The sequence below is a fragment of the Hippichthys cyanospilos genome, chromosome 3 (assembly GCF_059441005.1).
Source record: "Hippichthys cyanospilos isolate Australia breed blue-spotted pipefish chromosome 3, RoL_Hcya_1.0, whole genome shotgun sequence".
Classification (NCBI taxonomy): Eukaryota; Metazoa; Chordata; class Actinopteri; order Syngnathiformes; family Syngnathidae; genus Hippichthys; species Hippichthys cyanospilos.
The window spans coordinates 4,892,489-5,348,570 of record NC_142371.1 but is presented as its reverse complement, the minus strand read 5'-3'; the positions used below and the strand labels follow the sequence as shown (position 1 = coordinate 5,348,570).

At 38.3% G+C, this 456,082-nt stretch overlaps 22 protein-coding genes and 2 long non-coding RNA genes across 58 annotated transcripts in view; 12 read left to right on the top strand and 12 right to left on the bottom strand.

The window, feature by feature from the left end:
* Positions 1–5,813: 5,813 nt before the first annotated feature.
* LOC148425587 (mdm2-binding protein-like) lies at positions 5,814–33,658 on the bottom strand. 2 transcript variants are annotated; one of them, XM_088410734.1, is made up of 23 exons: positions 33,516–33,658; positions 33,068–33,151; positions 32,789–32,862; positions 32,370–32,518; positions 31,400–31,458; positions 30,483–30,627; positions 30,178–30,292; positions 27,078–27,185; positions 23,930–24,024; positions 23,357–23,423; positions 23,121–23,238; positions 22,586–22,765; positions 18,430–18,540; positions 15,703–15,840; positions 14,506–14,599; positions 14,267–14,425; positions 13,853–13,948; positions 13,486–13,743; positions 13,254–13,402; positions 12,660–12,772; positions 8,364–8,477; positions 6,950–7,015; positions 5,814–6,865 (listed from the first exon to the last, which is right to left on the bottom strand). In XM_088410734.1, the coding sequence occupies exons 1-23, from the start codon at positions 33,574–33,576 to the stop codon at positions 6,827–6,829; spliced, it is 2,592 nt and encodes an 863-aa protein (XP_088266860.1). In that variant the 5' UTR covers positions 33,577–33,658; the 3' UTR covers positions 5,814–6,826. The 2 variants fall into 2 exon arrangements, with proteins under 2 accessions (XP_088266860.1, XP_088266861.1); XM_088410735.1 differs by having other exon boundaries at positions 33,068–33,097; positions 33,516–33,555.
* An 887-nt stretch (positions 33,659–34,545) lies between these two features.
* Positions 34,546–47,828, bottom strand: LOC148425586 (zinc finger protein ZFAT-like). 5 transcript variants are annotated; one of them, XM_088410045.1, is made up of 24 exons: positions 47,685–47,828; positions 45,909–46,067; positions 44,303–44,467; positions 44,100–44,231; positions 43,823–43,939; positions 43,600–43,740; positions 43,440–43,513; positions 42,919–43,016; positions 42,716–42,784; positions 42,176–42,324; positions 41,887–41,978; positions 40,317–40,465; positions 39,422–40,241; positions 39,193–39,310; positions 38,265–38,497; positions 37,945–38,026; positions 37,552–37,665; positions 36,467–36,640; positions 36,187–36,275; positions 35,711–35,849; positions 35,377–35,480; positions 35,174–35,261; positions 34,987–35,093; positions 34,546–34,916 (listed from the first exon to the last, which is right to left on the bottom strand). In XM_088410045.1, exons 1-24 carry the CDS (start codon positions 47,701–47,703, stop codon positions 34,731–34,733), a joined length of 3,618 nt encoding a protein of 1,205 aa, XP_088266171.1. In that variant the 5' UTR covers positions 47,704–47,828; the 3' UTR covers positions 34,546–34,730. The 5 variants fall into 5 exon arrangements, with proteins under 5 accessions (XP_088266171.1, XP_088266173.1, XP_088266169.1 ...); XM_088410047.1 differs by having other exon boundaries at positions 44,318–44,467; XM_088410043.1 differs by lacking the exon at positions 47,685–47,828 and adding an exon at positions 47,569–47,631.
* Positions 47,829–48,746: 918 nt separating this feature from the next.
* On the bottom strand, positions 48,747–60,051 carry LOC148425585 (protein tyrosine phosphatase type IVA 3-like). Of its 5 annotated transcripts, XM_088410049.1 has the most exons (9): positions 59,742–60,051; positions 57,798–57,895; positions 57,529–57,602; positions 53,840–54,259; positions 53,563–53,707; positions 53,388–53,480; positions 52,970–53,100; positions 52,646–52,720; positions 48,747–52,545 (listed from the first exon to the last, which is right to left on the bottom strand). In XM_088410049.1, the coding sequence occupies exons 5-9, from the start codon at positions 53,656–53,658 to the stop codon at positions 52,425–52,427; spliced, it is 516 nt and encodes a 171-aa protein (XP_088266175.1). In that variant the 5' UTR covers positions 53,659–53,707; positions 53,840–54,259; positions 57,529–57,602; positions 57,798–57,895; positions 59,742–60,051; the 3' UTR covers positions 48,747–52,424. The 5 variants fall into 5 exon arrangements, with proteins under 5 accessions (XP_088266175.1, XP_088266176.1, XP_088266178.1 ...); XM_088410050.1 differs by lacking the exon at positions 57,529–57,602; XM_088410052.1 differs by lacking the exons at positions 57,529–57,602; positions 57,798–57,895 and having other exon boundaries at positions 53,840–53,881; positions 53,958–54,259.
* Positions 60,052–74,185: 14,134 nt separating this feature from the next.
* LOC148425584 (protein NDRG1-like) lies at positions 74,186–77,931 on the top strand. The gene is made up of 12 exons (XM_088410170.1): positions 74,186–74,362; positions 74,554–74,659; positions 74,941–75,061; positions 75,155–75,217; positions 75,307–75,367; positions 75,683–75,769; positions 75,870–75,926; positions 76,021–76,187; positions 76,699–76,798; positions 76,912–76,947; positions 77,039–77,090; positions 77,220–77,931. The coding sequence occupies exons 1-12, from the start codon at positions 74,312–74,314 to the stop codon at positions 77,408–77,410; spliced, it is 1,092 nt and encodes a 363-aa protein (XP_088266296.1). The 5' UTR covers positions 74,186–74,311; the 3' UTR covers positions 77,411–77,931.
* A 2,573-nt stretch (positions 77,932–80,504) lies between these two features.
* LOC148425583 (focal adhesion kinase 1-like) lies at positions 80,505–127,543 on the top strand. Of its 13 annotated transcripts, XM_088411368.1 has the most exons (35): positions 80,505–80,770; positions 83,993–84,019; positions 94,721–94,998; positions 95,069–95,235; positions 97,118–97,205; positions 97,321–97,400; positions 97,494–97,556; positions 97,650–97,704; positions 98,383–98,523; positions 99,233–99,310; positions 100,622–100,729; positions 101,480–101,597; positions 101,845–101,893; positions 102,144–102,214; positions 102,602–102,619; positions 103,074–103,130; positions 104,072–104,092; positions 104,787–104,884; positions 105,815–105,899; positions 105,996–106,096; positions 106,174–106,289; positions 106,914–107,014; positions 107,106–107,195; positions 107,310–107,514; positions 112,642–112,753; positions 116,561–116,638; positions 116,760–116,948; positions 118,121–118,294; positions 120,148–120,207; positions 122,877–122,916; positions 123,273–123,376; positions 125,021–125,176; positions 125,699–125,779; positions 125,867–125,952; positions 126,164–127,543. In XM_088411368.1, the coding sequence occupies exons 3-35, from the start codon at positions 94,765–94,767 to the stop codon at positions 126,288–126,290; spliced, it is 3,351 nt and encodes a 1,116-aa protein (XP_088267494.1). In that variant the 5' UTR covers positions 80,505–80,770; positions 83,993–84,019; positions 94,721–94,764; the 3' UTR covers positions 126,291–127,543. The 13 variants fall into 13 exon arrangements, with proteins under 13 accessions (XP_088267494.1, XP_088267496.1, XP_088267497.1 ...); XM_088411371.1 differs by lacking the exons at positions 80,505–80,770; positions 83,993–84,019 and adding an exon at positions 88,276–88,363 and having other exon boundaries at positions 101,863–101,893; positions 118,121–118,246; XM_088411361.1 differs by lacking the exons at positions 80,505–80,770; positions 83,993–84,019 and adding an exon at positions 88,276–88,363 and having other exon boundaries at positions 101,863–101,893.
* LOC148425582 (uncharacterized) lies at positions 117,838–130,300 on the bottom strand. The gene is made up of 4 exons (XM_088411380.1): positions 130,088–130,300; positions 128,478–128,594; positions 128,181–128,399; positions 117,838–118,240 (listed from the first exon to the last, which is right to left on the bottom strand). Exons 1-3 carry the CDS (start codon positions 130,128–130,130, stop codon positions 128,182–128,184), a joined length of 378 nt encoding a protein of 125 aa, XP_088267506.1. The 5' UTR covers positions 130,131–130,300; the 3' UTR covers positions 117,838–118,240; position 128,181.
* A 321-nt stretch (positions 130,301–130,621) lies between these two features.
* On the bottom strand, positions 130,622–137,123 carry LOC148425581 (lipid scramblase CLPTM1L-like). 4 transcript variants are annotated; one of them, XM_088411375.1, is made up of 18 exons: positions 136,903–137,099; positions 136,259–136,435; positions 136,080–136,171; positions 135,573–135,750; positions 134,469–134,590; positions 134,318–134,396; positions 134,112–134,229; positions 133,884–133,978; positions 133,654–133,738; positions 133,465–133,565; positions 133,330–133,383; positions 133,203–133,253; positions 133,042–133,124; positions 132,715–132,749; positions 131,583–131,638; positions 131,455–131,499; positions 131,218–131,351; positions 130,622–131,091 (listed from the first exon to the last, which is right to left on the bottom strand). In XM_088411375.1, exons 2-18 carry the CDS (start codon positions 136,376–136,378, stop codon positions 131,025–131,027), a joined length of 1,515 nt encoding a protein of 504 aa, XP_088267501.1. In that variant the 5' UTR covers positions 136,379–136,435; positions 136,903–137,099; the 3' UTR covers positions 130,622–131,024. The 4 variants fall into 4 exon arrangements, 3 of the variants coding, with proteins under 3 accessions (XP_088267501.1, XP_088267500.1, XP_088267502.1); XR_015865177.1 differs by having other exon boundaries at positions 131,218–131,373; positions 136,259–137,118; XM_088411374.1 differs by having other exon boundaries at positions 136,259–137,101.
* On the top strand, positions 136,781–146,652 carry LOC148425579 (magnesium transporter MRS2 homolog, mitochondrial-like). Its single transcript, XM_088411379.1, has 12 exons — positions 136,781–137,581; positions 137,782–137,846; positions 138,070–138,106; positions 138,417–138,529; positions 143,735–143,896; positions 143,959–144,089; positions 144,206–144,322; positions 145,229–145,298; positions 145,429–145,511; positions 145,601–145,718; positions 145,972–146,085; positions 146,185–146,652. Exons 1-12 carry the CDS (start codon positions 137,266–137,268, stop codon positions 146,242–146,244), a joined length of 1,386 nt encoding a protein of 461 aa, XP_088267505.1. The 5' UTR covers positions 136,781–137,265; the 3' UTR covers positions 146,245–146,652.
* On the bottom strand, positions 138,587–143,807 carry LOC148425580 (integrin beta-1-like). Of its 2 annotated transcripts, none has more exons than XM_088411377.1 (7): positions 143,396–143,807; positions 142,899–143,159; positions 141,158–141,371; positions 139,744–139,876; positions 139,363–139,669; positions 138,993–139,271; positions 138,587–138,905 (listed from the first exon to the last, which is right to left on the bottom strand). In XM_088411377.1, the coding sequence occupies exons 1-7, from the start codon at positions 143,524–143,526 to the stop codon at positions 138,725–138,727; spliced, it is 1,506 nt and encodes a 501-aa protein (XP_088267503.1). In that variant the 5' UTR covers positions 143,527–143,807; the 3' UTR covers positions 138,587–138,724. The 2 variants fall into 2 exon arrangements, with proteins under 2 accessions (XP_088267503.1, XP_088267504.1); XM_088411378.1 differs by having other exon boundaries at positions 141,164–141,371.
* A 278-nt stretch (positions 146,653–146,930) lies between the features above and the next one.
* On the top strand, positions 146,931–156,794 carry LOC148425578 (fasciculation and elongation protein zeta-2-like). Of its 2 annotated transcripts, XM_088411765.1 has the most exons (10): positions 146,931–147,468; positions 148,480–148,588; positions 148,730–148,849; positions 148,967–149,090; positions 150,746–151,011; positions 151,142–151,222; positions 153,121–153,196; positions 153,271–153,336; positions 154,905–154,930; positions 156,553–156,794. In XM_088411765.1, the coding sequence occupies exons 1-9, from the start codon at positions 147,194–147,196 to the stop codon at positions 154,913–154,915; spliced, it is 1,128 nt and encodes a 375-aa protein (XP_088267891.1). In that variant the 5' UTR covers positions 146,931–147,193; the 3' UTR covers positions 154,916–154,930; positions 156,553–156,794. The 2 variants fall into 2 exon arrangements, with proteins under 2 accessions (XP_088267891.1, XP_088267890.1); XM_088411764.1 differs by lacking the exon at positions 154,905–154,930.
* A 1,631-nt stretch (positions 156,795–158,425) lies between these two features.
* On the top strand, positions 158,426–159,658 carry LOC148425577 (tetranectin-like). Its single transcript, XM_088411032.1, has 3 exons — positions 158,426–158,640; positions 158,707–158,802; positions 158,993–159,658. The coding sequence occupies exons 1-3, from the start codon at positions 158,538–158,540 to the stop codon at positions 159,391–159,393; spliced, it is 600 nt and encodes a 199-aa protein (XP_088267158.1). The 5' UTR covers positions 158,426–158,537; the 3' UTR covers positions 159,394–159,658.
* A 1,129-nt stretch (positions 159,659–160,787) lies between these two features.
* Positions 160,788–169,893, bottom strand: LOC148425576 (CUB domain-containing protein 1-like). Its single transcript, XM_088410732.1, has 9 exons — positions 169,694–169,893; positions 168,470–168,676; positions 167,291–167,653; positions 166,850–167,218; positions 165,710–165,907; positions 165,071–165,439; positions 163,468–163,815; positions 163,290–163,377; positions 160,788–161,618 (listed from the first exon to the last, which is right to left on the bottom strand). Exons 1-9 carry the CDS (start codon positions 169,746–169,748, stop codon positions 161,165–161,167), a joined length of 2,451 nt encoding a protein of 816 aa, XP_088266858.1. The 5' UTR covers positions 169,749–169,893; the 3' UTR covers positions 160,788–161,164.
* A 1,784-nt stretch (positions 169,894–171,677) lies between these two features.
* Positions 171,678–173,078, bottom strand: LOC148425575 (transmembrane protein 158-like). The gene has a single exon (XM_088409430.1). It carries the CDS (start codon positions 172,890–172,892, stop codon positions 172,185–172,187), a length of 708 nt encoding a protein of 235 aa, XP_088265556.1. The 5' UTR covers positions 172,893–173,078; the 3' UTR covers positions 171,678–172,184.
* Positions 173,079–180,459: 7,381 nt separating this feature from the next.
* LOC148425574 (leucine--tRNA ligase, mitochondrial-like) lies at positions 180,460–213,667 on the top strand. Its single transcript, XM_088411642.1, is given in 21 exon segments — positions 180,460–180,578; positions 183,611–183,848; positions 184,554–184,685; positions 188,943–189,034; positions 189,097–189,157; positions 189,249–189,338; positions 189,647–189,790; positions 195,877–195,984; positions 196,346–196,505; positions 197,386–197,490; positions 197,864–197,979; positions 198,087–198,370; positions 202,690–202,788; positions 207,289–207,426; positions 207,507–207,610; positions 208,224–208,403; positions 208,487–208,656; positions 209,445–209,536; positions 209,538–209,710; positions 211,440–211,567; positions 212,922–213,667. Coding segments are annotated over 20 exon segments (2,790 nt in total). The 5' UTR covers positions 180,460–180,578; positions 183,611–183,614; the 3' UTR covers positions 213,102–213,667.
* A 4,908-nt stretch (positions 213,668–218,575) lies between these two features.
* On the top strand, positions 218,576–239,409 carry LOC148425573 (LIM domain-containing protein 1-like). Its single transcript, XM_088409281.1, has 8 exons — positions 218,576–219,955; positions 227,091–227,192; positions 233,383–233,450; positions 234,315–234,377; positions 234,499–234,629; positions 235,986–236,037; positions 236,733–236,801; positions 237,119–239,409. The coding sequence occupies exons 1-8, from the start codon at positions 218,842–218,844 to the stop codon at positions 237,254–237,256; spliced, it is 1,737 nt and encodes a 578-aa protein (XP_088265407.1). The 5' UTR covers positions 218,576–218,841; the 3' UTR covers positions 237,257–239,409.
* Positions 239,410–240,111: 702 nt separating this feature from the next.
* LOC148425572 (DEP domain-containing mTOR-interacting protein-like) lies at positions 240,112–264,464 on the top strand. Its single transcript, XM_088411574.1, has 10 exons — positions 240,112–240,495; positions 240,637–240,726; positions 247,342–247,520; positions 248,541–248,664; positions 252,074–252,252; positions 254,246–254,428; positions 255,161–255,298; positions 256,762–256,832; positions 257,072–257,176; positions 261,593–264,464. The coding sequence occupies exons 1-10, from the start codon at positions 240,482–240,484 to the stop codon at positions 261,713–261,715; spliced, it is 1,206 nt and encodes a 401-aa protein (XP_088267700.1). The 5' UTR covers positions 240,112–240,481; the 3' UTR covers positions 261,716–264,464.
* A 290-nt stretch (positions 264,465–264,754) lies between these two features.
* Positions 264,755–273,228, top strand: LOC148425571 (uncharacterized). Of its 2 annotated transcripts, none has more exons than XR_015865148.1 (4): positions 264,755–265,247; positions 270,307–270,393; positions 270,681–270,815; positions 271,336–273,228. It is a non-coding gene; the product is annotated as an uncharacterized LOC148425571 (long non-coding RNA). The 2 variants fall into 2 exon arrangements; XR_015865147.1 differs by having other exon boundaries at positions 270,307–270,479.
* A 6,043-nt stretch (positions 273,229–279,271) lies between these two features.
* LOC148425570 (collagen alpha-1(XIV) chain-like) lies at positions 279,272–385,741 on the top strand. Its single transcript, XM_088409601.1, has 47 exons — positions 279,272–279,371; positions 289,363–289,479; positions 293,731–293,874; positions 295,562–295,660; positions 311,831–311,986; positions 312,112–312,231; positions 312,422–312,586; positions 312,706–312,870; positions 314,357–314,508; positions 315,175–315,304; positions 315,808–315,953; positions 317,026–317,155; positions 317,305–317,444; positions 319,396–319,522; positions 320,991–321,130; positions 322,801–322,933; positions 323,283–323,318; positions 324,370–324,512; positions 327,619–327,751; positions 329,791–329,913; positions 330,045–330,194; positions 334,559–334,675; positions 335,352–335,498; positions 337,928–338,002; positions 340,798–340,937; positions 343,368–343,491; positions 354,655–354,798; positions 354,978–355,142; positions 355,223–355,261; positions 355,348–355,486; positions 356,704–356,846; positions 358,332–358,441; positions 360,509–360,667; positions 362,470–362,547; positions 363,072–363,158; positions 365,770–365,823; positions 368,682–368,777; positions 369,182–369,235; positions 372,345–372,398; positions 374,634–374,687; positions 374,774–374,845; positions 377,480–377,515; positions 378,759–378,825; positions 379,644–379,835; positions 380,439–380,516; positions 381,900–382,055; positions 385,598–385,741. Exons 1-47 carry the CDS (start codon positions 279,290–279,292, stop codon positions 385,624–385,626), a joined length of 5,340 nt encoding a protein of 1,779 aa, XP_088265727.1. The 5' UTR covers positions 279,272–279,289; the 3' UTR covers positions 385,627–385,741.
* A 4,349-nt stretch (positions 385,742–390,090) lies between these two features.
* LOC148425569 (large ribosomal subunit protein uL13m-like) lies at positions 390,091–401,865 on the bottom strand. Its single transcript, XM_088409600.1, has 7 exons — positions 401,704–401,865; positions 400,470–400,593; positions 399,901–399,994; positions 399,109–399,169; positions 398,438–398,524; positions 394,978–395,099; positions 390,091–390,498 (listed from the first exon to the last, which is right to left on the bottom strand). The coding sequence occupies exons 1-7, from the start codon at positions 401,728–401,730 to the stop codon at positions 390,474–390,476; spliced, it is 540 nt and encodes a 179-aa protein (XP_088265726.1). The 5' UTR covers positions 401,731–401,865; the 3' UTR covers positions 390,091–390,473.
* A 151-nt stretch (positions 401,866–402,016) lies between these two features.
* On the top strand, positions 402,017–405,340 carry LOC148425568 (sister chromatid cohesion protein DCC1-like). 3 transcript variants are annotated; one of them, XM_088409599.1, is made up of 10 exons: positions 402,017–402,298; positions 402,387–402,555; positions 402,912–403,046; positions 403,230–403,320; positions 403,420–403,558; positions 403,698–403,750; positions 403,817–403,974; positions 404,058–404,206; positions 404,431–404,475; positions 405,272–405,340. In XM_088409599.1, the coding sequence occupies exons 1-10, from the start codon at positions 402,129–402,131 to the stop codon at positions 405,318–405,320; spliced, it is 1,158 nt and encodes a 385-aa protein (XP_088265725.1). In that variant the 5' UTR covers positions 402,017–402,128; the 3' UTR covers positions 405,321–405,340. The 3 variants fall into 3 exon arrangements, with proteins under 3 accessions (XP_088265725.1, XP_088265724.1, XP_088265723.1); XM_088409598.1 differs by lacking the exon at positions 405,272–405,340 and having other exon boundaries at positions 402,018–402,298; positions 403,820–403,974; positions 404,431–404,765; XM_088409597.1 differs by lacking the exon at positions 405,272–405,340 and having other exon boundaries at positions 402,018–402,298; positions 404,431–404,765.
* Positions 405,341–405,720: 380 nt separating this feature from the next.
* Positions 405,721–419,621, bottom strand: LOC148425567 (carboxypeptidase Q-like). 5 transcript variants are annotated; one of them, XM_088409596.1, is made up of 11 exons: positions 419,487–419,579; positions 418,939–419,065; positions 417,723–417,932; positions 417,381–417,497; positions 416,323–416,530; positions 416,019–416,226; positions 412,215–412,326; positions 411,216–411,307; positions 410,431–410,526; positions 410,085–410,239; positions 405,721–406,186 (listed from the first exon to the last, which is right to left on the bottom strand). In XM_088409596.1, exons 1-11 carry the CDS (start codon positions 419,487–419,489, stop codon positions 406,129–406,131), a joined length of 1,386 nt encoding a protein of 461 aa, XP_088265722.1. In that variant the 5' UTR covers positions 419,490–419,579; the 3' UTR covers positions 405,721–406,128. The 5 variants fall into 5 exon arrangements, with proteins under 5 accessions (XP_088265722.1, XP_088265718.1, XP_088265719.1 ...); XM_088409592.1 differs by having other exon boundaries at positions 405,729–406,186; positions 410,134–410,239; XM_088409593.1 differs by lacking the exon at positions 419,487–419,579 and adding an exon at positions 419,165–419,435 and having other exon boundaries at positions 405,729–406,186; positions 410,134–410,239.
* A 796-nt stretch (positions 419,622–420,417) lies between these two features.
* Positions 420,418–433,591, bottom strand: LOC148425566 (uncharacterized). The gene is made up of 5 exons (XM_088411615.1): positions 433,321–433,591; positions 426,698–426,830; positions 424,509–424,684; positions 422,558–422,816; positions 420,418–422,451 (listed from the first exon to the last, which is right to left on the bottom strand). Exons 1-5 carry the CDS (start codon positions 433,378–433,380, stop codon positions 422,288–422,290), a joined length of 792 nt encoding a protein of 263 aa, XP_088267741.1. The 5' UTR covers positions 433,381–433,591; the 3' UTR covers positions 420,418–422,287.
* Positions 433,592–434,470: 879 nt separating this feature from the next.
* Positions 434,471–454,072, bottom strand: LOC148425565 (serine/threonine-protein phosphatase 6 regulatory ankyrin repeat subunit A-like). Its single transcript, XM_088409694.1, has 28 exons — positions 453,829–454,072; positions 450,942–451,025; positions 450,690–450,768; positions 447,472–447,542; positions 447,153–447,353; positions 445,257–445,344; positions 444,684–444,826; positions 444,375–444,587; positions 444,115–444,193; positions 443,874–443,988; positions 442,966–443,048; positions 442,840–442,903; positions 442,702–442,770; positions 442,468–442,608; positions 440,867–440,978; positions 440,747–440,773; positions 440,394–440,468; positions 440,090–440,291; positions 439,912–439,999; positions 439,701–439,818; positions 439,360–439,579; positions 437,924–438,011; positions 437,743–437,826; positions 437,443–437,588; positions 437,046–437,128; positions 436,794–436,876; positions 435,527–435,618; positions 434,471–435,444 (listed from the first exon to the last, which is right to left on the bottom strand). Exons 1-28 carry the CDS (start codon positions 453,853–453,855, stop codon positions 435,161–435,163), a joined length of 3,159 nt encoding a protein of 1,052 aa, XP_088265820.1. The 5' UTR covers positions 453,856–454,072; the 3' UTR covers positions 434,471–435,160.
* LOC148425564 (uncharacterized) overlaps positions 453,926–456,082 on the top strand; it is a 7,558-nt gene continuing 5,401 nt past the window's right edge. Inside the window, exons 1-3 of one of the 2 annotated variants that reach the window (XR_015865005.1) lie at positions 453,926–454,258; positions 455,692–455,837; positions 455,989–456,080. This is a non-coding gene — a long non-coding RNA (uncharacterized LOC148425564). The remainder of the gene's footprint in view (positions 454,259–455,691; positions 455,838–455,988; positions 456,081–456,082) is intronic. The other variant, XR_015865004.1, reaches the window with a different exon arrangement.

The following is a 456,082-nucleotide window of genomic DNA, read 5'->3' as shown; positions in this document are numbered from 1 at the left end:
TCAGCCAAATACCCCTTTATCAGCGCAAAGAATGTTTGGTTTTTAAAAAAGACTTAAAACCTGCTATCACTGTCTGATTTATTAAACTTTAGAACCTCTCAACATTCATTTGTATTAGTCCACAAAATATAATTAACTTACTACGTCCTCTTTTTTGGATCATAGAAGAAATCTTTTAAAAAAGAAATAACTTAGTTCGCAATAAATATTTGTCCACGGAAAAACTTGAAGTAAAAAACGTCCTCTTTTGGGGTTACAGTAGAAATCTGTTCACAAAAAATACATCAACTTCATTATTAGTAAATATTTGTCCACAAAAAATAACCAAATGTCAGACCTGTTCTTAAAAACAAATAGTTATAAATAAATATTTGTCCACAAAAAATAATTAACAAAGTGTCAGACCTATTCTCAAAAATAATTATTAATAAGTATTTGTCCTGTTTTGGGTGGCGCATGACAAGTTGAATCGAACCTTGTATGGGGGAGAATGTGGCTTTTTAAAATAATGAAATTGAATAGCCTACTGAAAATAACATTTGGTTTATGAAGCTATATTTAATTCAATAATTACTTTGAAGGGATTGTTGCTTACCACAGAAGCAGCTCAAGGTTAGGCTACCACGTAAATGCAAAGCTGCCAGGTGTGGTTGCAACCAGAGCTAACACTAACACAAATGCTACTGTAGTGAGCGTAACGAAGCTCTTTGTCACATTACTTAAAAACACGATGTTTTGATTCTATGTTATTTGTAATTATTTGGCGACGGCCAAAAGGAAATGGCACCGTTCCTCCTGATGCTTGAGCATGATTCAAAACATTAAAATATATTTGTTTTGCGTTGTGAAAATATGCATATGCTCTTAGGTTTTTTTATTATGGTTGCACAAGTTTTCCTTTTCATGTTATACTTGGAGTAAACAAAAAGAAGTCATTGTTTTAAATTTAGGCCTTTCAAACTTTCGAATCTAGATGTTTATGTCTTGCTGGTGCTCAAAACAAAGCGGCGGCAATGTGTGTCACTGAGGTCTTTCTTTCAGTCAATGAGAAAGCTCAGCGACCATGCATTGGCCATTCAACAATTTATATGTGTATTCAACCTTGCACAACACGGCCCTGAAAACAATTGAAAGTGTCAAGGTTTGTAACCACACAAAATGTGTTCATCAATGTGTGGGTGTGAGGATGCTAGCTCATTAACCAGAACTAAATAATGTCAGCGTCTGAATAGAACTCAGGACAATACTTACCCTTAGTTCTCTTCTTTCAAGGTAAATTCATCTTTTCTGCTAAGGAGGCAGAAATAAACACTCCAAATCACTCTGAAGGGCATCCATTCCACAATATACTATAGTCAGACACCTGAATCATCTGTTGTGTTTAGGAAATACTGTATGTCAGGAGCAAGAAACCTATACATTTGAGAAAAAAGAACATTTTTACTTTTTTTCTTATATTGTGTTATTGTGGCAGATCAAAAGGTGGCTTCATTCTGGTATTTTCTTTAACCCTTTCCCTCCCGTTGGGACAATGCGTCCCACAGCTTTTCAACAATCGCAGTGGGTATCGGAATTGTAGCAATAACGAGAAATGGCATTCCAGCGGTTCATTACACACTTACCTACGGATTCTAGTGGCATTGAGCAAGGTAGGTTGCGTTGTACAATTTCTTGTGAATTAACGATCTAGTTATGCGCAAATATATTGATAATATGTGCTATATATGTGTGTTACTATAGATTACACCAATTACTATGTATTGCAGGAGTTTGGTGATAATTTTCACTTTTCTTGCATGTTTTTATTATTATCATTATAAAATGGGACAACAAATCTCAGGGCTGGTAACCTAATCTTGGAAAGAGGGATTTTTTTTTCTTAACTAATTTTACAAGTATCATAGCCTTATAAACAAGTAATATATGCCATACTTTTTAGATGCCGTTGTAACCCTTTATCTTCTGCTGTATTTGAGACAAGTCTCAAGTGCTATCTAACCCTAACCCTAACCCTTGTCCATCTCTGACTTGATCAAACATAGGATGTTCTTGAGTTTAGTTTGGCAAAGAGCTTTGCTACGGTTTGCTACATTGGCATCTTTGTTGCTATTGTTAGCTGTGTGCTTTGCATTTATGTGGTGGGCTAAACTTGAGTTGCTTCTGTTCGCCATGCAGGGAGTGTAAATGACCTCACATTGATCAAAGGTGCGTGCATCAGGGGATTTTTAAGTGAAATTTTCCTTTCATCAGACCGTAAAGTCTCACATGCGCCTCCATTTTCAAGTCTGACTTCTGCTCCTGAATTTGCCCTTCCACAAACCCAACCTATCATGTTAAGCCAACCGCAATGACAGTCAGTGTCTACCCTCAAAGCTTCAAGCACAAGAAGCTGGATGCATAAAACTGACTAACTAGCACACGAAACAGAAAGTTAGAGATTAAAAAAGAGATTAATGCAATTTAAAAATAAAACGCTTTACCTATTACTGTAATTAATTGATTCCCGTTACTTTAATAATCTGACATGCTTAGTATTGTATTGGTGCTAGATAAATGCATAAATAAGGGTTGTTTCAGACCTGCTGAAGTCTTGCGTCACATCACTGGTCGTGGCACTGTAAAAACCGGCATGCTAAAATTTGAGTAACATTTTTGGGTGATGACTTTAACGTCAAGTAGTTTGAACCTCAGTAGGTGTTATTTCAGAGTTGATCACCTAATGTTTTTCTATGGCTTTTGACTGTGTTTTATGTTGTCTCCTCTATTTCTGTCATTAATGTATTGTTTTAATTGGCTTTGTTATTGTATTTCGGACTTTACTCCATTTACAGAACTTTGTATGCAGCCACAGTTGTTTTAAAATTCGAATTAAATAAGGTTTACGAGGTTATTTCCTGAGACTCAAATTTGCAGTGACAAGTCGGCTGACTATCAGCTGATAAATTTGCACTTACCTCATGTAGCTGCAGCCAAATTATCTTCAATGTCTGTAGGCACCAATGAATTGTGGTGATTTTGTTAAAACAATGAAGATGTTAGGCGACATCATAATGAGAAGTTTTCGATCAAATGCACGTGGGGTTCAAAAGGACAAAAATTAGATCACAAGTTGGTGAATGCAAATCGGGAATCATGTGCATCAGTTTCATCTGTGTCTACATTTGTAGTCAGACAAACCTTGTCTGATAATGGCTCGCACCTGGTCTTGTAAGTGAATGAGCTGCAAGGTTGCCATTGTGTCTTGTCTGCGTGATTTTTTTTTCAGTCAACTTCACTGCAGTTTCTTGTTGAGGCTTTCATTGTTGTGACTTTGTGTCCATGTCGTTCCATCAGTCATAGATAATACATGCAGTTGTTTGTGCTTTCACATATGCATGAGGGGCTTCTTTTCTGGTTGCGCGCTCAATCTGCATTCTTTGCCCGCCTTTGGAAGGTCCTCAAAGGTTAAAGGTTGTTTGCGTGCATGGGAGTCAAGGTTTATAGTCTTACGATAGCAGGAGGGAGAAAGGGACCTAATAGACAGCGTTGGAAAATGGAAAGTTCAGAAAGGTAGTTAGCAAGATGAGACGCTAATTTAGGAAGCTGAACATACACATTTAGAAGAGTTGTGTTGATTAGCCAATGAAGATGCAAGCAGGTGATTGTCCACTGGGTTCCCTTTTTAAGTCTTCCATATTGCTCAAGGTATTCTCCCATCTACCTTTGTGCATACTGACGGACACAGACAGCAAAACAGGTTCATGTAAACATACTCCAACATTGCTTCTATTTCATATTGTTTACTGAAAATAGATTTTGTTTCCTACATGCAGACTAGTATAAACATGTCTTATATAGGGACAAAAACAATAAATCCAAACATTCAAAGTCACAATCATACCTAAGGACAATTCAGTGTCCAATATGCATAACTTCCATTCATGTTTTGGAAGATCGGAGGAATGTTTGTCGAGTAATTTCCTTTTAAATCGATTATTTTGTTTGAAATTCAAAAGCCAACACTAGTGGCTAGATGTCTAACCCTACAGCACATAAGGCAAGCTCTGGTCGTCGAGGGCCGGAGATCTTTGTGATTTCCAGGTTCCTCTCTCCAGACCACCTGATTCAAACGATTAGCTCATCAGCAAACTGCAGGAACTTGAAAATTATCCTGGTCATTTGAACCAGGTCTGTTTGGGAGGAAAGCATCAAAAACGTGGAAGATACCGGCCCTCGAGGACTAGAATTTCACACCTATGCCCTCCAGAAACATGCTCAGCCAGTGCAAAGATGGTGGAGGACCATTTAAGGAAAACATGATAAAGTTGACACAAAGACGATAAAAAAAAGGTCATGAAAAGTCATCGCTTCAGTATCTGTAACCGACACTCAAAGATGTTGGCCATGTTCCTGTAGGGTCTGATGTCCAGACATTTTTGTATGCCTTCAAATTGGAAACAAAATACCAATCTAGGGGGCGGGGGGTACATTTATATAGTAACAAATGTATTAAAATAGGGAGTTTAATAGTAAAGCGTAGAATAGAAGAGTTTGTCTTCAAATGGGACAAATGCCATTATTAGAGATTTTGTGGTCAGACCTGGACAAAACGGGAATATAAGGTGTATCCATGTGGCTCTCTGTGTGCGGAGGCACTGTGACAGCTCTTGTTTTTATACTTCCACTCTCTGGAACGTCATGATAAAAGAGATGTAAATTGTGTGTGTGTTTTTGTACGGCTATACTTGTGTGGACTCCTGTGAGATTTTTACCAACATAGTGAGGACGTGTTGAGAAGTATGGACAGTTAGGCTGGTCCTCACAAGTTCAGACCTCTTTTGGAGGATCAAGACTTATAGGTTTGAATTGGATTTTGGTTGAGGTTAGGTAATCTGTTGTGATGGTTACCATCACAATCGTACAATTGTGCCTGTGTGTGTGGAATGTAGGGGAGGTTACTTCCAAGTTTCTGCAGCACCCCATCACACTTTTGCAGAGAGCGTCTACATGCTCGTTACTGTTTCATGATCCATGATGAATAAGTAATAACGCAAGTGCATGCAATGCATTGTGGACATGAATGCACAGGCAAGACAAGCTGTCGTACATCAGACAGTACCCATGGCAAATTTTGTTCAAAAACCGAGATCGTGCAGCTCCTTCACACAATCCTTGCACAGACAAAAATCAAAGCAATAAGCTTGAAGTGAAAAGCGTGAAAAACTCAGTGGCCAAATGTGACAATTGTGGATCACAGTTACACCTTGAGAGAAACAGCTGCAGGATGCACTGAGACACATTGTCAGTGATATATCATGGGGTCATCGAGTGTTTCAGGTCTTGCAACATCAGACACTCTCTCCCAGGTGACCCAGCCAGGGTTGATCATGCACCACTTGTGTCCCAGGAGCAATCCACGGATCTGCCCTTTTGAGCCAAAGGCACCTTGTGGCTTTCTTTGCGGCTTCACCGACAGATTTGATGGCCTTCATATCCAAGTTGCCTAATGCAAAGAGAACATCCAGCAAAGCCTCTACACCAAACTTCTATGGGCTTGTAGAATGTTTTCCAGCCCATGCACTCTTGCGCCAGCTCTTGGTGCTTGGCGCGTTTAGGGTTTCATTGTTGTTGTTGTTTTTGTTTCTTACGAGGCCATCACAATGTTGACTGGAATTGTTAACCTTGAATCCATTGAATGCGTACGAGGGACCTCAGTAATTTGGAGTAAGGATTTTTTTTCCCTAAGAAAAAATACTCACACGATCCAACGACCATGTCAATGAAGGATCTTTATTGCTGATTTCCCCTGAGTACATTTAAATCTATGTTTGGATAACTTGGGTGTAAAATATTGTTTGTTTTTCAAAATGTATCTTTCTGAAAGGTAAAAAAAAACAAAACAAGAGAAAATTAGGCTAATACAACCAATGTTGAAAGTTCAACTTCGGAGGTGTGGAATTTCAAAGCATTAGCTATCGGAAATAAACGACAGTTTATTTGAACATTCGTAACAAATATAGAGTTAAGAAATGGCCCTCACTGTAAAAGCATGACAGACATGTAATGGCGTGAAACAGGAGGCCACTGGCAGAGTAACACCGATCGTCTTATCATGAAAACCGCAATGAACATAGAATAAATGTATGCGTGTCGAATCTGGCAACCTGTCTGGATCCGCCTCTCTCAACAGCGAGGATGGGCTCCAGCTCAAGACAAAAACTACAGGATGGCTGAATGGCATTTTCTTGATGAAAATGTGCTTGTTGGCGAGCTTGGTCTGATAATTTACAGGCAAGTCATAAATGAGTATGTTTTCATGCTGTTAACACTGACATCTGCAAGGTAAAACTAATGTTTCGACATAATTGCTCGTACTATACCGAGAATGCAGACACATTTCTGTTGCAAAGTTCCATTTTGGTCATATGGTTTTCATAACACTTTTCATATTTGCCATCACTGTTATATTAGTGTTTCTACTTTATAGTCAATATTGGTATAACGATAACAATGGAAGAGCAGCAAACTACAAGGTTTTATCAAGGGGGCAGTTGTTGTCAATACTTTTGATAAATTCTTTTGCTAAGTGATTATGTAGCAGAAAACAGGAAAAACATTTGCTAAAAACTATTTATTGTCCTGCAAATGGTCAAAATGAGAACATAAAATATCAACATTTGCAGTTTAAAAAAAAAATGATTGTCATTAAAACAAAAGGGGGACTTTTAAAAAGCAAATCAAAACTGAATAAACTCAATAAAACATTTTCAAAAAAGCTAGAAAACCTATCAAAGTAAAACATGGACATTTTAAAGTAGAACTCAATGTGTTTCTGTCAAAATTATCTTCATTTCTTCAAGGTTTTCTCCTGGACCCACTCAATGACCTATAACAACACAGCATATGAGATGAAGAGAGGAATTTAATGAATTAAGGTGTGGAAGGGAACATTGATGCGTGTTGGTGTTACCTGTTTAGCATTACTGCCAGCTGCTTTCTTCATCTCATCATGCAGACCACGCGATGTCTTCAGATCCTGAGAACAAACATTTCCACGTTTTTCATTTCATTGAGCTAAGTGAGATTTGAGGTCAAAGCTCTAAAGTTTAAAGAGCTTTGTCGAAAATGTAAGAAGGTTTTCCTCTAATAGGTACAAATATAGATTTCCGCGTCATTATTTTTAAATCAGTGTTCTGAAAACTTAAAAATGCACGTGCCACTTACAAACAATACCGCCGGTATCTACTCTACTCTACTCTGATGAACATTGCATCTCCACCGCCACTGCCCCGGACTCCCTCCCACCCTCGCCAGTGACGTCATGGTAACGGCGACCGTACATAAGAAAAACAATGGAGAGTACGAGAAGATTATTGAAGCCGGTGCTTGGTTTGTGGCTATTTCAGAATATTGCGTCAACCAGAAGACGATACTGACTTCAAGTCCATCGAAGGAAGGTTGTGGAAGCGAAAACTTTTTCATTCTTTTTCCACCATTCATGGTGACTGTTTTCCCTGGTTTATTTACCCTGCCTTATATTCAAATCTGTCTCGGAAATTCAGTCAATGGCCTCCAAAGTATTTATTGTCATGTTTTCAAACTGGGCTACTTTTTTTGGAACCATAAAGCAATAGGTTGAAAAAGTGGGTAGAGTAGAGTGTATTTCTCAGTGGAAACTGCACTTTTTTGTGGAGAAGGGTAGATAACATCAGTAAAACCGGGGCTTAAACAGATTAGAAAACATTATATTTTGATCAATTTTTCAAATCAATTTTAGTTTCATTAATATAAACTAATGACGGTAGCACTGTTAGCTAATGCTAATTTTGTGCTAACAATGTAGCTCAGCTTGCCAATGTTGCTGACATGATACCACTTCTGCAACCTTGCGAATACGGGTTCTCTGCTCTGAATTTTTGGCCAGCCTTGCTGCCAAGTCCCTAGCTGAAAAACCTGGTGTGGAATGATTATTGTATGACAGTAATTAGCCTGTTACTATATTGCAATAGTGGAAGCGAAGGTGCACAGTGAAACCCTTTCAAAATTAATCATATAACCAATAATTTTCTTGGTTGTTTAATTTCACACTTGACGGGTGTGCAGGAGACCTAGCTATAGTATATCAATATTAAAAAGCCCCTTTTCCAATATGTGTTCCCTTAAAATAAAAGCACAAACTAAACAAAGAATACATACTGGAAAGAAAAGAAAGAGAGGATTAATCATTCTGTTTTGTATTGTTTGCAAATTTGTAACAAGGAAAAAAAAACACCCCAAAAACAACAACATATGGTGGACATTGCAATCCGGGCGGGAGGGAGCCAAATCACTAAGAGAGATCAGAGCAAATGAGTGGACAGCGCTGAGTGTGTGTGGGCACCAACCTTGAGAAAGAATTTGGAGATATCAAACAGTCTTTTGCTGCAAGCCTCAAAGCATTTATGCTCGGCACTGATCCCATGCTGTTTGAGTGTTTTAACGACTACTTCCCGCAGCATCTGAGGGCAACAGAGGACACACACATTCTCATGGACACAATACTAAAACCCTAAATCTACTTGTGTTAATTCCCTTATCGCCAAATGTCGACTCAGTTCACAGAAACTAATTTTAGCAAGACTTCCTCCTTAAAGCACGGATATCAAAACGTCATGACTCAGGAGAGGGATGGCCTTCCACAAAACTCTCTGTCAAACAACTCTTTCGTGTGGGGACTCTGGTAAAAGATGCGCCGTTTTACTGAAAGCGTTGACAGCACGCTTGGAAATAAATGCAGCCACCTTCACTCTTTCGACAGCAGCTGATTTGAAAAAACGTAATAAATTAAACTTAGGGATCATCGGAGCCTTTCAGTTGTACAAAAGAGACTGTTTTTAATCTCTGTCCTGAATTAACTGCTGTCAGTGTTCCTGAAGTGCGCCAACTGTTTTGGTGCACGTGTGGATGCCAGCACATTAGTATTGCTGACTGCACACATCTCCTTTTAGCATAATGTTCACAGATCAGAACACATCAAGGCCGAGAGTCAGCCCGCAACGTGTGCGCAGGTAATAGAGTGAGTGTTTAGTCATGCATCAGTTCCATGTGTAATGTGTGTATGTAGCGCTGCTCAATTATCGAATTTTATTCATGATCACGATATTGGCTGCCACGATTAATTAAGCTGATCCTCAGTGATATTAACTTTTAAAAAGACGGTTTTATATATATATATATATATATATATATATATATATATATATATATATATATATATATATATATATATATATATATATATATATATATATATATATATATATGTCAAATAAAGCACTTTGTCATTCCACCACCAGGGGGCAAATTTTCCCACATGTTTGCATGACAAAAGCCTCTGCTTTTATGCCGTAATACAGTGGGACCCCGTGTTACGAGATTAATCCGTTCCGCGGTTGGGCTCGTAAGACGAATTCACCGTGTGCCGGGCGATCCAAACCTATGCTAAATAGCTAATGCATTTTGAATCCCAGGTAAAAACATCAAAATTATATATATAATATATATATATATATATATATATATATATATATATATATATATATATATATATATATATATATATATATATATATATACATATATATATACATATATACATATATATATATATATATACATATATTATATATATATATATATATATATATATATATATATATATATATATATATATATATATATATATATACATATATATATATATATATATATATATATATATATATATATATATACATATACATATATATATATATATATATATATATATACATATATATATATATATATATATATATACATATATATATATATATACATACATATATATACATACATATATATACATACATATATATACATACATATATATACATACATATATATATATATATATATATATATATATATATATATATATATATATATATACATACATACAGTGGTACCTCGGTCCTCGAACGCCTCTATACTCGACCAAATCGGTGCTCGACCAAAAAAATCAAGTAGGTAATGCATCGGACCTCGATCAGATTTTCGGTTCTCGACTAGCCGAGCCTAGCCGAGCCGACCCGAACGCGCTCCTCGGCTCTTTTCGGCCAGTTCAAGCGCCAGTTCAACTCAGACCGCCAACGGAGTAAGACTTACGCAGTTTGTTTGAGTACGTATTTCTTCCCAATTTTCAACTTTTTTGTGTTGCGCTAGCCCTTAATGATGGGTCCTAAGAGAGATAGTGATAAGGGGAAGGCAAAGAGAAAAACAGTGAGGACCACTATCGAACGGAAGAGACAAACAAAAAAGGCAGAAGCAACTTACAATGGACAGGTTCCTTCTTAAAGAAAAGAGGAAGGCTACTGCCCAGCCAGATTTACCTCCACAGAAGAGAGAGAGAAGGGAGAAAACCCCTGAAGGCGCGTTACCTAGCGTCATCATGAAAGGGGATTCCCCTTCCAAGGATTAACCCTCCCTCCCGTCCTCGCCGCATCCATTCCCGTATGCCATCAGCCACTCTCCAAAACGTAAGTAAATTATACAAAATGCTTAATAATGCTTTATATATCTTTATCATGTACCGCTTGTGCACATTTACGTCCTCATTGTTGTTTAGATACATGTTCTTATAATATTTTAGGTATTTTTCTTAATGGTAAAAACGGATTAAAATAGTTTCTATATAAATAGACGGGAGGGAGTTACTCCTTCCATGATGACGCTAGCGAACTGCGACGCGAGGTCGGACACTCGTACACCACGTTCATATTTTGCTATAATTTCCTTCTTTGGTTCAATAGTGGTCCTCATTGTTTTCCTCTTTGCCTTCCCCTTATCACTGTCTTTCTTTGGACCCATTATTAAGGGCTAGAGCAACACGAAAAAGTTTAAATCCGGGAAGAAATACTCGAACAAACGTCTTACTCCGCTGGCGGTCTGAGTTGAACTGGCGCTTACCCGCTGGCCGAGAAGGGCCGAGGAGCGCGTTCGGCTCGGCTCGGCTCGGCTAGTCGAGAACCGAAAATCTGTTCGAGGTCCGATGCATTATCTACTTGAATTTTTTGGTCGAGCACCGATTTGGTCGAGTATAGAGGCGGTCGAGTACCGAGGTACCACTGTATATATATATATATATATATATATATATATATATATATATATATATATATATATATATATATATATATATATATAATATACAATGTATACAATAAGAAAACACCATAAATAAAAAATATAGAAAGGATTTATTTACCTTTGAGTGTCGCTTGTTATGCCCATATGCCTAAGTAAGGGTAGCCTAGGCTAGGCTAGCTTTGTATTTCTTGATTATCTCCAGCTTCATTCCATATGAATCATCTTCTTATTTCTCTCTTTAACATCACTAGCAAACTTGGGACCCATGGCTAACCCTTTCAAGTTTGAATTAAGCAGTAAAATGCACTATAAATACGCGATAGAACAAAGCTTTACCATTACGCTTTTCTGAAACGAGTGAGGCCGACATATAGCAGACCATCATCTCCGTGAGGAGACGCTGACCAATAGCAGACCAGCATTGTAGTCACGTGTTGCATGGAGGCAGTTAGGCAACAGAAGAGAAAATAAGAGCAATTACCTGAAAACACTTGCAGATGGAGAAAAAAAATAAAAATACAGCCAACCCCCTGGGGTCATGACAGTTGTTGTTGTCGCAAAGCCGGAAAAATACCATAAAGAGAGGATGAAAAAACTCAGTATTCCACGTCGCAACATAAAAAAAACGTAAGCCGGGGACGCTGAAACACGGGGGTCCACTATATATTATTTACCGGTGTGAAATGACGTCGAGTTTCTCACCTGATTCCTAAAATTTACAGTGCTAGCTATCAATTGAGACCCATTTAGAAAAATCCGATTGGCAAAAAATTAGAATAAATTCAGTTTGAAATGACTGAAAATGACATTTTGACTGCTAATGGATTAAAATTTACTTAAAAGTAAATAATGTGCTTGGTTTTAACTAGGCTTCATTTTTTTTCATTGCTTTGCACTCAGCAATTAAGTTAGCCTTGTTACCCTGTGTGCCATTTGTTTGAATAATTTATAGTATTTATTTATTTTAGTTTATTATTATTATTTGTAAGTATCAAGCCTTGAAGCCTTGTTTATGTATGTTTAAAAAAAGGGCAATAAATAGACGTGTTTGACCAAACATGATGAATAATCGTGATTTCAATACTGACCAAAATTATTGTGATTATTATTTTGGTCATAATTGTGCAGCCCTATCTGTATGTGAAGGCTGTAAAAAAGCTGTAAGCATTGTAAGTGACAACATGAAAAACATACATAATTTGTTAGGTGAGCCTTCAGTGTATGAAATGGTGTGTGTGTGTGCACGTGATTTAAGGCTTTGATTCATGAAAATTTTCATCGGGTCTGCATAATGTTATCATTTTTTCTTAGAATGTATTTCCTCGATACAAAGTGTGAAAGCATTTATAAATTTGTAATCCTTTGTTACTATTTCTCTTTTTTCCCTGCAGATTTTGAAAGCAACATTCAAAAGGAGTCACAACGTGCTAGGTAACAATAATACTGTAGCATACTGTGAGTAATGGAACTATGTGAATTCTATTCATTTTATTAAGCAACACGCACAAACTCACCCTGTTGTGTTTCTGGGAACGCGATTCCTTGACATTTTTATCGTTTGTCAGCCTGTGATCATACTTCGGCTCAGGTGCTTTATGCTTGTCGGCTGAAGACTGATTTGGTAAACCTGAGAAAAAACCAAAGCAAACCATAAAGCGATGGAACTGTGTCTATAGGGAGATACCATAAATGTTGTGTAAAAAAACTACCTTGATTTAAGTGTTTGAAGTTACAAGTTTTGCGAGTTACGAGCCGTGGTTTGGCCATTTTTTTTTAACAAACTACGAGCTACAATTGAAAAAAGAATTATGTTTTTCTTTAACATATGTTCTATGCAGCCACTAGTCTAAACACTACCATAAACATATCAGATTGCACTGGTGTAATATGAAATAAGCTGCAAAATCCACCCGTTTTCAGTCATGTCATTTGGCAACCTTTATGCCACTTGCTGTTGACTGAAACTGACATCCCAGTTGCTCAGGCCAATTACAGTATTGCTCAGCTTGTCAAAGTCACCTGACCAAACTCAGACTATAACTTCAATTGAGCTAGCTATACTCTGATTGTTGGATGGTTCGGTGAAGGTTGTGAGGATTTGTCTTTACCAGATGATGTTCTTCGAGTAGAATAGGAAGAATTGAAAGAGGACAATGACTGGGATCTGCTGGGCTGCTTTGACTTGACGGTAAGGTGTGTCGCATTACTGCCTCTGCTCTGAGAACAGACGGAGTCACTGCCCTCTGACTTGGCCTGCCTGTATGATTCATTTAAAGGGATTCAGTCAAACACTAAAAATGATTCCATCATTTTGTGCATTAATCCTTGCCTCCAATCTACCTCTTGCGAGGATAACCTCCCACAACATCTGTGTCCCAGGACCTGCGTTTGAGCCAGGCTACATCAGCATTCTGCAGAGTCTCTCCATCGGGTACACTTCCTGGTTCTGACATCACCGCGGGAGAGGGGGCGGGGCTGGTCGCAAACGGTAATGGTTCCCTTGAGCAGGTGGTTTGTGTCTCGTAGCGAATGAGACGGGACTGGAGTCGTACAAAAGCCTGGTCTCGGTCCAAAGAGTGCTGGTTATCCAGGCAGAAGCTATATAAAACCAAAGATAGGAAGCCAACAGACTGTTAAATAACAAAAAGTGCAATGAAAAGAATCCAATCACCACCTCACAAAGGAATTTGAGGGGGTAGATACTTACTCTATGCCGTGGTAATGAGAGGTTGTGGCCTTTTTGAAGGACATCTCACTGATACTCCTGGGACACAAGTCTGGTGACAACTGGAACACATTATGACTGAGGAAAAACAGCACAAAGTAGAATGAGATGGTCGGTCAGACACAATGAATCAAGTTTCCCACCGGCTGGTATTCCACTAAAGGTCACATGAGTTTTACTGAGGCAGCTTAATGATCAAAATAAAATTCTCACCTTGAGAGCGTAGTCTTAACAATGAACTACAGTAACACGGTATTCGTGTGTGTTTTTTTTTTTTTTTCTGTCCGCCAACAACAATTGGGTCATCTTTAATTTATTTATTTTTAAGTCATGTTTTCCCTTTGTCTCTGACTCAAATGACATTTTATATTGTGAGGAGCAGCGCTGTTGTCTCACTTTCTAATAAGGGGCAGAGGTTGCAGCTCATTAGTTGGCTTGCCATCGCGTGTGAAGTGCTTTAAAAGTTCCTTGGCATCCAGTGAGGTAGTGGAACCCTTTGGACCATCTTTAGGGCCCAGCAGGCTGTCACTGGAGCCGGGACCTAACAAGCCGAGTCTAAGACACAATACAGAGCCACATGAGTCACAATGGTTTGAACAGATCATTTACTGTATATGCCACGAGGTATGCTTTACCTTCTCCTCTGTCGTCTTTTCTGTAGATTCTCAATGTTGAGGAGGACACACCTCTCGGGCCAAAAAGATTGATCCAGGGACATTGTGTCTAATGCTATTAAAAAATATATTTGAACCTGGGTTAGCAAGTTCACAACTCAAATCACTGTTTTTTAGCTTTGAAATGATTTAAGTAGTTATTTTGGTGTTGAGATACATCTTAACCTTCTGATTCACGAGGTAAGAACAAAATGATTTGAAAAGAAATATAGAATAAGCAGCACATCTCTGTTCATTCACTATCCAAGGAAAGCATTTTAAAGGAACAACAAAAGACAGCTGGTGCAATCATAAACAGCAAAGCACCAAGGCACCTCCTTAAGAATACATTATCTACCGGCTATCCAAAATCTTAGCTCGAGCCAGGTCAAGATGCTTAACCCACAGAATATTGAATTGAAATCTTAAGGCCCAAAATGTGAGCACTGCACTGATGTATGACAACTAAATGTTTGTGTGTGTTTGGGAAATCAGACTACAGTATGTGGAATACCCAGAGTGCAGAAAATGTAAAAAAATATATATATCTAGCGGATTCAAATTAGGGGATGATTCATGTACAAAGATTACCCAAGGTTGTGAGTCATTTTGACAGTTCCTACAAAGCTAATTAAAGCATTCAGAGGTGCACATTAACTAGTGTAAAAATGTCCATCATGCTTTGCATCGGCTATTTATGCTGAAATTGGGGACCTATCCATTTTCTATAGCCACTCATCTTCACTAGGGTCACCAGCGTGTAACCACTCCTCCACTGTGCTGCGTGACACTAACTTGATCAAATGCAAAATGCAATGGCTCCCGCTTTGCCAATGCCCCACCTCTGCATAATTTTCTATGAATGAGAGCTGAGTAATTTTGATATAATCTTGCTAACTAGCAAAATGTGATAATGGCATAGCCTCCTTGGCAGCTGAAATAAAGTACAGTACTCATTACAAGGTCAGTAGTTTTCTAATTGTATGGTTGTTAATATTTAGGATATGTGAAGCGCTTGAGTTGTAAGTATAAATGCATTTTTAAAAGTTGTATTGACCTTCTTATTCTTACTTTCAGTTTGAAGTACAGAGAGGTAGAGCTAATAAATGCATCGCTGAAGTGAGCACACAGAAAGAGAATGCAAAAGCAAGTCTGAATATGTGTTTTGGGTAATTGTACCTGGGTGATTAGTGGCCATACTGTCAGTAGGGGAAAAGGTCCGGGGAAGCATGGAGTCAGTCATCCTCAAGTGTTGCTCTCTAGCCATGCTCAGAATGGCCTTCAAGTCATTAGGTGGTATTGATTTCTTTTTCTGTCCTGGACACACAAACAGACTGGCCTTTTGACTCTTTTGTGGACACTTTACATTTGCAATCATGTAACAACGACATTATCATGGGCATTAGATTAAATGTGCTAGCAAAATAATTTGTTTCTAGCAACACCTCAGTGTGATACAATGCAGTTTTGTCGAAGTTTTTGTGGAACTTTTTACTAAAATAACCTTTTTTTTCAGTAAAGCCTCTGACAGTAACAAAAATTGACAATTCATAACTAGTTTTTACAACTTTTGCGACTAGACACGCGGCCCCTTCTCTTTCATGTGAAATCTTTGTATATATTGCAATTTTCAATTAGCCCTGTGGTACGTCAGCTCTCCACGCAGTCGTGTCAAAGCGGAGCCCGAGTTTATTTCCTCAAGGTTGAAGAACTTCATTTTCTTTTATCTTACAATACTCCACTGTAGCTTCACTATCTTTGTCTGCTCTGTGTCTGTAAATTAATGATATTGCGAGTCATTCTATGCACCAGCAAGTGCCTAAAGCAATAACAAGGAAGCTGAGCGAGGCCACTGAAAGGATGGTATTAGACCCATTTCACTCTAGCCGCTAACAAGCAAACAAAAAGCAAAGTCTTTTATCGAGTGTGAACCTCAATCAGCATAATTTATAACGACATTACTGTATTCTATCATTTTAGTCATCTCTTGTGGGGCAAACTAGTAGATAATCATCTAAGCATGACAACATTCTACTCCAGTTTGCAACCTCCATAATAAGCAAATTAAACAATACAGAAAATACATGAAGAGACAAGAGTTTGGACATATCTCAGAAATCACATACGTCCTCATTAGACAATGAATATATATTGTCCAATGAATTCCAGGACTTGTTTTCACCTGCATCTATTAGTTTGTTTCACTGGGATTAAACACACACATACATACACACACACACGAGACAAACAGGGTGAGGTATCAGCAAAGAAAAAAAAAAAAAAATTCAAGTTTGGAATAAATTATATATTTTTCTTGTGCTCCTTGTTTGATTTCAAAGAAAGAAATATACCTTTTCTTCCTTGAAAATAATTTCCAAATTGGCTGCGACAGCAATAGGCGTGACTCACAGGTTTTTAGGTTTTAAATTAACATCAAATGGACACATGTCGATCGTCCAAGCGAGGATGAAACAATTTACAGAAAAGGTTTGCAGATTAACTGAAATAATAGTCAATACATTTTTATGTAATGCAGTTGTAATTCATTTTTAAGTACAGTACAGCACAATAAAGCATACTTTTTAAGTACAGCTTAATACATTGGATTTTAATGTTTAAGAACTGCGTGAAACATTTGTGCATTTGAAAATTATCTTACTTATACAATATAAGGAAAACAGAAAAATTTTATTGAATGATTTATTTATATTCATCTAATTTACTAATTTGTAACATAAAAGGAAAAACATCAATAATCTAGATTGAATTAAGTCAAGTCTTATTTTATCACCCTATTTTCTTTCTAGAGTTCAGTTACAAAAAACATAATAAAAAAGCTACAACATAAACCAAAACCACCCACAAAAAAAAAATCAAATACAGTACAAGTGGTCAGTGAAGAAAATTTGTAGTTTTCAAATTACAATTCAATTCATGCTTTTTACGACAAAAATGACATTGCGAAAACCATCAAACATGATTAGTATTTTTTCAGCAATCTTTTTTATTACTTCTTTAAATGTGATATGTGACTTGGATTATTTTAATTCTGTTATGTTTTGGTGGTGTGTTTGTTATGGTTTTGTGTACTTCTTAGATCTTGTTGTCTTGTTCCTTTCATGTTCTGTTTGTGTTGTTTTTTTTTTCCTTGTTGTTGATGTTTGTCAACTTTGATTGTGTCCACCAACACTTGTCAACCCGCTCCCTTGTGTTTGCCAATCACCTGCCAGCAAAACTAGTGTCTTGTCCAGGTGTTCATCTTTGTCTAATCAAGTAGGAATGTATTTAGTTTCCTGTTTCTTTTCATTTCTTCTCAGGTCATTGTTTTTTTTTTCAGTATGGAGTTAATCCTTGTGAGTTGTATTCCTGCCTTCACGGGTCTGTGTCTGGTTTCTTTTGGTAGGGAGTTATTCTGGGTTTTTGTTTGTTCATTTTTTATATCTAAAACATGCAGTAATTCTATTTAGCATTCTGTTTAGCATTTATTTATTTAGCATTCTGTTTAGCATTTATTTCTATTAACTGTGAAAATACTGATAATTGTAATGATTAGTCATGCTTATTGTGATATGACATTTTCACACCGTTCATGCTATCCTTCCTGGTTAAAAAGCAATTAAGACGGACACAAAAACATAAATGCTTGATCAAGAAATTCAGTCTTGGCACTAATTTCTTTAATATGCTATATCAGAAAACAAGGGTATAAAATAATATGGAATATGATGTGAATATTACTGTTAAAAAACTCCAAAGGTTCTCATCTTTGAGCACTACATTGTACTGTTGGGGTTTTGGGTTTCACCAACGTAATATGCTCAAGGTGTAAATCACCCACTTTCCATCCTTTCTGAATCTATTGACATTCTCTCAGTATGTCACCAGCTTTTTAGAACAAGTACTTACTGAAGTATTCTTTAATCACCAGTGCCTGGACCTTGGCCACCTTCCGCTCTCTCCTCAGCAGACCGTCTCCTTGGAGACAAGGCAGAGAGAGGATGTCGCTTCTGGTGCCTCCTGGATGGAGAAAAAGTGGTGAATGAAAAAGGCCGGATAAATGCACATTACTAGCCCAGCTGGGAATGATTTGCGCAGTATCATTTTCAATTGGGGCAAGGGCTCATGGGATATGTGACACTTCCTTAGGCGATGTCTCAAAGCAATATACAGTACAGTAAAAGACAAAAATATAGACAAACAAAAATAAACACAAATGTGAGAAAAGGAACCTCCAAAAAGTGCAAGACATGGGTTTTCCACACTACAGTGATGGTAAAAACAACGACCCCTCTGGGATTAAAGTGAAAAGTTTGCTGAGTCATGGCAGCACAGGTCATATTTTATAAGTACTTTACAAATGTCTTCTGAAGGTTGCATTAAATGTTAACAGTCGTAGAAACTCCAGAACATCATGTGCAGCTTCGGAGCAGAAAAACACATCCATTAAAACAATAAATGATGCTTGTGGAAAAAAGAACCAAACGCACACATTAGTGATTGCTGGGGCCCAAATTTTTTTTTGATAAAAATCTGATTGTGATTTTTTTTCTTTCCTTTGCGATTTAATATACAATTATTTTCCAAGGACCTCTTCCCGTTATTTTTTTTAAACAAAAATAGGTCATTCATAAAATTGTCTTACATTAAAAACAATATAGATTTGCATCATTTTACACGTTTTTTTTTTTTTACAACACACTAGACTCGACTTAAACTAGAATGAACTTACAAAACACTAACTATCTTTTAAGCTTTACTATACGAAGACGTTCTCATTGCAGATCGATTACAGGACCACAAATATAGTACTAGCGCCCATCACTCATATCCAAACTATATGTCATCAGACGTCCAATGTGCACACAGCGGGGGTAGAAGAAAGTGCTTGGGAGTGAGGCGACTACCGTAATTCCCCAAATACCAGACGCTCCTATGTATAAGACGCACCCATAATTTTGGGATAAAACTATGCTATTTTCTATGTTACTGTGTATAACATGCACCAACACTTTGGCAACAATGTAAAAAGTACAGCAAAACAGATTAAATCTCATATTTTGTAAAGTATTCATATTTTCTTGTGTTCATATCCGTATGTTATTTATTTGTTGCGAGTTAAGTGTGTTTCAGATGAGCGGTCAGTGAACATCACCAGTGTAACTTTGAATGCGCTCGATACAGTTGTTTTCCTTTTCCTCGCGACACAGGTTGAGTTTATTTTACCATAAACACCTAAAGTGGCACAGCCTCTGTGTTTCACCAAGTTTATGATTGTGTTTATATGCCAAAAGCCCGCAATTAATAAAAAAGTCAAATGGAATATCTTTCTGTGTTCTCTAACCGGTGCACTCATCAGGTGGAGACATCATACCTTATACATGATCCTTTCAGAATTTAGTACAATTCCTGTGTGTGAACAATAATGGAATTGGACGCTGGTTTAGCCTGCTCACTTCTTTTCTTGAAAATAATGCCAATAACACGCACTGCAGTTAGCTGCAACGGGCACTTGCTGTTAACAGCCAACTAACATCCACCCTTGGCCTCGTTCCATTACGGTAATTATTGTAAGTAAGAACACGGCCGAAATAAAAATGCACATCTGTGTGTCAAAACTCAGTTTATGTGACTGACATATTAATCTTCATCGAATGGTGTCAATTTTTTTTCTTTTTTAAATCTAATTTTTAAGTTAACTTTTATAAGACGCACCAATACACTGGGCCTTAATTTTTTGGGGAAAAGGGTGCGTCTTATACAGTCGGCCCCCGGTTTACGAACACCCTCTTTTACGAACATTTCAACTTACGAGCATGGACCGCGGAGATTTTTGTCCCCCACTTACGCACAAACCTTCTGTCTTACGAACAATACGACATGGCGGTCATTGTGTTGGCACATCTATTTTCGCTATGCTACGTCATCTAATTTAGAAGTTGACGCTCATCACGGCAACCTCGAACACTATTGCTCTTACAATGTCACAGTCACTGTCTCAGTCACGGTGTCAGTCACAGAGTCAGTCACGGAGATGCTATTGGCCGGCGTCACGTCAATCACAGAAATGCCGAAATGCTATTGGCCGAACGCCTTTATCTAGCTTGATGGCACAGCTGGTCGGGACGGAAGGAAGGAGAGAAAATGAGTGAAAAACGGAAGGAAGGAATGTTGTGAAGACTTTGCAAACTTTATCTGTTAGACATGGCTTCTAAAATTGCAAGTGGCGGTAAAGGAAGAAGTAAGAGGATGATGACAATAGAAACCAAGCAGGAGATAATAAAAAATGCGAAGGAGGCGCACGCATGGTTAACCTTGCTCGTGAGTATGGCCGTAACCGCTCGGCAATCTTCTAAGGGCAAGACTTTCCTTGCCGGGGGGCGGACCTCGATCGACAACAAAGAGGCTTCTTCTATTATGGATTAAAGAGAAGGAAATCGCCGGTGATATGTTCTAGTTTGAGAAAAGTTCCCGTTTAAGAAAATAAATAAATAAATTCTGCGGGTTGGTCTCTGCTCCCCTCCGCCTCCACCCAGCTCAAGTCACGTCGCCCCAAAGGTAAATGTCATTTTTCCTTTGTATATGTTATTTATTTTAACTGTACAGTAGATTATGTTACTCATTTTTAATATGTGTTTAAAGTCGTGATGTTTTTACCTAAGGTTTTTGTGCGCGTTGCACACATTCACTAATTAACATAGGTTTGGATTGCCCGTCATACGAGCAGTTCAAGTTACGAGCGTAGCCGCTGAACGGATTAAGTTCGTAACACGGGGGCCCACTGTATTTGGGGAATTATGATACTTCGTCTGTGATTCTGCATAGCGTAACAGTGTTGACTTCATTTTTTAAATTGATTTTAATTTAATTTGATATATATTTTAATTTGATTTTAATTTGATTTTAACTTGAAAAGTGAAGCATAAAATTGACATTTGTGGTGATAGCAGTATTTTATACAAGCAGAAGGTTCACTTATTAGGCGCGGCAATAACATGGTGTCATCTTTGCAGGGATTGCCATGAAATGAGGATCAGCGCTTCATATCCCACAAAATATTTCTTCCTTCTCCAGCATCACCACTCTGGCGATATGAAATGATAATCAGGGCCCCTATATGAACTATATATTTAAACACCGTGTGGCTTGAGGGTTTTGTGCACGTCACTCAACATTGTCCTTTTCGCACAAACGAATGTGAACAAGCACATAAAAAGTTGGATTTTGACCAAAACCCCAAATTACCCTGACCCTAACCCTCATGCATTGCAGTGTAAACGTAGACTATGGAAACTTTAAACATTTCTACTAAACGGATGTTGCATCAACATAACAATACATTAAATGATAAAGCAGATTAATACAATAATTTCAACAAATTTGTCACTTGAACTTTACAAAAACAAAAATGCTTTACAATATGTAAACGTGGACTGCACTTTTGAGCACTTTAATAAATTTAAAACTATGAATAAATTATTTGTATATGAAAAATGAAGTCTGCTGTTAGACCAAAATAAAAAAAGTCAAATGCAGGATTTGTGATTTTCATTCTATTACATAGCTATACTAATTTTAATTCAATTAACTGTTGACTCCTAACCCCAAAACAACTAATCAATATAGCTTTTATATTTTTAAATGAAATGAAACATCTTCCTCTGACATCTTAAAGTGGGATTTCATTCAGTGCAGCATTATATGCACTGTAACTGTAAATACAGTTGAAACCATCACTTCCCGTGGCAATAACTCCTTTTTTCCCCATTTACTTATTTATTGATTCATATGTTTATTTTGTGCTTTGAGTCGGATGCTCTATTTGATTTTATTTCCAATTGATGTTTTAGTTAATCTCGCTCAACTGAATTATTTCTGCACACATTGCTGCCATTTTGTCTTTTCCTGGGTAGAAGGTGAAAATAACAGACAATCATACTATTGTGAGTCACAAGCATTACTGTGAAAAAAAGTGGTTTCCTCAATGATAAATCAAAGTACAAACATATTGAGGCCATAATGAGGTCTCACAAAATACACCGACAATACATACAGTACACTGTACCTGTTGATGACAGCAGCTTCTGCCCATACAGGCCTGAGAATGTTGCCATGGCGGGTGCGCCATTAATTTGAGTGTCAGAGTGCAACATCCTGACTTTGCAAACTCCATCTTCAATATTGTCTGATCCCTGGACCAATAGGCAGTAGTGAGCCCTCTCTCCTTTGACCTCAACATCAGGTACTACAAGATGAAATATTGGGGTCAGCCAAAAACAGAGATACTATTCTGGTTGAAGCTATCATGACAGGACTTTGCATCTGCACTACAGCACGAAACTTACCATATTTAGATCATATTTCAATCACATTTTTTTTCCATAACTTTTTCTTGCAGTCCAATTTCCACAAGAAAACAATCAAGTTATATCTTTTATATCTTTAATATAGCTTTAGGTTTCTCTCAAAAGTATTTTCGAGTTTTGTCTGCCTCATCCACAGATGGCTTTATCATCTTTAAAAAAGTAGCTATAGATACCAATTTATTTCTCACACGCAAGATATAACTCGTCATTTAATGAGGTAATGAAAGGACTGACTGAGTAAAGACTTGGGTCTCCTGGCTAAAGATTCCCTCCAGTGCTGGGAGCTCATTTGACTTGCGGACGGCTGTGCGATGGATGTGACAACGCAGGAAAGGCTGAACAAAGCTCCTACCTGAGCACATCAATGTATATATTTGATTCACTTACAATGCTCATTGAACAAAATGAATTGGCACATGGTAAGGTAAAAGTTGTCATCGGGAAGAAAATTAAAGTGTTCAGACCAATACCTTTCCACGAAGTGACTTGAGCTGGTCCAAAAGAAGTTTAGATTTCACTGACTTCCCACACAGCACACTTAGGTTTTTTTCTTGTTAAGGTGTACAAAATCTAGACAGACAAGTAAAGTGCTGGAGAGAAAGTTGAAATGACTTAAAAACAGGCTTCAAAGTAAGTGAAGCTATATTGTATGCCTCATGCCAAAAATGTCCTACTGTATTACTGATTTTCATTTAGCCAAATGGGATTTTAATTAGTCAATTACAAGGCAAAATCTCTTATTGTATTTTGGCATGATGTTGAGGAAGTGATGGCAACATGGCAGTAATTTGTTAAATTCAGTTATTGCTGCTAGGTTGGGGTAAAAGCTATTTTCTTAGCCTGGAGGTACGGGTTTGCAGGCTCTTTAATGCTTTCCTACTTTTAAAGGCTTCCTCAATTTAAATATACATGCTCGCGTTGCATCTAAAATGGAGTGTAACTTATTCCAAGTCCTTGAAATTACAATTGGTACAAGACATTTATAAACACTTGTGGTGATCTCACAGTCTGCATGGACGAACAGACTTCAGAAATGAGGATACAGTTCCAAGTGTGTGCTAGACATCAGGAGGCTTGGCAGGTCTGACAGAGTAACCAGATGAAGCAGGTCTAAAACCGGTGCGTAGTATTGGAAGACCTGCAAATATGAAGAGCAGGAATGACAACATGTCTCAAACACACAAGTTAGGAATGTTGAATTATTGTTTGTCCCGGTCCAGACAGCATATGAAAATGTGTTAGTCATTAATACAGTACATGTAGTTCTACTACTATAGGTGATCAAGCCAACTACCATCTCTTATAAAGACTTGAAGGTTAAAGTAAAAGGTGCTTCGTTTCACTTGTTAGAGATGAACTGCAAACAATTAAAATCCTTGTGTCCATTTTCGTAATAAAAACCCTATATCCTGATTTGGGTTATAGAGGATAATTGCAAAGAAATCATTATATTCAGTAAATTTAATTCTTAGGAGCTTAGAGTGAGTGCATTAAGCTAATCACAGTTACATTTTTTTGTGAGACAATTGTCTTTATTTAAATCATATAAAACTGATAAACACAACTGAGTACTAAACAACGCCATTGCAACCAACAATCAAAAAGGATCAAAACCCACATGGCCAAGCCATGTTTATTTTCAGAAATGTAATATAGTGAGTGTACTTTCTAAGGAGTCACTCAGATGGCTGCCAAAGGTTAAGTCTGCAATCTGGCTTCACACTGATTTGCCAAAGCAATTACTGAAATGTTCAACTGGAAATCTTAGGTGCAAAATATATTTGTGAAGACAGCCTTATCGTTTAACAAAGGTGTTTAATTCATTTATATTTCCCTACTAAGCTGTAGCAAACAAAGATGTTCTCATGTTTCCACATTTGTTTTCTGTTTACAATAAAGTTCATGTGGGATGAATGAAAAGTTTTAAGCATAATGAATAAGAAGTGTTGATGCATGTTCCAAACAAAATGTGTTCTACACTGGGATAAAAGCGCTTCAGCGCTGTAGGAGCAACAAGTGTTCAGTCCTTGAATACTATGATGGGTAAGGATGATACTATGACGGCTATGGACTATGTTGAAAAATAAATGTTCAAAAATCTTTTATCCCTTTTAGATTTTCTGATGCTTAAAACCTTTACACCACTTACACATACATTATCGTACCCTTTGAATGGTTGTTGTGGAGAGGTATAGAAAACAGCTTCATAACAATAATTTATTGGTTGATGATATGTGTACCTACATGCAACCCCTCATTATGCCCAAACTGATCCAATAAAATTCTTCTCGTGTGGACAGAAAGTGTTATAGACAATATTTGTATGTTCTAAATGTCTCTGGATCACTTTGTCTGGTTTTTCCATAGCTCATCAGTGTGTCACCATGTCTACTGTGGTCAAGCACATTGTTGAGAGAAGAGTCATGATTACTTAAGGAATCCAGGCAAGCATTTAGATTGTACAACAGTGCTGGGACAGTTTTGCTATCCTTCAGTATATTTGTTTTTAATTGAGTGCCAAGCCGATCCCCACCATCTGCCTCACTGAGCTATCATCTGATCTCTCTTGCTAATGCATGCACACCCATACTCATTTGTGTGTGTTACAGACCCCATACTAACCATATCTTTGCGTGCACAGTACACACCCCTTGATTTTTATTGTTATGGCTATTAATCTACATCAAAAAGCTCATTATAATGCAGCACTCTACCAACTGTTATTAAAGACCTTGTCTCACACAGTGTTCGCTCTAAACAAATGCACAGCTTTCAGATTGTGCACTATATACACCTTTTAAACAAACACCAGGGGTCTGCACCACAAAAATCACACACAGCTATCATTACTTGCTTGAACAGTGGGTCGTGGGCTTATTACCCGCGTTCTTATAGGGCAAAGCGTGGCAGTGATGTCATCAATCTTAACAATGTTGGAGGTTTTAACACTTGCAATTCCTGAAATAAAGGAATGGGATTATTGTAACCAAACCTTTGAGTATCATAGTGCTTTGTTAAAACAAACAAAATAAACTTGCATTGGAAATAATGGTTTACTACTTTGTAGTCACACTTTGAAGATGTCTGACAGACATCTTTGCGAAAAGAAGCAAGGTTGTTGTTATTCTCGCTCATGACTTTTTGCATTCCGCAGTATGCTATTTACATTACATTAGCATTTTCTTGTGCATGGAATTGGTATTTAAATACTTAACATTAAGTTAAATTTCAGAATCTATGGCTAATAAATGTATTACAAATTTACAATAAGTCGCCTTCAAAATAGGTCACCTAAAAATATGTACCATGAAGCTTCTCCAGAACCATGTTTGCATCCACAAAGACATCTCTTTCAGGTGGATGTAGTGTTGCACTGTTGGCAAGGGAGAATTACTAATTATCGAAAGACAATATTAGCACAAGGAGCTTCTCAATACAAAGGAAAGAACTTCCCAAAAAGCACTAGGGCTGTATTATCCAAGAATATAACCTGTCAGCACAAACATGTCACCACAAACAAACTGTAGTGACTTTATTTTTAAGTATTCAAATTTCAACTAGTAGGGCCAGTCTGCTCATCAAGAGGAAGAACTACAATAAAGACTACAATAAAGGAATATCTTTGAAGCATCGTTTGCAAGTGACTTTAGGGACATGATTTCATGTGTAATGTACGTACTGTATAAGATTTTTTATGTGTGAACTCAATGGTTGTTAGTGTTTGTTCACCTTAAATGGTAATCACTAACACTTTAATGGTAATGACAATTGCTAACCAGTTATCAGGAAATGTTATTGTGTAAAAAGTCATATGTATAGACAATAATAAATAATGGCCACTTATACCAACTCACTTCAACTCACTTTCAAACTTAGTAGATAAAAAAAGAGGGGGCAGGGGGGTGATTACTCGCAGGAATAATCACTAAGAATGATCAATTTTCTATCAAGCTTTTAGATGCTCACTGTGTCTAGCCTTGAAAACTTTACATTACATCTCACACAATGAGGACAAGAACTCAGTTCCAGACTAAGTTACTCCAAACCCTGTTTTTTTCAGCATGTTTTCAAATTTTTGAATTTTTAGTTTACAACCTTATGGTGGGCTTTTGACTTTAAAGGTTCTTCTGCACCCGAGTTGCATAACAAGAGTGAATGAAGCTTGAAAAGGCAGTTGTGTTGTGAAATCACCTCAGCGTGTAGTTTGTGGTTTGCAGTAAAGTGGGGCTCTTCCACGAGACTGGATTTATATACTGGGGCCCGTAGAGAAAAGCCAGTGAAATGAAGCTCTGACACATGCTGAAACAAACAATAAAAAGAGAAAAAAAAATTAGATGTAGTAGAAGTGGCAGCAGGTGATCAACTCACACAGTCTCTCAAGCTGAACTAGGGATAGATCCGATAAAAGTCAAAAGTGTCTTGGTGTAAGAAAGGCAATACTGCATTGTACTTCTTGGAAGCAACCAGTCGTGTCAGATACAGGCCTAACAAATACATCAACAAATACAAGAGATGTCAGAGACACAGAAAAAATGAAACACGCACACAAACTTTGATACTAAACAATTGTAAACCAAAATATATGCTGTATAAGCCTGAATATGATTATCATATAAACAGGCGAAAAGTCAATGACTGTATGTGAAGTAGATCGGAGGATAATAAAGGACATAATCAAGCAATATTAGATGATTTTTAGAGCTTCCATATGTTCCTCACAAAAAACAGTAAGTCAGTTACTTTAGTTTCAGAGGGACGTAAATTGTGTGATATCCTACGAATGATAAGAAATGTTAAATTCTACTTGTAAGTGAATGTACATTGTCTATAATGGGGGCGCAAAGTAAAATCTTGCCTAGGGTACCAGATCGGCAGCCCAACAAGTCTGTGGACAAAACAGGCCAGGGTCCTATTTTTGTGATATTAATATTCTGCTACAATTTTTTGGTGACTGTTGATCTCTTTAAAGAATTGAAAATAAAACAAAATCATTTCTTCTTGAAGCAATTGTGTTAAAGTGTGTTAAAGTATGCTTCCTGTATACACCAACAAAAAAAAATCTCTCTACATTACTGGTGAGGGAAAAAATCTTTGAATGCACATCTATAAACTGGCTGAAGTATTAAATTATGCAAGTTTCAGAATGAAATCCCAAACAATATGCTCTGATGCTGGAAAACACGCACAGATGTACAGCCCCTCACACACACACCTATCGTATATAAACACACATAGTGCAGTACAAGGCTGTTAGCAGGTTTTCACTCCTCCGGGAGTTCCTTCATCCTGTGCTCTCCTGCTGAGCAGCTTTCACCAACTGCCAACCTAAGCTTGCTCACATCTCCTAGCAGCAGCTTATTGGAAAAGGTCATCAAGAAGCTTTGTGCTTGCTACATTCACATATGATTAAGGATGTAATATTAAAAATGTTTTGAGCGTGGAATACACCGGAGCCAATAATAATTAGACTTTCTCAAACTATACAGTAGATGAACTCAGAATTTTATTAATATATTTGTTTAATGTCTGAGGTGATGTACTGTACAGCACATATTAAAGAAAGAATGTATACTAGTACTTTTCCAACTATTTCATTTTTAACCAGCTCTCCCTTTAAGTGTGGCGCATAGTTATAGCATGACTTACTGAAGGGTGGAACTGCCTACAGTATATGGAGTAAAACGTTTTGACTGGCAAATGTGTATATTTGCAAATATGTACGAACGTATTTGCAAGTACTCGAATATATTTGCCAGTCAAAAATGTTTACTCCAAATTGTCAGTTCCCTGCTTCCATAATCATCATATTTTTGAGACTATAAAGTGAATTATATGGAGCAGTCTCAATGGATTGATCTATTTTTGGAATGTTCCATATTTAGGATATTTAGCATTGGGTTGTAGGGCGTTTTATTATACATGATGGGAAACAAGCCAGTAAAACAAATTAGTCAAACTTTATTCAACTTCAATTTGACATCCAGATATAAGGCGCACCTAATTACAAAGAAATTTTAAGTGTGCCTTAAGAGTGTGAAAAACATGGTACTTGATTAAACGCTACATTAATTTTCTTTCAGTGTTGCAATCAAGCTGAATATAAGGACAATGGAAGTCAATATTCTATTTTTTAAGTTCATTTTTCTTCCCATGAAGCCAAAAACTGTGTAGAAAAATGGGAATATGAAAAATTTGTGGTGCATCACTAAATGATACATTATTTTCAAGGTCTGTTATATAGTTTGTTTTGTTTTTTTCAAAGTTTTGTGAGCTTTCCACTTGACCAAATCACCCAAGATGCCATTAAACTCAACACGGTTCAGTGAGCTGTGCTGTCCAGTCTGCATATCAGTCAGACAACAAAGTACTTACTAGACGGGCCAGTGAGTTTAAAGAGGATACAATTCTCTCCTGCCTTCCTCAGTGATTAGGCCAGGGAAAAAAAAAAAAAAAAAACTTGCATGCTACATATTGCCTGCAAAAACATCTGAGTAATAGAGCATAGCGATAAATCAAAAACAATATGTATCGCGACAGGGCAGGCCCGTGTTCAATATCAGTACAAAATGGCTTTGATAAAATGATTTATAAAAAAAATAACTTGAAAATAGTTCAAAAAGCAAACCCTGGCATTGTGCGTATCGTTGGCAGAGGCCTTGATGCAATCTCTCCAAAAGAGTGTATGTTTGTGAGTTTTTGTTTTTTATTTCTTTTTAAATGCAACATGTACGATACATGATACAGTTACTATAATGCAACTGTATCAAGAATTCTTCTTTGGGGTAGTGTTTTTGCACGAATAAGCGTTTGCAGTGCACTACTGGATGAGCATGGATGTAAACAACATTGTACGGTACACTACGTTGTAACGTGCACAAAAACATTGTACTTGTTCGAAGTGTTCTACTGACAGATATTTTGAACATAATCTACTGCACAGTTAAATTAAATAACATAAATATACGACGTGACTTGAGCTGGTGGTGGGTGGAGGCGGAGGGGAGCAGATATGAACCCGCAGAATTTATTGATTTATTTTCTTAAAAAGAACTTTATATATATATATATATATATATATATATACACACACACACACACACACATGCACACACACACACACACACACACACACACACACACACACACAAAACAAGTTCCTGTGTGGTAAACATATTTTCCATCCATGAATACATAATACGTCACATAACGGTAAGGGCAGGAAAAATACATACTGTATGTGCCAAAAGAACTTCAAACTGCATGTAGTCTACAAAAATAGAACCAACATTACCTTTTTCTCTCTGAGTACCAAACCCCCTCTCCAAAGTTCACTTGCATTGATACAGCTGGTTAACGCAGAGGATTCCAATAGGCCAGCACTCAGGTACGATGCAGTTTTTTGCCACCTGAGACAAAGATCACGTGTGCAACATTTACTTCATGCTATAAGATAAACAATATTATTTCAGATAATAATAAATATGACAAAATAAATACATCCAATTGAGTACTTCTCCAAAATCCTGCTTCACACCTGCTCGTGTTTACAACTCTAATGCTCCCTAGCTGTTTAAAGACAGCAACACAACACCTCACCCCGTCATATGCTGAGTGATGACAGTGATCTTGGCACAGTGCCAGCAGCTCATGTGTCGAAGGGCTCCAAGCAGTGGTAGCAGGACTTTTAATTCTGGACACTCCTCACTACAGCCAACCACCAGTACATCTAACAATGCTTTACCTGAGAGAAGGGGTCAAGCAGAAAAAATAGGAGTACAGGACATATTTCACAGTTTAAAGGGACCTATAAAAATATGGAGTTATATTTGTGCCACAATTGCGAGTGAGCAAAAATAGATTTTGAGCACAGAAAGAAAATTTTGAGCGAGCAAAAATAGATTTTGAGCACATAAAAAGTATTGAGCGTGCAATGATAAGCGTTTGAGTGCGCAACGAGGGATTTTGAGCACAGAAAATAAAGTTCCTTGCTCAAAATCTAATTGCTCACACGCAATAGCCCTCCCTCCCTCGCTCAACATCTAGCTTTTAGTTGCTCAACATCTAACTCTCACTCGCGCTGTGTCCTCTCTGGGCGCTCAGTTTGGCACACTCTTTATGAATGTGCCATAAAACTAGCCAATCAGAGCCAGTAAAAGCACAGTGATTGACAGCTTGGTCTCCAATTAGATTGCTTGTTGTGTTCACCCAGAAAGAGTGAATGAGATTGCGTCACATCGACTTGTTGATGTCCGTGTTGATGAGATCTTGTTTGCTCTTTCCGAGTGAACACAACAAGAAATCGAATTGGAGACCAAGGAATTTTGAAAGAGCAACTTCTTTTTCTGTGCTCAAAATCCATAGTTGCTAGCTGAAACTCTTATCATTGCAAACTCAATACTTTTTTCTGTGCTCAAAATCTATTTTTGATTGCTCGCATTTGTGGCACAAATATAACCCCATATAAAAAGGCATACTTTTTACAGTACCAAATAAGCAAATGGAATAAATTGTACCTGGAGGTGGAAGTTTGTCTGACAATGCATGCACTCCTTCTGCAGCATCCTCGAGCAACCTATTAAATAAAGAATCAACAGGACATGATTTTATGTGATGATTTTCGTCCTAATTCTGCCACACGGGTAATTTTACTTTTCCTTGCCCGAAAGGAGAAGGGATGAGTGCTAAGTGCTGAGCGAGTAGACTCTGTCTGTCACTGCAGTTGGATAAATCTACTAAACAAGTGAGTGACATGACTAAGATGTGTATTTTCATTCATGGTGTTTCCAAAACTATGTCTACTAAATTGTAATATCACTAAAACATTGTTTGGTCATATAACTGCTAAACAGGAGAAAATGATTTAATATATTTTAATGCATTTCCATCACTGGTTATTGGGACGTTACATCAAGAAAAAAGGCAACAACAAAAAAAATGTTTTGACACCCCAGATGTATAGCATGATAATGCCTCCCAGTGGACATGATTGCCAATTGCAGTCTAGTTCCAACTGCATACCATTACATGCAACTTAACAGTCTTGATAGCATGTTAAAATTGAATGTCAAATGCATTAGTTAGATTTTTCTTGTTGTTTCTCTTTTATTACTGCTACTTACATTAAGTGCAGTGCAACAAAATCATTAAGTAATTTGAGTGTATGAAGAAAAACAGTAATTTTGGGTAGGTGCTTACAATAGTTTTTTGGGGCTTGCATATTGTATTTTCTTGCTCACTGCGCTTGGCATATGCTTCCAAAGTATGGTCTCTCTGTGACACAGTAGTGCTGCTTTCAAGAGCAACACCATCAAATGGCTACTCTAAATGAGTCTTTAAAATCTGAGGACTTGCTCTTTCAAAAAGTATATATAAAAAAAAAAAACAATAACTATATTTTTTTTTGGTTTACAACATAGACAACAACTTAACCCTTGACACAAATAATCAAAATGGGAAATAACCGTAGAGAAAATAAAATCTCACTCTGTCAATGTTGCATCATCACATTTTTGATCCGATCCCTCCTGAAGACTCAGGGAACCAGCGCACAACTCCAAAGCAGTTTGCTTGTCTTCTTCACTGTTTGCTCTCTGATGGACTGCCCCCACCTCTTCCCAGTCAGAGCTGCAAAACTGCAACACATACAGTAAAAGCACTCATTTATTTTCATCTCTCATTCAATAAAAAGGTGCATCAATTTTGTTTAAGTTCTTCAAATTCTTCATTTCATAGGTGTGGTTTTGGTACTGTGCAATGTTGCAAGTATCTCATGGTTTAGTTATGCTATAGCAAGCATTTAGATGATTTTTTTTTCTATCTGTGCATAGTACAGCATTTCTTGCATCAAAAACTAAAGCAAGCACAGACAGTAACTCAGTGTTTCGTCAACTGCCAAATTTTACCTGCATTTCTCCATGGCAAGCCTGAACAGCAAAGTACCACGTCTGAACAGAAGGGCTTCCGCTGAGTGAACACGCTATACAAAGAGTGAAAAACATTTTATGGTTTTAAGTGTGACAACTCAAACAAAAACATGATAGATAGATAGATAGATAGATAGATAGATAGATAGATAGATAGATAGATAGATAGATAGATAGATTGATAGATAGATAGATAGATAGATAGATAGATAGATTGATAGATAGATAGATAGATAGATAGATAATGTAATAACACACCTGGTAGCACAGAGATTCCTCTGTCTGCTTCTTGAGAGGAAAAAAACGCGATTTGCTCATAAATCTGCTTCAACTGATCAAGACCTGTGCAAGACAACATTAGGCTTAACTTTATTTTACTGCTAAGTCTGCTTCTGTAACGATAAAATAAGATAACCAACCACACAACATTAAGTACACTCACACAACCCCATACAGCCTAAGGGTTTGAAAAGCCACTTTACAATTTGAGTATGCAGGAAAAATTAGCTAACCTAACTTGAAAAGTAAGCGACGACCAACAACGCGCAATTGTCGTTTGTGCCGCATTAAAGAAGTAAATATGAAATGTATAACGATTAGAAAATGTAAATCTCCCATTCGTCCTAATGCGTCCACCACCGCGGCCATGGTCGAAAAGTTTAAGTTAGAATTTGAGGCCGATAGCTCGGTAATTCACATAACTTACATTTGCACTCTTCTGTTTCCGCTGTTTGGCAGAAAGATACAACCAACACATATCTATCCATTTTGCATTATCTTGCGAATAATAACGTAAAACCGTGGCTTGTTTTCAACTGTTAACCATTTTCGCTTGCTGTCAAATTTCCCTCTACTGGTTCTTCTTCTGCTGAGTATGTTTGCATGTAGGGCACGACCGCCACCCACTGGAAACAAATAAATCTAGTTACTCCTTACTGTAGTACCTTTTTATTTACTTTTTACAGATTATGTTTTATGCTACGCCTTTCTATTTTTCCCTCGTGTAGTCATGTAGATTTCAATCGTACCTATTGCAAATGCACAACTGCGGGATGTTTGCCCGCCTTCAACTGAACTATTTTTTTGTGTGAGACGGCAAAAAAAAAAAAAAAAAAGTTTGTGTTAAATTTATCTATGAACTAGATCATGGGTCCTCGGGTGACATTTATCTATTCTCTTGATTCTAGTGAGAACACGACCAGTGCATTGTTATAAATTAACATCATTATTGAACAGCATTACTAAGTAAAAGTGTTAATTACTTGTAGCCCCTCACATCAATCAGTATCCTTAAAATAGCTCCGGGGCTTGTGGCCCCTGATGTGCCTGATGTACAGGTGGATTAATTCAAAAAGTGGAATACTCCAAGGTTTATTAATTTATAAAATTGTCTTATTTGTCTTACACTTTCAAGAAATTTAAGTCCTAAACATAAAAAACTGTGATTTTCATTACAATCACATAGTGAACCTAATGAAATGTGTTTTCCTGTGTGTTTAATTAATTCACATGACACTCCCTCTTCAAATTTGTTCTGGTGCACTTGTAACTGCTGAACACTAAAGTTCCCCCTTTTTTAAAACCTGGCCGCTATGAAATATTCAGGTGGATGGAAAAGTGATACTGTGACGTGCTGCATAAATTGATTTTTTTTTTTTTTTGCCTTTTACAGCTAAAAATTATTTTACAACCAGACTAGCATCTATCTGTAAATGAAGCCACTTGAGACACAAAAGGGCAAAGGATAGGGTTTAATTAATGTGCAGTGTAGATAATTGATGTGGCATTAACGTATTGCACATTGAATGAAACATATTAACATGTGGAACAACTCCTACTGCACTGCTTATTGGTATTGCATGTACACAGATTTGGACTCCAAGATATTGACAATCTATGATGAAATGCAAGCATTAGTGCTTTAGATTTCCACAGTCTGTTCCTCTACATAGACAATATAGTGGTGAGTGTTGTCATCTTGATTGAGGACCGTCAGGGCCTCCAGTTCGTGCCCCTCCTCCACCACCATCAACTGCTCGCCAGAAAGATCCCCATCTGCTTCCACAACCATCAGCTGGTGCTCGCCGACATCCTCCTCGTCTGCCACCTGCCAATGCCACCACGAATCGGAATCAATATGATATCTTTCAGCCTGAGTCACACAGATTGGTATTTACCTGTTCAACCACAGCAACAGTGCCGGGAGCCATGGCAACCACAGATGTGATGGCATCGTGAGTCTCTGAGCTTAACTCAACAATCTGCTGGAGAATATTATCAGTCCCTGTACATACACAATCATAATCAACAACTGTTAAAAAGACAATGAACTGTTATTTGCCTGCAGATTCATTCTACCATTACCATTATTTTGTAAGGCAGCTACATGTTCTTCTGTCAACTCCACTTCTTGCGCCAAAGGGATGTATTGGCTCTCTATCGTCTCTTCCACCTGGATTCAGATATAGCGTGAATTGAAAATATGAACCCTGGTTGACGCAATTGATTAGAAATGTGTAAAAAATGACAATTTATGTCAAATCTGTATTAAAATAATGTTTGTGTACCTCCCAGGTGCATTCCACCTCTTTTATGTCATGCTTTTTCTTCATGTGTCGATTCAGCTCCCATTGGGTGCCATAGACAAATCTACATTTAGGGCACTTGATACCTAAACAAGGGCACAGGCAAAAATCGATAAACATAAATAAATGATAAATAAATAAATAAATATATCACGCAGATGCAATTTGTGAATGACAGTAAAAGCACACACACTTTAAAGCAAAGCAATCTGCAACTATAAGAATGTCAAGAGTTTACTTGAGGCATTTCTGCTCAAAGTTTCTGCTTATGAAAATGCCTAAAACTCAACTAAAAGTCACAAGCGTGAATTCAAACCTTGTTGTGAGAAATACTCCACATCTGAGAGACCTTGTCCAACATTTTGATAGTCCTGATCTGGGTGTTTTATCTTGTAGTGCCGCTTCAGGGGACCGGATGTGTTGCAGGAGTAGAGGCAGTGAGCACACTGGTATGGCTATAAACACGAAAAAGAAGTTATATGTATGGTACACAAAATCTCATGTCGGGCAGGAATTGATAAATAACAAGCAAGCAGGTTTTATGTCGGTGGTGCAACACTAAAGTGTTTTCATTATTTGCTCATTAATTAAAGTGATAACTAAAATTAGCCATCCCAGGTGTAATATAGTTGGACTTTTTCTTAAATGCTTTTTTTTCTTTTGCGCCAAGGATTTTAGTTCTCTTTGTTTACCTATTTATGGGAAGACTGTTAATGACCCATGCATGTTGTGCTTTTAAAAGCGGGAGAGCCTAGGTAATCCTTGAAAATCGGAGAGAAAAACGATTCTGACCTTAAATACAGAATGCTGCTCCATGTGTCTGATCAAAGGAGCCTTAAAAACTGAACTGAAGTCACACTCAGGACACTTGTACTGCTTCCCTTGATGTAAAACGAGGAGAAAGAAGAAATTAAAGAAAAACAATAATGCGGTGCCTCGTTCATCAAACGTTCTTGAGCAAAGAAAGCCATACATATTTTCAATGGGTGTTGACCATTGTTACACAAAGTACAAGGTACTGTAAATAGATTTTTTTTTTTTAACCTGCAGCGCTCAAAGGGAATATATGTACCTTTGTTGGTGTGACTCAGTCTGTGGCTCTTCAGTGACACTTTGGATTTCAACATTTTACCGCACAGGTCACAGATGTGACATCTTTCGTTGTTATGTCTGTTCATGTGATTTTTCAAATTATTCCTGCTGCGGCTTGCATAGTCACAAATATTGCAGACAAATGGTTTCACACCTGGAAATGAAATGAATAAAGTTGCAATTGTGTAAAAAAACAAAGTCAGAATGCAGACCACAATAGTAAAATTTATATATACACTGTAAGTTATTGAATTAACGGCTCCCTTGAAAAATTCTTGATTGATCTGATTTGTCCTTGATTTAAAATTTTACCATTTGCTTACATTAGAATAACATTTTTGCATATTTTTTCATAAGGTCCTAATGCATATGCCAAAGTAGTCAATGCAACTCATTGCCAGTGACTAATTTAAGGAAAAAAAAAAAAACTTTTAGATGAGCTATGAAAATACTGAATGTTAAAAAACATGTTAAAAGACAAGAAAAATACCGCTTCATCTATGAATATAATCACATTATTATTCTATGCAGCACTTATGTATGCTGTGATGGGTGTTGTAAAGTGAATTTGTGGTTAACGGATCTAAACTTAACTCGATGGCCAATTAATATTATTAATTAATATAATTAATATTAATATTATTAATATTAATACGAAAAACCCACTTCTCTGGTTGACTGGTATACAGCAAACTCACAGTGGAGCGAGGGGCAAATTTATTCATGTGACCCCAGAGAACTGTGTGAACATGTCAAAATGACCAAAGCAGAAAACAAGAAGAAAAATGGGAGCAAGGAGGTCAAGATGTTGCTTCCTCTTTTTCTGGGCAATTTGATGTTGCAACAGCAACTCACATGAATTGTTTGACAGCAATAAAACAGTTATGAAATTAAAATAAAGTTCAATTTTGTATTTTCAACTGAGTGACATTATCTTTTGATTTAAGGCAATATTAAAATGAAATTTCTATGGTAAGCATATATGTAAGTTGCAAAGAAAATCTTGCAGTGGATGCCACATTGGCTCAGGCCAGCATTGATGTCAAGCGGAGAGAGACATCTCACCTTGGTGGACCCAGATGTGCTGCTGGAATTCACTGCTGTTCTTGAGGTAGTAAGAGTCACAATATGGGCACTTTTCGGCTCGCCTCACCATCTGCCCTTTGACTGGTATGGTTTCTGTTCGACACACAACCAAACAATCCATGTAATGTCCAATATTTAGAAAGCATCACTGAAAAATAAATGTTGTAGTGTGACAAATTATCTTGTGATAATGTAGACATACTGAGTACAAAATATAATTAGAAGATCTTTGGGAAGTCTACAGATTTTATAGCATAGAGTGAAATAGAGTGAAATAGAGTGAAAGCCTAAGTTAATTCAAATGACATTTTATTTTACTTTAACCTGTACATGGATTCTGCCTGTTTGTTTATATTTTTGCATGTCTTTTACCAGGGTGGGATATTCGGATGTGTCGTTTAAGCCTGTGCTCTGGATAGCTTTGCTGGCAGACGGGACAAGGTGTGCTCTTCTCCTGCAATCAAAAAAACAAAAAAAACAAAAAAAAAAACCAACAGGAAAATAAATACCAATTAAAACTGTGTCCCTATTTACACACACGCTAATGTCTCATATTCACAAATGATAATTTAACAGTAGGGAGAAATAAAAACAAAGCAAATACTAGAAGTCTTTCATGTGAATGTGTCCCGTAATAACTGGCAGTAATGGGATCTGACTTCTTGGCAGTATGAAGGTGGATGGTGCGATACCTCTTGTTGATGAGTCTTCTGATGGGCTTGTAGTTTGTATTTATCAGGCGTGGTGTATTTACATTCCGGAGTGGAACATGACAGCAGCAAGCCGCTGTGCTTCTGAATTAAGTGCCTCTTTAAAGAGCTTTTGGTGATGGACGAGTAGTTACACTTTGAGCAGTAGTGCAGGTGCTCCTTGGTGTGTATGCGTACATGGGCATTATAGTGGACTTTGTACCAGAACAATTTTCCTACAGGAGCACAAAAGCAATGTCAGCCATTAGAACAATTTACTGAGATGGATTACCAAAACCGTCCCATAATTTCTACTCTCACAGAGAATTACAAATAAGGGAGCATTAATAGGATTCTTTCCATATTTCACAATATGCATGTAGTGAATCAACCTTTCAGTCTTCCAATCCGGAATAAATGTCCCAGATTGGACAAATGTAATCTTCACATTCCATAAGGAAGATAGTCCTCTTATATGCTCATGACTCAATAAAATATCGGTTCCCTTTTCTCACCTCTATGGTTCTTTTTTAGGCTTTTGCTTTGCCTTTTAATCAACATTTCAGTCCTCTAATCTGGAATAAATGTCCTATACTGTAAAAATGTAATCTTCACATTCCATAAGGAAGATGGTCCTCTTATTGATAACTCAATAAAATATTGTTCCCTTTTGTCGCTTCTGTGGCTCTTTTTCAGGCTTTTGCAATGCACAATGCCATTATGAAAGACAATCATATGGGTGTTTATTTCGCAAGTTCGTTTAATTTGTTTTTGTGGTCTGCAGTGGTGTAGAATTGCACTCTGACAGTTTTCAATCTGAATGGAAGTATCGTGGTAAATTGTTTCAAGTAGAATTTCTGCTATTTTCTCATGTAATGAGCTATTACTAGCAGTGTGCAGGTCAACGAAGGAGATTCCCCTCCCATCTCACCACAGTATTGACACTCCAGACGTCCATACATTTTCCTAAGCCTCTGGAAAGTCTCCATATCAAGGAGAGTCTTTGGAAGCGACGACAACACCTGCTGGAATGCACTCTGTTGGATGTCCTGTAAAATGCGAGTGATATAATGAGTGGACTAAATGTATGAGGAAGTTTAATTAATGTAAAAAAAAAAAAAATCACATAATACAAGTCGTTGAGACTTAAACCAATTTACCTTCTCTGATTGTGTCGTTCGGGTGGTTTCCTCTGTAGGTGCTGAAGGCAAATGAGTATGTGAGCTAAGACTAGTCACTTGAGTGTTTACAGCACTGGCTTTATCATCCGCCAAATTGATGTTTTGATTCATGGACGTGTCTTCCGAGTAAGGAGTGTGTCCTTTCTTACTGGTATCTGTAGAGTTGCATGTGTGTGGCGTTTTAGCGGACTCGACACACATATCATTTGGTGTCTCCGGGACAATTTTGGTTTTCAGGTTTTCTGTACATCCTGCATTTTTACACCCCGCTTTCTCATTTTCACCTTGAGAGTCATTGTCATCCTTTTCTAGTTTTGCATTTTCTGCAGCATTTGCTTTCTGTGACTCAACTTCTCCAGCTCCTAACACCTCTTCTTTGCTTTCATCTCCCAGCTTTGTACTTTCCAACATTTTTATACTTCCCTCTTTGCACTCTCTTTCTTCATCTGCTGACAAGACTTTGCCCCCATTCATCAGGTAGAAGCTGTTATTAATACACTCTGTGAACGCCTGCTCTTGCTCTAGCTCAGGGTGATACTCTGTGAGGTGACTCTTGAGTCTCTGACAGCTGACAAACTTCTTCTCACATGCATAGCACACGTATACAAAGGGATGCTTCCTAACATGAGCAGCGAGGGTGGCCAAGCTGGTTCTGGCGTGATCACAGAGCAAGCAGGTGAAAGGCCGCTGAGGCCCGTGGACTAGTAAGTGGCGCTCGCGCTCCATCTGGTTCTTGAAGCAGCGGTTGCAGGTGGGACAGTGATAGAGGAGTTGTCTGAGACCCTGGCGAGTCTTCAGCCTGGAAAAACAGATTAAGCAGGTTAGCTGTGTTTTTCATAAATAAAATATTTACATGGTGTATCTACTGTAAAACCTCAGTTGTTGGCAGCTCTTGTAGATGAGCGGATCGTTCAGATTATGACTTTTTTCTATATGTTTGATCAAGTTCTTCACATCAGAGTACTTCTTCTCACAGAAGCTGCAATGCTGCTTCACCTTCAAGTGGACCCGTTCAATATGGACCTGAAGAACAAACATAAAGCAGTCGTGCTTTTACGTAAATATAGTAATAGAGTGCTGAGAAAACTCCATAAACAAAAATGTTTAGATCTGCTGCCACTAATGTGTAAAAATCTGAATACAGCACTCCAAATCTCCCCCCTTAAATTTTGGTCTAAGAGATGAAGCATCAAAGTGTGAAGTCATTTATGTCTAAACACCAGTCTATAAGGAGCACTTGAGCATTTCTCGGAAACGAAATTTATGCTAGACACACCTATAACACAGTACACTAGCAACATGTGCCTTTTGTCAATGGCAATATCAGCATAATTAAGTCAGTTTAGTGCTCTGAATTAGCGATTGAACGTGATTTCGGAACAATGTTGTGTTGTTGTTCTCGGGAGTCAGGAGTCAGTTGCAGTAGACTTGTCAAGACTTGTCAAGCTGTTATGCCGAGACGCAACATGCTGCTGAGAGCAACTTGAAAATAAAAGCCTAACGAGGCACTCACGTCCATATAATTTTTGGTAGATTGAGGTTAGTTTGAAGATCGCCTTACTAATGCAATTCTGACATGTTCTACTGTCATGCAAAGCCATAATTAGCTGTTTCTGTGAGGACTATTTTCACCCCTAGTTCAGAACATTAAAGGTTCTTCAGAACTCGAACAAGATTGATGCCCCAGTTATGTCTCTTATCTTTGTGCTACTTTGCAGATGCCTCAACATATCTAGTCAAACAATGCAATTTGATTTCCTGAGCATTGTGCCTTTTTCTGTGCATTCAAGAAATGTTGGGACGCTCCTCTACTTGAAAAAATGCATCTGCTGTTTTTCTTGAAATTGCCTGTTCTTGGCATAAACGTTTCTCTTCAAGGCAGGCTTTGGAAAAAATAATAAATAAATAAATAAATAAATAAAACATGACTGGGACTGGGTGCCAGGATATCTTTTCCTCACACTTGGTGTTACGTCAGAATTACATTTTGCCTAAAGTTATCAGTCTAAATTATGGCTGCCCAAAAATAAAATAAATAAATAAATAAATAAATAAATAAGCTAAGAGCAATGGCACAGCAAAAAACCTAGGGGTGGCACTAACATTAAATTTTGATGTCTGGTAAGGGGCCGCCTAGAGGAGGCAAATGTCCAATTTCAGACCTTGGAGTCTTCAATTAATCCAACATGTTTTGGCTTATAGGGATGTGGTAGCAAGCCACAGTACAAAGATAAAACGTACTGAAGCATGGCACGAATAGGTAAATTCCACACAAAAGGATTTGAGCCAAGATTTGAACCAGGGAACTCTAGCCTGTGAGGCCAATATGCAAACCAAACCCTATTTCCGTTTCTTTTATAAAATAAAAAATAAAAACGAAAGACAATGGGGAAAAAGAACTGAAACAAGACCTCAGTCAAACCTGTAAAAATATTCAAACAGACCTTGAGGTGCCCTGGGTTAAGGCATTTGAAAGAACACTGTTGACAATTGAAGTTCTCTCCAGTGTGCTTCCTTAGGTGAACATTCAGGTTGGCTTAAGACACCAAAAAAGGAATAAAAACAAATTACTAAATAAATATTAGTAAAAATGAATAGCAGTACATGGTTTTAATGTTTTTTTTTTCAAGTTGAAATGATGTATGCACCACATTTAAAACATTTGTTGTAGGTAGCCTGTGTGTGTAAGGTAATGGGAAGAAACATTTGTCTATTGGAAAAGGTTTCGTTTACCCTTGATAGCAGATGCATAGTCACAATGTGGACAGTTGAACGGTTTCTCTTGGGTATGTGTCCTGAGGTGGGACATCAGTGAGTGTCGAAACTTAAAGATTTTATTACACACCTCACAGCCAAAGACTTTCAGTTGGCTTGGAAGTACACTGAGGAGAGAGAAATTTAAATGATCATGTTGACCAAGTGCCACTGCTGTATTGTCGGAAATGTATTTTTTTATGCAAATATTTCTCTTATGTTAATCCACTGCAATGCTATGTACCATAACAAATCGTGCAACGTTTACATGGTAGGAAATAGGTTTTGGGTGACCTATGCACCAAACTTGGGTTGTGCATTAAGGCTCTGTCAATTAACAAATAAATTCATAATTAGGTGGAATTAAAACTATGACTAATTTGCTGAAAACATTCATCTAAGACTTGTTAAGCATTGTGTCTCAACACATGTCCATGAGCAGTATGAGCAGTAAAAAACTCAGAATTAAGTAATGGATGTTGAAATACAATAATACATGAAAATACAGATTCAAAGTACTTGGGAGCATCTTGCTTGAGAGAATATTCCTGGAAGCCTTTCCCAGGTGCCGTTTCTGTGTTGTCAGAACTACAGTTGGAGTACAGCAGAAAATGTCAAATGCTGCATGTTACTTTTTCATGCATTCAATAAAAAAAAACAACAACATCTGAATATAAATACTTTTCATTGCCATTTCCCTCATATATGGTGTGATTCAGTACCTTGCATCCTGGTGTGCTTTGGGGTCTTCAACACTGGCTGAAGACTGACTTGCAATGTCTGCTGGCTCAGTCTGAGTGACTGCTGTGTCCTGAATGCCCTAAAACAAATAAGAAATGAACACAGACATCTATATGAAGAAACACCACAAAATGAGATATATAGCTAAACATTTTTAAAGCTTTACAAATAAAGGTTTTCCATCATGAAGCATTGCAGGTTTACCTGTAGGTTTTTCTTATTTGGGATTTTAATGAACAGTGATTAGTTTAGTTTAGTTTAGTTTAGTTTAGTTTAGTTTAGTTTAGTTTAGTTTAGTTTAGTTTAGTTTAGTTTAGTTTAGTTTAGGTTAGGTTAGGTTAGGTTAGGTTAGGAGCACAGCGCAAAACAAATGATATTAAAGAGAGAGTCAAGTCAAACAATTTCTTGACAATAATGTTTTATGCATCCCAACTATAATAACCACTTTTTTGTGTATTGGTGGGAGGTTCATAATTTACATATTGTACGTAAAGAGACTCACCTTAGACTTATCCAGGTGCTTTACTTGCTCCGAATCTGAAAAAATGTTCTCTACTGGAACCATTTTAATGACACCTGTGATAATAAGGGTTTGCAATATTAAAAGTGTACGCTCACGTTTTTTTCTAGAAATAAAACAGAAATTACCAGCACAAACTGACCTGGCAATGACTCGTCTTCAGCGAGAAAAACATTAATGACACTTTTTTTGTTTTCCGTTGTAAGCCCATCTTCTTTGGCAGTGAGACTTTCCCCATCAGAAACTATTTGCGTTTTCTTGTTGCGCTGAAAATGACTAATTCCTGCACACGGAACAAAACGAGGCTATGAATAACATACCGGTAACCACAGTTTTGAAAATAAAATATTTGAAGGAGTGTTCACCCTTTCTTCTCTTCGTCACAAACTTTTTGGCGGTTTGTTGCTTTAGTTTTCTTTCTGGTTCGAGAGGGTCCATATTTTCTGAATCCTCAGTCCCTCTGCAAATGCTGTCTGAAAGGCCTGCAAATTATAAGTGCACTTTCTGTAAGTTGACACATTTTCTTTTCATTGGTGAGAAATAGCTCTGCAAGATTGCCTTGGCCACCCATCACCGAATGCCACTTTGACATGTGACAAGTAAAATCTTTACATTGCGCTCTTTTATATTTTTCCTTCTTACCTGTGTCATCATCCTCATCTTCCTCTTCATCATACTGTGCTTTCAGGCAGATGTGTTTGATAATTTGCCTTCGGTTGCTGAACAAGCGATGGCAGTCATTGCATTTCAGTGCGGATACGCTGTTGTCATCACCTAGCAAAGAGATGAAAAGTGGCATACGTTTTGGAAAGCAGATGACTTTCTATCTATAGTATCTATCTTACCATTGGCTGTTTCACCTTGTTGATTTGCTTCTTCTTTCTGCCCGTCTTGTTTTCGGACTTTGTCTTCAGGAGACTGCAAGGAGTCTTCCCTGCCACCACTCGGATCTGCGAATGTTTTGTTGGTGGAGCCTTTCGGTCGTCCTCGTTTTCGCTTTACTGAGGTCTCTGTGCAAAACATATAAAACTAAATCTAACTTACCATTCATTATACATGATCAATTTGAAGATAACTAGATTTATTTATCTGGTATCTTGGTATCTTTTAGTTGGAAATAACACAAAAACATAGCAAAAGATTTCGCGATAGACATTTTTCCCGTGTTCATGTACTATAACGCAGGCATAATGTTCTGAATTATTGACTTGAATTCAGGAATTCGCTGAGGTCGTTGTAAGGGGATTACAAAAGATGCATTTTACTTCTTAAAGCCTTTTGCAACCCTTTTTTTTTAGATTGAATTAAAATCTAAATAAGTGTTCTTGCCTAGAATGCGTAAAACAAGGAATTTACCTCGGTGCCTTAAAATGGCAGAACATTTAATGGGTTCAGCCAGGATATGAATAACTTTAATTTAATACCAAAAACTGTTTTGATCATTGGATCATGATTTAATAAAAAAAAAAAAGACATTCTATAGACAAGTAACTAAAAGACAACAAAACATACGTATGAATACCTATAAACATTTTGTGATGACTTTTCGCTTTTTTAAAGGGGCCCTATCATGAAAGGCCAACTTTTTGGAGCTTTTAACCATGTTACACTGTTGATTTCTCCCCCTAAACACTCCCAGAGCGTTATTTTTCCACACTGATGCATTTCTAAGCTTTCCTTGCTTATTCTGCGCTCACACCGGCCCCACTCGGGCAGGTAAACATGCCTTGAGAAAAACTCATGACAGAAGAAATTCCTGCCTGAGGGCAAGATATTTTGCACGAGTCGGCCCAGTAAACAGCAAAGTTTCAATTATTCATTACAACTTTTTACTGAAGAAAATGTTAAAGCGGCAAAAGAGTGTGTTCTGGAGCGCAAAGCTAGAAATTCAATGTCAGTCACCAGCGGGCGGAATCTTTGATATTAATACTGGGTTGGTTTCACCGAGGACCAATTTGAAAGGAGGAACAGTGTGTGTGTCAGTGAGTGCCATCCATAGACACTGTTTTGCATTTTGGTGTCAGTAAAACGTTCACTGTTGGCTTCTTCATTCACTCCGCGACCCTTGTGAGGATAAGTGGTCAAGATGATGAATGGATGTTTCGTGCCTGGCGGCATTGAACAGCAACATAAAGGTGTGCAGCATCCACACAGTGAGAAGCCCAGCCCGCCAATGAGACATTTTATCTTATATTAATTTATCGTATATAATATCATATATAATTTCATATTTAATATGAAATTACATTTTCAATGTGCCAAATGTCATTTAAATGCATTTATTTAACTGTGGAAAGTGTAATATCACAACCTAGGTCATTTTAAGCATTTCATAATAAAACCAAAAAGATGTTTAGTTTGGATAATGTTTACATATTTCTTAAGGAGACTATCACTGCTTAATGATTGTGAATAAGGAAGTCCAGATAACATCAGAGTGACAGATCTAACCTGCTAAGGTGCCCATTGGCAGTCCTGTGAGGGGCTTCAGTGCAACAATGATGTCTTCATAAGGTTTGTGAAGTGGGTGCAGCTGGGAGCAATGGTCCAGTAGCAGTGAGTGACTAGGAGAAAACTGGTTGCAGAGCCGACACATGAACACAGAACCAGCTGGAGAGAGAGAAAGATTGGGTTTTTAGAAGGAGTAAATGTAGACTTGACTTTACATCCGATGTTTGGACTTTATACCACTGTCCCCTATTAGGTTGCAGCTAAGTTGGTGTTTACCCCAGCCAACTTTGAGCAAGAGTCAGAGTAAACTCAGGATAGGTCGCCAGCCAATTACAAGGCAGAAAAATAATTCAGTCACCTTCACACTTGTGGAAAGTTAGAATTTTCAGTGAACCAAACATGCACGTTTTTGTATGCGGGGGAAACAGAAGACCCGAAACCCCACAAAAGCCCTGTGCAAACTCTGGACAGTAAAGCCAGAACAGATGTTCAAACCCTAAACCATGCAAATGACTGATTTTGAATAGCAGCGGTAATTTGTTGAACAGTCCAGACCATACAGCTTATGACATACAGCCCTATAATCAAATTTAAAATAAATAAAAATCAATTTTATAAATCTATTAAGTCTTTCACAAACACCCAACAATAAAAGGATGAGCAGGGAAAACTTACCAATTAAAACTGAAACTATTTTACAATAAGTTCATCGTGCCTAAATGGACAAAATTGGTTTCTTGTGAACTTATGTCTTAATCATCCTGTAAAGTTGGTGCATTGGGAGTTGTTTCATGTGCATGAGTTTCTTATTTCATTTTTTGTCAAGACTTTCAGCTCACCAGCTAATACCACTGAAGCTGCCTTGAAATTACCCCAATGTTTGTGTTGACATTGTATGTCGTACAATTTTTATATTAAAGACCAGCGGCTTGGTGGCAGTGGTTAGCAGGAAATTTTCATGTTGTCCCCAAGCCCGCGTGGGTTCTCCCTGGGCACTCCTGCTTCTCCCACTCTCCCAAAACATATACATGGCAGGTCTATTGGACACTAAATTGTCCTTAGGTGTCATTGGGTGGGTGAATGATTGTTCGTCCCTCTGTGCCCTGCGATTGGCTGGCAACCAGTTTAGGGTGTCTCCTCCCCACTGCCCATAGACAGCCGGGATAGGCACCAGCAAGCCTGTAATCATACTGAGGATATGTGGCTCTAGAAAATGGATGGATCTTAAAGGCCTATTCCCCTCAAACCTCTCTCTGCGTAAATTTTGTGGGCATCATTTAACTGTTTGAGTGACGCCTTTCGTGCTTTAGAAAGCCAATCGATGAGTTGTGCTCCTCCATCGTAAACATATCAGCTGTTTTAATATAGGCCTACAGTTGTATCTTCAACCAATCAATCAAAATAAACCGTGAGAATTAATGAGAAATTCTTAAACCTTTGCTTTTACAAAATCCGTTTGCCATTGAACCAGCGGAAAAATGGATGGACTCATTTGTACTGAAAAGGCATCCTCTCTGCTACCAAGTAATAATGACTATCACGCGGCGCCGCAAGACGGTGGTCACGGTGTTTTGACACATAAGAACTTTATGACATATAATTAAACGTATATGAAGTAAGAAGGAAAAACGGGCAAGTCGTTTTAAATATCATTGTATACCAGATAAGCATTCTGTAAGCCGGGATGCCATTAACTATACACATTTGTTTATGTCGACTCGGCGTAACATTGAGCACCGACTAACATATTCGACGTAAAGCTAACGTAAATCATACCTGTTAGTTGACCGTCCATTGTCTTTCGCGTCTTCGAAGAAAATATGTAGCAATTAATTAAACCGCACAAAGCACAAAGCACATTGTATCATTCAAAAAATATATAAAATAGTTCCAGATTTCTACTAGGAATATAATACATTTCTGACGAATGTGTGAAACATGTCCTCCTGATCAGCGGAAGTGGATTGTGGTTGTTGCAGCTAAAACCTATAGCGCCTCTATGTTAGAGGAGGACTACCTTGCAGTGGTAGTCAAAATATTTGTCATGTCAATGCAACGCACACACGAACAACCTTTTCATAAGAAATCCCAATATTTAAAAAGCGTAACGATAAGTAATGCGATTGTAAAATGTAGTAATAGAACAATATTTTAATCCTGTATTTTAATTATGTTTTAATACGCAATGTGATGTCCATCCATCATTTCTATACCTTACAACCTCACTACGGTCGTGGATGTAAAAAATAGGTACAATTTAAAACATGAACAAATTAAGGGCATGATATTGGTAGCTGTTTGTGTATTTTACTCGCGATGCATAACAATTCCAATGCCTTCATTGTGTCATTTGATCATTTCTGAAGAGTAATCAATTTGGATATCAGGCTTATACTTAAAATGGCCCTTCAGCTGCAAACACCCCCCCCCCCCCCCCCACACACACACACACACACACACACCCTAAAGGGCAAACTTTAACCACCTCAATCGTATGTCGGAGGATCTACCTTAATGTTAGCTACATTCTCTCATCCCATGCCCCTACATGCCATAAAACAAGGTGTACAATACCTTTAGGTTGGTGTGCAATTATGACACATTGCAATTAACAGTGAACTTACTTTACTCAAAATGAAAATGTTAATTTAACACGGAGTTCTAACTATAAATCACCTCCACAATTATAAAGAGATGATCTGCTTTTCTTTGTAGAGAAGTTCCAATTTGTGTGTTTTTAATGCACTTCAATTGAGTATAGTATTCAGTTCTTGGAATCTTGTCCACAAGGAGCAGCTAAAATTCAAACATTGCAGAAGACAAAAAATGACACGAGACGCTGACTGAACATGTTTTATATTTACATTTAGTTCACACCTTTCAGGCATTTTTATCACATACAGTACATGTCTAGTCCTTGTTACCATTTGATTTTCTTTTTATTCCAAAACCTTCTTTAAATCACCAATGAGTTGTTGATGGATAACAAAATGCACACTCTGAAATGTAAACACGCAAACATTGGTTGTGAAAACCAAAAAAGAAGGCTTTGTGTAATAACATGCTTAGAGCATTAAGATTTTCATGCAAGATGCATCTCTGGAAAGATGAACTCTTAGCTTCTTTTATTCGTTTAATTATTCGACAACTTTGGGATCTCCAAAAAGAAAAAAAGACAGATTATGTCAATAAATTATATGAAATATCGGTACAAAATAGCAACAACCTAAATGTCCCAAAAATATATGTCATCACATGCAGCAAGATTCATGTGCCTTTCTGCAATGAACTGTCCTATCTGTTACTAAGCAGCTTCACCAAACCCCAACAAATAGACTTGCCAACTTTTTCCATTTCCTCATCACTGGTCTACCTATTGAAGCAAGCGTCCAAAATGGAAGACAGTGTTCCCTCTCATTTCGTGGGTGATTCGTTCCATGATCCTCAGCAAACGGTGAATTCTCGCAAAGTAAAAGGTCAATCGGAGCCGTTTTGATATAATAAGGAAACATTTTAATGTAGTTATTAAGCTATGGTGAGAAGACATCTCAGTTTAACTTTGACAGTCTCGGTTTTAGCCTTGTGTGTCAAGTCCAAACAGATTTCACCAGCCCCACTGTATTGTCCCGATTTTGCGCAGCTCTCGTCCTGATGTCCTGTTTTTGTTGTTGCTTTTTTAGTCCACTAAGCAAGCCAAATGTTTGGGCTATGTGTATGTCAATTACACAGTTGTCATAGTATTTCATATGATAAACCAATTAAGATGGAACATAAACTTCAATTTCATATTCCTGTTCGCCTGGTATACCAGAACGAGAAATAGTTTCCTTTTCTAAGAATCATGAGAACTACCATTAAACTGTGGGACCACAAGGTATGTTGTGCCAGTGGATTTTCAGTTTTATGAACACATTTAAAAAAAACAAAAACAAAAAAAAAACCAGGGGTTTGCATTCAACAACAGATAGCTGCATGGAGATGCAAAACTTGTGCAGCTGACTGGAGGTTCATTCAATGACTACTCGCATAGTAGGACATCTCTAACATCTACAGGAATATTCATTCAATTTACCAAACGGGAATGACAAGTCTGATAGCACATTGCAGGGTATGTGTGAGAAAGTTTAAAATGTATATTTATACCCAAAATCAAAACAGCCGCATGTCAACTCAAGTTGACTTGCAATTAAATTTGTTCGAAATGGTTCCTAAAAAAAATAATAATAATAAAAATGTCTTATTCAGTAAAACTGTAGTGTACCAGTTTTTAATTTTGAAAATCTAGTCACCTTATGATACATGTCGTCCTCATGTGCTGTAGAAGACAAGAATGCGCCCCCCTCCAATTTCTGAACATACTTGTACCGCCGCATTGGGCTCCAATTTTTGGGGCCCTGTCAATAACGCACTGGCACATTTGAACAACACTTTTGAGTTTCCCCAATGGTCTGAGTGAACCGGCGCACTTTCCGACTTTAGTTTGGGGGTGACAAGCTCTAACTTTCATGGTCTGTAATTTTGTAAAACAGCCTCCCCCCCCAAAAAAAAAAAAAATCTTAGAAATGTCAGCAAAATTTCAAATGTTGGGAGACCCCACGCAAAAAAAATACATATATACCGTAACATAGTGTGCTGTGTACAGCCAGACAGCAAAAATGAACAAATTACACACAAACCGTTTTCATTCATGAATAATTCTATCACAGATGTAAAACCAGCAAAAAGTGAAACCTCTCAAGAATAAACATAACTTCAAAGTAAACAAACAAAAAGGAGAATGTGACAAAAATTGTTTGGCTGTGTTTTAAGCAGGAGAAAAAAAAGCAAAAAGTAAAGGCCTTGGTCAAATGAGTGGAGAGAGCATGAGCACAGACTTCCTGTTGGCCCATGACTTTTGAATTTGGATTCCTTGTCTCCTTGTCCCTCTCCTCTCTGCATCATCACCTCGCAATCTGTATGGCTGCATGTTCATTTGTCCTCTGGGAACACTGCACATGATAAGAAGTCGAGCCAAATCAATCTGACTTGAATATCTCTGATTTGAGGTCGAGTTGGCACATTCTTACAGTATGAGTGGTGAAGAGGGACAACATAGGCTGGGATACTGTACACCTGTACAGTATCTGTTAAGATTATCTTCGGGGCCATCACGAGAATTGCCGCATTGTTCAGATTGTCGGGAGGGCAGAATTGGAGCTAAAATCAGGCTAATCATACTGCCTTGTGTATCTGGCCAGCTATAAAACTTGCAAAATAGAAAGGTAAAAATGCAACAAAAGAAGTCATGGTCAGAAATGAAAACCTGCGATAGAGTGAAGCCGCAATAATCAAGCCCAGAAATAGAGGGAACACTGCATGTTTTGCTATAATGAAAGTAGGGTAAGTAAAAGCATTATTTCCTTGGAAAAAGGCTCCATTAGTCCGTGGGCGATTATCGTTTTGTTTGGTGACCCAGTAAAGGGTTGGGAGTCAAACCTTTAGAAAAAATATAACTTTACTCCTATGGCTTTTCACACACTGGAAATATGCACATTATTGTACATTATCATATTTTGTTTCATGTTCGGCTGAGCCAACTCCCTTACAAGCATCACATTTTGTGGGTACAAATATGGATAGCTGTCAGCAGAGAAGTACAGGTACATTTAGTTTTTTCAGGTTTTTCTAATTAATTTCCCCCTTCATCAAAAGCATTTAAATAATTTTAAAAATATAGATGGACGCTTTAGACATTAACTGTGAGAGAATTCCACCCCACGATGGGCATATTCATGTGTAGTCAAAGTGCTAATTATGTCAATATTTAACAGAAGCTAGTTTTCATAATACCTTACATGTTGATTTTTCTTTTTTTGAATAATGAAATAAAAATGACGTGTGTTCAGTGTTGAGAGGATCATTACATTTGGAACCAAATTAATCTACAAGAGAGAATATTAAGTAAGTATGAGTAAATAGTTAAATTAGTAAATATGCTAAAAAAATAGGTGGTCGTGTGCATCTTTTTCAACTTTGTTACAATGCATGGTCTCTAATGGTCCTTCTTTATAAACATTCCCTTTGTATCAAATTGTATTTTCACTTTGATTTGCTTCAGCGGATACTTTGGCAGAGTGGTGGCCTTTCAGTGGCCCTTTGAGTAATCCTCCCTGAAAATTTCTTTAAAAAAATAAAAAATCCAATGTACATTGATGAAGAGTGATTCATCATATATTCCCCACAGAAAACGGGGGATATATTGAAGAACGTTCTAGGAAAAATCCGAAAATGATCAAAAATTTGTTTACGCTGCAAAGTTATGAGGAACGGTACATGTAACTGTGCAACAATTGCATGTGTGAAAAAACACTTCTTTAAAGAAGGTTGTGGGGCATTTAGCAAATTTGCACTTGTACCACCAATGGTAGTCGTGGAACTGAAAAATGCAAGCTATTTTTGCGCCACGACCTATACACCTTTAGGGTATAGCAATCTTCATTTGTCTGAATGTGTGACTGACTTTGTGTTTGTGTCTGTTCACATAATGCAACACTTCTTGTTCTTGTGTGTGTGGGAGTCTTTAAAGCGGAGCCGTTGCTTGGAACGATACTTCTCCAGGTAAGTTAGTTGTTTGCTGTTGATGGCCCCTCGACGCTTCCTTTGACATAGAAATAAATTAGATGGGGATTTAGCGATTTCTAAAAATTACATTTATTTCAATGAGAATGCATTTAAGAAAGAGGTTGATGTCTACTAACTGTCGGATCAGTTGAATAGCATCTTCATACTTCATTCCACTCTCTATCAACGCCAGAGCGACCAGCACAGGAGCCCTGTGTGGGCATATATAAACACAAACACAGTTATGTCGTCACAGCGATGTGACGAATAATCACTCCCCGTTAACATCTAAAAAAAAAAAGGTGGCTTTAAGGTACAGCCCACTTTTTCTGGCCATTATTTACAATAGTTTAAGTAAATCAGAAACAAACCCAGGATAACATCTAGTAATAAAATTGACAACTCTGCAATTATGTGTGTATTATGCATGAATTGTGAGCATCGTTAAAGGTGGAGCTAACCTTCCCAGGCCGGCTACGCAGTGAACGGCCACACAGCACCCAGGTTCCTCCTGAAACTTCTTCTTCAGTAAACTCAACCAATCATCAACGAGTATACTTGGGGGCGGGGCACCATCGTCAAATGGCCAGTCCTACATGACAAGCAGTGAGAAACCGGCATGTACTCTATGGTATTGTCAATTGTCTTTAATGCCTATTGAGGAGCATTCCTACATTTAAAACTGTTGGGATGTCTTTTATTCTCTTGGGGAAATTTGGGATAGAGCACATTTTATGACACAAGTGTGGCACAGACTGTGTGTGTGAAATTGACTGTTTGTAATCTACCCACATAAAGTGTGAGATAATTGGCTTACATTAGCAATTTTAGGATTAAACTAAAATGTTGTGACTAGTGTTTGTGCGTATATGTCCTCACCACTACAGTAATGCCATCTTTCTCCAGCGGGGTTTTGTCATATGTGATGTCGCAGACTCGAACCACTGTTGTGACCCCGAATCTCTTCAGGTCCTGGAACACAAAAGTAGATCAACTTAGTTGTGTTGTTTTAGTTACTCAAAAACAGGCAATATTTGACGCATTCAAATCTTACCTCTTTGAAAGAGCCAAGTGTGCTGTCTGTTGGATTATGTGTAATAAGAAATCTCATGTGGTTGTGGCACAGTTCCACAGGAGCTGGACGATTCATTATGTCTGTTTAATTGTCCGCCCACAAGTGTCCAGGAAAGAATTCTAACCTGTAGAATAGAAATTGTCAGTGTCAGAAATGAATGTCACTTGATTTTCAACTCCTAAGTTCAAGAAAAAAAGTGCATAGTGATGTTCTGTTTATTTCAAGATCGGCTCACCAAATTGAAGAAATCGCTTACCTTTAGTTTCAGTGGTATTGTTGCTGAATCTTCAAAGGCTGGCTGAATGGGTGGGTGGAGGTAAATATTAAATGTTGAAATTCAACAAAAGACTTCCCAATGCAGGAAAATATTTTACCCCATCCGTTTTACGTAGCCCAGGAGTCAACAATATCTCAGCTCTGTGAATAAATATCACAGAACTGATATCAGTTCTTCTCTTCAATCCTTTACGCTCTGCAACTGCAGGTCTTCCAGTTCTTTTCCACTTCAATTTTGAGACGCCACTTATTACCCCATCAGAGGGCTTATTTGGCCAGGCACAATTAGACTTCAGGGTCCCACAACTGCATGGTACACATACATCATTGGTTGGCTCTAGATGTGCTGGGCGTGGCAGTAATCACCACTTTGTCGCACAAACGCCATCAACCAGTGCTTCTGTGAAAACATAATTTCATTTAAAGTAATCTTCCAAATTAGGAAATTTGACAGACACAATACGCATACACACATTATATAACCATCATCCAACGTTCAGTCACATGCGCAAAACATTGATTTCACAATTTGTATTTTGACGTCCAAATACAGATAGATAGATAGATAGATAGATAGATAGATAGATAGATAGATAGATAGATAGATAGATAGATAGATAGATAGATAGATAGATAGATAGATAGATAGATAGATAGATAGATAGATAGATAGATAGATAGATAGATAGATAGATAGATAGATAGATAGATAGATAGATAGATAGATAGATAGATAGATAGATAGATAGATAGATAGATAGATAGATTTTTTTTCAACTTTAACTAAATGATAATCCAGTATACAAATTAATTTAGGATGCCTTTTACATTGCATTATGGGATAAAAGCGAGGGAATGTGATTGAATCCCTTCTCTGTTCTACATGTGCAATGACTCAGACAGAAAAGACGAAAGGGTAATCTGTGATCACCTCTTCACCTTTGGCAACACACAAACACACACACAAGTACGCACAAGCCTCCTGTCACATGGCAAACTACTCACTCACTGACTGTTCCACAACAGCGATGTCTATTCTAGGTTGTTGACGGTCTAAATTTAGTTATTATCCTGTGACAGGTTGCAGATTATTTTGTATCATAGTATTTTACATTCACAGAACATGAGGTCCTGATCTTGTGAAGCCCTGAATTTGATAGTAGCTAATCAAAATGGAAGATCAAAAAGACTAACAAATAATTCTCAGTTTTGACTGCCAATTGCAGAGAATGATTAATTGAAGATGTGACTATCAAACTTATTCCTGAATATCCATCTCTCATGAGGAAACAAAGTGTGGGACTTCAATTTTTTCAACTTCGGGTTGTCAATTTGAGTTGGTTATAAGTGGTTTCCTTTCATGGAACTGGTTGTTACCAAAGAGGAGACTGTGTGGCCAACAATCGTGGGAGTTTATAGCAACAAACACGGCAAGATGGGATGAATACAATGGCATTAGTATGAGTATCTTAAAAAAAAAGACTTGCCAAGACTTGTATTTTGCCAAGCACCCCTAGAAACAGAAAACTTTTCGCCCCCTCTCCCACTTGGCACACTGACTATAAGATTATTATCTTTAAAAATTGTATGTATAAGTATACCTAAGCCTGTATCCTTTTAAACACGAACAAAAGAAAAAAGCAAATACAAATCAACTTTGAACAACTGTTAATTATATTTTGCAGCATTTATACAGGTTACAGCTTAGTCTAAAACTGAAAAAAAAAATAGTGCATTTAAAAAAAAGCTGATAATTCTCATTTCATTGCAATTACATGTCACATGACACGTCACATGACAAAAACAAATCCTTTTCCCTGGGGTCATCCACACCCCATTAAGGGTCCTGCCCCTCTATTTGAGAAGCAATGGTCTAAAGTTAATCTCTGAGAATGATCACCACGTTTTGTATTTTAAGAAAGACTTCTTTTTTTTTTGTCACTAACCTGTTGTGAGAGAACGAGGAAGACGATATGCTCAGAAAACTCTAAATATACAGTATAGATGCCAATGGTTCTAACAAATGCAATAGTTGAAGCTGGCATTAGAAGAAATAAGATGTTTACGAACTTTGCAAACGTTTGATCTCAGTTGTTTGACATCGAGTGACATGAATCTTGTTCGCATGAAGTGTATGGCATGTAGGTAGGAGAAGTAGTGGCTATGTCCGCTTTAAGCTAAACAAAACTGTATCCAAGCTCTTTGAATAAAATGCGACCAACTGTAATACTGTGGAAGTACGGAGTACTTTAGAGGTTGCTATTTGCCTCACGTTTGAATTGAGAGGTCAGAAAGTTTTAGGGTCTCTGGTCTTCCTTTTTTTGTCATTCTCTTATACCGCGCATAAGAGTAGGCTACAGAATTGTAATGTTTTCTCTCTAAGCAGCAACAACTGTTCTCACTTTTCAGTCTGTAATGGTGACAGAAATGTTACCATGTTAAGAAAACACTAGTTACGTCATACCGGAAGCCACGTCCGTAATTCACGAAAAAGGACTCATGAGGTGTAAGAATAAGATGGATAAAATGTGCCTCATCATAAAGAATTCTGATGATTGCTTGCAGTATACAAGAATTCAGAGGTTTTAATGTTTTGTTTATAAAAGGGGGAGCCAGCTTTAAGTTTGAAACATACAATCACAATAATCAACATACATTATATTCATCTGGACTCCTCCAAGTGTCAAAACATAACATTTTTTATAATTACATAAACACAAAAAAAAATCATATTTCAATCTAGCAAGTTTCCATAATTTTGTGAAAGCCTAAAAGTCTCTTATGTAACAATTGTTGAACGGTGGAGCAAATAGACTGTTGAGAGCCTGCCTAACTAAGTAATTACCTACTGCAGATACCTTGTTTTTTTTTTAACTTGATAAAATACCTGCACTCCTGGTGCTTTATTCTGTTACACAATGATCGAGAGAAAAAATAAATCAAGTATGAACAGAGACATTACCTTGGTGGAGCTCTAACTCTAATTACACTTTAGATGAGCTGGTGAAAGTAAAACAAACAAATGTGTGCCCACAGTTTCTCTGCTTCTTTTTCCTTCCATAAGGTGGGTCAAGACCCATACAAATAAAAAAGAATAATCAGTCATCAATAATCAATCATAATGAAAAATGGTCTCAATCTTACACAGAGTCCCTTTAAGTACAATAAGTAAAGGTCTCGTGTCATTAGACAAAACATTAAAATATATATATATATTTTTAAGAGAACCCCAACAATCAAGATTTTGACAGAGATTTACTTGATCGCAACATTCAAGGCCTTCACAAATAAAATCAAAATGTGGTTCATGAAAACATAAAGTTTCCAACATTGAAATATACTGTAAACCTGTTGTTTCATTACAATCAATGACATGCTATCTTGGAGTTATTTTACCTTTATTTTTTTTGTTTCAATCAAAGATGTATTTTATTGCCCTTTTATGTCATGGCCTGGGGCCTATAGAGGAAAAATAGCTTTTTGGATCATTCTGGCCTTTTTTTTCCATTTTAACCATGTATAATTATGTGTCTTATGAAATTACACTGTCCCATTTTAGATAAACAAATTACAAAAGTTTTCTCTATTTACAGCCATGTCATTATGTGCAGTTGAAAACAGTAACAAATGTATTTTGGCAAGATAGGACTAGAAAGACGGGCATCTTACATTTGTTTTGCTGGTCCGACAGTCATCAGTGCACCGCCCCACTTCTGTCATCGCCGGTCCGCCGTTTTTTCAAGCTAGTCCAAATTGTAATCGTCGGTCCGTCAGTAACCCAGAAACACATTTATTTAAACCGCGAATAGTTGTGGAGGAGCTCAGTAGACATGTTGTGACGTACTGGTCACTGGTTACACCAAAAAGGTGTCAAATAATGGTGGGAAAGAGTCAATTGTTGCATTATGATTACGATTATCCAAGAAGATTATTCTTACCTTTCGCAGTTACTGAGGTAACCCTTAAGAATGCTGATGCGGCTGGCCTCTAGAATACTTTCAACTCCTGTCTCCTCCTGTGGATTCTCCAGTGAATCCTGTACAAATTTCCACAGGAGTTTCCTCTTCCTGGTGGAACCTCTCAGCATTCTCTTTTCCAGTATTTACACAATTATTTACAAAAAATCCAGTTAATGGCAAAAAAAGCCAAATGATGGAAGAAAAAGATGAACAATAGACGATTCAACTACACAAAAAGACGGCAAAAACACGGTAAAAAAAAAAACATAAAAAATTGTACTTAAATTATTATTTTCAATGCCAAAATGTTATTTACACTGACATTGCTTACACGCCCTTAGAACCCACAAATAATCCACTGATTCTCCTCCAAAGTCCAAAGTGTATGGTATCAATGGAAATCATAGATTCTCTGCTTTCAGAATCTCTAATGCGACTGGATTATGAGTTATGGACATTGAAAAACATGAGAAGTTTCGGTCAGCGACGACAGGTCAATAATTTTCTGTCAGCGACGACAGGTCAATGATATCAGTTTCTAAACTCTACAAGTCGGCTACAATCGGAAATGTGAGAAAAAAACACTTTTTTGTCATCATCTTCTCTTCCTTCTTCATCTTCTGCATCCTTAAACAGCGAATGCTTACTATAGGATACATGTCAGCTAATGCTTGCACAAGCTACAACCAAAAACATGTGGATGAATCTGATGGAATCATCTGATGGAATTTTTATGGATGTAAGGCTTGGTGTGGACTAAGTGTTTTACTGGAATACTTTTAATGGACATTTTTCGATGTAAATGGACTAAGTTTGATGGTTACTCATATTTTGGAAACATAGGAGGATGGAAAGGTGTGTTGCATTAAAATGCTTGACATTATTCAAATATGCAAAATTTTGTTTTTCTAATGGTGGACATTGCATCATGTATGGGCATTTAATTGGACAGGTAGGTGACATAAAACCCCGGCTTGTTCTAATTAACAACTGTACCGCTTTCGGTTGTGTTACTGTATTGATTGAAGTTCACGCCACAGGAGACTGTCATGCTTCTTAAAGTGAAAGTACTTAACAATATGAGTATTTCACGTTTAAATTGCAGTCTGGCACTTAGCAATTTCATATTAAAGTCAACGGAAGCAGGCAACACTATGAATAGGCAAAATAGTGGCTGGTATTTGTACCGGCAAAAGGAGGCCTCTATCTTGATGATAACGACAAAGTTTCTTTTTTTGTGTGTGTGTTCCTTATTGTTTGTGCACTTATTGGTCAATCGGCAAAAGAGCTGTCCGTTAGTGACGGACCGGCAGTAGGTGCTGACGGAATGTCCACCTCTGCTAGAAAGTCCATGGTAAAATTATTGGTGTGAGAATTTAAGGAGTGAAAGTAGAATCATATTCCAAATATTTAAGTGCGGAATCATACCAAATATATTTTGGCACATAAATGAAGTCCCACGTTAAAAAAAAGAAAGAAAAAAAAACACATTCTTTTGTTAAATTCTTTTTAAGTAGACCTCAACTGCAGTCGTTTTTTTACTAGCGTCTGTGAGTTGAATCAGTACTTCAGTGAGTAATTTTTGGTATCGTCTGCCTACACTTCTACTAGTTCGTCGTGATTATTTTCGCCACGTCCGTATTTATTTACTTGCCTTCTCATAAGAAATCTTAGCTTAACGGGAAGCTTAAAAATCTGACAAGCTTTACGCCACTATGTTGCACAGGCTGCAGCTCGTCTGCAAGTAACCCCCTTTTGACACCGAATACACACAGCTGGACAGTATTTATATCCACCCGTATTCTAGCAGCCAGGGTGCGTCTGACGCACTAGCTTCTAGGTGGCAACAACCCGCAAAGTTAGCGCGCATCTCGGGAGTTGACCGACAACAACAAAGAGAATCTCGTGAGAGTTTGCCCTTACCGCTTTAGATGGTTCGCGTCATCTCTCTCGAGAGAGACGCAACACGCGTGGTTTTTCTCCTTACGACGTGCACGTGAAGCTAGTCTTGACGGTCTTGTGCAACCACCTGTAGCCCCTGACGCCGAGCAGCCACTGCCTCACCGGAAAAAAAGAAGCGAAATGCCCCGCACAGCACGAACGTGCTAGCCTGACAGTATGTAGTAGTGTAGCCGAGGATCTACGGTGAGCCGGTGTAATCAGGCTGAGCAGCCATCTGACCCTGACAGCCCTGTCACCGCCAGAACACTCGGCAGTTAATGCTCTTAGAGGGAGAAGAGCCTCACTCCTCCCCCCTCGCCGCCTCCTCTCCATCCACTTCACCCCCTTTCTTCCCTCCCTTTCACCATGCAGGTACTTGGTGGTGAGCACTTGTGACAATTATAGCGTGGTTCCCTCCTCCAAACAACACTTATTAGCAGCTGACTACTAAGTCTTGATACATTTAGAAAAAAGAAAAAAAAATGTTGGTCTCCCCCGACTTGGGCCGTCCAGGGTTTTATTCTTCTTAGTTCTCCTAAAAATAGACAGCCTTCAAGCTGCCAGACAGGTTAGACAAGTCAAACCTTTGAGAGCACTCAATGGAAGTAACCATCCCCTATCATTAGAAAAGACTTGTTTGTTGTTGTTTGGCACTGCCGCGTGCGCTATTGCTTAAAGGGATAGCCCATTTATTTAGCCATTTTCAGCAGGAAAAACCACAGTATTCTTTTGTCAACAAATAAAAAATAAATTAAGGAGACTTATTTTTATGTACGGCTAATCATTTTAAAAACACATTTTGTTACTTTTTGTTGACTAAAAATCACATGTGCCGAACGCTTAAATAACCACAGCACAACTGTAGATGTCACGTGACTATCACGTGAGCCACGATTGGTTGTTACACCATTGTTAAACTCAGGTGATGTGTTTTGAAGGTATTCATCCATCTATTTTCATATATCCGCTTTCCAACTTGTCCTGTTACGGTGATTATTTTAAGTAGGAATGCGGCCGATATAAAAATGCACACCTCTGCATCAAAGCTCAGCTTATGTGGCTGACAGATCAATCTACCACGAATGCTGTCGAGAAAAAAAATCTAATATTTGAGTTACCGTTTACAGGAAACACCCATATTTTGGACTTCATTTTTGAGGAAAAAATGAAGTCCCAGTGTGCCCTGCAGTTGGCTGGCAACCAGTTCAGGGTGTCCCCCGCCTACTACCCAAAGTCAGCTGGGATAGGCACCAGTAAGCCTGCAGCCCTAATGAGGATAAGCACCTACAGAAAACGAATGGATTGATATTCACTTTTATATTTGAAAATGGCTCGATAAGAGGACTTTTCCTAAAGGAGTTTACTTATTTAGCCATTTTTGGTAATAAAAAAAGTAGATAAGTACATATATTAACATAATATTGGACTATTCCTTTAAAGGGATAGTTTACTTACTGAGCCATTTCTGGTAATATCACATGAATATATTTCTGTAATTTATTTGATAACTTCAAGATTCAGCTTAAAATGGCAAAGTAAGTGGACTATCCTGTTAAAACTATCTGAAATAAGAATGACTATCCATTCAAAAGGACACTTAATTAGATAACATTATTGCTCATGTATTGTTCATTTACATATTCATTGTTGCTCATGTTGTGTTTAATACGTTTTAAAAAGCCATTTTACTACACGTTGTTGAGTTGACTAAATATGATGTCACATGTGCTCAGAGCTCAGGTAACGCTCCAATCACGACTTGGCTGTTTTCTGCGGTTTTCTTTGGTCATGTGATATTCGCAAGCTGAGACATGATGAGACAAGATATGTATTACCGGTAAGTGCACCGGAAAAATACTGGTTATCAAAATAATATTTTGCTGCTGAAAATGGTTATTGCAGACCCAAGAAAGTAGCTCAGAATGACTTCTTATGTAGATATACAGCTTTCTGTCATTTGTTTGGACAGGCATTTTAGTAAGACTTGACTGTTTGTTTGTTTTTTGTTGCCCCCCCAATATATGGGATTTTTGTAGCTCCAGCTGTGTGTGCAGTTAATACATGTGCTTCAGCGGGGACTTAATCTTTTTGTTTTCATTAAACACAAAAGATAGTCTGCTTACAGTACTGTACAGAAATCAAAGAATAATTATTCCTGTGACAAAATCAGAAACATTTGAAAAAATTCAAGTGAGACAAAAGTCCTAAACAATCCTTATTTATTACAATAGTCGTTGATTAAATTATAAATGATTACTTTTTAACTGATTAAAATACCTAACAGTCTTAAATCTTTCAATTAATCTTATGAAAAATGGGAACAGAGTGTTGTATTTATATTTTTGATTTGTTTATATCAGTGGTCACCAACGCAGTGCTTATCTTGGTGAAACCTGGTGTATATCCTTATTGTAAATTGTTGTGTTGACAAATGAAGTCTTTGAAGAAGGCAAGAAATCAAATACCACTTGTATACTTACAGTATATATGGACTGGGTCTTCTTTTTTGTTTACATGGTAAGGGTATGTACAGTATGTGAGGCCAGGGAGTCACAAGACTGTCACAAGCACAGCCTTTTAAAAGCAGACCAGGCAGGGGCCTCTTCACTATCAATCACTTTGAGTGGAGGTTAAAGTGACTGATCTAGCACATGAACATCTTAAAAAAATGACCTCTTCTAGATAAAAATAACTGTGTTGCTTGGATGGGTGGCAATTTGTTACATTTTAATGTCGACAAGTACAGCTCAGAACAAAAAAAAATCGATAAAGGAGATAGCAGGTAGCATTCAGATACAGTGGGCCCCCCGTGTTACGAACTTAATCTGTTCAGCGGCTACGCTCGTAACTTGAACTGCTCGTATGACGGGCAATCCAAACCTATGTTAATTAGTGAATGCGTGCAACGCGTGCAAAAACCTTAGGTAAAAACATCACGACTTTATACACATATTAAAAATGAGTAACATAATCTACTGTACTGTTAAATTAAATAACATATACAAAGGAAAAATGACATTTACCTTTGGGGCGACGTGACTTGAGCTGGGTGGAGGCGGAGGGGAGAGGAGACCAACCCGCAGAATTTATTTATTTATTTTCTTAAACGGGAACTTTTCTCAAACTAGAACATATCACCGGCGATTTCCTTCTCTTTAATCCATAATAGAAGAAGCCTCTCCATTTTGTTGTCGATCGAGGTCCGTCCCCCGGCAAGGAAAGTCTTGCCCTTAGAAGATTGCCGTGCGGTTACGGCCATACTCACGAGCAAGGTTAACCATGCGTGCGCCTCCTTCGTATTTTTTTTTTTTTATTATCTCCTGCTTCGTTTCTATTGTCATCATCCTCTTACTTCTTCCTTTACCGCCACTAGCAATTTTAGAAGCCATGTCTAACAGATAAAGTTTGCAAAGTCTTAACAACATTCCTTCCTTCCGTTTTTCACTCATTTTCTCTCCTTCCTTCCGTCCCGACCAGCTGTGCCATCAAGCTAGATGAAGGTGTTCGACCAATAGCATATCAGCATCTCCGTGACTAACACCGTTACTGAAACAGTGACTGTGACATTGTAAGAGCAATAGCATATCAGCGTTTCCGTGTCATGCGTGAGCAGAGGATTTCGTTGAAGAAGTAAAACGATGTCAATTGTACGTACACATTGATTGGCAACGCGTGGTTAAATCAGAGATTTAACCACGCGTTGCCAATCAATTTAAAATTAGTACCATAACCTACTGTGTAGTTAATTTAATTAACATGGATACACAAAGGATAAATGACATTTTCCAATGGGGCGACGTGATTTGAGCTGAGTGGAGACGGAGGTGAGCAGAGACCAACCCGCAGAATTTATTGATTTATTTTCTTAAGCAAGAACTTTTCTCAAACTAAAACATATCACCGGTGATTGCCTTCTCTTTAATCCATAATAGAAGAAGCCTCTCCATTTTGTTGTCGAGCAAGGTCCGTCCCCCGGCAAGGAAAGTCTTGCCCTTAGAAGATTGCCGAGCGGTTCCGTCCATACTCACGAGCAAGGTTAACTATGCTTGCACCTCCTTCATATTTTTTTTTATTATCTCCTGCTTGGTTTCTATTGTCATCATCCTCTTACTTCTTCCTTTACCGCCAATTGCAATTTTAGAAGCCATGTCTAACAGATAAAGTTTGCAAAGTCTTCACAACATTCCTTCCTTCCGTTTTTCACTCATTTTCTCTCCTTCCTTCCATCCCGACCAGCTGTGCCATCAAGCTAGATAAAAGCGTTCAGCCAATAGCATATCGGCATTTCTGTGATTGACGTGACACCGGCCAATAGCATCTCAGTGAGTGAGACCGACCGTGACCTTAATCGACCAATAGCATATCGGCATCTCCGCGACTGACTCCGTGACTGACACCGTGACTGAGACAGTGACTGTGACATTGTAAGAGCAATAGCGTTCAACGTTGCTGTGACCAGCGTCGTCTATTAATTTTGTTTACGCAGCAGAGCGAAAATATCTGAACTAATACAATGGCCGCCATGTCAGATTGTTCGTAAGACGAAAGGTTTGCACGTAAGTGGGGAACAAAAAACTTCACGTAAGTGGGGACAAAAAACTCTGTGGTCCACGCTCGTAAGTTGAAATGTTCGTAAAAGAGGGTGTTCGTAAACCGGGGGCCGACTGTATTTGTTTCTGGTTCTTCAGCTTTGTCCCACATTTCTAAACAGTGTGTTTGAAGTTAATTAATAACATTATTTTTGTCTTGTGTTTCATTCCAAGTTCATGTATCGAATGTGGGCTTTTTTAAGCCCGCAATAATAGTATCAGAACCCAACGCCAAAAAATCTGACTCCTTATTTTCATGCTCTAATGTATTATGTGAGGTTCAGTGAATTTTAAAATTTCCAAAGGTGTGATTGTTAGAGTGAACGGTTACTTGTTTGCACAATATGTGCCCTGTTTTTCTAATGACAACTCCTCGTTCAGGCTTTATCCACCCTCAAACTCAAAAGGAATTGGCTTCAGCTTACTCACAACTGTGAAAAGGTAGAAAATGGGTGGATGTCTGTTTACATAGAAAATGTAACACAAAGACATACTCAAAGGTTGATATAGTTTAGGCCCACTTGAATTGTAATAAAATCAGTCAATATTGACTGCAGCATCAAAGACACAAGTATGGATAAAACAAGTCCTCCACTAATTCTAGTACTTCAGTTAAAAAAAAAATACATGAGGCATTTTTTTTTCTTGCCCCGGATAGCTTTTTATTAGTGTCAGAAAAAACGTCAAGCCAATCAAATGAACCAATGTTAATGCTCTGCATGACAGTAAAACAAACGGCCAACGTCAAAAGAACTCTAAGTTTGCCGAATAATACATGGAAACAAATGCCTTAGTACGCTTTCATTTTGAAGTCGATTCCAGCAGCATTTTGCTTCCAGCTTATAGCTTGTCTAGTCTTCTTGAAAATTTATAGGGAGAGATTTGTAGAATGAAAACACTGTGCTGCTGAGCACAGTTTTAATTTAGGAATAAAAAAATGTTGATTATCAAATATGTCTTATAGTTGGTCATTCATAATTAAACGACAATGGATGATTTGGTCTTCTGTGCTTCTAATTATTTTTCACCAAGCAAAATCTTTTTTTTTTTTTTAATCCAAATTCTCTGTATTTGATTTGCATTTTCTGTAGGATACCAAGGTGCCAAAAATACTCAAACTGCTATTAGTAAAGATTGAAATGATGGCATATTTTTTAACACTTGAAAAACACATTTTACATTTTTTCTTTTTCTTTATTTATTTATTTTTTCTCACTGTATTTAAATACTTGCTATTCAATTCGAATTATCTGTACAATATCCCCAAACACCTAATACTCGGCTGCATCACTAATCACTGCCCTCAGTTATTGGTATTATTAAGATCATGAACACATTTTGATAATCTTCTGATCAACCAGCCCGTAAACAAGTCAGAAATTCACAGACACTTGAACTAACGCAAACAATCATGTGCTGTTTGGGGTGTGATGGGAAATAATGTTTTATAATATTAAGATGATATATCTGCCACAAACCAAACCAGAACTAATCCTTATCTCTTTCGTCAATTTGATCCTCTGTGAGAGCGCCATGTGTGTTGATGAACAGCGCTGCACAGTTGGCTTAAACGTGGTTGTCGCAATGTTCACAGGAAATATGAGCTGAGTTTCTGTAGGTCAAATCTCAGCTGGCAGTCTTGTGATTTTTGAATAGCCCAAAGGACACTTGGGTGCAGGGTGCGGTCTCTCTCACACCGATGTATGAAGGCCACAAGCTTCATTTGACACATGAACTGCTCAAGCCTGATATTCTGCCACCTCTGCCAAGGTTGTGTTGTGTTACTGTTCTTCCAAGATGGGTGGCTTTTCTTTTTGGCTGTTCCTTTGTTTACCTGGCGAATGCTCACAAAACATAAGTTTGATTTGTCGCATGCAATGACAATAAAGGCTTATATGAGTCAGATTTACACATTTAGAAACCAGATTGTCCATCTACTTAATTACAGAGGTTTTCCAGGGAGTAATATATATATATATATATACAGTATATATATATATATATATATATATATATATATATATATATATATATATATACAGTATATATATATATATATATATATATATATATATATATATATATATATATATATATATATATATACAAAACCAAATATTGTAAGGGTGTAAAAACCAGGAAGTGTCTGTCTGAATTTCACCTAAATTTCACTTGATAAGCAACTGCAGCAAAGCAATTCAACAAGTTGGGAAAGAAGCACTGCTAGACTTTCACTTTTTCCTGTTTCTACAAACGAACCAAAAGAAGACCTCCTACCAAGGAAGAGGACCAATATCACGTTACACTCCAATGATGTGTTGCAAAGGCAGACTTAAAAAAAAAACCTCACAAAATAAAATAATATCTGGACAAAGTCCACCTTTGTCATATACAAATACTGTATTATGGTTTTCACCATAAAAAAAATTGAGCACATGAGATTAGTCCCTCTTTAAACAAGTATTAAAACACTGAACCATACAGTAGTGTGTAGTTTTTTAGCGTGTATTAGTTAGTGTGTATTTTTTTTCATCAGTCATTTACAGGCCTGTGAAGAATGTCGCTTGTGACGTTACAGTCCGTTCACAGTCGAAAGGCTGTCACAAGGTGACGTGTGTAAAGTGCTTTGTTTTGGGTTTTTTTCCCCATTTTGGGTCACCCCTAAAAATATAAAAATACAATAATTTTTTTTCTTTTTTTTTCTTTTTGAGAATTTGAAAGAATCACATTTAAATTTCCAACTCCTGAGGTCTGCTTACAGGCTTGGGACAACATCACTTTTTTTTCCATCCGATTAATAGTGACTGTAGTGAAGGTACATTTTTGGAAAGTCAGCTTTGGTCTGGGGACATTTATCAACATAACATGTGAGTAACATGTAAAAAGTTAACACAAAAGAGTGCATTTTTTCTTGCAAAATGCCATCTTAAAGATATTTGAATAAATCACACTCTGGGCTTATAACAATAAGCGGAAGTTGTAATTTGTTTATCACACGTAAAACTCTAAACACATGAACAAAATATGAATATTACTATTCAATAAACATGACTCACCCTCATAGCATTCCTCTCAAAGGTGTGTTTTCATCCAGAGCCTGCAATTGCTACTCTAGGCCAATGAAAGAAATGTTGCTCAACTCCTACCATAGCTAGTATGTACAGTTACAGTACAGTATATTGTATCTGTACAGTACAGTACAGTTCCATCAACGTAGAAGAACCTCACAAACATGAAACTGCAACCCCTCATACGTCCTCTTCTCTGAGGTAGAGTATTTTTGAGCCTGATGCATTCAGCAAAATTAAGTATGTAAAACAAACATTACATACATATTAAAAACACTACTATACATTCGAAAACTATAGTTTATATGGTGAGTAAATAAAAGTCTAAAGACATTCAGTTGGAGGCATAAGTAGAAACATGAATTAAACTTGTGACTTGTCTTGTCAAAAACTGCAGACATTGTTCAAAGACACAATATCATCTCATCTCATCTCATCTCAATTCTGTTTTTCTGCACAGTACTATATGTAAAAACTCACTCAAAGCTCTGAAGTTCCCTCATTCCTGTGTCTATTCTACATTTTCAAACCCTGCTCATTTTTTTTCGCCAAAGGCAGTGGTTCTTAATCAGGGTTTGATCAAACCCTAAGGGTTTTGGTAAATTGGTCATTGGGATGACAAGGCCTGCTTGGCCATCACAGGCAGCAGATAATCACATTACAATGCTTGATTCTTCAGGTGTCCTTCATTTTGTGCATGATTTAAGTAACATTTACCTATGTCTTGAAAAATAAAAATAAAAATGATTTTGTTGAATGTGCATATGATACTGGTGATCTTCACTACCCCCAACAAGATTAAGAAGCAATGTCTCAGGGTATATGGACCTCCTCACACATACCTTACAGACTTGAAAATTTCCTTAGGTGTCAATGTGAACGTTTGTTTGTACTGTATGTTCTATGCAATTGACTGAGGTTCATTCCAGGGTGTCTGCACCCCTAACAAAAAGTCTGTTGGGATAGGCAACAGCTCAGCCATGACCCTAACAAGGACATGTGCTATAGAAAATGGATAAACCACTGGCTTCTTTATCCCTGTCCTTTTCTATTTACTTTTATACAATCGTCAATCTACCTTCCGCTGAGGACAAAACCATAGTGTCTCAGCAGTCAAAAAACTGAAAATACATATGCAGCCATCCCATTGGACACTTTAGCCAAGCAGTAGTTCGTCATATAAATTAACGTCTGGAAGATAAGGTTCACCAATTTGTGAACTTCCTGTAATTATAGCGGGTGAAGGTAACTTGTATTAATCAGATGATGTCTGAATAAATTCAGTAATAAAATATGTACATTTTTCTTTTAATGATGTGTGTGTATGCATTATTTTTGCTGGCAGCATATAAGCAAATTAGACATATATATATATATATATATATATATATATATATATATATATATATATATATATATATATATATATATATATATATATATATATATATATACAGATATAGATAGATAGATAGTATATAATATATAGATATTAGATAGATTTTTTTTTTTTTTAACCGCCCACTGCCTCGCTTCGGAGAGGAGTAACTATGGTGTTTGGTAGTTTTAAAAGAGCAAGTCATTTGATAGATACAGCGAGTTACATGAGTGCGGGGTAAGTATTATTTATTGCAGGGTTTCCCTGCCTGGTGCTGAGTCCTTTCCAAGGGAGAAAAAATAAACCCAAGGGTCCAATGAGGATAAATAAAGCAAAATTATTTTCTGTTTCTATAGTTATAAGATGAATATATGATAGCACATATGTCTCACAATCTCTTTAATTTTCAAGCTCAATACACTCATCCATTTTCTATACAGCTCTTCCTATTAGAACCGTGGGTGTGTTGGAGCCTATCCCAGATGACTTTGGATCAGAGGCAGGGTACACCCAGGACTGGACATTAGCCACTAGTGGGACACATAAGCATCATTCTCACATTCACAACACAACTAAGGACAGAGCCATGTTATGCAGCACAGAGTTCTTTGCCATGATGTGTCATATTCAACTTTACGATGACAAGTATGACACCAAAGTCCTTGTCACACTAATGAGCTACATGACTCTGTGGAGGGAAAATGGCTGGCTGGGCTCAATTTTTACTTTTTTTTTTTTTTTAATAGAATTGGGATTTTGATTTTAAATTAAAATGTTGTGCTCAATACAAATATCGGAACATCATTGTTTGTGATGTGAGTTTTTTAAAATGTTTCAACTTTGGGCTGCGTGGTGGCAAACTGGTTAAACACGGGCTTCACATTCAGCCACCATGGGCTTGATTCCTTCCTGTGTGGAGTATTCATGTTCTCCCAATGCCTGTGTGTTTGGTGTGTTTGTGAGAGTGAATGGTCATGTGCCCTGCAATTGGCTGGCAAGCAGTTTCGTGTTCACTCCGCCTGCTCCCCAAAGACAGCTGTGATAGGCGCCAGGAAGCCTGCGACCCTTGCAAGGACAAGTGGTGAAGAAATAGGATAGATGGAAGTTTTGACCTAAATGAAACTCAGATTTTAAGTGCAATTCAGGCATAAATCCTAATAACACAGGTTGTACATACAGTACTTCTTGCAACAGTGTAAATTGTATTTTATTTCATGGAGAGATTGAAACTTGCACTATAGGCCACTGTTTTAGAAACTTTGGCTTGACCTTTCTAGGGAATTACATAAAGTGAATCAAATTAATACTTTCCTTGAGCTGAAATACCACCACACATTCTCACTGGCATTCATACTATAAAAGGAATCATGGAAAGTGCTGGTGGGCTTTTGCATGTAGACATATTAACACGCAGACTCACATTGTGAAATGCTCATAAAACTTGGACACATGTAGACGCACCAACACAAATTGCATGATCGAATACACATGCAATTATATATATAAAAATACAATTTAAAAAAAACATACACAGTCAAGCATGTAGCAAGAAGCAGCAGCTGCTGTGCTATATTTAGAATGTTTTGAAAGCTGAGAGTCAATCACCCGGACTTCACCTGCAAGCTAAGTACTTACCATGGCAGCCTATTGTCAGCATGACAAAGAACATAAAGATTTAAAAAAAAACAACAGCAACAAAAAAAAAAAAAACTGAGCAAAAGCTTGTGGATTGATTTAAACCATCCTCTTCTAACGTGTATCTGACCGAGCTATAAACACCGACTAACGGGAGCTTAAATGTTGATTACTTGTTTCTTCTGAAGAAACCCAAATGTTTATTTTATGTCAACAGCAAAAAATTAAGAATAATAAAAATTAAAAAGAAATTTGCTTGACTGAAACAAATAACCCGATTATGTCAAAAAAGGACCAACCCAATATTTGGGGAACTTTTCTGGGTTGTTTTACGTTTTGTGTTGTACAAAACCATCTATATTTTGGGGATGTTTTGCGTGGAAAACACAGACAGTTAGGTCAAATTTAATACAATTCAATATTAAAATTCACTATTTGGGTTGGGTTAATTTTAACCAACCGTTTTTGGAGTTGCACATCTTCAATCCCTGTAGGGACTGCTAATTCGTGGACAAATATTGTTTTCTAAATAATCTAGCTTCGTAGAATATGAGAAAACATCATGAATCATTATATTGAAAGTTGTTTTTTTAATTTTAGACATGGCTGCTCTAAAGCAGAACACAGCCGAAATCTCCCTCTAGTGGATTTTACAGGTAACTGACACACACAATAACAACGTTGTGTTTGTTGTACAGTACAGTACCTACTTCGTGTGCTTACTAGGATATTTACAAATGTCTAAACAAAAACATGAGAACACGACAAAACATTATAAACCATTTCTTTTAATGAATGTCATTTTAGCCAGCACCCTGCCTAAGCGGTTAGAAGGAGTTCCTTACCTTTGATAGGTCTTGGGTTCTAAGCTTGGCCATGTGTGTGGAAAATTCTTCCCATGCTTGTGTGGGTTTTCCCAGGTACTGTGGTTTCCTCTCACCTTACACAAGCATGCTGGTAAGGTTAATTGAGGGAGTGTGAATAGTTGCACTGCAAGTGACTGGCGACCAGTTGAGGGTGTGCCTCACAAATTACCTATACAACGAATATGGACGCAATGTTACTTGCTGCTGAGTAAGTTATTCATTCTCATTGTTGCGGTTAGACTCTAATTAAACTAAAAGCCTTTTCAGTGTGTCAGTAGGACCACTGCCAAGACTCAGGTCGACAGCAGTGTGACAGGTAAAGTAAATTTACTAATAATTTGTCATTTGTAAATCCACAGTTGCCAAGTAAACGGTCCACTGACGCTGCTCGAAAATATTTACTAAAAATGTAGGACAGCAGTCATTGATGAATTAGGCCAGCAGGTCAGTGTTTCATTAAGGTTCCAAAGATGCTAAACAGACTTCATGCTGACGTGAAGTTGAATGCGTCCCATCTGCTGTCCTCTACTTTCAGCAACGATTAAAGGGATTACCTGCTGTTAGCTGTACAGTTCTCACACTTGTAAATGCATCTTCAAGACGGAAGTAGTCTCATTTGTTTCCCTTCAAACAGCTGTTGCTGTCTGCATTGGATGCATTCTAATTTATCTTCCAAAGTAAAACATTTTTCCAAAAGCAATGATGTGCAACTGTGAGATTTGACTATGTGTCATAGTGGCATATTCACACTCTTAGTTGTCCGCATCTTTAATTAATTAATCTGTCAATGTGACAGAATCTTTATACAAGCAGTTTTTACACACCAGGATAAGCACTTCATTTATGTAACACAACCATAGAAATATCTCTAGTTAACTATGGATATAAGTCACCTTTTTCATTCACATCTTTTTTTCACCATGTCAGAGGCACACACAAAGCCCCACAATTCAAGCCAAACTGCAATGCAAAACAGTAATTCCCATTTTGCTATTCTGTTTATCAAACGTTAAACTTTATAAACTGTAAAGTGTTTGTGTATATAATTTTAAATATTTTGGGCAATACTCATGTTTGCTACATTTCTGTTGATAGTTGTTTATGTTCCAATGTGTTTGTACCAGAGGGGAAAAAAATAGGGCAAACTCAACTGAGATAGGCCCAGACTGGACATCTTGTAGGAAGATAAGAGGTTGTGAGCCAGGCCCTTGTCATCCAACATTAGATTGACAAATGGACTCACTCCAAAATCTGACAAGAAGATGGGGAATACCAATTTCAGGTTTTCTCCAGTAGGCCCACTGGCTCCAGGTGTGAAGGTAATTTTCTATAATGCTTATTTACATTTTTTTTTCTGTACGCATCACACGCCTGTATAACCATACAGATCCTTCAGCGTCTTGAACAGTACTTTAGTGAACTGTCAAGTGTCAAGGACAAGGAAGAAGAACTCGGTGAACAGATGGCAATCTGAGATTAAGAAAATGACCTGCTAGCTCGTGGCTTGACTGAAGGTGGCGAGGCTGACGGATGCATCTTGTTGTTGCCCTACCTATTTACCGAATGCATACAAACAGCCTATGAGAACAAATGCTCAAAGTATGACTGGGCTCCAGGGCCTTAAAATACATACATACATACATACATACATACATACATACATACATACATACATACATACATACATACATACATACATACATACATACAAAAAATACAGATTTTTTTTTTCCACCCATTCTGGACAATTATATCTTTAATCAATGCAATAAACTATGCAGACATTTATTTAAATGATTTATATATAAGGGCAAGAATTAGGAGTAAATACACATATTTGCAATTGCTTTATTTTGATTGATTATTTTGATTGTAATAATTCTTCTTACGCAGAGGACTACCAAAACTAGATAATAATTACTTTTGAGGGATTGAAGTTCCAATAATTTGAACGTTTTGATTTAAACTCACATGTCTCGAAACGATAAATTGATTGGGATCAATTTATTGATATCATTTTTCATGTTTACATATTTTATCAAATATGAAAAAATACATTTAATGAATATTTGTATAAATTAAAATTGCTTTAAAATATGGTTAGAGGTTAATTTGATAAACAATAATATACACACACACACACCTAAATATACACACACGCACACACATGCGCACACACACTCAATTGGTTGTTCTGTTGTAGTGGGAACCCACTGACCCTTCCCATTGACTTAATGCAATTCCTAGACAATAACCTTAGCCATCAAAACAGATTGTGTAACACTAACTCTTACCCCAATGTCAACCAAATTCAATTCAAACCAATACCCTAAAACCAATTCTTGAGCCTCAAAAAGAGGTCTGAACATAAGGGGGTCCCCAAGAATCCTCATGAGATCCCCACAGAAACAGTAACATGAAATTTAGCCCCCCACCATGTAGCAAAATCCAAGGGCGCATACTCACATGTGCACACACATTTCAAAATATATCCAAAAAATGGGTAGGACCAGCTTCTTTTTTTTCTTTCCTTTCTTTTTTTTTTTTTTAACTTATTCCTACTCCCTTTGGACCTTGTACACTGTAATATGTTCAAATGTTAATTTTACCTGTTACGTGTTGAGGCTATATGTACAAAAAAAAAATGCATCATGACACTGAACAGTAGTGTCATTTATTGTATACTGTATGTGATGCTTGGTGTCTGGTTAATTCTTAGTAGAAATCCCGTGCTGTCTCAATGGGACCAAAACAGCCTAAGGTGAGATTAAAACAGAGGCCAGTTGGCCACATGTCAGCCAGGTTGGACTTGAAGCTTTAGCAGCAGATCAGTGCTGGAGCGTATATAAAGCAGCTCAAGCCAATGGTCTGTCACAAATCCTGCACTGGTTGCTGCATATCTGTGCTCCCGACAGGCATTTCACTGCTAAAAGAAATATACATTCACAGGACAGTTCGGCATTTATCGCAAGTTTTCCTTGTGTCTGTAATTTGGGCCTCTAGTGCAGCAGGAGCTATGGTTTTGGAAGAGAACGACTGTGACTCTGTCTTTGAGCCTCATACCTCTGTGAGTATGATGATGCGATTAAGCAACTATTATACCTGTGTTCCATCAATTTTTAAATTGTCTTGCTTAATTGTGCATGTGCAGCAACATGATGTTCATGTTTCTCCCACATAGCAAAATCTGTGATGACCCCTGCCAACTTTCCTCATGTCATTGCATCTAAAAGTGTGAATTCTTTTGTCTTTATTTAGGAGGAGCATGTTGACACTCAGTATGGGAAGATCCACTGCATTATGACAGGAACCCCCAGGGCAAATCGCCCAGTCATTCTGACGTATCATGATGTTGGACTAAACCGTACGTATTACTGGAGTTACTTCTCCACTAGAATTTAATAGCAGCATCATGGAACAAGTTTTCCAAATTATAGAAATGTTAACCATGATGCAGTTAACAGTTGAATCAAAAATCTGAACGGGTCAGCCAAATGTTCACATAACATTGTTTTCAATTGTCACATCTTTAATTATGAATTGAATTGTGGGAGATGATTTAAACATTTGTAATTTATGGTCTTTCATTTCATATTTCATTTTTAAAAAGTGGCTGCGTTTAAAAGTCATGTTTTTCTTCTACAGACAAGTCATGTTTTGAGACTCTGTTTACACATGAGGACATGCAAGAAATCCTGAGGCATTTCCCCGTTTGTCACGTTGAAGCCCCCGGACAACACGAAGCAGCCAAAACCTTCCCTACATCGTAAGTAGTCTGCATAATTCACAGGTTTATTGTTAAATGTAACTGTCCGATAATATCATTTTTGTTGACAATTGTTGATTTCTGACCTTAAAGGTATTCCTACCCGACCATGGACCAACTGTCGGAAGCACTGCCTGCTGTGCTCAAACACTTTGGGTGAGACAGACCTGATAATCCTCAAGTGTGACCATGATAATCGCCAAGTGATACCACAGATCAGGGCTTGATTTGAATGTGATTCACAGGTTGCGCAGTGTGATTGGGCTTGGAGTCGGAGCAGGTGCCTGCATTTTGGCCAATTTTGCTGTGAGTCCACATTTCTTCATTTGATCATCAATATTCAAGTGCGGAAATGAAGTGAAAATGTGCATTATGTCTATTCCTGTAATGTAATAAACAGATATTTGAAATGACAATATACATGAAAAACAAGTTAGAAAATACATCGATTTCATTATCTATAACAAGTGGAAATGGTGTTCATTGTTTCCTTTTTCTCATTTCTTTAACAGTATGGCATCATTCAATGTTAAATGTTGTCTTGTCATCTACGTGTTGCCTAAAGCAGACATAACTATGAAAGCTGCTCATTACACCTATGATTTCTGCACGTGTGTATAGCTGAATCACCCTGACCAGGTGGACGGATTGGTTCTCATCAACATCAACCCTAATGCTGAAGGATTAATTGATACTGTCGCTAACAAGGTCAGCACCAAGTGTGTCACATCTTTGTGTGACCCCTCTAATATTATCCTAGCTTGAAACGATTGACTGAGGCATGTTTATTTGTCCCTCTACGCTACAGATTACTGAATGGACTCACACGCTCCCTGACACAATTATCACTCACTTATTTGGAAAGGTCAGTTGCCATGCCAATAAAATAAAAGCAGTAGCTGATCACGAGATACCGCGTTAACTAACTCGTTCGTTCTTCCTTCCACACCGGGTTTTAGGAAGAAATCCAATCCAACCATGACCTGATAGCTACATACCGTCATCACATCAGCACAACCATGAATCAGTACAACGTGGGCCAGTTCTTTCGCTCTTACAACAGCCGCTGTGCTCTTGCGGTGGAGAGGCCTGTTCCGGGAGGGAATGTCAATGTCAGGACCCTCAAGTAAGTCACCTTCTTATTTGTAATCCATAGTGTTGTCCAAAAGCCACATTTGATTAATTTTCCATCATAATTTGGAAGTTGTTTATTGCTTTTCAGTAGGCCAGAATAAATTCTCATTTTCTCCACTTATTGAAGAATACTGCATATGCAATTTTTAACAACGCATCTGTTCATACAAATAAGAAGAGTCAATTATCAATTGCTGCATTCAAAAATTTAGGACTTAGACCCGCTTCTGCTTTGGAATTGGATAGTATTGTTCAGGTGTATGTAAGGGTATGAATTTTTCACTAGAATGTCTAAAGTCTTGGTTCTAAACTAAAGTCATCAAACTGTGCTATTGTGAGCTTACTTTGTTCATTGAGAAACAATAATGTTGAAACAGAAACGGCCCTTCCCCAAACTATCAACAGTTGAAATGTAGAATGTCCCCAAATATTGCAATATGCATTTATATTCAGCACTACTTTAAATTCTGTAAAGCACTTTTCCACTTATGTGTTAATTCCAGATGCTCCACATTGCTGGTGGTTGGAGACAGTTCTCCATTTGTGGACGCTGTGGTTGACTGCAACTCTAAGCTTAATCCAACAAAAAGCACACTTCTTAAGGTAACCGGCAAACGTAAAATATGCATTCTTAATTAAACTGTAAACTGTTTGGGTATTGTGAAAAGGAAAGAATTGTTTGCGTGACTGAAGCCACTGTTGCTTTGCCATTCTAGATGGCAGACTGCGGCGGGCTTCCTCAAGTGGCCCAGGTATGCCAGCTTGTTGAACAACAACTGCAGTAAATCTCCACACCAAATTAAGTATATGGTATTAACGTATATATGTTTTGTCTTATAACAGCCAGCCAAAGTGATTGAAGCATTGAAATATTTCATCCAGGGCCTTGGATACTGTAAGTGAAAATTTTACTACAATTGTATTCATATGACACAGTTCCTATCTTCTTAACTTTAAATTGTTCTTCAATAATATGCAGACCCTTTAAATCAACAATGACAATATCAAACTTTTCTGTCTCTAGTATCCAGTGCCAGTATGACCAGACTTCGATCACGGACAACCTCTAGCTCCAGCGTCTCATCATTGGAGAGCTCTCGGAGCCGTGCGCACGAGAAGCGAGGACGCTCACATACTGATGTTTCCATGGAGAGCATCTCCAACAACAACATGGACCGGATCATTTCAAAGTCTACACATGAAGTGGCATGCTAGATTGCATGATGCACTTATCCACCCATATTGCTCTTGAGTTTTGTTATTGCCTATTCCTGCAACTACACTTAAAGCGTAGTCACAGTTAAAATTTCCAACTGTCTTTTTTTTTTCAACTCTCCTTTTCATGTTTCTCCACAATCAGCTAGTTCTGTCATCCTCGATGTAGGCCTACCTGAAAATTTGATTTTCAAAATTCTACTTTTCCTACCTGATATAGTATTAAATAACATTTGTGTAATGTTTTGTGTATTTTTAAAGTGTTATTTAATAAGATTTTGTAGAACTAGGTGGTTTATGTGCCACTAGGCTTAACCTTGATTTACAATAATGCGCACTTATACATTTTAATGACTTCTTTTCAACAGAGGTGGTTCACAGAAATGTGTATAAAAGATAAATTAAGATAATCCTTGGTTGAGTGTTGTGCTGAGGGGAATGCAGTGACTAGTTCTGTTGTAACTATTTGAAAATAAACAAGCAGCATATGATACACTTCACTTTTAGAAAATAAAATGACATCCTGAAATAAATATTGAAAAATTGGTGTGTTCCTTACGTTCAGTCACTAGATGGTGCCACTGCTGCGTGCATTGAACTTGATAGCGAGTTCGTGGATAGTGCCAACATAAATACCATCCATCTGGCTCGGCGCTGTAGATGTTTTTAATACGGCTTATAGATTTAACTTAAGCCTTGTTCTTTCACAGATGGTCTGCATTAAATAAGATAGTCAAAAATTATATATTCATTTTAAATCGTTGGTTTCCATCTTAGTCCACTCGCATATCACACACGGTTAATGACACATTCTGAAACAGTTCGGTATTGCAAAGATATGTGCAGTGATAGCTTTTTTTCAATGCAGACACGCATCGTATTCTCAGCGTATTTAGAGTGACGGTCAATGCGAGTGCTTCCTGCATGAATGAATGTACTGTATATGCAGAGAGAATCTTATGAAACTATGAATGCACTGAGTGTTTGAGTGAGTGGGTTGATGAAAATGGCTGATACAAATTGAAACAAGCTGTCAACATTTGAAAATCACATCTTTTTGTGAGGGGTGATGCATTTGGATTGCAAAGATGCTCTTTGTATTATAATTCTCTGATGAATAATTTGTGGGAAGGATCTTTTAAAAATGTGTTTAAATACGAGACATCTGTTGTGGCCTGCTTAAGGCCCATAAGCATAACATTTTTAGCAATGGATGACTTTACTGTGTTTTCAGTGTTTCACTTATTAGTGAATTTGGTTGAATGAAAGTCCAGCCTAGAGCCGTAGACTAAAGGATGGGAAGGAAATTGTTGAATCAGCCAGGAGCACCTCCACATTGAGATCATTATTTTATCTAATATCTACTCGACATTATGCTCTCTGTTATATGAAGTATACCTGATTTGTGTGCCAAGTAAAACTGTGTTTTAACTGATGTGGTATGCTGAACAGCTTCTGTTGAGGAGATTTATGGAGATTGATGACGGTGATGATGATGATGTTGACGAAGATGATGATGATTACAGTATTTGTTCAAAGTGTAAAAGCTAGAAAAGAGAATTCTTATAAAATTCTTACAGCTATAATAATAATTAGCATGCATCTAAATAAGAGCAATGAATGAATGAATGAATGAATGAATGAATGAATGAATGAATGAACTCCACAAAGCAATTTCTGGAGAAATTGTGTTTGAATGCTCATACTTGAATGAAAAATTATACACTGATGTGGAATGCAGGGATTATAGTAAAATGATGCTTAATTACAGTATATGGAATGGAATCGAATAATTTGGAATCGGAATAAAACGGGGCTATGAAAAAGAAATGTTATATGAAAAGACATTTTTCATTAGAAGATCTGAAAAACAAATGTAGTAGGGAAGGTAGAGATAAATATTTTAACATGAATTCCATGTTAAAATTTAAAAAAGAAAATGTAGTTTGAGAATTGGTACAAAAATGGATAAAATTATAGGTAGCAAAAAAACAGATTTTTTTCCGCCTTTCTTTGGAAATGTTTGGGAAACAATTGTACTGGATATGAGGGAAACAGTTTAAAGTTGGAACGTTTTGAATCGATGAAAACATAATTGAAATTAGAGGGGATTTAAAACTTTGTTCAAATTTTGATGAAAAAATGGAATATGTTGATGTTGGAAAAGTGAGCCTCAGTTGAGAAATATATTCAGTATATTCAAAGTACTTGAATAATGACAAATAGTGGAATGAGAAAAAAATGACTGGAAAATAACGTGTGAATTGTTTGGGAAAATTATGGAATTTTGTTACGTATGAATTGTGGGAATGTTGAAAATTATTCAAACTGTTCACAAAGTGAAGTGACGAATGAACATTTTCGAATTTCGGATAGAATTTTTAAAAATTCCCCATTAGAAATTAATGTGGAGTTTTGGAATGAAAATGTTGAATTGTGGGAATTGTGCGAAAGAATGAGGAAAAATTGAGCATTCACACAATAAGCAATACACACACAACTTCATGACAATGAACAAAAGGTATCCCCAAAACATGCAACTACAATGGCACAATCAATAAAAAATAAATATATGCAGCTTGGATAATGGATTGATGACAGACGTCATCAAATTTCAATATAAGCTAGCTCGCAGAACAACACAAACAAATTTAGTCATAATCAAAGACCAAGCAAATGCCAAGACACGTTCATAGTAAAGTTTTGCATTAAGCATTAGTACGTTGGAGGCGTTTGTGTAGTGTGAAACTCAATTAAAATTCATTTGAACGATGAAGACGGGGCAGCTAATTTACCAACAGCAGGTGCCAGGCCACCTGGCTTGAAAAGAGCGGCGCGTCTATGACATCATTGCGAGGAAAGGTTTGACCGATGAAATTAATCCAAATTATATAATCAATTGAAATGATGTTGAATTTTAAACATTTTGAAAATCAACAAAATTGCTTTCACGCGTGCAAAAAAATGGACAAATAGGCACGCGCAAAAACCGCCCGTAGTGAGGCACCGTGCATGATTTTCAGGGGCCGCTATCGGTGATGTGGTACTCTCGGGCGCCCCAATCCTCGTGACAGCTGCAGCCATGTTGGAAGAGCTCAGCGCTCCAGATGCAGCAGAGCAAAGCAGAGCGGCACCGCACGGTTCCTAGCTGTCGGCTACCTCGCGTCAGTGACACCGACAAGCCGGGTACGGCGCTGTTGTGGGCTCACTCACACAAGGAGAGAGAGCCAACATTAGACAGTCTCCAAAAGTCGCATTTAATACCACCAGGACTAATGTGTAAAAGCCCTGCTTACTGACTGGATAAGGTGGCCGCTGACTGGAAGTAGGTGCGGCCTGGCTCCGGCAGCCTTTAAGCGGGTGAGTATTGATCCGTCTTAGGAGCGGAATGGTGGGGAATAGCCCACCGTTAGCTGAGCTAGCTTAGCATTAAAGGGCTAACGGTGAGACAATGGGCTGGATGCTGCACGGGGCTTGTATTATTGTCGACGGGTGTGGGGATAATGTAAAAATCCCATGCCCTCTGTAGCCAGATGGCGTGGTCATTTTTGACACGGTGTAGTCATTTGTATTCCTAGCAGACAGTAGTGAGTGGTGCAGTGGCCGAAACCACCCCTTTGGGCTTCTCTGGTAACTTGGGTGCAAAGGTGAATACTGAGCATGATCTATGTCATCATGCACATCAACAATTCTGAAACATGTGCCGTGTGCCCAAGTGAGTCGTCTCCATCGTGAAGCATTGCTGCAACCATGGATCTCTTGGATGCAAAAGGAGAATGATATTGTAGATCTAATTTAACCATCTTAAGATGTTTTGGCTGATGATTGTCAGGGCAATGACAGTATTGGACACTACTGACTCTCATACTAATATTAGTACTACATTTTCACAAATCACCAGTTTAAACTCCTTCATGGGCGGATATGGGTGTAGATGACTAACCTATGATGTAAGATTGTCCTTAATTTGCCCCTGTCACACCTCTGTACATACTCTCCATCGGCTATTGGGTCAAGAAGCCCCTTCTGATACCCAGAAGGTTGGATAATAAAAATCAGCACATATTTATTAAGTTCATATGGTCATCCGCACAAGTAAGCCTATTGTTGGCATTCCTGACTCACTCGCCACTATTCCTGGACGTGTCAGCTATTATTGTTACTGAGTAAATCAGGAACTTGCCTTCACTATCATTTTAACAGTGTTCTTTCATTCCATTGGCCAGACATTGTCTAGTTAGTTCGAAAATTCATGCCTTGACTATACTGTTCTCGGTGTTTCTGCAAAGTGACTGCTTACACATTGCTAGATATGCTCAATAAATTTGCAATTTGCCTCGACATTTTTTAAACGAAAAATTATCCTTCTACTACTATATTTAGGCTTATCTCCATGAATCCTACCCACGTCATTATTCCTCACATTTCTGTAACTAATCCAAAGAGGCAGGGACGAAGGAAGCTACACTGACAATGTTAGATCGATGGTCACACCTGTCTAGCTTCTGACAGGAGGAAATAAAGACAAGAGACAGGGGCTAGTGGATGAAATTGGAAGCTGGGGGAGGGCAGTGGTGCATTATGGGAAGAGAAACAAAATGACTGGAGGGAGGCATCTGTCATGATACTCAAAGGTATGTGAATTGGAAGCAATTAGGGGCGGGTGTTCTCCCTCTCCTATATGACGACATACCTCACAACTAGGAAGTGGAGAGGGGAAGAGAAGTGGAATACATGCAAGCTAAGAGTAGAGGTATAATCTTGTGCCTAACGGCTACCAACATGCACTTCTGGGATTTTCTTGGCTGCTCCAATAGAGGTATGTAGGTGGCAAGATTTCCGAGGGGGGCCTATTTTGGGCTCGTTTGTGGGTGCATGTTTGAAAACAGGTAGAGATGGTCTGAGAGGCTAAGGGTTGGAAAGGAATTTGCGTTGCCCGCCACCATGCAAGCAGTTGCATGTGGAAACCTCACACACAAGCTGAGTGTGCAACGCAAACAAGGACGCAGTCGCTTCTGATATGGTGTCACACTGCTCTGTTTTTCTTAGATAAATTTGCTTTGACAAATGATAAGATGGGAAGAAATGAAACGTGTTGTTTTGGATATTTGCCTTGTGATTTAAGATCCTGCTGCCAAGACACAGTTTTACCCGCCTTCTACGCAGTTTTGTTTTGATTGTTTACCTGTAATACAAGTCAATTTTACTGCGGACTTTTACCGTGACTGTGCTTCTATTCCTACTGTAAATGTTTCCTGAGACATAACAGTAGAATTGACATTTATCCACCTGTCTCTCATCTAAAACCCCACTAAAGGAAAAAATGAATTTCTGTCTCTATGTATGGGTTCAAGCAGTAACTCTGCTTCCCCAAAACCGGTAATTAGATGTGTTGGGGTGCCAGTGTCTGGTGTGCTGTCTACAATACCCATTCCATTGAAGCTGTTGGCAGAGCACAGTGACCCAGGGAAAACGCACAGAATTCCCAGCTGTAATTGACCTTAAAATGGGCTATTGAGTTAATTCTTTTGCTGAAAACTTGTTTTTAAATATTGATGGATTTTCAAAAAGTGTCACATAGTGTGATTGTTTATACACCAACGATGTTTTGGAGACTGACAACAAAAACAATAGAAAGCAGGACTCAAAGTGGAAAATTTCAAACAGAATTGTGTTTTTTTAAGTTAAAACTCTAAAACTCAATTTTAAATACAGTACTATACACAGCAGTGAAGGGTTTATATTTTCCAGCAAATAGTACATAGGCAATCAGCAAAGTTGGGTGACTAAATTTTTACAGAAATTTCACTCATATGTCACAAATCACAGTAGTGATTTTTGCACATTTGTGTATGCTTGCTTTGATAAAAAAAAAAGTGATCATTAGGAACATCAACTGTGTCTGTTGAATCACTTAAGTCTATTAAACAGCCTTTGTAAAGTAATTCGATGACTTTCGCCAGCCTATACGGGACACTCAAGTATTGTGAGTAGCATTTGCTGGTGCTGCTCACAGATGCTGGCTCTGTTAGCTGCTAAGTGCTGCTATGTGTCATTCTATGAGCCCACATTAGTACTGTACCTATTGTCCACCACTACAGGCCAATCTGAGTAGATGATCATGAGAGAGCTCTTCGAATCTGTTTTTGCCAGAATAAAAACAGTTGTGCAATGCCTTTTGAGTAATGTCACTTTTTGGTTTGCAGCCAGAAGTGGTCTTTCTCTCCTCAGAGCTGAAGAGAGAAGAAATTCTATGAGCATCACACATAGGACTGCAACGCGTTAGAGTGTTTATGCCAATTAAACGATTTGAAGCAACAGCAATGCCACATGTTTTTGTGCTGTCTTTGATCACCATGTTTAATTTGGGGTCATTGTGGATGGTATGTGTGAAGAATGTGATGGGGGGGGGGGGGGGGGGGGGGTGACAAGTAATAACAAAAGGAGGAGGGGATAAAGCACTTACATAATGTCCCAACTTGATTGAGATTGTAAATCAGTCATACTCAGCGATCAAATTGGGATGTAGTGATTCAACGCAATCCACACAGTAATTTCTCCTTAATCCTTTTTGTGTTTCAGATATTTCTGGAATATCCCACTATGCTGGTGAGTACAAACTTGTGCCGTAACTTTATGTTATGTGTGTGTCCAGAGTATCTAATATTTTTTTCTGCCCGATACTTCTACTTACTCTACCAAATGAGCATTATTGCCAAGAAAAAGCAATGGTGAAATCAAAGAACTTGCTAAGCATCTTTTTGGATTGTTGTTGCGATGCTATGATTTTCCTTGAAAAGATTACCTACTGTATCTCTTTGTTTTTCACACATTTTCTGCGGGAACTCCCAAGTTTTTGCTATGAAAGAGTTTTTTGTTGGTTATTGTGTTCTAGCGTGGATTTAATTGTGGAGCTAAAGCTCGAGTCTTTATATGTTGTAAGCCTTCCTTTGCTGTTGCTAAGTAACCGTATTTCAGGAGGATGTTGTATACTGTATTAGGAACTGGATACCCCCCCTCCCAAAAAAAAAAAAAAAAAAGAATAAAAGGTATCATAGGTATCAGAGAGGAAAAGTCTTTATTTATTTATTTGCCATGGATTGAAAAGTATTTGGATTTCACAACAAAAGATATATGTGACATAAACTGTTCCGCTTTTATTTACATAAATACGTAAATATCAGAGACACAGTGGTGACATGCAAACTCAACTGGGCTGTCCTTTAAAATATGAAATACAAATGGATAAAACATCCCTAATATATATGTAACTTATGACCTTCATAGTTTGTGAACGAGCATTTGAAATTTAATTATCTGGAACACTTGTCTCCCCAGAGAGACATGTTGTAGCGCACACATACTAGTTTATTGACAAGTCTATGAAATGCCTTATATTTACTTATCATCATGGAAATAAAATATTAAGGGTTTCCATTCAACCACTGCGATGTGGGTACACATACCCCTGGTTGGGAAACTCACTTTGGAGTTTACAGTGTTTTAGTGTGCAGTTGTTTCTCACAGCTCTGTTTGTCATCAATTTCCGCACTGTTATTTTATTGCTTGTTTGGTATTTGTCTTTCAGTTCACGAATGGTTACATTTTTCTTTAGGATCATAAAAAAAATGAGTTGCATTGGAAATGCTCCCTAGTTTATATGTTGGCTTCACCTCCACATCTTGTGTTACAGTAGTCTTTTGGCAAACCCTAAATCTAATCTGAGTGTAGACATACAGTGCTACCTATAGTTAAAATATAATATTTGGCACATCTGGGCATAAAACATACCTGTCAGTCACATGTTACTATACTTTTTCTCACATTATAAATGGATAGATTCATGCAAAATGTCTTCTTCCAAGTTATATCATTGATTCAGATGGAAACAAATATGAATACGTTTGAAACGAGCTCTTTACTGATGTTAACCTTTTCATGTGAAAAATGTTTTTAGCCTCCAGCCAAATAAAGGAATTTGGAGCAATTACTTTTCGCAAAGCCCCTCCAAGCAAAGAGAATCCCTCTTCGCTGCAGTGACTATAATGCCGATTATTATCAATTAAAATATCAATCCGTATTTAAAGTAGAAACATTTTGACTGATTTTTTTTAAGGCTGAAAAAATTAAATCAATATATAATAATAATAAATGTGGGTTGATCTGGAACATTAACACAGAAGCACCAATAACCATTTTAACCTGAAGAAAACGACATGAAACATTGAGCTGATTTTTTCTAAATCACATTAATGATGTAATCCTCAATGACTACAATACTCACACTGACAGCAAGCTATTCGTCTTTCTTTTCATTACTATGAAATATTTCTTCATGGGGTCTCTTGAGGGGCTTGTTGATAGCATTTTAAAAACTCCCGCACAGACTTTGACGATGAGAGCTTAAACGCACCACCTGGTGCTGTGGATGTGCAATGACAATTAACACGGCTGAAGCAAAGTCTGTTCCCTGTCATATGCACCCTCCCACCCTAGCATTGCATTGGAGGTGTGCCCCTCTGTTTGAGAAGGATTGCTAAGTACTTCAGTCTGTTTCAATTCTCACCATATCCAGTCAAATAGCTATTCATCTAAAATGTCACAAACCGTTGAATTTAATTGAAAGTGTGCTCTTAATGTCATTAACTGTCAAGTCTTAAAAAAAAAAAAAAAAAACTTTTGCTAAACATATGTGAATGATGAACAGCATTCTTGCAGTGTGAGATGCAAACATTCATAGTCATTGTATTATCTGGCAAACCAACCAGTTTAATTTATGCAAGTTCATGGCCGCTTACAAATTTCATGAGACACTATGGTTGGGATTTCCCTATCACACGACTTAGAAAGATTCCTGCAAATAAAGCACATAACACATTTATGATGGAAAGAACTATAATTATTTTTTCTAAAAAAAAAGAAAGAAAAAAGAATAAAAATAGAGAGTCGTTGACATTTCTCAACATCTCAATTGGCCATTGTTAGCCAGATGGTTCTTTTTCCAATGTTGCTGCTTGGATAGCTGGTTAAGTTAGCCGTGAAAGCGGCAATTAAACCTCAAAATTCACAACATCTGATGTGTTTGCAGAAAAACAAAAGCATAAACATTGTCCTGTGCGTAAATAAAAGCATGTACAATGGAAAAAAAAAATGTACACCATTTTCTTGTGACTGAAAAACAAACAGGATTAACCATACAAAAAAGATTATAATAAAAAGTGTCACATTTTTATATATTTTTAATTGTTAATATCAGTCTGTATTTTCTGAAATAGTGAGTGACCCTATTTACATTGTAGCATGTATTTTTATTATTTATGTGGTGTTTTTCTAAATAGAAAGCCCTCCCTGCTCAACTCAAACACACATACACACGCACACACATGCACACTTGTTACCACCTTTTTATACTGCAGCCTTCACTGAAGTCATCACTCTATGACGTCTTGCACCCTCATACATTGCCTTTTGGTATCTTGTCGATGCATACTTGCTTAGGCTCACATAAATCTCCCACTTGCAGTCACCTACATGTTTATCTGCAGTCACACGCTCACGCTTTTGCATATGTAAACACCTTTTCTCAAGCTTAAACACACATGCGCACAGACGCAAACACTGCGCTGCACTCACCGCTGAAACACTGCATTGCATGCGTACTGCGCTCGTGATCAGACGCTGGAGTTTATTAGGCGATGTTGGGATTGCTGCCGCTACAGAATAGAACAACCCGACTTGGAAACGGATCATTCGCATAATTTCCTCTCAACCCATTTCTGCAACATTTTCATTATGGCTTGGTTGCTCCCGCTTTAGTTTTGCTTCACTTCATTCGTTTGGTCTCTATCACTTTATTGTGTGACATCAAAACACCTGCTTGACCTCATTTACCACGGCGCTTTGCATGATGTAAAGCTGAGATCCCTCACATGCTACTTTTTTCCACACTCTATTCAGTCACTAATATCCTGCTTTTTGTGTGACTTTCATGTTTCCTGTTCAACTCTGTCAGCTGCAGCTAGCGTCCACCTCCTCCTCACTGTGCTCTACTTTTCATTGCCCTTCTTTGCCCTACATTTGCTTTGTCCTTTATCTATTTTGCTTTACTTCTTTCCCGCAACTGTCTGCTTTTGAATGCCGTTGTGGCATGACAACATGAAACTGGCTACCTTTTGTGGACCCGTGACTGAAAACTGTCAGTTTTTTGCAACATGGATTCCATGATCCTGCAACCTGACATTTACGACTGCTGTGAACGTGCTCTCTTTGGAATATCAAGGATTGATTATTGTGATGAACAACCGTGAAGATCGGAATTTGAAACTTCTCACAGATTTATTTAACTTCTGCTTGGCCTGAAATGGAAAGAAGATCTCTGTTTCAGCTTCGTCTTCTTGACGATTATTTAAAATCAGTAATGATGGAGTTTCCCTGATTAAAGCTCATGGCGTGTCACAGCGGTTGATGTTTGGTGTCGAGTCAAGGAGTGAGCAGGAACAATTAGATAAGTATCATGAGATTTCAACGGTGATTTCTGAGATTTTTTTTCCCCTGCTATGGCAATGTGACTGCAATATTGAATGAACTGCCCCTCTAAAGTGTACCTGTTATTAAAAGGTACTTTCACTTCTGTGCGGTAAGTGTAACCAGCACTGAGTGCAAGCTTTGGATGCCTCATTTGTTTGTTTTTGCTTTTGTTTTTTGTTTTTGTTTTTTTTTCCCTGGATGCATTCACATAAATCTTTTGAAAGGAATATGCATTCAGTAGTTGCCAAAGGCTTAGGACATCACCACGCCTAAGGCTTCATGCTGATTTCAGTGCCGAGTCTTTTCATTTGGGTACAGTGGCCAGAATTGGAACAGCGCCCCCTACACAGCAGATGGACGACAATGGCTGCATCCCGCTCTGCTGGAGCAAAGGGGCATGCATCTATGCACATCATCATTTACCAAGTATGTACAGAATCTTATTCAAAGAAATAAGATTTATGTATAGTGGAACTAAAGCTGATACCCTAAAGAAAATGTTAGATTGAATCTTGTATCCCAAAAAATATTCAGAGCGTGTTGAGTCATTTATATTGACTCATTCTAATCCAAAGATGTATTTCCATGTTTTTTTTTTTTTTTTAAATAAGTCTAAACATCAATCCCCTGTTGTTTTTTGGGATTCAAAATTTTCTAGCATTTGGCTAAATGAGTATAAAAATGGCTGGTACCTAAACCTTTATCCCACAAAAAAGCGAATGCTTGACAGTGTCTGAAATGAGTGACTCTTTTGATCTCCTCTGGATTTATTCAAGGTCGCCAAAATGCCAGGTCTCCAAAAGTTCTCATGTACTTCTGTTGTCGCAAACAAATTTTGAACGTTCAAGAACAAGAGCTTCGTCTGGCCATCTCTGGTGACATTTTGGTGACCTCTGGTTACCTTGAATAAATCTTTAAGCATCTTTAAGATCGACTACTTTGGTAGTCATTTCCCAGCGTTTGCCCCTCAGTGGGGTTGAGACCTTTTCTGTAAATAAATTCGAAAATGATAAAATTATTACAGTACCCAAAGTAAACTATTACATGATATAAATGACTTAAGTACCAAAGTAAATTGTATATGATAATTGAATACTTTAGTACCTAATTAGAAACTACCTAAAGTTTTATTGGACTATAAGGCGCACCAGAATCTAAGATGCAATCGCAAAAATTTACCAGAAAATCTTTTTTGTCATGTATAGGCCCAACCGGACTATAAGCCGCAGGTTATAACATCAGATATTTATGCAGAAAGATTGTCCATGTAAGTTTTTATTCAAAACTTTTGCTTCAACCTGGTTACAACAACATCATGCCTTCAACACAGACTGAACATGCCTGCATGTTTAGAAACAAAAGCAGCACCAACATATTTTAAACATAACACCGACACACTCATATTGTTTGAATGCTGCAGCAACACAACAATAACACGTCTGATTACATTTACTAGTGGAGAGTGCCCCCTGATGGCTGGTAAACTAGCAGTTCAAAGTCAAAGTGTCTTCTTTTATCTCTAGTAAAAAAATTGCAGCTACGTTGCACTGCACAGGTTTCAACGTGTGGGAAAAAAGTAGCGGCTTATAGTCTGAAGTTTACCGTAATTTATTTATTTAGTTATTTGTTTAGTGTCATCTATTTTTAAACCCTCAATTAGCAAAACACTATGAATAAAACAAATCTAAAGTATATTAAAAAATAATAATCCATGAATTGGGAAATTCTTGGGGGTTCATCGTAGTAGTTTTTATTGAACCATACAGTTAGGTTGACTGAATTTCTGTCTTCTGTGGACATGGACAATCAACACAGAGCTGAAATGCATTAGAGGAAATGGAAAGGAAATTGTGTGAGGGTGAAGGAAAGATGAGAAGGTGGAAGGAAGAAGCAAAATGGTTCAATACAACCGGAGGATCAAATTTAGTTCTAGGAAGGAACGGAAAGATCTGTGAGTGACAGTCGGAGATTATTTGGGGCATTGAAGGACTAAGTAAGAATTGCACATGAATAGTAAAAGGCTGAGTGCAGGAAACAGGATTTAAAGCGAAAGATAATGAAGATCAATGGAAGCAATGAGCAACTGCAGAGAAGTAAAATGGGTGGTTGAAAAATACGTCAAGGCCAAGAAGATGCTCCCCCAGGATTGTGCCAGTAACCCAGATAGCAATTAGATAAGAGGAGAAACCATCCCACTGCTGCAGTTATGGGCCAAATCTGAACTCCAGCTTCACCAGTTTAACCAAGTTTTCTGTCAGTCAATGGAACCATACAGAGGAAAGGTAGGGCAGTTGGTCTGGCAGCCGACTGCCCGCCTTTTGACTGCCCACGTGGCCTAGTTGATTCATTACTTGATTTTCCCTACTTGATTTTTCAGTGTTTAGTTAAACAGAACTGAATTTAAGATCTTTGTGTACTGTATTGTGAAGCAGTACAACTGACGCTGCAATAAGAATGTACAGTGGGCCCCCGTGTTACAACATCAATCCATTCCGTGGTTGGGGTCGTAAGGCAAATTTGTCGCATGACGGGCAATCCAAACCTATGTTAAACAGCTAATGCGTTTAGAACCCCAGGTAAAAACATCAGAATTGTACATACATATTAAAAATTGGTACCAAAGTAGTATAGTAAGTGCTACGTATATATAATATACAATATATAATATGTATAATAATAATGTAATACTAAAAAAATATATATAATACATAATAAATCTATAATATATAGCTGACCAACATTGTAGTCACGAGTTGCATGGAAGCAATTAGACGACAATAGTAAAAGTGCAATTACCTATAACCGCCAGCAGATGGAGGCAAAACAACACAAATACAGCCAAGCCCCTAGGGTCATGACAGTTGTTTTGGTCGAATAACCGGGAAAATGTCATGAAGAGGGGATGAAAAAACTCAGTATACCATGTCGCAACATGAAAATAATGTAAATCAGGGATGCTGTAACACGGGGATCCACTGTACTAAGAGCAGAGCTATCCAGCATCCATTCATTTATCCATTCACCACATGCATGCATGAACCAATTTTACCTCTAGAAACAATTGGGTCCCCAGGACTTGCAATACTGAAAACCTTTTGGTCCCAACAGGAATATTTGGTCCCATAAATTGTGCAATAAAACGGATGAAGTAGGGACAAAGTAAGTAAAAGAATAAGACCACATCCTTGGATCTTTTTTAGGAGTCATTGTCTATATCCCAATACACCAGAGATGCGAATACACAAAAATATGTTAAAATAATATCTCCTCTTTTGCACTGATATTACCAAACAATGTTTGGTGATCACAGTTTAGTAAACACCACACGGATGAAAATACATATCCGGGCTGTGTCACGTATGTGTTCAGATTTGTCCAACTACAGTAAGAAACAGAATCTGACTCACTCAGCTTACTTAGTAGGCTTGCAGTACTCAAAGCTTCTCCTTTCAGGCAGGGAAGAATAAAATGATCCAGGCGGGATAGACACATTTACCGGGCAGTAAGTATGAAATGAGATCTGTTTGTTTATTTGTTTTGTTTTTCGGCTTGTTGGCTGCAAATGTAAATGAGAGTGGTGAATCTTCTGCTTGTCAAGTCGCTCTAAATTTATCACGCAGTTGCGTGTTGTAAGGAAGCCAGGCTATGCTTCAACATGAAATGGGGGATATCAAGTAATGTATGAAATGAACGGCATTGGGACATTTTAATTTTGAAGTTACTCCCGGATACAAGGTCATGACAATGATCTCCAACGAAAAATGTTTGTGTGGTCAAGTTTTGCTGAATAAAAGAGTAGATGGACAATGGTTGGTATAAATGTATGCATCCCTGTCAAAATTTGTGCATTTAGGACGCAGGCAAATGAGGGCACTGATCCATCTGTCCACATTCACTAACACACATAAAGACAATTTAGAGTTCCCAATATACCTGCCATGCATGTTTTTGGAATCTAGGAGGAAACCGGAGCACCATTTATGTATAGAGTTAGCAACATGAGTCATGAGGTAAATGTCTGGTTCAATTTGGTGACAGTTCTCTTCTTGCCTTAGAACTCAGTGTATTGGTGTGCCGCTGCACTGATGATACCTTGAGGCTTGCTGTGGTTTCCACTAAACACGATGATACAAAGAAGATACCTGTATTCCCATAATTTATAACAGGAAAATAATTTAGAAAATATGCTGTAACCAATCATCTCAAGTGAAGTGGCTATTCCCTCCATAGAATTACTGTGCAAAACTTGGTTTTGTTAAACGTGACAATACCTTTTCTGCTTCAGTTACAGTGAAAGAGGTTTGGAAAGGTCAGTGAACACCAGACTGTGCTCGACATTCCTATTATGTCCTCTAAGCTCATCGGGTTGTCATAGCCAGATTTAAAGTGTCACCTTAGCTGTCTTGCAGGTGTGAGCAGAGGAAACGCTTCAGAAAAGCACAGTGTGTCCTTTACTCAAGGAACACATCTACTCTGTACAAGTTTGAACCGCATCGTTTCCTTCTGGTTCAGAATTCATTTACTTAAAATCACCTGATTTATGTTGAAACTGTGGTTCTATTAAGTCGCTCTAAAAGGACCTTGTGTGAGTTCTGTTTTTTTTTTTTTTTCCCTTTTTTCCAGACCTTCTGTTGATTTGTTTGCTGACCGGCCAGTTCGTAACTTGTGTAAATATGCATAATATTATGTGGTCAAATAACTTTCTATGTCTCATGTCTTTTTATTTCAATTTAAAATCAAACACATTTCATATGTACCAAGTACATTTTGTTTCATAATGTTAAATGGAAAAATTACTGTTTAATTCAACCAACTAACGTGATTCTACAAATATAGGACGCACCTGTGTATAAGATGCATCCTTAATTTTGGGGTCAAATTCTGGTATTTTCTATGTTTCCCTTCATAGGACGCACCGAGAGTTTGGCGACAATGTAAAAACTGTAGCAAAACAGAATGAATCTCATTTTTTGTAAATTCTTCATATTTTCCTGTGTTCGTATTCGTAAGTTACATATTTGTTGCGGATTAAGACAAGTGTGTTTCAGATATCCCACATTATGAGCGGTCAGTGAAAACCGCGTCAGTGTAACGTTGAATGCACTCGAAGCAGTTGTTTTTCCTCAGGACGCAGCTCCTGGTCATTTTGCAATAAATACCTGAATCCGTGTTCCACCAAGTTTATGATTGTGTGTATGTGCCAAAAGACCGCAATTAATAGTCAAGTGGAATACATTTCCATGTTCTTTAACCGGAGCAATCGGCTGCATACCTTGCCACTCTTAATTGAATCAACTGGAGACATTTACAAACATAACATTTACGTGATCCTCTCCATTTAAGTAATATTCCTGTGTGCCGTAACAACAAAACAAGAGTGAGAAAGAGACAGAGTGACAAAACACAACCCCTCGCTCTCGCTTCATTGAGTTGCCTTTGCCTAGTCCGTTATTGTTGTTTTGGTTTTTCAGATTTGCTCGCGCCTTTTTGAGCGCAGAATTGTGACAATGGGACCTGGACTTTGAGACTGAAGTCGTATGTCTAAAGATCAGATACGTATCAGACGTACTTGTAGTACCACCTACCCAAGACTAGTTTCACACTGCAGCCTGAAGTGACCCAATTCAGATATTTTTTGCCCATATCCAACCTGTACTGTATCTGATCTTTTGATGACAGTGTGACCGAGGCCACTTGACTCCATTACCACTGTCCATTGACTAGTATAGTGGCGTGTATGACGTCACTTGCAAAAGTAAGTAAGTCGGCAGAACTGTTTTCAGTATACAGTAGATAAAATGTAAGGCTCGGAAGAATCTCATTATTTGCATGGTGACTAATGTACAGTACAGAAAAACAGCAAAGTAACTTAAACCCAAACATTCTGTTTCCAAGGTTAATGTTTGGTAATGGACAACCAGTATTGATCCATGGTCTTTGTGGAAAACTTTGTCAGGTGGTGTAAAATGCTGTGTGTGTTGACCTCTACATTTTTGGATGAAATGAGTGGATGAGCAGTCTCTCTGTTAAATGTTTTCTGTGTTGTTTGGTCTTCATTTTGACAAACACAAAATTACTTCCTTAATTGAGGAGGTATGAGAAATAATTGGAAATTTTAACAGATTCACTTGTCTGTTTGTATGCAATATCTTTTAAAATATCAAAAATGGTATATGCAAGCTCAGAGGATGTACTCTCGTCTCATCTGTTGAGGTTGCAGTAATGTTGAATGAATAAAAAGTCAAATGTTTTTTTTTTTAAATTTCATTTAGAAAAAAAAACTACTATAAACAAAGAAAAACTTGAAACGGTTGTCAGAAAGTAGCAAATGACCAATTGTGACAATTCCTCAACTATTTGCCTCTTCACCTCTAATAATTAGCTTTGATTTCGCTTTTCAAAACATTCTACTGTCTATTCATCTTTTCTTGACGTCTGGCTGATCTTTGTACGAATAAAAATGATCACTTCTCAGAATATTCCAAAAATAGCAACACTAACCACAACTATAGTTTTTTTGGCCTAACGTCAACAAAATGTAAAGGCAACAGTATTGTTTATTGTAATGGTTTTGGAGTATCAAATGAGTTGAAGAATTTCAAAGCAGCCCTTGCCACCTTCAATTTGTCTGTATATGGAGACCCTTTCAACCTTAAGCGGGTGGAGTTCTGCAATAAAAACCGAGCAATGAAGAAGTTGCCCAAGTTGAACCAAACTGTTTGATTATAAAGCTCACTTGAAGTACAAAGTCTCATTTTCACCTCAGTCTTTGTTTTTCTACAGAATATGATGGCCACATAGCCCGAGTAAGAACATCTGAGTCAGGCATGGCAACATCTTCCTACTTGGAGCCCAACCTAAATCACTCCACAGCAAGTGGTTGTGGGGTAAAATCCCGCTCCGGGATTTCCGGTGTCGGTACCAGCAGCTCTGTCGCCGGTCTTGAGCGGACCCCAGGTTCTATGGACAGGGTTTTGAAGATCTTCCACTACTTTGAGACAAATAGTGAACCCAGCACCTGGGCCAGTAATATCAGACATGGTGATGCTACTGATGTCAGGGTATGTTCTCATATTGAACTTTCATCATGACCTTGTGCCCCTTTCATTGTTCCTCCTTTTTTTTCCATAGGGAGTCATCCAGAAGATAGCCGAAATCCACAAGTTACGCTGTGTCACTTCACTTGGCCTACGTTTAACTCATCTGCACACAGACGCACGTCATTGGTTACATCCTGACTTGGGAGTCTGTCATGTCAGGGAGAAATATGAGAAGCAGCATCCGCAGGAGGAGTGGCGGTACAGTCACTGTTAAAGTGTACTCTTTTTTTTTTTTTTTTTTTTTTTTTTCTTCATACAGTAAACACTCACTATTTTGGGCATTCTGCAACAAAATTGCACAAATAACATATTTTCAATATAAGACGATGTGATACCTATTTCATTACGTGGTACCATAATTTATGACTCAAATCGATTTTGCTACACCCCAAATTCTTATGCCCAATAAGTCTTTATAATTGCCTATATTGATAGTTGAAACCCTAAACACATTCTGATCCACGTTACCATGCTGACAACCCTTTTAATATACCAAATTATTACTACGTTCCATGTAGCTCTTACATTATGCATTACATTTACTCAGCAATAAACAGACCTTTTTAAGTTCAACTATTGCAAATGCCTCTTTATCTTTAGTTGAGCACTTTGCGTACCTTTGCATATGATAGCTTTGGCCAGCTGCTCAACTTCCACCAGTCTCATAGGCAATCTGGACCTTTCGCCGCATCATCTTGACAAGTATAACTGCCCTGCTTTCTTTGAATTCAGCTCTACAAGGAGCTTCACCTGAAATACTGAAGCTTACTGAAACCTTTCAAGTCACAAGGTGTTTGTATGACATATTTAGGGCAATACTACAGAAAACTCAGAATATTATTTTAGCAGCAGCATAACATAACATATTTAGAGTATATACAGTATTGCCTTCAATCCACCCAAAAATGTTTAACATAGTAAAGTCACTACAATGGTTTTTGCAGTATATAGCAGCATGAATTCATAAGAGATGTTTTTGAAAATATGTATTCTCGTTTACTGTTTGATTTCTTTCACTGGACCCAACATCAACCACTTTAGAATTGGAAATTACTCTTAACTTTAGGTGGAGAATAATGTTTTGTTGTTAAATATTAAATCACATGTTTTGTGATAGTTCTATTTCATGTTGTTCTTTCATCTGTGTTTACCTTATGTGAATACTAAGGGGTATACAGTATTGGCTGATTCACAATGCCTCCATTTCCTGAAACCATTATACTTTTTTTGTTTTTGAATCTCTTGTGTTGTGGGCTAGCCACCCAATTGTTGCTGCTTTGGAAAATATGGTGGAAGATGGTGGCTTTTTGGGGTTGAAGGACCGCGTTAACACCCAAAACTGTTTTAAACCAACACCATATAATTGCAAGGGTGCCACTTCATCTTTCATTGGATGTGTTTCACTCATTGTTGAAATATATCTTAAGTGGAGAAGTTGCTTAATTTCCTAACATGTGACAGAAGAGTAGTGCCTCAGAGGGTGGCAGAGTTGCAAGCCCACAGGAGATGCTGCTGCTGAGCTATTGTTAGAACGGAGGCAGCAGCAGCCCAAGGGATAGACTGATTTGATCACACTCTTCTATCTCCCTTCGCTTACTTTCTCTCCCATCTGTCTCGTGTGGCCACGCTTACCATATTCCACTTTGATCTTTCTCTGCATCCTTTTTTTCACCCACATCTTTGTTTTTCTCTCTGGCTCTCAGCTTTCCAACGTGTCTAATTTCTCTTCAGTGTACCACCTTTTTCTTCATTCATTATTGAACGGTTTTCTTATTCATGTGTTCTCAGTTTGTATTTTCTCTGTCATGTGTTTGTAGGCTTGTAGCATTCCTACTCACAACTCTCCTGACCCAAATTCCCTCCATTGTAGTGACTGCTTTATGTCAGTTGCATATCAAGGTTACAGTGAACACCATCTTCTGATCTTTATATTTCTACAGTATTCATTTGAGGACAATGACACAAGGAAGATTTGTGTCAGTCTAATTAGGATGCTGCAGTGGTATTAATTTAGTTTCTGCGTGAAGGTATCTAACATGGTCTACGTTGTCATTAATTTTTGTTTTTTTTCAAATCTCAGGTACGAGCTACGGATGCGCTATTTCCCTAAAGGTTACCTCAAACATTTCTCAGAAGACAAGCCTTCACTCAACTACCTCTATCACCAGGTGTGACAACGTACAAGAAGAAACACATATAGATCAAATTAAAATACAGTATAATAAATTAGATTTCATACCAAATATGTAAGTTTGTGCTGTTTCCACCCTGCTCCTAATCCAGGTAAAAAGTGACTACATGCAACATATCGCTGATCAAGTGGATCACGAGGTCGCTTTGAAACTAGGCTGTCTAGAAATAAGGTGAGACAATGCAGTGCGTGTCTGTTGCCTTTCATGAAGACTGTTATATTGATAGCTGTTGGTTGTAACCACTATCGTCCCCCAACTATACAGGCGTTTCTTCAGGGAGATGCCAGGAAATGCCCTTGACAAGAAATCCAACTATGAACTCCTAGAGTAACATTTATTTATTTATTCAATTGCATTGTCTAATTTGTTTAACTGTACAATTATCCAATCTATATATTTTTTGTGCTGATATCATTTTAGGAAAGATGTTGGTTTGAGGAGGTTCTTCCCCAAAAGCCTGCTGGACTCTCTTAAAGTAAGATCAAATACGTATGTAGCCAGAATGTTGTCACTCATTGCCATGTAATTCTGTCTGCTGGCTTGTTTGGTTGAATCAATGAATACTTGATTATAAGCAGTGATGTGCAGTGAGGTTCATGGCATTGACGTCATCAGTCAGATTTACAAACATGATATGAGCCCTCCAGAGCAGCATATTCACATGTTTCATTGGCAGTAGTTAACTGTTTATGTTTAAAATCTCAGATCTGCATTCTTTAAGTAAGGGGTGTCAAACTAGTGTTAGCTTGCGAGGCGCATTGAGGAAAATCTATTCCCAATGGGCCTGACCAATAAAATCATGCTAAATATTTTTGTAACTTTAAAACAGTAACTGCAGGTTAATTATTCTTTTTAGATACTGTCCAAAATTGTACAAGCATAATATAGGTATCTATCATAAGACATTAACATTACTAATAATCAGAAAACATTTAAGGTGTTTCATTACTGATAGCTCATTTTTATACTTTATATTACAAAATCATTTAACGGGCCGGATTAAACCCGTTCGCGGGCCAGAACCTAAGCATACAACATGGAGCACACCTGAACCCAGATTACCAGGAAAAAAAAGATTGGATAGATTTGAATACAATGTTGTCAATGTGCTATAGCGATATTTTAAATGTCTCTTTCATCATTTTCTCTTCAGGCAAAGACACTTCGTAAACATATCCAGCAGACGTTTAAGCAGTTTGCCAACCTCAACGATGAGCAGAGCATCCACAAGTTTTTTGAAATCATCTCCCCTATCTACCACTTTGATAAGGAGTGCTTCAAATGTGCATTAGGGGTAAGACAGCACTCAGTTCATAAAGTCCAAATGTTCCAAGTTAGAGGAGTTGTGAAGGCCATTCACACGTTTCCCAGCTGTATCATGTCATTGTAGGAAGCCCAAAATTTATTTAGCTCTCACTGTGGAATGCTATCTTGTTAATGACTTACTAGAATCAAACAGTCAGGTTAAAACATTTTCCATTTGTTCTGTAATCTTACTTTCTCACACTACAGCTCATTGAATTGATAGAAAGGTATTGATTTAAAAATAAAATTACTTTAGTTGTACTTTACTGTGATATAGAAATGTACTGTTTAGAGAGGTGCTTCTCATCGTGTTCGTCCCGCTCGTATAGCTAAGTAGCCCAACTCTCAAACTCGGCTATGATGTTATACATATGCAAGGAATAATATAGCCACAAAAAACATGATTACTTTTTTAAATTCCTTTCTGACAAGAGTCAGACAAATTTTTGAATGAAGAAATTATGGGAAATTATGTATTTCTTACTCTTTTTTTTAGGTGTGGTGTGTTTTTTGTTTGTTTTTGTTTTGTTTTGTTTTGTTTTACATAAATGCAAAGCCATTCTCTTGCCCTTCTTGGCCGTTAAGTTTAGATTTTTCCTTTGGTGTGTAGAGGTACGATACATTTGAGTAAAATGGCATTTAATATAACAGAAATATTTACAGAAATTATATAATGTGCACGTTCTCTGTATTTTCAGTCAAGCTGGGTAATATCAGTAGAGTTAGCTATTGGACCAGAAGAAGGAATCAGCTACCTCACAGACAAGGGCTCAACGGTGAGTATTATCATCAGCTTTCAAATCACTTAATATTCTGATTGAGTATGAAGCACAATTATATCATACTTACATGTAGCATTTTTTTGGGGTAAGTTTTCTTTTTGAATATCGCTAGTTTCTGGCACTTCGGGCCCAGTTACTTATCTATGCTTCATTTTGAGTAGTTAATGGTAGTTCACAACACTACCCTCTACTGGTTCGTCTTGTATGTACAGTTGGCATATTTTAAAGCAGGGGTCACCAACCTTTTTGAAAATGAGAACTACTTGTTTGGTACTGAGTAATACGAAGGGCTACCAGTTTATGTGAAGACACCGATCAAGTTAATGATTTTTCACAATAATTAAGGCACGGCTGAAGTTAATGTAATTCAAGTGTAATATGTAATGTACACAGGTATAATTGTTTGTAAACTTCAAAGAAAATCACCCATGTACTATCACTTCCAAGCTATTTGCAGAACAGGCTTGCGGGCTACTCATCTGATCTTTGGGGGCTACCTCATGCCCACGGGCACCACATTGGTGACCCCTCTTTTAAAGGGTTCGTAACAGGATATTTAAGTACTTTCCACAGTATAATATGTGCATGTATGTGGTTGCTCTTACGGTGCAGCTGCCACACCATCTTGCAGCTCAAGCGGCAGGCCACGCAATATGCATGCATCCATGATCCTTACTGCTCGTCAGGCCCACAGCTGATTAAGACTACTCCAACAGCACAAATAACGGGGCCAAAAACAGGCGTTTTACCGACATTAAAATGCAAATTTGCATCAATATACCACTCTCACTAACACACATTCCTTCTATCAAATAAGTCACAATGGGAAGCCAGTATTCATAACAATAGTGCCATCCATGGGTGAATTTTTTACTACTGACGCTAATTGTACGGCTGTGTGCCCCAAACACACATTTTGGCTACCTCAGGATTTCTACAGCAAAACATTTTAGCAAATAAATGAAACGTTGCTGTTTACTTGGCCAAAATCTCTCTGAACCACAACGAAACTAAAAGATGTGGATAAGGTTGGCGAGTATTTTCGCTTGCGCAGGCTGTGCGCGGGGTTGCGAATTGATCCTGTCTTGCTCCTATTGTCATAAGGGAACTTCAAGGTGTTTTCATCTGCATTGTAGGGGTTGGTGCTAGAGCATCAGTGAAAGAAAGTAATACTTTGGGAGTGTATAGGGTGAGAAATCCCCATTGAAACATTGTGAAAAGCTCCAAAAAGTTTTGTTTTCATGTTACAGGCCATTTAATACATATTTAATGATAAATAGTTGTGATCTATTTTTGTGTCTCCAGCCTACCCACTTGGCCAACTTCAGCCAGGTTCAATCCATCCAGTATTCACCTTTGGAGGAAAAGGACAGGAAAGGCATGCTGCAACTTAACGTAGCTGGAGCTCCAGAGGTGACATCACACACACGCCCACACACATGTTTGTATGGCTATACTTGTAAGGACATACATTCACATAATGCATTTCCTAACCCCTAAACAGCCATCAGAACTTATTGCCTAACCCTAACCTTTACCCTAACCTTAACATTAATCCAGTTCAAATCTGTTGTCTAAAAGCAAGTCATGACCCTCAAAAAAAAGGTCTGTACAAGTGAGGACTGGCATAAAAGTTCTCACTTCTTCAAAATGTACTCACTATGTTGGTAGAAAACTCAAAACGGTTCTCACAAGTATAGTTGTACAGGAACAAAAACACATGTACACATGCGCACACACACACACACACACACACACACACACACACACACACACCTATGCCACTAGTCTCTCATGTTGTCACGCTGAGATTATCAAATAATGGATTTATGTAGACCTCATTCACAATGACGGTAAGTCCATCAGAATTGTTGCATAACCTATACGTGTAACCACCATCACATGCTTGTGAATCTCTGTTAAAGGCTTGTAATGACGCAGCGTCCTGGAAAAGATGTAGACAGTGTCAGCAAGTGTAGGTCAATGGTGGGTGTGTTGTAGAACAATGTGGAAGTGGAAAAACATGTTGACATCTCGTCACAACTGTCTTTTTTGGTGCACGGGTCAGCAAATTTAATGTCTCTGGCTGTATATGTTTGAAAGCTGTTGCTTCTAACGTTGTGTTGTTTATCAGACTAATGTGTGAGTTTTTTGTGTGCGCAGCCTCTCACAGTCACCACAGCATCCTTGACTACCGCTGAAAACATGGCCGATTTGATTGATGGTTACTGTCGACTTTTCTCTTCAACGAGCCACTCATTCATTGTCAGAGTCCACAAGGGTAGGGCATTCTCCTTCTTCCATGGATTTTAGGCTTATTCCCAGTGCACCTAGTGTCTTATGTGAAGATTAAATATGACTGTGGATGAGTGTTTGATTTTGTCAATATAGTACAATAGTCATCCAACCAGATAATTAACTCTGCTTTTGACTGGAGATACTTGTCACTTTGAAAATCCTTCCTGTGTTTGACTTTTTCTAAAAATAACTGTCTGCAAACAGCGATGTGTTGGCTCTCACGATAGTAGCTTTATTTTGTTTTGCAGAGGGTGATAGAGCGCTACCATCCATCCCAAAGTAAGTTTGCAACATTTGATACGTTCTGCACCACATTATATTTTGTTCAAAAAAACATTTGAATAAACCTGCAGTAAAGTTGGGTGTTATGTTTAATAAACTAGCTCATGATATTTATTTAACATTTAGATAACATTTAGATAAAAATAACATTTCCCATTTTGAAAGCCTAAAAACTTGGGATTCGGTTTTCATATTTCATAATAGCAATGACTAGTATGACAGAGCGTTAACAATGATTTCAATGCAGAGTATCAAATCACGAGAGACGGATGGAAAAACGTATGGACGGCGTACGAACCAGAGCGGTTTGTGTGTCAGGTAGAAGATGCATTATGGACTTCTCCTTCGGTCTCCGTCAGCCTCTGCTCATCTTAATGCTTTGAATGACTGCTGAGTGACTGGAGTCTTTGTGGATGTGTGTGTGTGCCCCCTCTTTCACTTATAAAGCCCCCTCTTTGCTTGCAATGAAGAGTCTCTCTCACCCCATATGTTTGCATGGAGCGCTTTCATCAGTGCCACTTATCTTTGACTTCTTTCTTTCTTTACTTCCCTGTTTTTTAACCTTTTGACTCGCTTGCAGTTATATGAAAAAGAGCACAAGAATTGAATCAGTATAGTGAAATACAACGCTAGATACATGCATACTAATGATTAACATTCTCTCCCTTCTTTGTATGCATCTCCTGGTGCATGTGGCTTCTACAGGGCACAATAGCGGCGATGGTAAACTATATCTCTGTGTTTCTCTGATATTTCTGCTTAATTAGATATTGTTGTATGCCTTCAAAGAATCTATCCTTTTGTCTGTGAGTGATGTCGCTTTCTCCATGACTCAGTCTGTTTTCGTGACACATTCTGGAAAGAACAGCCGGTTCAATCCCTCCCTTTTCCTCTTTGTGTCTGCCTCTCACCACTACACATCAGTCTTTTTTGGTCCCCGTCACCTGCATGTGAGTTAGTCTGACAATAAATGTTGTGAATGTGCTCCGAGTTGGATATGGTGGCATTCTTTTCGACAGGTACTTGTGTTGAGACATGTTTAATAACTCATTTACTATGCAGTTTAGAAAATGTGTACTTTATTGGGTATTTAGGGGGTTGTCTTATTTTAGGTATCATTTTTTTGAGTCATCATTTCAGGCTTAATTCTTCCTTTTTGTTTCCTTTGGCACTACAGAAACAGACGACTATGCTGAGATCATTGATGAGGAGGACACTTATACAATGCCTTCAAGTAAGTATACCAAAAGCCATGCATTAACGTTCAAGACAAGGAATTCATGTTACAAAATGAGAGCTGTTCAATGCTTGATTGTAATCTGGAGTGGACCATAATAGAAGTGCATAAATATATGATTTTAAGAAATTTTACTATGACCAAAAACTTGTGGGAAAATGCACAGCCAAATTATCATGAACATTACTAAAATACCATGAGCTTTTCCATGATTTCACAATTATGCTTGTACTATGAGATCAATACGGTGCGATAACTGAACCATTACATCTCATACAAGAGCGAGTCACATGCGAAATGGGATTCAACTAAAAATGTGATAGCCTATAAAACCTTTCATGTGCATATACTTGCTATTATCAACTATTTTTATATCTAATATACATCCCTTTTATCATAGGTATTACATTTCTGTTGGTTGTTCTTTCAAGTGTAAACTTCTTATTGTTATCTTCAAATGACCTATGGGGTCATGAGAAAAAGTCTTGAACTCAAGTGTTCTCGCTGTTTTCTTAAAAAAAAAAAAAAAAAACAGTGGAAGGAACAAACACCTTTGCCAGATTGTGTAATCTTGTCTAGAAAGAGGAATACTCAAAAGCTGTCATTGTCAAAATATTTACAGGTATAAGCCCACGTTATAGTTTATGTCACAAGTTCAAGAATACACTTTTCCTCAAGATGAACTATCCACTTATAATGGACATAAGTTATAGGACAGGTCCACTAAATTATACTACTGACTGTCTCCACTAGCAAAGTGTGATGTTGTGAATATTTGCTATTTTCTGCTAGATATACAGTACATTTTCTAAATCCCGTAGTGACTTTTTCTTAACTTACTCTCTGTCAAATCAACAGTCTGTGAAAAATTCAAAGAATGGTTGTCATTGTACTCACAGCTAGTCATTTTGTCTCCTATCAATAACCAATTTTCCCAGAATACTATGGACTAGATCAAGGTAATGATTTGAACATACCATATGACTAGTTATAATATTGTGGTGGTACTTTGATTTGGTGGTGGTTGTTGTCTTCTTTTAATGTCTGCCTGCAACAGTAAACAGAACAAATGAATGTACTGTGTTACTGTACGTGCAACCCCATCCCTCTTCCTTTTGTGTTCACATTTGTATTGTCACTTTGGGGGCAAAATAGTCCCATGTGTCTGACATAATTATTAGAAAAAGGAGGGAATATACATTTACAAATTAAAAGTATAATGGGTCAAACAAATAATACTGACTCTCACATTTACTATCATCTTCACTCTTCCCTTAAGGAAAACATGCAGTACAATTTTGACTTTAAACTTTGGTATTCGGCATGTTCGGCTTGAATTGATGATGCTGTTCTTGCATGCAGACTGCTACCAAGCTTGCCAGAGTAGATGGACATTTTTTTTTTTTTAATAACCCAGTTAAACCTCTTAGCAACATACTTTACGCTGCAAGGGAAAACTCTATGCACCCTAGCCTGCATACCATAGTTTGTATGAAAATATGTTCACATAATTTTTGCAAATGACAAGTCTGTGCGCTGCACTCTGACAAGCTTAGTAAGTGTGTGTGTGGATATCGGTATGAATGTTGGGTCCTAATTGTCTTCACTTTGTGTCCGTGTGTGCTTGTGTTCATGTGTATATTGTATATCCAGCACAGGACTATGAAATTCAACGGGATCGCATTGAACTGGGCCGCTGCATAGGCGAGGGTCAGTTTGGAGACGTCCACCAAGGGGTTTACATCAGCCCAGTGAGTACTCACTGAGACGATTTGCTAGGAATCATGTGTAAGATTTATTGTCTGTGTGCGCTAATCTACATGATCGACAATGTCCGTGGAAGAGATACTGGCAGTCGTAAATACTGATTAGACAATCAAGGGTATCTCGCCCTCCTTACTGTAATTGCTTGGTACCCTGCCACTTTTGTTCAAATAAAATAATCTCTGCACTCAGCAATCTTCCAGACATACACAAGAGAACAAAAGTATATTGTTCTTTGTGTGATACAATGTTCAAACGTTTTCTACACATGGAGACTTAAAGAGGCTTAAATCAAAATATATTTATTTAAATATGCTCCACTGTGAATGATCCCGTGGTTACAGTTAAATGGTTTTATTTGATAATAAAATCCTAATCCCTCAACCGTTGTAATTATCATTACCCTCTCTGAACTTAGATCATTTTCTCTTTGTTTACAAAACTGCTTCGCATTGAATGCAATCAGCAGTAATTAGAAATTAAGATATTTTCTTTGAGAGCTCAGGGTAGGATTACAAATCTCATTCATACAGCGAACATATTATGTAAGAGGCTTTGTTAAAAAGAAGTGATCAGTGTCGTCAAGGTGAAATTTATATTTTGTGGTTATATTTTATGTCATTGTGATATTTCATTTCATTTCATTATATTTTCTATTTTCATAATGTTTGTTTTCATTTTCTGAAAATTGGACCCTGAAAGACAACTTGAATACATGTTTGTGTTGCTACTTAGCAATAATAGGAGTGCAGGTATTGTCATTGTGTCAGTTGAGAAGCACTGCCTGTGTACGTGTGTGTGTTCATATATATATATATATATATATATATATATATATATATATATTTGCTATGTTGGGTTGTCTATGGTAGTATTGTCTATCATTTTACATGTTTTGGCTTATCCACATCTTACAGGAGAACCCTGCATTGTCTGTGGCAGTGAAGACGTGTAAGAATTCAACATCGGACAGCGTTAGGGAAAAATTTCTCCAAGAAGCACGTGAGTTTTTAAATGTGTGTTTGAAAAAAAGTAATGATATTTACACTTGGATGTTTGGAGAGTATTATTGAAAAGCCATCATATCATCTCATCTAGTTACCATGCGTCAGTTTGACCATCCTCACATTGTGAAGCTGATGGGCGTCATTACAGAGAATCCAGTCTGGATCATCATGGAGCTGTGCACACTTGGAGAAGTAAGATAAAGACTCATGGTATGACTTATCATGGTAGATAGTACTCTTAACGTGTTTTTCTTTTGCTTTTTCCATAGTTACGTTCTTTCCTGCAAGTGAGAAAGTATAGTCTCGACCTGGCCACTCTTATCTTGTACTCCTACCAGCTCAGCACAGCATTGGCCTATCTCGAAAGCAAACGCTTTGTGCACAGGTGTGTTCCCTTGTCTGCAGTGATTTGTTTATCTATTATCCATCATGTCTATCTCTGACTTCATCTCTGGAAGAGAAATAGATGTAGAGACACCTCGAATACCAATGAGCAAAGCACTTATATGCGCCAAGGCTGAGCAATCCCATTTCGGATGCTCACTTAACGGTACATCTTGGTACTGTAGTTACCCCAAATAATATTTTGAACAAGTGTTTTTTTATGGTTGCGACTAGTTGTGCGCATTTGATAACAGCTTCTGGGCACTGGAACTAATGGTAAAATCTATGAGGCGTAATAGGACTATGACATTTAGGATTCTCGTCACATACTGGATACTTTTCCCCCTGGGAAAGAGAAAACATTCCCCCAGCCCCACCCCTGTGACTGGAAATAAAATCAATATCCATCCAAAAAAAAATGTATAAGCCCACCTAAAATTGTAACATTTTTAAACTTGCAACTAATGTTAGCTTTTGAACTTAGAGTTACCTTTTGAGCCTATTCTTTGGAGTCATCCGCGCCCCGCCAGCTCCCTCCTGGCATCGCCTCACGCCCCCATCGAGGAGCCCGCGTCACTGTTTGAGAAGAGCTGCTTTGGACTAAATCTATGCTTAAACTCTTCAGGGATATAGCTGCACGGAACGTCCTGGTATCAACTGTAGACTGTGTGAAGCTGGGTGACTTTGGTCTGTCAAGATACATGGAAGACAGTTCTTACTACAAAGGTAAGAATGTCAGCTCCATAAATTAATAATTAGAAACATTGAAATGAAAACTGGCTTATGTGAAACTGTTTGTCTGATTTCCATCTCCCAGCATCAAAGGGTAAGCTGCCTATTAAATGGATGGCTCCTGAGTCCATTAACTTTAGAAGGTTTACCACAGCCAGTGATGTCTGGATGTTTGGTAAGTTCTGCAAAAACTTTAAACTTTAAACTTAAAAATTATTTGAATAATAGCTGATTCTGTTCACCATTTACTCACGTTAATTTTTATTTATTTGTTTCTCAATTTGTCTAGGTGTCTGTATGTGGGAAATTCTAATGTATGGCATTAAGCCTTTCCAAGGAGTGAAAAACAATGACGTTATTGGGAGGATAGAGAATGGGGAACGACTGGCCATGCCCCCTCAGTGCCCTCCCACTTTATACAGCTTGATGACAAAGTGTTGGTCGTATGACCCTAGCAAGAGGCCACGCTTCAATGAACTGAAAACCCAGCTCAGGTATTTATTTGACATTGAATGTTTGAACTTTTCTTTTCCGCTTTGGCACGTACGTATACGTTTCACTTTTCACTAACTGTGAGCTGAAAAGACTGTCTGGGGTATTGCCCTGTTCATTTCACGATCGTTTATATCTAATGGTATTCATTACTGATTCATACTAGTTGCAAATTTCTGGCATTGTAAAGTGTGGCCATATCTGCCTCTATATAGTACTTGTCCACTCCTTGGATGTAGCTGTGAAATAGTGGCAATGGACATACTGCTGCTGTATCTGCATATTACATGAGTCCATCTCAAACCTGCATAAAAGAAAAATACATTTGTTGTGTCAGAAAGATCATACGGCCAAAAAAATCATGGAATAACTTGCTATGTTGCTTATGACACAAGGGGACAATATGAAAACCACAAAAGAGCTTTATAAAAACGTTTTTTTTTTTCTCATTAAGCATTCCTTGAAAACGCATTTTTACCACAGTAACAATTTAGTTTTCTTGCATCATTTGGGCAGCAGATGTCACTGTCTTTCTGTGTAGTCCAGTTAAGTAATGAATGTCGCTACTGCAGACTTTGAATGTATGCTAATGTAGATTCTCATTAGTATGTAGTATGAAATATGCCCTTTTTACCGTTATATTTTCATTTATATAAGATGACCTTGATGACAGACAATTCATAAAAAAAAAAGATCATTTTGATGTTGTCATTCTTCATGTAAAATTTGCACACTGCACATTGTAGAAAGCACTAACTCTAAATGCATTTCATTACAAAAATGAAATGGGCACAGTGTTGTACACATTTTTTTGTGCTACATTTTCTGTCTTCTTTTCAAGATTTAATATAGGGAAGTAAGCATCCTTACTTAACTGCTGTGGTTTTTATGCATTTTCCCCAAACCAGCATGACTCACACCTTGAATTCCAACATGATACCTCCTTTTTTTGTTAGTTTTGCTGGCTCCACTACACCTCTTTCTTTCGCATTTTAGCTGAAAGTTTGTGTCATCATAATCACCCTTCAGTGTATTTGTTCATATTGTGTATATTTTGAGTTAACCCCATTCATCTTGCACAAATATGCCTTGCATTTGATGGCTTGTGTTAATGGCCTGAATTTAAACTAGTGCCAAACTGACAAAATGTTGAGTCTTTTAATTTAATGGGGTTGTTTTTTGAAGGGGTCAATAATTCTCATAAAAGTCTTTGACTGCCTTTACTACAAAGTAGAAGTAATGCCTTTAAGGGTCTATGCGGGTTTGGTTCTCACTTGGTCTGGAAAACATTTATATCAGATTATCAATTATAGGTCTCGCCTGCCAAATATGCAGCTCTCAGCTTCCCTTACAGTTTTACTAGACAGAGGACCAATGTGTGTGTGTGTGTGTGTGTGTGTGTGTGTGTGTGTGTGTGTGTGTGTGTTTACACAGTGGGCAGCTGCCAGGGTCTACAGCTTGCCAACAAAAACAGAGAAAGAGAGAATAGTGAGTGAGATGAGACGAGTGCAAGAAAGGAAGAAGTAAGCGGGTCTTCGCTAGCGCTCTACTCCAGTAGTCACACTTCTTTTTCTAGCACTGTTAGCCGAGATCTTTTTTTTTTCTTGCGTGCTACATTGTAGCGTACTGCTGTCAAACTGCTAGAAGGATAAAGTTTTTTTCTTGTTAGTGATGCTGGAATGGTTGAAGTTTTTTAGTTTGGTCCCCAGTGCACCTCATTAGTGGATTTTATTAGCTGTAAATGTTGATGTTGAGTGGATACACCGCTGCAATTATATCATCCTATCCTTGAGGTAAAGTTTTACCTTCTTTGTATCTTTCTTCTCAAAGACCAACAAATGTTATGACAACTTTAAAAGTAGTGAGACACGATTCCTAATTTACTTGAGCTGAGCTACTTATTGGATTTAGTCAATGAATGAATTTGCATCTATTAAACAATGTCAGATAGATAGTTTTTCCTGCATTGCACATTGTCAAATTTTGCTACAATTTGTCATTTTAGAGACATGTGGCCATATTCTAAACACCTGTTAAATCAGTGTTTTAAATGATAAATCATAACATTTCTCTCTCATCGAAATCTATTCCTTTGTTTAAATTTGTAAAATATCTAAGGTGTACTTATCAGCAATGCATTTTCCTCCTTTTTTGCATTATTTTGCGTGATTAACCATTCATACCTGAACATGCTCATGTTTTTTCAATTGATTCCCAAAGCAAAGTTGGATCCACTCAGTACCTCAGATCGGATTTCGAGTTTTTAATGCTTGTGATTTTGCCCCCCCCCCCCCCCCCCCCTCCCCCAGCGAAGATACAAAGTCACTAGGCAGCGTTTGTGGATTCTGAATAAGGTCATTTAAAATGAAAACAAATTGAATTGCCCTTGCGTGATGTTATTATGCGATGGTTCACAGTTAAGCAATTCACAATTGTGATTTGTTTTTGGGTTTTTTTTTTTTTTTTTTTTTTTTTTTTGCCATTCTACCCGCCAAAATGACATATGGCATATGAAACCAAGCCTATATATTTACTATATTGACAGAATACTGCAGAGTTAAATAGCTGATCCAACTCAAAATCCCTTCTTCAATAGTTTCTTCTTCTGTCTCCCTTTGTTTAAATGGTTGATATTGGGATGAGACAAGATCTCACAAGACAAATCTTGTGAGACGAGATCTCGCGAGATTGAACATCACGTGATTTCTCACTCCGGCATGCCACGAGATTCATTTACTTTTCACTTTTTTGGAGGGTACGGTTTATTGAGGCAGAGCTGAAATGGAGGGCAACTTGGCTGATGGATAGGCTTGAGTGCTCCACTCTCATACCGTAGGCAGCGGTATGTCCTGTACCTAACAGTTGTTTGCTATCTGCCATTAATAAAAAAGGAGAATGCACTCAAGGGAGTACATGGAGAAATCCACGATGGTCCAATTACTTTTAAACAACAACAAAAAAAAAACCAACACACCGGTATATAAGCCGCAGCAGCAAAAATTGAGCGAAAAAAAAAAACATTCTGCCATGGATAAGTCGCTGTGGACTATAAGCCACAGGTATATGGTGGTAATGTGTTCTTAGGTGAGAACAGCGTTAAAATAAATGTGGTTCTTGCAAAATCAAAGTGTCAGCTTTCTTCATGGTCTGTGTAAATAAACTGGCCTTGTTGTACCAGATGGTGGTATGGTGTTGGTGGGAATAAGTGTTAATGTTGCTAGGAGTTGAAGTTAACGTCACTGCTCCAATTACATGATTTCTTTTACCTGTGTAGGGCCTGTTAATGCATCATTTTGATTTATTTTATCTTGACTTACTGAAGAAAAGTGATTAGAAAGGTCACTCAACAAAAATGATAGGTGGCTCAAGAAAAAGCTCTGCACATATATACTGCAAATATGAATTAAGTATATGTTTTTGTTTGTTAAAGTATTTCCTCTATAAGCCCCCTGCTAAGAGTTGTATATATGTGTGTTCTAATGCAAAATAAAGGCCTGCTAAGAGATGAACTTAGACAGGTGCAGGGACCCACCCAAACACACATGGTGAGAGACAACAAAGCAGGGGGGTAATGATGATGTTTCTCAAAATAGAATGTGGTCTTGTTGAGGGCACGCGTGTAGAGCATGTGTCGGATCGTCCAACTACTTTCTTTTCTATTTTTCTAACGATGAATTCTTCAGCCGCTCTGGGGATGTTTCTGATTTGATTTAGTCGGTAAGAGCTGATGTAGTAGGGAAAAGTCTTTTTGCACATTTTTCTGATAAGATTTGAAAATGTTCTCATTTCTGATGCTAATCTGTTAAAGCCAATGCTTACATCTAAAGGTACTCATTAAAGCAGTCGCAACTTTCTTTTCAAATTTATGAGAAGTGTTTTTATTGCTCTCTTTTATGTGAACACTTAAGTGAATGGTTATATTCTAGTTTTTGTCTAAGAGGTGTTCCCAAATAAAAAGAAGTCTGAAAGATTGTGTCCCTGTAATTAAAGGTGTAAAGTGATGAAGATGTATCGCTTTTTCTGGTGTTAGTGTTTCTTGAGGGGTCCATGTAGTATTAAATACTTGACTAGTACTGTTGATTGTGTGTTGAGTGTCAAAATAACAGATTAATTGTGGTCTGTTAATTACAATCATAATTAAAGCATTATGTTTTTTAATTGTGTTAATCTCTTAATTAATTTCTTACTTTCTGTCATTTCTAACAGCTTTCTGTACATTTATTAGATCCGTTTTTATGCATTTGAGCTGCTTGTGCTTTAGTTGGAAAACAAAGGTCAATCACACACATTGGTTATCATTGGGTTTAAAATAACCCGATAGGATCCTGTTTTGGGTTGAGCAGCAGAAGGAAGGCTGGAAAATGAAAAATTTTAAAAACCTCCCCATGGTGTCTTTGGTGAAGATAGAGTAATATGAATTCTTTGTAAAAGGGAGCTTACATCACTACAAAAGCAGCTCAAGTTCAGCCTACCTTACAAGTGCAAAACACTCACCTTTGACTGCAACAACAGCTAACAATAGCAACAGAGACGCTAATCTAGCAAGCCATAGCAAAGCTCTTTGCCAAACAAAACTTGAAATCACACAGTAGCAAGTCAGAGATAGACAAGATGGACCATATTTTATTTTAATATTATTTACTTACTATTTGACAGTTGACAAAGAAAATAGAATAATACCTCTTGATGGTTGAAACTAAATGTTGCAGCCAGCACTCTGGGACTAAATAAGCCTAAACCCTAAATAAGCAGATGGTAAATGGTTATACGGTAATTGCATCTGTTAAAGAAAGAGAACAGAAACCACTTTTTTGTTGTTAGATCTGCCACAATAACACAATTTGTCTGAATTAAAAAAAAAAATATATATATATATATATATATATATATATATAAATAGAGAGAGAGAGAGAGAGATCTTTAGGTGAGATTAAAAAGATTAATTTGATCAGTTAATTACAGATGTTAAATAATCTCATTTGAACGTCTGGACAGCACTGGTAAAGTGTTTTTTTTTTTTGTTTGTTTTTGTGTTTTGCTTTTTTTTTTAAATCAGCTACCTGGAGCTGCAGTTAGCATGCAATAAAGAATCTTCTCATGTTGCTATGTTGTTTTCTCCCTTTTTGCAGTACCATATTAGAAGAAGAAAAGGCCCAGCAGAAGGAGAGGAACAGAATGGAGATGAGGAGGCAGGTCACTGTATCTTGGGATTCGGGAGGTTCTGATGAAGCGCCACCCAAGGTAGATGACTTCTTGCTTCTCTTTAATTGAGTCGAACAGATAAATTTTACATAACTGATTGATGACACCCACAGCAACAGTGTGTATATTTTGAATCCAAATGTAATGCTTCTCTATGACATGGTTGACTTCTCTGGAGTTAATTATGCTGCTTACCATAATGCTGCTCCTTCACCCAATTCACAACTCAAACACAACTGATGAGATTCCAATCAAACCACTCTCTTTACACCACAGTTTCCTGAATAAGAACTGGAACTGGAAAATGTGACATTACCACTTGCATATCATGAGTCAGAAACCCTAACCCCGCCTTCCTCTCAACTTGTTGCCCCAGCTGCTGGCTACTTTATTCCTGCTTACAGCCATATTTTCCCTGCTGTTAACATCTGTTAAGGGACATCCTCCTCATAGTTTTAAATTCAAAGCCATGCAGTATGTCATGAAAATATTGGTGTGTTCATTTCATTGACATGTTTGTTTGTAAGGCTTCTCTAATGCATACTGGTGCCCGTTCAGTTCTTTAAGTTAACATTTCCAAGGGTCAGAGTCCAATTTTGAAATTTATTTTGGTTACAGCTTTGCTGTGCATTCCTCTCACAATTTGATTATCTACACGTTTGTGGCTCCTCTAGCTTTTTTTGTTTTTATTGTGTTTGCAGCCCAGTGTTCATCCTTCACTGCAGTCCACCGTTGGTCTGGATTGTCTGTCAACTTCCTCTCCTCACCTTTGCAACCAAAACCAGCACTTTCCCTCCCAGCTTCCCCCCTGCCTTGGAAACCCTCCTCATTTATCTACCTGTTACGCTTCTCCCATACCTCCTCCCATTTCATCATTCATTTTTTCCCATTATTGTTCCGCTTTTCCCTATGAATCGCCTTTCTTTCGCCCAAAAAACCATCACAGTTGCTGTTACTCCCAGCGCCACATAAACCCAGAGTTCGGCTTCCACCTGCAGTCTCATGCTGACTTTTGTCCTCAAAATTCAGAGAGCCTGCCCAATGACAGCTGCACCCACACGACAAATGCCCATTCTGATGACCACCTGCTCTGTTCATTCCAGTCAAAAGCAAACAGCTCCCATTCCCTTGTAAGACACTTAACACATCTCGCTACTTATCACTGTCCTAATTCTCAGTGTTTCATCCTGTCAGATGCTTTGGCCTTGAACCTTCACAACGCCAGTTTTAAGACATATTCTGAACATGAAAGCACTCCGTTTCCCAGATGCCCAGCTGATTTGACGATCTACCCCCAACCTGTCTCTAACCTCCAGCCCCAGTGTGTGAAGCCCCTACAACCTCTGCTCACTTTTCCACTCTGATAAACTAACCCCAGTGCTCTCTGTTCTTACTCTGTTCGCCAATACTCCCCATCCACCCAAACGAAAGCCAGCCTCTCTTCCAACTGCCTGTACATCCTTTAGTACCCCCTGTATGCTACCTCCTCGCAGAACAATAAAAGCAGGTTATGCAGTTTTGCAGTAACATATATTTAACAACCACTACTTACTTGCTTCTGGAAGTGCATTCTAAAATGTTGCAACATTCTCTTCAAACCAATCACACTCTTTGTTCACAAGCCTAGAAAATTACAACACAGTATTTACTATACTTTTTTATTTTTAGTTCCCTTTCCATAGTTGTTATTTAATGGCCTTTAAACACAGTGATCTAGCGTCATCTGCAGACGTAGCAAATTTCAAAGTATTAAATGCTGTACAAATACCATGAAAATAAAGTATGAATATTATCTATTACCTTCCCTTGCCAGTTCGTGTAAAGCACGGCACAACGTTTGGTATCGATCTGATATTCTCGGTTAAGCATGACGACTATTAAGGAATGAATCAGCTTTAAAGCAAAACTATTACAAATTTGTTTTTAGTTGAAAGTTTATTTCATTAATTGGACAATGTGACAATGCCCCAATGTAGCGGGCCAAACAAGAATATTTCAACACTTGGATGAAAATGTCCTCCCTGTACTACTAACCCTATCTGCCCCTTCGAACCTCAATTAATCATGTCAGTGAAGTGACTTTGAAAGGTTTGGAGCCAAGAACAGCATCACTGTGAAGTCAGCATGATTGTGCTCGGCCTGCCAGCGTGCTGCTGATTGACCTTGGTGGTGTTTCATGTCATGGCAGTTGTTTGTTTTTGTCTGCGTCAGGCTTTGTGTTGATGTGTCCTCAGATTATCACTCCCTATGTATAGCTTGCTCAGAATCTCTGTCCAAATCTTTACTCCACTAACCTTACTAACCTGTAACCATGTTAAAGATGTGACAGTTAAAATATGGAACCAAATGTTGACTCAGGTGTGGGCAGTTGTGAATTTGCCCACAACAGATAGAGAAGTCCACGAAATGTATTAAGTAATATCAGGATAAGCATCTGTGCTTAAGTGTGTTTTCAACTAAATCTGTGAACTACGGATATAACATTATACATTGCAGAGGTTTAATTTAAAGTTGCTGATGTGGAGAAGTAAAAGAGCGTCTAAGAATACAAATCGTATTAACTTTGGCTGAAAGCACATCACATTCAAACATTTTTACAGCCGCACACTCCAGACTGGTTCTAAGTCTTTGTGACATGCGTTTGTGGCAGCACTGTTTCTGTATGTCAGGCCAGCACTTTCAACTTTATGATGATGAATGTGTCTGCGTGCTGGCAATGAATTGTGCCTCAAATCTTCTGCTCTGCAACTCAACACTTTGTTTTTTCTTTGTAAAGATATGCTGGTGAAGGGGAAAGAATTGGGAGATTTTGTCTCTCAAAAAGATGTTTTTGTTTGTTTGTTTTTTTAAAAACAAAAAAAGCAGAAGGTTTATATATACATTGTCCAGTGAGGTCTGCCTTTAAATAATATCTGTGCAAAATATATTATGTTAATTCTTGGTCCATAATATACATTTTTTTTTTTTTTTTTTTACATTATATATTCAGCTATATAGATACAACAAAACACTTGTACAGTATTAATTGTGTCTGCATGTTGTTTAGGGCAAGCCAATTACATCGGCTGATTATGGCCAAAAATAATCAGCCTAATGACCAATATTCCGTGCATGTTTTTGGACTATGGGAGGAAACCAGAGAGAACCCATGTGGGCTCAAGGAGAATATACAAACTTCATATAGGAGGGCCGGAGCAAGCTGGAATTGAACTCGGGACTCTCAACTGTGAGGCAAACGTGCTAATCACTCTTCTACCGAGCTGACCTGTCAAATAACTAATACACTATGTACTACTACTTTTTTTAAACAGTAACCCTGCTTTTCGCAGGGACAAGTTTTCTAGCTAGTGAAAATCTGTGTATAATTCATTCTTATTGAAAAACCTTGGCAGGAAATTGCTATTTTATTAAATTTAATTCTATTTAACTGGCCTATTAATGGCCTAAAAAATACATATTAGTCAGGCCCTAATCCTAATATTGTTTGTACTAGTTTCAAACCCCTACTATCATCCACCAGTAGATGGTGTTCTTAGCAAATGTGTTTTAGTGGGGTACAAGGACTGAACCTAGTTGGAATGTTGGTTTTTCAGCCATAACACCATATGTTACCATCTTCCTTAACTCTCAGAGAAACTCTAAATTGCGCCTAATTATTAGCCCTATTGTTGTGCTGGTTGGTACAACTAACAGGTCGCTGTTGTTTCAGCATCTAGTTGTTCTCTGCTTTATTTGGCAACTAATAGCCTGATGAATTGGGAGTTTTGTGTTTTTTGTGTGAACGATGCAGTGTATATCATGCTTTGTAACCTACCATACCCTCTGTATCCCTTCCTCTCATCATAGCCTAGTAGACCAGGTTACCCCAGCCCTCGCTCCAGTGAAGGCTATTACCCCAGTGCCCAGCACCCTGGACACTACCAGGTATGTAGACAGCTTCATCTTCAAGTAAACTATGCAGAGAATGTCCTGCATTCATTATATCCCACAACAGTGAGTGTTTTGGCTGTATTCATTACTTATCTCTGTCTCCTCTGCTTTTCAGATGACAGGTTACCCTGGCCCCCACACCCTCCCTTCAGTGCCCAGTGCCCTTTATCCCCCGCAGGCCACAATGCTGGAGACGCATCACGCGCACACGCACCCGCGCCACCATGTCCATGCACACTCACATGTACAGCACCTCCCTCAGCCACATGGACAAGACATGGCACATTGGGGTTCAGCAATGGAAGTAAGACACCTATAGAATTTTCAACTTTTGTCTTTTATGTTAGACACAGCAAATTACTGTTGCGGTTTTGGAGGGCAGGGGTGGGGCAGAAACAGGACAGGTGCGAGGCAATGAACGCACGCGAGCGTAGAAACAAATGCTGAAACTAATGTTGCAACAATAAAATGATTTGAAGGTTCAATGCTTTAATTTTTTGACAAAGCTGAATTTGAATTTGTCGAAAAGCTAAAAAAGTAATCTGGGCGTCCTCTCTTTGCTGGTCATCATTGGCGCAAACATCACACAACGTTACTCTTCCTTGGGTAGTCACCGTCAGACCCGTCCAATTTGTTTGAAATGGAGATCTCCAGAAATGCTTTGCCAAAGCCTTCTTTACCCAAGTGACTTGGTGAGATCAGAGCATGGATCGTTTACTAATTTCACATGTTTTTCAAACACAGATATGTGGAGAAAATTGTCTGGTTTAGAGTTGTGCGGGTTTAAGTCGACACCCCGAATATGGGGGTTGAAAATGAGGGGAAAAAAACTCAACTTTTACACAGAGAAATACAGTAATAGTTTTCTCCTCATCCTTAATAAAGCTAGGCATGTGCGTCCCATGCCTTCCTAGTCGGAGGATCTTTGTCTATTGAAGCTGCCTAAATAGGCTGCGTATCATTCTTTTGAAGGAGTCTATGTTCTGGTACTCATGTAGTAACCCATGAAAAAAAAAAAAATAGGTGTACACCTGGTTATAAATTTATTGGCTCAGTCATACACTTGAAGTTCCTTGTTAGAGAAAAAGTGCAAGAGAAAGTGAAACTTGGAAAAGTTCAACATGTCTTCAAAAGATTCAAAAGGGTCAAGGGCAAGCTCACCTGTTTGAAGTTACAGTACAGTATTGCTTTTGTTTATCATACCATTCCATACAAAGGCTGAATATGCTTAGCTTTTTGTGAGTATTGTGTGAGGCATACACATTCATTTTTTTCATTGTCTGTCTATTGTGTTGCTACTGCGTCTCATCCATTTGCTATTGATTTTTGTATATATATTTGTGCATGTTGTCTTCATCCCCATGTCCCCATGTTGTATGCTTGCTGTTGTGCATGGTTGTTTTTTTTGCATGCTTGTGGTGTCTTTGTGTGTGTGTGTGTGTGTGTGTGTGTGTGTGTGTGTGTGTTTGTGTGTAGGACAGGGAAATAGACACGCAGCAGTGTGTAGGCCAGCAGTGCCTGTTAATGGAGGAACAGCTGATGATACAGCAGCAGCAGATGGAGGAGGATCAGAGGTGGCTGGAGCAGGAGGAAAGGCTGCTGGTAACACACAGCACACACAGAGGACAAGAAGAGAACTTTACAGGCCATGTATGATCAGGTTCTTTAAACATTTTTTTTCACCTACTCCTTCAAGTGCGAGTATTGGTATAATAACCAAATCTTACAAAGAGGTTGATAACATGTTTGGACTTCGACTAGAGTGTGAACTTGTGTTATTGGTACCTGCATGGTCTTGCTTGCATCTGTTTTTTTTTTTTTTCCCTAATAGTTATTGCCATTTTTATTTGAGCTCCACCTGTGTAACACTTGGTGTTACATTCTCTCTCTCTCTCGCTCTCTCTCTCTCTCTCTCTGTGTGTGTGTGTGTGTGTGTGTATAATATTTTTTTTCTTACGCATACATTAATAAGTGGGCACCCGGGGAAAGAAGAAAATGCTTCGAAGCCCCCCCCCCCTTTTTTTTTTAAACCCAGGTACTGAAATTACTCCAGGACACGTTGCAGCAATGAACTGTTCCTGGAAGAATATTAAATCCAGTTTGCTGATATCTGTAAAAAAAAAAAAAAAAAAATCTCACATACACCCCAAAGTGATATAATGTACCCCCGTTTGAGAACTGCTTTAAGGCATATTAGTTGTAGTGAAGGAAATTTTCATCTCCTTAAGTCCTTAACAAACCTGTTACCGAACTGCAGTCAACAGCTTTTAGTCTGCTGACAGTAGCTCCTCTGTTTCTAACAGCTCAAGTCTGCTCTCAATTTGAGACATTAAATTCCTGTTGCTGTCATAGCAAATTACTTGAACACGGAAAACAATTGTTCACCTCGAGCTATTTTAATTTTAGACTCTTACGGTTAGCTCTATGACAGTGGAAAATTATAGTCTTGCGTCTTTTTCTTTCCCAGATTACCTAAATCCAGGTACTTCTATTGTGCCCTCTTCTGTACCTGTTGTCACACTGTATGCAGAAATGATAATGAGGTTGCCTCTGCAAATCAAAAAGTGTAGTTATACAAAGTTAACAATTAAGCAAGGAAAAATTCCAATAAAATGGCGCATTTTTACAAGCATGTGCCCGCGTGCGCATGTTTTTGTGTGTGTTTGCAGGCAGGTGGGGCCTGTGTGAATTCCAAGCTAATGATAGTCTTTGAGAATCTGACAGTCCAGTCAACACACACGCAACCACTAAGTGACGACACACAAGTTCACAAAAAAAGTGTGTAGTTTGCAAACTGGTTTTATAATGCACTACCTTCAGGGAGGGGTAAGAAAAAGGAGGAGGAGAAAGATGGGCTTGGAGGGAGAAAGTGGTCGACGTGACCGCTCATTGGCAGAGTGCTCCATCCCTCCTTTCCTTTCCAATGCTTTCCCCTTCTCTGGGCTTTACAGCCATATAAAAGTGGGCTGGAGGTTTGGATGTATTCTCCACTACATTAACCTGCCGGCACACACGAGGATACAGACATCACCTGAGACAACATATATGAATTCCATTGCTATGCTGGTCTTCAAGTCCTGCCTTGGACAGCTGGTAGGCGGGAGGATATGGATTCTTTGTGTACATGTAGCGTTGGTGTTCCTTGTTCGATTTGGATTGGCATTGAAAAGTTGTGGTAAAGTTACTTATTGTTGTTTGTGTGTGTGGAAGTTGTTAGACTGGCATGCAGCGCTCACTGTGCGAGCTCTGTTTTATTGGAAGTCTAGTGTGAGTAGCATTATATTAAAAAGTTTGTTGTTCCAAATGCATTTTTTTGGTTTACATTGTGTTAACTACAGGTGAAACTTAGCGCTATCGATTATCTTGAGCACGTCGCGACTGAGGACTAATTATGTAATTACTAGCATGTTTCTTTCCTGATCACCACAGTGTTTATTGAATGCTCACATCGTGATGCCAAGTTTTTTGGGGGGAGGTAATTGTTGTCATTTTGTTGTGCTTAGAAACCAGAAACCAGAAGTTCACGAGGGAGTCTGGACCGAGATGATGGACTCCAGCCACCAGTAAGTCGCTTCCTTATTTTCGGCCTTGATCATGAATGAATGAACAAATGCCATTCATGTTCATTCATCGTCAAGATTTTCAGACAATAATGCATATTGATTTTAAATCAGCTTCAAGGTAAACCTTACATTCATAGCTTGTGCAAAAAAATGCCATTTATGGCTTGTGTAAATGCCTTAATTAACTCATTCAGTCCCAAGGACATTTTACGTTTTTAGGAGGCCAGACATTCAATTCCAGGTACTTCTTTGCATGTATAGATTTTTTTAAGCAATTTTTTGGCTAACGGAGCGTCTAAAATAGTACAGGATAATACTGAATGATTTAATTGCGTAATGCCACGAAACATTAAAGCAATTGATTATTTTAGGTAATTAAGTGCTAAGATAATTGATCACTTTATGTAATCATGTAATAGTTATAGAGTAGTAATAGATTCGTTTGAATGATTAAGTACTAAAATAGTTGATTACTTTAGGGATTAGATATGAGAGTAATTGATTACTTTAGGGTAATTGATTACTAGGGTAGTCTATTGCTCCAGGTTTTAGGTAGTAGTGTGATTGATTACTTCAGGTAAGATACTTTTCACAGTAAGTAATCACCCAATTTAGTACCAGACATTATTACATCCTTCTTTTTATCCAAACATTTAACATTTTGAAAAAAAAAATACAAAGAGCTGGGATTGACTGTCTGAACAGTGAAAGAAAAATATGTCTTTGATATTGTAATAAGTAGTTAATAGCAACTGTAAATACATCTTGTAACCCACTCATCCAGGATTCTGTGCTGTTTTTCTGTTCTTGTGCAAAAACCCGATTTCGTGATTTAGCTACTTTTAAAAATGTTGATTTTTTATAATGATGTATTGATTGTATAAATTTGATTTGTTGCACAGCCCTAGTTAAGGTTGATAAAAAAAAAAATCTGCCCTCTCGTGGAAAATATTTTAATTAGCGTGCATGACATTGTATGTTGCTCACATAGATCAACTGTAGTAAATGCGTTATCCTGTTATTATTGGCCCAATTAAATGTAATTGGATACTTTCCCATTGCACGCTTGATGATGTCTGCCACGGGAAGGTGGTTGGGAATGATAAAAGAAACAAAGGTGATGTCTGAGATGAATGAGTCACGTTCTGATTGGTCTCACAGCAATTTGGCAGCAACATGTGTTTATTTGGATAATAGCAAAGGGTTGTGATCCTGGAACAGGAAGTGTCCCATTTGTGCTGGGGTCAGTGGATTCCCACATCGCCGCTGGGTATTAATAGAAAACCATTTCATAAGCAGCAAACCATCATTGTCTTTGTGCTTCGCTCTTTGCCTCTGCGGGTTGCTGTGCTCTTTTTGTGTGGCGTTTACTGGGTTCTGCCCAAATTTGGCCACCTGTAATTACACCCAGAAACATGCAGTTAAACTATTCCGAGTGTGAAGAATGGCGTCACAGGAAAATCCCACATGGGTTGTTTTAAGCGATGCCATGTTCAAACCTGAAGTTAAAGTGCTCCCTTGGTGATGAGGTCACCTGTAGTCTGCACAAAGTTCAGGTGTGATGGAGGACGCACAGAGATTTTATTCACTAACATTCTTTTTGCACCCGAGGCCTGGTGTAAATTATTGTATCCCACTGGGGTACTCAAGATTTATAGTTGCTGGTCCCCCGCTTAGATTTTTACTCACAACGCTCAGTTTGATTTGATACATTCCTACTTGTACAGTACTTGAGAATTCTGTATACAGTATATAATTGAAAGTAGGACTAAAATCTTGAATGTCTTTCTACCATTAATTTAATGTTCTACGTTGCATAATGTCTGAAAAGTTGGATAGACGTGTGATACGTGTGATAGATGTGGAGACATCAAACGCATTTCCATAGGTACTTTGTTTTGAAAATGGTTTTGTTTTCTCGATAGTACTATCCATCCATCCATCCATTCATGTTCAAATTTGAGCTTTGTTTTCTAGATAGTGCATTAAAGAATTTCATGTCACCATCAATAACACATACCAGAAAGTGGATTTTTTTTTTCTGTGTACTGGCAGACATTGGCCTTGCAGTCTAATGTTGCCCTTGGCAACAGAGATATTTCTGTCTCTGTAATTCATCACACTGCCTGACCTCCTCCTCCCATAGAATGTGGTTTGTGGTGGGAAAAATCTCCCTCCTATATGTGGGGGTTTGTGTTACTGTAGTCAAATATTTTGGGGTGTCTGTGGTTGTCAACCCACAAGTCTCCCATTGCACAAAGACTTTTCTCAGCCACTGCTTCTACTTTCCTACATATAGAGAACCAATAATTGGCCACAATTTAAAATCTTCACTTGACTGGCATGATCACAAATCAAAATTACCTTTTTTTCTTGTAACCAACAATTCACCAAGGAATGCTTCGGGGTCCTTTTTTTTTTGTTATGTGTGTGGCCAACAGAGCATTATTATGTTCACGTGACATGGTGATAGACCACACACACACAAACATGCTGCTGCAAATTGCAAATAGAGACTGAGTGTTGTGTGATTTGAACATGAAGTTACATTTGCTACTTTTCTTAGATGCATAGTCTTGCCTGTAAATTTGTTTCATTTCCTCTCAAGCTTCTACTTAGGCATACATACTTGCTAACCCAAAGTATTGTTGGTGTGTTTGTTTTTGCAGACGGGAAACCAACACATATACCAGCCCGTTGGCAAAGCAGGTAATAGACAGGCCCGTAACCTTTAAATTATAGTCCCCCAACCACAGTTTTTTGCTTGCTTTCCATTTAAAATTCTCAAGTGTGCATTTAAGTGTATAGTGTTTTTGCTTGCTTTATACAGTTATGGATTTGTCCCCATCCACAGCAGACAGTATCTTTATCATATAGCCAACACTTTAGAGTGTTCACAAGTGGTTGATTGAGCAATGTATTTCAGAGTAGGACCCTCCTGCTTACAGTATATTTTTCTATATGCTATTGTGGAATTCTGTGAGTCCCAAGAGTAGACGCTCATAGAATTAACTTGCAAATAAGACGACTACACTCTAGAACTAAGGAGATGTTGTTTCCTGCAGAGCTTGTGGCCCCCCCGAAGAAACCACCACGACCTGGGGCCCAGAGCCAAGGGTGCAGTCTGGCCTCTGTGAACACTGCTGACAGCTACAATGAAGGAGTGAAGGTGCACTGGAAGGCTTAGAAATGTGCCAAATGTTTGACTTAAAAACACATAAATGCGCAATATATTGATCACTTCAATGCCATCCACATATCAAAACAACACAATTCCCTAATATATACAGTGCATGTTTTAATGCTTCCCAATAATATCTTGTCCTCCTCTTTTGGTTTGCCTCCTCCCACTGTCCCTCCTATTGCTCCTCCTGTACTCTGCCTTGCTGCTGGCCTCAGCCCTGGCGGGTAAGCAGCATGTGTGAGTGTGTGTCTGACTGTCTTTTTAATCACACGCATTTCGTGCAAACTCTTCTACTATCAATTTGTCATTTATTTCCCGCTCTCCCTTTTCTATGCACTCTTAGTACAAGGTTATGTACCCCCAAAGCCAACACATCTGTTTTCTCGCCATTATGAACTTTTACTAACCATATTAACTTGCTGCCGCGCTGAAAATGTCATCACACAGCTGTCAGTTTTCAAACAGTGGCTGGTGTAATAGGAGCAGATGGTGTTTGTTGTCCTATTTGACATCCAGTCCGGCATGTTCTGTGCCCACCTGTTGTCTTGCTGTACAAGCCGGTCCTTTAATTGTATGTCTCTTTTCATTCTGAAAATATTTCTCTGAATGGTAGTCATAATAATCTGAACCTTTTTCTCAATCGAGAACGGGAACGCACATAGGAGGGGACTTAAAATACATTCCGCAGTATGAGAAGGCAATGAGTCTATTTCAGATTCCAAGATTGTGCTGATGTGTAAGCCACTATAGAGAACCTTATAGTGCCTTATAGCCATCTAGCGGTTATTATAAAGAAATGCATACTGGTGTGGCTAAAGAAAATTGATGGAGTTAACATAGTCATGGAGCGGGGGTGGGCAAACATTTTGGCTCGAAGGCCACAAAGGCTGCTAAAATTGGACAAAAGGGCTGGAGCAGGAGCAAATGGATGGAGTATTTTGATAATCCACCTCATAAGAGGAAAAAATGTGGGATATCAGGAAATAGTGTGCTTTCATTTCAAGAGAAAATCAACAAAATTAACAACAGTGTTTTTCAAGTCCCATGTATTGAACCATTTATTGAAAAGACTCTTACAACAATTTAAGATTAAATGATCAAAATACAGCTTTTTATCGCTAACAGTTACTATTTTAAAGCAGTGATAGTTCTGCTTTCCTTCAGGATATTAAAATTGTTCCTTTTTTTCTGACTGCTTGTCAGTGTTAGTTGTTCTGTTTTGTCTGATGTCTGCATACCCTTTGTTTCATATATTTCTTTTTTCTAGTTTAGTCTCTGGAGTGTTGAATGCATGCATATAGTCTACTTAACATAGGTGTGGAACTCCAGTCCTCGAGGGGCCGGTATTCCCGATGTTTTCTGGTTTTCTCTGCCCAGAACACCTGATTCAAATCATTATTTTATTAGCAAGGACGATGAAAATGAACCTAAGCATTTGAATCAGGTGTGCTTGGGAAATACATGCAGAATACCGGCCCTCAAGGACCTGTGGTCTATCTACCAGGTGAGATGCACACAAAGCATTCTTTTTGTGTGTCTGATTTGTAACGTCTCCACATTTGTGTTGGTTCTTGTTGTATGATGTCACATCGAAAACTCGTCACCAAATGTGTACTTGACTTGGTTCAGCTACAGACCCAAGAGATCAGCCCCCCTCCCACCGCCAATCTGGACCGCTCAAACGACAAGGTGTACGAGAATGTGACAGGATTGGTTAAAGCTGTGATCGAGATGTCGAGCAAGATTCAGCCAGCTCCCCCCGAGGAGTATGTTCCAATGGTCAAGGTAAATGAGATAAACTAGGTTGTTTCTCATGAGTACCTCCGAGTCCGCCCTGGTGTCAATCAGATGCTCCAAAACTGCTGTATAGCTGTTAAATTACAATCATCTTTGTTTGCGGCATTTCAATAATGTTGCTTTATAAACCCAGAAAAGTTCTCCCAACCGCATTTTATTTTCCCCATTTCGCACCTGTCTTTTCAACTTTCTACTTAAATTGCCATTTTCCCTAGGTTTGATAAATCACATTGTGCGCGATAAATTAATCTATTTGAATGTACTTATCCGACAATGTGCCAAATGAACATCAGATTTTGCATGCTTATAAAATCAGCTTCTTATATTTTTTGTCCGCAATCAAGTTTGGGCCAATTTTTGCCCACTCACTTAGTGAATCTGGCTCAGTATGTCCTGTCAAAGATACCAGAAAATAACGCGTCAAGTTCTTTGACGTCATTTCAGTTACAAGCTTGTCAATCAGAGCTGTACGGCTCATAGAGAAACGATATTGTGGTTTCCTGTTTTCAGGATGTGGGCCTCGCTTTGAGGACATTATTGGCCACAGTAGACGAGACCCTACCGCAACTCCCAGCCAGCACGCACAGAGAGGTAATGGCACATGAACAAACACAATGGCGTATATATTCAGTATTTTATCATCATTATTATCAATGTGCATTTTGTGTGTGTGTGCAGATTGAGATGGCGCAAAAGCTTTTGAACTCTGACTTGGCAGAACTGATTGGAAAAATGAAGTTAGCACAGCAGTATGTGATGACAAGGTAGGTACTTAAACATCACACAACACAAGCGTCTGTAACCCTGGATGAGTTAAAGGAATATTAAGAAAAGAGAATTTTACATGAGTTTAAAAAAAAAAAAAAAAAAATTCTGAGAAAACAATTATGAATGAAGGGGGTTAATGGGTTGTATTGTTGTGTATACGTGTTAGTGTGATGTAACTAATGTGTCTTTTCTATGTATTGCATTCAGTCTTCAGCAAGATTATAAGAAGCAAATGCTAACCGCCGCTCATGCCCTCGCCGTGGACGCCAAAAACCTGCTGGATGTCATCGACCAATCCCGACTCAAGATGATGGCCCAGTCCCGCCCACACTAGCGCCACAAGTGCTGTTTACGGACTTGTGGATCCGTTTACTTCCTTATCAGTGAGCATTGTTGGAATTTTCCATCCACAAGCTGACTAACGGGGTGGGGTGGGGCCCTGATATCATCGTCACCTCGATGTAAGCGCCGAGCTGATTCCTTGTTTAACTCTGCACCACTGTGAGATCTTTTTTTAAAGAACCGAGCAAAAACAATTCCTGAATCAGGGATTTGTCATCTTTGTGGACCGAACTGGGAGAAAGAGAGGAATTGTTGGATGGTTTATAATAGAACAGCATGGATGAGCCCAGCGCTGTTGAGGTTGCATTCGCTTCCGTTTGTTGGAATTATCCAAGCCATCAGGACCTGATTCTCGTGAGCATCATCATATCACAAGGAAGAAACTCCAGCATGTCAGTAGTTTTTTTCCGATTATGTGACGCGGAAAACTTCACATCTCCTTGGCGATTTCATTCCTCCTTTTGCCATCCCTCCCACTCTCGCCGTTTTATTTATAACATCTTGAACAGGACAAAGGAAACTCTCGATACAAAGAAGAAAACCATTTTTTTTTCAACTTACTCTTTCTCTGTCGTCTTCCTCATGCAACTCCTGTCTGAGCAGCTTTGAAAGATTTGGATGAAGCCATCTCAGCTCTCATTCTTTATTGCCTGTTGTTTTGACTCACAATTTTCGTTTGAACATACATATTTGATCCCAGCAGCACTGAGGAGGACAAAGGAGGCGAGAGCCTCCTTTTGGTCACATTTTAAGTTCCCTATGCCAACATATCCGCTCACACATCAGAGTGATTTGCCAGTAATACAAATGAAGTTGAGCACTGCGACACATAGAAGATCCCTGGCTCGTCGTCTTGAGCCACTCAACTGGAACGTCACCTTGCAAACCCGCGAGAATGAACTGAGAACACAAAACTCCACACGCGTGGTGTGACAGTGTTATGGAGAAGAGCATATTTGCACAGCACCAAAATGAATCAAGAGTAGTTTGACCCAGGTTTGATTATCACATCTAGCCAGCCAATCAATACCTGGGTGGATATAGGGTTACAAATGTAAAATAAACTATTTTATCTCTGTCGTTGTGTAAATCTGCTCATGTTGGTATATTGTAAACCGTACTGGTGTGCATCACTGGTCAATTGTACAGAAGTCGTGCTAGTAAACACTGGTTTTTATTTTGTCTGACTCCTTGTTAAATAGCAGGAAAAAAAAAATCAATGAAATAAAAATCATTAAGTGGGAATGGAAAACAAGTTTTAAGGTTTACTCATTTCAGCCACTTGCAAAATACGTAGCATGGTGCCAAATTTATTTTACATTTGTTAACATGACATACAATTTAAACATACTGTTATCCCACATTTCAAATGAACTAAAACAATGAGGTATGTACAATATGATGCCGTCCCATGAAAATCATGTATTTACAAATCATGTGCATATGGTTTTATCCTGAATCAACAAAGTACTGTATATGTTTCATCTGGTTAATTAAAAACAGAACAAAGTTCTGCATACTTTTCATTGGACTGCAATAATAACAATACACCATATATTATCCAGCAACCCTAGTGCGGACGAGCTGTAAGGAAAAATGATAATTAGTGTAAATGTTTTGATCTTCATATGTGCTTACAATGGACAACTGATTTGGGGGTTCAGGGGAATGAAAATAATTAACCAGAATTTACCATTTTTCATCCATTGGACAAATCTTTTCTTCCTTTAAGCATTTGTTTGGATGAGTTTGCTGTACAACTTGAGAACCTTCTACTGCAATTATGACTTCATAATGCATTAGTGATAGACTAGGGCCCAATTCAAGAATACATCTATTAACCCACGTTTAACCCGTTTAACATTAAGTGTGACCTTCTGACCTCAGTCTGGCCGCAGTAGTGTGGCTGCAGACACCAGCAGCAGCATGGGGACGAGTCCTCGGGTGTGAGCGGATTCGCCTTTGCTAAAGTTGCACAAGTTGTGGCTGTTGCAACAGCTGACCGCGTTCCCGTTTCCATCGGAGTCCACAAAAGCGGTAGACGCCGCTCCGTTGCACGTGGCCCTGCTGGCACACTGCTTGACGATGGCCTTCATGAGACCTGCGCAACATGCAAATGGTGAATGAGCAAGATGTTGTCATGCTTTTATGAGTCCCGTGTGATCCATGGAATCGGTACCAAAAGTGTCCACCACTGTCATGCAAGTGTCCAGAGGTTGATGACATTCCTGTGTGCTTGCGTTGCACTCGTCATTAGTGAGAGAAGAGCTGCACACGTAGCAATCCAATAACAGCACTGCAAGTAGAAGACAAATCAAGGGTGGAACTGATGTAACGAAATAGTTGGAAAATATCCATCGCTATGTATGAATTTGCTCAAAACTAAATCGGACTACAATGACGAAAAATTTTGCATCATTGAAAAAGAATAATATGAGCCCACAAGCTTTATGCTATTCAAAATTTTAAGAGTGTGCGGCGGCACCACTCTGCCTTTATACACGTGTCTCTGTTGATAGAACGGATTTGCTGTCATGACAACAAAACTGACAAATCAAGTGTGTGCGCTTGTGAGAATGTGAGGCTGCTAGCCATGTCAGAAACTTAATGCAGCTCTGCTTATCTTCCACGTTTTCCGTATGAGTGTCCAGATTACGAATGAATCCCCAAACACACGCTCACAGACCTCACACATACAGTAAATATTTCTATACAAGCATTTTTTTAAATAAAAATTTCTATAACCTCTTTTTTAAAGTTGGAGCCTATATCAAAATGTGTTTTCCTGTCATTACAAGAGCCATGCAAATCATGTCGAAACTTATGATTATGCTCTGCTAAATTGTTTTCAAGCAAAGGACTTCAATTCATACAAATGACATCAACTTCCAATCAAGGCCTAACATTGTTAATATGGATCAGCAAGAAATGTGATATGCCTATGCAGGTAATACTTATTATTGGCATATGCCACAGGATTTTTAAGACAAATATGGCATTATATAAGGAAATCCCCTTCCCCCCCAAAAAAGTAAATAAAAACCTGCACATCTGGTATTCTTTAATGAATAACGTTTGGTTACATTTGCAACATTTATTTTGTAACAAACTAACAAATATTTACATTAATTAAATCTTGAAAGACACACAAAACAAAACAATCGTTTCGAAGACTGTTTGTAATGTGTTTGTTTGATCTTTTGACACATTCAATGCCAGGGATGTATTTTCATGTTTTTTTAAGTCCAGACATTCAATCCCTGATAAATAAATATCGATTTAATACTTACGTATCTGGAAATAAATGTCCTTAATATCTGGAAGTGAATGCACGGACTCTTAAAAAAAAAAAGCGAAAATACGTCCCTGGCATTGAATGAGTTAATATGATCAATTTTTTTCTAATCTTGGCAGAGCAAAGTTAGCAGAGCTCAGCTGCAAACAATGACTTGACGGAGTATTTTTTTTTTAATTAAAATGTCACTGATTCCTCATTAGAAATTATTCCATGAAGCTTGTATGTACTTTTGATGCTGTGAAAGCTGTTTATTAAGACCCGATTGCTTCAAATACAGCTAAAGTCAGTTCTTGATTACTATTGTGCTACATTAGATGCTCACTATGTTTTCTGATAATCTCTCATAATTGCATCTTGAACAGTGAACTTGTACCCCTTTATCGTGCTATAGCCTTCAAACAGCAATACTGGTAAGAAGCACCTCTGACTTCATTAAAAAATAAATAAATAAATAAAAGTCTGATAGCATTTGAACCTGCATGAAAACTCACCTGGGGAGATGAGAAGAGAGAGGAAGACGAGAACAAGCAGCATCCTGGCATTGACTCAACTCATGAGTCCGTCCAACTTGTCGTGTCCGCTGTGTGTGCATGTGTGTTGGGTTTCTGTTGGTACAAATCCACTTCAGCAGTTCCACCCATGTCATCTAGTGTCTTTCATCCGAAAGTATTTCATAAATGTTGTCGCGCTGCGCATGTGTGTGGCATTCCATGATGTTTGGTTTCACAGATACTTGTCACGTGCTATTCTGCTGTCAATCACATGGTCCAATGAAAGCCACTTCCTTTGAGAAACAAAGGCTTTTTAAAGCCAGCACAGTTTGACTTGTGCAGCATGTCTGCTTGACAAGTTGTTTGCTTTCTTTTCTCTCTGAAATGCCAACTCATTTCTTTGCATAATGACGCATTCTCAGTTGGGGAAATCATTCAACAAGACAACTGAATGAAGTTTATGCAGATAAAGTCAAAATTGGTATGACTTGTGATAAAACATAAATTTGTTGCACACAAAAAAAATCATACGTGTACACACAATTCTGTTTATTTTCCAAGTGCAAAAATCCCAGTCAAATAGAAGTCATTAGAAATAGCACGCACATTCGCAATTCCATTTTCAATGTCAGAAATCAATACCAAGCACGATATTTCTCATTATATTCAGCGCTTTGCATTCAGCCTATTTACATTTGCAATGCGAAAATGCAACGGGTGAACATTATGAGCTACAATAGCGTGTGGGAAAATGTAGATTCAACACCCCCATTAAGCTGTCACATAACCAGAATAAATCTTAAATGGCTTCCCACACACTGCATATAAAGCATAACAAAGCAAACGGGTATACAGACTGCATTTCTGATGCAAGTGTGAAAGAATACGTTGGATGACGAAAGCATCGGAAGTCCAGCACCTCACTTGTTTGAGATGCTCACTGAGTCTTTACTTTCTTGCTGTGAGAGCCACACTCAGGTCTTCGGGCCTTTGGGGCCCAACGCCTGATGGACAAAGACAAGAACAATAGGAAGTCTGAGCTGTTATTTTTCTATTCACACCAACTCCCGGAGCCCCTTTTCCAGAAATGCATATTGCATACTCAAAAGTCAAAGAATAGTTCGTGCTACCTTCTTTGGTAAAGGTAGATGAGGAAGAAGAGCTCATCTCTGAAACATGAGAGTTGGTGAGAGGACAAGAATGCCTCAGATGACGAGAAAATGGCAGCGCAGGAACACAGATCTGAAATCAGGGTGTTCACTCCCTGGTACATAGGGACATGTGAGCTGATGAATAAAAATAGCTTTTTATGAAATGCAATATCTTGCGATCTAAAAATTTGGGAACTGGAAAATCATCACACTCACTCTGTACATCAACACTGCCCCCTGGAGGTGGCTCACAGATCTCATCTGATAGGAAAAGCCACATCAGGATAGAACGGTTAGAGCGGCTTCAGGGGCGCACTGTGAGAAGTTTAACGACAAGTGCTCACCTTGTGGTTGATAAATAATTGAGGTGCCATAGACAGGAAGCCGAATGCATACACTCCTGCCAAGGAAGATAGGTTTAGTGATCAGTTTTCAAAATTGCATGAGAAAAAAAAAAAAAACAACTTTAAATTTGCAACTATTGTATTGCCTCACTTGTCATGTCATATAGTTGCAATCAAAATTTAATTTAAATTTAATTTAGTTCCAAAATATACAAGTAATCCGTAGTTTTAAGGAAAAATATAAATAACTTACTTCCACTGACAGCTATAGATTAGAATGGATCGATGTTCACAAAATAGGCAGTGAATAAATTATATAGCGCAAAAATAATGTTGCAAGAAGCCCCCCCCCAAAAAAAAAGAAATCACCATGAAATAAACAAATATACACACATAAAAAAAATACAAATAGTTAAATAAAATGTATCACTTTGAAAGCTGTTGATGCGAAATGATGTCATTTGGATCCCTATCGTCATTAATTCCAATTGATTTCCTTTTTTTCTATTATCGGTAATTTCTATTTTTGGAGAGTACCGGTAAATCAAACTTTATATATATTGTGTGTGTGGGTGTTTTTAACCTCAGTTCGATTTATTTCCTGTGGCAATAGAACTTTGCTAACTTTGAAACCAAACTTAGAATAGTCACCAGCAAAAAGAAAGACAAAGATGGACGTATATATAATCTTAATTAAAAAAGGTGCTCACCACAAGATTGGAAACAAAAACATTTACTTTGCAAAGCCGTTGAAACACGGGCATCATCTCAGAGCAAAACAAGCTATTTATACGTTTTGTGAAAAGAATTTAAGAAAAATAATGTCAGTAAGGATGAGTCAGATTTGGTAGTTTTATTTTAGAGGAAAAAAAAAGTATTTAAGGCTCAAAGTAATGTATTACAGCAGTCTTTTAAACTACCACTTTATTTGATCTTAGATTTAGTCCAAGATTTAACATTACGAGTAGATACGTTTCATGCTTCTAAGCAACCAGTTGTTGAAAAATACGATTAATCGCAATTGATTATGGAATATTTTGCTATTAATTAGTAAAATAATACAAAATAAAAATAACCATTTGACTGCACTAAAATATACCCAAATAATACAATAATAATAAAATGACCTCACCAGTTACCAGGCTGTTGAGCATCCAGGAGAAGTAACTGTTAAAACAGGATTTGTTTATGTGTTAATTCAGTGAACAATGGCTTCAAATAGACACACACACACACACACACACTTCATATGTGGGTGTTAAAAGCATTATCATGGGAGTAACCACATTTTTGTCCTCAAGGGCCACATTGGATTTTAGACCCCCCTCACACCTGTTCACGCTAATACACGGGCCAAAATGTCTTGTATACGTTGAATAAAATATTGCACTGGTAAGACTGTGGTGCAAATACAAATGATAAGGCAGAGGAGAAGTGAAAACTACAGTAAGTCGCTCACCTTTTTTGGCGCAAGTAGGCCAGTGAAAAAATAGCTCCACTGATGCACAGAGGATAGATCAAGTAGGACAAGTATGTGGATGCCTGGAGAGAAACACCTTAAATGATATGTTTAAAAGGAAACAAAATGTAGGAAGTCATAAAATTGGCAAGTAGCAGCACCTGTGTGTCAAACTCCACTGTCCTCCGCTCTTCTTCATCCAGCTTGTTTACCTTCTCAAGAGAAAAAAGCGGATTGTAACATGACTTTGCACAAATGTCGAGGTCAGTTGTTTGATTCCATACTCACATAGGGTCGTCTCCAATGCAACTTGAGTCGAAACACTTTAAACACCTTCCACACCTGATGAGACAGCATTCCAGGTATCTAGTCCAAAATCTTTTTGCTGCTTTGTGTTGTTTATGACGGGATATGCAGTAGTACCTCCACGCACGCTGCCAGCCCGACAGGAAGTAGCACCAGGAGGCTGGTCTCTTCCAGCAGGTGCAGGAAAATCAGCAAGGTGCCGAGACTTCGCCACAAAACTGTTTTGAAAGTGTACAAAACGTAGTGCTTTGCAGCTCCGTTGTTTCTTACTTACAATGGTTGTATTTGTATATAAAAGCTTCTTACTGGATTTCCTGGACATTCCTGCCATGCTCTTCTTTTTTCTCCAGGAGCTGACGTCATTTTTAAGAGCCAGAAATTCACAGATGAGCTGTGAAAGTTATAGGACAATCATGTTTTCAAAAAGAAAAAATGCTTCCATCTATTTTCCATCGCATTTATCCTCATAAGAGACGCGGGTGCGCTGGAGACGACACCCAAAAACATACCAGGTCATATTATCTACACAGTCTTACTTGCAGAGCTGTGATGAGGGCGGTCAACACTAAAAGGTAAAGATTAGAGCCCACCAGGGTTTCTTTAATCTCATCAATGTACTCCTCGGAGAAGCCTGCATCAACAAAGAAAACTCCTATTTAAATCTCCAGATCAAGCCTGGATTTTTTTTTAACACTCATTTCATGTAGTTTTATTTTCTTCTTTTTTTCTTTGAAATGAAAAAAAAAAGCTTCATTTATCACTACCAAATTGGCGCAGGGAATAGACCACATCCTGGAGATGAACCCAAAATCGGAATCTCCTCAGAGAAATGCCTTCGTAGGAAACAGTGAGTGGAAGATGGGTGGTGCTTCTGTTGATCTTCTGTGGGAGGATGCATAGAATAGTAGCGCATAAATGCAATTCACTCTCGTCCACTTTTTGTGCGGTGGAGGACGTGACGTTGCTTTACCATAAGGTCTCTGATTCTGAAACTGAGCTCATCAATCAACAGCAGAGGAAGGTAGAGGATCCGTCTTCCTTCCTGTGAGCTGACAGAACATTAAGTTCAACGGATGCCGTGACTCGTGCGTGACTGTGCTACATTTGATCGCGAGACTTACATTCTAACGTAGCGGCGCATGTCGCTGGGGAGTCCTCCTTTGATGAAGGTAAAGTCCTCTGACATCATTGCGACTGACAGACGAGGTCTCCAGTGGGATACAGGATACTTTAATTTGGAATTCTTGTGAAAACGCATACACAAACATTGAGTTGTAGTTTTTCCTCTTTTTTTTCTTTGATGGCAGAATGGCGTTATTAATGCAGATTGGAGGTTTTCCACTCTTCTGGGAAGACATCAGATGATGTTTTGCTCCACCATTAGTATTGAAATATTTGTTGCTTAAAGGCATGAATTGAGTTTACTGCCAGCATACACCATGCTTGTATCTCAAATTTGCACTCACAAATCAGAGCACAAACCCCCCCCCCCCCCCCCCCACAAATAATAACATACAAATAGCTCATATTGAGGAGAAAAAAAAATCATACACACGCCTCATAACACAATCAGGCCAGTCTTATTATAAAGCAGGGATTCTCAAACTTTTGGAGTCAGGGACCTCTTTTTGGAAAACACATTTTCCAACAAACCGTCCCCCCATTGCAGATGATGAAATGAAAAGTTGAAAATTGCACACTTCCTCATAACAAACTGGGTCAATTTACCCCAAACGGGTTGCTGCCAAATATTTAGTGACAAATATTTAGTGACAAAATAATCAAGCTCTTTGATGATGATGTGGATTACATGGGTCTATTTCAAAAATTTCAAAATTAATACATTAATTTAACGTATATTAAACTGTTTGAATTAGTTACTTTATTGAAGTATAATGAATACATTCACAATGTAATATAAATAAAATTAAATTAACCCGTACATATTTTTAATTTAAAAACCCAAATTATTTCATGGACCCTCGGGGGTCCGCGGACCATACTTTGACAACCCATACTTTAAAGCTCCACTATAGTCCAATATTGTTTATGCTGTAATTTCAACAATGAAATCTCTGAACAATCTTAAATATTTTAATGACTGTTTGTTTGATTTAATATGTGGAAAAATAGGAATTTTAAAAGGATAAGAAAATCTCACACTGAATGTTCTGAATTTCTAATTTGAGTAGATGCACAGTAGCACTTAATGAAAGTGAGTGTACCTTCTGTGTGTTTCTGTGCTTTTCAGTGTGTGCAGGGCTGATGTGGGTTGTAAGCAGAGCTGCGTGGTGCACCTCTCGGTTGTCTTCCAAAGGGGAAACGCTGGCCCTGTGGACGTACACTACCGCATACAAGCTGCCATTGGCACGAGTCTCCTCTGGCAGCGGAACATTTACCTGCCTGCACAAACAGACATATACAACACGGTATAGACAGGTGTGAAGAGAACTAGCCCATGAATACCTTCTGTTTATAAGAGTCCGTTATGGATAAATGCTGTTCACTTATACAATATAGTATGTTTTCACCAGTGACTGAAGTCCATTGTAATCTACAGGAAATAGTCAGATCTACAACAATAACAACATGTTAATTGTGCATTATGAATTTGAACATGCAAATCAATGCAGTCATATTCATTCTCTAATCATCACGCATCTACTGTCCATCAAGAGCATAGCAATTTGTGCTTTTTTAGTAAAGTTAATATAAAGTGATGATGAGTGCACCTCTCAAATGTGGAGTGCGGGTCGAATGGATCAATTCTCAGCGCTAGGTTGAGCTGACTGTTGTCTGGAACAAGGCAGGTGAACACACTCAGCTGGACGGATAACACAAAGACAGCACAAGATATTTGTCAGTAGTCTGGGGGTACCTACCCATCAGGGGTACAACCACTAAATGGTACCTGCAGTCTGGGTTTGGCTGACAGGTAAGAGGTGATGCAACCCTCCCTTCGGCTCTCATCGCATGACTTGGTGTTGAGGAATCCGTACAGGAGCCATGCGGTGTGAGCCATGTACACCATGAATACCCCCAGAAGGAGCTTCGCTATGGAGCTTCTCTTGCCGCCGCTGTTCGCAGGCTTGGAGCAGCACGATGGAAACATCGTGCAGGTTTGCATCAACCACCGAAAGCAAACAAAAGGAGTGATAATAAATGGGATTTGGATCGGAACGAGGTGAATTAAGGTCGCCGCGGCATCCTCCTCGGGATGCTGATGATGGATGACACGCACGCGCACAACACAGCCCAGACAAGAGATTTCCAAATTAATCGACAAAACGCCATAACACACATAAGAAATTAAAAACAGAAATCATATAATTATTTTTCCTTCTAATTTATACATTGTTGACAGACAATTCATGCTAAGAAGAACGATCTTAGTGCTCTAAATATATTTGGCAATCTCGCGGTGCATTGTGGGTAGGACACATCCTACCTACTATGTTTTCACTAGCCGCCTACCGCTGGAACTTTTTAATTTTTAGTATCTAGCTATTGTGTCGCGCGTAATGTGTCTATTTGGCTAAATTTGTAGGTACCGACCTGAATCGCAATTGTGTTTCTTCTGTTCAACGCGATTGTCAGGTGGATTTGAACGCGATAACTCGCACCGGAGCGGGCGGTGTCCACGATTAGCTGCTATGCTAACTAGGGTAACACAAAGTGCCGAATGACGGTCACGTGAGGAAGGCTACACATTGATGGCAACATTACGGTAGCAAACAAACCAATATTTATGGATTTTTTTTCCCAGTTACTCCCTTTGTCGTCGTTTTCCGTGGACGGGATACCAAATACTCAAGCATTTTAAGATGTTCAAAAGACAAATTGTGCGTCTTTTTATTGGGCGATAGTGCCTCCCACATTATCATCAATTACAATTAAGGCTGCTTTGGAGATGGAATTATGAATGCAAAATTAACAATGCTGCTGAGTAGGTGTTTTAGCTGCTCAAGGATGTATCTACCATATCGGGGAAACTTGCATTCACAGCGCCTTTTCAGCTCTATTGGCGTCCTCTCTTGTGTGGGAGGGAATGAAGCCAATCTCAAGGTTGGTCATGACATGCTTTACTACACAAGATACGCACATTCACCATTGTGCAACAGTGAAGGACCTTCCGAAGCAAGTTGTAGTCATGAACTGCTTGAGTCAAGAAGAAGAGGTCCAGTTTGCTTGGCAAGACACAAGAACCTGCTGAGAGGAGGAGCATCATGGCCTGGTAAAATCATGAAATTGTATGCTGAGCAAAGTCGCTTTATAATTGCATAATTACTGTGCGCTCTGGCAATTTCATACGACAATACACAATTGAAACTTGTATTTGCGATCCCAAGTGCTGAGATGTTGATGTTATTTGTTGTGCTTAACGCATTTAATCTTTATAAATATATTCTTGATTTTATCTGTGTCTTTTATCAGTGTCATTTATCCGACACAGAATGACCGAAGCGCCTCTCTCCACTGTGCCACCACCTTTTGTCGTGGTAAGATGTTTTCTATCTCTTTCTCCTTATTTATTTGTTATAAAAGGGAAGTGTACTTTGATAAGCGTTTTAATCAGTTTCAGTACTGATTACATTTTTAACAATTACACTTTAATATAATTTCGGGCTATACATAGCAAAAAATCTTGTGTGGGCCCAGCAATGCTTGAGCAGGTTTCACACCATTTGAAATCATAAATTAATTTCTCGTATTATTTCACAGATGAAATTTGACCAAGAGGGAAATGTTACTTCATTTGGTAAGTGTTAAAGAAAAGAGATCAGTTCTTGTGTGGATTATCTATCTAGGTTGATTTGTGTGCAACACTTGTAACCAACTAGCATTTTTTAAAATTGGCTCACTGGCTCGCTAAATATTCCTTTAAAATGATCTCGAGCAAACTGAATCTATAATGTCAAACCGGATTTGATCAGCATCCATCTACTGGATCTATCCATCCATGTTTTGTTTTCTTTGTATAATGGTTTGTTTTATATGTAGTTTCCAAAGTTTCATGAGCATTTAAATAAAATAAAATTCCACTGTTGTGCTGTTCTTTTTACTTATAGAGAAAAAGAAAAATGAGCTTTGTCAAGAACTAAGTCTTCAGGCAAGGGACCTCCGCTTTCAGCACAGCACCAGCCTTACCACCAGAAACAACTGCATCATCCTGCGAATGGAGGTAGCCTCACAACAAAGCAAAACAAAGCAATCATGCATAACATATTACACATGGCTGCAATATTTATTTATTGTAAACTACCATCAACACTTATAGGAGCGCATATTAAAGCCTAATGCTGTATATAGTCAAAAATGAAAGATACAATATTAAACATGCCCAAAATTAGTCCTGGGTGTTCTTGATCGTTGTGGATCAGTTCCACTTTTGACATTCTTTGACTTGCGCCACAGTGCAGTGTGTCCCTGCGGGGGTTTGGGAGATGCTATAGTAGAAGATGCAAGAGTCCTCACGGCTAATCATTCGACAGGGTGCATGAATGTCCTCTTTGCTTGCCACCTTTGTCAAGATGAGGTTATTGCATTCGGCCTCGCATCTGGTGACAAGATGACACACACACACACACATGCAGAATGAAGTATAAATTCCATCCAGTGGTCATATTCGAGTATGTAGTTTTTACCTGTCTCTTTTGGGTCCTGTTCCGAACGCCCGGCAGTCCACACACTCTGCATGAGTCTGGCAAGGATTCAAACAAGTCGGGCAATCCTCACAGGTCAGGCCCGCGTATGGTGTGTCACAACGACAGCTTCCGCAGTGACACATCCCTCGACCGTTACACAGCTGCTGGTTTGATGCCATGCATGAAGTTGTATCGATAGAGCAGCTGCAGTCCTCGTCGTTCCAGCCGTCGTCACAAATGCATCGTCCACACTCGCAACTGCCGTGATCCCCGCATATCCTACGGAGAGAATCAAATGTGTTAAAACATGCAAATTCACTGCTTTTGAACACCATAATGAAATATGTAACAGCTTATTATGGTTATATACTTGTTGTTGTGATATGGGCAATCAAAATTGCTACACTCGCAGAACCTCCCAGTGTAGAGTTCGTTTGGGTTTTCTCGACTGTGGCATACACAGTCACCATCGACACATGTTCCTCTACCGCTGCATGATGGAGCATTTGGTCCCTTGCGACAGAATCTTTCATCTCTGCCTAAGCTTGATTCTTGATTGATCTGGCACTGTTGCCCAAGGAATGGCTGGTAACATTCGCAAGAGCCGCACACCAGAGCGCCATGGCTGCTGCAGGCTGGACTGTTTTCTTCTCGGTTTCCCTTGCAGTCACACTCGCCTGAAAGAAATATGTTCACTATGCCTCAGCACAACTATGGCAATACCGTTACTTAAAAAAATGTGCCTACTTACACTCCACGTTTATCTTCAGTTTGACACTTTGTGAAAAGTTTCTTGATGTAATGTGAACAGACCAAGACCCTGTCCTGTTCTTCTGATTTATGAGGTCACTAGTTGTGTGACAAAGTGCAGCCTCAGTATTCACCTTGGAATAAAAGATAGTCATGATTACCATCTGAGTTTTCTGACAGAGGTGGACACACAAAAAAACTACAAAATGTTCTATGTAGAGACAATGGCAATAACCAGGAGATCAAGCTTGATGACAATAATAAGTTGTACTTCACTTACTTTATATACCATAGTTTTCAAAATATAAGATGCACAGGATTATAAGAAGCACCAGCAAAAATGAACAAAATATCAATTTTTTTGTCACGTATAGGCCACACTGGCCTATACAGCTGCGGGTCGTACCATCAAATATTTACACAGAAAGATGGTAAATGGAAGTATTTTTTAAATGTATTTATTTATTTATTTTTTCAAACTGCTTGGTTTCAGCAACATCATGCCTTTAACACAGACTAAACATGCCTGCATGTTTAGAAGAAAAAGCAGCACAAACACAGCTTCAGCACAGATTGTATTTTCAGCATAACCCTGACACACTCTTATTGTTAAAATTATTTTCAAAATATAAGATGCACAGGATTATAAGAAGCACCAGCAAAAATGAACAAAATATCAATTTTTTTGTCACGTATAGGCCACACTGGCCTATACAGCTGCGGGTCGTACCATCAAATATTTACACAGAAAGATGGTAAATGGAAGTATTTTTTAAATGTATTTATTTATTTATTTTTTCAAACTGCTTGGTTTCAGCAACATCATGCCTTTAACACAGACTAAACATGCCTGCATGTTTAGAAGAAAAAGCAGCACAAACACAGCTTCAGCACAGATTGTATTTTCAGCATAACCCTGACACACTCTTATTGTTAAAATACTGCACCAACATAACAGTAACATACTTGATTGTGTTTACTAATGGAGAATGCCTCCTAGTGGAGAGTAAAATAGCCGTTCAAACTCAAAATCAATACTTTGATAGCATCTTCTTCTGTCTCCCTTTTTATACTGCCCTTTTTGGCTAGGAAAAAAAAAAGGCAGCCGAGCCTCATTTGACTATAAACTGCACGAATCAAAGTGTGAGAAAAAAATGAGCAGATTCTAATCAGGTGCTTTTCCACCTTACAAGACCCTCAAATTGCTTTACTGTATATCACTACAGTTGTAACTGCTCATTTATCAGCATCAGGAGCAACTTGGAGTTTACTATCTTGCTCAAGGATACTTTGACATGATCATAATGGCCGGGGGTCGAACCCACAACTTCTGGTTTGCAAGACAACCCCCCCTCCACTGCAAAATGCTGGGATTTTCTTTGAAAATAAGAAGATAGCACCCGAGTCATAATTACCCTGACCTTCACCAGGATCTTGCCATCTCTTGTATCTTGTCTGAATGTAATATTGACCCCCGCTGGAACAGTACTGGTGTCCGTATTCAGCTCCATGATTGGTCGGTCTCCAGCCTTGCTGATGTAAAGCGGGAAGGACTGACTCACACCAGGCCTTAAATGGAGGCTCACCTCCTTGGGCTGTGGGAACGGTGTGTCTGCTGTTGGATTAATGCTGCAAAAGATCATCAGAAACAGAATACAGAAATTCAGATACCCTAAAAGTTGGTGTTGGGGAAAATATGCCACACTACTCCAAATATTCATTTAAATAGTGTTTTTGTTTGTTTGTTTGTTTGTCATATACACATAGAAGGGAACAAATGATTGCAAAAATGAAAAATGTGATTACAATCACAAAGCCGTCAATAACAGTTATTAAAGAGCTGCCTCGCCTCAAGTAAAAATGGATCTCTGGTTCTCCTGCAGTACAAGATTGTCCAAATGATTTCCATGATTACAAAGTGAAATGTGACTTTCATTCACTCTCCGTAGATCTGCAAGTTTAATAATTGTCATGCATCCATACAAATGAAGTTGATTATTGTGTTGAATGTGGTTCATTAATTTTTACACTAGTTTGACTGTTAAAATTTTAGTGCTACCTAAAACAGTGCCAATACTGTTAATGAACTTTTATAATGATGGCGGTTTAACTCTCAAAACTGATCATTTCTACATTATTTCCCATGAGAGCCAAGATGTTCGATTTAGGGGAAAAAGGGATGTTCAAAAACATAATATCTCCCAAGTAAGACTGGGGGGGAAAAAGTCAAATAAGTCGGGTAATCACAAGTTTCAGATCATTTCGATTAAAAAAAAATAAAAAATTGCAAGAAAATAAAACTACATGAAATTGCAAATTGTGGAAAACGCATACTGCTGTGGTATGTAAAGCCTGTTGTATAATAGGCCTCAATTAGTTGTGCACCACCTCATGGCCGAATGCTTGATGCTATTTGTGCAAATAAAAACACTGATTTAATAGTTAACAGGCTTCGTTAACAGCTTTCATTAAATACAATATTAGCTTCCCAAAGAAATTCACCAGAAACTTTAGGGTTGTATTATCCGAGTATGTGTACCTTTCACTACAAACAATTTAAAATGGCCCGGTTTTAGGTGTTCAAATTTTAACCAGTAGGGCACCATCAAACATAGACACGCCCAGTCTGCTCGTCAAGAAGAAGAACAGGAAGTCATTGACATGATAGTAGCTAACAAGCAGCTCCACCCTCAAGATTAGCCTAGAAATTTTGTGGAAGCACCGTCTACAAGAGACTTTAAGGACACCTTTACATGTGTAATGTAGACATAACATCATGTTTGCGTGAAGTAAATGATAGTTAGGGTTTATTAACTTTGAATGGAATGGTTAGTGCGCATATGCTAATCGTGATTGCCAACTGGTTAGTATGGGGAAATGTTGTTGATCTAACAATTCGTATGTATAAAAGACCAATAATGAGTCGTATAGCCATTCTGTTTAACTCATGTACAACCTTAGTAGGTCATTTAAAAACAGATGACCTTCCTATTTGGGGTTTGCATGTTCTCCCCATGCCTGTGTAGGTTTTCCTGCGGGTACTCTGGTTTCCTCCCAATTCCCAAGGGTAACTACTGTCTCATGTTTACATTCAGTATGCAGTCTATGAATAGTTAAAGCCAGCAATAAATACAGTAAGCCAATGTTTTATCATACCTGCTACTGTCATTCCTGGTGACATGAACTCGCCCTTGGGGGTTATACATGTGACCTGTGTCACAACCTGCTCTCTTTAGCTCACTCCAGGTGTGACAGCGATGTTCCAAACTAGAGTCAGTGCACCACACACACTGCGGACCTGACAGGATGCACTCGCTACAGGTGGATGCGGACTTGAGACATATTTGTTTTTCAGCCTGGCTTGCTGACAGTAGAGTCAACAAAAACAGGAACAGACGAACCAGCTTCACAACCATGCTGCAGACAAAAAAAAAAAAAAAGAGTCAGAGTACTTCATTGTAATTTGTACGTCTTAGTCCTCTAGTAAAGGGCTTTTCTTAGCAATACAAATATTGCACTATTGATTTAAAAAACCTAGTCTTGGTATTACTGAAAGGATAAATTACAATGTTTCTCTTCTACATTATTGAATTATTCTGTAGTTTAAAATACAGTATTTTACTTTTTTTTTTTTTAGAGCGTGTGTAACTTACTTGAGTTCCTGAATACCTTTTCTTAGCTGTTTCAAAATATCTGCTTCTTCAAACAGCAACATTTCAAAAGGCTCAACGTTAAATTTCTGCTTGTCAATCCCACAACACAGCTGATCATATAACACTTGCATTTCCAAACCAGCCCTCTTCTATTGAGCTAGCCTCTCACCTCAAATATTTACTGATTAAGTTTAACTTATGGACTTCTAACTCTGTGTCTACAAACATGAGGTGTAAGTTGTTTATTTTTGGGTCGATGCAAAGCTTGTAAACCAGGCTGTCTTTGTTAAGTTGAGCTCAACTGACATCTTAATGTACCCCTGGCAAATGTGTTCACAGTCACTAAAAGCCATTGTGACTCCACAATGCCTTTTGGTCTTGGATTTCCGCGGGGTGGGATTGGAGCGCTGGCTGGTTCTGGAGCTTGCCCCGCAGCTGGCCTCACCGACACACTCCCTACCTTTTGAGTTCAGGGCTCTAGAGGCCATCTTGCAGCACAGGGTGAGTGCAATCACCTGATCCACGTGGCCACATACGTGACTCAAACATGCTTCCGTCGACAGGTAAACAATTTACAAACCCGGCTGAATGAAGTTGAACCAGTAATTTTGGACATTTTGGAATCTCTGGTGGATCCGAAAATCCTGTCTGCTGATAGAAGTAAACTACACATACTATTGCAAAACAGTAAAAGGTAACATTATTTTTCAGCAAACAAGTTTCAATATTGAGATCAATAGAGTGTTTTTAGAACGTATGTTCAGTTAATGCCATTTTATCTTGTCTCTTGATATTTTTTAAACTTATCAGTTTATCAGAGTTGGAGACGGACATAAAGGTTTTTAAGGATTCCCTCTTGAAGATTTTGGATGAGGATGAAATCATTGAAGAGCTGTGTCTCACCAAGTGGACAGACCCGAAAGTTTTGTAAGTCCGATGCGCCAGTACGTGCACAAATTGTAACCAGCACTATGTTCCATAGAACATTTCTTCAACAATTCTGTTTGAATCCATGCAATAGATACGCAATCCTGAAAAATTGTCTAAAATATGAATCATTAACCAAATATAACACCCTATGGAAAATGGTAACTATTTTTACATTCATACTTGTAAACAAGCATATCATAATTTTTTGCTAAATGTGTCCCCCGTTTCTGCTGATTTTTATCTTATGTGGATGTGATTTTGACATTTCTAGCAGTGTTTTGTCCAAAAATCATGTGACTGATACATTGGAAATGTGCAACAATTTGTCAACAACAAATCGATTGGCAACTTTTTGATAATTGATATGTTACGTATCTTTTTAAATTAAAAAAAATGCCCAAAAGCTTTGTCATTTCTGCTCCTCCATCCATCCATTTTTTTACAGCCACTTATCCTCACTAGGGCCGCTGGCTTGCTTCTCAACAATAACTATTCTCCAATTTCTTTTGAATTTGTGAAATTCGTGGAATTTGTGAATTTGTCAAAACATTGGCTTTTGCTTTGGGGAACAATGATCAGCGTTTTTGCCTTGAGTATTTTCTGACATGTTACACAAGAAAACAGTACCTGGATACATTAATTTACATTTTCTTTTTCTGCACTGTTAATTTCAAATACAGTAATGTCCTGTCTTTGAATAAAGTAATTACAATTAAAACATGTTTATTTTTAATCCCATTCACCTATAAATGAGTTCACTATTCAACTGAGATTAATCTATATTTAAAAGTCGTTACAGCCCTATAACATTTCATTATCAATTTTTTTTCTTCTTCTATGGACAGCTACAGTAACGTATGTTTCCATGAGCTGTTCTGTTTTACTGTAGGTTTGTCTTTTCAGTGAAGAGAGCAGTTTGGGGATTGACCATGCCGAGGAGATGGAACTTTTATTGGATAATTACTACATGCAGGTAACTATTTTTCTGAAGCTACCATGAAGCCACAGTTGTATCTACAATGTTTACTAGCGTCTTATAATGCACATGATGTGGGTCTGAGGCATGCTATGTTCTTATATTGTGCTTGTGTCATCACACGCAGGCCGAGGAGCTGGCCAACAAAGCCAGGGAGCTGAAAGGCCTGATAGATGACTCAGAAAGCGTCATCTTTATCAATCTGGACAGGTACGCCTTAATGTCCATGAATGCTGTGTGAAGCGTCCATGACAGAATGCGGTGCAAATGAACTGAAAGGCGATTGCTATCTGTTGTAGCCATCGAAATGTGATGATGCGTTTGAACCTGCAACTGACCATGGGGACCTTCTCACTCTCCTTATTTGGTCTCATCGGCGTGGCCTTCGGAATGAATTTGGAGTCGTCTTTTGAAGAGGTCAGATTGATTTCTCCTTGGGCTTCATTTGGGGTCATATCTTTGGATCTTCTACATGTTGCAATCTCTGTGACGTCCTTCAACAGCCTTGAGTAAATTGGCGACAAAGGCCTCTTTCTACAAAATGCGATACAAGGCTTAAACAAATGTTGGTACTTGGCAAGCCGTCTGTGGCCGATGGGTGGTATGTTGCCCACCCCAGCCAGAAACCGCCAAAATTATATTTTGGAACATGTTTTTGTGTGTGTTCCAGGACCCCCGTGTTTTTTGGCTGGTTACAGGTTTCATGTTCCTTGGCAGTGGCCTGATTTGGAGGCGACTGCTGTCATTCCTCGGACGGCACCTGGAGCCTTCATTACTGCCATCAGTAATATATATATATTTTTTTTACTTTAAACACTTCTCACCCACATGTCTGGTTTATACACTTACAAACATCTGATAACATTATTCTTGTTTTTGACAGATTCCTCCTGTTTGGAAGAGAAATCTAAGAGCATCGGACATAAAGTCTGGAGTGAGATAATGATACGAACCTTCAACAAGTTTTCTGCACTTTTAAGGCCATTAGACTGACCTCATGACAAGACACAAATCAGTTGTTTCTCATCAGAATCCTCTTGGAACTCTTGAACTCTTGTCCTTGCTTATGCATTGTTTCAACAACGTGAGCCGCGGACTGTCGATACTTCACTTTCATTTGCCCTTTGTTGAAAAGGCCAGTTCAAAGTGTCAGTCATTTGTCAACTTACTTGAAAGTGCAATATTACATTATGTAAGTGGCACCTACCTATGTTGGTTCGGATGACAATAACGCAAATATTTTGTGTATTAATTTTGAAAAAAAAAAAAAAGATTTCCATTTTGATCTAATTTCCCAGCTGTTTTAAACCTGTGGCCCTGATGTTTCACAAGTAAAAAAAAAAATCAACAATACCGTGGGCTCTGTTGTCTGATGTATAATTAACCGCCTATAGTGAATGTGCGAGTTGAAATGCATACATATAAAATCCATTTAAAGTAAGGGAAACTAGGAAGCAAAAACCATTTGAGCAGGAAAAAAATTCGCGGGTGCCGATATCCGAGTACGCAAGGTACTCTTGTGTTGCAAATGTGTGTATTTGTATTGTATTGTATTGTATTGTATTTGGTGTTTCTTTACCCCATAGATGGCGCTATGACTTTGCTTCACTTGAAAATGTGTAACTGAGTACAGGAGACAGTCAAACATTATCAAGCACACGATGAAATAATGATTATCGATGTTGCTGCTGGTGAGTGTTGCTTGGCCAGTAGCATACGCCATGTGAGGCAGCCACGAGTCGACTACTTGCAGCCTGAACCGCTGCTGCAGGAAAGCTGCCGGGCGGCCTTGCTGTAGGCTTTAGAAGAGGAGGGAGGGGGATGCCACGGCCTGTCAGCCCCAAGCATCCATCACCATCTAGCCAGGGCCAGTTGGCTGTCCCGGGCGGGCAATGGCGGCGCCGACCGCTCGTCTGGACGACGGCTGGCCCAATTTGTGTGCAGATCGGCAGCTGAAAGCAGCCGTGCCCGCCGCAGAGGCGCTCTTTCTGAATGCCGCCGACGGCGGTGATGATGGGGAACCCGGTACCTCTACGCTGGTGAAGGACCTTCTGGGCGATTTCGACGGCACTTTGTCTTTGTGCTTCGGGGATGGGAGCCCCACGGCGGACAACAGCGACGAGTTGACGGCGATCATCGCCGAGGACACGCTTCTGCAGGGGGACGAGTGAGTATGGTGTTGTATAGTCATACATAGTCAAACCATTTATCGTCATCTTGAGGACGAATGGCTTGTCGTTTTAATGACGTCATCGCTTGTGCCGCCTGTTTCAGTTCTCTCAACGACGCTTTCATAAGCAGATTAAAAAATATATATGTTCTGTATGGATATACAGTATACTGTACACGTACAGTATTGCCTATACGTTTACGCGGCATCGGCGGTATTCGTACGTAATTCGGGGAAGTGCAGCAATAGCTAAAGTCCGTCCGAATCAGTTGTAAATATGTCATAAATGATTAAATACTTCGAATAAAAACAGCGATTGATTTCATAACTAAAGCAAGTTAATGAAAAAGCGTTAGTCCGGCCCAACCAAGCTTTCCTATTCATGTTTCGCATGACAAATTTTACGTTGCATACCGTTCGTATGCCGGGGCCGACGTAAACAAAGAACCCTCTGTATGTTTCATACAGGGCTTACCATCCTTTCCTCAACTCACTGGCCTGTAACAAAATCATGCCCAGTTTTTAAAAAAACAAAACAAAACAAAGCTATGTATTCCTGTAGGTTACATTCCCTTTCATCATCCAGTGGTGTTTCTTATATTTCCCCACTTTGAAGTCGCTATATAAGGTAGCCAAACCATTAGAAATCTTTCATATTTTTGCAGACCATCCAAATCCATTCATCCTTTTTCAGTAGCGCTGGTCCACTTTAGGATCACGGATGAACTGTAAACATTGCATACATATTATATATACTGTAGATTGCTATTGAAACCGTTTTCAATTTTAACAAATAAAAATTGTCTTTGTGTTCTGTTTTTTTGCGTCAACAGTATTTATATTTTGGTTTTTGTTTTCGTTATTATTATTATTATTATTTTTTTTTTTTAATTAATATTAATCGTCCTGAAATAAGTTTTGAATTGAATGAGCGAACAAAAGAGTCAAGTCAAGGCTTCATTAACTGGAATCAGAAGAAGCATCTGATGCTTTTTTATGTAACCACAGGCTCTGGAATGCTTTAAGCAAAAGCTACGGGCAGGTGATGGAGTTTGACTGGAAACATTCTCATATACGTTCCCTCCACATGGCCACATTCAACCCAGAGGAGAACGCGGTCAGTAAACTCCACGCCTCCCTCCTTCCCTCCCTCCCATCGTGTCCCACTTTTTCTACCCGCATTCATCTGACAAATCTCAACCATGCTTCAGTTTCTGGCGATTAAATCACTCAGCCCCCCGTTGTGGTGTCTACTTAGACACAGACAAGTGATGTCGCGGCGGATGTGTCTGAAGTCGAGGAGCTGAGGGAACAGCTGGACATGCACTCCATCATAGTCCCGTGTCTCGGCGAGGAACCTCTCTTCACAGCCGAGCAGGTGAGTGGCGCGCGAGAGCTTCGTAAATGCGTACGACGATACGGCCTACGCAGGCTATGGAGGGATTTTGTGGCTGCCGTAATTGCAGCCTGCTGCATGTGTTGACTCGCTGTTTAGGTGATTGAGGAGATTGAGGAGATAATGCAGGACTCATCTAATTTTGAAGCAGAGCGCAATCCTTCACAGTCTCTGCTCTCTCTGGATGTTCAGCTCCCCAGAAGAAGCCCGAGTTATGAAAAAAGTGAGTATGAAACTACTATAAATCGGGCCTCCTGTTCATGCAGATTCTAAGTCATCAAGCTTACAGAAATTTGACAAATGTATCAAGGCTACTGGACTCTTCCTGGTCGTTGAAGTTATTATCACCTTAAATCCAAACAACAATCCAAGTGTGATTAGGTTCAGATTCTAGGATAACCAACCTTTTTGAAACTGAGAGCTATGAAGTCTCGTCTTTTAAATAATTGTAATAACAATAATAAATAATAAAATTCTCTTCAAATACGTTTTTTTTATGGAGAGTTGCTGACACCCTGGACTAATGCTTACCTAATGTAAGCCAATTGAGCACTGTAGTGATAACTGTGCCCATTGGATAGCAGTGTTTCCACACATACAACATAGCTGAAATGGAAGTCAATCTTTCATATGATACCACTAGGGCTGCATGATTATGGCCAAAATAATGATCACAATTATTGTGGTCAACATTGAAATCACGATGATTCATCATGTTAGGTTAAACCTGAACAGCTGTAATAAATATATAAATCAAGTGTAATATGTAATGTAATTGTAATATTTGTATAATTGTTTGTACAATTCCTTGAAAATCACATTGTTCTATAATTTGTAAGTTATTTGCTGAACAGGCCTGCAGGGTACTCATGCGAACCACGTCGGTACCCCTGTAATCTAGAGACATCAGTTAATGTAGAAGTGAAGAAGTAGTCTGGAAAAGTTACACCAGAACATTTATTTCCCTCTAACTAATGACTTCATATGTATTCAAGATTTTTTTTATTTTTATTCATTTTTCTCTTTATAATAGGATTACTGATACAGTATGAATGTTAAAAAGTAAATGTCCTCTTATGTATCGGCGATTTCAGTTGGAATCTTTGACCTATAAAAACAATAGCTTTTTACAAAATACATCAGTGTGATATAATTTTCAATTCACAGTTTCAAAATGGCCGCCCCATAAAAGTGGGTGAATTTTGCTGCTTATTTCATATTCGACAAAATAATCAGAATGCCGTGGTGCTTAGCCAAGGTGGCAGCATAGAACATATTATCGTAAAGATTTGTTTAATGTAAGCGAATAATATTCTTATTTAGCCATTTCCAGTAGTAAAAAGTTTATATTTGTCTATAATTGATTAGATAACATAATTATTTTTGTTGTAAAATGTATTAAGTGTTGACTGAAAATGACAACACATGTGCCTCATTCCAGCTTTGAAATCATTGATATAAACCAAGTATCATTAGCACTAATAGTTTTGATACACACAAAAAAAATAATGACATAATTTTAAAGAAAACAAATTAAACAAATTCCAATATCAGTTTCCGATGAGTGTAAAGCTGCTCCAAGAGCGGCTGATATTAGTGTCACAAGAACTGATACCTTGAATAAGGCAAGGTTTTGGCCCGATACTGATACTCGGTATTGTTACTGGTTTTTATTTTATGAAATACATAGTCATGTAATCACTATTAAATTCATTGTAACACATTACAACAAAAAAGTCATCATTATCGTCTTACACTCAACTACCGTAATTGACGTACACTTTTTTAACCTCATTTTCAAATGATCCGGGCCACTAATCACCCTGAACAAAACGGGCACCACAATTAGATCGATGATCACTAAGCGTATGCGCGCAGGGATGCGTCGATTAAATGTGGCTGAGCTGAACGAGCGTCTGGAGGAGTCGGAGGGTGCCGTCGCCGGGCTCTCGGAGGAGCTGGTTCAGCATTTGGCTCTCAGGGACGAACTGGACTTCGAGAAAGAGGTGAAGAACACTTTCATCTCGGCGCTCATCGACGTGCAAAACCGACAGAAGGAGCACCGCGAGGCGCTAAAGAAGAAAAAGAAGCTAAAAGGGGCGGTCTCGATGACGCGAGGTCACGCCGAGAAGTCGCTTGGATCAGTGAGTTTATTCCTTCATGAGCAAGCTGATGAGGTTGTCGGATTTGTGGCCTACTTACTTGTGGACTCATGCTCCTTCATTTCTCATTTTTAATCTAGTTTCTTATGTTTCTCTGCTACTTCCTCCTCAGCGTTTCAGCATGGAGGGCATCTCCTCCGTTATTCAAAACAGCTTTCGACAAACGTTCGGGAGCGGATGCAGTGAAAAACAGGTTCATTTTTGGTTTTCTATTTTTTCATGTCGAAGCATGACCTGCACTGAGACAAAGGGGCTCAGATTAAAATGCAAGGTCTATTGACACTTCATGAAGATGTCAGCTGGCCCAATACTTTTATTTATATATTAGGTTGAAGTTCCAACATTAAACATATATGCTATAACTCTTGCTTTGACAAAGTAAATCTCTTACAAAATTCTATAATTGTATGTTTCGCTGTCAAAAGATTAAAATAGGATTAACCGCGGGGAGAGATTTTGACCCAATTTGGGCTTTGTGATGTTTTTGATGTGTGGTATCAAAGGAGAAGCACACACACACTTAAAAAACACACACACACACACACACACACACACACACACACTGGGAGGCTAAAATATTGCTTGGATTTTCAAAACATGACGACTTTTAATATGACACGCTGCCAAATGCTAAATGCTTGAAAACGGAAAGTCGAGAGCTACATCGTGTAAGTGTCAAATTTAGCCCATGTCGGGCTCATTTACCGTCATTCACAATAGGAAATATTGTCAATTTTGGACATATTTCACACCGGATGCATTTCCCCCTGATTTTTGCATTAATCCTTTCAAAGGCAACTCACGAACGGGGCACAATAGAAATATTTGTGTTATGTTGACACTCCAAAACCACCGGGTGGTGCTAGCGGCCAATTTATGACATGTGTAAGCCTTCAATTACTTCGATGATTGGCTTAGCCTGGACTGCCATAATGCAAACATCTTCAAAAGTCATAAAACTCTAATTATGACATCATAAATATTCCTGCTTCAATTTCATAAACATATAAATATACAAAATAGTTACTTTTGCTATTATCACAGTTTAACAATTTTTGTACATAAAAGGGAAGTCAAGTCCCCCCCCCCCCACAAACTCAAAAAAACTATGTATCTATGGATAGGGCTTATGCTACTGAACATATTGAATGTAAATATATTTGTATAATTGACGATGTTATGACCCTTTCAAAGTCAGCCCAAGTTGGGTCATAATATTGCCAGGCTAGTGAAAAATCCCCGGGGTTAATTAAGATCTGAAATTATCTACAGAAATTATTTTCCTTTTAATGTCACCTAAAATTCTGTGAGAAACACTCAGCCAGACTGTTTTTTTTTTTTTTTTAAGACCAATTGTTGTTATTTTGCCAGTTCAAAAGATTAATACCAACAACAACAAAAGTGGCTTAGGTCATTATTTTCTTCAACAAATGCAGTAGCAACCAATTACCTTTTGCCTTACGTTAGAATAGTGCAAAGTGCTGGCTGCGACTTTTAGTTTTGTCAGTCACAAGAAATGTTGTTGTTTTCTTTTGCCAATCGCCAAATAATTAGAGATTCAAATCATTCATCATGAACATTGCAGACTTGCTCAACGCGGGGTTTTCGAGTTTAGATTGGCAGAAGGCTTTGCTAAGGCACGCTACATTTGAGTCACATTTTCTATCATTAGCTGTGGCTGTAGTCGCGGCCGGCTGCTTTGCGCTGATGTGGGATTCTAAACTTGAGCTGCTTTTGTGTCTATGGTGCCGTTGTGGCATTTTTTAAAGGTTAAATTTACCACTCATCGGACCGACAACTCTCACATGCTTTTCCATTTTGATGTTTTACTCCTGAACTCACCCTCCTACCCACAATAGGAGCCTATCAGTTTATGCCTAACACAATGACAGCCAATCAGGGTGTCATTGACCTTTATTTTCCAAGACAAGCAGACCAATGCATAAAAACATATCTAATCATCATAATGAAAGCATAGTTTGACATTCAAAATGTTACTAACGTGACGAAAAAAGATAATGCTTTAACTAAACTATAATTAATTGATTATTCACGTTATTTTGACACCACTAATGTTTATTTCCGTTGTAGTATTTGACTACCGTCATCCCATACGAAAAAAAAGGACACCCTCCTTCTATCGAGGATCTCCAGGTCTTGATCAAAAGTAAGTTTCCTCCGTTCCCCATGATTACATTTGATTCAAAACGTGACTGCTCACGCCCCTCCACCACATTTCAGTTTTGCAGGCGATGAGGGACGATAGTGACAAGGTTCCAGCCCTCTTAACAGACTACATTCTCAAAGGTACATCATTCTCCAAGTTCTTTTTATTTCCCTTATATTTTATACTTAAGAGAAACAGTTCTTTGTTCAACATGCTTATCAGTATTTGGAGTGGAGGAAATTTACGGAGGCAAAACCCATAAAACCCATAAAACCCCATAAAACTGAAGGTGGGAGATCTTGAACTCCCCAACCTATCTTGGTCATCTTATCCTAGCTGCACAAATATTTCTCATGCCTTGTTTAGTGAAAAGGTCTTTGTTAAAACAATGCCAGGTGATCAGTGAATAACAATGTTAAACTAATATAGGCTAAATACTAATTTTCCATCACAATCTCTTATATTTTTATTCTGCCTTTCATTTTATGTTTTGTAAATAACTTATGCAGTGTGTTGTTGATGCTGGGATTTTTTTGAAACATGTATTTTGTCTGGTGGATCGCTTAACTCCGTCAAGCATGGTCTTTCAAACACAGGGGAAATGAATGATATTTGCCAAATATTTTAACATTTTACCTTCATGTACAATACCCATTTACATCAGTTGTATGTCAGCAACAATGCTGTCATTGTTATGCATAAATGTGCACCATAAACTTGAATGCTTAATGACATATGAAATTTCTGATAGCGTCATTCTATAGACCTGTCATTCAAGATAAAGCAAATTTGATTTTTTACAAGCATTGCTTAGGTGAGCAATGCAAGGAATTGGCGCCACCACTCAACACAAAACTTAGACTCAAAATAATTTCATAAGAACATAAATAAATGAATAAATACATGAAATACAAACATAGTTGCAACATAAATCAAACAGGAATGTTTTAAGCATGAGACACATTCACCTTCTGGCAACACAAACTCGTTTGACAAGGATTAATATCCTTTTAACTTCAATAATTAAATGCATTGAATGCACCGAGGCCAACAATGCATTCAGGGAACCGACATTTTTCTTTTAAACAATTGATTTACATTTGATCCCTGCTCTACTTGGGCAATACATTTCAGGCCAGTATAAATCCACATATAATTGATGCCCAATGAAATGCATTGGAAGGAAACCAATGTTATTTGTTTCATTCCAGGTTTGTTTGCATTAATTGGTAATCAGTATTTTTACATGTTAAAAAAAAATCATATCGTTCGGGCCCTAGTATTTTGTAATATTTGATCATCTATACATTCTAAGCATACTGTATTTACCCTTGTAACTAGTAGGTTAGAGGCTGGGAAAGCATTATGTCACTAGGATGTCCAATAGGCTACATACTCTATAATGAGTATTTAGATCTATCTAAAAGCAATGAATATGCAATTGATTATGCTTAATCTCTTGTTCTGTTCTTTTTTTGCTTTTACTCTCTCTTCTTCCAATAATTAAAATCATACATTGAAAAGTTGTGCAGGTGACCGCTTCTACTGTTCAAAGTGATTTGATTCAAACTCCAAATTGAAATATTGCACAGTTGGAACATTTATTTTGGATGCTAAAAATTCCTTCTTCGTCAGACCGTCTCGACTTTTTCCATTTGTTTGTGTTTCTGCTTTAATTCACGCGCTAACGCTGCCTTGCATATGCTAGCTGTGGTGTGAGCGACGGCCTGCGAGGTTTGTGACATGTGTTCATGTGACCTGCACTGTTGTGTTTTTTTTTTCTCACTGCGGCGAGGCGCCCCTTGTCTACACTGTAACTGTGGTGCATTTTCTAATTTTCACTCAGTAGCTTCACTAACCGACGTCACTGTGCCGCATGGCTGATCCCGATGTGCCGAACCTCTGATGACACTTTGTACTTTATTTGCCATTGAAAGATTTCATGTTGACTCACTTCTGCTACCAAACGTCTACTTTTCATCAACTTGTGGCATAAATGTAACTAAAGCCAAAACATTAACTCCACATGCACTCTCTAATGAGCCGATAAGAGCTAAACCAAAAATGCAGTGTCTTCAATACTGGCTCACCAGGAAAGGAGAGACACGTGACTTTTACTGTAGGCAATTATTGGATAGCATTTCAGCGGCTCAAGAAAAAAGCACTGAGCTTCCATTTCTTTCCTGGGACTATGGTGAGGCAAAAAAGGCCTACCAAGGAAGACAAAAATCATCATGTGTTGCGTTGGTCAACCGAAATAAGCACATCAAATAATACATGGAGGACAATGCAATAGTCGTAGAAGGCTTTATTTTGAAGTTAGCCTTTGTAGCCGCGATAACATTGGCTAGCTTTTACTACCATTACATCACAGTTACCATCAACACACCACTATTTAAAATAAATAAATAAAATCAATAAATTCATATTCAATCGTGGCCACAAAGTCTCCAGAGTTATCGCTGACCGCCAACTTCAGTATGTACACAGTGCGCATGGTGCATTCACACGTAGTTAGACATGTCAAACACAGACAGAAAATAAGTCCGTCAATGCAGTAAATGTTAATAACTGCAAATGTCATAATAATGTGACCCTCCTATCAAGCAATAATAGCTGACATATATCAAGAAGAATGAATTAATGAAGAACTTTACTTACTTACAATGAATGGTCCAATCTAGTCACATATTTACAAAACTTAACCAAATAATTAAGCTTCTGTTGGCCAATCTAGTGGTTGATAATGAATCAAAATAAAGAATATATCTGGCTTTTTTAATATATACATATTGTAACACCCAAAAAATTCAACACATTACAATAAGTCCTTTTTAAATCAGTGTTAAAATACTGAACAAGAATAATATTCAGAGCCATATTATGCAGTTTCATTTCATTTTGCAGTCATTTACAGACCTGTGCAAAACCTTGCATGTGACGTTACAGTCCATTCCCAAAGTTGAAGAGCTACAGTGAGGCAATATGCCAAAAAAAATTTTTTTCTGTTTTTTGGTTGTCAACCAAGTGTTTAGCATTTTTGGTTTCGGACAAACACTTTGATTTTGCATTCCTCATGGTTTTGCCTTAAACCACTATGAAGTGCAATCACAATAATAAAGGTATTGTTGAATGAGTAACTCATTGTCCAAATTTAGCCAACACTCTTTAATGTAGCTTATCAATCTCGTGTATGTTCTTAATGTTGTGGTTGGTGAATATGTATTGTAATTGATGTAATAAAATGTTTTCCTATTTCCCCCCTCCTTTATTTTCCACTTACTGAATTTTACCATTGACATCATGCTGTGTTCTCATGCATCACTCTGCTAATATTTATCTGTCTGTTATTCCAGTGCTTTGCCCAACGTAGCCTGAAGGGATGGAGCCAACACTGCAGAGATCCTTCAGATGATGATGATGATGATTGTTTTCCTACAAATATAAAGCACAATTGCCATTTTAATGCTTCATTTCTGCATGTTGTTTCTTCAGGATGCACCCTTGTGTTTTGCTCATTTAATTCAATTTCTTGTGATTTTGATGAGTCAGTGTTAGATCACATCCTTTTTTTAAATATATATATATATATATATATATATATATATATATATATATATATATATATATATATATATATATATATATATATATATATATATATATATATATTTGTTGTTTGTCAATTTGCCTGGAATTGTAGCTGCCCTGCTTGTGCGATGCAAAGGGCTTTGCATTAATCCAAAGTGCTTACTACGTGCTGAGCCATGATCAAATGTGCACAAAGCGCCACAGGGCTAATCTACACAGAGGTCAATTTGTATTATCAACACAGCAGCTGCTTATTATTAAACAGCACTGACACTGCAAGACATAAACACACACATAAGTTGTTAGCGGGGCAAAAGTTGTTCCATGTGTTGGCAGCAAGAGATCAGGGAACATAGCACATGATACAGTGTGCAAAGCTTTCATTTATAAACGTGTTATCCGATGTCAGTGTTCCACCGATTAGAGATTACGGCCACTGTGAAGATGTGTTTCGTTTGAAACATTTTGCACTGACTACATTGAGCTAATTAAGTGAGCGACTATGCATTTAAGTGGTTATTTGTACTGTTTGACCCAAGCACTGTCACAATTCTGGTGTACTGCCACGCAGAGCAGTAAACACTGCAGGACTTTTCATTGTGGATGTATACTGTACATGCTGCCTTTTGAACTTTTGTACATTTTAAAAGACGTATTTTCAACAAATGTCTTATTACTGGATGGTGTTACCTGCTCTGTTGCTCTTTTGTTTTGCAAATGTTCCAGTTTAAATATATTTATAAGATTATCTGATATTTGCGGTCTGCGATTCTTGGTGTGAGTGTCAGATGGTTGAAAATGTGTTTGATATTTACACAAACTTGAAATTCAAGTGAAGCAGAGACGTCTGCCGCGGTGGCATGTGGCAAATTTTAGAGGGAAATCATGCAACGAGATGTTGACAATTAGATTTACTAGAGTTACACATCGATGAATACTCAAAAAAAGCTAGTTTCCATAACATTTCTGTCATCAAAACTCAATTACACTTTATATCATTGCGTCAAACTTAAAGATGGCTTTTCGTAATGTTTTACGCTCTTGTAACTTATTGAAATAGCAAAAACGTTCCACAAATGTAGCGCAGTCCTACAGCTCCTGCCAAAACGCAACACTATGACCGTTCAGAATTTTTGATGTCATCCTATAGTGTTATGCAAATGGTTAAGTCGTGACTGCTCAGTGTAAAGTAAGTTGGCATATACCTGTGATAAAAATAAAATGTTATTTTTATTGCCACAATTGGCTGCCCTTTAAAAACAGACCCCAAAATTAACCTTGGCCCCAAGTTTGGAAAAGGCTCAGCAATTTTAAAAGGGAGAAAAAAGTAATTGAATATTGGTTGAAAATTAGTGCTGAAGATGACACAAGTTTGACCTGCGATATCATACCTCAGCTATTCTTTGAAATGAGCACTTGCAGTGCAAGCAATAATAAAACGATTGGTTAGGGGACATCAGTAATATTGATTCATAAATATTTAACAAGCAGGCTGAAGGCATTTGGAAACCAAATAGTTCTTGTCTTTGTGCTGCCAAAAGTTTTAGCGCAATCCTGTTACCTCCCCTCACGCTTTCCAAAACAACACAAAGGTCTATAAGACATCTGCAAAACATTTGTGCTCGCCGAGGTCTTTGTCCGAGAGTTGCGCTGCTCAGCAGTGAAGATCCGACCGACGCGCGAAGCCGCAGGCAGGCATCTCGCATCTTTATTCTTCACTGTGTTTTTGAAGAATTTCTCAAAAGATATCATGGGACGAGCGCAAGAAGTTTGCTTTGCTTTGTTTTGCGTCCTGCTGCTGATACAATGTGCACACCAGCAGACAGCAGAAAAGAAGAGAAGCACAAAGAAAGGTATGGCCAACTTTCACATTTGAACTCAGGATGTGATGCTGTCAGTGTTTCTTCGAATCATTGCAGACTCTACCAACGCTGCCATTGAGGAACTAAAGAAACAAATTGAAGACATTGTTTACGAACTGAATTTGTTGAAAGAGCAGCAATCTCTGCAGTCAAGTGAGTTTTTTTTCATAGATGCTGACTATGATAATCAGCAATTAATCAGAATTTACTGTCATGTCCACAAATAGAAAGGAACAGACCTTAAAACAAAACATGAAATGACTCGATGGAAATCGAATGCACCAGTTATTGATCCAAAGCATACCACATCGTAATTTTATGTCTGTCAACCTATCCATGTCAGTGTGCCTGCGTGGAACCAAGGTCCCGGGCAAATGTTTCCTCGCCGATCCGGTCAAGAAGACTTTTCACGCAGCCAATGACGACTGCGTGGCCAAGGGGGGCAGCCTAAGCACACCCGTGACCGCCGACCAAAACGACCAGCTGTTTGCATACGTGCGTCAGAGCATCAGTCCAGAGGAGTCCATCTGGCTGGGCGTCAACGACATGGTGACGGAAGGCCAGTGGTTGGACCAGTCTGGGTCCAATTTGCGCTTCAAAAACTGGGAGACGGAGATCACCATGCAGCCGGACGGCGGGCGCAGCCAGAATTGCGGCGTGTTGTCCGCGACGGCCAACGGAAGGTGGTTTGATGAGAGCTGCCGAGCTGAAAAGGCTTCGGTGTGTGAGTTTAATATCGTTTGACTTTTCTACCATGACCAGAATTGCCTTCAAGCTTTCATGTAGACCGCTTGAACACCAAGTATTATTTTCCACAACGTCCGAAAATATTGCACTATATGTCCTTAACCTTCTTAACTTAGAAAAGTAATTAACAGACCATTTTTACACTACTGTATACATTTTTAAAGGTTTTGCTGTAAAAGCAGAGACGGAAAAAAAGAACTCACTGGGGGATTTTCTTGTAACATTAGTTAATAAAGCAAATAAACATGTTTTTTTCTGCAAATTATTCTCCGTGGCGTTTCTGTGCACCACCTAATACAAAAATTCGGCATTAAACGAACCTTTTTGGTCCGCAAAGAGTGAATGATCATGTAAAACATGAAAACGTTTAAACATTTGGTGGCATTTGTGTACTTTTTGGACTTTTGTTCTCCAAAAAAGGGAAAAACAAAGAGGTATGCAGTTTGGATGGTAAATGTACAAAAACAGCCACCGTTAATTATGAATTGACCCAGCACAGCTTTGTCCTGTTCGCTCAGACAGGTTAAAAAATTAACAAGGAAGAGATTTGTTTGGAAAATAAAAACCACACACACATTTACTGTACACAAAAATAAAAGCAGCAAGACAGTACTTGCTTGAAATTCTATGCTAGTTTGGAGAAGGCATGGGGTGGGGGGGCTCAGTCATAAACTGTCAAACATCTGCTGGGGGCTCTATTTGGTGTTGCATATCACTGAGTCAGATTATGAGTCATTTGAATTGACGAAGAAATGCAAAAGGGAATTGCGCAAACATTTCCACCCTCCAGATCAAATGACCTCATTTTGTTCATTTACCCAGAGGAAACCCACAAAACATGTTCAGGCATCTTCACTTGTTGTCAGAAATTTGAGCTCAGTCAATTTCTTTACCATAGTATGTTGTAGTCCAAAAACAGAATTCGGGATTAATATTGTTTCTGTGGAAAATGACTTAAGCAGCACAATTATCAATCGCTGCTCAGGCAATGACCAATCACATGTCAGCTTATGTAAGTCACGTGACCAAACTCAGACCACCGATGAGACACGATTGCTTATTACCTGAGCAACCGTGGTCTTTCTCAGTCAACAGCAAGTAGCAAAATGGCCACCCCCGGAGAGCGGTAAAAACAGGCTGATTTTGCCAATAAATTCATATTCCACAAGCTAGTGAGGCTGCATAATATTCTATTTGTGTACGATAATGTATTGATTATTGTAAAGAACATTTTTGACTTGACTTGCCCTTTAAATTGATTTTCAGCTTCTAGTTTAGCATATGAGAAATGTGTGAATTAGGCAAAGTATGAATTTAAATAAATGTATTTAATGCTTACACGAAATGTTTTTCAAGAATTGTTGTTACAGTGACAGCAGTGACAATGGAAATATGAATGGCTGTCTGTCCACACGCCATTTTATTATTATTTAAAAACTGCTAAAAAGATATTTAAATAACATACAATATGTCTGTTTCTCAACACGCGATTGGTACAAAAGTATAATTTCTAAAATGAAAAACAGTCCTCGTTTGAAAAACAGCACGTTCTATTTCCATTGGTCAAAAGTAGAACGGGGCGATTGGGTTCTGATTTCACAAGAGAAGCACCGCCACTCCAGATAAAAGCAGGCAGCGGCAGGGAGCAAGTCCGAACGCGTCGAGTTTGTGAATTTGGAGCAAAAAAAAAAAAAAAAAAGGTCTCATGAGGCAAAGCTTTAGTTAGTCACGCTGTTTCTCAGAACGAACATCTTCAAGGTAATCAAATTCAGGTGGAAATTCCACCTCCATCAGTTGCCCCCTCCGGCTCAAGCCGCTCCTCCATCATAGGCGAGTCCTCCTCCGAAGGAAGCCGGGTCTGGTAAATGTGATTGTCCACAAGGGCGTGGCCGTGGCTGGGGGGCCTGTTGGGAAGCGGGGGTGCCTGCTGAGAGGACGAGGGGTAGGCCTTGTAAACTCCCGTCTCCAGGTTGTAGGCGTGGCTTGACCCCTGGGCGTCCGCTTGCCCCGTGAAGGACTGGTACGTGTCCGACTCGTTGTAGATGCCCATTTCCGCCCCCTTCCTCAGCAGGTGGGTGTAGACCAGCGTGTCCTCAATGGAGGCGTACACATGGGACTCGTTGTCTTCGCGGCTTTTAGGGAAGCCGTTATGTCCCGGCTGGAAGCTGCTGCCGCTGGGATTGTAGATGGACACCTCATGACTGAGCTTCTTTTTCTTCTTCCTGTTTGGAAGTACGCAAGTGATATCTACAGCCATGCGACACTTTTTTTTTTTTTTTTAGCAATTTTCACCAGTGAAACGTTCATATTTCTTCCACACCTTAATACCAAAGTTATTTTCCATGTAAAATTAATGATCAAATTTACATTTTGCAACACGCTGTCACTTGGTTTGTCTTTCAAAATATTTTTCGAATCAAATATTCCATTAATTGAATTATCTGATTTATTTTTCATTAGTGCCTAAAAAATGATTTTCCCCAACTTGTTTACTTACAATTATTGTTTTAAGTATTGATAGGTGATTGAAGAAATAATGATGTTATACTGAAAGGCTTATTACAAAAAAAAATGCAACAAAAGATGATCTTTTGTTAAAAAAAAAAAAAAGTAAATGCAAATCTATCAATTAAAAAAAAGTAAAAAATTCTATTATAAGTCAGATAATCAGATAAAACAATGATTAAATTGTTTTACAAAACCATTTTTCCCCAATTACTTTATTTGCCAATTTTTATTTGGGGGGGGCTGTATGGATATGATTAAGGGAATCGATTGAGAGGGATTGATGTTGTCCTCTTCACCAACCTTTCAAAACTCATTCAATTATCGGTTTGGTCATCACTTTCCCAAACTAAAAGAAACAATTCTAAATATCCTATTTTGCGGAAATCTGACTTCTTTCATGATGGACTACAGAAATCATTTACAGAAATTTAATACATACAGAAATGTCTTTCTTCTTCTCAACTTCCACAGTTTTCCTACAAATCAGTATTTGACAACCAAAAAGTGTCCCCAACAGGTAATTCAAAAACATGTTCCCATTCAAAATTCATCAATCAGTTTTAGACATTCCAACAATTCCTACATTGCAAAAATTCCATAATTTTCATCTATTGCATATTTTTCAGCAGTATCATTTTTCTTAATGCACTGTTTTCGTACGGCAACAATGTCAACATATCCACTTCTGGATTTTTTTTTCTCAATCCCATTATTTCCAAAAATACTACACTTTATACCCACACAATCCCCATTGATTTCCTATGACACATCCCACATTTCACATTAAAGGACCTTAAATATCCAACTTTGAAACATTTATTTTAACAAAATATTGCTCCTTTATTGCTTTTCACTCTAATTTTCCCCCATTTTTTTTCTCTTCATTATCTGTAATTTCACATTATTTTCAATTCTTATTTTCCAAATTTGCTAAACTGTTCAGCTCATGTATACCAAGTCGTTTTACTAAAAATTTCAAAAAGCTAAAGTTAAATGTTTTTTGTTTTTCTTTCTTTTTTTGACCGAATTTTCAACATAAAAAAGTGAATTTTAATCTTCTTGTTTTATTCTCCGCTCTAATCTCTAACTAAAGGTGAAAAAAATATAATTGCAAATCACCCTATTGATCATTGAATGATTGCACAATGTGTTCAATATCATTTCATCGAATTCAAAATCATTCTGTCATATTCCATGCATTCCGCATACTTTCCGCATTCACATGCAATTTCTCCAGAAATGACTTCCAGTTCATTTATATTCCTTTCAAGCATTTTAGAAATATAATTGAATCTTTAATCTATTCAGCAATTAAAAGCTACTCTCATTTTAAGAAAGTGCACAGAAGATTGGTCAGTGATGAGGTACTAAATGTAAGCACTTACTTAATGATGAAACAGACTGCCACGAGCACGGCGATGAAAAGGAGCACCAGAGCAGCGACCACACTCACGACGATGATCAGTAACTGGTCTGTATGAGAGGAAACGTTCAACATGGTCGCACTCGGTCGTCTTCAAAAGACAACATGAGCAATCCGCCTAATGGAAGCGTAAAACATACTTTTCTGGACGGTGATCTCTGTGACCACCACGAATTCTCCTCTCCCGGGCATGCAGTTGGACATGTTGAGGTAAAAGCTCTCCGAGATGCTGATCTCGTCCGCCGCCTCGTCCTCCCTGCGGCTGTAGTCCTCCTCCAGACTGTCGAACCTCTGCACACGGATGTTGGTGTGGCGGTTGGCGCATTTGGGCTGGCTGAGGTTGGTGAACTTCAAGTGCGCCTCCATCTTCGGGGGAAGCGAGACGATCCAGGAGACTGTGGCGTAGGACTCCATCCCCGCTGGCCAACCGGGCGTCGCCAAACGGAGGCTCGTCTCTTTCTTTGGGAATACCGTGAATATGTACCTTTCTGCGTGGGAAAGATGATACCATCAGCACCGATGCACCAGGCGCATCCGTCTTTTAGCACAATCAAATCAAGCGCGGTCAGGATCGGCTTTGAAGCTTTTGAAGCACGCAGAAATGTGTTTGCAGAATATTCGACTGTTACTACTGAGGGGTGGGAATCTTTGTTTCACGGTTCGATTTGATTCTTGAGTTTGGTCTCGCCGGTTCAATTCAGGATCGATTTTCCTTTCAAAATTATTTTTGACTCAAAATGATTTGATTGACAACGGTTTCAATGTATGAATGTGCAAAGACTTAACTAGATCCACTCCAGTCTGCTTTGCGAGACAAAATGACATACGTAGACATTAAAGTGTCATTTTATTAGGGTTAGTCAATTATGAATTGAAGGGAAAGCATACCCCCCCCCCCAAAAAAAAAAAAAAAACCCATTTGGACTGCAACTATTACTCTATTCTTTATTTTAATTCATTGATATAGCAATCACTAAAATGGAAGACGTAAACCTTATTTGTTTAGTTATTGCAAACCTAAGTGGCTTGATGGACCATTTATTGTGATTAAGTTAAAAAAAAAAAAATCCAAGTAATTTTGCCTCTTTTATAGAATGGCAGAAATACTATAATGATAATATATTGGCGGTTATTAACATTTCATTCGGTAACCTTTTTTTTTAGTTTGAAATGTCTATATAAACATACATTTCATAAATCATGTATACGTGTATAAATCATACATTTGAAAGCACCATGTAGTAAGAGGCTATCGCTAACGCTGGACTTGACTTCATAATTGACAAGTGGTTTCATAGTGTCCTTAATCGATGGCTGTATTGATTTTCTTAGTTGGTAGAGACATGATGTGAGGGTGATAAATCCCGAGATTGAGTGAAGCTAGCTGGTAGCTATACCGCTGCGAAGGCCTACTTCCAAACAAAAGCTTACTGCGGCTATTGCACTGAAGTCCGTGTATTGTTTGTCGTGTTTATTTTGAAGTCTTCACACCTCTTCACACCACGCTACTGGCGTGTTACTTTATGTTCATTGGCTCTTACTTGGTCGCGCAAATCTATTTTGGGACATTTTATGTTCATTCTGAATTGTAGCAAATGATGTGAAATGATTTTTTTTTTTTTTTAGTTACAGCTCAAATTACTATTACTTTTATCTTACTCAGTTTTGCCACGTGAAGACATTTTGACCAGCACAGGTGTAGGAAAGTGCCACTTTGTTGAAAAGTAGAATTCAAATATTCACCTGCTATCTCTTCTTTCAATCTAGCAGTCAACACAGGCTTCACAGACGGTCTCAGCTCTCGGCCCCCCACTCTGGACACGGTAACCGAGACATTGGTGTGGATTTGGATCTTGTGAATGGGCCCCTGAGGACAGAAGTGGCCTACAGTGGTGCCGTCATCCTCGGTCAGGGCGACGACACTGTCGTCGCACCGCTGACCCGGCAGAGACTGCTGTAGGGATGCGAATGAACAGCCCAGCTCCACAGTGCCGTGAGGAGGAGGACGGAGGGCCCAGGTCACCGCCGTTAACGGGGACGGGAGGCAGCTTGGCAGGGAAGGCACAACAAGAGGCACTGGAAACTTTGGGCAGTCTTTAAGTTGACTGCAACCTGTACAAAAATAGGAATGACTGCATAAAGGAAGGTGGAGGCAAATTGCAATCCCCAATTTGGCGAACAGTATTCACTTTTTCCACAATTGATGATGTGTGAATCTATGTGTGGGGTGATGTACAATGCTGGTCAAATGTTTTAGTTGGTTACACACTATTTCAGTGTTTTGTTTTTTTTTTTAACTAATTTCTTGAATTGCAGAGGACTTTAGTCATAAACGTTATGACAAAATATCTTCAACTAGGCATGAGTCAAATGTGGAGTTACCAATGACTCCACTGGCTGTGACATTGATGTCTTCAGGAAGACAGTCCTGAAAAGACAGTTGAGAAATGCGTCCGGATGGTACTGTGATCTTCCTCGTTATCACTGAGTTCATCTTCATTTCACAGGCAGAGGCCAGCTTCACTTTCTCCAAGTGCAGGGAAAGGCCCTTGATTTTCTTCAGGTCCACATTGCACAGCACTGCAGGGAACAGTTAAAACAGTTATGAGCCTTATTCTGGTCCTTACATTAAATTCAAAAGACAAACGCAAAACTGGATCCCTCCTGTGGCCAAGCTCTTTCTCGCTGAGTTACTTGTCATTTATGACTAAGCGGTGAGGCAACCTAAGAGCTTCCTGAGCCTGCAACCCCGGTGCTATCCATAAATCACGCTTCCAACGTCATCACTACACCTAGTATATATATTTTTATATATATAAAAAAAAAAACATACTTGCAAAATTGACATTTTTTTTGGGAGAGAATAATAAATAAAAAATATAAATAAAGGTTTTGTCACACAACAGGCCTCCACATTACATTTTGCCATCACAGCATGCACTGTTGTTGCAACAGGATATGAAATTGGAAAATGTATGTTACATGTCACGACATGTTGTATCTGAATCAGTCTTCCAGACTGTTATGTGTAGCAAAACTAAACAAAAATGCTAGAAATGCATAAAAAAATATTATGCCTGAGAACTTTTGCCATTTTCAGAATGCATTAACTGGAATGGCAACAGTAATACAGCAATAACAACTTAAGTGAGAACAACTTGTTTGAATACAACACGTAAAAATCTAACTGTTCCCTATAAATATAAATTGACACGGTCTTACCAACTTATTTCTTAAATATTCGAGATGCATGTACAGCGGTCCAAAAAATGATCTAGTTTAGTAAAATAACCCAAACATTAAAAACAATGTTTTCTATCAATAACTAAGTCTCTTATGATACTTTAGCAGCCTTAATAATTGAAGTCATCCACATAAAATGGCTAAACCCAAAATAGGAAAAGGTTTGAAATATGTTTCAGAACAATAAAGTGACTGATTTTAAACCTAATGCGGTGGTGCATAATGAGAAAAACTCTTGAGTGTCCAATAGTGATGCTAATTTTAAAAAGGGTTAAATACCTGGGGAGCTCGTCCTTGAGGCTGTCACCTTGACTTTCAAAGAGAGTCCGGGAGAACCAGCTCTTCTTCTGTCCATCTCACAGTTTCTGAGAATCAGAGAAAAGTCTCCCTGATTCTGGACCGGCTGAGTGTCCTTCAGACCCATCACCAGGGCCCGCCTGCCTCTGCTGTGGTACTCGGCTGCGGTTTCTTTCTTCAGACATCTTGGCTCTGTGAGGTCAAGGAACTCAATCGCAGCTCCTTGGTTATCCGCGAGTTTAAAGCACCACTCCATGACATCATCATCAGGAAAACTATCAGGGAAGTTTGGAGAGAGCAACTCGGAGGAATATGTCCCCATTGGCAGTGATAATGTGATTTTGGCAAGAGCTAAAAAACAGAAGTAAACATTTAGACCCAAGACAACATGGAGAATATCATATCAGAAAGCTGCTAACTTACATTTGATGTCCTCCCCAACAGAGACGGCAAATTGGTCACTTTTGACCGCTTGTCCTGGTAGGACGTCCAGAGAGAAACTACCCTGGTTTAGAATCTGAGCAGCGCTAATGGGGCCTGTCCTGCAGTATTTGCCAATAACCACAGTCCCTGTCGTCTGGAAGGCCTTTAAAGTGTAGGTGTGCATATCTGGACAATCTTCAGATGGTAGAATTTGTCTGAGACCCGTCTTGGTGAAGACCACTTGGACTGATTTTGGTCTCGAAGCTTTCAGGTTCCAGGTGAATCTGCGGTTGAAATCCAACCACGGACTGAAGCCTGAGTCCGTCCGTATGATTTCATCACTGCATGCCTTTGTGCTGCATTCTGAGGAGATTTATTTACGATAGTGAGCATCAGTCTAGCGTAGGAATTTTGTAAAGTGTTCTAAAGTAGTGGTCCCCAACCACCGGTCCGCGGACCGGTACCAGACCGTGGATCAACTGGAACCGGGCCGCGTGGGCTGCACACGGAATAATGTTTTGGAGATGATTTGGTTTAAAAGTTCATACGTTTGTGCTTGAGCTTTGTTTTTTTGGCGCCGCTTCTGGCCGCTGTTGATATTCCATACATAGTGAGAAGGATGATGTGGTTTTTAGAGCAGCCAGGAGCCAGCTGAACTTTTTGAATAAATAAAAAAAACTTGAAATGTATTATGATTAGTAATTATGTTAAAGCTTATGATTAAAGGTGATGCTATGCTTGTAAAATTTTGGACAGAATTAAAAAGAATAATAAATTTGAAGTTATTGTTTTAAAGGTATATGAATATCTACCATGACTTTACTGGTTCCACCCACTTGGGAATAGATTTTCTTCCGTGCACCCCGTAACCTGATCTAAATTGAAAAATTTACTTTAAAAAATGTATTTTTAATTGAAATTCTGATGATCAAATTTTATTCACAAAATGGCTTGCTCGGAAATGGGCAAATAAACTTTTGGCACATTTTCTGATTCCTATCCATTTTCCAAATGTCCCCGTTTTTCCCATGGAGAACATAAGATGAATTTGTGTCATTGTTTTGTTTTAGCTTAAAAAATCAATAAAATAAATAAATCAAGGGGCCATTCAGACTGTGACCGGGGGCCTGAATGCGACCCGCGAGCTTCCAGTTGCCCAGGATATCAGAGGGCCCTTACCTATTTCTCGTATGATCTCCACTCTGAATACTTTTTCTGGCTGGGGGCAATTGAATTCCACTGAAACAGGGATGCTTCCTTTTAACAATACCGTCTCTTCACAATTGCGCCTCGGCCCGGAACAAACTTTGCATAATGACCCTTTGGCCTGCCTGCTGATGTTGACTGTGGTGCTTCGATCAGGGGTGAACGTCAGCGCCTGGATCCCTGGGAATCATTAAAGAGAAAATGAGAGCCTGCTTCTCACACCCACTGCGCCAGACTGTATGCTTTCACTTTCAAACTCTAATGCTTTCTAAAACGTTTTTTTTTTTTTTTTGGCTTGTGAAATCATTGACTGAATGGCAAGACTCAATAATGAAATGATTTATGCATGTATGTGAAGTGAAATCCATCCCGCTAGTTCCTTTAGGCTTGGGCAACTTACAGACACGAATGCTGGAAGCCAGATGGAAGTCACGTAGAAAACCCACACCTACACAAGGAGATCATTCATATCCAGAATCAAACTAGGACTTTAGTATTTTGAGGCTAACCACTCAAGCCCCATTTATTACATAGCGTCATGTCATAAAGTCCGATTTAAATTTGATTAGATATGACTGGATTCTGACCTTGCACGCTTTACAAATTTTAACTGTATTCATTGTTGTCAGATATCAGTTTATAATCAAAAACAAGGAATTTTGCCATGTTTGTATTTCAAATTTTTGACATGATCTTTAGTGTTTGTAATTTGATGAGATTATCCATGAATGGCTTTTCCAATTTTCTATACAACTCATTCATTTTACAAAGTAAGCATTGGACTGACATTGTAGCTCAATACTGTACAGTATTCGAAACTGGTAACCTACTTTGCTTGGCATGTGTTTAAAAAAAAAAGGCCACACCAATACCCACAAAACCTTTTCATGATGAGTCTCACTTTAATTGTTTTCTTTTCACCAAGCAACAACCAGTTTACTCCCACCCCGAAAAAACACGCTGCAGCACTACTGAACGCAGCTTGTTAGTGTAAATAACCAACCAAACACACACACACATATATATATATATATATATATATATATATATATATATATATATATATATATATATATATATATATATATATATATATATATATATATATATATATATATATATATATATCAGTCACTAAAGAGCATTACTTTCATAGTGTAAGTCCTTTCTCATCTAATAATTAAACTCTTAACTTACCTGAAACCACGGAGACAAAAATGAGAAAACAAAGTTGGACTCTCAAAAGAGGCATGCTGCCCAACAACTCTCAGGTACCGTTGTTGCTTTGTTCCCAAGTGAAATCACTGGACCTTGGAGCATGCTGAAATCATTGTGACATTGTTGGGGGGGAGAAAAAAAAAAGTACTGTATTCGTCACCTACAATAGAGTCCACGCCGTATGCACTTCCTGGATTACTGCGAGCGCTTGTTAGTGTGTGGAGAGGGGGAGGGGTCGATACACGCACGCGCTTGTGTGTCTTGCAAGGGCGTGGTAAAAAAAAAAAAAAAAAAACGTGCAGGTAAGCAGGGCAACTGCTCATACAATTCTTGCCAAAATACAGGTACAGACAGTCAATGGACGATGTGTCTCAAAAAAAAAGGTCTGGTATAAGCACTACCGATTCAATTCCTCCACTTTGATAAAAGTAAAAAAGGAAGAACTCTTAATTGACAAAAGGTAAAATACTTTGAAGTTATTTAGCATGTCATGGCTTGTCATTACACTTCTAACACTTTTATATTTATTGGAATCAACACCCCATGTATAAACATAAATGTATACCAGGTGAAAGACCGAGGTGTAGGCAATGTCAAATATTATGTCAGAGAAGAGTTAAGAGCCACTGAAAAAAAAATAGTGGGGACATGTGAAATGTCGCCCCACTATGAAGTAAGGTAAATTGTCCCAATGGACAAAGGATTTTGAAACCAATAGAAAATGACTTATTTAGAAAACAAACAAACCAACAATTTTTTTTTGTTTTTTTATTGTTTTTTTTTGGGGGGGGCAGTCAACCAAAGAAAATCTTTATTATTCATTTTCAGCAATCCCTTGAAACATGGCCTTTGAACTGACTTTAACAGATATTATTATGCAACATGCACTGGATTTGAGTCTTCAGGTATGCCATGGCACTTACCTCAAATGCCTATTTTGCATTTTCTTACTGAAAATTCAATTACAAAAAAAAAAAAAAATCAAGGTGGCACAATGGCAGACTGGTGAGCACATCTGTCTCACATTGCAACGGTCGCAGGTTCCCTTCCAGCTCCTGCCCTGATGTGTTTGGTTTGCATGTTCTCCCCATGCCTGTGTTGGTTTTCTCTGGGTACTCCAGTTTCCTCCCACATTCCAAAAGCATGCGTTGAAGGGATATCGGACACTCCAAATTCCTTAGATTCAAAACTCAAGAGTTTAGGTGGTTTGTGTGTGAATGTTTTCTGTGCCCTGCGATTACCTGGCAGTTCTGGCAGTCACTTCTGGTTGATCAAAAAACTTAAACCAGGTCTGAAATAGTTCAACTACTGGAAAATGCATTTATAAACACATAAACAAACACACTTTCTTCACTCATTAGACTCAAAGGGCAATGTTGGCATCTATAAGCAAAATTGCCAGGGGTGGATTTTCCATTCTTTGTACACTCTAATATTATGTGGCAACTAACACCAAAATGACTGAGGTACAGTATTTTGGCCCAAATTGCTGTGTTTGCTTATACTAGCTCAAGTTTCATCCATCCATCAATCCATCCATCCATTCATTTTCTCCAGCACACCCGTGACTCCTGTGAGGTTATGCAACAACTAACGCCATAATGACTGAGGCATATTGCCATTAGTATTACTGTATTTCATTCTGACTCCCAAAGAAAATGGATAAGATTTTTGATTAGGAATCAGATAGATAACCAGTATCGATAATGCAATAGGAAGAGACAATTCATCATCAATTGCTACTGAGATTCACAGAACCTGTACCAACAGACCTTTTTCCCTTTAAAGGACGGGCAGGCGATATTTAGTCATCAATCAAGGGTTTCTCAATTTTAGAATTCCCCCAGTGGTTCCAAACACATTTAGCTTGAGAGGCATTTGCTTCTCGGGATGTATGCGCAATCAGAAAACCTAAATAGTTTTGTTTAAATTATCATAGAATAAAGACCATATAAATAAAATATATATTATACAATATTTTATTGTCATGTATATTGTTTATATTGTGACATGAATACAAATAAAGCACATACTGTATATTGAGCTCCATATAAATCTAGCATTATAAACATTTAAACCCACTTAACTCCTTTGTGAAAAAGGCGTACGCTTTATATAGAGATTAAATATGTGTTCAGTACATATGCAGTGCAAAAATTCTACACGAGGTATAAGGCAAACATTCTAGAAAGGTTCAAAACTACAAAGACGGCGTACAGAGAAAATTGTGCACACTTTACACTAACATATTCTAGGCTACGCAGGCCTACAGTATATAAAACATATTGGTATTGGTCCCATTAGAACTCAGGCATACGTACATTCATACATTGATCCTCTGAGGAAGTTTATTGGAATTCCAAATGACCTCGATTTTTATAAACAGTCGTTCATTCATTGCGGCAAGGAGCATGATGGCTACAATTAATATTAGGTATATAGGCAGCACGGGCTCGTCAAACCAAATCAGTCATCGCGGTCTTCTCTGCTCCATCCCATTCGGCAAAAAGCCTGCAATGATAGGAACCGGCCATATGAGAGCAGCAACACTCCACACGATGATGACCAGAGTCATGAAACAAGCCACAAGTGTGGACTCGATAGGCTTTCTGTTCAGCCTCCAACTTTTGTCACCCTTCAGCTCGTCGAGGCTGAAATCCACGCAGCAAAATGTGACCTGGTCTCCGCTCTGCTGGCCCCTGGCCCTCCCGGGGCCGAGCCTCCGATAGCGGGACATCCCGCAGCCCACGCACAGCCTCAACTCCTGCTGACCCGCGGTGGTCCCCAGATGCTCGATGACCACGGGCGAGATGGCCCGGTTGAAAGAGGCGGCGAAGTACGCCCGTCCGTGGTTGTTGGTGGTATAGATGAGCACGTCGCACTGGAAGCCGAAGCTGTTGTCCCAGCGGGCCACCAGCGAGGAGGGCAGCAGTCTCTGGACGCTCACGTTGCACTGGGAGGACGGCGTCTGCAGGGACGACGCGTCCGGGGCTGAAGCTTCGCTCCCTTCCGCGGACCTCTTGCTCAGACGCGCGTCCAACCCCAGGTCGGCCAGGAACCTGTTGGAGGAGTTGACGGGCGGCAGCAGCAAGTCCTCGTCGCTCCAGCCCTGGCATCGCTGCACGAGTCCGGCCACCGCGGTCAGAGCCAGCAGCAGGGTCGGACCCTTATTCAGCATGGCCCGGGGCGCGTCTGTCTCGCTCGCATGGCGCGTGGGACCAACCGCTGGAGATTTTTAACCGCGCCGATCCAGATGGAGTGATTCGGTCCTCTGCCCGACTGGTGCGAATGGATACGTCCAATGGCTGTCACACGCGCGCGCCGCCTCCTCCCTCCCTTTGGATATTCTCCTCATCCTCATCTTCGTGTGTGTGTGTCCTGCGCGCCTGTGGCACCGTCCCCCCTCTTCTCCCGTCGCTGCCAGTCACAATGGGAAAAACGAAAAGGAACGGGAGCCACAGAGGCATATGTTTCTTTCAAACAAAAGCTTGGATGTGTTCTCTGACATGGTACTTTTTTGCCTTGTTGAACAGCGAGGGACCTAAAGAAAAACAAACAGACCAACTTCGTTACTGTACTCGAGTGTTTTTTTTTATTTGTATTTTTAAGCTATTTGCCTGACAAACATTTACTAGTACTCCTTATTTTTTGTAACCGATATCTGCACCTTTCGCTTCTTGTTTTATCTTTGACTTAGAAAAAAACATGAACGGTGACGTGTGGATTAACAAAAATGGCAGCAGATTTGGAGAGTAAGATATTCTCCATTCATGCAGCCTTATTTGAAAATGTTTAACGTTGCACGCTACATGGACTGATAGTGGCAAATACGCTCGCTGTCTTGTGCCTACAACCAATGATTTTCCTGCAATGTTTATTCTAAAAACCAACGGTGTACCAGGAGGCCTTTTTGCTATCATTAGCTAATTTTTTATACTCTGTTCACAAATGTAACAATTGATAACAGTTTATTTGATAGCTTTATTGTCAAAGCAACATTAGTTGACCGTTAATTTTTATTCTCTTTTTTTCTTCAACAACAATGTGCAAAGTGATTTTTTTTTCTTAGTACAAGCAGCAGTGGGAATTTACTTTTGTACAATTTAAAATGTGCTTTCTATTTTTGTACTTAAATAAATAATAAATTTGATTTTGCTCAGTTAAGAAAGAAATAAAGTTAATTTTCTGTCTATAGTTAATGTGATAACAAACTTATAGGCACCAGCGAGCCTGCAACCCTTGTGAGGATAAGTAGCTCAAGAAAATGGATGGATGGAAAATGTGACTTACTATTTTCAAGGAAAGTTCCCTCCATATTTTTTCACCTGTTTTCTGGGTTTGGCCATCATGTGATAGTTGCAGGCTGAACTGTGCTTGGTTGTTGCCTGAGCAAGTGTCAAAATGTGTTTTAAAGATATTCATTGTACATGAAAAAAAATAATTTACCTCTTAAGTGTAGACAAAATATTAACTTTTTGCTTCTGAAAATGGGTAATTAAGTTTAGTATCACTTTAAATCCAATCCAGCGTTTGTACTTTTTTGAACTTTTACTCTATGAGACAAATTGCTCATCTGCAATCTTAAAATCTTAGTATATGCCTTCTAATTTTAAGCTTTTTAAAGTACACGTATATGTACTGTACTGTACTATCGAAGGCAAGCTCCGGCCTTTCCCATTTTTTGTTGCCTTTGAAAACTTGTCATATTTTCCTATGACTTCAGTTCGAATAGGGTCCTTTTGACACACTGACAAAAATTATTGGTATGTATATGTTTAAGAACATATGTTCTGTGATTACTTTCTTAATATTTCAATCTATTATTTAATTCATTTTATTATTTATTGAATCCATACAAACTATGTAAAGCAAAACAAAAAACATTGGTCTGCCCATGGAATCTTTTATTCTATTAATTTGTTTATTTATTTATAAAAAAACAAAAAAAACAAAAACAAAACAAAACTGGCTTTCCTGTGAAAATGACATGAGAGTAGCACTTTCCAAGGTGAAGCCATGCATGGTCTTTCAAAGGCAACAGCAGACGTCACACTGATTTGCAGCAAAGTCTTTTGTTGTGAATTGTGACCACAGCATTGGCTGTGTTCTTTGACCAGGGTGATGTTCATACAAGATTCATTTTGTGCACCACTAAAAAACAAAAACAAACAAAAAAAACCCATCCATCTATGTTTTGAGTTTGAAAAACATTTTTTGTTTCAGTAAAAACGGTTTTGTGAACGCACATATTAAACTGATGGGGTTCGATGCCTCCAACAAGATTAAGATCCACCTGTCTATACAATGGCTGTTCATTTAGTTGCATGAGAAGGGCAAAACGTCAGTAATTGCTTTCACTATAACAGAATGCTTTTACATCACTGCAATCTAAACACACAATAAATCCCTCACTTATGGCGTTATTCCAGGAACATGGAGCATTGTTACCTTTGTAAAGGAGGTTTTTTTTTTTTTTTTTTTTTTTTTTGCAAAGCTCTCATCGTGGATCTCATAATGTACCGACAGTTTTGCAGTTATTCTATCAATTATTCCAAAGCTAGTTGTACACTCTATTGCCTGTGTGTTGTATAAGATATCCAATGTGGTTAAATGACATAATACGTATTACAAATGAATCCTAGAAGCAATGAAATAATGTTTTGGTTTTAAGACAACCAGGAATATTTCAGCGCTTGTTTTGGGATGCTGCGCTTCTCAAAACAGGGACAACACGTTAAACAATAAGCTAATTGTCCTTTCATGTCACCCTCATCCTCCGTGGAAAGGGAAGCCAGTGATGAATAATAATGGCAGCATTCTATTAATAATTATGTAAAATATATCAGAAAAGACAATGAGCTATTGGCAGAACTTAATCGTTGAACAGGAATAACAAAGAGATTGATTATTTTTCTCACAGTTGATGAAGCCAACAAACATCATTTGAACCAAGTTTTTGCCTTTGTGCTGTTTAAATAGCATCAATTGATGTTGAGGCCCCGGCTTTGTGGATTTGATGTGATGGTCAGCGAAGTGATAAAACACTTGGCCCCAATTTGCACCTGAAAGCACTTGTCCTATTCTTCTGTTTTCATTATGACAGCAAACCTTTTCGCTTGTAGACAATTGTGCACTTGTTTAGTTCCGGTTCTGCACTCATTCAGGCATTTCACTCTTTCTAACCACGAGTCCCTCCATCTCAGATATGCCATTGTGAACAGACTAAAAAATGTAAATGGTTTTCTTGTTCATTAATTATGCTATAAAAATGTAAATTGGTTTGGTGACAAAAATACAAATGGGATTAAGATAAAGTCTCTTGTGCCAAAGGAGAATGCATAAAAGATTCATCGACTCAAAGTGTGGCTCTTTCTACAGGAAGCTGAGCTGAGGAAGCATTTGTGGCATGTGGCTGGCCAGCAGCCGCTCTGTGCTGGATCAGACACCATTAGTCTGAAACGCAGACTCTGACTTAATTAGAAGCCAAGAATTAGGTCTGTGCATCCTCATAACCGCAAAGTTCAGCTCCTCTCTCACATCAGAGTCTGGTGGAACCCCAATTTGTCTCCTGTGGGCCTGTCATATCACCAATCACTGCCAGGACTCATCACCACGGCAACCAAATGGTGCTCTCCCCCGAGGTGAGAGAACAGTGGAGTCCACTGATGAGGAACAATACAGTATGTTCAGCGAAGAAAGACAGTCTTAATATTTCACTGTCACCGTTTAGGCTCTGATTCAAGACGGCAGTGGCTTACAAAGTTAATAGCAGGAAAAAGTAGGTAAAAAACGTAAATTGCTGAATAAATGTTCTAAGTCAAAGACAACATTTGTTAGGTGATTGGGTTGGGAGTCCTGTCTGCGAGCCACAGGTACATTGGCTTCCTTCCACATTCCACATTCCATAAAAACTGCATGTTTATGTATATATATATATATATATATATATATATATATATATATATATATATATATATATATATATATATATATCTCTCTCTCTCTCTCTCTCTCTCTCTATATATATATATATATATATATATATATATATATATATATATATATATATATATATATATATATATATATATATATATATATATATATATATATGTATGTATGTATATAGGTGTACAGGTACAGTGCATCCTTGATATTTGCTGAGTCAATAGATGTCCTTGTTGCAGTGAAGAACATCACATATAGTTGTACCTTTGTGTTTGATCTGGTTAAAAAAATAAAATATAGTACAAAAATTTAATTACTTTTTTGACAACAAGATTCAGGCTTCTGTTGGCTATGCATATCAGTGAGGAGGAAAGAAGAGCCTGTTCCAGAGTACCCAGTGCTTTGTTACACTTGGGTCCTAATTTAATAATTTGATTAGACTTCGAAGATGCTATTTGTGAAGAAAATCCTTGGGTACTCATAGAATGATTTTCTGTCAGACTGTAACATACTACAAATGACCTCGTGTGTTATCTAGTGATGGGTCACTGCAAACCAGATGATGCCCCCTGAAAATGTGAATGAGACACTGACAGCAACTATGAGGTGCAAATTTAGTCAAAAAATTGTTGTTGAAAAGTAGGTCTTGTTTCAGCTTCTCCTATGAAGTCCAAAATTTAGCCCAAAAATAGTTTTTGAAAACTGGAATGTATTTTATCCCATCCAACATGGCCTAAATGTGGTCCAAAAATACTCGTTCATCATTGGGCTCCTTTTAGCTTGTCCGACACGGTCCAAATCTAGTAAAAAAAAAAAAAAATAGTCATTGAAGATCGGCTACTGTTTTGACCTATCCAATGCGGTCCATTTTATATCCAAAAATCGTTCTTTAAAACTGGGGTCAACGGTATTTAGTCTATCACATGTGCCAAAAATTTAGTCCATTTAATGCAGTCCAAATTTTGCCTACAAATAAATGAAAATTAAGTTGTGCAAAGCTAATCCAATGAGGTAAAAATTTAACTCAAGATTTGCTGAATATTTAACTTATTTAAGAAGAGCCAGTGTTTTTCATTTCTATTAAAAAAACTGCAGGAAAGCAATGTATTATTACCAAAATTGATAAGAATAATCTTGAATTTAAAAAAGTAATCTTTTGATGTTTTCAAATGTACCTTGCCTACCAGGATTTTACGCCCTGCAGCTGCGGCTTATAGGTATATAGTCTAGTGATTAAAACCATTGACTACAGGAGACTGGGGTTTAATTCCTGGTCAGAGCAAGCAGTAATATCGAGTCAAGACCCTTCAGGTCAACAAGGGTCCCGCCATTTGTTGGGGAATCGGGCCAGAAAGAAGATAAGAAATTGATAAGAAATTGGCTACTAGAACAAGAATTTGAGGCATTCATGGTTAAAGATGTCTTTTTAACGTAAGGTCTTTTCATTGTTGGGTGGGTATGACTCGAGGGTTGTAGGTTACAGGTTGATTGAAATGAAATAGAATGCTGTTAGTGTGCCTGATTATATCTAAGCACCGTTTCTTTTTCCTCCAGGTCCTCACGAAATGCTATTTGGAAATCCACGTATTAATCTATTTTAATCAACCAGCTGTGCTTGCTGTGGAATTGTCGCTGTTGTCGTTGAGAACAAACAACTAGACTTCAAGTGTCTGTTGTAGCAAAAGACAAGTGAGATCAGAGTGATTGATAGTGCTGATGCTTTAGGATCTTCATCCAACCACACATGTGAGCCTCCCACATATCACGTATCCAGCCCTACTTCTCTCCTCCATGTGAACAGATAAGTGAAGGACACATGAGGCTGTCAATGTGAAATACACTCAGGAAACAGCATTACACTTATCAGCCTTTGAAAACAACAGTCGGAGGAATGCAGAGACCCGTGAGGAAATTCCTCGCTGCCCTTGGTGAGCTGAGATGGTTTGAGATTGCTTCTCTGTGGTGTGACAACCCTACAACCCACCTTTCAGTGGGAAGAGCGCAGTTGTTCAAGGTCACCTTGGACAGGTAAAAACAAGCCCCCACCCAAATGCATTCAGATATCAGTTTTACACATAATGCACTGCTGCTCCAGTAGCTCTGTGTGGTCATTTGTCTTGTGGTTTTCTGCTCGTGAAGCGTAATTGTCCCCAGAACCAGGCAGAGAGAACCGCCGGGGTGATTACCGATTTTTGTCATGGAGGGAACAGGGGGGCGGATGTGGGTAGAGTAGGATGATTGGTTCCTTTCAAAAGAGGTTTGTTTGAAAAACAACCAACAATCTGCTGAGACCCAAAGGCAACATAGCAATTCACAAATGCACACTTTGAACACAAGCTTAAAAAAAAAATACTGAATCGGCTAGAAAGACTTTGTGGAATTATATACAGTTATTTTGGGCATTTGCTCATTAGAGGAAAATGAAAATAAGTGGAACACTGAGGCAAAGATGGACCATTGAAATAGGATCAGACTTTTCTCTGAAGTCATTCCATGCCTTGTTTTTGTTTTTCGTGAGTTGTTGCTGTAAAGATTTGCGGCATCAAATTTGCCAGTACAGACAGCATGAGGCTGCCACCTGTCCCAGCATTTTGTTTTTCATCATTTTTCCTCATGCCCCGTCTTAATTCTTTTGTAGGGATTAAAAACAGATGAGAGCAGTCGTTTTGACCAAGGGTTATTGTACAAGTAAAAAAAAGTTATTATGTAGTCAATAGTCTTATCTAATCTTACATTCATACATTTGACAGTCAAATGATACTCTATAAAAGCTGTCCGCAGTAGTACAGTTTTCTTTTTCATATTTTGTAGCCAACCAAAATATGCTCACAAATTTACAGGTCCTGGACCTGATTCCATTATGTAAGTGTTGTTGCCATGGTATCGTTGCTTGGATACTTAAATGTGTGAGGGGACATAGGCTAATGCATTACGTAAATTTATTATGCGTAAAAATCAAGTCAGCGAGGGTGCCATTTAATGTCCTTGTAATGATAAAAAAAAAAAAAAAAATTACATCATTCTTGCAAAGTGTTCCTTCTTTGTTTGATGGAACTTAAGCGAGACAGCTTGTGAAATTTGGTTGGTAACAAAAACAAAAACATCCCTCAATGGTTCCAGGAAGGATGGTGTTTAGGCTGTATTATCCTTCTAACTATTTTCGTTTTTTGATACTTAATTTTTATTGACTCTTCACCCATTAATAATTTGTCCAGTATTTCTTTTCAAGATACTCATCATTTCCCCCAATGCTTAGCATAAATGTTATTTAACAGCAGATTCAGTTCCCCGATACTCAGATAATGGTAAAATGAGCAGAGAGCACCTCAGGTTTGGTGATCTGTACGTCTATTATTAGTCACTTCTACACTTCATCCACACCAAATTCTGCCTGACCCACTTGCCTCTGATGAATATGACTTCAGGGCTACAATGATGCCCCACGATAATCTTCCTCCGCTTTCCTTCGTGTTATCTGAGACATCTTCCTTACGTCTTTCTGCATTTTAGATCAAATATTCCCTTGTTCCTCTGGCTCCTCTCTGTGATGAGAGGCAGTGCGAGTGGAGGTGATCTCTCAGCCAACAACACTTTAGTCCTTTTTATGTGGCGTTTTGCCAGATAATATACACGTTCACTAACTAGTATTGGTCTGCAAGCCTAATATTGCTGAGGTAGGATGAATAAAAGTAAAATAATAAAAATAACAGTACATAAAGATACTTTGTTTGTATTCATTACGCGTCCCAAATGCGTCATCATTGTCAGTCTCAATAAAGTTTTATCAAATCAAGATGGCGGCGCCCATGTACAGTCGTGTGTTGTAATCACGGGTCATCGACAGCTTCATTTAAATCATATTTGCACAATGGATGATTTAATAATGATACAACAAACGACACGGATATAAAAAAAGGTAAATAACTCTTTCATTCAATTGGTTAGAAGCTTTTGAAAGCGGCAAGAACGACGCGGGTATTTAAAAATGCAGTATTTACTCTAAAATAAACAAACAAACAAACAACTAAATAAATTAATAACACTAACAATAATTCGTCGATTAATGGCTGAACAGTTGATATGAAAGAGAGGTGTTAATTATTAGTATGTACATTATTGTGGTTGTTTTCGCACGTGTCAGGACACACGAGCTATTTCAAAGTCAAATCAGACACCTTAGCTAATTGGTGATGTATACACATTTTTGTATTGCGGTTTTCATATTGCAAGACAGGTAGGTCTTAGGATACTGAGCTCAAAACAATATATCTGTATACGTTGCACAGCGCTTTCTGCGTGCCGTTCACTCTACTGCTTTCGTTGAAGTTAATAACACTGTGTATACTTCCAAGTTTTTGATATTTAGAAGCAATTCTACACGTTTAAAGCTAGACTTCGTCACGGACCCCCCCCCCCCCCCCCCCCCCCATCGATACATATGTTCGATACATCGATACATATCTTCGTTTTACAAGGGTCATTGTTGTACTTGACGTGTACAGCATGTAGAAACCAGTGGCAGTTACCTTACCTACAAACTTGTCGTAATATACATTCTAATTTTATTACTTTATAATTTGAATAAACCAACAGGAATATGCAACGTGGGCATAACATCAACAAAATTAAATATTTCATTTGGGTTTGGAGTCACTTTCTTTCAGGGGATGTTTTTTTCTAGTGGTGACCATAGAAACACATTCCACTGTATTTCTTAGTCTCTCAACCAGCCTTGCCTGCTGACATGCTGCAGTGATTCTTGAAGGACACATTCCCACAAGCCGGATAGCAAGGACATGCAAAATTGTCTGAAAGATTAGTTTGTTAATCTTTTAGGCATTAATCAAATTTCTATTTATATTCTGCAAACTGCTTCTTAATCTGACTTTTTTGCAACTTGTAATAATGATGAGAGTTACTTTCCCAAAATGCTTTCATCTACTTCATATCAGCACTCTTTCTCTAATCATGTATTCCTAATGGAGCTTTTCACAGAATCCTGCATGACTTCTATGCATTAGCAATGATGGACATTATTCTCATTTTCATCTCAGCCTCATGTCTGCTTGTGGAAAATATCTGATGTTAGATATCCCACTGCATCAGTGTTGTGTTAATATTCTGGTTTACACACAATAGCGAACATGGAAATGAGTCCTCAAGTTACAATAAAAATGTTTTTGCAAGTGAACCAGCCTTCATCTCGTACCACATACAGTACTAACCTTTAAACCAAGCTACCAAATTACACCTCTCAATAATTTCGAAATTTGTAGCAGTGCAGCACATGACATTGTCTTACAAAAATCCTCTCCAGCCACGGTCACAAATTTAACAACATCATTTCTGTACCATTATAATTAAAGTTAATCCTAGTAAAATTCTTAGGTCACACATAGTATCTGTCCTAACAATGAATCTTTGCTTACGTTTTGGCTTTGACATGACAGCGTTTTCCTTTTCATATTTTTTTAAATACCACCATGACCACCACCCTTTTAATTTAAAACTAAGAAGAAAACGACAATTATTGAAACATTTTTGCCATCCATCCATCCATCCATCCATCCATCCATCAATAAATCAATCATCTTAACCAGGTGTGTTGGAGCCTTGGGACACGGGTGTGTTAGAGCCTTTTCCAGTTGTCTTCAGGCTGTAGGCGGGGTACACCCTAAACTGGTTGCCCCTCCCTTTGTGAAACAAAACTACTTCCAAATAATTGAAAAGACTATCTCTTTGGGGAGCTGCCCTATACAGTTAATTTGTCACTGACATACTTGCCAATGTCCTCACTAAAAATGTTCATGAAATGGGTACATTGAGAAGTGATCAAAATGACATTATTCACATGACATTGCATGCAAGGCATTTGTGAAATGACATTTGAGGCGAGGATCTCTATCTTATTTGGATACATCTTAACTGGGATATGCTAGAGCTAGTTGGATAAAAACACTAGCAACAACGTGCATCGTCTACTAATCCCTTATTTTCATATACTGATTACTGTTTGAACCTTTTTTCTGCTGGTGAATAAAAATTGAGACCTTAAAGAGGGTATTTTTGGAGGAATCTCAAAATCGATATATTGCTCCACCTGGTTTATATTTGTTCTCTATACAAAACTATCCTATACTAAACTATGCGGACCCTTTTGCCAGAGGGTCACATTTTCATAGTTGATTATTTTGTAGGTTATTTTAAATTAATCGATGAATTAGATGTTAAAAAACACATTTTGATTTTCATTTCTTTGTTCAAATTGGGACTTGTTTCAAACAGACAGTGAAGAAAATGCTTAATTTTTTTAATGATTTGGTTACCGGTTTGGTCAATAACATATCAGAAAATAGCTGAATATGTTGAACATTATTTTTTCCAAAATAAAAGCAAATGATTGTAAATGTTTCATTTTGATTCAACACATTAATAATCAGTTCGTATCATGAGGGACGAAATGTTTTTAAAATGTCAATAAATTATTAGATCACAGAAAATTAACTGTCTCTATGTTTACATTACCTAAATGCAGCTAAAATATCTCAGATTCAGAGAGGATGAAGCTGAAAATATATGGACTGTGAAATTACCCAGACTGCCACACTGTCAGGCATTCTGTTCTTGATGATGCGCAAAAGTGCTTCATGTGCATACAAGTGGAAAGCTTCCCATTGAATTGATCATGTTAGACTAAATATTAAATGTGGACTTTGATAATGATCGCCTCCTGAAAACAAATGACAAGGATTTGTTTCCAAGTCAGGTTTCATTTGAGTATTATATTATTTAATAGGGAATTAAAACAACTTCAAACTTTTGGAGTACAGTGGTGGTGGTGCAAGCCAAAACACAAAGTTTCTGTTAATGTCTTAAGTCCAAGTCAGCAGTTCTCACCCACCATCAATTCTACCAATTCACACCATCTGTGTTTATATTCTTTAACAGAATCATGAAGATTTTAAGGAGATGGGTACTTTTGTTTCCTCGAAATGATGTCCAGTCTGGTCAAACCGGGACTGCTTTCCTTAGCCTTGTCCACCGCCAGCTATCTCCAACCATCCGCACACTGTTCAGTGAGAACGGAGTGTGGGAGAAGAACTATCAGACGGAGACTCGATGCAGAGTGGAACAATGGTGGCACCCACGGATCATGGCGCAGTGGCGCAAGGACTCACTGAAGAAGGTATATGCATACATTGTAAAATATGTTCTTAACTGTATAGTTAAAAAAAAAAAAAGGTCAATTTGTAGTTGCCACTGTTATACAAGACCGGGGGGGGGGGCCCTCATAATCTCCCGTATATTGTACATTTTAAGGTTCTAAATGATTTTCCTTAAATGACTAGATGAAGCAATAATTAGTCATCCACCCAAATGATGCCCCGCCATTACTCGTAGTCGCTGGCTGATTATATATCCTAATATCTGATAGTGGTAGGGAAAGTGATGAAGTGCGCTCGTGACAGCTCTGCTCATAATTAATTTATTGAAAAATTCATGGCTCAGGTTTCCTGTAATCACGTATAGCTTGATGTATCTGGCATTTGCTCGGTTGCTACGGTAACGGTGTTGTGAGAGTAAACCATCCATTCAATGCCGCTACGGCTCCGACTCTGTTCTGACACGACAATCAGAGCGCGTTGGAGCTTCAAACAGAAATACCCAAGTCATTGCTCTTTTTGTGCATGTGATGAGTTATGGTTGTTTTTTTTTCCCCACCTCCACATGTTAATGCAGCCCCCTTTGAAAGGAAATGCTTTCAAAAGCCACACTCATATTGTATTAGACTGTATAAGATTTACAAGACAAAATTTATTTTAATATAATATTATTTAATATATTCTCATCTTCCTACAATATTCGTGCCTGACTGCCTTTTTCATTCCAGGATCAGAACCGGGAAAAGTTCTATGTTCTCTCCATGTTCCCATACCCTTCTGGGCGACTGCACATGGGCCATGTACGAGTTTACACCATCAGCGACGTCATTGGCCATTTTCAAAGAATGAGAGGTTATCAGGTTTGTGAGCTGTTCTTGTTGTTTCCATTTTCATCATGTAAACAATGAAAACGGTGCTTTTAGCGGGTAAAAGAAATAATATTTTGTTTCTCCTATTTGACATTTTCTATGTTTGCTCAAATTTATTTGTCTTTTTTAATTTAAAAATTTAAAAATTTAAAAATTTTTTTGTCTTTATTTGTAATTGTGTTATTGACGTTTTTTTGTTTTCTAAAGAGCTTTATGTTTCTGACTAAAACCTGTGCTCATATGTCAGCTTGGTTGATCTTCGCAATAAGGCCTATTATGCTGTAGTGAAGGTAAAAGTAAAATCCATACTCTTGGTGATCTCGTGCACCCTGCTGAGTTATTGACTTCAATTCAGCACAGCAGTCGATGACCGTACTCCTGTTTGCATCCACTAAAGTGGAGGCATTGATGAAAGTCACTGCAACCCCAGACACCTTGATGATAACTTCCGTTCAGTCCGCCACACAACCCCCACATCCTCTTGTGTGACTCTCATGGTGCAAAAGCCCCTTGGACGTCTTTCCCTGGTGGATTTTGGATTACGTCTTGTCATCTCTTTAAAAAAATAAAATAAAACTCTGGACAGACTCAATATAAGAAAGCAGTTTCTCATGAATGGCAAACTACCCCCTGCACACAATTCTACATTCACACTGTCTACCCTCAGTTAATTAATCATGCACTGTTGACATTTCCAACTTGTGGGCAGCTGTTCCTGTGCATGCTGTGCATCGACTATATATACATATATATATATATATATATATATATATATACACATTTATAATTTTTTTTGAATGTTATTAATTAATCTGAAGAATAATTATTACATGAATCAGACAAAAATAGACAAAAAACATTTTACTGCTGAAAAGAGCTAAAGTTTAGAACCCCTTCAAAGAGAAAATCAATCCCAAAATTATTTTTGAGACAAGAAATTCTATGTGGCCTCACAAATAGACAAAAAACATTCTGATTAATATTGTGTTTATGAAATATGAATTAAGCAGCACACTTTACTCGTTTTCATTGCTCTCACAGGGCGGCCATTTTGCCACTTAATGGCGACTGCAAATGACATCACAATTGCTTGGTGCTCAGGAAACAACCAGTTTCACAGCTCACCTGTTTTTGCGCAACATAAGTGAGTTTGGCCATGTGACATTTGGAAGCTGAGCTGTGATTGAGCTCCGAGCAACTCTGATGTCATCTTCAGTTGACAACAAGACAAAATGGCTGCCTTCGGTGAAAAATTAAAAACCGGTGGCCTTTGCTTCATATTTCATATTCACAAATACAATTACCGGTAATTAGAATAAGGTGCGTAAATTAGTGGGGCTACAGTAAAAAAATATGTTTGAGTTGATTACCCTTTAACCAATTATTTTATATACAAGATTATTTCAAATTTTAGCAAATCAAAAAATAAAGCCACATCTTTGACCGTAACTGTTCATTTAATGGATTTTAAGTGAATTAACTAAACAATCTTTCCCTGGGTCTTCATGGTTAATCAATATGAAATAAATTGTACTAATTACAGTCAATGCTTTCATGAGAATTGCAAGAACTTACAGAAAGAATTGACTTGAAGCCACTTTTTTACACACAACCTAATGCATAGTTAAAAACGTAAAAATAAAAAAACATTGTGCAACATAAGTTAGAGTGATTTATTTATTTATTTATTTTCAGACTAGCATCATCTTGCTTCATGTTCCAGTCAACAGATTTTACCTTTAAATCAACTTCAACTTTTCTCCCAGTCCATCTTTCCCGGGCTTCTTGTCACTCATGCTGTGTCTCCATGATGGTGGATTAGCAATGCACCTGTGAAAAGTGGGACAAGTTTTCTTGAATTTAGCACACATAGGAATAAGTGCCACTCAAGGCATTAATAGTGAAAAGATTCTTTTGCACTACGAATCTCTTCGACCCTTGATCTAATTCGGGCACCCTCTCCATTGGAGCAGACAACGCTTTCATGTTAACAGTGTTCAACACTGAATAAACAACAGTAGCAGCGCAAAAGTAATGAGGAGCAATTTTTTTGCGCTGATTTGCACTGGCTGTCTTTTGCTCACGTCTGAATCAATAGGCATGCCTTCCCCTGAGCAGCCACACTGGGCCATAGTACTTAGCTCTCTTAGCCTAATGCCATCTAGTACTTGGCTTTAAAAAAAGAGGCCAATGCAGTTACCAAGGATACCAACTCTTGTGAAACATCAGACCTGTTAAAAGTCTGCGCAGTGATCCTCTCCGGTCCTCGACTCCATGACGTTCTGCTTCTCTTTACTCCTGCCTTCCACTGCTGTGCTTTCATCTCATGCGGCTCTCAGTGAGCAGAAAACGACCCCAGGGGTGCTAAAGGAGAAATAAATTGGGGTCTAGTTGTGGGACAGTAGTACCACATGCAAAAATGATCCAAATGTTAGCATGAAATGTGCATCAATGTGCATGAATTCAATGAATGGCTGGATATTTTAAGCTCTCATATCCCAAGCTTCTATTCCGGGTTGCATGGTTGCACCTCACTGCACATTGCACTTGGTGATGGAGTGGAGATCATCAAGGGACTGCTTATTATAATATGGAATCCGCCGAGATCTACTACTATGTGACTTAACAAAATCAAACATGCATGAAAGCTTGGGTGCTTACTGGCATAAGCACCAAAGCTCTTCACACATCCATCCATCCAGCCGAGTGATTTCTGTGAGTTCTTTTTTTTTTTTTTTTTTTTTTTTTTTGGAATTGGCACTGTTTTATGCTTTGAACTGCTCTGTACTTACTGTAGTAATGTTGTTCTCTCTTGTAAACAGAATTTTTATTTTTTATGGAAATTCCAAATAAAACTTTGTTTGCTGTTCTGTAAAGTGAGCAAATAATGCCCAATTGACAATGTTTTTTGTACGAAAAGGAAAATAATTAACTACAATACATGTGTGAAAGGGCCTAATACTGTGTAACGGGTATATACAAAAATATTGGCCATAATAATAAGGATGGGACAAGACACAAATCCCACAATATGAGGAATCTCACGACTATTATTCGTCCACGAGAATGAGACAAGATGCTTGCAAAATTTGTAGTATAAAATAATGCTGAACAGAAAATTTCCAGTTTTTACAAAGTTTTCTTTTTATTAAACATCTTACAAGGAAAAGAACAATCAAGTGTCCAAATGCAACATAAAAGGTTTAACGAAATGCATGCAGCTTGTGTTAGTGACATATTTTTTTTGCAGTGTTTACAAACAGTCCTTGTCCTATCCGGCAATATTTTACAATTCCCCTTTTGTACTGGAAAACCAAAATATCGCTTGAAAATAATCATAGAATTTTCTATTTTGCATGTTGTGCTGCAAATTTGGAGTTTTATGTTATTCTGAAAAAAATGAGAAAAAAATGGGGGCTTGGTGGAAATAAAATAAACACAGAGGATCAAATAACGTATTTCTACTATGAATGAGCAACTTTTATCATTTTTTGCTGATCAACATTCTATTGGGTTAAATATAAACTGTGAGGTTTTAGACATCTCCCCACATAAAATTTTGTCACAAAATGACACTGGAAAACTGGTTAGCACATCCATGATCGTGCAATGGGCATATCTTTGCTTCTGGCTTCCATCCTCCTGTGTGGAGTTTGTATGTTTTCCCCGTGCCTGTACGGGCTTTCTGCAGGTGCTTCAGTTTTCTCCAAAAACATTCAAGGTAGTTATATTGGGCACTCCAAATTGTCCTTAAGGTGTGTGGAGGGACAAGTGCTTAAGATAACAAGATATAAATTAAATGCCTATATAGAGCACTCGAGCCCTGCTGGCTACCGGGTAATTTATGCTAGACGCTGTGCTTAACGCTGGGAATAAAATGCAATACAATAAAATAGCAGCCTAATTATCTTTTTTTTTTTTTTTTTGCCCTCAATTGTCGATTGAATGATGCTGTAAGAGCAATGTTGTATTGTTTATATTGAGAGTCGTGACTTGCGACACACTCCTGGTGCAAAGGTTTGTGCAGAAAAAAAAGTCAATTGTTGTTGCGACACGAATTCTGGACCAACTCTAAAATAAAAGTAGATCAAGGTGTTTGTGTCCATACATTATTTAGTATGGTGAAGTTTATTTTGAAGTGGGCTGGCCTTCTCAGTACGTTTGGCAGCTTGCTTTACTGTAATGCTGTTGGAGACTTTCTGCTCAGTGCTAATAATATACAATTTGGCGTTTTTGCTTTATCTCCAGGTATTGAATCCAATGGGCTGGGATGCTTTTGGCCTTCCAGCAGAGAATGCTGCTATTGAGAGGCATCTTGATCCAGAAGATTGGACTAAAAGGTACCAAAGGCTTGTTTGGGCTTCAACAGCTTAAACCCTCTGACTCGCTTGCCTTTCCACAGGAACATCAAGTCAATGCGTGAGCAGTTGGACAGCCTTGGCCTTTGCTTTAACTGGGATCGGGTCTGTATGTAGGATCGCGACCTGCACAACAGTCAACACTTATTTTTCCCTTACCCTCATTGCTGACCTGACCACCATTTTTCCTTGACAGGAGGTGACTACTTGCCTTCCTGACTACTACAAGTGGACACAGTATCTTTTTATTAAACTCTTCAAAGCTGGGCTGGCTTATCAGAAAGAGGTAGGACGAGACTTTCCATCAAAGTCTGTACTCTAAGTTTCTTTTGGAAGGATTATGATTGCTTTAGTCAGGCTTTCACAATGACATACAGTAGATGATTTTATAGGTCTTCTGTAGAAAGCCTTTGATAATGTGTAATGAAGTGTGACAACCTTTAAATAAAGCCTGCGCTGTGTTTCTTTCAACTGAAGCGCCTTCCTAATCACTGCTTTCATTCTTCGTGAACAACGTGTGTGTGTGTGTGTGCGTGCGTGTACGTGCGTGTGTGTGTGTGTGCGTGTACGTGCGTGTGCACATGCACTATTCAGGGAGTGGTGAACTGGGACCCCGTTGATCAAACAGTACTGGCTGATGAGCAGGTGGATGAAAATGGTCGCTCTTGGAGGTCTGGCACTCTGGTGGAGCAGAAGTTCCTTACACAGTGGTTCATCAAGACCACACACTACGGCAAGGTACAGTTAGTGAATTCTGCGCGTGGATCTTTCGGGTAAAGTCACAGTGATTGGCCATGAGCAATCAGGGTTGTTAAAATTAGGGATAGACTTATTACCTGCTCGGGTGATTATCTGTGCCCACATTTGACATTTTGATGAACATTTGCAACAGTTTAAAAAAAATATCTGATGGACAATAATAAATAAATGTAAAACTGTGTTGACTTCAGCAACCTATTAATGTCAATTTTCAGTTTACTTTACTTCAGTTTACATACTTTTCTAAGAGATTCTCACTGTCGGAGCATTAGAGACTACACATTTTGTTTTTGTTGGAAATTACTTGAAAAATAAAGCTAAGCTAAATTTTCACATTTCAGTTATTTTGGACAGCTTAACCAAAGGGGAAAAAAATCATCAATAGATATAAAGGTTCAGCGAGAGAAGTCGATTTACTGTAGTAAGCTATAGGAGGTTATTGTTTAAGTTTTAATATAACCTATTAAGACATGCTAATGACCCTGGGATGTTTGTTGTTCAGAGGACTCCCTGAACGTTTTACTTTTTTTTTTAAAGCAAATGTCAAAAATGAATTTAAAAATAAATAAATAAATCAACTTTGTGTGTTTTAAGTTGTTCACCAGACATACAGTCTAAAAACAGTTATTACACAAATTTGCTTGCTGGTGGCTAGCAAAAAAGACAACAACAAAAAACATACACAGATAAGCCGCCCTGAACTATCAGCCATAGGATTCAAAACATGAGGAAAAAGTCGCGCCTTATAGTCTGAAAAATTTGGTATTTTGATGCCCTTATGTGAATACTTTCCATTATACTGTTATAATACTGGCTCAAAATAGGGGTTATCGGCCTCCTTGAAAAAATATACATTTGCTGTTAGGAATTTAGCTCATGTCCAGTGTTTTTTACAGCATAGTAAAAAAAGTATGAATCCATTAAATAAGTTCGAGTTAACCCTTTTTCACAGTGAAAAAATGGTGATTATGGTCGGAATCAGTCTTGAGATAATTACAATGTTTACATCTTTGCAATGCAGTTTTGTTCATGAGAATATAGTTGTCACTCCAGACTGTCCAAAAAAACAAAACAAAAAAACTGCACAAATGACTTGGCACCCACCAGTGCCAGCAATAAGCCGTGAGTGACAGGCAATGTGTGTTTCACACTTTTGATGAAGGTGGTATGGTGACCAGTCAATGTGACGGTGCAGTCCGTACACACAGTTCTCTCATCTAAGTGTAAAGAACATGTATTCATCCAAGGCCTTGTAAAAGCCATTTGTCCGTTAACGTGTCCCATCAAAGCAATCATTTCCTTATTCAAACCTTAAATGGTTGTTAGCGACAACACTGAAGTTGCTCATGCTGGTCCATGTCAGAGGTATGAGTGGAGGTGGGGGCAGCCTACTGTGACAATGTGTTCGCTCATTTGTAATTTTCACTGACGAATGGAGAAGTGGAAAGAAAGGAAGGAAGAAGAAGGTGTGAAAAAAACAGAAGTGAGAGAGACAGATGGAGAGGCAGGAGGGCTTTGGCAAAATGGAGCATGCCAAACGCGCCCGTGATTTCCTCAGTGCTCATTTCCCCCCACTTGCCTGCTCATGATGTCTGCAAGACATTCATTTCAGATTATATTTATGCTGCGCTCTACCTCATGCTGAAGTGTGTCTTGTAACTAATGTTTTTTTCCGAGATGATTTCAGATGACAACAATCATTACCAAGATTGATTATTTTGACGCAAAATGTGAAATTTCAAAATGTTTCATAATCACACACATCTTGCTCGTCATGCACTGTCGACCGCAATTCATTTTGGGAATGACCACTCATTATTATTCATTATTCAACTTCATTATTATTAGTGTTTTACTTAATTTGTAGGAAAATGGTCCATTCTTTGTCCATTGCGTTTCTACTGTATGCCAGCAACGTATATTGTAATGACAGGCATTAGGGCCCGCCCGACCAATTAATCGGCTTATTATGGCCCTTCAACATTGGCCAAAACCAATCAGCCAAATATATATTTGCTGATTGATTACCTTCATGTACTCCAACCATTTATCACAGTTGTACTCAAGTAACACTGCTGTCATTATTTATTACACATAAATCCATACCATTCCTTTGTATCCTTAAATATACATGTTTTTTTTTTGTTTTTTGTTTTTTTTGTCATAATTCACACCTCTCATTCAAAGCACAGCAAATCGTATTTATTTATTTATTTTTTTACTAGCAATTAGGCAAACATTGTAAGGAAAACAAAACAAAAGCATTTTCAATAAATAGCAGAAGGTATGCTTTTGTGATTATTTTATATTTCCTGCAGGTAGCAGCTTTAATCACATATCACACTGAGTACAAAATCGAGATGTTATCACACTGAGTACAAAATCGAGGTGTGATCATCAGTAGGCATGTGTTGTATATAAAGTATATAGTGTTCATCATATTTTCAGTGACATTTTTGTTTGGTGTGCTGTGAATTTTTTCAAATATAAAAGTGCCTGAGCGCAATAAAGGTCAGTTAACAATGCTATGGTCTTATCAAAAATCACAATTTTAATCTTCTGCTCCTACATATTGCAGTTAGATACACATCATTTGCAGGTTTTACACAAACGCAAGAAAAAATGTTCTTCACTTCCATAATACTGTACTGTTTTTTCTTTCAACTAGAATATTATGTTGAATCAATTATTCTGCCCTGCTGCGGTGCCGTAGCCAGCAAAGATCTTACTGAATGAGGAATTAGATCGCTCTGATGTCATGGCCTAGGCCACTCACATGCTGAAATGTCATGATGTACAGTACAAACACTGTTACTTTCCTTTATTTCTCTCTTTTGCATAGTGACGAGGAAAGGGCATCTCTCTGATTGTATAATATCATATGACCGTATCGTTCTCTGATTGCTTGGATATGCTACTAAGTTGCCCATCGAGGTGTTTTTTTTGTTTTTTACTTCACTAACAGTGAACCCCAGTCTGTTTGTAGTAACATGTCACATGTTCACATTTTCTCAGTCTAATGTATTTATGGTTTAAATTAAGGCTGGCGATGAACTTAATTCAATTAATTTGACATTTTTATATTTAATTATTTCAAAATGTGTAAAAAATTGAAATCAAGGTTTTGCACAAGTTGTGGAATTGCTAGATGGCTGTTTACAATAGTGATTCTAAACCATTTTTAAAAATTATGTACCCCTGTCAAAAGTTTTTTTTTTTTTTTTTTAACAGACCTTAAACAGAGATGCGCCATCCATGAGCAATTGATTAATGTTTGAAACAACATTTGTCATCATATTATTATATTTATATTATTCAGCAACTTCAACTGGATGGTTTGTGTAACATCTGTTTTATTTCTGGCTTTTCAATGTCACTAATGACAATGTGCATCCGTATAAAACATAACAAAATGAAGACATACAATAATTTGCAAACGAATCATTCCAAATCAATCCAGCAATGACTTGTTTCAAGTTCCAATTAGTTTTCTATGAATTTGAAAAGAAAAAGTAAACATTCTGTTCCTGTCATTGCATTAGCGTTAAATTGGGTTTGCTGATACCAGCAGAAATCTCGCAGAAAACTCTCATACCAGATGAACTACCTACATGTGCCCTTAGGGGTACACATAGCGCCATTTGAGAACCTCTGGTTAACAAGATTTGTTGGAATAGTCACTGACTACTTATTTGTGGCATTTAAACAAGGAATACACAAGCAACGACAAGTTAATTTTTGGTCAAACTATGATTGTTACGGTTTGCTCCAAAACTGATTTAAAATCAGTTTTTATTACTGCCGTCAACAGTTTGCACAAAATTTATTTTTTAACACATAAAACCTTAAAATAAATATTTGTTCACATTATTACTCAATTTAAAGTTGCAAGATGAACAAAAGACACAAAAGACTGGACAAAATGTTTGCATTCTATTTTTTTGGCCATGTCGCCCTGTACTGGCTGAATACTTTCATACTGTATAGGCTATAATATAGTTATATAGTAGTATTAGGACTACTATCACCCTTATTTCATTCTACCTGACACGATTAGATAAATGAATGTGTGCAAATTGTTAAAAAAAATTGATGAATCAAAACCTTAATCAGGTGACACATCTTTTGTACTGTTTCCTTACTTAAACTTACACAGGCTTTGCTTTTCTTTTTGTATGGTGCTTGTCTTGAAGCTAGGGTTGGGTGATATTAGCGTTATATTGCAATACGAAGTGACGCAATACACATATTGTACTACGACATTCATTTTCCAATATATCTCGTATCGGTTTTGAAACGCCTTATTTTTGTAATATTTCAGTTTTTATATCAGTCCACTCCAGAATGGCTTTTGTATCATGATTTTTTTTTTGTGTCAAATTATGAATCATGTTTTACATATAAATCATTCCAAGTGCTTCAAAACCACCACATTAAATTTTACAATAGTGTTGCTTGTATGGTGTGACTGGAAAGCGAGACATTGGTCGAGCGACAGAGAGAGAGAGAGAGAGAGAGTGTGCGTGTGTGTGTGTGTGTGTGTGTGTGTGTGTGTGTGTGTGTGTGTGTGTGTGTGTGTGTGTGTGCGAAGGAGAGAAAGTTGTTGCACACCGGTAGATTGCTGTGTTGTATCTAAATGCAATAAAAGTGACAGCTAATGTGGACCCTGCCCATTTTGTCGGCTGCGGGCTTCAATTCGAGCCAGCGTGTGAGGGCCGTCTATGCCGGAGGGCAACTCCAGTCCTGGAGAGAGACTTCACCCGTGTCCCCTGTCTACGGCCACAGAACAAACAACAATAATATTTATGATACAAAGATAACAATTCCTTCATTCAAGTTGTCTGAAGTAAGCTGTTGAATATGTTCCCGAGAAGTGCAATAATATCCGAGCAGTCATATTAACGAGCGGTAGAATCTCAAGTTGCGTTTAATTCAAATGGGGAATTTTGAGATTTCAAGATTTTTTGTTGTTGTTTTGTTTTGTATTCTTTTATATGCTAAGTAATATTTGTGTTATAAAGGGGAAAAACTGTACAGAAACGACCATATGTTGAATTTTAACCGTATTTGATCAATCGCAATAGATTTCTTCTTGGTTTTTGTCATATTTTTTTCACCAACGCGAGTGACATCACAGATCTGTTTCATTTTACGGTTGAAGACCACTGTCACCAATATCCTGTGCTGGAACTTGTGGCAAAGTGCTACCTGTGTATTCCTGCCACATGAATGGCATCTAAAAGCGTATTCCCAACTTCTGGGGACATAATGGACACAGTGGACAGCATTTTTAAAATGAAAACATGTTTAATGGGTGCTCAGAGATGTCAATGATGTGTGGCGTCTGAAAAACAATGAATAGTATTTGTCTAATTATTTCCTTCATTTTTTGTCAGTCATTTTAATTTATATGCCATAGAAACATTGTCCAATATATCGCGATATGTATCGCAATACATCTTTGCTGTATCGCAATATATCGCAATACACTTTCAAGACCCAATAACCAGCACTACTTGAAGCTTTTATTTGTTGCCATGGAGACAGCCCTTGCCCATCACAGTTCTGTAGCACACATGTTTTTTCCCCTGCTTCTTTTCCCAGACCCTGATATAATTTCCGGTTTTAGTTTTTGTCCTGCTATCATGAAAATGATGACCACAGCCATTGTGTATGGTTTCACATTTTAATATCGTTGTGGAAATGAATGGTGAGTGGCACAGTTCGAGTGCTTGTGGTTAATAGATTATGACAGCCTGAAAGGAAAATAGAGGGGTATAACAACACAGGCCTTTGCCCAGCTGTGACATTTTGACTCTGACTTGGTTGATATGCATAGGTTCCTTTCTTTTCATCATGCAGAATAAACTGCTTGTTCTGCTTTGTATTTTACAGCCAGGTCAGAAAAAGTCGAGTGAAACAGGTTGATCTTTTTGAAAGCTAACGGTTGTTTGGTACACAAATCTCTCGTGAGCATTTGCAAAACAGTAATGTTGCATCTAACTGTGTCTCACGGTCTGTTTCTTCTTTCTTGTTGTTTTTTTATTTTTTACTTTCCACCCCAGCCTCTTCTGGACAGCTTGTCAGACCTTCCAGAGTGGTACGGGGTCAAAGCCATGCAGGCAAATTGGATTGGAGAGTGCACTGGCTGCTATTTTGATTTCAAACTCAAGGTGGGTCTCTGCTTGTTATTTATTCATTCATCATTCTTGCTTCCTTTGGAACTCTTGACCTTTTTTTCACGAAGCACTTCTCTGTGCTTGTCCTCTTCAGCCATGCTGTTTCATCTCCTTCTAACTAACCTGCTGCTTGCTGTTTTTAAGATTGTGTGATGCCCTGCTTTCTTGTATTTTTATCAAGACTCAGGAAGTATTGAAATGACGTGTTAATACTAAATGTTAACAAGTCTTGTAGCTCTTGTTTAAACAATTAGATTACTATACTGTAATCAAACGTCACACCGACCCCTTGTTAAATTCGGCTAATTAAAAAAAAGGATGGATGTTTACATGTTGATGTCCTCTCATTTCCCAGGTGAGTGGAGAAGAGACAGGAGAGCGGCTGTCGGCATACACCTCTTCCCCGGAGGCGGTGTTTGGTGCTGCGTACCTGGCCATCCTGCCCTCCCACAGACTGCTGCATGGAAGCAGCTCGGTCCGCTCTGTGCTGGAGAAATCCTTGCAACCAGGCAGAGGTGCGCATAAGTGTAAACAGTACTTAGCCATTTTGTTGTTTTTTTTTGGGGTGGGCTTATGTAAATGTAGATGTTATTTATAACTCTGAATACATAAGGCCCTTGGCAGTTGGCAACTGGGTTCTCTTAGCATCCGGTAGAAAAGTGGTTCTCAACCTTCTTCAATGATGAAATCTGAGATTTTTTTTTCTTTTACTATTTACCTGTTCCAGTCATACAGTCTTACAGTCTTGATTTACCAAATTGTGAAACTAAATTTGTCATGGTGTCTCTAGGTGTATTTTATTCAGCAACTCCAGAAGATTGTGCAACCTCATCTGTTTTATTTTTGGCTCATCTGCTAGCAAGTTGCATCACTAATAACAAAGCGCATTCATATGAAACGTAACAAAATGAAGACATACAATTAAGGTTGTCAGTATCTCTTTAAAATTGATTATCCAATTATTTATTCTATTGAACGATTGAGTTATCAACCCCTCCATGCACAACCCCCCCAAAACTAAAAACATATATTTTTTATTTTTGTAATAATTTAGTACAGTTGAATGTGAGTAAAAATGAGTGTATATAAGTTCCGATTCCTTATTTATGATTTCTGTACAATTTTTTAGACACCGACAAAATTCTCCTTTGCCAAACTGTTAAAAAGTGCCATTGGCGTGCTTGCGATTACTGTCGAACTGAGGAATAAGGTCACATAATGTGCTTATTTCAAATTCTTATTTCTTGACATTTACTTTATATATCTGAAAAAAAAAATTAAACTTGTAGGTTTATGATTGGATTCCCTCAAAAAACTCTTTTGATTGAAAGTGCTAATTAGCCGTCAGGGAAAGCAAAGTTGCTATGTTTTCAACTCTTGCCCTCTTATTTGCAGACTCCTTGACAGGAGTCACAGCTGTCAACCTGTTCACCGGTCACGAGGTTCCTCTGGTCATATCTCAGAAAGAGGCATTTGATGGCTATCTAGACACTGTGGTTGGTAAGTTTGCTACGATTGTACATTCAACTAAAATTTTTATTTTTTTAATATGTAGGTAAATGCAAACAACAATAAATTCAGCCATAGTTTGCCATTAAAAGCGATTTTTCTCAACATAATAAAAGTGCATGTTTGTTGTATCCAGTATCGCGGGTTGCATATGAGTCCATGAGCTATGGGTTGTTTGTCTCATGTGGCGATGGACTCCAAGGGATTGCTAACAATTAGTCGCGTCACAGTAATACTTAACATTAAACGCAGGGAGCCTTGTCGGGCATTCTCAAGAGAACTGTACTCACTGTTTGCCTTTGTGCAAGCATGCCTTTGTGGTGTCTTTATTTTTCATGTGTTCCGCTGCACCTGTGTTTACTAGCCTTACCGGACTGTAGTGAAGAGCATTTGTCTGTGGCCAAAACGCTGAATTTAACATGGATCAATGTTCTCAAGAGCCATGAAGATGGGACTGAAATTGTCATTAATTCTGATAAGGTGATGACAAGCTCAGTAATGATGCCATTTTCATTTTATCGCTCTGCCACGTACACAAACAATATCAACGTAATCTTTCTCCTCCTTCCTTTATGTGTATATCACAGTTCTCAGGACTCACCAGGAAACATGCTTTTGAGTCCATTACCCAGCAGGCCAGGGAGCTGAAAGTGGGGGGCCACCTGACCAGCTCAAAACTCAGGGACTGGTTGATATCAAGACAGCGTTACTGGGGCACACCCATTCCTGTTGTGCATTGTGGGTCTTGTGGCACAGTTACTGTCCCCGAGGAGGATTTACCAGTAACCTTGCCAAAGCTGCCGTCCCTCACTGGAAAGGGGGGGTCGCCTCTGGAGGCTGCCCATGATTGGGTCAATTGCAAATGTCCACGGTAAGATTTTTTTGGATCCATTATTATAATTACGCATTTATTAAATCTGATAATTTGGGGGAAAACAGAGTCTAGTTTTATTTTGAACAGTGCAGTGTGACCACAGACTGGAGCATGCAAATGCGATGCGTTGGTTGTAATAGATGCAATAAGTAATGTAAACGGCCACCTCTGCTAGTCAGCTGTAGCTCATTAGCTGAGATCATTGCTTGCTAACGTAATGTGTTTTTGAGCAACACGGAGGTCAAGTTCTCCAGCTGCAAGGTGCACTGCTCACAATTAACTAACTCATTAAATGATAGTAGATGCGAGTTATTTATGCAAAGACAGCTAATTGCTCTCAAAGATATGTAAAAAAAACATTTTGCTTAAATAATTATGCGCACAGACATTTGCAGCCAGTGTAGTATTTCATGCAATCGTACTGTAGGTATGTCAAATCAAGTTTGCACCTCATTGCTTCATTTAAGGTTTATTCTTTGTTTATTAACTCATTCAGTCCTAAAGATGTTTTTTTTTATGTTTTCTAATAATCTAAGGACATTCAATTCCTAGCATTTATTGATTTTTTTTTTTCTGTCACTTTTTTCCCCCAAGTGTTTGGCTAAATGTGTCCACAATTGACTTCACAAATGTATCACTAAATGAATCTAATAAAGTAGTTAAGTAGTCATTTACTTTAGGCAATTAAGCAATAAAGTAGTTGATTTACTGAAGTTATTTTATTACATGAGTAACCTAAAGTAATTAATTTCTATAATAATCTTGTATCTAAAGTAATTGAGTATCTTTGTACATACAATAATTAATTGCTATAGGACTTACATTGATTACTTTTGTTCCCTAATTATTATATAATTATTATCAAACCATCAAAATTCTTCCAAATGTTTTTCAGTAGACCCCTCATCTCTCCCCAACGTGGTGCTCGCCAGGAGTTGTTTACGGTATTTAGATTACGGTATTCTTTTTCAGACGAATCATAAAGGTGTTTGTTCCGGCAAACTTCCATAAGCAATAGTTCGTCTGCCATGTTTTCCGCTCATAAAAGAAATTCTGGAAGACACGCATTGCGGAAATTCTGGCCCGTGTGGACTCCACGGGGAGGGGATTGGTCGCTGAAAGAACGTCATTTTGACACGTGGAGTCACATGGAGCTTGCAGACGTGAAGACACTTGAAGCTTGACACTTGAAGACAGGATAAAAGTAATAAAGATGAAAGATGGATGAAGCAAAGTTAAAGACATCATGTAAGAAATTGATGTAAGTATGAAAATGAATGCTTATTGTAGATTTGGCGATTTCATTTCAGATTTTAGACAGCACACCACCTTTTTTATGTTTACGTCCAAGACATGGATTTACAATCGTGAAAAGTCCCCTGTTGTGAAAATTCCGGTAGCAAACATGATTTAGTTGTAGAGGAGTTCTACTGCATTTGTTTTCTATTGTGCATGATTATTTGTTCCTGGTTAGCTCAATCAATGAGCACATAGCAGTTGATATTCCTCCATTGTTTGTTTTTGTGTGTTTTTTGTGTTTCTGCTGCTTTGGCTTGACTTTCCAGAACTGGCTGCATAGTGACGTCATGGCACTGTATGCCTACGATGTTGTACAGGAGCCGACAGGAAGCAGATCGATTTCTTTTTAAATTTAATATCGATTTTTAAATTGTAGTAAACAAGAATTCCAGTTCTTATGGGAATTTGTTTATTTTTTCTGGGGGGCCAACCCCTAGCAAAAAGACTTATTCTTTAGGACTGAATGAATGAGGCTATTTTTTTACATTCTGGGATTGAGTTTCCACATATGTTGCAGTTAAGCAGTTTATAGAAGCTCATGAAAAGCACTAAGTTGCGAATTACAAAATATTGACTTTGCTGATGGTATTGAACATGTAAGATAATTATTTGATTTTTGACAAGCTCTTATTAGAATAGCAATAGGATGTGCACCAAATGGGAAAGATCTACCAGAAAAAAAAATATATATATATGTATGTATATTGTAGCTGTCAGTATTTTTTAATTGCTGCTACCTGTTTAAGCTTCACAGCGGTTTCTCACCCTTGAAGTCTTTTCAGAGAGTCAGATCAAGACTCTCCAGACCTTGCTGACGTTCAAGCAGGCAAGATAGCAAAACAAGCAGCCTTTGAATAACCACAACCCGTTTGAGTAGAATCACATTATCGGATGCAGTGGCTTTGCTCAAATGTGTCATGTTGCAAATTGAAGGCGGAAAGGGTAGATGGAGAATGTTACTTGCTTTTGATGGAACCTTGCGGAAAGTGAGAGTGTCCATGATTTTGTTTGCAGAATGGGAAAAGGAAAAAGTTGCTGTATTTTCTCCTGATAATGTGAGGAGTAGCGGCTCCCTTATGCGCAGATGAAGCTTCAAGTGGAAGCCTACAAATTGCGCAATCATTATGTGTTTGTTTCTGATTGGGCTTTGTAATAAAGTGTGTCTAAGATAAGAGACGCACGAGACGATCATAATGATGTCGTTTACCTAATGCAACCAAAAGGCCCTGAGTGAAATTTTACATGTGTGAGCGCACCTATTGGCTGTGAGTGAATTCCATGTTTGAAAAACACAAAATTGCAAATACACTGATGCCGCTGAGATGGGAGTTTGTAGCTCAATAAAACTAATCACCACCCTGGCACCTTATTGATTAACAACAATGGTTCACTCACTTGTAGATGGCACAAGTCATCAGATTGTGTTAGCACACTTCCACACAGCCACAAGAATTCCTCCCATCAGAATTGATTGATGGGCGTAATCGCGAAGACGCCGTTATCGTCTCACTCTCCATCTCCCTGCTGTTGTTCAGTGCCGGTGGAAATTTGTTCCCTTCACTTGTCGAGTATGTCCAATTAAAGCAGAAGAACGCAGTGATGAGAGCTGGGCGGCTGGGATGGAACTTCATCTGTCCTTGAGGAAGTCATATCCTGTGCGCTCATTCCGTCGTGAACTATCTGCAGCTCTGCTAACTGAACTCTGGCTCGGCTTAGCTTGGCCAGAAGCTGTTTTTGTTGTGACACAAATTCCCAGGTAAACCGTTGGTCACACTTTGACAGATGAGGATTGAACAGATGGAGACTCACAGTCCAGCGGGGTGCTCACTCGCTGTCTTTGTCTGTTTTCAAACATTTTGACTGTGAGTCTTTTCCTTCAACTAAGTTATAAATAAAACACACCACACTTTGTACATTTGACAAAGGATTCCTTTTCCTGTGGACTGAATTTCATCCTTGTGAAGATAGCGGCTCTGGAAAATGGATGGATGGATGGATGAACTAAATCAGCTCGAATTTTTTTTTTTGTGGCGTGAAGCAGGATCACTATTGTGTGTCATCTAGGCTTTAGAAGTCTGTACCAGCTGTCTGTCCAGTCACCACATTCTGGCCTCTGATTATCTAGGCTGGTGGGAGGGGAAATATGTGCCAAATCTGCTACACTCGCAAAACTTTTCTTATGTCTTTGCGTCTGTCCCTATTTTTTTTTTATTTGATGATGATAGCCTTGGCATGGCTTCTCTCTCTTTATTTTCGCGAATAACACCTGGTTCCCAAATCTTAACCTTGTTACGCCTTACTATTGTTGCTAGGCAACGTCATGGTCTTATTTCACCACCACTGCCTTGTTATGTGGTGGATGGCTGAGGGTTTTTGCATTTGTGTGACACAAGTGAATTTGTTTGAGTAAAATGTTGAACAAAAATCAAAGAATCAAGACTAGACATATCATCCAGGAAAATACATGAAGAAAACTAAGAGCTGCTGCATCTGTTTGTGTATGCTTTTATTTATTTTTTTTTGCGCAGTCTGGGAGATTTTTAAATTCTACCGAGACTCATTATGAAGTGGTAAGCAGATGACTTCACTGTTCCACTTCCTGATTGAAATGAATGTAAACAGGGTGATGCAACTGTTTTCCTGTCTCTTTTTAAATCTTCTCCCTTTCTCTGGCAAAATGTTCATTTTAGATTCACATCACGAAGCAAATACGGTTTGGCTTGGGTAAAACGGGGCACAAGGTGACATTTCCAACACAAATACGTGATCATTCCCCTGTTAGCACAGCTTGCTTGTCAGGGCATGGTACCAATGTTTCATGCCAGTTTGCTTTCAACTGTGCTTGTCTACAGAGGCTTGACCTCCACTGCCAGATGGAAGCACTGTCACACTTGCGCAACTATCAGATATAAATATCCCCTACAGATGCCATTTCTGTAGGCATACAAACAAGGGATGACTATTTGTTGAATTTCTTAATATTGATGCTGTGCAACTTTTTGTGGCTTTTGTTTCAGATGTAATGGCCCAGCAAAAAGGGAGACTGACACCATGGACACATTTGTAGACTCAGCCTGGTATTACTTTCGTTACCTCGACCCTCATAACACAGACAGGTATGGACAGTCTTCTCCTGTGACCTGACAGTATTCTTTTATTGCCTACTCCTGAATGAATGTCAAAGTGCATTTTTGTTTCACTTGTCACAGTTTTTAAGATACTTTTCACATGGCAGTCGCCACTTATGTCAAAATTATTCAATGAAGATACAAATGATCACACAGATTTTTAATGCATCCCGCTAGACCAGTGGTGTCAAATTCATTTCGGTTCAGGGGCCGCATGGATGAAAACCTTTCCTCCAACACTCCAGACAGGTAAAATCATGATATCTCAAAAACAATTATTGGGAATTATACGTAGATATTTGCTCTGCACACTGGCCTGATCCCAATTAGCCCTGTTGTGTTCTTAATGACCAACAGAATCTTTTAAATATACCGTACTTTTCGGACTACTGTATAAGCCGCGACCTCGTGATTTGAGCCCTGCGGCTTATTGTCCAGAGCGGCTTATCTGCATGTATGTGCCCCTAAGTATTGTCAAAGAGTTAAAAGGGTAATAGTTATGAATGGGGGGAAAAAACTTCTTCAACTATCACTTGGTTTTATAATTAAATATCCACCACTGCTTCAGTAAAACTCCACATGATGAATGCCCCACTTTGGATTGTTGTGTTGAACGTTAAAAGTTACCCCTTTTTAAAATCAGTAGTGAGATTCATTGCATTTGTACACTACTTCAATCTCAATAATAATTGTATAGTTCAATGCATATGTTCCCCATGGGCTCAGATGTAATGATAGACATCTTTGATTACCGGTATATCACAGTAGGGGATCATTTATTTAAAAAAAAAAAGGATGCAGGGACATCTAAAATAATTATATGCACATGAGAGTATCCTGACACACATGATTGTCTAATATCACCCACTCTCCCACTTAGCTATTTCAAGCATGCATATTATAGCTTGTGTGAATATTCCCCCACCCACTTACACACACACACATCTGCATTCAAACTCAACACACATATGCATGCTCACACAGATCCATAGAGAGTCAAACTCCATGTCCATAGGGATTATGAAGCACTGGTTGCCACTTGCTGGGATGTTGGTGATACCCTAAGCTTAACAAAACAGATTTTTTTTCCCCAGCTTCTTCATCGAGCGTTAAAGCTGCTTTAAAAAGAGTGTGCGGGGGACTTCCTATCCCATCCCATCCCATCACTTTTTTTTTTTTTCGCAGCACAGATTATGGCACAACAGAAAAAGCAATTACACTATTTGTGTATTGCCGTGGCCTGCTGAGTCTTATGTGCACGGAAGTGATGAAAAGTAGGACGCCGGGCATGCTGAGAGAAGCAAGCAGGAGAAGGGAGGAAATAGAAGTGTGTGTTGTGATGTATTAGTTGAGCGTTGGCCTAATGCCAACTCACAGGCCAAATTATTTTCAGCCTTTGCGAGTTCATAACTTCATCCCATGGTTCAATTATCACCAGACACCAGTCGCCAGAGACGAGAGGCAGAGAGGTGTGGAGGAGGGTAATTACCAGAACCATGTGTGACACATGCTGGAGATAGCGCTCTGCTGACCAACCTGTAAAGCTGGCCACATGCAGACCTCACCTGCACCATCATCTCATATCGTTCTCCACAACTACTTTTTGCTATTAAGAAGGGTGGTGGAAGAGTCATCAAAGCTAGGATGAAAAACAATTTTCCATTGATGGATACGTATTTTGAAAGAGTGTACAGAGCTGTGAAAAAATATTTGCCTCCTTCCCAATTCATGTGTTTTTAGCATATTTAGCATTCACAAAGTTTTCTTTGTATCAAATCAATGTCATAGTCAATAGCATAGTTTACAATGCTTTGGTCAGCTGACCATGGGAGGAAAAAAAAAAAGAATGTTTTTTGATGATGTGCCGTAATTGATAACCTAACATGACAACAATGATATTGTTACAATTTTAATAGCACAAAATCATGATCGTAAGGTTATTTTTAGAATAGCGCTAACTCAACTTCTCTAACTGTGGGAAAAAAAGTCACTGTGATGTACCTCGTACCATCAAGAAATAAAAAAGGAAGGCTTTAAAATATGTAATTAATCGATTAATTAATAATACTCTTTAATTCCACCTAAAACTTCAACGTAGAAGTTTTTTTTTTTTTTTTTTTTGATATGTTGTTTTATTGTGGCAGGTCAAAAGATAGGCAACAGCAAAAATTGGCTTCTGCCATCTTTTAACCGACTTTAACACCATTGAACCATTTACCTTCTATATTTGAGATTTTTGTCCCAAGTGTTGGCTGCAAACATCAGAAGGAATGGTGCTGTTTTTTAAAAAAAATGTTCATTCTGTCCATCGCAAACTTGCTGAAACGCAGTGTGTTTTCGAGTGTAGTTTGGGAAAGAGCTTTGCTATCGCTCGCTACATTGCGTCTGTGTTGCTCTTTAGCTGTATCTGCAAACCGCAGCTGGGTGCTTTGCATTTATGTTGTAGGCTAAACTTCTGTGATAACTCCTTCTTACAAAGAATTAAATATCACCGTACCTTTATCAAAAGTGCCATCTGGAGCATTTTAACAGTTACATTTCCAAGTGTTTCAACAACAACTCATATGCTTTTCCATTGTCACATTTTCCTTCTGTTCCTGGACTTCTCTTCCCACCCACAACAGGAGTCTATCAGGCTAGGCTAAACACAGACAGTCAGTGTCCACTCTAGGGTCTGATTGGCCTATGTTTTTCAACCCCCAACAACTCCCAAGCACAAAAATCTCGATACATCAAAATGGATCTAATCAGCACACAGAAAGCAGAAAGTTAGAGATTAAAATGTTTTTAATGCAGTTTAGACACTTTAAGTATGACCATAATGATTAAATGTCACAGTCTATATACCAGAGTGTATTTCAAATAGTCTTCGAAATAGTGCGCAGAAGCAAACAGCAACTTCATGTTAGATAGAAGTTTCTCTGACAAGAATAAATAACATGGCTACATTTATTAGGGATGGGATAAGATCTCGTGCAACAAGCTCTTGCGAGATTGGAATGTCTCTAGAACATGAGATTTTTTTTTTTGTAATGGAGTACACTGGAGAATGCACTGCCTGTTAGTCTGGCAGTATAACACACTGCGTGAGACTTTAAAACACAGGTGTCGAACTCCAGTCCTCGAGGGCCGGTATCCTACATATTTTCAAACCCTTTCCTTCAAAAACACCTGATTCAAATGATTGGGATCATTTTAAAGATCTTGCAGAGCCTGCTAATGAGCTAATCATTTGAATCAGGTGTGTTGGGGAAAGAAAACTGGAAAACATGCAGGATGCCGGCCCTCGAGGACTGGAGTTCGACACCTATGCTTTAAAAGTTAATATTACCTCACCGAATATAGGCATGATAGTGTGTATTTTGACACAGCTTTTATTTTGACGTTTTTCCGTTAGGCATGTCGCGACAATGGCTGACTATTACTGCACAAACTATTGCGGTTGAGAGAGTCCTAATTCGCGACTCCATAAAAATAACACAACGTTGTTCTGAAATCATATTCAATCATCAATTCTGGGTGTTTTATTGTCTGGTGCCTATTGCCAGCATTTCGCGCAGCCTTTAACAAAAATTAGCTGCTAGCTAGCAGTGCTCAAGTGCTATATATTCTGGTGAAAGCAATCAGATTCGTTTTCAAAGGCACTTTATAGAATAAAATGACTGAGCACTTTAATGCTGAGAATTGCCGTTTGAACTGATCACTTTTGAACAAACTGACTCAAATAGTGTCCTGTGCTTCTTTTGTGATTTTGTCTCGATCAAAATGTACCCTGAGAGAGATATTTACAGTCCCAGTATATATTCAACTGTAAAAAATAATGTTGATTATGAAAAAGGTTGGTCATTCATAATCAAATGACAATGTGTTATTTGGTTTTCTGTGTTTATATTTTTTTCCCAACAATTTAATTTTAATTTTATATACAGTATACAAACAAAATGCTCTGATTATGTTCGAATCACCTGTGGCAATATTTTTGTTTTCCAGTTGAAGATTTGTAAAATCACAATATTTGCAGATAAGACAAAAGTGTGCAGGAATAAATAAATGAATAAATAAATAATAGGCCCTACACTGCAGCTAACAAGAGCTGTATGCAGTTTGTTAACCTATTCAGTATTATGAAATAATGTAGCTTAGCTGTAGTTGAAAAAATGAGCTTGGCTCTTCTTTTGTGTTTACATTTGCACATAAGAGTGTTGATTTTGTTGTTGTCTGCTTTGTAAAACGACAACATTTAGAAAACTGTAAAAGTTGTTAGGCATGATATTTCACATTTTTCAAAAATCTTGTCCTGTCATTGTGGACTCAATCTCATGAGACATCTCGTCTTGTGGGATTTGTGTCTGGTCTCATCCTTAACATTTAGATATCTCCATCTCCAAATTTCATGCTGCTTATGTACCTTATGCAACTGGCTTGATTGTAATATCCACAAAGATTTTTTTTTTTACCCGTATCTCTGAATCTGATCATCCTTTTTAGGCCTTTTGAGCGCCCCCTAGCGGATCACTGGCTACCTGTGGATGTGTACATTGGAGGAAAGGAGCATGCCGTCATGCATTTGTACTACGCACGCTTCCTCTGTCACTTCTGCAAAGACCAGGGGCTTGTGGCGCACAGGTAAGCTTCCTTGATGTTAGCGCCGTTGGTCTGCACAAAATTTGTCAGAACATGAATGCCTCATCAATGTGTTTTTACAGGGAGCCTTTCAAAAAGCTACTTGTCCAGGGTCTGATTAAAGGGCAGACTTTCCGACGAGCAGACAGTGGCCAGTATCTAAAGAAAGAAGAAGTAGACTTCACAGGTACATGTGGAACGAATCTGGCACATAGAGAAAATGACTTAAATGTAATCTTTTCAGACAAACGCTGCTCGGATATGAGCTTACAGGCAGCAAAGATACAGTGATAGCAGTATTTTTTCTTTGTTGTTGTTGTTTGGTGCAATGTTCATTGCTTGAATCATTTCTAAAGTCCAAGGATAAAATCTCACAATAGTGCCTTACAGAGAAGGAAGGTCTTATATATCAGCAACGGCACTCTCAATAGATCTGCTTGTCAAGAATTTAGTCAGTGTCAATACTTAGAAGAATGCGTTTGCACATCTTTTATTCTTTCTTTTATTAGTTGTTGAGTTCATTAAATTATTCGTCTTTTTGTGGTTAATTACAAACTACGTTTGTGGTATACAGTATATTAACAAGTTAATATCCAACAAATATTTTGTGTGCAAATGGAGATCTGTGGCTCGGTGTGAGCATACATCATAATGTCCAATGGAGTTGCAATTGCCTGAAATATCTAAAAGATTTAATTTTTTTAGCTCAGTGTGATAAGTAATTGAAGGGTAATATCTCCAGGGGAGGAACGGCCGAGCCAAGCTGTCACTGACCTTTTTCCTCTTTCTGCCTCTGTTAGGAAAAGAGCCAGTTGCATTAGGAGGCGGAAGCGTGGAGGTGACATGGGAGAAAATGAGCAAATCTAAACACAATGGTCTGGACCCCCAAGAGGTGATGCAGCAGTACGGTGTGGACACAATTCGACTCTACATCCTTTATGCCGCACCACCTGAACAGGACATTCTTTGGAATCTTAAAAGTGAGATGTTAGATTTTTTTTTCAGGCTCAACTGTTTTGTATCAAATGAATGTAATCGTGGTTTGGAATTAATCCCACCCCAGAGGATGCTCTTCCAGGAGTGTTGCGCTGGCAATCCAGACTGTGGCAGCTTGTGACCAAGCTACGAGATACTCGGGAATTGGGTGACATCCCGAATGCTTCGTTGTTGAAAAAGAACGAGCTGGCAGAGTCAAAGAAGATCTGGGGGAACAAGAATTACGCAATTCAAGAGGTAGTGATGATATTGTGATATTGAGCTATTGCAACCGTTGTCACCAGTAGGGGTCAGTAGCTAGCCTGGTTTCAAAGCGTCAGCATTCATGTCCACCCTACTTTGCCAAGAGAAATGATTCACTCACTCACTGTTTCCTTTGCCTGTTTTGACTTTGAGTCCACCACAATATGAGTTATCATGCTAACATGCTATGACAAGATTAATATGCCAATCGTAAAATGCCAGTGCAGCCCGATCATCCATTCTGAACCGAAACCCCCAGAGCACAGGGGCAGAGGAGGGCTGGCTAGAAATTGATTTAAAACCTACTCGGTCGCTCCCACACTTTATAAATAGATGTCCATTCCTGCCAGGTTGGATTTTCTTTCTCCGCCCCCCCCCCCAAGGCTGCAGCTTTTATAGGACATCAGGCCTGTTAGCCTTAAGCTCTCAAAGCCAAGGCTGTGCTTTGATTCACCCCTCGGAAAAAGCCCAGTGATCAGCCTCTTCCTCTCTAAGATGCTTCCCCAAAGGGGTACCTCCTCCCTGCGGGCCAAGATGCGAAATACTGTATTGAGCGACTCTCGGCTGAGTGTCCTCAGCTGGTGATAACAGGCTTGGAGGTGCGTCCTGTGGGCATGTTGTGTTCTCTTCACCGACCGGCAGCACTAATCCTCCGTCAAGTGGATGCCTGATGAAGGGACTAATTTAAAACAGGAACAGAAAAGCATTGACTATTGACATTGTCATCAACTGTTCATCATATTTGTTATTTATCTATCCATGGGTGTTATTTTTCGTTTTAGGTCACATCTCACTTTACGGAAGGCTTCTTGTTCAATGCGGCCATTTCTCGTCTCATGGGACTTTCCAATACATTGAGTGTGAGTGAACATTGCACTGACTTCTGAGTTCAGTGAGCATCACCCGAACTACCGTTTTGTGTGTGCTTGTGTCCAGAGTGCTAATGTGAGAGTGGTGCAGCACAGTGTGGAGTTTGAGGAGGCTCTGGCTGCGCTGATTCTGATGACAGCACCCATGGCACCACACTTGGCTTCTGAACTTTGGGCAGGTGGGTGTATACACAATCATACTGACTCTAAATAATTAAAGCATTTTGCTAGTTTGATGTTGGCTCTTAAGAAGGGAACAATAACATGAACAGAGCATTTCTCCAAAGAGACAAGCTTATTATTTCAATAAAACAGTAAATAGCCTGATGATTAACCAACACACATGCATATGGAGCTCCACAAATTAGTATCACCCAACATTTTTTTCTTAGTCAATATGTGTGTGTGTCTATGTATGTATGTATGTATGTATGTAGTATATATATATATATATATATATATATATATATATATATATATATATATATATATATATATATATATATATATATATATATATATTACTGCTATACTAATTAGTTGACGAGATTGACAGGATTCAAAATAATCTTGATTTGACATTTATAGGACATGTTTTTCCTGTCATGGCACAAAACGAGAGTTAGTACATCATGCAGTAAGAGGAAGTGTTGTCACTGCTCCATCTCTTAATACCAGTTCATGGCCAAGAATGATGTAACCAACCGTCGTCAAATATTTGATACTATTGCCGAGTTTACCTAAAATGCATTTAGTGCTTCTAACAAAAGCCTTGCTGTGATCGCTTGGCCCCATGTTCAAAACAAACAGTTGGAAGGAAGACCGTGCGTCATCTTTGGTTCTCACGTGGCAGTCTCCACCTCCCTTTCAAGGACAACATCCTATCATTGTGGACAGCGCACATACATTCACACCATTTTTGTACACATTTAGAAAATATAATTTACAGCAGTTCCCTGCAGTATGGTCATCTTTTCTGCTGTTGTGTGATCTAAAAAAAAATGTTTTGGGTACACATAAGCAGGCTATGATGTCTAGTAACAGACTTGACTTGGATGTCACTACTTTACGCAAATTTAAGTCATAGTTTGTTAAAAAAAATTAAAATAAATAAAATACATCTTAAATTAAGCATACATGTATTGAATTTGACACCCATTCAACTACTAGTAACAAAACATATGCCAAGGATTAATCCCCTTATAACTTCATTAATTGTGTCACCCATTGCATTCTGTAAAATGCAAAGGATTTTTTTTAACAATATAATTCCCGTTGAGCTCTACTATTTGCGGCGAGTGGGTAACAGGCTGGCCTGTATTGTCAATCTCTGCATAAAATTGATGCCTATTGAAATGCATTTGAAGGAATCAAATGCTATTTTATTAATTAAAAATGTTTACATTAATAAGGGGATTAATCTGCATTTTTTTCTGTCAACTATCAACAAACCATTTTTGAGGCATGGTGGCAGAGCTTAATTTTTGTTGTTAAAACATTACATTTCAGCCAATTACTGTATGATGAGAAACTTGTCAGGCTTGTTTAAAACTGACTTTTTTTAAAGTCTTTTTTGTTCCCAAATTTTAGGTGTGCTGTGCCTCAATTTTTGGGCGCTCAAGTTACCCTCTAAAAAGTACTGGGAATGGCTAGGAAATCTGTTTAAGTATGAATTATGTATGATATTTGTGATATCCAGTTTAAGCATTAGTACTACAGTAGTGGTGCTCAGCTCGACCAGTTTACAGACTGGAGAATATATGTGTCATCATAATCCTGAAAAGTCCGATTGGATCATCGTAAATTAATCCAATGACACCCTGCATTCATGAAATGAAAACAAATGAGATTTAATCGTGACCATCATGTGATTAGGTGATATCACAGTGTTATTGTTCTGCCTTTCAGGTCTTTGCCGGGTGAACAACCCTATCAGCGGCATTCTCCAGCGGGGTGGAGACGTCCTGTCACAGTCCTGGCCTACTGTGGATCCTGAATACTTGGAGACCCCCGACTTTGTGGACATTTCTGTGCGGGTAGGCTCACACAGACAGACACACATCTCAGACAAACTTGATGTGGCTGGTTTGAATTGGTCAAGACATTTTTCATTTTGCATGTCAGCCCAACCTTCTCTCCCTTCATTGTCCTTTATGATTGTGAGATGAAGGGGTTCTCTTTGGCATATGTTACTCTGTTTACATACAACGCTGATGTCACATGAACACACATTTGTCCTCTAATCCACCACCTCTTCAACTTTCCAAGTTAAAGTCATAGTCCATGAATACATCCACGCTCTGTAATTTGAAAGAGAGTCTATGATTAGCTTGTGTGTGTACATGTCTGAGAGTGTGCGCATTTATGCATCTGCATGTCAAGTACACTTGAAGCTAAATAGACAAGTAGATCAGTAAGGAAAAGCATGTTTTACATCTGATTTTGCCTGTCAACTTGCTATTTTTTTTCCCAAATGGACACAAATAATGCTTTTGGCCTTGAATTTTGGCATTTTCTATGAAGCCGTGTTTTTTTTTTTTTTTCTGTCAAAGACACTTTCTGCAAAAACCTCCTCTGGGTTTCAAAAGATTATCTCAAATAATGAAATAATATTCCCCAAAATAAATTACATGGATTAGCTGTTTTAAACACAAACGCAGGGGCTTTCATGTTCACATTTTGATTCGGCTTACAAAAGGGTCGCAACTTTCAAAGTGACGAAAGATGAAAGTGGTATTTAATCTGACTTTTGATTTGTCTCTCTTGATAAATTACAAATGCTCTTTCCTTCTCACACGCACACATACATGTGATACTAAAATGCATTCTCAGCTGACTGGTGGTGCTTCTACTTTAGGACAAGAAAAAAAAATGCCAGCCAACTTTCAATGTTTGAACAGATGGTTTCTAATTTACTGTAAAATAATACTTTTTGACGTGTATATGTTATGGTTGTTTACTTCAATTGGATCTCCCCGTGTGCTTCTGTGCGCAATAAATACATTTGATTGAGCCCATAGTGGCGGCTGGTGATGATTTGACTCACAAGAGCTCTCGCTTGTGGGCTTCCTCATCCGCTGCTTGCGTCCTCTAATCACATACTTTGGGACGCCATGCTCGAATGGCCTCCAAGATGCACGCGCACGCAGACGAATGCTTCCAAAGACGGCAACACACACAGGAAGTCTTGATGTTCCCACTCATTGTGTACACTTGCTTCGAAACCTACAACATTGGACACACTTCCTCTATATACCACTAACTACAGGTTGGAAGGGTCCACCGCATGTGGGAAGAGAAACTTTTATTTGTATGCCAAAGAATGAGCTTAGCTGGAAATTCTAGATGGGAGTCTTGGGGTTGATTTGTCTCTCCAATTCTCACCCCCAGATTAACAACAAAGTTTGCGGGACAGTGACGGTGCCTATCCTGGTGTCCAGAGATTTGGATCAGGTGCAGAAGCTGGTCATGGAGAGCCCCCTAGGACAGACGCTTCTCAGAGGGCTGCACATCAAGAGAGCCATTCTTTCCCCCCGGACTGCCCTCATCAATTTCCTAGTCAGAGGATGACGTTTGACTTTCTTCTTTTTTGACTGTTTAGCGGTGGGGACAAAAAAGACTGTTATACATTGAAAACTAGTCTTAGGAGTGGAAAAATATTCATATCTATGTATCATGGTGCATTATCTGGCAAGGGTAGGTAAAAGATACTGCTGTGTACCGCCGTGCACTTCATTACGTTACATGTTATTACCGGTACGTTAACCTTTGCTTTTTATCTTTAACAACATCATGTTTTTTTTTTCTGCAGATGAATGTGAATCATGGCTGTTCTTGCTTAACAGTTTACTGTAAGTGATACAAATAGGCTACAATGGAGTTTTAAATTATACTAAGTTTGCTGCTCATTTAAATTTAAATATGTGCTTCAATGACACAATCAGTACGGTGTACCCATCACAATTTGTCTGGCTTTACCTGCCAATCTCATTTTTCCACTTCCACAACCAACAGCAAACACCTCCAATGTTCAAATGTTAATGTAAAACATTGAACAATATTTATGAAACAAGACAAAGGGGTTATTTTAACTGCACAAAAAGCATTTTTCTTAAATAAAACTATTAGTGATCTTATATCCGAATAGAACTGTGGCTGCATTTTTCGTACCTCTCCAGAGGAAGATTGTCAGTAGCAAAGATTGGTTTTATTTCAGTCCCTGCCCCACCTCAAATAAATAAAATAAGCAAAACGGCACTGATACCATACCAGGCTGACTGAGGTTTTGGATAAACATACTTTGTTGTCCATTCAGAGAAAGAACATTTGATAATAAAATAAATATTTTTACAACAAAAGTACATGTACAGCACAGTTGGTAAACTCAAGGACCGGACGTCAGATGTGGTCCACTCATCAAATCTTGTGCAGCTATGTAATTTTTCTTCAAATCTGAACCAAAATTGCAAGGTATCTTCACTTTTACTATTGCTATTACAAGCATTAAAGAAACATACACAATTCCGGAACAAGTTACTGTATACAGCGTGGTTAGACCAACTCCCTATTTTAAATAAAAAAAAGAAATATAAATAAATATATTTATATGGTGTAATGTTACTCTCATTTTTTTTGTGTGTATGGTAAATAAATTGTATGCTATTGTATTCTGATCGATTACTTTGTTCGGAATTTGAAAGCCAACATAAGTGGCTGGGTGTCTGACCCTAACATGCCCGGCTAGCGGCATGTTTCGAAGTTTGGAGACCCATTATTCAATTTACAGACTCTAGAGGACCATTAAAAGAAGACCTCTTCATTTTGATGTTAAGGCGATCATGAATTGTCATGCAAATCGCATCGCTACAGGACAGTCGAAGAAGCTGGGCATATTCCTTTAGGGTCAGATGTCCAGTCCCTTTTTTAGGCTTTCAAATTTCAAACTAAATCATCTGCAAGGACAATAGGCATATATATTTAATTGCCGTACATTTAGGAACATACACAAAAAATGAGAAAACTTCCTACAAATTGTAAGTCTTAAAATAGAGAGTTACTTTTCAATTGCCCTGTGTAATTAGTATGAAGAGGTGAATATCCATTTAAGTGGCTTCAAGGTTATAAGGGTCATCTGATCTGGCGATATCCGTAATTATAATGTGGCAATGCGCCTTTGGCATACCGGAATACAGCATACGGCAATTTACTTTGCAGGAACTAATGCTTAAAATAGTTTCGGATTGTCTTGATGAACGAATCAGTGTTTGATCAAGCTATTACCATTGAAATAATACAAAAAGAGTATTTGTATATATTTTTTAATTTAAGTATTACATAGACAATATACAGACAATAGTTCTAAGCAATAATGGCTATTAAGTTGGCAAAATTTTGTGATGAGAATGGATCATGGCTTGTTTTTTTGTTGTTGTTTTTTTTCTCAACTTTGCCCCAAACATACCTTGAACTTCAACATGGATCTTCTCCCCTTTTTGTTTAGCCCTGACTGTCCCACAAGAACCCAAATACCACTTAAGATTCCAATCATAACTCGGATTCCCCTCGACAGCGTGACCACGTCAGCCCTCTCCTCTCACCTCATCGTCTGCTCAGTCACATGCAATTCTACCTTATCAGAGGCGCTTGATATCTGACTCTTTTCTTTCAGCCTGAGGCTTTAGGACACAAGGCCTTTTAGACTCCTCCAAAAGGTCGCTCGGAAGTCTTTAATGTCACTCATCAATCGTGTCAGTGCTCTTATGCTAGTCTGCGGCCATTAGCATTTTCCTTGCAGAAAACATGCACCAGCAGCACAAACATTTTTCCCTGTGTACTCCCAATAGCTTGTTTTCAATTGGCTGAGTGAGTAAGCCTGAATGCGCATTGTGCACACAATTCCTTTCCTGCACAAACACTACATTGTGCAGTATGTAACTAAAGAAAGACGCTATCCATCAGCTTCTGAATGAGGAAGTGCTTCTATTTTTATGATTCAAGAGCTCTGCTCTTGACTGTTCAAATCATGCCATCTCAGCAGGTTTTGTTACAGAGGTCTGGTTTTTGTGAAGGAAGTCATAGACAATTTGAAATATGCAGAGGGGAACTGAAATTGAACATTCCTCACTGATCCTGAGAACCTTTCCTCATATTCCCGAGCTTTATCTGTTAGCATCAGGTGACGGGAAAAGCAGACAGGGGAGAATAACAGGAAGGGACACCAGGAATTGTATGCGGGAGGAAGCAAAGCGTCAATGCGGTTTTGTGCTGTTTTGTATTGTCATGTTCCTCTCGTTTAATTAAGTGCTGTCATGCTGCAGTAGGTGAGAGTGCTAAAAATATTGACGTTGCCACTGGAAGTTGCACATTTTCACACTGAAACCGAACGGTGAATTACTGTACATTTCTGATCGGTATTTTGTTTCACGTTTGGCATTCTCACTTTTATAGTTCCAAAATGCTTATCCCACTTTTTTTCCGTTTTACACTTCACGTCCACTAACATTTGTAATAAATGTGTAATTATCCACCCTGAACAAGAAGTTGACGGTCCAATTTTCTTTGAAAATTGCCACAGCTATTTTAATGGGCATCAGGAAATATATCCCACTATGAGCTCAACACACATGTGAATAATATTGTGTTCATTAAAAATGAGCCTTTTAAATCATTTCCTATAATAATTGATTTTGTCACTGAAAGCCCCCAGAGTCAATTTTATACTTTTAATGTCAGCTCTGCAGTTGCCATGACGACTGGAATCACTGAACCTACCTCAGTGACTCATTCGGTTATAGTTCTGCTTTATACTTGAGATGTACAGTGGGAATCGTCCATGATGAGATACAAAAGTCTTCCCATGGAGGAAGACACTGGAAATAAAGGATGGATAATACATTTGCTATATAAAATGTCTTTCCAGTCAATGAACTCTGATCACATTTTGCATGTTTATAAGGCATATTGATGCTGTCAGTAGTTTAAATAGTCCTTATAAGTATGAGGCTGTGTGTTTTATGAGCTATAATTAGCTTTTTGACAAATAGGAGTATCGTACATTTGCATTTAAACTTCTTTTTCTGGAGATTTGCAAGCCACAGGTGCTGCGGCGAGCATATGTGGAGGAATGTTTCTTGCTTGAAGGCAAAGTTGCATAACAGTGATTGTTTCCCTCAAACCTATAAGAATGTGGTGCCCTATAAAGGCTGTGTTTTTAATTAAAGCTACAGCCCGCTACCTCTTTGTCACATCATCTGGGATTTAAAGCCTATTACGGTGGCTTAATATACCAATGAGGTTCACTATGCAACGCAGAGGGGTCACAGGCTGGAGTGTGTGACATCACTCAGCCATAACAGAGGAGGCTGTAAATAGCCCACCTCAACCACCAAGTCTAACACACCCATGCACAGTGATTGTGGTGTTGCTTTGCCGTCAAATCATGGAAGTGAAACGTTTGAAAATTAACTCGAGGAACTTCGGTTACATTTTAACTGACCTTATTCCTACTGCTTTTGGCATTGCTTATACCTCTCCACTGATTTTAAATAATACCTATAATCTTAACTTGACTCCCATGTATTGGAGTGGAGAACATGTAAACTCGACATATAGAAGCCAAAATTCAAACCATGGAACTGTGAAGCAGAAATGCCAACCACAACTCCATGTGCTGCCCAGTGACAAATCATTGCCCCCAAACGCACTTTTTATGAGGGAAATACCAAGGAATATGTACTGTAGTATGTACTGTAACATGTACTGATATGTTATCAAAATGTTTTTTAAGTGTCACAACTATTTCGGTTTGCCTATAAATAACATTTTTGCAAAAAAAACAAAGCAAAAAAAACTGTTACAAATTGTTTTTGCATTCTTTTATAATGCTATTTTTTTTAAGTACGTGATACCACTTCAGTTGGTACTGAGTTTATATTAGGGTTTCTGCAGGTATCACCAAATGTAATTTAATGCCGTTTTATAATGCAGCATAAAACCACTTTATTGCCCATGTACGTATACATAAACAGTCCATATATGGGATGTTGCTGATTAAGAGCGTTTAGAATTAATGCAGTGCTTCTCAATTATATTTTGCCAAGGAAAGAACCCCCCCCCCCCCCCCCCACATACACACACACACGCACACTCGACACCCTGACTGACTATAAATAAGATTATTACAATAATCTTTAATCTTTATTACTATAAAAACTGTATAAATATTCCTAAACGTCCTTTTTTATTGAACAAAAGAAAAAGATATATAAATATAAATAAAATTTCAACAACTGTAAATTATTTTTACAGTGTTTATACGTGTGTGTGTGGCTGAAAGGGCTGGAAGTCCGAAAGTCATCAAATAGAAAATGGCTTTACTGTACACTGAGTAAGATTTGACATTGTTTCATCGCGGACAGCAGGATGTGCTGCAATTTGTCCGTAGCTATAAAAACCTTCGTAGCCTCTGGAGAAGTGACACCCCCCCCATGAAATATAATTTAACGATAACTAGACCTACGATTATATTTTAAACATACTGTTGGTCGTCAAGAACGCAATTATTTGCAACTTTTTGAAATTTATAATCAATTTATTCCTTTTTCCCGACGGGGTAAATCTTATACAGTGTCCCTTTAAATCTGCCTCAAAAAGTCGCGTCGTTGATGTTTATGCACTTATGTGAATGTTATACGCTTCTCGGTTATATTTACTGTGACCGCATGACTGCTGCAGTGGTTGCGGTTACAATTAAAAAGCAGCACTGTGCCTTTAAAAAACAATGCGCTCCTTGTTTCCAGTGAGTCCTAACCGTCCACCGGCTGAGCTCAGGCTGACACGTACAACGTCGACGATCGGGGACCCGGACTACGGCGGTCCGTTCCAGCCGAACAAACCACTTGGCGAAAACTTATCTGCTGTTTAAAGTACTTTCGTGGACTTTTTGTTGACGGCGTAAGGAAATCGAAGTTTTGAATGAGTCGCCAGAGCGAGTGAGGCGGGTGGGAGGAAAGAGGAGGAGGAGGGAGAGGAGAGGAGGGGGCCAGTGCCCACTGGCTATCAGAGTCGGGATCGACTAAGTTGAAAAGCAGACAGACGTCGGCTTGTCCACTACAAAGTTGACGCACGGAAAGACGCTCCCAGGAGGAGTCTGAACCAAACCCTGCAACAAGAAGTGTGGGTGTAACGGAGAAAAGTTTGAACCGGACTCTGGATTAGTTCTTTCCCCGTCACGACCGCTGGAGATATAATCTTTTTTCCTGGAGGTTTTACCCTATTTAAACTTTTTAGACGACCTCACACCGCTTCCAAAATGGATAAATACGAGGATTTAGGACTGGAGGCAAGTAAGTTTATAGAGGACTTAAACATGTATGAAGCATCTAGAGATGGTTTATTTCGGACGAGGAGGGATGCAGGAAATAATCCAGATTTTGAGGAAACCAGAAGAGTTTTTGCTTCTAAAATGACTAAAATCCACATGCAGAAACACCAAGAGGAAATGGCAAGAAACAACCAGGCCTTAAGAATGAATGGGGGTCTCAACAATACTTATTACACAAAAGACAGACCACCCATCAACATCTCCAGGCAGTCAGGTGAAGCTGCTGCTAAACCTCCAATTTTGTCTGGCCCTTTCTCATCTGGGGGCCACTCTTCACAGTTTGACACTCAGAAGAACCATGCAGGCATTCAGCCCGAGCCTGCAGTCAGCAGGGCATATGGCTACGGAAACAATTACGATAATAAGGAGCGCTCAGACCTACATTTGTACCAGAACATCTCCCCTGCCGCCAGCCCAGGAAACGATTTTCCCAGCGCGCCCATGCACGCTCGTCATCCGGCTTCGTGGGCTTCATCAAGAGAGTGCCCCAATCCCCAATCTTTGTCCGAAAGCGGTGTTGCATCGCCGCTGCAGCGCCGGTCTGCATCTCCAAACACAATCAATCCTCCACCACTGCAGAAACCGGATGCCCCCCTCTCTTCCAACAGGAGTCCACCTTCTCCAGGTTTTTCCAACGAAAAACCGGATCTCATTCCTTCATTGCCTCTTAGTGCCTTCACAGGAGGAGCAAGCTTTCAGTCTGCAGCTCACTATTCAGCATCTTCTCCAACTTCAAAAACATCTCCCAGCCAGAATGTCTCAGTGGTGGCGTCCTCGCAGGTGTCCTCTGAAGCACCCCAAACCAAAATACAGGTTTCGTCTGCCACCATAAACCCGGGTAATGTCTCCAAAAGCTTCAGCCAGAGTCAAGACCAGAGCCAGATACCAAGCTTTGGCAAGGCCACTGGTGCTGAAGCATCTGCCTTTAAGCCTGTGCAGCCGCCATCAGAACAGGGCCCGACAACTGCCGAGGTAAAGTTGGAGGCGCTGACTAACCGTCTGGAAAAGGACATCAATTCTCCACCAAAAGCTGACTACTTTGGTAAGTATCAAAAGTAATTCTAATCCTGTAAATTAATTTTTTTCTCCAAAGATAACGTCACCCACCCAAAGTTTAGAACGCTTTTTTGGTTTCTTGTTCACACAATATGATGCTTGCCATCAATCATGTCACTTCAGACCTTTCTTCTTTGTAAACTCTTTGTAAACTTTGGTGGGTATCCCAGCAAACCCCTGTCACTGATCGCTTAAATCTAGTTGGGCAGACATCAGAGCAGACTATTTTTTTTTTAATTGAAGATCTTTGAAACGATTAGCTACTCACTGCGGATCCTCCCTCCTTTAACAAAACTGCTGGCAAAGTTATTCTGAGAGCCTCAAGATTTTAAGGCCACATCAATAACTTATGTGTGTAATGTTCCATCCAGTATTGACGTTTTGGTTACAGTGTGATGTTGCAAAGAAATGTTATTTATGTCTTGGTTGGCTCAGAATTGGATTCAGGCTTCCAAGCATGCTAAAAGCGATACCATGTTGATGACTTTAACTACTGCTGATTGGTATGACCAGAAATGACAAAAATGCCATCAGCTATCTGATTTAAATTCTTAATTGAATCACTTGAATCATAAGCTGTACATCTACTGTTGCTCTTTGTTTACAGTTAACTCTTTTTGTTGATTCATTGCCCGGTTACTTGCCGCCGCATCATGCAGTTTAACGTCCGTCGTCATGCGGCCTACAAGCCCCGTGGTTGAAACACAAACCATGTCGGGGTTTACCCCACCAAATTGCCAGTTGAACTCAAATGTCATCAAGTTTGTTTTTAGCCAAGAGTCACACTGTTGATTTAGACTTCCTCATAGTCCATATTAAGGATGACAGAATAGATTTTTGTGCTTATATTAACTAGTGAGAAATCTGCTGACAAGACACTAGGCAGGATTGTCTATCATCCAGTAAGTTGGTGAGATAGGAGAGTCTGCAGATGTGTTTGCTTCAATTAAAGCTTTTTTGTGCTCATGTGCTCTCCAGCCGTTTGCAATGGAGTACAGAATCATAGAGCTGCCATATGGAGTAAACATTTTTGACCGGCAAACCTATTTGAACCTACTTAGACGTAAGTCTGAATGTATTTAAATACACCTATCCATTCATTTTCTAGAGCCTCTTATGCTCAGGAGGGTCGCAGGCTTGCTGGAGGTGGATTTGATCTCGGGTCAAACTGCTCCACTGAGTCACCCTGTATTTAAATACATTTGAACATATTTACAAGTATATTCACACGTATTTTCAAGTGCATTCAGACAAATTTCCAAAATGCATTCTAATGTATTTTCGACTATGTTTGAACGTAATTGTAGGCTATATGCTAAAAACAGGTTTTTTAGTGTAACACAACAGGGTGTTGACCTACATTTCCTGATGGGGGGTGCTAGTTTCTCTCAGATTAACGATACTCTGATGTCGAACTAAAGTGAAGCCTGTACCTGACCAAACATGATAACAAGCGTTAGAGTTTACACTTGAAATTCCAATGTATTACAAAAGGTAACAAAATCCCAAAGCTTTTTTTGTCCATCTCTTTCAGCCGCAATTGCTTGTGAACTGCAGTTTGAGACTGAGGATTAGTATGGGCATTCCTACAAGACACGTGATTGGCTCCCAGTGCGACCATCAACCAATGAGGGCAGGAAGTGTAATCCACTCCTGCCCAGGAGTTGTAATTCACTCCTGGCCTCATTGGTCGATGGTCATGCAGTGTGCCAATCACATGTCTTTTAGGAGTGCCCGTGTCTTGTTGGAGTGCCCGTGAGCTGATTGACGGATTGCCTGGCCAGTCAGTTGAGAATCGTATTCTAGTCTCCCGTCCTCACTCCGACTGAAGTTCACATGCAATTGCAGCTGACAGAGATGGAAAGCTTTGGGATCCTGCTACCTTTTGTAATAAATTGGAATTCTTAATCCATTAATCCCAGAGCAACATTTATTCATTAAGTATTGTAAATATTGCCTTTTATGTCGTTGTTGTTTTTATGTTATGTTGTTCCGTTGAAATTTTAATTTAATTTTTATTATTTAATTTAATGTATTTGTTTATTGTTGTTTTGTATTTATTGTTGGATATTTACATTTCCATTTTTTGAAATTTATTTGGCTAATTTTGGTCTACATAGTTTGCAGCTAAGGCGTTGTTGAAATAACATATATTATTTAGTGACACGATGGTGGACACAAGCTGATATGATATGCTGGAAACTGTTCATCACCCCCTTGTCGTACACTCCATACACTCACCCTTGCTTTCTCGCCTGCAGGAATTTCAAGGTAAAAAGTCACGGTTGTAACTCTTGAGTCCCCCCATGTGCACTTACTGGTGTGTAAGAGAAGACGTTCTGGCGTACGTCACTGTCACAACAAGGCTCACAAATCGCTGAGCCATGTGAATATGACAAATGTGTGGGAGAGCCAATGCTGTTTGCAGCCCACCAGAGGAAATGCTTTTTAAAGTAGCATATCTTTTTTTTTTCCTTATTCCCACATCACCACACAGTCCCACACTTTCCACGAGGACACTGCTCGTCTTCTGAGTCATTCTCTTGTGCAACGACACTAATGTGTAGGCTGACCGTAAAAGAAGCCGTTTTCCACACATTTTGCAAAAGAACCAAATCATTCATGAAAGAATCCATAAAGCATTGTGGAAAATGGGTTGTATGTCTTCTCCAGAGAATGAGAAGACGCGAGGACGGTGTTTCTTGATGTGCAAGAAGAATACAGTAAATCTGAAAGACTCTAAAATAGTACTGCCTGAGCCATCCGGTGATCCGTACACTAACATAACTGCAGCTGGAAATACTGTGAAAATGAGGCCAGGAAAGAATTATCTGGAGAAGGAGTGCGAGGCGGTTTAGAAATGAGTGCTCCAGCTAAGAAGACGAAGGCCATTTAACACTTTCGAAGAGACGAACGTGGACGTACCGGTCAATACTCTTTTTTTTTTTTTTTGTTGTTGTTGTTTTTTTTTTTGGCAACATATGACTTAGATCTGGGGTGTCTAAACCTTTTTGGGCCCTCAAACAGAAAAATAGAAGGATGCAAGGGCTGCCTTAGAATTCGATGACTAATTTTTTAAACACACTATAATCAGTGGAAGCAAATACACATTCTTTATATTCTCAAGTTAATTTGATGAACTGCCACAGAACCGCTTTCTGTTAAAGGGGTTGGGGCAAAATGCTTGAAGAATTTCAAAAACTGACTCAACGGCAACTCACTCCCATCTCCACATTCAGAACCAGAACAAGAGCAAATTGTTGTCGGCTGACCATTTTTAAAACAGTTCCCTAAATTGGACACCCACACAGAACCTATTTGTGCTTCTGAAATCAAATTCTTTTTTCACCACAGTGTTTTGAATAGCAATGGTCATAAATAGTTTTTTTTTTATTATCTTTGCGTCAAGCTCTGCATTTTATAAATTAATTTATTGGTACTAGCGGCACCTCTTTATTTTGGGGGGATACTTTACACCCTCTCTTCTCTCACTATCCTTGTCATTAATTTATGCCCGGGTCTCTGAAAAAAAGATGGTGGACCGCAAATCATCCCCGGGCTGTAGTTATGACGCTGAAACATTAGAGATTGAATGAATAACTCCGTGCATACAATGAGATAAGGGTCATGCTGTTGTTGCATCTCCCAGATTCCTTCAACCTTCCCCACACATGAACGCACCAGTTTAGTTGAGTGTTTTGTTGTGTTAAGAAGGATTGATTTATCCCATCCTGCTGTTGCGTGGAACGCTTCCCAGGGATTCTTGGCTTCTTTTCTGGTGAGTCTTTGCAGAGGCTGTAAATGTGATGTCGTCCCAGGCATGCGTCTGATGAATATATTCCAGCCTGGCAAATGTGTGTTTTTATCCACTGTTTTCATTGATGAGTTTGTTACTTAGCAGGGTTATGCTAATATAACTGTTGACCACAAAACGTTGGGAGGCCTCAAGGAGGTAAAAAGAAACTCTGTAAACCACCCTGTATCATAGCTACCTTGATAAACCTGGGTAAACTTACTCTATTCACTTTGTCAGTGTCTAATAGTCAAATTTAAGAATAAGAGAATCTCAAACTCTTTATCCATGTTACTCTTGTGTTGAGCAGAAGAATGCTGCCTGGAGGAATTGTGTTTTATCCCAAGTATGCATGCATGAAGGCCTTTGCTCCTCATGCCGTTCTTCTTCAAAGCACCCGCTCTTCACCTTGACAGCACTGCTTCTGTTTTAGCCAAATACTGCACTCCATTTTGCCTACCTACCTGGAAACTTCATTAATTAGCAATCATAACAATACTATCATAATAATTTGTCAAAATTATTAACATTGACACAAATTATATGTACCGGTAGATATAATTGTGTGTATATATGTATATGTATGTGCTTGCTGCCTATTTAGACTGTGTTTACACTTCTATTCTTCCAAGCATATGGCAGTTTGAAAATTTCTCAGAAATTTGGAAGATTTAACTAGGTGGGGTGAGATAGTAACATTAACGGTGACAGGTGACACATGTGGTGATGATTACACTGACATCTACTGTTCAGTCGCTCTTAGTCCGTCATCTTTAAAATGTTTTTGTCGTTTGGCGGTCCGTCGACACCCTTGGAATGCCCACCTGTGGGTATAGCATACCTTGGCTTTGCTGTCTGCAACATTTTCCAAACACTGTAAGGGCTTGAATCTTTGCTTTCAATGGGGTATTTCCTCCATCTTTTGTTGTTGTGCGTCCTGCCGTGCAAACCTGGCTTTTCCAATGGGTTGTGTAGTAAAATCATGACAAAATTGACCTCCGATGTATGTATGGGACCTGACAGGAAGTGGATTAGTTTCACAATTTTTTCACATAATTTTTATTCATATTCATGATTTTGGACATAATTAATTCTGAGTCGAAGTAAATGAGAATCCCAATTGTGATATGAAGCAATTTTTTGGGAGGGACACTCCTAGTTTTAAACACATTCTTCACCTGTCACGCCCACAGAATTTGAGAAAAGGGAAGACTGCTTGATTTTTCACAATTTAGAAGTTTCATTTTCAATTCTTACAAATATCTGCTGTTTTTCAAACATTTGAATAGGTTATAGGCAACATGAAGTACCTGAGCTCACATCTTTTGTGGTTGCTGTTCACACAGTAGTTGTAACATGCTGTTGCTGGTCAGTCGGTGAGTGGTAAACCTAGCAGGGCAAAATGTAGATTGTACAGTACACGGTGATGCTGTATGTTTTTCTAACACATTTAGATTAGGCAAAACATGTAGTTTATTTGAAGGACCTATGTAGATTTAACTAAAGTAAGGGATAAGAAATAATGCCAGATCTGCTGCAGTCCATGTGGACAGTGGGCTTCTTTTTGGAATGCCGTCTTCCACTTGCATCCTTCCAGGGCTTTGACAGCTGCAAAAGGTAAGCAAGGAGCAGAGAAGGGGAGGTGGTCTCGGGTTAATGTTTTGCTCCCCCTCCCCATTTGAAGCCAGCAGCCGGTCCCATGAATAATCTCACTGTTTTGGAACATGGGACACTGGCCAAAAATACATATGCAGCGGCACAACCTGAGAAGAGGTTACTAGCATTAAAGCAGCGACTGTACTTTTATGACATGCTTGTACCCGTGGGGGCTTTAAAATCGCTGCGAGATCTGCTCAAAGGAAACATGACCTTGAATTACTGTCAAAAGGTGTATAGGATATACTGTAGTGGTACTGGGTTGGTTCATACACCGACTATCTCCATTCAACATTTTAACATCGAGACCTTTTCTTTAGCTAATTAGTTGTCAGGAAACTGTACATTGTTGTGATGTAAACAAAATGGCTTACATAAGAGCGACATTCCTCTGCGCTCCAATAATATCCCTCTGTTATCTCTAAATCTTTTTTTCGAGCCGATGGGGTCCCTGAGGACAAGTCCCATCAGTTGCAGTCTTCAGAAATACTGAGCTGGATTAACACACACATACACAGTATGTGTGTGTGTATATATATATATATATATATATATATATATATATATATATATATATATATATATATATATATATATATATATATATATATATTAGGTATACCATGGCTGGTTTGGACAATGAGTGTATTAAATGCGTGCATTTTATAGAGGAGGCTGACGTGTCATGTGTGTTGGATGCAGTGGAAACAGAAGTTTCTTTGTGTGTGTCAGATGAGGACCAGGGCCAGGCTTGGTTGCAATGGGCTGCCCAGTCACCAGGGAGTTTTTCTATAAAAACACATGCTCACAAATAACCACATGCCTGCTTGTACAAGAGACACATTGAGCTCTTACTTTCTGCTATTGTTACAGTATCTTTATGGATTGGACATTTTTTGCATTCGGGACAAATTTAGCATAGGGTGACCAGATGTACGGGGACAAGGATTTTGCCAGCCGCATTATTTTCTGCCAATTTTACGTGGGTCGCTCCCTGAGGTCTTCTTTTATTTTCACATCTATTGTGAGCATGATTTCTGTTGAGATTTGTCACTTCAGCTGTTATCATTGCATAATTTTCATTACAGACCTAAGTATACCAAGGGAAGAAACAAGACGAAAACTTTTTTTTTTTTTTAAATTTACAAGACCTCCCACATAGCTGTAGTTTGGGATCAAGTTTTTTTTTTTAATATGATCAACACAGAGCTCCAAAGTCAAAAGACAGGTTATGTTGTGTGCTTGGCTTGCCCTCAAGCACTTCTGTCTCCTATTTGAATATTTTTCATTTTCTTTGCACAATGATGCAAGCATATCTACATGTGTCCCATTCGCAGCCACTAGCAGTGCGTCCTCTGAGAGAAGGCACTCTTTGATTTTTATCAGTGTTTCATTAACAGACTTCTCGGCCTCTGAGCCAAATCAAATAAGCAGAATGAGATATATTTCTTTATATCGGCTAAGTAGCTTCCTGTCTTATAAATTGAATGCTTCCCCTTGAGTCTTTGTTGCTTGCCTGTTTTAATTCCTCTCAGAGACTTCACACTTGTTCTTGCCAATAACTTGCTAATTACATAGAACAGTACGTGTCGTATTAAAAGATATTACAGAATATTCAAAGATCATTGTACGAGTGTTTCAACGTGTCTCGGCTATTTTTCTCATTTCTTAGGAGTCTGCGTTAAGTGCAACAAGGGCGTGTATGGAGCCAACCAAGCTTGTCAGGCAATGGGTAGCCTCTACCATGACAACTGCTTCACCTGCAGCGCCTGCAGTAAGTGTACGCACACATGCACACACACACACACATCAAGTTCCTTCACCTTGAGTTCCATTCAGAACACCGTCGCCTCTTGGCTCAAGTCGCATCTAAAGGTTAACGATTACCACACCTTTTTGGAGAACCTCCTGAATGATACTAATGCCTTCCTTTGTGGTCTGAATAGTAATAATCATTTCTTTACAATACTTTACTGCCGGTGTTTGGTTACCAGGTGTGCCAGTCACTCCGGAAGTTCCCACAAGACATGTTCGGCAGGGTTTGTTTGGCAATCAGTCGACCATCACTCAGTATATCAATATGCAGCTTAAACTCTCTACATTAACTTTGAAACCAAACTGTTAGGGCCTCCCATAATGTGATGTATATTGAAAGTGAAATCAAAACATTGATTTAGCATAAAAAGGCCTTATCCTTTTTATTTCTTGCAATTTTAATTAGATCTACCGGTGCAGCTATAAATGTTTGCTATAAAGAGCCCTCACATAGTCACAGCAACAACAGCAATGAGTCCATTTAGGCACTTACAATGGGCTGAACTTGGATCACGGACTCAAATGCTGTATTCAAGGAAGTGGGAAGTCTGATTTATCCCACTTGATTTGTCGCAGTTCTGACCTCAAAGCGTTTAAGGCGAATGTCAACAACAAAGATGGCTGGTAATGGTTAATAGAATTTTGTGAAGTCACGGTCCAATTATTCCCACTCAACTCAGACTTCCTAGGTCAAAGGGGAGTAAAAATCCTAGTTTAAAAAAAACCTGATGGAAATGAAAACTTTTAAAACTTCCTATTCATCAATTCATCCACAAAATAGATGGACTATTGTCACTACAATATCAAATGACTACATTATATTTTTGTATACATTTTGTATGGCCAGCCCTGTGTAAAATAAAATTAAACATGATTCTCAAAATGGGACAGAAAAGAACAATCACATCTTAGAATAAGAACACCCAAGCTCAGGAAGTTCAATGGACTTAGTCACTTAAAAGCTAGTGTCAGTTCTGCAGAAAATTCACGACTTTTGTTTAGAAAAAAACATGACTCCAACGCACTGCCCTTACTAGGGTTGGTATATCGAGTCAACGAAGCCTCAAACACATTTATTGAAAGCCACAGCAGCTTTTTTGTAGCATCGTTTTTATCGTGTGAGTCATCACAGCAAATGTGGTCCCGGACACATCAACTTTACTCAAGTGCTTTGTCATCTGTATGTTTGTGGACACATTTTGCCAAGGCATACACTTTTGTCCAAACCTCAACTGTCTACTCATTTTTTAGAAATATCAACTCATATACTGCTTTGGAGTAAGATTAATTCAACCGCAAGATGTTTTCTAGTCGCATGCCAACAACGTTGCGTTTACATGGACCTTTCATAAAATTATACAAATTTGGAAACCAATTGTCACGCACGCAAATCTGCAAAATCATTCTTGTACGAAGACCGGCCTAGTAGCTGCCATAATAACACTCGAATAAAAAAATGAGAGTTTTTGTTTTGTAGTGTTTTTGAAAAGTTCCACATACAGACAGAATTAATATGACCATAGCGCACACCGGCCTCCTACCATGAACACCGAGTGGCCCGGGCTTTCAAGACCCAAGTAACACAGTCACAGTCTTAAAGTACAATTTGATATGAAGCTCATTATTTTCAGCAGCACCCTTACAACAACTTTATGTTCTGTCTTTCATGTATGACTGATTATTTTCCCCTGCACTTCCTACGTTTTTGCTAAGGGTGTCAGATTAACAGATCAATTGCGATCAGTTAATTGGCGTCATATTTGAAGACTTATGTTTTTTTATTCACGTTTGATCTCATTTTTAATCTCTGACTTTATTCTTTTTGAATGCGGATTGGATCTGTTTTTATGCAGTTTTTGGGGTTTGGAAAAGAAAATTCAATCACACCCTGAACTGAACACTCATTGGCTGTTATGTTTGACATAACATTATAGCTTTCTTTTGTGGCTGGGAGGTCAGAAGGAAGACGTGTAAATGGAAGAGCATGTGATAATTGTCGGTCCGATGAAAAGTAAATTTAACTTAAAAAAAAAAAAAAACTTCAACGGCTCATTTGATGAAGGTAGAGTGATTTGCATTCTTTGTAAAAAAGGAGCTTGCTTATCACAGAAGCAGCTCAAGTTTATCCGACCACATAAATGCAAAGCGCCCAGCTGCAACTGCAGCAAAAACTAATGAATGCAAGCCATAGCACAGCTCTGCCTCACAGCTTTGCCAAACTAAACTGGAGAACTGAGTGAGTCAGAGATGGGCAAGACTGACAATGTTTTATTTTTCATTTTATTTTCTTATTATTTGGTGATTAACAAAAGAAAACAAAACCATTCCTCCACCTAGTCTCAAATGCGGCAGAAGGTAAATGGTTATAGTTCACCTGTTAAGGTCTGCTGAAGAAAATTGAAGCCACTTTTTGGTTGGTGGAGATTAAGCTTTTGATATACCATATCACAATGTATCTTAAAAACAAACAAACAAAAACAACTGGTTGAGGATTTTAGATCATCCATCTTTTATCGCCGCTTATCTTCACTACCCACTGTGGTTGCTGGTGTGCTGGTGCCTCTATCCGAACCGTCTTTGGGCAGTAGGCAGGGGACACCTTGCACTGGTTGCCAGCCAATCGCAGGGCACACAAAAATGAACCGCCATTCACTCACAATCAACTTTAACACACACAATCACACCTTTAGACAATTTAGAGTGTTCAATATACCTTCTGTGCATGTGGGAATGTGGGAGGAAGCAGTAGTGCCCGGAGAAAACACACGAGGACATGCAAACTTCACATAAGAAGGCCGTCGCAACCTCGAATTAAACTCAGGATTTCTGAACCATGAGGCTGACGTGCTAACCCCTCTTTCACTGTGCCATCTAAAAAGATTTATTACAGAATTTTTTACATAACCTAATTTATTAATCCCTCAATTTTTAATGGCTTGACTACGCTATTTAGTAAAGATGCATACATTCATGTTTAGTTCGAACTTATGACCGTTCCATCCATATAACAAGTTTGTTCTATAAACAAGCACTTAAAACAACAGGTTTTATTTGAAACGCATCATATCATATCATATATCATAGCATATCATATCATATATCCTATCAAATATACTGTAGATGACTGTGGATGAATGTTTCAACATTTGTGGACACTATTATTAGAGCAACTATAACTTCAAGTAGTACAGTAGTTTTGGATTGTTGATGCCCTCTAAAAAATGGATGGCTTTTTGACTGGAAACTGAAATAGTGCCGTACATTGTTGAAAGGATACTAGTTTTGCAAGTGGAATGGGGGCTTATTTTGAGTTGTCTCATGTTACGAGTGCAATCTTTTGGCTGTGATTTGCCCCAAATTACTCTCACTTGGGTTTAACAGTTTAGTTATCATGCATGCAAAGTACATTTCAGATTCAGAAAGAGTTTTTGGTATTCATCAGTGTACAGTCTTTGCCCCCTTTTCAAAACCCAATTAAAATCTCAATCCCCATGGAGGGTATGTGAAGTATTTGCGACACTGAGGTGACCCACCCCCGACAATGACCTCTAATTCTGCAACAATTTTGACCTTGTTGGCTACACCCCAGCGTGTACGATTAACATCTACATTTACACCCTTGCGTGTGTGTGTGTGAGTGTGTGTGTGTGTGTGTGTGTGTGTGTGTGTGTGTGTTCTTGTTTGCATTTGAGACGAGATGAAAAAAGCGAGCTAGGTGTTATGGGGGCTTAAGTTTGGGTGATGGCTAAAGTAGGGTTGAGTAGAGTTTATCCATCACATACCTCTCATAGCTTGCTCAATGTGAAAACTCGTTGTGAGGTGCCCCCAGGAAAGGCATCTCAACTGGGGAGGAATGCAGGCCCGGGGGGCCTCGGGACGCTGGGCTCTAGGAGCACACTGGCTGCTGTTATTTCAGCTGGGCACAACAAGAGTACAGAGAGGAGACCAGCCCACCTACCACATACATAGGACTATGCATGTTTACACAGTACAGTATGTATTCGTGGTTGTACCGACAGCATTGCGGATGCAGTTTACTGCAAACAGGACTTTTTGTTTGACATCCCATCTTATCTTGATCCGAGACAACTTTCACGCTTGCTGGCTTGTAACAAGTCTCGTCGATGAGAGCCACAGTTTGTCAAGGTGACAGAGAAGCGGAAACATGCAAAATAGCTTAGAAAGTTGGATCAAATCTATTCAACTTTTGGGTTGCTCATTTTTTGACCCATTATTGGGTTATGTTTAACCCATTTGCATTTAGTAAATTCAGGCAGCTTTTCTTGACTTAGTAGTAATTGTTTGCAGAGAAAATACTACAAACAAATGTGTGAATTGTAACAAAATCAAACCATTATAAATGATTATAAATCATTAAATCATAAGGAATGCGGTCTTATTGATTAAACTTTGGAAATACATTTGCATTGGTATTTTTAGATGCATTTCATTCAGCAACTACAGAAGAGAAATCACCTCACACCCTTTGTTTTATTTCTATCTTGTCTGCCAGAAAATTGCACCACTAATGATAATACATATCTGAATGAAACTTATTAAGGCCACAACATTTGCAAAGGGGTCAACAAACTCGATTTAGCTTAGCTCAATGATTAACTTGCCTAATGTTTCAATTAATTTTGTCTTAATTTGAAAAGCAGTTTCAAATTAATTACATTAGAGTTTCTAATGTTCTTTTCACAGCCTTAACATTATTGAATTAGATTTGCTGATAGCTGCAGAGCCTGTTAAAAGCTGACGACCCCTGACGTGCCTCCACGTATGGGTATTTGTACCCCTTTTGAGAACTGCTGCTCAAATCAATTGCTTATTAAATATACACAGTATATTAATTTGATAATCATTTAGTTGTTAATTAATCATTGCACCTCTTTGTTTTACTGTGAAAGCCAACAAAAACATGTGTCGTTCGGCACTAGAGCTTAGGACCGCAGTATATTCCTTATTTTTTACATTAGACTCATGGGTTGGGCTGAAAAATAAGGCTTGAGATACGTTAAGATGTTCTGAGGCTCAGCTTAAATACATTCTCCTCTACTGGCTGGCCCTTTGTAACTTTTAATTGCAGATCCCTGCTCAAGTGGGATGGGAAAATCATTCAGAAGGTGGTTACTAAATTGCTTTTATTCCTGAATAGGATTACATAAGGGAATTCATAAAAGGCCTTAATGAGAAAATGTCCTTGCGTTTTGCTCATTCAGTCATCTAATTAACATTTTTATGAACACGCAGTTCAGTATGGTTCTTTTCAAGTGGTTAGCCCTACCTTTTGACTTTAATAAAGCTGTTATCCTTTCGCAAAGCACAGAGCATTCCTGCTTAGACTGACTGGCTTAAAAAATGCCTGAATGAGGAGAGGAATGAGTCTTAAGCTATGTTTACAAAAGACTTGGAAGACAGCGCGTTATACCCTCAGGAACTGAAAATGGAAGAAATTTGATTAAGGGTAGGTAGAATTGTCCAGATCGTCTCGGTTAAGATGAAAGATACAAAAAATCAGGGGTCTCGCCCAATGCTGATTGGCTGTGCAAGATAAACACCTTCTTACTCTGGTCTTTCCCCCCATTTCCCACACCTTCCATTTGTGAAAAAATGTAAAGAATGTTGGCTCTTCCTGTGGGACCCGCGCAGGAGTAGCCATCTGAAGGCAGTGTACACGCTTTGGTGTTAGTCAAATTGAGCCTGCAGAAGTATTGAAAGAAACAGAAAGGACAGCCAGCATGTGGAGACAGTACAAAAAATACACCGGGTCATTTTGGTCCATTGCATTCCAAAGGAACAGATTGTTTTCTCCTTGCACCTGTCCAGTAATTTGATTCCGTGATTATCCTCCCCACATGTTGGACCCAGATGTCGTCTGCTTGCAACTTGCTCTGTGCCCCAGCTACAGTACATTATCAAAGACCCTGACATACCTTTTGATTTAGTGACCGCAGGTTCAGCAGTGTGCACTGAATATTGCAAAAGGGCCCATTACTTTTGCATAGTGTCATTAATCACCTGCTTTTTAGTGCTGTTCTATGTAAGACTTGATGCTTCAAGGTTTTCTGCTAGGGCCTTTCATTCTGTCCGTCGACCCTGCTCGAATGAAAAATCGAAACAAAGTAAACGGATCTGACTGTTTGCAGGTCGAAGGCTGAGAGGGAAGGCTTTCTACTATGTCGGCGGACGGGTTTTTTGTGAAGAAGACTTTTTGGTGAGTTCAGTGCACTCGCAGCAATAGCTCCGCCAGGCACAAAACCAAGAATTTTTTCGCCACAGTTGCTCAGTTTACTCTGCGCCTTTTTATTTATCAGTTATCAGTTATCTGGGCCTATTCAATTGAACGCAAAGCTGATCGAATATGAGCTTCATTGACTTTCAGCCATACAGACTGATAAATGGTAAGGTTCACCTCAAATGATCCTTTCAAAGATGCCAGCCTAATATATCAGTCTCAGAGTCATTTTAAAATTAGACTTTTGAAGGGTTGTAAAGAGGTCAGTAACTTGAGAAGCTGTTTAATTTTACAGGGTGTTGGGAGTGATCGCAGGTATTGACACCAGTGCTGTAAAACTAACAGAGCTAATTGTAGATAATTATACTGATTTGATTGTTAGCTGGCTAATACAGTTGAAAATTGCTGGCATAACTTTTTGGCTACAATAGAGATGAGTGCATTTGTCATGTTTTGGCTTTAAAGAATTATTGTTAGAAATTTGCACAATTCACGTATAACTCCCAAGCGCTTAGTTCTTCAAATTCCCAGTTTTGTTGTAAACCTCCTGTACAATATCAATATAAGGCATTCTACACTGTCCATTCACACTGCGTAAATAGAATGTATGCTGATCTATGTCAGTAATCCCATTGGCCCTCCACCACAAGGCTAAACATTTGAATATTATTTCACAAAAGCCAAGTCCAAGAAAGCACGCCACATTGACTGTGAAAGTGTTTTCTAAGAAACACCGTTTCCAGAAGGAAAGCTATTCCATGCAGACGTAATAAAATAACCACGCTGACCACTTTTGCTCTTTCGTCTTGGAAAAACTGACAGTCTTGTCTCATTTTGCTAAAGTACTCGGGGTTCCAGCAGTCAGCTGACAAGTGCAATGCATGTGGTCACCTGATCATGGACATGGTAAGTCTTGCATTTACCGTAAGTGCAGCCGGATGATGCTGCAAATGGCACAAGCAAATACAAATATTAATGTGCTACATCCTGGACTAATTTTGTCCCTGGACTAATTTTGTCCCTCCAGATCCTGCAGGCACTGGGGAGGTCGTACCACCCGGGCTGCTTCCGCTGTGTTATCTGTAATGAGAGTCTTGACGGCGTGCCCTTTACCGTGGACACTGAAAATAAGATCTACTGTGTTAAAGACTACCACAGGTGGGTACCGTGCTTTCCGCTCACATGTCCCCCATCTTGATCTCTGCAGGGAAATATCCTGAAGCTGTATTAAAAATGTGATGGCAGGCAAATACAGAGCGGAGATGACACAAGCGTTTAATTTTTTGTATTTGCTACAAAACTGTTGTCGCTGCTTTGTAGTTTCACTTAGTGCTTGGGTCATCTTTTTACAACCACCCTCACTTATCTTGCCACTCTATTCACTACAAAACACATCTATTTCAATGGAATACAGAAAAAAAGGAATGTTAGATCAGGGGTGTTTAAAGTATTTGCCCCAAGATCTACTTTACAAGTAGAATGCATGCTAATTGGCGTTAGCAATATTAGCTTGGTCCTTTAATGAACACCGACTTCAAAACATTGCTGTTCACTGGGACGACATGGCTCGGTGGTAGAGTGGTCGTCTCCCACTCGAAAGGCCGTGGGTTCGATCCTCCGACCATCACGACCATGTCTACGTGTCCTTGAGCAAGACTCAGTTGCTCCTGATGCTGCGTCATCAGTAGGTAAATGACTAGTTAGTGTAAAGTGCTTTGAGTACCTAAGATAGAAAAGCGCTATATAAGTGAAAGTCCATTTACTGTGAGGAAAAAAAAGAACCATGAGACAGACACACTCGTAAACAGTTTTGACACCCTTGTTATTTTTATTATAATAATTATTTCACAAGTCAGAGAACATCTTGAAACAGCTTTCATAATGTTGTGTCCGTATGTACACCATGATTTCAGTGCATATGTGGTGGGAGAGATCATCTTTGTGGAATTAGAAAAAGAAAAAAAGACAACTGTTGAGGTTTAACCCATAAAGCTACTCTGTTGTGATTCCCAGAGCTGTACAAATCACGCTGCCAAAAATTGGCGCCCACAACCCCAACAGCAGCGCTGCGTGTCCGTCCAGCTGTTGGCAGACTGCTTTCGACAACACGTACAGCTCAGCAGAGTCTGACAGTCCCTAAGTGTTCTTGCTACGGTCTCGGTGCACAGTTGACCCCTGGTCAATAGTCTAGCCTGTGCACACTAGGACGTTTGTTAATTTTAACTCCCGTTTTCCACCGTGCGCTCACGTAGAACACTTTTTCTATCTGTCTGATCATTCTTCCTGGATCACATTTGAGGGTGAGCCATGACATCTGCAGAACTGGCATCGGCTCACTCAGATCTAGTTTGGGAATCTCGTCTGACTGAAAAGGAAAAACACAGAGGCTCAACTTAAAAGGCTGGGAGAGACTTGAATGAAAGCTCTGTTAGTTAGATTGGCTCATGTTTTGCGATATCATGCATGCAAAGCCAATCCATTTAAGGTGTTTTTTCATACTTTTTTTTTTTCCAGGGTCCTGGCTCCCAAATGTGCCTCCTGCAAACAACCCATCCTTCCATCCGAGGTAAACATGACACAATATATTTATAGAAAATACATGATGTTTTTTAAACAGAAACTGGTAGCTTTTAAACTGGCACTGGCCGTGAAGTTTTAAAATTCTGTTTTATGATGAATGGAAACATATACGGTATATGCAAGTTAATTGTGCCTTCTGCCACCTAGTGGAAAAGGATTCACCGTATTTGTTGTTCTTGTCATTGTACTGGCATAGATAAATGAACAAAAGTAATAATTTTATGATTAATCTATGATTTGATATGATTCATGATTGATCATTTTCCATCTTCCTTGACAGAGTTGGGTATTTGAATAATACTGTATTTAATTTACTAAGCACCGTCTGGTCAATGCAGTGATGAATTGTACTTTTTTTTTAGGGCATGGCATTTGGCCAATATATATATCATAGTTTCAGCACGAGAAAAAAATGAAAAGTAATAGGGCATGTTGGCAAAAGCAACACAATGTCTCAAGTTAGCACTGGCTTTGCTGGAAGCAAATTTCAATGGTTGTTAAAAAAAAATATGAAAGAGCAACTTGAAATAAATGTTATATTTGATGAAAAAGGTACAATAAACTTCAATTTGAGCGCCAAGGTCATAAAGTGAGGCTATAGACTGGCTGAAGTAGAAAAGAATGCTGCTCCCATCGTGTCCTCTTGTTAGACGGCCTTCAGTTGTGTCAATGTCTCAGCAGGGCTCAGATGAGACCGTCCGTGTGGTTTCCATGGACAAAGACTATCATGTGGAATGCTATCACTGCGAGGTGAGTAATAACACACTCCGAGACTGCAATGTGGATTATCTGCTAACACTTTGGGTCTTCAAGCCAGGCCTTCTAAATGGCTCATGATTAGACATCATAATGATCGCTGATCTTAATTACAGCCGTGACAGTAATTATATACCACTGAGCCGAGCCGAGCTCCTATGCAATATCTCATCATGACACTAGTCGTTTTACTTGCGCTCTGCTAGAAATGTAATTTACGGTTCCTTATGTTCATCAGGAAAATATGCAACATTTCTAGAAAAACAAAAAAAAACTGCTTCGTAATATTGCCTCATCCTTGTTTCTTTCAGGACTGTAAAATGGAACTGAATGACGAGGAGGGTCATCGCTGTTTCCCTCTGAATGGCCACCTTCTTTGCCACACCTGCCACTTGAAGCACATTGAGCCAGGCAGCTCCTCTTCCCTGGCCAGCAGCGCTTCCTATTAACACCACTGTGGGTGGAGGGAGACACCTGGTGGACATTTTGGGGAACTGTCACAGTGGCGCGTGATGACAATTCTTGTAGGTTAAGGATTGTTTGCAAATTTCACTTCATGGATTCGTGAACCCTTATGAGTCGACGTCCTTATAATGAAGTCGAACAGTAAACCAAAGCCTTATTTGAATGCAGTAAAGTGTGGGGCTATACCCGCCACTTTGCAAAATGCCAGCTTTTACTCCTCTGCTTTGCCTTCAACCATCTACTCTAACATGCAATACATTTTGTGAGGATTTCTATCACAAGTGATGATTAAATTGGATTCATGCAGGCCACATGGTAGCCTACTATTTAGAATGTCTACCTCACAAACGTAATTAAGGTTCTGGGTCAGGTCTTCGCTGTGACCTTGCATGTTCTACCCACACTTGTGTGGATTCTTTTTCTAGGTTCACCGGCTTCCTTCTACATTCCAAAAACATACAGGTTTATTGAAGACTCTAAATTGTCCATAAGCGTGTAATAGAGTGTGTGTGTTTTTCTTTCTAAATGTTCCTTGCAATTGTGTCACGTGAGGAGCAGAATTTAGACCCAGAAACAGACAGGGAAAGTTGAAAGTCTATGGTGTCAAAAGCACCAAATTTACCATCTACACACAAAATTCAAACATAAGCACAGGTAGCATCAGAAAAAATGCCAAACTAGACTCAAACATTAGACTGAAGGAAACTTGGAAGACAGCTTGACTTTCTATCAACGTGTCACGGAACTAAGCATAAATTATGTCAAACATAAATCCTGTATGACACAATAAAGCAAACTGAAGGACCATAACAACTGCATGGCAACTGATACAAACCAATCAAAACAGTAGATACAGAACCCTACATGATAAAAGTGATAAAAACATAAACGTGGCAAAGGTGATAAATAGGTTACATGACCCATAGCAACTGTTGCTACAACAAATTTGTCTGTAATGGGCGCCAACTTGTAATCATTGATTGTCAAGCTTTTTCTTCCAACCATCACCTAACATGTACTTAGCTCCCCAAGAATCGTCATTATGATCCAACAATAAAATACAGTAGTATAGTCAGTCTAAGCATTCATCAAAAAACAAACAAACAAACAAACAGACGTTTTATTCCTAAATTGTATATTTATCAGCCCCTGTGAAATTATGCACTGGTTCAACATGATCACTGCTCTTTAATAAAGAAAAATAAAAGAAGTGCTTATATTACAAATCAATTCAAATATATTGCACGTAAAGTTAAGATAAAATTGCACTTAATTGTTCAAGGTTCAATAAAGAAAATAGGTGTGAGTGTGAATGGTACCCTATAATTAACCTGCGCCCCAAATCAATGTATTTCGGCTTCAAACCTGCAGTTGGTTTCAAAGTTGTCCCTTAGTTTACCTCCAGCTTCCTCACAGTCCAAAAACACACATCAGTTGGAGAACCTTTAATTACTCCTCAATGTGAGTCTCTGACTGCTTCTCTGTATCAGCCCTGTGATTGATTGATGGTCAGTCCAATTTGTACATCATCTGTGCAAGACATGATCATTTGTCATGATGATCCTCTCGATGTGGTCTTGGGTCTGTAGAATAGGCAACGTCTTGGCAAAATTTAAACTTTGTCTTCCAAAATGAGCATTTCATCAATAAATGATCATGCGATAAGACTATCTTGTAGATGAAGTGAAAGGCAGTCAAAGGAAAAAAAAACAGTTGAAAAATGATGTTTTGTATCACGTAAACAAGAATGCAGATGATAGGTATAGCTTAGTAGATAGTTTGTGTCACATGCACTCAGTCAAGCACTTAGAATGCAGTATGTTTACTTGGCACCTATGAAGGTTGAAATTTCTAATATAATTTGTAAGGAATTGTGTGTTTTCAGGTATGTGTTTTTGGGTGTATACGCATTTATGCCGGTGTCTGATTATTCAAGGCCTTGTCAATACTGATTGGTTTATAGTGTAACCTAATTGTGAGGTTGCCTGATATGCCGTTTTGTCATAACTGAAGTAATTTCGGGAGTTTGTGTCAAGGCCATTTGTTGCTTCTGATTTTAAAAACAAACAAACAAAAAAAAAACAACATTGACTTGTTGATGAGTGATTATATTTAATAAAATGTGCTGTAGACCTAACTGAAAGGTATAATTTTTTTACATTAGTACAGTGTTCCTTCGCTACATTGCAGTTTGGTTATTGCGACTTGATACAGATCAGTCAAAATATAGCAATTTTATTAGGTTAAAAAACAAACTTTTACATGAATTTTCATTTATGACAATATCAATTGCAGACTCGGTTGCTATTTTGTGGTATTTTTCCACCTAAGTCAGACCAAACAAAAATATTTATTTATTTTTTTTTTTTTTGGTGCAAGAGAAACAATTTCATTTGGAAAAAAAGGAACCAAACAAACAAAAAAAAAATCAATCTATTCGCGGATTTCGGGAACCGCAGGCCTTTCTGGTAACTAACTCCTGCGATAATCAAGGAAACACTGTACTGTATATCTCAGTCAAACAATCAACACAGAGAATGTTCTCTATCGATGATTTTCCATATTTATCTTTCGCTTCATTCTGCTTTACATTTCACTTATGTATGTATGTATGTATGTATGTATGTACGTATGTACACGTATGTACACGTGTATTTCTGAATGGCAACTAAGCAGACAACAACCAAACTGCTGTAATAGTCAAGCATACAGTATTACTCCTCGTTGAACGGAGTGTAACGAGATCGAAATCGAGCATATCCACGCGATTTGTGCAGCACCGCCCTCATGGTCAACTCCCCCGTGACGTCATCTTGATCCTCCCCATGCGGGGAGTGTGTATGCGAAGAAAAGCGTGCAAGGCATCAGGCATCTTGTGTGTTTACACTGGTGTGTGTCAGTTTGGGCAACATTTTTCGCGAACGGGATACCCAACGCTGCATGTGCGCACTGGAGATTGAGGAAGGAGGGACAGGACAAGGACGGAGGGGCCTTCCAGGGCGGCGTGCACGGAACCAGGAATGAGCGCGTGCACACGGTTGGAGGCTTTCGAGGCAAAGTCCGCAGTGATGTAGCGTCCTCCACGCCGCTTATTGTGACCCCTCAGTTGTGGCTCGCATTGTGTCTCACACTTCCTGGGATGGAGTAACGCCGAGTGTTTTTTTTTTTTTTTTTAAAGACGGATCAGTGATCAACGCACATCGCTCTCCATGGTTTTCGAAAGGTGAGCGAATCATGCAAATTTTGCCTGATAACATGACCGTGAGGATGGTGATGATCTCATCACCTCTTTGTTAATTTGGAGGTGTGTGTTTTACTGCACTGTTATATGCGAACCGCACCGCTTGATGTTCGTTGTTGGCAGAGAGATGGACGGGATCGCCAACAGCATGCAGAAGAAGGCTGCGGAGTTGGAGCGGCTGGCCGAGGTGCTCGTCACCGGAGAGCAGCTCAGGTAGAGCGGGTTTCAGTTTAATCTTATTATCCATCATGTAATAAAAAGAAAAAAAAAACATGCCCAGAAGGAGGTGCAGCTATGCAACATGAGACAGTTTTTTATATTCCTATAATTTCCATAGATGGAGAGTGAAAGCGTCCAAATATTTACTATTTAGGTATATTTCAGGCGTCTGTACTTAAGCATTTCTTACAAGAAAACCAGTTGCAAACCGAATATCTGTATCGATATCTTACATTTTAAGATCAAAATATGAGACTTGTGACTTTTTAAAATGGTCACTTTTGTATTTACTTTTCAGTCTGCTTTTTTACTCAATTAGATGAGTTTAATCCTTCTACTGTATAGCCAATAATCTTTGCACTTGAACAAAATTAGTGCTTTTACTTAAAGGGAAAGTCAAGTCAGAATTTTTTTGTACAATAATATGCTATTGGTGGCCCCACTATTCTGAATGCAGTATTTTAGTTAAGACTGGGTTTGCGTAATACGAAACAAGCAGCATAATCCACTCATTTGTATCAATCACAATTGTCTGAAAATGACATCACTGTTACTCAGGTAATGACCAATCGTAGCACAGCTTATGAACATCTCATGATCAAACTCAGAAAACAAGTGAGCCATGATTGGCCGTTTCTCTTTAGATTTATTGCTTGGGCCAACATTAATAGTGCATCTGTAATTTTTAGCCGCACGTTTCCGCCCTAGCAATTAATAATATATGTTCTTTCACCAGTCCTCGCTAAGAAACACTTTTTGTTTATTGGACTCTACATGCTCACTGTCCAGAATTCTAATGATCTGGCTTGTTGTACTTACGCTGTGTACTGGCACGATGAACCTACTAACCTCATAATGTCATATCAGGGACTGGCATTGCTAGGTACTGTTGACATGTGCTGCCCCTTTGACCCTTTCAGTGTTAAGTAAGGGGCCCCATAGCCTTGGATGGGTGCTCTATGAATCGCGCAAGAAATAATGTTTCAGAGTTCAACGCATGACACCAATGCCTGGAATTTCACCCCACCCCCCATCCTCCCTATTGAAATACAACCGAATTGTTCTCTCAATTTGGTTTATTTACTGTGACGCCGCTGACGTTCATCGCCACGCGAGAGTAATGGCTTGTGTCAGCACAAAGTTTCCAGTGTGCTGTCACTAAGCACCAGTGTGTGTCTTTGTATGCAGTGTGTGTCAGTGTCCGCGGCCCAGTCGGCCATGTGACTGGGGTCAGTGAGTGGTGGATTGGCTTGTTTGTGAGCCAGAGTTTCTGCATATCCGAAGTGAATTTGTGATCCAAAAGAGTCCTGCTTTGTGTAGCAATGGAGTGCTTTTCAGGAAGTTTGGGAGGGATTGAGACGGTTGTGATGAACGGAGACCTGATTTTCAAAAATATAAACTGGGACATGACAAAATGAAATTGTCAAGAGGACATATCTCTGACAAATTCAACAGTTCAACAATACTAAGCGGGTCAATGGAAGCTCCACGATGCACTTCTTTTTTTTTTTTTGCTTGGTCTTTGTGCCAACATAGTAAAGTTTGTATCCCCTGCAACTTGAGTTGATGTGTAGCTGTTCTTATTTTGGTTTGTGATGAAAAAAATATATTAAAATGTATCCTCATACCCCCTGTGGTGCACACACAGACTAGTCCCTGCTGTTTGGTGCATTGAATTAGTATTTTAATTGCCGTTTGAGATATCCTACTCTGTGAGCAGTCATTGAATGCATCTCCAGTCAACTGCCTGAGCGAGTACAATACTCGCTTTCTTTTGCTTCTTCATGTACCTCCCAACAGTTGAATGCGACCACTTATTTTCATTAAAAAAACAAAAAACAAAACAAAAAATCAATTGGTACGGCAAACCTCTTTGTCCCACACAGGGAACGCGCTGCCTGAAAGTTCAATGTGCTGTGGGCTGACTTAATTTCTTCATCTTCACAGAAGCAGGAAGTATTTCGGTGATTCGGTGATCATAAAAGTAATACGGGAGTGACGGCAGTAGTGGATTACAACTCCTGCCATCATTGGGCGCTAGTCGCGCGGGTAGGCAGTCATGTGTCTTGTAGGAGTGCCCTTGATCTGATTGACAGAATGCCTTGCCAGACGTATTCAAGCTGTTGACAACAGTACATGGGAGCATTCTCTGAGTGAAGATCACATGTGAGCTTGGTTGACTCAGCCGCGTTGAGGACGAAAGTAAGCTTTGGAAAGTTGTTGCCTTTTGTGATAAATTGGAATTTCGAGTGTAAACTCTGCTTGTTATCATGTTTGCGAAGCTCCAGGCTCCACCCTAGTTTGCGATCTGAAGGCCGTTACACCGAAGTCATCTCCGGCCCTCGTGTTTCCCACAGCAGCCAAGGGATGGAAACAGGAAGGGATAACAGTACAGTTACTGTATAAGAAGGGCTGCACAATTAATCAAATTTTAATCACGCTCACAATATTGGCTGTCACGATTAATTAAGATGATCCTCTGTGATATTAACATATAAAAAGCCGGCTACCTAGATATGTCAAATCAAGCACTTTGCCATCGTACCACTAGGAGGCAAATGCAAGGTTAAGATTTCATTAAGCTGAGGAAATCGCAAGCGAGCAAATCTCGCAGCAGCTGTGAGAACAGTGGCAGCAAGGCTGGTTTATGCTAGATCCACGCGTCAAATGATGTCATTTTGGCAACTGTGCGGCGTCCCCTTGGCCAGATCTTCCGCAGCACGCACCTTCCGGAACTTTTTTACATTGCTTTGTACTCAAGTAAGTTAACTGTGTTGCCTGTGTGCCAAGTTTTTGCCATGTCTTGGGTGAATTTGTTTGAATGATTATTTAGTTCATTTATTGATTTTATTTCATTATTATTACTTGTGAGTATCAAGCCTTGGGGCCTTGTTGATATACTGCTTGTTAAAAAAATACAATAAATAGACATGTTTGACCAAACATGATCAATAGTCATGATTTCAATATTGACCAAAATAACCGTGATTATTATTTTGGACATAATCATGCATCATGCAGCTATACAGTCCGGATTCACTGCACAGAGACAAAGCGGAAGCTGCGATGTATATTACCACAGTGTACAGAGCTACGGCAGGATAACTGTGAAGTTATAAGAAAAGGGGCTATTACACTTCAGGCCCTTTCACAATAAAAATGCAGACATTGTTGTTCTATGCCTGCCTGAACTGAACTGTACTGTGTAAACCTTATCACTGAGTGGGAGGTTGAAATAGCATGCAGTGTAATGATTGACATCCTCCTTTATTGACCTCCGCGCCATACTTTGGCTTTTTATCGTCTGAACTGATGGAGAACTAGAGCACATGAAAACCAATATTTGCTCTGTCGCTGTCAATTCTGACTTTGAACACCAGACCTGAAACATGACAAGTTTAGCATCTTAAGATTATTTCCGAGATGGTTAAATAGTAGTGCTGCGGGTGATTTGTCATGTTGGGATGCCATACTTGCCACTGAGCGACTATATCTTTCCACGCCACAAGAAACATTTTACCTTGTCAACATAACTTTTTAACATCAGCACTTGTTGCCCAAAATGTGGCAATCACCCAGTTTGTTATCAATATTGTTGCAACATTAAACATGGAACTAAAGACATTATATCTTTATTGATTTTTTTTTTCATGCAGAAAAGCAAGATGGCTCGATGCATGTTCTTACTGCATGAACTTATTTAGTGTTATAATGCTGCCTAGCAAGTGAATATTGAATGCAGATGTGAATTTAAGGTTGAGTCTGATCGTTCAAAGTTGGATTAAAGCAGACCATTCCATACTGCACCTCTTTCACTATTTATATTATAATTATCATGATGCTGAATTTTAATATAATTTGCATCCCAAATTCAAAGTATGCCTCCTCTGAATGGGTATTAGAAAAAGAATGTAGTGCTGTTAAATAACAATTTTAAAATTATTAATCCCAATTGTCCATAATCAATCATGATTAATGACATTGTTCAACAACTTTTCTACAAAGCTTATTACATATATTTATTCGAATAAAATCTTGGAATCAACCTAAAAGTCATCCAAAACAAATTTCAAAACAAAAGTCAAACAAAAACAAACCTTTAATGTGATTACCTCATGTACAGTAAAATGTGATTCTTTCATGTAAAATAAAACTATTGAACTAAACTAACAAACCTGACTCAGAACAGATTTTTTTTCTCTGAGAAACAGAAAGAGAACTTCTCACTTTTCGGTTTATTTCTGCCCATCAGCAACACACTCAAGCAGCATTTCCAAGGAACTAATAACACGTTTATACTTAGCTTCGAAATGTGCACATTTTTTTCTCCCAATAAGCTGTCAAGCAACTTTTTAGAGTAAAACTAGCGTCCATCCTTGTCTGTCTATGTGCTGGCAGCTCTCCTCTCCATTTATTTAAGTTAGAAGTTCACCTGCCACAGGAACAAAATACAACTGAGTTAACCAAGTTAATTTGATTACATTTATAACTTTTAATCTGCACTGTTAATCTTTAACTTTGAAGCCCCCCCCCAAAAATAAAATAAAATAAAAGTTCTCTTTTTAGGTCTTACCTGATAATTAAATAATTAAAATGACAAATACAAAATGAATATGAAAGTAATTCAAATAATACAGAATGTTTTCTTCTTTATGATTATCTTCTTCTCAATCTTTTGTGAATACATTTGCTTGGTGAATAACTCAAGACCAAATAAGAGATTTCACTTCATGAATGAATAACTTTCATAATTGTTTTGATAATCAACATTTTTTCGTATTCTACTGGGGTTTTGGACAACTGTCCATAAAACTGGTCAAGATGAAGCAACATCAGAATCACTGACCACATTTGAGTCAGTCTGGTTTGTTCAAAAGTTTGTTCCAGAGTATAAAGGGCAACTGTCTGCATCAAAGCAAATAATTTTCGTCTCCTAAACTGCCTTTCAAAGGTAATCCAACTGCTCATGCCAGTGGATATGGAGCACCTGAGTGCTGTTTGCTAGCAGCTAATTTATGTTTAGATTCTGCGCTAAATGCTGTCAGTATGCACCCTGAATGTGATTTCAGAACAAAATTATGTTTGTCTCTACTCGCGACTTGTGACTCTCTTGTAGCAACAGGTTGTACGCCATTGTCAGCCATCGTCATGAACATTTCAAAATAAAAGCTTTTGTGTCAAAAACGTGCACCTTTGTGTCTGTCACCACGTTTATGTGTTTACTGTCATTTAACAAACATTCTCCTCCGTACTCCATTGCCATTGTCCTAAAAAATGGCCAAAAGAAAAAAAAATGGTAGCGTTCTAATTTCGTGAGATCTCGTCCCTTTCCCAATGGCTGCCATATATATACTGTACATTATTTGCAAGACTTAGAGGGAGGCCACTAGCTGACATTTGCGAGTGCTCTTATGTAATGGAGCCTTTTCAAAAGGACCATTTGTTACTCAGCAACACAAAGAAGGAGAGAGTTTTCCTTCGTATATGAAACACTCTGTGGGCATCCAGTGCATGAGCTGTCTGCAGAAATGGGCGGGGTCATGTCGGGCATGGGAACACTATCCGGAGAAACTGTGGCATATGCAGCACTCGGTGTACTCTTGAAAACCACAATTTCTAAATGCAACATAGCTGAGCTCATCTTCAATGGAAATGTGCTTTGCAGTCTTATAAGAGCACATTTACTGTGCATTAGATTTTCCTTTAAATGTCTCGACCTCGCTTCATCTCTGTCCGGGTGATTTAGCAGCGAATTAAATGAAAAGAGAAAGAGGATACCACAGTGGGCGGATGTCTTTTGGGCTCAGCTTGTTTGCTCATTTGGACTGTTGGCAGACAACGTGTGTGTTGCTCTTGCTGGGCAGACTTGGACAGGGATGATGAGTTCTGCGTGATGTTAGCCAGCTGCACTGAGACTTGGCATGGAAGGAAAGTAGGATGCTTGGCTGAGATTTTGGTCAGCTCCCTGAGCTCACTCAATTAAACAAGAGGTGTCCTAGAGCAGGTGAAACCAGAACAAAGAAAAGAGGAGCAGACTGGTTTCTTTATATGGTGGATGACTTCTGAAGATCATAGCGAGAAAGCCGGAGGATTATATAATAGCTCGCTTAATTGATCGCATTGTGCAGTATTAACTGTAGCACCATTCTCAACATGGTACACAAAGTAGTGTTTGTCTCTGATTTCTTTCAAGACACTATGCAATTGGAATTCATAATTCCCAAGTTATCCACTGTTAGGAAACTTTGAATGTTTTTTTTAATCAAACCGCCCAATCATGACAACACTGTATTGTTTGTTTGTTTTTTCAAAAATAAAACCAACTTTTGTTGCACTGCTCCAAATTATTATGCACAGCAGTGTTTCGAGGCATTCTATAGATTGTAAAAAATAAATAAGTAGTCATTTGCTGAATTTGCAGGATAAAGAGGTTGTATTCGCTGAAACAAAAAGCAACATAAGACACCTTACTTCACGTTTCTTGGAAGACAGTTGGCATTAAATGACATTAACGACTTCAATGGAGATAATGGAATAATAAGCAGAATAATAAATGTGACTATGATTCGAAACAACACAATTTTAACAGAAGTGTATGTTGTTTTCCAGGTTGCGGCTCCACGAAGGGAAGGTCATTAAGGATCGACGCCATCACTTGCGCACGTATCCAAACTGCTTTGTTGGCAAGGAGATCGTTGATTGGCTGATTGAACACAAGGAGGCCTCCGAAAGGGAGACTGCCATCAAGATCATGCAGAAGCTCTTGGACCAAAGCATCATCCACCACGGTGCCACTTTTCTTTCTTTCTTTCTTTCTTTCTTTCTTTCTTTCTTTCTTTCTTTCTTTCTTTCTTTCTTTCTTTCTTTCTTTCTTTCTTTCTTTCTTTCTTTCTTTCTTGACATTTTCTTAACTATTCTTTGAGCTACACGAGTAATTCTTAATGTCCTCCAGCAAATTTCGCTCCAATTCACTCCCTGATTCATTTAAGCAGGATGAAGACAGAAAAACGTACTGTAGTAGGAAATAGTTAATATACCTTTGCTAACATAACAAAAACTCAATAAAACATCATAAGAGATGTTGGCCCTAACATTTAGTATTCACTGCTTTATTCTTCTTGGCTTGGCATTTTTTTCACTTCAAAATAATACTATAGGAGTCTGCAATAAACATGCCAAACTTGATTATAGCCAGAAGACTACAATGAAGGACAGCAGTGGAGGAGCACAAGATGTTCTTCCAGACATGTTGTAGCAGTTGACAACAATTTAGAGACACATTTTATTTGAAACACAGACAACCATTCACAATCACATGCAAGCCCACTACAAATTTCTAACTGAGTCTTCTATTAACCTAACATGCAAAGAAGTCAGCGCGCTATGAGAGAATGCAAACCCAAGCTCACTCACCACAGAAAGTATGCTCAAATGAGCAACCAGCACTAGTTAGCATGAACCATATGGTATTGTCTTGTTTGTGTCCGATAACCTTTGCACAAAAACACATGTTTAGCAACCACGCTACTTGAGGATTTATTTTCACAACAATATTTACTGTTATAATGATTAACAGACCCCAATGCAAGGTAAGAATACATCATTTTTTAAATATTTTTTGACTGGTTAAACCGAGCATGAAGGTAATCATTTTTATGTTTTATTATAGAGAGCTACTGTTGCCCAACATATACAGTTTCCACTGTGATAACATTTTTATGGTCTCCTTATTACATGTTTTTTTTGTCCTACAATAGATTTTGAAGTCAACTTTGAAACCTGAACAAGTGCTGTTTGTGCGTTTGCAGTGTGCGACGAGTACCGGGAGTTCAAAGACATGAAGTTGTTCTACCGCTTCCGTAAGGACGACGGCACCTTTCCACTAGACAATGAAGCTAAAGTCTTTATGAGGGGGCAGAGGATCTATGAGAAGTATGTAGCTAAAACCCATGGCACTCTCTGACATTTCTCATACATTAAAGACTATTTCCTCAAGCATAATTTGTCTGATGTTGAGTTTAGCTCAATTATTCTAAAAGCTTTTCAGGGAGTAGTGAAAATGAGGTTAGTTGAGTTCCATTAGGAGTATTGGTCCAAACGGGGCATAGCGGAATAGCGCTAATTGAGCTATTTTGTTGGTCTGCAGGTCTCGTTCGTTCCATGTTGTTGTATCAACACCATCTTAAGCAACACCCCCACACCATACCGGCGCCTCCCTTTCTTCTTTATCTCTCTTAACACTCGCTCCGCTCTAAACAAAATCCCTGTTTTCCTGTTTCTAGACAACACGCAAACAAATGCGCACACACCAGTTGCATAAGAGTCCAAGCAGACATCTGTCGTCTCCACCCTCAAAGATTTATGTAATCGAGCGCAGCTCAAACCAGAACGCACAAACATTAACCGAGGCTTACTAACTTGGTTCACGTTTTCTGCGCCATCTTCTTTTTCTACCTTGTGGACTCGGTTTCATATCAGGAGCAAAACCATGCAGCGCACCCATGTAAATAGTTACCGTAATTTCCCTAGAGGGATTAAATTGAGTCAGATAAACAGATGTAATAAGCTCTCATTAAAATTCACTTAATGTAATGTTAAGTACCTCGGGTGAAATGCAATTTTAAAAAAATCCACCGGAGATTAGATAATGATTAAGTTCAGTGTTTTATTTTGGAAAGAAAGACTTTTTGCCTCTGCTCACATTACTGTTGATCCTATGTTGTTCCTTAGCATGAGGACCGCTTTCAACCAGAACACTTGTTGTCCTTACAATCATTTATTTATTCTCCCTAATTACTATACAGGGATTGTCATTTTGCTCTTACTTAACTCCCCTCTGTAATGAATTTTGAACAATCAATACATTGCTAGAACATGATATTGTTTAATGCTGATCGTATTTGACAAAATCAATATCCACATCGCGCCGCGAAGTTTGACTGAAATAAATACATCTTTGTGCCATAAATCATAAATATATCTTGCACCATGATTCTCAGAGTCATCGACTCATATGCAGCCCTGCACCGGGTTATTTGCCGAGACTTAGTAGCGCACAGTGAATATTGAGGTCACGGCAGACGACAGCTTGCTTTGTTCGCTTTTGAATAATCCCAATCTATACACTATGTATACTGTTTGACTTGCATAAGACAGCTGGCGCTGTTGGTGAAACTGCTGCGCTTCCCTCGTTGAGCTAACATGAACTGTTGACTTAACATTTTTAAGCAGGCCGAATGACGACTGTGTACACAGTCACCTTTCACGGAACATTTCATCAACAATTTGCACACGCATGCGAGCCTCCTCCACCAAAAGTCCTCCTCCATCACTGTATGACATTTCAACAATGTATGTGTTGACTCTACCTAAAGGCTCCTTAAATGTACCGCCGGGAGCAAATTGTTTTGACACATGAGCTAGGATAGGTGTTGACGATCACCTTTAATGAATCCCTCTGAGAGGATGCTGCGGACAGAAAGTACTCCTAATTTCTTTTCCCAGAATTGGTATGCTGCTCAGCTGATGTACCTATGTGTGATTTAGTTTAATTTCCCCCATTAGGATTCTGAAAGCAGTTGGTGTTGAGCTTTTCAAGAGAGAACAAAATCAATTTGAAACATAACAGAGGCATCAATATCTGGAGCTCGCATGCTAAGTCATTATTAGTTACCACATGTACACAATGACCTGCAGGCACTTCATGTATGTAATACAAGTCAAGCAATAAGTAAAACACACCATGAATGGGACAGGTGTCAGAAGGCGCATACTACAGTAAAAACAAAAAGGCAACAGTCAGTTAATGAAACTTTTGCAGATATCAAAACAACTTAAAACAATCATCATCGATGCATATCTACGATGTCTCATAATTCTTTAAATGGCCGCCTATCTTTTGAGTGCGTTCCAATCCCACAAATATGGAATGTGTTATAATCTTCTCACTAATCTAGACTAATATTTTGATTGAAAGCACTTCTAGACAGTAAAGTAATGCAGGCATGCATGCTATTTTTCTGCTAATGGACACAAAATAGTTAACTGCTGAATTTAAACTCATTTTTTTTTTCCTTACTAAAACTGTCTACTCCACCGAAACAAACAAACATTCTGCATGTAAAGACTATCATTTTCTTGATCATGCCTCTATGTCCATGTTTAGCGGCACCTATGCGAGAAATGCTTCACAGATAAGTAACCATACTGTTCCATTAATAGATTATTTTTTTAATGGTACAAAACAGAGGTGCTTTTAGCTAATGTGAATGCGGCTACTACTTCCTAGACGAGTCGTCTCCACTTCCGTGTTGGTTAGAGCTTTAAAAATACATGCAAGTCAGCTGCGGGATGCGGTAACGTTGATGGATTTGGTGTGTGGCAGATGAGCATTCAAGCGAAAAATACAGTTTGTTCTACTCCTGATGTGCATGTGTGGACATGCACTGGTTGAAAGGTGACTAACACAGAGTGTGTCTCCATGCTTCATTGTTTTTGTGACAGTTTTTGACTGACGTGCGTTTTTCTGCAGGGTAGGGACAGAGTCAGCAGTTCTATCTTCCACATGCGCTTTTTTGTTTTTGTTTTTAGGAGTTACTTAGTTTTATTACAAGCTAATAAATTGTGGTGTTTTTTCTAATATTTACTGCAGTGTACTGCTGTCCTATACTTTCAAGATTTTTGTTGTTGTAAACCTCAGCTACTCTATGCTACAAAAGATATAAATTGGAGTTTTTCCACTTTTACACTTCTGCAAACGTCAACTTCAGTATTCATAATACTTTCAGTCCGTTGCACCCAAACCTACATACATGACTAATGTTGTCGGTTTTGATCTAAGAGTTTAAGCTTACTTTAAAAAAAAAAAAAAAAAAAAAAAACATGATTATTCATCTTTTACAAAGACATGGGTCATCTTTCGTTGTCAAAATATTACATATCAACATTTTTTTTATTATAGCCAGCTGACACTGGTATATCAGAACCTGCACAAATAGCGTTATTATTCCCCAGCAGCTTAAAAGATTTGCGAGTTGCAAAGAATAACATTTTTAATCCCCAGTGCTTCCAGTAATTCCGAATTTAAAGTTGGGAATGTGTCTGAGCCGCTGGTTGGTGTTCCAAACTTTGGAAAAAAATACTCATAATGTGCCGCTATTATGTTGTGTCTTTAATTCCTGAGTACTTGTAATAATTGTCATGTAATGTACAAAATGAATACACTTTTCAACTCATCGAAAATGACTAAATGATTCTAGAACCAATTTATACATTTGCTGTATGACCATTGTGTGGATTTTCCTTTAATGACCACTGACTAAAGTTTATTGATGCTCTCAAGGTTGATGAACACAGAGAACAGCATTATACAGAGCAGGGAAGAGGAAGGCGGGAACTTTGAGCGGACGTTGGTCGCTTCCGAGTTCATTGACTGGCTCCTGCAGGAAGGGGAGATGGCGACCAGGGAGGAGGCGGAGCAATTGGGACGGCGACTTCTTGAACACGGAATCATACAGCATGGTGAGGGGGGCCGGAGGCTAGCTCCACTATCCATCTGCATTACCAATCTTGTTGCTTTTCAACTTTTTGGGATGACTTTAGTTAAATCAGACCACTTGTATATTTTCACCTTGTTGTTTTTTTTTCCGTTTACTTAGCTTGTTTAGGCCTCCATGCCTTTTTCACGGCTTTCTTACTAAATCCTATTAAGTTTTGGTTCATTGCAATATATTTGTTTATATCTCTTCCTTATACTGTAAGCTTAACCTGTCCATTAAAAAAAAAGTATTGCATATGTGCACTTTAAACCCGAAATATACTCAATAGAGCACAAACCTTCAAGACAGAGCAATCCTGGATTGGATCATCGCCAAATTGTATACAGTCAAGTACAGCACAGGCTATTGTGGAAAATGTTGAATTTTTTACGAGTTGGGTACTCGTGGTAATGGCCTGGAAAAAAAAAAAAACATCCTCAATTATTAACATGAGAACATCATCGAAGCAAAAATGCGTGTGGTCGAAAATGTTGGTTCACTTCCGTTGAAAAGTAATTGCCCGATGACTTATTTGAGTAATAAAATAATGGAACTGAGTAACATAGTGGTATGGTAGTTCACATTTCTGTGGACCAGCTTTTGAATCTTGGCTTTGGTCTTTCTGTGTGGAGAAAGCATTTTGGCAGATGGAAGTGAGGGAACTTGTCCTAGAAAAAAAAAGATTCTACCCTTAACTTTAGTAAGTATTTTGTTGCACAACGCTATAGGGCAAACATTCATATTTGCTAACTCATTAAGACTTTGCCGTTTGTAAACAGGTATTTTTGGTCACTCTTTGTGCACAAACTGCTATTAGTAGATCAAAGTGGGCCGGAACATAAAAACAGAATAGCAACTAAAAATGACATTCCATGGAAGCTGTCATGGGTGAGTACTATACTTATAAATGACCTGCATACACAGTATATGTCATGGAGTTGTAGCAAATCTTAAATGAATTTCAGTCAGGCCTCCACATGACATTCAATTTGATTCATGCGGATGTTGTGCATGATTGAATGAGACTTCACTGAGGTGGAGTCACATGGCAGTATTTTTGCCCCTCCGCAACTTATACTAAATGGCTTGTAGAAATGTTGCCTCATAGACACGACATTATTAGATATTATTGTCCTTGGTATTTTACATGTGAGTAGTTTGCAGAGTGATTGAAGAGAACAGACAAAGGACTCTTTCTCTTCGATGTATCCCTTTAATAGAGCCTAGCATCTCCAGGGCCTTGGAATTTGTTATATCGTGAGCTCTCACACACACTGCAGCACTGTGTCATGAGTCTTGGCTGTTAACCACTGTGCTTACAAATACATTTATTAAATAATCGGAGCTTGATTCTTTTCATTTATCATTCATCGGGTGACTTGACATGTACAGTTGGTTGAGGACTAGCGTGCCAAAAGCAGCCCTGTTGTGCGTGTGTGTATGCGTGTGTGAGTATCCCGCTATCGAGGAAGTAAACATGAGATAGATCAGCATTTCGTATGTCAATACACAAAGCTGCATGAGACTGCCCTGTCTCATGTGCTCAGCTCTCCTTTGTCTGAAATGAAAATATTTGGTGAGGTTTTGTGTAACTCACCTCTGGTTAAGATACAGTATACTGCATGGATGAGTATCCTGATACTTTTCAGTCAATCACTTAAAATCAGGAGTCTAACTTCATCCCAAATTATTAATAATTCATCTTTTAAATATGTTTATCTTTGTAGCAAATACTGTATATAAATAATCCTTTTTTTTCTATTAGCAATGCCACAGAACACATTTGGGATATATTACAACAGAAACAATGAGCCATGAATTCCTACAGTGCTGTTTCATATTGCGGATGATTCGATAATTTGCTCTTTAGTCCCAAATCATCTGACTTTAATCAAAATCCATTGTGACATGTTTCAGAAAGCCTTTTTAACTGTAATCCACTTTTCTAAAATTGTGATGTGGCTTTCTTTAACCAGTCACAAACAAGCATCACTTTGTGGACGGGCCCCTCCTCTTCCAGTTCAGGATGAACTTTCGGCGGAGGCGACGGTTGATGGAGCTTCTCCACGAGCGGGGTCGCGGTATCCCCGAGAGCCACGATAGCCCCTTTTGCCTTCGCAAGCAGAACTCGGATGGAGGCAACACCAGCTTTCTCTCAGGTAGTTCGCACTGTAGACACAGTCTTATGCACAAACACTTCTTTGCATGCATCACCGCCTTAATTTTATTTAATTTAGCTGGTAATACTGATATGTAATTAAAATGCTTTGGGCGGCTGTAAACAAACCGCTCAACTCTTCCTCTTCAATCGCTACTAACTAGCGTGCAGTCGTGTTTGACCATAGCGTCGTCAGCACGTCATTAACACATCAGTGAGAAGGCTGAACAACACAACATACAGAAAGTACTTTGCACAAATTGTCCAAACAAATTATCCAAACAATGTTATTGCTCCTGTGGACTTGAAAATTATGCCTAGATCACTAGAAAGATCAAATATCAAATATATATATATATATATATATATATATATATATATATATATATATATATATATATATATATATATATATATATATATATATATATATATATATATATATATATATATATATATACATACACACACACACACACACACACACACACACACACAGTGTTTCTGATCTTTACACCTGTTTGGACTATGTCTACCTTGGTGCAGCAAGCACTGATTCGGCTGAATTTAATCGGGACACAGGCAGATAGATTGTGTGCTCTGCGACCATGTGTGGTAGTTGTTATATTTCTGCATCCAATCCTCGAAATCATTGTCAAAATTAAACCATTAAATGCATTATTACAAATATTATGCCCTGATCTCACTCTTTGTGTGTGTGTTGTGTCACCAGTGAGTCCGACTAAAGAGATAAAGATGGCAGTTGGAGTGCGCCGTAGCAGTATGAGCAGTAGCTGTGGCAGCAGCGGCTACTACAGCAGCAGTCCCACACTTAGCAGCAGCCCACCGATCCTGTGCAACCCAAAGTCTGGTGAGCAGGCCGTACGCAATCTGTGTTACCAAAATGCTACACTTAGCTTGACCACAACTATATTCCTGAATGGGTACCGAAGGCATTTTTCTTCGTTATGTCATGTGACTCGTGATGAAATGAAAATCCTAAGAATGGGTCCACAAATGGACTGTATGTGTGTGTGTGTGTGCTCATGTGAGTATGCGTGTGGTTGCATGTGTGTTTGTGTTTGAGGTGTCCTTGATAGGTTCCCTTGGTAGGCACAAAACCTCTCAACTACAGGAACACAACAAAAACAGGAAAAAGAACACCCTCACACGCATACACAGAAACAGCACACTAAAAAAAAAAAAAACCTCTGAACAGTTTAAACTTCATCCTTCATCCAAACTTCATCCATGTTGTACAAGCACTGCATGAAAATTAATTCTGACTTAAAATGTGATGAAGTTCCATTATACAACCTTTATTTCAAAGTGTCTTCTCATGTAATGCAAATACATTGTTGCCATGTTTTTTTTATCATTATTTATTTCATTTTTTTTTACATAGGTAAAAAGTTCAAGGGCCACATTTTTTTTTTAAAAACAGATGAAGCGGCCTGGTTCTGTGTGGATGAGGTACTAAAAAGTTCAAGTTATTCATTTTTCCAATAATCAATCTGTTATCAGATTAAAAAACAGAGTGTGCAGTATTTGTCTCAGGGATCGTTTGTTTTCTTACGCTTTGTTTAATTACTTATTTATGCTTCATAAAATCTATGGATTATTTCCGACTAAACAAACTTGGTTCTGAGGGTACTTGGTCTCCCTCTAATTTTGAAAATTTTTCTTCAAGGTTGAATTTTAAACCATACAACCTTCAAATTCAGAATTTTTACAGTATTGACTTTCTTCTTAGCTAATATCAATTTAACTCGTTAAAGCCAGTCATTAAAAAAAAAAAAATATCTGCCAGACGATTTCAAGCGTTCTGTCTAACCATAATAAGTGCCATTCAAAAAATTCCCGGTTGTTTATCAAACCAGAAGTTCCCACACCTTTATTCTGCCTGTTTCCATGAAAAAAAAAATAAAAAAAATGGTGCTCTTCGATATGGTTCTTGCTGACACCTCTTCATGTCAACGCCACTCAAAGTGTTAAAATACACAAGTTCTGCACAAAGGCTGCTTCTAAAAACTATTCCAGTGTGAACAGATGTTCATTGTGTGTCCATTCATTGGACACATAGCTTCAATGGACATTTACAACCTCAATATAAAAGACACATTTTAAATATTTTGCTGTTTAGTGATCAGATTTGAGTGCATTACTGTGAGTAGAAATTGTTGTCAAGGGGATGGGAAACATATCCCTTGTGGTACACATGCACATGAACACACACAAGCACATAATTTGCTCAGAGTATGTGTGTGTATAATATACTCCAGCCCCTGGCATGAATCAGTTAATGACATAATCAAATGTTCTGTGGTTGGATAGTTCTGAAGAGACACGTGAGTCCAGAGGAGCTCCAGACTCCAGGAGGACCTTTTCTTAAGAAGACATTCACTGTAAGTCACACACACATTTTTACATAATTTTTACATAATGCTGCTGTAACACGACTGCCACACATTCAAAAACTGGTCAGAAGTCCCTCAAGGTAATTGCAGAGTCACAAAAACAACACACTTCGATTCATTTACTATAATGTACTTTGTCCTTTGGTAATGCGTGATCATTACATTACAAAACATCTGCATGTACATGACACTACCACCATTGCAACATTTGATTTGTCCCTCTCCAGATTGTAGGCGATGCTGTAGGTTGGGGCTTTGTTGTGCGAGGTAGCAAACCCTGTCACATCCAAGCGGTGGATCCTGGGGGACCTGCAGCAGCTGCTGGCATGAAGGTAAAGACATTATACACCACCTTTGGACACGCTGGATGCATGGCACAATGGAAGGAACTGTGACATTGAAGCACAAATCAAAACAATCCTGTTAATGTCTAAAGTTTCCGACATCGGACTTTTGGCTATTTAATATTTATTTTATATATATATATATATATATATATATATATATATATATATATATATATATATATATATATATATATATATATTTATATATATATATATATATAATCACGAGGCTCGCGACTGATGGTGACTATTCCAACAGCATGAATAACATGGCCAAAAACAGGCGTTATACTGATATTAAAATGCAAAATGGTGTCAATACATCGCTCTCACGAACATGGGTTCCCCCTATCAAATCAGTTCCCATGGAACTAAATTATTTACTTCTCACGTTGATTGTCCAGATGTGTGTTCCTAACAGTTAAGAGAATAAAAGTCAGCGAAGAAACAAAAGACTTGGTACATTGGTAAATGTCGTCACATAATTAGACTAAAGTACTGCAAGAGGAAGGTGGGGTCATTCTTCACCACTGCCACCACAGCTGGCGCAATGTTTTGTAAGCAGAGTGGCAGCAAGGAATGCTGGGAATGCATTGCACCGTGACTGCATTTGTGAATTTGCCTGGCAGGAGAAAACAACCAACAGCAGGCTGGCTGCACCTCACAGGCAAATGCATAACTTACATTAAGCTGTAATATAGAATAACACATAATGGACTATATGAGAGTTTAAAGTTTGACAATTGGTGAATACATGATAAGAGGTTCTGTTGTCATCACGGACTAAAATATAATTTCATAAAAATAATAATCAAATTTATTTTGAAGCAAAAAAAAAAAAAAAGAGGAAACGGACAGTGTGAATAACCACTTCTGCTTTAACGATCATATTTGGTTGCAGAGGAAATGTGTGTCATGGTTCAAGGGTGCTGATAAGGCACGTTGTTATCATAATGTAACAATAACTGGCCTGAACATAGACTGACATTGTGACCTAAATGCTAACTATTTGAATCACAAATGAAACCGTTTGAGTGGCACTTCTTTTTAAACCCATCAGGATGCAATTGCTTTTATATGCATAACACAGGTCATATTTTTATTCATAACACATTTCACATATTCACAAAAAGTAGTTGCAATTAAAAGGTGGGTCCAAAACTCTGTCAATGTATTTACTATTATTTTGACATAGTTAAGAGCATATTTCTTGATCTTATTTTAACTTACAATTGAGAAACAAGACTCTAAATCTTCTTAATTGTCCACAATTTGCACAGAAACTGATCTATAAATACATCAAATGTATGAAAACAAAAACATTCATAACTTTGCCCCAACCAGAGAGCACGTGTGGTCTAAACATGTTATCACCTGGGTGTAAATGTTCCCGGTGCTCCACCTTACATGACTCATTTTATTGATGGATAATTAGCAGTAAGGAACATCATGTTCGGAGGGATTGCCACGTTGTAAAGTGCCACCACAGGCGCCCTCGCGAGAGTCCCTGATACATATTTACTATGGACTGACATACTTTCTGGAGTGTACTGTAAGTTATTCCTGTAGTGCTATGTTATTAATAATAAATGCTAATATGAATTGAAATGAATAATGTACTTTAGGAGGTCAAATGAATTTGGGGTAGCATATCCACGATAAAGGTTTGTGGCAGTTAAGCCACATTTCGAAAGGCAAGTCATCTTTTAAATGACACATTAGAAAGATGATTTTGCCAAAACCTTAAACACGTTTTTCTCATAACTGGGGTAACAATCAAAGTGCTGTAATTTCATAAATTTTTGATCTCGTGCCACGTATTCGATATCATTTAGAAGTGACTTATGTGTAGAGTTAGAATGTACTGTATTCATATCTCTGAGACATAAATCTGGTTTCACCTCCTGCCTGAAGTCATTTGCGATAAAAATAGGTGGATTGATATGATAGTTATAGTATATATTCCGTACTTTTTTGTGGGCCAAATATGGTAGCCCCCTACATGAAAAAAGCAGCATTAAACTTTATATACTGTACTTTTTAAAAAAATTCTAGCTACAAATAAACATTAACTTGACACTAAATAAGTGTTTTACATATTTTTTTTCCAGATAAATGTCCAATATAATAACGTGTTTGCTTTTAAGCTTTTTTTTTTCCTGTGAGCTCCATTAAAAACTCCATTGGTGTCCCTCATTTTCCCTTCCTTCCTCTCTTCCTCTGCTGGAAAAGGTGTGTTCATTGTTTGTTTGGCCCTTTTCAAAGTTGTGTTTAGTTGTGACTGTTTACTAAATTACAGCAAACACGGGCAATAGGCCACAATTCATTTGTTTGTACCTTCAATCTCATTTAGGAGCTGGAGTGGTCCTAGTTTTGCAAGGGTAAAGTTGATGATTGTTAACCAGACAAAGATTTGCTTTCAAAACACTATTTGGTTAGCAAACCATGATCACTTATATGTCAAGCAATGAATACCAAGAAACTAAAGCTTTCAGATTCCTCAAATCAGTCTTCACCACCTGAGAAGGGAGAACAAGCTCTTGCGCAACTCAGCATGTGTCCATTATTTGTTCTACACATTTTCTTAGTCCTTCCTTTGAGAGGCTTTTTTTTTTAACCCGCTATCCTTGCCCATTGGCACCCAGCCAAAAATAACAAGCCCACATCCATGAGAGGAGGCCGGAATTAAGGAGGGGGGGCTGTTAAGAAAAAGTTGAAAAGGCTGCTTGAACAGACCAAACAGAGGGAATAAACAGTGATAAGAGGAAAATATGTTCAGGTGTGCCTGAGAAACGTATTTTTTTTTTCTTTTAGCCCTTTATGGCCTTAAGTGGTTTGCACCCACCACATGCTTTTTGTTGTTGTTTGTGCAGTCCTTACCCCTTTCTGTTTGCTGTACCCTATCCTGAAACCTCAGGAAGTGTATTCAATTTTATTAGCTGCTGATTGTACAAAACAAATTCAATGCCATTCCACTGAACGTCTTTAATAGGGTAACCATGACTATTTGAAATGAGTGAAATGGAAGCCTACAAAAACCTAAAGAGCAGAAGTAACATCATGTTGCAAGCGTAGCCCTACTTTTACTGGCCGCAGTTGCGGTTCGCTAATGATCAGGAAGGCGAGCCAGCTGGCATGCGGTCATCATTGCGTTTCTCATGGGGTATTTTAACTGTAGTCAGCACTTTATGGCAGGCAAAACTGTTAAGGCTAACTTGTTACGCCATTCGTGGGAACATGTGTTTATAATTAATTGTTTCTAAAAATTGAACTTTTCAACAGCTCTTTATCTATACTACGGGATTAAAACTTGGAAGTCCAACAGTGGAACTCCCCCAGACACATTTTGTTACAGTACTTTTATTCATTCATTTATACCATTAAACTTTGATAATTGTTTGGTGATAAACGTTTTCTTCACTTAAATTCAAACTTTGCCAAGCAGCACATTCCTTTCTCTTTGAGCTGAATTTCTACCCATAAGTTTTCCCCGTGTGCTGAAATAACACATTTGCTTGAGCATGGTTTTTTAAAAGTGATCAGTAGGAACAGGAACTGTGTCTGTCAGCATCAAATTGTGCAGTCATTTACATCTATTGAGCTGCCTTTGTTTTTAAACAGTCAATGTTGTATATTCCTCTAACATTTTGATTGAACTCTAAATTGATCAACTTTATTCATTTTTTTTGGAGCTCACATTATGGCTGCATTCACTTTGTTGAGGCCAAAAGCGACTTCTGTTTACGCAGCTGTCCTTCTCGTCATCTGTGTACACTTTTGTCTTAATGCCAATTTCACATCTCACACATGATGTGGGAAGAGGATAAAAGGATTTAGCAAACACAAAAAATACACAGCAACATTCACAGTAGGTTTTGAGGCTCTAATTTTGAAATATGTTGGACTTTTCTTTAACAATTTAGTCTGATGAGTAAATCTGCCCTTTGCAAACTCGATAAAAATGAAAAGCTGAAAACATCCCAAAAAAATTGCTGCAGTATAATCTACTTTTTCAGCCCGGCACTCCAGATGGCTTTTGTTTCACTAAAAATGTTTCTTTCTCATATCCATCTGGAAAACAGCCAACAGAAACTGTTTGGAAAAGGTCAAGCACTTTCCTAAAAAGTGCATGGAACTAAGCTTGTTCTGTTTGTCACGCACAGCGTATCAACAAGTAGGCGGGTTCTGCAATTGCATCCAAATCCAATTGAATTATTTTGGCAGTTGCTTTCACCTTAAGGGCAGTCCCAGAGTGAGAAAATGGATCTTCTGTTGAATTCCCGCTGGGCCACTGAAACATACTCCATCCAGCCTGCTGCTCAATTTTGAAATCAGCAAATATGCTTTTATGATGATTAAAATTACAGTCATTATTCATGTTTCACCTTCCTTTGTCTTTAGGTTTGTCAGTTTGTGGTATCAGTGAATGGCTTGAACGTGCTGGCACAAGATTACAGAACGGTGAGCAACCTGATCCTGACTGGCCCCAGGACAATCGTCATGGAAGTTATGGAGGAGATATGACTGTTTGAGCATGGTCACTGGAACTAGAGTAGAAGGGCCTCCCAAAGGTTCAGTGGAAATCACCCGGATGGACAAAGCGGAGGAACGATTGCACCTGCTGTCCTGTTCTTGTTCTCTGCATCTTGAAGCACACGCACAAAAAGTGAGAATTGTGCTGTCTTCTGGATCCTACTCTACTTTTAAATGCAGAGGAATGACAATTCAAATCTTTAAGTGTCAATTTGGTGACAAATGAGTGCCAAGTTGCGTCTACAAGAAGAGAATTAGCACCTACAGTGACCTTTTCCCTGAGCGTTTCCAATTCATCAGGTGCAGCATTGGAGAGAGCAACACTGCCTTCTGCTGGCACGAAAATACACCTACACAAATACATAAAAAAAAAATGCAACCAGACACACTGGATAAAATTTACAAGGCAGTGTGATTTAGATACCAAAATGAATGTAGGTACAGTGTACATGTATGGTGTTGAATGAAATAAGCTATGCTTTCTTAAAATGAGGGTTCAAATCATTTATGTAGGCTGATGTGGGATCAGCGCTACCACTATAAGCTTTAACAGGAATTCTTTCTAATATTCTAAAACTTTTCACTCTGTTACGTTAGAAACAGTTTTTAAAGCACACTGGTTAATGCTTTCCTTTTTAAATTACAACACGAAAATCCTACTTTTAATGGCCTTTTACTCCAGCTTGGTAAAAATAGATACAAGCCTCCCAAAAATTGACAATCACGGCAAACAAACGTGTGGATTAAATTGAATTTTTAAAATTTGTATTTGCACAAATACATGTAATGCAAGCATCAAAGTATGCAAAGACTCGAACGAATAAGCAACCCAAACTGTTGTAATCTATTTAATTATGTAAAATTACAAATTAAATTTTTAATATTTTGTGCGAAATTACATGTGGCAGACTATTTCTGGAGATCATTGGGTGGGTTTATGACAAATGTGTAACGTAATATGTCACCCTGATCCACATTGGTTCATGAGGGTAACGGCACAACTGAATGTATCGGCAATTAAAGGGGAACTTTTTTTCGACGTGAAGCACTTAACTAGAACGCATGCTTTTTCTTAGAATGTTGCTGCATCGCTAATATGTTCACAATGCAGTATACTGGCCGAAAAAATGAAATACTCACCTTTCAATTTTATAAATAAGTATTGTGACAGACTATTAGGTATTGTATAACCTTATAGATGTAATGAGGTGTAGCATTTAAAGAAATTGAATATGATCTTCCTTGGTGTATTCCGTGTTAACATTGTCTCTCTGTGCAATCACACACAGCATATATATATATATATATATATATATATATATATATATATATATAATTAAGGCAAAGGCTGTCACTCACACAAAGATGGACTTTCGTTGTACATCTTAGGCGCACCATGTCAGAGCAACACAAGCTCAAATTACTTTCACAGGGCCTCCGAAATGCTGCTAAGGTTTGCTGCTGATGCAGAATTAAACCTGTAAGTGAGAAACTTTGATAACTGTCAATGAAAAAAAATTAGTGCGATAATGAGGCATAATAGGTAGTTATTTTTAACAGTTACATTTTAAAGGTAAAGCAGGAAATTAGAGGCTCTCATCAAGCTATTCCAAGTCTTTGAAACATTTTTTGTGATGAATTTAAGTTGAGCTTTTACACATTTGAACTTGACTGCGCACACACACATAGAGAAAGATTGAGAGAGACTTTGCCATGCCGCCTTGTATCATTACCTCTTTGATCATGACACAGAAATGATCATTATTTTTTGTGTAAAGGCAGAAAGAAGTCTTTTATTTGTATTAGCTCAGGTGTACCTAATAGAGTGTAAGTATTCCATTCTTAATTCTCATCATTTGACATTGTTTATTGAAGAAGATCATTTATCCCGAAGTGGTTATTTATCAACTATAAGCAAAGCTACTTGAAGCCACTAAAAATGTTTGTTGTACAAGTCTTTGCGACTTTGTTAGGTCTTCTTTCCTTCAAAGGCAATTCTATAGACAAAGTGCATTCAATTGTTTGTTGTGTCGTTAATTCTCACGCACACGAGTTGTCAATGTCATCCATTACAATTTCTTTACATAATACAATTGCTTTGTTGTAGTTGCGGTGAAATTGAGGTACTTTTTACGCTACCTGTAATATGAAAACAAATTGAGTAAATGAAGTTATCTAAGGTTGACATCAACTCACACCTGATATGCGTGGTGAACATGTATGTTTATATTCGATTATTATTATGACTAAAACTTCACCTTCAGTTTTAAAGCGATGCCTGTAAAAATCTACATAGTTTTCATTCTAACTCAAACTGATCATTAAGAATGAAAATATCCTTACTTTAAATTATTCATCAATGAGAAATTGGAATAATTTGCCTTAATGTGTTGTTTTTGCTACTCATCACGTTGCAGCGTTGCATACAAATCTGTTCATGCTGTGGTGGCTGCTGTACTTCATTTGAAAGGACAATCAGTGTTTTAACTCACACTAGGGCAAACATATTTCTTCTAGAATATCCTGATGACAATTATATTTTTGATTGCATCTACTAAAGGGACTGATATATTCAGTAGTTACTGCTTATTTTTGCTGTCAGAGAATGACACTTCTGATTTTAAACTAAATATCAAAGCTCTATCTGTTTTAATGAATGAACTGTAGCTACAGTAAATGGAAAAATTTAGCTGGGTTACAATAAGATGTTTAAAGATTAAATAAACTCATTCTGGTGTAACTGGGATAGTCATATTTTGCTCCTTTCACCACTCACTTCTTCCATCAAAAGTAAAATACAGTTGCATTTGATCAAAATCAGAAAATCCGTGTTCTAAACATCGGTTATTGATTTAGTAGCCGCAGTGCTGTCCACATATAATCTTGTGTTGACTTTAGTGACATTGATATATCGTTCAAACGTAGTAAATGATGACTTTCACATTGTATTAACATGATGTTGCACCCATGAGACATTTACCTCATTAAAGAACCCTATACAATATTAAATCGCACAAAATGGAAGGCGTGAACCGCAGTAGCAAAAAGCTACCAGCAGATGGCAGTGTCATTCAGAAAATCTCGTTTTGATGTGCCCTGTGACTGATTGGTGAGTGTCCACTTCTCATTCTATCTGCGGCACAGGCTCCGGGCAAGCACAAATGCCACCTGCTCAACATCTCTTTGAATGTTAGGTGACCCCAATTCGTTGTCCTTTTCACTCATTTATTTATTTTTCCTAAACCAGATAAATTCAACTGCAGTAATACTTCTATAAGTAGCAGTGCTCTCATTGTCACGGACTCCGGATGTCACGTGACGGAGCTCGTAATCGTATGCAGCCATGCTAGTAGCAGGTGAGGGGTTTCAGTCAACAAGTGGATTCAAATACTGTATCACTTTGATGAAAAGGACATTATGAGTGAACTAGACAGGTTTGATAGTACCTATATTCCTAAAAAGTACAGCAGTGCTTTTTACAACAATTGCAAAGGCAGATGGGGACTACAAAGGACTTCAGAAGGTTGGTTAACATGTTTTAATTATTGTGATCCAGAGTTAGTTGCTGATCAATTTGTTGGATTTATTTCAGTATAATATAGTTAAATTAGCTGATTAAAAACGTTCAAATTTTGTTCGCATTCAAGGAAAATTGATATATTTTAAATTTTTTGTTAAAGACAAACAGTTTTTAAAATTTTTTTGGAACCTCACCCAAACACGTTAATGGAAGCTGTTGCATTGCATCACTCAAAACCTTGTTGTAGTCATCTGTTGTAGTCATGCTGGCTTAAAATATTAGTTTAGTGTATTTTTCTCTGCGTTCACACAAATACAGATCACATCAGTACCAGCATCCAAGTTGTTTAAAGTTTAATGTTGAAGTTTACATTTCTTTTTGCAAGGACAATGGTTTCATCACAATCGGGTATTATAATTCACATAATGGCATTTCTTTACATGCCAACAATCCAGTCCAATTTCAGAATTGTCCATTCCTTGTTCTCAAATTCGTCAGATTCTTTAATGTTGCTAAAGACTGTCATTGACCAATTTGAGTGTTGACCACAAATAAGGATGTAAGATTCAAAATGAACAGGTTTAACATTGTTGATTTCTGAGCAGATTGGGAGAACAAAACACTCTCAACCTCACCCAAACAACACAATACTCAGTTCGGATATGTGAGCCTCAGACCTTTGCCGACTTTGATCATAAGGGAGAGAACATGTTCTAATTTGGCTTGATTGCTGCTATGTAGTTACTCGACTTTATGCCCAGTGCAATACTCCCTCTGTTGTGGCTCTGGTACCATTGCCAAAGGCGGAATTTTGGCAATAGGTGTCACATGCGTTTATACAGAACAGTGTCATTTAACTAAGGTGGATAAATCCAGGCTTTAGCGGGCAGTGGAAAAGAGGTTATTGGCAGTGTTGGGTTTACGTGAGTTTGAGACCATTGATTACTCAGTCCATTCAAGATATGTTTCGATCTTCTACTGATGCTACAGTTGGACAGATTTTGATATGAATAAAAGCCAATGCAAAATGTACCACTGGCTCTTGTAGCTGTAGTCGAAACTAAAGTTTGCTGCCAGTTTATTCAGCAGCATGGCATATTTGCAGACGAGTCTTCCAAATGATTTGAAATATAGCCCAATGCTTTTTGCTGCCAGGGCACCTGTGCATTATTTACAATCAGCAGTGTTAGGATTTGGTTGGATGATTTGAGATGGACCTAGATGAAGCTATCATGAAGAATTCAGTGACTGGATGCAAATGATTATAATGTCGATATTTGTAGGTCATAGATCATCCATGCATTTGTCAATCATATTTTTCCCATTCTAGGGAGGAACTGAATTTCCAGACACTGAAAATTTTTAGCCATTTTGTTTTTGCCGAAACAATATGTCTGAAAACAAATGTTGTGAAGACCCAAAAACCAGAAATGTGTCAATGAATTTTTGATGAACTCACATGACAAGGAGAGGGGCTTTGCTTCCCAGGCAATTACTGCTTTTCGATGGGTTGAGCAGAGAGCACTGTCGAGATTCCACTTCTTTCTCGTGCGAGCCAAAAATGATCTTGCGTGGAACACGAACCGCCTCACATCACATGCCAACTGCATATTGAAAAGGCCTACTTCATAATAAACATAGCAAATAATACATAAACGACAATGCAATAGCTGTTGTTCTTCGTAACTGTGTTAGCAGATTGGCTAGCTTGAGTCCTCGCGACTTAGTTTTTATTGCCGTCACATCACAGAGCAACCAACATCAACACACAACCACAACAAAAAAGCATATTCAGTCGCTGATTAAGGACTTTAAGAAACAGCTCATGAATTACGTTGGCGTCGTATGAAGTCTGCAGCGTTGGCGCTAGTTGCTAACTATGTATGTGTATGTATGCGGTGCATTCAAACTCAGACAAAAAGTCACTCCATGCATTAAATGTTAATACTTGCCAATGACTAAATGATGTGGGCTTTGGATGGATGGATTTTACCTACTTGCAATGAGATTTTACTTGATGAATGATCCATCCAGTCACTTAATCAAAATAAAAACAAACCTGCCTTTTTAATATGTAATTATAAAAGTATTTGCCACAGTAAACCTGGAGCACATGAACTCTTTCAGTGCCAAGCGTTTTCTGAAAAGGCAACCCCGAGAGTGCCAGCCAATTTCAAGCATTTTGATGTACCTTTCAAGGCAGACAGAATATTGTATGACAATGTTGACATTCCGTTCTTTAGTAATCATTGTTTGAAAATGGGTCATTTGAGTGACACCAAGATATTTTGGGCAAAAGGAGAAAATTAGCATTTTTGTGAAAAGATGTGTTCTGTACAACAGTGACTTTGACTCGAGTATTTTTTTTTTTAGTAGCATCCAAAACTTCTCAAGTTCTTCCCTTCAATAAAACATGAACAAAAACAGTGAAGATGTGTTTTTGACGGCAAAATAAAAGTTTGCATATGTATACTACTACATTACAACAGCGCTCGATTGGCAAAATATTTAGGGGAGCGCTGGCCACGAGTGTTATCTAGCTATACCTTAAAAAAAAAAACACATGAATATTTGATAAGAATTCTTGTCACTGGCACACAACCTAAGTATTTTACATGATGGAAATTCTCGTCAATGGCCCTGAAAGAATTAAATGAGTCACCTTTAAACAGGCTTTAAAGCACTTAACCATAATAATGTTCAAAGCCCCAGTAAGCAATTTTATTTCATTTTCATAATCACTTACAGACCCGCGCATGACACCGCTTGCGATCTTATAGTCCGTTTCCAAAGACGTGAGGCGAGGTTTTGAAACATTTTTGTTTTATCGATGTTTCGGTTTTCGGCCATGCCATTTTCTGTTTTCGTTTGAACACCTTCATCCCTATCCCATTTTAAACTGTGTGTTGCTGTAGTAAATTATCGACATACTATGTGTCTCATGGTTAGATCAATAGCTGGACCCACAAGACAAAATGTCTTGGATTGTCTCCTGGCTAAGATGTTTCAGTCCAAAGCCAAACAAAATAAAAGATAACATTCTCACCTAACCTGTTACACCAAAACACGTGAAAGTCAATATTATATGTGTTGTCATGACCAAACATGTCTCCACCATCACAATTCCCAGTGGGATCATCCAACATATGACCTCAAGTGGGCAGCGCTCAGGGAATGACAGTGTATGCTGCAGATGACAAAGTGACTAATAACCAGTCACAGTAATCACAAGGCTGCGGTCACTTCAGGCCCTCATATTAACCTGTTGCTTGTTATTAACACTGCAACTGAGTGTGTGCGCACGTGTATATGCATGTCCATAGATGTTACCATTGATCAGTGCGGTGCCCTGGGTAGTATTTGAACCACAAGAGCCACCAAAGTTCCATCATTCACATGAAGGGACGTTAGTGAAGGACAAGAGTCAGTGCAGCAGCATTTCATGGCGGAGTGACCAGATGGAAGGTATTTCTCAGTGAAGCCCACATGACAGCCCCCTGGGAGTTTGCCAAAAGCCACCAACATAAATCACTGACCATGAAGCTGAAATCCATCCATCTGAAGGGATGAAGATTGAACTCCTTGGCCGCAAATTCCCAACAGCATGTGTAGCGAATCCCAAACTCTCATCCCTCTCGTATTAATACCTTGCTTACAGACGCACTCACAAATATTAGTCAAGCTGTGAAGATTTCTGGCAACATGCTGTAGGATGGATGTGGAAAAATATCCACTAAGGTTGAACAATTCAGTTTATACAATCCAACTGCGCCTGCATTGTCAAACATTTTAACATTTTTTTTTATATTGGACCAAATTGTACATCATAGATGACCATGAATTAGCTTTTTTTTAATTTTATTTTTTGCAAACAAAACAAAAAATAGTGTTATCCCACTTTGTTTTTCAAAGTTAAAATCCTAAATCACCTATATCTGTATCAAATCTAAAATATTTAGCTTCCTTGGTCAGACCCAAACACTCCACAACATTGTAGAAATTGAAGTATATTCTGTATAATCCTGTTTAGGGTAAGTTAAAAAAAAAAAAAAAAAAAAAAAAAAAATATATATATATATATATATATATATATATATATATATATATATATATATATATATATATATATATATATATATTCATCATTCAGCCAGCCATTTTCATATTTAAAAAATGTTAATATTTTGTATAGTATTAATTTGATAACCATTATTTTGAATGTACAATGAATACCTTTAAAAACACAATAGGCAGTGGCCCTGGGCTACTGGGATGCCTTCTCAAGTCTGCACCTTGCAGCAAATGGCAAATTGACTGCGATTTTGTAACTTAATTCATATTCTACAAATCTAATAGTAATAGCAATTCTGTGTTTACACTAGTGGGGCCAAATAGAACATATTATATCATTCCATCTATTATATAAACATTTTGAGGGTTGATCTCCCCTTTAACAAACAGATGAATGCTTGGGAGAAACCTAGGAAGTAGATTCAAAGAAAGTGAAAGTCCCTCCGTGGCCTATCATGCACCACTGCGCAGATGTGATAATTGCCCTACACTGGCGCTCCTCATCCTGTTTGGGAAACTAACCCAACAAAAAGAGTGTAAGAAACTTCCAAAAATAAACAAGCCTGAAAATACTTTGTGATTAAATCTATCCCATTGCTTCCAAAAGTGTGCCTTGGTTAAAAATAAACATACTGTACTTATAATAATCCCATTGGTTATTTTTGGCCAAAATGGATAAACAGTGCTGACTGTTCCACTCCAGTTAGATGAAAACCATCAAGAAACTGTCTTTCACAGACTAATAAATGTCCTTATAATAAAAGAAAGCAAGGTTCCCTGCAGTTGAACAGCCTGTGTAAAGAACTCAGAAATTTGTTTCTAACAATATTGTACATGTTTGAAGATTTTGAAGGTCATTTCAGAAAACATCCAAAGATTGCGATTGTTTGAAACCACATTTTATATTCTTGTTTAATCATTCAAATTTGGCTGTGTTGTTAAGAACATTTCTGTGTGATATATCAAATTGACATTTATTTTCACTTTACAGGAAAATACGATACACGTATGCCCAGGGAGTGCTAAATTGCAGCAGAGTGATAATTTATCACTCGCGACAGCGGTAAATGAGGAAATAGTGAGTGAAGAAGCTTATCTCTTCAGCAAGTTGCAATTACTTTGAAGAAAGAACACTCTCTAAAGCTTTTTGGACTCAAGGAAAATGTAATTGTCACAATTTGTCATCCTTTTCTATCGCTGACTCACAAATACTCTCTTCATTATGAGATCATCACACGATGAATCCTGTCATGATATCTTTTGGAGTACACCAATGGTGACTTAAGTGTGTAATTCTATCATAAAGCGGATAAGGAAGTTGTTGTAAAGTAATGCAGGGATCACAAACTTTTCTGAACATCACAGATGGACCATATGGCACCGAGCGGAATGACCCCACGCTCAACTCTGCCTACCATGTGACTGATGATTTTATTCATCAGAGCCTCTGGATGGGGAGGACGGTGACATTGAAGCGGTAGACATAAGGAGGGTGCAGAGGTGAGACAAAAATAACAAAACAAGAGGAAACTGGAAATATGAGGGAAAAATACAAAACAGGGAATTGAAAAGGAACCGTTCATTCATAGGGCATTTTCTGTGAACAGAGAAGCTTTCAAACAGAAGTCATCTGAAGCTGCGACGCACAATATTAACCTAAATTTATTTTATATGCAAAGCACCAATTGTTTGACTAGCAAATTGTTTTTCTGTGCCTTTGCTACACTTTGACGTGACCCCTTTGCATTCCCCTAGTTTCCGCTTTGTTTTGTTTATAAATTATAAACCAAATGTAATCAATATAGGCATGGTTCCTAGTCTGCAGTCTGATTGTAATGGGTATGGGATTTTCTGCGACTTTGATTTGTTCCTTTATTTGAATCAATGTCAATTATTAGCACTATAAACGTATACGTTCAATCATAGAGATTAAAAAAAGTTTAATTACTGTGTTCTAACCTCTAACCTAATCTCTGCAGAGAAGTTAGCACGTTCATCTCATAGTTCAGTTTGCCCTCAGGTGAATTTGAATGGTCATTCGTCTCTGTGCCCTGCAATTGGCTGACCAGTTCAGGGTGTCTCCCGCCTACTGCTCCAAGACAACAGGGATCGGCTCCAGAACGCCCACGATCCTAATGAGGATCAGCGGCTAAGAAAATGGGCGTCTGGATGGACAAAATTGGACCTGAAGAGGCAACAATGTGTCCCAGGCATCCAGGATTCATAGATGAAGTGACAAATAGACTAAAGTATAAACTTGATATTTTGAAATGTGCTTCATTTAATGGGAAATTTATCAGTTCAGTGGGATAGACTAAAAAGATGTTATCACCCAACATACTGAAACGTTTAGGTGCGCTCTAAAAAACAGTAAAGTAATCTTCTGGCAGCTGAGGTGCCAAAATACTGTAAAGTAACAGAAATTTACTTTCTCATAAAAATGTTTCCTATAGTCAAACATGTTCATGTTACTTTAACATTTAACAACACTTTCACATTTAAAAACTATTAAATAACTTCTAAATATGGTGAACATTCTATTATGAGGAATAATGCTTACATTTACAGAAACATTCTGTTATTAGGTGGTTTTCATTACATTATTTAATGGAATGGGGTTGTATAATTCTTGAGATAATATCACAGATGACACACAAAATAACGTGATAAATTTTTCAAAACATGTCAAAAACTCAATGACATAATTAATCAGAATAAGACAAAACATTTTTTTCATTCTCATTTTTATTAAATTGACAATGGAGCAGTGAATTTACATTAAAATGACTAGAACAAAAATAAGATTCAACTGAAAAGGAAATGAAAGAAAAAACTAAAAAAAAGAAAAATAAAAGAAAGGAAATGAATATTAATATAAATGATATCATAAAAATACTATAGTGTACAATATAATATGTAGCTTCTCCATTTGTAGTCCCCATTTTCAACAGTCAGCATGGGATCATCTTGGGACTGACTGCAACTTGTTTTTTGTTGGCTTTCCGTTCCATGTTTGATCTATTTTCTGGATTCATCTTGAACATGCACCTGTCAAATGAAAGAAAAACAAAAAACTTCAGCAGTGGAGTGCACTGAAAGCTAATTTTTTCATATATTTGCACAAAGGTTAGCAAAAGTGAAGATAAAGCTTGCTAATCATTTCAGCATTTGTGCAGTGATTATGCAATTGAGTAGTGATGCCTTACCTAGTGGTGTCTAAAAACTTCAAAAGTTGATTCGTTAGCTGCTGGGTATTCATGCACTCGGAAGTTCGCATAGACTTGATGTCTTGTCCAAACAGCGTTACAACAAACTACTACTCGACCAATATCTCACAACAATGAGTAAGAATAAGACGGTCTGAACAATATTTCACAATAACAACCCATGACATTTTGTATTTACCTACAGTTTCTTCACCTCCTCATAATTGTTTCAATAGGTCAGGGGTAGACAACTCTGGTCCCAGAGAGCCGCTATCCTGCATGTATTCAGTGGACCCCTGGGTCCACTGGCTTACGTTTTTTTCATGTTGCGATGTGGAATACTGAGTTTGTCCCCTCTTTACGGTATTTTCCTCGCTTTGCGACAGAAACAACTGTCATGCCCCAAAAGGGTTGGCTGTATTTGTGTGGTTTTGTCTCCATCTGCCGGCGTTTTTAGGTAATTGCACTTGCTTTCTGTTGCTGTCACATGACAGAGATACTGGTCTGCTATTGGTCGACCTCACTCGTTTCAAAACGGCGGAATGGTAAAGCTTTGTTCTATCGCGAGTGGTTACAGAACCATATTTATAGTGCATTTTACTGCTTGATTCAAAGTTGAAGGGGTTAGCCATAGGTCCAAAGATTGCTAGTGATGTTAAAGCAAGAAGTAAGAAGATAATTTATATGGAAACCAAGCTGGAGATAATCAAAAAATACGAAGCTAGCCTAGCCTAGGCTACTCTTACAAGGGAATATGGACATAATAAGTGCCACTCAAAGGTAAATAAATCCTTTCTATATTTTTTATTTATGGTTTTCTGATTGTATACATGTTTATTATATATACGTAGCACTTACTATACTATTTTGGTACCAATTTTTAATATGTATGTACAATTTAGATTTTTTTACCTGGGGTTCTAAATGCATTAGCTATTTCACATAGGTTTGTATTGCCCGCCATATGGTGAATTCGCCTTATGAGCCCAACCGCAGAATGGATTCATCTCGTAAGACGGAGTCCATTGTAGTTATAGGATATGTTTTTATTTTATGTTTTAAATTTAGATTTTATGTCTTTAATAACATCAATTTTAGAAATGACTCACTGTTATATGGCATGCTAACTGGCTCAATACAAATTGCATCGGGCTGACGACGTCGCCGGTCGTGCTTTGTCATCATGCTATCATTCCATCTAAATGGATTGGATTCCTAGTGCCGAATTTAGCAGCACGGAGGAAAATAAAGCTAAGGCTACTCAGCTTCAGTTTGATACTCACCTTCTACCGTTGTTCAGCCTCGACATTAGTCGCTGTCCGCTGGAAGTGTCTGTTGGCCAAAGTTGAATTGCCAGCTGTCGTTGTTGATCTTACTAAGCATTAAGTCAAACCAACCGATAACGTGCCATCTAATTCTTCTCGAGAACCAAGGATTTCACATGCAGCGCGCACTCCAATGGCATGTCGCATTGTTGTCATTTCGTTTTGAATGCACACACCTTTTAATATACGATGCAGGTGACCTTTGACATTTATGTATGGCTTGAATGTCTAAAAATCGCCACAAAACATATGTAGCAAGCTTTGAGAAAAAACAGGCAGGAACAAACTTTCTAAATGAATGAATTTAAAGATTTTTTTTGCTATTTTCTATGAAAATATTAGTCATGCATATTTATTTTAAATGAAATTTCCAATTTTTTTTGTCTTGTTTTGAAGTTTAATATTAGTGTTTACCCTTAAATAAGCGACAAAAATTTGTGAAATACAGTTTATTTGTTGACATACTTTAACAATAAATTAAGGTTTATTGTAGTAAATCTGTAAAATAACGGAATTATATTGTGGCATCTTTTTACAGTTACAGTGATTTATTGTTTATTTATTTTATTTTTTTACATTTTGAAATTACGGTATTTTCTTGTAAACTTCTTGTCTGTTACTTTACCCTTTTTTACAGTGTAAGTCACAATTTGGTAGATTTTGTATTGTTTTTAAATTTCTGCTATTGGTCATTCCACATGTGTGGTTATTATTAATATTATTTTTAATAATGTATGACAAGTCTAAAGTGGAGTACACTTATATAACACTTTCTACACAAGGGGTGTTCAAATAACAGCTTATATTATATATTATATTATATTATATTATATTATATTATATTATATTATTTTATATGATATTTTAAAAAATGGTATCATCTCCTTTCTGCTCTGTGTCAAGTTTCAGAATGTGAACATATCAAATAAATGAATCTCAAGTAACTGCTTTAAAAATGTTCCTGTGTTTGTTCTGAACGTTGACTTCAGTGCAGGGTTGATATTTTATTGGGGATTACAGGGTCTCCACAAACCAAAAATATTGTAAAATCCCAACCTATTAGCCTTCAATGTTTTTGTATGTGGGCCTTGGAAGAAAAAGTTTGGACACCCCTGTTTTATAATGTTTTGGAGGTCCAAAGTGCCAGCAATTTTGATTTAATTGAATATAAATATATATTTTATAAAGCACGGATTTAGGTAATTTTGTCACTTATTATGTTTGCCGTATGAATGCAGACAACAGCTAAGGAAGTGCGGACCACTGGTTGAAGGGGACAAGAAGGAAGACCAACCTCTCCCACTTTATTACAGAGTTTATGACCTTTGGACACTTGTTTGACTGAGGCATGAATGAGTGTGTGCGCGACTGTGCATGTGATGCCTCAGGGACACACCTGGCATGCATGTAGCTATTTGGGCTTTCAATCCATCCAGAGGGACATTTGACCAGACAGCCTCAAGGTTTTCCCATGACTCCTTCAAGCCTGAGGGGAAACCGCACAAAACATCGAGTGCTTAAAAAGAAGACATTTTGTACTTTTCTAGCTTCTGCCTGAAAAAGACTTTTTTTTAAATTTCACAGTGTTTTTAAAACCTAGAACCCAAAGCTAGCATATCATTTACAAACTAGAATCTCAAACCATCGTTTTTCTATAGCAGCTTGTCTTCACAAGGGTGGCAGGCCTGCTGGTGCCTGTCCCAGCTGACTTTGTGCGGCAACTGATTGCCAGCCAACTGCAGTGCACACAGAGACGAACAACCATTCACGCACCCAATCACATCTAAGGACAATTTAGTGTGTCCAATACACCTGCCATCCATGTTTTTGAAGTGTTGGAGGAAGCCGGATTGTCAGGAGAAAACTCACGCGGGCTCGGGGAGAACATGCAAACTCCATACAGGAAGGTCTGGAGCAAGCTGGATTTGAACTCCTGTCCCTGAACTGTGAAGCTAACAACTGTCCCATCAATTGGCCTACTGTAAAATCTAAGCACCTTAATCAGTGTTGGGCAAGTTACTTCAAAACTATCATGCGTTATTTAATACTTATTACTGTCATTTCAAAGTAATTAGTTACATTACAATATTCTATCTATCTATCTATCTATCTATCTATCTATCTATCTATCTATCTATCTATCTATCTATCTATCTATCTATCTATCTATCTATCTGTCTGTCTGTCTGTCTGTCTGTCTGTCTGTCTGTCTGTCTGTCTGTCTGTCTGTCTGTCTGTCTGTCTGTCTGTCTGTCTGTCTGTCTGTCTGTCTGTCTGTGTCTGTATACACACACAATGTTTTGGGGGGCTTTCAACACATCACATTAGAATTGGCAACACATAGAATGTTTTCAATCTAAAAATTTTACTAAATATGGAGTTTTTGAAAGTTTGTCATATATTTTTTGTCTTTTTTGTGGCGTTTATTCGTTTTATTATTATTAATATAATCATTTTTACAGAAAAGTTTTTTTTCAAGGATACAAAAAAATCCACCTCCAAAAAGTATTGTAAATTAGATAGTTGTATTAGGACATTTGGCAAGTCAATAATTCATAACTTCTTTGACTTCAACGCAATTTTGCAGTGACCGTTTTCGAAAAATACAGACAAACACAAATCCAGGGTGAACAACTGCTCTGAAACTGATTTCGTTCGTATTATTGGTTACATGAAGGTTTTAATAAAATAAATGATGCACGTTTGCCCGTGGACCGCAGTTGAATTAAATATGCACAACCAACCGTACATATCAGCTATCCTATTTTAACACGGAGATGTCTTTAAAATTCCAATCAGTATTCCCTTGCTCGACTCGCAAATAATAGAATGCAGTAGCCTAACCTAAATTCCGAACACAGATTCCGAATGTGATCCGTGCCATGGGGTCGAACGGTGACCCCGGAAAGCCGCTGCATCCCGAGTGCACCCTGCAGGATGAGCCCGGGTTCTTTTGCGCAGCTGCACTGCGTGGCGGTGTGTGCGTCTACGCGCGTATGCGTGTGTGTGATGAGACGTAGTGAGGGCTGGGACAGGAAGGATTAGCCGGAGGGAGGGATGACTGAATAACGAGGAGAGAAAAACCCAGTCATCCACTTCCGACCGAGCGAGCGAACCCGAAGAGGTGTGACACGAGGAGAAGGAGACGGAGAAGAATTCTTTCGGGACGCGGCAGCGGTCGTTTTGGATTTCATTTTTTGGAGGAGAAAAGGGGACGCTCTGAATATATGACTGGAGAGGTATGAAATGCGATTTCATTCAATGTGCGTGCATGTGCGTGACAGTGAGAGACGGGCTCAGGTGCGCGGGGCTGCAGGTAGTAACCAACAGTAATTTGCTGCAAAGAAAATAACATACTAAAAGTCCGAAAGTGGGAACTGTGTACTCCAAACATGTTCCTATCTTGAAATACTTGCAGCTGTTGGGCATATTCTTAAAGGCACGGGTGAGCTCCACATGCCATAATCCAATCTTGACACAACTTTGTTACAAGTGCTGTTTTATTCATCGAGCTGCAGGAGAGCGGGTGTCCCCAGGTGAGAAAGATTCCTCAGCCCTCCTCTTGCGTGTGTAATAATGAGCATCAATCAGGAGGTGAGAGGAGGAACGTGGGGGGAAAATGGACAGTGGCACTCACACTGTTTTTTCCCTATTTGAGCTGCCAATCAAACTCGGATCATGTCAGTCCTCCACTTTCCCCCCTTTCTTAATTTGTCACCCGCACCCTTACGTTAGACCTCCTCAATAAAGTGTTAAAGGGATATCCTTTTTATTTAGCCATTTTCAGCAGTGGTTAATTACATTGAAATATAGATTGAAAATAGCATCGCATGTGCTCAGGGCTCATCAAGTGGCAAAATGCATTTTAAAGTGGTACGGAATTTATTTAGCTATATTTTCAGAAGTAAAAAGTTCATGTATTGTCTTCAAGTAATTTGACTCACTAAAATCATTTTCGTGTACAATTAATACCTTTACAAACACATTTGCCACTTGCTGTCGGCTGAAACATTTGCCCCAGTGTGCTCCATTGAGGGTAACATCCACTCAGAGTCCATTTCTTTTCTGGGTTTGGTCATGTGACACTCATGTTTAACCCTGAGCATGTGTGATGTATTTTTTGTTTGACAGCAAAAGGCAAAATGTGTGTTTAAATGTTTTTATTGTACAAGAAAAAATGTTTATTTCTAGAGGAAGTACACTATTATATGTTTACCACATGGTTGAATGAATTGCTCTAGAATAGGTAATAATTAAAGTCTAGCTTCTTAAATATAAAGGAAGATGACCTTCAGATGTTGAGTTGCTGTCAAGAGACTTATAATCAAGCATATTTCAGTGCTCATTCAAACCTCAAATGATCCAAATCAATTCAATCAATATGTTTTCATTTCCCAATTTTAATTCAAAATGATAAAATCATTTGTGTTGTAAATGAGGTATGATGTTTGTTGGCAGTAAGTCTAGCCAACTCTTATCTTTAAGTATTATTTTTGTGTTTTTTTTTCTCTTACCCTTAATTTGGTAATTGTATGGTTTTGACATTTTGAGAAGCTTCTTTGTTCTTTTTGAAAATAAATACATTTATTTTTTAACATTTCTTAACTACTTGGATTTGGGTCCACATCCACATCCATGAGCAATAACCTACCTAACTGTAAACAGACTTCCCCCAACTACTGAAACAAGTGAAAGATGACCATGCATAACTTACATTACATTTTATGACTTGACACAAGTGCTAACGTTGAAAGTTTTTTTTTCCGTGATCTAAATTGGTGGCCTGTTTTATAATTTTGTTTCGTGAGAGTTATGTTGGAAGGTATGCGTGCTGTTTAATAATAATCACTTATTTAATTTCTAGTAGGTGTAACAGTCAAACGGAATTGTCGTTTCTTTTTGGGTGACAGACCAGATGGCTAAAAAAAAAAAAAAAATCATCAATTTTTCATGTGAAATAATATCTTCCCTTCTTCGTAACAGAACCCAAAGTTTGTGATTGAAGGTCAAAGATCATCTTCTCTCCTGTTCGGTTCTCATCTCTCTTCTCAAAAAATCAAACTCTCCTCTTCTCTTGACTCTTTTCTTTTACATTTCTCTTCTCTTCATTTCTCTTTCCTGCCAACAAAGTCCTCCACTGTTTCAGCCTCCTCCGTGTGGGCGTGAAGCTGAGCGACTGCTCTGTGGTCAGTCTAGACTGCCCGACAACTGCCGTGTAATTGTCTCCGAGCGGACGATAAATGGGGCTAACTGATTCCGGATCAGCCCCTTGGGGGCTCGTTGGGGGCAGGGTTGCAAGGTGGGTCGTCCTGACCCCTGGAGCCTCCCCGCAGCTGAATGGCATTCCTTAAGTCTGTCACTGGGTGTCTTGTCTCAATCAGCTTTTCGTCATTTGCTCAGCTTCTTTTCATCTTCTTCCAGGTCCGTGTCGCTGCTTTTGAGGATGTTTTCGCAGGGTTGTCTGTGGGCTCCGCTGGTGTTACTTGCTGTCATTTCACATTTCCCCAGTAAAGCACAGGATCAAGGTAAGTTCTCTTCTTGTAGTCCTTTTCTCCACTTAAAACCACTTTCCTGCTTCTCCCATCCCCTCTCAGCCTTCTGTGCTTTCTGGGCTCCATCACCGTAAACTTTCTTCACTCCTCCCCCCATTATCACTGATGGAAAGGCTCAGTCCAATCAGATGACACCATATGCACACTGATGCTATCATCTCTATCCGGGTAGCGTTTCAGCTCCGTGTCACAGCGCCGCTTGCCACCTGGCTGCAGATGTTGCCATGCTACAGAGTGTTTTTTTAGTAAATGCATGCTTCGGGCTGCGCTGATGCGCTGCACAACATATGTAACGCTCTAGTATACCTTGCAATCAACTGCTCCACAGCAAACCGGATGCAATCACAGTGGGTCCCATCGTGAAATTGTGCCGACAAAAAAGTGATATACTGTACGTATATTAATGACCATGTTCATTTGTCCCTGTTTTCGATGAACGTAGCACGACATGTTTAACTTATAGGGCAGATTGATGATGCTTGAAATGTTCTCAAACCTATTTGCGTGTGGATTGATTTGACGTTGGGCTGAGTATTTATCATGATAGGCACAAGATCAAAATCAATAGAAAATTTTTTCAACTGAATATTTACTTTGATTTCTAGTGTGATACAAAAAAAGCCTCAGGAAGTAACAACGTAATTCTGAAATGTGGGATGTGGGCAGAGGCTACAGTCGGATGATAGATTTGCCCTACGATTACAAGCAAGAAAATCAAGTCAAATATAGACGCTGTATTCCCGCAAAGTGAAATCAAATCAAAATCCCCTGATTTTTTTTTCATTAAATGCTATTAAAAAAAAATCGGTGAACATACAAATGCTCGGGTGCGCACCACAAATCTGTGGGGTCAGACAATGAATATTCTTTGTAGTCAGTGACTGACTGAAGTCATCCCCAACTTCCACTGGCAATGTATGTATTTTGTGAGATCTACGGTGAATCCTCCAACCAACACGTCACGTGCTGCGTTTTTATAAAGAATGTTTAATTGATCAACTAATTAATCAAGCAACTAACTGCATTTGCCACCCAATAATATTCCATTTCACTCGTTCAATACATTAAGGCGTTTTAATATAAAGGTGTCAATGTGGAAAACTTCCTTTTTAATTGCTTGTTTACAAATAGCTGTTTTCCAAAGTGCCTGCCCACAATTCAAGTGTGAAATTGAACCAAAAGGGAATCTATTGTTAGCTGTCCTTGTCCAAATTGAATTGTTTCACTGCATGTGCCGCATACACAGATCCGACAAATTGATGAGTGTAATGAGCAACTTGATGATGAAGTGCTGCCTCCATTTTGTTACCGAAAGCTGAAAATGTATAATTCAGTCACGTCATTATTTTAATTTAAATCCAGAGCAGTGCTATGCAAAGGCAGAAATAATAAAAACTGCCATTGACATCTGGCCTTAACTGTATACAATGTGGGAATGTGCAAAGAAAGACTTGCCCTGACATCCAGCAAAGATTCTTCAATCACTCAGAAGTTCTTGGCAGGGATCAATGATCTACCTGTTGAGTAATCCTTTTATTGATCGTCTTGCACATTAGTATACAGGCAACTTTCAAGGGGAATTAGATCCTTAAATAATGAATGTTTGTTGTTGGATTTCTACAGGTTGTCTAAATCTTGTTGGGTGTGGCATTTCCTTGTGTTTAGTTGATTTGTTTACAAGCAGACTTTCTTATTAAATGGCAATTGCTTTGAAATGAAAGCAGGGCATTTTTTTCTTCCCGTTTTTCCCCCAACACTTAATTTAGACCTCCCTCTTTGCTCGCACCATTTCCTCTCACTCTAACGCCGATTCTCTTTTCTCCGTTTTTTTTTTTGTCTGCTTCCCTCTCTCTCTCATCATTTCATTCCAATTTGCAGCAGCTATTGTACCGCATAGAGTGATTTATTTCATTTAAGGCAGAAATAAACAAAAAGTGTGACCAAAGTGTGGCAGTATAAATTAGACTGGGATTTGTTGCCTCTAAGTTACAGCATCACAGGGGTGACCCCTATCCAGTCTCTTCATTAGGGGGCAGAGGAAAGCCATGAATGTCCCTCGAAGCAACAACATCAGCTCAGCTGGGGTTTTAGAGGGGGGATTTGTGTGTTTTAGCCATGGAGAGTATTTGTGTATATAACACATAACGTCACGATAACTTGAGGACCTCCAGTATACCAAAGGGTAAAGAAAGACCTATTGACTGCAAAATGAGCTAGGATTCCAACTGAGCAGACCAAAAAAGAATTCCATCCACACACAATAAAAAAAGGAAAACATAAATAATTACACCATACAATTCAAAAATGTGACAGGCTTGACAAAATTTGATGTATTTTTGTTTGTTTGTTAGCCAGCATCTAATTTACTCTATGAAAATACAATATATTAGTGCAGTCACCAGGTTTAAAAGAGAGCTGAATTGACGTATGCAACTGATCTATTCAATCTCCTTTTAATCTCATCGAACCTTCAACCATTTTGTTCTTTATTTAGATACATTGTGCCATGTAGCATAATAATTTATCTTCTGCTGTAATTGAGACTACTCCCAACTACAAGCTGCGACCCTTAGTTTTGACCCTCAGGAGGAATGTTACTGTTGTTTTGTTTTGTTTTTGTCAATTGCCAATAATTAGAAAAAAGTATTAAAATAAAACATAGTTCATCCAGTCCGTCACAGACTTGCTCAAGCACAGTGTGTTCTCGATTAGTTTATCAAAAAACGTTGCTAAGGTTCCCTCCAATTGTAACTTTGTTTCTATCATTAGCCGTGGCTGCTGTCACAGCTTGGGTGCTTTGCATTTATTTGGTAGACTAAATTTGAGCTGCTTCTGTGGTAAGCAAGCTCCTTCTTCCAAAGAATGCATATGAATAATCTTTTATGGCAGGCGATGTCGAGATGTTTTTAAGCTTATCAGTTTATGCCAAACACATTGACATCCAATCAGTGTCCACTTCAGGGAGTGATTGACCTTTGTTTCCTGGATACATACAAATGGATTCAATCAGTATTCGGAAAGCAGGAAATTACGGATTGAGAAAAAGATTAACAAGATTAAAAAAACATGGTCAACTATGACTGCGTTCAATCACAATATTTTTGACACCCCTAATTAATATACCTAACATAGTATTATTTTTAATAACCATCCACTCAGGTGAAAACATAAAACACTGACTCTTCCTTTGGTGCAAATTTTAAATGAAATACTACATTTAGAATGCATTGCATACTATATTATGTTTTGCTTCTTTTGTTCAGTGGGCAGTACAACTGTGAATTTGTGTGCTGTAAATCTGTTTTTTCAAACCAAAGTCCACAACATAGCATGAAATACTTGCTAAGGAGAAATGAAATGTATTAATTTTGTTCCCTACTCGGCCCCCAGAGGGTGCAAGTAGAAATATTTTTGCGTTGCAGCTGTGCAGGCAGCAGATTAATAGGAGTGAGTTTTGTTGTTTTCCACATTTTCAAATTTTTGATAATCCAGTGTTTGTATTATAGTCCAGCTACTCAATCAAGCTACTTAAAGTGTGTGTACACTCCCTACATGTGCCCAGCTTCTGTGTGAATACTCATTTATTTCAATTGATTGTGTTGCTTATCTAATTAACGTGGTGCAGGTCGAAATACGACATCAAGTGTGTGTGTCTGCAATAATCAATGTATGCATTTGTGCAGTTGAATGTGTGTGGTTAGAGGGCAGACAGTAAGTGTGAGTGACTTTGTGGTGGCCAATGATGATTCCAGCTATAATGAACTCGTGAGTGAAGCCACTGAGGTGAAAGCATTAATTCATAAACAAAAGGCAGAATGAGGTGGAAGTACCTGCTTTGAATTTAAATAATGCTCATTTAGCCAAAGCCAATCAAGAGGCAGCTCCTCACCATTCAATGTCTGTCGAGTGGAATCCAGCTTGTCACGATCTCCAAGCACTCTGGAACGAATGGAGTTATGGGTGTGATGTGAAGTGGACCCACCAATGTGGGCCCTTTTGTTATTAATGGAGCCTTTTGATTTTTATTTTCATTTTTTTTTAGGCTCTCCATGATCTCAGACAGTTGTCAACACTATTCTTCCTGAAATTCCACATTAACCTTAACTGTACAATACACTATTCGAAAACCACATGAAAAAAAATATGCCTTACAACTATCATGATCATAGACTACTAACAGTGTAGTTTGTTAAATCGTCTGCACACAGTGGCATGAAAACGTATTTGGACCTTTTGGAATTTGTCACATTTCTGCATAAAATCACTATTAAATGTGACCTCATATTTTCTAAAATCATACACTATCATAAACTAAGGCTCTATCTAAAACCAACCAAACACCTTAAGGTTTTCGTGTTTTTAATGAGAGTAACATGCCAACAATGGAAAAACAGAAGAGGAATAAATAGAGGTTGAGACCAATTCATGTTGATTTTGTTGTTTATTCCAAATAATTTAAGTTAGGGTGTGTCCAACCACTGAGGAATCGCTCAAAGCTTCTCTGCCCACTGTAAACACAGATCGGCTAAGAATTATCTCTTGATGAAACACCCGGTTAAAAGCAGACACTGTTAAGTGCATCACGCCTTGCTCAAAAGAGCGCCCTAAAAACCAGTGATCAAGAATTGAAAAGCCATGTCTAAAGGTCTGGATGTTCATCAAACCACAGTTAGAGAAATTATCTTCAAATGGAGAGAGTTTGGCACCGTCACTCCGCCCTGAAGGATTGGCCTTCAATCAAAAAGGATGCCAACAGTTCAACGCAGAATAATCAAGACAAAACAAGACCCCAAGAGTGTCTGCTAAAGACTTACAGAAATCATTGCCACAGTCCAATTTTGCTGTAAATACATCAACTTTATGTAAAACACTGGAAAGGAAGGGTGCTCGTGGATGGATTACACATTCTGCCGTCAAAAAACAAAAAAACATTACTGCACATTTAAGTTTTGCTGATAGGCACTGAGATACTCTAGGGAACCCTTTAGCAAAATATTATGTGGATTGATGAAACTAAAGTTGAACTATTTAGGAGGAACATACAATGTCATGTGTGGAGGAAAACTGATGGAAAATGATGCAGGTAGAGAGAGCGGCTTGGTTTGGGCCTGTTTTGCTGCCTCAGGGCCTGGACAATGAGCTATCATTTATAGAAACACAAATTCAAAGGTTAATCAAAGTGTTTTGTAGGAATATGTGAGCCCATTGGAGAGTAGAAGCTGAAGAGGGGATGTATGCTGCAATACAACAATGATCCAAAATACAAGAACTTCAGAATGGTTGCAGAAGAACAAAATACACATTAGAGAGTGGCCAAATAAAAATCCTGACCAACTCCATTGAGATGCTGTGGCATGGCTGCATCACAATGATTCAGGCCGCACGTCCAAAGAGTTTGACTGAACTGCAGCAATTTTGAAAAAAGGAATGGTCCAAGATTAATCCTGATCAATGTGTCAAACTGATCTGCAACTTTAGGGAGTGTTTGGTTGAAGTTATTGCTGCCACTGGGGGAGCAACCAACTGTTAAATGTGAAGGTTCAGTTACTTATTCCTCCCCCTTCTGACACTGTTTGCATGTTATCATCAAAATAAATTAAAATGATAAAAAAAACCTATACATATCTGGGTGTTTTTAGTTCCAGTAGACACATTTTTTTTCCTCTGGTAGATTTTGCACTCACATATGATGATTTTACGCCAAAATGCAATGCCAAAAAGGTTCAGATACCATATCCTGTCACTGGGGAAGTGGGGGGCACCAATGCAATCTGGTTGAACCCCCCAACTGCAACTCAAGATAACCATAATTATTATGACCTCCAAACAAACTTCCATTAAATAAGTTTCCTGTTTGATAAATAGCTGTCTGATCATCAATTTATATTCTTTGTAAAACCATGGCATTGAAATTCATAGAACAAACGTGTCTGAACACAAATATCAAAAGCTACAGTGAAATTCAATTATACTGTTTCTATCGCATGACGAGTGTCAATTTCTGTCTTAGGTTGTGGAATGATCTCTGATGTGTTCCAGGTCTGAGGAAAAATATGTTTTCCAAACTCCAAAAATATGCAATCAATTTTGTTAGTGTATGTAATATTATATCCATATGATCAACTCCAGCTTGTTTTTCCTGCTAATAACTTCCTCGCATGGCTAACTGTAACTTCAGTAAATGATAACTTTCAAGTTTTGCCCAGCAATAATGATTTAAACGATTAGCCGCATCCATGGGCTTACTTAAAAAAAATAACTTCACTTGATGGGAGCATAAGGTGAATGGAATATTGTATAAATTACGTTTTTTTTTGTTTGTTTATTTGTCTTGGCAAGGATTGTCAGCAAATGGACAGTGAGCCACAATAATGTTCCCTAAATTATCAATTGGATGGGTAAATTGTGTCACTTTAGTTTCTCAAGACTCTGAGTCAGTCTACTATGTCCTGTTTGTCTCTCCTGGTTGAACAAATGCTGGAAGTAATCCACAATAAAAACCGTCCCTACTAATAAAATAATTACGGCACGTAAGCCTAAACACTTACCATATGCCTTGAGCCTTACGTAAACTGTATGCCATGGGCTGGTTACCAGTCATTCACCAGGCCGGACATTGTTATATTGCGAGGTGAAAAGAAGTGCAGCACAATGGGATCTTCGAAGTAACCCAAGTGTGACAGAGGATTTCATCATTCCAGTTGTGTACTACCTAATCTGGCCACTACACTGAATGAACAGCCTGCTTGTTTGTGGTCCATGTGCCGGTGTTTCGCTTTCAATCCTAGCGGATGGTATTCCTATTTTCATTCTGTGACCAAAGCATGAAAGCTTCAAGACAATAAAGGTTTGAGCAGAAGGTAATATTTTAAGGTATAAAATGAACTACTGTAAATCTGTAAACTCATTTTTAAAAGCCACGGGGCAGAGGCCTTGGAAAGTAAACATTTATATATCCGCCAGGAATGTAATGACCACCAGTAATGATTCTTTTCTGGCTCACACCTCCCACTTAGTTTAAGATTACGCTAATTAGCCTCTTGTTGAAATGCCTTTGAATGGAATTCACAGCGCCATGCTGCAAGAAAATGTACTCGATATTGTCTTTGATTGGATTCCTTTCATTTGCCAAAACAATGGGAATGTGTTTATATGCAAGGCCCTTCAAGAAGGCTTCAACGCCTCAGACTATTTTCCGGTGCAAAAACTGTTGTTGCTGAGTAAGTCATTAATTTACTACTTTGAGAATGGTCTTTAATTTCACTGCCTAGCATGAGTTTTATGCAAAGCTCGGTGGTGAGCAAAGGGAAGCCGCTATAAATGGCACTTGTTTGGAAAATATATGGCTGGGTTACAGGTATATAGTATACAAAACATATAGCATACTGTTCATTCGTGCAGTGGTTCTCAAAGGGGGGTTATGTCAAGGCACGGCAGGATGGATGTGAGATTTTAACAGAGTTTCTGCATGTATCAGCAAATGTAATTTATTGATTTTTATACCACGATTGAAACAGTATAGTTTTCTTTTCGAAGTAAGAGAAAATTAATGTGAACATCAAGCCACGAATTGCTAAATTGTGTTATAATGACTCCTTTGCAAAATGTTGTATGCCAAAAATGTTTCGCACCCATTGAGGTGTACTTGGCTGAAAAAAATATTTCACAGGAGCTATGTCATTGATACAAGCTTGAGAACCATTGCTTGTTTGAATATAGCCACTGTATTATTCAAAATGGCTATGATTCAGCACTTTTCCCTTCAAAATGCCCAAAAGCATCTTGGAAATTAAACAAACAAAAGAGAGTGAAATGTAGAGCTTGAATATTCTGCATATTTTGTATGTGGCAGATGTGCTGACCTGTGAAGAAGAGTTTAAATGAGAAACCCTCAATTTCAGTCGGCATCCACTGCTATTATCTATATTATATCCATATTCATTAATCACAGTTACGGTCTCTTGGATTACCTCGATGTACAGACCTTGGCACACATTCAGCATTATAGCTGTCTCCTTCAATTTTTACATTTGTTAATTATAATTCAGCGCGTGTACGGGTGTGTTCTTTGACATGCAAAGGGAAGGTCTCGTTATTAATCTCCTGCCAACTCCATTCAAACACTATCAAGCACACACCAAACGCTACCAGAGTTATAATGTTCCCAGTGGCGGTGAATTATTCATAGGGTCTTATTGTGGTGAGGTGTAATTATATAGTTTTGCACAATGCATTTGGATTATTTGATAGATGCATGAAGACTTCTGTACTGCATTGTGTCTCCATACCATAATCAAATAACACGGGTATCAAGGAAAGAGCCTTAGAAGAACAACAAACCAAAACAGTGTTTCCAGCTATAGTTTCAGCTATAGATTCGCTACTAACATTTAAAATCATCAAATGATTTAAATTTCAGATTATAATAATCTAAATAAACATTGCCAATCTAAATAAATGATTGCAATATTCATATAGACGTCCAAGGCCACCTGGCAATATGTGAAAAACGATTATTGGCCTCAATCTCATAGCTTGTTTGGCCATCTTCAGCTAGTACACCTGAACTCAAGTCATTTTTTTTTTTTTTTATACCTGGCAATGAGTCATTCAAATCTTGTGTAGAGATTTTTCGGTACACTCTTCCTTGCACAATTGTTCTAATTTAACAACACTGGAATGGCTCAGTGGAAGAGTGGTTAGCACGTTGGCCTCACAGTCCCCAGTTCTGAATTTGATTCCAGCTCACTCCGACCTTCCTGTGTGGAGTTTGCATGTTCTCCCCAAGCCCGCGGTCACTCCGGCTTCCTCCCACATTCGAAAACATTCATGGCAGGTGTATTGGACACTTTCAATTACCCTTAGGTGTGATTATGAGTGTGAATGGTTGTTTGTCTCTGTGTGCCCTGCAATTGTCTGGCAACCAGCTTGGTGTAGGCAGCTGGAATAGGCACCAGCAAGCCTGTGACCCAAGCCTTTGAGGATAAGCGGCTATAGAAAATGGATGGATGGATGGAAAGCTTTTGAGCATGAACAACCTTTTTAAGGTCATGCCGCAGCATTTCAATTGCATTCAAGTCAGGACGTTAGAGGCCGAATTCAAGTGCTGTACAGCTTGAGTTTATAAACTGAAGACTGATCGTTCCAGCTCAGGATTTTCTCGTAAAGAGCAGAATTCATAGTTCCACTCATCAGTCTCTTGAGTGAAAAAGTGTTTTAGGTTCAGTTGAGATGTTATAGTTGTCTGATATCAATATTGTATGTGTGTTTAATGTTGGAAATTTATAAAAAGTCAGAACTTGAGAAAACGGTAAAAACTTGTGCTTTCCATGGGCTCAACACCTGCAGGAAGGCTCACAGGGGTCGTGTGCAGTGCGAGGTGAGCGGCAGCCAAGGGCGGGGACCGTGCCGGTCCGATCCCCGGCTGCAGAAGCAGGCTCTAGAGACATGGAATGTCATCCCTCTAGATGGGAAGGAGCCTGAGCTGGTGTGCGAGGTTGAGAAGTTCCGACCAGATATAGTCGGACTCGCCTCCACACGCAGCTTGGGCTCTGGTACCAATCCTCTTAAGAGGGTTGGACTCTTTTCCACTAGAGTTTTTCATGGCGAGAGGCGCAGGAGTGGGCATACCTCTTGCCCCCCAGCTTAGTGCCTGTACATTGGGGTTTACCCCGATGGATGAAAGGGGAGCCTCTCTCCGCCTTTGGGTCGGGTGGGACGGGTCCTGAATGTTGTTTTAGCAATAAATTTAGGGAGTGCTGGGATTCATTGCATGTAAAATGTGTTCACAAAAGGCTCATTGCCAAATGCTTTACATATTATCGGAGTAAGGAGGGAGGAAATATTTCCTTCTTCTTACTTGTGTCCCTCCTGACTAGGATCATTTTAATTAATATACTTTTGATTAATCGACTCATGACTAATTTCCCATGACAGAAGTGTTGATCATAATGTGTTCCTTCAGTTCCACCTCCGAGGAGGCTGCGTTTCAAAGTGCTGAAACCAAACAACTTGCTTGTCTCATGGAAGGAGCCCAAAGGCGACTTTGATAGCTACTTGTTCCTCTACAACAGTATACCAGGTAAGACGGATTTGTCCTAAAGCATTTTTTTTACTTACAAAAATAATTACAACTCTCTGAACAATCACATACGGGGAAAAAATGTGCTCTGCCAACTGGTGCCGACTCAATGAAGAGGGTCAAAGTAATGACTTGAATTTTCTTTGTTTTAGGAACAATTATGTAATACCATAATTCCCCAAACCTAGGATGCACCTGTGTATGGAACGCACCCCTAATTTTAGGGTCAAATTCTGCTATTTTCTAGCGTACTGTGTGTAGGACGCACAAACAGTTTGGCAATAACAACGATAAAACACGGACAGCAATGCAAACCATCAATAACAATTGGAATAAATTGAAATGCACGCTCACGTCATTGATTACAGCGCCTCTAAAGGCTGAATGAAAACGGCGTATGTACTGTAAAAGTGCAAATTAAAATACAGCACATCCTTCCAAATTAAAAGCACACATTTCGCGATAAGATATCGACTTAAGAATTCTTAACACAGTATAAATTTCATCTTTGTAATTCCTTCATATTTTCTTTGTATTTATATCTGCAAGTCATTGATTAATTGTCATAAAATCAGTATTTACCTAGCTTTTCTATCGCACCAATCTGTTCAGTTTCTGGACACATTCATTAGCATCAAACTTTCTCACAGTTTCATGGTTTCCAACTGATATCTACTTTAATGTCTCTCTGTGTGAACAAGGATGGACTCGGACATTGGTTCAGTCTGTTCGCTTCTTATATTGAAAATAATATGGTAACAAACTCGGCTAACACGAGTTGCTGTTAGCCCAAACTGACACTAATTGCTAACAGCTAACTGATTTCCGCCCACTAGCTTGTTCCATTATTGTAATTGCCGTAAGTAAGACTACATCCATATTGAAATGCGCATTCGTACGTCCTAACTCGGCTTACGTGGTTGACGGAGCATTCTGATTTTTAAGTTACCGTTTATAGGACACGCTCATACTTTTGCCCTTCATTTTTGGGGAAAAAAGTGTGTCTCATATTCAGGGAATTATGATTTATGTTATGTCTCATAACATCTCCTCCAAGGGTCTACACTCAACAAGATTATCTTCCATCTTTGCTAAATTGGAGATGAGAAAAAGTTCATTACAACTCCATGTCGGCAGGTTGAAAGTGTTAGGCAAGTAGCACCCTTTAATGAGTTATGATGCTCAAGCTGACAATCGATGCGAGGCAAACATCCAGCATTTCATCCTGCCTATTGTAAAGAAGTGAAGAGTGTTAAAATGTCTGAAATGACCTCATCTGATCTGCACTTGTATAATACATTCACCGATCAAGCTAATTGCCATTGATGTTTCTTGTAATCACAGCGTCTCTACCTTCACGGCCATACATCTTTGTCACATAAAGTCCCTGACCATGCTGCCTACCTCACAATTGTTCTGTATTAATGCGGCGTCGAAACCCTGAAGATAATTCTTTCGTGTGCAGCCGTTGTAAAAGAGAAGAAGGAGGTCTGAATAAGCAGGTTGTAACATAAAATGGACTCCCCCGCAAACAAGCTATGGTGAGGGAAGCCGTGTCTGACAATTTCGTGCTGTGTTTAACGGCGTAGAAGAGAATAAAAAAATCAAATTTACGGCCGCTCCCTCTCTGGGAGGAGTAGAAGTGCTGCAGTGGTTCCTTGGCACTCAGCATATGCAGTAAAAATGTTGGCCCTCCACTGTGTCCTTTCCGTATCACACACTCTCAAGATAGTTAAGCTCTCCATGCAAATGTATCCAGTCACAATCTATCTGCTTTCCAGGTTCTCCTTTGACCTCCCTTTCATTTCATATGCTCAGATTAAAACAGAAAAGCTTCATTTTTATGAGAGGAGCAGAATTTAGCACTCAGAAGTAGACAGGACACAGAAGAAGAAAAGAAAAGTCATTGTTTGCAGAAATGCAACATGACCACAACGGCCTCGAAAGACCAGACTCTGAAACCAGATTCGGAATTACTCTGAGAATCAGACTCAGAAACCAGACTAAAAATTAGAAAGATAGATTCACGTGGCAGTTTGCCAACAATCACTAAAAACCAAGAGCTTAGTTTGATTTTCCGATATTTCAAAGCAAACTAAAGAACCGTAGAAACTGACTGGCAACTGAAAGATCAATGAGTCACTCACAACAGTAAATATGGGATCCGGTATGACAAATGTGATAAATACATGATCCTAATGACAAAAGTGACAAATTCATGTCTAGCATCTTCATATCAACTATCATAAAATGCATAATAAAAATTCAAGTATTAATTTGAAGAAGACAGGGTTCACTCAGGTTTCTCCAAATTCACTAAAGAATTGTGCAGCCTTGGCATGGCGCAACCTGGTAAAAATTGAGCAAACAGATAGTGTCTAATTCATAAAGCAGGAGCAGATGGTGAAATGTGTCTTTAACTGCACTGTGTGCCGGTCATGTTGCGCTTTTCTAAATGATCTTATATGCACATATTTGGCGGAGAATTTGCCTTCCTATATGCAAATGAGTTTCATTAATAAACAATGTCTAATTTAGTGACACTGCCATAAATTGCAAAAGGCGGTTGTGGAGAAACCAATCACACCAGCTCAAAGCTGGTTTACGAGTAGCTCTTCTCAGCTGAACCTCACATTACAAGATGCTCTAAAAACCTCTGTCCGAAAAAGAAAAAAGCACACTTATTTAATGTAGGAAAATGGTGACAAGTCATCATAAATAATCACATGCACAACATGAGATATGCACGATATTTTGGTTTAACGAACGTAAATAATAAACGAATGAATATAATGTCATCTTCCTCTCCAAGGACAAGTTATTGTCGCGCAATGAGGGAAGTGCTTATGTCCATAAATTTCAAAATTTGAGATCTATGTTAACATTTGAAGTCCATGTGAAATTTGGTAACGATTGGTCGTTTTCTGACAGTCTTATTCGCACCTCCTGCAATCAGGAACCAAAGCCTGTGTTCTGACAAATTCCATTATCAACAACAATGATAGTAATGATAATAATAGTAATAATGATAATAATGCATTTTTAAGGTGCCTTTCATGGCACTCCAGAACACAACACAATATTCTACATTGCATTAAAACAACAATAAAAAGTGGAATTTAATAAACAAACAAACACACAAATAAATAAATATTTAAAACATAGGTAAAGCAAAATGACATTAGGTTGAGTAGGCTGTTTTCAACAGGTGAATTGACTGAAAGACTCTCTTTCCAACTGCCGTGCTTCAGTTTTCTTGGAGAAAAGCAAATGTTTTACTTTGCTTTGTGTTATCAGACGAAAACAGGCTCAAACCGCACTCGGTGTCAAACTCGGGAGGCGTGTTTTTCACTGTGTTTTTTGCGCAATATCATATGTGAATAGGCCAATTAGATGGAACAAACTGTGGGTACAAATCAAGTACAATTAAAGGGCCTATCTGCGGTCGCAGTTTTTTTGCTTCTGGATATGGTCCTAATAAACCATATCAGTTGTAGGGATTTGGCACACATTCACGTTCACATTCACGTTAACATTTACTAAATTTAAAGTCAAATAGTAGAATAGTACAATGTACATTGTCAATATGCATTGTTTGTAATGTAGATGCTGTTGAAATTTGTTGGTCTCTTAAGATGTTTAATCTCACGAGCGAAGCCTGGAGAAGAAATATGAAATTGTTATTCATACACAGGAGCAGGTGATTATGTATATTGCACTTTAAGTTTCACATAGCTCAACAGCTTGGAAGTGTGCAGCAACATAAATCCATCCAATTAAAACAGTGATACTGTATTTAGTTGGCTGGCTTTAGTTTGGATGCTGAGCTCTGCTGTTTCTTCACCTTCTTCTTATCCCTTGCCATTCTCCTAAGGGCGTCATTATCCATCAGACTGCGGTGATAGGTGACCGCCAAAAGCGTGCACACACCTTCTTGATGGCTTTATTGATTGCAGGGTCAAAATTGAAGTGGGCTGATAGTGGGGCTTGATGGGGTGAACTAAACGCACAGCTTCACATTGTCACACTCGAACCATGCGGCGCAATTCTTGGAGCGTCACACTTTGGTGACAGGAAGTCACCAAACTTGACTTGGCTTCATGAAAATGAATAATGTCCAGGAATGAACTATGTTCTAATTTATACTGGGCATCACATATTCCTCCAGGTAAGTGAATACAACAACCTGTACTGATATAGTTTCCACAAATGTAACACTGGCCTTTTTTTCTTGTACTCTGGCTCTGATAGGTGGTCATCAGAGGGAGATCATCATATCAAAAAGCGACAGCAAAGTGTTGATAACAGACTACGACCCGTCCAAGGACTACGTTGTCAATGTAATTTCTGTCAGTGGAAGTACTCAGAGCAGAGCACTGCTGGGCCGATTTAAAGGTGCGGTCATACATTTGAACCTTGTGTATTGCCATTATGGTCATTCTTAACATAGCTATCAACTGGAAGATGACTATGGGGTTCAAATTCCATTTCTATTTGAAGTCCTAGGTATCCACTGATGTACTACAGTTGCTGCTGATAGTCTCATTAGTGTGAATGACTTGTTTACTGCCTTCCTTGACAATATAGCCTACTTCATTTTTACTGCTTGAGTGGATGAATGAGGCAACACTATAAAACGATACCTTCTGGGAGGAAAGGTGCTGTATGAATTTATTCCAGTGAACCCCCATTTATTGCAGGGGATGCAGTTTGTTTAGTACCAAAAGGTGAAAATCTGTGCTATAGAGAGACTATATAATTTTACCCCTTACCCAAAACATATTTAACCTTACTAAAGCACAGTGATTATAGTTTTCTCATGACACACAATTTAAAGTATTCATTGGTGCCTGATCTTAAGTTATTGCTTGTACAGCGTGTAAGCTGATTAGTTGTCACTCCTATTTGCTTTTTGTTGAACTAGCATAGAAAACTGAAGCGAAATAGACCCCGTTAGCAATAGTATAAAGTATTGTTTAGCAAAATCTGTCTCGCTGATCCATTTTTTTTTTTTTGGGGGGGGGGGGGGGGGGGGGGGCACCAGAGGGCAATATCTCAGTAAACTAAGGGAGACAGAAAAAGATGCTATCGAATTATTGATTTTGAATTTGAACTGCTATTTAAGTCTCCACCAGGGGGCCTCTCATGAGCAAATTCAATCTGACATGTTACTGTTGTTTTGGTGCAGTATTCCAACAATCTGACTATCGTTTTTATATAGAAACTATGTTGGGGCTGCTCTTATTTCTAAGCGTGCAGATATGATAAGATTGTGTTAAAGTTGTATTGGTGCTGCTCTTATTTTTAAGCATGCTCAGTCTGCGTTGAAGGCTTGGATTTTCTGTAACAAGGCAGTTTTAAAACAACATTTTAAATGAAAACATGAAATTAAAACTTCCATGTACAATCTTTCTGCGTAAATATCTGATGTTACAACCTGTACCTTACAGTCAGGTGCAGCCTATACATAACTAAAACAGATTTTCTGTTATATTTTTAATGTGGTTTGTAGTCCGGTGAAGTTTAAAGTTCAAAAAATATGGAATAATAGGCTAAGCAGCACAGTGCTTTTCTGACCCAGGAACATTTGATTTGAGACAAATCTCTCTCTGTAAATGTTGGTGTAAGAGACAAATTGGTTGGCTGAAACAGTACATATGAGTCAGCATGGTTTTCTACATTGTGATCAACAAACAACAACTGTGTCAGGCTTTCAGCATCAAAGTCTGCACAGTCATTTACATCTATCATGCCAGCAGCCTACAGTATATGAAGCCCTTGGATTGGTTGAGAAATGAAGAAGTTACGAGTTAATTTCAATATCTATGAATTGCCTTAGATGGGAAAGTCATCCTTGCTAACATGGCCGCCATGTAGGCATTGGTTGACAGGGCTGCCACAGCATACCAGCGTATCTCATCTTAATTAAAATTTGTGTCAATAACTCTAAAATCTGACTTGCCAGTAATCATTCAAAAAAAAATGTTTGCTTAAGTCGTATAGCATAGAGGATGAACCCCAATGTAGTGGGGTTTCACAGAACAGTGCTTCATATGACGTGTCTATTCTCTTCCATGTGCAGCAGTTGAGCTGGGCAAGGGTGATGGAGGAGGCAATGCGGAGCCACAGCACCTGACCAATTCATTGATTCTGCCCGAAGATGTCAACGAGATCTCCGGAGGTAAGATGAATGCGCCCAAAGTTGCAATGTGGATCGGGCATCACATGCGCGTTAATGTGATGCTCATATGAAAAGAATAAAACAAAAAAGTGTTTATTCTGGCGATGAAATGGCGCAGCGCAAACAGCTGTCAGGGTCATTTCAAAACAGCAGCTTATTACAACTCAATGCCAAAACAAATGTGCGCCCAGGGTCTTTCCATGTCCAGCTGGATAATGGAGAATTTCTTCCTACATGCTGAGTCTTTGTGCTTCCCGGTGACAACAAAACCCCCCTCTTGAAAACTGCAGAAATACAAAAATCAAATGCTAATCCTATTTACACTCTGTTGGTAAATCATTCAGAGTTGTGTACACACAGGGCTGAGTGATGTATTTGTCAAGGAGGGTCTTGCGTCTTTGTGGTTTCCTATAAACCTGAACTACCTCGGCCCAGACAAGACTGTCTGGCTTTTCATCTTGAAACTGAGATCTTATTTGAACTGGCGGCCTTAGTCATACACTACAGATTGAAATACAGTGAAATGAAAGAGACAGGAATGATTTATTTGTGCTTCGTCCCAAACAGACTTAATTTTTAAATGTGGTAAAGGTTCACTGTTTATTGTGTATTACAAAAAACATTTCAATGTAAACACAGATGGAAAACAACAACAAAAAAGTCGCATTTTGCTAAAAAAAAAAAAAAAAAAACTGGTTTGAGCAGTTCTTTACTTCCAATGAGTTTTCTGTCTGTGTTTTCTGTGAATGTTTTCTGTGTGCTTATAAAGTTTATTATGGCGGGATTTGGAATGCTCGTAGCTGTTTCTAATAGAACAGAAAGTTTTAAACACAACTACAAGTCATTTTTGGAAAAATACTTAGTGCTCATTCTAGCATGTGGTGTGAATGGATAGAAGTTAAACGGACAGAACCTCATTTTACTCTGGCAGCTTGGTTAGTCTTCTGCACGTTAGGCTGGGTTATTATTGGGATTCCATTTTGCATGGAGGGAATTCATCATAGGTTGTAGAGGGATTGCAACATCTCAGAACCATTCATGTAGTTTCAATGAAGCCAGTTTGTGTTAAGACTGAAAATAAAAGCTAACTTGACTTTATTCCATGGTTACCCTCAAATACTGTTGCAATGAGGTGTGGGGAATCTGAGCATGTAGCCAGGTTTCCACAATTTAATCAATGCAACAATTCCCAACTTAGAGCTATTTTCCGCTAGTTGTTTTCCCACATCGCCGATTTTGTGTGTTAAGGATCTGGCTTTAGAGGACTCGACAGCAGCGTGTGAGTGGTTAGCAGTTAGCTTAACCTAACAATAGCATGTCTTGGCAGCTCCACTTTTATTTCTCCCCAGGCAATGGCGCCTGACAAACCAAAACACAATCCATGGATATCCCGCTGTCTGTGGGCCTTCAATCTCTTGTTTGTATATTGTTGTTTTGTTCTTGTGTAATTTGTTTACTCCCGTTTGGCAAACTGATTTAAGTGCAAGTGTACTTCTACGTGTCTTGGAGTGCATATAGTGCAATTAGCTTGCATAGTCATCATCAATTTGTATGCACTAAACGGTGATATACGAACCGATATGGTTCGAGACGAATAGATCAACCAATACACCCCTTCCACAGTGACAGGAAATAATTACTGTATATGATCTTTTTTTTTTTTTAACTTGCCCAAAAAAGTTTTTTTTAATGACAGATTTCTTTCAATAGACAAAACTTTACCATCAAATAATTGCAGCCCCTGTTCTATCTTCTCATCCTCTCCTCTCTGTTGATAGATTAGACATTTGAATTTCCTTCTCGCTGCTTTATCACAACCACTCACTGCAGCAAAGGTGACCTTCATTAGTGTTGTGCTTCACATCTCTTGGGCTTTATAATAGTATGCCGCTGTGCGTCAGTAGTCAATGAATGCCTTGCGTGTCTCTGAGCTTTTGTGTACTGTGGTGATGATGATAATGTCACACTCTGGATGAATGAAAGGTGTTCTTTTATGTTCCTTTGTGACTTATTAGGGCTTCTATCACGGGCAGGTGTTTGTGCGTATAGTATTATATCATTTTAATTAATTTCACCGTGCGAGATCTGCATTCATAACCCTGAAACAGTCTATGTTATCGTGTCGAATGGGCAAGAGCATTTTCTTGGCAACTGTAACTACTTTACTGTTTTATGCTTTGCGCAAGCACTTTCTTCAACAGCTGCCCTCTACTCCTCAGTGAAACTAACACGTAACTCTGCTCCTGTGTAGGTCTGCAACTTAAATGCCGGATTTAAATAATCTATCAATGACTCTTCCCCCCAACCCCTACCTCTGTCCATGTCAATATCTGCTCTGAGAAAAACAAAGTTAAGGTTGATGAATTACTGGGCCAAAAGGATGTAAATTTAAACACTCACAGACAAACATTATTCTCACAGAACAAAGGTCTAAGCATTTCAGTATTGGCCTGTCACCATATTTTTTTATTTCAATATTGTTACTTTTACAGAGCATTTTTCCTCCCTTCCTTCCTATAGCTTTTCCTTCTAAGATTGGGTGTCTGACACTATCAGACAATCAATCGTATGCACACTACTTCCTCATTCCTTTTAGAAACCCTCTTATCCTATCTCTCTAACTACTCATACAGCACATTACATACAGGATGCTTGTTTTACTTTTCAAAGCAAGAACAAATTCATTAGTGAGACTCGTGTTAGGCAGTAATGTATTTTTATTGGAAGTTGGCCCTAACCAATGTTGCCTCAAAAATGATAGCTGATAGATGATTATTTGGACAGCTGTGTGGCATCAGATCAAACAGTGATGTTTATGTGTGTGTGTGTCACAGATGTTGTTCATTAGCCTCCAAGTAGTTAAACAGATTTTAATCTCCGGTTGAGCCCAAAATTTTACATGCACCGTAAGTCACGACAGATCTTTGAAACCACATTTTGTTTCCAATAAAAGTATGACCTTTTATTAACATTTTGAGAACAGAAGCACAAAACAGAGGTGTCAAAATAACAAAATAATTACAATCGATTCATTAAAGTCATAGTTAAAGTGTTTTTAATCCAATTTAACTAATCCAATGTAACAAACGTTATGATTTCTGTATGTTTATTAGATTTGTTTATATGCATCAAGCTTCTTGTGCTTGAGGTGTTCACAAAGCTTTTTGCTAAACTAAACTGGAACATCCAACGATTGAACAAGTCTGTGATGGACAGGTTGGACAATGTTTTATTTGCTATTTTCAAATTATTTGGCCATTGATAAAAGAAACAGCATAACTCTTCCTAATGATTGAAACAAAAGGTTGCAACTGGCACTTGGGACTATTCTCAAATATGGCAGCAGGTACTGCATCTGGTAAAGTCTGTCAAAGAAAATTAATTACTGAAGCTTATTTTTGTTGTTGTATATAAATCTGTTCATCTGCCACAATAACACCGGGTTTCTTGGAAAACAAAAGCTGGTTGAAGTTTTTTTTTTCCCTGAGTTTTTTAGGGAAGCATGAGAAGCGATTAATTAGATCAGTAAAGTACAGTACATGTCTTAATTATTCATTTTTGAATCTCTTGACAGCACAAGCACACACATCTTTTCGCTTTCACTATCAGCTTTAATGGTCTTTGTTGCACTGAGAGTTGCTACGATTCGGTTAGAGGTTGCAAATTATAACAAATACTGTGTCACATACTTTTGTTAATACACTCTTGGTTGAATTGGTTTCAGAGTCATAGAGAGGGATGACATTGCAAGCTACTGGTTAAAAAAACTCTAATACAACCTAATATTAGATGCTCAAATGCTCATTTGCTCTCATTTGCTCTCATAGAGAGGGATGACATTGCTTAGAAGGAAGCCTAGCTACTGGTTAAAAAAAATCAAATATAACCTAATACACAACAAATGCTCATTTGGTCTTTTTGTTGTTAATTATATGACTTCACTTCATCCAAATGTAAGTCAAATCTACATATTAACAACATAAAAAGCCATGAACAAGTCAACAATAAGATTAAGTACAAATGCGAGCTTGTTACAGAACACTAAAAGCAATAAGAGCCTCGTGCATACACTCTCAAATGAACAATAAAGGGCAAAATTTGATCCCCTCGCACCATCACTGAAGCATAAGACCAGCACACACATAAACATGCACAGGCACATGCAATGAACCCAAGGGACACATGTAGTCAAGTTGAACCGAAGGCCAATGCGATTCTGTTGACATCGAACGTTCTGATAGTGAAAGATGGAAGGGAGCGTCATGTTCCAGCATCACCCTCGCAAGCTTCCTCCCTCACAGAAACCCCTGTGTCAGACATCCTTTATTTGTGACTCTATGTGAGTTCTTTGGCTCTGTAATTACCTCTGCTAAGGAGGATACTTTGCACTCTCCTGATGGCCCTTTAATTTAGAACTTTGTACTTCCCTCTTGTAGCAGATGCTCTTGCATCCTGTGCTACGGACAACAACACTGCTACTACATCTGTTGGTGTAGGTTTGGCGTGCGATTATTCATTGAGTTGCAGTACTGCAATTAATAATCAAATAATTATTATTGTCAATACAATCAATGTTATGCACACGGCTTCCTCATTCCTTTTAAAGACCCTCGTATCCTATCGCTCTTTATTTACTCAGTTGAAGCAGACAGCTTTATACCAGGGTTGTCCAGAAATGTTGGAAAGATGGGTCAGATTTGGATGGGGTGAAAACTTTTGGGCTCACAATTTAGCTGCTAAATTTTTGGCTGATGTTCATTTTTTCATCCGACCACCAATTCAAATGCGTGTTAGTCATCTTCATTTGAGTTCTTTTGAAACATGATATTTTACTGTTAACTTCATTTTAAATTATAATCTTAGATTTGAGCTAGCCTGTGGAAGCACCTCCATGATCTAACTTTGCATCTCTATGCCTGTTTAAGGCAATTGGGACGCTCCTTAATATGACAGCGTGAAATCAACTTCCAGGTCCCATTCTACATTTTAAGGGGTGAGGAGCTACGCGCGTTGCAATTAAGAGACATGAAGCGGGGGGCAGAAATGATTAGTTTTTATGACAGAGGAGGCAAGCCAGATAAAATGTGACCTCAAACCGCATTCTGCTCCTGGGCAAGACTTTGGACATGTCTGCTTTACACATATCTGATCAACTGGATCAGATATTTTTTATTTCATATAAAATCTGTGATTGGTTGTAAAGTCATATTTTAAAGCTCAATGAACCATTGTTCAGACATTCTGTGCTCTCAAATTTAATGATACAGGGTTTCTCAGCATGTAATCATCAGCAATTTTTTGTAGTATTGTGTTAGTATATTTAGTATTGTACTATGTTCCGTGTATTGAATGATTTTTTTTAGCGTTTGGGGATTAGTTAAAGTTATTCTTTCCCAATACATTTCAGTGGGGCATAAACTATATGCAAATTTTGGCTATATTTGACCGAGAAGTTCCCAATCCCTCCCAAACAGTGGTGGCCGGCTGTACAGTAAATAAATCATTCAAATAGATTTGATAGCTCTTCAAATGATTGGCAAGATTGTTGTATTGTTTTTGTAAAACTCGCATATACATTAGTTATCGGTTCCAAAATCCAAAAGTAAAGTGTACCTCATTAAATTTGATCCCTGTTTGTGTGAGTGATCCCAAGCATTCAATTGCCAAGTGCTTGCTAATGTTGGGTTCAGCTTGTTGTTTGATTTGTGAGGAGTGTGGTTGGACATGCTTTTCTTATGTGAAGTGCCTCGAGATAACTTGGGTTGTGAATTGCCTCTTTATAAAAAAAAACTGACTTGATTCATTTGGTGGTAAGTTTATTTGAAAAGCCAGACAGACAACACTGGGCGGCAATAAACAATTGGACAGCAAGAAAAACATCTCGTATCATTTGAACCATGCAGTGTAAACCCGTCTCTAGTGCTTTTCAATGAGGCAGTAAATGAAAGCGAAACACACCACAAGATGACATCTAAGGTTATCCGCTTGCAGAATTCAGCAAGCTTTTTTTTAATCTTGTCCTGTGCAAATTTCAGCAGTGTTCTATCAAATGGCATACTGCCAGCAATATTGTTATGCATGCGCAGCAGCTTCTTCTTCTTCCACTTGGTTGCTTACATTTCTGCCGTCATTGTTTTAATCAATTTCTTGTTTGTGCATTTCCCATCTGCATGTTGTGGCAAAGAGACGGTAAAAGTTTATGTCCCAAAATATGTCACCATGTTGGCGAACTATTATGGCAGGCAGCAGCCCATTGAAGTCATTGAAGGCTTCAACATAATTTGAATCATCTGCTTATGTTGCCAGTTCACAAGAGGGTAGAGTGATGATGATGATGATGATGACAGCTGGTGAGCCCGTATAAATATGACACGATGAAGAGCAGCAGGAAAAGCAGGGAGGAGAATTGAAAAATAATGAACATAAACTTCAATGCCAAGCGAGGAGGCAGCAAAAGGCCTCACGGTGGAAACTCATCTCATGTCGTCTGCCATTTGCACCCCCCCCCCACCGCACATTCAATCTTGCCAATGTGTCATTAATTGCATTACACTATGGCCCACAGCTGAATCGTTTCTATTCAACGCTGAGTTGGCTTTGCACAAGCTGGGTGTCGATTCACAGTCTCGGGAGAACATCGACCATCGCTCACTTTGGTTTGCATGCTGGGTAGAGAGAGGGTGCACTTGCCAGACTTTTGTCCTTGTCCTCAATTAAGTAATAGGGTTCGCTGCGAGGTTAAGCTAATTGTATGACACTGCACTTTGGGGACTTCTCTGGTGGTATGTGGGTCACTGATGACAAGGACCGTTAAAGTAAAGAGGTCATTTATTACGATTTTTGTACCCTTGTGCGCCTTTCCACCTGGTGTGAAAAAAAAAAAAATGGTGAAAATAGTGGCACCTGAAATATTGAAATCCTGTGATGCGATGTCACACAAACTACCTGCAGATGCAAATCGACTTCGGGATGAAAGCCAGGTTAAATACATTACGTTTTGGAAGAGACACAGCAATGTGTCAGTCGTTGTATAATTAGTTACAGTTTGCTAGGTGGAATGATATGGCTAATTTGGAAATTGATTGCATTTTCCGGCAAGGCTTTTTTTTTTTTTTTTTTTTTTTTTTTTCTGCTTCTCAACCCTAATAAAACTGAGATGTTATTTATTGGCCCTGCTCATCATCAGCACCTGCTTAAGAATACCACGCTGAACCTAAAAAACTGTATTATTTCCCAAAGTAGTTCTGCAAAAAATCTCGGCGTGATATTTGACTCAACTCTCTCCTTTCGAACACATATTAATAACATGACAAGAACGGCGTTTTTTCACCTCCGCAATATAGCTAAAATTCGCCCTATTCTTTCTCTTAGCGATGCAGAAACATTAATTCATGCATTTGTTACGTCGCGCCTAGACTATTGCAACATTTTGTTTTCTGGCCTTCCCATGTCTCACATTAAAAGCCTGCAGTGTGTACAGAATGCAGCGGCGAGACTATTGACAAGGACGAGAAAGTTTGATCATATTACTCCGATTCTAGCTGACCTGCATTGGCTTCCAATACACGTGAGATGTGATTTTAAGGTGTTGTTAATTACTTATAAAATTTTACACGGTTTAGCTCCTTCCTATCTCGTCGACTTAGTATCACCTTATGTTCCGTCCCGACAACTTCGATCGCAAAATGCCGGTTTGCTATCGACCCCACGGGCTAAAAAGAAGTCTGCGGGATCAAGGGCATTTTCCATTCGCGCGCCAGTACTATGGAATGCCCTACCTATGGAAGTTCGCGCAGCCACCTCGGTAGAAATCTTTAAATCCCGACTAAAAACACATCTATACTCAAAAGCATTTAGTTAAATTAGCCTGTCTGCAGCCTTCTTCTTTTTTCCTGCCCCCCTCTTCCGGCCGGGAGAGGGGGCTAGCTAGATGGTGAGGGTTGACTTGACCGCCTCCATTGGGTCCTGCGCTGGTCGACCATCACGGGTTAGGAGTCTAGCCGTCTGCGGTCCACCTGGCTGGAATTGCGGGATGGTTCCTGCCCAATGGCTTTGCCTGCTGTCAAGACATCACTGCACTATATAGCACAATATGTTTTCTGTAATTTATATTGTTTCTGTGTTCGGTACATGCAGCATCCACTTCAACCTGTGGGCCTGGAAGGGGGCTCCTCCCACCTGTGGTCCCTTCTGGAGGTTTCTGATTTTCCCCAAATTGGGGTTTTTGAGTTTTTCCTTCCCCTTCTGGGAGCTTTGACAGGGGATGCTGTTGTGTACCTTACATTGAAAAGATGTCTCTGTATGACCTCTTTTCATTCTGTGAAGCCCTTTGAGACTTCGGTGATTTAGGGCTATATAAATAAAATTTGATTGATTGATTGATTGAAAAAAGAAAAAAGCATGCCTGGATATGGCTCCCTCTAAATTTGTATCACCTGAAATCAAGAGCAGAACAGTAGCGGTGCTTTGATTTTTCTAACTGAAAATAAAAATTCATACCCTCTATCTTTCAGCTTCTCATCAATAAATACCCTCCAACTTTTGTTGTCCTCCATGAGAACAAACTGATTATCTGAAACATTTGCATTTACGCTGGAAAACAGCACTCAGCATTTTTGCCTATTTATCAGATTAACACTGTAAATGATTTATGATCAAAGATCAATAAAAATATTGATCAGATTAATCTACAATCACAGATGATTGTATCAGTTATTAAAATATTTGTTCATTGTTACCCTAAAAACTCTTTTTTACATTTTAGATTTACCCCTAACTGCCAATATCATCTTTTCAATTATGATGCATATTTTTATCAGTTGTGACAACAACTATAGCACTTATATATAGCTATTGCCCTCACAGTTTGGAGGTTGGGAGTTTGAATCTGCACTCTGGCCAGCCTTTTCCCACATTAAAAAAAAGTCAAAACTTAAAATTCACTGCAGGTAGGTTTGTGACTGTGAATTGTTGTTATGAATGTGTCTTGCATTTCGCTGGTGACCAATTAAGTGTGTTTCCTGAAAGTGGATAGATGGATGGGGAAAACAAGAAATTGTGTGTTTTTTCTGCTCTTATATTTGGTGCAATGCCAAGATAGACACTGCTTGTTTATTTATGTACTGCGTAATCACCAATAAAACTGGGGGTTGTATAATGCAGTCCCAGTCAGATAAATCAAGATGCTCTCCCATGGCTGTCACACACTGTTGTTTAGAATCTAGAGTGGGTGTTGCCCACTATAACGGAGAGGAGTGAGCATAGTCTTGAATTAAAAAAAGCCGGGTTTGAGACACATTTGACTGGCGTGTTGACGCGTGTGAAGGATTCGTGGCACACACAAACATTTTTCACTTACCTGGCCTGAGAATGTATTGAAAAGCATGGGCTGGGTATAGCATGGCTTGGTTAATAATAGTTACTTATCATTGATTATCTGTCATAATGGCACAAATCTAAAATGTCAGAAAAGTTAATAATGCAGCAAGCAATAACGCATAGTTGTATTATGAGTGGGGTAGTGGTGACTGTAAACATGATAAAGCATTGATAAGTGCAACAAAGTGTGAATGCAGTTGTTTTTTTTTTTTACTTCCTCATTTTCTTGATGAGATGCAAGTAGGTGATGACCAGTCTAATGTATGCCCCTACAGTATCACCCAAAGTCTCCTGGGCTAGGCCTCAGCACACCTCCAACCCTTGTGGATAGTTTATGGCCCATACTATAGTACGGGTGTAAGGTATAAAGGTGAGGCGGTTTCATAAAACCAGGTTTATGTCCCGGGGATTAGTTTTGAGGTTATTGACAAAAATACAAATTTTGGACAGGAATGTCCATTATGGGATTTCAAAAAACAAAACAAAAACCTTCTTTAGGTCTTAACTTTCATTGCCCAGCAGCCACAAGGTTCACACTGTAATCAAAGTGTAGGATAATACGAGATTAGTAGACGATGCTCACCATTTAAAAAAAATGTGCGTACCAAAATTTTACATGGATTTTTCTCAAAACTAAGGATTTCTACTGTATTTGCTGTAACTTTGTGAATGTTTTTAGCTACCTCCATGTGTTATATGTAATTTATAATTAGAATACATCAATATTGCAATTTTCCTTTTCAGACATAAGCCTGATTTTGTGAAGTATAAACCAGGAAACAAGTAATTGTGAATCAGTGTGTTTATAATCTATTTCCCCCACTTGCAAAATCAATTATTAAGCCGTATTTATTAGATCCACTTAGTCAGCCATACCTTTTTTTTTTCAGTATGTGCATAGGACTAAAGAATAAAAGCCAGATATGATAAGAGGAGGCCCAATTTCGAAATAGAAGCCTACTCAGCTCAACAAATATGTGAGCACCCAAGCACAGAGATTAGGTTAAGACAAACAGAATGGAGAGAACAGGCAAAGCAAACAGACAAAGGTAGAGGAGAGACGGGTTTAGGGAAAGCCTCTTGGTGGATCGCGCCATTACATAAAGCATCTGTTGTGTCAGAACATCTTTGCAGTGAGCCAGGCAGTCGATTAAAGTTCAAGATGCCATGAAAGGTCACTCGTGGAATGAGACAAACAGTCAAAATGCAACGTTGAAATGATGGCGTATCGCCCAACGAATCGCACTCTGCCGTGGCAGGCCCACAGACTCCTGCATGAATAGTAATAAGTGGCGGAGTTTATTGAGGTGCGATGAGGATCACTAAGAAAATGGCAGACGTCATGTTGCCATATCTAATAAACTCGACAAAAAAAAAAGAAAGAAAATCTTCTTTTTGAGCCCCCGTCTCAGTTCCCTTAGAAAACCTTTGTGAGCATTCTTCACTTAGGTTGTGATGTTCTTTTAATTTTTACTGCAATTCACAACATTGTTGAAAAAAGAAAAGACTACAAAGACTGAGTTGGATGGAAGCTTTATCCAACACATACAGGAAGCTGTTCTTTTTAAGAATTGGGTTCAACATATTCTTTGCACTGTCACAGGAAAGCTGGAGAGTTTTCCAGCTGATTTATGACGAGAGGGAGATACCAGTCTGCAACTGTGCTGCCGTAAATTTTGGCCAGCCATAACGGCAAGGCAGCGTGATATCCCATTATCATTTTGCGTTCTGGATTTATCTTACATCAAGACTGCACATTTTGATTATCTTTGCAATAAATTATCATGGTTGTGGGAGTGAATTGCTGTTTTAAAAGTAGTTTTACCCTGGAATCCAAAGTTGATTAAGAGTGAAATGCCTGCGTCATGTGGGGACCATCACTCTATCTGCATAACTGTCACTGTTCTTGACATTAATTTTAGCTTCTGCAATGTCATAAGTGGTGGGTGGGAAAGAAAACCCCACAAGCGAGAGACTGAAATTGTAGCATATTCTGTCTGATCCTTGGTGAAAAAGAAGTCACCAATCAATCAAGCTTGTGTGGTGAGAAGCAATTTGAAAATAGAGCCAGGAAACAGCAACATAGAAAAAAAGCGTGAGAAATGTTAAGTGTTAGTTTTAAGAGTTGGGTGAGTTTCACTTCACATTTAAAAATGTCACCTTTCAAGCAAAACTGTTGGGAAAAAGGAAACCGGAAAAATCACACTTGAAGCCAACGAGATCTTGGGTATAGTCTTCCTATAGTCTCCTGGGTATAGTCACCTGGGATAAGCTCGAAATTGCTGCAAACCCTAAAAAAATAAAAAAGTGATGTAAAAAATAAATACAGTGGGCCCCCAGTTTACGAGATTAAACCGTTTCGTGGTTGAGATAGTGACGTGAATTCGCAATTTTGTATTTTTGAGGAGAAATTTTTCACTGGTTAGTTCCAGCGACATAAAGCAAGGATTTATAATGGACAGATATAATGGACAGACTTAAGTTTACCGCTTTTAATTTTTTTAGCATTCAAATAGCCCTCTGAACCTTAGATTGACTTAAAGAAATTTGCGTGTGATCTGCCAAAAAATACAACAACAACAAAAATGTTTTCTTAAAATATTTTATATCTTTAAATGATTTTATTGTTTAGAAAAAAAATGGTATGAACCCAACCTAACTCGTAAGTCCTCTTTGGCCACATTTAACGCTTTTTTTCAGCCACATGACTTAAAATTTGGCCATGCACAGTATTAAATTTACAAGCACCTTATATAATTGTGGCTACGTACATATACTCTACTTGCAATCATTGTAATAAACCAGCCAAAAACTTGACAGACGGAACAGAGGCCTACCCCTCTGCCGGTCTACGGTTTTGTTAAAAATATACAGTAACATGAATCCAGATTGTTAATTTTACTGTTTTGTCCTCCGCGGCTTTACACTGGGAGTTAGAAAGAAAATACAAGTACGTAACAATGCTCGCTTTGCATTTCAGGCTGCAATGCTGCTTTTGCCATATTCCTGTACCATCTACCGAATAGCTTTGCTTCCACTTTGACTACCTGTGTGTCAGCGTGCTGTGCCCACTTGAATGCCCAGTTACTTTGCCTTTCACTTGTTTTATAATCTAAATGTGAAAATTTACTCAAAAATGGGTTAAGTGAACTTAATATTTTTGAGCTATGGTATGCAATTGAAGTGATCTTAAATTCTGAACACATGTGATAGCAGTACATGTATTTTGACCTCCAACAACTTATGCTGTATCTCCATCTTGCTCGAGGGTTTGTTTATGACCTGTGTGTGTGTGTGTGCGTGTGTGTATTATAGCTCTGCTTGAGGAGTCTGGCAGGCAACCATGGTCTACTATTGCAGCTGTCGCAGTTTTAGTAAAAAATTCAGCACTCCAGTTTGGTAATCCGATTGTCTGGGAGCCACATACTTTTCTGCATTTGTCTGCTTTGTGTTTGAGACCTAACGCCAGGTGGACCGTCAGTTTAGCCATGTTTACAGTTGCCAGTTATGGATAATACTCATCCATTTTTGTACTCGCATGGAAATAGGATCAGTTACAGCGGTGGCTTTGTCAATCACGAGATTACAGTATATGCCAAATCAGGTTCAAATATAGTTCACGCAGCAAAACCGTGTAGTACCTGATGTATCGAAGGCAGTTTAGCACTAAATGCTGAGTCTTGACATGCTTGAACCTGAAGGAGAAGAGTCCTTTTATTTTTTTCCCCTATAACCCACTGGGATGGTTCACTTTCAGCACTGTTAGTTAAGTATGCCTAAGGTTGTCTTTTTTTTTTTTTTTTTTTTTACCCAATTAATTTTGATCATTTCTAAGCTCCTAACTTTTTGGTAAACTTTTTGAGGGAGTCACTTTTCTGTTCCAGCCTGACTGTACCCAGATGTGCAAATTAAGGACCATAAGGATATGCTTGGATAGCTTTGATGAGGGAGAACTTTTTACTTACTGGCACAGTCCTCTATCTAATGCAGCTCTTTTTCATCATAACTAGAAGTTCATCCATCTAATTCATCCATCCATTCAACAAATGAGAGTGGGCCGACAAAGAAGCTACCTTGGCATTTCTTTACAGTCTAGAGAAAAGGAGAACCAAATTTATATAGCCACTGAAGAGGACTTGTTGCCTTTTCGCTGTGTCTCATTCCTTCTTCATTTTTCGAGCCATATGTCATAAATGAGGTCTTAGCCAGTATTCCTCTGGATGTGTCATTTCAATGGGAAGGAGTGGAGGTGTTAGACGAGGGGGGAGATGAAGAGGTGTTGGTGGTGAAAAAAGAAAAGAACTAAGGCAGATGGAACTACGGGGAAGAAGAGGCACCTTTGACCAGCCGGCTGTTGTCTGCAAGGCAGGCGTTGTGTAGCGATGAGATGTATCAGCACGAATCACAGTAGCAACCGACCAATCTCTCTGACATCAACAACATTGTGTGCATATTTATGTGGCAGCACAAGGCAGGGCTTTGATTTGCTGCCCCCCTCCTGTGCATTATTTGTGTGCAGGGGAGTGAGTCAATAGCCACATGATTGCCCAAGTAATGTATATCGAATATGTGATTGTGGCTCATCTTTCAAAACATCGGGCAGATTTAATATGAAATTGTCTCAGATGATTACCATATCAAATACTCCTCATACAGCCTTGTTCTTTGATATATATATATATATACAGTATATATATTTTTTGCTTTTTTTTTTTATCACAGCCACGCTGAATTTGTCAACAGTTTGTTCCACATGGTCTAAATGAAACCGTTAGCTTGTTAATGTCAAGGTAAAAACTGAGATACATTTACAAATAATTTGATCCTAATTCTTTTTTCTCTTTCTTTTTCCAAGATATATTACGTGGTATGTAGCCTACTGAAACATTATCATAATATTATCACTCACGGGTGGACAAACAATCAAGGAGGCATGCACAGATTATATTATTTATTTATTTATTTTCTGTTAGACTTGCACTGGGAACAAAACTAAAGCTTATTATGTTTAGACCATTATGCAGTAAACAGTCATTTTCAGGTAAGTCACCTTCGCGTGAAGTAAAAAAAAATCCTCATTAAAAATAAAACTTCTCATTCTTTGAAAGTCAACAAAAATGGCACGTTTGTCCAACCACTAGCATTGTGTCATGAAAATGAGCAAGCAATTTTCAACAATGTAGATTGGTCAATAAATTGTAAAAATAACACCCACACGTGTGAATTGACAGTATTGTACTTTTTCTTTTTTTAAAGATAAGAAATTTAATAAAATGTGACTGAGGTTTTGACACAGCACTAATGATATACAAGTTACTATGGTGTATACCGACCATTTTGGGGGGATTTTTACATAATTAAGACTGAGAACAATAGACCCCAGAGATTCACCTACAAGGGGTTTAGGAAAGGTTTTAAGCATCGGAAAAACTAAAAGATTTTTTTTTTCATTTATTTTTCCACACAGTCCCCATCAAGGGCTGAACACTTGCTCCGATGGCACCCGAGCGCTTTTACCCCAGTGTAGAGGAACATTTTGTTTGCGGCATGCATCAACCCTTCTTTATAACCGATGCTTAAAACTTTTCCTACACCCCTCGTATAGTTGCAACTCATCTGCCGCCATCAACTTGATTAAAAGAGTGTCAGGCCCAAGGTCTTATTTTAAATGATAAGAAAATTATCAGATAAAATAATCAGAAAATTAGCACATGGCCTATTATTATTTTATTTTGCAGACCAGGGAACCGATTTTCACTGTTAGCTGTTGTCTGTAAAAGTCAACTTTCAGTGGAGCCAAATTATTTTGTGCATTAAAGGACCCGTGTAATATTGTAAACTTTCCACAGTGAAATATATGCATTTAAATTACTTTTGGCACAACGCAATTTTAAATCTGTTTAAATATGAGTTTTATAGTACCAATATTTCAAACCAGGAAGTCAAACATCTTGTTTACTGATGCCGTACTTATGACAGTGTGGCTGCCTTGCCCTCTTTGCAACATCGTTCAATGCTGCCTGGCCACGAAACATTCAACCATCCATCATCCGCTGTGGAGACTACCCCTTCGAAGTGAATGTAGGAGCCAAAACAGGTGTTTTACTGACATTAAAATGCAAAATAATGGCATGAAGCCACACTAATTAGTAGCTGTTCCTCCAATTAAATCGGTCCCATTGGAAACCAGTATTCATAACAACAGTTCCGGCCGCGATTGGATTATTTACTATTGATGTTGACTGTCCGGCCATGTGCACCCAAACACACATTTGTGCCACTTCGACATATTCTACATTAAATCTTTGTAACTAATACACAAAACATTGCTGTTCACTTGGCCGACATGGACCAAAACCTCTCCTCCTCAACTATGGAAACAAAACATAACTGAAAGACCTGGATAAGGTCGGCGTGTATTTACTCTTGGACAGGCAATATGAGGTCTTGCTATCGTCGTCCGGCCTCTTTCAAGTCATATTTATCTGCTCGTGCGGGTCCTCTGCTGAGAGTACAGTATAAGCAAAGAATGCTTAGAAATGCACCAATGGAGGGAAATACTACTGTGAGGGTGTTTAAGGTGAAAAAACAGCATTGCAACATGGTTAAAATCTCCAAAAGGTTGAACTCCCACGATACGACTCCTTTAAGACTGGCGTAAAACCAGAATAACCATGTAGCTCAAAATTTTTATAGCAGGATTTTCAGATGCACATTGGAACAACTTTGCAGCCTTGGTTTGAGCTTTTATGTATGTTATTCTAAAATCTAGTTTGTTGCTTGTCTTTTCAGCGGGACAGTTTGTGTGCCACACTGAGTCCATAGCAGACATCGTGATCCTGGTTGACGGCTCTTGGAGTATTGGTCGCCTCAACTTCAGGCTGGTACGCATGTTCCTGGAAAACCTGGTCAACGCCTTTGACGTCGGCATAGACAAGACCAGGATAGGTACGGTACTATATGTCGGCAACGTTCAACTTTCTGTCATGCAACTGCGTTAGTCATTTGAAGGCTGTCGAAATATCTTAATTACCATGTGCATTTGTTCTATGGGCGTTTACGTCTGATTGCAGGCCTGGCTCAGTACAGTGGTGACCCCAGGATAGAGTGGCACCTCAATGCTTTCACAACCAAAGAAGCTGTCGTCGATGCTGTCAAGAACCTTCCCTACAAAGGAGGGAACACTCTCACGGGTACTGTTTTATTGTTTGCCATTGTTATTTTATCCACTACCCTAATAAAATTTAAATTCATTGCTCCTCTCATTGGGCTCCTATGCCTTTCATTTAGACATTATATAAACCATATGTCTACGTTCTTTTATTCCTCTACCTCCGCTCTCTTTTTATGTATCTTCCTCCTGGATCCTTTGTCTCTCCCCAGGGCTTGCACTGTCCTATATCTCGGAGAACTGTTTCAAGCCCGAGTCTGGTGCCCGTGTCGGTGTACCTAAGATCGGGATCCTCATTACAGATGGGAAGTCTCAGGATGATGTTATACCGCCTGCAGAAAGCCTGCAAAAAGCTGGGGTTGAGCTGTTTGCAATTGGTGAGATGGGACACACACCTACATGACAGGAGTTGTGAATTATCCTGTTATAGCGTGATGCAAGTGCCCACAGTTAGATTAGACCAAAATACCCTCGTGTATTCCCTCTTCTTTTGCAGGTGTAAAGAATGCTGATGAAAATGAGCTGCGCTCTATTGCCTCAGAGCCAGATGACTCTCATGTATATAATGTTGCTGACTTTAATGTTATGAGCTCCATTGTGGAAGGATTGACGAGAACGGTGTGTGAGCAAGTGGAACAGCAAGACAAGGACATTAAGGAACGTAAGTGGACACTGACACACTAAACAAATTGCGGGCTAACTGACTGGAAGAACTACATGGACCATGGAGCAGTGGTGCAATTTGAAATCAGTGAAAATGCAGGCATTGTAATTAAATGAAATACCATAAAAGCACCAGAAACGTTCATTTATTTCAGAAAATCAATTCAGGGTCTTAAAATATCGTTTAGTAATTCATTCATTTAAGAAACTACACTTCAACAGGCCCATACTACCTCATTTTTATATCAAAAAATATTTAGTAAAATTGTTCTTTTAACTTCCTGTATGCTAAAATCATCAGAATGATAATAAATTTTAACCATTACATATTTCACTCTGTGTGTGTGTGCGTGTGTGTGTGCGTGTGTGCGTGTGTGCGTGTGTGTGTGTGTGTGTGTGTGTGTGTGTGTGTGTGTGTGTGTGTGTGTGTGTGTGTGTGTGTGCCAAATTCATATACAATGGGCCCTGCACATTTTCTCATCTGCACATGCATTTTTTTCCTTAACTTTTAAAAATGTATCATTATTTATCATTGTATTCATTTTTAATAAGGACTGTCATTGTTGCATCTTTTTAAAATGTATCATTCTTTCAATTGTCATTGTAAAGCTTGCGTCCCAAAAAAAGTGAGTGATTCTCCATAATTTTTGCACATTAAATAAATATGAAAAATAAATAGAATAAATATTCTATAATAAATATTAGTTAATCACAATTAGCATTAGCTCATTGGTGATTACCATTTAAGGTCAACAAACTCCCTCATACATATGGTTATAATACGTTACACATGTAATAGTGTCCTGAAAGTCACTTACAGATGGGACTTCTACATTCCATGTGTAAACCTAAAAGTGAAGCTGCCTGTTAGTTTCAACGTGTTTTAATAATTTCCTATTTGGTGTTCTAAACAAGCACAATTGACACGATCTGTGCTTGACTGCCTCTCACTGGTTAGAATTTGAATATCCAAGACCAAGCCAGGCATGTACCTTTTGGTTCGGTTCAAGTCGACCTGTGGTGGTGAGAATGAGAAATAAGTATGGTTTATAAAGAAAAACTGCATTCAAACACTTTTTTTTTTTTTTCGCTGGTTGTACTAAAGCAAGCTCGGGAAACCTATTTGCTACATCAACATGCACAGAGCCATACTTGCCAGCAGGGGGCACAGAAGTAACGGCATCCCAAAAGCAAAACAAAAAACGCGTTTGGGTGGACTTTGTCTTGATAAACCAGATACATTATATTTTTCCTTCTCATCACTACATGTACACTTTAAGTCAGCCTGGTGGGAGAATCAAACATGAATCAAATCACCTTGAATGAATTCTAACTCAATCATTAAAAATATTGAGCCTAAACAGCCAGAAATAAGAGGAAAAGAGAATACAGTAGATGTCTTATCTCATATCTATTCATGTTGTTTTAGAATGCACTGATCTCTTATCTCAGTGTTGAATATCTCCCCCTTTTTCCCCTTTTAGATCAGCCACCAGAGAGAATCGGACCACCGTCAGGCTTGGTGACATCAGAGGTCACTGCCAGGAGCTTTCGAGTTACATGGCGCCACTCCTCCGGAAGTGTCGGAAAATACAGAGTGGTTTATTTCCCTGTTCATGGAGGACAACCACATGAGGTGAAGGGTTTTTTTTGTGTTATCAAAACAAATTCTGTCAAGATAGTTTTAGTGTTAACTATATTTACTCTTGTCAGTTATTTAATCAATCATTTTTCAGTTATTGGCAATATTCTCCAAGGCCTAAATGTATCACAGCACAGTTAGAAGAAAAGTATATTGAATGAATTTGATGTGGAAGAAGAGAGCCTCTTCATCCTCACTTCTGTCAAGCACTTTTCAGATGAAATACTTACAATCTGAACTCTATATACAATTGAAGTTTCAAATGAATCCAAGCTGCTAATGGGCGGAACCAACTTGAAGTCATGTTTTAGTACCTTTTCAATTTAAGATGAAATTTGGCTAATATTGTTTATTTGCTTGAAGGGGGAAAAAATGCAGGCTTTAGTGCAAGAAAGAAAAATGCTCTCTATTTTTAAAGAATGGGGGAATGATTACTGTAGCACACATTTCATATGGTCTTTTAGTTCAAAATGGCTGACACCTACTCCAAGACCTGCATCACACTGAATTTCTTTTGTCAGTTTTCCTTTTTCCTTTTCATTTTCACATCACTCTGTTCCATTGTTGTATTTTCATGTACTAACATTCATTTCCCCACTTTTCAACCATCTGCTCCCCAATCTCATCTATTTCTCTTCGCACCCTCTTCATGCACCCCAGGCTGTTGTCGACGGACGTGACACCTCTGTGGTGTTGCAGCATCTCAACTCACAGACCGAATACCAGCTGTCTGTGTTTGCTGTGAATGAAAACGAGGCCAGTGAACCATTGAAAGGATACGAAACAACCCGTAAGTGTTTGTGCAAACTTGTGACATCCCAAACGTAACTTCAGAAATTCACCATTTCACTGTTGTTTTCTTGATACATTGACATGAATTTGTGGTTCGACCATGCAAAATGCAGACGTTGAGCCCGATGTATTTCCAGGATACATTAGTTTGATGTTTATTTTTTTGGTCAATCTTTATTAAATCTCCCCATAACAAGAGAGTTCATTTGCCATTCATACAGGGCATATTATGCATATCGGGAGTCCACTAATGGAGACATACAAATAAAGCCTGGCAACTCTTACATTGTTATGTTTTCGATGCCCGGTCATGCTTTTTCTAATGACACACCTTTTATTGTGGTCATTCTTTCTGTGAGTCATTAAAAGTGAATTGCTTTTCCATTAGTGCAAAATGAAGTTGTTTGGCTGCAACTCACTCCTACCAAAGATTAGATTTTTAATATTTGCCACTATTCTGGTTCTGACTGTTTCACTGTGTGTGGTCTTGTGTATATGCAGTGGCTCTTCCCACAGTGACAGGCCTCCAGCTGTTAGATGTGACTCACAACAGCATTAAAGCAAGATGGGACAGGGTGAAGGGAGCATCCGGCTACATGGTGCTTTATGCGCCGCTTACTGATGATGGCGACTTGGCTGAGAAGGAGGTACAGTTTAAAATCGATTTGAAGCAATTATCGGGCTGTCGCGTTAGTGTAATTTTGGGATTTGGATAGCTTACAGAAAATTTGAATATCAGGTTTAGCCTACTGAAAATTTACATTGAATATAGAGTATTCCAAATAAATAAAAAAATGATATAAATTGCAATGTATAAAACTGAAAATATGTTTTTGCTTGGTAAAAAGCAATTGTAAACACAGGAGACCAAACTTAAATTCAAACTTAACTTAGCAGCACTCTACTTTCCTCTCTCGTCACATTAGATTTAAGACAAATATTTCCCCAAGAATTTTGGTCTAAGATATGAATTTACCAGCTAAAATGCCACATTTGCGGTGGCATATTTTTTTTCTAACGCGTGATCATTAAGAATGGCAACTTTTTCAGACAGTCAGCTTCAAATTGGCCAATGTAGAGTCCTTTATGTCTTTCACAACAGCTTATATGGAGCACCAGCTAGCGGCTAATTTATGTACGAGTCTGAGCCACCGGTTAACACTGGCAACAGGTGCTGTATAATATTGTCACTATCGGCATAATTGAATTATTTGCTAGTGCCCTGACTTGGCGATTGAACCTGATTTCAGAAAAACATTGGCATTGGTAGTTGAGAGGAACACTCGCAGGAAAAAGACCAGTCATGTCGCGAGACGCTGCCGGGAGCATCTTCAAAACAAAAGTGTGCCAAAGCACCCATGTCCATACCATCACTCTATTGTTTGCTATCAAAAGTCTCTATTTAAGATGGCCTTCTCAACATGTTTCCATTATGTTTTACCTTAATGCATTAACAATTGTTGCTGCCATTGCCTTGACCTGCTTTTTCACTATGTATATTTTTTTCACTTTACTCTACAGTATACACTAAAAGGAAGGATTACGGGGCATAAAAAAATGCCACAATCATTTTTCTTAACGGTGATACTCCAATTACTCGGACTCGTTTCAGCCTTAGAGGCGACACCATTTTTTTGGATTCCTTGCTAAAATCGGCTATTGACCAAAAACAAACCATTGTTTTGTTTATTGTTGAAATGCATGGCTTATTGTCCGCAGGTCAAAGTGTCAGAAGCAGTAAATGAGCTGGAGCTGGATGGCCTGATCCCCCACACTGAGTACACTATCACTGTTTATGCTATGTATGGAGAGGAGGCCAGCGAACCCATTACAAACCAGGAAACGACTTGTAAGTGTTGCACAGCCTATCTTAAAGGCATATATTTTGAGACCTTATGGGAGCTCATTAGCTTGTGCTTGGTGTTCTCGGTCAAGTATATGTAAGTGTTGTCAGCTCGACGATTTAACTTTGCCACTATCACTCTCTCTCTGGTTAAGTACCACTTCGTGCGCCCAGTAACCTCCAGTTTTCTGACATCACCCACAACTCGGCACGTATCAGCTGGGACCCGCCGGCCAAAGGAGTAACCGGTTATCGTGTCACGTGGGTCAAGTCAGATGGGCGTGTCACTGAGGAGGTGTGTGTTTCAAATGTGGGTTTTATTTGCTTGCTGACTGAGACAAAATGTTATTTTACAAGCAGACCATTCTTGCAATAACCAAATAAATACAATTCAAATACAGTGGGCCCCCGGGTTACGAACTTAATCCGTTCAGCGGCTACGCTCGTATCTCGAATTGCTCGTATAGCGGGCAATCCAAACCCATGTTAATTCGTGAATGGTGTGCTACGCGCGCAGAAGCCTTAGGTAAAATCATCACGCTGTATACATACATTAATATTAAGTGACATAATCTACTGTTCAGTTGCATTAAATAACAAATACAAAGGAAATACGACTTTTACCTTTGGAAAGACGTGACTTGTGCTGGGATAAGCAGAGATGAGCAGAGATGAATGCTCGAAGTCAATACGGTAAATCAGATATGCTATTGGTCTTACAGTGTCAAAGTAACTTTTTCAGTCAGGGTTTTCTCTACTTCCTTCCATCCCAACCAGCTGTGCCATCAAGCTAGATAAAGGCGTTCGGCCAATAGCATATCGGCACTTCTGTGATTGACGTGTGACGCCGGCCAATAGCATCTCCGTGAGTGAGACCGGGTGACCTTAATCGACCAATAGCATATTGGCGTCTCCTTGACTGACTGATAATTATTCGCACTTTTTTTTTAAACGGTTGGAATGTATTGACATCTTATTGATAAACACATTTAAACCTGTGACGATTTTTTGTCCTGCAATCGGCACACTTAATTTCATGTCAGCTGTTTTTCCCGACGTGAAATGAGCTGGGTGGAGGCGGAGGGGAGGTTATGTGTGTTGTCTTTACTAGGCACCACACTTGTTGCTTGTTCGAGCGTCAGTTCATCGTTGGTTACAACTCACAGAATTGCAAGATTGGCGCTGTCCCAAAGCATGTCGGGAGGTCGCCGACTTACATGACATGCAGTATTGTTGAGTAACCGTTATATGGCACTGTAATACCAGCCGTTACAGGGTGCAGAGATTAACCTCTTGAGTAAATACGGCAAAGCTTATAGGCTATTGTTCTTACAGTGTTACAGTAACTTTTTCAGTCATGGTGCAAATCACGGAGATACTAAAACATCATCCTCTTATTTCTTCCTTTACCGCTGCTAGTAATTTTAGAAGCTATGTCTAACAGATAAAGTTTGCAAAGTCTTCAAAACATTCCGTTTTTCACTCATTTTGTCTACTTCCTTCCATCCTGTCCCATCAAGCTAGATAAAGGCGTTCGGCCAATAGCATATCGGCATTTCTGTGATTGACGTGTGACGCCGGCCAATAGCATCTCCGTGAGTGAGACCGGGTGACCTTAATCGACCAATAGCATATTGGCGTCTCCTTGACTGACTGATAATTATTCGCACTTTTTTTTAAACGGTTGGAATGTATTGACAATTAATTAAAAAAAAACACACATTTAAACCAATGACAATTCTTTGTCCTGCAATCGGCACATTTAATTTCATGTCAGCTGTTTTTCCCTTTAGCTGTACAAACACTACACTTAAATGGTAATATATTTAGACACCGTGAGTGAGACAGTCAGTGTGAGATTGTAAGACCAATAGCGTTCACGTCACCGCCATAAGTACCTGTTGATGATTATAGATGACGCAACTGCTGAATATATTGACGCAGTTAGGCGAGAACATTTCTACAACTCAATGGATGATTAGTCGGAATGCTCGCAAGACGAGAGGTTTGCTCGTAAGCGGAGGACAAAATTCTCCCTGATCCACGCTCGTAAGGCGAATTGTTCGCAAATCAGGATGCTCGTAAGCTGGGGGCTGACTGTACTTCAATACTGGTACAAATTATATATGTAAGCAGCACATCCCTTCCTGTTATATTTTTCAATTCCTCTCAGGGAAAAAAAAAATCACCCCGTATGCAAACGGAAGAAGCACTTAAAATTCAATCAAATTGTGTGTGTCTTTCAGGTGGAAGTTGGGCCCGTGAGCTCGTATGACCTCAGTGGACTGACATCACTAATGGAGTACTCAGTAGCTCTATTTGCTCTGTATGATGAAGACCAATCGGAACCACTCACTGATGGATTCACGACTAGTAAGTCCCTTTTGTTGCAGGACTGAATCAAGATGTCTTTCATCAAGATGGGCATTTTTGTGGTTGTTTTTGTTTTTTCTTCAATATTTATTTTGATTTTTTGGGCAGCGGCTCCTATAGTCCTTATAGCTTCAACAGTGATGCAATACAAGACAATCCTCGCAACGCTTGTACTTCATTAGTTTTAAACAAATCTCGCTTAGCACAAAGTAGCATAGTAGGGATATAACATGTGAAAAGCATTGGTACATTGATGTTTTTCACTTATAGCAATTGAAGGACTGAAGAGATGGAGTACATAATCGTTCTCTTTGCTGGTATAACAGCTTCTACATAGTTTGGATTAAATTCATAAGCAATTTTAAAGTACGTCTGTAGGGACTGATTGATCGACCTTCAAAATTTGGCTATATTGGATTTTCTGCTGTCCTGCGCATTGGGATTAAGTAGTTAAGGTTATTAAAATTGTCTTTATTATTGATATCATACTGTGATGTGTGAACTTTAAACAATGGGGAGAGATATCACTATCAATAGAGACAGAAGTACCAATTTTAAAAAATGTCTTTAGGATCATATGGGACTGCTTGATCCAATGGAGAAAGGGGTTCTTTGAAATTTCTTATAGAATGTTGAATTTTCTGCTGTCCTGCTGCATGCAAGTAGAATCGTAGTTTCGAAGATTAAATTGTCTAAATTATTGGGATCATATTGAGTTGCCTGAGTGTTAACCAATGGAGACAGATAAAACTTCCAGTGCCAACCTCCAGTAAGAAGTAAATAAATGTTCCCCTAACATTATCTTCTAAATTGATTGCATTTCATTCCCCAAAGCGATCTCTACCGATGGCAATTTATTCTTAGTTTCCGTGAAAGGGTGTATCAATAGCGTTCAAAGGTGAGCCATTTTTCTCACATTGCCAAACAGTGTCGAATTTTATTGCCCCTACTGCTTCCTCTGTTACATTGGCAGTATGCCCACCTCATTTACACCTCAGCATAATAGCCCAGGCCCATTAAAAGGTCATTTCCCTGTCCCTGACTATTCAATCATACTAACGGTTATTGATTGGTCAGAATATCCCTTTAAGCAACAAGCAACAGGGCTTCGCTGCTGAGTCACTGGAAAGAATGGACCTCTGGCAAGAAACCACTCAACTCCTCATTTGAGAATGTTTTTTCCTTATCACACGGTTTAATGAAGCAAAGGCCTCAAAGGTTCTTTATGATGGGGAGCTCTTACCAGCATATTATTGTTAGTTACATGATTTATGTTTTTTTTTTTTTTTAACATTCATCCATCCATCTATTTTATCTAGCGTTTGCTCTCATCATGGTCACAGGTGAGATGCAATCTACTCCAGCGGACTTTGTAAGAGAGGAGGGATACAACTTGGACTGATTGCCAGCCAAAGTTTATCTTTGCATTTTATTATATCATACATTAAACTTGAACTTTATCTCACAGCTCCAGTTCCAGGTCCCTTACATCTTCGTTCCAGTGATGTCAGATCAGATGGATTTCAGGTTAGCTGGGATCACTCAGCAGATGATATTATCGTCTATAGACTCTCCTGGGCACCGCTCACAGATGGCGTTACAAAGGAGGTTAGTACAGTATCGATAATGACCACTTGTTATATGATTGTCAATGAATGCATGGAAAACATGAATAGGTGTTTAAAAACCAAACAATGCCAAACATGGTTATCCTTCCCAATTGTACAATAAGAACACAGTCTACTTATGGCCTTGTGTGTGACTGTGTGGGTCAGTGTGTGTAAGTGTGTGTGCGTGCATGTGTATGTGTGTTGCCTTTTTTTTTTATTTTTTTTACTTGCACTCAACTCAATGTTTTGGATCTTTTGTTCTTGTATTTTGCCACTGATTAAATGACTCATTTTTTTAATCAGGCAAAAGCCCCAGAGGGCTATGCATGAAAGACAATTACTATAAATAGATAATTTGAAAATGGCTTCCCAAAAATAGGTGAAATGATTGAATCATTAAAAATACACTGCTGTCTGGCTGTTAAATTATACTTCCAATTTCAGTGTTACTAGGCATGTAAGAGTTTACCTTGGGGTTTGATTTGTTTTTGTTGTTTCTCATACAAATTGCAAATGTTGTTAGGACTTCTGCCACGACACAACTTTGAATTGCTATGGAATTCATCTCTAATGCTAAACAGAGGGTACTGGTGAAGGTGAACAGGCTTATAGAATGACATGTGTATATATGGGTGATATATGTACATAATGCATTTATCCTATTTGTATAAATCCCAATCCCAGTGGAGTTATTGCGTTGAATACAAAACAGTAGCCTTGCCTATCTATAATCAATTGAATACGCAACAAAGACAATATATTTAAGGTTCAAAAGATAAACTTTGTTTTGCAAATACAGTACATTGAAGCTCCACTGCTTGTGGGGGATAGGGACCGCACCGGTCCACAACTAGTGAAAATCCACAATCATCCATCTATTGAAATGCATTGGGGTAAAAAGGCAAAACCAAGTCCTTCAAAAATGCTGATAAACCGCACAAAATGCATTTTCCAGAAGCTTAAATAGTACCCTATCGTTTTTTTGTTTTTTGTGTGTGTGTGTGTGTGTGTGTGTGTGTGTGTGTGTGTGTGCGTGTGTGTGTGTGTGTACTTTGTTTCCCCCCTTAGGTTCTGTTATTTTAGTTTTTACTGCTCTCGCAAGACATATTAATGACCTTGGACTTGAAAGTCTGGTCTTGTATTCAGGGACGAGATACTTCTGTCAGATTACTGCTCTATCGCCATGAATTGAATGTATTACTTCTTGACTGGTTTCTAGACCCTACTCTCTTGAACTACGACTACATGGGAAACATAAACATAGATATTGAACATTTGTGAAAAATACATGGTGTCTTGAGCTGGTTATTTTATGTTTGTTAAAGGGAGTACGTGTCATTTTTCGCATGCACCCATGGGAGCTTTATTGGCATTATGGTAAATGCAGCAATACATTCTCCTCCTCCGGCCGTCCGTAGCTATAACAGACATGGTGACCTCCGGCGGAATGTCTTGTGTAATATAATTTAATAATAACTAGATCTATGATTATATTCAATACATACTGTTGGTCATTAAGAACACGTTTATTTGCAAGTTTTTGAAATTTATAATAATGTATTCATTTTTAATGTACAAAGGTCTACATCTTACATATTGTTACTTTAAATAAGTCTAAACATGCGTTTTGAGTGAGAATGCAATGCACAATGTGTGTTTCTTTTCAAGGTGGTCCTGAGTGGAAGCGATAACCGATACACTTTGACCGATCTGAATCCTTCCACGGCATACGAAGTCATGGTGATGGCAGTCTTCAGAGATCAATCAGAAAGCGATGCTGTCTCTGTCACAGAGACCACATGTAAGACATGTTTCGCAAGCGCCAGGGATTCATGTTATTGACGAAACCTGACCTTGAAACGTCTAATCAATACAATAGGATTTTGCTCTAAGGGCAGTACAGAAACAACGAGCCCTAAACATGTTTCATTATAAAAAAAAAAATAATAATTTCTGCATTTCTGTATTTAGTCAAACTCCAAATGTGACTAATTGCAGTGACTTGTTTGTCCTTGTTTATCTCAGAGCAGTAAAATCTATTTTCCCCATCAATGATTTGTATGTATCTATCTAATTACCTGAGCTATTGATATAGAGAGTTGCTGGGTTTCGCTCTAATTATGTGATTGATGCTGTGTGTATTTCCCCAGTGGCCAAGACAACAACGATCGCCACCACAACCTCCGGTAAGAAGAGCACAAATAACTGCTGAAAGAGTAACAAATGGCAACAATGAAATGTAGCAAATAGCAATTTATTTGAACATCTGTCAGTGGTCCAAATAATCACAGATTTACCTAAGATTCACTTCTACTTTATATCATTTCACAGATCCGCGCAATGTACACATTCTACTGTGCTGCGTTAGTAAAGACGGTAAAATGACTTGATTTTAGGCAACACAACTGTCATCATGCATGCACAGTATTATCTATCATAACAAAAAGACGTACTCTGCAGAGCAGTGATGGTCAAACAAATTGTTTCCCTAAGTGAAGCTTTTCATCTCAATAAGAAGTGTTTGAGCAAACAGCTTCTGCTTTTATTGAGCGTCAATGCAGAGCCCAGCTGAGTTTTAATTATGGTTCAGGAAAGAGCATGTTTACAGGGTCTTAAGACCTTCGATTTTTTTTTTTTTTAATTCGCTAACTGTCAGCGCTCACCGGTATTCCGCAAACCCAGTTAGATCCTGGGGAATTTCTAACAATTTAGAGCGCCATGCTCTCTGCATTTGTATATTCAAATCAAATCTGCAACACAGTAAAACAAGTTACGCTTGTGTTAGAGAATTGAATTCACCCTGCAACTATTAGTTCAAACTAATTATTTCAGGGCTGACCCAGAGGCAATCTGGATTGTTTTCGTATGTGGTGAACCGGCAGCAGATAATCGAGTCAAACGCACTTTCCGAGTCAAAACTTAAAAAATTCCAAACATAATAAAATATAGCTAAAGGCTTGTTTGCCCTGTTTCAAGGTTCCTATTTAAATTGTTTTACTGGTTTCAGCAATTCAAGTCTTGGTGATAGCAAGACTACTGGCGCAAACCAAAAAAACAGTTGCTTGAAGGATTTGTGGAAAAGTCTCCCGTTATAACTGTCTTTTATCAAGCTGACATTTTGAATCTCTCCAACCCACTGCCAACAGCAGCACACTTAAACCGGCTGCCAGTTTTCAGTGACATTTTGATGGATAAATCTCACCGTTGAATACCTCATGTTAGTGCTGCCGTTCACAGCCCCCCGCCAAGCGGTAAGAAACCTTCATCTGAGGGATGAGACCACACAGAGCCTCAAGGCATCATGGGAGCTGGATGACCCCCGTGTGGCGCGCTTCAGGCTGTCCTACACCGGCACTGGGACCAATCGCAAAGAGGAGACGGTGAGTTTATTCAGTTGTGTGAACTCAGACCAAGTAGAACCCATATAGTGCCAGTCCAAAGTTTGGACACACACTTTAATACATTGGTTCGCAATCGTTTTTAATGATGATCTTCCCTCTAATTTGTCAATTTATTTGGCCAATTTCTGTCGTTAAATGTTACAATTGTGTCTGTAATTCATTTACCTTTAATGAAACCTTGATAAATTTAATAATGTTTTCATTTTTATTGTGCAAAATTACCTCCCCTGTGCTCAAGTTTTGAGTAATTACCAATCACAGCTCACCTGCTGGTCATGTGCTCACCTGTTGGTCAGGTGACATTCACATCCTGTGGTGGTCATTACCTCAGCATTTAGCATGCGTGATGTAGTTTTCAGTTGAGCGAAAATGTCAAAATGTGTTTTTAAAAGTATTGTACATGAAAATAACATAGCCATCAAGTCAGCTATAGACAAAATAATAGTAATAATATTTTTTACAGCTGAAAATGGCAAAATAAATTGCATACCTGCTGTACTATGACAAAACAGTAAATCCCTTCTATTCTTTTCTAAAAGAGTGTCTGGTTTGTCAAACTTTGGAATCACATCTGTAGTGGTTTCGGTGGTTGTATTTTATTCAGTCACTCCAGAAGATTCTTCATATCATGTAACATAATCTGTTTTAATCCTGGCTCATCTACCGAAAGATTGCATAATCAATGACTTCATATGAGAGTTAACAAAGTACTCGGTTTTTGTTTATGAATGCTTAAATGAGTGTTCCAATTAATTTGTTCTCATTCTGAACTGCCAGTAGTCGAAAAGCCCTAATATTGACTCTCTAAACATTTTTTTTTTTTAAGATTTAGATTCCTCAAATTAGACAAAGATAACCGCTTTGCACGTCATGGCATATTCTCAGCCATCTGTATAATGCGGATGAGGCTTTATGACATGAAATGACTTTCACTTCACAGATGTGCATTTTCAAGTTCCAATAACAATCAATTTGAATTTGACAATGTTTTCAAATATTTCGCTAGTAGAAATAGCTAGCTAGAATACATTTCTATGAGAAAAAAATGACAGTTAACCCTTCTCTCATTTTATGTTTAGAGAATATCACATTTCACACATCATAAATTTTTGTGAGAACAAGGCAGGGAGTCGTATACATTGATTTTACAGAACGGACAGCAGCGCTTGTTTTTTTCCACAGACTGCAGTGGTTGGTTCTGGAAATCATTTACTCCCATCAGAAAAGCGATTACACGTTTAGTGCCGGTCCACTTGGCCTCTCCAATCCCAGATCGCTGATACACACATTCATTCTCAACCGACGACTCCCTTCCCTCCCCTCCATCTGTTCCTCCAATCCGAATTGGCCTCCCTCTTCTCTCATCACCTCCTTTTACTTTCATCCCCCTAACACTTTTTCTCCCTCTCCTTTTAATTTCCCGCTGTGGCGTCAGAGGCGCACAAGATGGAGAGGCCTGACCGAGCCAAAGGACATTCCATTATCTTTTCAGCAGCCATTTACTTTGGTGGCTTCAGAGATGGGTCACAACTGAGAGACGGATAAAAGAAACAAGCAAGGTTGGATGAGAAAACACTTGCTAAACAAAAGTGGGACAAGGGCCTAAGCCTGACCGCTGCCCGGCACATGCTTGTTGCTGTGGCACCTTTGGAAATTTGAAAAGACTCAGAGGAAGCATGTTACCTGTGCCATGCTTCAAATAAGCTCTCAATCAATTCTCACTCGACTCCTTGTTCTCTCTCAACCGTCTGGTGGCTTGCGAGCGATCCACAAGGTAGTCCGCTTTTCACACCAAGTCGAGCAGGATGATCGCAAGCCCTTCGCCGTGACCAAGAACTGGATGTACAGCAGAAAGTTGATTCATGGATGATGATGATCTCTCATGACACAGTGGTTGAAAATCACTGGTCTCATGCATGGACTTCAATCTGCAGCTTTTGTCGAGTCTTATTCATTCTAGACCATTTTCTTTTGGTCTTGGGACCAGCACAATGTTGAACTGACTGCATCCGTCAGATGTATGTGAAGGCACTTCAGGTCGTATGAAAGATTTTACCAGGAAATGGGGAGGTATCATAAAATCTAATTCAATCTTTTTTTTAATATTTTGCCAGGTATTGTACAATAATTGGAACATCTATCAATTTATTGCTAAATTATGTTAATAGTGACAGGGTTTATTCTGTTTATTTCTATACAAATGATCATTGTCATCAATGGCACATTTCTATAACTGGCCAACCTGGCCAAACATAGGTGATGTTACACAATTTATCTTCGAGTTGCGGAATAAAATACACCCAGAAATACCTCTACAAATGTAGTCCCTATCTTTAACAAATCAAACATCTTGCTTTTTTTTATTTATTTTTTTCACAGATTTTTTTTTTTTTTTTGGCCCTTGTTAGGGGTTATTTGACCCCCCCCCCCCAAAAAAAAAACAAAAAAAAAAACAAAGGGCTGAGAACTGTTCTTGTCCATCGTTGTGATTTGAAAATGACATTTAATTTCTTTCGCTCACAGAGGTTTAAAAGTGATGGAACACTGCAGAACAAGAGAGCTTGGTTTGAGTTTATTATTAATATTTTTTAATATATTACCCATCATTTATAACCACCATAACTTAATATTAGCATTCATATTCATATCATCTCAACAAGATCACAATGGTCCTCTGGTGTTGCTGTAATATTAGGCAACCGATTTCTTTGGTGGGAACAAAGGCATTCAAATGCGGAAAGAGAACCAAGTTCAACAGCAATACCCGACTTGAATTGCTTCGTCTCATTCTTGGCCTCATTTGACTTTATTGACTAAGCTGAAGTGAGCGGAATTGCTGAACAGTTGTGCTTTAAATCCCTTAAGTTACACATAGCATTCGGCAATCTGTCACCAATTGAGCCTAGCCTTTCCCCGGCTAATCTATTTTAGCCACTTACTGTACATACAGTATGTGTACCGTTGTGTTTGAGTTGACTTTTCTATACTGTCACTTTTACCGTCCCTTACAGTATTGGTGGAACATAAACCCTGTTTTCTGATCTTCCCTGACTAAGTGTGTGTGCGTGTTCCTGCGTGTGTTTAGGTGTTAGTTCCTGGAAGTAAGAAAAGTGTGCTGCTTGAGTCCTTACTTCCTGACACTCAGTATCAAGTAACTGTCACGCCAGTGTACGCCAATGGGGACGATGGTATCAGTGTATTCACACTGGGGGCGACATGTAAGTCTCACACTCACACAAATTAAACCATTTGTGTCAACTTTTTCTGTCGTCACATTTCTCAGATTAGCATGTCAAATTGTTTTTTTCTTCGTGTCCATGAAATGAAATTCAAATGAAGCAAATGACAAACACTGATGCGTTGTTAATTGTCTTAATGAGAGCCATTCATAATTACAGCAGTTCTTTTCATTAAAGCTCTGTTCGCTTCCTTATTGATTACCTCAACCATTCTCATGAGAAATACTGATTGCCTCCTCATTAAAAAGGGAGAAGTCGAGCTGGGCAAGATACGTCATCATCTTCTGAGGGGTCTGTTGCTGGCCTTATTGCAAATAAAAACCTCTGAGCCTACAAACAGCATAGTCATAAATCAGACCTCAGACACGCATGTATGAACAGTACGCCAAGATAATCTGTTTTGTGCAAAGATAAAACTGTCTTTTCACATAAATTATAAATTATTCAGGAAATAAACATATGAAACCAAACCTAGAACCTCAGCAAAACATTTTTAACCTTATCTTTTCCTATATTTGCAATTTAAAACATGCTGTGTTTCACCAAGCTGCAACAACAAACCAGTCATGCCTTATATTTATATCATGGCCTCATAAATGAGGAGCATAAATTATTGATTATATAAAGCCACACTCACTCAGCCAGAAGCTCAATACATTTTTTGGTATTGAAAATTCAGTCTTGTTCTCTTTGCGTGCAGTATCAGTAGTACAAAACTATTACTATATGAATGATCATGCTTCTTATTCTCACGCTGAGTTCAGTCAAATGAAAATGTGGACCTATTTATTAACATGATTCGATCTATTTTGTGCAGAGATAAACTGGCGTTTCACAAAAAATATTCAAGAAATAAATATGTTAAAATATCCCTAGAACCTCAGCACAACATTTTTAACTTTATCGTTTCTATATTTGCAATTTCAAACATGAAGTGTTTCAGCAAGCTGTAACAACAAACTAGTCATGCCTTATATTTAGATGGTGACCTCATAAATGAGGAGCATAAATGATTGATTATATGAAGCTACACTCACTCAGCCAGAAACTCAATACAATTTTTGATATTGTAAAGTCAGACTTGTTCTCTGTGCAATATCAGTACCACAAAATATGAACTCTCGTACTAATTATGCTCACACTGAGTTCAGTAAAATTAAAATGTAGCCGTATTTATTAACATGATTCAGTGCTGTTTTTGAAAGTTTAAATTTAAGTTCAACAGGTTATATTAGGACACACATTTTTTTCTTTTTAATTGTGTTCAATCTTGCTTTCAGTATGTTGATCAGATCCGTTTTTATTCATCAGGCCTCTTGTGCTTGAGTTTTAGATGGTTTGAAAACAAAGGTCAGTCACACCCTAAAGTGGACACTGATTGTTTGTCACTGTGTTTGGCATAACATGATAGGTTTATCGGTCCGATGAATGGTGGATTTATTTAAAAGAAATGCCCCAACATCCCCTTTGTCAAAAGTAGAATGATATGCATTCTTGGTAAGAAGAAGCTTGCTTAGCACAGATGTAGCTTATGTTTAGCTTACCACATAAATGCAAAACACCCAGCCGCAACTGCAGCTGACAGTGAACGATAGAAACAAAGACCTGAATATAGTGAGCTATAGCAAAGTTCCAAGACAGTGACAGACAACAAAATTCAGCAGCATTCCTCCTGATAGTTGAAATTAAAGTTTGCCACCATGACTTGGGATTAGTATCAAAAATAGCAGATGGTAAATGGTTACAACGACATATGTAAAAGTTCGTTTAAGAAAATAAATGACTGAAGCCACTTTTTTTTGTACTGTATATCAATTTTTGTTAGGCCACAGTAACACGATGAATCTAATTCACGTACTAAAGTTATTTAAATCTGGTTGAAGGTTTTTTCTCATACATTTTTAGGTGCAATTAAAATGAGATTTACTAGATCAATTAATTATAGATCACAATTAAGCACTCATTTTAATCTCTTGAGAGCCCTATTTTCATATGATTTTCTTTTGCTTTTACTCCAGTGCCTCTCTTGTCTCCTAAAAACCTTCGCGCCTCAGAGGAGTGGTATAACCGCATCAGGGTGACCTGGGATCCGCCACAGATTGCTGTTATGGGTTACAAGATCCTTTACAAGCCAGTCAATGGTAGGGAAATTCAGTACAACAAATGCATAAACCTAAAATTATGAACAAAAGGTTTGTTTGACTCCCATGTGCACTGAGCATATACCATCTTGGGTTTATCCTGTGTGAATGTGCGCATGTGTGTCTGTCAGCTCCAGAGAGAGTTTTGGAGATGACCGTGCATGAAGATGTGAACTCGGTTCTCCTCTTGAATCTGCAAAGTGGAACAGAGTACAACGTCCAAGTGACTGCCTCCTACCCTTCAGGACAAAGTCAACCGTTGCTAGCGAATGCTAAGACACGTGAGCATTCACCCATTTCTATTCAACTATCCTTGATATTTGATCGTAGTCACGTTTAAAAAGAAAATCGTACTCGGCAATGCGGAAAACAACTGTGTAGGTTGCATGAAATTGAAATGGAATCCATCTTGCTGTTAGCTTGATGGGGCGAAAGGTTAATGATGACAGTGTGGTTAAAATGAGATCTTAAATTGAATTCGTAAGCTTTAATGGGACATTGCTGTCAGGTTAAGTCTTCCTTACAGATTTGTGGGAAGGACAGTGTGACTGTTAGAATGAGGACAGAGAGGAAGAAGCAATATCGCTGAAGATAGAAGAACTACACGCATATTAAAGGCATGGATTTCCCTCATGACCCCAGCATAAACGGACAAACAGGACATTATCAATATATCCCAGTCAGACAGGAAAAACAATCTTTGAATATATAGATTTGGTTTCAACGGGTTTATAAGGCTAAAATGACTTATCGGTACTCCTTTCCCAATGTAAACCGATTTATAGGAAATGTGTTTTTATATGGGGAAAAAGTGATAGAGCATGAACTAATCAGTAAGATACGTACCAAGAAAAATACAATACTCCATTTTTTTAACCAACAATTTATTCCCTCTAAGACTTTGGGCACCATATGGTGTTGATAAAGCGCTATATAAGTGCACTCACTTTACTTTTCTTTAAAAAATAACCTCAAACTAAATTGAGCCAGCGAGCAACAACTAAATAAAAAAAAAGAAATAGTTTGTTTTTAATGCATGGATTTCTATATTCATTTGGACTAACTACAATGATGTCACACTGCTGTCTGTTCTTTAAAACAGCCGTTCTAAATGAGAGGTACGAATACCCATGTGTGTGTGTTAAGGCTCTCGAGGACATATGAAAGATTATGACATAGTTTCTACAGGTATCAGAAAATCCAATTGAATAAGTTTTAATGCCATGACAGGAATACTACATTTATTTTCAAATTAAGGACAAAGTATTTGGAACATGATTCAATTTATTGTTATATTGTTTTGCAGTGACTACTTTGCAAAATGTTGTACACCTTTATGTTATTTAATTTGATATTTTAACACTTTAATTCCAGACATGTTGTTCTGGGTAACAGAACAACACAAACAAACACACAATTTATCTTCTGTGTTGTTGAACAATACACGCTGAAAAATACTACTACAAAACAAAAAGTTTAGTGAATCAGACTAAGTTTTTTAATTGTTTGGTTTTCTTTCTTGTGTTTTTTTTTAACCCTTAAAATGCCTTGTGCTGGCTAGGGGGTACTTAGCTGAAAAAATATTTTTCAGGGCGTACTTATTGAAAAAAAGATTGTGAAGCCACTGCTTTAATAAATCCCCACTGACGACGAGCATTAAATCCTGCATGTTCTGCTGTGTCTTTGAAGTTCCCAAAATTGAGCATGCTCTCCAAGGTAATGACAGAAATACATGAACATAGATTCACCCTGAAATAATGCTATTCTTGATGATACTTTGCTAGTTTTTTTTTTTTTTTGGAATGCATACAGGATTATACATGAAGCTCAGCGTTTGGTATCTTAACTTTTAATCTTTTTCACCCAACAATGCCATCTAACCCACTCTGTGGTGGACCAGAAGGGTGTGAGAATGAGGATACTCCTTGGGCAGATCAACTATTAGCATGACTAACAAACACCAGCTGTTAAAATTCATCATGTGAGGTGTGCAAAGTCAGTTGAGAAAAGTTACATAGCAAGTGTCACAAAGTATAAATGTGTTGAGTATAAAGCTAAAAAAATATGAGCTTTCCCCTTGGACCATGGGGAAAGATGGAAAAGAATCACATTGAGCGAATGGACTAAGTCGCGAAGGGCATTACGAGATTGTGCGCTGTCATGATGAAGCGGCCATGAGTTGTTATGGTGATTCATTGTTGCATCCTAATGGTAGCAAACAAGCATGCTTGCACCAATAACTCAACATATGAGCAAGTGGAAAAATAATTATTGGTACCTTGGGTTTTGCTGTAGGGAATGAAAATGCTTCCTCATAATTAAGTTTGATGTTGTTTGCATTGAGATGCTGCTGCTTACTGTACAAAGTGATTTTGCAAGCAGTCTTTCTAGTGCTTGCAAAATATCCTCAATATGTATTTTGCTCCTTTGACACTTTTCGCCTGAATTCCTTTGCATTTGTATCACCTTTTTTTTTATTTAGCCATGTCCTAGATTTCATTTCTCTTGCCTATTCAAAGTTGTTTTTATATTCACATATTACTCCCCACTGTGCTTGATGGTTTTTGTTGAGTTTTTATTTTACTTAATTGATCTCTAAGGGAAATTTCTTCTCATACTCTGAGAAGAGTGAGTGACTAATTGTAAAACTTTATGAAAATGAAGTTTATAAATGAGACCACTTCCAGGGAAAAGTTATTTTTTTCTCTAATTCAAGTGTCTGAAATGCATCTGCCTCACAGATTGTGTGTCTTTGTTCTTGCACATTACTAAAACGAATCATTTCTTTTTTGTTACATGCACAATTAGTTTTTTAACTAAAAAGGAGCACCTGCCATATGCTTTCTGTGCTAAATATCAATTAGGTGATATTGGAGCCAAGTTTATTTCTTACTGTCAGCAGATTTTGTTCACAAGGAGGAAGTTGCTGGAAGAAATAAAAGTGAGGCAGCTAGTACCTCCTTGGAGATTTGCCTGCTTACAGTGCTATTCAAGTTGTTTATGATGTTTTGCATCATGCTACGTTTTGCCTCATTTAGAGGAAATTTATGTTTTTTGTTACTAGCTAAAATGAAAATATATCTGCTACTGTACACAGCCATCCATGTTCCCAACCCTATTTATTCCTACCTCGCTAAACTCATACTGAACATTTTAAAATAAAATAAAAGCCACAAAATGAACAGATATTAAAATTTTCAGCATGTCATTTTAACTATTACCTCTTAGATCAGGAGTGCCCAAACCTTTTGGTCCAAAATCTACTTTACCAGCAGCCAACCTCAAATGCATCAAAGGCTAATTTGTGTGTGCATGTGCATGCGTGTGTATGTGTGTTACTTGACATTGAACTACTGATGTTGTAATGACAGAACTCAACATTTATAGTGTAGGCCTGCATATTTTGTAAATATAACGGTTAAATTTGCAATCGCATAATGTGTTGACTCAATGCTTAATGCCCTATGATTATTTTTTTTGTGGTACGGACAGTGTTGGGTAAGTTACTTCAAAACTTTTAGATTATAATATTACTCTTTTGAAATGTAAGGCATTGTAGTACCATTGCATTCATGTTACATTTCTCTTACCGACGTAAGTAGAAATCTAGATTTGGCATTCTAAATGTAGCTCATTATGCTCATTACACAGCCAATAGAAGGTTGTCTTAAGCCTAAAAGTCCGAATCCTTCCATCTGTTTTGTAAACCTCAAAAGACATGAGAAGATTCAAAATCTTGTTCGCATTTAATCCCTTTATTACTTCGGTTCACTGCATAGTGATTCATTGTTTATGCTTTCGGCGGAAACAGCTAGTTAATTTCCCAATTTCAATGTTAATATTCAAATTCAAGTTCAGTCAGTCAGTCAAAAAATAAATGGTTTCAGTGGGGCTAACGTGAGCCGCTAGCCTACATCATTGTTATTGTGTTTAACGTCCTGTCTAACATGAGGTTTTGTGTGTTTCATCTTGATACACATTGACCGTAACTATCTATAGACTATTATTAATAGCAATTGTACAGTAAAAATTAGCGATAGATTACCTTGTCATCATTGCCAGTTGCGATAGGGATCTTGCTGACAAACTTTTGAAATGCTGGCGAATCCACTGTGGAAAGTGGCAGCAAATCTTATACTGTATGTATAACATACCCTGCCTGAATCTCTGCTAACCTCTTGAGGTCAAAGTGGCATCCCTGAGCGAGAGACCAATAATTATGCCTGCTTTGTTTATCTCTACCGCATGCATTCTTTTCGCTAACCACGTTACTATGGCACAGCTCTAAATGTTTTGTCGAATTACTGGTGCTATTTCATGATGTGGACAGCTCTTTACTGAGTAAAATATTACTATTTTGTGCGTAGTACATTACCATTATTATTATTACATTTCTTTCATAAAAAGATTCAAAATTGTCAATAATGTATTCCCTCAAGTGACATAATGATGAAAAATCGTATTCTTTTTCATTTTAAAACACCCCTGGGTCATAATGCACCTGTTACAGGCAAAGACAAACTTCACATTGTCTTTCATTGATTGGTTAATGTGGCAGCACAATGTACACGGCACATCACATCTTCTCCTAATCAATTAATATTGTATTGGTCATTTTCTCTTCGTTCTCTATCTCTCACTCTAGTGTTCCTGGGTGTCACTGACTTGACGGTGTACCAGGTGCGGCCCAACAGTATGTGTGTGCAATGGCAGCCTCATTTGTACGCTACCCACTACAGAATTTCTATCCAGTCGACACTCAGTAAGTACAACGGGATACATTCTTTAAATAAATGCTAAATCTAGTTTTCTTGTACAGGTTATGTGTAGGGGACTTGTTTTAACACAATTCATGTTTGTGTGCTTCCACATTTGGTCCAACTTTGTCTAAATTATCAATGTTTCTCAGAAAAAGAGAAAGTGTCACTGTATGGCCTTTCCAGAAAATTGTGAGTAGATGAGGAAACAAATCAATAGTGTACTGCCATTTATTTGCCCTTTGTTTGTTTTTGTCGCCTTACTTGAAAGTTGTTTTTGTTGAAATGTCATATGCACCAACAAAATATTTGAGGATCACAATCAATAATAACTTCAACCAAACATGCATCTTAAAAGAGGCATTCACTACAAATTGAGTTTCGTGTGTGGATGCTCAAAATTTGGCCTTTGCAAGAATGCTCCTGTATTTATTTACTTTCACGAGATGTCCGCCCTTCTTTTTATGTTTCACAATTGTTGAATGGAGTTTTTTTTTCTGGACACAATAAGTTTCAATTGGCGATTCTGGAAAAAAGTAATGATTCACTAGCTTGATCCAAGCAGGTTTCCTTATGTGATCTTTTTCAAACAGAAAGCCAACTTCCGAAATAAGATTTAATGGCATTAAGCGGATTTTTTTTTCATCATCATTACGTGCTTTTTTTCCTGTTTTACCACAGACAGTCAGCGACAGGAAATGAGCGCATCGGGCGGGGCTTCTCGACAGTGTTTCTATGACCTTTTTCCGAGCAGCCAATATGAGATCAGCATTCACACACAGATGCAGGAAATGGAAGGACCTCCCATCTCCATCACGGATATGACACGTATGTTTAAGGATGAAACCTGGGAACTTCATTTCTCAGTGCTTTGTATTATTCAGCAATTTTTAGTTTGGTGTATTGTATAGCGGCTGATGGTCAAATGCTTTGGAGCAAGTAGAATATTACAAACCTGGAATGGGCAAAGACAAAGACAAAGAAAAAAATTCAAAGAAAAAATGCAAGCAATAAAAAGGGGACTCAAAAAAGCTGGAATCACAAAAATGTAATGGTCATGGAGGCATACCTACAACAAAACAATACACCATGATTAAAACAGCTGCAAACAAAAATATAAAAACAACATAACAAATAAAAATAGCAATTGACGTGAATTTAAAACAGGGGAAGTGACGCCCCTAGCAGTGTGACTGACTGGTCAGTTCCCTTTAGTCCCACCCTGTTGTGACACCACAGTGAACCCCCATGTTACAGCATCCCTGGCTTATGGTTTTTTTATGTTGGGATGTTTTATGTTACGGTATTTTCCCGGCTTTGCGACAAAAACAACTGCCATGACCCTAAGGGGTTGGCTGTATTTGTATTGTTTTTTCTACATCTGCAGGCGTTTTAAGGTAATTGCATGATGTTTTCTGTTGTATACATGCATATTATATATACATAGCACTTACTATACTATTTTGGTACCAATTTTTAATAAGCAATTTTGCAGTGTTGATGTTTTTAACCTGCATTAGCTATTGAACATAGGTTTTTTACGTTAAATGTTTTTTCAATATTTTATTTTATTTTATTGTGTGCACATTTTGTTTTAATCTCCAAGCATTTTTATGCATTTGTTTTGTTGTACGTTTGCTTGCATTTAGTGTTTTTGATTGCATCTTATTCTTCAGTGTTTTTCTTAATGTGTTTTCACTCCTTGGTTTGCTGTTTTTTTTTTTTTTTCTGCCTTATTCTTGTGTTTGTAGCTGGTTGCAGCACTCTTGTCCTCGACAGCAACTTTAGGATTGACACTTCACATGAACATTCATGTTCAAAATACCAAACTCTCTCACTTGGACTTTTCTTAAATATTAAGTTCTACCTTGACCCTTTTTGAATCTGATACATAGCAGCTGCCTTTCTGCAGCAGTCTCTTTGACCTTCAGATTTTTTTTTTTTTTTTTTTAATATCCAATTCTCAGTGAGGACTCTGGCACTGTTGCAGTCCATTGGCCAGGTGATGAGCTCAGTTGAATCACACAGCTCGAGGGACCTCAAGGGCTCTACTCGCTGTCAGAGTTTTAAGATAGATAACACTCACTCACTTGCACCCAAAACACACAGATTTCCTACCTGCAATTTTTCTGCAATTATCCATACAGCTGTGGGTGGGCATTATTTAAAACTTCACAAACCATGATGGATAAAATGTACAGTTTTTTTTCTTTTTTTTTGTCTGCCATTGGTGAGAAGTAAATTGTTTTCTCTCTATCAGATTATGCTCACCTATTGGGTGTATGGGCATGATCTACTGAACCAAAGATCATGTATCATTTTTTAAATACAAAGTAAAATAGTTAGACTTTTTTTTTAAATAAATCAGAATACATGAGGTCATATTGCCTTGCACTGTAGGAAATGCTTTGAAAGTAATGTTTCAATGAGACAATTAAATCCTAACATAGCAGTAAGCGAGCAGCATCTTGGTTCCAGTTAAACAAGATTACCTTATGGACTGACCAGCGCAATCCTTGGACCATAATCCAATAGAGATCTTATTCCTGGGGCCAAACCAAGATTTGCACAGGAATTGGAGTGGAATTTAGTTCAATTGTCTTGCACTGGAATACGAGTTTACAGGTACCAGAAAAATGCCAACTCCATGCAATACAGAAGTCATTCACGTCACAGAAAAAGTGGTTGGACAACTAAATATTCATTCAGAGAGTCCACAAAATAGAATTTGAAAAAAAAAAGAGTGAATCGAACCTGTTTCTTTGCCATCCCATTAATCTGCTATTTGTTATTAAAAAATAGTAGAAAATCGTGAGAGTGGAATATAATTAACATTTTTTTAATAATGTATCTGTCCTTTTTTAGTTTTCTGACCAAATCAGCTCCTTCCTGCAAGCTAATCGTTTTGGTACAGATGCATCCCCAAGCCTGGGGTTGTTTTCCCCTGTGAAACACAGCCTGTGGTCAGACACACACTGGATTGATGAAAATAGTTTTGCTGGCCTTAGGTTGCTGGGGAACAGATGGTAGATATAGACATATGTTTGTCTTTTAATTCTGATTTATAGATGGAATCCGACAAAAAGACAACAAGATTGCTTTTGCGCTTGTTGATTGTAAATACAAATACACCCCATAAAAGGTCATCCAAAACTCAGCTATTGTTGCCAGAAAAAGGCTAAGGAAACTTCAAATTCACGGATACAATTCATAGTTATCTCATTGTCAATTTGTTGTATGCTCGGTTGTCTCTCCAGTACCAGCACCCACTGAAGCTCCCACTGAACCCCCTGCCACAGAGCCCCCACCCACCATTCCACCTGCCAAAGAAGGTGAGCAAGGAGTATACCATGAATATTCTAAGGGCTCTAATTTTTGGACCAGTGCAATTTAGCCATCACCCACAGAGGTGGGTTGAAGTGAATGTTGGTAATTTTGCAGCCATGTACATTTGCACATGCATTTAAATAACAGCGTTTTGTGCTGTTCTGGCCGTGAATACTGCCAACGCCATTCACCGCTAATCGAAGTGGCTCTAAAAGGTGCCCAACCTTGTTAGTTAAGTTGATTTTGGTTACATTAACCACAGAACTTTCCAAATTCAGTTGGAACTACCAATTTTATTATGCAAATACCAATTTTATTGGTTACCTAAAAACAAACAGGTTACAGAGCCTTCCTGTGTAGAGTTTGCATGTACTCTCCGAGTCTGCAGGGGATACTTTTGGCACTGCGGCTTCCTCTCACATTTCAAAACACCATGCATGGCAGATGAATTGGAACTGGTCTTGGAATTAGACTCTACATTGTTCTTAGGTGTAATTGGGTGCGTGAATGATTGTATGTCTCTGTGTGCCCTGCAATTGGCTGGAAACCAGTTCAGGGTGTCTCCTGCCTCTCCAGTGTAATACAGTACATGCATATAAATTAAATTTGGCACATTGGCGATTTAAGTTCTGATTAAATATGAATTTTATGGTACTCAGGAAGTAGAACTGTGTCCCCTACTGTGTGGCTGCCTTGACCCCTTCATGACATAGCTCAATGGCCAAGCAATATGCCTCCATCCCTCGTCTCCCTCACGAGGCTTGTTTTTAATGGAGACTATTCCAACAGCGTGAATACGGGGCCAAAAACAGGCGTTTCACTGACATTAAAATGCAAAGCTGCGTCAACATACCACTCTCATTAACACACGTTCCTTCTAGCAATTCAGTCCCCTTGGGAACCTAGCTTGTATTCATATCAATAGTTTCACCTATGGGTGAATTATTTAATAGTAAACCACAATTACACTTTAAGTCTCATCACAGTAATCTCAAAAGTAAAGATTCCTGAAAAGAGACAAGGTGAGGAAGTTTGGCTTACAGATTCATCGTGTACAATCATCACCACCCTGCCAAATGTTCCCAAGTTGCAGTGTTCCTGTCTGATAAGCTTAGCTACCAGCTTGACCCGAAACACAAACTCCACAGACATGAACTGACATGCCTGCTGAGCACTCTCTTGTAATTCAAGTCTACACTTTGACCTTTGTCATACTGGTGTGTTATGTCTGGGAAAAAAACAAAGACAACAAATAGCCAGTACTGTGTTTTATATTTGGCAAAATGCAGACGGCAAAAAGAAGTTCTGAGGAAAATAAGTGGCTTTTCTGTGGACAGGCAACAAAAGCCTCACAAGCATTAAGAAGCTGGCAATGGAAAATATCAGAACCCAACCTTTATCTCGACATTTCAGACAAGCATACTGTACTTCTGACATTCTGTAAAAAACATCAAATGGCATTTGTTTCCCTAGAAACACAGTAGAATAGATTTTTGTGGTGATCCAGTTTCATTATGCTTTCAAATTACTTGACCTTCATTTTTTTCACTTTGGGTGCAGAGTCAGAGTGGACTTGTACATGACATGTCACAAGAACAGTGACACCTCTTTCTGGTTTTTGCTGCATAAATTGTTCCTGCCTCCCTGAATGGATCACATTGGGACTCCTCATAAATGAAAAAAAACAAAAACAAAACACAACTTTAAGATATTGTAAAATTTAAACTTTCAATTGCCAATTCAGAGCACTAAAAATGACTTAATTACACAGGCATTTTATTTTAGGGCACTCTTTGCCTGCATTTAGCGCGGCATTTATAGCATAAATTAGCCACCCCGGTGGCAGAACGCGAATGCCCTCTAGAGCACTCGTATTAATACACTTTAATATTCTCACTGCTGACACCCTGACTCTGTTGCTGTTGCTAGTGATCACTTTTGAACATACCAGGCTGAGTCAAATGTGTATTGTGTGGGTCTGTTGTCTTTTTTTTTTATTCCTCATTTTAAATTTAAATACATAAAAAACACGATTATCAAAGAATATTAAACATTTGGTCATTTATTAGTCAATAGAAATGTGTTTTCTAATCTTCTGTGTTTATAATTGTTTAACACTTAATAGAAGTGGCCCTAGGAGAAAATCAGTCTTATTACATTCAAATCACCTGTGGGTTGATATTTTGGTTTTCTTGCTGAAAAAAAAAAACGTTGAAATACTGGCATATCTGACAAAGACTGCAGTGAACACTGCAAGAAAAAAAATGCACCAACAACTGCAGCTTAATGCTGCATGCAGTTAGTTAAACTCACTCAGCTGCGGCTGAAAAATTAGCCTTTAACAAAGCTGTTTATGTTTACACTTGCACGCTAATTTTTTCTTAGTATCTTGCGGGCTTTTCAATTAAAAAAGAAAAAAAATTTCACAGAACATTTATACAGAGCAATTTCTTATACGACAAATTTTGCTACAATCCTATTTTCTCTTACATGTACTCGTGAGATGTCTCGTCTGCTTGGGACTGTGTCTCAACCTCTCCCTCAAACATATCCATACATACATACATATATGCATACTGTATGTACAGTACATTTCATATATAGTGTTCAATAACTTTGGGCACAAAAAACACTCTCAGTTCATTATAATTTAAAATGTTCAGGCAAAATAAAGTACTGAATGTTCAAATCAAGTGAGTCCAGTCCAAACACAAACACAAACATGTGGTTGTGGCGCCTGATGTCCCAAAGTGGTTGTCCATGCCTCGTATATATTTTGCTTTTGTGCTTGTCTTTTAAGTATGCAAGGAGGCCAAGGCGGATCTGGCATTCCTGGTTGATGGCTCCTGGTCCATTGGAGATGATAACTTCATGAAGATCACAAATTTCTTGTATAATGCCATTGGATCACTGGATCAAATTGGGCCAGATGGCACCCAGGTGAGCAACGTGACCTGACTTGTCACCTACAGCACATCACGAAATACATCAGAAAAATCCTTGTTGTTGTTGTGGAGCACATGGATAACGGCAAAACTTTACAGAACTCTTGAAAATGTAAATGCTGGCTGAGCCGGTTTAAGTAATGGAGTTGGCCATACAGTGCGTTGCCCAAGGCCGTACAATGCAGGCCCATTGATTTTCAATCATGAGATCCTGCCGCCCAAAGTACGTGTTAAGGTTTACAAAACCTTCTTGCTTTCCTTGTGCTCAACTTATTGTTTGGCATTAACCTTACAATAAATGGAAGCGCACTCATTTTCCCTGGTGCTTCAAGTTGTGAGATGATGAATAAAGGCTTACTGCTTCTTAATAATAAATAAGGTGCTTTACAATCCTGCCCTTTTCGTCCTTATATATATATATATATATATATATATATATATATATATATATATATATATATATATATATATATATATATATAGAGAGAGAGAGAGAGAGATATATATATATATATATATATATATATATATATATATATATATATATATATATATATATATATATGTTTATTAAAAAAATAATAAACAGCTTTCCATACCATTTACTGTATGAAGAATTTTTATGACACCAAGTCATAATGAGGGTATGTTTGCCTGAAATAATACAAAAAAAGTACAACCCCTCTCACAGCCGTCGCAAGCAAGTACTCAACTTTAGTTTATTTGTTTCTAAACGGAGCTAGTGTCTGGATTTTCTGTTGTGAAATTAACATAAGAACAGTCTAAGTTCCCAAAATTGGAAGAACGAGGGAAGTTTACAATGAATGAACATTGCAGCCCAAGAGAGTCGGTTTGTGTTGTTTGTGAAAAGCGTTTAAGCGTCTCTGCTTATTTGCTGCCACTTTGTTTTGTCCCTTAGAAGTGTACTTTCTGGCAAGTTCATTCCAAATGCATTACTCTTCAGAACAAATATCAAGTGGTTCCAGCACCAGTGCCTCAAGGCTATAGGGCTACTGGAAAACACAATTATCTTGATCCTTAGCATAAAAACTACCAGGAGGAATACTTAGAATCACGTTGGAAAAGTGAATGGTAGAATCTCCTCAGCCTCAGTATGTTTCTTTTTTATCAGGTTCATCAATAATGCCAGTTTGTGGTAGACCTTGTATCCTCCACAATATGTCACCAAGACTCAATCGCTTCATTTGTCACTCTGTAGAGGTGCTTGCGAAACCTTTTTCTTTCATTTGTGCAGTACAGTATGTTCTGTTAAGCACTTTGCTACCCTCGCCGTTCCCTGTTAACCCCGTGACGGTGGGCTACCGACAGCAAAGCGTTGGCTGTAATGAGGGAAAGTTGGCAGTGATCTAAAGAGAAAGTTGGCAGCGTAACGCTGGCCTCCTTGAGCCAACAACAGCAACATAAGAGGTCTGAAGGTAATCGTAGTCGCTCTTTGGATTAGCCGTTTTAGATTTTACAAATGATTCTGATTTTGGGGGCATGTAAATGTTTCGGTCAATGTTATAAATAGTTTCTTGTGTAAAGACCACCAGCTTAGTTCAGCGAAAGAAAAAAAAATATCTTGTAATTTTTCTTTAATAGCACTCATTATTCATTTAAACAATATTAGCTTCCTCCGTCCAATTAAAATGCACGGAAGAAAATTCATTGTTCTCGCTTTGTTGAGTCAGCATATGCTAGCAAAGTGTTATTTAAATGAAGCTTACTCATATTCTGGGTGATAATGGGGAGCTAATATTTGGGGAGATAAATCACATGCTCTTAGTTTTTCAGTATAGCACCTGGCAAATCAGCAACTTCGACTAAAATGCTTTCTTTTAGTCAAATATGTAGATGAAAAATGTGTGAAAAATTTTAAATAAAGAATTATAATCATACTGTGTTCTTGACACCCTTTGGTTCAAAATAAATAGAAAAGACATAGGTTGTGTATGTCTAAAAAGATATCTGAAATTGATTGGAAAGTGAATTTTGAAAATACGTCACTTACAAGTCGTTGAAAAGACGTCTTTAACCATGACTGCAAAATTTTGCTCATTTTCATATTTTTTGCCAAATACAAATGACAACACAGTTGCTCAGTGCTCAGTTACTGACCAATCCCAGCTCATCTGATTTCTGAATTTTGGTCATTTGAAAGTCGAAAGCTGAGTTTTGAGTGGTAGTTAGCGAACTCCCGAGAAAATGATGCCATTTTCAATTAAAAACAAGTGGCAAAATGGAAGGGGGAAAAAATGAGTGCAAATAACGGAATCAACCTGGACACTGCGGACCAATACAATCCTAGTGGTGATGATGATATTTTATTTACTATTTTTTCTAACAATAACTCTGAATGTACAGTTTGATGATTTTGTACGGTGTATTTGCTTCTCATCTAATATCTGTAAATTTCTTTGTCCAGGTGGCCATTTGTCAGTTCAGTGACGATGCTCGTACAGAGGTCCAGTTGAGTTCCCATGGCAACAAAGAAGCACTGCTGGAAGCTATTCAGAGGATCAGATACAAGGGAGGCAACACAAAGACAGGTCAGTACATCTTACCGGAAGATCGGCGTTGATTCGCAGGGGGATATTTTAATAATACAAAAGATAGTTTGCTTTAGAACAACAGCCTGTGTTGCCGACACAAAGTCCACCGGCAGTCGTTGTGAACCTTTGATAGGTACCGCAGGATGCTCAGCGGCAGATGGACGTTCCCCTTGTGTAATATTAGGTGAGATAGTTGTTTCCAAGGGCAAGAACCAACTGTCGCTTTCAACGTTCAAGCTAACATTACCTTGCTTGGGTAAACAACAAAGGAAATTTACAATTAAAAGCACCCTCAAAAGGACATCTGCTGCAGCACTATAATCAAAACACCAGAAGAGCATTAATGGACCTTTTGGACAGATTGTGTACTCAATTTGAGGAAGTTTAACAATTAACAGTTGTCCTGCGAATATACTACAACTTTCATGAGCATTCTTTGTAACAATTTTGAATTTCCTTTCGGTTGGCCTCATTTTACAGGTTTCTTTGTTAAAATGCTCACATAGCGTACCCAGAAGACAGACTCTAAGGGTGTGAAAACTTAACAAGTAACGTGGTTTCAGAATCTGATGTAATATTCATGTGAGAGTGTCCAGCTGTGCTAGTGAGCACAAGGTGAATGCCAGAAACATTGACTCGTTAATGAGGCTTTACGGGGAATGCCGGTTTTGAGAGTGTTTGAGGTCTGGGTCGGGATCACTAACTGTTCAGAGAAACATTGTCCCTGTGCTTTTCTGTCTGCCTCAAGTTGGATCTCCTCATCATTTCTACACTTCTGTGCTTTATATCTCCAACTTAAAGCCCCCTTTTCCCCCACCCACTTTTTTCTCCTCTTGTTCATCACCCTGCACTTTGCTTCTCCCTGCCTCCATTCATGTTTTTTTTCCTCTCTGATTTTTATTGCCGCCTCCTTTTGTATTTGCTTTGCTATCTTTTTTTAACCACTTTAACAAGAGTTCCATCAAACCCTTCAATTAACCGCAATTTTGACATTCTATTGTCAAGAGTGCTAAAATACCTTGATGAGATATCAAAGTGTATAGAAAAGGTTTTTTGTTGTTGTTTTATGACACCAAGTACCACCACCAAAATACTTGGCTCTACTACAAATATGCCATAAAATGGCCAACATTAAATTGATACTTTACTTACGAAGCTATTTTCAGCACTAAATCATTCATATTTTGTCTGTATATAAAATTTTCAGTTGGCAGCAAGTGGCAGCATGTGTACATTTTTTTTTTCAGTTATAAGATTAATTATAGATGATAAGAACTTTTTCGGCATCACGGTGAGGGTGTGGGAATGTCCGCCTCACGAATGTCCGCCTCACAAAGGTCACCGGTTTGATTCTGGCTGTGTGCAGTTAGCATGTTCTCCCTAAGCCCACATGAGATTTCTAGTGGTACTCAGGTTTCTTCTCACATTCCCAAAAACATACATGGTTGGTATATTTGACACTCCAAATTGCTCTTCGGTGTGTTTGATGTTTTAATGATTGTTCGTCTATGTGTGCCCAGTGATTGGCTGGCAACCAGTACAGGGTGTTCCCAATCTACTGCCCAATGACAGGAGGATTTAGCTCCAGTTCACCCGCAACCCCATGCTTGATGTCAAGTATTTTCGTGGTGTCGAATTTACAGAAATTGCAATCAGTTAATTATAGCCCTAGTTAAAGTGTTGTTTATTTTTAATTCACATTAATCTCATTTTCAATCTCCAACATTATACTTTCTTTATGTTTGGTCATGTCCGTTCTCAGGCATTGAGCTTTTTATGCTTGAGTTGTTGGGTGTTGGACAACAAAGGCCGAGCACACCCTGAAGAGGACACTGATTGGCTGTCAATATATTTGACATAATCAGATAGGCTGCTGTTGTGGGTGGGAGTGTAAGATGAGGAGCAGAATGAGGATGCGAAAATGGAAGAACACGTGTGAAATGTTGGTCTGATGAATGGTAAAGCATCCAGCTGCGACTGCAGCCACAGCTAGAGATAGCAGAGATGCTAATGTAGTGAGAAGTAATAAAGCGCAAACCAAATTAAAAAACACCTTACGTTTCAACATGTTTGCGACAAACAGGTGGGACAATGCTAAATTTTAATGATATTTTTTAAATTATTTGTCGATTGACAAAGGAAAACAGTTCCACTTTCAGCCAGCACTTGGGACTAATCTGAAATACAGGAAAAGGTAAATGGTTACAACTTTAAGTCTGTTTGAAAACCGTAACCACGTTTGGTTATTGTATATTAACCTTTTGATTCACCAGAGTAACTCAATATATCTAAAAAAAAAAAAAAACCTTTGGCAGAATTTTAAGGTGAGATTAAAAAGATTAATTTGATCAATTAATTTGAGAATGTAATTAATATTCTATTCTGTCGAATTTCTTGGCAGCTCTATATGTTTTTGTTTCTTTGTTTAAGGCATTTTTCTTCTGAAAGGTTTTGATTGTACAATCGTGTTTTAATTTCGAAGTTGTGTCGTGCTCTGTAGTCCTGTGACGAGTTGTCAGAGAATTGGCCGCACCATGACGGGAATGGGAAGTACAAAGAACGGCAATTTTACAATTATACAGCGACACACAAAAGAGTGAAAATTGAAGTCCTTTGTGTTTCTTGTTTACTGACAATGGAATCTTTGCTTCTTTTTTGTCCTTCCTCCTTTATTGAATTCGCCGAGTCTTAATTTTGTGTAGCTCTCAAAAGCTATGTTCTCACGAGTCATTCACTCTTCTCTCACAAAGTCTGTTCTTTCTTTGTTCCCCCTTGTTCCCCTCCACATGTTCACGGGAAAAATATAATTATATAGTAATGTACACTATCAATCCCAGAAAATGATCTTTTTATTGCCTTTTCAGTATTTCAATTTGCCTAGACTGTACCTAAACTTTCCAACTTATATTTAACACCTTGAACGGAATGTTCACACTTGACTGCTAACTGCTCCAAAGAGAGCTGAAGATCACGGCTTGATGAAGCTGGGATGCAATACCGAGGTTGAAAATGAATTCTCAGGCTCCAAAATGCAAACCTATTGCCTTTTCACTCCCTAAAAAGTATCTTCTGTCCCCTCATTGCACGTTTACATCCTCCAAATATTCAACTAAATAACACCCTTCTCCCACTTTGACCTTTTTCCTTTGGCGGCATTATCTGTTCTGGAGGGTAATTGGCTGACACTGTTATTTTTCTTCATTATTTATCCATCATTCAAATGCCAAGTGTTCCGATTTGTTCACATTTGGTTACAGGCAGTCGCCATATGTTCCGTTGTGCCAGATAAATAAAATAAAAAAAAAAAAATCCAGAGGGGAGCAATTTAGTAGATATCATGTGCTTGACATGCAGAAACTGAAGCTTATGTTTGGCAGACAAGATTTGAACTTTGGTTGAATATGTCACATTTTAGTCAACAATCAAAAACTGGTTTCAAGAAAGTTTAGGTGGTTTATGAGGCCGGCTAACTAAGGAAGTTAACATGGCACACCACCATGGCAGCGAATAACCTACAAGCCCCTATAAGGGTCTGTAAACTATCATTAATTGTAACTCAAAACACTGGAATAAGAGCCTGCTGTTGCAGTCTAAGTTTCTCTGAAATCACACTGCGACCACATTTTAGTAGAGAGTAACCAACTTCAAAAAGCAAATTAATTAGTGTCTCGAGAGAGAGGGACGAGAGAGAAACTATAATACACAGGACAGTCCAAAAACCAGAAGTGAAACCTTGTTGTTGCATAACAAAGACTGCTTCAAATGTTTAAAGTATTATAATAGTACGCATAGTGTATTAGATAATTTAAGTAATTCATTATAATTATTATAATGGTGCTGAGTTTTGATTTTAATTTTTGAGATCTGAACAAGTTTCCCAGAATTGTTTTATTTATCTTTAAAAAAAAAAGTAATCAATGAAGCTTCTCCAAAGAACCATACAACTAATCTAGAAACACTTATTATAACAACTTCTTTTTGTGTCATTCAGTAAATAAGACACACTACTGTGTATTAAAATAGCACACATTGAACAAATCGTAAATCATTCAAAAGCATTCAAAAAATGAAAATACATTAAAACAATGAAGAAAATATTAGTTTCGCTTGGAGTCTTTCGGGTAACATGTACTGTATTTTTTTTGGCAGAGGTGCAAATGTTTATTGCCAAATTAAAATATCCATAGAGGTTATAATAGGGGTTGGCATTGCTGATTATTCAAACTTGATTTGTTCAATGAACGCACACGTGGGAACTTCCTGGCAACTTCAGCTTGTAAACAGTTTAATAACTGCACCTTATTGACATTGGGGATATATGTGTTAAGTATTCTGCCTCGCTAATCTTCATAACAGTATTTGTGTAAGAAAGACACACACACACACACACACACACACACACACACACACACACACACACAAACAGGGTTGGATTTTAGTGCTCAAGTAATTCTCCTAATCCTTGACACCACCAGTCTGTTCCTTGCATAAAAATGCGGAAAAATGTGTCAGTTTGTTATGCGGGCGTGTATAATTGTTGATGAATGTCTTACAGCATGTACAGAGTGTATTTGAAACATATTTATGCTCTAGCCTTGCAAAGGCGATCATTCTTATTAAAAAAATAGGAAATTCTTTTAAGTTTGATTAAACCAGGTGTGCTAGATGCGTCACCCTCGGTCAACCTTCCAGTCAACCGCCTAGATATTTTTGTTGCCTGCATGACATCATCCTTAAAACAAACAAATGAACAAACAAAAAAAAAATGCCAAAAAATGAATGGCAATCAAGAAAAAAAAAAAAAAATTGGGTATCAATTGAAAAAAATGAGCATCAGTTGTCCCTCGATTGTTGTTGTTGTTTTTAGTGCCCTGAATTGATAGTTTGAACCTCATTTCCAAACAACCCTGTGTGAATGTGAATGATTTCAGAACATCGCCATATTGCTCAAAACGGAGGCTACTCACTCTCTGGGAACCAAAGATTATCAAGTTGGTTGAGTGTTGTTGTGTCTATGCTTCCGAGAAGATGATTTTGTTCCAATGCCTTTCATGTCATGTTACTGATACCATAAAAATTGTTTATTTTTAAGGATTAAGTCCCTTTTTTTGGAGCCCAACTCAAGTTTGAGTCATGGGTGTCTGAGTCCGAGTCCACGAGTTATATATACAGTAATTTGAGCAAGTCTTAGCTTAATTGTTGACTTAGATACAGCCGCTGACTTGTTGAATTATTCAGCTACTTTGAACGATGTTTTTTCTTTTTTTTCCAACGTCAGACATTCAGCTATGATACAAGGCAAATGTATCATTTTACAATAGGGGCTTTAAGACCGTTGTGGGATTTGCTCAGCTCGACAGCTTCACAGAGAGAAGGATCTTTGTATCAATATCTATGGAATCCACCAATTGCTTGATAATGTACAGTACGAGAAAAAAAACTATATATTCTTAACCATCGCATAGCATTTCAAAGGGTTACTCTGTTGGCGTTCTAGGTAACAACAAAAAAATCTCATGTTAAACACACATTTGTGTTTCACATCAAATCACTAAAGAAGATTTGCAGGGTTTTCCATGAAGAGATTAAAGGTCACCTACCACAGTATTTTAAACTTTTCACAGTTAGATCTATGCATATAAATAATGACATTTTACCTTTGGCACATTGCTGATTTAATTTCTTATGAAATATGCACATTTGTGGCGGCAACATTTCTTAACCGAAAATGAAACAAGTGGTTTACTGAAGTGGCGGCTCTCACCGTGTGGCTGGCCTGCCCCCTTCACGGCATCATTCTAAAGCCAGTGACCCACGAAATATAAAGACAAACGCTAACACTGTTATGATCAGTAATTGGACATGGAGACTAAGTAAAGGAGCCAAAAACAGACATTTTAATGAAATCAAAATGAACTTCAGAGCCTGCAGGACAAAGCAAACACCCGTTCCTCCTATCAAATCTGTGCCCTCTGAAAACCGTTATTCCTAGCAGTTCTACATGGGACTGAATTATGTCCTACAAACGTTGATGATACAGCTGTGCGCTCCCAAATGCACATTTTCGCCACTTCAACATTTTCTCCTTAGTAACTAATAAAACTAATGTTTTCCTTACTATCATACAGAAAAAGGAGTCATATATATTTGAGTTCCTTCAAATATCGGTTCTTTCTTGGTCCATGGTACACTCCTTCCCCAATAAAAAGTGCCAAGTATGTCTCTTCTTGCTTAGAAACTGGCAAACAAACAAACACCCAATCATAAGCTCCTTGGCTGAGGTAAAAATATCCATCCGCACGAGAGAACAAAGGTTTGAGATGCGGCAAGGCTTTGCGGGCTAAAACAGGAAGAGATTATTCAAGTATTTTTATCTTTCAGATCCCCACTGATGGTGAGACAACAGCTTTTATAAATGGGGGCCAATCTATGCTGACATGATTGACTGAACACGCACAGAGTAGTGGATCACTGGTTAATTGAGTTACTGAACTAAAATTTCCTAGCATATTTCAATGTGAAACGTATTCTTCTTTTGTTTTTTCTTCTTAAATGTATTTTCTTGCCCGAATATTCTCATGTAACACAGTTCCAATTTTGAGTTCCTGGGCCTCTTATCCCTTCTGCTATGTCTGTTGCTCTTCATGCCTGGGTAGCTTCTGTAATTCCTCTCTTGCCATGTGTGATCCCTGAACAGTGTGGAAACATGTATCACTGGCAGATATCTGACAACACTACTCTTTATAGGCCAACCGCACCGTCATTTGTCATGTCTGACAGATCCTTGCAAAAATAAAAAGGGGATGTGATGTGATCCCGAATGTCTGTGTGGATTCTCCGGTGATCCAGATCATGGCAACCCCAGATGTTGATTTGAGGCAACTTGCTTGATAGGACGTTTCACCTTCAATTTCCCATTTATGTAGGGGTAGGGGTGGTCATGTGCCAGTCGTTTGTGGTGGCGATGTTGTTGCCAGGTGTGATTGGTGAATGATTCTTTTGCATAAGTCGTTCAACTGCCGGGTGGCATACAATCCTTGGGAAGAGAAATATCAGCACATAGTTGGAACCTGTCTACAGGTGCAGTCCTGTTTTGGGAGAACGTCTTTCTAAATTGGCAATTATCGTCTTTTTTTTCTCACCTAGGTTTTCCCAACTGGGTTTGATGTGTTTAATGTCATCACGTTTTTCTATCATCAACCCACCAAGCAAGGGGTCACCACTTTACGTTTCCTGTTTATCTTCAGGATCGGTAGCTGCCCTGGTACTTATGGCAAAGCTTGCAGCATTCCTGTATATATCCCTCCGTCTCTTTTAGAGATCTATTGTGCTTTTTCTGTGAGGGTCTGACAACCATACAGTCCTCTATAAATAGTATTCAGAGATTTCACGAGATGGCATTATCTCGCGAGTAAGCGCCACTGTTTATATATACATACATACATATATATATATATATATATATATATATATATATATATATATATATATATATATATATATATATATATATATATATATATATATATATACGTATATATATACGTATATATATATACGTATATATATATATCTGCGGAAGGCTTTGATCAACCGTCCTTGGAACTCACATGTTGAAATGTTGTTTAAATGATTGGATTACAAACATCCTTGTTTGCCCAATTGCTGCATCCATGAACAATGCATGCAAAGTGATTCGTGAAGAAAATGAATGAATGAGAGTAATGTTATAGAAACACACACTTTCTTCAGCTTTTACATTTGCTCACTGGCTCACAAATGTTTGTTAGACCCAGAAAGTGGTCATCAGGTCAAAATGCATGGTGCAGTGACATCATCTCAATACCAGCTATTCCTATCTGTGGTTGGTTTTCTGAAGACCTGAGATCTAAGTTATTAGTTATATAGTAATTCGTTATTTTTCAAAGTTGTTCAGAGCTGGTGCTACTAACAATAAGCTTGAGAGGAGCCCCTTTCTTGTGAAACTGTGGTAGTACATGCAGACATTTGATAATGTTCTTGCTTGTATTTACTGGTAGGTTCATTTGTTTTGTCTTCATTTGCGTTGCCAGTGACAGAGCAATCATCATTGCCTTATATACTTCCTCTTGAGCTTAGTTGTGTACGCCATAAAAACTACTGGAGAGTGTTGTTATGTGTAGCGTACCAGCACAAGTTTATGTTGCAATTGGGCTCTTCACCACCTACCTGAGTGATTTTAGCCATTTTGGATACTGGCTTTAGTTTATCAAATGTCACCGCTGTGCCCCATTTTTCTCCATAAGATATTGACTGTGTTCCAACGTTTATCTAATGCTGCGGACATTCTATTTTCCCCCAACTAATAACTTTGAATACTGAGACCCTACTGATGTTTTGGAAGCTCTTGTTTGGCTGTGGGTGTAAGATACAATGATGGAAATAACTTTCCTGTTTTTTAATCCAAATCACTTTAAGTGATGCCAGATGTGTACTGACTTGTTTAACGTTGGTGTGATTGTTATTGATCTTTATTATACTCAGCTACAAAATTATTTGATTCGTTACCCTTTCCTTTAAGGATCCAATTAGTTATTCAATTAAATTGTGCAGGGTATAGTTCACATCGAAATTAGAAGAGGTTCTGAAATCATTAAAAAAAACAAAAAGTTTCAACTATTTAATTGTATCTGTGCCACTTCCACACCTCCTTGATTCAAAGTGTACTCATTTTGTGCTCTCCTAGTACCCAACAAGGAAATGATAGCCCGACAGCTTTTAATTAGTCTCAAGGCTCTTACTTTTATTAACCAGGTGAGCGTGTGTAGGGAGGAATGCAGAGGGAAAAAAGCGGGATCTGCAAGGAAGGATAATCTTGAAGGAGCGTTTCGGCTCCACGCTCAACACGCCTGTCAGGTTGACTTTAGGGGCGGCAAAGTATGTGTATGTGGCTGACATCTTCCATCCTCCATCATCTTCTCACGAGGGAAGTTTAGCAGATAGAATTGCCATTATAAATGAATGTTCACGCAGCGACATTGCTGCCCAGGTGAGCTTTGCAGCAATGTATATTGAATATAGACTTTACGAATAGGTCTTACATGCATGACGTTCTGTGCTGTATTATTTTATTTGACTGTTAAAGGGTTCCATTTTTCATAATCTCATATCTTAAACGTTGAAACTGCCTTTGACTCTGACAAAATGCTCAAAACTTAGCTAAATTCACTGCAGTCCTGAAAAAAATTGCTTCTCAAACTGTCAACGGCAGTAAATATTATAAAAATCTAATTGGTGGATGTGTCACTTCCATCTTTTGGAAGCCTACGGTGGTGTGGGATTGACTCCATTCTAGCCCTGCCGCCATTAATGATTCAGACAAGCCTGAGAAAAAAGAAGGATGAGAAAATAAAATGTTAATTGACAGAAGCACTTCTGAGGATAGATGATGGCGATTGTCCATGCCATTATCAAAAGGTCAAGTTGAGCCTCACAAACTATAAATACTAATCTGAATGGGGAAGTGAGAGGCTCCGACATGTTGTGTAGTGATAATGAACTGATCGATCGTGGCTATAAGGACCACTTAATGATCAGTTTTCTTGCCAATAATGATAAAGGATTGACAACGAATGGCGATAAACATGAAGCCTTATATGTTACGGATGTATGTATTCACAATGGTTCCTTTCAGAGGTTAGTGATGACAAGAGTTGTTCAATAACAACAACAAAATCAAATATTTATAAGCTCAAATCCCGCATGATTGAGAAAATGCCTTTTAGCATCGTCTCATGAATAAAGTTTTTATGTGTTGTCTTTTGGGAGGGTCTTTAAACTATCCAAGATGCCCGCATACATTTTATTGACTGATTAAAACCAAGTTTAGTGTGAATCAACTTTTAAAAGTTCATCAACTTTCAACCTTCATGACATTTTTGGATTCTATTTTAACATATCTGTGAACATTAGAAGCTCATTTAAATTCACTTATTCTAAATGCTAATGGACATGCTGCCCTTAGCTTGGCTTGCTGTGGTTTTGTAGGTCCCTCATTGACATGCATAAGTTTTGGCCTTCGTACTATATTTCATTTGTCTGGACAGAAGGAAGAAATCAAGTGAGTTTTTTTTTTTTTTTTTAAATTAAAATGGTAACTTTAACAAAGCCGACAAAATATGGTGTGCTATGTCCATGCAAACATGAATATGAAAGGAGATTTTAGTCGTTGATCAGAAGAAAAGAAAAAAGTATGTTTCTATCATATTCCGTTCTGTTGTAATCACAGTTTGATTGAAAATAAGTAATTTGAGTGACATTTTGGACAAAAAAAGGAGGAGTATCTCATCTTTTAGAAATTCCTAATATTTTCTTATGTTCATATTCGTAAATGATATTTTTGCCGTGGGTTTAGTGTAGTTCAGATTTCCCACATTGTGAATGGTCAGTGAACACCGCGCCTGTGTAAAGTTGAATACGCTCGAAGCAGCTGTTTTTCTGTTTCCCTTTTCTTTTATTGAAAATAATGCTGTAACAACCTAAAAGACAGCTAATGTAAAAATACACATCTGCACGTCAAAACTTGGTTTATTTGGCTGATTGATTTATCTTCCTCGAATGGCGTTTTATAAAAAGAAAAAAGAAAAAAAATCATTCAAAAATTTAAGTTATTATTTTTTGGACATACTCATACTTTTAGTCTTAATTTTTAGTCACTTATATTTGGGGAATCATGATAATATACACAACCAGGGGTATGCCATCCTTTGGTTAAAAGGAGAAAAGTATGTGGAAGAAAATTATCCAAAAATGGTGAAAATACTGGTTAAATGTGTTTTTTTTGTTGTTGTTTTTTTTCCCAAAACTAGAAACTTCAAATTCAAATCACTATAACTGTCATTTTTTGCATTATCTCTATGCATTATATACAATTTTAAAGGGAATTATGAACAGAATTAGAAGATATGATTCATTTTTTGACACAAGGACCTTTTTGCCAGAGTTAGTCACATATTATACCGTTTCATTTTGAAGTTATTAACAACGGCTGACTTCCAAAATTTGCACACAAAATTTAATCAAATAAGGCAGTAAAATGAAGATGGATGAAGATGGTTGAATGGTTGGACTTAAAAAACAATTTGATTAATGGATTGTTGATTGATTGTTTTCCATTATCAGGTCGTGCCATCAAGCATGTGAAGGAGTCCATTTTCACCTCAGATGCTGGAGCTAGGCGAGGGGTACCCAAAGTCCTGGTTGTACTCACCGATGGCCGTTCACAGGATGACGTTAATAAAGTGTCCAAAGAAATGCAAATGGATGGTTTGTACTGGGTTACACGTACATAAAAAGAAAAAAAACTGCGGGGTTGGCAACACAATTTTATTGACATTTAATGTGTGGCTTGTACTAAAGAAATTATCCAGCGTTTGTTTCACGCTGCTGAGAAAGGCGTCAACGTCGTTCATCGATTGTCTATCTCATTTGATCCCACGCCCCAGGATACGTCATTTTCGCAATCGGCTTTGCGGATGCAGATTATGGTGAACTAGTCAACATTGCCAGTAAGCCTAGCGACAGACATGTCTTCTTCGTGGACGATTTGGATGCTGTGAAGAAAATCGAAGAACAGCTCATTACTTTTGTCTGTGAGGCCGCCACTGCCAGTAAGTAACTCCTTCTTCAAAACATAGGATGGATAGTACACTAAGTATGAGGGTCTAACTTCCGTGTTTGTCATTTTCAGCTTGTCCTTCAATTCTGATGAGTGGAAACAGCATTGCAGGTAAGAACTTAGATTGATGGAGTATCATTTCTAATGTTGGCATAATCAAAAGGAAAGAGGGCATGGCGTGGACTTGTCTCCTGCAGGTTTTCGTATGATGGAGAAGTTTGGTTTGGTGGAGAAGGAGTACAGCAGCATATCTGGGGTTTCTTTGGAGCCGGGCTCATTCAACAGCTTCCCGTGTTACAGGTTGCGCCGTGACGCTCTGGTGTCGCAGCCCACCAGGTGAGTGAAGGGTGGCCCAATTCACCGGAGAGAAACGTGAAATCAATATTTCTTGGTTTTGATGATTTTTCCCAAAATGCAAGTTTGGTTTCATCTGCTTTTTCCCTATTAGTTGCCATGATAGCGGAAATCAAAATTGACTTTGCATTTTAGACATGGGGTTGATGTACATAGGAAGGCTCTCTTTGCATTTTAAAATGCTTTCAACCTATTGATTGCAGTCCGTGTCGTCCAGTCTGTCATCATTTTAGGATTTAGGTTGGTCCAGTTACCAAGTCTAGTGTTGCAGGTCCAGTGTTTCAGGTCTACTTGTCCAGGTCCGGTTTTCCAGGTCTGGTGTTCCAAATCTAAAGTTCCACATCTTGTGCTCCAGGTCCAATGTTCCAAGTGTCGTTTTCCAGGTGTAGTGTTTCAGGTGTATTGTTCCAGGTCTAGTCTTCCAGGTCTAATTCTCTAGGCCTATTTTTTCCGATTTTGTACATAAAGACGTCTTCTCCAGATGTGTGTCCTGTCTGCTTATGAGTCCAACTTGCTCCTCATGTAGCAAAATGAGTGAAAATGTTCTAAGCGAGCATTCTAAACAACACATATAAAATAAAAATGCAATATAAAACTTAGAAAAAAAATATATTAACACTGACAAGTGCTAACCAGTTTTATGGCTTTGTCGTCAATGTAAAAATAATCAAATCTGTGATGTCAGATTTCATAGGTCAAGATAAAGCAAAGTATAGCAAAGGAGTTTGTGCCGGCAGTATATATTTTCAGCTAGATGTGCTCAAAATGTAGCAGGAACATTCAAGTGTAATCCCAAGTACTTCTGTAATGCTATATTGTCTGTGGCGTTGTTGGGGCTTTTCGTCAGCAAGCTTTATATTTAGCCTCCTTAACTAGGAGTGTTCAGATTTTTCAAAAGTGACACTGACAAGAGTGGTGAAAAGTAGATGCTGAAATCTTTTGAACTTCAAGTGCTCGGAGGCAGCTCCCCTCAAAAAAAGTTTGATTCTCTGATGAAAAAAGGTGGCACTCCGAGACAGTTGGAGGCAGCCAAACGCTCCGTAAAAGCTCTCAGCCAAGTGGCAACGAGACTTGGAGAAGACACCTGTGAGTACATGCCTTTAGGGCACTGTTAACTCATTTTCTGCGCTGTGTACGTGTGTGTGTCTTTGCCTGCGTGTTTGTGTGTGTGTCTGCCCATTACTGCATGTGTGTGCCAGGTACCTTCATCCTGAAGGTTTACCATCTGACTACACCATCTCTATGATGATCCGCCTGCTTCCCGAGACGCCGCAGGAGCCCTTTGCATTGTGGGAAATCCTCAATAAGGACGCCGAGCCATTGGTGGGACTCATCTTGGAATGTGGGTTTATTTCAACCTTTGGTGCTTCTTTCTCTTGTCATTGTCTCACTCTGCAGATTCGCGTTGTCGTCTGCTGTGTCAGCATCTCGAGATAAATCCTTCATGATGCTGCACTTTTAGAAACTGGGGCCGGAGAAATTTGTTTGATTAGAGCATAGATGGGAAATTAACTCACCCGGCAAATTTTCAGCAGATAAAAACATTGCATACTTGAGGTTACATTTCGATCATTTCAGGGTAATTGAGTCATGGACTACAAAATGTTCACGACACTTTTTTTTTTTTCCTGTGTGAGTCCCCAAGCAGTGCTTTCAAAGTATTACAGTACGCTTCTGTTTTATCGGGTATGCCACGAGACTTCAGCAGAGGTGCAGCAACTTCTCCAAAAAACGAATAAGTAAAAACAAAGACAAATATATTTTTAAACCCATTGATCTTATATAAAAAAAAAAAATGTATTTGCTCCAACAGTGAGTCATAAAACTGCCTAGGGAGAGTAGCGCTCTCACTTTGTTAATGAGGATGGATATTAAAGTTATTTACAGACAATAATACAATGAGCAGCATTGCACATGGTGTACAGTTATTTTTGAGTCAGTCGTCTCTAGTTCTCAAAATTCCACCTGTAGAGAGTTGTCAGTAACATTGGGAAGACTCTGAGTCAGTCCTTGCAAGTTTACCCCCAAAATAGCAGTCTACACGTTCCCTGAAGATTTCAGAGGAAATATTGGTTTATCATGGTCAAATTAATATTTGTATCAGCAAGCATACAGTATTTGTAGACATGTTTGACAGACATTTCCAAAAAATAATTAACTAATTTAATCCCAACGACATCTTTCAAGAATACAGACATTCAATCCCAGGTCCGTTATATAGTTCTTTCTTTCGTTTTTTTCCCCAATGTTTGGCCCAATAAGTGTCTAAAAAGCGAGAGTACTGAATGAAGTATCAAAGTAATCAATTACTTGAGGCAACTATTAAAATAATCAATTACTTTACACATTGAAGTACATAAAGTAATTGATTACTTTAGTACTTAAAATAATTGATTCCTTGTAGTTCTTGCATAGCCAAAATAATTGATTACTTAAGTACTTTTACTACCGAAAGTAATCATTAATTTAGTCCTTTTCGAGAGCCAAAATGCAGCCTGTTTTTCATGTTTCCTCTCAACCATCTCACCTGATTTAAATCAGGTTCTGCAAAGATTGCTGACGACTTCATTGAGGAGGAAAATGCCCCCCTTTAACTTGGTTGCATAACTTGCATGTGAGAGTGTTTTAAGGCTGAAGCTTGAATAAGTGGCCTTCACTGTACCGTAATAATGAGTTTATTGTTAATTTAATACCTTTCTGATGAGGTTATCAAAGCTGAGCAATTTGTCTTTGTAACAACTAATATTTTAATGTATTCAGTCATATGTGCCTGTACGTTTTATTGACTGTACAATATGTCTAAATGTTAATCTCTTCTAATTTACAGACTCTGAGAAGAGTTTGAAATTCTTCAACTATGACTACAAAGGGGACTTTCAGAGTGTCACTTTTGAAGGAACACAAATTAAAAAAGTCTTTCATGGAAGTTTCCACAAGGTTAGTGTTTTTACTTAAGTTATCTATGGTGATTTTTTTTTTCTAATTCTTGTAAGTATCCGCTAAAAGGAACAGAATGTGAGAATCATTCATACCAGCCTTATAATATGTTGGAATGTCTCATCCTAAGTTCAAGTCTGCATTTGAACAGCACAAGCCCTAATGGTATTTCTTGGGTGTCATTCTTTTAAAGCTTTATTCAAATCTGTGGCCATGAGTGATATACAAAGAAAACAGTGGAAACGTCTTGCAAAAATGGGGACATTCTTTTTTACACTAACTAATTTGAAAAGTGATTTCACATACATATTTAAACACAGACGTCTCAACCAAATCTATGATAAAATATTAGAGTACAGGATGCAATTTATTTTCTTTCCTAACACAAGTTGTTTCTTTACACTCCTTCCACTGATCCCTAGCAGAACCCCACTTTAGCGACACTAGGTGACTGTTGTCCTAACTGTGCAAAGCCACATATGCATAATAAGTGTCATAGTGATAATTCAATTCAGCTTGTAATGTTTCATTCCCTCAAATTTGTAGTGTTATTATATTTACCTTGGGGGCACTTCATTCCACTTACAGTAGTTTTTTTAAAAGTGATATTTAGATTTTAGTAATTATCAGTTTGCATGTAATTCATCCTGTCCTTAATGCCCATAAATGAAAGGCATATTAATTTCTATGATTTCCAAAATCGACATTCAAAAGCTTGATAGATCTTCGAAACGTTGGAAAATTTAGCAATTCAAATGAGATTTCCTGAATAATAATTTCCTATCCACGAGCCTGCCTTAATTTGTGGTATTTCAGTATTCCATAGTCCAAGCTCAACAAAGGTTAAATTATGCAGCATTGTTATACTTAAATTCAACTGAATGCCTACATTGGCACAGCAACTTGTATGGAAGATTAGCATGCATGTGCATAAATTTCGTTTTTTCAGCTTGAGGCAACGAGTGAAGCGAGAGGATTTAGAAAGGCCAAACTGTAAGCGAAGAACTACAAGTGAAGTGACAATTTCTTCATGTAAATTGAAGAGATTAATAAAGTCATAACAGCATATCACCTGCGCCTTATATCCAGCTAAATCCTATTACCTAAAGTCCAAATCGTTAATGCTGTGAGAAAGCAATGTTTACATATATTTCATTTGTCATTTACTATCACTTTGGTATTGTATTTGTATCCGTTGCAAAAAAGACTGAGAAGACTAATTTAATTTAACCAAAGTATCTTTGAATTATTGGAGAGTAAAAAAAAAAAAAAAAAAAAAAATATATATATATATATATATATATATATATATATATATATATATATATATATATATATATATATATATATATATATATATATATATCCGCATTGGTTTAAAAATCTTTGCAATGAATTGCATGTATTCATAATAAACTTACAATATCTTGGAAACGTTGGCGGTTTCTTCCCCGATTCAGTTTCTTTATTCTTTGTTTGGTTAGCTGTGTTTGTGCCCTTTGAAGATTGCAATCACCTGATAACTCAGTGTAATGGATTCTTACTCTCACAGTACAACAGACTTAATAAATTCCTCTCATTGCCCCCCCCCCCAAATCATACGTGCAATATGATTGATAATACATCACTCTCAGCAGAAGACGAAAAGCAATTTGTCTCATGTCTGGGAAATGATAAGCCAGACAAAAACAAACGAGGTGCCTTATAAACACCCACTGATGCTGTTGATGTTTGTGCCTTTGAATAATCAGAAAACACACCCTTTTTTTCTTTTCTCCTATTTTTTATACTATCCCAATTTTTATTTATTCATTTATTGTATTTATTTATTTATTTATCAAGCAGAACATAACTCGCAATCAAAAGTCAAACCACCGAAGCCTTTGTTGTCATCTTTTTTGACAAATTTGATAACATACAAAAGAAAAAAATCTGATCGTGTTGGTTTGTCTGTTTACTTTTGCAATTTTCACCTACAAAGAAACATTGCAAACCACAAAAAGTTTCTATTTTCGTAGTGTTGTTTCAATGAATACTCAAATGCTTTTGATCCACATCTCTGTTTAGCTCCATGTAACCGTCAGTAAGACAGCAGTAAAGGTGGTGTTGGATTGCGCCGTTGTCGGAGAAAAGGCCGTCACTGCATCTGGGAACATCACCACGGATGGCGTGGAGGTCCTGGGTCGCATGGTGCGCTCTCGAGGCGGACGGGACTACTCTGCTCCGGTCAGTAACCTACCTACATGTTAACGTCTACTTATTGAGTCTTGAAATCTGATCATGATTAGCGTGTTTATAGCATGGGGGTATCCAGAAAAGCTTTGGGAAAATTTGCAAATGGTGCTTATGCAAAGCTCGTACAAGCTGTTTGAAATCATAGCCGCCCCTCCCTGAAGAGTGAGCTGCCGTATACGTTTGATTCAGTTTTCATTTGAAGAGAAATCCGTTTATCACCAAGCTGGAGAACTAAATTTGTCAGTTGTAGCGGAACACACCTCACCCACACATCGACTGACTACTCAGCTCAACTTTGAGTATATGCCAGTTATCACTGCAGCTCTGCTTACCATTTGGCTTTGATGTGATCGTGCATTAGTGTAGACTCCAGATGTCGCTTGATCGGTGTGAGTGTGTTGAGTACATTTGTCAAGTTCATCCATCCATACATCTTTCTGTAGCTGCTTATCCTCACAAGGGTCGCAGGCTCGCTGGTGCCTATCCCAGCTGTCTATGGGCAGTAAGCGGAGGACACCCTGAACTGGTTGCCGGCCAGCGCACCCAGAGATGAACAACATTCACGCACCCAATCACAGGACAAGGACAATTTTCAGTGCCCAATTCATCTGCTATGCTTGTTTTTGGAATGTGGGAGGAAGCCAGAGCGCCCGGAGAGAACCCACGCTGGCTCTAGGAGTTCATGCGCACTCCACACAGGAAGGCCGGCCGGAGTGAGGTGGATTTGAACTCAGCTCCCTGAACTATGAGGCAGACATGCTAACCACTGTGCCACCGTCAAAATATATCGAAATACGGAACAGCCTTATCACAAGCACATTTTCAAAAATAAGCAGATAACTATAGAATTTACTTGGACAGTCAGCCCTCTAGAGCAGTGCTTCTCACCCTTTATCCAGTGATGCACCTCCTGTGAAATATTTCTAGCCAGGTATCTCCTAATCAGCGCATATCAGGTGAAGTTTATTTGTATAGCCCTGAATCACCGCAGACTCAAATCGCTTCACAGGTGAAAAAGAAGGCATACAGAACATCATAAATACGCAACATCATCCCCTGAACGAAAAAAGAAAAAAGTTGAAAACCCCATATTACCTCATGTTCCATTTAATTTACTCTTATTTTGAAAAGAAAATTGTACCGTTCTTGTCACCCACATTCAACATTTCTGCAGTCAGACACAGAAATTTTAAGCAATAAGATGCATTAAAAACAACATAAAAAACTGAGATTTGCAGACATATGCAGAAACCCTGTTCTCACCCCTCTGAAGTGACTTCATATGCCTTACGTGTACACCAAACGAGAACCACTGTATATATATATATATATATATATATATATATATATATATATATATATATATATATATATATATATATATATATTTTTTTTTTTTTTTTTTTTTTTTTTTTCCCCCTCAACTTTATCAACCGGTGTAATGATGCAACGACGCGTGTCTGCATGTATAAAAGCAAAGACAAAGGGTAAGTGCATTATTAGTCATGCGCGACACATCAAGTATCACAGAAAAATCAGGGTTGAGTGGGGAGTGGGGGATTGAGTGCTGCTTGGAACATGCTGAGCCAAAGTATTCCTCTAATAGGAAAAGGAGGACAAATGGACTTTTATCCACTTAACATATCACCGACCATTAACCCTAAGCAGCTCGCATCATTTGACATCATATCAAGATATGTGCGTGAGTGCGTGTGTGTGCGTGCATGTGCGTATGTGTCTCAAAAGCCAAAAAAGTCTAACCAGAGTCTAACGTTACGTGGGTGTATTTGCAGTTTCAGCTCCAGATGTTTGATATCATCTGCAGTACATCGTGGGCAAGCAGGGACAAGTGTTGTGAACTGCCAGCTTTGGTAAGAACAAGTACACACACTGTTGTCATTTGGTGGATATCACAGACTGAGCTAATCAGAGCCCTAATTGTGCTTGTGATCAAATTGAGTGACGATAAAAGCAGAACGGCCAAACTAAAATTAGATCCAAACGACTTTGGAATCCGTTTGAATTGGGATGGCCCCTGGCGAAGGAAGCACCGGCGTTTAACCGCAACTAATTTGATTTACAAAATCAAATTACAGGCAATGGGCACCTGGAGGATATACTGTATGATGTTTCCATTTCAATTATGTTCTCATGTACACATGAAAGGGGGTTTATGTTGCAAATTCCACTTAGAATAAATCATTACCACACTATGAATGCTACATATCAAATGTAATATAGATCTAATAAAAAAAAAAAAAAAGTTCTTGCCAAAAATATGTTTTTCTTTCTCTTTGTGTTGATTTTCAGTTTTAGTCATCTGTAACAGTTGAATTGAGAAAACTGGATTTTCGTGAATAAACTTAATCTGTATTTGGGTCTGCATATATTATAGAGGGTTGAAGAGGAGTGCCCCTCATTGCCTCACTCCTGTACCTGTTCTCAAGACAGCAAGGGACCCCCAGGACCTTCTGGACCTCCCGTGAGTTTTTTCTTTGATTTGGAATAAAATTCATTCCCAATTGATGTTTTGTTCACTCTTGTTTGTCAATACTGTTTCCCAACGTTTTTCACAACTTTTCCTCAATGCATTCAATTCTCAGGAGATATTCTGAACATCGGTTAACATCGGTAACAGCCAATTTGATTTAAAGGAATGCAAACATTTTCTGTGGTACCAAGTATCTCACTATCTAACGAATCTTCCAGAACAGGGATGCCCAAACGTCATTTTTGCCTTATGGGCTAATTCTTGGGGGGGTAATGCAAGTGGTGAGGGTAGTGGGGCTCTTGACAATGTCCCCGTGGCAGAGCGCTTCCGGTGAGCTAAAATCATGAGCCAACGATACAGCTCAGCACTGCAAGTAAATTGAAAGCAGGCTAATTGTCTTTAGCAATATTATCTTTGTCCATCGATGGGCCGCGGCTCCAAAACGTCAACTACTGACGACTGAAGAAGCATCCGTGGCTAATGCCAAACTTTGGTAGGGGTTTTTACTTTCTGGACCTGATTTCCCATCTTTGCTTAATGACTACAACTCAAACCCAAAACCACATAAGATATCTTTACATGGATAAATCGACATAGTACAACCCAATTACTTTATAAGAGTGTTATTGCTTTAATCTGACAATATAAGGGAAGCAACATAAACATTTTAGCTCGGACACTGACATGGGAGTGAACGTGGCCAGGGCAGTAGCATGTAACATGATGTCAATTGTCCCATCACTTTGTACCTGCTCTAACTTACATACAGGTATAAATAACCCCCAACCATCAAAATGCAATGTCATGCACTCTATCGATTCTACCATTCACGATCGACCGGTCACTCGCCATCAACGCATTGAGCCTTTCGCGATGGAGTAGGTCGATTTCAGAGAAAGTTCTGAGTAAAACATTAACAGGTTCATTTATGGCCTGAAACTTCTTCTTGTCTTGACGCTCATTTTTCAATTAGTCTGTCTCTGTCTCCTTGCTCGGTCTTTCCATTCACCATATGGCCTGTGGTTTTTGCTCTTCATTTAAGACTTTTTAAACTCTCAATCAGTCTGTCTCCACAATCACTACCACCTAGTTTGAGAGAGTAATTAAATGGTGATTCCATTCATCACAGAAGATTACGATCCACTACAATTTTCATCCAACTAAGCTCCACATTCTCATTTGGGGAATCCACATGTCCACTTTCCAGCGTCTTTCTAATTTTCCTTAATTATGTCTCACTTAAGAAGCCTGTAGTGCAGCGATACTGCAACAAATAGCCAATATATATGTTAATGCACAATTTCTACCTTTTCGTTATCCTCCCCTCACTTCTTTTTTGTGTATGAATTTTTCTTTCACTTTCATTCTTCAACCAAAGGCAGCTCAGCACGCAGCTGTGATACTGTCTTTGTGGCCATGCTATTATTTTCTTTTACGTCCTCGTCATCCCAACGCTGGCTCTTTTTTTTTTTTTTTTTGCTATTGCTTTATGCGTTCCTTTCGGAATGTTTGTTTGGCCCTGCAGCTTTGAATGGACTACTTAAATCACATTGTAACTGCAAAATGTGGCCATCTCTGAATGCGATGATAGGATATATTTTTTCATGCTACAAAACACACCAGTCACCATTCTTCCAAATGAGTCGACCATGTACCATGCCCTTCTGTTCACGCAGTGCGTTGGTCATTTTGTAACTGTCAATGTTCAAGATTTCAAGGATTAAGTCTACAACGAAGCAGAGCACGATGAAAGACACGTACTTTAACCTTCCTGTCACATTTGTTTCTCATTAGTATACCAAAAAATCTCTGAGGGGGTGAGCATGTTTAACCATCAACAATTACAATCAATCTGAAGCTTGGAGAATTTAATGTCTTGGAAAAGTTACAATAGCAACAATGGTAAGTTTACGATTGAGTTTGTTTTGCAAAAAAACAACATTAACCAATTGACCTATACTTATCAGCTGTTCAGTAGTACTGTATTCAAGACTTAATCATTCAGGGCCGACTAGCAATCAAATGAAATTTGTTGTCCTTGACTCCTTTTAAATTAATCTGGGAATCACACACTGCCATCAACACAGTGTTGCTCAGAAAATACTGTAGATGCTGTAAAGTCAAGAGTAATTTTTAATCTACAGTTGGAAGATAGTTTTACCACAGGAAGCAATGTATTCCAAGTAGAATAGTTTAGAATCTCAGGGACATGCTGGAGCTATAGTCTAATGGCAGTTTGTTGGACTGAGGCTTTATTTGTGGATACAACTTTATAATAAGAGCATTAAGGCAACACTTTTGCTGAGTTTATTGCGGAAGCATAGTTTGAGGAAGATCATGCTCAGGATTGACCTTATGTTATCTCATCTACAAATGACTTGGCCCATCTGTCCATAGTAAAAATCCAATGTGGCCCTTGAGAACAAAAATGTTTATCCCTAAACAGCTTTAGGGCCACTAAACCAAACTTTTTTTTATAGACGCACATAAATCAATGTTGGTGTACAACAGCTTTGAATTGTAACCATTGAACACGTACATATATTCTTGCTGATTCTCAGGGGAATGACTCCACCGTATGTTGTGTTATGGTGTGTCTCAGGGAGGTCCGGGGATACGAGGAACTCGAGGAGACAGGGGTGAGCCCGGAGTGACGGTGAGTAAAGGTCCATTTTTGCTGAGATACATGCATGTAATCTATGTTGACCACATGGACAAATTAGTCTGTTAGCCTTTTGTTTTTTTTAACGTATATGGTGTCCACAAAAGCACATCCTAGGCAAACAAAATTAACTAAACATATTGCAAAAGAAAATATTGATTTCTAAAAAAAATCTAACATTTTCAAATAAATAGATATTATAAATGACTTCACAAAGGCAGATTATACCAAATTTTCTGCACTATAAGGTGCACCGGATCATAAGGTACACCCTCAATTAATGACATATTTTAAAACTTTTTCCATAAATAAGGCGCAACGGATTATAAGGTGCACCCTCAATTAATGACATATTTCAAATCTTTTTCAATCACAATATAGTAATACTCAAAGTAATAACATTAATAACTCAAATAATAACTCTAAACTCTCAATAGCATAATAACTCAATGTCAATATGACTAACCTTGTTCAACTGTAATCACACAAAAGAAACAGGTAAAGCTTACTTTATCAATTCATTCCCTCATCTACGGATCCCAATCTCAATATTGATCTAATATAAGGCGCACCTGATTAAAAGGCGCATTAAAAGGCTTTTAGGCGTGCCTTATAGTGCGGAAAATACGGTATTTCACCTGAATTATACTGACATAGAAGAAAAAAGTCATATTTAGTGTTCTATGATAAAACGGTAAAAAGTTAAATATCAGACTTAATGACTCCATATACATTTCTTTAAAATCTATGATCGTTTATGCAAGAATTTGCTGAGCAGACATCATATACTGCATCATCAAGGAATGTAATTTATAAACTATTTTGAATTTATTAAAAGTGCTAAAACTGAAAGAAAAATGAAGTGGCTATGTGACTTTTTAATTAATCCAAAACAATGCATTCATGTGGTGGAGGTGCAATGCCGCTGGGAGATGAGAAAGCCCTCCCACGAGGAACAAAGGGAGGATCAATAAAAACACCCACAACATCTCTTAGCAGTGTTCTCACGCACTTGCTGACTCTCCATTCTACATACTGTATGTTTGGTCCACACCTTTTCTCCAAGGATACTACAGCCCCCATCTACAGCCTGTGGACGCCTGTTGATGTGGTCGAAAGATGGAATGAAATGCATTGGTTGGGAAGTGTTCACAAAGACTCTTTGTTCCCTCTCTTTGTTCTTGGAGCATGGGAATAAACTTCACTCCAGGAAAGGCACAAAACAGACTTCTAAATGATTTTAGCTTCAATTATCTTAAGTTAATTAATTTGATGGAGTGCACCTTTTATCAACAATTAAAAACATCTTCCATAGCAGGTTTCATAACACATATGTGGAATCAAAAAGTCAAAATCCCAATACTCGAGAAATATTGTCGCCGCATCATCTGTAAGTGACATTGAGACATTTGCATGTGTAATATACTGTACAAATAAAAATATGTGGTTGGGAACTAATGGGTAGTTAGTGTTTGTTGATGTTAAATGGCAATAGCTAGCGCGCTAATGCTAATCTCAATTGTTAAGCATTTGCAAATTTTGTAGGCATCTGTTTAATAATTTAAATGTGTAAAAGACAATAAACAATGATTATTTTTATCCACTGACTTCGACTCACTTTCAGCCTTTGGAAATTTTGAATACAAATTTTGGGTGGCATGGTGCGGCTCTGACCTTCCCTTGTGCCGGTTGCATGTTCCCCTCCTGCCCGCATGTTTTCTCCGGGCTCTCCGGTTTCCTACCAGATTCCAAGAAACTTGCGTCGTAGGTATATAAGAAACTGTAATTTGTCCATTGAAGTATTTGTGCGTGTACGTTAATTGTTGTGTGCCCTGTGATTGGCTGGTTACTAGTTCAGAAAGTACCCTGCCAATTGCCCCACAGACCAATGGGGTGGGCCGTGGCACGCTTGCAACCTTCTTGAGAATAAGCCACTGAGTTAAAGGATGGATAATAAAATGTTTTATTTTAATTGAGTATGTGAGCGTGGGTGCGTGTGTGTGTGATTATATACTTATTCAATGGAATAATCAATTGAATACTTGGTTTTCTGAGGGATTAAAATTTAGTGTATTTTTTATACACCGTAGATAAAATACCATGCAGTGTAACTAAGCATCCAGCTGTGGAAGGAGATTTGCTGTTCCGTGCCCCCATCCCCTTCATGGTTATTTTGTCTAACATATGGAAAACGTGTTGTAGATAGGGCTCTTCCTACCACTCGTGCTCACTCATGCAGGGTGGCCTTTCGGTAAGTCAATGAGAAAATATTATTGTTATTGGACAGGGTGTCAAGCGATGAACATGAGATGGCCCACCCAAGAGTCTTTTTCGAAATTCCCAAGAATGCACCATAGGCAGAATAAAGGACAGTTTATTCTTCCGTGCAGACTGTGTGTTATGTGAGACACATTTTAGGGTTGTACTGGCACATTCATATGCTGCACACATACTCACCTGCAAGATCACAATTGCTTCGTAACATTTCTCCCCCTGCAGCTTCTAGCAAGGCATTTGAAGAGATTGACTGTTCTTTTGACATCACGCAAGCAAATTGCCATTTGTTTGTGGCAGATAAATTGCACAGACATTTACAAGTTAACCAATCTGATTTCATTTTAGTTTACTCTCTTCTGGTTTAAATTTCATCAACTAGGTGTTTTATTGATAATTCATTTTAAAAAAATATTCACTCAGGTAATTAAACAAATAAAAGCAAATCTTTAGGATTGCCCAACTTCAACTAAAATTATGGGTGCTGAGTAAAAGAGACATTTATGTGTTAGCAATACTCGCTAATTATATTTGAATGATCAGATTGTTGTTCCTTTATTATTGTATTTATTTTGTAGGGGCCTCAAGGACCTGTGGGAGAGGCCGGTTCTGCTGGACCACCAGGGCCGCCAGGTCCTCAGGGGCCCAATGGCCTCTCCATTCCAGGGCCTCGGGTAAGATTGCCTTGTTCATGTGTTCACAATATTTACCGAAAGAAACAGTAAGACAACCATTATTACAGACATTCATGGAACTATACTGGTTTCATAATGTTTAAAATTGTACTATTGATCACATGTGCTTGAAAAATTATATAAGAGAAAAAAATTCTTTCCACTACTGGGCATAAATATCTCCTCGCATATGTTTTCTTATGTTCCGTGCTATCAAACACCTGCCAGCATAAACTGTCAAATGATAGTCTGCCAGATATTTGTCGGCTCCAGCCCAAAACTCACTTGTTAGGGGAGAACTTTATGAAGAAAACTGATGTTGGTTTCTTTGGTCCCTTGATATTGGTCGCCATAACCGCTATCATTCAGACAACTGACATTTGGAACACTGTTTGCATTTGCAGGGGCCTCCTGGGGAGAAGGGAGTGACAGGAGAGATCGGCCCAGCCGGCCCAGTGGTAAGAGTTATCTTTATAAAATATCAAGTGCTCCTTTTTCATACTCAATTGCATCTTCAGTGGAGTCCAAATGCTAGCAGATTCAGTTGTGATGCTTTGAGTCACTTTGATTGGCCATGATCACCCTCACAATGGCGCATCCCTCCCTCTCAAATCCCCTGACCTGAGCTCCGTTCCTGCAAATAGAGGCTTACATCTTATAAAAGTGAGACAAAGCCTAACATCAAGCAGTGTTGTTGTGTAGGCTGCCCACAATCACTTATCCATTCTTCACTCTGTTGTGGCCATGATCAAATAAACTGAAAACCAGCTGTGACTGTTTATGAATTGTTCTTTGTGTATTTGTGTGTGTGCATTCTTAATGAGAACAAATGACTATCCCATGAATTATCGCTAAAGTGCCCGCAGCCTGCGGACAGACGTCAACAAGCCTTGTTGCCATAGAACCTCAGAACTGAATGACTTAAAAGTTGTTTCATTTAAAGAAAAACAAACAAACAATAATTGCACCCATAATTTGTTCATCTAATTAGTCATACACTATGTGTGATGATAGCTAGTTTTTTTTTGTTTGTTTTTGAGTGAATTTTTTTCCATTTTGTGTAGCAAAAAAATAGTTTCACCAAATGAAACTGACTTTGAAACCCCGGATAAGCATGAGTGATTCACGCTTACAGTATATATTCAAAATCTTAACAATAGTTTAATCTGTTACTGTCCTGCCAAAGCAAATGAAATATTAATCTGGGACGGCTTCTATGAGCACTGCGAGACCCACATAAGCAGTGCTTATCAACTTCAGTCAGTTTTGAAAGACCGCTTATTGAAAGCGCAGTCCTGAGCTTACCCAACTAAAAACTAAAGTGTGCTGACTTTTGATGTGTGCACAATTACAGTAATATTTGTATGAAGAATACGTCCAGGTCATAAATGATCGTCTATTTTATTGAACCCTATTTTACCAGAGTTATTTTGGAATCATGTGATTGAAAACTGGAAATGTGTGTGAGTGCATGTGTCTGTATGTGCGCAAGATTGTCTACATTTTTTCAAACACAAGAACAAATATCAGCAATAGAGCAATAGCTTTCTCTGTGTCCCTTTTCTCTTCTCTTGCATTTTTTCTTTCTTTTCAATCTTTAGTCCGTCCTCCATCAATAAATACAGTAAATACCATGTAAGATGCCATCAACATCTTCTCGACTTTCTTTCAGTTTGATAGGAAAGAAAATGCTGCTACATTGAATTGCAAAGTGTGCGTTTGGGCATCTATCTTCTTTATGTTTGTGCTCTCGTGGAATTCTTTTTGTCTGAACACAGAGAATATACTGTACTTTAATGTGTGCATGTGTGACCATGTGTGTTTATATCTTCTTTTTCACTGTAGCTCTAAAGAAGTGTTTAAAAACATATCTGCCAGTAGTACATTTTAATTTCATAGTCAGAATTTCTAATCATTACATTCGCATTTGAAAACACAGTTCTAATTTTACATATGAAAGCTGTAATGACATTCAGGAATAGATCCTGATATATCACCTCCAAAAATACAATCTTATTTTGAAGATTTCTAATCACATCATCATCAGCTTATCAACTTATTTTTCTCCCATTTTTCTCCTATCAAGAAAATATAAAGAAATAGAAATAGAAATACAATTATTTTAGTTGTGAATAATATTAGTCCAGTTCTGCGGGACGTGATCTCTTACGATGAAAAGTAAAAGCGAATAAGATTTCTTCTCTCTTTGTGATCCCTCACAAAGTTGTTTTTTTTTTCACTGACCACGGATGGAGGAGAGCTTTGTTAAATATCAGATTAAATTTAAGTTAAAAAGTTCAAAATTTGGTCATTAATTATGAAGTGGAAATGTGTTATTTGGTGTTCTGCGATTATCATTCTTTTTCTCCAAGCACTAAACGTATTTTTCTATTTTTATCCAAATACCAAAATATGCAATAGAATAATTCCTGCAGGAGAAACACAAGATGTTTTATTCCTTTCAAATCACCTGTGCGGCATTATTATTGTTTTCCACTTGAACAATCGCAATAAATAATACACCAACCACCGCAAGTTAAAATAAAAAAAGAACAATTTGTTAACTGCCTCAGCTGCAGCTTATATATATCAGGCATAAAGTTATATTACAGCTTTTGACAAAATCTTATCCTGTTTTAATCATCTTTTCTCGTGGGATTTGTGTCTCATCCCATCTTATGTAATGACCACTCCAGACTCAGCTAAAAGGCCTGTGACATTGCTTTGATGAAAACTGAACCGCAAAATTGCTACCTCTTTTAACAACTGTTGACAAGTCTCTTGTTAGTCATTATCTTACAAATTACAAACAACATACTCAAATTGAGAGACATTTTGTGAGTCAACATCTGCCAATTTTAATTGTAATATTGTGTAGCAGGACTCAAAAATAAATACATTAAAAAATACCGGGTGAAACCTTTTCAGCACATTGCCAGATTTGTCTAGGTCAATTTTGATGTTTTTCATATGTCTCATTTCTCATCTCTCATGTCCCCAATCTGGACAGACTTCCTCTTTGTCAAGGCACCACCACAGGCTCTCTGTACACGGTCCTTTTGGCCTGAAAATTTTCAGTGTGCGAATTTTCAGTGCATCCTTAATTACAATATGTCTGCAGCCAATGTTCTAAATCAGTGATGCCTAACCACTGTTTCACGGCACATTAGTGAGAGGTCATCAGGTCTGCCCCTGGAAATGATCCAATTTTACTTAATTGGGCAGATAACATATCTTTGTTTATTTATGTAGCCATTCCAAAAATGTCGCAAAACAATTAAAATCACTTCCACTAAATGAAAAAAAAATAATATTTAACCTATGGATCCACCTGTTGTCTATCATACAACAAAATAATAGCTGTGTTCAACTGATGAGGCAAAGGTTTCACACTAAGATCACCACTATTTCAGTGTTCAGGAAATTCATTTTGTGACAGTTTTGTTTGATAAGTGACATTTTTCTAATGTCAAATATCTGCAAAGGAGTGATAAAGCTTGTGGAAACAATGGAAAATGACAGTGAGCTTTCTGCAGTGGTGATTGAAATCCTGCGTTTGTGTTGTAGGGTGTTCCTGGGAGCCGAGGCCCCCCCGGTAGGGATGGTCCCCCTGGAGTGAGGGTAAGACATCTTTTGTTATTTGGATGCAAAAAAAAAAAGTGTTTTTGACCATATGCCAGAAGAAGCCATGATTCTCTGTCTGTACACAAATGTGTTTATAAAGGATTTCAAATGTTTGGTAACTGATAACAACTGTTTCTTTGAGATTGTGCCTCATCGTGACATAATGTTATGAGAGAGAGAAACACATGTACTGTATTTGTTGATGCTTATGTTGAAATAATCCAGCTGTGAGACATGAAATCCTTCTACATTACATCCAGATGCTTGTAGCTACCAGCTTCTAAGTAACACATTTGCAATGACCCTTCCGGTCAAGTGATCAGATTAAAGCTACTCGAGTGTTGCCATTAGTTACTTTACAGTCACGGTACGCTATTACCATTTTTCTGAAATTATACTGATTATAATTTGTTTATTGAACTGATTTATACAGATTGATTTGTTTAATTTCATTACTAGTTGTTGAGACTATCGTACACATTATTGTATATAAAAGAAAATACAGGAATATTTTCACGCTGTTGTCAAATGTGCACTGCCTCCGACCTTGCATAATCACTCCCCCCAGCCAAGGCTGCTATTAAAATATTGTTAAAATGATCCTTTCATCCACCCATCCATTATTATAATTCATTCAATGGATTTACAGTATTTCCACAATAAAATATTCAAATGCATGATTAGCATAATTTACTCTCCCCACCCCCAAAAAGATGTGCCGGCACGGCGTGCTATTAAAATGTATTTTAAATTATAATGATAAGAATTCATTGAATGAATTGATTCATACAATAATTCAGGCGATTATCACAGGCATGCTGTATGTTGTCAAACGGTGACCGCCAATGAGGCCACGGTGATTCTTTCAGCCTCTCCCCTCCCTCTTCCCTGCTGCGCAGTGGCAGGGGTGTGGGATTAAAATATTATTAAACTGATCATCATTCTAATTCATTCACTGACACGATTTGCATATCATTTTTTATAAAATTTGCAGCTACACCTCCTGCGTTACATGAACACCACCTGCACAGCATATTAGATCAACCACCTTTTAGGTAGTCATAAATCTAGTCTACTTTTAGGGACCAAATTAGCAGTTGCGCCGAGAAGCGAGTCCCGCCACGTTTGCCGGAAATCCAAATAGGATATAGCTGGTCTACCAAATTCACAAACACACTGAAGTAGACTGCACCCGTAACGTGACAAAGCGCTGTCTAAGTCAGTAGAATGACCACATTATCAGAGTGCTGCACCCATATGTAAGCTGGAATGTCCAGAATGCTTTTGATTGATTTGTTGGTTAGGGGTAAAGCATCTGTAAAGCTGAAGTTCATGGTGGAATTTAAAGTTGAGCATTTTATATATAGTTGGCTGAGGACCGCCTGAGGAGCCCTAGTTTTGAAGCCAGCGGCTTCCCGATCACATCAAAATCTTAACCGATTACGCTTGTCCGCTCTCTATCAATACATGAAGTGAATTTTTCTCATTGGCTTAGAAACCAATCACATTTTTCTCGATTTTAGAGATGTGAGTTTAACTTCTCTAGTGTGTCTTTAGTGGTTTGGTTGGGGTTATTGCTCGAACGCTCGACTCCTGGGTGCCTCTCACTCTTCGATGATTTGTTACTGTGCGAAGAATGTACAGTGCAGTCTTGGAGTGAATGTTTTCACTTGGACGGGTGAATATCCCCTTGATACCATAGCTGCGTCCTAAAACAAAACACTGCAGGGAACGTTCCTAGCGATCTTTGTCTCACCTAGTAGGATTCAACATTATAAGCAATCCAAAACACGTAAGCTGAACTTCGAGGCTCGTTCATTCAAGTATCAGGGGGCTTGTATCTTCAGCTGTGTTCAATATTTTAGCAGTTGACTTGCTTTGTGTTGGCTTCACTTCAGTCAGTCTGAAATGAGAACCATGTAAGACGAGTATCCGTGATAAAAGGGCACCGTGCGCTCGGCGAAAAGCGGACCGATGCATTCGTCCCCCTCGGATAATAATTCCAATTTACAAAGCTTTCCAAGGTGGATTTGTGCAACTATGTGGCAAAACTGAACAAAGAACATTTACCTGAAACAAAAATAAATATTAGCTCTGCAAGACAAAACTGAAGATCCATGACATGTTTTGGCTATCAAAAAACACTGTAAGAATTTCGTTCTGAGAAGATTCTTCAAATTTACTGAAAATATGAGCATTAATAAGAATACATTTTCTTTGCATCGGTCACAGGGCCTACCGGGTAATAGCGGACCTCAGGGTCGACAGGGGCCACCGGGTCCAATTGTAAGTTTATGCTTTCTAACAATTACCCAGAGAATACATTCTCGCCTGGGACTTTTCATGAACCAACAATGCTTTCCATCTTTCAGGGAGCCCCGGGCGCACCTGGAGCTCCAGGACCGATTGGATCAGCAGGTCCGCAAGGAGAGCAAGGACTTTCTGTAAGTTTGTTCACACTCGTATTAATCTCATTTTTAATCTCCAATTGTATTCTTGCTATATGCTGATGAAATCCGTTTTATGCAATGGTCCTCTGGTGCTTGAGTTTTTGGGTGAACCTGATAGGCTAATGTTGTGTTGGTGCATTCTCCGAGCTGGTGATCCGCATTCTATGGAAGAAGGAGCTTGCAAACCACTGAAGCAGCTCAACTTCAGCCTGCCACTTAAATGCAAAGCACCCAGCTACAAATGCAGCCACAGTTGACCACAGCGACAAAGACACTAATGTGATGAGCCATAGCAAAGCCCTTTGCCAAACTGAACTTGAGAAAACCCCGCCCTTGAGCAAGTCTGTGACAAACAGGACGGACGATGTTTTTTTCTAGTTATTTGCTAACTGACAAAAAAATGACACCATTCTTCCTGGTGCTTAGAAACTAAAGGTTGCAGACAGCACTTGTGACTAGTATCAAATACAGCAAAAGGTAAATACAGTAGTTACAACTGCATCTCTTCATCACTTAAAGAAAATATTTGACAAAAGCCACTTTTTTGTTGTTCTCTGTCAATATTTTGATCTTCCAATATATCTAACTTAAAAAAAAGTTAATTGAGTTTTTCACAGAAATTTTTGGGTAAGATTAAACAGAGATTAGAAATATTAATTTCACATTCTAATTATGAAATCTCCCTTTCTTTTTTCTCTTGACAGCACTTGCCTGTTTGTAGAAAGTCAAGCAAGTTTAGTGGAATGTTTTTTGCATTCTGCCCAGGAGAATTTTGCATGCTAAATCTTCAATTTTAGTACAATTTCTCACAAACTCCCATTCATACTGTTTTACCAGCTCTCCTTTGAATGATACTTTTTAATTTCCATTCACAGCTCAAATGGTCATGTTGACAAATGTTTTAACAGTCAGTATGCTTTGTGTCACCTGGGAATATCAGTGATACATTCCTTCCAATTAGAATTGTTGAATAGAAACAAGTTGCCCCAAATATCTTTTAAGAAAAAGGTACAGAAACTCGGATAAATGTGAATAAAATTAAATAGAGTGGATAATTTGAAATGGAGCAATAAAAGAAACAATCGGTGTGGTTTAAACATAAATAGAAACAACTGTGTATGTAAGGAGAAGATTTTTTTTTTTTTTTTTAAGAAACTATCCATCCATCCATTTTCTGTAGCTGCTTATCTTCATTGGGATGCTGATGCCAATCCAAGCAGTCTTTGGGCAGTAGGTGGACTGCCACCTGGACTTGTTGCAAGCCAATCGCAGTGAAAGAAAGTATATTTTCCTAAAAAGAGTCAATGTCGTTACCATTCACTATAATCCTAGACTTGCTATAAGCAGCATAATTTAGCACGTCTTTAATACAGAAAAATGTCTTTTTAACAATCCATTGATTTTCCCTGAACTGTTTGTTCATAAGTCACAATCATTTTGGCCATCTTTAAGTGCCAGTCCATGCCTTTTATCAACAAATGATTTGTAGGGAAAATTACACATTAAGATAAATTTAAGGCCATGTTGCGAGTGTGAACCTTCTTATCATTAGCCAGTTTGACACATCACATTTTCCACACCAACATATTTTCCCACATGTGAATTATGAATGTGGGATGAGGCATTGAAGTCCAGCCTCTAATTTGCAGTTGCAAAAGCAACCCTTGCTATAGCACTGACATTAATACACATCGAATCTTAAAAGAACAAAGATAAATTGCGCTTCTTCTGTTACGTTTCCACTATTGTAACATCTGTATGCTGCCTGCAATGTAAAAAGATCAGTGGGCCATTTCCTCTACATTGTGGGCCGATCAATTGGGGTAAAATGGTGAAATACTATAATCGTTAAATGCATCTGCCCTAAATGACGCTGGCCTACCAGGCTTCCACCCTGTATACGAGATGGCCAGCTGAATCCTGCATGAAAGTAACGAATTTGCCATTGACCAGTCAACTCACAGCAGAGTTTCCAATTCAATTTAATTTCAAATAAACACCTAGACCTGCGGTTTAGTTTTTTTTTTTGTTTCTTTTTTTTTCATTATTGCCTGACATACAACTCTAGCGCACCTTGTGTTTAAACAGCATTGATACTGAGAAGTTCCACTTAAAAAGTTGAATTGCACTTTAATAAACCAATTTGCATCACAGAGAGTCTGTCCTCCACAATATAATTGTCACCCCGTGTACATCACGCTAATGAGGAGCATTTTATTCAAATTAAGCAATACGCCTAACAATTATGAAATTGCAGGTAGGTAATGTTTTATCTTTTATTTGCCTGAGGATAACAACGTGCTGCGCTCTGATATCCTTTCATAGCCGGGGTGTGCTTGGCAGCTTTTTGTGTATATGGCGTGACCAGATATGAGATCTGTGTCCTTTACACTTTTGCCAGAAGCCCCCGAAGCTACAATTTTGTGTAAACTTTTATGTGCACACAAAGAGGCTGCATGGATGGATTATATTGTCCAAAAATATAAATGGATCAAAACTTCTCAGTGCTGTTGGTGGTAGTCAGTTTATTGTAGTGCAGTAAGTATTAGGAAAAATGATACATTCAATATCATGAGACGTGCCTTCCAAAACCCATCTTTATTCTCCTCCTGTGCTTTTATTTTGTAGGGTCCTGCTGGTATCAAAGGAGATAAAGGAGAAAGAGTAAGTCTACTCCACAGTCAATCAATACCGGTTAGAAGTAACTCACATTTATGAAATGGAAATATTACTTGCTCAGACTCACCAACAGTGTTTTGAGTTGAAGGAATCGATCTTTCTCTCCTCATCAAACAGTAAATTTTTAAGCTGAATTCTTTTTCCCCCATGCACTGCCTGCTCCTTGTTTCGAGGAAAACAAATCAAGTCAGTGTTCATGCCTCAAATTTGCAGGAGAGAAGAGCGCATGTTTTTGATGAGAGAGTGACCAGAGAGAGGCACACAGTTTACCACCCGAATCAAACCTTCATCCGACCAATTTCGTCTTCTTTTACGGTCATTTGTGTCCAACTGCGATTCATTTACTAGAAGAGAGAAGGTCTCTCCGGGACTTTTTCCCCCATCTGTCTTACAATTTTGTGCCTGCTGGGCATCTTCCCAATGATGAAACTCACTTCACGGTCATGGGCTGGTGTGTGATCATTTAATGGGGACAAGTTAAAACATTTATTGGAAATAGTCACATGAAAAATTTAGTATGACGCTGCCACCCACGTCTGTTGTGGATTTGTAATAATTTGAGCAGACTGCATTTCCCAAATTTGTTGGAGGGTTATCACAAATCCCGGCAGACGTTTTCTGGTTGTATTGAAAGGTTGAATAACTTTTTGCAATGAAAGCAATGAAAGATATATATATATATATATATATATATATATATATATATATATATATATATATATATATATATATATATATATATATATATATATATATTATTATTATTATTATTTATTATATATATATATATATATATATATATATATATATATATATATATATATATATATATATATATATATATATATATATTTTTTTTTTTTGCTCATATTTTGCTGCTGCGGCTTATACACCAGTGCACCTTATAGTCTGGAAGATACGGTTATTAAAACATACTGTTTATGTGCAAAAAGGAGTAACAAAGTTCAAACATGTCTGCGCCTACCCCCTTATCTCTATTTCTTCATCAAAATATAAATGGTCTCGAATCATTTTCCAACATTGTTACCATAACATATAATAGTGTATTATGCAATATGCAATACATGCACCTACCTACTACTATATAAATATCTTGCTAAGGGTAGTATGTTCCTAAACTATAAAACACAAAACAATTAATATTTGTGTTATTAGTAATAAATCTATTATGTATTTAAAAAAATCCTGAGGTTTTTCCCTTCCTCAGGGTGACGTGCAGTCCCAAGCAGCTGTGCGTGCTATCGCAAGACAAGTCTGTGAGCAGCTCATCCAAAGTAAGTCATCATGAAAATAAAAACAGCGCGAAAATGTAAGAATAAGCAAGGATATACGGTCGATAATTGTTTTAAACCCCTGCTGGGTCCCCACTCCAAAAATTTAATAAAATGTGAGAAAAAAAAATGCTAAAAGGTGAATCAATGGATGAACAGAGAATATCATTGCAAAAACAACAACAACAACAAAAACATTTGTACAGCGGCTGCGGTTAGCAGTGGGGTACCAAGTGGTGTTTGTATTAGTTTGGCGATAGTGTTTAGCTTCAAGAGAGGGGTATTCTCAACTAAATCTAAACATTCGTCTTGTTATTTGCATGAATAGGATTCTCCTGTGTGATAACGGTGAATGGATTAGACCAAAAGTTTCCAAAGTGAAGTGCCAGATAGAAGGCATAGCAATTTCTGAAAAATAAAGAAAACACAATTTGCAAAGCTGTGAAAGAGATGTTGTAAATTCTATCAGGCAGGGATGTACTTGTTTTTCTACAAAGGGCTACATGGAAAAAATAGTGGCATCTTACAATTTTAGCTTATTTTTTTAACAAATACTGTTGCATTTAATATTTTTCTTGATATTGTGCTGCTGTTTACCTTTTTTGTATTGTGTTCATATGCTTCATGTATAATTTCATTACCTGAATACACAATGGGCCAAAAAAAAAAAACCTGAAAGACCAAACTGTTTGCAGCAAATGCCACAAAATAGACATAATTTGGTGCATAGCAGGCTCTTATTTGATTATTTTTTGAGGGAAAATACAAACCTTCATGATGTCTACGTCACCATGGACGTCATCCATTCTTTCTATTTGCAGGCCACTTGTCTCGCTATAACTCCATCCTGAACCAGATCCCAGTCCAGTCAGCTGCGTCAGTCCGTACGGTACCCGGGCCACCTGGTGAGCCCGGTAGAAGAGGCCCCCCGGGACCTCAGGGAGAGCAAGGACCAACCGGCAGGCCCGGTTTTCCCGGCGCTAATGGGCAGAGCGGACGGCCAGGAGAGAGAGGTGAGGAAAGAAGAGGTTTGAGTGACATGCGGATAAAATAGAACTGATTTTCTTCGAGAAAGAATGACACGTGCCAAGATGGAGTCAGACGAGAATGGAATCCTTGTTGATTTTCAAACCTGTCTTCTCACCATTTGGTTTCGGACCATTTTCAATCCATCACGTTTTGCACTGTTTGTGTCATTATTCTAACTTCATTATTCTATGCAGTGATTTCAGGAAACTGTCCAATTTCACATAATTGGTCCGAATACAATTTTCACCACAAATAGTGTCATTTCGTCCATTTATCTGCCTCAGAAGTATAATGACACATAGAGCAGTTAAACGCTTTGACATTACATTGTAGAAGGCCCAATTAACCAAATTTCAATCCGTTGCCATTAGAACAGAATAATGACTTTGCTTTCCACCAAACAATACGGATTTCACATGGAGTCTGACTGACACAAAATCCCATATTGTATTCTTTATGTGACATCATTTTCGACAATGTACAGTAAGACTTTTTTCCATGTAAAGTTTGGGAAACAATGATGGAACGAGTTGGAATGTATACAGTTGTATATAGTTGAAATGAAAAATGTCATATTCTGTCCTCAGGTCTTGCTGGGGAGAAGGGTGAGAGGGGAAGTCCAGGTGTTGGGACTCAGGGACCGAGGGGACCCCCAGGACCACCAGGTGAGATTAACTCCGCCAAGAATGTTTTTATCCTTTTGGATTTGTGTATATCTTTGTGCACAAAGCGTTTGATATATCAACCGGGATTTAATATTTTGGTTTCTTCAGAATCCACACATTCACATTTTTCGACCAGAACATTATGAACACTGCTCGTTTATTCCTGAATACCAAATGCTTTGAGCTTCCGGAGCTCCTTGTGTTTCTTCGAACAAAACCACATTCTGTATATTTCAGTAGTAGAACCAAGGAACTGAGACTGGTTGTACTTTGCTGTGTGATGAAATTCAGAGGCAGCTTGAGGGAGTGTGCTGCACTCACACAAAGGACTACAACTTGATTTCCTTGTAAGCATTGGGATTTGTCTGCCTCAGCATGGTGATAGCCTTGAGTGTGCATAACACGTTCTTGTGATAGCTTATAAACCCTTCAAGTAAAGCAGATTTTACTCAAAGATGAACCACGTTTAACCATGTGTGTGTGGGTGTGTTTTGCTTTTCTTGAAAGTGTATAGAAATGGCGGAATGGAGGGGAGTACTGCATCGTCTCGAGCCAGCCCTGTTGCAAATGATTAAGTTTGATGTTTTGATGGCTGCCTCACTAGCTTCATAGAGTTTGTCCTGAAAGGAAGGATGCGTGCTTGATTTTAGTATGAAATCACAAACCGCGAATAATAAACATATTGGTCGACCGCATTATTAATATCGCTCTCCCACTGTCGACCAAATCTGTGCAGTATAAGCAGATTTCGATGGTCACTACTGAATCTAATCAAATTGTGGAAGTGTACCTAGTGATTTGGCCGCTTAGTATGTACTAAACTGTATGTCAGAAGAAGGCAAATCTGAAAACTCTTCCTTCTACTGCTTATCCAGTATCACAAACAATAGGAGCTGTTTTGCTGGATGGATTGTGTTTTTGTCAACAGCCATGCATTTTTTGTTAGATTTTTCCAAAATGACAACAAAACCATGATATGATCGTTGTGTGCTATGGTGCTATGGCACAGATGTAGATAGACTCCTTCCTCATAAATACTGTATTAGAGGATGTTATTTTTATGAAATGATGGAGAATGGCTTCAAATAGATTATCTCACTTAGCCAAATATCCTGTAAATTCCATCTCTCTGACTCTTAAAGTGAGTCTTGATGGAGTCCATAAAACCGAGCCCTCTGGGTAAATGTCTGCTTGTTAGCCACTCTTTTCCCCAGTGGCTTGCTTTATGCAGAATCGACATGGTAAGCAGTCCTTGATTCTTTAGTGTCGCTTTGTTGCAACCGTCTCAGAAAGATAGTAATTCATTAACATCATCCACAGTGGATGCTACGTTTTATTTGTCATTAATTAATAATGCTAACGCCGCTTTGCTTCTCTTCTCAGGCTTACAAGGCGAGGGACACACAGGCAGTCAGGGGCCCCCCGGCCGACCAGGGAACCCGGGGGCTCCGGGGAGGCCGGGGAATCCGGGTTCCCCTGGATCAGCTGGACCACCGGGTTACTGCGATCCGAACTCTTGTTTGGGGTACAATGTCGGAGGTAAGCTCACTGACACACCTGGGAAATACTACTAACAAAAAGGATGGCCATTTAAATCCAAGTGAAATATATTTCAATATATTTTATTGACTTTATCATAAGCAATACCTTTATTCATATATTGTATAATGGAACTCTCTTAGGGCTGGCTCATCATACTCGTAACACACAGAGTGACGCTTACAGTATTTGGATTCAAGAAAAAAAAATCAAATGCTCATGGATAATATTGCTCAAAAAGGAATCAAGAAAATTTGCCCAGGTTAACCAGTTAGCAATCCAGATTAGCATAAGCACACTTTAGTTCACTTTATATGTACATGACACATCCTTAAAGTGATTTACAGACGATGCTTCAAAATCATTCCATGAATAAACCTGAGACTGGAACTGCCTGTTAGCTACTCTCGGGCCACTTCCTGTTCTCCTCTTTCTTCGGCATTGTCTTCTTCTTGACGAGCCGACTGGGCACATTTTGTCCTTGACTGCCCCCGACTGGTTAAAATTTGGAAACCTATAAGATTCAAAAGTTCTATTTCGCTCCTCCACACCGCCAGAGGCGGGGTTGCTATGGCGTTATATTTGTGCCACAATTACGAGCGCGCGAAAAAAACATTTGAGCGGAGAAAATCAAACTGAGCGAGCGAAAACAGATTTTGAGCGCAAGAAAAAAACTATTGAGCGCGTAATGGTAAGAGTTTGAGCGCGCGCCGATGGAGTTTGAACACAGAAAAAGAAATTGCTCGCTCAAAATTCCTTTTTGCTCGCTCGGGATAGCCCTCTCTCGCTCAACATCTCGCTCTCGCAATAGCATACCATACCAAGCTGTCAATCAATGTTCTTTTACAAGCTCTGATTGGCTGGTTTTGTGGCACAAACGTAACGCGTGAGCAGAACTGAGTGAGCCCAGAGGACGACTCGGGCGGGCGAGAGCTGGATGTTGAGCAAACGCGATGTTGAGCGAGGGAGGGAGGAGTATCTCGAACAAGAGTGAGATGTTGAGCGCGAGAATGCTATTGCGAGCGAGCAAAAAGGAATTTTGAGCGAGCAACTTCTTTTCAAGAACTTTTTTTCTGCGCTCAAAATCTGTTTTCGCTCAGTTTTGTTTTCAACGCTCAAATTTTTTTTTCCGCGCGCGCATAATTGTGGCACAAATATAACGCCATAGGTTGCTGTTTACTCTCCACCCTCCGGTCGCTTTATTGTCATGTGCACAGTAATACCACACCATGAAATCATGATTGAAGTCACTATTTTTAATTGCAACACAGCGTGTCTGCAAGGAAAGTCAGAGCTTCGAGATGTTTTAAGTCCAACTATTTTTGACGTCCACTCATACATATCGGTTGACCGTTTTATCCCCTGCCCCAGTAGAGACAATCTGACCGCGCCGAGGGCTCAGTCGTTCCAGCTCCCTTCTGAGCGATCGGCACGCAGTGAGCGTGCGTTTCGAATGGCTGACAGAACACTCACTAGCATTTTTTGGTCCAATTCGGTCTTGTCAATGAAAACCCGATGGCGCTTTGTCTCGTCATGGTTTCGTCATGAAAGAGCCTTGTTTAGCTTGTCGTCACTGATGAAAACAAGACTGATTGAAATTGCTTCCAATGATCGCTCGCCCCATTTTGCAGCAAGGGAGACGCTGCCTCACACCATCACAATGGAGGCCACACATCAGAGAAATTCCAATGCCAAATCTACCAATTTATATTTTCTTCCTTTTTGTTATGTTTGAATTCAAATTCATTTTGGCGACTTTTTATGTGGTGCTGTGTTGAGTGTCGTATTTATTATTTGTTTAACGAGTTTCACTTTTTGAACCGAAGTACTCCGTTTGCAACGATTGAGAGGCACTTAATTTTAATCTAATCAGACCACTCCAACTGCAGCATTTCTGGACACAAAGCATGTCAGCAAAAAGTCATCGCTGCATGCAAAATTGTTTTCATGACACAAAATGTCCTTGTGCTTTTCTGATTCTAAGTAATTAATTTTGAATGAGTGATATTTATTCAGTCAGTCAGTCAGGCCAAATGTTCAACTTCTTAATAATTCATGCCAGCATATCAACCTCCTATTTCCACCTAATTTGAGGAGCAGAAGGCAGCTGCTCCATTTTGTAGCAATACATACTAAAGGCGACAATTTAGACAACAGCAGCGGGTTCTCACTTTATTGTTCTCATAAACCTCTCAAACAATGCACACTAATCTGGATTTTAGAACTGTTGCGCTGACAAGTTTATGTATTCGACAACTGTCTGAGCGTGCGCTTGGGTAAACAAACCCCAACACAGATAAAAGGCGGATTTGAATATTGATAGTGATGAGGAGGCTGCATGTGTGATGGGCCTGCTTCACAGCAAAGCTATCGCACCTCTAACAGTTTCTGACACCTGTGTCGTCCCTCTCGCCTTCTAAAAGTGGCTGACGCTGAGATTTTCATCCGTCGAGCCATATTCGTATTCCTGAAAGTTATCCCGTCGCTACGTTTTTGTTTTAAATTTGAAAAGCCTCGAATGTTCTTCCGAATCGTTTTGGGCGAAATGATACATCTCTGCGTAGTAAACTCCAGCGTTTGTTTGTTTTGCATGTCAGATCTCATTTGTATTCACGATAGTGCTACTAAAATGTAGCATCAACTAGAAGCCATTCAAACGCTGACAAATGTGCGAGGAATATTGCTTGAAACAATTTCAAGTGGGCTTTTATTGCTGAGCATGTGGGAGAATAATTTTACGTGTTAATGAACAATAGAAAGAAACTGTAGTTTTTTTTTCATATAATTATCTCATACCCAAAGAAAAGTCAATGTCCTTTCAGTAATAATAAAATCCCCAAATATTACTTATTTTTTAACCAAGTAAACTGTATTATAGATGCAACTATATGAGCAGCATTTTCTTTTTAGAAACCAGTGAAAAGATTAAAAATTTTAAATATGTTAATCCAGTCAAACTGTTTTGAACTAATTAATCAACATTTCCATAATTAATTGCAATTACCGTATTTTCCACACTACAAGGCACACCTAAAAGCCTTATTTTTGTTTAAAAAGGTGATGGCGCACCTTATGATCAGGTGCGCCTTATATATGGATTAATTTTGAGATTGGGATTCGTAGATGGGGAATGAACTGATAAGGTAAACTTTACCTGTTTACAGTTGAACAAGGTTGGTCATATTGACATTGAGTTATGCTATTGAGAGTTTAGAGTTATAATTTTAGTTATTATTGTTATTACTTTGAGTATTACAATATCGTGATTGAAAAAGTTTTAAAATGTGTCATTAGTTAATGGTGCGCCTTATAATCCGGTGCGCCTTATAGTGCGGAATATATGGTAATCACATTTTTAAACAACTATTTTCTATGAAGCTTGTTGCAGATAAAACCTTAGCATTTTGTTTCAACAACTGTTGTAATAGCTTTATTGGATCCTTTCGCGATTCTTTTCCGCTTTGGTAGCATGTGGTGTCTTCGGGTGTCTTACATGAACATCTTTTCTTGTCTTTCCTCCTCTTCATCCTCCATGACGCAAGTTCAACGGGACTATGAGAACGATTACTGAGGAGCGTTCTTCAGATGTCCTCCTATACATTGAAAGACCTCCTCAAGACATCCATCCACCTTTGCGATGGAGCTTTACAAGCATTTGAACGTTCCTTCCTGCGGGAGCATTTTTTTTTCTCTCAGTATCACTTCATACTTGCACATCTTGGATTTTCTATTCAAAAAAAAAGGAGGAAAATTTGATCTTGCTTTGCTATTTCGGCGCCATATTTTGACAATCTCCGAGGCAACCCTGGATTATAGTTTACTAAAAACAGACCATAATGCTGTTATTGTGTGCACACACATCCTCTTCAAATCTCTTCAGCGCTTATCTCATCTTTCAAGCCCACTAGCAAGCGATTACTTCTTGCTCGTTGGCTACTTTATTCAGTTTGCCTGCTTCAAAAATGAGCTGTACACTCTTGAATTTGGGCTGGGTTTTTCAAACTCACCAGGGGCTGAACGTTCAACCTCTGCATGCTCCTTCCATTCTTTCAAAGCTTCTCTTTGCAAGGTGGTGGCTGGCCACTCTGCTGTGGCATTGATATGGACTGATATTAGCTGAGCCCGACTAGCCACCAACCTTAGCAATATAAAGGGGGCTGCATCTCTGATGGCGGAATTTTTGGGAGGACCTAGAAGTCCTCCAGACAGCTGTGACTGCTACTCACCCGTGGATTTTTTTTGTTTTTTCGGCGTGTGTGTGTACGCCACAACTGATGCCCGTCCTCACCCACCCACAGTTCAAACTTTGCCTCATGGTGGCTACCAGCCCTACAATCAGCCCTACAATCAACCTTACTATAACCCATCTGCAGTAGCCTATAACAACGACCAAGGAGCCCGAGATGATGAGGAAGAAGAGGAAGAGGAGGGTGAAGAGGACCCTTATTACCGCGGTTACGCCCCCCATCCCTATGGCTACGGTTACCCTTCTGGCCCCTCCCGCTCGGAAGATGTGGAGCTGCGCTCGCCCGGCGTAGTCAGGAGGTTGACTCGCGACGTCGTCGTCATGGAGGAGAGCGAGAATGACGCACTTGCCTCAAGTGCTTGAGTTCCGCACGCATACATTACAAGCACCCCCACCCCCCCACCCCCCAGTGGTTCGCTCCACCTGTTGAAACAGTGTAAATATCTCTGTTGACTCTTGTATAATATTGCAAAAAGTGCCTGATCTTTATTTGTTTGTAATTGTCAAGGTGAGATGACTTCTAGAAAGCTGTTTGAGCATGTTTTCAATGTCCTCAGTTCCATGCACTAGTATGTTCTTCATCATTTAAGCACACAGGTATGACATTTCTGCACATTAGTAGGACAAATACATGTTACTAGTGAAACAAAACTGTGCACTGTGCACTGACATATATATGCTACTAGTACTACTAAAGATGTTAATTAGTGGAATTGTATTATTTCGCTAGTAGCACTTGTCATGTTCTTGGTTTGAGTTGGTTTTGTTTGTACCTGTTAACCTGTCCCTTATGTGTCCCAATCAGCTTCCTCCAACCTAAAGTGTCTTTTCTAGGTGTACAAGTTAGTCCTCTTGTATTTAGTTCCCAGTTTCCTTTTAGTCATTTTGGGATCATTACCTTTGGTAGCCATTCTAGGCGAGTTCCTGTATGTAAATCTGTTTGAGTTGCTTGTAGTGTTTTGGTTTTTGGACTTGGATTAATTTGGTTGTACAGTTTGTTTTTTTGGCGAATAATATGTTCTAGATTACATCCCGCACTCCTTCCTGTTACTTCTGCTTCTCTGCATTTGAGTCCCCAACCCCTTCTGAAATAGCGAGGCAGGCCTCCTGGCGGGGAGCGATACGATTTGGGAGGGGAGAGACTTATGACCCTCGGAAACAGGCTTTGCGTTCGCAGTGCGACGTGTAATTGCACATCCATGGCACCGGGTGCTGCAATGGCGCTCTCATTCAGTCCAAACAGGTGTTATATACTTTTTATATTGCTGTTGCAACATATTTTTTTTCCAAATCACATCAATAATTACTCTTAATTAGAAGAAAAATCAGCACAATGTTTTAAACATTTTTTTTGCTCCTGTCTTGATTCAGGTCAATTTACATTGATTACTATTTATTGATTTAATGTTTTTCTGCATCTGATTCAGTTGGTCAAAGATGTTCCTAGTTTAAATATGGATTGGCTATTTTTTTTAATCGCTTTGCGTTTTTCTGTTTCAGACTAACCTGTAACCTGTATAAACCCTGTAAAAAGTAAACATTTGTTCAAAGTTGATTTATATAGCATTTTTTCAAGTACACCGTTTTTTATAGATGATGATCGCATTCGTAGTCACCGTGGTGAGTGGGGGTCAGGGGTTCTCTTTCCTAGAAGGGGCTTTGCCAAAAATAATTGCGAAGCACTGAACTAGCCATAGCCTTACTAGCATAGATGTGCTAGCACATGAAACTCTGGATATCGAATACATTCTCAAACAGCTTTCTACAGGCACCTGCTCATCTTCGGAACATTTTTTCGAACTTAAAAAAGATGATTGACAAGCTGTTTCCACTTGTACAGGCAGTTTTTTTGTTTTTTTTACATTGACTAAACCCCACCTGCTGATATGTTTCAGCGTGTTCATCTTGTCGGCCGTGTTCACACTCGACACTCGGTTTGATTAAAAACACTCAATTGCTCTGTGAACACGCAGGCGAGCTTGGTCTGCTTGCAAATGTGTCAAAAAAGCAAGATCATAGCACATACATTTCAAGAGTATACAAATCTATTTCCTTTCTACCGCTTGTCATTATCTGTATGTGGGAGGGTGTTGGGCAGGAGAAGCGCGCTTTGCTTTGTCAAACACATTTTACAGGCTTGTCTGTGCGTGTCAGATTGTAAAGAAAAGAGCAAAATAGTATAAAACGATTCAACCCAGCCTTAGGTCCTTCTGTCCATCTTTTGTGGAACTTAGCTAACCCCATTTAAATTTGACTATAGGGAAGAAGTGACGTCAACGGTTTTACAAAATCTTGTGCTGTGTGCAGCAACTTGGTCATTTTGCATTGTTTGTAACCTTGACATGTCATGCCGGCACTGTCCTAAACCTCAAATCCCCAATACTAGACGGCAAGTGTTAACACGGCCTTAATCTAAAAGTGATTTCTCTGTGGTGTTGTGTTGTTTACCTCTCTTGTGCTCAAATGCCTCAAATCCCTCCCAAGTTACCTGAACACTGTGGAATACATGATATTTGTTGCTTTAAATTCTATTGTTACCCAGTGTTTTGTGTTGTCATAACTGAACGGCTCAAGTCTCATCACACTTGATACCCACCCTGTAAAAGGTTATTAAGTTCAAGAAATCTCGAGAGGGCAAACCAAGGTTACAAACACAAATGGTCAGAATTTTAAGTGAGTTGTTTCCAATTGGTGAGGGAGAGCACCTCCAACTTCATAATGATGATGATAGTTATTGTTTTGGTCACACTTGACTTTACTGTTCAAGAACCAGAACCAAAAGGCCAGAAATGATTTGTCTAAACCACAGGTGTCAAACCCAAGGCCCGGGGGCCAGATACGGCCCACCATATCATTTTATGTGGCCCACAAAATGCTGATTCAACTTCAGGTGTCTGGCTAGAATACAGACAAAAAAAACAATCATTTTTGCTCCCAATCTTTCTTTGGAACAGTTTTTACCGGCCTCTGATTTCAAAACTAGGTACATGTGTGACAAACACAATTAAAATGAATGTGACAGAAACAATAACCACAATGCGGCCCACGATAAAATGAGTTTGATGCCCCTGGTCTAATCAAATGTCTTGATAGTGGCTTTTGCGACCTGTAACTATTTTGGTATTATGCTCAAAATTTGACATATTTACCAAGAAACATTATGAAGTACTTTGACCATTTGGGTCATTTTCTTCCTCATCATTCCCACAATATTTTAACCAATAGATAGCACACTCCTGGTAGTGTGACAAGTGTTTGTGCCATGTTGAGCTTTGAAACGTTGTCACCATCTGGGTAAATTTTCAGCTCCCTAAGTGTCCTGTTCTTTCAATGCTTTTCTTTAATGTGAAATCAATTTAATGTAAAGATCAAAGGATTGCACAAAGTACCGCACAAGGGTTGAACATAAATCCATTAGGGTACTTGGTTAAACTCAAGTATTAACCAATCCAACATCTCAAGGTCAACTATGTTTGCTTCAAATCACATTCACAACATATTTTGAAAATACCTTGATACATGCTTACTAGATCTTTCAACATGTTTTCATAATCAAATGAGTAAAAAATTCATAACATCTTTTTCAATGCACCGTGCATTGAATTTGGCACCAATCAATGAGGTAAATGTCTCAACAAATGACATCAAGTGTGGTAAGTTCGCTGCTGTTGCTGTCAATGGTTTACATTTTCGTTATTGTTTTCATGCTGAATCTGGTCATACACTCTAAGTGGATCCAGTTCATGGTGAAAACCAACTGGGACTTGTCTACAAGAACAAGAACAAAACTTGAGCAGTGAGCCGTCTTTTTCTGTTTTTATTTTTGAACAGAACATTAAACGTGTCTCATCGCATGAACGTGTTTGTTTTGTTTGCTTTCATAACCAATAAATCTGTATTGAGACAACAATTGTAGAAAAAATGTTTGTGACTGTTTTATGGGAAATGCTCATACATTTTTTAGAAACACACACACACACAAAATAATGTCTTACATTTTTTACTAGCCTATTTTACAACAAATCTTTACTCCTTTAAACTTTTTTGGGAGGGTAAGAATATATGCGTGGGAGTCAATGTCAAGAGAAGCATAGTTTTAAAAATTTGTTGTAAAACTGCAAACATGGCAGTCTCGTCAATTGAAGATGCCGTGGTGTTATTGCATCCTCTTCTCACTTCATTCTATAGTCTTCAGGTCTGCGGAGTGGAGAGAAGACAAAGAAGCAGATTTCATATTAGCACTGGCAAAATGAAGAATAGGAAGGTGATGGGTGGATGACAAGTCAGAGATTTTATCCACGTTTGTTTTTGTATTTTCAAAATGATGCTAAGAGTCAACTTTTTTGTCTCGTTCATCTTTAATTTTAGGCTCAAGTCAGATATTATCAAGAGGCGTGTTTTGCTTTCTAGGCAGCTCTTTCCACTATAACTCGGTTGACGTTGTTTACTTTCAGCCTGAGCGTTTGTCTGATTCTGTGTATGTGTGTGCGCGCGCTCTTCCAGGTCCTAAGAGAATATTAACTACGTCTTAATAAAGGGCAATGATTAAAATCGCCCTCAGTGACCTCAACCCTGCACACAGAGTAAAATGAGTGGAACAGACACTAGTGAATATTAACAAGCCAACAGCCTCTCTCGAACAAAGCAGTTTTAACTTGACCTTGACGACCGCACCGCTGCGACACTGATTGGCTGAAGATTGGGCCACTAAACAATACCAGCTCACTCTCATTTATCACCACGTGCACACATGGACCGCAATGGCCTACGCTGAACAGAGGCCAAACGAGGACGGGCCTTCCACGTAATGCACTAATCCCCCTCTCAACTCAGCGTGCAAATATACAGGTCGGTGATGGTGACCTAAAACTGAAGATTGAAACAATCTGTAGGTCAACCTCTGTCAAAGTTTTTCAAAATAAGCCCCAACCAAGGCTACACAGAAACAAAAATGATCAGATTTTTGCCACGGAACATTTTGTAGCACAAGTGCAAATATAAAGTATAAGGAATTGATGGAAGTGAAAATGTTATTAGAAAGACACAATTTTTGTCACAAAAAAAGTTTGTGACAATATGACAATCACACCCATCTTGAGACTGGCTCCAAATCAGCCCTTGAACATTCAGTCTCAAAAATCGCTATGTTAACAAGGTATCTTGTGATATTTCTTTGTGAACTTTCATTTTATTTTCATCACACAAGCAGAAAGGCTTTGCTCCACCCATCTTCTCTCATTTTACCTGCGCCTCACCCGCCCGCTGGATTGCGCCTGATTTTCAGACGCCCCATTTAAGTGCAAAATCAGTCATTGCAATTCGTCTCAGGTTTGATAAATCAAACTGTGTGTGCTGAATCAATCTATTTGCATATAACTCCCCACAGATGTGCAAAATGAACTGTGCAGCAATATTGCTCATTTGCCAGACACAATACTCCGTGTGCCCGGTGAGTAGATCAACTTCCATCTGTTTGCCTGAGCAAAGTTTACATCTCTTTTTCAACATAACAATCTTAGAAAACCAGCCTCATATTCACTATATCGGATAGATAATAATAATCACTAAATTATGCAACAAGGTCACTCAGTGTTTAGTAACTCTCTTTGCTCTAGGTAGCCTTTGTGGACATGGTAACAAAAACTACTCCGCATTTGCATACAAAAGAACTTTGACCACACCCCAAAATAAGAGTGATTCATCAAGTTGGACGCTTTTTTTTTTTTTTTTTATAAACGCACGTATTGCATAGGTGTCAAACCCCTGTCCTTAAGGGCCGGAATCCTGCATGTTTTTGTATTGTAGAGAATTATTGTTTTTCATTCCTTCTCTCTTAAAACACACCTGATTGAAATAATTAGGATAATTTTCTAGCTCCTGCAGAGCTTGCTAATAAAGATAATAATTAATAATTAATAAAAACATGCAGGACAACGGCCCTCGAGGACTGGGATTTGACATCTATGATGTATGGTAAGGTTTAAAAAAAAAAAAAAAAGGCCTTCATTTGCTTTACAGACATGCCATTTAAATGGCTCGTAACATTGCAAATTCAACATTTCCCAGCTTTTAAACCTGTCAATGTTATATCCTCAAAAAAAAAAATAAAAAACACCCCCAAAGCAGTGTTTTCCTCACTTCATGCATCTCTGAGCATTCTTGATCATTGCTCTGCTCCGAGCAGCATCCCCTCCCAATCAGAGAAAATGAAGGGTCCTTAGATTCCTTACTTTGTTAGCGTCACTAATTGAGTATCGCCCATCTAAACCCAGCACACTTCCCCCATTCAGTGAGAAGCAGGATTCACGGGAACCGGATGACTTCAGGGATACAAATATGGCCACCAAAAAACCACCAAAAGCTTATTTAGTAAGAAATTGAATCGCCATTGAGCCAAAGTTGATGTATAATCATACACATAGCAAGAGTTAAATGTGGAAAGTTTAAAATACCACCACGTTTCAAACTAAACTGATTTGAAACAATTGCCAATGACATCTCGATTGTAGCAGTACAAACAAATGTCTCTGCAAAACAAACGTAAAGCATCATTTCTGGTGTGGGACAAGGTGGAATATCTATAAAACTGCTCCAATAAAAAAAAATAAAAAAATAAAATAATAATCACATACAAGCACAAATGAGAGGATGGGGGGGCTTGGTGAACTCTGGATCACCTAAAAAAATAATGTCTAATAACCGCAAAACAGTAGCGGCACAAACGAAGCAAACACATTTTTGCATTTGCGGGGGCAGCGTCACGCAGTTTCAGCCGCGTGCTTAGATGAGTTTGAATGGAAAAAGAACAAGCGTCAAGTTAACGAAGCGGTAGGCCGGCCAATGACCCCATTAGGAGGATGTTGACTACGCACCAGGCCACAGGGTGACAATATGCTTATTCGTAAAATGACAGCAAACTCAGGCCTCACTGTCATCATCCCGCAGAAACTCTCTGACAAGCAATGAATACGATTATGCTGTCCCTCTGACAAAAAGTAGGTTAGGTGAGATGTTTTCAGCCGTTTCTATTCAAAGTTTGTCACGGTATCTGTCTGAACAAGACCTGCGAAATAAAAAGTGACGTCCGCTGAAATCAAAGGCAGCACACACCAGATGACAGAAATGAAACTGAAGGGAGTCACAGAGTGGAACCCAACCAACAAAGACATCAGAAACAAAGTTTTGGTTCAACAAACACGCTCCAGCAGCTTGTGACTACAAGCATACAACCAAATCAAGAATGGCTTTTGGAAGGAGAGCTCAGATACAAACCAGGGTTATAACAGTTTGGAGTTTGCTGTGACAGTTACTGATGGTTTTCTCTTTTCATTCTGATTTTTGAATGTAGTACTTGGTTTCAATCACTGTTTGGAGGTAGTTAGGTAGCTTTTATTTTGTTTGAAAATGCTTGCTTTTCATTCCTGTCTTTAATACATTGACAAGGAATCGAATCGGGACTCGGTATGGACAAATTCTCAAAATCAAGATGCAAAAAAAGGATGTGATTGGGTCATTCTTTATATTTTTGCAGTTTTCGTTACTTTTTGTGAAAAATATAATGACAACTGATGGATTGAAGGACCTGAAGTATTGACTGTGGGAAATTGTTGCAAGACTGCCTCAGACTTGCTGCATGTATGACGTCTCTGCTCCTTCTGGCAAATACGGCTATGTGCATGTTGTCTCGACAAATAGGTCCCTTGGCTTATAAACTTGCTTTAATACAACCTGTGAAACCAAAAATTCATTTGGGTGCATTGTTTTTTTTCTCAACCATATATAGTTTTCTCAGCGCCACAGTCCACTTTAATCAAGTTAAAAGTGGTGAAGTTGTGCTTTTTAGACAAGAAGATCAAATACTATCTTTTGTAATGGTCAAAGGAATGCCTTAACATAACCTATCTACTGATGCTTTTTTTTTTATGATTCTGATATTGATATACTCTCTGTAATATTATAATTCAATTGCCGAATGTAAAATGCATGTTTCCCATGATGTAAAACCATGTGATTTGCTCAAATATATGAAAAGCCTAATTTATAAAAAGAAATGAACCTCTATGTGTGAAAAAATTAAATTAAAGTCAAATTACTGAGTCTTCGCATGAATGTCAACAGGCCTAATGACAAGGAAACTGCAAGGCGTTTGAAAAGTAATACTGGCACCTAGTGGCATTTTATAGGTAATTCTTAGTTTAAATCCGATGTTAAGCAATTGTATACTGAAACCTTTAGAAATTAACCGAGCTGTATCGTGACTTCAGCATAGATGATAGTTTGACAGCCCAAACTCTGTTTGACTTTTTTGAGGCATATTATAAAAGAAAGTTTGGTCAAACTCCAGATTGTTGGACTTTCTGAGGCACTTGACTTCTGGGGTTCCATTGTATTTATCTGAAAATACTTTTTACGTTGCCACTAAAGACTCTCGAGGGCTTGAGTTTTCTTTATTACATGAGCAGCTGCAGCACTTTCAGCCATCTGGAGCTTTCCCTCAACAGCAGCCAAGAGTTTAGGAACCAACAAGTCAAATGGCCATCAACTCAACATCGCCCCCTTGTTGTCCTTGACCATTTCCAATTTGCAAAACATATTTCGGGCCAATGCATTGGTCTGTCCAAGCATTCATCTCGTCTACTTCTTGTTGTGTTCAAGCGTGTGTGATGGTGTACGCACGGTGTCCAGAGCCTAGGGAAGGCATCGATCTCCTCCTGCGTGTATTCGCTGAGCTTCCTTGGAATTTTTCTGGGCTGAGGCAGCTCCTCTGTCAGGTTGGCTCGGATGTCGTCAGGCAGCTCCTAGTAATGGACAGAAACCAAGTGAGAGGCGGCCAAGAGAATGTTGATGAATGAAGGGCTGTGGAAAGACATTGGAAATACAGTGAACCACTATTTTTAGTGGGACATATGTTTCACACTATCCCACGATCGGGGAAAATCTGCAATATACTGTGCCTTGCAAAAGAATGTGCAGCCCCTTGAATTCTTTGACCTTTGGCCTCATTTCAGGTTTCAAACAAAAAATATCTTTTTTTTTTTTGCAAAAATCAATACAAGGTGGGACAGAGAACAACAATTGATATCTTTTGAACTGTTTTTCATACAATGAACTGAGATGCAGACCACCTCACCCATCACAGGTTTTGCTGCGACCAGTCCATAACCTCAGTCAATAACCTCAATGACTTAACAATATGTAACAACTGTAATGGCTTAAGCTATGAATATACTGTAACATCTTTCTTGAGCTCGGAGATACGGCCATAAAAAATCTCTATTCCGTTTAGTCATTTTTGGAAGATTCCCACTTGAATTTTCTCAAATTAAAGAAATATACCCAATAAACATTTAAAGAAGGCTTAATTTGATTGTTTTTTAAATGCGTAAAATATTAAGACTATAACAATGTATACTGATTTTACATTCGTTATGATGCAAACTTTACATTCATAACTTGTGCAAATCTATTCATAGTGGCGTAACTTGGTTAAATGCCACAAAATTTTGGTCTTTTAGGCACTACTTTTTTCACCCACTTTGGCTAGTGGTCCAGTATTGCACATCTGCAGTTTTTCACAAGGCATCAGGGGGCCATCTCCCAGTAAATAAAGGGGGACAGAAGAAGATGCTATGGAAGCATTGATTTTGAGTTTGAACTGCTATTTTACTCACCACAAAAACTGATTTTCTGTTCAATTTGTGTTTGTTTAATAGCTTTATAGTTTCAAATTTACAGTAGTTTGTAACTACGGTAAGCGTGTCTTGTCACCCATCCTGCCAACCTTGATTCCACAATTTAGCACACTGTAAAATATTTTTAAAATGCAGAATAAATTGAAATTATGAGTTAAGTGTGTTTACAATTAGTTATTTAAATATTGTGGCCTTGAGACAACATTGCTAACAAAAACTAAATAGCTAAATCCAACTTCTTTCTGCTCTGCTGCTATATATATATATATATATATATATATATATATATATATATATATATATATATATATATATATATATTTCTTTTTTTTGTAAAAGGCTCCCTTTGATATTTTTATGGAGGTGGTCAAGCCTTCACTGCTCAGGGAGCGTACTGGCAGGTCTCCAATAAGCACCTCTAATTTCGGGACTCATACAACAATTTGGACACTTTCATTTTTAATGCACACACTGGAGTCAAGTCCTTAATGACTGAGCTATTGCTGCCTTTTAAACCGTTGTGTGACTTTAAGATATTACTCTCCAAGGCGCCTCCAAATACTTTTTAATTACTCAACATGGGTGGAGATTAATATTCATTAAGAGCTCCAACAAAGCCAAAGACAAAAATACCATGGCATCAAACAGACACTTCACACACCACTTGAGGGAATTGCTAGCACCGAAACTCTTAACTAGTCATTAAAGACACACATGACACAGTGGGGGTTGGAGGTGACTTTCATCATCAAGTGACTGCATGCTGTTAACAAAATCTGATGATACTTTAATGCTGCTAAACTATGATGGAGTTGGCATGAAAATTTAATTTGGCCCAATCAGATATCTGACTGATCATGTCTTTCCTGACACATCAAGGTGGCGGACTGAAGATATAAACAAGCTTAAGTCTTATGGCGCCACCTACTGCACGCAGTGGCTACTGCAAATATTAAAAAAAAAAAAGTAATTTTGACAGACAGTGATTATTTACTGTGAACAACAGGGGAATAGGGGCGACACAAAAAAAGAGATAAATTAAAAAAGTAGTAAAAATAAAAAGAATACATTGTGGTATTAAAAACTGTTATTGGAATGAGATGTCTTAATATAACGAATCATGAATAATGCTCTATTTAGAAGGATTTAGGCTTTGCAACCCATAAGATCCCTGTTTGAGAACCGCTGCAAAATGCAAAAAAGTTGGAGAGATGCCAGTATGATTCCTGACAACTGTCAAGGTACCCTTGAGCAAGGCACTAGGCCAGGTCAAGAGGTGTAGCATTGTTTTGACTTTATGTCTGGAATCATAATGGAAAAGTAGACACCACAATCAGAGACCAGTGGCCACCTCCAGAAATGTCATATAATGTACAAAATAATAATCAGGAGGTTCATATTCATGGACAAATGTGGGAGTAATGAACAAACAATTTTGGTCAAACATCTGCATCAGCGTACCTGTATTTTTTATTTTTATTTTTTGTAAATTTCCAAGAATTCTTGAAAAAACAAAAAATTGTAGGGCGTGACTGATTGCGGTAATTGTGCGGCCGCTTATGGCCCTTCTGACCAAAAATAATTCAGCAAACAGCTGATATTTGCTGTTTATTTACTGTAAACCTTGGTGCATCTAGCCATTTTTAGCAGATTTACACAAGTAACACTGATATGATATCATTATTTATTTTATAAAAATATATACAATAACATTGTATCTTGAAATATTTATTATAAAATACATTGATATGGTTAATCTGTGGATGCACAACAAGACAAATGTTCATTCTAACAAGCAATGATTAGGTAAGCAATGCAAGGAATTAAATTGATTGTCACTGCCTCACACACAACCTAAAATTACAGTGTGTTAAAAAAATACATTGTGCATCACTGGCCAAGCATAAATGTGCTGAATATGATACATACTCGACTACTGGTAAAACAAAACACATATGAGAAAAAAGTCTTCATAACTAAGTATTTATATGCATCGCGCCATGTAATGCATTCTAGGAGCCAAAAACAATTTTTTAAACAATATAGATACTCTTGCTAATTGGGAATAGCAAAAATCGGTATATTATTGACAAACACTGAAATGCATTGGAAGGAAAAAATGCTATTTTATTCATAATAAATGTTTTTACTATATAGCCGATTCATCAGTACAGTAATTAGCATTTTTGTCTTCCAAAAACTGGCATTGGCCTAAAAAATATTTTCAGGTGAGACCTAAATGTCTAAAAAAAAACCTCCATTATTAACATAACAGAAAACTTCATTCTTTTAATTTTATGACTCAGTCGATGATGATCAAATTGTTTTCAATGTTGATTTCAATTAATTCCCTGTGCCGTGTCACTATTCCAGTTTTATAAATTGTCAAAAAAACAAAAAACAAACAGCAAACAAAATGTATTTGAGTATTGAAATATACGTACATCTTCGGGAAAGATATGTAAGCGCTGCATCATGGTACGCCTGTCCAGGTTCTTAGGCAGCATGCCGTACACAGCCAGCTTTACGATCTGGTGGGAGGAGAAATGCTTCAAACTTTCTGAACAGCTCAAGTGTCTTATCAGAGAATAAAATGTGACTTAGTGTCAACATTTTAAAATCTTTTTTTCCTATTAGACAAATCCAACAAAATATATATTAAGAGACAAAATTTAGATACATCTGCAATGTTTTGAAAAACAAACTATAAGCCAATAACAGGGCACAGACTTGAGAGAACCAAATATGGACTTTTTTTTTAATGTGGGAAAAACTAGAGTATATCAGAAAAAAGATGCACCATTTTGAGGAACACATGCAAAGTCAGAACGGTGACGGTGATGTGCGAACCAATCAACCACCATGCTGCCGATGTATCCAACCCTATTGTTGTTTATCCCTGTGTGTCCTGTAATTTGCTGGCAACTAGTTCAGGTTGTCCCCGCCTACTACCTATAGACAGCTGGGACAAGCCAGCAACCCGTGTGAGGATAAGCGGATATAGAAAATGGATGGATGGATGTATTCAACCCAATCATAAACTTAAATATCCAATAAGCGTGCAGTGAAAAGATAGACAGTGTATGGGGTGTCAGTTTTTTTTTCTGGCGCTTACAGCTTTGGGGTCTTTTTGATGGAGCTGAGCAGCAGTGACTTGTTTAAAGCCCCCAGGATACCTTTGGAAAAGACGAAGAAAACACTGAGTAAGAAGTTTGACATTTTATGGACTCAGAAAATGTTTGGTTCTGCTTATAATTTTTGGACACAAAAATAAACTTGTGAAACTTTTATCTCCCAAACAAAGTACCAGTAATGTTGCCCAACCTTTATTTATTAGAAAAACGTCATTGCAACCACTAAACAAAAAGTATGTAAACGTCATACAAGATGGGGACTAGGCCATCCCGAGAATAGCAAAATCAGAATATACAGTAATTGATGCTGACACGAAATGTATTAGGTTAGATAAATAAATGTCCCTCAAATTTGTCCTAAAAACACAAAAAAATATTCAAGCGTCTTCATTGTTCAAAAACAGGTAGAATATGCGTGTGTGGGGACTTTTTCTTTTTTAAAAGTGAAGACAAAAAACTGTGACCATTAGAAGTTCACTGTATATACAAAAAAAAAAAAAGATGAACTGCAGTTGTTTAAGCCATTCCTTATTCTGCTAAAATAGATGAATTGCAACAAGTGACACACCCCTTCTGCCACTTAATGGAAAAGCATCTATTCGTTCTTCCTGTCGCTAATCATCACTGGTATACTGCACTGCATAGTAGATGAACCAAAACACGTTATCTGGAATAAATAGCTGGGATCATTTACATGGCATACCTGATGATGTCATTGGTTGGATTCACAAATGAGGGAACCTATCTAATAGAGATAGTAGCCTTCCACTCACCCACTGTGTGACGAGTAGACCTTCTGCTCCCATTTGTTACCAGAAAAGGCAATATGTTTACTGTTTATTATCACTACATGGTCACCACAGTCACCTGCACACAGAGGACACATTCGAGTCAAGTGTCACAACAAAAATATGACAGACAAACATAATGCATGTAGAATTTAGTGCAAGCTAACTTGCCTGTTTTTGAAATGTGGGAAGTGTTACATGGAGAAAACCCACGCAAGAATGGGGATAACAAATAAACCACACACAGACAGGTCTAAGCCAAAATTCAAACCCAGAACCCTTGACACCCAAAACAAATTTGTAACACAGTTGAATTGTCAATTGTTGAATCTAAAATTAATCTTTGTAATGCAACAAAATGGAAAAAAAAATACAAGATGAGAGCAAACATGGAACAACAGTGCTGATCAACTTCCTGTTTTTGGGAAAACAGTCCAATATTTTGTTCGACCCGATTCGAAAACATACTTGCAATTTAATCTTCATTTGATTAATTGTCATACAAATTTCTTGCTGAACCTCAGGATTGCGTGTGTGCCTGTGCAATAACTCACTGAGTGCATGGTAAATAGGTTTGTGCTTCCCTTGTAGCCTGACAGAACACATGGTGGCTATTTTCCCAGGAGGCTGCAATCTGGCGTCGATCAGGAACCACGAGCGAGCGAAGGTGGCCCATTGCTAAAAACATTGAGAAATAAATTACAACAAACCATTAACATTAATTTCCCAGTGGAAAAGGACCGACAAGTGCCATTATCTTTTGAAGTCATGGTTGTAACAAAACCCTTCTGCAATTAGTGTTTTGGAAAAAGTCAAACATAGAAAACATTTCAAAACTGACACACTGATTTTCCGAATGAAACTACAGATGGCAAATATAAAATAATACTTAGTAATTATTAATATATAATGCATATACTGTAAATTACTAGAGCTGTAGCTATTGATTTTTTTCAGAATCTATTGTTTTACTGATTATCCTATCGATTCATGTGATTACCTCGGATTAAATTTGACGTTGCAAGTGGTAAATGACCGTTTTCCCCTATTACTGTTTGTAAATTAACTATTGAAAACACAAATAACCAATATCGTACCATTGGTTTTGATATACTAACCAACCTTTTATCTTAACCAGATTCAGTTAATCCTTTGGTCGTAGTATTTCAAAGGAAAAGCCGATGATATTAGATGTCTTATTCTGAATGAACACAAAATATTTGAGATCAGAAATCATAGAATAATTCGTGTGTTGAGAAACTGAAATCAGAAGATGAGGAGAATTTATATTCAAACGATGATTAGACGATTACAATAAATTGAGAGTTGTCAGAACCTTTTAATTGATTAGACTGACACCTCTACATACTGCTTCAGTACTGAACATTAGTCTATGCTCCAAATAGAAATAACCACCATTTGTATGTGGGCACACAGACAGCTAACTACTCAATCCTGTTAATTGTTGTTTACGTGTCTATAACTAACCAAGTGCATTAAACTACTTTTGGGGGATTTTGTTAAACAGTGTCGATTTGACATGTCCGTTTTGTACAGCAATTTGCAGGCTAAAAAGAGAAGCAGGAGGCAATAACAGTTGGATAAACAGATTCCGTTTAAAGTTTAGGGTGTTATTATGAAACTAATTAACTCGACTTGTCGTTCGTGTGAATCTCAGGATCATACCCTATGGGACCTCGGATATCGAGCAAAACAACAAATAGACTGAATTATAAAGGTAAAATTGAGAAAAACATTTCACAGACATACAACAAATGAAATCATTACCTGGGCAGATCTCGAGAAACTTGACATAACGCTACAAGATGTTCCTCATATCGCATCGGTTTGACCCCCAACGAGTGATGGCGCGCTAAGGATATTTGCTCGTCTGCAACGCAGTGGAGGAAATTATTCCGCATGGAACGTGTGTGTTATATTCTGTTTTGACGTAATGTATTTTGTTCGTTTCAATGTTTAATAATTACTTAGAGTAGGTGTGATAAAAATACAATGGGAACATTGCATGGAAGAACATTTTTGGAAAGTGGTCGCGCTTGAACGCAATGTCAGTTTCTACACGGATTTAATTTTGACGTGACACGTTGTTCAGCTTCCTGTGAAAAAAAACGAAGGCGCGAACTTCTGATGACAAGCCAAGCAGCTCCTCTGACATTCTGTACTAGCAGTACTAAATCTGACGTCTGTTCAAAATGAGAACTTTGGAGGAGGTTCGGGCGACGCTTGAAATCGCCAAGCTGAAAGAGGAAGATCTGCAGAAAACTGTTCACTGTTTGTCTCTGGGAGAGAACGTTTCAACTGCAGACTACTGTCTGATGGAACTGGACGACACGCTATGCAGACACATTGAAGCGGGTAACAGGTGGGATCAATGTTTGCCGTGTGTCATTTAAACATAAAATATGTTCAGTAAGTGTCCGTAGACCTGACAACGATTTTCTCTTTGGCAGCCTCGTGATCAGAGGAGACAAAAATGAACACGCCGTTTTGTGTAGCGGCGACAAGACGTACGATCTGAAGATCGCAGACACGTCCAACCTGCTGCTCTTTCTGCCAGGATGCAAAACACCTGATCAGCTCACGAGTATCCAGGACAACACGCATCTCGTTCATGCTCAGGTGGGATGACTTTCGAAATTCCATTGCATGTACGGTATTGCCATCAATACAATTCAAATGACTTAAGGCGCATGACAAATCTTCTACTGTAAACTGTTTTGATTTCCAGTCCCCTCCTGTAATCTCCAACTCTAGACCCACTCTAGACGTAAAAAAAAAAAAAAAAAAACTTTACAAAATTTTTTTTTTTCCTTCTCAAATCCGATAAGATGAAAATGAAGTGATCAAGCCCAAGTTTCGATCACTGGATCCTTAATTGTTTATTCATGTAATATGTAAGCACAACTTAAAAGAGTAATAAAGGTCATACAATTCATTCAAGCCTTCATCTCTTGCCTGTTCCTCCCTCTTTGCAGATTTGGGGTTTTTGCAACAGCTACTGGGAAGTCAGGAGGCAGCGCCCTAAATTGAAGAAGCTGCTGAGGCTTTTAAGAGAAAACCCATATCAAGGACCTGCCTTAGCAGGGCTGCAGGAGAACACCGAAAACACAGTAACATGCTTTTTCTCTATAAACCTGCAATTTTTTTTTTAATGTAAAGTTTACATTGATTACTTCACAGCAACACACTTGACACGTTAGGATAGTATTTCTTTGTTGGACTGTACATTCTTTTACACACTAGATACAAATATGCAGGACATGACTTTGAGTATGCATATCCCTCATGTGTAGTACACCATGAATGATCTGCTGGAGACAATTCAAGCCAGTGAAGAAGAGCTCAAGAACCACTTGAAGGCCATCCACGCTTGTCAGATAAGTGGTAAGAGTTAGAATATTAACACAGTTAAATGAATGACACTGTCAAGTGTTCCTCAAGATTGAATAATATTAAAGGTGTTTAGCCTGTGTGTTTCTTTAGGTTGTTGGCGCTTGCTCGACAGTGACTATGAGATGAAGTTGCTTGGTCATGTGACTCAGCTGGTGGACTCGGAGTCATGGTCTTGTAACAAAGTTTCGCTTCAAACCTGCCTGGAGGAGTTAGGTCCACTTGAGCCCAGGTTAGTGTCAAATGTCACTCAAACTTTGTTTTTTAATATATATATATATATATATATATATATATATATATATATATATATATATATATATATATATATATATATATATATATATATATAAAATGTGTGTCGTTAACAGAGAGATGATTGAACATTGTTTAAACTGCTATGGGACACGCTACATTGAAAATGGTGAGTACCACATTTGCACAATCTGTAGAATCGGGAAAGAGTTTTACATATCCACTTGTCTCCAAGCAGAAGATGTGTTTTACGCACTGGATGAGCATAAAGTTTGCCGGGCCACTGCACTCATGTTGCTGAAGAATGCCATCAAGTTCAACTTGAGGGAGTTTCAGGAAGTATGGCAGCAGAGCGTACCAGATGGCATGAGCACCAGCTTGGACCAGCTCAAGGTTTGGGATCCAACCATTACATTTTTTGTGTAAATAATGAATCAATAGTAGAGAATGATGGCAACGCTGTACTTCCTCTCTAGAGTGTGGCCCTGGTGGACCGCACATCCCGCCCTGAGACTATATGCCTTCTGCAAGTAGAAGACCTCCCAGAGGATACATTGGAACGCTTTAATCATCTCTTCACACTGCGTGAAAAATGGACAGAAGAGGATATTACGCCATATATAGTGTGGGTATCATCTCTCTTATATGAAGGTAAAAGATTTAATTGTATGTGACATTTAGAAGAGTTGTAGGCCTTTATTGTGAGGACTTGGGACTGGCATACATCGGCATGGCAAAAACAAAAACAAAAAATGTTTTTTTCTTTTTTGTCGGTTCAGTGTGTTTATTTCGTTTTGGTTTTTTTAATTATTTTTACTGCATCACATAAGTGTCCTGCCTGTTTTCCAGTGATCTGTGTGGAGAAAAACAGACCACAGGAGCCCTATTGACCAAGTATGCTCGATCTTCCATGCAAAATGGCATTAAGGTGTTCAACTCTCGAAGGCCTGTTGCAACTTGAACATCGTTGTCATACCTTCCATCAGTTTTTTTTATTTACTACACATGTTTATAATGTTTGATACTGAATTTTTGAGTTTATCCTAAAAAGTTGTTGTGGGTATTCCATTCTTTCCAATTTTAACTGTTGGTGTATATTTGTTTTAATCATAAATTGTTGTTGTTTCTTTACTTGAGTGACTGAAGTTTATTACGCTCGAAAAATAAAAGGAGCGGACGTTTAATGGCTGTTATTTGGCTGACTGTCCACAGGGTGGAGACATTTGAAGAAAAATCACTGAAGCTTTAACAGTTTAGCAGGGGGTCTTCAGCAGCACCAACTGATTAACTCGTAGCGTTATGTGATACTTGAGTTTGGGATCGATCGATACCACGTAAATGCTGGTGCCAGTATCACCGATGTTAAGTTCTTTTAGGTTGTGAAATATGGTATTTTAAGTCGGTTTCCCATTGATGTATATATTTGTTTCTTTTTTAAATGGAACATTTTTGTTAACCATAACCTTAAATCTTCTACAATTATCATTAATTAAAAAAAATATAGAGGAATATGGTGAGGTAGGCACGGAGATTGGAATAAAAGCAGGACTACATTTAAGTACACCTGGGACTGAAATGAAAACAATGTAAAAAGCATGGATTGTGTGAGGGAAATAAATGCAAATGTTCAAGCTTAATATTGATCCAGATTGACGCCCCCCAATGAAATGATGTCTGTTGTTTTTGTCAGCATGTTTCTGCAGCTCATGTCAGCACTGAAGTGTGACTCATTGAGCTGAAACATCCAGCCTGTTTCTCAACTCACATAATGGTGCGTGCGTGAATCAACCCATGAGTTCAGCACACACTGACAAAAAGTGACTTAAGGCCTGTTACAAGTTACAACAACTTCCAATGCACACTCACAGTTTCCAAAGGACTTTTGTCTCCATTGGTTGACCTCATCACTGATGGGAATGATGACTTTGAAATAGATTGGGCAATTGTGTTTTATGCAGGCATCCCTGACAACCCAAAACAAGTAACGAATTATGAAGTCTAAACAGAAGTTTTTTTTGTTTTTGTTTTTTTTTTTACCTGCCATTATATTTTCATCTATCATCTTAATCACGTCATAACCAATTTAATTTATCAACACTTTAGTCAGACAAACCTATGAGAGCACTAAAATGGGAGTTATGATATGGTGATGAATGGCCGTTCAAAGCATGGGTAGTTTATTCATGATAAAACAATAAAAGTATTCTTTGTAACATCTCATCACCATTTCTGGTGATTATATAAGTTGCACTTTGTTATTTTAATGAAAGATAAAAATAAAAAAAACATGGAAAAATAAAAAAATAATTTGGGTCACATTTAGGTCTTACGTTATGTGCAATGTTACTTTTTTATAAGGCTTTATATGATACTCTGCTCCAACATCACCAATATAAAAATATCCATTGCAGGTTCCAAGAATTCAAGCGCCTTCCTTCTTAAAACTACCTAGGCAGCATGTCCTCGAGGTCTGCTACCACATAAGCCACCACGGCCCACAAAGCTGAGCAGAGGTCCATGTCTCGAGGGTTCTGAACTGTCATGGTATCAGCTTCTGTGTGGTGGAACCAAAAATATCGGCTGTCGGCCACGTGGAGGCTGGCACCTGGATGATGGGCAACACAAATAGTTGTTAGTGATGACTGACTGACAGAAACAAAAGGCGAATTTCACATGTGGTTGAATTTTTAAAAGATGAGAGGGAAAAAAAATATTCAAAGCCACTTGGTCCTGTGTGAAAAGATACAACCCAAACATCAAAAACGGTTTTCAGTTTTTACACACATTTCGCAGTAAAAAGCAAAATCAAGCATTTTCTAGATACTGCCAATGAATCTTTCACATCTCTGTGAAAATATTTAAGACCACTCTCCTTTGCACAATTGTGTTGATTCAACATTACTGGAGGCTTATCCAGCTTGAATGGTTTTTAGCATTTCAATTTCATTTGAATCCGGACTTTGACGAGGCCGCTCCAATAAATATGGATGTTACTATTTTTTTTAAGCCATCTAAGTTTGCTTGCGAGTATGCTTTAGATTGTTGTATTGCAGCAGAACCTTAAGGTGCTTTCGACTTGAGGTCACAAACTCATGGTCAAACATTCTGCCTCAGGACTTCCAGGTGAAGAGCAAAATTTGTGGTTTCATCAAACACGGCAAGTTGTCCAGGTTCTGAAGAAGCATAGGAGTCCCAAACAAAATATTCTCTCAAAAGTTTGGGAAATTGTGAACAAAATAGGTATTTTTTTTGTTGTCTTTTTTCAAGACAAGCCTTTATGTTTGTTTTATTCAGCAGTGGGTTTTGCCTTGGATGTAATTTCTACTCAGTCTCTTTTTTTTTTTAGTCACAAACTGTGACCTTAACTAAGGTGAGGAGGCCTGCAGTTCTTGAGATGTTTTCTTCAGTTGCTTTGTTTCCTCCTGGATGAGTCGTTGCTGTTTTGGTGTAATTTTGGAGGGCTGGCCACTCCTGAGGAGGTTCATTATGCATTCTCCTTTTGCGGATAATGGTTTTCACAGTGGTTTTCTGGAGTCCTACACTTTGAGGAATTTGTGACCGTTTGCATACTAATGAATGTTAATTACTCCTCATCCGATCTTTAATTTATTTAGATAGTGGCATTTTCTAGCAGCTTTTCGAGATTCTTTGGCTGACTTCATTTTGTCTGATAACTTCTATTTAGGTGATGTCTTGACTGAACAAGTCTGGAGGTAATCAGGCTTGGGTGTGGTCAGTGAAAATGAACTTAAGCTTTCGGAAAAAAAAACGCCACGCTCAATTCATGATTTCACAAGAGGAGTCATTTTTCAAAAAGTAGGCTAGCTTTGAACTTTTTTCTTTAATAAAGAAAACAATTTTAAAACCCAAATGTATGTTTAATTGGATGTGTTCTTCAAATATGTATACCTGTTTGATGATTTCAAACACTGAAGTGGGGAACTACAATTGCAATCAATTTTTTTCAACTCCCATTTCATTTTAGACCATTTGGCAAAATGTACAATTCTTCAGCTGTTTGTGATAAGCAAAGTAGACACGAACAGTTAAAATTGTAATATAAAACTAATATTAATAAAATGGAATGTTTTGTGATTGAAACAGCAGTATGTTTGTAAGAAGAACAATGATGCATATGCTGAAAAGAACACCCTGCCTACAGTGCAGCATGGTTGTGGCCCAGTGATGCTCTGGGGCCGCTTTGCCGGTTCTGGCCATGTGAAGCTGATGCATGTGGAGGAAACAATGAATTCATTCAAGTATCAGGAAATCTTAGGTAAAAGCATTGTGCCGCCTGTGAGCATGCTGCAACTTGACTGTCATTGGACCTTCCAACAGGAAAATGATCCCAAGTATAGATCAAAGTCCACCAAGGGTTGGTTTAAAAAAAAAAAAAAAGAAATGGAAGATTACAGAGAGGCCTGCAGTCGCCTGATTTGAACCCTATAAAAAATCTCTGGTGGGATTTGAAGATTGAGGACCATGGCCCATGTGAAATGGGCTAAGATTCATCAGGAACACTGTATAAAGGATGCTGGACTAAGCACAGTATTGAAGATGTTTTTCATTAAGGTACTAAATGAATGAAGACAGTGATCTACAGATTGCATATTCAAATACTTTTGTTTTTGATTTGATAACTACAGGCCAAAGTGGGTATGTGCCTTATATATATTGCACATACATATAATGCAACAGGTGGACATGCAATAGCACAAGCCATCCAGACAGTAATGATGTGAGAGCTCAGAGGCTCTCAATGAAACGATTTAATAAAAGGTTGGGACCCCTTTTTTGTTTTTGCTTCTTATCTGATGGATGGATGGATGGCTGGCTATATTACTGACAATTGCAACCCCTTTTGTTGTTTCTTTTTTTTTTTTTACAGGATGAATGTCTCCATGAGTGCCACAGCCACTGGATCTATGTTGGGTACAGAATATATGTTTGGTAGAATATATGACCATGATAAGAGAGTAAACTCATAAAAACATGCCTTAGCAAAAAGCGGACAAAATATTGAAAATTAATGGTGAAACATTATATGACATTAATAAATGTTATCATAAAAAATACATTCCTTGCACACCTACTGACAGACAGGCACACACAGACACACACACTCCTTGTTTGTAATCTTTGTAATGAAATGAAGAGAAGAGCCTATGAACATCGGTACAACTTGGTGCAGCCGTCCTCTTTTGCAAAAGATTGCTTTGAATCAAGTTCGTTTTTCAAGTTTTTTTCTTTTCTCTGGTTTCTTTTGATTGATAACTCTGATAGGTTGAACTGAGACTGCAATAGTTATTAAAGCTAGCATTTTGCATTGAATTTGCGTCAAAATCCTTGTAATATCAGTTCCATTGCACTACATAAGCCGCCACTTTGTAATTTGCTTCTTGCAAACAGCTGAGAAATGTTTGCCACTAGGCCTAATATGCAAAGGATTTTTAACTGTATGCAAAAGATAAGAAATGTGAAAAGGCAAATATTCTATTTAAAATCTCCATTGGCTTTACGATAGTGCGAGTTTACTTTATTCATCTTTCAGGAAGGTGCGTGTTCGCGTTCTGATTTGGAATGTATTACCACATAATGCATAAACAAATTCCGTACTACATGATGAAATGAGGGAAAGAGTGAGGTCTCTGTACAAATGATGTTGACACATCCGTACTCTCGTGTCTGTGCTTCAGCAGTGGGAACCTCAACCTCTCCCCAAGATACATGCAGCAGCATTAGAGGTAACGACTGATGATTGAAATAGTAAATATTAACTTCATAATGCTGTGAATCTTTAGAATGTTTTGACAGTGTCAAAAGAATATGACTATCATTTGTGGCAGCTTCACATTAACCTGTGAACCACCCCTTTGATCAATATAATAATAAGTCCCTATGGTGCACATTGTACAAGTAACAATATTCAAATTGTTTTTTATGGCACATACAGCTAGCCGGGTTTTGTGCATGCTAACTATATTAGGGACATTTTGTTCCAGGTGAATCTTCAGGGGGCAAAAAAAACGAACCATCTAACAGTTGGACAAGTGCCTACACACTTTTGGAGAAATTAAGTTCACAAGAAAAAGTTATGGTGTGTTATGGCACTTGCATTCCCTCATAAAATAAATGAAGCCATCATTTGGCATTAATAGTGTTACTGCTTTTAAACGATCCAGAATGCCCTTAAAATGGTCGCATTGAGCCTCTGGAGGCAGTCCAAGTGCGGCCAATAATTTTTTTTCTTGAACTCAATAGTTTTTGTTGCAGACAATTCCTTAACCTTCGTGGTTTATTTGAGATTTTGAACTAGAATAATGTTGACAAGAAGCTGTTTTATAGCCCATCTAATTTTACATTCATTTCCCACAATGACATCCAGATTCCAGATGTCTATTTTTCTGAAATTACTTGGAAGCAGCAAAGGAAGTGAATCTCTGTGCACAACACTTTCAAAAGTAATAATATATTCCATCACAACACAAATTAGGGTAGAATACTTCTCATTTCCCCATGTAGTGAGTAATATCCTGCTGATTAAACTGTGACCTGGTACTCCAGCTTGCATCCAAGGTGAGATGTCCGTCCCCTCTCCATGCGTCTCCAGTTTGGTTGTATTGAGCGGAGCTAATAGTTTGACAACTTCCCCCATCACCTGTTGGTACACACAAGGACAAGGTCTCCTAAACTCTCTAAACTACATCTTAATACAAGTTGTAGGTCAAAATTGACCATCTGGTTTTTCATGCTTTCCTAATATTTAGTAGCCTCTGTTTTCTAGGGTATTTAAAATGACAGAATACATTATATAAAAATGTTTACATGGTTGCGGTGTAAAGATCTTACCTTTTGCGCTGCAACACTGCCAGTAAACTGCAGGGCCACCGGGGTGAATGTCCCCATGTCGGACTCCATAACCATATCAAAGTTGGACAGATTCACCTTGATGAAAAAATAAGTTGGAAGGAGTACACAAACAATAGCGGCAAACGCCAAAAAAAGGGTAAAAAAGAACACAGGCACAGATAAAATCAAACATCAAATAAGATCAAATGTTTTGCGAAATGACTTTTGTATATTGTCGAACCACAATATATTGCATATACTTGATAGTCTTGCTTCATAACAAGTGCCATAATAGATTATCAAGTATGCTTTAGGAAAGTACAGAATCAAGTTTGACTTAATTGGTCTGAAAATGATTTATTTACTAAAGTAGCACTACAGTGTATCTTTGTCCATCTACCTACACTATACGCCAAGAAAATATGTCTGTAGTTATATAAGCAGACAATGTAATGGTCTTTCTATTCTAGTTATCCACCTTTTATGCCACTTCTATTTGATGGTGTGGAATGTGATGTTTTATGTCATAAAATATGGGCCTTGGCACTATAAAGGTTGTGAAAATCTAGTCTAAAATATGACAGAGCGTAGTGTGAATGGGGAACTGGATGCTGTAGCTAACATGAAGCCAGTGCTGATATGGGATAACTTAACCAGACCATGATAGCGGCACTAAAAAACAATACTAGGCAGCCTACAGATGTTTTATTGATTTCTATAGCTCTGCTCCCTTTCATTTTGAAGTGTCTTTTTTTAATATTCAGAATTGCAGCAATATGTAAGACCTTATGAAGATTGTAGTACTGCTGTGCTCCTACTCCACCCTGTTCTTCACCCGTCCAAAGCACTGTGCGCATGGTCCTCCTTGGACGTAAACCTGGAAAGGGAAGAAGATACACATTAAGGATATCATGCAGTAATATTGTGCCACTTAACAACAAATGCGTCCTTATAGGTTTATACTGGATGCATTGATTTTACATTAAAAATAAATTAGCCTATTAAGATGTTAAACTACTTGTTAGTATGTCCGCCATACAGTGCAGATGTTGATACATTTTCTTAGCAAGCTATCTGAGGAGTAAACCAACGACAAGCTCATGAATGTAATGCTCGATGAATTCTTTGATTCATTTCAGATTTGAGTGGGAAAGGTGGATTCTAACTCGGCAAATTTCTCATTCTTGTTCATTCATTATCTTAACCGCTTGGTGTGATTGGAGCCTATCCCTGCTGTTTTGGTCATAACTTATACCTGCTGTTTTGGTCATAACTTATAGATTTTTAGGGGGTTCAATTACTAAAATGATCTTACACTCAGACTATAAATTAAAATCTGAAACTAGACTCAGATAGAACACATCTTGACATGACAGCAGGAGAGCTTGAATTGACATTTCAGCGAGATGTTTTTTTTTGGTCCTGGAAATTTATGACCATTTGTCCAACCAATAATGACATGCCATATAATGTCATTTTTCGAACTTCTCAATGTCACTTGGCTCACAGGTGTATAAATAAATAAAAATAAATAAATAGGCACATAATACATATTTCAATTACGTTTGAGAAAATTCAAGGCACACAGCAAAAACACCTATACAATAAATAGTTATACAAGCACTGTTGCTTCTTTCCAAATATGTGTGATGTGAGCTGTTTATCCAAGATTTTAAAGTGCTATATGTACACTATTAACTCACAGTGAGAGAAATAATCATAAGTAATTATTTACTCAGCTTTGTTTATATGCATTTGTAATTGGTTAGCTTGGCTCGGCTCACCCAGCTGTTTTATAAGTGACAGGGCTTCCCAAGAAACCATGGCTCCGCCCCCATCATCCATAGCACCCTGGCCCACATCCCAACTGTCCAGATGACCACTCAATAGGACAACCTAGCACATATACAGTAAGTAAAAGTGATTAGCTCTATGTAACTAGCTATAAGGTAAACAGAGGTATAAACATCATTTCCAGTAAGATTATGTTACACTGAATTCCAGTCAGTGGGAAATGCAGGACAATGTTTGGGCAAACAAAAGTGTGGACCATGAACCTGAAACATTGAACCACTGTAAGAGAAAAACCAACAAAAATAGGAACAAAGACCTTGTTTCGTAATCAAAAAACAAACAAACTACACATTGAATCTCAGAGGTCAAACAAATATATTGGGTTGTTCCCATAAAAAATAATAGAAATTGAAATAAAACATTTTGGGGTCTTCAGAAAACTTCTATTAATCATGCAGGCAAAGTATTGTCAGTGGGAGGATGCCAGGATGTCCTTAGTGGGGCCATACAGGCAAGCGGGAGCTACACGCAGCCAAGGGGAAACCAACGGCTTCTGCATATGAGGCGGACGTGCTAACCAGTCTTCCACCATGCCGCCCCTAGTGTCTTTAGTCATTTTAAATACAATGAGAAAAAAAAGACAGGCAGGAATAAGAATATGGAACTACTGTATGAGAATAAGATATCCTTTTCCATAGTAAATAACAAGCTTTTACAAAGATGGCTAGTCGAGCCATTTATAGAAGTCAACAGAAACCACAATTATAATTGAGTGTAAAAGATGCTAAAAAGGGAGTTAGGCAACAGTCAAAGCAATTCATTCCTGTTTGACAATTGACTGACTCAGCTACGTGCTGTGATTCACTAAACCTCAAATCACACACAGACATCGTTTGCTGAAACGACAAAAGTAAAAATTCACAAACTAGACATGATGTAATTATGTCATGCATTTCATTTCCCTTTTCTAAACTTACCGCACACAAAACATTTTGGGCTCTGTCAAATCAATGTCTGAGGTCAGTTTTAAACATTAAAATGAGCAGGCCTTAACTTTACTGGAGCTATACTGTAAATGATTAAAAGATGGCATAAAATCATTTCACAATCACAGAGAATAAATCATTCAATCCCAAAGACATTTTTTTAAGAGTCCAGACATTCAATCTCAGGTACTTTTATTAAAAGGAAAAAAAAAAAAATCTCTCTCTCCTGCTGTGTGTGTGTGCTGTGTGTATGTGTGTGTGTGTGTGTATATATATATATATATATATATATATATATATATATATATATATATATATATATATATTTTTTTTTTTTTTTTTTTTTTTTTTTTTTTTCAAAAGTGTCTGTTTAAAAGAGGGAGGGTCTAAACATGGCTGACGAATTTAGAAGAATTCATTAATGAATTTACTACCTAAAGTGATACCGGCCATTTCTATATACCTTTTGAAAAAAACACTTGAAAAAAATGGAAAAAGATATAAATAAGTAACTGGGATTGACTGTCTGCACTCTCACATTAAAAAAGGCTTCTTTGGGATTGATTGAGTTAATGAATCAACCATTGTGGTTTCGTCAGGTATTCAATCCAGATCAAGATGTACAAGTATTGTTGACAATAAGTCATTAATGGACATGCAATCGATACTCACTGGGCTCCTACAAAATGTGATAAAATAAAGTACAATACCAGTGCCAAAAGGTTAACCTTCACAAAGATAAGAGTACTTAGAAAATGGTTATTTAGATATTTCGGAAGAAATTATCTGTTTATCAAGTCCAACCCATATTTCTCAGTGCGCAAGTATGAGTCATCTCAAAAGATATGGACAGGACATTTAGTGCATGTTGGCTCAAGTCGTGGTATGAGGTGATATATGATTAAATTACGATGAAGCAAGGCCACATTTTATACCTAATCACCTTAACTGATGGAGTACAGGAGTAAGTTTTAAAGTAAGTTTTAAAGCAAGAATTACATTACTGACATATACCTTCACATTGAAAAACAAACAAAAAAAAACATCTGTGAAACCACAATTTCAGTCGGGACGCTGTGTAAATTGTAAATAAAACAGAAAAATGATTTTTAAATTTCTTTTAAACTACATAGAAATCAATACACTACAACATGTTTTATTAAAACTGATCTTTTTTATCCCTAAAATATCAACTATTGTTTAATTTGACGCATTCGACACGTTCCAAAATACAGCCATTGTGTTATCTTTTCTTTTACCAACATTCAATAAGTGTTTGGGAACTGAGAACATGGATTATTGGAGCTTTACAAGTAGAATTATTTCCCCATTCTTGCTTGATGTGCTCCATTTAAGGCACCAGTCAAATGGGGCGGGATTGGGGGATGAACTGAATTGTGCAGCCATTTTATAAATCAACTATTTGTAAATCAGCTAAATTGTGAAATTGAAGCATTACACAAGTGGCAGAATGCTGGATGGATGGTTTAAAAAACATGTTGACAATACTTTGTGGCATGTATGCAAGTTGAGTACAGGCTTTGAAGAGTTATTGTTTGTCTCAAGCTATGCAAACGTTTGTCAAAACATAATTTACATTGGTTATTTATTGTAAATAAATCAAATCTTTATATAAATGTTTGTTGAATTTGTAATTTTGTTTTTAATTTAGATTTTTTGGGGGGCCATTTCGTCCAGCCCTCGTAAATAGAGGGGCAAACGAGAGGTGTTTGGTTGTTTGTGCAGATGCATAAAAAGCGAATGACCATCATGCTTGGATGAACCTAGGCAATCAAAAAATGGTTTGCTGCCAAAAAGGTAAACCTAGAAATCTAGAAAGTACAGTTTTCATATGGGTTCAGGGAATGTTAGGCGAGAGCTCGGATTCAGCATATCAAACTAGCTAAAGTATGCATTGTGTTTGCAACAATACTTAACCATGTGTAATGGGTTTTCAAAAGATCAGGCTCATTTCTAGGAAAACAAAATTTTTGATATTTATATATTCTAATTCCCTTTAAAACAATATATATTGCACAGAGGTAGCTCAAAGACTGACATAATTATAGCAATTTCAATGTTGCCAAGTTGAGAACCGTAGTTTTGACAAAAACACATTTTTATATTTGGTACTTCATGTTTCAATGGTATGCATTCTTTACTAATCCCTTATTTTCATACACTTTGGTTAAAATTTCAACCATTCAACTCCTGGGAAATGAAAGTTGAGACCTGAAGGAGGTTGTTTTTGTAGAAATCCCAAAAATGGGCATCTATGTCAAAAAGTTGTATTTTCCTCAATGACTCAAAACTAATCACTGTATGACATAAGCTTGCTTTTGTCAAAACGCATCAAATATATATAATATGATATGGATGGAACACTTAAAAATGTGGTAAAACATTTTACAAGTGGTGAACACGTGGCCTAGTCCCATTGAATTGAGTGAGTGAGTGAGTCCTGTCTTTCAATATATTGTTATTAATGGAAATCACTGTTTTCATTCACATTTTACACAATATCCTAACCTCATTGGAACCAAGCTTTGTATTTAATGCACAAACAGCAAATCTGCACAAATGCAATTTTCTGTTATTTGTGGGGATAAACAGTACTGTTCATAATTACCCAGATGATCTCATATAATACCTCCCACATGTAGCCAACAAAAGGAGGGAACTAATTAGTGAAGTGACATACAGTACTCATTTGTATGTGCCACCCAAGTTGATTAAACATTTAGAAAGCGAGAAGGATTTTGCACCCATTTCAATAAACATGGCTGACAGACAGAAGAAGAGTGCTACCTGCTCAGGGTACTGCCAGCCTTTTATCTCAGCCACAGTGTTAAAGGAGTCTGCATCTGGAAGAGTCTTGGCGGCCATTGTAAGTCTGACGATGATCCGTTGTCCCCTCTGCGCTATACGCCACATCAGCTCAGCATCCTCCATCGTGATGCATGCTGTAGGAATGCGCTTGACACCATCCTGGTAGTCTTGCCAACCTGTGTGAGGACTAAAAATGTAGAGCCCAAGATAGATTAAACATTTGCTTGAAAGGAGAGAAAAAGCAAATGTTTCACTAAATGCATGTTTAGAGGGAGATGAGCACCTATTAATTGAGAAGGGAGTGATTGATCTAATGAGTGTGGCCACAGCTCCGACTTTTGATGCCTCAGAGGCGCCGTACGCACGGTATGCCACTGTCTCGCCGTAGCTGATAAATGGCTGGTTGAAGACCACAATCTTCCCCATGGCCTCGCTGGCTCGGCTCTTCAGTTCCTCAAAGGATCTAACAACCAACACCTCTGCCTCAATACCTTTAGACAGGGAGGGAAAAAAATGATAATGCACATTTAAAATGCACTGCTATATTCACAAAAAGATTGCGCGTCTTTTGCATGGTGCAAACCGGTAGAAATTGAGCAAATGGACAGCAACTAAATCACAACGCAGGCGTCAATGCATCTTCAAGGTGCTTGCAACAGATTAATGCGGCTTATTGAGGAAATCGCTTATACTATATGTTCATAAACTCCAGGATTTGAGATTTATATTAACATTAAATTATATTAGTGACGACAATCTCATTCACACTAGCAGTTAAGACCAAAAAAATCACGTTGTGACTACTTCATCTATCCATGAGAATAATAATAAACATAATAATAATAATAATAATAATAATAATAATAATAACAATAAGAATAATCATGCATTTTATTTAAAGTTGGGCATGTTACTTTGCCTCATGTAATAATCAAGATGAAAACAGGTGCAAACTGCACTCAAGGTGGTGTCAAACTTTGTGGAACGTGTTTGTACTGGCATGTCATTAGTACAATATCTTTTGTGAATAGGCCATTATGATAGAGCAAAGTGAGGGTAGAAATGTAGTGCAATTAAAGGTGGGATCAGCGGCCGCAGTTTTTTCTTTGTGTATTTGGTCCGGAATGCTTTATAATCAAATCTGTCTGATTTAAGCAAGCAAATTTTGTAGGATATCTGTAGAAAAGAGGCTCATCATGATACAGCCAGCCACTGTGCAAACACTTGTTATTAGATGACACGGCTGTTTAATGAATCACTAAAAAGAGGTAATTGTGTGAGGAAATACACGAATCAAAATCACTTTCATAATGAAGTGATTTTTTTTCCGTGACGGCTAACCTTCAGGCGGTGTCCCTACACTGCTCCCGAGACCCAAAATAGCCAGATTCTTGGTCCTCGGCAATGTCATCACTGCACTCTCCTTTCCTCGAACCCAGTGTGGGATTTTTACCGGTTCTGGTGACGTAGAACCAAAGACAGACAGACGGACACACACACAAAATAATTCTTCATTCCCATAGAGTAAAGGTAAAGATGATGATACAGGCAACCTTTCTCCCTTGTATTCTTAAGTGCATCATAAGTTGAAACTCTCACAAAGCACAAATTTTAATAAGGCCGTAAAAATGCAGTCATGTGATGGTCATGTATTCAGATGAACATTAACTTAGCATTACTCACCGAGATGTACATCCAAACCATCCAGCGTCATAGCTTTGTACATATACTTGATAGCCATCTCCAGGTTGAACGAGCCGCTGACACGGTTCCCGATGGTGTCAGTAAAGTCGGCGAGGCGTCTGTAGGAGCGGTTCTGCGCAGCGCCCAACACAGCCAGGTCGATGATCCTTTTGGCCACATCTGTGTAGCTCGCAACTTCTGCTGCCACGTCTTGAGATTGCAAATTAATAAACACAACAATTGCAAGCACATTGCAACCATCAAAGCACAGGTGTCAAATTAAAGGCCTTAAAGTGCTCCGCAAGTAGTCCGTTAGTTTATGTACTTAAATTTTGTGTTTCTGGAGAAAATCTGTACCAAAGTTGCAAATTGTCTTCATATTGAGAAGCATTTCAAGCATATTTGCTACCGATACAGTGCAATAGCTAAACTATTTTCCTTGACTGTTGATTTCGAAACCACCAATGTGTTGTGCATATGTAATAATGTCGTATGATGGTGCAATTATACTTTAATTTGGTATCAAAGTCATAACCATAGCAAAGAAATGAACTGCATGTGTTTCTTTTTATAGAAGCTGATTACATAATTCAAAATCTGAAACGAATGGTCAATATCATTACAGTATGATTTTATCCCTCTTCAGAATTACTGTTGTAAAATTTAGCAAAGAAATAAAACTTTCCGGTTTTATTAACATAGGCCAAATATTTGCACACATACCAATACAATAATAAATCTGACATTCATGTCATTTTATATTTCATTTCATATACTGTACACTATTTCACAACGTCTTACTGTTTTCCTAACTACCATAATTAGTGGTGAAAATTATTTGATATTTTGACCATGAAAATTCTGTTTTCATCATCATAGTGAACATTTTGCATGTGTGGGAAATTGCTGTCCACCACCAAACTCGGATGTATTAGGGACATTACAACTAGTATTTGTCTTTTTTCTGTTTGGGCGAAAAGTGGACTATTGCAAAATGAATAATTGCACTTATGTTTTCTAATTTGCATTACATTATGTGTTGGATGCTGTCAAGGTTAACATGGCTACTCAATCATAGTAAAAAAACAATCAAGCTAAACTAGCTAATTTTAAGAAATGGAGTATATACAGTAAGTGGTAATAAGGTTTTTTAACCTTGGGCTATGGAAGAAAACAGAATAATCTGCCTTAATTTTTGAACGAGGGCTAATTGTACCTTTCCGAGCAGTGCTGTTGAATTCATATCTGATCATTGTTAAACTATTGGGGCGCCCGTCCAGGAATTTCAGCATGGAAGTAGCCACAAAGATGAGGAGGAGAGACAGTCTATCACGCCGTGCCATCTGAGAAAATACAGTTTGCCACAATACTGTTAGCTATCAAAACAAGATGTGCGCAGAATTCTTCGAAATAGTAGCAAAAAAACCAAGAGATTCGTGTACCATTAGTTTGTACTTCCCTGTTCCGAGGACTTAACAGTATGCATTTACAGTAAGAGGAACTTCGACTTACTGAAAATAAGTGTAATCTTTCACTTCCACTGAAACGCCAAAAAGAAAGTTATAGAGAAACGAAACTACTAAATTACACCCGCAATAAATTCATGCAAATGTCTGTTAGATTGTTTGTTTTTTTATAAGGATAAAAATCAAGATCACGTCCATAAAATTAATCGAATCACTGGAGGACCGCGAGGTAAATGGCAAAATGACAATTTGACAACTGATCATGTTTGGTTTTAAAACTGAGTGAAAGAAGACAAACCATGTGACAAACCCCGCTTTACGTTTTGGGGGAACACCTAAGTCTTTAGACAGAGAGAGAGAGACCCCAAAAATGAAAGAATGAATGTTTACCACTTGAGGAAGTACTGCTTGAGGCCACCGATTGCTAACTTCCTCTCGGGACTTTCAGAATAAAAAAAAACACGTTTTATAAATCCTCCGCAGTAAAATATTACTCAAAAAAAAAAAAACTTGCAGTTCAGAAATACAGAAAAAAAATCAAACAAAAAACAGTAAGGGCAGAGAAAGTAACGAGATATGCATTTAAAAAAACACTACACACGGGATTCTGAAGCATTCAAAATTGGGAATGTAAATCTTATTCAAATAAAGGCATGTTCATTGCATAATAGTGTAACATGTTCATTTATTAATGTAAAGTGCCCTCCACAGATGGTGGCACCCCTGGTTAAATTGGTTTTAAAAGCCTTAAAGTGACAATATGTAAGATTTAGAACATTTATCATAAAAAAATGAATAAATTAACTTATTATACATTTAAAAAAAAACTTGCAAATGAATGTGTTCTTAAGGACCAACAGTATGTTTTAAATATAATCATTGGTCTAGTTATCATTAAATTATATTACACAGGGGGTGGCACTCCTCCAGAGGTTGCCATGTCTGTTATAGCTGTGGACAGCCGGAGGAGTGTGTATTTGCGCTATGCGCCTAAAGCGCCCATGGGCGCATGTAAAAAAAATACACATACCCCCTTTAAATGAATTACATTTTGATGGCAGAAGTATACTCTCATTCTGACGCTATTAGGGACACTTCTTTAGAGGTTCAGTGAACGTAATTTGAGAAACACTAGCTGGGAAAATATAAAAACGTAAATATAAAATTGGACACTTTGTACACACCACGCTTCAATTAATGCACAACCCCCCTTCAAATAAAAGAGCCACTTTTGTGAAATGTTTTCTCAGCTTTTATTAAATGTATTTATGACAGTATCATACATCTGGTCTACTAAAAAGTAAATGAACCAGAATAAAACATACATTTGAAATAATCTGATCAGTAGGAACAAAGATATTCAAAACGAAAGTACTGTACATTTTACATAGTGTAATTGAGCAGTCTAAAATAATATAAATTAATACATACCTGTATGTCATTGTATCATTGCTACATAGTAGACCAACCCAAAAGTGAAAGTTGCAAGAGCTTAACTGTTACATTAGTCCACACGTACGCATTTTGTGTTTTTTCTGTTCACCTCAAGCTTTTATCAAAGCATACTTATTGTGATTCTATGTAGTTAAATCTACATGATATCGTTCTGAAGAACTCCTGATTCAGTTCCATCAACTGGCATCTTTATGATCTTGATGAGCACAGTAAAGCAAAGAGGGTTAATGTTCACAACTTTCTGTTTATTCCAGGGATGAAACGTAAGTCGTTAACCACAGTTCTACAGGACATTTGAGAAAAGCAGTCCAAACTTCTGCAAAATAGCAACTGAAATGTCGTGAACATTTTTTTTTTCCAATCACTGACAAAAGGAGGGAGCTACAGCATGTCATTGAAAGAGAATGAGTTTTAAATCCAAGCAAAATTGGTGCAAAACCTTTGGTAAAAATATAATATTTCTCATTTGAGAGCCTTTTTAGAGGTCCAACTATAAGGCATTTTTTGAAAACATAGAAAGCCTAACAAAAGAACTCCAAATGAACTCCCTCATTCCACAAAGCAAATAAAAACTGCTTAGACATACAATTAGCACCAGACGAAACGCTAAAAAATATATAGATAAAACAGAAGACCTATAAAGTACTGCATTAAACCGGGAAACTGAAATGGTCATTGTGGTAGCCCGTTTTGCTGAAAAACCTTATTGTGCAGAAAAGCTCTCAATGCTCAATGCTGTCACCAGTCAAACCTGTTATTATAGCTGCATACAGTTGGCAATTGCAATGGAATGTGGTTTGGCTTTGCTTGCTGCACTCAGTCATCACAGAAAATAGTCTTGTAAATATTAAGAATGTTCAATGCAAGGTTGACATACTGTGTGCGCAAAGGCATGGGGCAATTCTTTAAAATGGCTTTTGGGTCAAAAAATCTCTATATATAAAATACACAAACAAGTTACAATTGCCAAAGATGACAAAGAGAACATGATATTGATGAGTTACAATATACGATTTAGGGGGTGTTATGTACCTGCAGAGGAATCCAAACTCACGTACCAATACTGGACAAAATATGGAAAAACATATTCACTAGTCATGGCAACAACAAAAACATTCGTACAGTCACCAAGAATTCGCTAAATGAAATGTAACATCACATGAAATCTGACCTCGACCAAAATAAAAGGGAAAAAGGGATTACCGGCCGCTTCTTTGGAATACTAGTACCATTTTATGACATCATTCAAAACATAAAGAAGGTGTCCTACTTTTTGTTTCAGTCAACTTCCTCGTGACTGTTTAGCCCAGCTGACACCATTTGCGACCATCTAAGATAAGATAAGTGTGGGTTTAAGGCACGCCGTTGAAGAGATTTTCATTGACTAGAATGGCTGTGATCCTATGATATCGTGGAAACACTTCCACCCCTTTCCCAGATTGGAATGATATGAATGCATTTGAATTCTTCTATTCTTTGCAAGAACTTTGCAGACTAAAGACAGAGATATGAAAAGATAGCAGATGGGAGAGATGAGCAAGGGAGTTAGCTGCAGCTGAAGATTTGAAAATAAAGCTGATGATGAGTCACTCTCAGTCCAAACTGGCAAGTGATGATACTGATTCACAGTCTTTATCGGTTTGTTCAGGCGTAAAATTCCTTGGTTGGTGCTTTATGGTAAGCTGTTGTGGAAAGTTTGGTATCCCCCAGGTCATAGCTTCCTTCGTCCTTCTTCTTCATGCGATAGGCCAGGAGGACCAGGAGGAAGATGGCACAAAGCAAGCCGACCACCACGCATGCTATCACCGCTGCAAGGGCACAAAAAAAAGAAAAAAAAAAAAAAGATTAAAAAGTCAGATTTTCTAAATGTTTCCTTGAGACCAATTGTGAGTGTAAATACTTGTACGTGCTTACCTGCCAGCACCTCTGTTCGCTCCCACATGCTCTCAGATGTCACATCATCAGGAGAGTCAAACATTCGGCTGCCCCGACTGACCACGATTTCATTTGTCTGAACTCCACTTGTGTCTTCATCTCCATCTTCTTTGGTGGGAGAGGAGTTGTCCCATTTATCCAGGCTGTTGTCTTCATCGGTTTCTTTGATATTCTTGCCCTTAGAGGTGGAGCTGGTACTGGGAGCTTGTGTGAACGAGTCAGCTTCTTGGCCTGGCAGCTAAAAGGAACAAGAGGTCATTACAAATGGGAGCATAAAGCAGGCAGGGACAAAATGTGATGTTTTAGGCCCACATTTGATATTTAAAATAGGCAAATTTATATGAATACAGAAAAGTTAAGACTATAGATTATATAACACCTTTTTGATTTCGTAAATTAAGAACCAAATAAATGAGAATCTAATGTATACAAAGTGGTAAAACATACAGTACAGGCCAAATATTTGGACTCTTTATTTTACATGACTACTAGATTTTTACTTAAGGCATCAAAACTATAAATGAAGTTATGTACTTTTAAAATGGTTAAAAAAAAGGCCACCCACTGCTTTGATTACTTCTTTGCACACACTTGGTATTCTCTCGGGCCCTATCAGACAACTGTTGAGCTTTATACTATAGACCAGTGGTTCTCAAATGGGGATACGGGTACCCCTGAGGGTACTTGAAGGAACCCCTAGGGGTAATCGAGATTTTAGATGAACATGCAAAAATCCTTTAAAAATATTGAATTACATGTTTTATGGAAAATATAAGTTCATAACACAAGTTTTATGTTTACTAGGTTATTCAATTTCATTATTTTAAAAACTCAGATTCTCCCAGACACTTGAATGATTTGCCCCACCTCTTGTTAACTGTCAAGTTAACAATTTATTTTTGATAAGAGATCTCCAGTATGATCCCAAAAGAGGACATTTTTAGGTTGAATATTTTCAGTGGACCAATATGTAGTTGTAATTATTTATTTTTTAGAACAGTTCTGACACTTTATGTTGATTATTTTTGAGGGCAAATATTTATTAACAATTAAGTTAATGATTTATTTTTGTGAACAGATCTCTACAGTAATCCCTAAAGAGGACACTTTAAGTGTAATATTTTTTGGACACATATTTATTTATAATTATTTGTTTTTGAGAATAGGTCTGACACTTTATATATTATTTTTTTGTTTACAAATATTTATTAATACGTAGGTTATTTTTGATAACACATCTCTTCTATGATCCAAAATAGGATACTTAGTTATTTTTTCGTGGATCAGTACAAATGAGTAAGTACAAATGTGAATGCTTCTAAAGTTTAATAAATCAGACACTGATGGAATGTTCTAAGTTTTTTTTTTAAAACCAAAAACTGCTTTGCATTGGTTAAGGGGTACTTGGCTGAAAACATATTTCACAAAAGTACATCCACTGAAAAAAAGGTGAGAACCACTGCTATAGACGTTTGTTAAAATTCATATTGTTGCAGGAACCAGTCAGCTAACTAAAGAAAATTGACTGACCATCATTAACTTAGGAAACTGAATGAGAAGATGTGCTCAAACTGTTGGCCTGTACTGTTTCTGGACATTTGTGTTTGACTAATATTTTGTAATTTAGTATTTAGAATAAATCAATCGCTTAGTCTGATAAATGAATTAAAATACAACAAAAACAAACAATCCATACAGAATATTCTTAGACATAAAATGACACTTCTTAATTTCTGACTTCATGTTCATTTCATAATTTAGCAGTCGTTTATTATAATAAAACCAAAACAAACATGTAAATGTTAAGTTAATGTTCTAATGAAATGAACAAACCATTTGTTAAAAAAAATTCATGCTTAAAATAAAATCATGTACTGCACCCTAAGGGACACAAGTTCAGCACCAGTATAAATATGGACAGAGTTTTTACCTCCTTGTCCTTGACGTCCACACCGATTGCTGTAGTCTCACTGTTTATCACTGTGGTCGCCACATCGAAGCGGCCAGCTCCTTTGGTTGGGTGAGAGTCAGAAGTTGGAAGGATTTCTTTGGTCTTATTCGAGGCAACGAACTTGGTGAGGACTGCTTTCTCCTTGTCTTCTTTGTCTATCAACAGATTTGAGATTGAGTCCATTTTTAGTAATTCGAGCTTTTATCTTAACGTGGTGCCATTTATTTGTTATTGTGTTGTATGTAAATGTGTAATGATATAAAAGGTGCATCTTAAGTTAGTAGTTTAACTTATTAGGAACATCAATTTACTTCAGAGGCTAAATAAAGTGAAACTCATTACTTTTCAGAGGAAAAAATCCTTTGTAATTTTAATATGACTTCATTAACAGCCATTGATGCCTATAGGCAAGAAAAACCCATTTTAACTGGACTGGGAATGAAAGAGTTACAATAATTGGGATATTTTCTCTAATATTCATTCTTTTATAGTATATACAATATGTAATACAGTATATGAATTTTGATTTGTAAATTTAACAAAATAAAAACAACATTAGCATCTTACTGTTTTACAATGTGCACAAAGAAGTGGTGTCATACAACTAGGAAGTTACAGTATATTGATGTGTGCAAAGGTCAATTTAAGGTTGAGTGAGAGTGAATGGTGTACAAAGCAACAAGGAGTGGAGGAGTACATGCTGATTAGTAACATGCTAACAAGTTGAACGGCCATTACTACACAATCCAGTAGCTTGTGTGGAATTGTTAGCTGATTAAGTGGTGACTGATTGCATCATGAAACAAAATAAGAGTGCAGAAATAGGCTGTAATTTTCAGCTGTATTGTTGATTAGAACTAACTCTTTTTGGCCTGAAAAACAACAAGATGTCAGTTGTAAAACATTTAGGTACAGCACAACCAAAGCACAACACAAGGATTCCCTTTATTGCAATAAAAAAAATACTTGCTGGGGAACATAAGAACACGAAGCGGCTGGCAAGTAAAAGCTTCACTGTTAATGATTAGAAAGGCCAAATTTGTTTTATAATCAGATGTGTGCCTCTTTCTGTCAATATGATTCTGAAGAACGTGGGCAGCTCCACTAAAAGAGTAATCATTATGAATATAAGGTGAAGAGTACTTTGCTTCTAATAAAACTCCTCGTCCACTTCACCTTCTAACAAACACCTGGAACACCCATAATTGTCTGAACATACAAGCATTCACCTGAATGTACTGTATAAACAAGTGAAATTTATAATATTATACTGTAATAGCAAAATGTACCGGGGCAGCTAAACTTTCAAAATAAACTATACTTATGGTACATGTATTGTATGACACGTACGGCCTTGCTACACTTTTATTATGAAGTTCCTATGGGAAGCATAGTCATGACAACACTAACCCAGCTTGATAATCTTTGGTTCCCAGAGTGTGCATGCTCCAATGTGAACAACACGTTGTTGATCTGAAATCACGTTCACAAGGTGTGGTTCAGAAATGACGTTCAAACTGTCAATTCAGGGTACTAAAAAAAACTAAATCAAGCAACGACTGACATTTCTTTTTTCCCCCAAATTGTTTTTTTTTCTTGATTGATTTTTTTTAATTGACATTTGTTTTCTTGGTTGACGTTCTTTTTTCTGCGTTTTTTTTTTTTTTTTTTTTAAATGCGAGGTCATGCCGGTGACTGAAATAGTTGGGCGGTCAACCGCGGGCGAAACATTGAGCACCCCTGCAATAGACCGCCCACACACTCGTTTAACACATTAACCAACTTTTCTGAACAAATAATTAATCCGAAAACAGAAAGCTGGGAAATGTACGCTTGGTAATTTAATACTTATTCTGCTTTTTTCCAGACTCGAGCTTCTGGTGGCTGCCCAGTTGCTAACAACTTGATCACATGGAGAAACATTGAGTTCAGCTTGCTTAGGGTGTGCGTCTATGTTCGTTAAATTCCAAAAAACAATTGTTGGTTACAAATGTTAACATTGTCTTCCTTTTTACTGATAAGACTTTGAGCATCATTCCACAACAGCAAAATAAAATGTGACAACTTAGGTACAGTAGGTGGTATAAAACTGAAAACTGTGAAAAAAATGAACAAACGCAGAATATTTTCAAACTTTTTTTGTTTTATGGTTATTTGAGTCCCTTTACCATAGTCTCCAGATCCAGATCCTGAACCAAAGTCATCCCCATCTTCATCATCTATAGGGAGGTCACCTGATGCCTGGCCCTCAATATAAAGGTCATCTCCTACAAATGAGGGGGACTGGGAGGAGACCAGCATCTGAGAGGAAAAGAAAATGATGTCATCATGATGTCATTATTAATTTAATAAGAAACCGCTAACAAAACGGAAAAATAAAGCCCGCACCACCGAAAAAACAAAACAAAACAAAAAAATAATTATTCTCAGAAAGCCAATGACCTTTGGTTTCCGACAATGTATTAGCAAAATGATACCATATTAAGTAAAAGAAGGTCACAGTTTGTTTGAATTACTGCACAAAGTTTCAAATCACATGCTGCTCCAGTGATTTGCAACAGGACCGAAAACCCCTATATCTGTTGCCATCTGAAACACCACAGGAGAAAGTCATGTTGACAGAGCCCATGTATGGTTACGCACAAAAATGCTAGATTTATTAGCTTGTTGTCGGCTGCATTACGTTTATAGACTGGAACATGTTAATAAGCCTGAAATCCACTCAGATACACACAACCAAACACACACACACACCAATGAACGTGGTCCATTGAGACGTGAAGTATGCGTGTCTGGTATGCATGCTATGCTTCCACTAACACAGGTGCGAACACCGATGGATCCCGGCAAAAAGAAGGGAAGAAAAGTTCTTCAGAAACAGGTGCTGAATATACAAAGTAAATGAAACGACACGGCCATAAATGTTGCTCTGATTCAGAGCATAGCAATTTATTATATTATACATAGCAGGTGCTTATTGTCATATTGTGGTGAAATAACTCATACTTAAGATTCTTGGATCACAAAACACAAGTTATTGGCTAGTGAAACATTGGAAAGGTGTTCATTAAAATGGGAATTAAAAAAAAGACATCTACGGAAATGAGTAACTAGTTAATAATTATTTCCCAAAAAACACACTTAAAAGTTTTGAAAATGTTTGATTAAAATCACTACAATACTGATTTGTCAAGGACAAAATTTGTATTTCTTTAGGGGTTACTAAAAATATATCTTCCAAAAAACATGGATATATTTAGCTATTGCAGCCTAACCATGCATAAAGGACACACAGGACACAAACATAACTGCTCGCTACACTCTATAAACAATTGAAACAACCCAATCTGAGATTTTTTTGGGACAATGTAACTAAATGTGTGTTGGGGGTGGGTTGAATGTTATTACGACATAACATTTTGAAAACATTCCTTGTCATACAAATGCAATTTTGAAATTAAAACATTTGTCAAAACAATTCTAATAGAACAGATGTGTTAACAGATATTCAACTATGGGTCAAAAGGGGACTGATTGATATTTGAGTCAATTTGACCGAACTTTGTATTTTGATAAATTGACCCAAGGAGCAGTTCATCCCTTTATGAACCATAATTGGGTTATTTTGGACAACATTTTGTATAACCGCGTGATTGGGATTTCAAATTGGGAGATTTTGACCAAACTTAAGGACAATCGGTGTAATGTAAAATTTTTAACTTTTTAGTGAAAACCCGAAAAAATGTGATCGCCTGTTTGTTTTTTGGCAAACGTGTACCATACGTAGTTGAATGTGACATTTTCACACGAAAGGTCGTTTATTGTCAATTTTTTGTGTATCAAAATCCTTGTTGTTGAAGGATGGATCTCTTATATTGTATATGCATTTGATTGTGTACATTGGTTTCATAAAAAAGACAATTTTACATATTTTGGCCCTATTTAAAATGGCCATTTTGTCATACATCTGGTTAGGAAGCGTTTGTTGTTAGAGGTTGATGGGCCCCTCCATTGTTTAAGTTACCCATCCCTCCCTGTCATGGACCACTAAATAGTGAGTAAAAGCATTTACCACGGCATAAAGAGATAAAACAGTGCTCAATAGCAGAAAAGATACGATCTGAATCATTATGTGCCAAAACCAGAGGATCTCAAAGTCAGGCAAATGTACTACAACAACATCACTGATCACTAACAATTCAGTGAATCTAACCTAATCCTTCTTAGTTTAAATATGTATGTAGTGTCATAGAAAAACTGTGGAATTATTTAACATGAGATACTTTTTTGTTTGTTGATTTAACATAGCAAACATCATCTGGTCTAACGATACACACATATATATATATATATATATATATATATATATATATATACAGTGGGCCCCCGGGTTACGAACTTAATCCGTTCAGCGGCTACGCTCGTATCTCGAATTGCTCGTATAGCGGGCAATCCAAACCCATGTTAATTCGTGAATGCGTGCAACGCGCGCAGAAGCCTTGGGTAACACATCACGCTGTATACATATAATGATATTGAGTGACATTATCTGCTGTATAATTGCAATATATAACAACAGCAAAGGAAAAATGACTTTTACCTTTGGAAAGACATGACTTAAGCTGAGATAAGCACAAGTCAACACTCGAAAGTAGATATGCTATTGGTCTTACAGTGTCACAGTAACTTTTTCAGTCAGGGTTTTCTCTACTTCCTTCCATCCCAACCAGCTGTGCCATCAAGCTAGATAAAGGCGTTCGGCCAATAGCATATCGGCACTTCTGTGATTGACGTGTGACGCCGGCCAATAGCATCTCCGTGAGTGAGACCGGGTGACCTTAATCGACCAATAGCATATTGGTGTCTCCTTGACTGACTGATACTTATTGGCACGTTTTTTTTAAACGGTTGGAATGTATTGACAATTAATTTAAAAAAAAAAACACACATTTAAACCAATGACAATTCTTTGTCCTGCAATCGGCACACTTAATTTCATGTCAGCTGTTTTTCCCGATGTCAAATGAGCTGGGTGGTGGCGGAGGGGAGGGTTTCTGTGTGTTGTTTTAATAAGGCACCACACTTACAGTTTGTTCGAGCATCAATTTACTGGTCGGTTCAGCTCACAGTATTGCAACAGTGTCGCTGCATCAAAGCATGTTGGGAGGTTCCTCGACTAACATGACTTGCAGGTATGTCGGTCATCTACTAAATGGTACCGTAATACCACCCATAAAAGAGAGCGGACTATCGCTCGGACTCAACGCGGCGACGCAAATATGCTATTGGTCTTACAGTGTTACAGTAACTCTTTCAGTCAGGGTGCAAATCACGGAGATACTAAAACATCATCCTCTTATTTCTTCCTTTACCGCTGCTAGTAATTTTAGAAGCTATGTCTAACAGATAAAGTTTGCAAAGTCTTCAAAACATTCCGTTTTTCACTCATTTTCTCTCGTTCCTTCCATCCTGTCCCATCAAGCTAGATAAAGGCGTTCGGCCAATAGCATATCGGCATTTCTGTGATTGACGTGTGACGCCGGCCAATAGCATCTCCGTGAGTGAGACCGGGTGACCTTAATCGACCAATAGCATATTGGCGTCTCCTTGACTGACTGATAATTATTCGCACTTTTTTTTTTAAACGGTTGGAATGTATTGACAATTAATTTAAAAAAAAAACAAACATTTAAACCAATGACAATTCTTTGTCCTGCAATCGGCACATTTAATTTCATGTCAGCTGTTTTTCCCTTTAGCTGTACAAACACTACACTTAAATGGTAATTATATTTAGACACCGTGAGTGAGACAGTCAGTGTGACGTTGTAAGACCAATAGCGTTCACGTAACCGCCACAAGTATCTACTGATGATTTTAGATGACGCACCTGCTGAAATTGATGACGCAGTTTAGCGAGAACATTTCTACATACTCAATGGCTGGATTGTCGGAATGCTCGAGAACATTTCTACATACTCAATGGCTGGATTGTCGGAATGCTCGTAAGGCGAGAGGTTTGTTCGTAAGCGGAGGACTAAAATCCCCCTGATTCACGCTCGTAAGGCGAATTGTTCGTAAATCAGGGTGCTCGTAAGGCGGGGGCCGACTGTATGTATATATATATATATATATATATATATATATATATATATATATATATATATATATATATATAAATATATATATATATATATATACTTTTTATTTTTTTTTGAGTCAAACCTGCACAAACCAGTGTCTACTTAGCAGACAGATTCCTATGTTGAGGGAACAGTTAAACCGTGGTGAAAGAAAGCAGGATTCCCTTTTATGGTGATAGAAGCTCACCTTACTGTGACCTCAGGTGCTTTCATCTAACTGAACAGAAAAAAAAAACTGCCTCCCATCTTTGAAAATATCACACGCGATACATAAATATCACATCAACTAGATGAAAACGAAATGCCAGCGTAGACCTACTGCGAGGTTGTGGGCTAACAGCCAACAGAAGAAAACCAAAACAACCAACCAAAACAACAACAAAACACAAAATATATTTCGCTATCATGCTCTCATGCCAGAGTCGCTAAAATGCCTGTTTACATTAAATCAGACATGTGGAAAACATGCGTGGCGTCTCTTACACACACAGTGACCATACAATGTATACACCCATCTGGTAGCCTGGTGCTTTGTCATGATGAAAGTTTGCTGGAAATAGCCCTGTCACAGCAGTAAAACACATATGGAGCCGGCAATCTCATATATGATTGGCTTGCAGAAGTATATTATTACTGTTTGCAATAAACAATTACTCTATGCTACATGAGCTTACAATTATTACAGTAAAATATTTCTCAAAAAGACTAAACGTCAATAATGACAGAAGCACGGTAGTACGGTTGTCTAAACTTGAGCGTACAGCAGAGCAGCAGCATGTCTACTACAAGTAAAAAATTTTGAATTGTAAAATTAATTTTTATTTTAAAGTGATGCTTCTACAAAGCAAACTGTTCTACTTCAAAACAGATTGAAATGCACATTGAATCGACTCTACTTGCAAAGATAGATTTGAAGGAAATAACATTTCAAGTAACTGACTGGCAAGTTCTTTCATATTATAAAATGACACCTTGCATCATAACCTCTTGACTGAACCGTACCGTACAGATTTGAAACACAATCCCACCGACTCAAATCAAAACAGAATTGCTCCATTTTAAAATCTTTGAAACATATCACATCCCATGTTTTGATACCTATCCAGTCTTTATTGGAGAAACCTTCGAGTGTTGCAGACACAGGGAAAATTAAAATAACAGGGCAGTGGTGTGAAATTTGACGCTGAACACTCATTGGCCTGCTGTGTTGAATGCAATCTTCTCTGTCCAGCAAGTATTTTATGACACACTTGACACTGGGGGTGACTTCAAACATCTAATTATCTGAATGTGGGATTCTGTGCTAGCTTTGTGAAAGTGCACACAGTCATGCGACTGACGCAGGGAGAGAAATGCCGGATCTTCTGTTCATGATGATGGCCGAAGATGGAGCATTATTTTATGATAGACAAACAAAATATTGTGCTGAGTAGACTGTAATGCATTTGGGAGCACGAAAACTATAAAAAACAATACACAAGGGAAAGTTGCTAAACTCGAGATTCAAACACCAACCCTTAGAACTGTGATCCACAAGTCCAATGCCCTACCCTGATCTTAATGTATGAATCCCAGTAAAACAACGGAAGCAGGTATCTAAGTATGCCTCCCAAATTCTGTACGTCTCATACGGCTCCCATCTTGCCTGGACTAGCCCAGTGGGACTCACAGTGAGTCATCCATAAAATGACACAAAAAACTCACATCCTGTCACAAGCAGACATTCATCATTGACACGAGAGCAGCATTTCTGGTTGACTAACCAATAATTCTCAGATACACACTTGCCATAAGAGACAGTAAGCATATGCCACATACAATATGCCATAAAGCGCAGCAATTTAAAAACTGGCTTTTGCTCAAGCGAGACAGTGAGCTCCAGCTCAAGACTGTTTCTCAGCAATCAGTTTTCTTTTCGAGACTATGCTTTCGAGTTTAAAACCCACAGGGCCTTCTATGTACTGTAGGTGGGGAAACGTTATAAAATCTCTCTGGAGCTACAGTCTCAGGTTTCATCTGGCTTGCTTTCACAATACACAGTCCACAATTTATCACCATACTATTTTTCGGAAAAAAAAAATGTTACTTCGTTTCATTGTGTTTTAGTTGACTTCTATAAACGGGATCATTTGGTCATTATTGAAAAAAAAGGGCAGTTTCCAGGTGTTTTCCAGCTTTACCCATACACACGCGAAGGCACACACACAGAGTGGAAAACAGGTTGGGCTTTTTTGTTGGCGAAGGAGCAAAAAAATGGCCCAAGGCAGCATGTGGACTAAACGTGATTAAATGTAAAAGTTAATCCACGTGTGAGTGAGAAAGTAGGGGCCACTGTTTAACAAAAAAAAAAAAAAAAAAAAGTCACAAGTACAAAGCGGACTGGTCTTGTGTGAACTTGACACCATCTCGCCACCTACACATGGACGGAGAAAGCTATTCCTTAAAATTAGTCAGGACAGAAAAACATATGTAGCATATCACGTCGAAGTATTGGATGGGTAATCATTGTCTTTGTGTGTGTGTGCGTGCGTGTCTTTTTTTTTATCCGAGTAGAGGAATAAGTACACTTGAATGTAAAATAAACATAGATAGTAAAACATAATAACAAACGTTAACATTCAAAGACAAGTATGTTAAATCGTACTTACTTTTTCACTAATGAATCCCGGGGCTAGCCCGACGAGGAACAACAAGCAAAGGGTCCTCATCTCAATTTTCAGCGAGACGGCGGTAACTCAAGAAACTTAAAAAAAGTGCCCAAATGGAAATGTATTCGTTCAAATCAATGTTAAATCTTTTAGTCTACCGTAGTCGCGTTTTGCTTGGTATTTTCCTAATAAATCTTAGTTATGAAACGTGCCGCAACTGGACTAGTCGATGTGTGGAGAGGAGTCGCTCGCTGAGTCTGGAAAAGTTGTTTGGTCTGGCTAAGGATCGTGACGCCGTGCTGATGTCACGACGCCATTGCGTCACCAGAAGCGGAAGTTAGGGGCGAGTCCTAACTTTTGATTTATAACGAAGCATGACTAATACAAATTCACGAATAACATTTAAGTAAAAACTAACACATTTTGATTTATAATCGTGATATTTTTTTCAGGATTATAAATCAAACAACAACAAGCTTGCCAGTGCCTATTCCAGCTAACTTCAGGAAGTAGGCGGGGCACACCCTGAACTGGTTGCCAGCCAATTACAGGGCACACAGAGATAAACAACCATTCAAACCCAAGGACAATTTGCCATGCAACCCTAATGTGCCCGGAAAGAACCCATGTGGGCTTGGGGAGAACATGCAAACTTAATACAGGAAGACCCACTGACTGCTCCCTGAACTGTGAGGCGGGCGTGTTAACAACTGCATCACTGAGCCACCCCCCAAACACACGACAAGGTCTCAAATATGGGACAAAATCTCTTCTGCCTGTAAAGATTATATATACACACTGTGCTGTATATAATTTCAAGCGTGAAGTCCCTGTTTTCTTTTAATACATACATCGCATTCCCATCTGAAGAAAACATACACAAAGGAAATCCACAAACTATTCCGATATTTTCCTGTATGATTCAAACTCTTAAACAGAGTAAAGCAGGAACTTTGTGAGTTGAGTAGGTTGTTTTTGAAACATTATATCAAACCGCACCAGCTAATCAAAGGAAATTTAATGCGATTTGTTCCTTCGTTTACTCAAGCCTGTACCTCATCAGATGCATTTACTTGCCTACCACCGCTTTTAGAGCTACCTACACTTTCCTCCCTCAGTAACTAATGAAGGCACAAAATGAGCACATATATATAGGACCCCAAAGTACACAAATAATTTATTCTTGAGACTAAACTATGATGGTCAGATACACAAGGGTGAGATGGATCATCAATAAAATAACCAGACGTAAATTGTTGCTCTTTTCAAGAAGATAAGTGTTAAAGACAAGGATATTTTAAAATGTCGATTTCAAACAATCACAAAAGCCATGTGTGACAGACTGGACAGAAAGGACAAGTGCGTTCTGAAAGATGTGGTGCGTAGAAGAATCTACCTCTATTCACACAAACATCTAAAATTAAAAAAAAGAAAACAAAAAAATTAAACGGCTGCACCGCCTCCAGATAAACCAACCGAGACACCCTTCAAAACAAACAAACTCATGTACACTGAATTGAAATTGGGTTACTTAAATGCAACCACATCTTTTTGGTCCATGCTGGTTTAGCTTTCTGGTAGCTGCTACCGTCCTTCCATCAGCATGTTATTGCAATAAAACGGTCGCGGTATGCCCATCGAGTGCAAACACGTATGTACTGAGTCAGTGTAGCTTTGTATCAGCTGGAAGGACACCTGGTGCTGGATGAAGTCGGGAGGGGATGACGTTTAAGGCTCCTGAAGGGGCTTGTCTCTTCTTCAGCCCTACCAACTACCAAGCTGGCCCTGTGTGAACTTTAAGACACAGTGTGTGTGTTCGTTTCGCGCAGTTTCCAGTCCTTCAGTACGTCTCGGAGTCAGAGTCGTTGAGCTCTTCATCTTTGTAGAAGACATCTTGATGGCTAATGTTGTTGAAGCTGCAGTAGGAACTGTGCTGGCCACGCAGCACAGGCAGGCTATCAAAGGTGACGCTCTTGGAGGGGCTGGTGGTGTAGTGGTTAATGGCACCGAACGGAAGGGCAGGCGCCGGGGCGCAGGGGGACACAGGCATCATGGTGGCCAGGATGAGGGCGAGACAGTCTGCCACGTCTTTGTTGGGCGCGCAAGCCAAGGCGGGTGTGTAACCTGAGTGAATGGCAACAATCCAGTGTTTACTGCAGTATCTTAATGTGTTTATCACACTCCAGAATAGAAACAGTACATTTACCATTCTCATCAACTGCAAGGACACTGGCTCCTTTGGCGAGCAGCTCTTGCACAACTACTGTCAGGCCATTCCTTGCAGCTACATGCAGAGGCCTTGAATTGAAAATACAAGGATTGGGTAGAAGGTCAGGTTGCAAAACAGATAGAACATTGCTGATAATTCTAGAAACAGATATTCACAGTTGGACAAGACCATGAATGTCCATGAAAACTATTGATCATTTTACTAAATTAACATTTTGGGGGAATTGTTTATGACAATATACAGAATACAATACAAGCATAATAAACAACTTTATCATGAGCAGACATGCATGCATGATACCCAATTTTTTTTCGCCTCACAGTTTTCAAACTTGTGTGATTATAGCACAGAAGAGAAGTGGTTTAGGAATAATTTACTTTAGCTTGTTTCAGCAGTAAAAAAAAAAAAAAAAAAAAACATTTTGGCTACAGTTAATTTATCTGTCATGCTTTAAAAATGCATTTTGTTCTCAAGGCTGAGGTATCAACCATTAAAGCTCACCAGTTTTCTGGGTTTGTTCATGTGACAGCCATAAGCTAAGCCGTTCTTGGTTTTCGGCCAACCCTCCAAGGGAGTATGTGTAATTTTTCGCCTGTGACACCTTTAGGGGCATTACGTTAAATGCAGCAATAACCACTACTCCTCCTGTTGTCCATAGCTAGACCGGACATGGCGACCTCTGGAGGAGTGCTACCCCCATGTAATATAATGATAACTAGATCTACAATTATATTTAAAACATACTGTTGGTCGTTAAGAACACATTTATTTGCAAGTTTTTTTTTAATGTATAATGATTTATTTTATTCATTTTTAATGAAAAACGGTCTAAATCTTACACAGTGTCACTTTAAGTGCAATGATGTCCCTGTCAGTACAAGATGTGACATCATTGATGACCAGTCCAGGGTGTTCCCTGCCTTTCCGGAGTCAAACAGAGAAAGCCAGCTCACCCACAATCCCAATAAGTTCAAGTGAAATAGAAATGGGTGGACTTGATGGATTGACTTATTGGCAGAATTTTATTGTGTTAAAACTTTACTCTGATAAATCTGTAGACCCCAAAAAGTCAGACAAGTCTGAACTTTAGTTCTTTTAATTCCAGTTAATTCAAATGAGGTTTTCTCAGAGAAATTTCTAAGAGAAATCATTTGATAGTGATATAATGGACACTGAATGAAAATGTCAATTTGACTTATCTGCAAGGAGGACACAAAACAAAACTATTGCAAGAAACACATACGTCTGTAAGGCGGCGTTAGTGGCATTTATGAGGTTTCTGTCTGTAATCTTCTCCAATATCAACAAGGCACTGGTTTCATGTCCCTGTGAAAAGCAAATAAAGATTAGCAATGTAAAAAATGACCAAGTAGCCAAGAAATCACAATTGGAATCAATGTGCCTTTGGCACACATGTGGAAGTTGACTCTAAAAGTACAGTATTAGCGACCTTAAGGTGAAAGAAAGCCCTCTAGTGGTTGTAAATTGTACTAACCTTACTGCAAGCAAGATGAAGCGCAGTGTTCTTCACAGCATCCTGAAGTGTGAGATCTGCTTTTGCACTGCTCACCAGGAGCTCTTAATATTGAGAATGGCACATATAGATACAACTAAGTAACATTCATATGCGTTTGTTTCTTCGCTATATTTTGCTGGCGTGAGGCAAAAACGTGGCAAACGAAAACGTTCATGTCTCACCATATACAGTGCATCGTTATCGATCAGTTATTTTAAGATTAGCCAATAATTTGTGAAAATGACAGAACCACACAGAGAATGACCAATAACAATATTTGTCGGCTTGATGAGGGATTGGGGGTCGGGGAGGGCGTTGGAAGTAAAGGTTTTCAGCCCAACGGCAGTGATGCCTGTGAGCAGAGCAGCGAACATACCGACAGCGTTGGTTTGGCCGTTCTCAGCAGCCATCATGAGTGCCGTCTTTCCTGCAGCATCCACACTGTTGACCTGAGCGTTGTGGCTCAACAAAAGCTGCAGACACTCAACATGGTCAGTGAAGGCAGCGGCATGCAAAGGAGTCCTGAAAACAATATGGATGACATTATATATAGGGGAAAAAAAAGAAACATTTTTAACTTCATTGACATATATCATGGCGGAAAAAAATATATTTTTATAGCTTAATAAAGGTTATTTATTAAGCATTAAAGTTGCTTTCACAATCATAGTTTCACCTGTTTTTGCTGTCTTTGGCATTGACAATGGCAGGGCCCATGGTGTCTATAAGCATTTCAGCAGCACCTTCATTGTCACGGATACTTAAGAGAAAAAAAAATGAGAAAATGAGAAAAAATTATTATTTTTTTTTTTACTTCCCTTCTTCAATCCTCACACATCAATGATTGGAGAACTTACACAGCACAGTGGAGGGGGCTGAAGAGATTGCCCTCCGCTTTTTGGAAAACCTCCTGTTCCAACAGAACCTCCACACATGTATCATGACCTTGAGGAAAGAATCCGGGCTCACTGTTAGTGTTAAACTGAGCAACTATTTTTCCAATTTTTTTCATGTTTGTATTTATGCTGGCTCCAACATAAAAAATAGTGCTGGGTATTGTGTCTTAAAAGTGTATTACGATACATTGTGATACAGCAAAGGCGTATTGCAATACGTATTGTGATATATTGGGCAATGTTGGGAAACAAATATATGAGCTATTTATTAACAATGATTGAAAACCAGAAGGAAACATTATCATTCTTTAACTCTTTCAGTGCCATGGACAGGAATTTTCGTCATGTAAAATACTTAGGTTGTGTGCCAGTGACGAGACTACAACAACTTTTCTTTTTTTTTTAATGAATGGATAGAATGAACCTTAAGATTGACTACAATGCCTGAAATGATTGAAACATTGTTTTCATATCATAAAGTGTTCTTTTTCTGCTGTTTCCCCTTCTCTGCGCCCATGTCGCCTCACTTGAAAGATAATGTATTTTAAGATTTAATGTGGTGATTTTTGAAGTTCTTAGAATGATTTACAAGTAAAAGACGATTCATAATATGACAAAAATCATGATACGAAAGTCTCTCTGGAGTGGGTTGTTTAAAAAAAAAATGAAAGTATGAAAGTAAGGCATTCAAAAACTTCCACCACATATCGTAAACTGAACGTTGTTTTGCAATACGCATATTGCATCACTGCAATATATCGACATATCAGCCACAGCTTTAATGAAAACTGTCACTAAAAATACTTGATATACACATATGTATTTTATATTTTGCATTGTTGGAAGGCCGTTCCGGTGCAGTCACCTTACTGCTGTGGCGGAGGTTTGTATATACCAGTGTACCTAATCACAAGTTTTATGGGGCATATTCCCCGTGTAGTCAACCATGGCAAGCAGGTACCTGGCAAGGGACCAGACAAAGCATGGCTCTGAGACCCCTATAACGAACACAAATTTTGGGCTGTCTCCAGGACCCCCATCTGGAGCCAGTTTGTGAGGTGAGGCACAACCGCAAATGCCTGGTGGCCGGGCTTGCACTCTTGAGGCCCAGCTGGGCACAGACTGAAGGGGATTCCTTTTACTTATTGCGGGGGGTAAGTACAACGCAAAACCTGCAATAGATGTGGGTTTAATTGAATTGTTTTGCCAAAAATTATGTTTGTATATAGGACTTTACAAATGTAATTGAAAAGGGTAACTAGACCAAAGTGCATTCCTACAAATCGGGCTTATTTCATCACCATAGAAATGAAACTGCATTCCAAACTGGGGACCTCTGTATCAGTAATTATCTAAACATACCTAACTACAGTCCATTTCATTTTTAATGTAAATACCATTGTAGCAAGACCAGTGCAGTGGCGTGTAGCCTAGGCTGTCTGTTAACACTGGAGGTGTTTCCACTGACTGGGCAGCATGCAGCAGGCCTCCCAATACACCAATATGTCCACAGGCTGCTGCCAGGTGGATAGGCGTGCGGCCTTTACAGTCTTGAACCAAGAAGCTGGCGCTATGCTGAAGCAAAGCCTCCACGCATTCTTCATGACCAGTGACAGCCTGCAAATTAAATAAAAATCAAGAACAGATATGAATGTTGTTACAGATGGCAGCCCACAATGATTGACTTTTTTTTTTTTTTTCCTTGTATGAAAACACCCACTACACCCATTACACTCACCCCTCTGTGCAGGGCCGTCCTGCCCCACTTGTCTTTGGCTTCCACACTAGCTCCCTTATTTAGTAAAGAATATACACACTCTGTGTGACCACTTAAAACCGAGAGCATCAAGGGGGTTCTGAGGGGGGGGAAAAAGTAAAACTAATCGTACATAGATTCACGCCTCAGACCAAAATCAAATTCTTAAATTTAAAAAAATTAAAAGACTTACTGTCCGTTACCATCTTGAATGTCCACTGCATTTTGGAGATCAGCGCTTCCAATAAGCAAACGTAAACATTCTGAATGACCATTAGTAGCTGCAAGGGATTTGATGAACATTTATATTATTGTGTATGAATTTATATATTTCAAAACACATAGTAAGGTTTTTTATACCAGGCCCATACCTGCAGCATGAATTGGGGTTCGCTTTAAAGTGTAGTCTTTGACCAAGATGGACGCACCCTGGTTTATTAAAACATCCACACACTCCACATGGCCCTTAAATGCAGCCAAGTCTAAAGGTGTTCGCCCTTGGCTATTTCTCACATCCAGATCCAAAAGGGACTGCACCAGAACCTCCATGGCTTGGTGGTGACCGTGATAAGCCTTCACGTCACACGAACAAAAATCCAAATGAACCAATAAACCAACCCAACAAATAACAACAACAACAACAACAAAAACATGAGAGGTAAAAATTATACTTACAGCAAGGTGCAATGGGCTTATTGGAGCTCGGACTTCAGCGTCATTGAGGATGTCTGTCCCTGAGGTTTCCATTAACTAAAATTACAAATAATTAAAAACTCAAATATTTGGTTGGGCTTGGAGCTCAGATCATAGTCACGCACAAACGTTTAAATACAGCATTTCCTCAAACAGTTGCCGAGTGCACTTACAATATTTTTTTCAAATTGAGGTAGTATAAAGAATTTACAGTCTGGAGCAGGTTTTATGTGAGAGGAGAGCTTAATTTCATGGATCTACAGTATTAAGAGTGAAAGCCACAATTTGATGATATACCATATTTACAGTAAAGAAAGTTCACAAAATCAACTCACCGCATCTAGTGGGGTTTCACTTGCAATCTAGAATTATTGTGGAAAAGAGGCAATACTTTTATCAGTAACATCAAGTGCAGTGTGTTATATACAGCATGCAGTCGATAGTGATGCTCTCACCAGCTCCAGACAAAGGCGATGTCCATATGCAGAGGCGTAATGCACAGCATTGTAACCCTGATTGTCCCGAATCCCTGGATTTGCATCATTTCGCAGTAAATATTCCAGGCACCTGAAGCCACAAAAGAGATGCTTTACATCTTACAATTCAAATCATCCATTTATCCAGTTATCATATTCTTCAGCCAATACAGCAATTTTTTTTTTTTTTTTTTTTTTGGTATCATTGTAAAATTACAGCTCTGACCCCAAATCCCTGCTTCCTTATTCAGTGGTCTCCAACCACAGAGCCACAGAGCAGCACCAGGCTTTATCCCATTCGTAAAGGGACTGCAATGAAACCGACGAGGAAAAAGAAAAAAAAGCATATACATTTGCCCCTTTATCACCCTGACCCTGTCGATTACCATCAGTATAAGTATGGCTGGGTGACAGTGATTGAGAGTTGTGATATGACTAGTGCGAGCTGTGAGCAAATTTACGATATCAGATGCGGCAGAAATGCGCGTTACTGCAGTCAATCAGAATTCAGCATTTTCTTCTAACTTTGCAAGTTGAAGTAAACAAAATCGATAAATAATAGAAGCAATAGTAAAAAATGAGCCGAACACAAAACACAGCGGAATGCACAGCTGGTGGCCTACAATGATCACTTTGTGTCATCTTTCGAATATTATTTTTCTTTTTTTTGTAAGATAGTTCATTCTGATCGCTTGTTTGACAATATCTCAGGAGCAATGCGAACAAATTTCAAGAGAAGCCATAGTTCAGGTACGTTGTCAAAAAACATGACAAAAAACAAAGGCTATTGAATCATTTGATCAAGCAGCATGATAAGTGATGACGTAAAAAGCATGAAGATGCAAGAGGAGTTTCAGTTTGCACCAGCTCATAAACCCGAGCTTGAAGTTTATCCTAGTTTAGCCTTTAGTAGTCGTTTAGCCAACAAACCAAAGCAGCAATCAATCATATCATCTTAATTTGATCATGCACATTTGCCAGTAATTAATGCCATAAGTAAGTTTATAATGTATTTTTATTTTTTTTAATTTACATTTTAAGGTGTATTCACTATTCGTGAATGGTTCATTTAGTAAGTTACTGTGTTTAGCAAGTCACCCTCACCGTGGTTGTCAGTCCGTAATAAGAATGAACATGTTTCAACCAGTTTGTGACTCAAATAAAGGTTGGGAAAACCGCCCTGATCGTCAAACTAAAAAGAAAGTCAACTAACGACACCATAAAGGGAACAGGGATTTTGGGTGCCGAGCTCAACTGTTTACAGTATCTGTTTTTGTAAAGTAAAATCTCACCCCAAAAAACGTGTTAAAAACATGTGTCTAAATGTTCAGTGCAATTTATGTTTTGTTTTGTTTTTTAATTCATGATGCATTTTTTTTGACTGGTGGGATTGATACTTTGGATCGACGTCCAAAAAATATGCTTGATCATCAGCAATAACAATAACACAAGCAAACCTTCAGAAACCTATGCATATCACCAGCCTCACAAAAAGTTTGAGAATTTGCATATGAATGCCAATGAAATCCCATTTATTGTTTTAACAATATTATATGTTAAATGCTTAATGCATAACTGACTTTCCATCAGTGTCAGAAGCAGCAGCGTAGTGGAGCGGAGTGCATCCCCTCTCATCAACGTCATTCACGCTGGCGCCCGAGCCCACCAGCGCAAAAAGACACTGGTAGTTACAGTTTGCAGCGGCATAGTGCAGAGAGGCCCTGGAAAGGTAAACGTTGCTTTGCTGACATATTTAAACAAAAACGCCTAACTGCCACAGCAACAGAACACTATTATTGAACATCATCACAAACCTGCCAAAGCTATCCTTTTTATTGAAATCTGCCCCTGTGTTGAGAAGTAGATTGAGACATTCCAGGTTTCTGCAGAGATTTGTTAGGAGTGATTAACTGGAATATTAATTAAAAACAGTAAGCTGTAAAAACACACACCCTCCAGCAGCTGCAGCATGTAAACAAGTCCTTCCAAAGTCATCAGGAGTGTCTATATCAAAACCTGATAAGAAAGAATGATGAGCAACTGGACGCAACTCTAGTGAACTTTCATACTGGAGTTACCTGAAGACAGGAGCTTTCGGCAGCAGTCAGAGAATCCACTGAGAGCAGCCAAATGCAGCGGGAACATACCGTGGACCCCTCGTCTGCAAAGATGTATATTATATTATTATTCAGCTACATTAGAAGGAAAAATATTAAAATTTTCATGGCTGACGATGCAGTGTGAGCGACTCTAAATAGGGGCTGCACAATACAGTATTGGAAAAAAAAACACATATATATGTGACTTGGGTGTTGGATGTTGCAATATTGATATTGTTGTGGTATTTAACATTTACTGAAGGAAACAATACTTTCATTTTGTAATGAAAGAAATATTGTTTACACGTGGCAAAGTAACAGGTTCAGTTTTTTCAGAAGTAATTGTAATAACTTAAATTTTGAAGCAGATGTATTATCCATACACACAAACACACATACATTAAAAAAGTGATTAATTAATGCCCCTGTTACTGTTCAACTATTGGATGGAACATTTAATGTTGTAGCTGACTGGTCAGCTACAACAGTGAGATAAAAAGTCAGATAAAAGCACAAAATTCTATATGAAACTTGTTGCATATCCTTACAATATGCATAATGAAGGTTCCATTATTGTGATATTTTTGAGAAATATTGTGCAGCCTTACCTCCAACAACAAAAATATATAAAACTGGTAAACTACAAGGCGGCTAGGTGTCGCACTGGTTAGCACGTCCGCCTCACGATTTGAATGTGTGTCAGTTCATTTAAATTCACCCAAGTGCATGAATACTGGAACGTTGTGGGGTGTAAAATGTCTAAAATCAATTCAAGACTTATGTGATTGATAGGATATAATCTTACAACATCTGATGAATCATTTGGATCATTTTAGTTGCAAATTTCCTTCAACATATTAGGTGTATTTTTGACAGGGTATACTCACTTGGCGGTGTCAGCTCTGTTGGCAATGAGCGTATTGATGAGCAGCTCGTGACCGTATCGTGCAGCAATATGCAGTGGCGTATTTCCATTATTATCCTCACAGTCAACTTCAGCACCTTAAATGGTGTGCGGGATTGGGGGCACGGGAGATTAAAAAAAAAATAAGAAGAAGTTTATGAGTTACACCGTTGCTAGTTTACTGTTCAATGAGAGACACTTCAAACTGCTTTGGACGAGCTTACCATTTTCAATGATAGCTAAAGACCTTGAGAATCTTCCATGGATTGCTGTCATGTGGAGAGGAGTCTTTCCATCCTTACTCTAAATTAAAAAAGAGCCATGCTGGTGAAAAAGTGTAGCTTTTCAAAAAAGGTTTTTTAGGGTTATCCTGCAAATGTTGACTAGGTAATTGAACTTAAAAATTATGGCCAATAGCAAAGTTGATGCAGTGGCACAGGATACTGCAAGCTTTTCGGAATTGCACAGATAAACATCCACGCACCTTGATGTTGACATCAGCCCCATTGCAGACAAGCAGCTCAAGACATAGCTTGCCTTGCCGGGAAGCAGCGGTAAAGTGGAGGGGAGCAAAGCCCTTTTCGTTCACCTGGTTGACATTCGCCCCACATTCGATTAGCTCGTTCACCACCACATCTTGACCATTGTAGCAAGCTACATGGAGTGGCGTGTTGCCGTATGCATTGGGCTCATTGATCTTAAAATAAAATAGAATAAACAATGTACCATGCCTGATAAACAATTATGCTTAAAACATTGAAAGTGGAAAAGTAGAATAGTGGGCAGAACTCACATCCACCCCCAAGTCCAGGAGGTATTTGACAACACTAATCATCCCACTGGAGGCAGCTGCATGCAGAGGTGTGTATGATTTCTTATCTTTGCAGGCCACTTCAGCACCATGAGATGCCAGCAGCTTGATCACCTCAATGTGACCTGAAATTTCAAGTTATACCATCCACACAATATGGCAGTAGTTTTGATTAGGGATTTGTTGCTAAATCATAATAAGCACTTCTTACTCAATTATGTAAAAATGCACAACAAAGTAATGTATAAAATTTGCCTGAGACCCAGTTTATTAATGTGTATTGTATTTTCAATATTGTCACAGAAAGACACCAAAATCAACTGCATCCCACCCAAACAAACGAGACATCATTGGAAAGGCCAGAATGTCCTCTACTGTGCACACTATGACTTGATAGGGTAGCTCGAATGAGTCAAAAGATATACGTCAAAAACTAACGCCCGCTGCAGTGAACACAAATGAATAGGCTGGGTCTCAGGTTGACGATATATATAAAGTTGCAGTTCTTTATTACACCAAGCACTAATTACATAACAGAAGAGGATTTCTTTTTACCCATGTAAGCTGCCCAATGGATTGCACGCCGGTCTTTCTTGTCAAAGGCATTGATGTTGGCCCCTCTAGAGAGCAGGAGCCGCACCATCTGACAGCATCAGTGAGGAGGGGGGAAAAAAAAAAACAGTAATAAATAAAAATGAGCAATGAGTCATGGGTTAAGCAACACTAGGAATGGAACATTGCTGGAAACAAGGCACGCACATAATTAAAACACAAGTCATAGAAAATATGAGCAACAAATCCTTTTTATTTAGATCACATGCTCTGCATAACTATCATTACACAAGTATCACAACTACCAAACTATTATTTTGAAAAAAGCATTTCAATATTTGCTCCGCCAATAAAGACATTAAGCATCAAATCAAATTGTTTCCTTTCAAAAGCCAATGCCAATGCTTCAAACAAAATACGTCACCCACAATGGATGATGTTCCAGAAACTACATCACCCAGCATGCTTCACGACATCAACAGGTGGAGCTGCTTAAGCCACCTGATAAAAGCTGACCTGGCTAAACGGAAAAGGAGAGAAGTGGGGAGCCGAGGAGGACACAAGAGACACTAAAGACTGAAGAATGATACACTCAAGTAAGAGGGAAGTGAGAACAGACTAGCTCTGGACTTTTGCCTTTAGATTGTTTATTTTTGATCACTTTTATTTGAACTTTGTAAAAGAAAGTACTTACAAATTCAGAGAATAGACTTTCAGTTTTTGCTCTCAGATCACCTGTTTTGATATCTTTTGTTTGAACTTTGTTGGGCTAAGTAAAACTAGATTTTGTAAAAACCTCGCCTTTGTGGACTCCGCCTTTCCTGGCACATCTTGCACATCACAATATGCATATACTGTGCGTGTGTGTATATATACATTATATATGTATGTTCTTATGTGTGGAAAGTTTAAACTTGAGGTATACTCTATGTAAGGACAACACTTCCCAGCTTTTGTTAATGACTCTAATCCCTTGGATTTGAAATGGATTGTGCTTTATATAACCAATCTGAAGTGGATAGTTCTAAAATAGCTGAATTGACATAGATATTTCTATAAAAGACATTGCTGAAAAATTGTGCGGCGACACTGTAATTTAGGAATAGACTTTGTCATAGACAGGACAAATGAGTACATGCGATCCAACAATTAATGTTTCACAAGAGTAAGGCAGCTTGATTTAAAGCTTGGGAATTACTACTTGATTAGACCAGGCATTTCCTCCCTTAAAATAACCAACAGACATTGAAGTACACAAATCTGGCAAATAGATATGTGGGTGGAACATGAAGGATTTGCAAGAGCTGACACTCATACTGCTGAGTAAATAATGTGGAAGGAACATATTGAAATATGTCTATTAATTATGGCTTTCATCACTTCAATGTTCTTGTGAGTTTTGTAATTTGATCAGTGTAACGCTCAGCCAATTGAATGTGATTTTCCATTTATTATATGACTGGGCATAAGATCAGGATTTACTATTGTTTGGCAGAGAAATCAGAAGTAGTCATTCAACATATACTTCATAATTGTAGTTGAAGTTCGCAATGGTCTACGTAGTATTGCTGGGTCAGGATATAACAAAAACATTCCAACTTTCAGTATGATATAACACCACAAAAACACTTATACTGACCTGTTGTATTGGATTTCATTATATTACGTGTTTATACTGTGATGAGTGAATATAAAAATGTCAAGTCAGAGACCAAAAACAAAAAAGTACAACTTCGTAGTTTCACCTCAATGAAAGAACAAAGATATTTAAAAAAAAAAAAAAACAACAACTTTGAGCCTAGATATTGACTAATGGTTAATTACAGAGTGACAGTAAGAGCACAAAAACAGGCAAACAGGTGAGTTTATCAAAACATGCATATGGTTTCACTGTATTACCTCCAGGTGACCACTGAAGGCTGCATGGTGCAGTGCAGTCCGGCCACCTCTGTCCGACACGTTAACATTGCTGAGCAGAGGGACGAGTGCTTCGGCACAGCGGACTGCTTTGTTGGCTGCTGCAATGTGCAACGGAGTCTGCCAGTTCTTGTCTCGGGCATTTACGTCTGCAGAGTGTTTCAGCAACACCTGTACAGCCTCCTGCCACACAAATTAGAAATACGTTGTAATACATGTAATTTCACATGTTTAATGTCCTCTGTGATGTGCCATTGCTATTGTCTGTGTGAGTGTGACAGTCTGAGGGACATTCTCGTACCTCGCTACAGGAGGCAACAGCTCGGTGCAGAGGAGTGAGCCACTTGCTATCTTTGGCGTTTACTCTGGCACCTACAACACAAGTCAGGGGACACTAGCAGTCAGGCTATTTAAGGACAAAAACGATACAACCTGCGCTAACTTAGGGATAAATGTTTTCAATATTTACAGCATGAAAAGTTAAACGCTTTCAATGCACATGGGTCTTAACGGACGCTATGAAAAAATAATGTGATCTTCTTTTGGGGCCATATCGCCCAGCCAAAATGGCAAATGTGCAGCTGTGTTACAAACATTTCTGCAACAGTTCGATTAAATGAGACTGACTTTGAGAACCATAAAGTATCTGTGATATTTTTGTTGGATGGGTTGGTTAAGAGATGGGCCAGGTGGGAGAAGGAAGAAGACTCTGACTGTGGATTGACTGTCCGTAGGAAGATGGCTGACGTTTGAGATTTTTGTGGTTTTGTGGTTGGCTAGTTGGATCGGATCTTTGGCAATAATAACTGTTACCATTTTTACAAAAAAGATAATTTTTATATTATCCAGGGGTGCATTCTGCAAATTATGCTAATGAGCTAATCTAATACAGTCAGCCCCCTGCTTACGAGCATCCTGATTTGCGAACATTCCGCCTTACGAGCATGGATCAGGGAGAATTTTGTCCTCCGCTTACGAGCAAACCTCTCGTCTTGCGAGCATTCCGTCAAACCAGCCATTGAGTATGTAGAAATGTTCTCGCCTAACTGCGTCACTATATTCAGCAGTTGCGTCATCTACAATCATTAATAGATACTTATGGCGATAACGTGAACGCTATTGGTCTTACAATCTCACACTGACTGTCTCACTCACGGTGTCTAAATATATTACCATTTAAGTGTAGTGTTTGTACAGCTAAAGGGAAAAACAGCTGACATGAAATTAAATGTGCCGATTGCAGGACAAAGAATTGTCATTGGTTTAAATGTGTGTTTTTTTTTTAATTAATTGTCAATACATTCCAACCGTTTAAAAAAAAGTGCGAATAATTATCAGTCAGTCAAGGAGACGCCAATATGCTATTGGTCGATTAAGGTCACCCGGTCTCACTCACGGAGATGCTATTGGCCGGCGTCACACGTCAATCACAGAAATGCCGATATGCTATTGGCCGAACGCCTTTATCTAGCTTGATGGGACAGGATGGAAGGAAGTAGACGAAATGAGTGAAAAACGGAATGTTTTGAAGACTTTGCAAACTTTATCTGTTAGACATAGCTTCTAAAATTACTAGCAGCGGTAAAGGAAGAAATAAGAGGATGATGTTTTAGTATCTCCGTGATTTGCACCATGACTGAAAGAGTTACTGTAACACTGTAAGACCAATAGCCTATATGCGTTGTCGTATTAACTCAAAAGGTTAATCTCTGCACCCTATTACGGGTGATGATACAGCGCCATATAATGGTTGCTAGACAAGATTGCATGTCAGGTTAGTCGGCGATCTCCCGATATGCATTGGGACAGCGTCATTGTTGCAATTTTGTGAGTTGTAACCAAAGTTGAACTGACGCTCGAACAAGCCATAAGTGTGCTGCCTAGTAAATGCAACACACACAACCACCTCTCCGCTTCCACCGTGCTCAATTCACGTCGGGAAAAACAGTTGACATGAAATTAAGTGTGCCGATTGCAGGACAAAAAATCGTCACAGATTTAAATGTGTTTTAATCAATAAGATGTCAATACATTCCAACCGTTTAAAAAAAAAGTGCAAATAATTATCAGTCAGTCAAGGAGACGCCAATATGCTATTGGTCGATTAAGGTCACCCGGTCTCACTCACGGAGATGCTATTGGCCGGTGTCACACGTCAATCACAGAAGTGCCGATATGCTATTGGCCGAACGCCTTTATCTAGCTTGATGGCACAGCTGGTTGGGATGGAAGGAAGTAGAGAAAACCCTGACTGAAAAAGTTACTTTGACACTGTAAGACCAATAGCATATCTGATTTACCGTATTGACCTAGAGCATTCATCTCTGCTCATCTCTGCTTATCTCAGCACAAGTCACGTCTTTCCAAAGGTAAAAGTCATTTATCCTTTGTATTTGTTATTTAATGCAACTGTACAGTAGATTATGTCACTTAATATTAATTTATGTATACAGCGTGATGATTTTACCTAAGGCTTCTGCGCGCGTTGCACGCACTCACGAATTAACATGGGTTTGGATTGCCCGCTATACGAGCAATTCGAGATACGAGCGTAGCCGCTGAACGGATTAAGTTCGTAACCCGGGGGCCCACTGTATTTTGAATAATTTGAATCAGATGTCTTTGTTGAAAGGAAACATAGAAAACAGGCTGGACTGTGACTCTTGAGGACTGGACTTGGACACCCTCGATACTTTGTTTTTTCACTCTAACAGGCGGATGCTTAATGAATTGGTTGATAGCTGTCGTGAGAATTTAAGGCTAGTCATCAAATAAACCAAATATCATGTTATTTCCTTACTTCCACCTAACAATTTGTCAAATATATTAATCTCTACAGTAAGCAAAGAAAGAAATAGCTGCAACTTATCCCCAAGGTCCATAATGTTTGCGTCATCTGCAAAGAAGTTGTATTCCAAAGATTTGGAGATATTACAAATGTTATTCAATATTCATACACATGTCAAATAGCATTTGTCCCAGCACTGACCCCTTTGTATGACTGTAGATTGAACTTTGGTTGAATTATTGTCAAATAAATGCATTCTTAAGCTTAAATTTATCTTTAACGGACTTCCACTGTCACATACTCATGTTAGCGACATTGTAACAGATACTTTTGTTGCATTTACATGGTGTGTATGCAAAAATGTTAGTTGCAGTTATTTAGGGAAATATTTGGGAGTATAAAGAATAATCTTTTTTTTGGATTGATATTTATATTCTGAGAGCAATATGTGGCATCATTTTCAGAATTCTCATCATTTTCTTGTAACTTCAAAGATGGTTACAACATCACAAATAATAAATGGTATTGAAAAGAGGGGTAGTTAATTCACTTGGGTGAATAAAGTATGAACAAGCCTTGGGGTAATATTAGTATTAGCATAAATAGATGTGGCCCCCTTACTCATTACATTACGACATACAGTATTACCATTACTACACAACTCGTAATTTCTACTTTGCATTCTGCTGCAGAACTCAAATTTGACTTTTGCCTTGTAAAATTAAACAGACCTGAAAGGATTAGAAGTTCTATAATTTCTGCATCTCCAAGGTAGGCAGCAGCATGGAGTGGCGTCCGCTTTTCATTGTCCTATAAAAAAATGGAAACTGATTTATGTAATATGTGTCTGATGTTATATAGTTTATTCAGCCCCAAAAGTATGACTCAGATAAAGAGTGGCATAAATAGTGTGTCACTAGAACACAAGCAAGATGAAACATTCCCACCAAAGAAAGTTAAAAAATAAAATCTGTGAAGATTACCTGGGCATTTACGTCCTCCTTTTTGAATATCAGTGAGCGCACTTCATCAGGGTCCACATTGAAAATTGCTTTTAGCAAAGCAGGCTGCGGAATGAAAAAGAAGGGTTCTTTTTTTTGGGTTCTTTCAAATGCTGACATATAAACGCTTGCATGCATCTTTGCAGTAGTTCACCTCAGGAGAAAGCATCCGAATGGAACAAACAACAAATTAACCCTCGCCCTTAACAATCAGTACAAACACCTAACTCATCTGTTTAATTGCCTATATCCTAATAAACATTGTGGTTTGGTAGAGAATCCACAATGGAAGGAAATATTTTATCTCGTAGGACAAAATACAATGAAAATACTCAAGCAAGCTGGTTTCAACTTTCAGATACAAATTCAAAAGAACATAATGGCATTGCCAGTTAACTACAAAATATTCCTTTAGGCCAGTGCTTTTCAATTATATTTTACCAAGCCCCCACTAGAAAAGAGAAAACTTTTCACCCCCCCACTCAACGCACTGACTACAAATTAGACTATAAAAATTGTTAAGTATTCCTAAACATGTATCCTTTTTAGCATTAACAAAAGAAAGAGAAGCAAATTTCAACAACTGGTAATTATTTCTACAGCGTTTGTACGGGTTACATCTTAGTCTAAAACTGAAAAATTAAAATTATTATTAATTATTATTATTATTATTAATTATTAAAAATAGAGTTAAAGTTAAAAATAATTAATAAGTTGAAGTAAATTTCTTAATTTTTTTCCCCAATCTCATCCAAACATAACCTCTACATTTCTGCCACGATAGAAAAAAAATCCTAGCTTCCATTTGGATACATTTGATTTTTCCAATGTTAAGATCTTTAGAGGAAATAATAAACACACTGTTGTCTTATTAGATGGTCTGTGCATGTAAGGTTGCATCTTGATTGATCAAAGTCAGATAAAAGCATTCATTTGCATTGCATTCAACTTGTGTTGAAAACATGTTAAATTAACAAATTAACAATATCTCTCTACAAAAAAAATCATATCAAACTGCATTTACCTCACAGAAAAAAATATACACTGTTTTTGAACAACAGTTCTTGTTTATATTTAAGATTGCTTCAATGTGTTGCAAAATATTGTGCAACAATTTCTACAGCAATATCTAGCAATGACATTTTAATTATGTCCAGAGTATCTAGAGTGCCTGTACTAATTTTTGTGAGTATTACTATTTGTCACTTAAATGTCACCTCCATCCATTCATCCTATTACTCAATTATGACATGCAGCTCATTATGACATTTTGAGCAGCACTAAGAACAGGTTTACCAAGTACTGCTAGCTATCACAATGAGAAAATGTGTTTAAATACATTCACAGGTACGTTGACATACAGTGTGGGTTGCCAAATATTTAGGATCAAGAAGATATACAACAGCAAGAGTGACACTACAGAATAATCGTATCACAGCATCAATCCAATTTGCCACAACGTTGTCATGGGGCCTAGTAATGGGGAAACCATTACTACTAAATGCAATCAGCTCTTGAACCAGATGATGAGCTTAAAGAAAATGGCAAAGCATACACTACACGGGTAAAGTATTTGATATGAATTAGTCCACACTACTGAATCAGAAAGAAACATGCCAATACAATACATCAATACATCTCATCCAATGCAAGTCCAATGCAAATCTACGGACAGAGACAAGCTTGACTTTTACTGTAAAACTTAGTAACAGAAGACAAGTTACTCTGAAATGTCAATGAAAATGTGCAGGGCACAACAGATGCTATAAGGGGCAATTCAAGTTAACAATTGGGCAGTTGTGTTTCTCACAGTGTCTCATGTTGACCCTGTGTGTGGCACAAATCTGCGTTTTGTTTTCAGCACCGGTCCAGCTCAACTGTTGCAGGAGATTTTCTATATCCGTCCAGCAGCTCCTTGCCTCATTCAAGACCTTCAATACCGTCACCATGGAGACAGCTCTTAGAGCAACTGCACTAACAGAGGATCATTAGAGCACATGATGACAAAACACATACGCATGCGTGATACTGGATTAAGTGCTCGCTGACACACCGACGTCTCCTATTATACCCACTAAGTAGTCATTACATATGCAAGTAACAACGAAAATCAAAACAACTTCGGCTCTTGCATGACTCAAAATAATGATTTCGGCCAGACTTTTTGTTTGTTTTGAGGAAGGGGAGGTTATTCCGTGTTTATTTACTAGTTTCATCAGAGGATCACATTTCTTGAGCTTGCCCTATCATAGTGCCACAATAGCCACCATCTACTGGTAATATCCTGCTTATCTTGATATACGATCCCTTCTTGTTTACATATGACGCAATGGAGCATTCATGCAAAAAGCTAAAATCTAAAAAGAGGCTACCACGAAATGTCACAGATATAAACATCACAGTCAGTAGCTCTCACTCTCTTGCCATGGTACGCATCTCCAAAAGGTTTTTGAGGGTCATTTACCAAGGACCAAACTTAAAAGCAACTGTTCAGGCCAATGTATGTATGTTTTATGCAGCATGTCTTTGTTCGTTAGCGGTGAAGAGTGGACTGGCTTTTTTTTTTTTTTTGCAGATAAGCGGTCCTGTTAGCAGTTCAGGACTGATTCTAGCTGGGCATGGGTCATGTGATGCATAAGTGATGGGTTTCACCATTACGACAAAAGACCACTCGGGTTTTAGTTACCCAACTGCGATGTCGCAAATGACCGCGTAGCATTTGATGTTAAATCCAAAATTCACGTGTACAGGAAGCGATTTGAAACAGGTAGATAATCACATAAAGTAGGCTGGAATAAACTACAATCTAAGCTAGCAGTCAAACGTTATCTTTTAACGTAGCTTTCGGTCTTTGGCACAGCGCTCTTACCTGGTCTCGAATTTTGAGAACCACCATATTTCTGTGGATCTAATTGTTCTCATGCAGACTTGTAAAGGGCTATTCGTCTCCTTGACGAACAAGTGTTTGATCGTGTTGCTATCGGAGTCGCTGGTCTGCTGAAGGCCTAGCGTGACACTAGTTTAGCTAACATGCTAATTCCCTGGCCTGGTTGCATGCAGTAAACGAGTAGCGGAAACTCCACAACATTACCGCCGCCATATTGTACATCCCAGCAACAAGAATTTTCATTGGCCGAAATATTTTCCGTAATGAAAAATAGAAGTTATTGGCTCACGCTTGCTGACGCAACTTAGCTGAATAGTTGATTTGACTGCACGTGAGGTCGACTTTTTGTACAGCTTCTATCAGGATTCTTTCGAAAGGATGATTTCCCTAAATATTTTTCATTTAAATTTAGGTGAGGAATCAAACGACGCAATGATTGTTTCAGCATTTCATTCACTATTAAGATAGGTTAGCATTTAAACAAACACATTTCTGCAAAATTGTAAATTGCAGGTTGGGAAGCAATGTTTAGTCACAATTTAACATTTAACATAAAAAACAACACTATGATAACTTTCAGATGCTTGTTCCTGCCACAGTCTGTCAAATCCTATTAGATAATGTTTCAAATTGTTATTATGACTTGACAACAATTTGGCATTTAACGTCCAGAAAGACAAAAACTTGGAAGATTGTTTCTTCCTAGTGGTCATTTTTAGAACTACAAAGAGGTTTTAAAAATCTCGATTTGATGGTTTCGTCAGCACAACAACCTTTCGCTCCTTTTTGTTTGCATGTTCCCCTTGTTGCTTAAGTGGATTTTCTATTTCTACGACGTACGTTTACTCAGTGTTTAGCAAGCTACATTAGGAAAACCGCATCAGATGCTTAACTTTTGTTGAGACATTTAAAAAAGTGCACATCCAAAATTGGGTAATATTGAAGTACAGTACTGTATAATTTAACCAATGGCAGTTGCTTGAAAGTGGCTCTGTATTTCACTTACCACAACTGATCATTACGGAAAAAACTTTGGGCCATTGTTACAATAAAAACAATAGCCCTGCTAAGTCTTAACATGGCGGAAGTGCTCATTGGCTCACTCAGGCTAACTTTTAGGCACAGACAGTTGAAAAATATTTACTTGGTTGATTAATGCATGCAAGACCATTTGAAGATTAAAAAGTACTTATAACATGCTCCATAGTTAGTGCTAACTATGAAATTTGACTTCTCTAGATTAAATGCTGTGATTCTAAGGTGGATTTATTTGCAGTGATAACTTATTAAGTAAGAAGGTTTATTGAGGGAGTGGGGCTCCACTGAAAGAATGTGGGTTATCCTCACCATGGGGCTGAACTTTCCATGCTAGTCTCATATTTCAAGGGCAGGAAGGGCTGTGGGGTACCTTGTGGCAGCTATACTTATAATCTTAAGGGTATAGTAGGTCTTTGCTCAAGGCTAAATTGCGCTCATCTGCTGCTTAAAAGTTTGTAAAGGCCACAGTAAACCTCAATAGTAATGCTTTAACGTTGAGGTATGAAGTGATAGAGATTTGCCACAAAATAAATTCAAAGGGAATGTCATGTAAAACAAAATGTATTTACTATAATATGTAATACACCCCACTAATGTCCATCCATCAAATTTCTGTAGCCACTTATCCTCATTTGGGTCGCAGGCCTGCTTGTGCCTATCCCAGCTGACATTTGGCAGTGGGTGGGGGACATCATGAACTCGTTGCTAACCAATTGCAGGGCAAACAGAGACAAACAACCATTCACGCACCAAATCACACCTAAGGCCATTTTACTATGTCCACTACACCTGCCATGCATGTTTTAGGAGTGCGGGAGGAGGCCGGAGTGCCTGGAGAGAATCCACGTGGGCTTGGGGAGAACATGCAAATTCCACACAGGAAGGTCTGAGCGAAGTGGATTTGAACTGTGAGGTGTATGAGCTAACCGCTGCGTCACTGAGCCACCCTTAATGTAAGCATATTTTCATTAATATTGTGTTTGCACAATGTGATTTCGGCAGCAAAATCCACCTTTTTTGTATTTTGCTGTGGACTGAAAGTGCCCAAGGGTTCAGCTCAGAATATATCAATATATCAATAACACCTACCATTTGTCCCATTAGTTGCTGATGCTATATTGCTTTAGCACCACCACATTGTCACATCATGGTGCCAAGGAACTACGCTCAAGTGAGTTGACTTCATTTGGAAAAAGGT

What these genes read in the sequence shown, in the direction of transcription:
- LOC148425587 (XM_088410734.1), bottom strand. Translation starts at nt 33,576, where the DNA reads ATGGATAGATATGTGTTGGTTGTATCTTTCTGCCAAACAGCGGAAACA. An exon ending in TATGGCCACTAATCACCCAG is followed by an intron (nt 14,600 to 15,702) that starts GTACAATTACCC and finishes ATTTTTTAATAG; the next exon opens with CATTAGACACAATGTCCCTG. An exon ending in GTTCCCAGAAACACAACAGG is followed by an intron (nt 8,478 to 12,659) that starts GTGAGTTTGTGC and finishes TGTTGCCCTCAG; the next exon opens with ATGCTGCGGGAAGTAGTCGT.
- LOC148425586 (XM_088410043.1), bottom strand. Translation starts at nt 47,599, where the DNA reads ATGGCATCCCGGCTTACAGAATGCTTATCTG. An exon ending in CTATGCATCTGCTATCAAGG is followed by an intron (nt 41,979 to 42,175) that starts GTAAACGAAACC and finishes TGGTGTCTTAAG; the next exon opens with CCAACCTGAATGTTCACCTA. An exon ending in GCACATCTGGGTCCACCAAG is followed by an intron (nt 36,641 to 37,551) that starts GTGAGATGTCTC and finishes TTTCATTTCCAG; the next exon opens with GTGTGAAACCATTTGTCTGC.
- LOC148425585 (XM_088410049.1), bottom strand. Translation starts at nt 53,658, where the DNA reads ATGAATCGTCCAGCTCCTGTGGAACTGTGCCACAACCACATGAGATTT. An exon ending in CACTTGGCTCTTTCAAAGAG is followed by an intron (nt 53,481 to 53,562) that starts GTAAGATTTGAA and finishes TTTGTGTTCCAG; the next exon opens with GACCTGAAGAGATTCGGGGT. An exon ending in AAGATGGCATTACTGTAGTG is followed by an intron (nt 53,101 to 53,387) that starts GTGAGGACATAT and finishes CTTGTCATGTAG; the next exon opens with GACTGGCCATTTGACGATGG.
- LOC148425584 (XM_088410170.1), top strand. Translation starts at nt 74,312, where the DNA reads ATGGTTTTGGAAGAGAACGACTGTGACTCTGTCTTTGAGCCTCATACC. An exon ending in TCATGATGTTGGACTAAACC is followed by an intron (nt 74,660 to 74,940) that starts GTACGTATTACT and finishes TTTCTTCTACAG; the next exon opens with ACAAGTCATGTTTTGAGACT. An exon ending in CATCCAGGGCCTTGGATACT is followed by an intron (nt 77,091 to 77,219) that starts GTAAGTGAAAAT and finishes TTCTGTCTCTAG; the next exon opens with TATCCAGTGCCAGTATGACC.
- LOC148425583 (XM_088411360.1), top strand. Translation starts at nt 88,291, where the DNA reads ATGGACGACAATGGCTGCATCCCGCTCTGCTGGAGCAAAGGGGCATGC. An exon ending in CATCCGCAGGAGGAGTGGCG is followed by an intron (nt 95,236 to 97,117) that starts GTACAGTCACTG and finishes TTCAAATCTCAG; the next exon opens with GTACGAGCTACGGATGCGCT. An exon ending in ATTGGGGTTCAGCAATGGAA is followed by an intron (nt 116,949 to 118,120) that starts GTAAGACACCTA and finishes GTTTGTGTGTAG; the next exon opens with GACAGGGAAATAGACACGCA.
- LOC148425582 (XM_088411380.1), bottom strand. Translation starts at nt 130,130, where the DNA reads ATGCTGCTTGTTCTCGTCTTCCTCTCTCTTCTCATCTCCCCAG. An exon ending in CTCTCTTCTCATCTCCCCAG is followed by an intron (nt 128,595 to 130,087) that starts GTGAGTTTTCAT and finishes TTCTACTTGCAG; the next exon opens with TGCTGTTATTGGATTGCTAC. An exon ending in GACAGTGGTGGACACTTTTG is followed by an intron (nt 128,400 to 128,477) that starts GTACCGATTCCA and finishes CATGTTGCGCAG; the next exon opens with GTCTCATGAAGGCCATCGTC.
- LOC148425581 (XM_088411374.1), bottom strand. Translation starts at nt 136,474, where the DNA reads ATGCAAACCTGCACGATGTTTCCATCGTGCTGCTCCAAGCCTGCGAAC. An exon ending in CCCTCATCACAGCTCTGCAA is followed by an intron (nt 133,739 to 133,883) that starts GTAAGACTGTGT and finishes TAACTTTCACAG; the next exon opens with CTCATCTGTGAATTTCTGGC. An exon ending in TGCATTGGAGACGACCCTAT is followed by an intron (nt 133,254 to 133,329) that starts GTGAGTATGGAA and finishes TCTCTTGAGAAG; the next exon opens with GTAAACAAGCTGGATGAAGA.
- LOC148425579 (XM_088411379.1), top strand. Translation starts at nt 137,266, where the DNA reads ATGAATGCAAAATTAACAATGCTGCTGAGTAGGTGTTTTAGCTGCTCA. An exon ending in GGGAAATGTTACTTCATTTG is followed by an intron (nt 138,107 to 138,416) that starts GTAAGTGTTAAA and finishes TTTTACTTATAG; the next exon opens with AGAAAAAGAAAAATGAGCTT. An exon ending in TGGACAGACCCGAAAGTTTT is followed by an intron (nt 144,323 to 145,228) that starts GTAAGTCCGATG and finishes TTGTCTTTTCAG; the next exon opens with TGAAGAGAGCAGTTTGGGGA.
- LOC148425580 (XM_088411377.1), bottom strand. Translation starts at nt 143,526, where the DNA reads ATGCAAGTGTTATATGATCAGCTGTGTTGTGGGATTGACAAGCAGAAA. An exon ending in TGCCCATATCACAACAACAA is followed by an intron (nt 139,272 to 139,362) that starts GTATATAACCAT and finishes TTCTCTCCGTAG; the next exon opens with GATATGCGGGGATCACGGCA. An exon ending in ACAGGACCCAAAAGAGACAG is followed by an intron (nt 138,906 to 138,992) that starts GTAAAAACTACA and finishes TCTTGTCACCAG; the next exon opens with ATGCGAGGCCGAATGCAATA.
- LOC148425578 (XM_088411764.1), top strand. Translation starts at nt 147,194, where the DNA reads ATGGCGGCGCCGACCGCTCGTCTGGACGACGGCTGGCCCAATTTGTGT. An exon ending in AAGCCCGAGTTATGAAAAAA is followed by an intron (nt 149,091 to 150,745) that starts GTGAGTATGAAA and finishes GTATGCGCGCAG; the next exon opens with GGATGCGTCGATTAAATGTG. An exon ending in GCGGATGCAGTGAAAAACAG is followed by an intron (nt 151,223 to 153,120) that starts GTTCATTTTTGG and finishes TTTCCGTTGTAG; the next exon opens with TATTTGACTACCGTCATCCC.
- LOC148425577 (XM_088411032.1), top strand. Translation starts at nt 158,538, where the DNA reads ATGGGACGAGCGCAAGAAGTTTGCTTTGCTTTGTTTTGCGTCCTGCTG. An exon ending in GAAGAGAAGCACAAAGAAAG is followed by an intron (nt 158,641 to 158,706) that starts GTATGGCCAACT and finishes GAATCATTGCAG; the next exon opens with ACTCTACCAACGCTGCCATT. An exon ending in GCAGCAATCTCTGCAGTCAA is followed by an intron (nt 158,803 to 158,992) that starts GTGAGTTTTTTT and finishes TATCCATGTCAG; the next exon opens with TGTGCCTGCGTGGAACCAAG.
- LOC148425576 (XM_088410732.1), bottom strand. Translation starts at nt 169,748, where the DNA reads ATGCCTCTTTTGAGAGTCCAACTTTGTTTTCTCATTTTTGTCTCCGTG. An exon ending in TTTTGTCTCCGTGGTTTCAG is followed by an intron (nt 168,677 to 169,693) that starts GTAAGTTAAGAG and finishes AATGATTCCCAG; the next exon opens with GGATCCAGGCGCTGACGTTC. An exon ending in GCAGTCTGTTTCATCATTAA is followed by an intron (nt 161,619 to 163,289) that starts GTAAGTGCTTAC and finishes ACTTCCAAACAG; the next exon opens with GAAGAAGAAAAAGAAGCTCA.
- LOC148425575 (XM_088409430.1), bottom strand. Translation starts at nt 172,892, where the DNA reads ATGCTGAATAAGGGTCCGACCCTGCTGCTGGCTCTGACCGCGGTGGCC.
- LOC148425573 (XM_088409281.1), top strand. Translation starts at nt 218,842, where the DNA reads ATGGATAAATACGAGGATTTAGGACTGGAGGCAAGTAAGTTTATAGAG. An exon ending in GTCACCTGATCATGGACATG is followed by an intron (nt 234,378 to 234,498) that starts GTAAGTCTTGCA and finishes TTGTCCCTCCAG; the next exon opens with ATCCTGCAGGCACTGGGGAG. An exon ending in AACCCATCCTTCCATCCGAG is followed by an intron (nt 236,038 to 236,732) that starts GTAAACATGACA and finishes ATGTCTCAGCAG; the next exon opens with GGCTCAGATGAGACCGTCCG.
- LOC148425572 (XM_088411574.1), top strand. An exon ending in CAACACCAGCTTTCTCTCAG is followed by an intron (nt 254,429 to 255,160) that starts GTAGTTCGCACT and finishes TTGTGTCACCAG; the next exon opens with TGAGTCCGACTAAAGAGATA. An exon ending in CCTGTGCAACCCAAAGTCTG is followed by an intron (nt 255,299 to 256,761) that starts GTGAGCAGGCCG and finishes GTGGTTGGATAG; the next exon opens with TTCTGAAGAGACACGTGAGT.
- LOC148425570 (XM_088409601.1), top strand. Translation starts at nt 279,290, where the DNA reads ATGTTTTCGCAGGGTTGTCTGTGGGCTCCGCTGGTGTTACTTGCTGTC. An exon ending in CAGTAAAGCACAGGATCAAG is followed by an intron (nt 279,372 to 289,362) that starts GTAAGTTCTCTT and finishes GTGTTCCTTCAG; the next exon opens with TTCCACCTCCGAGGAGGCTG. An exon ending in CTGTGAGGCCGCCACTGCCA is followed by an intron (nt 355,143 to 355,222) that starts GTAAGTAACTCC and finishes TGTCATTTTCAG; the next exon opens with CTTGTCCTTCAATTCTGATG.
- LOC148425569 (XM_088409600.1), bottom strand. Translation starts at nt 401,730, where the DNA reads ATGTCAAGTTTCTCGAGATCTGCCCAG. An exon ending in ACCTATTTACCATGCACTCA is followed by an intron (nt 399,995 to 400,469) that starts GTGAGTTATTGC and finishes CTCTGTGTGCAG; the next exon opens with GTGACTGTGGTGACCATGTA. An exon ending in ATCAAAAAGACCCCAAAGCT is followed by an intron (nt 398,525 to 399,108) that starts GTAAGCGCCAGA and finishes TCCTCCCACCAG; the next exon opens with ATCGTAAAGCTGGCTGTGTA.
- LOC148425568 (XM_088409597.1), top strand. Translation starts at nt 402,129, where the DNA reads ATGAGAACTTTGGAGGAGGTTCGGGCGACGCTTGAAATCGCCAAGCTG. An exon ending in AGGAGAACACCGAAAACACA is followed by an intron (nt 403,047 to 403,229) that starts GTAACATGCTTT and finishes CCTCATGTGTAG; the next exon opens with TACACCATGAATGATCTGCT. An exon ending in TTAGGTCCACTTGAGCCCAG is followed by an intron (nt 403,559 to 403,697) that starts GTTAGTGTCAAA and finishes TGTCGTTAACAG; the next exon opens with AGAGATGATTGAACATTGTT.
- LOC148425567 (XM_088409592.1), bottom strand. An exon ending in TGTAGGGACACCGCCTGAAG is followed by an intron (nt 416,531 to 417,380) that starts GTTAGCCGTCAC and finishes CCCTGTCTAAAG; the next exon opens with GTATTGAGGCAGAGGTGTTG. An exon ending in GCAGTGTTGCAGCGCAAAAG is followed by an intron (nt 410,240 to 410,430) that starts GTAAGATCTTTA and finishes GTGTACCAACAG; the next exon opens with GTGATGGGGGAAGTTGTCAA.
- LOC148425566 (XM_088411615.1), bottom strand. Translation starts at nt 433,380, where the DNA reads ATGAGGACCCTTTGCTTGTTGTTCCTCGTCGGGCTAGCCCCGGGATTC. An exon ending in TGGACGTCAAGGACAAGGAG is followed by an intron (nt 422,817 to 424,508) that starts GTAAAAACTCTG and finishes TGTTCCTTTTAG; the next exon opens with CTGCCAGGCCAAGAAGCTGA. An exon ending in GCGAACAGAGGTGCTGGCAG is followed by an intron (nt 422,452 to 422,557) that starts GTAAGCACGTAC and finishes GTGCCCTTGCAG; the next exon opens with CGGTGATAGCATGCGTGGTG.
- LOC148425565 (XM_088409694.1), bottom strand. Translation starts at nt 453,855, where the DNA reads ATGGTGGTTCTCAAAATTCGAGACCAG. An exon ending in CCATTGGGCAGCTTACATGG is followed by an intron (nt 444,827 to 445,256) that starts GTAAAAAGAAAT and finishes TTGAAATTTCAG; the next exon opens with GTCACATTGAGGTGATCAAG. An exon ending in TTCATCTTGCTTGCAGTAAG is followed by an intron (nt 436,877 to 437,045) that starts GTTAGTACAATT and finishes TGCTTTTCACAG; the next exon opens with GGACATGAAACCAGTGCCTT.